This window comes from Balaenoptera acutorostrata, chromosome 20, assembly GCF_949987535.1.
Source record: "Balaenoptera acutorostrata chromosome 20, mBalAcu1.1, whole genome shotgun sequence".
Classification (NCBI taxonomy): Eukaryota; Metazoa; Chordata; class Mammalia; order Artiodactyla; family Balaenopteridae; genus Balaenoptera; species Balaenoptera acutorostrata.
In genome coordinates this window covers 60,974,565-61,520,122 of record NC_080083.1, presented here as the reverse complement: position 1 = coordinate 61,520,122, position 545,558 = coordinate 60,974,565, and the positions used below count along the sequence as shown (strand labels likewise).

The 545,558-nt window shown below is 41.2% G+C and overlaps 2 protein-coding genes and 1 non-coding gene across 14 annotated transcripts; 2 read left to right on the top strand and 1 right to left on the bottom strand.

The window, feature by feature from the left end:
* The first annotated feature begins 121,520 nt into the window (after nucleotides 1-121,520).
* On the top strand, nucleotides 121,521-479,792 carry KCNJ16 (potassium inwardly rectifying channel subfamily J member 16). 11 transcript variants are annotated; one of them, XM_057536933.1, is made up of 8 exons: nucleotides 121,521-121,879; nucleotides 262,203-262,343; nucleotides 346,734-346,905; nucleotides 366,707-366,778; nucleotides 367,619-367,777; nucleotides 427,368-427,473; nucleotides 452,179-452,408; nucleotides 476,428-479,792. In XM_057536933.1, exon 8 carries the CDS (start codon nucleotides 476,516-476,518, stop codon nucleotides 477,773-477,775), a length of 1,260 nt encoding a protein of 419 aa, XP_057392916.1. In that variant the 5' UTR covers nucleotides 121,521-121,879; nucleotides 262,203-262,343; nucleotides 346,734-346,905; nucleotides 366,707-366,778; nucleotides 367,619-367,777; nucleotides 427,368-427,473; nucleotides 452,179-452,408; nucleotides 476,428-476,515; the 3' UTR covers nucleotides 477,776-479,792. The 11 variants fall into 11 exon arrangements, with proteins under 11 accessions (XP_057392916.1, XP_057392915.1, XP_007185647.2 ...); XM_057536932.1 differs by lacking the exons at nucleotides 121,521-121,879; nucleotides 262,203-262,343; nucleotides 346,734-346,905 and adding an exon at nucleotides 349,887-349,904; XM_007185585.2 differs by lacking the exons at nucleotides 121,521-121,879; nucleotides 262,203-262,343; nucleotides 346,734-346,905; nucleotides 427,368-427,473 and adding an exon at nucleotides 349,887-349,904 and having other exon boundaries at nucleotides 452,231-452,408.
* On the bottom strand, nucleotides 460,924-461,030 carry LOC114238326 (U6 spliceosomal RNA). Its single transcript, XR_003623716.2, has one exon. It is a non-coding gene; the product is annotated as a U6 spliceosomal RNA (small nuclear RNA).
* A 27,590-nt stretch (nucleotides 479,793-507,382) lies between the features above and the next one.
* Nucleotides 507,383-519,643, top strand: KCNJ2 (potassium inwardly rectifying channel subfamily J member 2). 2 transcript variants are annotated; one of them, XM_028167374.2, is made up of 2 exons: nucleotides 507,383-507,465; nucleotides 513,336-519,643. In XM_028167374.2, exon 2 carries the CDS (start codon nucleotides 513,556-513,558, stop codon nucleotides 514,837-514,839), a length of 1,284 nt encoding a protein of 427 aa, XP_028023175.1. In that variant the 5' UTR covers nucleotides 507,383-507,465; nucleotides 513,336-513,555; the 3' UTR covers nucleotides 514,840-519,643. The 2 variants fall into 2 exon arrangements, with proteins under 2 accessions (XP_028023175.1, XP_007185653.1); XM_007185591.2 differs by lacking the exon at nucleotides 507,383-507,465 and adding an exon at nucleotides 508,168-508,324.
* Nucleotides 519,644-545,558: the final 25,915 nt, after the last annotated feature.

Below are 545,558 nucleotides of genomic sequence, written 5' to 3'. Positions count from 1 at the left end.
AGTATCATGAAGGGAAAAAATAACCCTTATGCTTGAACGCCTTTAAACCAGTTATAGATAAACAGGGTTTTATCGATTCCAAATGGAATGCTGCTTTAGGGATGCAGAGCATTGTGTAGGCTTCATAGTGAAGGAGGTGGTGAGCATGAAGTTTAGAGAATGACCTAAAAGAATTTGCTTCCAAGTTTCCAAATTAGGTGACTTCCTGGTATTATCTGGGCCTTCATGCACCTCACCGTGGGTTTCTCTGCACTGACAGTGAATCCAGAAACTTCTCTGGTAAGTGGTGGCTCTCTGTGTCCCAAGGGAGATGGGGTCAGCGCTTCATGCTACTCGCCTTAGTCAGCTGAGCTCAGGGCAGTTCATTTTCCTACATTCTAGCGTGAGCCTGTGGCCTGGGAGGCAAAGAGCTGTCCGTAGACAAGAACTTGCTAAACCACTTGACCTTTTCAACAGCTGCAGAACTGCTTACTGAGAACATGCCATCTCTCTCGACTCCTCCAATATGTCAGCCAGGAAAGTCAAGCCAGTGACACTGCGTGATTTCGAGAACTTCTGAACAATTCACAACTTTCACTGTAAAGGGGCTAGATTGGTCTCGCTAATCAGATAGTGATCTTTGGATAGTCTCTCCTCTCCTTGACTCATTCACTGGAATCAACAAAAATACCGATTTGCCAGATTCCCTAAACTATAAACAAGAATAGATGAGGTCAGTTTCAAGCCACAAACCTAGGGCAAGTGGCAACGTCTGTTTGCCAATAGCAAAGAACATAAATTCTGTTCATGCATGTAAGCAATTTCTCGAAAATCAAGGAGCCCGTGAGTTTTAATTTAGCTTATCTGAAAATTATGCTTGTGTGCAAAAATATCTATGATTCACGACATACTTCTGCAGGATAATCTGAGTTGAAGTACGACTTGATCATGCTCATAAAATGGGTAAAGAATTATTTTAAAATAGTGAAAAAAAAGTGTGAAGCAACTGAGCAAGAGATAAGCTTTGAGTTGGTATGGAAACAAGGAGAATGTCCCCAGGCTAGAGCCACGTTGGCTGTTTTAAATCTTGGCTCCATCTCTTACTCGCTGTGTGACCTAGGACACATGTCCTCAGCTCTCTGTCCTTCAGTTTACTCGTTCTTAAAACGGAAATAATAATAGGGCCTACTTTAGAGAGTGCTTGTGAGAATTAAGTGAAATGTAGCCTGTAAAGCACTTAGTCCAGTGACTGCCACATCGTCACTCAATAAGTTTTTCTTAATGTCATCCTCTGATCACATCCTTTTTCAACAAATACAATTGAACAGAAACGCGGGTATTTTAGACCATCTAACCCAATGCATCGCAATAATACTTGGCTTGTGTTGGCGGAACATGCAGGAGTTCATACACTGAAGCCAAATCTCATTTTGTCACAAACAAATGTTCATATTTTTCAGTTTGTATATCAGATTAAAAACTTTGCTCACCTCCTCACATCGGCGAGAAAACCAGCATTTTTACTTCCGCAAACCTTGCTTTGTGAGATTAAAACAGTGGCATAACCACGTTTAAATGGCAAATCCAACATATATTGAAAGAAATTTTCAAGGTATTCATTAAGACTGAAATAAGATATATAAGGAAAAAAGGCTACAGATAATAAAATACTATAGATTGCTGGAATATGCTTTAAATACTGAAAACATAGAAATAATTTTAAATAAAAATTTCTTTGCAGTTTATCCAATACTTGAGAAAGCCTTCCATGTGGGTCAAGACCTTAAAAAACTTATGTATTTTGTTTTTTAAACTGAAGTACAGTTGATTTACAATGTTGTGTTAGTTTCAGGTGTAAAGCAAAGTGATTCAGTTATATATATATGTTCTTTTTCGGATTCTTTTCTATTATACGTTACTATAAGATATTGAATATAATTCCCTGTGCTATACAGTAGGTCCTTGTTGTTTATCTATTTTATACAGTAGTGTATATCTGCTAATCCCAAACTCCTAATTTATCCCTTTTCCCCTCTTTCCCCTTTGGTAACCATAAGTTTATTTTCTAAGTCTGTGAGTCTATTTCTGTTTTGCAAATAAGTTCATTTGTATCATTTTTTAGATTCCACATATAAGTGATATCATATGATATTTGTCTTTCTCTGTCTCACTTCACTTTGTATGATAATCTCTAGGTTCATCCATGTTGCTGCATTATTTTATTCTTTTTTTATGGCTGAGTAATATTCCATTGGTATATACCATTGGTATATGGTATACAGCATATCTTCTTTATCCATTCATCTGTCAATGGACATTTAGGTTGCTTCCATATCTTGGCTATTGTGAATAGTGTTGCTATGAACATTGGGGTGCATGGGTCTTTTCAAATTAGAGTTTTCATGTTTTTCGGATATATGCCCAGGAGTGGGATTGCTGGATCATATGGCAACTCTCTTTTTAGTTTTTTAAGGAACCTCCATACTGTTCTCCATACTGGCTGCACCTATTTACATCCCCAGCAACAGTGCAGGAGGGTTCCCTTTTCTCCACACCCTCTTCAGCATTTATTATTTGTAGACTTTTTTAATGATGGCCATTCTGATCAGTGTGAGGTGATACCTCACTGTAGTTCTGATTTGCATTTCTCCAGTAATTAGCAATGTTGAACATCCTTTCATGTGCCTGTTGGCCATCTGTGCAGACATTGTTATTCTACTTTATTCTCAGAGAAAGCACCAAGCATATATCAGTGGGAAGCATGTGGTCTTTGATGCCATCTAGACTTGGGTTTGAATCTCAGCTCTACTAACTGCTAGCTTTGGGGTCTAGGAAAATTTCCTAAACATCCTAAGACTTAGTTCTCTACCAAAAAAGGGGGAAACCAGTAAGAACATTATGGAGGGGAGGAGTGAGAATTGTAAGGACATGAAAGAAAGAATCTAACACTGCACCTGGTGTATACAGATAGTCCTGGTTTGCTATGGTGACATCAGGGGTCAAACAGCCATGCAAGGTGAGGACCGGGTTCCCACACGCATGCATGTGAGTTAACACAGCACCACGCAGAGTGAGAAGTGTCTGGAGCAAAATTTCAACATATGACGGCTCTACGTAATTTTGATACATTGAAAATGTCCATAAGAAAGCTTAACATTTTGCTTTAAAAAGAAACATATCTGAAACAACAATAACATTATGATGTAGCATTATTTCATTAAATCCTTACAAGAGGTCAGGCAGGTGTGCACCGTGGGCACTCCCACCTTACAAGTGGAGCAATGGTGTTGGATGAAGTCACTGAGAGGGTGTGACCACGGGGTGACCCTTGAGCTGGACCCAGGAGAACAGAGGCTCCTCACCCCTCCCCCATCCCTGGAATGTACACCCTCACAGGGTTCCCACCATGGGAACCATTTTCAAGGATGCAGCCCTGAGAGAGAACATGATGTTGAGACCATCAGGACTCAATATGTGACTGAACCCCATTAAGGCCTCTGCATAAACTTTTAAGATTCTGCCAGGCAGGTGGGTGCGGAAGTCTCCTGGTCTCTCTGTGCCCAAGACAAGCCTCGTATGTAAGTTCCCTTCCCTAAACCTGCCACCTCCCAATCTGGAGGGGCTGCCCTCTTTCTTCCATCTCTCCTTGCCTTCTGTGTTCGAGGCCCAGTTTCAGATTCTACCCCAAAGCTCCTGAGGTTTCAAACCAACAGAGACCAGCAAGTTCAGTGACTGGACCTCGTTTACACAGCCATGTGGAGGCGCTAGACATCAGACTCCCTCCAGAAGGGGCTGGTCTCTATCGTGTACCGTTTAGATTTGCATTAAAACAAAGAAAATGGGTTCTAATTTTTTTGACCCTGAGAGTAATTTTTCGCTCTTTCCATTGTTGCCAAGGAAACCAGAGTTTTAAATGGTCCAATCTGGGGAGCTGGGTTAACCAGGACCTTGGAGCTCTGTGTGATCCTGAGAGGGCAGAGGAAAGAGTTGCAGACCAAACTCCAGAAGACCCAGGACTGGCCTGGCCAGTCAAACTGCAGGGGTGGGATGCGGGGAGTCAGGTGGGCAGATGTTATGCTAGTGGGCAGGGGGGCAGATCACCGGGACTTTAGCGGTTGGACTGGCTTTAAGGTGGCGCCTTGTTCTGTTAGAGTGCAATCTGGTAGACTAGAGATTTGGATCCTGGTCAGGACTGATGAAAGGGAGTGTCAACCTAGAAACCTAGGCTGGGGGGCCAATCGAAGAGAGACAGAGGAGAACGGTAGGCAAGCCGGGAGAACTGAACTGTCCCTGTGTGCTTGATCCCATGTAAGGACGCAGTGCAGGAGACTGTGGGCAACCCAGTAACTCTGCGGTTGCTAGGACAGCGTCACCACGTCTGGGAGTGGGGCTGTAGCTCAGCTCCCCGGTGTGAAGGAGTGCAGAGAAGCCAGACGCAAAAGAGGCCGGCCACCCAGTTATTCTGCTCTTACGACGGGGGGGCGGGGACTGAACCTTAAGGTAGAAAGGATTGGTGGATCCAACTAGGAAAAAGTAGGAGAATGGGGACCGGGAACCAGAACCCACCATCTTAAGAGCCTGAAGCACTGGCAAAAATTTCTATTTCCCCAGCTGGAGGGGATGAACGATCTCACACCCACCGTGTGTAAAGTGTAGGTCAAGGTGCTTGGGAGGAAGATATCTCAGATCATTTGTTCTTCACTTTCAGGAACGCCTTAAGAAATGTCTAAGGCGGGGGCTGTTGCCTTGCAAGGTGGGCTTACCCTTCGGAACTCGGGGTTTGTTAGTAGGCAACTCTGTTTGTGCCATTCAGATGGAACATGAAAAACCAGTCCCATCTGTTGAAACCAGTGGCTGCAGAGCATATAAACTACTTTTATTCCCTGATTCAAAGGACAGAAAGAAAGAAATGCATTCTTTAAGGGCCATGTCAAAGACAAATTCTACCACCATTCAGAAATGCAATCATGCTTCGAGGCTGGGAAAATACCCCTTTGGCTCCTTTAACCTGTGACAGTGACTGCCTTTTTCTAACATCAGATTGACAGATCTGGGACAGGAGAGGGTGGAGGTGGGGCTCAGCCTCCCCAAACACACAGCCCTCCCTGATGGACATGGAAACAACCTCCTGTGTCACATGCAGGGCGACATGCAGTGAGCAAAGGTCTCTGGTGCTCAGAGTACGTCACGGGAATGTAAAGTTAACATCCTTTGCACGTGAACAGAGAGCTCATTCAGAGCAAAGCGACACCGAACGTCTACTAGGTGTGTGGGGGGTGGACAGGCAGGGAGGGGCAGGAAGATGTGGCTGGGAAAAGATCCACTGCAACTCCCCACTTACCCTCTTGTTAATCTGTAACAGACTTTTTTGGCCTTCTCGTATGGAAACTTCAGAAGCAGATGGAAATATTTTAAGATGTATAATACACATGGGCCTGTTACTGGAATTTCCATTTTCCTTATAAGAGTGAACACAGGGAAGTTCTGCATTGTCCTTTGGAGGTTAGCAAAAATTCAAAGGGGAAATAATATTTTATGCTAAAGGCTTCTAGGCAGTTTGGAAATATCGTCTGATTTGCAAACAGTATATACAAAGTGCTTCAATTCTTCCCATTATATTTCAAAGGTCAATGGTCAGCTTTAGATCAGGTAGTTGATACTCCTAACCTTGGGCAACAATTCAGCGAATTCGTCAAACTTCTTTTCCTCCCCAAAGAATTAGATCTTTTGAGGCAAGAAATTATCAAGCTCATAGGAAATAGAATAGCCATCCCAATTTTTCATCAGAGAACGAACTGTATCCGTTTCAGATTGTACAATTATCTTTGTTAAGATGTCCTGATTTCGATGACTCACCGAGGGTGTAGTGCATTCTTAAGAAAAAACAGAGTTTGTACTGGTGTATCAGCAGCATCGCCATAATAATACCTACAAATAAAATCTATACGCAGCACGCTCATGGACCTATGAATAGAGAAATAAGACCACCTGAACACCAGAAAATGATGAATGAAATTCACACATGCCACCCAACGAATCACGGTCAGGATGCTCAGCTTTGCACCTCCTATGACCACTTACCAGTAACTGAAATCCACTCTCTTCCTCAGCCTGGGGGGCTTGAGTTCTCCTGGTCAGGTCAGCGTGAGGGGCCTCATTGGTGCTGAATGGACAGCTCTGGATACGGTCAGATCAGGCTGTCACGGGTGCTTTGGGACCCATGGGTGGTTTCAAACGGGCTGTGACTGTGACAAAACAAAATGCAAAACTGTATGTGTAGCATGTATGCACATTTTTCTGAGAGGATCCATAGCAGTGAAACTTCGTAATCAAAAAAAAAAGGATTAAATCTGTTGCTTTACTCCTATCAAAAGAAATGCTATTTTCATAGAAATTACAATATTTATTTTAAATTTTAGTAATGTGACCGGTCTCATATCCAGATCAGATCGCTAAATGATTTTAACCCATTAACACCCAAATATCTATGTCAACTTTTCCACTGTGTCAAACAAGGTCTCTTTATGTACTACGTATAGGCCTTATGCTAAATATAGCTTATAATATTTTTGCTGACCCAGAGGCCGTTTATCCCAAAACTTAAAACGTTTCCCACTTTTTAGTATTATTATTATTATTTTGTGGCCGCACCATGCGGCATGTGGAATCTTAATTCCCCGACCAGGGATCGAACCTGTGCCCCGTGCAGTGGAAGTGCACAGTCTTAACCACTGGGCCGCCAGGGAAGTCTCAAAACGTTTCCCACTTTTAATATAAGTTGGAGTGAAAGAGAGTAAATTTTCACAAAAGAGAGATCCACCAAAGAGCAAAAAAATCATTTTCAATGTTTGATTACTGGTATTTCACAGCACACAATTGTAGCTCTTAAAAAATTTGTCTTTAATGTGCTTGGTGATTCTGGGGGGAAAAACCTTCCTAATGTTAGGGTATGTTTTGGGGATGGTGAGAATAGGAATAAACATTAAAAAGTTGTAGAGAAGAGACTGATAAATGTTTAACTAATGGTTTTAAACTAGTCAGTAAAATTTTCCTCTTAAAAATTTCAGGTGTATTTTGGTCAGTTCACACTTTAGTAGTGTTTTGTCATTCCATTTTTCCATGTCTCTGTTAACCTCTCAGTGATGGTGGACCTCACTAGCAGTTCTACAGCACTGATGAACAAACTATATTAAAATAACTCATAGCTTCTTTCTTATGCCTTCTCTATTTAAAATATTAAAATTATTTAACATTGTCATAAAAAGCAGGTTACACAGTGATAAGTTTATAATTCTCCTCCTGTCCCTTTCAATATAATGTTCTATTTATGTTGATAACATGGTGAATGATCAAGCTCCAATACTAAACTCTGGAAAAAAAGAAATAACTTTACACATAGAAGTTTCAATCCAGAGATCCCTTTTGAATGCAGATGAGAATTCAGTCATCACAGTATCAGTCATAGCTCAATTAAAATTCAGTGTGCTAGTGTATACATATACTTTTTTTTTTTTTTTTAAAGGTTTTTATTTATTTATTTATTTATTTAATTTATGGCTGTGTTGGGTCTTCGTTTCTGTGCGAGGGCTTTCTCTAGTTGCGGCAAGTGGGGGCCAATCTTCATCGCGGTGCGCGGGCCTCTCATTATCGCGGCCTCTCTTGTTGCGGAGCACAGACTCCAGATGCGCAGGCTCAGTAATTGTGGCTCACGGGCCTAGTTGCTCCGCGGCATGTGGGATCTTCCCAGACCAGGGCTCGAACCCGTGTCCCCTGCATTGGCAGGCAGATTCTCAACCACTGCGCCACCAGGGAAGCCCCACATATACTTTTTTACATTGATGACGATGGTACAAAGAATGCATACTTGGTCCTCTGAAGAGTGGAGTTTTAATTGGAAATTTAATTGGAAACTTTTTTATCACTTGAAAGAAAGAAATTTAAGATGGCCACAAGGGGACAGCAAAATACACTGGATTTCCTTTACGTGCTGAAGCAACAATCTTCTGCTATCTGGCTCCAGGGATACAATGAAGGCAAATGAAAAAACTAATTGAAGTACCTGGGACATGAGCATTTCTAGTAAAAGCACAGTGATACAAATACAGGGGACCATACTTCCTAGGATAACTGAATATGTGAGACACCAGCTTTCTCAGTATATCCTGTAAAGGGCTACTGGTGATGTGCACACAGAGAGGGCTAAAACTTGGCAGTGGTTCACTGTACTTCCCATCGGAGGGAGCAGGTTATGAATTCCTCTTCCCCTATTAATATTTTCCAGTATTTAAGGGAAGAATAACAATAGGGTAAACTTTCAATAAGATTTAATTTTTGAAAATAGGGAAACAGACTCTCTTCAGAAGAAGCAGTAAACACTTGTGAATCACTTACTAATTATTAGGCGCTCTTCAGCAGGGAGCCTTACAAAATGCAGTAGAGTTCAAGGTACTGGAAAACCCTGAATTCTGTGGTCAGAATTCCTGCCTGTGGAACAGGTAACCTTGGGCACATTTCTTAACCGCTAGCTGTCTTAGTTTCTTCACCCATAACATGAGGGTAATGCAAGAGGTTGTTTCAAAGATTCAGTAAAAGAATGTATGTCACCCACTTAGCTCAGAGCCTGGCATATGGTAAGAATTCAATGAAGTTAGCAGCTATAAAATTACTACAATAAATGAGTGGCACACAGCAGTGCTTGGTAACTATTTCTTGACTACCTGATTATACCTTATCTCATTTAATTCTCACCGCTAGTGTGAGAGCTAGGTGTTACTTTCTTCCATTTTTATAGATGAGAAAATTGAGGTTCAAAGACACCAGTCACCTGCTAACATCATAAATTAAACAGAAGAGCTGAAATCTGAACCTATGATTTTCTGATTCTAAGCCCATGTACTTTTTACCACACTTGGACAGATAGACTACCATCATTTTTTCCCCCTGCTTTTGGTAACTCCTACAGTCACCTGACAGTTCTTGGAAATGACTCAGCAGTTTGGCTAGGCCAGCACGGGACACAGAATCGTATGACTTTTCCCATGGGATAATCAGACCAATAGAGGTTACGGGGATTTCTTGAAATCATGGAGGAAGAAATTGTTACTTAAATGTCTCAAATGTCCAAACCAGCCTCAACTAGGAAATCAGTCTAAGGCAACGTACCTCAAACTCATGATCACATGCATTTGTGCATCTCTTACTTTATCCAAAACAATTCCTATGTATAGGAACAAGTGATTGTTGAAATAAGCTGACCCATCTATGGTAAAAAATACATGGATGTCTGGGATCAGAATATGGTCTTGAGGTCTTTATAAGAAATGTAAAGTAAATTCATAGAATTTGCTGTGGCTGGTCTCTCTCAATATGGTGTATATAACCCCTCTCGTTTCATGAAAGGAGGCAAGACTCCGCTTTCCATTTTTAACTGGAGATGCCACCCTCACTTACAGGCTTACAGACACACACCCCTCCCTGTGTGCACTGGAGAAACACACTGACTATACCTTCTAAATTAAAAATACGAACATACGAACAAACAAAAATCAAAACAAAACAAGGGGCTTCCCTGGTGGCTCAGTGGTTGGGAATCCGCCTGCCAATGCAGGGGATGCGGGTTCGAGCCCTGGTCAGGGAAGATCCCACATGCCATGGAGCAACTAAGCCCGTGCACCACAACTACTGAGCCTGCGCTCTAGAGCCCGCGAGCCACAACTACTGAGCCCACGTGCCACAACTACTGAAGCCCGCGTGCCTAGAGCCCGTGCTCCGCAACAAGAGAAGCCACCGCAATGAGAAGCCCGCGCACCGCAACGAAGAGTAGCCCCCGCTCATCACAACTAGAGCAAGCCCACGTGCAGCAACGAAGTCCCAATGCAGCCAAAAATAAATTAATTAAATAAATAAATTAAAAAACAAAACAGAACAAAAAAGCCAAATCTCCTCTGGTTAAAATAGCTTGATACTCCACAAACTCTTTGTTATTTTAGATCAGAAATTTTTCCCATGAGAGAAGGGGACAGCACAAAACTACAAGCAGAAAGGCCACTAACCTATATACACTCTTATCCCCTGAGAATAGCATTATGGAAATGACATGAGATTTCCTTTAGTACCTATTTATTGTCAATAATTATTTGATGAAAATCCTGGTGTGCCCCCAAAAGAATAAACACTGTTTTCAGATCCCAACTTCTTCATGTTGCAACATGAGCATCTATCTGTTGGAGAAGGTCGTCAAGAGGACGCGTCCGTAGGTTGACCCGTGAGCTGGGCCAGGGCACTTGGAGGCACCTCACCCCGGCACATGTCCTTGGAATACATGTTCTTCCCACCGTTATCACAGCGGCAGCCGTTTTCAAGGATGCAGCCTTGAGAGAACAATGTGTTGTGGGGGCCATCTGGATGGTGTACATGACTGAACCCCATTAAGGCCTCTGTACAAACCTTTAAGATTCTGGTGGGTGGGTGCGGAGATCTCCTCCTCCTCCGGTGCCCAAGATAAGTCTCATACCTAAGTTCCCTCTTTCTTAAGCTTTCCACCTACCAATCTGGAGTGGCTGCCTCTTTCTTTGGTTTCTCCTTGCTTTTCCAGTGTGGGGTTCGGTTTACAAACCAACAATTGGCAAGGCAGCCAGGAGACCAAAAAAAAAAAATGGGCCTTGGGAAAGAGGCCTCTGTGGAGGAAATCCCAAAGTGGCCATTGACCTGAGAGTGGGTAGGAGTGGCCAGATGTTAGATGCTTGTGGACTGCCAGGTGAGTACCAGGATGCCCTGAAAATGCCTGCTGGCCTGATACACTTGTTTGGGGAGCTGTACACAGCGCACTGGGGCAAAGGTGGGAAAGGAATGGCTGTGCGGTGCGCTGGTGTCTGCTGTGGGCAGTTCGGGTGGACACCGATGCCCAACGAGAGCTGGAGTTAGAAAGCTGGGAGGAAATAATTTAGAGGACACGTGGGTGTCCACGACTCTGCTAGCTTTTGGGGCTGGCAGACAAGGTGGGAGACAGGATAATAAGCTGGAGAGCTTAGCATGCCTTTTCGCAAAGCCAGGAGGACACAAGCTGACACAGACTAAGGTCCGAGCGCTCGTGACAAAGCCGACTGAGATGCTGAGAGGTTGAACCTCTGAGAAAGTGAGGAGGGGGAGGGGGAGGACGCTGTGGCGATTGGCTGTGAAACACACCAAGTGCCCCATGCAGTCGGACCCCTAATACGAAGGAAGTGTGTACACTGTAATTACCCTAGACTTCTGGTAATAGAGAAATAAACCCCCAAACTCCTAAGAGACAATTTGTATTCTTTCCCCATTTCTTGAAGATGTAAATCTTATCAGGTCTTTGAAATATAAACACCCCAGGAGATAATAAAACACTGCCCACAGAGAAAGAAAAAAAAGAACAGAGGCTTTTAAAAATACAGACTGGTATAGAAATCTAGTCCACAGCCTCCGCAAGATTACCTGTCAAAGGCAAATACAAATCTAAAAAGCCTTCTCCACAAGGAGTAGAAACTTCTAGCCATTTGAGTGAGTTGGAGTCAACTATTATTTATAAACTAATGGGTTTTGTATTATTGTACATGATTCATGGCTAAAATTTTGGAATGAAAGCTATAGGGTTTCTGTGTGTGTGCGTGTCTGTTTATGTATATCTATAAACGGCATGTTATGTATCTGTGATATTTTTCTACCTCTAGATGATATTTTCAAAATTAATTTTTAAAAGAGGTCTATTTAATTGGCTTAAAGAAAAATAAACTTTAATATCAGTAGTGTACTTATGTAAAACTAAATTTTCTTTCACCTGCCAGAAGGACAAGCTTTTCTTGGAATATCCATCTGTTTTTGATAAGATTGTGAAAAGGTACTCTTTAAGTAATTTGCCTAGAAAACAAAGATTCTGTGTTTTATTAAAATAAGTTCCTGTGTCTTTATCAGGTCTTTGATTACTTAAGAAAACCGAGTCTTCTCTATTAAAAAAGCTAAGTTTTTTTGCAAGTATGTAGCTTTCTGTATTTGCCTTCAAAGTCATTGTCACTTTTGGTTAGATGGATAACTAAGTATGCTTCACAGTGACCTATGAGCCTATTTAATCGAGTTTTAAAATCTTTCAATACTTTTGATAAACTTCTCCAAAATCAAATTCTAAAACAAGTCTTTTTGACCTAGAACTAACTTTGGAATTTTCCAGAAGGCTGATGAAACATCTCAAAATATTTGTTCTCTCTCCTTATAAAAAAGAAATATTAAACAAGTTGGGCTCATTTGATATATTAAATTACATGGAAAGCATTGTCAAATAAGAAATGATGCCAAACTTCAAGTTACATGTATATGAAATTCCTAAAAATCTGATATGTATGTTATCAGTCATAATTCTAATTATTATTTTAAAAAGGATGTAAGAGAAATAACCAAATTCCCTTGTCAGTTGCATTATAACAAACTCTTATCAGATCTTTAACTATGGCCATTTTTAAGCCTTTTGTCATTTACAAACAGTTATTGTTTTATTCCGATGCTTCTGCAAAAGTGTTCCTACAAAAGTGCTTCATCTTTAGGGAGATTCATAAAAAAGACTCTGAAGAGTGTAAGCTTCTGATAACTCAGATCAACTTGCCTTCACGTGGCAGGGGCAACAGTGCACCTTTCAAGTGCTTCTCCAAGGCTACCTGCACAGACCCACCATGTGTCACGGCATGGCAGCCTGAGATCTGTCCCTGTTCTTCTTCCCACATCAGTGAAACGGGCCCATTACACTGATGATACAATGTTAACACGTGGAGACTGGCCTCCGCTGCAGGACCCTCTGCAGACTTTGCTGGAACATCGGTGAGGGAGAGGATGGGTGGGGACCCCACAGAAAATCCAAGGTCCAGCCACCCTCGTAAGGTTTTGGGGGAGTCCTTCGGTTGGGTAAGATGTGTGCTGTCCCAGAAGTTGTGATCGGTAAGATGTGAGCCTATTCAACCCCTATGAACATGAAGGAGTTGCAAGCCTTTGTAGGGATTTGGGGGTTTGGGAGGACTTTTATCCCCCACCTGGCACAGGGCCTCCATCCCTTTACCACTACATAAAGAAAGAGCACGTGTGGGACTGGGGACCAGAGCAGCAAGCTGCCTTTTAGAGGGCAAGAATACCAGAGAAGCGGATGAAAGCTCTGGGCATCCCCCAAGCAGGGCTACCATCGGAGTTAGACGTCTGTGACTCTGGAAAGTACAGGTGAGCACAATGGCAGAGACAACAGACGGAGAGAAAACCCCCAGGACTGCCCTCTGGAAGGTGGCAAACACCTGATACACCACCATAGAACGACTCCTAGCAACCTACACAATTGCTAGAACCTCTCACAAAGGAATAGCACATCATGGTAAGAACTTCCCTTTCTTTCAAGGGCTGAACTGAAAATAGGTTCCAGTGATCCCCCTCTGCCATGGCTCCAACTCGCATTCTAAGTGGCCTGTTTACAGCCGAGGAGCACCCTGCCTGCCAGCCCACTGTCTCTAGAAACGCAGGTGCTACGAAGCCCTGTAGATCCTCCAAACGCCCTATTCCTGTGGTGGTCCCTGTGGCTGCAGAGACGGAATGGAAGAAATTCTGTTCGATGCCCTTGAAATACAGTGACTTGGTTAATGCTTGTCCTATGTGTTCTAAAAAGTGCCCAAGGCAACTGCCAAGAGTCTGGGGCCATCCACGGGGAATTTCCAACCAGTGAGGGATTGGCAAATTGATTACATGGACCCCTTCTCTCTAAATATGCCTTGGTTTATGTGGACACTGCATTTGGCCTAAACCACGTTTTCCCCTGTCATTGTGCAAACCAGGCTCTCAAGGGAATTAAAGAAGCTGAGTATCACGTACAGATACCTTCACCCAATAGCCAGTGACTGGGGATCACATTTCAAAGGTCACGCTATGCAACACTGGGCAAAAGAACATAGCATTGGAGGGTCCATCTCCCGCATAACCCACAAGCAACAACACTGACAGAAACGGAGAATGGGCTATTAGAGCAGCAGATTAAATTACTAACAGGTAAAAGCACCTTGGCTGGGTAGACTAAAGTCCTTTCCCAGGCTTTAATACATTTGAAGGATCAGCCAGTAGGGCCTGTTGTCCCATAGGCCAGACTGGGAACCCCTGCCAAGACACCCAAGGCTGTACCGGTATGGAAGTCACAGAAGAGCCATTGCCCCGACTCTCACCGTGGATCAACGTGCTGTGCTGCCGAGGACACCAAGCCCCATCACGCCTGGGAAACGCAATGGGACGCCCCACTGGGATGGGTGAGTTCCTTCACACCCCTGGGTGACGCGGAACCGATCTCCACCGGGACCCCACCGTCCGGCTGCAAGCAGGGCTGTTGGAAACACACTGCACCCGGCATGGAACACGCACCTTGGAAAGAGGGGAGAAGATGGGGGTCCCGGTCGGGCACATTCCTCCGCCAGTCCATCTCCTCTCGCCGGGCAGAGCTGCCTCCCCAGGCCGACGTGCATGGTCTGCACCACCAGGTCACGTCCCTAAAGCTGCCACCTCCCGCCCGTCAAGGGCAGCAGAGCATCTGTTCCCACGCGGATGACCATTGGCGCCGTCGTGGTTCCTCTCTCGGCCTAGAGGGCGTCATGGCGCACACACAGCCCCTACCGAATCCACCCAGCCAGGCATCCGTGACAGCCCACCAGGCTCGTCTTTACCACACACGACAGCGACTCTAATGAGAAAGGCCGTTCTCCCAAATAGGATGACCTTGGACGTGATTACTGCCTTGCCAGGAGGTACCTGTGCCCTCGTCCAAACGATGCCGCCGGCAGAGCTCATTAACAACTCCCGGGAAATACAAATAGAATCTGGGTCATAAAGCCTAACCTTGTTTTTTCTCTTCCTTCGGGCTTAGTCTAGTTTCACGTGCTCAGCCGAGACCTTGCACCCGGACGGGAGTTCCTAGCACAAAACGGCGTCACGCACACCTCCGCTCGGCGGCCCGTGCGCAGAAGCGGCCCACGACACCTCAATCCAAGATGGCGCTGGCGGGCCGTGCGCAGAGAGGCCACGCCCATCGCCGTCTGGAGCCGAGAGCCGCACAGCTGCTCCCGTCCCGCGAGAACCCCGCCTTCTCCGCGAGAGAACCCCGCCCCCTCCCCGCTGACGGAGCCCTGCAAAGCAGCCCCGCCCCCGGCCGCGCGCGGGAGGGCGTGTGCTCGAAGGTGGAGCTCCCACCTCTCCCATCTCTGACCCAAGAGTAACGCTTTCCCTGGCTTCTGAGCCGAACTTGGTCTCCTTCTGTTGGCGCAAAGGATGCTGGGCAGGAGGACCCTTGCTGGGCCCTGACGTGGGAGGACTGGTAACAATCCCTGATGAGTCCGCTCGGGTGTCATCTTTATTCAACCCCACGAGGACAGTCGTGAACACCCTGCGTGATCAGACCCCCCCAGCCTAGGGGACTTAAGAAATCAGTGGTTCCGGTCACGGGGCTCTTGGTGGGAGAAACCGTAACTTATTTCGGGAATCAGTTATCTTCCTCTGTGTTTCCTCTCGCCTGGGCCTGTATTTTTGCTGTGGCATCCGCCTCCCGTGCAGCCGCATAGCTGCCGAAGCGGCCGCCTCCGTGCTGATGAGACCCCTCGCTGATGGCTCAGGGCACCTCGTGGGGGGCAGGGGGGCGTGTGAGACTGTGGGAGCCGGTGCGGAGCTTGGAGGGGGTCGCGGAGAGGGTGTGACCACCTGTTGACCCCCGGAGCTGGCTCCTCACCCCTCCCCCGTCCTTGGAACGTACATCCCGCCCACGCACGGGTCCCGCGGTGGGAGCCATTTTCAAGGATGCAGCCTGGAGCGAGCGATGTGTTATCACCTACGGACTGAATACGTGACTGAACCCCGTTAAGGCTTCTAGACGAACTTTTAAGATGCTGGCCGTGGATGTGAAGACCTGCTCTTCTCTCTGTGCCCAGGACAAGCCTCGCATGTAAGTCCCCTGTTTCCTAACCTTGCCACCGCCCAGTCTGGAGGGGCTCTTTCTTCGGGCTCTCCTTGCCCTCTGTGCCCGGGGTCCCATTTCAGACGTCCCCCGGGAAAGCTCCCGAGGTTTCCGAACCAACGGCATTGCCCATGCAAACCGGGTCAGAGGAACACCCATCCTGGTAGATATTCTACTGGGGAGTGTGACCCCCGTGGGACTTGGCCTCCCGGACACCAGTTTCCAAAGGTGAGGGCCAAATGGAGAATGCCCTTAAAATAGCTTCTGGATTTTTATCTGTTGACTTTAAAAAAGGTATTTACAAGAAGTCTTCATTTTAATCCTAAACGTAAATGGTCTTAAACGCACTGATCTCTTCAGTGCGGTTGGCATTGACGTGCCCTGGTTTGGGGAAAATTCTCAGTGGATTCTGTTCTTACTGAGGATGAGCCTGGGGGAAGCACGACGCTTTCTGCACCTTTGTCTTTCTCCAGGGGAGGCGGTCTCGGCGATCATGTCGGCAGGTGCTGGGGGCGTTAGGGAAGCGGAGAGCTTCAGGTTTCCCTCCACTCGTTAGCTTATTCTAGAGCTAGGCCTATACTCTGAAGAGTACCGAATCTTACTCTGAGGAATAGTTCCCTAATGTTTCTTTTGGTGTCAGATATTTGCAAATGAAACTACATCATATCACGTTCAGCATATCACGTTCCGTAGATTTTTACATGACTTGTGTCTGCGTAAGTCTATGGGAAGGAAGTCTATCTACAGCACAGGTACATGGCATAGCAGATATGGGAAATATATAAATTCCACTTTGTAGAGAGGGTCTTGTACTCATTCTTGTTACGCTGTAGAATCCTGCTTCCCGTCTCACCTTGGGCTTTAATTTCAAACATGCAGTGATACACTTATAAATTTTTGTAAAGGAGATTTTTAGGTCAGCCTTTGAAAGGGCAACATGTTCCTGCCCAAAGAATAAATCAAAACGGATATTTGTTTATTTAATCAGAAATGTGTCTGTACAGCTCTCCCCTGAAGCTGCCTGGAGTGCCTACTAGCATAACTAACACTAAGAAGTAGCCTTCGTAGGTGAACTTCAGTAGAAAAGGAACCAGGGAGATAATCACTGATGGTTTTTCCTCCCCTCCCCTCCCTCCCCCCCCCCTTTCTTTTACTCCTTTTTTTTCTTTTCCTCCCCTACTGTTCCCTTCCCTTTTCTTTCTTTCCTCCTCCTCCTCCCTCTCCTCTTTCTCCTCCTTCTTTAAGAAATGACATAATTTAAGGTACTGCCACAGATGATTTAAAACATGTACTTACCTTCCTATTTTGGAAATGACCTAAAAGGAAAAAATGATGTAAAGGAAGAAAACGACAGATTAGAATAGTTCACCTTCTCTCTGTGAGAATGAATTTTCTGAGCAGAAAGAATGGTCTCTAGTAGTGTAACAAGACGGTAGCTGGAGACTCTGTTCATTGTCAGGGTGATGTTTGGTCCTGGTTTAGAAAATGAAAAGATAATTTAATCGTGTGCGTGTGTGTGTGTGTGTATGTGTGTTTTAGCAGAATCACCCCCATAGTGCCATGGGGCTGGCAGAGTAAGGCTCTCGTCCCAATGGCCTAAGGACATGCAATTATGGAACCGGAGGGATGTGTGGTGACCGCCAGCCAGTCTGGAACTTTGGCTGTATTCACAGCGGTCCATTCAACACCCTTAATCCTTGCCCAGGCGGTAGACCTCTTCTGTGTTATTTTGACTCTCCCACCCGAGATGGTTTTCTTCCCCCAAAGGCAGGTAAGAACAGCTCCAACAGGTCAGCAGGAAAACATGAACAAAACGGGAGAATCTGGAGTTCTATTCAGGAGAGGTCCCATTTGTCTATGAAGTTACACGTACCTTGAATAGCCTGACCTGTAAACCAATGAGCAAACAAACAAAAAATAAATAAGAACCAGAAACAGAGAAAAAAATAAAAATATTAATAACCAAAACAAACCAAAAACTGTCCTCTGCTTCTCTGGGTTGCTAATTTTTTAACATAATAAAAAATTATTTTAAAAATAAGAGATTTTCATGAAGGAAATGTAGATAAGCAAGAAGAAGAAAATGAAAATCACCTCTAATTCTAGCATTCAGAAAAAACATGTAGTGTTTACATTTTGGGGAATGGACTTTCAGTATGTTTGTGTGTGTGTCTTTCTCTCCTTTACACATCCAATACACACAATATATAAATATATAAATATATAAATTTATATAATGTATAAAGTTTACAAAATATATACATTTATAAAAATAAAACATTTTTGCTTTTCTTCCTCTTAATAAGCATACCCATCCTTTAATAACTGCAAAGTGTATGATTGGATATACTCTTGCAACTGGCCATTATTATTGGATAAGGTGTTTTTCAATTCTTCCTTCTTATTAATTATTTTATAAAAGTGTCTTGTAGCCATATCTTTGTGACATGACCAATGTTTACTTAGGATAAATTCCTAGAAGTAGGATTTCTATGTTAAAGGTTAAGAATATTTTAAGTAGCATTGAGATCTTTAACATTCTCTCAGGAGCAGTGTACGAGATGGCCCGGTTTCATATGCTATTCCTGAGTATAATCATTAAGGTTAAAATGTCTAAAAGTGAATTGTTTAAGGAGAATAACCAGGCAGTTTAATGCTGCCATTTTGAATAGTCAGGCTTCATTGCAGAACCAAAGGTCTCTTTCAAGAATTCACTTGTTACCAGATGACATAGAGTCATATTCAAGGCAGAAGTCCACAGTGGTCTTGCCAAAGGGTTGTGCATTCATTTGTAAGAAAGGTCACGTCTTTCTGGCTTAATTCAAAGGAGCAGAAGCTGGCTTGCTTCCAGGTAGGATATCCTGATTGGAAGTCAGCTCCAACATTCAGCTTTGCTCCTTCCTTACCATCGTTTTGGTGTAAATTCCTTAAAGAGGGGTGTGGTGTCTACACATGCTGGTTTGCACACACACAGTGTGACAGACACATGATCTGCTTTAGTCACCCTGTGCCACTTCGGGGCCCAAGGGGAGGAGGGGATAGGAAACAGGCTGAGAGAACTGGAAGTTCTTCCTGGTAAATCCATATCAAATGTTAGCGTTTGGCCCACAGACTGTTATTCCATGGATTATTCCTATCAACAACAATGAGTAGTAATTTTAAAAAATCATGTGTGCCTGCCAGCACTACATTACATGCTATACGATATGCTTAGGTCAAAGTCCTTGCTAGACCTTTTATTGTAGCCTTGAAAATGATGTCTTAAACATTTGCAAAGCTCTGTAGAGTTGACAAAGTGTTTTCACATTAATAAGCTCGTGTATGGTGAGTTGTCAGGTTTGGTGGGGCTTTCTGCTTTTACCTGTCTTTGAAGAATGCTCCGTTTTGGACCTTCTGGAGATTCCTTCTATTTCAGGTTTGTGATTTAAATCCTTATGGAAAAAGCAATGATGGGCTTGAATCTTTTATCCTATTTCTTAACGGGCTGCAATAAACTAGCAGATGTGAGGAGCTGTTATGACACATTTAAATAAATAAAAAATACATAAAAGTCAGACTGGGGCAAGATATGCTTTCATTCAGTGCCTTGTCCCCTGGAAGGCAACAAGAAAAAGTCCTGTGGGCCCTGGATTAGAAAAATCCCCAAACATCTTTCATGCATGGCTGGAAGTGTAAGACTTGGTGTCCTGGCTCTAGTCCAGGGCAAAGGGGAATTTCAAAAGCTGGTTCACATATTTGTAATTTTCCAGTTTGAAGCACACACTTCCTATCCTGGCCATTTGTGCTGTCTGAGAGCAGCCAGCACACTGGTTGTGAAGAGGGCAAAAGTTTCTTGATATCTTAAAACCATAAAGTGCTGTGGGATGTTTTTGGACGAATAGTTCACGGAGATGATTAATTTTGTGACCACTCCGTGGTCATTAGTGCAGTTCTAGACTTACAGTGTTTCATTAGTGTGGTTTGCATTATTAGTTTACTTGGAGAATCATGAATTATTGATGTGGTCATTCTACGATGGGGAAGCCTAGTAAACTGGAGGAAATAAAAAGGCATAGATTTTTGTTGTTGTTTTTAATCCTAGTTTATGAGCTGCAGTGCTCTAAGTGCTTGGGAAAGCTACAACAAGATTTGTTAATTCCCAAAAGGAGATGCTGGTGCACAGGGCAAGCAGAGGAGTCCCAGAGGGTCTTCGAGCAGCAAAATAGTAGCAGGAGCCACAAAATGATTGAAATGGAGGATTCTTGCAAAAGTTAGGAGGCAGTGGGTTGAAAAGATAAAACCAAGAGCCATTTGACTCTGCAGGTTAGGAAGAGCTTTTAAAAAGCCTGAGCTGGGGCTTCCCTGGTGGCACAGTGGTTGAGAGTCTGCCTGCCAATGCAGGGGACACGGGTTCGAGCCCTGGTCTGGGAAGATCCCACATGCCGCGGAGCAACTAAGCCCGTGAGCCACAACTACTGAGCCTGCGCGTCTGGAGCCTGTGCTCCGCAACAAGAGAGGCCGCGATAGTGAGAGGCCCGCGCACCGCGATGAAGAGGGGCCCCCGCTTGCCACAACTAGAGAAAGCCCTCGCACAGAAACGAAGACCCAACGCAGCCATAAATAATAAAATTAAAAAAAAAAAAAAAGAAATGGATCAGTACTTTCTCCTTTGAAAAAACTTACACATAAGGCCACAGCTTTGTTGATCGCTACCCTCAATCCCAGCATTCTCTCCAGATCTGCTTATCCTTCTGGCTGGTTTCTGTGTTCTTTTGTGATTTTGCCTTTCTGTAAATGGTACCATACCACACCCATGAACTAAAACTTGCTTGTAGCAAGGCCAGTGTCTCACGAAGCTCTTTCCATGTCGGTTGATACAGAACCACGTTTTGTTTGACACTGCTGTGCTGCATTCCACGGAATCCTCTATATATGTGGTCGTTCTCCTATAAATGGATATTTAGGCTTTTCTGATAATACCTGTCCAGTAAGAACAATGTTGTGGATTCCAGGTGTGTGCTGTCAGTTATTTTCCGCCCAGGCAGGGAGAGAAGAAATGATACTCCTGGAATGTCTAAGATTGGTGGGCTGGGACTGTCAGACACATTGTTTGGATGTTTATTTGCGTGAGTAGACCTTTTACTTAGCCTGAGAGGCAAATGACCCCGCTAGAGTATTGACTGCTTTGTATGTGACCAATTAGAGGCCACTTGTATAGGACAGTTAGACGATTATATTAACATTTTTCTGTTTTCTCCTTTCTGTAAGGGTGAGAGAAAAAATAATTTTTAATGTATATTTTAGACTTCAGTGAGAACTTTCTTTTATACCCACCCTTTTATTATTTCTAGTTTTCAATACAGGTATACCTCCTTTTGCTAAAATTCTCTTTATTGTGCTTCACAGATATGTAGATTAATAGAAACACCTATGCAAACTTAATGTTTTGGCATTAGTTTATGGCAAAGCTTAGAACACGTTCTTTACAGCCAAAGGTGTTCGTGTTGATTTCTGATTTTAATGACTGTGTTGCCTTTTTGTTCGGTGGCTGACGCTTGACTGATATCTGGTTACAACATGTGTGGATCATTTGAGCAGCCATAGAAGGTGTTGATTTTCCTCCTAAAGTCATTAAAAGAACAAATCCGATTATGGAGAATAATGATTTGATCACAACATCCGTGAAAAATAGAGGACCCACGGATTAAAATGACCTGGTTTTAAAATATTTATTTTGTTCATGGGTTTAAACGGTTTATGTTCTCATCTGGCAGAAAGGGAACATTTGCCTGCTACCAAGATGAAAGCATTACGGGTAGTGTTATTATTACACAATGACCTATGCAGGGGGGGATATTTCATTTAAGGCTCTACACCTTCTATGTCATAAAATAAATATTAGATGTTTCAAAAATAATGAAAAATAGGCTTTGCCCCGGTGACTTTGCTTGGTGGCTACCATTTGAAAAAGAAGAGCGAGTTTAGTTCAGGCGATCTGAGAGCAAAGGGTACAGGCGAAAATTGATGATAAAATTGAAGATAAATCCCACCCTCCTGAAATCTCTAAGGGCAGAGTGCATCTGGTCTGGTTTAACACGTTTGGAATTTCAGATTTCTGAAAGGTCCTGATTGGAGTGATTAATTGGCTTTGAATTTTGACACTCAGATGTAACTTGGAGTTTTGGGGGAATTTGATGATGACGTTTGATGACTTTCTTATCTGGGAAAGAGGGTGTGTTGGGGACTGCTGTTATGGAGTGGGGTGATGCTTTCTGGAAATATCCAGCTTTGATTGTACTCATGCTAACTTCCTGACCGCTGCTTGAAGTCGTAACATCATGGCAGATTCGTGTGTTGCTCCTAAATCTGGCAGGGGATCATTTCCTACTCCCTGGCAAAGAGGTACGGCATTTCCAGTTACCCAGGTGTAGGAACAAGAATGCTCTTCCACCCATGGGGCTCAGCTCAGCCCTGTGCAAAGGAATTGGCCCCTTTGGAGTCCTTTTTGATTTGCTGTGCTAGTTTAAGCAAGGGACACTTGAACAGGCTTGATTTATTTTTGTTTATAAGAGACAAACAAACAGACAACTCCCCGCCATTGATCAAGTAATCAACAAGTGTTTATGGAGTGTTTACTGTGCACTTTGAGTCCTGCCACGTGCTGTTGGGAATGTGACAGTGAATGATCAGGAGCTGCTGGACCACCTCCCTTCCCACCCCATCCTCTTCAGGCAGGACCTTCCACTTATCTCTCCTGAAAGTCCCAAGTCAGATAACATTCAGGACCACATCCTGCCTTCTCAGAAACATCTAACACATCAGGAGGGAATACAGAGGCTGGCTGGCCATGGGGCTCTGTCCTTGGGACCGCTGGAACTTGGCTCCTCGCCCATCCTTCTTGTCTGCGTCCTAGACCCTTGCTGGACAGCTTTGTTGCTCTTGTTCCTGAGTCTCCTTCTGGCCAGGTTCCTGCCTGTCCACGTGTCGCCTCCTGTCAGTTCCAAGTCAGATTCCCAGCTCCACTGTCTTTTGGATTCAACTCCTGTCAACTCCAGAATCTGCCCCTGTCTTGGCCTCACTTTGGTGACCCCAAGTTTTGTTTTGGGCTCTAGCGTGTGCCGTTCTTTCAGCTCACAGCCTGATGCTGAGCCATAGATGATATCTGTTATGGCTTCATCCAGCTGGTCCCAAGGGGAGGGTGGGCAAGAGGACATGAATGTCTTGTTCAAAAATTATTACCTCTTTAGGGAAACTGGTCCAGTTTCCCTAAGGGATCTAGCTTGTCTCTTGAGGGATCCACCTTGTCACTAAGTCCATGTAGGCTAGATTCTTCTTCATGCTTCTTGTATTCAGTATTACTTTTTGCACCATGCCCCTTAGCATCTAATGCCAACTTTCCCATTTGGAGGTCTGCCCAATGGTGCAGTTAGAGAAATAATGATACTGACTGGCCTCTGTGTGTATGTGATTATTATAGCTTAGTCTATAAGGATACATACAATCCTTTCTAAAAAAGTTATAATTAATTTATTATATATAATTATGCATAATTATGCGTCATATAGTAAGGTGCTATGATAGGAGATAGCAGTCATAATATATAGATATATGATTAAAAATAGAATGTATAATACGATCCCCGTTTTATAAAAGTAAATTATGAATGTGCATATGTATATACATTTTCAAAAGCGTGGAAGGAAATTAAAAAACGTGATAGTGACTATCCTCAAAGTAAGGTTACAGATGACTTTTCGTTTCCTTCCTGTTGATGAATATAGTTTAAAAAATTTTAAAAACCTGTATAACTTTGTAATAAGACAAAATAATAAAACTCATTTTAAACTATTGATCAAGCCAAACCTTTTGCTTGACCAAACAAAATCTGGCTATTTTAATTAGGACACATACAGTCCTTTAATTTATCTGACCTCAGTTTCCTAGCTTGTAAAATATGGTTAATAATAGCCAGCTTATCTATCTCCCAGGATGGTTATAAGTCCAAACTAAAATGTTCTACAAGTACCTTCTAAAGGAATTAGAATTAGAAAATTCTAAAAGCACAATTAAAGTGCTATAGAAATAAAATAAATCATCTTCATTCTCCAAAGTCTATAATGGATGTCTTTAGGGCGATTTTTGAACCCATCCTCCCATTGCTTCCTATAAAATAGGAAATCACCCAATGAGAGCTCCTTTTTTTGAGGGGGGGGGCATTAGTCTGTGAATCATAGATTTATTTCTTCTAAAGTGACAATTAAATGTAAAGAGAAAGAAAGCCCAACTACATAAACACATCTATTTCTATTTTAAACTCAAGTGCATCACCCAAACCACAAAACCCCGGGATCAAATTTAGCTCCTTCCCAGCCCATGCCCAGCCCTCGGGCTCTCCCAGAGGTGAACTGCTGGGAAAGTGTCTGGGCTCTAAGCCCAGGCTGTTTAAATGGCTTCTTCCTCTCCTCCCCCAACGCCTTCCCTCCAGCACACCTGTTTGCAGATCCCTTTCCTCTCTGGCCCAGGCGTCTTGATTCTGGTCACGACCACCTGTTAAGGATGACGCAGATTTAGCCCTACGCACATCCTTGCCTTGCTGCTGCCTGCAGGGTCCCAAACTGTGTTGATTCACCCCACAGGACGTTATTTTTAGTCTTTATCTCTCGGCGGTTTTGTTTTCTTTCCGCCACCTTTTGACCTGAGAGCTGGAAATAAAGTCCACCTTCCATAAAGACGAGAAAGTTGTCAGCCTTTTCCTTCCTGCTCACATGAAAGGCCTGCCCAGTGGAGCCTGGGGAAGACACTGAAAATGTCTATTCCCTGGTCCCGAAAACAGCCGCGCTTAGGAGCAGGTTGCATCCCTTCCTTGTATACTGAGCAGAGCAGTTGTCTGGAATAGGCAGCTGTCCTTTCAAAGTGTCATGAAGACTTGCAAGGGCAGTGAACTAAAAGAAAACCACATTTTTCTCTCCTTTTGATCGTGCTTGCTGGATGCAAACATCTGCGTGAATTTGAGTAGCCTACTTCCTTTTTTTGAAGTAATTAAAAGAAATTCACAGGCAAAGAGAGAAATGATTGCTTTTGGCATAAAACTATGTGAAACAATGGCTTCCTTGGACTGGAGACCTAGTTTTTACTATGGAATAAAATATGGGAAGGTGCTTTGTAAATTGTAAAGGACAAGGTGTATTAAAGGGCTTGAAAATTATAGTTTGTTATCCCTGATTTTGAACTGAATGTATGTGTGTAGATAATTCAAATAGAATAGAAAGATATAAAAACAAAAGTGAAAAATGTATGAGTACCCTATATCCTTTTCAATCCAGGAATCCATTACAGGGCTATTAAAATTCAAACAATTGCTTTTTGATGAACTTTTCCTTTTTTTTTTTTTTTTTGCTCATCAATATTACTGCAAATAATTTCCTTGTACTTTTACTTTAGTGAATTTTTCTATCATTGTTCTTCAAGTTAAGTTATATATGTGAAATTACTGATGCAAAGGCATACACATTTAAAGTTTTGATACACGTTGACAGTCCATCTCCCAGAAGACTGTAGCCACTTACAATTTCTTCAAAAGTATGTGAAGATTTTCATTTCCTCAAACTCTTGCCAATGGAGGGTTCACCTTCTTAATCTTTGTCATTCTGACCATCTTTGTTATTGGGTAGCTTGAATGTTCTTACGTGTATTTATGAGCTATTTATATTTTGTCCTTAAGGAAATGATTATTTTTATCTTTTTCCATTTTTCCCCTGTGAGGTTATCTTTTACTAATTGATTTATAAGAATCATTTTTCTATTGGATATTAGTTTTTTGTCTTCTATATGCAAGTAACTTTCCAGCTTGCCATTTGTCTTTCAACCTTATAATGGCTTTTTTGTTGCCGTACACTTTTCTTTGTTTCTTTTTTTTTCTAAGTAGCCACACCTATTAGTCTTTTATGATTTCTGCTGTCTGTGTTTTCCCTTTGATGGCTTCACCTTGTTGCTGAATGTAAAGCTTGTTTCCAGACAGCTTTTGGAGCCAGGCAGAACAAGTTGAATCCTCTCCTCTGTCTCGTATTGATGGAGACTCAGAAAGGTTAAATCACTTGCCCACATTTGTATATGAGAATAATAATATCTACTTCACAGCATTGTTCAATGAAATAAAGTGGGCTTAGGTCTTAGGGTTCAGCACTGGACTGAACCCTACGTTCAGTCCTAACCCTAGGTTAGTTTCCTTTTTTGCTTTCAACTCCAAAATGAACTGGAAACAGTCAGTTTAGTTCTGCTAAAGGAGAGAATGACCAGGCCAGAAGATCTTTTTCACTAATCTTGCTTCCAATTAATAAATGCCCTGCAGAAGTGGCTCTAAGGATAGATACCAAGGAACTGCCCATCTGTTCTCTGTTTTAGCATCTTTCTCTGAAAAAGAAATAGGTAATTATCTTCCTGTATCTTCATCAAAATATCCATTTTTGAAAGAATAATTATTCTTAGGGTAAAACGAAACTCTCCTTGTAGATTAAAAACTAAAATAATTGAATGTATCTGTGCTCGTGTGAAAATCGCAGGCAAAACAGAAAGAAAGGAGGAAGCTGAGATGCTAAGGAGATTCTTGGGAAAAAGGGTTTCATTGGAACTCCCTGTGGAAGGAAACCCTTTAAGAATTTTCTACCAATTTATCACTTGTAGGGTTACCTTTATGCTAGTGAAAACTAGGCTCAGTCATTCCTAAAAAAAAAGATGGTCTCTGCAAGAACAGCCATATTCATTATCATGTTCAAAGCTTTAGTTGTATATTATATAGATAAAACAAAATATGAAAAGATATTTCACTAAGAGGTTTATTTCATTTCACCATCTAATATCTACCTTCATATTTTCATTCTCCCCAATAAATAATGAAGTTATAACTTTCATCTCCTTACAAAGATGGTAAATTTCCAGGGAGGTTCATTTTCTCTTGCAACGTGTAAATTTTAAAGTACTCTTCAATTATGTCTGCATGCACAAAATGATGGAGGGAATAAAGCCAATGAACAAGGTAATCCAAGAACTAGGAGCCCACCTTCGCCTTACTTATCAGAATATCTAAAATCGACATAGTTATTTCAGCCTGAATTATACAGGGTTATTGAGTCATTTGTAACTAATTTTGCGTGTGTAAGCATAGTCTATTTTAGGGCTCTATTTTTAAATCCACAATTAGACAAGCTAATGTATAAAATATTAAGCTTTGCAAGATAATGTTTGTTTCCAATTCCTTAATATCTATCTTCTGCTCCTCATATAATAGAATTTAAATTTCACAAACTTATTTGAAACCATAACTACAGTGGGATTAAGGATAAATACAACATCTGTCATTAAAAGGTGATCCAGAGATGGTATAGAAGTTATTTTAAAAGACTGGAGTATAAACCATCACCATAATAAAGTATACAGATTAATTATTAATAAAAATAATCAGATATTATATGAGCACCTAGTATTGACTGGTTGACTGATTCATTCAGCAGTTCTTTATTGAGTGCCTACTATGTATTAGACACGGTTCTAGATACTGAGATTAGAATGCTAAGCAGACACGATCCCTGCACACGTGGAGCCCAGAGCTGGGAGAGGAAACAGATAACAGGCGATTGCATAGCCAAGATGGTTTTAGATAGTGACAAGTGTGTAAATAAAACAGGATGGGGAGAGTTAAGAGATTGTGACTGGGGTAAGCAAGGTGGCCAGGGAGCTGTGATACATGGGTCGGGCAGTGAAGGTCTCTGAAGAGGTGATATTTGTGCTGGGATCTGGGTGATGAAGCATAAGAAGAGATGGGGAGAGGCTTTCTAAGCAGAGGCAACAGCTAGTGCAAAGGCCCTGAGGCAGGAATAAGCTTGGTGATTCTCCATGTGATGGTTAATTTTATGTGTCAGATTGACTAGGCCATGGTACCGAGATATTTGGTCAAACACTAGTCTAGATGTTGCTGTGAAATCTCTCTTTTTAGATGAGATTACATTGAAACCAATAGACTGAGTAAAGCAGATTAACTTCCATTATGTGGGTGAGCCTCATCTAATCAGTTGAAGGCCTAAAGAGAAAAAAGGTGGATGTCTTTCCAGGAAGAGGAAATTCTACCTTCAGACTGACTTTTGGCTTATGCTGCTGGACCCTGCAGATCTTAGACTTGCCATGCTCCCCATCATTCAAGATAATTCCTTAAAATAACACACACACTCTCTGTCACTGTCTCTCTGTTTCTCTGTCTGTCTCTCTGTCTCTCTCTCTCACACACACACCCTGTGGTTTCCATTTCTCTGGAGGACCCTGACTAATGCGTTATGTGAATAACATTATAAGGCAAGACAGAAATGGCAGAAGTAAAGATGGGAAGAATTAGGGGGCTTTGGTATGTGTTAAGGGTCCTGGTTGCTCATGAAATGGTTGTGCATGAAGTGAGGGAAGGATTGAATCAGGGGACATTCCTCTGTACGAGGATCTCTATAGATTACCTCTCATTTTCACAATCATGATCACTTTGTATATGAGGAAAGCAAGACTGAGAAGAGGTAAATAACTTACCCAAATCACGAGTCTGTTAGATCACCACGTTTGTGGATTTCCTGAGGATAATTTGAAGCCACATGATGAGCATAGATTTTCCAACTGGTTCCTCTTTCATGACTTGAAGTTGGGTCTGGGGAAAGATCCTCTTGGCCTGTTACAGGTCAGTGTGTCCTACTAAATGTTGACGCAGCCTTCCAGTGATCTTGTTTTTCTCACTCTTTCTTTACCTTCTTACCAGCCAATGACTCCTCACTTAATTCTGTGTATTTCAGTTAGTACTCAGTTTCAATCTATTGTTTGACACATATGTGGGTGGTCAGAAGATTTTCACAATGATATTGATGGTCTATCCTTGAGAGAAGAAAAATGAGAAAAATCTTTGGTCAACTCTGTGTCATTTTACACATATTATGTTATTTAGTCCTCCCATGTATCTTACAAGATCCGTACTAGCATTCCCATGTTAGAGAGGGTCAACCAGGGGCTGGAGGAAGTAATGTAATTTATCTCGGTCACAGAACTAACAAATGGTGAGAGCAGGAGACAAATAAAAGATGTGCTGGAACACTTCCCATCATTTCACACCCTCAGTGTTTTCTTCTTTTTTCTACTTTTTTCCTAGTACCTCTTCCTTTTGACTGCCTCATATTAAAATCTTCCCCGTTTGCCACAGTACATGTACATTAAAAACATTACAAGTAATAACTCACCAATGACATAGATATTATTCCAATAAGTGTGTGTGTGTGAGTGAGAGTGAGAGGGAGGGAGGGGGGGTGGAGAGGGAGAAATTACCTGCCTATGAAGGTGAAGCTTAATTTTTAAAAAATGCTTAATGGTGAAATTTCAGGAATGTGTTCTCTGCTTATCTAGCAAAACCTTCCTGGGACTCTCTGAATCATAAGATAAGAGGGACTTTTATTTATTTATGGAGGTTTAACAAGTTAAAACCACCCTCATCCCTAGAGATGTAATTTTTACACCACGGAAACATTTGAATTTCGAGGCAAAGCTTGGTTTACTTCCTTTGCTTCTGTGTGACATTGGTCCTAGTAAGGATTTTCCTTTCATTTAATCTAGATTTTTTTGAGTAATGACTTTGCATCATTTTTGCATCTTTGAAGACTCTCAGGATTCCCTTTTTATGGTTTTTAGTGTGTATAGGGGGCGGCGTGTTTGTTTGCAAATCACTCTGTAAATCTAGTGTTTACCTGAATTAAAAAGCCACCTTAGTGTGATAGAGTCTTACTAAGGACTTTCAAACTAGGGAGGGAAAATGTTCAAGTCTTTACGTGCTTTAGGATACAAGAAAACATCTAAAATAGACTTTTAATTGCATTTATTTTTGAGTCCTGATAACTTTGTAGGTGACCTCGGCATGTGTGAACAGCATGGGCCAAGAAACTGTTTTTTTCCGGCTTTCAGACGTCAGATTGCTTCCTTTCACACCTTGGAATGTCAGAAATTTATTAACTTCTCTTGGAATATTATTATGGTGACAGTGGTATTCTGTTTACTTGTCACTGAGTAGTTTTCCAAACTCAGTTACCATAAAAATAAAAAAGGCAACCAACTCCCCCCCACTTCCACCACACGTCACATCAACAAGAACAACAAAATCAACTCTTGCTGTCATTTCTGTCACAAAGAAATTTTACACGAACCTTCTCAAAGGCTAGAGATTTAATATGAAAGTGCATTGTGACATTTGTAGGATGTGTCTCAGCATAGACCACGGAAGTCAATTCCCTCAAAATTTGGGAAAAAATTCACTGTCTTGTGGAGTAAACTTGATATGTTCCATTATCTATTATCTATTCCACTTCATTATCTGTTAAATTCCATTGTCTATGAAATAGCAGTCTTGATAGAGGGTTACAGATTTTTTTTTTAAACAGATGTAACTTTATTTATTTATTTATTTATTTATTTATTTTTGGCTGTGTTGGGTCTTCATTTCTGCGCGAGGGCTTTCTCTAGTTGTGGCAAGCGGGGGCCACTCTTCATCGTGGTGCGCGGGCCTCTCACTGTCGCAGCCTCTCTTGTTGCGGAGCACAGGCTCCAGACGCGCAGGCTCAGTAATTGTGGCTCACGGGCCTAGTTGCTCCGCGGCATGTGGGATCTTCCCAGACCAGGGCTCGAACCCGTGTCCCCTGCATTGGCAGGCAGACTCTCAACCACTGCGCCACCAGGGAAGCCCTGGTTACAGGTTTTTATTGAATAATTAAACAGAAGAGATACTGGTGGCAGAAGTATTTAGTGCCCAGGGAAGTAATGAAGTAATGTAATTTATCTCAGGTCACAGAACTACCAAATGGCAAAAGCAGTGCTCCGTCGCTTCCATTTTTCACCCTTGTTTGCCTGTGCGTCGGAGCCATTGACCGGTTTTAGCCCGTGGGCTGTGAGCAGCAGTGCTCTCGTGGTGCTCTCATGCCTGGCCACAGAAGCTCCTCCGTGACTGTCCCCTTCCCTCCTCCTGCGCTGTAGAGTCTCTGCGAGGTGGCGAATGGACACTTCCTGGAGAAAATCCTGCTCTGCACCTCTGAGCAAGAAATGTGCACCCACCGTGTCCACCTGTCCGTATGTTGGGTTTTCCTCGTTACCTTACCATTGAGTCAGTCAACCTATTGGACATTTCTCCAATTTGTTTAATATCAGAATGATTATCCAGATTTTTATCATGGTTTCAAATATTGCCTTGGAAACTATCCTGGACGTAAAGACTTTATTTCCGCAATCTTGTAATTCTTACCCCAGTGATTCAGACGTATATTTGGAAAAGCTTTGGTGGCAGTGTTTGGCCGTTCTCTGTGTTATGCAGGGTATTCCTGTAGATGTTGAAATGCCCAGACAACCCCAACAATGTGAGAGCTGAGGAGCACTTTCCCTTCAGAGTTATGCATTTTGTGCACAATACAGGGTAGGAGGAACTCTTTTGAACATTGTGCCTGGAGGAGGGTGTCATCGAAAATGATGGCCAGTAAGAGAGAATCAGTTTAGTTCAAGTTGGTCTTTGGAACTCAGCCCTGGAGGAAATTTTGCCCCGATGATCTGTCACAGCTGTTATTTTTATGTCTTGATCCTTACTGTCTGTCAGACTCCTACCCCTCCTGTGTATGTACATGTGACACTATCCCACGTGGGCTGTCCCTTGTAATTGATTTCTTTTCCTAACTTCTCCTTAAAACAAAACTGTCCTCTATGTCATTCCTCCAGTGAACACCTAGTAAATTAATTAGTGAATTAATTAATTCATTTGCTTATCAAATATTAACTGAGCACCTTCTGTGTGCCTGGCATTCGTGCCAGTGGTGGGTAATGGTCCCAAGTGGTTGCTCTGTCCCATGGATATTTGTTTCCTTTTTTCTTTTAACTGTTTATTTGGAAATTATTTCAAACTTAGAGAAAAGTTGCAAAGTAGTTCCCATGTTAAAAAAAGAGTTTCCTTCACCAGGTTCCCCAAATGTTAAAATTTTACCACATTTATTTATCATGCATCTCTTTTTCTGAACTTTCTGGGAGTAAGTTGCAAGCAAACATGATGTCTTTGACCCTGAAATGCTTCAGTTTATGTTTCTTAAAAATAAGGATCCTCTTACATGACTACAGTGCAGTCATCAAAATTGGGAAATTAACATTGCTATTACTCTTATGTGGTCCAGTAGTTGGCAAGTATAGATGGCCATCTATACTTGTAAATAAAGCTTTATTGGAACACAACCATACTGATGTTTTATGGTGTGTCAGTGGATGCTCTCTTCCCACAAAGGTAGGCTTGAATTAGTTATGTCAGAGAACAGATGGCCTCCAGAGCTGAAGGGATTTCCTACTTGATCTTCCAGAGAAAAAGTTTTTGATCCTTGATCTAATCAAGAGATCTTATCAAATTTCATCCGTTGTCCACAATGTCTTTCATTGCAAAAGAAAAGAAAAAAAAATTTTTTTCTAGTTTGGTATCCTGTCCATGATCACATGTTACATTTAATGGTTATGTCTCTTTATTCTCCTTCACTAGAAAGCAGTTCTTTAGTTTTTTTTTGATTGTTCATGACCTTGACATTTTTGATAAGTGTAGGCCATTTATTTTGTAGATCATACCTCAGTTTAGGTTTGCCTGAAGATTCCCTTGATTGGATTCATGTCGTGCGTTTCTGGAATGAATACTCCATGCAACTTAACAGGAGACATTCAGTGTCTATTTTTCCCGTTACTGGTGATGTTAATTTTGATCCTTTTGGCTAAGGTGGTATCGCTCAGATTTTCTCCACTGTAAAATTAACATTTCCTTTGTATTTAATCAGTGTTTTGTGGGAAGATACTGTATGTAAATATCCTTTTTTTTCTTATCAAATTTTCACACAATAGTTTTAGCATCCATTGGTAATTCATCTCTATAACAATGATTACTGTGGTGGTTGCTAAGAGTGAATTTTTAAATTCCTTTATTCCTCTGCATTTATTTGTTTGAATTGTATTGATAGAAAAAACTTTCCCTTCATTATTTATCTACCTATCTATCTATCCATTTATTTGTTTATCAGTATGAACTCATGGATTTTTAATTTTATTCTGTGGTTTTAATCTGTTACTAATATTGCTTATTTTGGTGCTGAAAATGGTCCAGGCCTTTTTTTTTTTTTTTTTTTTGCTTTAAACCTGATTCATTAGGGAGTAACTTGAAATACTAGTGGGCAAGCACTGTGTCTGTATAGACATCACCTAGTTTAGTGCCTGGAAATATTAGGCACTCAATGAACAATTGTTGAACGCTGGTCCTAACTCAAACGAATAAATCCCTAAATGTGGATTGTTAGACACTGTGGTAGCTTGAGGAAGACATATTTTGGAATAGTACTTCAGTACCCTTCAGATATTTTAGCCAGCTTGAGTGGAAACCATGATAATTTTCTTTCTTTTTTGATTCATATTTTACAAGTGGTGAAGCTCACTTTTTTTCTTGGCCACGCCGCAAGCATGCTGCAAGCATGCGGGATCTCATTTCCCCAACCGGGGATGAAACCCGTGCCCCCTGCAATGGAAGTGTGGAGTCTTAACCACTGGACTGCCAGGGAAGTCCCGAGGCTCACTTATTTTTAATTTAATTTTTCTCCCTTAAATTTTTTTTTATTGAATGAAAGATTTTTTAAATTCTATGGTGCTTTTCAATTTTCAAAAGTTTCACACACATGATTTCATATAATCCTATAATAATCCTTTTTCCCCCCTTACCCCTCTCCCCTCCTCTCTCCCCACTGGTAACCAGTAGTTTGCTCTTTATATGAGTCTCACTTTTTTTTTTTTTTCCACATTGTGTCTCTTTATTGAAGTTAGAAAACTCTCAAAAGTTACACTGTTTCTATAATCATGGGGGGGGGGTTTACAGTAACATATTTGGGCATCTCTTTTTTATTTTATTTTTATTTTTAAAATTTTTATTGGAGTATAGTTGATTTACAATGTCGTGTTAGTTTCAGGTGTATAACAAAGTAAGTGACATAGACGTATACCCACGTTTTTTTAAGATTCTTTTCCCACATAGGCCATTACAGAGTATTGACTAGAGTCCCCTGTGCTCTACAGGAGGTTCTTGTTGGTTATCTATTTTATATATAGTCGTGTGTATATGTCAATCCCAGTCTCCCAATTTATCCCTCCCCCGCAACCTCATACCACCTGGTAACCATAAGTTTGTTTTCTGTGACTATTTCTGTTTTGTAAATAAGTTCATTTGTACCATTTTTTTAAGATTCCACATATAAATGATATCATATGGTATTTGTCTTTCTCCGTCTGACTTACTTCATGCAGTACGATAATCTCCAGGTCCATCCATGTTGCTGCAAATGGCATGATTTCATTTTTTTTAAAATAAATTTATTTTTATTTTTATTTATTTTTAGCTCTGTTGGGTCTTTGTTGCTGCGCGCGGGCTTTCTCTAGTTGTGGCAAGCGGGGGCTACTCTTCCTTGCAGTGTCTGGGCTTCTTATTGCCGTGGCTTCTCTTGTTGCAGAGCATGGGCTCTAGGCACACGGGCTTCAGTAGTTGTGGCACGCAGGCTCAGGAGTTGTGGCTCATGGGCTCTAGAGCGCAGGCTCGGTAGCTGTGGCCCGTGGGCTTAGTTACTCCATGGCATGTGGGACCTTCCCGGACCAGGGCTCGAACCCATGTCCCCTGCATTGGCAGGCGGATTCTTAACCACTGCACCACCAGGTAAGCCCTGATTTCATTCTTTTTTATGGCTGTGTCTCACTTAACTTTTAAGACTCTAAAACCTCCTTATAAGAAACATGGCTTTTCCTAGACACGTTGTAGTTCTAACTCAGTGGGAAGAATTCTGAATTCCCTCATGGTCTAGAAACTACCTACTTTTATCTCAGTACTGGAGAGCGATTATCCCCAGGGATTCAGGAAAGGTTTTTACATGACTCTAGAAAAACTGATTCAAAGTAAAAGCAGTTCTCTGTATTTTCAAATCTCTATTTTCTGAAATCTATAAAGACTAGTCACAAGAATTATTCTAAGGAATCATGTCCCCCCATCCAACACTATCCCTCCTCTGCCGCATTTTCTTTCCTAACTTACCCACAAAGGGAAAAGTGACTGGTTACGCTCTGAATCTTGCTGTTAGGGTTACCATTTGTGATTTGCCTTTGAAGTCAGTGAATGGGTTGGCAGGCAAAGGGGCTGTTTGGGAATTATAGGACTGTTGCTTCAGACTGTCTGTGCCTGGAAGGAAGCCATGAGTAGTGAGGAGGAAATAGCTGGGCGAACTTCGAGGAAGCATAATGGGTGATATTTTCCTTATTCCTAAGTCAAGGCTTTGCTTTTACCGTCAATAACTTGATAACTCAGAGGATACAACCTTGTCATTCATTTCCTTAAATAAGTGGCTTATACAAGCATGATGTGTATATGTTGGCAGGCATTGAAATGTGTGACTGGGCTGTAATGGGACTTCCAGATGGTCAGTTTTTGTACCTCTGTGAGCCTCTGTCTACCTGCTACCCCCCCGAGTCTGGGAGGTAGAGTTGAGCAGAGATCGATCTTCCCTTTGACTCTGAGGCAGAGCAGAGCAGAAACAGTAAGTTTAGGTGCAGAGTTAAGCATCCTTGCTTTCTGATGAGCTCACGAATTGCCATTGGAAGTAAAACTGGTCCATTGCACCTCAGTTTTGGAGATTAATTATCCGAGGAGGTAACAGCACTGCTCCGGCTAGGAGAATGCAAAAAGTTATTCACTCTGTTTGGACAGCTAACTCCAAGTTGTTCTTGGGAGCAACATGATGACCATCAGCTGTGTGCGAAGCAATCTAGAAGTCATTGCAGAGAGCGTCACACATTCATTGCCTTTCCTGGGAGGTTAAGGCATTGCACTGGTGTCTACGGTGTCTAACTGCTGGAATTCCATTTAGCATCTCAGCAGCCCACCCCCTGCCATCTTTGGGGTTTTGTTTTTGTGTTTTGCTTTCTGAACTCTCCTTGAGCAAGAACGCTGTCTCCCCACATAAATGGCCGTGCCAGCTAGTGACAGCGATGAACCTTGGAAACCGCAGCCAGGTGGGAGATGAGCCCTGACAGCCTCCCTCCTATTCCTTAGCAGCAAGAGTCACACACAGGCGGCAGGAAGCGGCTTCCAGGAGGGTGCACCCTGCGGAGGGGACGATAACAGCAGGAGAAGCACCTGCAGGCAGCGGCCCTTCATCCAGGAAGAAAACAGGATCTAAAACATAAACAACATCCTTGCGACCGCAGTGCGTGCAGAGCTCACACCGGAGTGGGTCTGACTCCATTCTTCCAAGACTCTCATGAGAATCTTTATTGAGACAGGAAGATGTCAAGAGATGAAGTTTCACAATTTCCGGTGAGCATCATAAAAGAGTTTTATTATTGCTCTTTTATTTTCAAGCACACGAGTATGAGCAACCAGGCCAAGTCTACAATGTTGAGCTTGTTTTTAGCTGAATAAAAATGTAAATGCCTCAGGACTGACACGATTTCAAGGGAAATGATGTAAATCGGAACAAGACAAAAAGAAGAAAGGATTTTGAGGATTTCATCTTTCCAAAAGCACCTCTTCTGAAGCAGACGTTATCTTTGTTAACTATCGTATGAACAGCAAATGATGACATTGATTCAGTGTTCACCATGTCAGGCATTGTGCAAAGTGCTTCCCTTGTATTATCTCACTTAACACACTGGGCAGACTTCTGCACAGAGAGGTGAGGTAGCTCTCCCAATGTTGCACAGCTAGTGAGTGATGGCTCCAGGATGGGAACCCAGGCAACTCGGCTCAGAGCTAGCTCACATATCCCTTACACTCTTTGCCCATCCGTACGATTCTTACTTTTCAATAGGCATTGTATTACATCCATACTCTTCCGTAAAGACCCTGCAATTGGTAAATGAACATTTGTGATCACCATGTTGATTTTGTTTATTAAAATTATGAATCACCCTTCAGTGCTAGATTCAAAATACCAATTACAGTTTATGCCAAAAGTTTTTCCTACAGCGGTGCAGCAGTTCTGATGGCATTCAGCCAATGCCCTTTACAGTTTTTTAAGGATCAGGCCTAAGAAAGAAAGAAAGGAGGAAGAAAACAGATTGAGAAGGTACATGTCAAAATAAAATGCATCATTCTTGCCTCTGAGTGGGGTAACTATCATTAATTTTACAAGCGCTGCCACAATGGACGTCCCTCCTAGTTCCTGTTCTCAAAGCAGAGCTCTTTTTCTAGCTCCAGCTGTTGCTTCACTTCCATTGCTCCTGGCATTTCTGGAAGACGTGAACTATCCAGGAATTAAAGCTGTCAGAAGTATGTAGATCTATCCTGCCATCTTGAAAATGCACCCACCTGCCTGGGCTAATTAGAAGCGCTGCTGTTTCAGCAAATAGCTCAATTGCGCTGAAAAGAAATTGGAGAGAAGAGCTCAAGATTTTTCAAGCCGGTGGTCACCCTTATCTTGTCATAGGTATCACTGTGTTACTCATCTATCTGTTCGTGCAGCCAGTATTTATTGATGACCTGCCTCCTACCAGGCATTGTTCCCTGGCTGGATAGAGCAGTGAACAAACACTCTCCTCCAGAAACTTACACTCTAGCATGGTATTAAGTGGTCTCTATGTTATAAATAATAATGGTAGTTTAAAACAGCAAATGACACAAAATGACAGTAATAAAAATGTAATTGCTTTGTTGAGTTTTAATAAGCATTAGCAGTGTGCCAGTTACTATACATGTATTAACTCTTTCATCCTTGCAAAAAAAACCCCGAAAAGCCTTATATCAGCTTTAACCTACAAAAATGGATCATTTTATGATTCAACCAAATGCAATTATTATTCCCACTTTAAAGGTGAAGAACAAGAGAAGCCTAAAGAAATGGACATGTTTCCTCGACATGATACATGTACAAATGTTGGAACTGGGATCCAACCCAGGACCCGCAGACGCCAAGGCCATGCTCTCTGTCAGCATGCTGTGCTCAGCGAGAAAGGCAGAACTTAAAATTAAATACGACCAGATGATAGGAGATTGGTTTAAAAGAAGACTGGCAGCTGTTGATATATAATCACTTTGGATGTTAGTACAACATGCCCAGCTCCCGTTGGCTGGTTCTTATTTTCACCATCATCTTTAGATGACAATAACATTTAGTCCTTGTAATGATTTGCAGGTGCCAAGATAAGGCCTGGAGGAAGAGCTTCCTTTCTTAGTTAACCCCAGTGAGTCATTTATCCTCCTCCCTATGGTCAGGAATTATTTTAAGTAACTGGCTTCCAGGGGATGCCATGGGGATTGACATAGACGGCTGGTCAGATTTTGCAAGATTTCATTAACTCACCAACTCTGACCTTCCCTAGGGAATATGAGTAAGTTGAGTCTATCTATGAAAGGTCCTTGTGACTTTTTATGTGGGTGGGGTACAACTGATCCTTGCAAAGCGTTAAGGAGCTTCAGCTTCCTGCAGGAAATCTGTGACTGAGTCCGGGACCGAGAGCGGAAACATTAAGCGTATCGTGGGAGAAAAGGAAATCAAAGTGCTAAAGTTATTACTCTGAACAGAGGATATTGGAGCATCCTGCAGAAAACTTCCTGTTTAGCCAGTAGACTAGAAAAAAAGATGAAAAACACTCAGCTTCAATGACTACTGTGTAAATGTATTTCCAAACTTTCATTACCTTGGGCAGGGCTTACTCACAAGAACTCACGGTTTCCCAAGGTGGTGGGTGAGGCACTGAAGTACACCCTGCTTCCTATCTTCCTTGTTTTGGTGGGTACATCAAATCCTGCTGTCATTTGTGTGGGCTACCCCCAGGCCTGACTTACAGCCTAGGCTGGACTTCTCCCCTGGAATGCACTTCCCTTAGCTTGTATTAAACCCTCTGTTTAGATGGATTCAGAGAATGCAATTGAAGTGTTTGGTTCCAACTCTCCTGCTCCTCCAGGGCCAGGCTGTGGAACCACTGATTCAGTAAAGGGCAAGCAACACTGATGGTTAACTGAAGTTTAAGTAGCTATTTATGCTTTTCATTCCCCGCAAACCTTCGAATGGTAGAATAACATCCAGTTCAAGGAGAAAAATTGTGGAGTTCTAAATTTTTCTATTAAAAGTTTAAGCATTTAAGAAACTTTCCGGTATTTGGTCAAACATATCCCAAATGTTTTTTTTGTTTGTTTGTTTTATAATTTTTTTAATTGAAGTGTAGTTGGTTTACCAATGTTGTGTTAGTTTCTGCTGTACAGCGAAGTGAGTCAGTTATACATAGACGTACATCCACTCGTTTTTAGATTCTGTTCCCATATAGGTCATTGCAGAGTGTTGAATAGAATTCCCTGTGCTATACAGTAGGTTCTTATTACCAAATGGTGTTATGTTGTGTTATGTGTTATATTATGTTACATATTGTTTGTGTCATATGTTATGACAGGAAGTTACTCTGAATAAAGACCTTCTTAGTTGTTTTAAAATTTATCTGACTAGATTGCTTTGTATGAAATAAAGTAGAAATGATTATAATGGGAAAGAAGAGAAAGCTAGTGTCTTTTAGTGGATGTAAGCTGTCTAGACTTCTCAGTGCATCTATATCATGGCTGTGTGTGGACTGTTTGGACATCTTCTCTCTAAGCTGTTCTTCATCGTCCTCTTCTCCTTCCTCTCCACCCTCCAAATGAGGCTGGTCTGCTAATCATTCTTTTTTTTTTTTTTTTTTTGCCGTATTTTCTTTTCTGAAATTTTCTGATCAAAAAGCACTTGCAACAAATAGGTAGTTATGGGTAGAGAAGCATCAGCCTTATAAATCAGTAAAGATGAAAAACATTAAAAAATTTTTTTAATTGAAGTATCATTGATTTACCATGTTGTGTTAATTACCGCTATAACAGCAAAGTGACTCAGTTATACATATATGTACATTCTTTTTTTTTTTTTTTTTTTTTAATTTATTTTATTTATGGCTGTGTTGGGTCTTCGTTTCTGTGCGAGGGCTCTCTCCAGTTGTGGCAAGCGGGGGCCACTCTTCATCGTGGTGCGCGGGCCTCTCGCTATTGCGGCCTCTCTTGTTGCGGAGCACAGGCTCCAGACGCGCAGGCTCAGCAATTGTGGCTCACGGGCCCAGCCGCTCCGCGGCATGTGGGATCTTCCCAGACCAGGGCTCGAACCCGTGTCCCCTGCATTGGCAGGCGGATTCTCAACCACTGCGCCACCAGGGAAGCCCCATTCTTTTTTATATATTCTTTTCCATTATGGTTTATCCCAGGATATTGAATATAGTTCCCTGTGCTATACAGTAGGACCTTGTTGTTTATCCATCCTCTATATAATAGTTTAGCATCTGCTAACCCCAACGTCCCACTCCATCCCTCTCCTGACTCCTCCCCCTTGGCAACTAGTCTGTTCTCTACGTCTGTGATTCTGTTTCTGAAAAATACATTTAATTAGTGGTATGTCTGATACCCTGTTCTCCCTCTGTTCTTTCAAACACCATAGATTTGAACCTAAACCATCATTTGGAGACAGCACTCTGATGGGACAACTTTTGTAGGATCATATTTCGTTGCTTCCTATGGGTCCCTGAGACCCTTCGACATAGAGCTTTATATATTTCTTCTAGCTCTTCAGTATGCTGTGATGATTCATAATAATAGTAATAATAATAGTAACATTCCCAGTAATTGAGTTCTTACATGTGCTCTGCACAGTGTCCATACTTGGAATAAAACTGCTGTTATCGTGGCCAAGTTCAATGTCAGCGGTGTGTGGCTAACCAGTCCAGGCTGGTCATTAATTTTGAGGACCTTCATCACAATGACCTCCCTTACCCTACTTCCAATGGCTATACCTTGGGCCATGTTGTCACTCAGTATGGCTCCACCTTAGAAACTCCGAGTTCCGTCTCTCTGACCCCAATCACCTCTCTGCTGGATCCTCCAGGAACTCTTGCTACACCTGTCCTTTGGTCCCATTGTGACCTCTAACCCTTTGAAAGACTCTAATTCCTCTCTCTGAGCTCTCTTTGGTCTTCATTTCCCTTCCCACCTAGCTTAGATTCCCACTTCATTTCCCCATACCCTGCATTTGCCCTGGTTGTCTTTGTGTTGTGGCCTGACCTCAAACCCACAAGACTGAGTTCTTCGCATTTATAGTTAGTCCGTGCAAGGTGCCTTCTTTCTTTAATGTTATTTATAGGTTAAAATTATTTTCCCCATCTTTCTCCATCCCCGGCCCCATACTCTTCTTAGCATAGGCACCTACACTGTTACATTAGGGGATATCTTCCCAATGCAACTTCCATAGATTTATTTTGACTTGCATATACCCGACTATCTATTCAGCAAGGCCATTGCTTTTGCTGATTCCTCTACCTGGAATGCTTGCCTCCAAATACCTGGAGAGCTTTCTTCTTTACTTTCTTTAGGTCTTTAGTCAAGTGTCACCTCTTCAGTGAGGCTTCTCTGTGGACCCCATTTAACATTGTAACCTCTCTTCTCCAACACGCTTATGCCTTTTCCATAGAATTAGGACTTATTCCCATCTAACATGTTATCAGTCACCCTTATTCGTCTTGTTGATTGCTCACCCTCTTTCTGATTGTCATAGCAGAGATTTTGTCTATTTTTTTTTCATTACTGTATTCTCAGTACCTATCACAGTGCTTGGCATGTGATAGGTTCTCAGCAAATACTTGCTCAATGTGTGAATGAAGACTCCCCAGCAATTGGTATCATTGGACTTTCTATTTTGAGTGATGGGTGTGAGGTGGTATCTCATTGTTTTAATTTGTATCCTTCTGATAGCTAACTTTTGAAGGCAAGCACCTCTCCATATACTTCTTACCTGTTTGGATTTTCTAATTCCAGGAAGTGCCTGTGCAAAACTTTCACCTATTTAATTCCCTATTTTTTTTTCATTGTTGATTTCTAAAAATTTCTCAGCAAATCTTGGTAGTAACCCTTGTCAGTTTTAGACACTACCAACTTCTCTAAATTCTTTGTGAGTGCTAATCTTCACTCAGCAAAAGCTCTCCTTCTGTTGCAGCTGTATCTATGGTGAAAGGCAAATCAGATTATATAACTGTCCTGATGAAAATCCTTTAATGACTCTTAAGTCCTTAAGATAGACATAAATAGACAGGATAAGATAAGATAGACAGGATATGTAAGATCCTCCAAAGTCTTAACCTAATTTCTTACTACTCTCCCTCTTGTTCTTCGCTTTTTTTTTTTGCTCCAGCATGATGGTATTACTTATCTTCTAAGCCTGGACATTTTTGAGATGAAGTAGGGACCATATTAATGATTACCTCAAAGCAGTTGATGAACAGGGACTGTCTAGGTAACCGGGGACTTCTGGTCACCCTAGCTATGTGGGACTTTCATTTTCTTTGAACTTGACAAATATTTCTGGGCTTTCGCCCCCATGGATATTTCCTTTATCTTCAACATTCCTTCTCACTCACTCAACTTTCACTAGGATCACCTTCCCCCTCATTTGTCAGGTCTCAGAGCTACACTAGTCCTCAGAGAGGCCTTCTCTAGAAACAATTATATACTTTCAAAAAGCTTTGCTGCTGCTTCTTTCTTAATACTCATTACACTTTTTTTTTTACATTTCCTGCTTAGTGGCTAACCTCCTTGTCCAACTGTAAACTCCAGAGACTTGTCTACTCTGTTCACTGCTGCATCCCACGGGCCTAATAGAATTCCTAGCACAGAGTTGGTGTTGGAGTCACGCTTGTTGAGTGATGAAAGTTCATCTTCATAGCAACTCTGTGGGGTGGATACTACTATCCTCAATGTTTTTAGATAAGGAAACTGAGGCATATAGAGGTTGTGTGAAACCACGTAGCTAGTAAATGGTAGGAATAATATGAACACTGAATTCAAACCCCATGCTCTTAAGCACTGTGCATCTTCCCTCTATAAATGAATTCTCTTTGTTCACGGTCTTTTAAAAAACATACCCAAGGCACTCTTGTTGACTGCTGTTTGGACTATTACTCTGAAAATTTTTGCTAAGAAAAAAATCAATTTGAAAGTATATTTCAAAACCTAAAAATATTTATACTCTTTGATCCAATAACTCCATTTCCAGAGATCTATCTTATAGGAATAAATAAAAGATGAAGAGGGCTTCCCTGGTGGCGCAGTGGTTGAGAATCTGCCTGCCAATGCAGGGGACACGGGTTCGAGCCCTGGTCTGGGAAGATCCCACATGCCACGGAGCAACTAGGCCCGTGAGCCACAACTACTGAGCCTGCGCGTCTGGAGCCTGTGCTCCGCAACAAGAGAGTCCGCGACAGTGAGAGGCCCGCGCACCGCGATGAAGAGTGGTCCCCGCTCGCCACAACTAGAGAAAGCCCTCGCACAGAAACGAAGACCCAACACAGCCAAAAATAAATAAATAAATAAATTAAATTTTAAAAAAAGGATGAAGAAAAAAATTTATGCACAAAGATATATGCTGCAAAATAATTTATATAAACAGAAATGTAAATTACCTGAAAGCTTAATAGGAATGGAATAATTAATTAAAATATGACAGGTCCATGGATGAAATATATGTAAACATTAAGATAATATTTATGTAATACGTTTAATGTGGAAACATAATATGTTACATTCAAATCTGATAAAAATGTAATTCTAAATATCCTTGAAGCATTAATGCATGTATATAAATCTACATCCATATGTTTACACACACACACACACACACACATCTACAAACATACCAACATGTACACAGGACTGTCTATAATTGCAGGGTTCCAAGCAAAATGAAAAATTGAAACCCCTTCTATAAAAATTATGAAGAATTTCAAGATGGTGACAACATAAAATTAAACCAAAACTGGGGTCCCTCTGAGTGTGGGACCCTGTGTGACTGCACAGGTTACACACTCATAAAACCGGTTAGTCCCGCGTGCATATTGTGATAACAAAATAACTCCAAGAAAGTACAGTCAGTTGTTTCGAGCAGTTACCTTTTGTGGTAGCATTATGGATGGTTAACTTTCTTCCTACTGCTTCACTAAATTACCTAAAATGTTCTCAATGGCATATATTGCTTTAATAGTCAGAAATAAAACTTATTTTTAAAAGCTACAGATTTTCATAAATCCTGCAAAGCTACAGTATATATCCTGAAGCTTAACTATGAGGTTTCCTAGACATGAGTGTACTTTGCTGCTCAACACCCCAAATACTTCTTCTCAGAGTTTTGGCTATTTCAACTATAGTTGCCTGATAGGAATAAGATGAGCCCTGGCAAACTTGATTGAAGTTGATAAAGGTTGACTTTGTCATCCTTTTGCCTTTCTTTTTTCTACCAGGGAGGTCTCCCTCTGCAGTTTCTCCCTTTAGCCACCTAATGACTTCTTATTTTCCCCTTTTATCAGAAGAGGAAAAGTAGTTATCATTTGTTACAAGGTTGCTACGTGCAGAGAGCCACACTAAGTAAGTAGCAACAACTCCTTCACTCTTTTAAACGGTCTTATCGAGTAGACCGTGTTATTCCAGTTTTATAGAAGAGGATGTTGAGTCATAGAGGTTATATATTTAGGGCCAAGGTCATAATAGTAAGAAACAGAACAGGATTAGAACTCAGCTGGAGTAAGTAGTCTCCAGATATGCTCACCAACGAGCCCTCCCATCTCTGTGTGTGCCTGTACTCCTTAGATCAAGACGTGGGATCTACTTCCCTACGTGAACTGGGAATGGTGTTATGACTTGCTTTGAGCAAAGAATGAAGTAGGCGTAGTATCCTGGGACTTCAAAGTGTAGACCTTAGCAGCTTCTGCTTCCTAGAACTTGGAACCCAGCCACCAAGCTGTAAGGAAGTCCAGACTAGAGAGCACTGCAGGATTGGAGACCACGTGTAGAGAGGTTGGAAATAAATAGGTCATCTCACTGTGCTTATAAACCTCACAGTCTGTGGGGGGAGATAGCTCTATAGACCCAAACCCACAGTGCTTGCTTTGTAATCTATGCCGTAATAGAGGCAAGTAAAACATGCTATAGAACCCAGATGAAGAGTGAGTAACTGTGTGTGTGTGTGTGTGTGTGTGTGTGTCTGTGGTGAGGGCAGTGGAGAAGGTGGCTTTATGGAAGAGGTGGCAATATTTGTCCTGCATCTGGAGGGTTAGTCGGGTTTCTGAGGTAGAAGAGGATATTCTAGGCAGTTGCAAAGGCATGGAGGTGTGACAGAACAGGACGTGCTCAGGGAATGTGAGTGAATAGTACATGGTGTAGTTTCTTTTTGAGTCTTATACTTCTAAACCTTAAATACTCAAAAAACTCCAAACTTTCTCACTGTGGTTTCCATGCTGGTGAGGCTGAACGATAGCTAGGGGAAGGGTTTCCTGTCATGATCGGTGGAGAAGGACTTGTTTTTTAAACATTTATTCCTCTTATCCGATTCTTTTATTGTGCTATTACATAGTGTATTAGTTTGCTAGGGCTGCTGTAACAAACGACCAGAAACGTAGGGCCTTAAAACAAAAGAAATTTATTCTTTCACAGTTCTGGAGGCTAGAAATCTGAAATCAAGGTGTTGTCAGGGCCACACACTCTCTGAAATCTCTAAGGGAGAATCCTTCCTGCCTTGTCCAGCTTCTGGTGGCTGCAGGTGTTCCTTGGCTTGTGGCCACATAACTTCTGTCTCCACATGGTCTTATTCTCTGTGTCTATGACTTCTCTTTTCTTACAGAGACATTGTCACTGGACTTAGGGCCCACCGTAACCCAGGGTGATCTCATCTCAAGATTCTTAGCTTAATTACATCTGCAAAGACCCCTTTTCCAAATGTGGTCACCTTCACGGGTCCTGGATGAACACGTATTTTGGGAGAGGGGTCATCATTCAGCTCACTACAAATAGTAAACCAAAATCTCCCTTTGCTAATTGTTTATAGTTAAGGATAAATTAAAAAATAAAAGCCTCTTGTGTCATCATTTATAAACTTCAAAAAGTTTAAAATTCTACAGTGTTTAATTCAAAATGTGACATTGGTTAAAGAAGCTTAGCAGAATCTCCTAGGCAGGACTGTATCATCGCATAATTGCTCCTGTAGACCACCTATGCCAAATTGAAATCTTTAGAAAATACAACGTGCTTATATTAAAGGCAGTTAGAAGGTGGTCTACATTATTACAAATACATGTTTTTCATTACATTTTACTGTCGGCAAGTGCTGGTGTGAAACCCACTGCCCTTCCTCATAAGAGGAAAACCAAAAAATACACCAACATCTGGGATCTTTGTGTGGGTTATTTTGTGGGTTCCAAAGACTACAAACTCAATTCAAAGAAATGTGAATGGAAACTCGATGGGGTTTACGTTGGACTTTTATCCTTGCTTGTTTTGTCAGTAAGGAATGACTGCCTGGAACTTGGACTTGTTGCTAGACCCCAGTTTTCTTTTCTTTGCAACTCAAGTTTCTATTCTTAATCAAAGCTTATGGAGTGAAGGATACTCTCCCAGTTCGTAGAATGATAGTTTTACCTACCAAGGTTACATGCAAGAATTTGTGTGGGTTTAAGCTGCTTCCTCTTTGGAAGCAAGAGAACTTTAAGACTTGTAGAAGCTCTTTCAGTCTTCTTCAGTTGCTACCACTGGGAACTGTAGTAATTCTAGGTGTTTCCTTTAAAAAGTCTACATCCATAGAGGCGGCAGGTAGTCTGTTTTATTAAAGTCTTACAGGGAGTATTGAACACTTTCCAGTTTCTTCATCATTATCATCACCATAATCATCTTCATAATTTTCATCATCATCCTCTTCATCATCAGCAATACCATCCGGAGAATTCCCTCACTGAACTAATGGTTGGTAATCATGTTATCCTGGCCTCCAAAACAAAACAAAAAGAAGTGCCTTCCAGAAAATCCAAGTAGGCTATTTGCCTGCTTGCTTTGTTTCTCTCTGTGTTGATTTCATTTACATATTCAAAACACCCACTGACTCTAAGGCATATCGGAAACACGATCCCAAACAATTGGTCTCAACAATGCAGACCAGCCTGGTCCTGAATTCTGTGTCCGTCTGTTTCTCCTGTTATGATAGTTTGCTGTCACGAAGGCAGAAGATCTTTGTTAGCTGGATGAGATCTTTGTTATCTTATAAGAAGGTGAGAATCATAACCTCCACGCAGAGTTGACGTCAGAAAGGTTAAGTACATGCTGCGATAGGGCAGATTACCTTGTGCCATTTCCCCTAGACTTTCTAACTTTTCTGACGTTTCATCAGTTGTTCACTAGATCTAAGGAAGCATTCCCTGGGTGTGAGCCTAGCAAAGACTCTCTTCTTAGAGACATTCCCTGATTCAGGACACAGTAGCTAGGATTCAGAAGCCAGGTCTCTGTGCGTATTCCCCAACTACTTGGCACACAAAGATTTGTCAAATGGAAGACAGGCGGGCTCTGAGCAGTCAATGCATTGAGAAGCCGTGTAAATCCTGCTTAAAGTTCCACAGACTCAGAGACGTGTTTTTCCACCTGACAACTGTTCAGAGCAATTTGGTTGTTCCAAAAACTTCCTTCCCGACTTCCATCATTCAAAATCTGGGAGTCTTACATCAGCGCTCCTGGAAGACTCACAGAACAATTGGGAAATTTGTCGAGTTGAGGAAATGTTGAAGCTAGGTGGCGCTGGCTGCCACGGGCTGCACGAGACACACTTCCACGTGTCAAAACATGCCCTGTGTCCAAGGGGCACAACTGCGAAACCCTTCTAAGCAGTCTGTTACGAGATGCATGGAGCCCGACTTGGAACAAAAGAGAAATAGAGACATTCCACTGCATTGCTCTCCCACTCTGCAGCATTACTCACTCTTGAACATGACCCCTTCCTTCTGACTTAAAAAAGAAGACACAGAAAGCACGATTGCATTTACCTGTTTTCTAAATGGACTCCTCCTGGTCATTTGCAATTCTGTTATTCTGTTTGGTCTTTTTGGTTTCACCATCAACACTGAGTAGGAGCTCCACAGGAAAACCAGAAGTTCTGAAATAGCAATCGGAAGAGAACTTGGTTTCAGTCTCTTTTCCGTTAATGCCTGTTTTCCACGAGCCACATAACCTGTGCATTTGGAATATCTTCCCAATAGCACTGGCTTTCATAAGCTATTGTGCCTGTCAGGAAATAAAACTGCTTTGGTGGAAAGACCAAAGTCATAGCTGAGAGCACAGGAATGTCGATCGAGCCTTCGAAGTTCTGTAGAGCGGACAAGAACAAGAAATGCACTGCGCCAAGGAGGCAGATTAACCAAAAGCAGCCTTTTTATCACTTTCTAGTCACATCGGCTGGCCACACCACCTTCTGCAGAGTCGCTTAGCTTTAGGCACAGGAGATGTTAATCTCCCAAATCTGATAAAGTATTCTGCCTTGCGAATGCTTACGGAAAGTGTTTCATAGATAAGTATCAAATCACATTTAATAAGTTCCATTTATTAACAGTAGTATAGTTGCATTAAATTGAAAAAGTCATCAAGAATATGCTTTGTGTTAATATTTCCAGCTGTACTGGAAGATACTGGCCGTAGTATACACGCATCTGTAATCGTGAGGGGTTTATTGCACAAGAAAAAGCAGAGCATGCTGTTGATCTTCCTTCCTTCCTTCCTTCCTTCCTTCCTTCCTCCCTTCCTCCCTTCCTCCCTTCCTCCCTTCCTCCCTTCCTCCCTTCCTCCCTTCCTCCCTCCCTCCCTCCCTCCCTCCCTCCCTTCCTCCCTTCCTCCCTCCCTCCCTCCCTCCCTCCCTCCCTTCCTCCCTTCCTCCCTTCCTCCCTTCCTCCCTTCCTCCCTTCCTCCCTTCCTTCCTTCCTTCCTTCCTTCCTTCCTTTTTCTGTGGCACATGTTCACTGGTACAATGCTGATCCTAATTAATCCCCAAGTGGAAACAGGCCTAGTGGCTGGCAGAGGGGTCATAAACTTTATTTATTTATTTATTTTATTGGTCTCAGAGATGCTGGAGTCTCTGTTCCAACACGAGTAGCTTTGGCTCAGGTTAGTATTTCTACTCCTGCTCACGGCCTCCTCTTCTCCTCGCGCTCCCTCCATAAAAGGAGCGCATTGAACAGAGTTTCTTCTCCTAAAAATGTACACCATTCCCCTTCACCCTTCTGACATCATTCCCCCTCCTCCGCCTCACCAATGCACACATTCTTGTGCCACCCTCGTAGGTATGGTATTGATGGAGGACTTCACGGAAGAAGAAAGGAGTTGAGAATTTCAACTTTCCTCCTGCCATAGAAATGGATTTTAGCCTTATCTCGTTAGAAAAGGCCACAGTAAACTTACAGAGAAGAAAATAAGCTCAAAAATGGTGGGCAACTAACTCATTCATCTTGTTTATCACTGTATTTCTGGCACCTAGTGCAGAGCTTGGCATATAGCAAGTGTGCCTTAGCTAAGTACCTTTTCTGTATCTGCTTCCACTTTCCAAAGATATGAGGATCTCTGTCACCTTGGACTGAATGTGAGACTGTTTATCAATGGTATTGAGCACCAGCTGTATGCAGAACTGTATTAGAAGCTATGGGGTTGGGTAATAATGATATATTCATCCATGCTCTGTACCTATAAGTAGATAACTACACATTTGGAAGGAGGTGCTATAGCACACTGCCTGTCAGCCATCTGCCTCAGAATCTAGCTGTGTTCCATCTCTCGTCTAGTTAAGCTAGCCAAATGCCACACAAGAAACCACAAAGCCAAGTTGTATTCTTGAACAACTGTGTGCAACGCTCATTGGCTTTCTGTGGGCAGGATTTGGCCCATAGGTCGCATCTGTTGCAAGGGCTCAAAGGAAGTTAGGGATTAAATAAACCTACTTCTGGGTCCTAGAGTAATGTCATGAGCCCATGAGGTCATAGTCACAGTGGCACACTTGGCAAGTTCAGGGCACTGTCGTGCTACCTTTGTTCCCCCCTGGATTCCCAGTATCTTTCATGCATTTATTTTAGTTTAATTTAATTTTTAAAAATTGAAGTATAGTTGATTTACAATGTTGTGTTAGTTTTGGGTGTACATCAAAGTGATATATATATATATATATATATATATATATATATAATTTTTCAGATTATTTTCCCTTATAGGTTATTACAAAATATTGAGTACATTTCCCTGTGCTATACAGTAGGTCCTTGTTGGTTATCTATTTTATACACAGTAGTGTGTATATGTTAATCCCAACCTCCTTATTTGTCCCTCCCCCACCCTTTCCCCCTTTGGTAACCATAAGTTTGTTTTCTATGTCTGTGGGTCTATTTCTGTTTTGTAAATAAGTTCATTTGTATCTTTTTTTTTAGCTTCCACATATAAGCGATATCATATATTTGTCTTTCTCTTTCTGACTTACTTCACTTAGTATGATAATCTCTATTTGTGTGCATGTTGCTGCAAGTGGCATTATTTTCATTCTTTTTAATGGCTAATATTCCATTGTATAAATATACCACATCTTCTTTATCCATTCATCTGTTGATGGACATTTAGGTTGCTTCCATGTCCTGGCTATTGTAAATAGAGCTGCAGTGAACATTGGGGTACATGCATCTTTTTGAATTATGGTTTTCTCAGGCTCTATGCCCAGGAGTGGGATTGCTGGATCATATGGTAGCTCTGTTTTTTAAGGAACCTCCATACCGTGCTCCATAGTGTCTGTACCAATTGAAATAGCTTTAACAACTCATTTAAAATGCACCTGATATTAAAGCAAGTTCTCTTTTTGTGTTTCAAGGGCTTTTTTTCTCCCCATTCCAATCTCATGTTTTGTTCTGTGACAAAGGACATGTCTCTGTGAGTTTCCTTTTGGAGCTCCTCTTTTGATATCATATGATGGCCTTTTTTTTCTTTGCAGCATAAATGAATTTATAGCCAAAGTATGGAATGACCGGAGTTTGTCAGTGTCAGTAGTGTTGACATTTTGGGGCTGGGTCATTCTTTTTTTGTGGGAGTTTTCCTGTGCAATGTAAGGTGTTTGGTAGCATCGCTGGCCGTTGCCACTAGATGCCAGTAGACCACCCCCTCCCTGCAAATATGTGCCTCCAGACTTTGCCAGATATCTAGAGGCATCTGAGCAGGGGGTGCTACCTGTGGAGAAACACTGACTTGTAGCAACGTGATTTTTCTGCCTAGAACCATAATACCGTTACTCAATAGCCACAAGTTGACTAATGGATTTTTTTCCCCTGTATTTTACCAAAAAATTCATGTGAGGAAAATGCTTGTGACGAAGGGGGAAAATAATCATAGACCCTTACAGACTATTCCTTGACCAAGACAATGCCTTGCGCTGCCCATCACCTCCCCCATTCACTCTGTTTCCCACTCAGGCATTGTTGTTTTTAGCAATCCGAGGCAGATGTTGCCGAAGGAGACCCGCTGCAGAACTTCCGGAGCGTTCTCTGGGTGGAGGGTTGTCTGAGCGAGCTTGCCCCGGGCTCGTGTGGGTGAGGACATATTTAGGGGCATCCTCCTGACTGGAGTTCCATTCTGCTGCTTCTGCTTGATCCCGAGGCTGCTTGTTAGCTCACTGCACGCAGACAGAAACTACTGTAAATGGATTTTTTTTTCTTATTATTATTGCGTGTTGTGAGAGGGCGTGGTATAGGTGGTCAGAAAGCAACATTAGAGATTGAAATGAGAAAGACCAAGACAGATGCTCATGGTTAGATATTAGAAGTGCAGCTGGCAAAGCAGGAATAAAGCCGTATCGACTGCCCTCTGAATTGTTTAAAATCGGCTTCAGAAATGAACATTTAGGAGTTTCATAGGTGATTTCCAAGGTGACCTTCGGCTCCTTTCAGGGGTACCAGGGTATGTCCCTCTCTCACTTTAAAAATAAAACTTTTGGCAATAGAGTAGGGAGGTCGGGTTTTTTGTTGTTGTTGTTTGCTTGCTGTTTTTGTTTTCTGCAGGCTTTTCCAACCAAAGTGGATGGAAATGACTGAAGGATTGGGGAGGTTGAGGTGGCTTTGCTTCTTCTGGGTCTCTGCCGGTCCATTTCCCCATGGTCCCTCACAGTAAGCCTGGAATACTGACGGGCGTGGAGATGGAGATGGGAAGAAAAGTCAAGGAGAGAGGGCGGAGGTTGGAGCAGAACTAGCATTTGCTGGACCAGCTTTTGGTTGACATTATCTCATAAGTTGCTCACAAGAAACCTGCATTTCTCTCTTATTTGTAGATGAGAAACTATACATACATGTTGACTGTGAGAAAACTAAGAAGCGCCAGAATTGACATTAAGATCTCCTGTTGTGGGGCTGGGAAACCCATCCTTTTTCTGTTCCACCCTCGTTCCCCTGGACAAGATGCAGTGTCTGTCTTACCAGCCTCTTGTGATGAGGTGTCTGTGGAAGGTGGGCATCTGCTTCGATGACATATGACATGTCAAGCCCAAGTGTGGTGGTTACGTAGTATGGAACTGCCAAGGATTTGTACATATTGGCTATAGTCTGGCTACAAAGCATCATATTTGACTGCCAAAGATTAATTAAAGCATGCTCTGTTGTTTGTTACTTAAACACATAATGCCTAGCAAAGAAAAGGCTAATGAGAGTGCAAGGTTACATGAAATCTTTTCAGATATGTTATTTTCTTCTTTTTAATTTAATTTTTTATTTTATATTGGAGTATAGCTAATTTACAGTGTTGTGTTAGTTTCAGGTGTACAGCTAAGTGTTTCGGTTATACATATACATATATCCATTCTTTTAAAATTCTTTTCCCATAATAGGTTATTACAGAATATTGAGTAGAGTTCCCTGTGCTATACAGTAGGTCCTTGTTGGTTATTTATTTTATGTATAGTAGTTTGTACATGTTAATTCCAAACTCCTCATTTATCCCTTCCCCCACCCTGACCTTTTCCCTTTGGTAACCATAAGTTTGTTTTTGCAGATATATTATTTTCTTTTTTAAAAAAAATTATTTATTTATTTATTTATTTATTTTTGGCTGCATTGGGTCTTCGTTGCTGCGCACGGGCTTTCTCAAGTTGCGGTGAGTGGGGGCTACTCTTCGTTGTGGTGTGCGGGCTTCTCATTGCGATGGCTTCTCTTGTTGTGGAGCACAGGCTCTAGGCATGCGGGCTCAGTAATTGTGGCAGGCGGGCTCAGTAGTTGTGGCTCGCAGGCTGTAGAGCGCAGGCTCAGTAGTTGTAGTGCACGGGCTTAGTTGCTCCGCAGCATGTGGAATCTTCCCGGACCAGGGATCGAACCCATGTCCCTTGCATTGGCAGGTGGATTCTTAACCACTGTGCCACCAGGGAAGTCCCTGTTATTTTCTATTTAAAGGGACCATTTAAAGTTTTATTTGTGGTTCTAGAATTTTGTTTCACAAACATTTCTGAACCCCATCATGGCTCTAGAATGTTTGAAGGAGACTTTAATGAAGTGAACTAGAGCAATGAATTACTTAAGAACTGGTAAAATTGGGAGTTTTTCCTCATTACGTTTCTTATTTATAGATCGAAGTCACCTTTCTTGAAGCCCCATTCTTGAAGCTGTGGATCAGACTGTCCGTTTTGCCATGGCACGTGCTGACATGGTTAGCTTCGTGCCCCATTGTCCCCATAGGTGCTATGGAGCCTGACTCTGTGAACACCTGTCCTCCAGTCACTCGTGGCCTGCAGATGAAGCCATCTCTGAACTTCTTAGTGACACTGGTCCCTTGTCCCCAGTGCATTCCTCCTGGCCTTGGTGAAAGGTGCCTGTTCTCTGGGTCTCCCATGGAACTTGCTCCTCTGAATGGGTCTTCTGGACTCACATTATTTCTCCGTTCCAGCATGGCCATGCCCTGAGGGGCTGAGAGAAGCTGAGCTTCTTTCTTTTTTCCTCTACCCCCTGCCCAGGCAACTCAGGTATTTCTACATTGCCAAGAGCTGCCCGTTGTCTTTCTTCCCAGGCTTCTAAGAGCCATGCCAGCGACACGTTTGTCCAGTTCCCTGGATTCTTTGCTAGAATGTTGAATGGCATTAAGTAAAATACTCCTCATTCAACAAAGTCTCACTTATCCAGCTTGACTTTCCAGCCCCCTCGATCAAGCGCCCTCAAAATTTCATCGCAGGAGAACCCCCGCCTCCTGCCAGCTCGTAGGGATATAGCTTCTCTCCATCCTGACCAGGCCCAGCAGGTTCTGTTGAGATGTAACTCTTCTTACTTAACTCTTGGGCAGTTCGCGGGGCAGTGGGTGATGGGGGTAATATATTAGTCTCCTATGACTCTGCTGTAACGAATTGCTACCAACTTAGCGACAGAAAACAATACAAGTTTATTATGTTACAGTTATAAAGGTCAGAAGTCCTAAAATCAAGGTGTCAGTGGAAGAGAAGTCATTTCCTTGCCTTTTACAGCATTTAGAGGCCAGTTGCATCCTTGGCTGATGGCCCCTTCCTCCATCTTCAAGGCCTGCAGCATCTTCAGATGCTGCTCTGTCTCTGTCTCTGTCTGTCTCTCATTTTCTCTCTTTCTCTTGTTCTTTCTCTGACTTCTGCTGTCATTGTCACACCTCCTTCACTGACACTAACCCTGCCCCCCTCTTCTAAGGACCCTTGTGATTACACTGAGCCCACCCAGATAATCCAGGATCATCGTTGCATCTCACGATTCAAGTTTAATCACATTAAAAAAGTCCCTCCTGCCATGTAAAGTAATATATTCACAGGTTCCAAGGCTTAGGATAGTGATATCTTTGGAGGGTGGTTATTTTGTCTACCACAGACACCTGCTATTTTACGGGAGAGGGACAACCGTAGTGGAAAATGCTAGCTCTCCTTAAAACAATGATGGGCTGCCTTGTGCCAGGGACTACCCATGCCCCTCCTACCAACCAGGAGGCTGGCTGTCCTCTTCTTCTGCTGGGTGGCAGGTTGGCCAGTCCAAATCCTCATCTCATCGCGTGTTTCTGTGGATCAGCCCTGGCACCATTTTTGTTATTCCGGGTCGTCTGGGAAGTAGATGCCAAGACGGGATTAAACATGCAGGGAAACATCTGAGAACATCTGGGGATCTGCCATAGAAGGGGAAATAGGGAGGGGCGTGGGGGGAACTGGGAGAACCTTTAGCCCATGAAGCCAGTCTGACCCCGAATGGAGAGCAGACATCCTAGGATGCCCTGCAGTCCAGTGGAAGTTCAGTAGCACTGCGGGGGTGTCCTCAAGCCAAAGCTGGCCATCGGAGGACCCCCTGTCTCCAAAGAAGGGCTTTGCCTGAGTATCCGTCACGTTCAGTCACTGGTCAGTAGCGGCAGCCTGTGGGAGGTATAGAGCCTTGGCAGACACGTGGCACTGGATTTCTGAGCTCAGCAAACGGGGCCCTTGTTCAGTTATCTTCCCTGTAGCTGCAGACCTATGACAGGCATTCTCACGCTGCCACAGACACCATTTTGACTTTCAAGCATTAGGAGGTAGACCTTAGACCACAAACATGAAACTATAACGTTACCACATGAGACTCAAGAGTGTAGTTTAAGTATTACAAGAGAGGTATAACCTTCTTGGAAGTCAAAGGGAAGGAAAGAGCACACACATTTAGAACAAGAAAAATGTTATTGGCCTTGGTAATGGACCTTGCAGGGGGATTAATAGTCTATTGGCTTGATGCTGGCTGAGAGGAGAGCGTATCCCTCACGGAGCAAAGAAATGAGCACAGAGCCAGAAGCAGGATGCTGCGTGTTGTGCCTGGGGACAGCGAGTGGCGTCACGCACCTGAGGTATCACGTGTCTGTAGGAAGACAACGACGGATTTGGCGATTAGCTAGAGTCGTGGGGCGGAGGGCAGCATGAGTAGGAGTTCGCCAAGCACTAAAGAAAAGTGTCTGAGGGAAGAAACAGCAAGTGGAGAAGAAGAGGTGCTTTTTGAGTGAAGATGAGGTCTAAGGGAAAGGAGTGAAGATAAGCCATGTTAATGGATAACAAAAGCGGGCTTGTCATTAAGTTCGAAAAGTGTTTAGGTATTGTGAGAGAAAGGTACTAAAAGTAGCATGAATATGGTAGCCTACTGAATTAGGGAGTGATGGACAGAGATGAGTGGAAAGAAAAACTCTGACTGGAAGTTGGAGAGTGAGGGGTAGAGGGTGTCTTAGGATTCTGTAGACTCCAGCACAAAGGAAAGAAAGAGGCCGAGGTCATTACCGAAGATGAAGTGTCAGGATAATGAAGTACCCCTTTTCTGTGTTCCCGGAGTATGTGCATTTATCACGGGCCAAATAACAATGAGAATCGGCGTGTGATGAATACTATCTCCTCTGGCAGATTTGTGAGTGCTTCGAAGACTCATTCATCTTTGTGTCACCAGGACGTGGTTCCCAAACAGGACCGCAGAAATATTCAATAAGGAACTATTGCTTAGAAGAATGAGGACTGGGTGTCGGGAAGTGAAAACCAGTGTCAGCTGACTCTGCGGTGAGGGATAAGCACCATCAGGCACTGTTGCCCACGTCGTTCCACCGATTCTCCAACCATCCTATGAAGTAGGTATTATTCCTACTTAAGAGATGAAGAGACTGAGGCTTTGAGGGGTTCTATAACTTGCCCAACGTCCCATTACTAGTAAATGGCAGAAACGGAGCAGGATGCTGGGGTGGGCTGGGGGAGGTGAGCAGGAGTTTCCTCCATTGAAGAGAGCTTTGATGCGGTTTTTGAAAAAGCCTGGTTTGAGTTAACACTAAGAAGTTAAAGGAGTTTGTGAATAAACGGTTACAATTTAGTGGTAAGACAATGAGCTCCTAGATTATGCAGTGAAAATGAGACCATGAGGTAGTGAGTAGGGCTAGTTTGGTCCAGTAATTGAATAGGGATGAGAGAATGGAAAGATACAGCTGCAAGAATGGATTTGAAAACCCAGGATTTAGGAAAGATTTCTTTGACTTTACTTTCAGTTTGTTAAGAAAGTATTGCACAAAATACAAAACCATAGAAAACCAAGTTATGCTACGTGTTAACTATCTTTTGCTGTGTAACAAATCACCCCAAAATGTAGTTACTTAAAACAAGAACATATATTATCACACAGTTTATGTGGAATCTGGGCATGGCTTTGCTGGGTCCTCCAGCTCATGGATTCTCACAAGGCTTCAACCAAGGTGTCAGCCTGGGCTGCATGCATCTTAAGGCTTAACGAGAGTGGATCTGCTTCCAAGCTCAAGACAATGCTGTCGGGAGAATTCCGCTCCTGGGAAGTTGTAGGGCTAATGGCCTCAGTTCCTTAACACTTAGCCTTTCCAGAAGGCTTAGCCTGTGTTAACTGGCGTTAGCAAAATGAGCAAATGAGGAAGAGCCAGAGAATGCCAGCAAAATGGAAGTCATGGTCTTTTCTAACTTAATTTCAGAAGTCATATCCCATCACTTTTTATTTAGAGTCAAGTCATTAGGACCAGCCCACCCACGATGTGGGGACGGAATTTACACAAGAGACTGAACCAGGAGGCGGGACAACAGTGGCTGTTTTAGAAGCAGCCTACTACAAAGGGATCTGCTGGGATAGATGCTCTCGTCCGAAGAAGGAAGTAGAGCTGAAGCTGCCTGTGAATGTGCAGAGCTGAGCATGAGATAAAAGAGGAATAGGTTATGAATCACTTGGATGTAAATATAAGGAAATCAAATGATTTATTCAGACTCAGCTTTATCTTTCTGACACACCTTCTGCAACCAAATTTCTGGAAAGAAGTTACCTGCAACCTTTCCTGACCCTCTCTCAATTAGAGTGTTGGTTAAGGTAGAACCTTTCAGTATATCGTGCTCATCTGAACATTTGATCATAGATTTGAACTCTTACAGTTTTTCAGTGACCGTTCGCTTTTCCCAAATCCTGTGAAATGATTCAATAATGAAGGCATTTCTTGTGTTTCTGGACCCTCAGTTAAGCTTTGAAACACACATTCTGTGGCTGGACAACTTTTTTTTTTTTTTCACGGTGCTCAGTGGTCAAAGAAGAGCAGTGGTTGAGATAAGGTCCTATACACATTGATGTTCTATTGCAGGTATTCAATAAAGAAGGATCCAATCTTGTTAATGGGAAAAAAAATACCATTTTTATCCTCTAAAACCCAGAACATTGTTACTGTGGATTAAAGAAAATTTTAAAGGTCTTCTACATCTTTGTGGGAGAAAAAGTTGAGTCAAGAGTCTGCCTTCTCACAAGGGCATCAAAGACAATGAGATGGTAAAAGAATAATCTCTTCAACAAATGGCGCTGGGACCACTGGACATCCACACGCAAAAGAGTGAAGTTGGATCCCTATCTCATACCATATGCAAAAATTAACTCAAATGGATCAAGACCTAAATACAAGGGCTAATACTATACAACTCTTAGAAGAAAACATAGGAGTAAATTTTTGTGACCTTGAATTAGGTCATGCTTTCTTAGACATGACACCAAAACACAAGGAACAAAAGAAAAATAAATAAATTTGACTTCATCAAAATTAAAAACTTCTGTTCTGCAAAGGATATCAGCAGTGAAAAAGCCCACAGATAGGGAGAAAATATTTGCAATTCATATATCAGTTAAGGGACTGATCTGATATATAAAGGACTCTTTGCATAAAAATATATAAGGGACACTTCAAACAACTCAATAAAAAAAAGACAACCCAACTTAAATACAGGGACAGGATTTGAGTAGATAATAAAGAAGATGCAGGAAAGGTCAATAAACACATAAAAAAATCCTGAACATCATTAGTCATCAGGGAAATGCAAATCAGAACCACAATGCAATACCATTTCACACTTACTAGGATAGCTATAAAGAAAAAGACAGACAATAAAACGTATCCGTGAATATGTGGAGAAATTGGATGCTTATACCTTGATTATGTGAATCTAAAATGGTATAGCTATTTTGGTAAACAGTTTGGCAGTTCCTCAAAAAGTTAAACGCAGAGTTAACGTACAATCTGGCAGTTCTGCTCCTGGGTATATACCCAAGAGAATGGAAAACATATCTGCACAAAAATGTGTACACAAATATTCACGGCCACATTATTCATAATTGCCAAAATGTGAAAACAATCCAAATATCTGTCAACTGATGAATGGATAAACAAAATGTTTTATAATGTATATAAACACTGGAATATTATTTGGCCGTGAAAAGGGATCACGCATTGATGTATGCTGCACCAAGGAACCTCAAAAACATTACGCTAAATGAAAGGAGCCAGACACAAAACACTGCATATTGTGTAATTCCATTTACATGAAATGTCCAGAATAGGCAAATCCGCAGAGAGAAAAGGAGATCTGTGGTGGCTGGGGCTGAGGGGAGGGAGGAGTGGGGGGCGACTGTTAATGGCTGTGGGGCTTCTTTTTGGGGTGAGGAAAGTGTTCTGCAATTAGATGGTGGGGACCAATGCACAGTGTTGTGACTGTACTAAAAACCATTGGATTATCCACATTAAAAGAGTACGCTTTATGGTATGTGAATTATATTTCAAAAACCTGTTACTCGAAAGAGTCTCCCCCTATTTCACCTCTTCTGAGTTTTGAAATTTAATAAAATGAACAATAGTCTGGACTATGTTGGAGGTGCCTAGGGACCAACTTTCCCACAAAAACCTGTCACAACAACCTAACGGCCTGTCTTTCAAAGAATTGAAATTCCATTCAGCATGAATGTAAAGGCCAGGAAAAAACCCCATTCTTTGTCATTTCAGTGTTTTGAGTTTTCATTAACATTTTGTTCCTAAAGATGAGTGGTAATCTGACAAATGTAATTAGATGAGATGCTAACACTTGTCACAGAAAATCTCCTAAGAAAAAGTTGAATTTCTAACATCCCATCCCCTGAATTCTCAATTCCGTTTTTAAAAGTAGCAATAATTGTTTCTGGAGCATAGGCTCAGATGTGTTTAATGTATTTTAAAACAATATATTTCTAAGCACAAGATATATAATGACAAAAATTAAAAATGCCCACAAAGAGGATATTACCACACATGACAGCTTATTTTTTGATGTGGCAATTTTCTGCTAAACTCATAGCAGCTGGAGAGAGCAGCAAGTAACGAAATAAGACAGATTTATGGAGCCCACACATGGCAATATTTTTGTATGAAATTAGTCAAAATCATTTTACTTGTAGATGAAGGAATGGATTCCAACAAGTTTGCGTTTTTTAAAGAGCAATCGTATTTGGTCTTAGTGAACTGGAAGATCTGAGCAATGCATTGGATTAGTTGATCACCAGCATTGTAACTCACAGTAAAATCTGAGGAAGTGGGCCAAGCATCGGTTCTCGGCAGATTAGGATAATAATACATTGATTTTCAATAAGTAGAATTCAACCCATATTGCAGTCTACCTTCATATCCAAGGAACCAAGGGGGAAATAAGCCATTAGAAGAATTTTCCACTGAAATTTCTTTTTTTTGCTCTTACATATGCCTAAAATTTTCTGACACCAAAGGGTGAGACAGGCACACATGTGCCTCATTCGAAGAAAATCTAATGTACAATATTTCAATTTTATAATATAATTAAGAGAAATGGCTGATTCCAGGTCTGGGGCAGGGTAAGTACAAGATGAGCCTGAAACATAAAGTAAGGAAGCAATATATATATATATATACACACACACACATACATATACAATACACACACACACACACACCCCTATGTACGTATATACAGCTATATATATGTATAGCTATGTATATGTATCTATATCTATATGTGTATCTATATATGTCTATATATCTATATAGATATATATACACACACACACACTGGCCTGTCACAAGGCTACTACTAGCCAAATCTAGGACAATTTGAACATTAAAATAATTAAGTTATATGATTATTAAGTAAACAATAATGGATGAATTAAACAATAATGAGTTATAAACCATTGAAAAAAAATGGGAACTTATGAGTTCATACCAAAACTAAATAGATAAATGGAGAGAAAGGAGGGCTCTTGCTAATAGCTGAAGGCCGAGGGTCTACTGGTAAATGCAGGGGAACCGTGGACTTGGAAAACTATCATTTTGCAACCATTGTGTAAAGATGCAATTCCGACCATCATTAAAACCCTCTTTGCAAATCAAGCAAGAATCATCAATGGATTCTAAACACAGGAAGACATTTTGATGAGGAACAGGATGTTGGTATGGATTTAAAGTGTCTTCCCACAGATTTCTTCTCTGTTGTAAGGGAGACAGATAATTTCGTATCTCTGCAGTGAAGAATCAGATCATACTTTGTACCTTTATCAAAGTTGCCATCACCCGTGAAGAACAGGTAGACATTGTGTGCTTCCAGGTGTGACGCTCCCAGGAGGCCATCACATCACCTAGGCAGTGTTCCAGCCGAGAATGCATAAACTCAATATAATCAGGAGGAAAGATCAGACAAGTCCCAAAGGGGAAACTTTCCATTAAGTAAAAGAGGGGCTATATTTTTCCCCAGTGTCAGTATCATGAAAGGTAGAGAAAGGCTGTGGAAATGTTTCAGAGGAAAAGAGGTCAGAGACCTGACAAATCAATGCAATAGCTGACCCTAGAAAGCTTTGGTCCTGTTCTGGAGTGGGGGTAGGGCAATTCTTCATATGACTCTGTTAGGCCAAGTGACAAAATTGGAATACAAATTGCAGATTAGATAAAAACATTTGCTGATACTAAATTTGTAAGGATTGGCAACTGTACTTTGGTGATGTAGCAGAATATTCTCATTCTCAGGAAATACACATTGAGTTTTTTATGGGTCAAGGCCATGGTATATTTAATTTACCATCAAATAGTTCAAAAAAAATAGATACATCTAGATAGCTATATATTTAGATAAAAAGAACCAATGATAGAACAGTTGGGGTAAAATGTTAAAAATAGGTGAATCTGAGTAAAGGGTATATGAGTATTTTTCATATCATGTTTTTTTCCACAATTCATCTGTAAACTTGAAGTTATTTCCAAATAAAAAGTTAAAAATGTATCCTTTAACTGGGAAGTTTTTATTTCTCTTGGCAAGGGATTGCTTGTTTGTGAAGAACTCAGCAAATGAACCCCTTGACTTGGGAAATCTACTAGAGCTTTCAAATATGATGACTTTGCAAATTACAATTTGGATGCAAGTTTGGGATTATGTTGAGAAGGAAAGGCAAAAGGCTAATTTTATTTCTGTTTAGGGGCTATTTGGTTACAAGAAAAACAAACCCATGTTAACCAAAAGGAAATTTATTATAGGGAACCAAGAGAATTTCATGAAACCCAACTGTGGGAATTACTACTGCCCCCATGGGAACTATTAAGATGTCAGGCATCTCTGTCTCTGTCTCTCTCTGTCTCTCTGTCTCTATCTCTTATCTAGTTAGTTCTGGCCAGATAGAAAAGGGAAGCTACTTCTTCAGCAAAGGCTGTAGAGGCACTTCCAAGTAAGAGGGTATGGGCCGTGCAGGCACCCCAAATAGTCTTTTAATGTTGAAATTAAAAAAGAATCATTGACCATTGCTCTTTCATTATTAACTTTTATTAATAGTTATTAATTTTATCGATAATTTATCCTAAGGGTAATATAAGGTAAAACAATTTTAATTTGAGCACGATATGCTTAAATTTGCCTTTTATAACGATCACAATGACATAGCACAGGGAGAGCATTTTAGAGAAACAAGAGTCAATGTGGGATATAGTTTTAATGCTCTTCTTGTAATCCAAGCAAAACACGGTGACTTGAATCGGGGTAATGGTAGCAGTGGAGGTGGAGAGAAGGGCATGGATGAGGGACATCTTTAAAGGGCACAGTCGTAAGCCTTGGTGTTGGACTGAATGTGAATGAGTGAGGAAGAGGAAGTTTTCAAGGATACCTCCCAGGTTTCCAAGTAGGAGGGACCGGTAGAGCCATTTATGGGGATTGAAAACATTGAGGAGGAGTAATCTGGGGCAGAGGAAAGGACATGAATTCAAAATGGGTCTTTTTAAAGTTGAGAAACCAAAAAGACACAAAGAGAACTCTCGGGTAGCTAGACATATGGGTTTGGAACTTGGGCCACTGAAGAGAGAGCTGATGTAGATGATTTTTTTTTTTTTTTTAAACAACAGCTCCTGTTTATTTATTTATTTTTATTTTATTTTATTTTATTTATTTATTTATTTTATTTATGGCTGTGTTGGGTCTTCGTTTCTGTGCAAGGGCTTTCTCTAGTTGTGGCAAGCGGGGGCCACTCTTCATCGCGGTGCGCGGGCCTCTCACTGTCGCGGCCTCTCTTGTTGCGGAGCACAGGCTTCAGACGCGCAGGCTCAGTAATTGTGGCTCACGGGCGTAGTCGCTCCGCGGCATGTGGGATCCTCCCAGACCAGGGCTCGAACCCGTGTCCCCTGCATTGGCAGGCAGATTCTCAACCTCTGCGCCACCAGGGAAGCCCTAGATGATCTTGATAAAGGTAATAAGCGTATGGTATTTGAAGCCATGGAAATTGATGCAATACCTTCATAAGAAGGGAAAGAGGTAGATAAGAGGAGATACTTGGACCAAACCCCGAAGAACTCCAACATTTAAGGAATAGATGGGGAGACGAGATCTCCAGCAGGAGTCTGAGAAGAGATGGCTTGAGATGTAGTGGGAAATCAGGAGAGTCCAGTGTGGTCAGATACTCTTGAGGGCTTCAAAAAGGAGCAAGTGGTCAGCTGTGTCCTACAGTGATGCTACTCGGGTGGGTCAGGTCTCATTCTTATCCCCCCCTTTGCAAATGGGATACCCGTTAAGGCTCGCAGAGTTTAAATGACTCACTCAAGGTCATGGTGCTATTAGGTGATGAAGCTGGAGTTTGGACTCAGGTCTCGCTGACTCTAAAGCCTGTGCTTTTATGCCTTGCTTCATTCATTTGGCCAACAAATAGTTATTTCATCCCTACTCTGGATAACAGATCCTGGAGATAATGTGATGTGCAAAACCTACATGTTCTAGAGCCCGTAGTCACTGCATTGCAATTTGGCGCCAGTGGAAAGGTGCAGTTTGTAGGGAGTGGGTACACAGGTTGGATTAGTACTGTATGGCCTCCCAACAAATTACTGCAACTTCGCAGCGTGAAACAACATCCATCGCTCATCCCACAGTTCTGTACGTCAGAAGGTTGGGTGCACTTGGCTGGGTTCTATGCTCAGAGTCTCGTAAGACAGAACCCAAGGCTGGGCTTTTATCTGGAGGCTCGAGGGAAGAATCCATTTTCAGGCTCCCTCAGGTTACTGGCAGAATCTACTTCCTTGCTGCTGGAGGACTAGGGTCTCCATTTCCTTGCTGGCTCTCAACTGGGGACCTTTTCCAGCTCCTAGAGGTTTCTTGCAGCTTCTTGCCATGGGCTTTCTCACAGACCCCTTCGCAACATCACCTCTTCAAGGCTGGTCATGGGATCCCTCATGTAGAACCCCCCTCAAGCTTTGCATCTCTTCGACTTCTGCTCTCAGCAAGAGAAACCTGGCTGCCTTTCAGTGGCACGTGTGATGAGTTTAGACGCACCTGGGTAATCTCTCTCTGGACACATAACCTAACATCATCATAATACCTCATGATATGCACAAGTTCCAGCCACAGTCAAAGGAGAGGGGGTCCTACACCAGTGAGAGTCATTGAGAGTCAGTCTTAGAATTCTGCCCCATACAGGCACACACCTCTTGTTGCTGCCTTCCATCCGAGATCTCCTAATTCTCCCTTTAAAAAAATCTCATTGAGAGAGAAGAATGCAAGCCGGTGAACAGTCCATTGACTTGGCAGTAATAGTATCAGCATTTCCAGAAAAAAGCCTGGTCTCCTTCTCTGGGAACCACCTTCCAAAGTGGAAAAATATAAGATGATCCTGCAGCAAAAAGATGTCACTTCCCCCAAGATGCCACAGAGGGGAAGCTCGGCCTCCTTTCTGGGAAGAGGGACTGCTCTGGTCTGCGTGGAAGGCCACCCAGGAGGGAGTGCAGCCATTTGGGAATCTGAAGAAAGAGTTCAGTGCCCTGCACACAGCATCAAATTCTACCACAGCCGTTCTGTTGCCTCTCCCAGAGAGATCAAGACAGACCGCTGTCCCGAGAGAGCAAGAGTCCAGGACGCTGGTGATTAAGGGGGAAATAATGCTCCGGGGATGAGCGACACCAGAGACTTAACTGCCCAACTTCCTGGCCAGTTTCAGCTTTTGCTGCTTTTTGAGTTGTAGCAAGATGCCCTTTCTTTGGAGAAAGCAAAGGGAGAGCCAGGGATATGGACAACGCAATGATAAGGGCTGCCAACCTCTGAGAATCTGGAGCCTGGGGTCTTGGCTCTGAGAGCCGCAAAGCCTTCAAAAGGCCGGAGAATCGTCAGTGAACATGAATGGAAAGCCTCTGACAGGCATGCTATGAGCTGCGAAATTACAAACAGACCTGGCTTGCTGACTCGGGAGCCCAGCAGAATCCGAACATCGCTTACTGTTATAAGTCATGGGACAGCAGGCACTTGCTTCACTGGAGCCGGCTTTGGCATTAAAAAAAAAAAAAAAAATCATCATCTGTCTTTTTTTTTTTCCTTCTTGGCTAGTTCAGACCCCCAGGGAGGGACTTTGTTGTTGTGTCTGTGCCCCGCGCCTCTTTTGTAGTACAGAGGAATCACGCAGCAGAATCAGTGGCTGTCTGGAAGTACTGAAGAATGATGAGGGCGGAAATCTTAGCATGCAGGGCATTTGGATCAAAGGGTTCAGGGATAGGCAGGCCTGATAGGTTCAAACCTTTATTCCATCACCTTCTATCTGACTCATCTTAGATATGTTGCTTTTCCTTTGTGATTCTTAGTTAGCTTCCCTGAGTCCATCCAGTCTTATCTGTAAAATGGGGGCTGGCGGCGGGGGGGGGGGGGGGGGGGTGGCATGATGTCTATAAGCTATGGAAAGAAAGCAACATAGATGACGTGCTCAATAAATAATAGGATGAGATCTTAAATGTAGGTAGTATCTCATCCAACATTCAGAGGGCCTGTTGGCTGCCTGCTCAAAAGCCGTTCCTCTGAACTTCTTCATGGCTGGCAGAGCCTGTTGTTCAGTATAGGTATTGAAAAGGCAAATATTCTTGTTTTCCTAGCCTCTCTCACAGCCCAGATGTGGGCATGCCACTTAATCCTGAACTGGACCTGCTATAATCACCTTGAAACTTTAAGGGGAAACATCACTGTTTGCAAAAGAAGAAAAAATTGGGAAGAGGGGAAGCACAAAAGCCCATGACATCAGAGAGCTGCTGAATTAATCCTGGAACATCCTTCTTATATTAGGATTATCTGAGTTATGCTGAGGAAATAAGCGACCCCTAAATCTTAGTGGCCTCTCACAGCAAAGATTTATTCCTTGCTCAGACTGCCTGCACACTGTAGATGGGATAGGGCATTTCTTCCATGTCTCCTGACTCTGGAAGCCAGGCATGTGGGACCATTGCATCCTAAACATTAGAGATTATTGTGTCAGAGGAGTAAAAATATCTCTAGAGGGTCTGTAATAAGTCTCTAAATTATCTTCTTGTTTCCAGTTTATTCCTCATCCTCATTGATAGACTGATTTTTTTCCAAAATTGCACTTTTCACTTTTATTAGACAGTTGTTGCTGTAGTAATGCTGTGTAACAAACAGCCCCAAACCTCAGTGGTTTACACTGACAAACATGTGTTTCTCACTCACACATCTGTGGGTCGGTGGTGGTGGTTTTGCTGGGCACAGCTAGGATTGCCTATGCTTGACTTCACACCTTTATTGAATTCAGTTCTATCCCATGTAGCTCCCTCTCTTGGGATCAGCTGCTACCTGGCGTATGTTCTTCTCATGGCTACGGAAAGATATATAAGCAAACCGACCCATGCAGGCGTATTTAACATCTCTGTAGGTTCCCATTAGTTAATATTTCATTGGTCAAGTCAAGTCCTGTGGCCAAGCCCAAAGAAAGAGAGGCAGGCACTGCAAAGCCATGTGGAATGGGATGTGGACACATAGTTTCATTACAAGTAGGAAGAACTGGCAACAAAAGTCCAATTTATCAATCACATGCCAGTGAACTGATCACAACCTTCAGTACAAAATAAAGCCTACGGTACTAAATTGGGCATTTGAAATTCTCTACATTCTTACCTTTTCATTTTTTTCTGTTCTTTTCTCCCATGTCTACTTATTCAAGTCAAACTGGTAGACTTTGTCCCTGAGCATCCATGATCCAATTGTGGTCATATCTCTGTGTTTTGTTGATTGCATTCATCCATTGAGATAAGTCATACCCTTCTTCCATACCCCAGATAAACCGTAAGATACCCTCCCATGCATTTGGTCTTCTGAGTCTGTACCATAGCATCTATTTGAACTGTTTATTTAGGGATTAGCAATTGTAATCTTGGATGGATTGCCCCCTTTTTTTTTTATCCCATGTAGAAACCATAACTTTGAAGCATACAGAATAACTTGACCACTTGGAATTGAAATTCTTGGCTTTACTTTAGGGCAATACCCACAGGCATGCAAGCCAGTAATCATTTTCATTTCCTTGAGATAGGAACTTTGACTGGTAACAAGATCCCCTTTTCATTAGCCACGGACATTTGGGGACCTGGGTAATTGAAATAAAGCAGTCAAAGCACAATCCTGCTCATACAATCTTTGGAGATTTAATTGATCACAAGATATTTGGCTGATCACGAATCTCTCTCTAAAAATGAAATAGGTGAATAACACTAATGCAAGAAAGAGAAAAAAAACCTTTTCCCACTACAGTATTTTATACTGTAGTTACCTACCAACACTCAGCCAAAAAAAAAAAAAAGAAAGGAGGGGTTTTGGAAAATGTTAGGCTACTTCTGCTACCTTTATCCTTAACTTGAAACTCTTTACTTGGAAAGGTCCTTTCCATATTCTACTGTGAGCTCTTAGTGTCTGGTAACATTTAGCTCCACACTTTAGCTTTGGGAAATTGTCTCTGTGCTAGCATCAATTGATCAGTGTTCACATACTTAAAATTACATAGATTAGACATAGGCACTGTTGGCAAGGCGAGCAGTTTAACACGAAGGAAATTCAAGTTCCCTTAGGGTGGCTGTCTTTGATAAGGAAGGAAATGCCCTTAAATGTTGCACTGTTGCTTAACTCTGAAACAGTTTTTATTAGCCAGGGTTCTCTGGGGAAACAGAGCCAATAATAGGATCAAATGATAGATAGATATAGAGAGAGATTTATCTTAAGGAATTGGCTCACACAACTGTGGGGCTGGCAAGTTTGAAATCTGTAGGTCAGCAGGCTGGAGACCCAGGGATACTGCAGTCTCTCGTCTGAAGGCAGCTTGGAGGCAGAATTCCTTCCCCTTCCAGAACCTCAGTCTTTTCCCTTAAGTCCTCTCACTGATTGGACAAGGCCTCCCTCACATGATGGAGGGTAAACTGCTTCACTCCAAGCCGGCGGGTTTAAATGTCAGTTCCACCTGAAAAATACCTTCACAGCAACCTCTAGGCTTGTGTTTGACCAAGCGACTGAGCACCGTAGCCTGGCCAGGTGGACACTCCACATGAACTGTCACAGGGCTTTAATCCACGATTCCTGACATTTCGTCAGGAAGTTCAGAATTAGGCACCCGGCACTGGCTGAAGCCACTTGCAAGGAAGGAGGGTGTACCTTTAGCTAGGATTACCTTGCGCTCGTGTGTGATAGATCTCTGGACACCAACTTGAAATGCCTTCTTACAAAAATTCTTCTTAGCCCCCAGATATTCAGGATAGCTATTTGGCGTGTCATTCTTTACCTCTTCCAAACTCTATTTTAAGAATACCTTTACTGGCTCTGTTCGCTACTTCCTTCCCCTTTCCTTTTTCATCCCTTCTAACCATCTCCTTCCTCATTCCCAATAATCACGTTTTCCTAATGTAATTCTAAATTGCTGACAGACAAGGTCTAGATCTTTAACCTTTTTACACAGCCCATGAAATGAAGAGGGTGCTTATTACTGAGAATTAAGTTTCCACACCCATGAAAGATATGTCTTGGTTTGCACAATTGGTGTTCTGAAAAGTTGCCTATTTAAGGGGCTTCGGGGACACAGGTACTAAGTAAGATTTACGAACAGGGAATTTCTCAGGTTAATTCAAGTTAGATGGTAAAGTTAAGATAATACGATCAAATCATCTAGATAAAATTATTTATGGTAAAGTTAATACAATCAAATCATCTAGATAAAATTATTTATAAAATTATCAGGTAAAATTAAGGTTTGTCAATTAAATGGTAATTTCAAGAAGCGAGTATTTTATTTCAAATAAATGACAAGCAACAGCTTTATTCCAGTCGCACACGTAGGAAAGTAGGACTCGCACTCTGAAGGGTCATCATCACTGTGCAAGGATTGTTACCAAACCAGGTTCATTTTGCCCGATGCACAGCAAGCCAGAACTCCGAGGCACCGAGGTTTGCAACCAGGAGAGGGTTTATTTGCAAGGCGGCCAAGCGATGGGAAGGAAGGACAAATCTCAAATGCACTTGACAAGAGCAAGGGGCTTGGGGAATGTACGGGATAAGGAATACAGACACAGGGCAGTCGGAGGCGTGGGCAGCGTGGGGAGAGGTGCGGTCGTCAGTGTTCTGCGCAGGTGTCATTAGGCTGCCTCTTGCGCACCTGCAAAAGGTCCCCGGACTCTCGCGCATACCCAGTCAAGGGCCGGTGGTCCTGCCCAGTCTTAACCGGCTCAGACCGGACTCAGCGCAGCAGGCTCCAAGGCCTTGGAAAGCAGCTCGGGCAAACGTCGTACTGTTTAGGCTCCGCGCCGCTGGAGGACCTGCAAGTCTTGAAATGTCCTTGATTAGTGAAGGCAGGTGAAATGGATTTAACCCAGGGTTTCAGATACGAACAGAAGTGTTTCACGTATTTTTAAATTCTCTCTTTTCCGAGTTAGTCACCTACTTGTACCTTCTCCTTTCTCCGGGATCTTGAATGCCTTTATCACTTTGCATGAATCTAATCAAAAAATCCCAGTGTGTTCAATATTTCATAGTCTTACGTTTTCCTTAAATGAACTGAGCTATGACCCTGAACCTATTTTTGCCCCTTGCCTGAGGAGACGTACATTTCGATAATTATTGGGGTGCTTTCCTTGTCGTTATTGTTCTCTTCTTCCCTCTCTTCCCCCCACCCACCTTCACTGGTGTTGTGTAAAGATTCCAAGGTCACGGACAGCATCCAGGTGATAAGGGGAAATGAAGGGGACAGTTTCTCACCATCATCAGTTGATACTGGTTACCCGCAAGATACCTTTTGTCCCAGGCTTTATGGTACCTTCAGAGCTTGTCCTCTGCTATTTCTGTGCCACTTTGGGGCACTGCCATCGTTGCCAGGCTTGGGAGACTGTCTGCCTGGGGTCTGATATTGCTGAAGGACTTGTGCCCTGTCCCCCTGAGGTCCTGCTTTCTGACCAGCAGTGGCCAAGCCCAGCCACTCAGTTGAGTGAGAAGAGTGAACCTTTGCTCAGCTTGGGTGACTTTCCCTTCTCTCTGTTTAATCACACAGCCTCTGTCTATTCCCATCTGAGGAAGAACATCTAGCATCGTGCCATCAAGGAGTCCAGGCTGTACAAAAGCATGAACCAGGTAGGAAATATCTGCTAGTAAGAAAGTCTGAGATGGGCCAAGCTTCCCTGCTGGCAGGGAGAAGAAGAGGTATGGGGGGACGTAATTCGGCGTTAGTATATCTTGTGGCACGTGATATGTGCTGTGGTTCATTCTGGTATTTCTGCTGTATTTGTTTTCCCTGCCAGATGGAAAATTCTTCAGGTCTGTGTTTCACTCCTAACGCCGTGTCTTAGCACTTTCAGGGTGCTGTAACAAAATATTACAGACTGCGTAGCCTCTGAACAACAGAAATGTGTTTCTCACAGTTCGGGAGGCTGGAAGTCTGAGATCGGGTGCCAGTGTGGTCGGGAGAGACTTCTCACGTGATGGACAGGGTGAGGGAGCTCTGCAGGGTCTCTTTATAAGGGTGCTGATCCCGTTCACGCGCGTTCCACCGTTTGGACCTAATCATCCCCCACAGCCTCCGCCTCCTAAAAAGCATCACTTTGGGTGTTAGGATTCCAACAGCTGAATTCTGGGGGGACGCAAACATTCAGATCGTAGCGCCTCCATAAACATGATGATATTTCAACATCAAAAAATATTACTGAGGGGCTTCCCTGGTGGCGCAGTGGTGAAGGATCCGCCTGCCAATGCAGGGGACACGGGTTCGAGCCCTGGTCCGGGAGGATCCCACATGCCGCGGAGCGACTAAGCCCGTGCGCCACAACTACTGAGCCTGCGTGCTAGAGCCCGCAAGCCACAACTGCTGAGCCCACGTGCCGCAACTACTGAAGCCCGTGCGCCTAGAGCCTGTGCTCCGCAACAGGAGAAGCCACTGCAGTGAGAAGTCCGTGCACCACAACAAAGAGTAGCCCCTACTCGCCACAACTAGAGAAAGCCCGTGTGCTGCAAGGAAGACCCAATGCAACCAAAAATAAATTGATTAATTAAAAAAAAGGTATTGAATGACTGAATACAGGAGAGAAACAAATAACAGTTATAGAAAATAATTTAGAATGTAACTATCATTGGGCAACAGAATCATTTGGAGAACTTTGGTAGATTTTCCTTCTGGGACCTCACTCCTGGGGAGTCTAATTTAATGCAACTTGGGGTGGAATCTGTGTTTACAGAACACCCTAGGGATTTCCAGTTAGAGAACCACTGGTTTATCAGTAAATTAGTAATTTCATTTTATGGAGGAAAAAATGAAGTTCAGAAAGATTAAGTGACTTTGCAAAGATATAGCTAGTGATAGAGAGGAAAAAGGGACCCCAGTTTGATTTGCATGTCTTTTTATAAATTATTTATGTGATAAAGACAATACATATTTATGCTAGAAATTCTAGCAGTCTGTAGAAGTGTGTGGTGAAAAGTAATTTTCCACCTCTGTCTCTAGACTCGCATTTTTATCTCTCCAGAGATAATCACAAATTCTTTTCCTATGTATCATTTCAGACATTTTATATACAATTATAAAAATATACATATGCATAAGTACATCATACTTTACACAAATGAGACTATAGTATGCATACTCATATAATTTGTTGGCTTTTTCCACTCAAAGTCTTTTCAAATCAGCATTTATGCATGATAGATATGATTTATGCATATGTTTATATTTACATATAAAATGTCTTGAAAGGATACCTAGGAAATGCGATTTGTGATTAGCTCTGGGGAGTGAAAATGGGAGTCTGAGAGCTGGAGGGGGAAATTACTTTTCACCATACACCTCTATACGCAGTTTGAATTTTTAGCATAAATACGTATTGTCTTTATAGCGAAAACAATGTGCTGTATTTATAGAAAGGCATGCAAGCCAAACCAGGTCCCTTTCTCATCCTTGTCACTAGCTGTATCTTTTCAAATCAGCATTTATACATCTTCTTTGTTTACTAAATAACTTACATTTTGAAGCATGAAAGCATTTGGTAAAGTATCTATCCTATAACTGCTATTTTTCAAATATAGGATGGCTCTCAAATATAGGATTGCTTATTTTGTTATGAATGGAAATGTCTACTCATCATGAGGGGAAGATCAAGGTTCATGTCAGAGGGGTTGGCAAGTAGTGGGCTAGGATACTGGGAAGAAAGGGTAGAAGACGGACTTTGCCGCTGGAGCATCTTCATGGAAAAAGCCTCACACTCGCCGTAACATTTATTCTACTAAAGCAAAAGTTGACAAGATGTGTTTACCAATTTTGTAAAGGAGAAGGCAAAATAGAAAGTTGAGTAGTTGGTAAATTATGGGCATATGAAATTTGGGGAAAAGATTCACATTAAAAATATTGATAGTTTAGCAAGAAATGAAGGTCGAATGCTACTCTGGACTTGATTCCATGTTAATTTTGACCAGATAGGACCTGGTGATGTAATAGCAATGAAACTTTGAAAGAAAATGGTCATGTTATCAAGTTCATAGCAATAATGAAGGAGAAACCTGGCACCAGGTGTAAAAGTTGTTGGCTTATTAAAATGTACATGTTCCCACATTTGAAATGTGATACTTTGCAAACTCATGCTTGTATACATTTTAAGCTTCTTGCGTTCAGATAGGAGTCCTGGTTAATTTTTTTTTTTTTTCCCACCACGTGGCATGTAGGATCTTAGTTCCCCAACCAGGGATCTGAACCCGCATCCCCTGCAGTGGAAGCGTGGAGTCTTAACCACTGGACAGCCAGGGAAGTCCCTGCAGTCCTGGTTTAAATGTGCTGCGTTGCTTGGTTCCAAACTTTCTTTGTTAAGAATTTTTCTTCAATTTTTAATTTTTTTAAAAAATGTGAGCTTGTTTGATCTTTTTATTGTGGTAAAATATACATAGCAAAATTTATTATTTTGATCATTTTAAATGTAAGACTTAGTGGCATTAAGTACATTCACATTATTGGGTATCCATCACTACTACCCATTTTCAGGACTTGTCCTCATCCCAAATAGAAACTCTGTACCCATGAAACAGTCACTCCCCATTCCTTCTCCCCCCAACCTCTGGTAACCACCATTCTACTTTTTGTCTTTGTGAATCTGCCTATTCTAGATACTTCTTATAAGTGCAATCATACAATATTTGTCCTTGGTATCCGGTTTATTTCACTTAGCATAATGTTTTCAAGATTCATCCATGTTGTAGCATGTATTAGAATTTCATTCCTGGGGCTTCCCCGGCAGTCCAGTGGTTAAGACTTCGCCTTCTAATGCAGGGGGTGTGAGTTCGATCCCTGGTTGGGGAGCTAAGATCCCACATGCCTCATGGCCAGGAAATCAACACATAAAACGGAAGCAATATTGTAATAAATTAAATAAAGACTTAAAAAAAAAAGGTCCATATCAAAAAAAAAAATCTAAAAAAAGAATTTCATTCCGTTTTCTAGCTGAGTAATATTCCGTCGTATGCATATACCACATTTAAAGAATCCACTCATCTGTTGACCCTTGGGTTGTTTCCGCCATTGATGTACAAGTACCTGTATGAGTCTCTCATTTCATTTCCTTTGGGTTTATGCCCAGGAGTGACATTGCTGGATCATACGCTAATTCCGCTTAACTGTTTGAGTTAATTTTGGGGGGACTTCCTGTTTACCACAGTGGTTGCACTTTTACACGCCACCAGCAGTGCACAAGGACTCCACCTTCTCCACCTCCTCCCCTGCACTTGCTGTTGTCACCCCTCCTCCCCTCTTTGGATAGTAGCCATTCTAGCGGGCATGAAGTAGTATCTCACTTTTGATTTACATTTCCCAAATGACTAATGATGTGGAGCGGCTTTTTGTGTGCTTATTGGCCGTTGGTGTGTCTTCTTTGGAGAAGTGTCCTTTACTTATGTAAAGTTTTTGTTGTTGCTGTTGTTCAGGTTGAGTTGTCCAGAGTTTACATGTTTCACGTTAAGGCTTCTGTTGGCCATGCATCCTGACAAGGAGAGTGGACATCTGATCATCTAGGTTGTTGGAGAGTGTGGAGGCTTAGGGAAACCTTCTCTGGCTGTGCTGCTTCTGCAGTCTCGCAGGGCACACTACATATTGTAGTACAGTTGCATGACAGCTCTCTGACCGCTTCCTCTGGTGCTGGTGCTCAGGACACTATGGAAGTGCTTGGGAAGTAACGCCCACCCGAAACGCTCATCCAGTGACTGATGGGAGTGAGTGTGTAATGAACTAACTGGGGTATGACAACTCCAAGGCACAAATTCTGCGCTGGATCCCAGGGCTCCCCAGCAGGAATTAGGGTGTCTCCTCTCAGTGGGAACGAGCTTAGTAACAGTGCTTTATTTCTTTTCCTTCCCTGTCTCACTTCCCCATTTTCTTGGTGTTTCCGATCGTCTTTTAAACAACTTGCATTTGAGTCCTTGTCACATGATCTGCCTCTGGGGAACCCTAGCTAAAGACAGAAGCACAGGCTGTGTGCAGGACACAAGTCGGCCGCGTGGGGTGGGGAGAGGGACTTTAGAGCTTTCCTTCGGTTACTCTCCTTCCCCAGGATCTTCTTCCTGTGGGTTCCTAAAATAACCCCTTTCCTTGTTGGGATAGAATGGGAGGCATGTTACCGGTGTGACGACCAGCAGGCAATTAAGCAATAATTGCTACTCTCCACGATATATTAAAGTCCTTTGCTCTTGTTTTCTATGGAAAAGCTGCTTTTGGCATATTAACTTTGGTTTCTGTATACTTTTTCAATACAGTGTTCCATGGTTAGACCAGAGAGTGGCTTACTACCAGAGAGTGAATACGACATCTTAAAATAAGATGCTCTTCCAAAATTTTGAGCAATAGATAAATATGACCTCATGGCTAAGCATTTCACAGGCAATTTGTCATTTGCTCGTTGCTACTGTTACGATTTCCATCTTACAGATGAGAAAACTGAGACTTGGAATAATATCTGAAACAATACATCCTAGCTATGATTTTTATGACATTAAAGTTTTGATTCTATAATTCAAATATCATTTCAATCAGTGAATGGGACATAGACAAAAGGGTCATTTCTCAGACTTGCATTTGCAACAGAAGTGGAAGGAATAACTAATATGCTAGTTAAACGACTCAGGTTTCAAATATCTCGACATTTTTAATTTAGGCAACAGAAATTATAGCACAAGTATAGGATGTGGGAGCGCTGGCTAGACAGTAGTTGGCCACACATTTTATGTGAGCCAGCAGTGTGGTGCGGTTACTCTAATGCAGTGTCCAGCATCAGTCTAAGAAGGCGTCTGCCCAGAAGACGGGGGCACTCCTCCTCGGTCAGATCAGACGTGTGCACTGGAAGGACCAAAATTTCATGAGAGGTCTTGCTGATGTAGGAAGCTACCAGGGGACTTTCAGAATGGTAAAATGTTCTGGAAGCCCTGCTGCGCGAGGAACACTTGAGGGCACTAGTGTTTATTCATCTGTGTCTGGGAGGCAGAGTGTAATCATGACCTTGGGAAACAGACAGACCTAAAGTGAAACTCAGCTCCTTTACTTTGCAGCTTTGTGATCTTGGATGAGACACACTCTGTGCCCCGGTTTCCTTTTCTTTTAAAGTTGCAACACGAATGCATGCCCTTATATATCCTATCATGTCCCAATAAGAAATTACATGCAGAGTACTTGGCATATACCAGATGTGTAGGAAATAGTGGTTTTCATTCTTTCAAATGTTTGGAGGTTTGTTAAGCAAGTACCTAGCTCCTCCCTGTCCGAAGACAAAATTAGGACCAATAAGGAGTTGTAGGGGAGAAAATTTCATTTCAATATTAGGAGTAGCATACTAATACTTGAATTGTCTTGCAAAATGCAGATGCCTCAAAAATCTGGCCTCTGCCTAGAACTGCAGACTTGTACAGCCAGTTGTCTACACAGCAGGCATTTCAAACACATTAGGGTCAAAGCAGAAATCTTGGGTTACATACATTGCCTGCAAGCCTGGTCAACGCTCAGTTTTCCACATGTCAGAAAATTGTACCACCACCTGCTCAGCTATTCAAAGCAAATGTCTTAGAGAGTCTTGTTAACCCTGATCCAGCAGTATCTTCCAAATCCATGACCCACTTCTATCACCAGGATCACTGTCACAATTCAAGCTATCAGAACATATATTTTTTTTCTGACTTACCACAATAACCTTGCAATTGGTGTCCTTGCTTCTACTCCTATTGCTTTGGATTCTGTTCTCTACACATGAGCACTAATGTCCCCTGTTTAAAATTGTTTAATTAAAAATTTAAATACCAGCTTCCCATTGCACTTAGAAGAGAACCCACAATCCTTATTCCACCCTGCAAAGGCCAACATTGAATGGCCTCTGCCCACCGTTCCAGCTTTGTCTTTCAGCATCCTTGATCTGGTCCAGCGCTTGTTTTCTGTTACATTGTTTATCTCACCTCTTCTTTTGCTAAAGACCCTTCATCTCAACTACTCTTTCTGCTTAGAACACTCTTCTCTCTGAACCCCAATGTCATCTCCTACAAGAAGCCATCCTTGATTATCTGATCTTTAGGAGCTATGCAGTCACTCTCATGTTATTCTATTTCAGTGCTTTGAATTCCACTTATCACTGCCTTATGAGTTTCCTATTCATTACGTTATTCCCAGCACCTATGGAAGTGCTTAAAATATGTATTTAATACATAGATACATGAACAATGGAAAAATGGACCCATGAAACAGCGGGTTCCTTATTAGTGAAAATATACAAGCACGTTCTCTTTGATGACCATATATTAACAGATACTAATGTATGTTATATTAACAGCCCTGAGTCAGAGGTCCAACTAGATGAGCACTGAGATTCTTTCTCATCCACAGATTCTGTGATCTTATTGACAGTTTTCAATTTCCGTCTTCAACAGCTCAAACTTTACGTGTGAAGAAATCAGTGATTTGCTTTGTATATACATTTTTTAAAGGAATTAAAAACGGAGGAATGATGGACGGAAAGAAGAAAAATGCCTCTAGGACAAGTGTAAATTTGAAAATGGATGCACTAACACAAAATCGGTTGAGTGGATTTTTATGAATTTGTTTACTTGGTAGACCTGAGATAAATATCACATAGACTCATAGCACTGAAAGTTATGGATATTTATCCACACGTAAGCTTCTACCCTGTGCAATTTTCTGACTGGGTCTGTCTCAGATGTTGGAATTTGTGCTTTTCTATAAAAATCAAAAAGCAGGGATTCATTCTGTTCCATGGACTTCATCTGTTCCTTGTTTCAACTGTATAAATATTATTTGCATGTCATGGGTTTCTGACCCCTACCAGTGGAGACCAAATCGATTACCCACGAGCTGCTCAATTTGCAATCATTTAAAATTCCAGACTCTCTCTGGCACAGAGGAAGAACAATGGAAACTTGTCTTAGTGCTCTGTCTTGGTTTATTTCTTTCCTTTCATTTTTCTTTTGATTTTCCCTTTTCATCCCTCCCCGTTTTCTGCTTTTTCTTTCTGCATGCCCTCTGGGTCCCTTAGGGAAACCCCAGTCCTCCTTCACTCGCCATCTCATTTTTGGTCACCAAATGAAAGTGTCGGATCCTTCCAGGAGCCCTTCATGTTCACAAGGTCGGTACACCTGAGTCTGCTGAATGCAGGTGTCCCGGTGTCACAGGAGGGGGAGAGGGGACGCAGGGCAGTTACTGTCATCGGAGCTGCATGTGGTTGATCTACCAAGTGGCAGCATCTTTCACTCACTGCCCCAGCACAGCTCCAAGGGCAACCTGGTCTGTCTTTAATCTACTCCGACCACAGAGCAAATGTTTTAAATAAAATCTCTGCATGAGTGAGTCACTACTCTTCTGGCTTTTATATGACATACCGAGGAGTGATGGTTTACTTTGCCTGAGTAACAAAATTAATATAAGAGAAACATTTTTGTTATGTGGTATCTTAAAAAAATACAAAAAGAAGAAAGAAGAGACATATGGGCCTGAGCAGTGAGATTTGGATGAAAAAGTTCCACTTGACACAAGGGAAATAATGAAAAAAAATGTAGTAAATTTTCTTGGCACAGAAGGGTAAAAAAAATTAGCAGGAAGCAGTAGGAAAAAAAAACACACTTTCACTAAACAGCTGCAGTGCCTCTAATAATGTCCCTTATGTAAGGTCATAATCTCTAAGAACCATCATTTATTACATTATCATTTTTGAAAGAGATGTTTCATGTTCAAAACCTTTTCAGTTTCTAGGGTGCTTGTGTATTCGCTGGCATCTGTCATGGTAGAGGGACATGGTGGTGTTCTGTGTCTCCTCTTAGGGAGCTGGCTTAGAGGTAAGTGCAGGCGGTGGTGGTTGCCTTGCTCTGGCTTGCAGGAAGTTTCTGTGTGATTTTCTCTGACCCAGAACGTCCAACCTCTGTAACATCAGCTTGCTTTTCATGGTTTCTGATGCCCAAACCAAATGTTCTCCATCCAGTGAAAGGGGTGTGTCTTGAAGACACACAAGGGTGTTTGGGGTGCCTCAGTGATCCCTTATGAGTCCACACTTTGTGGTGTGTGGGGTAGTTTGTGTAGCAATTTCATTTTTCCATCAGCTGATTCTAAATCCAAAATGAAAGGGAATTTCTTTTGGCCCCAATCTTGCCTTCATCCAAGGAAGACACAGCCGATGAAAAACAGAGATGCGCTTGCCCATCTTGGCAAGTCGTGCGAGGAAAGAGAAGCCCAGGATGAAATGGCAGATGCAGAGAAGGTCAAAGAAAGCTGTGAAGCTTGACATTCAAGAGAGGACAGGCTCACTATGGAGAACAGTATGGATGTTCCTTAAAAAACTAAAAATAGAACTGCCATACGACCCAGCAATCCCACTACTGGGCATATACCCTGAGAAAACCATAATTCAAAAAGAGTCATGTACCAACATGTTCATTGCAGCTCTGTTTACAATAGCCAGGACATGGAAGCAACCAAAGTGTCCATCAACAGATGAATGGATAAAGAAGATGTGACACATATATACAATGGAATATTACTCAGCCATAAAAAGAAATGAAATGGAGGTATTTGTAATGAGGTGGATGGACCTAGAGACTGTCATACAGAGTGAAGTAAGTCAGAAAGAGGAAAACAAATATACCGTATGCTAACACATATATATGGAATCTAAAAAAAAAATGGTCATGAAGAACATAGGGGCAAGATGGGTATAAAGATGCAGACCTACTAGAGAATGGACTTGAGGATACGGGGAAGGGGAAGGGTAAGCTGTGACAAAGTGAGAGAGTGGCATGGACATATATACAGTACCAAACGTAAAACAGATAGCTAGTGGGAAGCAGCCGCATAGCACAGGGAGATCAGCTTGGTGCTTTGTGACCACCTAGAGGGGTGGGATAGGGAGGGTGGGAGGGAGGGAGACGCAAGAGGGAGGAGATATGGGGATGTATGTATATGTATAACTGATTCACTTTGTTATAAAGCAGAAACTAACACACCATTGTAAAGCAATTATACTCCAATAAAGATGTTAAAAAAAAAAAGAATAAATAGAATCCTTTCAAAAAAAAAAGAGAGGACAGGCTCAGAGTGCGTCCCGTGTCTGCGGCCGTGGATTGGCTCTCGTTCTGACAATTATTATCAGCATCACTGTGAGCAGGTGACTTTCCTCTTGGACATTCATCTCCCACATCTCAGAGCGAGACTAACCTACCTGCCTCTTTCCACACAGTAGGAAGCATTGAGATCACATCTGCAAAGTACTAGCACATTTCTGGCATATAATCAGTTTGCTCAATAGTGATTCTGTAAATGTCATTTTTATTATAAAATGCTTGCTGAGAGCATCTTTTAAGGGCCCTTTCGCTTTCTTCTGCCTGGTATGATATTTACAAGCAACATTTCCTTCTTCAGCTCAGAGGGCAGGAGGGGTTGATGCTCTTTAGGTAGTGCTCTGTTATGCTTTGTAACTGAAGGAGATGCAATTTTTACTGAACAAATGGTGAAAAAGATTAAATTATTTTTACAAAATCTGATGACATTTGACCCTCAGTTGCTAACTCAGTGGATGAGCAAGAAATTGAATCTCAATCAAATTTGGCGTTTCTTGGGGGTTGAGTGATGTGTACTGGCATTTCGACAGCGTCTTGTCAGTTTGGACATCAGTGTATTTGCTAAGACCTGGACATCCAGTGTTCTGAGTCCAGACTTCCTAGGTTGGTCCATTTTGTCCACTGAGGTCTGGCCATTTTCCAGGAAGCTGAGAGGAAGCAGGTTTAGGGATCCTATTACTCAGACAGTTCTAAGGTCCCCATGCTACCTGATTTAGGAACCACACTTTCCCCTCTCTCTCTCCTCCTATATCCCATCTTCTCCCATACAGCCGTCTCTTCTCTCACGCCACATGAGGATTGCCTACTATACTTTACTTAAAGAATTCAGGATTTTGAAAACATAAGCCAGAAAGTGAAGTCATCTTCAGACAACTTCAGATTTTACCCGGCAACACAAACTCTTACAGCCAAGGGAACACTAAAGTTTGACTACTTTTCTTGTAGGGAGAAATACAGAATCAGCAAAGTACATGTTTTTATCACACTAAATTAGCTTGCCATAATGCCAATTTTGAGGATGATCCAAAGGGGCATTTTGGAAGTGTTGTTTTCACTTTGCATTTTACAAATTTAAAATGGGAAGACATGTTCTCTACTTCAGATGAGGACTGGCTAGTTGCAGAAGAAACTCAGCCTTGAATTTGCTGGGTTTTTTTTTTTTCGAGTACTTCTTGTTATTTTATTATTGGTAAATAATGGAAGAAAAAAAGTCCTCATTTTTATATCATTTTTTTTTTTTTACATTATTCTTGCGCTACTCTTTCTTTTTTGGCTAATTTTGTTGTTGTTCAGTCTCCTTTTGTTATAAAGCAGAAGCTAACACACCACTGTAAAGCAATTATACTCCAATAAAGATGTTACATAAATAAATAAATAAATAAATAAATAAATAAATAAATAAATAAATAAATAAATTTATAATACCTAAAAGCAACAGAAGACTGAATTTGTTTTTGAAATAAACTTTTTTATTTTAGAATAGGTTTGGATTTTCAGAAGCGTTATGAAGATAGTCCAGAGGGTTCTCATATGCTCCACACCCAGTTTCCCCTATTATTACCAGCTTACATTAGAATGGTACATTTGACACCACTAATGAACCAATATTGGGGTTTTTTTTTAGGACCCCATCCAGGACACCACATTACATTTAGTTGTCTTCTCTTCTTGGGTTCGTCTTGGCTGTGACAGTTCTTTAGGCTTTTCTTGTTTTTGATGACCTTGACAGATTTGAAGAGTACAGGTCAGGTATATTGTAGCATCCACTATATTGCATGTTTCTGATATTTTCTCAAAGTTATACCAGGGTTTTAGGTTTTGGAGAGGAAGACCACAGAGGTAGAGGGTCATCCTCATCACGTCTTATTGAGGGTATATGCTGTCAAAATGACTTATTACGGTTTCTGCTAACTGTGATCACCTGAATGAGATGGTGTTTTTCAGGTTTCTCCATTATAAAGTTACTCTTTCTGTTTTCCCCTCTTGCCATCCTGTGCTCTGTGGACGACATCACTATTGCATCTCACACTTACGGGATGGGGAGCTATGCTCCGTCTCCTTGAGGGGGAATAGCTACATAAAATATTTGAAATTCTTTTGCATGGGAGATTTGTCTGTTACCGCATATTTACCCATTTATTATTTATTTGTTCAAAGACTTATTTATACTAGTGTGGACTCATGGTTATTTATTTTACATGTTGGGTATAATCTTATGTTATTTATTTGGCTCAGATTATTCCAGTTTTTTTACATTCAACAAAACTTCCTTTGCTTTTTCGCTCAGTGCCTACCCCCCATCCCTTTTCGTTTATGAAAAATGATATGTAGGAATACCTTTAAGATTAAATAATTCTAATTTCTGTAAACACACGTAACACCAGGTGATTTGTAGAACTGGAGAAGGCAAATCAACAGTAGTTGCTGAGGGGCTTCCCTGGTGGTGCAGTGGTTAAGAATCCTCCTGCCAATGCAGGGGACACGGGTTCGATCCCTGGTCCAGGAAGATCCCACATGCCGCGGAGCAGCTAAGCCCGCGTACCACAACTACTGAGCCTGCGCTCTAGGGCCCATGAGCCACAACTACTGAACCCTCAAGCCACAACTACTGAAGCCCGCACGCCTAGAGCCCGTGCTCCGCAACAAGAGAAGCCACTGCAATGAGAAGCCCGCGCACCACAATGAAGAGTAGCCCCCGCTCGCCGCAACTAGAGAAAAGCCCACGCGCAGCAGTGAAGACCCAACGCAGCCAAAAATAAATAAAAATAAATAAATTTATTTAAAAAAAAAACCAAAAACAAAAAGCAATAGTTGCCAAGTTTAGAATGCATCCGTGAACTTTTGCATCTGTAGTTGCCCACCCAACATGGCCCTCTGAAGATTTCCATGCTAGTTTTACATTGGCAGATGGTCACTTCCTGTTTTACGGGGAGGGAAAAACCAAACCTCCACTAAGGTCTGAAATATCAAAATGGCTCAAAAAAAGCAAAATTTGATTGACAGAAGTTTAAGGGATTAGATACATAGATGGATTTGATTTCCCCCCAAATACACACAAATTGTGAAATTAAGGTGTAAGGGAGGACTGGGAGTATCTTCTAGTAAGTTCTTACATTGTCCTCTGAAGCTTATATTGAATACCCATAATGTTAAAATTATTCAGTAAAACTGTGGTCCAGGGTCATCATTCTTTAGCTCTAGAAATTGGTTGATTAAGGCAGGCAATCATCTGGTACTTTATGTGTGACCATGCAGATGGAGTTATATGTACACATTCTTCTGGCTTCTGGTTCTGTCCAAGATAGTATAATGCAAACTTACATCCACCCCCCTGATTACAACTGAAAATATTTGGGCAAAATACAAAAAAAACAAAAAAACAAAAAAAACCCCCAGCTACCTGAAGACACTTAGAAGTAAACAAAAACAGAGGGGTTGGGGAGTGAGATACTGGAGAGGTGACCGAAAGTGGATTGTGTTTTCCAGTTTTTAGTCTTTTCTCTTATGGCCCTGAACTGCACAGCCTGGCATGGGAGGTGAAAACTCCTAGAGTAATGCCACCTGTCTTCCCTGAGGGACTAGAAAAAGGAGCCCCTGTGATCTGAACCGTGTGGGGGACCCTCGTTTTCTTTCTTCTCTTTCTCTCTTGTCTTGCTCTGAGGGCAGGCCTCAGTCCCAGAGAAGCGTAACGCTCTCAGTGCAGGCAGCTGAAACTCAGAGAAGCCCTGTGTTTCTGGCCAGAGCATCCAGGAAGAGAGGCCGTGAGCGTGCGAGACGGTGGGCGCATCCCGGAGAGAAGGTGGCGGCGAAGAGGGACCCCGCTTCTGTGTCTGAACCCACGGAAGTCCAAGGCTCACCTCTGAGCTGCATGTTTTTGAGACACAGCAAAGGCTTTGAGACCCAAACGAAGATTTAAGCTATATTCAAAAATCAGTCAGTAAAATTCACCATATCAACGTACAGAAGAAGAAGAAAACTATCTTTTTGACAATAGTCAACATCTGTTCATGATAAAAACTCTTGCAAATTAGGGATAGAGTGGGACTTCCTTAACCTGATAATGAGCATTTTCAAAAGTCCCACAGCTGACATCATACTTAATCATGATAGACAGAATGATTTCCCTCTGAGATTGGGAACAAGGCAAGAATGTCCACCCTCACCACTCCTATTCCACATTGTACTGGAGGTCTTAGCCAGTGCCATTATGTAAGCACAAGAAATAAAAGTCTTGTAGATTGGAAAGGAAAAAATAAAAGTGTTAATATTAGAAGATAACATGATTGTGTAGAAAACTCCAAAGAACCTCGAAAAAGGTACTGAAATTAATCAATGAGCTTAGCAAGTTTGCAGAATAAGAAGCCAAAGTGCAAAAATCAATTGTATTCCCATATACGAGTGCTGAAAAAGTGTTAAGTTTAAAAATAGCATCAGTCACGACGCTGTTGCAGATAATGATTTCTAACTCGTTAATTTATTTTTTCTGAGACTGTATATAAGTCTGTAATAACCCAAGCTTGGTAAGTAGTTGAGTGGGCCTGACTAAAAAATGTTTGGAAAGGAATTTTAACCAAACCTGTGGGATTAAGTTAGAACTGGAATTGTGAACATAGGTGTCAGTTTCACTAGGCATTTTACAAGACGCAGAATAGCACAGCTGACCCTGAACAACACAGGTTTGAACTGTCCGTGGGTCCACTTAGACCTGGAGCTTTTTCAGTAGTAAATACTGCGGTACCTACATGATCAGTGGTTGAGTCTGCAGATGCGGGATCCTGGATACGGATGAACTAGGTATTACATACAGAGGGCCGATGGCAAATTATATTACACTTGGATTTTTGACTGAGTGCAGAGGGTCGGCGTCCCTCATGCCCATATTTTTCAAGTGTCCACTGTACTCTTGAAGGTAGATTTATTTTTTTAATTTTTAATTAATTTTTATTGGCATATAGTTACTTTACATTGTTGTGTTAGTTTCTGCTGTATAACAAAGTGAATCAGTTATACACATCCATGTATCCCCTCTTTTTTAGATTTCCTTCCCATTCAGGTCACCACAGAGCACTGGGTAGAGTTCCCTGTGCTGTACAGCAGGTTCTCATTAGTCATCTATTTTATACGTAGTAGTGTGCATGTGTCAGTCCCAATCTCCCAATTCATCCCATCCCCTGTCCCCTCCCCCCTCGGTAACCATAAGTTTGTTTTCTACATCTGTGACTCTATTTCTGCTTTGCAAATAAGTTCATCTGTAACATTTTGAAGGTAGATTTAAAGTCAGACACTTAAACCTAGGAAGGCAGTCCAATGCTGTACCCCAAAGTTGAATGCATGACCCAGGGTAGAGATTTTCAGATTGTCTTCCATGCAGCCATAAGATTCTATAGTACTGCCTTGGGGTCGAGGGTGTGTGTGTGTGTGTGTGTGTGTGAGTGACTGGGAAGGCTGCCCGCATTCCCTTTTCCCCCACCATCTTATTCACAGCAGTTTTATTTTATTGGAGTTCCATATAAGATATTTCTTGAAAAAAAGAAAAAGAGTCTCATAGCTAAAAATAATTATGAAAACCACTGATCAATTAAACAAAGAAAAGGCCAACACAATTGACAGGGATCCGCAGGACGGGCAGCAGGTAGACGGCAGGGGTCTGCTCCAGAAGCTGGCGTTGGATGGAGCACGAAGAATTCTTCCATTGCCTTTCAAGGGTAATTTGGGCTTTGAGGACGGGAACCTTAACTGCTGACGGGCGACAGGACTGCCCGGGAGTTCAGTTGTTGATAGGAAAATTACAGGGAGCTAGTTGGCAACGTCATTGAGGCAAGAACACATTTTGTGTTAAATTGGGCTGTAGAGGTCTGAACCATAACCATCAGAAATCTGATCCGGTAAACTGTTGCCTGGGGACAGCTGTGGGAGGGGCCCAGATCTGCAGGGGTGGGGGCGTGTCCCCACTCAGTGCCCTTCCAGAGGTGGGTGCTGAACATTTCATGAAAGTCAGTCACCTGGGCAGTTTGTTTAAAACGCAGGTCTTGTGCTCCTCCACCAGTTCACTGAATCAGCATCTCAGGCTGGGATCCAGAAACGTGCTCTTTTTAACGAAAGGTGCGTCCTGGTGAATCTGATACCCTCTAACATGTCAGAACAACTTGCCAAGTTTCTCACGATCTCTTGTTGCTAAGAATCACGCGTGGTCTTGTTAAGCATTCAGCTTTTCAGGCTGTTCCCCAAAGATCCCTGGGTGAGATGAAGCTGGGGTATTAATATGCTGGGTTCTTCTTTTTTTTTTTTTTTTAATTGAAATGTAGTTGATTTACAACATTGTGGTAGTTGCAGGTGTACAGCAAAGTGACTCAGTTATACATATATATGTATTTTTTTTGATTATTTTCCATTATAGGTTATTACAAGATATTGAATACGGTTCCCTGTGTTATACAGTAAATCCTTATTGCCTATCTATTTTATGTAAAGTAGTTTGTATCTGTTAATCCCAAATTCCTAATTTATCCCTCCCATCCTTTCCCCTTTGGTAACTGTAAGTTTGTTTTGTATGTCTGTGACTCTGCTTCTGTTTTGTAAATAGATTCATTTGTATTATCTTTTTAGATTCCACATATAAGTGATATCATATAATATATGTCTTTCTCTAACTTCTCTTAGTTTGATATTCTCTGGGTCCATCCGTGTTGCTGAAAATGGCAACATTTCATTCTTTTTTATTATGCTAGGTTATTCTTATCATAGATAATAGTCGCGGGGCATATTGAGGTAAGAGTCGAGTTTGTGGAATTTCTGGCTTTTATTGAACAACCATTGTAATGGTACAGATAACTCCCAAGGAATATTTAAAAAATAATTTTCAGATTTTCTTCCTCTCACTGGAAATGGTTTTATGAAAGTGTCATTATGAACAGTTTCATGAGATTGGGACAGAAATCATGTATGACTACAAGTGTTGGTTTTGGTGGAGTGACAAGGGGGCCTATTTGTCACTATTTGCATGAATATGACATATGATTTGCAAAGTAAATCAGCTGACATCAAATGCCATTGCTTTCCATGTTTGATCAGAAAACCGCTTATTAACCTCAAGGGATGCTTCATTTAGGTGTAGCTCATAGATATCCATTTTTTTTCTTTGCATTTTCATACTTTATTCTCAGAAGACAGAACAGAAACAGCAAAATTACAGCAGAGTTAATTTTAGCATCAGATTTTTTTTTTGAATTTTATTTATTTAATTTTTATACAGCAGGTTCTTATTAGTTATCTATTTTATACACTTTAGTGTATACATGTCAATCCCAATCTCCCAGTTCATCACACCACCACCCCCCCACCCCCGCCGCTTTCCCCCGTTGGTGTCCATACGTTTGTGCTCTACATCTGTGTCTCTATTTCTGCCCTGCAGACTGGTTCATCTGTACCATTTTTCTAGATTCCACATATACACCATCAGATTCTTCACAAAGGAAAATAAACCTGTTGGGTCTCCAGAGAACATTTTCTCTAACTTTTTATGAAGTGAATTTCTTTTTCCTTTCAAATTGATTGATTTTTTTAACTTTTTATTTTATATTGGAATATAGTTGATTGACAATGTTGTGTTAGTTTCAGTTGCACAACAAAGTGATTCAGTTATACACATACATGTATCTATTCTTTTTCAAATTCTTTTCCCAGTTAGGTTGTTACATAATATTGAGGAGAGTTCACTGTGCTATATACAGTAGGTCCTTGTTGGTTATCTAATTTTTTTATTACATTTTTCTTGGAAATTTACTGGATAAAAGCTAGGATTATTCCCAAAAGGAGCTGTGGATATCTGCTCCATTGTCTCATAGGTGAGTGAGTTGGACATACAGAAACAAAAACTCATTTGCGGAAGCACCTCCACCAGTGCTTATCAAACTTTAATGTACTTATGAATCAGCTGGGGATCTTGATAAATGCAGATTCTGATTTGGTAGGCCTGGGGTTGAGTGTGAGATTCTGCACTTCTAATCAGCTTTCAGGTGATGTCACTGCACCTGATCCTCTGACCACACTTTGAATAGCAAGGGGCTAAAATATAGCATCCTGTCCTGAGAGGTGGGAGTGATGAACTTTAATTTCAACATGCAGTATTTGACTTGAGATCATGAGGTATTTGACTTTCTGTGTCTGACATTTCACTTAGCTAGCATAATGCCCTCAAGCTTCTTCTGTGTTGTTGCAAATGGCAGGATTTCTTCCTTTTTCATGGCTGAGTAATATTCCATTATATATATGCCACATTAAGTAAAATCCATTCGTCCATTGATAGACACTTAGATTGCTTCCATGTCATGAATATTGTAAGTAGTGCTGCAATAAATATGGAGGTGCACATATCTCTTCAAAATAGTGATTTCATTTTTTTGGATATATATCCAGAAGTGGAATTACTGGGTCATAATGTAGTTCTATTTTTAATTTTTGAGGAACCTACATACTGTTTTCAAATACTGGCTGTACCACTTTACATTCCCACCAAGAGCATACAAGAGTTACCTTTTCTCCACATCCTCACCAGCACTTTGTATGTCTTGTCTTTTTGATAACAGACATTCTAACAGGTGTGAGGTGATAACTCATCGTGGTTTTGATTTGAACTTCCCTGATGATTAGTGATGATGAGCACTTTTTCATATACCTGTTGGCCACTTGTATATCTTCTTTGGAAAATGTCTATTCAGGTGATTTATCCATTTTAAATTATATTATTTGGGTTTTTAGCTGTTGAGTTGTATGAGTTCTTTACATATTTTGGATATACATATATATGCATATATATATGTATATATTTGGACATACATATAATCAAATTAATGATTTGCAATATCTTCTGCCATTCCATGGGTTGTCTTTCCATTTTGCTGATTGTTTCTTTTATGGAGAGAAGCTTTTTAGTTTGATGTAGTCTCATTTATTGATTTTTGTTTGCATTGCCTTTGCTTTTGTTGTCAAAGCCAAAAAATTATTGGCAAGACCATTGTCAAGGAGCTTACCCCCTACGTTTTCTTCTAGGAGTTTTGTGGTTTCAGGTCTTATGTTTAAGTGTTTAATCCGTTTTGAGTTGATTTTAGTGTACAGCGTAAGGTAGAGTCCAGTTTCTTTCTTTTTTTTTTTTTTTTTTTGCATGTGGCTTCCCAGTTTTCCCAGCACCGTTTATTTAAGAGACTATCCTATCCGCATTGCATATTCTTGGCTCCTTAGTCATAAATTAATCAATCATAAATGCATGGGTTTATTTCTGGCCTCTCTGTTCTGTTCCCTTGGTCTACATGTCTGTTTTTACGCTAGTACCACACTGTTTTGATTACTGTAACTATGTAGTATAGTTTGAAATGAGGAAGTGGGTTGCCTCAAGCTTTGTTCTTCTTTCTTAAATTCGGGATCTTTCGTGGTTCCATGTGAATTTTAGGGTTGTTTTTCTTATAGGAAACGTGCCTTTGGAATTTGGAAAGGGATTATTGAATCTACAGACGGTTTTGGGTAGTATGAACACGTACCACCCAAATTAGTAGTAACTAAAGGACTGCTTTGGTGCTGCTGTAAGCAGGAATGCCATTTGCCAGGACCTGAGTACTGGTTGCTGTACACCCACCTCCCCTTCTCCATCTCTGTCTGATCCCCAGGTTGAGCTCTGTAGATTCCTCCAGTGACCCCCATGAGGTTAGACCTGAGTGGGCCTCCTGGGAAGCGTCTTGCAATGCTGGGAGAGCTCTATGTCCACTTGGGGTTCTCTCTTTCCTACTGGAGAAACCATAGGCCCAGGGGGCCCTCTCTGTGCAGTGTTCTGACAGCCTGGAGGAGGGGCCGTGCCGTGAAAGTGTAGCCACTCCTTTTACTCTTCTAATGGGGTCCTTCTCAGTCTCTATGGTCCAGAGGGGAGCTTTAGCCATCACCCTCAGGTTCCAGGATGTTTACGATGGTGTCTTGCCTGTGGGTAGTTGCTAGTGTTGACCTATAAAGAGGTAAACTGAGGCAGGCTCAAAAAGATGAGTTTATTTGGGAACAGCAGAGGAATTGCAATTTGGGACAAGCAAGTGGGTAGTGAACCACAGCAAGTCTGTTGAGGGTTTGGGGTAGGTTGTATTTACAGGCAGAGAATGTAAAGGGGGGAGAGTTTAGTTAGAGTCAGTTAAAATCCACAACAAACAGAGACCAGCCTGGAAAACTTCCTGAGCAGACAAAATCAGTCCAGTCACACAAGCAAAGCTCAATTCAGCCCACTTGATGAGACCAGTCTGACCCGGGTCATCTCTCATCCAGGCCTCTGGCAAAACTTCCCAAGGATGACATGGGACTACTTTTGATCAACACCGCACCATCCGAGTCTCTTAGTCTTTAAGTTTTTTATCTTCCTGAGGGCACAGGCACGGGAGTCTCCATTTCATATCCTCTGGTTTATTTTAGATAGAAATTCTTTCACACGAGTTTGTCTTCTTGTGACAAGGACTGAATTCAGAACAACCTATGATGTCATCTTGATGATGTCACTCCTAGGGAGGAATTTCACGTTGCAGCTCCTGGGAAGGCCCCGTGAAGAAGTGTGAGAGCTCGACGGAAGATTCCTGAAAATGTACCTCACCTCAGAGAACAGCAGGTGGGAGCAGACAGTGCAGTTAGAAGGGTGACACGAGACCCAGAGCTTTGAACCAGCACTTGGGCTAAGCTCCTGCCAGTAGAAATCTCAGCAGGGCGTCAGCAGGCACTGCCTCTAGAGACGATGAAGAAAGTGATGTTGGGTCCCAAGCATCACTGACTGACTTGGGAATCCTTGGACGGTGGCGAGCGGCCACCAGGGAGCTGGGAGTGAGGCCAAATGCGGTTGGAGGGTTGCCCGCGCACGACGGTTTTCTAGGAGAGAGAAAGAAGTGAGGGTTTAGTTTGGGGCCATGAGAGAACAGGGATTTAGAGTACCTCACTTTTCCTGAATGACTGAGGGGCTGAAACAACACTTTCATCCCACCAAGGAATCTGGCTGGGCTGGAAGCCTAGACACGTAGGTATGGGTACGGGGTGGGCACAGGCACAGGACAGAGTGTTGTGTCCATGTAGACACATTGGGTTTCTGACCTGGACCAGGAGGACCACAGAAGCAATACTCTTTTTATACAACCAGTGAATTTCGAGAATTCCCTTAACATTTTCTGCTGTAGTACATTTGACTTGACCTTATTTCCTCATGACCCCCACTACCAAACCCCGGTGGTTCTTAATCTTTCTAGAGCAGGTGGAATTTCTTTCCTGCAGCTGGTTTTTCACTGTGTTCTTCCAGAGACTATTGGGAAAGTTTTATTTCTCTTCTGCAGAATGTGAGTGTCCGCTGTAATGTCCTTGGCTGCAAAAATTAGATGAGTTTTTATCTCAGTGGAATATCAGCTTTTCCACAGAAATTATAAATTCAAATTATGCACCATGAAAGGGAGTACAGAAGCTGCACAAATTTAATGAGAAAGAGATTATATTCAAGTTTCCTATTATCTAGTAATTTAAAGTGCACATTAAGTGAAGAATCTTGGATTTTGGAATTGGTCTTCTCTAATGAAATTTGAATATTTGGGATAAAGGGATTGAAGATTAGAAACGGTCTGAAATGGGATTTCACATTGCCGTTTCTTTAGCAGATATAAAAGCTTTAATAACGTTGTTTATAATTTTCATTTGTGAATTGTTCAGAGAAAAGGCTCCACCCCCATTCTGTTCCTTCTTCATTTTCTTAGTCCTTTGGCAGAAAAGAAAACCAAGAAGTCTGAAAATAGAAATAGCAGGTTTGGAGTGATGCAGAGCCGAGTCTTTAACTGTGGCTGGATGGTTCTACAGGTTTACATTTAATTCCAGGGAAGTGTTTCTTTGGCCACGATCCAGTCTCACTGTCTTTGAGTCAAGTGGCTTTTTTCAAATACTGAATGTGGGGATATCTCCATAGAAGTAACCTCGAGAGGTCTGCAGTAAATGGTGATACTGATGGCTTATCAGCGCTGCAGCAGGAAGATGTGTTCCTGCTGAGTAAGGCAACGGGCTTGTTCAAGGCATCCAGATTGGCCCGGACAGATGGGTAGTGGCAGATAAGATATGATCAGAAGGTGTTGACTCTCCTGCTTTGGAACTTTTTGAAACAAATTTTATGCCCAAAGGAAAAACAAACAGGAAAATGCACACACAGTAGAACAAGAACGAAGGAAAATTCATACGCAGAATTCAAGGAAAATGAGTCAGAGATGAATGTGGGCATTGATGATTTTATTCTGACTTTACAGATGGTCATTTTATATCAGCATGGTTCCCAGGATGAAGTCACTGAACTGGTATCCCACAAGCAGAATTTCAGAGTCACTGGAACACACTGTTCCCGTCCAGGAGACCTTGATTGACCCTGCTTACTCAGACCTTACTTAAGACATACCATCCTGTAGGTAACGGCTAAATGTAGTATGAAGAGTTCTTACATGTCAGGCTAAAAGCTCAATGGAAAAATAGGTAAAGAATACAGACATTTGGCAAATGAATGTAGAAATCGCTGTTGAAGTATGAAAAAGATGTTCACTGTGACAAAGAATTTTAAATGAAAATAATGTGACAGCATTATTTTTGAACCCCTTAAGGTGGCAAGTAAAAACAAGATTATGCTCAGTGATGGTACCTGTTGAAATCACGTGTCCAGTTAGTGAACTGGGCATTCTTCTAAAGCCCTTGTGGCCTTGTAAATTGGTGTAACTTTCTAAAGGCCAGTTTGACAATACTATAGTCACTCAGAGATTTGACTTTGTGTTATTTGAACCTTCCTAAAATGTAAATCTGATCATGGTTTTTCTGCAGTATAATCTGTTGTTGGTTCCCCCTTACTTAAAGCAAGGGTCAGTAAACTTTTTCCTGCAAAGGGACAGATGATAAATATTTTCGGGTTTGGGGACTGTCTGGTCCCTGTTTGAATGGCTCAGCTCTGCCCTTGCACACAGAAACAGCCGTAGAAGGTAGGTAGATAAACAGGCATGGCTGTGCTCCAGTCAGACTTTATTTACAGATACTGACATTTCAATTTCATATATTATAATTTTCTCATCTCACTAAATACTATTATCCTTGTGATTTTTTGCAACCATTAAAATTGTAAAACCCATTCTTAGCTCACTGGTGGTTCCAAAACAGGTGGTGGGCTGAATTGGGCCGTCTGGCTCTGGTTTACCTACCTATGGTTTGAACCATAAAAGTCCCAAACCCCAAAACTTCTACTGCGTTTCCTCACATGTTGTGCACTCTCACGCACCCATGTTTGCTTGTGTCTGCTTTTCTCTTTGCCGAGAACGTTGCCTCCACTGCTGCCATCCTAAACTTACATTCATGTCTTATGTTGACTCAGAGATGAACTTTGGGCCACCTGGAACAGACGGTGTCAGGCCTGAATGGGTCTTTCCTGATCACCCAATCTCTGCTTAATAAAGGAGAGAAGTGCTTCAATTTATTCTGCTACAAAACTCAAAAAAAAAAATCTTTAAAAGGTAAATACTAGAGGAAAGCAAGATTTTTGGTATAATTTAATGTGAATCAAGGTATATCTAATCAAGAAAGTGAAAAACACTTAGATCTTCTCTATTTTGATGGTGTCAGGACTGAACACAGGAGGAGGGTGTTGGGTGACTGAGTTTGAGAGAAGGATTGTCACCCGGGATGGTGGGAAAACAAGCACGGAAAAGAGACTCTCAGCACATAAAAGGGAAGTCATACACTATGGCTTTGCGTGGGGTCTCCCTTGTTTATTTTCAGCTGGATTGGGACATAATGAAGGTTAGATAGGAAAGTGGTTATGTAATTAAACAACAAGCGAATGCACTTCTATTTCTTACGATTTGTCACTTTTAAAGATTTAGAGTTAATTTAATATAAAGAGATAATGAAATTGGTAGGTTACTTTTTATTATAGTGTTTCTAAAAATGATGTTTTAATAAATTCTGAAATATATTTTCACAAAGGCAGTTGTATGAAGTAGTTGGCTAGACATGAATTCAATAACCCATACCTCTGGAAAACCCAGTGGCATGGAACGTGAGGAAATAATGATATACCATTATTAATAATGCAACAAGATTAGTTTTCTCAAGGATGTTTATTTTCTTTTTAAGTAATGTGTATATGTACAGAAAACTAACATTGTGATCTCTAACCTATAAAGTAAAAAAATAATATTAATAACTACTAATAACCGATCAAATGTTTCCTGTGTGTTAGGTGCTGTCTAAATGTTTTACATTCAAAATCTGCCCCGCCTCTAAATTTTAATCATGGAACATTGCAAACTTATACAAAAGGAAACCGACCAGTATAGTGATCTGCCCAGTACCCATGTCCCAGCTTCAACAATTAACAATTTGTGGCCAAATTTGTTTTATCTACATCCCCACAGATTTCCCCCTCCCTTGTCATTTTGAACAAAATCCAAGACATCATATTATTTTATCCATAATATTTCTGTATGCATCTGTAAAAGATAAGAACTCAAGAAGATAAAACCATGATGCCATTATCACACTTGAAAATAATTACAGAAGTTTCTTCATACAGGTATACCTGGGAGTTATTATGGGTTTGGTTCCATGCCACCATAGTAAATTGACTGTTGCAGTAAAGCAAGCCATATTTTTTGGTTTCCCAGTTCATATGAAAGTTATGTTTACACTACAAAAGTTACTTCCTCTATGAAAGTCTTGAACCCCTCAAAGTCATCCATGACGGTTGGAATCAACTTCTTCCAAAATCCTGTTAATGTTGATTTTTATACTCTTCCCATGAATTACGGGTGTTCTTAATGGAATCTAGAACGGTGAATCCTTTCCAGAAGGTTTTCAATTTACTTTGCCCAGATCCAGCAGAGGGATCACTGCTTATGGCAGCTATAGCTTTACAAAGTGTATTTCTTAAAACGTAAGACTTGAAAGCCGAAATTACTCCTTGATCCATGGGCTGTAGAACAGCTATTATGTTAGCAGGTATGAAAACAACGTTAACCTCATTGCACATCTCCATCAGAGTTCTTGGATGACCGCGTGCCTTGTCAGCGAGAAGTAATATTTTGAAGAGAATCCTTTTTTCTGAACAGTAGATCCCAACAATGGGTTTAAGATATTCAGTAAACCATGTTGTCAGCAGATGTGCTGTCAACCAGGCTTTGTTGTTCCACTCATAGAGCACAGGCAGAGTAGATTGAGCATAATTCTTAAGGGCCTTAGGATTTTCAAAATGGTAAGTGTTCATTGGCTTCAACTTAAAGTCACCTGCTGCTTTAGCCCCTAACAAGAGAGTCAGCCTGTCCTTTGAAGGTTTAAAGCCAGGCAATGACTTCTCTCTAAATATGGAAGTCCTAAATGGCTTCTTCCGAAATAAGGCTGCTGCTTCTACATTGAAAATTTTTTGTTTAGTGTAGCCGCCCTCATGAATTCTCTCAGCCGGATCTTCCGGATAACTTGCTGCAGCTTCTGCATCGGCACCTGCTGCTTTACCTTGCACTTCTATGTTACGAGGCGGCTTCTTTCCTTAAACCTCGTGAACCAACCTCTGCTGGCTTCAAGCTTTTCTTCTGCAGCTTCCTGACCTCTCTCAACCTTCATAGAATTGAAGAGGTAGGGCCTTGCTCTCGATGAGGCTTTTCATTTAAGGGAATGTTGTGACTGGTTTGGTCTTCTATCCAGACCACTACAACTTTCTCCACGTCAGCAATAAGGTCGTTTTGCTTTCTTACCATTTGTGTGTTCACTGGAGCAGCGCTTTTGATTTCCTTCAAGAACTTTTCCTTTGTATCACAGCCTGGCTAACTGTTTGGAGCAAGAGGCCTGGCTTTCAGCCTATCTCAGCTTTAGACGTACTTTTCTCGCTAAGCTTAATCATTCCTGGCTTTTAATGTAAAGTGAGAGGTGTGCAACTCTTCCTTTTACATGAACACTTAGAAGCCATGACAGGGTTATTAACTGGACAAATTTCAATATTGTTGCTTTCAGGGAACAGAGAGGCCCAAGGAGAGGGGAGAGACGGGCTATGGCCAGTCGGTGGAGCAGTCAGAACAGACACAGCACTTATCCGTCAAGTTCACTGTCTTACATGGGTGCCGTTCATGGCACCCAAACCATTAAAACAGTAACATCAAAGATCACTGGTCACAGGTCACCAAAGCAAATAAAATAATAATAAAAAGTTTGGAAATATTGGGAAAATTACCAAACTGTGACGCAGAGATAGGGGGTGAGCAAATGGAACAATAGCGCCGACAGACTTGCTCAATACAGGGTTGCCATAAATCTTCGATTTGTAGAAAGACACAATATCTGCAAAGCACAATCAAGTGAAGCACAGTAAAATGAGATATGCCTGTGTCGTCAAATATCCAGTGTTCAGCTTTCCAGTTATCTCATAAAAGTTACAAATGTGTGTTTGTACTTTTAATTTTTAAAAAATTGTTTAGTTGAATTGGGATCCAAATAATTTCCACGTATTACAAATAATTTTTAATTTATAGGTGCCCCTCTCTCTCTTGCTCACTCTCTCTTTTTATCTCTTTCTTTCTTTTTCCTTGCAATTTATTTTATTATTATTTTTTCTCTACTCTTTTTTGTTTTGTTTTGTTTTTTGTGGGATCTTAGTTCCTCCACCAGCAATCAAACCCGGGCCCTCAGCAGTGAAAGTGTGGAATCCTAACTACTGGACCACCAGGGAGTTCCTTCCTTGCAATTTATTTATTGAATAAACTGGGTCACTTGTCCAGGGTCTGGATTTTTCAGGTTGCACCCCATGTGGCTCTGTCCTTTGAGTTTCCTGTAAATTGATAGGTATATTTGGAGACTTAAGGTAAATGTGACAATAAATTTTGGGAAGGGCAAAGAAGACCTGTGGATGGTTTAGGTTCTTCTGTAAGGAGCCTTGTTTTCTCTCTTTTTGTGATGTTTGTAGATGCTGCTGTTAGCGACCTAGATTCATTAATTAGGGTTTCCAAAGTTGTTACAGACTAATTGTAGCAACTTTTTTTTCATGTATTAGCTAGAAACTTCTTTAAAAAGAAATGTCTCTCATTTCCAACTTTTCTCCCATGTGGTACACTTTACACAGGAAAATAAGGACAAATGCTTCATTCCCCCCCGCCCCCATATTTACTAGTTTTTAAAATAATGAGTTAATAAGCAACTGTGATCAGATAGTGTGATTATTTATTTTGGGGGGGAGAGGTCATTGTGATTCGTAGATTATACATAAAAACATACAAACATACACGTATACACACATGAAACCTACACCCTTAGTATGTTTCAACCCATTATGGTTATTTTTCGTATTGATGTTCAAAGTATCCCACTTCGACCGGGGGCAGTGGGCAGAGCTTACTCAGGTTGGTTCCTGGGTCCTTTGGTAAGACGCCTGCAGTCTTTTTTAGGGTCCTTGTCATGTAGTAGGATTTCAGCCTCTTCTGTACATTTCCTATTTCGTATCTGTAATCAGTCATTTCTATAGGAAGCCCTGGTTCTTTTTAGTAGGAAGAAATATTTGGACACCATATTCTAGTCTGTAGGGGTCATCACTGCTGCTGAGATGGCTTTCTCAGTGGACAGTTCTAGGAAAAACGTAGACACGTTTTTAAAGATAAAAAAATCATGGGTTTTTATTGGTACTTCCAGGTTCAATTCAGGGCTGCTTAAGGTCTGTGCTAACCCTCCTTGGATATCACATGTCTGTCTTCTTTCTTCTACTCTAGAACCCCAATTCTCAGTAGCAGTAGGAATTTTAGAATTAGCATATTCCATAAATACTCAACTCTTCTATGCCTTGATGTCCTCCCAACAGTCCAAGAATAACACTACCAACACTACCGCCAAGTATGTGATTATAGAAGACAGTACAGCTTGTTTTGGTAGCTTTCTTTGTCCTTAGCATATTCAGAGTGTTAAGAGTCCATGCTTCAGGAACATGCAGACAAAGTATTGTGCTTTAAAGTCGCATAGGATAGTTAGGTTTCTCTATGTGTGACTGTGCTACCACCTAGATATGTATTTAGAACCATTTACTTTATTTATTTATTTACTTGTTTAAATTTATTTTATTTATTTTATTTTTGGCTGCATTGGGTCTTTGTGGCTGCGCGTGGGCTTCCTCTAGTTGCGGTGAGCGGGGGCTACTCTTTGTTGCAGTGCGCGGGCTTCTCATTGTGGTGGCTTCTCTTGTTGGGAGCATGGGCTCTAGGTGCGTGGGCTTCAGTAGTTGTGGCTCGCGTGCTCTAGAGCGCAGGCTCAGTAGTTGTGGCGCACGGGCTTAGTTGCTCCGCGGCATGTGGGATCTTCCCGGACCAGGGCTCGAACCCGTGTCCCCTGCATTGGCAGGTGGATTCTTAACCACTGCGCCACCAGGGAAGACCTTAAAACCATTTACTTTAATTTTTGGCATTGTATTTTAAAAATAATGAGGTTTTATAATTATCTGAAACATTTGCATAGTTTCAAAAGGAAATATCCAGAATGATGTAGATTCAAGCAAGGCTAAACTTGTCTATGTAGAATTTTACTGCTTGTTTTAAAATAGAAGCAGATATATATATATATATATATATATATATATCAGATCAGATATCTGTTTATCTTTATATTTGTTATATATTTATTATATAGTCATTATTTTACTGTTTGTTTTAAAATATAAGCAGATGCATATATATCAGATCAGATATACATTTATTTTTATATTTATTGTATATTTAGTATTTTACTGTTCGGTTCAAAATAGAAGCAGATACTTAAATATATCTTATCTTAGACGAGTGATAGTTTATCACAACTCTCTTCATCTTGCCCTTCTTACTTTACAGTATATCCTCAACATCATCCATAGCTGTATATAGAGATATTCCTCATCCCTTTGCAGAAATGAATCATTCTCCATCGTCTGGATGTGCTATAGGTTATTCAGTCAATCAGACTTCTAGTCGACGTATGGGTCATTTCCAGTATTTTGTCACTACAAAAAGTCTTGCAGTGCATATACCTTTTTTGTTTGTTTGTTTAAACGTAGCTTTGTGATGGGTTCTGAGAAGTGGGATTGTTGGGTGAAATGATGGACGCATGTATAATTTCATTATATATTGCCAAATTCTCCTCCTTTTTCTGTTCCCTCTGACAACATTGCCTGTATCCTCACAACACGTCCACGGTGAATATTCTCAAACTTTTGGATTTTGACAAAAACATAGATGAGAAGAGTTGGCTCAGTGTAGCTTGAGTTTGTCTTTCTTTTGTGATGGTTAAGAGCTATTTGCACTTCTCTTTCTGTGAACTTCATTTTCATTAATCTAGCCCATTTTTCTATTGAGTGGTTAGTGTTTTACTTCCCTATGTTTAGAAACTCATCATGTATTAGAGGTTTTAAAACTTTGTGATAAAAATAAAAATATTTTCCTGGTTTATTTTTCTACTTTTATGATCTTTTGTCATGGAAATGTTTTAATTTTTATGTTATCAAATTTATGTACCTAATTCCTTATTGTTTCTGGATTTCAGTCACTGTTAGGAAAGTTTCCCTTCCTTTTAGGTTGTAAAGGAATTCACTTCTAGTATTATAGGTTTAAAATTTTATATTTAAATGTCTTATCCATTTGGAATTTATCCTGGACTGTGATGTGAGGAAAGATTCCAATTTTATTATTTTTTTCATATGATTATCTAGTTAGCCCAATACAGCTTATTAACTAGACCATCTTTTTTTTTTTTTTTTTTTTTTAATTTATTTTTGGCTGTGTTGGGTCTTCGTTTCTGTGTGAGGGCTTTCTCCAGTTGCGGCGAGTGGGGGCCACTCTTCATCGCGGTGCGCGGGCCTCTCACTATCGCGGCCTCTCTCGCTGCGGAGCACAGGCTCCAGTCGCACAGGCTCAGTAGTTGTGGCTCACGGGCCCAGTTGCTCCGCGGCATGTGGGATCTTCCCAGACCAGGGCTCGAACCCGTGTCCCCTGCATTGGCAGGCGGATTCTTAACCACTGCGCCACCAGGGAAGCCCCAACTAGACCATCTTTTACCCAGTGATACGATATGCTGATTTTATTGTACATGAATTTTGCATCTGCATTTGGGTCCATTTCTGGATTTCTTATATGTTCCATTATTCTCTGACAATTTATGTACTGATACTATAGTGTTTTAATTCTAGAGGCTTCATAATATGTTGTAATGTTGACAGGGCTAACTCTCTGCCCTCACTACCTCATTGCTCTGCTTTTTCATGGCATTTTTTCCTATTCTTGCTTATTTGTTTTTCCAAATGACCTTAATGATCAGCTTATAAAGTCTGGCTCTAAAGAAAAATCTGATAGTATTTTTGTTGGGATTGCAACTTTAAAATTAATTTAGATCAAGTGGACATCTATGCTGACATATAAGAAAAACTGTAGCACTATAATTTTTTAAAAACAGAGATGACATATAATCATAAATACTTGTTTTAACTCTAGTGTTAATGATCAAGTTTGACATCAGCACTAAGATGTCCTTTTATATGGGACATGTATCCATACAAGACATACAGTTTGACTTGCAGCGAATTGCACTTGTTTAATAATGAATGATTTAAAATCAAACTTTTCCGTATCTGTGTGCATAACTGAACTAGTCGAGGAAGCCCACTCAAATCATAATGGTTGTGTGTACTTTTCTTTTAATCTACTGCCTGGATCATGCTTCATGGCTTTATGACTAAGAGTGGATGTCTAGGCACAGCTTTCCAAAAAGAAATCTGTTCTTCTTACTGTTTCTGCATCCTCAGTAAGATAACTAATTAGCTACAATTGAAATTAAAATGCAGTGAGTCTGAGTTTGTTGTTGCGTGTGGACATTACGTCATCAGTAGCAAAGATTCATATTTAAGAACTTTCCCATCACGTTGGAGTTGTGTGGCCTGACTGTGATGGACTGCATCATACTCTGCCTTTCAGCCATGCCCAATTCTAGTGCCGTGGATGGATCTCGAACATCTCATATTTATTGGTTTTTTTTTTTCATTCATTTAACATTAAACAAGCTACTTAATGTGTTGGAATAAAAGTTCCACTCTTAAAGTCTAAGGTAAGATAGGTAAACCAAAACTGAAACTCAGTGCAGTAAATAATAATGCTAAGGAGTGTGCTCCAACAAAAAGAAGGAGTAAAATACAGAGGAGGTCACAGGGCATGTAACACAGGGGAGGTGAAAGGAATCTCCAGAAAGATGGTGAAGAAAGATCCAAGGGTGAGAGCAAAGCATTGAGTCTAGAGAACAACTTGTCTACATTGTAACTGGAGAACACAGGGTTCCAGGAGGAAAGTCTCTAAGATGAAAATGAGGGAATACCTGAAATGTGGCTGAAGGAAGAATTACTAATGATAGAGAATTTGGGTATGAAATGGTGATGGACAGATAGAAAAATCAGCACCAACAATGAAAACAAACGAAAACAAACTAAATATCAACTCCATGATAATCAAACTTGTCCCAAGAAAGGGAATGTGTCTGAACTATATGGTATGGCTTAGTTCCACATAATACTTGCATAGTAATAATGATACCATTATTAAGTACTAATCTAACAAATTTTGATATAAATGAGTTGGGAGTCTGCATGGAGGGCAAGAATGTGTGGAGACTAGCTGTAGGGGGAGATGGTGGTATATGAGTTAGAGCCTTAGTATCTGTAGCAGGAAGCCCATAGGTAGTATTCTAAAAGGGAACAATTAAGAAATAGTGGTACTTGTTGCTTAGATATTGTAAGGAATTACCCAAAGAAACATCTAAGAGAGTAGAAAGTAGTTGCTTCTGGGGGATGGGAATAGAGTGATGGAGGGGAAGAAAACTGCCAATTTTCAAAATAAGTTATATAGAGCCATTTGGCTTTTTAAACTCCATAAATATATGACATCGATACATTACATTTCTAAAAGAGACAGGCAGGACCAGAACCAAAAATGGAAAGAGCAACATGATAGGATGGCTATTGTCAGCACCATAACTTATTATCAATATCAACAACATGAGCGAGCATTTAACAAAAAAAGAGATTTGGAGTAGAAATGGCTAGCACTATAATCACAACTAGAATAAATGGGAAGTCAGATGGCGTCTTAGTTGAGCAAATATTGATGGGTTCATAAAGCCAAGAAAATATATGCTATTTCCAAATGGAATTCCTATTTAAGTAAAATAACCTTAATGTGTCAACTGCTAATTAAATGAGAACACCAGAGAGAGAATGAAGAGCTGCGAATTGTGAATACATCTTAAAAGTGAAAATATTGTCCTCTGGGGTAATATATTAACACCTTCAATTTGCCAAAGAATCAGTAATAATGGCCAATTTACTGCTCTCAGAAAAATCATATGACTGCTGAAATGAGAGAATCTGGAATTCCAAAACCCGTTGTTTCTTTTGGAGACAGCCAGGAACCATTGGCCGATGTTGTCAATTACCTTCAAAAGCTACCCCCCTTTGTCATTATTATCTCTGGGATTTTGGGGTCGGGAGGGATGGTGAGAAGGAAAAAAGCACAGAGAAATATAAACCTCATTTGAACCACTAATTTTTAAGCATTTTACATCTAAAATTTTACAGCTTGGTTATTTTTTTCTTCTCCTTTTCCCACTTATCGCAAAGCATGATAAAACTGAGAGTAAACTGGAAATGGAAAAGCTGTGCATGTATAAAAGAGCACCCAGGTTTTTAAATGTATATATCAAGTTTCTACCTACTAACAAGAGCAGGAGGGACTGAGCTGAGGTCCCAAGTGTTGAATTTATCCCTAGTCTTTTCTGATGTTTGAACACAGAAGATGGAGCTGGGAGTTGAGTTCTGTGTTCTCTACTAGCCAGGATATCCTTTTGGTCTCTCTTGCTGTTTTCAAACTCCTTTGGCTCCGTCATCCATATTAAATATTAAAATGAATGTTCTGGGAATGGATGCTTATTTTTTAAAAAAAACTATTTTATTTATTTATTTCTGATAGCTAATTTTTTTCTTGATTATTGAGATATAATTGATATACAACATTGTGTAAGTGTCAGGGGTACAGCGTCATGCTTTGACTCACATACGTCATGAAACGATGACCACAGTGAGTTTAGTGAGCATCTGTCATCTCATAGAGACACACAATTAAAGAAATACAAAAAATATATTTTGATAGCTAATTTTTAATAGTTGTATAATTACAAATGGTCTGTTAAACTACCAGATGTGTTTGGTAACAGCCAAATAACTAACAAAAAGATCCTTTAAAATATACTTCAGTTTTTCTAAAACACCAGCTCATTTTAATTTTGTGAAACGAGTCTAACAGGATGCTATTCAGCTTCATAATGATTTCCTTCTTTACATAAACTTTCCATCCAGCTAAATTAAAATATGTATCAAATATGTTAATAAGAGGAATGTTAATAGGAAGAATGGCAAGGCATAATTATGTATAACACAGTCATAAGATATTAATAAATAATTCTGAGGTAAACAGAATCAAAATGGAAATAATTAGATTGATGTTTAGCCAGAAATGACCAAGATTTTATGTTAAGCAAATGGATGCTTATTTTTAAGTGCCACTGCTAGGTTTGAAACTTTCTTTTCTGGGTTGGCCTCTGGAATCCTTTACAAACACTCATGTAGGTTTTGGGGTAGTTTGATCCAGTGCCTTGGATCTTAGCAAGGAGTTACGGCTGTGAAATAAATATGACCCCTGTCTGAAGTTTGTTTTGAGTTTGGAAGTCATTCCGTAACAAACGGGTTCACAAAGATGACACCGCAGGGAAGTATAAATACTGGCAATTGGGGCAGAATTTGAGCTTCTGAATAAAGTTTCAAATTAGCAAAAAGAAAAAAATAAACAAAATTTAAAAATTAAAAGTGGGTGAAGAGGACACGTGGCCTCCGTCCCAGATGTCAAATTTATGATTTCAGGATGGCCTTCTGCGATGAGGGCGCAAGGTTGAGAAGTCGTGGTTTGTTCGTAAGATGTTGTCAGAAGTCCCAAGCAGAGGCTCATCCTGTAAGATCAGTTCTTTTGAAAGAGAGAGCTTTTTATTTGTTTTGTAGTTTCTGAATCCGTGAAACCAAGGTGGGGAATCTGGGCTGTTGTCCCCCCACCAGCTCCCCCCCATCTAAATTCAGTGTTTCTCTAGGACTGTTTCCACAGCGAGGTAAATGCTAGGGCAGAGGGGCTGCTTCAAAGCAAATGAGGCCCTTAATTTATCATAAAAAACAAGACTGGTTGTTAAGGTTTTATTGGATTACAATAAAGGCTCCTAGCACTAGGAGTCTGTGGTTTTATTCCCGGCATCACTGGGGGAGCTTGAAATCATAACCACAGATTATAGCAGTGAGCTTCCAAATTTCCATATCCTAAGCAAAGACGCTGCTTTCCTGCAGCTAATATGGAATTACATGCTCTGTGATTTTAGGAGATGTATTGGAAAATTTTCTGTTTGGGTATCACTTGGAGAGGCTGTGATTCTCCAATCACCTCCGTGGTTACAGCTTCAGTGTTCTTAAAAAAGGAAAGGAGAGAAAAAACAAAACAAAACACAACACAAGATGATTGTTGTGACTCCCTCCGTTCGGTCCTCTTGTACAGTTTGAAGGTTTCCATTAATTTTTTTTCCTTTCACTGAGTTCAGTAAAAGTTCTCATAAGGTCATCCTAGGTTTTAGGATAGCAGCGGCCTATGCAGATCTCCCACATTACCTATTATGAAGTTGTATTTTATCAGCCAAATAGACTCTAAAATCTACCGTCTGATGTAAATTGTACATATATACATACAATTATATATTTAGTACTGTATGTACATTTTTTTGATTATTAATTATTTTGGCCACTGTATTGGCCAGTATTGGAATGAGAGATTAAGTAGAAGACATGAACAAATACATTTTATTTTTCTTCTTGTGAGAGATGGCTGATTGAACTGGTAAAACAAAATAATATCAGTTTGAGTTCCTTTTTTTCTCAGTCTTATTGGTGCACGTACCTTTAATGAAACGGGAACAAAATCTGTAGAAGCTCCTGCGTACATTCATCACACTGCTTGACACTCCGGTTCGGATTTGTCCTTCAGCATCTAGGCTCAGAGCCATTCCAACATTATAGGAGGCTGTGTCCTACTTTTCACAGTTGGAGAGAGAAGTGGGAAGGACGGTCAGTGCCTGGAGGGTTGGGAGGTTGTCTTTTATCTGGTGTATTAACAGTTCAGTTTTCTTCCTCTACTTCTGAATAGGAGCTAATCCTTGGGAGTTTTCTCTGTACTGGTTAAGATGCCCTTCCCTAAAATGTGTAAGTCATAGAAAACTCAGACTTAGGCAATAAAGAAGTATGTTATCTCATAGAAGTGGAAATCCAGAAATAGGATTCTAGGAGCCTTTTATTAATAATGTCATTAAGGACTTCGGCTGATTTGGATTTTTGTTCCCGGGTATCCATTCTTTCCCTGGAACAGGATTCAACATGCCTGCCCATGTTGATTTGACTTACCCACCCCATGGGAAGAATAAGCTCCACTTTCCCCGCCTGCTCCCCTCCCCCGCCCCCCAGAACTCTGGGCTCTGGCCAGTGGTAAGAGGGCAGGCGGGACACCACACACAAGCTCTCAAAGAGCGGCCGGCTCACGTCTCCTTTGAAAGGGGCTGCCTTCTGCCAGGAGGGCGGCAGGTCTCAATAGCAGCTGCTTCTTAGCCCGGGTCTGGGAGGAGAAGACACCTGGGGGAGACCGGGGCCCAGAGTCCCACAGCCCTCCTAGGACAAAGGGAAATAAATGTGCGTTGCCTAAAGCCACTAACACATTGGAGTTGTTTATTGCCACTGGAAAAAATGACTAATTTTAGAACCCGGAGTCCGTCCATCTCTCCACTCCAGTCCCTGCCAGCGAAGGCTGCTTCCTGAAGCTGGTTTTCCTTGTGGCTGGAGAATGACAGCAGTAGCTCGAGCGTCGCCCCCAGACGTGACCGTAGCTAGGAGCAGCCAAGAGGCCTCTCATTCTGTGTTTCCTTAGAAGTAGAGGCACGTTTTGCAGAAGCTCCGTGGCAGGCCTCTTCTGGCACCTTCCTGACCAGAAATGGGTCACAGGGCTGCCTCTAAACTTCGTCACTGGAGGAGGGTAACGGTGCAGTTGACCTGTGTCTCCTCGGCCGGGAGGGCTGTCTTTTTTTTTTTTTTATAGTTTGTTTTCTTTAATTGAGGTATAATTGGTGCATAACATTGCATTGGTTTCGAGTGTACAACATGATGGCTTTCTATTTGTATACATTGTGAAATGATCACCACAGTAACTCTAGTTCACCTCCATCACCACACGCAGTTACAGAAAACTTTTTTCTTGTGATGAGAACTTTTAAGATCTCTCTTAGCAACTTTCAAATACACAAGACAGTATTATTAGTATTTTTTAAATTTTTATTGAAATATAGTTGATTTACAATGTTGTGTTTCAGGTGATTCAGTTATATATATATATATGTGTGTGTGTGTGTATATATATGTATGTTTTAGATTCTTTTCCATTATAGATTATTGTAAGATATTGATTATAGTTCCCTGTGCTATACAGTAGGTCCTTGCTGGTTATCTGTTTTTTATATAGTAGTGTGTACATGTCAATCCCAAACTCCTAATTTATCCCCCCCCTTCCCCTTTGGTAACCATCAGTGTGTTTTCTGAGTCTGCGAGTCTGTTTCTGTTTTGTAGATAAGCTCCTTTGTGCCATTTGACTGTCTTTTGAGTCTTATATATGGAGTGAGATGGGTGTGGGGACAGTTAGGCACCTGAACAAAGTCAGGTCTTCGCCAACCAGGGAGGGGGGAGAAATGAAAGTGGGCAGGCAACCTTCAGTGTTTCCCGTGCCCTCCCTCCTTAGCGTATCTTCGATGACTTTTCTTACATCTCTCCTCTTTCTCCTGCATCTATTTTCCCTGACATTTCCTCTTTTCTCTCTACTTTGTTCTCTTTGTCATCCTCCTACTTTTGCCTCCTTTCCCGTAAAGCATGGGGTATTCGTGGGAGGGTGACTCGGTCGGGGTTCGTGGAGGAAAATGATTTCAATTTCTTCTCACTTTACGTCCAGCAGAGAAACAACTCACCTGTACACTTGTGAAACATATAGTCTTGGTTCCTAAGAAACTGATTCTCATAGATCAAGTGGAGCATCTCCGTTCAGTGCCAGAGATGCCCCAGGTTGCCTAGTTTTGAGGATTAGAGAGAAGAGGGAACCATTTCTTTAGTTTCAAGTTATAAGGGTTAGAATTAAGACCTGGGTCTCCAGGGCAGGTGGTTGGTCTCAGTAAGAATGCTGCAAACCTCAGGATAGAGCTGATGTTCCAAGCAAAAGTTTCTAGGTTTTCCTGAAATGTCTTGTCTCCCAACTCAGTCTTAGTTCAAAGCCCAGAGCAAAAGGCCTGAATGATGTACTTTCAGGAAGTGTCAAGGAAAAGGGAGGAGCAGAAGCTTAAATAGGCATCAGATATTCCATTCACAGCGTGTGGATTTTCCAGACCAGTGTTCCTAAGACTGCATTCGATTGAAGACTGATACTCCTTTGAAAAAACTTGTATGTCCCGAAAGTGTTTGGTAAATGCATCTTCAATGTTTTCTCCTTTAAAAGCCAAGTGTGATGTGACTTCTTTGCCATGAGAGCTGATGCATTGATTACTTTCTTCTTAAGGGGTAGAATAGTATAGAGATAGTGTCAAGATTCTAGAAAGAGAATGTCTAAGATTTGTCCCAACACCATAGTCGGGCCTCCTGATTCGTGGTTCTGCATCCTTGGATTCAAGTAACTGGGCGTCGGAAATATTGTGGGGAAATATTCCAAAAAGCAAAGCTTGAATTTGCCATGCTCTGGCAACTATTTACATGCCATTTATATTCTATTCACAACTATTTGCATATAGCATTTACATTGTACTAGGTATTCTAAGCAGTCTAGAGATGGTTTAAAGTGTACAGGAGGATGTATGTGGGTTATATACAAATGCAACACCATTTTACATAAGGGACATGATCATCTGAGGGTTGACTGTACCATTTAATACCGAATTCTTCTGTGTTTCCTTCAGTTTCCTCATTGGTAAAACTGGGATACTAATATGTGTGTTTATTTAGCAATGAGAGGAGATATGGTATGTAGTAAATATTATATAAGCTTATTATTTTAAATCCCTTTCTCTGTCTCTCTCTCTCTCTCTTCCCTTCTCCCTCTTCGTTTCTTCTTTTTTTACCCCAAGGAAAATATTTTCAATAGGGAAACAGTTGACTCGTAGGGAGAGTACACACACAGACCAAATATATCCATGAAATTGTTAGGTGGTAAAAAGGAGGGGGGTGGGGAACATACCTAGAATATAAAATAACCTTTCTGGTGTTGTCCTTTCTTTTCTAAACTTGCACATGTGCATGGATAGATACATCTGTATCCGTATTGTAATATTGAGGATGTTGTCTCAAACCATTAACTGTGTTCTTCTGGGCTAGTATGGAGAGGGAGGGTATTTTCACTTCTTATGTTATTTCATTAAAAATGATAGGAAAATGAATAATCTTTACTTTTCTGTTTGTTTTCAGTATTTCCATATAACATGTATTTATTTTATTTATTTATTTTTTTTACAGCTAAGAATTTTATTTTGGGTTAATAATTTCTGTTAGATCAGTTGGTTTATCAGTGGAAACAAAAAACACGTTGAGGAGGGCTAAGATGTGGAAAATAAGCTTGGGGAGTGAGAGGCAAGGTGTACCCTTTGTCAGTTTTCAGTGACCCTGAATGGGTGAAGTTGAAACTAATTTTAGCAGGTGGGTATTTAAATTGCCACATTGATATTTTTTTATTTGGTTTCAATTATCGAAGAAACACGTTGTGGAGATCCTAACTGAATCATTAGACACTTATAAAATAAGGTAATTATATTATTGGTAAACTGGAAGGGTCTGTGAAAAGTTAAAGTAAGGGATGGCGTTCTGGGGCAGAGAGCCACGCGCCCTGTCTGACCATGGCCCCGCTGATGCCCTTGTGCATGTTATTGTGTGTGGAGTGTGGCCAGGAAAATTGAGCAGTTTTTCTCCCCCGGTTGTACCACTCCTAACCTGTTCCCTCTGATAGAAATGGCCGACTCTGGACAGCCTTAAAGGGCATCTGAGCACTTCTAAGTATATGTCTGTGTGAGAATGTGAATCGTTCTTATTTTCTTGGGCGGAAGGAAACAGCAGTAGCTGCCGCTCTTGGAATCTTAGTTTTGTAGCCTGATAGCCTTTGACGTTCTGGGGTATAGTGTACGTCTCTTTTTCCTTTTATGACTGGGGCTGTAATTTTGGCCTATTTTTGCCACCCATAGAGAAGGTGTGGTTGTTTCCCCCCGATTACAGAGGGTAAACCCCTGGATTATTCAGTTAGTAATTCTGGACAGCATTGGACCCATATGTGACCCCTGGTCTAGTGTTTAGTGATCATCACTCTGAAAGCCTTCCCTACATCTTTCCTCCATGGAATCACTGCCATGGAATCTTCTCTCCTTCCTGTTGCTGTTTTCCTTTTCACAGAGCAGCTGTTTTCAAAATGTGGTTCATGAGCCCTTGGAGGTCCCTAAGACCCTCGCAGAAGTCCACAAAGTCAAAGCTATTTTTATAATAATACTAAACATTATTTGTATTTTTGTTGTGTTGACATTTACACTGATGGTACAAAAGCAACAGTGGAAAACTGCGGGTGCCTTAGCACAGACCAAGGCAGTGAGAACAGATCTTTTCACTGTACTGTGTGATGGAATGAAACGCACGCACAGAGCACTCTGCAGCCTGTCAAACCCCAGTGATGGTCTGGAGGAGAAGCCCTTGTGTGATTGTTGCAAACAGAACTAGTTGTTTTTTTTTTATGGGATGTTCTGTTGAAAAGAACAGCTGACAGAAAAACTGTGGGGTTTTGACAGGTACTTTTTTGAAAATAAATGAAGCGACCCCGATAATGTCAAGGAAAACAACTGACAGTACTTTTCTCTTTTTTTTTTAAACCAATGATTAAAAATATGAGCCTCAAGCAAAACTCTGAATCTTCAGAAAACAAGTATGTGCCACCATGAGCCGGACTCAGCCTCCAGGACCGACCGGCTTTCCTGGTGAGACTGGAGGCGAGGTGAACGAACGTGGTTTTGGATGCTGCCTAATGAAAACGTGTTAGCATTCAGAAAATCTGCACATCTCATTGAACTGATATTTTCCAGATAACCAAGGCTTGATGATACAAAATTATATATGGGTAAAAGATCCATCAAAGTGAAAGGTAGACCAATGACTTTTAATGAAGCAAAGTACAAAAAGTTCATTGTTATGGGTTCAGGTATCACAGTGAAACTAACTTTAAGAAACTACCGCTTGTCAAGTTTGGTGTAGTACTGAAGATGAATTTCCACAATTATATAAAAAGGTCATCAAAATACTTCTCCCTTTTCATACATTACCTGTGAGCCTCCATTTTTTTAAACCACTTCAACCAAAACGACATATCACGACAGAGTAAAAGCAAAAGTAGTTATGAGAGCCTGCAATTTTAGTCTTTAATTAGGCCAGACATGAAAGAGATTTACAAGATGTAAAACAATTGCATTCTTCTCACTAAATTTTTTGGGGAAAAATACAGTTATTATTAATAAAATATATTATGTTACCATGGAATAAGTTTATATTTTAACAGATAAAGAAATTTTTTTATAAATTTCTCAGCTTTAATTTCTAATGTGGTAAACAAAAGCTTTGGTTCTAAGACCATGTACTAGCTACAGGCACAAAGCATTGTAAATGGACTGTTTGATTAAAGTACGTACCGCATTTTGAAGGATAGCTCCCCAATACTCAGGGTATCAACCTGTTGCAAAAACTGGGCCATTTGATCTCTTTCTTAATACTTTGCCGAGACAGCCTGGCATCTCCACCTCATTTCCTCTGTAGAACATCCCCCTCTCTAAGCATCAAAGGACCATTCCAACGATGTACTGAGACAGGCTCCAGGTGTCTTTGCCAGGATGCTAAATCCTAAGATATGGGAGAGTTGCCCTTTAGTGGAAAATTCTCTCCTATCCAGGTTTATATTCTGGCCGTATACTCCCAGCCTCCAGTCCTGTATCCCCCACGTCAATTTCCAGGCGTTTCCTCCTAGTTGCCACAGGTATGGAGAAGCCATATCCTTCAACTATTTTGATGATAATCCATTTCTTCCCATAGCAGCGAGTACACTTCCCCAGTTGGGCTGTGCTGAGAACTGATCCTAGTTATTGGGCTAGAAACAGCAAGAGGAGCCAAAGGAACATCTTGCGTGGCCAGACAACATCTTGGAAGACATCTTTCTTAGATGAGAGTCTTCAGGCCATAGGATGCGATTTTTCACTGGCAACGACAAGAGACGGCTTCGCAACACCTGGATGGTTTACGGGACTCTGGAAGTTCCAATTTTCTAAAAGTATCCACCCTCCAAAATCCCTGTCCCAAGTCTCAAGGTCCTGTTGCCACCTTTTTAGGGTTATGAGTTTCATATAGGAGATGTTTTGAACTGTAAAATCAGGCTCCTTTGTAACTCCGCCACTCTTAAGAACAAAGTTTGGGCCTGATTTTCAGCACAGCTTGCCTGCTGGCTGCAGGATATGTAGGTTTCTCCGAAGCCGCCTGTAGGCTTTCTGGCTCCCATGCCATGCCATGAGTTGACAGCTGGCTGTCTCAGCATGTAATTCTCTTTCTTTAAGGCTTCCAGGATATTTAACAAAAGCTACCCAACTCTACAGTCTTTATAGTCGTCACTGTTCTTATATCTTTCCAGGACTAGAGAAAATGCGTAAGCCAGCGCTTCCTCTTCTGCCTGGACTTGGTCCACCACAGATGAGCAGCTTAGTAATTGTGAGCCCGCAGCTGGCCAGGATTATCTATCACCCCCCGACTTGTCATCAGCAATAGGAGGCCTCTTGCCGTTTGGCGAGTGATCCACTTCCAGTGTCTCTCCTGAGGCTGTCTATCCAGTTGTCTAAAAAGCAGACTCTGGGACGAGGGCTCAAGTACCAGTAGCTTACGTTGGAGTTGAACCCAGCAGGCACATGTGGAAAGTAGATAGAGGAGGTAGGAAGGAAGCAAAGCCAATAAAGTTTGTTAATAAATGGGGTGCCATGGACCACGGGGGCTTCGTCCTGCTGGTCATCCCCCTGTTGGCAGGAAAGCTAGATGTTTCTCCACCAGCTTCAGTCCCTACTGCTTGCCTAGAGCAGTAACTCCTGGCACTTCTGGGCTGACCAACCGTGGGCTGAGCTTGCACCTGTAGCCAGAGCCTTCTGGTAGACAGAGTAGCAGATGGTTCAGATAGGACACCACCAGTGTGCGTGAGAACTGCCCAGTGTCGCTGCAGGTGACCTCCATGGGGGGCTGCAGGATATGGGCATGACGCTGCAATCCGTTTTGAAAGTTAGACACAGGAGCTTCGACCCAATGTGGGAAAGGACAGGGATTCACCGAATATTTTTGCACATCTTAGCGTCTTGATGTTTCAAGTTTGTGCCTGGTGGTTTAATGGAAATTGGTTTAGTCTAGGAAAAGACTAAAGGCAGGCAGGCCAGTGAGAAAACTGTGATAACGATCCAAGTATCAAGTGTGGAGAGGCTGAAAACAAGGCACTAGTAATGAGCAAATACAACAGATCATCCCTACTTCCTGTTCTTTCACTATTACGTATTATTCCGTGGAAGACGATACCAGGATGCAGCTCATAAGTATAGCACAGAGCATCAAAAGACAAAGATATGATATAAGCCACAAAAAGGTAAAAACATGCCACTTACATATAGTGTGGAGACAACGTATGTGAGTAATGTGGACGCCAAAAGTGCAAAAAAAAGCGTCAGAATAACAAATACCAAATTGACAGTGGTGGTTAACTTCTGATAATTGGAAAGAGGTTTCTTGGAGTTTCAGCTGTGTGATATTGCTTTATTTGTTAAACTGGATGGTGGGTACATGGGTGCTCATTATATAATTATTATACTTTTTTGGTGTTTCTAAATTAATAATGCAAGATGTATTTTAAAACATTTTAAAGCATAGGACTTGATGGCTGAATGAGAATAAGCCAAGTTGATTCCGTGTCTTCTCCTCGTGACTTTTTACAATATGATAAAAAAAAGAAATAAAAATTTTTCCACACACATGTGTACACAGATACATAAAATGATAATGAGGAAACGATTTTAATGTGTTACGTTTTACTCACGGTCTATGCTGAAGCCCGGATAAGTGAACTTTTTAATTAGCCGGTGACCTGTAATTTCCATTTGCAAAGGATAATTTATAGAAGTCTCCTAATTATAATACAGAATCACCGAGTTTAGAGGGATCCACAATTAAATGAAGTCATTTTTACAAGTGTCTTCAGGAATAGCCCTAAACTTTAAGATGGATTTTCCTCAAAGGAGCAAATCGTAGAGCTTGAATTAAACAGCGTAGACGGGTTTTTATGATCGGCCGCTCTAGGCGGTGGCGGGGGGGGGGGGGGGGGCGGGGCGGGGAGTGGGGGGCGGGTGGTGATGTTTCTTTCGGGTACAAGTTTTCCAGGAACAACCGCGTAACCTGCGTGTGTTCTTGCGCGGGAGGGCTTTAGTCTTTTTAATGCTACTTATACCAGAGTGCTTGGTGAATTTCGCCACTGCTGGGTGACACCTCAAGAGAAACAGTATAAACAGTATCAGTGCGTTTCCTCCAGCTGTGGTTTCGTTTACCACAGCCCATCTCTGCTCTCACTGACTGTCGGTGACGTCAAAGTGCCCATTCTAAGGGACAGATGGAAAGTAACTCAGAGAACACGCTGGTTTCTTATCTTGCCACTCATTTATTCCATTTCACGATAGGACTGAGACCCTCCAAGAAAAAAGAGATGCTCAAATCACTGATGTTTTCTCTGAGTATTTGTGAAGTAATTCTGAAGACAGCAATGCAGTTTCACAAGGAGAAAGCTCTGACCGTAGCTTTTTATAAAATGAAAGCCAAGCCTTTTTATCCCTCCAAAATTTTATGTACTTGTTCCCAAGGGCGATATTACTTGCCATATCCTTGGACTTTGAATTTTATTATAATTTTTATGGGTGGAGGGACTGCGTTTAATAAAACATGAATAAAACTACATTTTTCCTTCGCAGCCAAATAAAATCGAACCTCAGGACATTTGCAGGAAAGCTATGTCCCGGGTTTCTGGTTAGGTTGTCACAAGGAAAGTGAGAGAGACCCAGGAATTTTACGTATAAACTGAAGATTCAGGGCCTTTTGTTTCTTCTCCCTTAGTTTTGACTTTCTTTGCCTTTCTCTTTGAGAATGAGAAGATAATGGCTCTAATCTGGCTCTGGTTTTCTCAGTGACACGGGAGGAAGGAGATTGTGTGATTATTTATTTTTCATAACCAGAAAGAGAGTTTCCTAAGTTTTCCACAGTATGGGGAGCCGTCAACCTCTGATAAATGGAGACTTGCGTTCTTGACTCCGTATCTTGTGTGTGCGTGTGTGCGTGCGCGCGCGCGTGTGTGTGTACGGGGTGTCGGGAGAGAGGAAGGGCGGGGACGTTTCTCTTTCATGTACAGTTACACCTAAAAAGATGAAGTCTATTTGTCATTGAGACTTCACTGTTAATTATTTTAATTGGATCATTAAATTGCTTATGTCTCTAACAAATAGTAGGGATCAGAACAGGCCTTAACCCTTAATTCAACAAAGATTGTACGGAACTATTTGCCTGAGGCATTTCACCAGGATTTCGACATTTGTGTGTGAGGAAGGGAGGCTTGGACAAGGGAAGAAACTCTGGGAGAATGGAGTGCTTTTGACGGGCACTTCGGACAGCTACAAACAGCTACAAGACAGCAGAAGGACTATCACTTAGCAGTTTGGAACTGTGTTACGTGGCTGAATACACACTTGCGTGTGCATGCGTGTGTGTGTTTGCGCACATGTGTGCAGGAGGGGGGGGTGCTTCTGTCATTTGGTGCCTTGAGCCCTGGGTGCTAACCATCCTACTAGTGCAGAGGACAGGACCACGCAAAGACCTGTCATGCCCCGAGTGTACTCTTCCTGCTGTTGAGAAACTGGTCAAAGAAAAAACTGAACTGACGCGCTCGGAGTCGTGGTGGCAGTGACAGAGAGTCATCGACTAATTTATCCAGTGCTACCGGCCTCGGTGTTCTCTTGGCATTGGAGCCCAGAAATCAGTGAGTCAATGGGGAAGTAAGTCAAAACAAAGCCGACAGCAAAGGCAGGCTATTAACTTGTCCAAAGTCTCATAAATTATGCCCAAAGCAGGAGCTCTGGGTATTGCAAAACTTTTTTTTTTTTAAAGCTCTTATTTGTTTGTAAACAAGACATCAATACCTAGTAATCTTCTATCCTACTTTCTTTTCTTCCCCACTAAGCAGTTACATGCTGTTGTTTCCTTCTAAGCATCTTTGAAAAAGGATGCTTTGAGTTTTTTGAATGTTAGCAATACTATAAATATCTAGAGATTGTGATAAATCATTGGTACTCTATGGATTAGGCACTTTCCCGGTGGAATCAAGACATTAAATTAAATCATATGTAAGTGATAATGTACCTATAAATAGCATCTCTAGTACCTATAGGTAATGAAGTGTTTGGAATCGTTCATTTCAAAATATGAACAGGTTGGGACCAGAGCAGCCAGCAGATGTTTTCAGTTCTGGGCCCTTTGTTTGCCATGGCAGGCGCACCTTTGCGGAGTCTGGCTGTTGCAAGGATGGCCTTTGCTGGACATGTTAGCCTTAACACTGCTTAGTGATTTGTGTTGAGCTCTTAAGCATGAAAGGAAAGCAGTGTGGTCTTTTTTTCAGAGAAAGAATAGATAAAATGTCCCTGAGTCAATACTAGGAGGGCATTATGACTTTTCAAAGTTGGCTAAGGCAAGCTTCACTTAACAATGCCTGGAGGTCCCTTTGAGTGGAATAAATCATGGGTAATGATATAATAATTTCTTTAAAATATAGTGTCGAAAACCAATGTCTGTTTGCAAATGTCAGATCTGGTATCCAGGAAACCAGCATCGCTACTTTTCGAGAAGGGTCTGTGTTTGCAAACTAAAAAGAATTTCTGATAGCCTTTGATAAAAACAAATGGATAATCTGACAAACAGAGTGAGAAACAAGCAAGGCAAAGGACAGTCTTCGCTTTTGATTTTAAGGATCAATCCTGGTAGAAGGAGCTAATGCCCAAACCATTCCGTGCAGTTTCCTAACATTTGGTTCAGATTGTTTGATAAAGAAATATATTATAGTGGGGCTGGTATGATAGCTGAAAGGAATTAAAAAAACGCAGCTTCCTCCAGTACTACCCAAATAGTCAATCAAATAAAATCACATTGTGAAACAGGAAGGAAATGTTTCTAATTGCTTGAGCCCATGTTGAGACTCTTGGTGAAGATCTGGAATACGGTCCATTCTTGTCCTTAATCCACCAGGAAGGTTGAAAGCAAATGAAGAGCAGTAGCAACAGGTTCAGACCGTCTAGTGGTGACGCAGGAGGCTTGGTTTCCGAGTAACCCTGAGGAGGGGCTGAAAGGGGGTATCCAGGACATCCAAGCAGCAAACTAAAGCACAGTATGTGTCTGGGCATCTTTGCTGGTCTTGGACCCATGTCTTCATTCCTCTTCCTGACAGTAGAGCACTCGACTGGCGGGTATTATCTTTTACAACCATAGGGATGATTTTCTGTGACATTAATAAGACACACAGGAAGAACCACGTCTTTATACCAACACCTGCTCGTTCACAACGCTGGCGCTACCAAAGAGGTGGCGATTGTTGAAGGGGAAGTTTGAGGTCTCCTGAAGCAGGGAGTAAAGGTAGAGATTCTGGGATTCATCCTGGGCATAAGTCAATGGAAAAGACTGCAAAGGTGTGAGAAGAGTTTCCCATGGGCCAGTGGGGCCCGAGGAGAGTCTTAAAGGCTGCCAGTAGGTCAGGCTTTGCTTTACTCAGCAGGCTGAGGGCTAAGCCAGTCAACCTGAGCTCTGTATTTCTGGGGAATTCAACCAGTAGATTATACTGATCTCTCAGGAGAATTACGATACGAACCCCTTTGATAGATGTCCGATTACTTTGGATTTCACGACGTTCATGAGTTCCTCAGGAAATTCGGTGTGCCCCTATTTTGCCCAAGTTAATTGCCCTTGCAGGCCTAGTATTTCAATAAAGCCTGCGTCCCGTAGGAATTTGACTGAAATTTCTAGGCCCAGAGCCGTTGTGCCAATTGTGATTTTGATTAGAGTGACAGAAAGGTTAGGGAGAAAAAGAATTAGAAATGTGATAGGTGGCTTTACAGATTTAAGTTTAGATTTGGAAATAGAAATGCCAGCCACAGGCTCTAGCTCGTTCTCAGTTTAAAGGGGATTTAGAATTATCTCAAAGCCCTTCCCACTCTAAGGGTTTACCATTCTATGATGATAATGCTAAGACAGAAGTAAAAGCAGAGGCGGAAGGAAGGTCAAATTGATGAGTTGGCCTGGGTTGGTGAGTGGAGCAGCTAAGGGTGGGTTTCAGTAGACCAAATCTTGCCTTCTGAATACTTCTCTCAGTTCCTCAATCTAGCAATCCATCCAGGTGTGTCTCTGCATCAGAGTTTCCTAGGTTACAGTGTCCGACTCGGCCCACTCTAGTTGGGACCGTTTGGGCTGGCAAAATCGAACTATAGGAGGCGTCATAATATAACGGTAAGAGTTTAGGCTCTGGAGAGAGACTACCTACATTTGAAGTCCAGCTTTACCACTTGCCAGAATATTAAGGAAATGATTTGCCTTTCTGTGCCTCAGTTTCCTCTTATGTAAATGGGAATTATAAAGCACCCACCTCATAGAATTTTTTTGACGAGTACATTCATTTTCTTCTGTTTAGTGTCTTCTCCGTGAGGGCAAGGACTTTTGTGTGTTTTATTTACTGCACATCCCTGGCACCAAGAGACAGCTCAACGCATAGTAGATGGCTTGATGTTTGTTAGATGAACGCATACGTATGGTGTTTGGAACAATACTCAGAACACAGGAAACCCTTCATAAATGTTGGTTGATGGCGTAATTTTTCTTGAAAGTGCGTATTCTGTTTGTTTCCTTCATACTCTCAATACCCAGCACGGTGCTAGCACATAGGACGAAGATGCTTGTGGAAGGCGGAATAATGTCCCCGTCCCCCAAAGGTGTCTCTTTCCTAATCCACGAACCTGTGAATGTGTTAAAGAACACGGCAAAGGGCAATGACAGTTGCAGATTAAGATTGCTAATCAGTTGACCTTAAAGTAGGTGGACTGAGTTAGACTATCTGGTTGGGCCCAATGCAATCATAAGGATCCTTCAAAGTAGAAGAGGCGGGGCAGAAGAGACCGGGGAAAGCGATGTGACAGTGAAGCAGGGTCAGAGAGACACTGCATTGCTGGCCTTGAAGATGGGGCAAGGGGACAGCAAGGCAAGCAATGTGGGCAGCAACAGAAAATTACTAGAAGGCTCAACAATTATCTGTTGATTTGAGCCTGAACAGATACCATTTTTGTTCCAATGATCCATTAGACTTTATCCTTCCTTCATAATATAAATGCCATGTGATATGCTTAATGTACAGAAATCTAACAATATATAAAACTTTAATAAGGAAGTCAAGGTCCTGTGGAACTCTGCTCCCCTACAGCAACCACTGTGAGCTTCTAGGTGTTTATCCTCTCATGAATCTCTTTATGTGTGCATGCATGCACATGCGTGCTCTCATGTGTGCAAATGTGCACACACACATAGACACACACAGTTTTCCTCCCATGGGATTATACCACACGTGGCAGTTTGCGTTTTTATCATGGACACATCCCCATCCTCCTAACACCAGTACCTCTCATTCCAGCTCAGTCTGCACACCCCAACTGGGAAGCCATGATAACACCCTAATGTGTGTTCTTCAGTATTTTCTTCTGTACTTAGGTGATGTCAGAATGGGATCGTATGACACACTCTTTTGCAGTATTCCTCTTCGTACTCAGCGATACCTCAGGAAAATCCTCCAGGTCATTTTTGATGAGTGCTCTGTGATGTGACTCTAACTCATTTTATCCCGTCCTTGTTGACGTTCTCTGTGTTTTTAACTATTGACTACTGCAGACAACACTGCAGTTCGTAAAGCTAATACTTCTTGCACAAAAGCAAACCTTCCTAGTTTTAAAGGCTGTTTTCGAGGGATGCCCCTTTGGGGAGATAAGAATCCCTGCGAGGAGCCTGCCTCTTTCCCGAGAGCTTCGTATCCGGGAGCCGGAGTTAAGGTCCGCAAGAATTGTGGGAGGTGGGGGAGACAAGGAAGTTAAGGGTGAGTAACCAGCAAATACCTTTCTCTGTAACTTAAATGAAGAAAACTTTCCACTCAGAATCAATCCTCTCTATCAGCTTTCTCTGAAGAACACGGTATTTGTTTACACTGGTTTACCTCTCTTAGGGAAATTCAGCATAGCAGAAGGTCCACTAGGTAAATGCTATTAGGTTATTGTTCCCTTTTGTTTACACCAGTGATGTGCAGAGTGATTCAGCGCCCTGTTGGGTGAAACAGCATGTTAATTAAAAAATGGTCAGAAGGTCAGTACTCTCGAGACATCCATTGGTTCCCTCTGTAACGCTGTCTGTCACATTAGCTCTTCGTAGGCAGCTGCAGCTCCAAACTGGTTTGGTTAGAGAGCTCTCGATGCTGTTCTCAAGTACAATCATTCGGTGATGTATTTTCAGGATCTGCATCAAAGGGACGTTCTTCTGCAATCTGTACAAACCTGCTTGGCATGTGTTCTTGTTTATGGAAAATCCAAATATATATTTGTGTTGTTTTGAAAAGGGGTGGCAGTCGGAAGGGACGTCGTGCAGGAGATTAAGACTCTAGCGTTCCACAGCAAGCTGAATTCTTCAAGCCCTAACTGGTTTCATGAAGTAAGCAGAAGTTGGAACTTCTGTGTAGACTCTGGCTGGCATGTCGACAAAAGGAAGGAATCCGCTCAGCTGAGGGCCAGTAGCAGGTCCCACCGAAGGACACCCTGAGCCGGACGAGGTCCTTGGGCCATGGTGAAGGGGCCCTTTCCTTCTCTCCGCTATTACTGGTCACTTTATATGCACTGGCTCCGTCATTTCTCACAACTCCAAGGGGGAGCTCAGACCGGGAAAACTACACAGACGAAAATAGGCTCAGAGAGCAGTTTGCCTAATATTCTGCAGCTACGAAATGGTAGGACCCAACTAAATACAGAATACAAAGAAACACCTTTTCAAAGCTTTATTACGGAAAGTGTCGTATGTATAGACGAGTTGAGAGCGTATTACAATTTACTGTCCTGAACCCGTCACCTAATTTCAGAAATTATCAGTTCATAGCAGTCCTGTTCTCCACCTCTCCAGCCTCCTGTACAACTGGGTTATTTTGGAGCAACTCCCAGATATCGTATTTCTGTATGTATTTCCAAATGGTGAATATTTATTAAAAATATAGTCACAATACTGCTTTATGCCTAAATTAAAATAATAATTCCTTAATGCCGTCAGATGTCCAGTCAGCATCTGGATTTCCCTGATTGTGGGGTAGGCTTTTAACCCGGGTCTGCACTAGAAGTTTGAGTTACACTTGTGTGATCAGGTTGGTGGGTGAGGTTGGTCCACTCTGCAACGCTTGCCCCGCAACATCCTTTGGTCCTAAATTCTTCAAATGCAAATCTGCTACAAGCCGTAATTGCCTGGAATCCTCCACAGGCAAGCAGCAGTTATAGTTCCATTAACATGCTTTACAGATGTAAAAAGTAAGAAAAATGAGAAAAAGATATAGCTTACTACAAATTATGGATATCTGGGGGAGGGGAGGGAAGTGACACAGGAAAACAGAGGAGGGTGGGGAATCTTTCCCCAGCAGAAACAAGGTAGGCATCTTTATTCCAAGCCAGGAAATAATATTATTCGTGAGCTCTTGGCTCTCGTCAACATGAAATGATTGTGTAAAGGCACCTAGTTGATTAACCAGGTTTTATTGCCATTTCTAATAAAGGATTTCAGCTAAAGGATTAGATCAGTAGCCTTTGATTTCTAAACTTAGGTAGAAGTCCAGTTTTGCTCTTTGGTTCTCTCCCCGTGCATTCCTGGAATTCATGAGTTTTGCCCTGAACTTTCCGGGAGCAAGGGCCGAGGTCCGGACCCAACTTTCCAGTGAGTGCAAATCACGGTCTCTGGTTCTCCTCGATGTTAGCATGTGACAGGGCTGGAGGCCTCTAGTTTGCTCAGAGCAGTGGCCAAGCAGATGAATGCATGCTCTTGAATATTTGACCAACGTGACAAGCCTGTGCGGGCTGGAGCTGTGGCTGGCTGAGCTCAGCTTCGTAACCCAGGCGCTTTCTTGACCAGCCGTGTGTGTTTTGCCCCATTAGACTGGCGTGGGTCAGGTCAGGAATGCAACTGTGCTTTTAGCGCTCAGTCAGGGAAACATAGTCATGAACAGCACCGGCTCTATGATTTGCAGGACCAAGTGCAAATAAAACCGTGGGGCTCCTTGTTGAGAACTAATTCGGAATTTCAAGATGGTAACAACAGAGCCTTTTTAAGTTCGGGGGCCCCGGTGTGACTGCAGGGGGAGCCCTCAGTGAAGCTGACCTTGGGCACAGAGCACAGAGCCAGAAGCTGACAGGTTAATCTTTGTGATGCTTCCAAGAGGGACCAGTAAGAGGGAGCTGGGACCTTAACTCAGCTTGGCGGAGAAATTGTCGGAGAGCAGGGAATGCCCACGGGCCATCACTGGGTAAGGTGAGAGCCGTTATTATTTTGGGGAAGTTGGTGTGCTTGTTCGCTAATCTATGTCGGTTAGCGAGAGAAAGGTCAGAGGTGAACTGTTGATAAATTAATGCCCTGGTAAACGGTGAGTACAAATGCAAGGGCCAAGCAAAAGGCCAGAGGAGAAGGACCTGTCTAAAAGGAACGAGAAAGTTCATTCTTTTCATCCACTTCTCTCTCCCACTTCCAGCCCCTTTACAAGTTTCCCGTAGAGAGAAAAATGTTCACAGCCAAACAACAAAAAGACCCAAAGCAGGTTTTTCGCAGTCTGTGAGCTGATCTTGAACTTTTCAGGGGCTTGTACTTCATAGAAAAAAAGCATTTAGGCACTTCCTCCGTGTTTTTGCATTTGGAAAGGGAGGCTCCTCTCTTCTAGTGCTGAGTGACATCTTAGAGCTTATTTCTTTCCAGTAAAAGTGGAAAATATCAACTAAGGTTTCAAAGGAAAGGAAATGTAATGTATTTTCTCATCAAATTTGGCATTATCTCTCTAGCAGGCGGGCCTTTAATCTTCGGTGCAGTGTTTTTCCATTGTATGATTCTGAGTTTGCCTTCAATCTGTCCTACTCTTTTAACTCCAGCTTTCTAAAACACGAAAGTGATTTGCAGAACTTATCTTCTTTTCTCATTTGTTTCCTTGATACTTTTGATTATCACTTGCCAGGGTTTCTCTAGAGAAGCTCACAATTTTGCTTCTGCAAATATTGAACGTAACACAGATAAAGTTCCTTTGTTAGTGTGAATTCATTAATGACCTTGATAAAAAGAACGTTTTCCTTTCCGCCTCCAGCATCCTGGGAGGACTAAAATGATTCGGGGGCTGTTGATGTGAACATGTAAATGAGAAAGTGCAATAATAGGCCTTTTAAAAATCCCATTAAGTTTTTAAATAAGAAGGAAAGCCAGGCACTTCTGTTGCAGCACTTGAGAACTGTGAAGTGCCTTTGCCAGCCTTCTTCCCCCTAAGCCTTGGAAAATAGAGATGTGAGATTGATCTCTAGGAGTCGAACTTTTAAATCAGTCTATTATTACATAGATCACAGCACAGTTGGGTAAAGACAAGTGAAGGGGAAGGAAAGACTCTTCAGCTTAGAAGACTGGATTGCATGTGGCCTGATGAAATGTATTAAAGAGCATGCGTCAGTCAGACACGTGAGCAATGCAAACAAAAAATTCAGAGTCAAATGTTGGCAGTGTTCTTTCAGATGCTGTCTGGGTGGGGGCGAAACTTTAGTAGATGGACTTAAGCACTCTTGACTCACTGGCAAGTCCATCCCCGTTGTTGAGATGGCTGTGTTGTGTTTTCTTAGGCTGAGTGCACGGAACATTCAGACCACTTGTTAATTATCCTTAGGAATAATCTGCGCTCGCCAGTGGGCCTGATGAATATTCTTGGCTAACTTTGTTAAACCTTGAACGGGGATAGTTCACACTCTTCATTCACAAGTAGGTAATTCAGTTTCTGAGACCGCTTCCTTTTTCAGTGTGAATTAATAAACCACAATTCTGATCTTACACGTAGGACGGGTGGCTAGAGGAGCTGAGTCAGCCTCAAGAGAAAGACCTGTGCCCAGGAGGCTGGCTTTAGGCCCTGGCACAAGCACAGGTGGCACGCCCCTCTCTGAGTGTCGTCTTGATGGGTATTAGGGCTCTGAGCATCCTGGGAGCAGCTTGGATGTTTAGTTTGTCCTCTTTCACGTCTTAGTCCTTCTGTCTATTATATATATTTATCACTCCTGATCCCTAATTTAGATCATGTCATAAAACAACACTCCGAAGGCTCAAACTGGTAGAGTGACGCAAGTAGGCCCCCAGCTTTCCTTGTTGGATGCGATTAGCTCACAGTTCATATAAAGCTGTCTGGAAAGCACCATGTACTCATCATGACTTTGGAGCTCATTCTTTTAATACATTTACCTTTTTTTCGCTGCGTGCTTGACAGCTGCCTTTGCTTGTTTCTGATGGGCATCTCCTAGTGGGTCACATTCTCAAATCTGCTCTTGCTTTGCCAACTAGGTTTTGATGCCTGTCTTCTGCCCATGTCTTCTGAAGCTGATCTCAGCTCCTTGTGTACATTTTCAGCCTTTTCTGCATCTGTTTCAGCAGTGAGTCCTTCTCATGACCGGATGCACCGAGTCTAAGACTCCTGTCCACGGTCTAGCTCTCCCCACCTTCCCTATTGCTTTAATCTCTCCAAACTTAAAAAAAAAATGCCTTTCAAAGCTGGATGAATCATCTCAGTCGCTTATACGGTGGAGTCCAACCAAAGAACAGCAAGAAGAGTTTTGAAAAACCAGTGAAATGGGGAAGTTTAAGCAGAACCCTGACAAAACGACACACTAATCCCAGACAGGGTAATTTGCAGTTGCAGGTAGCTGTTGGGCAGAAGTGGGCAAGGTCCTGAGAGTCTGCAGAGGGCAGAGATGTCTGGAAGAAGTGGCAGGAAGGCGAAGGGGTCATGGCTCCGGGGGCAGTGTTATGTGATGATCCTGCACTTCAGAGGCCCCGTGAAAGCCCTGGGGTTCCCAGTGGAAAATCACTGCACACCGGTCGGGAGTGACCTGCGTCTGGAGCGGGCTGTGGACAGGCCACCTGGGGATCGAGCGTGAAGTTGCTGCAGTCAGGAAGCCTCACCCACACACCTGTTTGCCATCCTCAGCATGTGGTGCCCACGTGGTAACAGTACTCCGTGCTCTGGAAAATATAGGTTGATTTGCAGCATATTTTCTTGGTGTCAGATGAGGAGGAGCTTGGGAGTTAATTTCAATGCCTGTGAATTCTCCTGGGTCACGTGGGTAACAGTGAGTCTTTCTAAGGAAATTTCATATTTTCTGAAACTGGAAAACGGACCCCTGATAGTGTAGGGATTTGATTTTCCCAAAAAAAAAAAAATTCTTTTATAATTTTTCATCCACATTCTGTACTCTACCACCCCAACTCTGCTCCTCATTGATTAATTTTACTTTGGCTTTAGTGGAATGTAATTTTGCTGTGATTAACTTTCTGTCAATCAGAATCCCATGGCGATAATAATGTCTATGTATTTTGTTAAAGAACGAAACTATTTTTGTAAATGACACGTATTTAAAGAAAAAAAATGTCACCTATAAGAAGGTAAAGCACGTTGACAAATGTTTCTTTAAGTGAAGCTAATGGTGTGGAATATTTTATGGCATTTCCATGGAAAATGTTACAGGACATCCCTAGAGGATTTCAGGGGAACTTTTATAGCTATTTCCTGCTCCATCAGCATGTTTTAGAATCCTGTGGAAAGCAGGGGTGCTTGCTGCTGCATTTGGTAAGTCATGGCCATCAGTTTCTGTTGGACAGTGGAGGGGCTTACCACACAAGCACGTTTGTGCAGACCGGATTGGGAAGATATCAAGAACTACGGTGACTGCGGGTAACCCTGGGGTCCAAGCGTATCCTTCTTAGTTGCCATAGAAACTTCATTACCATGGTCCTCAGATGAAAGACTTTTGAAAATTCTCATTTATAGTAGAGACTGGCTACTTTAACCCTTTTGATTTGTTAAGAGGTGTTTTTTAAAATTTTTATTGGAGTATAATTGATTTACAATGTTGTGTTAGTTTCCGGAATACAGTAAAGTGAATCAGTTAATACATACAAACATATCCACTCTTTTATTTTTTAGATCTTTTCCCATATAGACCATTGCAGAGTATTGAGTAGAGTTCCCTGTGCTATACAGCAGGTTCTTATTAGTTACCTGTCTTATATACAGTTATGTGTATATGTCAATCCCAATCTCCCAATTTATCCCTCCCCCCGCCCTTATCCCCTGATAACCATAAGTTTGTTTTCTACATCCGTGAGTCTATTTCTGTTTTGTAAATAAGTCCATTTATACCATTTTTTTAGATTCCACATACAAGCGATATCATATATTTGTCTTTCTGTGTCTGACTTACTTCGCTCAGAGAGATTTGTAAATGTCATTAAATACAGAAAAACTTAGAACCTACTTTTTTTTTTTTTTTTTTGGAACACTACTCAATGCTCTGTGGTGACCTAAATGAGAAGGAAATCCAAAAAAGAGGGGATATATGTATACATATAGCTGATTCGCTTTGCTGTACAGTATAAAGTAACACAATATTGTAAAGCAACTATACCCGAATAAAAATTTTTTTAAAAAGTACCTACTGTTTTGAAGACATTACTGTGTGTAAGAAATCCAAACAAGAGTAAGTGCAAAGCGTATGCTCCAGAAACTAATCAGTCACGTAGGGTGACAGCTTTGTTTACGTTCGTCTACAATATCGTACACTTAAGACGTAAGGCACACCGAGAAGCTACTCTGCTTGGTCCCACTGCTGTTTCTCTGCGCAACAGATTTTAACACGTAACTATAAGGGCTCTCACGTTATCCTCTCATGAAGATTTAAAACAGCACTTTAAAATATTCCACTGATTGCACATGGTGATGTCATAATTAGGTAATTATTTTATTCAGCCCATTCATATGTGCTGTGAACTCTTTAAACCAAAGCTGTAATGGAGAATAATTGGCCATGTCAAGGGTGGGCATCTGACATGAAATTAACACTTGAATTGGCAGAGAATCTGCACGCTGTAGTCAGGATGTACAATCTGGATGGAGATCCTTAGGTGGCCGTAGTCCTGGGGTGTTGGTTTAAGCTCTGAAATCAACGAGACTGTGGTCTCAGCAAAACTCAGATTCTTCTGATTCTTGTACTGTCTGCATACTTCACCCCTCTATCTTCTCTTGAAGGGACATCATAATTGGCAGTATCAGTAATACCACTTTTCACTAACTTAGAAAGTGTCATTTTCTATACACTTTCCTACCTAGGCTTTCTTACGCTGAGAATAAATAGGACAGAAATCATTATCCCAATTGTTGCAGAAAAGAAGGAGCATTGGAGATACCTGTTTTACTTCTCAGATCTGTTTGTCTAAAGGATGCGTAACAGAACCCAGGGATCCAGATTCCTAAGTCTCAGATATTGTCCATTGACTGGAACATACTGATTCTTTTAAAGGATGTCAGTGTATCAAGATGAGGATACACCAGTGAGCTCTGGGTCTTGGTCTCCGTAACTCAGCCGACATCATTCCCCAGGGCCCGGGGCTCTCCCCAGTTGCTTGTGTGTTGTTTTCCTTGTTCACATGGTGGCGTGTCTCCATGATGCCAAAATAACTAATCAGTTCAAGACATTCTTTGAAGAAGTAAAACCAGTAGTGTTTAGTGTCATGGAGACAAAACAACCGGTTGATTTGACTTTCATCCATTTTCAATCAGCGGTTTTAGAGCCATGAAGAAATAGCCTGTCTTTTTTCATTTTATGGGGTCTTTTTCCTCCCTCCCTCCCTTCTCTCTCCCCCTCCCACCTCTTCTCTTTTTCTCTCTCTCTCTCCCTCCCGCCTTCCCTTCCTTTTTTTTAAACACATTTTTTTCACCCCAGGTAACAAATGGCCTTACATAAAATTCAAAATACAAAACGTTGAGTGAAGAAAAAACGAATATAACTGTAGTCTCATTGCATAAGCAAACACCTTTTTTTCCAACATGTTTAAAGCAAGTAATATTATAATAAGTAATATTAACCTTTCTCTTTCCTACAATCAGCTTGCTGAATTTTCACTACACGTTGGGGATTTCCTCTTTGTTTCTGATTTATTTATTATTTATTACCTGATCTGTGACCGCAGAGATACCCAATTGATTTTCCGTAAGATCTTTATGAGGTTCTCTTAGATCTGGCACTAGTTAGCAATGAACAGTGGTATTAGCTGATTTTTACTCACTAATTTTTATGATTTTTTACTAATTTTACTAATTTTTACTTACTGAATATGAACTGAATTGGGAAAACTGAGTCTTGGGTTTTGAGACCCCAGTCACGAGTGGAAATAGAACGATTTTGCTACGTAATGTCCTATCATATCACGCTGTGACATTTATTCATTCGTCCAGAAAGTGTTTTCTGACTACCTTCTGTGTTCCAGACACCATTCTAATTATGGGGATACAGTCATCAAAAAGCCACATGGGCTGGTTCCTGTCTTCAGGGAACCCGTCAAACACTAAGGAATACTTGCATCAAGCAAGTCATTACTGGGAAGGACAGGTAGGAAGGAGAAATGCACATACTGGGCTAAAAGCCAGACGCAGAGGCTTTCATGATCATGTAGAAGTTTATGCCTAAATCCTGTGGATCTGAACATCTCAGATACCCAGCTGCACAAACTGCTTCAGCTGCCTGGGTGCCATTGCACCACGAGCTTCCAGACCATCCTCCTGCTGATGTAGATTAGGAAGGAGGGCAAGGGAGGATCAACTTCAGGAGTTACCTGATACAGAAAGAGGAAGCGTTAATTTACATTCACACACACACATATATACATTAATTTACATTCACACACACACATATATACATTAATTTACATTCACACACACACATATACATTAATTTACATTTACACACATATACATTAATTTACATTTACACAGATATATTACATTTACACACACATACATTACACTTACACACACATTAATTTACATTTACACACACATTAATTTACATTTACACACATACATTAATTTACATTTACACACATACATTACATTTACACACACATATTAATTTACATTTACACACACACACATATATACATATACACTCCCTGCAGGGGTTGAGGATTGAGTGGGAACTAGAAAGTGCTGAGAACTGCCTAGCCTCCCTCTCTCTCCCTCTCTCCCTCTCTCCCTCTCTCTCTTCCTCTCTCCCTCTCTCTCTTCCTCTCTCCCTCTCTCTCCTTCTCTCTCTCCCTCCCTCTCTCTCTCTCTCCCTCTCTCCCTTTCTCTCTCTCCCTCTCTCTCCTTCTCTCTCTCCCTCCCTCTCTCTCTCTCTCCCTCTCTCTCCCTCCCTCCCCCTCTCTCTCCCTCTCTCTCCCTCCCTCCCTCTCTCTCTCCCCCCCCCTCTCCCTCTCTCTCCCCCTCTCTCTCCCTCTCTCTCTCTCCCTCTCTCTCTCCTTCTCTCTCTCTCTCCCTCTCTCTCTCTCTCCCCCTCCCCCCTCCCTCTCTCTCCTTCTCTCTCTCCCTCCCTCTCTCCCCCTCCACCCCCCTCTTCTTCTCTCTCATCTTCTGCCCTCGAGTTTGAGACCGATAGGGTATAGCTATCACTCTGCAGGCTTCCCATTTCCTTGACCTCAGCAACCATTCACATAAAGTGGGCATGGGATTGCCTTAAAGCTAGAGGTTCCTAGGACTAACTTCTTGATAACTCTGGAGGCCTAGCTTGGGTAGGGAGCAGCTGCGTGGCAAGATCCTTCAAGGGATGACAGAATCTGTAGCAGTTCTAGGTGGTTCCAACTGGAACGGATACCTGGAGACAGTCGCGCAGCTTAACAGGCAGGAATTCAGGGGCATATGTTTTAGGAGGTCCTGGGCTAGTTTCACGTTGTGCCTAGGATAACGACTTGGGGTGAGCTTTACCTGGCCAAGTATGAAGTTTTGATCCATTTTTCAAATGAACGTGGTAGCTCTTTGGCAAACAGCACAGCGACAGAAACGTCCTGACCTGCGCATCAGAAGAGCCGGTTCTAGTTCCGTTTCTATCTGTCGTCCCGTGACTTCTGGCGAGGCACGGTGCATCCCCGGCTCTCTGCCTCTTCATCTTAAGTGTGAGGATAGTGACGGCATGATTCCTAACAGCCCTTTGAGCGCTGTGGCTTTGTGATGCGAGGAGGGTCCAGTGCATCTTCACAGAGAAGTGGATTCGAACCGCGCGGCTCTCCCCTCCCCTGTCTTTGAATCCTCGGTGGTCCTCCCAGTGCCGGAACCTTTGAGATGTGTAAGGGATATGAAATAAAAACAGCTCTGAATTGGGCGTCACTTGACTCCGCGTAGTGAAGGTGTGACCCTGGGAGAATTATGCTTAATTTCTTTGCATCTCAGTTTCTTCTTCTGTAAACCGGGGCAAAAGTACTCACCCTCACAGGTGAAGATCACAGGCAATGACACGTGTGTAAATCCATGGCATGTACCAGGGGGCCAGTCGGCCAGTCTCCCCTCCTCCTTCCCTCTTACCCTTCTGAACGTGGCCGGCTGAGTTTCATTAGTAACGATCTTAGTTAAAGCTGCTCCTTGGAGTCTAGATATCCACAACCCATGATGGATGTTGGGCGTCCACCTAATGATTACCTGCTTTGGAATGCTGCTTTTGGTGAAAGCTGGGCTGCTTTTAGACTGAATTCTTGTCCTGGGCATCTTGGCTGTTGGGGACTTCTGCTAGGACCGCTGGCAGCATAATCCCATGGGTCAGCAGTTTGCATAACTTCCCAACTTCCAACTGCATTCAACTAGGGAGTAGTGACACACGGGAAAATGCAATAACAGCCACTGCAGTCCATCCCAGGGCCTCCCAAAAGCTTTCCGGGGCCACGGATCTCTGTGCCCCCAAGAAAGCATTTTCTTCTGGTAAGAATATGTACAGCAGTCAGCTCACTCTTTGACTGGCTAATATATCAGCAAAGCCTATCTGCTCCTGTAGCTGAAGCATGAGAAATAAAGTAGAAATAATTTTTTTAAAAGGTAAGAGTAAAGAAGGAGTGCAAGAAGAGGAACAAAAGTAGAGAGAAAGAAGAAGAAATGTAAAGTAAAAGAGAAATGCAAATAGGGAGGAAGGAGAGGGGTGTCAGCAGTTTTTCCAGGGGCTGTAGATTTTCTTGGTAGAATCAGGACGTAATTAACGGGAGGCGTCTCCCAAACCATAGACTTTCAGAAGTCCAGAACATTATATCTTCGTAACAAGTCAGTGGTTTGGGAGTGGTTCTACATGCTGATTCCAGAATGAGTCCATTATTGGTTGCACTAGAATCACCTGTGGGTGTTCTATTCCATGAAGATTTCTGGGCCTCGGCTCCAGATCCACTGAGCCAGAATCTTGAGATGGGACCAGGGATCTGCCTTTGTAAAGAAGTCACCCCAAATGATGCTGATCTGGTGCTAATGTCACTGTTTTAGGAACACGACATGATGATATTTTCTCCAGCAGTTAGAACCAAGGGCTCCACGTTGTATCAGTTCTTCACGGGGGTAGAGACCCTGGGACATAGCTGAGTCTTGTATCTATCTATCTATCTATCTGTCTATTGTGTGTGTATATATATATCTACATAGATGGTTATATAGATAGATGTATGTCTACGAGATGCTCAAGATCACGGGCATGGGTGCATCACGTCATCGTACTATGTGTAAATTACCAATAATGGCCTCATAGGTGGCAACCTTCAAATTTGAGATTCTCCCCCTTCTCAGACTGTAAGAGACTACTTGTGTAGGAAGGAAAAAGCAAACACAGCTACCTTTCTTCCCAACCTGCCACCACTTCTGAGAGGCCGCCCTTGTGGTGTCACTTGCAGGCGAGGAAGCTGGGGTGGGTGGGGCGGTGAGGCAAGCCAGGCCACTGGCACGCAGGAGGTAGGGACGCTGGTGACTGCTGCCTACCTCCTGGTGTGGGTCCTGACCCGAGTCCCAAGCACCGGCTGGTCCCACCCTACCACGCCTTTTGTCCAGGGCCTGCTGGCTGCACCACATCTAAGTAGCTGAAATCAGACACAGGTACTCGCAGAGCAGTTTTAAGCCATAGTTTGTCAGAGGTGTCCCACCTCCTTTCCTGTTTCTGCAAGCCAGAGAGAGACCTCTAGCAACTGCGTTTGCGTGTATTTGACGCCCGGTGCAAATGCCCTTTGGATCCATGGCACACTCAGACGTGACTGTTTCTTTCCCTTGGCTGCGTTACACTAGATGTGCACAAAAGACGGAGCCGTGGCCAACCCACAGCTGCTTATAGGGCGTGTACTGTCATTTTGGTAAAATTCCTGGACTGTCATCTACCATCTATCACAAGTGTCTTTCTTCAAAGGGAGAATAGGAAAATAAACTTTTTTGCAAGCAGAAAGAGCAAAGGATTGGTTCGATGATACGAATTTTATTAATTATGCAACATTTTTGGAGAAGAGGTAGAAGTCTGCTCTGTGTTTGGAAACACCAGAGGATTTAGCAATTTACCTCCTGGTTTAAGCAAAACGCACCCACATGCCAACAGCTGCCACCTAGTTCCGCTCAGGAGCAGCCTAAAAAACCCTATTGGAAAATAATATTAAAAAAAGGATGTCTATATGTGTGTAACGCAGTCACATTGCTGTACAGCAGAGACTGGCGCAACAGTGCAAATCAGCTGTACCTCAATAAAAAAAAAGACTGAAGAAAAAAAGCATTTAGGCAAAAGCCCAAGGTCCCAAGCATTTCAGTTTTGCCTCCGCACTGGTTACGTTTCCAAAATATCCCCTCATCTTCTGTTGATTGCAAAATAGACAGGCCTTTAGAGAAAGAGAAGAACTTTTCTCCCTTTATTTTATAAATAAAGACTTCTTTTGAAAAGTATTTTAGGCAGCTAACCAAAATACACACAAAGAAAAAACTGGTGATATGGGGGATTATTGGATGATTTTTTGGTGTTTATGCCTAGGAAAATAAAGTTTTGGGTGAATGTTACAAACAAGTATTCTAATTGAAGCTGAACTGACCATACTGTGAATATTTCGCCATTTGGTAAGTTTTTTAAATAAGAAAATTTACCTTGCGTGCTAATTTCATTTCAGGCACCTGTGAAGTCTGCTATAATATATAAATATATAAAAAGTTAGATTTTAGTCGCAAGATAAGCCAATGTGGATATTGATTATACAGTTTATTTAGTTTTATTTAGTTGGTTGCAAAGCTTAGATAATGTGAATATTGTTATTATTACTTACACTATTTCTTTCATCCATGGGGAAGAATTCTGAAGTCTCAGGGCAACTTTGATAATCAGTTTTCAACTTCTTTTCAAAAGAAAGAAAAGAGAAAACAGGGAGAGGACAAGTATGATGTGCTCAAGACACTGGGCATGGTCTCCTGGCCCCTCTCCCTTTAAAAGAAGTGTACCTTCCACTATGGTCCTGATGACAGATGGGATGCAAACCTGTTGCAGCAGGTGCCCATCTTCTAGAATGAATAACTTTCATCGTAGCTGGCTAGTTGGTTGCTCCTAGGAACTAGGACCTGAGATCCAGACACCAGTGAGGTTGCCTGTGAGGAGCAGTTTGGGAGCTAGAGTCAGTGCTGTAGCCAGGTGCAAATTACATTTTAGGTAAATATAAAAGCTAAAATCCTTGTAGAAAAGGCTCTTCTATAGAGTAGAACAGAGCATGTATTAGTTATATATTGCCTTATAGCAAATTATCATCAACTTAGTGGCTTAAAACAATGTACATTGATTGATTGATTGATTTTGGAGTTGAGCTCGGATTTTTATTTGATTTTTGATTTTTTTGAATTTTAGAATTTATTTTTTATACAGCAGGTTCTTATTAGTTATCCATTTTATACATATTAGTGTATATATGTCAATCCCAATCTCCCAAATCATCCCACCACCACCCCACCCTTCCATTTTCCCCCCCTTGGTGTCCATATGTTTGTTCTCTATATCTGTGTCTCTATTTCTGCCCTGCAGACTGGTTCATCTGTACCATTTTTCTAGGTTCCACATATATGCGCTAATATACGATATGTGTTTTTCTCTTTCTGACTTACTTCACAACAATGCACATTTATTATCTCAGATTTTCAATGGGTCAGGAATCTAGGCATGGGCTAAGTGGCTTCTTTGACTCAGGGTCTCTCACGAGGCTGTATTCAAGTGTCAGCTGGCACTGAGGTCTCATCTGAAGACTCCTCTGGGAAGGGTCCACTCCCAAGCTTACTTACATAGCTGTTGACAGGATTCATTTCCTGGTTTGCCCTTGCCTGTGGGCCTCAGTTCCTTGTCATGTGGGTTTCTCCATAGGGCAGCTTACAACATGGCAGCTTGCTTCATCCAAGCCACCAAGGGGGAGTCTGCCAGCAAGACACAAGTTACAATATAATGTAATGTAATCACAGAAGTGACATACCATCACCTTTGCAATATTCCATTGGTTAGGAGTAAGTCATGGATCCTGTCCACACTCAAGGGATTTGGTGATGGGGATGTTTGTTACTCAGCATTACTGAGCAAAAGCTGGCTTGCACAAGGATGTGAGTACCAGAAAACAGATTACTGGAGGCTTTCTTAGCATCTGTCTGCCACAGAGCAGAAACAGAGAAGATCCAAGAAGAGAATAGTGAGAGACATTGAAAAAGAGAGACAGACAGACAGACAGATATATGGAGGAGGAGCCACCTAATGATTTTTCTAACTCTCATGAGGGGTCTGGCTCTACTTCGTAGAAAGTGGGTCATATAAAATATTCCCATTAGCATTATAATAATGACCTCTTTTAAAAATTAAAAAGTTTAATTTTGGTTAAGCACACATAAAATTTACCTTCTTAGTCATTTTCAGCGTACTGTTGAGTAGTGCTGGGCGCATTCACGTTGTTCTGTTACCACCGTCAGCACCACACGTCTCCAGAACTCTATTTATGTTGCAAAACTGAAATTTCATACCCATTAAAAAACAACTCTCCATCCTCTCCTTCTACCAGCTCTTGGCAAACACCCTTCGACTTTCCATCTCTATGAATTTGCTTACTTTACATACCTCATATAAGTGGAATCATACAGTATTTGCCTTTTTGTGACTGGCTTATTTCACTTAGTATACTGTTCTCGAGATTCATCTACGTGATAGCATGTGATGAGAATGTTGTCCTTTTTTAAGGCTGAATAGTATTCCATTGTATGTATATACCACACTTTCTTTATCCATTCATCCACTGATGGACACTAGGGTTGCTTCCACCTTTTGAAGTAATGATGCTATGGGAATGGGTGTACAAATGTCTCTTTGAGGTCTTGCTTTCAGTTCTTTTGGGAATATATCCAGAAATGAAGTTACCAGACCACATGGTAATTCTATTTTCAATTTTTTTTAGGAACCACCATACTGTTTTCTGCAAGGACGGCACCATTTTACATTCTCTCCAGTCAGTAATGCACAGGGGTTCTGATTTCTCCACATCCTTGCCAACACTTATTTTCTGTTTTTTCGTTTGTTTGGCACTAGCCATCTTAATCAGTATGAAGTGGGATCTCATTGTGGTTTTGATTTGCATTTCCCTAATGATTAGTCATGTTGAGTACCTTTCATGTGCTTGTTGGCCATTTGTATATCTTCTTTGGAGAAATACCTCTTCAAGTCCTTTGCCCATTTTAAAATCAGGTTGTTTGTTTTACTGTTGTTGTTTTGTAGGATTTCTTTATATACTCTGGTTATTAACCCCTTACAGAATATATGTTAGCAATGACTTCTTTTTTAGTTGAGCTTGTTAAAATGGGTTTTTGTTCTTTGTATTCAAATATCTCTAATTAAGGCATAAAAGCACCAGGAAATTCTTGCTTTTTATCTCAATTCTTCTTAGTGTTTTGTGTCACGTTTACTGTTTAAAAAAAGGGCCCACTCCATGAAATCAATCCCTACAGATTTTATTAGGGACTGGCTTGGTTTTTTGGGAACTGCTAGTAACCAGCTTAGAATTTTAAGATTAAGTCCAAGTTCTCACACAATTTTAGATCAATAACTTTTACCCAAGTGCTTTGAAATATTCAGATCGTGATAAAAGAATGTTTTTTCCTTCACATGATACAAATTCTTCCCCTCACTTTATATAAATAGACCCCATCCAAGAACTGAACATAAACCCAATATGTTCCAAATATGTGCCAAATATGTTTCGGCATAGACCTTTCCCTGGAGAGGATTGGGGAACGGGAGGGAACCTAAGAGACTCGGAAGGGACTCATGTATCCCATGCTTCCAGACTTTGACTCTTTCCAAGTTTCCTCCTCCCACTAATACTTGTTTTTAGCTTCTAATAAATGAGAAGTTAGAGGTTTTTTTTCTTTTCACAGATATGATTAACAGTTACTGCTAAATTAGGTAGCTTGTCCAAAGTATATACAGCTTAAAATTATGGGAGGGACAAAACCTTTGTTCTCAGATCACTGAAGCTTGTTGTGGAAGAGCCCACGAAGCAGGTTGCTTGCTAGAATAGCAACATATGTGTATTTTTTTTAGCAGGTGAATTTCAAATCCGTATGTAGAAAAGTTTTCTTTCCAAAGCTAGTGGTATATGATGGGGAAGGTGGGAGAGTTATTTTCCCCTCCTATGTAGTACAAAGCCCCTGATTGAGTGATTGGATCTATACTTTGCAATGAGAGAGAGTCAGAAGGCTTTTCTTTTTTCCTTCTTCCTCTCCCCACCTTTTTTTCCACCACTCTAATGAAATTTGCAGACATGGAAAGAAAACCAAGTTATTTATAGGAGCGGGAGGAATGTGAGCGCTAATTGTGCTTAGTCTATTCCTAAGTGTGTAATCTGTTTGCTATTAAATTTTACAGTCTTTCAGCAATATACACATTTTTTTTTTAAAAGAGGAGAACTTCATAAATCTGACAAAGAAAAACCAAAGAAAATTGTTCTGAGGGTTCAAATCATCTAATCAAAGTCAGGTTTAATATAAAAATTTATTTGTAGGATTAATCTCTCTTGCAGCTCTGATCTCTCCCGTCCCCCTTTGACTAGTTTATTCATTTCCCTTCCAGACTTGTAAGGTTAGATATAGCTGCTCATGAGTGATACAGATTTTTGGTAGTGAGTTACCATGTGTGCAGTGCACACTCATGCACAAGGAAAATTGGATCAAATGGAAAGTTATTGGATCCAAGTGTCTGAAGAAGGCACTGGGCCCTTACACTTGAAATCCAGCATTTTGACAATCTAATAATGAGGATAAATCAAGTTATTTGGTCCAGCATAAAGTCATTCTGGGTAGAAAGCTGTCATGGGAAACGAAGTTTTCCCAGGTTTTTCCCCTTTATTGCCCCCACCTAATAATCCTGGGAACCTGCTTATTGGAAATTAAACCCTCGTTAAAAGGAACTAGAAAAATCATAATCTTTCGTAGGTGAATTTTCCATAGTGGGCATTATTTCCTGTTGTGACTGTCAAGGCTGCAGGGAATAGAAAATTACTCAGCTTACTTTAAGAAAAGATCAGTTTATTATAAGACCATACCCTTTTAAAATCACAGCTGGACAACCATCAGGAAACTAGGCAGTTCTTGGGAGCCATGTGGAGATGCCAACACCTAGCACGTTTTCCTGTTTCTGCTTCTTTGGACTGTTTTCTCTGCCCCCTTCTGCTTCTGAATGTCTACTAAGAAGTTATTAACCTGAACTCTTTGTTATTTTTTATACTTCATAGCTTCTGCTTGTTCATATTGTTTTATTTTATGTCTTCTCATAGCTTTGGTGTGTTACGATCTGTCTTATGCTAACGCATGCTACCATGTTGGCTTCAGTTTCTACTGCTCAGCTGCCATAGTCATCCAGTATTTTCAGTTAGAACTCTTGAGAAAGGGAATCTGATGGGTTTAGTATGACTTTTTATGCCGTTGCAAGCCATAGTGTAGGTTGTAGGTCAGTTGATGATTTGGCTGTTTTTGAGTTCGTTGCCAACTGCTTTCAATTGTCTATGGCTTTGGGGTGGAGGGAACCGGGTCAGATGATCCGCACGGAGACTCTTCTTTAGTGGGACCTGTTGACATATTGGCTATTTTGAAGGTTAACTTGCTTTTCTCCAGAGAAGGTGGTCGGTAAAGATTAGAATCACAATAGTGATGTGAGTTTGGTCACTTGCCACTTCTGACTCCTCTGTGCAAATGAGATGATATCTACTTTTCAGGGTGTTTCTGTTATCTGATTGCTGAGTAGCAAACCACCTCCAGATGTGGTGGCCTAAAACAACAATGAATTATTTTTTTTTCTCCTGATTCTCTCGGTTGGTTGATATACAGTTCTACTTCACGGGATGTGTGGAAGGTCCAAATGTCTTCACTCACATGGTTAGTAAGTGGTGCTGGCTGCTGCCTGAGAGCTCTGCTAGGACCAGGGCCTGGATTCTCCACCACGTGGGCCTCCTTGAATCATGGTGTCTGGGCTCCGTGGAGGAGCAGCTCACGAGGACCAGCCCCAGGACGCGCCCCGATGTGGGAGCTCCCCTGCATAATTCCTCCTGAAGTCTTATTGGCCAAAGCTGGTCCCATGGCCAAGCTCAGCCTCAGTGTGTGTGGCGACTCACAGGGTACAAATACTGGAAAGCATGGTTCACTGGCATCCTTGAAATAACCGTCTGTCATGCAGGTTCTGTCATATTAAATGTGATAACAGGTGGATAATGGTCTTTAATGCTCGTAATTGAGTCAGTAAGCACCTGAATAATGTTTTTGCTGAAGGAAGTATGGACAGTTTTCTACACATAGCTTAGCTACATTGCATTGTACGTTTCTGTGTTTAAAACATGAATGCGTTCAATATAAGAGTTAGTATTTTATCATACTTTTTGTAAACATATTTAGGAATTTCTACCTTCTTAGAAGATATTTCAGGAGTCTCCAAAATTCCAGGTGACCCAGAATTCTCTCCTTTTCCACGAACCACTGCTTCCTGTCTCCAAAGACCTTACAGTAACCATAAAACAGCTGCAAAATAGTATTTCAGCGTAGGCATTCAACGTCAGAATGAGATGGGTTAGTTACTAGGGAAAGCATCTCAGAGAGGGAGGCTTGAGTAATTTTTAGGTGAATCAGAATAATTCTGGAGTCTCCTGATTTTGTTGAAGAGGAAGCTGACACTTAGAAAGGAGTACAGCAGACATTAACACAACATTGTAAATCAACTATACCTCAATAAAAACCATAAATTAAAATAAATTTAAAAAAGGAAAAGAAGAAAGAAGTATTCTGCCCAAGATTACTGTCAGTGATCAAGCCAGAATTTGAATCTTTTATCTTCTGATACATTCATCCACCAACAAATATTGATTGAGTGCCAAGCACTGTATCAGGCCCCGTGTGTATGGACATGAAGGAAGGAGACCTGTGGAACTCTGCGGAGCTTACAGCCCACCCGGGGTAAAGATGGCAGAGAAGTACATAAGCCGACTCGCTAACGATCCAGAATTGCGGTACACGCTGTGAACACACCCCACGGAGCCGAGTGAGTGAGCGTGTTGTTGGACGGGCTGGTCAGGAAAGGCTTCTCTGATGAGGTAACATCTCAGCTGGATTCCGAAGCAGGAGGGGGAAGGCGCCAGCTGCGTGAAGAACGAGAGAACATTCCAGACAGAGGGAACAAGACTTGTCAAGGTCCTGAGCCTGGAGAGGTTTTGATGTGTTAGAGGGAATAAAAGAAAAGGCCTGAGCACTGAGAAGGCAGAGGTGAGAGGTACCTAATTGACACGGAGACAGAGGAGGGTCTCGTTCCCTTTGGGCCTCTGAGGTCACGAAAGGAAATTTGGGTTTTATTTTAGATACAACGGGAAGCCGCTGAAGTATTTAAGCGAGGGAGTGACATAATCCAGTTTATATTTTTAAAAGGCTTACTCAACAAACATTGAAAGCCTATTTATTTGCGGGGGCCGATGCCAAGGGATAACGAGGCAGGAAGTTAACGTGGTCCGGGGGTGGGGGGAGGGCATGTGTTGCCTAATGGATGGGGGAGTGTGCGTGGGGGGCGGGCACATGCCTGCGTGACCACGGGGGTGTGGTCAGTTGCATAACAGGCCATTTTGTTGCGTTGCTCACAGAACCTTCCACGAACCTGTCCGTGCCTTCACTGAACTGATGGGAACTAGATCGTTAGTACCGGGGAACCCGGTCTCCAGCCCCAGCTGGTCATCCAGGGTGGGGCCCGTGACCCAAGGGGGGTCAGTCCACTGTACGTCAGGAGTGTGTTAGAGTCTCCCTTCGAGTGTTCACGCGGCGCAGAGGGTGTCATCACCGATGCTGAGCACCGGGCCTTGGAGGTGATGCAGCCGCGGTGCTGGTGCTCGCGCTGGACGCGGCGAGCAGAAGCAGCCGGTCATCTAGAAGGGGGGCCGGGAAAGAGGCAGAGGGAAGCCGAGCTTCCATGTGGGGTCTAAACACAAGGGTGCACGTGAGCTTATTTACAAAACAGAAATAGTCACAGACGTGGAAAACACACAGTTACCCGGGGGGAAGGCAGGGGAAGGGCTGAACGGGGAGATTGGGATTGACGTACACGCACTGCTATATATAAAACAGATGACTAATAAGGACCTACCGTATAGCACAGGGAACTCTTCTCAGTACTCTGTAATGGCCTGTATGGGAAAAGAATCTAAAAAAGAGTGGATATATGTGTACGTATAACTGATTCACTTTGCTGTACACATGAAACTAACACAACATTGTAAATCAACTCTACTCCAAGCAGAGGACAAACGGTAGCTTACAATACTGGGAAGACGTATTGGAGGTGTTGGTCCCTGTAGGCTTCCCAGTTCCCATCTTCACCGCCCTGGGCTCGTTTTGGTCCTTTGCCTGTGAGGTTGTCTACTGTATCCTTCCAGGATGCTTGTGTCTCTCTCCACCTCCCACACTTGAGTTGGGTCTTCAGAGATTTGTATGCTTTTCACACTCAGAGAAGCAGGAGAGAGAGGTTTTAGGCAGAAACAATAGTTTGTTCAAAGGCACAGAAGCACAAACCTTCTGAAGGTGAGCTACTTCAGAAGATGCTCTTGTCATACACCTTGTAAAACCCTGGTAAGACCTCCAGTCTTGATGATGAAAGCGTTAAGGAAGAGAAGTTGAAAGGGTGTTTGGAACAAAACCTGCACTTACAGGTTTAATAGTTGGCGGCAGTGGAGAGAATGTGTTTTACCCCAGTTCTGTGAATTCCTCTTAGAATATAAAACTCCCATGTACAATTGTCAGCGTCCAGCACGCCACCCGGCGTTTCATAGGTATTCAGTAAATGTTTGAGATACGATATTGTCTTCCCTTTCCTATGCCTCTGCCACCGGTCCACAGCCAGCAGTAAAGACAGGCTTATTACAAGTTAAGGTCCAAGTTGTGTAGTTCAAAGGTAAACACCGAAGCATGCGGGGTATTTGCAATAAGAAGTTCAAGTTCTCTTCCACCATGAATAATAAACTGGCTTCCAGTTGGCCAGCCGCCATTCCTTTCCAGAGGCCAACTGGCAACCAGCTCACCCCCATCCCTCTTGGAATTTACAGATGTGTGCTGGGCAGTGTGGGAAAGGGTGTTTTACAGCAGCAATTAGTTTATTCCTGGGGTAAACAGTAGAAATTTAAGGATAATTGCAGCAAGAAATTTGTTTCCTATTGCAGTGTGAATAACCTGCTGGCGGCCAGTTGGCTGGTTGCCCTACGAATCCCCAAAAGGACGATTGGCAACTGTTTTGCATTTGTGCCTAGGAGGGATTTGCAGATGCATGCTGGGGAGGGCAGGAAAGCTGGGGAGCGGGGGCTGTGTTTTTACATAGGTTTGCAAAGCCAAGGATGGTTTTCTAAGAGGGGTTAAACCAGAAGGAGAAATTCTGGTCTGAGTAAGGGGAGTGCTAGTTTCTCTTTAAGAAGGGAGTTTCGGCTTGAGTGCCAGTTGGCATCTTCTAGAGCCAGCTATAGGGGCCAACACACACGCAGGCGGCAGAGTCATTTAATGCTTCTGACTTTGCTGTTCACTGCCTGTGCCCGGACTGAGCTTGGTGGAGCCTGAAACGAGCTGCCCCCCCCCTGAGCCGGTGAGGAGCCCATCTTCCGTGGCCCTGGGTGAACTGAGTGTAGCACCCTGTCCGCGTTGCCACCCCGCCAGTTCGGCTGTTTCCCCACGTTGCTTACTCAGGTGTGGCAACCATTGTTGTTGTTGTGTTTGCATTTTATGAGAACACAGACACGAGAGTTTCCAGGCCGCTTTTTTCACACGATTTCCCTAAATCTGTTAAACTCCCTGGTGCAGGCTACAATTTGGAAGGTCACCTCAGGCAGCAGCAGTATCACGTGTGTGTATAGCCTTGTCTTTTAGGATTATTGTGTAATTATGTTTTAATATTTCCGTAGGAATCTTTAGGAAGGCATTTTTGGTGAAAATCACTAGGGAAATATGCAAAAGAGCTAAAGTTGGAGATGTTGATTCCAGTTACTAGAGATTTAATCTTTCCAGGTAAGGGGAGAGGTGCAAAGTCTTGCTCGACTGACTGGTAATAATTTCTCCCACTAACTCTGAGCTCCTTTCAGGGGTCACCGTGCCGTAGGCGTCTCATGCTTCTTGACTGCTTTTCCTGCACCTCCCCCAACCCAGGCCTCAGTGTGTTCTGCACGCATGGCAATTCTGGTCATGTCAAGGTTAAAGTAATTGAAGATGTAGAAAATAAACTATGGTGACCAGGGGGTAAGGGGGGTGGGAGGGATAAACTGGGAGACTGGGATTGACATATACACACTACTATATATAAATAGATAACTAATAGGGACTATTGTATGTACATTACTCTGTGATGACCTGTACAGGAAAAGAATCTAAAAAAGAGTGGCTGCAGGTCTACGTACGACTGAATCACTTGGCTGCACACCTGAAACTAACACAGCATTGTAAATCAGCTCTACTCCAATAAAAATTTTAAAATAAGATTAAAGTAATTGAGTAATACCCTTTTATGGGGGGAAATAAAATAAATCAATCTTCTCAGCATGGTTTATAAAGCCCTACTTGATTTGACTCCAGTCTCATCTCTTAGGCCAAACCTGTTCTCTGCAGTCCAGTCATGGTGGCCTTTTCCGCCGACCGCCGAATGCATCATGATTCCTCCTGTTCCAGGACAGCTGCACATCCCAGGTTTGCCTCCTGGGGCGCTCTCCCCACTGGGCTCTGTGGAGAGTGGGCTGCTTCTCGTGATCCAGATCTCAGCTTGTGCGCACCCCCTCCCCTGAATCCCCGACATGCGCAGCTGCTCCTGTTGCTCCCTCAGGCTGCATGGGGAAGTCTCCTTCCTACCCCTGATCGCGGTCTGTAAATTCTACGTAAGCTCAGCCTACCTCGCCCCTCAGCGAGAAGTAGGGCTCTGTTTCAGGCATCTTTCTGCCCCTGGATGATGGAATAAAGGTGAACTAGATTGGAAAGAGGCTGTGAGGGCTGTCACAGTAAGACGGAGGTGCCAAGTTTAATGTTAAGAAGTAGAAGAAAATGGGACCGAGGCCAACAATTTGGAAGGGGCTTTGAAGGAAACAAGTCAAGGTCAGCATCAGTTTTAGTCTGCAGAATCTAAAGGACTGGAAGTGAATTTCACATCAACCAGGCTCTGAACTTCAATTTTGAAACCAAACATTGATTTTGGGGTTCAAAGAGGCAGCATTATAGAGATGGGATCACTCATCTCCAAACAGAAGGCATTTTATTTTTGTCAGGGTTTGCCCTGTCCTGAGTGGGGGCAGGTCAGGATTTTAGCCTGGTGGCCAAAGCAGAGAGGGCTTCGCCAGTGCCCGGAGTGTTTGCAGCTGGGGATAAAAGTTCCCCTGGGGAGTTCTAAGTGATTTTGCAGCAGAGGTGATTGCTGAGGGTGTGTGTCTATAGAAACAGAAGAAGAAGGAGAAGGAGAAGAGGAAGAATAAGGAGGAGAAGGTTAACACTTAGGGGGACAACCACAGCTCAGAAGTGTCAGAGAAGAAGGATAGAGTGAAGGGGAAAAGTTGGCAGGAAGGAGGCAACTCAAGAGAAAAGAGCCCACACTTTGCAAGGGAAGACAGGAGAGACTTTCAAGAAAGAGGGTGTGGTGAAGGAGGATGAGAACAGAGAAATCACCTTGAGATTTATTCAGGATGAGGTTGTTGATGACCTTGGAAAGGGCAGTGTTGTTGGAGTGCTGGGGGATGGAAACCAGAGATCAGGCTGTTGAGAAGGGGATTCCGAGAAAGTGGGAAAGTCAGAGCCGTGCACTTGGGTTGAAAAATCTTTAAATCTTTCAGCCATCTAAGAAAGTTGCCAAAGGCAAAAACCCTTGCCTGCCATGGAACTGTTGGACAAATTGTTCCCTTCTCCTGATTGCTGTTCTCAGAAAGCTCAGGGCCGTCGGATCCCAGCCAGATGTGTTGAGGGTCAGGACTGAGATGGACATCTTGGGAGACGAGGTGAGGGTGTGTTGTGCACTAAGAGTCTGGCAGCGCCCGTGGGCAGGAGTCCATCCCCAGGGACGGCCCTTCCTTGGCGTGACCTGCTGTTATCGTTAGCTTCTCATTTCCAGGAGTCCTAAATCTATCACAAAGTATGAAAACTGGTGTTTGGAATATGATCTAATTAGTGCATTTTGCTTTATCTGAACTCAATGGCGGAAGAAATGTTGGCTTTGGACTTTCATCTCTTGGACTGTGTGGTGGTACCAGGACAGCAGAAACTGAGATTTAGGAGGGAGGAGACTACTGCTTACCAGACAGAGGCCTGGTGGGGAGGGTGGAAATCAGCATGAGTTAGGTTTACCAGCAGGAGTTGGGCCAGTGATGTAGTCAGCACAGGTGTGGGCTACAGCTGGCACAGGTGCAAAGCAGGTGCTCTAGGGTAGGGATGCAAAATCGTCATTGGAAGTCAGCAACACAGAGAATGTTACTCGGGCTTTGCAAAGCTAGGAGCAGGTTAGCATCTTCAATAGGAATGCAGCCCAGGTTTCTACAGCTAATTCTGTCCCGGTGCAAAGGCCACTCTGCTTCACTCTGCAGCGTTGTAATCATGCTGCACCCAGGAGCACCATCTGTGCTTGTTCTCTTGGTGGAGTTAGTGGCCTCGGGGCTGTCAAGTGGCCTGCTGGGTAAGCGAGGCTCATCTTCTGAGAGCCCTAGGCTTCTGTTTATTGGAATCTTCCTTCTCTGGGAGAGCACCGAATTTGGAAGAGTCATGGCAGATACACAGAGAGACCTCCACCTTGGGTTTGATAGTATCCTGCGCTCAGCCTTGTTGGAGTGGCAGCGCGGGCATGTCTGTGACTGTTCTGTGGGCTTTCCGGGCCTGAGCCTGCGCACCCTGTGCCTCCTAGCGCATCGTAACCGTTTCCGCCGTCCTCTGGGCACCACGCTCTTCTGCTTTGCTGATGGGAGCCAGGTCTTGTTCTGGAGTGTAATATTACATGTAGTTCAGCATAAGAATTACATGTTGAAGCTCACCACGACTTATACTTTTAGGCTACAGGAAGCAAGCAGTTGACCCACACCTTCTCGGAAGTCTAAGGTAGGTAGCCATTCTCAAGCCTTCCTGCAAGGTTTGTCCCTGTTTTGTAAATGCCCTTGTTCCCTTGAGGGACAATTTGCAAGTTGGACTATGCAGATAGCGCAGAGAATGATAAATGCTGGAAACAGTGTGGATGGAATTTAAGGTCACTTAAAAGGGGCCGTTCTATACGAAGTGTCCTGCTGGTGAGTTGCGGGGGGGGGGGGGGCGGGAATTGTAAAACTCCAGGGTGCTGGTTGTGTACTCAGATGCTGCTGGTTTGCAGTTCGTAGGCAGAGGTCAGGTCTGTTGCTCTTCTAAGTGGACCAAGGGAGGATCTCCTAAAATTGGAAATAAGATGATCACCTAAAATGGTTTATCTTAGAGTTTTTAGATATTAAAGATAGCCTAGAAGAAAAATAAGACTTCGTGTAGCAGGAGGGGAAGCTTGTAACTTTGGATACTTTGCCCACAACACTAATTACAATAAACTGTATTTATTTAGCACTTAACTACGTGTCTCATACTGCACCGAGGACGTTTTGTGCCATGTGTCATTTGTTTCCTACAATATTATTATCCCATTTTACAGACAAGGAAATGAAGCGAGGGACTTAGGTATCATACCTGTAGAAAATGGAGAGCAGGAGTGAAACGTACATCTTTCTGTTTCTAGATCTTCTGTTCTTTCCAACACACCGCACGTCTGGAACGGAGGTTCACTTTGTGTAGAAAAAGAAAACTCTGCTTAAAATGGAGGTGGGGACGAAGCCTGGCTATGGGTGAAGTTTCAGAGCTAGGGAGAACTTCCGAAGTGGCGTGACTCCGCACCCTCGTGGTCTGAGCGGGAAAGCCGAGGCGCAGGGGCGGGGCTTGCGTGTGTGCCTGCGGCTGTCGCTAGCAGTCGGGAAGGGATGATCCTAATCTGCCCGCCGGCAGCTAGCCTGGGCACAGTCTTCTCCAGTACCTTCAGGTCTCCAGGCAGCCTGCCCCTGAGGTCTCCCCAACTTTTGCACAGAATCAAAAACAATTTCAAACCACTTGAAGTGGCATGAGGACAGGAATTCAAGGCACAACATTTTGGCAGCAAGAAGAAAGTGCTGGGCTAGATGTTTATTGAAGTCTTTTCCCACCAACGTCCTATGAGTCTGCAATCTTGGCCGAGGGTATACACTCTCAGGAAGAGCCTACAGTGGAGATCAGAACAGCATAAGTCTGTGTGATGGAAGTTCTCCCCTCAGAGTCAGGGTTTCTGATTTAAAGATTTTTATCTGCTCCTCTGCAAAGCCCTTCCACTGTGAGCCCCAAATAATAAGAAAATGTGGATCCAAAAATGTGTGGCCGAAACCTTTTTTTTTTTTTTTAATAGATTTATTTATTTATTTATTTATGGCTGCGTTGGGTCTTTGTTGCTGTGCGCAGGCTTTCTCTAGTTGCGGCAAGTGGGGGCTACTCTTCATTGCGGTGCGCGGGCTTCTCATTGTGGTGGCTTCTCTTGTTGCGGAGCACGGGCTCTAGGTGCGTGGGCTTCAGTAGTTGTGGCTCGTGGCCTCAGTAGTTGTGGCTCGTGGGCTCCAGATGCGCAGGCTCAGTAGTTGTGGTGCACGGGCTTAGCTGCTCTGTTGCATGTAGGATCTTCCCGGACCAGGGCTCGAACCCGTGTCCCCTGCATTGGCAGGCGGATTCTTAAACACTGCGCCACCAGGGAAATCCCTGAAGCCTTTTTTTGCAGTAAATAATTATGTTTTTAAAAAATTTTACTGAAGTATAGTTGATTTACAATGTTGTGTTAATTTTTTCTGGACAGCAAAGTGACTCAGTTACAGATATATATATATATATATATATATTCTGTTTCATATTCTTTTCTGTTATGGTTTGTTTCAGGATATTGAATATATTTCCCTGTGCTATACAGTAGGACTTGTTGGCTGAAGCCTTTACGGAGATATCTGGGGCTACATATAGACTACAAGTACCTAACTAACCTCTAGACCTGTACTGTCGCTAAGTACAGTCACATTTCAAGTGCTGAATAGCCACATGTGGTTAGTGGTTATTGTTTCAGATAGTACAGACACAGCATTTCCATCATCAGAGAAAACTCTGTTGGGCATTGGGCAGTGCTTCTCTAGTCTTTGCAAATGTTCACGGTTTAGATGTGAGTTTTTTTTTTTAATTTATTTTATTGAAGTATAGTTGATTTACAATGTTGTGTTAATTTCTGCTGGACAGAAAAGTGATTCAGTTACACATATATATACATTCTTTTTCATATTCTTTTCCATTATGGTTTATCCCAGGATATTGAAGAGAGTTCCCTGTGCTAGAGGTGAGCTTTTATTCTTTATTCAAAGCAGGGACTTCTAAATCAACCGGGAACAGTTAGAAAAAGAGCTTCACAGAGGAAATGGCAACTGAGATGACTTTTGAAAAACAAGTAAAAATTAGCCAAGTAGATGACAGGGGGGAATCAGGCAGGAGGAAGAAGCTGGGAAATTCTAGACTGAGGAAATAAAATAGCTTTGTGGAATTTTAGTAAAAGTTTTGTAGCTCTGAAGAGTAAGGTCACGCGAGGGAGAATGGCAGGGGGATATGACTGCCTCGGGTATTATTACAAGGAGTTTGGATTTTTGCCCTGGGCATGAAGGAGAACCATTGAAGGATTCTCTGCAGGGATAAATTGGGGATGACTTGGTCGAAGTTGGATTTTTACAAAGCTTACTCTTGCAAATGTGTGAGAATGAGGATATTCTGGGAGAGATTGGAGAAGAAGATAGACTTAAAAAGCTCTTGCATTGTAAGAAAAACAATGAGTCCCTGAACTGAGGCATTAGCAGCGGCTCTAGGGAGGAGGACAGGTGATTGCAACAGGGTTTAGGAAGTGCTAGCTGTTAGCTAAGGAAAGCCAGAAGGAGGGAGAAACTTACAATGGTTTCTGAAATTCTGGTTTGTACCACTGTGTAGAAGGTGAAGTCAATGGCCAAGATCCTAAAATAGGAGGACAGGTTTGGGAAAGAGTGGTGAGTGATGTGTTCTGTCTTGAACAAGTTGGACTTAAATATTTGGGGACTTGGAGTGGAGATGTCCGGGAGACAGAGGTACAGGGTCTAGAGGCTGGGTGAGAGAATCAGGTCAGTGATGTAAATTTGGAATCATAAGCATTGACGGTGGTTGAAAAATGCTCTCGCTGCGAGAGCATGTAGATGGAGGGGAAATAACTGTCAAGTGTGAGGCCTTGAGGAACAGCAACCCTTAGGGAATAAGCAGAGAATTATGAGCCACATGTTGGAAAGAGGTCTCCAGCAAAGCGGCAGTGAAACATGTCTTAACGGTGTTACAGACTCCATAGATGTAGAGAATTTGTAGAAAAAAGGAAGTGGTCAGCAGTGCAAGATACCACAGATAAACTTAGTAAGCAGAATTTCATTGATAAACTTCAAGGTCTGATGTTTCAGAGGCTGAGGTCAGATGCCAGGCAGGGGGACTTTTGGCCCAGGTCTTTTTTTTTTTTTTTAATTAATTTTTATTGGGCTATAGTTGATTTACAATGTTGTGTTGGTTTCAGGTGTACAGCAGGGTGAATCAGTTATACATATACATGTATCCACTCTTTTTTAGATTCTTTTCCCATATAGATCATTAGAGTGTTGAGTAGAGTTCCCTGTGCTATACAGTAGGTCCTTATTAGTTATCTATTTTATATATAGTAGTGTGTATATGTTAATCCCAATCTCCCAATTTATCCCACCCCACCCTTTCCCCCTTGGTAATCATAAGTTTGTTTTCTACATCTGTGACTCTATTTTTGTTTTGTAAATAAGTTCATTTGTATCATTTTTTTAGATTCCACATATAAGCGATATCATATGATATTTCTCTGTCTCTGTCTGACTTACTTCACTCAGTATGACAATCTCTAGGTCCATCCATGTTGCTGCAAATAGCATTGTTTCGTTCTTTTTTATGACTGAGTAATATGGCCCAGGTCTTTAGGTAGATTTTTTAACCAGGTACATTGAAAGTGTTCCTAAATCCAGTGTAAATAGAATGTCAATTTTCTTGTTCCACCTTTCATAAAACATACGCTGTGTCCATACTATAAATCCTCGGTTTTTGGTCTTTTATTATATATGTTCCTAAGTATTTTGCGTTTGTATAGATTTTTTTCTCCTTCAATAGATTTAGTGTTTCTCAAGGACTGCAGCCACATGTTTTATCTTTTTAAAAAAATTTCCAACCCAATATTCAAAGGATTTCACATAGTTGGAGTTCTAGATAAAAAGTTTTGAGACGCTTTTAAGAAAACCTAAGAAATTCCTGCAAAGATCTCCAAAAACAATTTTTAAGGCTCATTTCCTTGGATAATCAGTTTGGGAACATTTATCAAACATCCATATCATCAGTGACACAGAAAGAGGAGTCAGAGAGAGTTTGAAAGATGTATTTTTCTCAAGCCATGTATCTGGCCAACGTGAAGGTTTGGCCGATTGACTTTTCCAGATTGGAGTGATAAAGAGATGAGTAACCTGATCTTTGTCATCAAGATGATAACCAAGGACTGTCAGAATGTGCTCGTGTAATATAATCATTAGCAATAACAAAACTTCACAATTTACTGAGCACCTGTCATGTTAGCCATCCTCTGTTCACTGTGTATGGGAGGCCAGGCACTCTGTAAAACTCTAAAGTGCTTTACAGCATTTAATTTTTAGGTACCATTAACTTCATTACATATGGAGGAGGCTGAGACAGAAATGGTCAAAGCATCCTGGCCTCACTCACATGTGCAGTGAAGGAAAAACCCAGTCTCTGAATCCCAACCTCCTGACCCCAAAGCACCTGGTGTATATGACACTAAATGATGTCATTTATTCTTCACGGAATCCTGGAAGATAAGTATCATCAGTACCTCTTTGGCCATGATGAGCCACAGCTCTGATGAGTTTGATCCATTGTCCGAGATCACACAGGCCATAAATAGTTGAGATGGCTTTCCAGTTTAGGTCATTGGTTCAAGCTCTTTCTCCTTCCACTGTGTTTCCCTGGCTTCTGGAAGTGTTCCGTCTTCATGAACTGTCACAGACTTTACTGATGGTGAGGAAAATTAGAGACCTCCAAGGCTGGCCATGTCCCTGGAGGTGATCTCATCCTTCTCCGTATTGCCTGGCAAGACTGAAGCTCTTCCTGGTTGGTATCAAGCTGAAGAAGAAGGTTCTTTTAGAAATAACATTGATATCACTATAACGGTATTACATGTTCACTGAAGAAAAGCTGAAAAACACAGAGAAAATAAAAAATATCCACATTTTTATTGACTAACACTCTTTTATAAAAAGGAAGAATATGCTATTTGTAGCCTTTGTCGTATAAGATGACATTTCCCATATCTTTAAGTATTTTTCTACAATATGACCTTTTCCTATAATATGAACACACAGTACTCTAATAACACTGAGTACGGTTAGATGACAATACTGTTATTTACTGAAACAAATTAGGTTGTTGCCATTGAGGTTAATATCTTTCGTTAATGTCTGTGGTCATCTCCTTATGACCAACTCCAAGAAACTGAATTTCTAGTTGGGGGAATAACTTGGTAAGTTCTTTGAGATATAGTGATATTCATTGACATACATATATATATACACATACACACACTCACATAGTGTATATATATATATATAGTATAGTATATATATATATATACACAAATACAGTAATATATACACACACACAGAGCCTTTCAGAAAATTTATGCCAGTTGTTGCTCCTGCCGACAGACTGTATCTATTTTCTGTACTCTTGCCAATTTAATGGGCAAAAAATGGCATCCCTTTGTTTGTTTGTTTGTTTATTTATGGCTGTGTTAGGTCTTCATTGCTGTGCGCAGGCTTTCTCTAGTTGCGGTGAGCGGGGGCTACTCTTTGTTGCGGTGTGCGAGCTTCTCATTGTGGTGGCTTCTCTTGCTGTGGAGCACGGGCTCTAGGCGCACAGGCTTCAGTAGGTGTGGCACACGGGCTCAGTAGTTGTGGCATGTGGGCTTCAGTAGTTGTGGCACGCGGGCTCAGTAATTGTGGCTCAGGGGCTCTAAAGCGCAGGCTCAGTAGTTGTGGCACATGGGCTTAGTTGCTCTGCGGCATGTGGGATCTTCCCGGACCAGGGATCGAACCCGTGTCCCCTGCACTGGCAGGCAGATTCTTTTTTCTTTTTTTTTAAAAATTAATTAATTGATTAATTTTTATTTATTTATTTATTTTTGGCTGTGTTGGGTATTCGTTTCTGTGCGAGGGCTTTCTCCAGTTGCGGCAAGCGGGGGCCACTCTTCATCGCGGTGTGGGGGCCTCTCACCATCGCGGCCTCTCTTGTTGTGGAGCACAGGCTCCAGACGCGCAGGCTCAGTAATTGTGGCTCACGGGCCTAGCTGCTCCACGGCATGTGGGATCTTCCCAGACCACGGCTCGAACCCGTGTCCCCTGCATTGGCAGGCAGATTCTCAACCACTGCACCACCAGGGAAGCCCTCTTTGTTGTTTTAAATTAAATTTTTGGTTACTACTGTGGTAGGCTGATTCCTGCCCTATCCCCCACCCCAGATTGTCCCTGTGCTAATCCCCGTGTCCTAAGCACCCCTGAACCTGTTGCGTTATATGGTAAATGAGACTTTGCAGATACAACTCAACAATTCTGAGATGAGGAGGTTTGCCGGATTATCTAGTTGGCCTGATGCCATTCACATGTCCTTGGAAGAGGAGGCAGGAGGGTCAAAGTCATAGAAAGAAAATGTGAGGATGGAGCAGAGCTCAGCGGGGAGACGGGAATCTGCTGGCTGTGAAGATGGGGGAAGGGTCCGTGAGTGGGCGAGGAGGGCGGCCTCCAGAAGCTGGTGAAGGCAAGGACGGGGTCCCAGAGGGCCTCCAAAGGCAGCACCGTCCCGTGGACCTGTTTCAGGTTTCTGACCTCCAGAACTTCCCCGTAACATCAGAAATTTATGCTTTTTTTAAGCCAGTAAAGTTGCAATAGCTTGTTATAGCAACAACAGGAAGCTAATGCAATCACTATTTTTTCATGCTTGTTTCTTATTTTTGTGTTGTATTTTTCCTTGGACCTTAGCTTATCTTTTATTTTGATGATTTTATTTTTTCCTTATGGGTTTTTGAAGGCTATTTTTGTATTAAGGATATTAACTATATTTCAGTCACAAGTATTGTCAATATTTTCTCCAATTGTTGGTCTTATAACTTTATTTTTAGGTTTTTTTTTTTATTGCCTTTTCTTTCTTAATAAATAGGAGTGAAGATTCTGGACTATACTGTCAGGAAGTCCTGGTCTTGAGTCTCAGCTCTAATTTTGGACAAACTGTCTTACCTTTCTGAGCCTTAACTTTCCTATCTGTAAATTTGGAAAATAATAGTATCCTGTAAAAATCAATATAATGATGAATAGAGAATAAAGAATTATCGTCATGTCTCGTATCTAGTAAGTAAGCAATGCATATTAGACCTTCTTCTTCTTATCATTATCTTTCCTTTTATGGTTTCGTCTTTTGCTCAGTACTTGAGGGGGGAGATTTTGCTTTTTACCTTTAATCCATTCAGTGCCTCCAAATTTCAAGTAGCTAATAACTTGATATTTTCAGCTTATTCCCACCACCAATTACAGCCATTTTCTCATGTCTCAGACATTGGAGGAGACCAGCAGGTCACTCCCATCGTTCTTTTGACCCGTGGCACATTTGATGACTTGTCACTCTAGCCAGCTGGTTGCTGATGGCTGCCTTGCTCTTTTATTCATGAAGTGATTGATGGGGAACCAGGAGTCAAAAAGAAGACTTTTCCCCCTCATTCTCTCAGCTGAGTCTGCAGAAAATCATCTGCATTTCGTTCTGAGTAATGGCAGGTGGTGAAACCACCCATAAGTTCCAGGCTTATCTAACAGCTGGCTCACAGGTGATATGTATATAAAAGTGAGCTGGAATCCAAGATCTCTGCAAAGTAAAACTTTCTAGAAGTCAAACATCTGTTAAAAGAACGCAGAATTCTAGGCAGTATGTATCCAGGAGCAGTTTGAATAACCTGCCAGTTCTTTTTTGTTCTCATAATTTTTCAGATGAATTTGCTTTTGGAGGTGGTGTAGGTGGGTAGAAATAAGCAGAAATGTCTTTAAAAAATACTCCAAGTACACTGGGTCTCCTTCTTCTCTTTAATTTTGGATCAACATCTTTGGCAGGATTTGGAAGCTGTTTTTTTTTTTTTAAGAGGGAAAGAACTTCAGTCCAAAGTGTTTTACTCTCTTTATCAGCAGAATTCTGAGGTCATCACTACGGAAAATGGCGATTTGGGTTGTAACGCGGCGGACCGTTTTGTTCAGAGATCGAAAGGTCAGCCTCATTGGCCCTGTGATCTTAGGGATGTTGCTCATCCTCTCTTCAGAGTGTCCGTCTTCTCATAAACAACCAACCAAACAAACAACCCAGAGGATTATAAATGGGTGTCCTCATACTTGCTGTCCCTTTGATTTGAAGTGACAACAGTTATTGCATGAATACTTCAACTGTGTGTCAACATTCAGGATCACCTGTTGAATGTCTAACGTCCCAGGAATTGTGGAAGGAAAAGAAAGCAGGATTACTCATCAACATTGTAAAGCAAGGTTTGCGGTATGAATAACACAGGAGAGCAACTCTGAGCATTTATATGCTCTTGTTTCATCTGGAATCTTTTCTCTTCATTTGCTTAGAATGTGCTTGGTAATCCATCCTAGCGAAATAGCATGTCATTCCATTGGAGTGATTTTCATTTGCCCAGAACCCCAACTGCCCACTGCTTTCTCCCTTCTCCCGCCCTCTGATAGAAACACCAAGCCTCCAGGAGATGCTTTTCCCTCCCCTGTCACCTCCTCTTTCCCAGAAGGGCTACCTTCTGAGTGGGACTGTCTCTGACCCTGCCCTGCACACTTTCAAGCCCAGTACCAGAGGTCTAATTCCTCAGGTGTCAGACCTATTCTCTGTATTTTCCCGCTCAGGATGGGTCTCTCTCTTTCTGTTGGTGATGTAATCTGGTTTCTCCCACAACCTGGATCCCATCACACTTTCTTCTTTATCACACACTCTTCCCCTGATTCTTTGTCCTGACGCAAGTTTTGGATCTCTCACTGCTGCTTTCTATGGTTTTCTGCCTACTTGTATGAAAATCAGAGTGTGTAGTATTTCTCTTTTCCAGTTTTGCAAGAGTCATGGGCTATGGCAGATCTTACTTGCTCTGCTTGTTGATCTGCATGGTGTTTGGTGGCTGTGTAGACATATTTGGATCGAAATGTCCAGTGTTATCCTGGGTTATGGTATTAATGACGAAAATAAAAGAAAACAGAGTCTCTCTTTTGCTACCGTTAAATTAGAACACTTCACCGTATGCCCTTTCTGCAAATCTTACAAAGGATCTTTGTCTGAACTGTATTCAGATGTTTAAGTCCTACCACCTGGTTGACCCATCTGAGACGCCTTGCCCAAACATTTACTAGAAAAACAAATCAGTCCTTAGGATGTGGGCGTCCTCCTCTCTCTCAGTCCCCAAAACACCTGTGGCTCCAAGAAGCATCTTGAACGCTGGGCTTCCAAGATCCTGTAACCAGTTACACCCTAAGACCCAGGCAGAAGGGCTCTTCTGGGCTTGTGCTTTAGAGGGCCGCACATAACACACACATGCGTACACACACACTAAATTTATTCAAGAACACACAGGCTGCTTTGTCATTAGGTATCTAGCACTTGGTGGTGGTGCTGTGTTAACGTCTGCTCTTGTGACCAGTATTCTTCAGCCCTAGAGAAAAACTCCATACTCCTTACAGTATATCCTCAAAACAAAAGAAACCGTATCCAGATGCCGTGAAGGTTTCTGGATCGTACCTGTGCTGACAGCAGAGGTAGCACTGGGACAGTAGAAGGGCTTAATTTAAAGGAAAGGCAAACTTATTTAACTCGTCAAATAATATGATATAGAATTATATAGTATGGATGTGCTAGATTTTTGCATAACCAGGTATCGTTTCCCAAGACTGCCAAGCACTCATTTTCTTACTCTCTTCACGATCTAATTTGCGATTCCAGAGGAACTCAAGATTCGCAAACTGAGGAATGTTTCACAATATTGAACAGTCCATATTACTCTTAGACTTGTATGTATGTAAGTAACAGGCGTGATGTGTAATTCTGAGTCTTTACAGTGCCAACTGGACAGATCCCAAATACTAGAATTGCAAATAATTGTATTTTTACAAAAATATATTTTAATTTTTAATTTTCTTTTTACATTTTAATAGAGAATTTTAAATCCCTAGAAGAAAAATACCTTCTTTGAAATCAATTCTTTTTTTATACTTTACATTTAATTTTCTTTTTTAATGAAAATACACTCAAATTCATATATTTTGAATACAATTATATTTTCTGTTTTAATCCTTTAGTCACTACTCTCAGGACATCATAAATTATGGTGAAAATCATGATTACAGTAATGTAATTAATGAATTTGCTGAAATGAGTGCAAAAAAAATAAATTCTATAGGATAGCTATAGAATAAGTTATACATTATGTATGCTTTTAATTTGGTACTTATCCAAATAGTGCCAGCTTATCCACAGAACACCCAGCCATAATAAGAATTAAACTCAGTCCTCTTAGATATTTGGTCAGTTCTCAGTGTCATGATAACCATAACTTTATTCATTTCTTATCTTGTCATTATGAAGGTTTGTTTCTCAGAGTAGGGGGAGAGAATATTGAAATCGAGCTTCATCTGTACTATTGTTCCAAGCTCTGCAAATATTTGGGGGTAGGTCTGCCTATAACCTTTCTTGGTAACTCATTCTAGAGATTTTTTTCATTCTGTAGCCAAACAGTTTTCCTTGTGTCAAACAAAAGTCTTTTCTACTGTATCTTAAGTCATTTTTTTTCTTATATTTAAGAATACACACACACACTTACAATACATATGGTGAGTATTACCAGATGTGTTTTATAAAATGTGTCTTACTAACAATCTTCCTCAAAAAGGCAAATTTGAGAATTTTGTTGGTGTTCCCACATTTTTGTGATTTATTTCTCAGGTCTGTCGCCCTACCACATACAAAGGTACCTCTCTGGTTTTTGAGAGGTAAATGTAGAGTCCTTGATGTTACTATTAGAATATCATTGAAGACCTGTATATCTGGGAAGGGCACTTTATAGAAATATATGGGAAATACATTTTACAGGTAGATTGAGTGCTCATTTCTCTGCAGTTGACCTAAATTCACATTTTATTCGGCTTGTGCACTTCTAAGCGACAGCGTGGAGAGCATGTCAGCTTAGTTGGCCTGGCAGTATCTGTGTCTGTCCCCTAAGGACTCTGTCATGCTGGCTCTAGGCTTAGCTGCTCACCTATAAAATATAGAGCTACTGATTCCAACCTACTGCCTACCTCATAGACACGCTGTAATGTTTTAATGAAAAGTACTTTGAGCTTTTTTGGGGGGAAAAAAGAAAAAAGATCCTCTCTATAAACAGAGAATTGTTACCAAAATGTTCTTTTCATTAGTTCTTTGGATCCCCTTATGAAAGTCCCCGTCTACCTAATGGATGGGGATTTATAGATAGCCATTTGTAAAAGCACATCCAAATGCACTCAAACATTAAACAGACACAGATGTGCAACTGAGATAATGAAAGTGCCCGACAGCGGTACAGCCTGTACCTGGGAGTTGATGGGAGGGCCTGATTTTTCATAACTCTAATTATTCTCACACTCCACCATACATTGGAGGCTTAAATGGCCTGAGCTGGCCAGCATGGAAATGGCAATCCTTTTTATAAAACTCTTAATGATCCTCCAAGGGCAAAGCAGAATTAGGAACAGATTGCCTAAAGCTAGGGCTACACCGGCCTTTAGACTTTTTTAGAGATTTTAAGGTCTCATCTAGATTGCTGTAGATACCACGTAGTAATGCTGAAGGACACACAGTGACTTGTGAGCCAAAGGCACTAAACTTTGCCGTTTCCCGTAGATTTCAGGCCGTGCTGTAGAAACAGTTAAGCTTTCGGAGCATCTGAGAGCTCCCAAGGGTTTTGTTTAGACACGTGCAGACACTCCCCGTATGGTACCCTAACGTTGCAGACGAGAGGGCACGGATCGGAAGTCCTGACTTCTAGGCTTTTATGACTTCCTCCCTCCTTAAGTCTGTGCGTGATACAAACAAGAGGCGATTCTCACGATGACAATAAAACATTGACGACCCACACCGGTGGCCTCCTCTCCCCAGATTCGCTAAACTGTTGCCCTGCTCTCTCCTTGACTCTTGCTCACGCTGGCCATCTTCTGTTACCATTTGGCAGGAGGCTTCTGCCCTAAATATTCCTGTCTTGCGCAATGGAAACGGTACCCATAAGGTCTCAATCAAACTGTCATGTGAATTATTTTACATCTCATGAGGGAGATTAAAAATAAACTAGATCGGGATTGGAAAAACCATCTCACATCCTCAACCTCAAGCCATCTTCATCTGTCCTCTCTCCAGCATGCTTTCATCCACTTTCTAACCTATCGTTGCATCCTCTCCTTGACGGTGACTCAGGCCATCCTCCTATTGCCCAATTCTTGTTACGACTTGGGAGGTTGCTGTGGTGGTTTGTTTTTAATATCTTGCCCAATCTTTCCGTTTTTAGTTCCAGACTATTGCTTTTAACCACTTTCAACTATCCCATTCTTTACAGAATGACACAGTACTGTATACAATGTAGCTCAGATACTTTTCTCACTCTCATTCCAGGGTGACTGCATCATACCCTGTGGACTCTGCAAAAATGGCAAGTGGGAGATTGTTATACAGTTTTCTCTTTATTCTCTGAGGGGTCCAGTTCAAGGGACCCACAGTTATCACTGCATAGATGTGATGTACGTTGGTATTTGGGGAAGTGGGCGGCAAGAGAGCCAAGGTCATCCAGTCAGTAACTGATGGTGTTAGTAGCCTGCGTCCAAGTCTGACTGACTCCAGACTCCATTTTTGTCTGGTGTTCGCCTGTCTCCCCACTAGTCTGGTCTTTTTTTTTTTTTTTTTTGACCCTGGAGAGGAGCTTCAATTTATTACACCAACTGCAGCGAAAAGCATAACACATTTAAATTCCAAAGCAGCTACCCAGGTAGGACCTGGCCCAGGAAGCTTATCAGCAGAAATGAGGGGAACGAGGGATTCGTAAGACGGGGACAGGTTCGCTGAGAAACTCCCACTCACTGCTCCTGAGGGATGTGCGTAAAGGGAGGGTCACATCTGCTCCAGGAATCAGAGAAGGGCCTGGCGCCTGACTGCACTTCTGGGCTGATACAGCACAGCAACGTGCGGCGTTCCTAAGCAACCTCCTGTTGCCAGTGTCAGTTGCTACTTGACCATGTGAACACAGTTCTGTTTTCATCGGAGTTCTTCCTACTCTCAGTTTCCACTTTGCTTTAAGAGAAATAAGCCCCTGCACTGTTCATACACCACATCTGCCTCTGTCCTGCTCCTGGGAAGGTGCACACCTGAGGAAGGTGAGGTAGCCGTGCATCGTGGCACCTTTCCTTAGAAGCAGGGCAACCGAAGTGTTACAGAAAGACACGGCTGTCACCGAAGCCTTAGGGAGTTCATTAAAACAAATAAATGTGCTTTATTCTGAGTTCCAAGGAAAAGGTTTTGATGGTTTAGCTCAAATAGAGAACGTTTGTTAATATAGTCAGAGAGCATTTCCCTTGGAACCTTGTTACTATTTACAGCTTTCATAGACTCCTGCCTAATTATTATTTATTCCCAGTCCAGTGGTTCTTTATCAAATGTGCATTTTATTTTAGCATTTGACTTGGTCGTGAGCACTTGCTTAGTTGGTGGAAACTCTTCTGTTTGTTGCAGACATGGACGGGGAGTTCACTCTTGTTCAAATTCTACTGCAATTCTTTGTTTCATAACCTACTGCCTAGGTAGGTAATAATAGAAACAAACACAGAAAATGACTGTAATTTGTTCCTGGTTGAAATTTCCCTGTTAGTTTCAGTCATGCAGAGTGACTAGTCTGAGGTAATGGCTATGACTTTCTTAGAATTATTTGTGTTCTGCAATGTGTTTTGCTTTAATAAAAATCAGGATATCATTTTGAATATCTGGTTCTTCCATATGAGCCTGGTTTTCATCTGGAAACTTCATGTGTTACATGTGTACTTAGCTCGGAGTAGGCTGGTACCATAACCGAGGCTAACAGCAACAACAGAAAGTTGAAAAAGTGAACAGGATCTCAAAAATGCTTTTATCACCACCTCCATTTTTCTTTTTTTTTTTTTTTTTTTGCTTAGTTCATAATATTTCCTTTCTCAAATTTATTTGTCTTATTCATTGAGCACCTGTGTAAATCCTTAGGAAATGGCCAGGAACACAGAAATGCCCCCAAAGCCCTTCTCTGTTGTCTTAATTTTATTTTAATGTAATAGAACCAACATAGGTGTAGCCAGTGTTTCCACAGTGCTTGTCAGGTGCTCGAATTAATTTTCTCTCGAATCATTGAGCATCGTGGGGCTTTAAACCAAGTACATGGAGTTGCAAGCTGCAGGTCTTCTGTCTCTCTAAGTTGATGGACTAATTGCTTTGCACTACAGCAGATGACTTTTCTGATATTCTGATTTTATATTATTGTTTTGTGTAAGAGACGTAGACTTTACTTAAGACTTGTAGTAGATTACGCAACTGAGAGAGAGAGAGAGAGAGAGAGAAAGGGAATGTGGTGAGTGAATCATTATAAAAAATTAAGTTAAATAGTTTACATTACAAGCAAAGGTAAGAGATACTCAAAACTTGTCACTTCCTTGGGGACTTCCCTGGCAGTCCAGTGGTTAAGACTCTGCTTCCACTGCAGGGGGCTGGGGTTCGATCCCTGGTCTGGGAACTAAGATCCTGCATGCCGGGCCTCAGCCTAAAACAAACAAATAAAAAACCAAAAAAACTTGTCACTTCCTACTGGCAGTTTTACGACCTTGTCTTACTCTCTGTGCTCTCCAGGTTATCCATGTCTGTTGCATCCGGGTGGTGGAAATCCTCGATCACGGTGTGCTGCCTTTCCCAACGCTGCCTTCAGTGGGGTCACACTGGTAGCTAGACATGGGCCGTCGTGGAGTATTTACCCCACGGGGATTGGGACACCCTTTAAAACATGGTCTATACATTCAGTGGAAGAGTGTTCAGCCTTTAAAAAGAAGGAAATCCTGCCATATGTGACAACACATATGGACCTAGAGGACAGTATGCTAAGTGACCATAGCCAGTCACAGAAGGACCAATACGGGGCACTTCCACTTCAGTGAAGTGTCTCGTGGAAGCAGAGTGAAACATCGTTGCTAGCGGTTGGTGACGGGGGAGGGCAAGATGGGGAGCTGCCGTTGGACAAGTATAAAGCTTCACTTTATAACAGATGGATAAATTCCAGTGATTTGCTGTACGATACTGTGCCTATAACTAGCGACATGGTGTTGTGCACTTATTAATTTGTTAAGGGGATAGATCTCATGTCAAGTGTCCTTACAATAATAATAATAATAATAATAATAGTAAAAATAAAGCTCCCTAGGGGATTCTGGTGCCCAGTGGTGGTTCAGCACATTGGAACCCCCTTCAGGAGTTATAATGAGGGAAGACTTTTTTTTTTAATTTAATTTTTTTTAAATTGAAGTATAATTGATTTATCAATACAGTGTTGTGCCCATCTCTGCTGTACAGCAAAGAGACTCAGTTATAAACATACAGACATTCTTTTTTTTAATATTCTTTTCCATTATGGTTTATCACAGGATATTGAATATAGTTCCCTGTGCTATACAGTAGGGCCTTGTTGTTTATCCATCCTGTGTATAATAGTTTACAACTGCTAACCCCAAACTCCCAGTCAAGGGGGGAAGGTTTTCTAGAAAGGGTGACAGCTGAGCGGAGACTTGGAAAGTACGTGTGAGGAACCCAGGCAAAGAAGGACGTCAGCTCTTGGAATTCTACACGGCTTCTGCCATGGTGCCTGGGGAAGCCTGGAGCCCTGTAGCTTCTCAGTCAACTCTTATAAAATAATGATGATGATAAAATCATACTACTGTTAAGTGTTTACTGGTACACCCCGAGGCAGGACCATGTATACCAAGAAGAGAAAAAAGAAATAAGAAAACCCGTTTAGGGGTTAGTGTGCTTTGGCTGGGACAGAGAATTGGATTGGGGAGTAGAGATGAATACGGCTGGGGAGGTTCTCCACACATACAGAGGGCTCTAGAAATGAGAAAATCCTTAGTCAGAACCTGACCCAACCCCGTCTTGTTTCATTGTCACAAATGAGAAATCGAGGCTCCGTATGCTGGTGAATTTCCGGAGACCGCGCAGCAGCTAAAGGGCAGCCGGGGCTCGTAGGACCAGCCCAGGTCTCTCTCACGAGGCCACACGCCGAGTTGTCTTCTCTTGCATCCCTTTCCTGTGAAACGCCTAAGAGCAGTCATCAGCCTGATGACGTACTTGGTGCATGGCAGCTACTGAGTGAATGTCTCCTAATCGACCCGCGGGGGATACCGTCAGAACTGATGTGAAGAGATGCACGTTTGTTTAAACGAACTGCTGGCTGACAAGCGTTTTGCTCTTTGAAGCCTGTTTCCCTCCTCCTTTCAGTTGGCTGGCCCTTGTGTTTTCGGTGGGCATTAAAAAGTGGGCAGGGAGGCACAGTGACATAGAAACTTCCCGACTCTGTTCCAGGAGTGCCGAGGGAGCCTTGCAAGTGTCTCTGGGGGTGAGGGGCGTACGGGGAAGAAGCAAGGAGCTGGAATCTCCCCCCCCCCGCCCGCCCCGCTCACCCCTGTTTCAGAAAAACAGCTCCACTGCTTCCTACTGGATTTCTGAGTAGCGTTTAGTGGGGGGGGGGGGGGGGGGGAGTGTTCTGTTAAAATAACAAAGCTTTGAAAAGGACCGGATTCGTGGCAACAGCAGTGTCGCTGAAATCAGGCAGTCCTGCAGCCAGATGGTCAGCATGGCTCTGGGCAGGCGGATTCACCTCTCCCCTTGAGGAGCATGTGTAATAATACCTACACGCTGGGGCTTTCGTGAGGATTGAAAGAAATTGAGAGGTGCGGCTCCTAGCGCTCTGCCTGGTACATGGGAGACATTTTTATTATTATTATTTTTTAACAATCAAGCTTTATTCTTTCTAACGTCAGTCTTATTTATTTATGTATTTATCATTTTTGGCTGTGTTGGGTCTTTGTTTCTGTGCGAGGGCTTTCTCTAGTTGCGGCGAGCGGGGGCCACTCTTCATCGCGGTGCGCGGGCCTCTCACTGTCGCGGCCTCTCTTGTTGTGGAGCACAGGCTCCAGACGCGCAGGCTCAGCAGTTGTGGCTCACGGGCTTAGTTGCTCCGTGGCATGTAGGATCTTCCCGGACCAGGGCTCGAACCCGTGTCCCCTGCATTGGCAGGCAGACTCTCAACCACTGCACCACCAGGGAAGCCCGAGATATTATTTTTAATGGCAACTGTGGTCCTTCTGTGGAGGCAGCAAAAGTGTTAAACATGTTGACTCTGTCTCCACACAGTAGCTGCATGAACCTGATCATCCTTTTCAGGACTTTTTTTAACATCATAGCTTAGTCTAGCTTACCTTAGACATGCTCAGAACACTCACATTAGCCCCCAGTTGGGCAAAATCATCTCCCCCAAAGCCTATTTTATAATAAAGTGTTGAAAGGTGCATGTAATTTTTTTTTTTGCTGGCTTATTGGTATGTTGTATTTTATGTATGGTGTCTTACTTCCTTTTCAGTTTTCAAAGATACTGTTTAGTAGTGCGTTAACTTCTAGACTGAGCTAATGGAAACTTTCAATCCCAAACAGAAAATAATAGCAACAATAATAATTTATCTTTTGGGTTTTAGTGGCTCTTCACCTCCTTCTTATGTAAGACTCAAAACAATCCAACTGGGCCAAAGGGCAAACACTGCATTCTCCATTTTATAGATTAAGAAATTGAAGCCCAAGGAATAAAACGACCCATTTTTTGAAGTTACTGTCAGTCTCTCTCTCATTTTTCCTCCCTCTGGGTTTCTTAGTTTCAAAGGTGGACTGACTTATCTTCTTATCTAGAGAGCCAGTTTCACTTGATTTCCCCGACTAATCCTGACCCAAGAAGTATTTAAATAAATGTCAGGTCCAATTCCACCACTCCAGCATAACCTGCAAGGCTTCCTTATTCCATTTTCCATTTCGGATGACCTGGAATTTCCCTCAAGCTGTACTTCCCCCACTGCAGTTCCTCCGTTCCATCAATAGGGCTTCTACGCCTGCTGCCACATAGGGCTTCCTCTATGTTACAGTATCTTCGGCTCCATCTTGCAAGCTGGGGACAGATCACTTCGCTAAAATGAGACTGAATGTTATGATAATTTTGGATTTAGTCATTTTCCCACCAAGCTGCTTTCCTTCTGTCCTCTTGCTTCTCTATCCACCACCTTCCTTCTCTCTCCCACCCATGGACACCAGCCTGGCTAGAACGCCTTTCCTGGCTTTCCTGGGCTACTACACAGCCATGCCTCTCAATAAGATGTCAGATGTGTTCATCATGCATTGATCTTGGCAGCAGGACCAAACCAGAACACACAATCAGGGCTCTCATTATACTTAACCCAAGGAAGGAGATTGTTAATACAACTGGCAGCAACGAGGACCAACGTGATTTATTCATTTATTAAATCAAGAATCATGGGAAGACTATCCGTCCCAGGCAGTGTGTTGTGCACTAGGCAAATCATGACAAACCATGCGTAAAAATGTAATAATTGAAGGCAAATGCACTCCTCTGAGAAGGAGTCTAGGTGAAATTCACAGTAGTTATTTATAGACCTGGAGGCCAAATACTGAAGGGGAGGAGAATGAGGCATTTTAGAGAAATATTTTTCTAGGAAAGAGGAGAGAAACGACACAGAGAAGGTTACGTGAGGTGGTGACATGCAAGGGGAGGAACAGAGAATGGGGCAGGGTTATGAAGAACTTTGGAAGGGTGGAAACTTGGACTTTCCAAGATGGGGGGAGGGATCGGTGGAGAGCTGTAGTTAGAATTGAAGTTTGGAATCAACGCTGGCAAAGACTCTCCTCCTGGCAAGTGGGGGAAGATGGATGAAAGCGTAAGTGAGATGAAAGCAAAGGGAAGTTGAGTCATAGTTGCCATCCAAACACTCACTGCTGGGGGAACGAACGAACGGCAACGCTTAAAAAGACTTCATGACTGGAGAGGCTCAGTGAGAGCGAAACCCTTTTCTTCCAGTTCCTGTTTGAAAATATAAACAACATGCAAATTTAAATAAAAAAATTCTTCCTGTGTCACATTGAGAAACTCTCTGTTTCTTCTGTTGCCGTGACTCACTTGGGGACTCTTCTTACAAAAATGCAACTTGTAGGGATGGGCAGACCTGTTGGGGAAAAACAAGAGCCTCTCTGGAATGTTGACCCATTCTTTTTTTAAAAAAACTCTCTATTAGTTTAGATTTGAAGGGGAAAATGTCTCAGATATCATAGCCTAACCGGGGTGAGGTACCCAGGACATCTTGAAATAACCCTTAAAGAAGCAATAGAGGATGCTTGATGACTTAGACCACTTTTCTTAACTCAAATTTTACTCCAAAGGGTGCAGAGAAACAGCTAAACTTGGAAAATGGGTGGGATGAGAGATGGTCCCGGTCAGTGAATGCTCCCACAGGAATCATGAAGGATCGGACAGTCAGAGTTTGTTTTAGCGAGAGAGTGGGAAAGAAGGAGCTGAGGAAAGCAAGTGGCAATAGCTCAAGTCAAATCAAAGAATCAAATCCTGTGCTTCAAATAAAATACTTTCATGGTACAAAGTGTCTGCTTGAGAGGCTTACATGGATAAGTTTGGGGGGTCTTGCCTCAAAAATAAGCTTTCTTTCACAAACCTAAAATCCACATTGAAAATTTTAGATTAGGCAGATGAGAAAAATGTAAATTCTCTGATTCTCTATAAGTTTACAGATGCTGTTGAAGGATTGGTGACCTTTTATTTCTTTCTTTTTCTCCTTCCTTCCTTCTTTCCTTCCTTTATTTCTTCCTTCCTGCCTTCCTTTCTTTCTTTCTTTCTTTCTTTCGTTCTTTCCCTCCCTCTCTCCTTCCTTTCTTTCTTTCTTTCTTTCTTCCTTTCCTTTCCTTTCCTTCCCTACCTCCCTCCCTCCCTTCCTTCCTTCCTTCCTTTCCTTCCTTCCGTCCCTCTTTCTTCCTCCCTCTTTCTCCATTGTCTTGGCTTTGGAACATTTAATCCTGAAATATGTTATAATGAGTTGCATTAAAAATAAAAAAATTCAGTAAAGATTTTGACATTCCTAAGGTGTCTATCTCCTATTAGAAGAATCTGAGGTAATGGTGAGAATCTGAGGTGAGGTATTTCAAAAGAAAAAAATTACTTCAGTGGTAGAATGAGTGTGTGTGTGTGTGCGTGTGTGTAGAGAGAGAGGGAAGATGGTGGGGTTCAGCAGAGTCCTGGCCGTTCTAGGACGTACGTCAGTACATTGGGGGCTGTGTGTGAGGTCCCTGAACCAAGGGGGTGGACACAAGGCAGATGGTATTTTGAAGAGCATCAAAGCAATACCATTTTATCTGTTCTTTTTTGACCTTGTGCTTATGACTTTTCTGGAAGCAGTCACACTTAAAAAAAGAAGACATTATTGGAGGAGATAATACACAGACTTTCCTAATTTTGTTTGAAGCCAACGTGATTCAAATATACTTAGCCCTTCCTAAATGCTTTCTATATCTTAATAAGTGAAATTAAGCAGTAAAGTTGCATTTGCCGATGCTTTATACGAGGATGGCTGTGAAGTGTTTCGCCAGATTTGCACAGCATGTCTGTGATGCTCTAGCTTCAAATGCAGTTATGTGGCCCACACGTGACTGACCTTGGAGACCCCCTGGGAGTCACATCAAAGAGATACTGAGTCATCCTCTTGAAGAGATGAAACCAGATAGACCAGAGGTCCTAATGACTGTTGAGAACAGACGTGACATTTATGCTGAGGACCATGGACAGAGAACATGGCGGATCCACATCTGAGCCCCAAATCAAACGTCAAGAAGAAGGTCTGAAACGTCGCAAATTCTGTGCTGGCTGTTTCTCACATGGGCAACTCTATAATCCAGGGTAACAGCAGAGAGGCACTTGTTTCACACTAGTTCAGGATTCTTGTAAGCCTTGCAGGGAAGGTTAGATAGTATCCAGATAGAACAGGGGGAAAATTCTCATGGCATTCAGTGGATTAGAAGATTGTTATCTGCATATATGATTTTCCTCTTCTATTTATGGGTGCGTTATATTCCTGAAAGCAAGCAGATCTCTCTTATCATTGAATTTGTCCATATTCACAAGTTTTATTTTCCCAACTAGATTTCAAGATCTTGAGTGTGAGCAATGCCATATAATACTTTTGTGTTCCTTCTTCGCACCCAATGTAAGGATAGACACATAGTAGTTGTTAAATAAAATTTTTGGTTAATTGATTAAATTGAAAAGTTGGGTAATTGAATCAAAGACTCAGTTAATTCACAATTCTGGAAGATTAGACTTGTAAATTTGTAAAAGTCTTTCCAATTGTTTTGATCATGCAGTGAAAGTGAATTGCATATTTTTTTCAGCAGAGTTTGTTTTGCAATCTGAATTTTTTTGGACCTTGCTTTGAAAAAGGTTGAAATGAAAGGCATGGCAGTGAATCAGCAAGTTAAGAAGGTTAACAATTAGTCATAACTTTTAATAGATGAGACAATTACTCCATCTCTACCTTTTAAAAATAACCATATTTTTAATTAGACTTTAATCATAAAGGTCAGAGGTGTAGGGTAAGTTTAGAAAATCAGAAACACAGACTGTGTTGGCAAAACTGCTTTATCTCATGTGTTAAGTTGGACAAATTAACTAAAACAGATTGTGAGAGCCTTTCGTTTCTTAAATGAGTTGCTGATTGCATGATTTTAATGGTCTTTAATGTTTCATGATTAGGTCTCAGAACTCAGGTTCATAAGTATCGCTTCCATTTCTTTATTCCTTAAAATGATCTGTGAAATTTGGTTTACTTGCTCTCCTGCTTTAACAAAGCACAGTACGGCAATTAAAAAAACTTGGTATCTCAGCTTTGACTTTGCTTCTGTGGAACATACGAATATTCTGCTTGCTGATGCAGATTTTAGACATAGTGAGTTATTCGTTTTGAAAGTACTAATCCAGACCAAAACTATTGACTTCAGATGATCGTGGCTGTTCTGGCTACCTATTCCTGCATGACAAACTACTTTAGCACTTAGTGACACAAAACAGCAATCCTTTTATCCTGCCCATGGTTTTGCAGGTCAGGAATTCAAACAGGGCAGAGCTGGGGTTGCTGATCTACGTTCCACGATGACTGGGGCCCCAGGTGGCTTGAGTTGGGTGGGATGGCGAGGCTGGGGCATTGGTGTGAGTTGCTGGTTGGGTTCACTTCCTTAGTTTGTCTCTATAACACCTTTGCTGGGATGGAATGTCCAAGGGGCCTTCTTCCTTCACCTGTCTGCAATGTGGATTGGGATGGGTAGAATAGGGCCAGACAAGGATATATTTCCTTTCCCTCCCCTCCCCTCTCCTCCTTTCTCTTCCCTTCTCTCTCTTTCTCTCCTCTTCCTTCCTTTCTTTCTTTCTTTGGCTGCACTGCACAGATTGCAGGACCCTACTTCCCTGACCAGGGGTTGAACCTGGGCCCTTGGCAGGGGAAGCGTGGAGTCCTAACCACTGGGCTGCCAGGGGATTCCGCTCTCTCTCTTTCTTCGTATGACTTTTCCACACGCTCCCTTGCGTTTCCTCACAGTGTGGTGGCTCTAGAGTCAGATGTCTTGCATAGTGCCTGGATGCCCCCAGAAGGAACTTTCCAAAGGACATGGTACCAAAAGGCCCAAGTGGAAACGGAGAGACTTCTTAGGACCTGGCTTCAGAAGTCCTGGGATGTTCTTCTACCTTATTCTACTGGTCAATCAAGTCACTAAAGCCAGACCAGATGTGAGGGGAAGGAAGGACTAGCCTTGATGGGGTTTGGTATGCATAGACAGGAAGGGAACAATTCATGACAGCCATCTTGGAGGTGATCTACCACATGCCTTTATTTTGTGTTTCTCGTTAACAGGACATTTGTTCCCACTTGGAGGCTTTTTTTTTTTTTTTTTTTTTTTTTTAACATTCTGTGTTCTAACTTCCAGTGGTTCTATGGGGGCTATCTATTCAAAGCACCAGAAATCATGAGATTTATATTTTATTGTCATTTCATTTTCTATTTTGATACCAAGATACTACCTCGAATTGCTTACCTCAGGTTCAAATCCACAAGTGTAAAGCCTATACCCTTGACGTTTTGGGAGTTTTAATCTTTAAACTTCTTCCATTATGCCTTTGTTCTCAATGATCCCCTTCAGCAATTAATACTGTTCCTGTTAGGGCATCTCAAAGGTTAGTACATCCAGTTTTTCTGTACTTAATTCCTTTAATTTTTCAAGTTCAGTGGTGTTCAGCTAAAGTAGGTAGTTGATCCAATTATTTGATTCATTTGGATTTTAAGCCTGTAGAACAGACGTGGCCAGGTCTTACAATGCCGCATAGCCCCAGTTGGATACCGAGGACGTGTGCGTTGTTTGTGATGATTTCTTCTGGCAAAATTTGAATTAAAATATCACAGTCAGCTGGCTCCAGGGAAAACTCTGAGTCAGTCAGAATTGGTCTCTGGTGCTTTTCTATTTCCTTTTAAGGATTTTTCATTTTCCAGGACATCCTACTTGTAGGCTCTGCAGAGTCCCTAATAGCAGTTCCCACTCGTTCCAGTACAGATCTCTGGAGGAGCTGCCTGTTCTCACTGTAACCGTAGAGATACATGGCCACTTGTTATCAGGTTGCTGAGAACGAATGGTTTAAACTGGTCTCATCCTGGGGATTCTGGGAATATTGTCTCTTTCCCTTATGGGTGATAGAAAACTCAACTCAAGTTAACTTAAACCAAAAGGGAGTATATGTACAGGGCTAGGACTAGCTTATTGCATCACTTGAATGAAGCTCAAAAGATGTCAGTAAGACCCATTTCTTGTGTCCAGTTTCTCTAGATGTGTCCGTCGTCAAGCCCTTGTGGCCACATGCTCAACACGGTCCGCAGAGAACTACTGAAAGGAAAGTCTTTTTCTCCAGAAATTCAAATGGAATCCCCCAGCTGAGCTGCCATGGCTCTGGTTGGTCTGAAGTGGGGCTCACATCTGCACTGGTGGCCTGGGATGCAGAAGGCACGATTGCCTTAGCCTGGTTGTGTTTCCCTTTGGGAGCTGAGGGCTGGTCTTAGCTCCGCCAGAAGCACAAGGGCTCAGAGTAGGGGCGTGGACTCCCTGCAAGGCAAACACCCTGTGGGCCTGCCACCAGAGGGGAGGAGACGGTGGGCTGCAGCCCCAGCTACCATCGCGGAATAACCGTGCTCACGTCTTTCCTTCCTCTGTCCTAACTTTCCTCTTGGTGACACCAACCCTGCTCCTTCGGCATTCCCTCAGCTTTGGTGACTTGTCAGAAAAAATAAAGCTGCGGAGAGGTGGCTGGTGTCCCCTCCGCACCTTCCTGTGTCACGTTTCTGCGCGGGTCTCATGGAGCGCTTTGTGTGCCTCAAGCCCAAAAACACCCTTTCCCAAAATAGCCCCCTTTTCTCCCGTGCCCTCTGCCATTTCTCCTTCTCGGTGTAGCCAAAAGCCGAAAGCTCTCACACATGTTCATTTACATAAATAGACTCCTGAGATTATTCACATTATTATACACTAATTTTTATTTATAATCTTTGGCCCAAAAAGAAGGATTAGGGGAAGGAAACATGGGGAGGAACAGAAGAGCAAAAATGATGCAAATTGAGGGAGTGGAAAGCCATCGCTTGTGTGGGCTGTGGATTACGTACCTCTATTTCATGGGAATCACATGTGATTCAAGTCCAAATTATTCAGATAAGTTGATCAACTCCAAACTTCATTCATTATTTTTGTAAATGACAAATAATGATTTTTTTTGGAGGAGGCCTAAGGTAAATATATTTTTGGAGAAAGAGGATGAGGCCATGAGCTGCCTAAATGAGCTTCTTTAATTTGATGTCATATCAGCTCTCATATTTGGAATTTGTACTTTTAATTAGAAGGAAGACTATTAAGTCAGGATTTGCATATGAAATTCCATTTTTTAATGTGAAATCCATCTATCTGAGACAACCCTTAAGTTCACAGAAAGATAATATTATAATTGCTGATTATTTAGGGGAATTTTAACACTTTTTTTTTTTCTTGCTCGACTCCACATCTGGAAAACCAGTGTTTCCCAGGAAATATATTCTTGGACGAACTAGGAACCGTAGTTTTCTTGCATTCTTAATTGGGTAAAGTAGAAAAGAGACAGCTAGGAAAAATAAAAGCCCACAAACACTAGAAGTATATTGCAATGAGGGTGTCAAGGCAGACAGACTCTCTGCAGTGCGAGTTACGTGATCCGGAGTCTGTGGCAATGCTGGCAGCTGGGAGGGAAGAATGGATCTGCTAGAGTCCGTGAGGTGTGTGCTTTCTCTGGCCTTCTGTCCTCGGGTCCCTGCAGTGTTGTCACTTTTGGCCTATGGCATGCTTTGCTCTCGGAACATTCGGTGTAAACTCGGGATGAGGAGTTATACAGGTGTGTTTGGTAAAGAGTGAAGCGTGAAGCAGAAGGATACTTTCATTTACTGAACATCTAGAATGTTCTAGGTACTCGGCAGGTGCAGTCCCTGAATCTTTTCCTATATTCATCGTAACAATCCTAAGAAATAGGTAGAACTATTATGATCATTTCACAGTTGGAAATCCACAGCTAACGTTAGTTAAAGACCTTGCCCAAGGCAAAGTTAGTAGCAGAGCTGTGATTTGAAGTGCGGCCTCTAATTGTAAAACCCACATCTTCTGCACTCACCTCGCTGGTTGCATGGTCAACGCTGTGCTTTTCAACCCAGACATCTTTTTCTTTTTCAGGCGTCACTAGTGGCTTGCTCTATGTGACTCAGGCTGACTTAGTGTCTTCCCTTTCCAGGATCCAAAGCATGTCCAACTGGTTTCTTTTAGCAGCAGACACAGCTCTTGTCCTGTCTCTTCATGGATTCTTCAGATTGAACTCTTTTCTCTTTTTCGGTTTTTATATTACAGGAAACCTAGTGATACCTTCTTTGTCCTCTGCCCAAAATTTGATAGCCGCCATGTGATTGTATACCAGTGACAAAGCCCTACAGGCTCAATAGCTTCACCTTTATGGGACAGATTATGGCCATATCTGTATCTGTATCTCTATCTCTATCTGTATCTCTATCTCTGTCTCTATCTCTGTCTCTGTCTCTATCTCTGTTTGTACCTCTATCTGTGTCTGTATCTGTATCTGTATCTCTATATGTGTCTGTATCTCTGTCTCTATCTTCCTACTTTGGTTACCAGCACTACCATAGTCCCATAAGTAATGGAAGCTTGTTTATACTTGTTCTTTGTTTCTTTCATTAAAATCATCCCTGCCCTTCTCGCATCCCTACCCGATGACCCACGTAAGTTCTCTAAGCCTCTCTTCCCTCACGTAATTCAAGGACTATAATAGTATTCCTACAGATAACCTCTGTCTCACAGAATTATTGAGAGGATTAAACAAGACAGTCCATGTGAGGTGCATAGCAGAGTCTGGCCTGTGGTGACAGTGGTAGCTGTGGTTGGTATTACCTCCCTTGGGTTGATGTAGAAGCTGAGTTGCTGGGACTCCCTGCCTGGTGCTCCTTTCGCTGTCGAGTCCAGCCTCCTGTATCACTCAGGGTAGCTCACGCATTTCCAAGCTGCCAAAGCTCACTTTGCAATTCCTGTTGTCACCCTTAGGATGAGAAACCCTTCCTTCCTGGATGCACATCTTATTCAGTTTGTAAAATGTATCAAGAGTACGTGTGTAAGAAACACAGTATACACCACAGTACCCAACAGGCTACCAGCTACATGGAAAATAAGGATGAACTAATAGAGGAAAAATCTCTCCTAGGATACAGTTATTCCCCAAAGTCACAAGATGTGAATGCTCCTGTAGTACCCTTGTATAAACCGTGACTCTTTCCTTTGTGCCGTGATGTTCCACCTGCCTTTATGTCCCAGCAGATTTTCTGGTCTCCATATTGTGACTATAATGACCTGAACAAAACTCTGTTTATTAGAACTTCCCTAAGGAAGTGTATTCTGTGCCGTAGGAAGGGACACCTGAGTGAGGCTTTCAACTAGCAACCTTAAGTAACAATAGCTGCCCCAACTGTCTTCCAAAATACATGGCCCGGTTCCCTGCAGGATGTTTGCTTCTTCCAGTGGAATAGGCGTATTAAGGGCCAGAACTAATTTTCTTCTTTTGGAAAAATGGAAGAGAGAGAATACTTTATAGGGGAAAGAGAGGAGAAAATAGGTACTCAGCTACAGGATGGAGCAGACTTGGAGAGGAACACCTATTTTGCAACGATACAGGGAGCTTTTGCTAAGTTAACAATGTATGGCCTGAACCTTCCTCTCCACTTTTCCTTTAAAATAGTGATTCGACTCTATATTACTTGGTAATGTGTGGTAGGAATGGATTCTCTATGGTGAATATGAGGATGTACAAGTCCTGCTTCAAGGTAGGAGAGAGGTGGAAATCAGATAGTCCATTGGGAAGGCCAACTTGTGAGCGACACAAGTTTTCTGATGTAATGAAGTTTGTAATCCAGGTAACTTGATGGCATCGATGCCCCAGGATGAAAAGAGAAACACATATTTACGGACAGATCAATACGTTGTGATCTTTATTCTGTAAGACGTTCTAGAATATCCGATACAAACTGCGCTCACATGTCAGATTGTGCTTTGAAAGCGTCACCAATGTTCCAGGCAGTCATACAATGAAAGTCAGGCCAAACATCTAAGAGTCATACTCACCTCCTGCTTTTTGCTCAGACCCAACATCCAGTTAATCCGTAAATCCTACTGGCTCTACTTTCAGAACTGATCCTGAGAATTCACCATTTCTGTCCTGGGTCCTGTATTTCCAGAGACTCTCCCAGTAACGTGTGGGGTTTTATAGTTGTCTCCCATCAAATCTCTTGGTTTCTGCTCTCGTCCTCCTCCATTCTGTCTCCACTTGGCTTAAAATATTTGAAATATTTAAATCAGATCACATGATTCTCTTGAAAACTTCCAGTGGTTTCCCAGCACTGAGGACCTATGTCGTCCGGCGTAATCTGGCCACACCTGATTCTCTGCCTCGTTTGTGGTCAATTTCCTATTTGTTCTCTTGACTCCACCCACACAGGCCTTCCTTCTCTTTCTTACAGCTATAAAGCTCATCCTACCTTGGGGGCTTTGCCCTTGCTGTTCCCTCTGTCTGGAGGACCTCTCTCCTCAGTCTTCGTGGAGAGAAGCCTATTCCAATGTTACCTCCTCAAAGAAGTGGTCTCTGGCCATTCTATAGAAAATTGTCCCCTCTGGGCCCTGGTAACTACTCTCCTCTCTTGTTTTATTTTTGCTTAAACTTTTAATTTTGAACTAATTTTAGATTTAGAGAAAAGTTGTGAAGACAACACAAAGGGTTCCCTTCTACCCCTTACCCTTCTTTCCTTAATATTAACACATTACATAGCCCCGGTACAGTAATCACAAACAGACCAATTGACATTGTTGTATCACTTACTAAATTGCAGGTCTCACTCAGATTTCACCAATTTTTCACTAACATTCTTTTGTTGTTCGAGGACCCTGCTTTATTTTTATCATAGCACCTGTCACCATCTGACATTATATTATTTGGTCATTTTTATTTGTCTGTTTTCCATCTTCCCACCAGCATGTAAGCTCTGTAAGGGTATTGATGAATTTGTCTCTGGTTTACCACTGGGTCCTCAATGTTGAGGAAATTACCTAGTATGTAGAAGGTGCAAAATATTTGTTGAACGAAGGAATAGATAAATGCTCCTGGAAGGCAGATCTGGTATGGCCTGTGTATGGTTTTATTACTTCGTGCATCTTGATAAGAAACAAATGCCCATGGAAGTGGAAAGGGAGTGATGTTAGAAAGGATAGTTCTGCTTTTGTTAGAAGCTGCGTCCTTTTCACCATTTTTGTATGTTTTTACTGTCCATCAAATATTAGGACCTGTTGATGCAGGATGACAGTGTTTAGTAAATTCTGGATTCCCGGATTCCACCCATCGATGGTGTCCACTGTGACACTAATTACAGCTTATAGCATTTGCTAAACAATCCTGAAGAGATCGCCAACACAGTGGAAGAAAAAACTGCTTCTGGGGATAAACTGTTGTTTACCCGTCTTGAGCTATTCCTGTGATCAGTGTACACTTGGATGTCTGTATGTAGCAACACGAAACTATGATCCCTTAAAAACCTAATATCACTGAGCATTGTCAGAAGATTCTTTGGCTTAAATTTGGCATTTGCTTATTGCGGAGTGCAAAAAGCCATCTGAAATTTGATCCTGACTTCTGGCAAATGGAATGGTTTCTTTTTCTTTAATATTTTCTGTAAGTTCAGGAAAACAGAAAACTTTCTAGTATAAAGTTGAAAGATACCATTCAATGTGACTTAACATTCAGAAAGTCAGCTCTTGATGGTAAAAAAAAAAAAAGATGCATTGGCTTTTGTACAGAAAGACACATGAGAACAAAACAAGAAACAAATGCCTTTCTGTAAAGGAGACACACCAAAGTTATAGTGGAGAAGTTTACTTTTCTTCACTAGAAAAACATGAATCACTTCACAAAATCTGCTATTTAAATCGTATCAAATTTAAATTTTCTTTCTTTGGGGTTAGAAGAAGAATTTTAGACATTTCCTTATGAGAAGAAGAATTATTTGTGTAACCGCTCTCAGTTTGTTCACTCAGGCTTTGTTACATAAAGAAGGTTACCCTAAGGTAAACTGTGAAGCCACTTGTACTAATTATTGTTTAAACGTGTACTGATTCACAGTCAAAAAGGAGATTCAACAGTTTAAAGGAAACTGGTAAAAAATGTTTCTAATAAACATCTCTTAATTGGATACTTTTTGCTTTGCTTAAAGATTGTATAGTCGTTCTTGTAAATGATTGAACTTGTGATTTCTACCCCCTCGGACAAGCATCTCAGGCTTTCCCACTTCCCCAGGCTCCTAGCAGGGCTCATCAGCAAGGGTGGGTGTGATGGGGGTGGTGGAGAAGGAATCCATACAAATGACTGTGTCCAGGGGATTGGAAAGTTGCCTTGGCAAACCCTACGTAAGACTTTTAGCTGGACTGTCCTTGTTGGGGAGGGGGTCCCCCAATATTTCCTCCATCAGAAGAAAACCCATTCTCGGTGCCCTGCTCTGTATTTGGTCCCAATTGTTGGACTTGACCTTGGCTTTGTTTCTAGTCCTACACCCAGCACCTACTCATGTCCATCTCATCTTGAAAGCATCTTCCCAGAATCTGCCATCTTTTTCTTGCCTCCTTCATCCCCGCTCGCCCTGAATCTGTGCTTCCCAAATTTGCCTGTGAGAAGAATTGCTCCTGGCACTTATTAAATTTATGAATCGCTGAGTTCCACTCCAAGCCTACTGAATCGGAATTTTTAAAGGAAGGCTATCAGGAATGAGTGTTTTCAAATGGACCCAAGGTGACTCTTTACCAGGCAAGTGGGAGAATTAGAGAAAGCCACTGTCGATTTTCTTGCCTGGATCGTGGCAAGTCTTTTAGCCAGTTTCCAGCTCCAGCTCCAGCCAGTTCTCTAAACAGCAGCCAAAGAGGGGCTATTAAGATGGTAGGTCAGACCACTCCTCTACCTCATGGTTTCCTATCTTCTGAGTTAGTCAGATGCTCCTCAGGATAACGTCCAAAGCCAACTCCCAATGTCTCTGATCTATTCTCTTTTCCCTCTCCTCCTTGTACACTCTGGGCACACAGCACTCCTTCCACAAACCCAGTTTCAGGGCCTTTGCATTTCCTCTTTCTGCTACTTGGAATGTATCCTCCCGGATATCTGCTTGGCTCGCTCCTTTATTTCCATTCACATTGGACTCAACTCTCCCCTCTTCAGAGAGGCCACTCTAAATGAAACAACCATGGCTCACCAGGATTCTATCCTGTGTCTAATTTATTTTTACTCATAGAATGTAAGAACCTGACATATTATTATTGTCGACATCAATGTTGTTATTGATATTTTGTGTGTTTCCCCTAATGGAAAGTTAGCTCTGTGAGGGCAGGAACTATCTTTTAAAATGTGTACTGTCAGGATATAGTATGGTTCCTTGACCCTAGTTGGCTCTCAGGATGTGTTTGCCCAACTATTCAGTGAGTAAGGAGATCAATGAATAAATGAATGAATGAAGAAGAGATTTGGAGCATGTTCAGACTTTTCTCACTGGTTCATTAAGTAGAAGTGATGTAGAGACACAGAAGAGAGGAGAGAAACAAGGGGCGACAGAAAGCCACCATAGTTCTGGTTGAATTGCCTTTTATGAGTGAACAGAACAGAGTTTTGGGGGGAACAGAAGAAATAATATGTATGGGACTTGCTCACTTTCCCAGAGAAGTTTCCATGTTAGAAAAGTTGCAACTGAAGTTTGGAATTGGGAAAACTTGACGTTTGAAGTCCCATTGATTCTGAGCACCCTTCCTTAAGCGGGCTTATTGAGTGAAGACACTCAGAGGATGGTAAAATGTCTATCTAGTCTGCTTCATGTAGTTACCTTGCTTTAACTAATCGGAAGGACACTATGGTATTTTGTTCAGGCTGCTGTAACAAGTATCACAAACTGTGTGGCTTAAACAACAGAAACTTATTTTCTCACAATTTTGGAGGCTAGAAGCCCAAGATCAAGGTGTCAGCTGGGTTGGTTTCTCCTGAGGCCTCCCTCCTTGGCTTGTAGGTGACTGTCTTCTCCTTCTGTCTTTATGTGGTCTTTCCTCTATGTCACTATATTTAGACTCATTCACATGCATACATGTAAGAGACATGTATAATAATGCCTGTAACATGTGAGAACTACCAGCACATTTTCCCCAAATAAACAAGGTGCCAGTATAAGATTTCTTGAATATTTACAAAATCAAAGACTTACTTTTTCTCTTTGTTTTTTCCATATCCTGTTCCTGTTTTTATTTGTATGTACTATTATTGTTTACTTCAGGTGAATTAGTTGAGATGCAGCCATATTAATTCCTCTTAAATATGACTCAAAAAATTAGGATGGGTACAGTGAATTATTGTAAAACATGGGATGTAACTATATAGTATTGTGAAATTTACTCTCTGTTATTTTTCATACTGGAAAACCAGTGATGCCCTTAATGAAGCCTGGGCAGGTGTAGTGCAGTGGTTCTCAAAGTGTGTTCCGTGGAGCACTGGAGGGGCAAGTGCAGTTCTTCTCAAGACATTTGCAGGGTATTTGCGGGGTCAAAACTATTTTCATAGTACTTAGATTATGTTTGGCTTTTTTAGTCTGTTGACATTTTTCCTGGTGGGTTAGATTATGTTTGGCTTTTTTAGTCTGTTGACATTTTTCCCGGTGGGTTAGATTATGTTTGGCTTTTTTAGTCTGTTGCCATTTTTCCTGGTGGGTGCGAAAGCGATGGTGAGTCAAGGCAGTGGCACCAAACTGCTCCAGTAGTCACTGAAAACGCAACACTGTCCATTTGCAGTTTAAAAAAAAAAAAGAAAGAAAAGTAAAAACATTTGCCAGTTTTACTGAAGAATTTCCTCGATAACACAGTGATAATTATTAAGTTTATTAACTCTCAATTTTGACTCCTTTTAAAAAATGCTTTGTTTGACTAAATGGGAAAGCATCTCTGCTACGTTTCAAAGTATGGTGGTTGTCTAAAGTAAAAGCACTTGAGTGAGTGAGTGAGCTGTGAGCCGGATTAGTAACTTTTTTTAATGGATCACAATTTTTACTTGAAATAACAGCTGAGAGATAGACTTTGGATGTTCAGATTTGTGTATTTGAGAGGTGTTTTTTTTTTTTTTTTTAATGAATAGAGTGATCCTGTCACTTCAAGGGAAACAACTGACAGTATTTGATATTAATGATAAAATTTGAGTTTTCAGATTTTGACCTTGACACTTTCTCAGTATTTAACAGCTTAGCTGATGGGATTGTTAATTACAATTAACAATGTAACTGTTGATATTGAATAATAAAATATGTCAATATTTGGAAGATCTGTATAACTCAATAAACCAATATTTTCTAAATGGCCAGTGCATGATGTTGCTAAGTCACGAGTGACTAAATGATACATTCAAAGGGCAGGATAGACCAATAACTTTTAATGTATCCATAACAGAGTATGAAAGTTCTTTAATATTGCTTCAGATTCTACATAGCAACTAACCTTGAAGAAACTACTGCTTGTTGAGTTTTGGTGAAGTATCAAATATGAGTATTCACAATGGTTTAAAAAAGCTGTTAAAATACTCCTCCCTTTTCCAACCACTTATTAATGTGTGGATGGATTTTCTTCATACACTTCAGCCAAAACAATATATCAGATTGAATGCAGAAGCAGATATGAGAATTTGGCTGTCTGTATTCTGCCAGATATTAAGAAAATTTGGAAAATTATAAGACAGTGTTACTCTTCTCACTAAATTATTTTTAGGGGAACATAGTTATATTTCATAAAACTATGTTATTTGTACTAACATATAATTGGTTTATGGTTGTTATTTGAAAGTACAAAAACATACTTTAAAATTCTCAGTATCAACTTCCAATAAGATAAATACTGATAAATGTAACTCACATAATTTGGGACCCTCAATGATTTTTAAAGGCACTAAATGTCTTAAGACCAGCATGTTTAAGAACCCTTGATATAATTTAATGTCTTGTCTGTGATGTAGGTCTGGGTGCTTTGGTTCTTTCATTGTCCTGATTCTTTGTCAAGCTGGCTCAGTACTGAGTTGGTCATTTTGGCATCTCTTCCTCATCCACATCTCAGACTTTGGTATGAGTGTTAACGTCTATTTTCAGAGAGCTTTCAGCCTCTATGTTAAAACCAAAACCAAAAACAACAGTCTGCTGGTTTCCTACCTCAACTATCTTATTTAATCAATTATGCTGTTTTACACTATTTTTGTTTTTATATTGATCATCTCATTTATTCAACACATTCACTCTCATTCAAACTACACATCAGACATAATGTTAAGTACTTAGGATATAAGGGAAGGAAGGCAGATACTGTTACTAAGATCTTTACTTCTAATGGGGGAGATGGGTAATAAAGTAACAGTCAATGTACAGTATGATTCATACTGTTAGAAAAAACGTAGGCTGCTAGGAGCCCAGAGGAGGGGAATCCATACCAGGTGACGAGGGAAAGCTTTCCAAAAGCAGTAATGCCAGAGATGAGTCTTTAAGGGCCATTAGGAGTTGCTAGATGGAGGCTTTGTCATTCACATCTCTGGAAGTTGATCGCAGCTGACACTTAGGGAGGGCTGTTGACTGAAACACCTTTATGTGGCCTCTGCATGTGTCCTGGGCCTCCTTAGAATGTGGTGGCTGGGTTGTAGTGTCCTGAGACAGAGAGTCAGGCAGAAGCTGTGTACCCTTTCATGACCCAGCCTTGGGTGTCATGCAGCATTTGTCTCCCACCAAACTCCATTCTTTGAAATAGAATTTTGAAATTCACAACGGCCCTTTGGTTTCAAGGGAGGGGAAATACACCCCACTTCTTTCTGGTGGCGTGGCTTCTGGCGTAGAAGTGCTGCTCTGGGCAGTTTTCTGAAAACACAGTCTGTCCTTTGTCCACACAATTCCCACCCCTCTGACATGCAAGATAAACTCATACCCTCCTCAAGTCTTCCGAGAACTCCCCTCGTTATGGCATTAGGCACAGGGGCGTGGTCCAGGATCCTATCGTTTAAATCACGTCCCAGCGCATGAGGTTCTGCAGTTGCAGTGCCATGAGTAGAATCCTCGAAGACAGTTTTTCTCATTCTGAAGACCTGTGAGCAGAGGGGGCGACTTATCTGCTGCCCACACGCTCAACCTACAAACGGTGTGACAGGCGTAGGCTAAGTGCTACAGACACTCCCATTCAAAAAGGAAGACTTTCTTCAGTCCCTGGTCAGTATCCGCTGTGAAATCCATCTGGGCACATTTCTGATTTCCTTGATTAGGGCTTAGTCCTCCACTCCAGAACTCATTCTCCGTAGCTCTAAGCTCTGTCCTCTGAATAATCTTTCCCCTTCAGTGAGAATTGTCCTGTGTTTGCAACTGAGTCATGTCCTCAGCCTATTACCTGCACATAATATTCAAGGCTCAAATACCCTCTTTTAAAATTTTTTGCAATGTCTCTGGCCCTTTTAGTCCAAAAGATGTTGATGCAGAGAGAAAAGTACAGGCTGGGGTGGATGAACTGAAGGGTGGAGGGGTGAATTGGTAGAAGAGAGCCTAAGAGCCTGAACATTTACCAATGAGTAGTATACAGAAATGTCCATTTCTGCCACGTATTTTCTTTTGCTATAACTTTCCTGAAAGTATATTTACTGCTTTAAAATACCTGGGGCTGTGATCAGGGGAGGTATGTTTATCGTCTACAATAGTTCTAACATTCATCTTAGTTGAATTTTGACTGCAAGATGCTATCACATGGGTGCTCTCTTGGTATTTCTAAATTGTCCTCTGGACACAGAGGATTTTCCACAGGATTTTGACTGCAAGATGCTATCACATGGGTGCTCTCTTGGTATTTCTAAATTGTCCTCTGGACACAGAGGATTTTCCACAGGATTTTAACTGCTTTATGCCCATTATATGTGTGTTTCACTTCCCAAATTGACATTGAATTTTATAGGAGGCCCTGTTTAGAAGGATACATAAATAGTATTTTCAAGTAAGATGATTCTGCAGTTTATTAGATTTGAATCCCAGTTGTCAAATACTGTTTCTGTCTGAGGATTACAATTCTTGAAATCTAGTACAACTTCTACTAACAGCCTACGTTTTCCGGGGGAGTACAAATTCTGTAAATAGACTGTATGATAACAGTAACAAGGACAATTTGACATTAGGCACCTGAAAATACATAAAAAAGATTTTCTTTTAGTCTAAATTTTTATGGGTGTATAGCCTTAAGCTTGCAAATATTTGTGACCATATTATTGTTTTTTTAAATCAATAACTTGACCTGGTTCAGAAGTTAGTTTTTTTCAAAGCATTTTTTCTAAGATGTCTTAGATTGCAAGTTCATAAAGTATCATTACCCTTAGGAGTCCTTCTGTTAATAGCTATCCAGTTTTTTTTTAAGTCAAAATGTTGAGTAAAAGAAAAAGCTGACAACCACCAGATATTTTATTCCCCCCAATGGAAAAGCTCTAGGATATGAATAATGCATTACAATGCTGCAACAGATCACTTCATATAAGGTACGCAAGGATGCGAATAAAAAAAGAGAAAAAACGGGAGATGAAAGAACCAAATTAGAGACAAATGGGTAATTTAACACTGAAGTATCTTTCATTCAGCTCAATTTAACCAACGTTTTTATTGAACATTTGCTCTATTTGCTGAGCTTTTACAACTGAAAAGGATGTGGTCCTTGCCTTTTAGGAGGTTATGAACTGTTGTGAGGATGTGGGGTGGGTGTTATAATTCTGTATAATTAGTGCAGTAATCATGGCATGCCATGAAAAGATCACTCGTAGTGATGAATTCAGGGAGGTTTTTATTCTATTTTATTTTATTTATTTATTTATTTATTCTTGGCTGCATTCGGTCTTCATTGCTGCGCACGGGCTTCCTCTAGTTGTGGCGAGCGGGGGCTACTCTTTGTTGTGGTGCGTGGGCTTCTCATTGTGGTGGCTTCTCGTTGTGGAGCATGGGCTCTAGGCGTGCGGGCTTCAGTAGTTGTGACATGTGGGCTCAGTAGTTGTGGCTTGCGGGCTCTAGAGCGCAGGCTCAGTAGTTGTGGCACGCGGGCTTAGTTGCTCCGCGGCATGTGGGATCCTCCCAGACCAGGGCCTGAACCCGTGTCCCCTGCATTGGCAGGCGGATTCTTAACCACTGCGCCACCAGGGAAGTCCCCTGGGAGTTTTTTGAGGAGACAGAATTTAAGCTTGATGGCAAATAATGCGTCTGATTTGCGCAGGCATTCCATGCATATACAAGAGGTGAGAAGAAAAGGCAGGAGGACACAAAAATGTAGGCTGTCTTCTGGAAAGGCTGAATACCTGATTTTGTTGAAAGGGAGAAATAGTGAGGAATGAACTAGAATGGCATATTTTAACTAGATCTTAACATGATCTGGAATGACGAAGAAAATTACCTTTTTTTTTTTTTCTGTGGGACCTAGGATGTTATTGAAGAATTTGGGGAAGCTATGATGCGTAATCTGATGGTAAGTTTTAAGAATATATATCTGACAGCTCTGTGAGTGGTAGCTTTTTAGAATTGATAACATGGAGTTAAGTTTTCTACAGTCAGAGATTTGATCTGATTTATGTGTGTATTTTTAGAATGCCAAGAGGATTGTTCTGTGCATAGTTTTGCAGCGTGTTGATAAATTTACTTTGAATAAATAATGGAGAAAAAGGCTAAGCTCTGTTTAGCTGCTCTATTTCAATACCTGCTTACTTATGAATGTAATTATAAAGATTGTAGAATATCTAAAAGTTATGAAAGTTCAATGTCTTAAACTTGGAAAGTGTCACCATGTTGCAACAACATGGGTTTTGTCTGTCTTTATTTAGCTATATCGGGGTGGGCAAACTTCTTCTTAGAGTCAGAGTATATATTTTAGAATTTGTAAGCCATATGGCCATAACCACTCAGTTGTAGTGTCTTATTTAAGAAGGATTTTGAAGCCAAGCTAGCCCTGGGCTCTCTTAATTGCTTTGTTACCTCAGTTTTCTTATCTATAAAGCAGGGATAGTCACTACTCATGGGACAGCTGTGAGGTTTAAAATGAGTTAATATATGTAAAGTGCTTACGTTATTATTATAGCTTTTGTTTTATTAACAGTTCCTATTATATATAGTGGGGGTGTATGGATAAGACAACTTGTTTTTAAATTCACAAGTCTACGGATCAAGAAGAGCCACATTTAGGATTCCATGCAGGGACTACTGTGTGTCCCCTTTTGGTCTTGGACCAAGATTACTTTCATTCTGTTAGGAATACTAGTAAGTAATTAAGAGAAAAATGTTCACTGAAATCGCAAAGTGCAAGATAATAATCCTAATCAATTCACACAAGGAGAAATGCAAACTGTTACTAAATATATAAAATATTCAATTGTACTATTAATCACAGAAATAAAGATAAATATAGCAACGAGCTACCATGTCATTTAAAAACAGTGATACCAGTATGTGGTTATAATTGGAGAAGTTATAGCTTGGTTTAGCTTTTAAGCCCAATCCTGATGGGAATGTAAATGTATAACCTATCCAGAGGCAACTTGAAAATTGAAATTGAGACAACTTGAAAATATGTGTCAACCTTAAAACATGAAAAAAAATCTTTGTAATATTTAATATTATATAACCATGAAAGTTTATAAAAGGAAACATTTTATTTAAAATTGCTGACGAGAAAGACTCAATTTATCAAAAATAGTATATATAATAAAATTCAATTATTATAAGAAATAATATAAAAGCATATGCCCAGAAAAAGCATAGAATGATTTATAGTGTTTATTATTGAGGAGTGAAGTGTTGTGTTTGTGTTTCTTTCCTTTCCTTTGCTTAACTGTCTATTTCTTCTTCTCTGCTTAGTGTGTAAGTAATGTAAACTCTTAGGAGGCTGTTGCTATGGTCTAGACCAGGGGTTATAACAGTTTCTGTAAAGGGCCAGATAGTGAGTATTTTCGGCTTCGCGGATCATACAATGTCTGCTGTAACTACTCAACTCTGACTTTGTAGTCCAAAAGCAGCCTTAGACAATCCAATAAAACTTGACTTACAAAGACAGGCAGGGGGTGGGATTTAGTCTATGGCCCATAGTTTGCCAGTTCGAGGTCCAGACAAGAGATAACAGGTGCTTGACTGTAAAAGCAACACTTCGATTAGAAAGGTAGGAATATTACCAGAGGTATTTCAGAGACGTGGCCCCTGTGGAATTCACGGGTCTTGAAGACAATCTGTAAAGCTGAAGAAAAGGGGAGAGTTAACTGTGACTTTTAAGTTTCAAATTCAGACACCAGCTTGGAAGGATATTGAGTGATGCTGTCAATCAGCGTAGGGAACTCAGGAAAAGGACCAGATCTTCGGAGGACAGGATGGAATCAACTTGCAACGCGGTGAATGACATGCTGAGTTTGCAGGAGGGCATTTACCCGTGTGGGCCTGGTGTAGGGACGTAGTGAGGTATGGAGCTGAGCATTTAGAAGTATCAGCGCATCAGGGATAACTTGATAAGGGACGCCATGGAAATTGGTGAGTTGCTGGCATTTAAAGAAATAAACTCACAGGGCCTTTAGGAAGCCCACATTCGATCTCTGAAGATTCACCAAAGTATGTAGAATGATTTGGATCATTCACCATAATCTACCCTCCCCGCTCCTCACTGTGGAAACAGAGTCAGTTACCCGCCCACCTCCGCCTCCAAATTCAAGGCTAGCATCCTCTTGCATTTCATTAGCAGAGAATGCAAAAGGACTCTCTGGGAAGTCCTAATACTACCTTGTTAGTCCACAAAAGCTAAGTGCTACAACCAGATCAGACATAAGAGCTGCCTATTTTTAAGATTTTGTCCTAGGGAGCCAACCTACTGCTGAATAATTGAAGCTGACAGAAGCTATTTCCATTTCAAGAAATTTATGATAATATATCTTGCCCTATTAAGGAGTTAATTAAAAGTGGCGTCTTTGTTTTCTTCCATAAAGAAAAATGTATGTAACTCAGGCCTCTTGTTGACTGTCACTCAGGCAGTTAAATAGAAATGGGTATCCTATTGGGTAGTATAGTGGTTTAAAAAACAAAACTGAACCAACAAACAGAAAGAAAAACTTGCACGGAATTTACGTCTCTCTTCTCTTTGGAGCTGCCTTCTCAGTTTTATTATTATTATTACCATTATTATTCAGAGATGTAGTTATTTAAATAAATAATTTTCGATGCCAAGTTTAAACGTTTCCATAGGAAAATTATCTTGATATTTTGGCCTCAGTGAAAAACTAGGAAATGGGAAAGAGATGTAGGGCAGATTTTCAATAATATGGATTGTTCCCCCTTCACACAGTGCGAAAGTTGCAGTGGTTGCCAGCGGCACTAAAACAGTCAGACCACTTTCAGAAATTCAGTCACCTCTTAAACACTTAGAGGCTGCACTGAGTGAAAACCGGTTTTCAGAAGCGTTTCCAAGGAAGTAGAAAGTTTCCACACCCTACATCTTGTACTAAAAGAAATGGAAACTGGGCTCCGTCTGCCAAAAAGTCTGAATTGTTGTGTCACACGCTGCTGAACATTATAACCAGTAATAAAAATGGGAACATGCTTGATGCTATATTAAAATGCACTTCGAAAAGCTTAGCCTAATAATATTTTTTGGATTTATTTTATTTCATTTTTTTGCAATGCTGACAGTGTTTCCACACTCCCAATAACAATAAGAAAAACAAGAGAGGGGAAAAATAAATGAAATTGGAATAGAGAGTCAGTGTATTGAATCAGTGTACTGAAAAAAACTGCTATTTTTTCCCCTCAAAAATCACTTGGAAAGATCCTAGTATTGTCTATCTAATAAGCCAGAGACTAGGAGTAGACATTTTAGTTTCTATTTTTTCTGATTATGAACATAATAAATGCTCATATAAAAATTCAAATGATTCAGAAAAGTATAGGAAGAAAGTAAAACTTACTCCAGATTTCTCAGAGATAACCACTGTTAATGTTTCCAGGTATAATTCTAGACATCTAACTGCATGTATGTGTGTATAAATATTTAGTTTATATATAATATTGTGTATACATAATTTTATATAAATGGCTGCACACTTTGGGCTTTGTTTATCCAACTTTTTTTTTTAATTGAATGAAAGATTCTTTAAATTCTATAATGGTTTACAATTCTCAAAAATTTCACACACATGATTTCATATAATCCCATAATATTTCCCTACCCCTATCTTGCCCCTCCCACTTCCCCTCTCCCCACTGGTGGCCACTAGTTAGTTTTCTGTATCTGTGAGTTTGTTTCTGTTTTGCTATATACATTTGTTTGTTTTATTTTTTAGATTCCACATGTAAGTGATATCACACAGCATTTGTCTTTCTCTGTCTGATTTACTTCGCTTAGCATAATATTCTCTAGGTCCATCCACGTTGCTGCAAACGGCAGAATTTCATTAGTTTTTTTATGGCTGAGTAATATTCCATTGTGTATTTGTACCACATCTTTTTGATCCATTTGTCTGTTGATGGACACTTGGGTTGCTTCCACATCTTGGCTATTGTAAATAGTGCTGCTGTGAACATTGGGGTGCATGCATCTTTTCCAATTAGTGTTTTCCTTTTTTCCGGGTATATACCTAGGAGCAGAATTGCTGGATCATATGGCAGTTCTATTTTTAGTTTTTTTGAGGAACCTGCATACTGTTTTCCAAAGGAGCTGCACCAACTTACGTTCTCACCAACAGTGTTCAAGGGTTCCCTTTTCTCCACAACCTTGCCAACATTTGTTACTTGTAGACATTTTAAGGATAGTCATTCTGACAGGTGTGAGGTGATATCTCATTGTAGTTTTGATTTACATTTCTCTAGTAATTAGCAGTGTTGAACATCTTTTCACGTGCCTGTTAGCCATCTGTATGTCGTTTTTGGAAAAATGTCTATTCAGTTTTTCTGTCCATTTTTAAATCAGGTGGTTTGTTTTTTTGATGTTGAGTTGTCTGAGTTGTTTATATACATTGGATATTAACCCCTTATCGGTCATATCATTTGCAAATATTTTCTCCCATTTAGTAGGTCTTCTTGTTTTGTCAGTGGTTTCCTTTGCTGTGCAAAAGCTTTTAAGTTTAATTAGGTCCCATTTGTTTATTTTTGCTTTTATTTTCTTTAGGAGATGGATCCAAAAAAAATGTTGCTGTGGTTTATGTGAAAGAATATTCTGCCTATGTTTTCCTCTAGGAGTTATATAGTGTCTGGTCTTACATTCAGGTTTTTAATCCATTTTGAGTTTATTTATTTATTTATTTATTTATTTATCTTTTAATTTACTTATTTATTTTTGGCTGCATTGGGTCTTCGTTGCGGTGCGCGGGCTTCTCACTGCGGTGGCTTCTCTTGTTGCAGAGCACGGGCTCTAGGCACGCGGGCTCAGTAGTTGCGGCTCGCGGGCTCTAGAGCACAGGCTCAGTAGTTGTGGCGCACGGGCTTAGTTGCTCTGCAGCATGTGGGATCTTCCTGGACCAGGACTCGAACCCGTGTCCCCTGCATTGGCAGGCGGATTCTTAACCACTGCGCCACCAGGGAAGTCCCTTGAGTTTATTTTTGTATATGTTATTAGAGAATGTTCTAATTTCATTCTTTACATGTAGCTGTTCAGTTTTCCCAGCACCACTTATTGAAGAGACTGTCTTTTCTCCATTGTATCTTCTTGCCTCCTTTGTCATAGATTAATTGATCATTAGTGTATAGGTTTATTTCTGGGCTTTCTATTCTGTTCCATTGATCTATATGTCTGTTTTTGCGCCAATACCCACTTTTTTATTCAACAATATCTAGTTGATACTTCTCCAAGTCAGTAAGTATCGATGTCCTACTTGATTCTTGGTTTTATTATTTTATTTATTCTGTTACATGGACGTGACACAATTTATTTAGTTACTCTTGTGGTCCTTTCGATTGTTTCCGATTCTCTACTATTTGAAGAGCACTAGGATGAACACTTGTCATCTGATCATCTTATTACCATAAATTCCCAGAATCAGAACTCATTCATTTATTCCTGTGTTCAACAAGCATTTATAGAGTGCCTGCATTATGGTGGGTATTGACTTAAGCACAGGGGATTTCAGGCGTAAAAACACAACTTTGTCTTGTAGAGTTTACATTTTCAGGAGCAAGAAACAGATCATAAATAAGCAAACAAATGAATAATCAATCCAGATTATGTGTTATGGCAAAAATAATATGGAGTGATGCTCTAAAACATGGTGGTCTCATTTAGGTGGAGCGACCTGGAGGATATCGGTGATGAGGGAATATCTGAGCTGAGGTCTGAATGTCAGAATGTGTCCTGGTGTATAAAGATCTGGAGCAGCACATTACAAGCAGAGGGAAACACAAGTGCAAAGCTCTTGAGGTAGAAAAGATCTTGTCATGTTCAAAGGACAGAAGGAAAGCCAGAATGTCTGGAACTCTATGGACTCATGGAGAGAGTGTCAGGTTAGTAAGAGTGAGATGCATGTCAGGGCCATTCATGTGAGACATTGCAGCCAGTATAAGGTGTTAAGACTCAGGTCTTACTGCATTGGGAAGCTGCTGGAGGGTTTTAGGCAAAAAAAAGAAAAAAAGTGGTGTGGTAGGATTATGAGTTTAAAAAGATCATTCTGTGGGCTGTGAGCAGGGCAGTCAGTCAGAGTATATTTCAGTAATCCAAGGCAAAGTTAAGGAAGAAGGAGCTTTTTAGGGGTGGGGTTATATATAAAGAATTCTGCGTAAATCATGTCGCACTTGAAGTGCCTCTTAGACACAATTGTAGATATACATTAAGCTGTTGGAGATCTGTAATTGGATCTTAGGACAACGGTAAGTCCTGGAGAAATGAATTTGGAAGCCGTCAGCATATGGGAAGTGTTAAAGGCTTGGAGCTGGAGATGTAACTCAGGAAGAAAGTACAGAGAAAGAAAAGCAGGGTGAGGATTCATCTGTGGAGTGCTCAGAGGTTTACAGGCTGAGCCGAGTCGGGGAGCCAGCTGAGGGGGCTGAACCGCAGCAGTCGTGGGCGAGGAGGAGGACCAGGGCCGTGGAGCCCCGAGCCAAGCAGAGGTGGCACTTCAGTCACGACAGGGCAGGAAGCGGGCTGAAGCCCTGCTCTGGCCTGAGTCCAGTGCAGACACAGCAAAGTGACCCCTGGATTTGGCCACACAGAGGTTACCGGTGACCTTCGGGAGGGCAGTTTGAATGGAGGGCTGGAGACAGAAGCCTGGTCAGCGTGGGCTGGGGAGCGAATGGGTTCCGGGAACGTGGAGACCAGGGTGGACAGTTTTCTCCGGAAGTTCACTTTGAAGGGGAGACAAAGTGTCGGTGGATGGATGCGGAAGGAAGATGAAGAAACTTTTTAAAATGGAATATTCTAAGCATGTTGAAATTCTGATGGGAATGATCCTGTAGAGAGAAAGAAATTAATAATGCAAGAGAGGTAAGTTAAAATCAAGGAACCTCATTCTTTTTTTTTTATTTTAATTTTTTATAGAGTCATTTTTATTTTTTATTATTTATTTTTTAACTGAAGTTGATTTACAGTGTTGTGTTAGTTTCGGGTGTACAGCAAGGTGAATCAGTTATACAGATACATAGATCCACTCTTTTTCAGATCTTTTTCCCATATAGGTTATTACAGAGTATTGAGTAGCGTTCCCTGTGCTCTACAGTAGTTCCTTGTCGTTTATCTGTTTTATAAATAATAGTGTATATATGTCAATCCCAACCTCCTAATTTATCCCTCCCCAACCCCTTTCCCCTTTTTAACCGTAAGTTTGTTTTATATGACTGTGAGTCTATTTCTGTTTTGTATATAAGTTCATTTGTGTCATTTTCTTTAGATTCCACATATAAGTGACATCATGCGGTATTTGTCTGTCTCTGTCTGACTTACTGCGCTCAGTGTGATCATCTCTAGGTCCATCCATGTGGCTGCAGATGGCGTGATTTCACTGCTTTTTGTAGGGAGCCTCCTTCTCTATCAGACAAGAGAAGGAGGGACCCAGGGAGCAGTGGCAGGGTTGGCTGAAGGAGGCCTCTGCTAGGCAGGACGGGTGGTAGGCAGTGTCCCTGCAGACACGCCTAGGTCGTTAGCCTTGGGTGGGTCTATAAGGGAGTGCTCAAAATACGTCTGTTTTCTCAATAGGGGAAAGATGACCGGTTAAGAGTATCGTGAGAGGGAAAAGTAGTGGAAGCTGAGGCAGTAAGAGAAAGTATAAAACGGTTGTTTCAGAAAACCCTAGGCATGTGTAGTAAGATTGTCAATCAGGGTTTAGTGCCCACACTGAGAGGTGGTTATTAATTTAAATGAAGACTAGAAAGCATGGCTATACCTATTTTTTCTCCATCTCTGTGCAGCTGCATGGGCACAAGTCTGGGATAAAGAAATAACCTTAACAGGTTTAACTGGTCTGGGGTTTTCTTAGGTGAGTACGGCAGAGAGAAAAAGACGCAAGGGGCTGAAGGTGTTGGCAAAGTAGTGGGCCATGGAATCCAGGCTGGATAAGGTGGAAAATGTGGAGGTGAGAGAGTGATATACAGGCTGAATGGTGTACCCCCCAAATTCACACATTGAAGCCCTAATGCCCAGCACCTCAGATTGTGACTGTATTTGGAGATCGGATCCTTAAAGTGGTAGTTAAGTGAAAGTGAAGTCGTTAAAGTGGCCCCTAATCCAAAAGGACCGGTGTCCTCATAAGTAGAGGGGATTCGGACACAGACACACACAGAGGGACGACCCCATGAAGACAGACGGAGAAGACGACCATCTACAAGCCAAGGAGAGAGGCCTCAGTAGAAACTGACCCCACTGACACCTTGATCTAGGACTTCTAGCCTCTAGAAATGTGAGAAAATAAAATTCTGTTGTTTCAGCCACCCAGTGGTACTCTGTAGTCATGGTAGCACTAACAAACTAATACAAAAAGGTGTCATGAATATCATAAAAAAGAAGTTGGGTCAACAAATTTTATGTTCAGCTGACCACAGAGAATAGTTGGCAAGAGAAGCTGAGTACAACTAAGCTTGGAAAATGGGAGGTGGTAGTGAGGAAGCCAGATGCTTAAGAGCAAGATGATGCAGGTGGTGAGGTTACTGGTGACGACAAAACCAAGGGTGCGACTCTGGCAGTGCTCAAGGTGGGCTGAGGAGAAGGTCACTGGAAGGAAGGAGCAAAGACGGAGAGGACAGGGTATTGGGGAAGCCCTTCATGTGGATGCTGAAATCACCCACCAGGGTGGCAAGAGTAGGAACGAGGAGGGAAAGAGTGAATTGGGCTTCCCTGGTGGCGCAGTGGTTGAGAGTCTGCCTGCTAATGCAGGCGACACGGGTTCGAGCCCTGGCCTGGGAAGATCCCACATGCCGCGGAGCAACTAGGCCCGTGAGCCACAATTACTGAGCCTGCGCGTCTGGAGCCTGTGCTCCGCAACAAGAGAGGCCGCGATAATAAGAGGCCCGCGCACCACAATGAAGAGTGGCCCCCACTTGCCGCAACTGGAGAAAGCCCTCGCACAGAAACGAAGACCCAACACAGCAAAAAATAAATAAATTAATTAAAAAAAAAAAAAGAGTGAATTAATGAAGAAAATATCCCACAAATGAGAGAGAGAGAGAGCGCAATCAGGATATCCTAGATGATAATATTGACAAAGGTGGGATATGGTCTGGTCGCCTTCACTTCAAAGGAGGAAGGAGGGGAAAGAGGAAGAGATGGCGGGGAACAAAGAACAGGATGACTTCACCTCTAGACCCTGAGCACAAATTGGCCTTTAGTGAGAAGACCACCAAGGAGACAGTGTCCCTCTGGAGGGGGACCTCCAGGTTCACTCAGGAGAAGAAGGGGAAGGAACAGATGAGAATCAGAGTTGAGGAAACAGAGGAATTTGCTTATTCTGGGCCATGAGTTCCACACGGAAGACAGAGTGATACTAAAATGGATTATGAGAACTACTAATTTATTTATTTTTATTTAAAGATATTTTTTTCTCCCAGTTTTATTGAAATGTAATTGACATACAGCACTGTAGAAGTGTAAGGCGTACAGCATAATGATCTGACTTACCTACGTCATGAAATGAGGACCACAGAAAGTTTAGTGACCATCCATCATCTCGTATGGATGCAACATTAAGAAAGAAAAAAAATTTCTTTGTAATGAGCTCTTAGGATTTGCTCTCTTAAACACTTTCATATATAACATCCAGCCGTGTTCATTGTATTCATCATGTTGTGCGTTAAAACCACTCTCACTTGAACCTAGATACACCGAACTCCCTTTTCCACTCTCAGTTCAGATGGAGAGTGACTCACTGAGGTGCTGCCTCTTTGGTTTTGAAGCCGCAGAGGGAAGTGCTTGTCTGGGTTGGTGCAGGAAGCACAGCTCACCGTGGAACAAGCACAGGTGGCTTCACGTGGTCCAGACTCACAGGAGGTTATTCCCGAGGAAACAGCCAGCCTGCTGGACTGGAGAAGAGCCACTGTCAGGTCTGTTTATCCTGACCAGGGGGACTTTCTCTCTCCCCCTATAAATCCCAGGTGGAAAACCCCAACCGAAGAAGCTGATGTGTTTCATACACAAGCCACGTGGGACCTGCTTTATGATGACCGGGATATTCACCCAGTGAATACACTCATTTCCCAGGTCATGGTAAATACTGTGGTTAAGGGGGCTCCTTTCACACGGGCGCCCTGTGTACCTTATGGTTGCAAAACTGAAAAACAGTCTGGGAAGCCTTATCCGGTTTGCTCTCTCAGCTTCCCGGTCATGGGTCTTACAGATGCTAATAAAAACAATAGGTTTATTAACAAGAGTTTGGGAAGAGGCAGAGGGGAGAGTCAAAGGACTCTTCCAACAAGGTAGCAATTTTAAAAGGGTTCTTCAGAAATAAGGTGAATAAAGTGAGTATTGATAGGAGTGAAGCAAAGAGGAAACAGAGAGGGAAGTGTCATGGGACTCATCCCATGGGGGTGGACGTTTTTAGATGGTCGTTAAGGAATGAGATGAATAAAATGAACATTGATGGGGTTAAAACAAAGTTTTATTATAGGCCCAAAGGTTGGGTGGGCCAAAGCGACACCCTGCTGGTGCCCAGATGTAAAAGGGCTCCAGACAAGCTGCAAGGTAGAGATTGCTGTGAGAGATCTGACCAGCCATCGCTTGGGGCAAAGGTCAAGCAGTTTAATCAAGTTAAAGATGGACAAAAGTGCCAGGGTCCCTCGGCTTGACCCCTCTCTGGGGACCCAAAGTCTTTTGCACAAGATGGTTGAAATGGTCTGAGGGTGGAGAAGAGAAGTTTCCAGGAGTCCCTTAATACAGGAATCCCATGAACTGTGGTACCAAAACCCATCAGTGGAGGCTGGACTCTGCTACAATTAGACTGAGAGAGTGTTAGAATGTAAGTGTGGATAGGATTATGAAAGCTGGGATGTTTAAGCAGATATTACATAAAGAGGTGGTGTCACGTTGTTTGCGAATTGATTTTACGTCTGGCTGGGGAACACTTCCTCAACCTAATACTGTAAAACCAAAATGTGTTGATGAAATCTTAATGAAGGCCACAGTTAGGAATGTTAGGGTTGGTGGAATTAAGGTAAAAGTTTGTAGGAGAATTGGTATGTGTGAACAGGCTTTCTGTAATGTGGTTTCCTCTCTTTCACCTATTTGTGTGATAGGGTTGGAGACTGTGTCTGGCTGGGGAACGTTTCCCCACCTCGTACTGTAAAACAGAAGGCTATAAATCTGCCCTTCGAGTGACATTAATTGGACATGCTTAGTGGGAACCAGTAAGATTGCCTGAGCCCACACAGTACAGACTAGAAATTGGAGTGCTGGTGGAGACAGATGGCGTGTGATGGCCCTCTAGACTGGGGCTTATGGTAAGAACCTGCGATCACCTCCCATCGAGGACGTCCGGTCCTCTGCACTAGAGCATTTCCATTGGAGGGGCATTTACTACCTTGCTGTGTGACATTACTGATGGAAGCTACTGCTAACACTGACATAAAATGACCTTAAAACCTGAAATGCCCACGTTGTCTTGGGTGATGTCAGAGACATGCTCTCGAAAGAGGGTGGCAATACCCAAAAGAGTTCCACAACCAAATGGAAATGATTTATACAGGACCATGCTCCCTGGGGAATGCGAGGAGGAGTAATCCCTAGCAGGAAGCCTCTTTTTCTCTAGGACTCCGAAGCAGGGAACAGTAACTGGTTTTTTTTTTTTTTTTTAATTAATTAATTTATTTATTTATGACTGTGTTGGGTCTTCGTTTCTGTGCGAGGGCTTTCTCTAGTTGCGGCAAGCGGGGGCCACTCTTCATCGCGGTGCGCGGGCCTCTCACTATGGCGGCCTCTCCCGTTGCGGAGCACAGGCTCCAGACGTGCAGGCTCAGTAGTTGTGGCTCACGGGCCCAGCTGCTCCGCGGCATGTGGGATCTTCCCAGACCAGGGCTCGAACCCGCGTCCCCTGTATTGGCAGGCAGACTCTCAACCACTGCGCCGCCAGGGAAGCCCACAGTAACTGTTTTTAACCTTTATATCACACTTCCTGAGGGCCTGATGGGGTAGGATGGGCCTTCATCCCATCTGCCAAATAGGGATCAGCAGTGCATTCAGCTCTATTGCCTGGGGTAAGAATAGCCCACTAGGTGAACCTCTGGAAGCTCTGTCACCTACTCTGTGTGGCCAGGGCTGGACCGAGGCGGAGGGGCTTGCTGGGATAGTATTGCTGCCTGCTGTCTAGTGCAGCGCAGGGGCTGAGCCCAGCGTCCCTCCCAAAGGTGGAAAAGATTGGGGATAAATGGAGAGAAGGAAACACAGCAGCTGGGAGTAAGAGAATAAATAAACGAGTTATGTCATGGAAGGAGAGAAATCCAATATTAAGTAACATCTCAAAAGAGGTTCAGGGTAAGAGATGGTATTGTCTCTTAGCTCGATTATGCCAGACACCTGAAGGGGAGAAACCGTATGTTACTGAAGCCACTCCTGCTTTTGGAACCTGACAAGCTGGATGGAAACCTGTCTCCTCATCCTGGGAGACGTTTCATATGATACGATGATGGACTGGATAGTACTCACGGCTGACTGGGAGTCTAGTAGTGAGCCATTTTCTGGTGACTTTTATGATTGTTTTCCTGTAAGAGATCTGTGTTCAAAGACCGGGGCGCGATTTTGTGATTTATATATATGTATCTTGATCTTTGCCCCACTTCTGGCTCAGAGCTCTTAATAACCCTTCGAATGTCCTAAGTGAGAAAGGCCCTGAAGGGAGTGAAATACTGGAGATAAAAATTTCAGAAGTCAAGAAATCGGGGATACCGATTACATGTAGAATATGGTCTTGGATAGTAGAGGTGAACATCATACATGGGGAGGAGATGAAAACAGTTTTTGAGTAGAGTGTTGATAGCTTGGGGTGTTAGTCGATTCTTGCTGTGGTAGCAAACAACCTCAATATCTCAGAGGTGTATAAAAATGCAAACCTCTTTTGCTCACGTCAGGATGAAGTTGGTTGTGACCTGGTTCTGCTGGGCTCGGCTGCATGTCCAAGCCCACCAAGCAGCCCCATTTAGGATATGTTGTTCTGATGCTGGGGGACAAGAGCAAAGAGACGGAATCACAGTAGAAGCTGATTAAAGGTTCAGCCTATATGCAGGAGACCCTAGACACTAACATTTCAGTGGCCAAAGCAAGTGGCATGGCCTATCCCAAATCAGTGGTGTAGAAGTACATTTTGCCCATAGGGAAACATGGTGAATGAATAATACATCTGCCATAGTTGCTAACTTGGATACTGGGGTTACCCCAAATGTTACAGGTTCTTGTTAAGAAGAGAAAGATTGTAAACCAGTTGCTAAAGCTCAAAGAGGTAATCATTATAATAGCTAGAAATGTCTAGGTAATAGATCATGTTAGTATAAAAAACTGAGAAGGACAGTGGCCAAACTTTGGCATTTTTATGCTTTGTATCCTCTTATAAGACTATATACTTCAACTAAAGACCAGGTAAGCGGTTCAGCAAAGCAAAATAAATGTAGTGAACTAGATACAGATCTGTAAAAGCTCATTACATGGACTGTTTTCCTTTTTCAGCAATTTCTTTCTAAAAAAATCATCATAATTCCACTACCTTTTCCTGTTGATAAACGTGCAGGAGTGAAATGCCAGTCCATTGAGTGAGTTGGAAACTCTTCATGGCTACAATCAAAAGCTTGGCTAACTTCTTGCATTTCTTTTTGTATTTAATTAGACACTAAAGATATAGAGACATTATTTTCTTGGAAAGTCTGGCTAGTTGCATGACTAAGCCTTAATTAAAACAAGGACCTGGTTCTGTTTCTGCTGTGTCCTGGGAGAAAGTACCCAAGGAGTCTCTTGATAAGCCTCTCTTCAGAAACATATGACTCCAGCTTCTTACAGAGGAGTGAGAAGTAGAAACTTGTACCCACTCCTACATTTAGTTTTCTCTAGATTTATTGCAATCATAAGAAAGGGAATATTATATGATGTATTCTGCTTGATATTCATGAAAATAGCTCACATTTATTGAGCTTAGAATCAGCCACTTCTCTGTACATAGATTACCTTAACTGAGTACTCATAATGACAACACTAGAAAGTAAGTGTTATTATCTGATTCATTTTATAATTGAGTAAAGCATGAAAAGGCTAAGTATAAATTGCACAAGTTGCATATGGAATAAAGTAATGGAATCAGGGTCAGTCTGTGTAGTGTGGCTCAAAAATCTGAATGAACCAATAGAACATATCTGTGATTCTCAGACTGTGTGCTGACACACTCTGGGTTATTATAGATAACTCATGGTGTTATTTTAATTTTTCTAGAGAATCATCTCTTAGATATCATGTAGATCACTATATCCAAGTCATTTTAACTAACTACTCAATAAATTGAATTTTTAGGTATTTCTTTTGGCCTCAGCGCGTCATGAAACAGTTCCTGGGACGCTGAGTGTTGTGAACTGAGAATGTTGGGGAGCCTCTGTAGTATTCTGTCTCCACACGCTACTGCAGTGTGTAGTAAGATTCCAGACATCTCTCTGATTGGCCACTGACATCTTTTGCATCTGAATCATCAGCTTTGTCGTTCTAATTATTGCTTTCTATTAAAATTGTTAGTGTTTTTTCATCTTTACTCTTTCTTTCATCATTACTATTAGCATTATCATTTTGAGTAGTGGTTATCATATTTAGAAATATGCTTGGCTAAAAAATTATAAAGAGGTTTGCCTTCTTTGTTTTGCCCACTCCGGGGACCTGAATATTGAATCTAGTAGAAAGGGTCCACCAGATCTAGGTATTCAAAATTTCAGGTGTAAGAAATTTTAACTCAGGACTTTCTATCAAGATGAAAAAGAATGTACTGAGAGTAGCTAACCACGGTGTTTGTAATGGGAACTATATATAGCTTAGTATACAAGTTTATATTTGAGAAATATTCTCGAATTCCTCAAGAAAATTCTGGTACTAAAATTGGTTTTCTAGTATGGGTCTTCAGTTCCTCCTCCCCCCACCCCCAAATGTAGTGATAATTCTTAACCTGTGTAGTTATAGAGATAGTTCAGGTTGGGACTGAAATTTTCCTCTAGATTTTTGGAGTCTACTCTGATGGTCAACTTCATCTTGTACAATACCCATTTCTTGCTTTAGTACATGTTATTAGCCACTAAAACATTCTTAATCTTTGCTTATGCATTTATTCAAGGTATAAATTCATTATTGAATTCCTAGTATTGATTAACCATGTTCTTTGGAAGGTTTTCTTTTATATGATATTCTCTGCTAATTCCTGTTATAGAAAACGACAAGACAGAGCTCTGTTTTTCTGCTTCTCTCACCTGATCCCTCTGGGGTTTCCTTTTCTCTGAAGTAATAATAATAAGCAAGCCAAGGCAACAAGAGGCACGTTTAAAATCTTTTCAGAGGCTTCCCTGGTGACGCAGTGGTTGAGAGTCTGCCTGCCAATGCAGGGGACACGGGTTCGAGCCCTGGTCTGGGAAGATCCCACATGCCGCAGAGCAGCTGGGCCCGTGAGCCACAACTACTGAGCCTGCGCGTCTGGAGCCTGTGCTCCCCAACAGGAGAGGCCGCGATAGTGAGAGGCCCGCGCACCGCGATGAAGAGTGGCCCCCGCTTGCCGCAACTGGAGAAAGCCCTCGCACAGAAACGAAGACCCAACACAGCCATAAATAAAAAAATAAATAAATAAAAATTTAAAAAAAAAATCTTTTCAGTGCGGTATATCGCTCTGCTTGGCACCTGCCAGTCAAATGGATGCTGCATTCCTCAGCAGCATGGCTTGACTTGTCAAGAACCATGAAATACGAACCTTTACCTGACTGTCCACTGAGTAGTAGTAGCTAGAATCTTCCTGCCCAGGAACCTGTCTAGATTTGGGTGACTTTGTTGACATACAGAAGTGTTATGTGCTGAACATGTGCTGCCCCAAATTCATCTGTTGTAGCCCTAACCCCCAATGTGATTGGCATTTGGAGATGAGGCCATTAGGATTAGATGAGGTCATAAAGGTGGGGCACTAATGATGGGATTAGTGCCCTTACAAGAAAAGACACCAGAGCACCTTCCCCTGCAACTGCCTCCAGCAAGAAAGCAGCCGTCTGCAAGCCAGGAAGAGAACTCTCATCAGAATCCGATTATACTGGCACTCAGATCTCAGACTTCCAGATTCCAGAACTGTGAGAAAATAAACTTCTGTTAAGTTACCCAGTCTGTCATATTTCCTTATGGCAGATCTAGCTGAGCAGTAAAAGTAGGCACTCAAAATTTTTGGTTGCTTGTTTGATTGATGGTCAGCATCTTAATATCTTGTCAGTTAGTTTCTTTTAACTCAGCCTGACAAACTGTGGGCACTATGAATTCAAGAAGATAAGGTCAGAAGAGTCTCTGCAAAGCGTCAACTGATTTCTGTCTGAAACAGACAGATCCTGCAATCTTTTTCTCATTGGTCTAACGAAAGAGAAGACAAACTCGGTCACCAATCGACGTCTTAGAGTGAATTCCCAAAAGAAGTGTAGACAAGCAGTGTAGACTTCTACCACTCAGGAAATTGACCACACTTGCTGCCAGAGCTCCTGACTCAGCCATGAGTGAACTGTAGCTGGTCTGTGACCGCCTAGGGAAGTTTCAGACATTGCTCCGATGTTAGAACATGCCTGAATCGTGTTAACGATTGTTAACAGCAAGGGCTGTAAACAAGCACAATCATATTAAGCCTAAAAAGCAGAATGAGCTGGCATGACAGATGATTCATTGCATTTTATGCTGAAATGAATATAATTTTGTTAATTTGGGGGAATTGACACTATGAAGTTTTCGGTTTTTTTAATTTGTTTTGACATGTTGAAAATTTTCTAAAAGATGAGCTTGTTTGTCGTCGGTTTGGTGAATGTTAACTGAGACTGGAAGGCAAACTTCAGCATGCCAGTTACCCCGCTTTTTCTGCACAAAGTGGAAAAATAAGCCCTGTGGCTTACTTCATACTCTGTTGCGCTTGTGAGTTGGGACAAAGTATCACCCAAGCACTGATACAACTTCCTGTATGTCATAGCACTATTGAGAGTTTACTCCTGAGGTTCCTCACTGCATTCATATAAACAAGATCTTCATTAACATGTGAAGGCTTATTTTTGGCCTTACGAAATGTGTCAATTTATTAATTTCATATTTCCCATTGTTACCATTTTGATAGATCTTTCTGACTTTGTTTCTTGTTCATGTTCTATTTTTCATATTTAATATTTTAAGGTATTTTTTTTTGGATGGGGGTTGTGTCTCAAAATCTGTTTCAAATAGAAGAGAGCTACCCAGTACTGGTCCTGATGCTGACGTATGGTAACAATATTATATAAGTATCCAAGCTCCTGAAATGTTGATCTCATAGGTCTGGGATATGGTCTAGGGATCTCCCTATATATGTATGTTTAAAAAGCTCCCCATTTCATCTTGATGTGCAGTCAAACATAAGGACCACCGAAATGGAGAAGTTATAGCTGATGACCAAGCCCACAGTTTGATACTGTAGAATGCTTGCCCTGTGAAGCAAAGTTGAATTCCTTTAAAGGGTATGTAGTTTTCAATAAGGCATATCTCCTCTTGGCCTGAGGGTCTTCATTTGTGGAATCAAACGTTTGCACTGTCTCTAAGAATTGATGAACTTGTAATGCAAACAGATTTCTTTTAGTTCTGAATTAGATAGGTTCTCCATTATGCCTTTATGAGCAGTTTTAGTCCTTGCTATGTTTAGGATGACTCTGGTTAGCATGATAATACAATTTATCCTTGGGAAAACTATGTCATCTACTGTCTAGTCAGAGGTTTATTCTTCTTCACATGGCCCCATGTAGGGCTCTTTGAAATATTTACGTTTGCTTCGAGGCCACACTTCTTCATTAGGCCGGCTGATTGGGTATATAATTGGCTCGGACAAATGTTATCACTATCATTGAAACAGTGACCCAAAATATACAGCCTACTGATCCTAGGCTGATTATCTTGCCTTTATATTAGAAATGTATAGGGATAACACATGCTGTAATCTCTTGATTGAGAATTAATAAGCTGATGAATTCTGAGTACTTCTTACATGCTAGATGCTGAGAAGGCAAAAAGGTGATAAAAATCACTCTAGTCATCATTTCACTGCAATGAAAAAGAAAGACTTGGTACTGACTACAGAAGAACATAGGAAAGGTATTAAAATAGGTCTACAGAATTAAAGAAAGCCTCTGGTGGAAGTGACACCTGGGCATTGTCTTGAAGTGATGAGTAAGAATTAGCCAGGAATGGGTGACTGGAAGGGTGTTCTAGGCAGGGGGGAACAGCAGGAGCAAAGTCACGGAGGTTACAGGTCATGGTGTGTTTCTTGAGACTGAAAATACTTTCGTTTGTTTGAACATCAAATATGAACAGGGAGAAAATGAATTTTGTTTGCTTGAGAGTTTAGACGTAGACAGTGAAGTACAGTGACGTACAGATGGCTTCTTGTAAAGGAAATGCCTAGCCCAGGTAAAACGAAGGTGCAAAATCGGGATTCAAACGTAGTCTGTTTGACTTTAAACTTGGAATTTTGCCACTAAATGTTACATGGCATGAGATATAGTAATTTGAGAACATCTACTCACTTTGTGGGCAGATGGGACACGTGATGGTGTGGGTTAAGATTGAGTTATCATTTGACTCTGTCAGTCCTTCCGTAATAAACCGTTGTGTCTGATTATACATTAGGAGATATATCGACGCGGATGGAGGTAAACTAGTTACACTCCTTAAAGGTTTCTCTTGAATAGACATGCTTATAAATGAATCTATTGTAAGCTCTTGGAGGCCAGTGGTATCTTATTTCTGTTTCTGTCTCTCTGGTGACTTGCCCAGTGCTAGGATATAATGATGACTTAGTTCATGTTATTTGGATAAATGTGGTGAGCAGGATGAAAGAGCTAAATGAAGGTAAGGCACTGACGTTACATAAGATCTTCTTAAATATATGCTCATCACAAGAGGGCATTGATACCATATACAGTGGTACAGATGGAAATAGGGGGGAAAGGCACTTTAATAAGACATTTCAAACTGTGCTTTCTGAAAGGTATGTTGGTACCTGGTAAGAAGGGATGGGGGCAGGAACAGAGACAGAGGGACACAAATAACATGAGCTGCTATTGATACTGGATAATTTTCAGTTATTTTATGCTAGAAACCAAAAACATCTCTAAAGTGGGCTGCTGTAGCTTAAGAATCAGACCTCTCATCTTACAAGAATCACAAGAGTGGCCCCACCAGGTAGAAGTGTAACACTAGCCGAGGGGAGTGTAATTACAGAAAATCAGAAGTCCCCTAAGAGTCCCAGTGACTGCTGTGAGTTCCTTTATAGCAACTGATAAACATCTTGCTGTCAGATCAGATTTATTGACCACTCAAACATGGCGTTCTAGTTGCTCTTTTTCCTCTGACACCTGCTTACCTCTCCCCATTCTTTATTTTTATTGGATTTTTTTGTTTTTGGAGAATACGTATTACAGGAGACATCTGTAAAAGCAAGAAGGTGATTAATAACGCATACCAACTGAAATGAGGATGCAGCACCATTCATGCTGACGTGGAGAGACCAAAAATTTTCACTGCCAACGGTCTTGCCTGGTTGTGCTGGAAAATTAAAACCAGACCTTAGATATTTGGAAATGGTTTGGTTAGAGAGAGACAGGTGAAAGTGTTTGGTTATCCTAGATGCTCTGTGGCCTTTAGGTTGAGTCTCTGATAGCCAGTGCACGTTCAGACAGCGTATTTCAGGATTCTGTAGGGGCCAAGTCCGTGCTGCATCTAAGCAGAGACGCGGCTTCAGACTTCGGGAATGAACTGTAAGGTCACGCAGTGTGCTCTCCAAGTGCAAAGATGCTAATTTGATTATGGATTCCTGACAATTGCACGGATTCGCTTCATTTTGCTCGGCTGCAAGACAGAGACAATTATTATGATTAGTCTTTGATTATGTTTGCATCATCCATCTCTCCTTTTTTGCTGCTTTTCATGGGAGTGATCTTCATCTACATTCTCTGACTTTTATTCTACACCATTTTCCTCGGTTTGTATTATAAGCTTAAAGCATTTTACAGATTCTTTTCCCATATATGTTGTTAGAGAGTATCGAGTAGAGTTCCCTGTGCTATATGGTAGGTCCTTGTGGAGTATCTATTTTATGTATAGTGGTGTGCACGTATAACCGAACCACTTTGCTGCACACCTGAAACTGACACAACATTGTAAATCAACTATACCCCACTATAAAATAAACATTAAATTAAAAAATTGTTAGGATATAGTACTTTAAAATTTTATTTCGTTGCACAGTTTTTTAGACACAAGCTACCTACTCTGCAATATCCCATTTCCATCAAAATAAAATGAAATCTGAAGTCCTTGGAGAGCAAATGAACTTTGTTGCTGCGGCTGGGGGATTGAAGAAAGCCAGAGGGTCTCTGAAAGGGACACGGACTTTTGCCGCAGACAGGCAGAAGTGGGAAATAGGGTCTGCAGGTTATGCGTGCTCATGTCTCAGAACTTTCCTGAGCTTTCTGGCAAAGTGGTTGTTACTTTTCTTGGATACACTCAGTTCTTTCATAATCATCCACATGCTTCTTTGGTTAGCTCCATGAAAATAGCAATAAGTGATTTCTTCCACTTTAGCAAAAAGCATCTTGATACTCAATGAACTGGCAAGCCCCCCCCCTCTTATTTTCATTGTGATTAACAACCAGTTTTCTTTGGAATAGAATAATTCAGTCAGCCATGGAAAGATGATACTCATTTTAGCACTGCACAGAAGAAAGCTGGTAAGAAGTTTGCTGTTGCTGAAAGGAAAATCATGGAAATTTAGCGTTGATCCATTTACATTTTGCTAGATTTCCGCCACTCAACCTATCAGTCTGTGACCTGAGACATTTTTCTGAGGCTTTAGTGATCCACAGGCTTTTACTTTTTTTTTTTTTTTTTTTTTTTTTTTTTTTAATGAGGATCTTGAATCAGATGCGTATGTTTGATTGATTGATTGATTGATTGATTGATTTTGGCTGTGTTGGGTCTTCGTTTCCGCGCGAGGGCTTTCTCCAGTTGTGGCAAGCGGGGGCCACTCTTCATCGCGATGCGCGGGCCTCTCTCCTTGCGGAGCACAGGCTCCAGACGCGCAGCACAGGCTTTTACTTTTGATGACCTGATGATCAAGTCAACTGATATTCAGAGAGTGCATGAACTCCCTGAAGGAAAGTATCCACAGCCTCGCTTTCCATTCCCACCCGTTTTCCTTGATTTATTTACACTCTTGTGATTACTGTCATTTGATTGCCCAACTACATCCCACTGACAACTATTCATGTTGCAGTGATTATGAAGAGAACAGGAAAAGGGAACACAAAGCACTCAGTTTTGTCTACAATCAGAACTCTAATCTTGCGGCCGCCTTTGGAGACTATAGCAGAAGCATAAGATGCGCTTTCTTCTGAGTTTGGATGGGAAAATATGTTCAAATTTAACTGAGATCCACATTTCACGTTTTTGTTAATATCAAGTAAGTTGGAGAATAGGTAGTTGGCAGATGCAGAAAAAAATTAACTTCACATTTAATCACTATTTTACAATGTTAATCAGACTGAAACGCTATAATAGCTTTCCAAAGCTAAGCATATGTAAGAATTATCCATTGCTTTACTGGAAATTTGAAAATTACCTGATGAGTCAATGGAGGTGATTAACATTGCTATTGAATATTTAAACAAAATTTTCATAATGATCTCTGAGTTTGGTGATTAAAAGAAATAAGGTGAAGGAAGATTGATTTCATAGCTGGAGAGCTGTCTTCAGGTATGGTTTCATGTATGTGATATTTCTAGGACACAGCCAGTAATATTATATTTTGATACCCTTTCTCTCTTCTTCTGAGTCTCAGTTAATTTACTGATGTTTGTAAGGAGCTAGGTTGACAGGGAGCAGTAAAGGATGGATGCCATATGTCCCACGGGGAAAACCAACGTTGGATACGTTCTGAGCCCTTTTCATGCCTTGAATTGACATAAAAGTCTTTACTTAAGGGATCTTTTACAATGTTTAAAACATGTCTATTGCTCATGATAAGATGTGCTCATTCATAGAAACATCCGGAGTCCCGGAGAGTCTTGATTCAATTAAGGCTGATTGACATCAGGCTTCTGAAGTGAAAAATGGGTTGTCCTGCCTGTGACATTTCCTTCACGTACTCTTTATGAAGTCAGTATTTCCAAGAAATATCTCCTCTTAGGATCCTCAGTGTGCCTTCTCATCTGGCTCCCATAGATAGATGTTGCATAATGTACACGAGCAGTGCCTATCCCATTTACCCACTGCGCCTGAGCCGTCTCTTAGGCATTTGTTCAAAGGACTGATGCCTCAGCTCAGAGACACCCGGATCAGAAACAAGTTCATGGTATGTTTTCAATCATTTCCAAATGTACCCATTCAAAGTGGGCTAAAGGAGTCCAGAAGAGACATGCATGAGAATGTCTTATCTGCTTGGAAGAGCAGTGCCTACAGATGTTTCCACAAAGATATTGGGCGTCCCTCCAGGGATTTGTGGAATAACTTGCCCTTTCTGCACTTTCCCTGAAGTGGAAGGGAAAACAGTAGCCTGACTTTCCTAAGTTCTGCCTGCAGATACCTTATCAAGGGAGTGAACCCAACGGACTTTGGAAGGTCCTGCAGTCCTGGAGGAGGGGTCATGGGTGGACCCCACAAGGCTCTTTCTAAACTATATCAAAGGAACTTCAGAAGCTAGCTTAGTGCACTCAGCACTTTTGTGTTTTTTAGTACATGTGAAATTTCTTTACATTCTTTCTTTTCTTCAATTACATGTAATGGTTTAAATCCAACATTTTTATGGTAACTGTCTTTTGCAAAGACCCCCATCCAGGTTCTGCCGTGTGAGGGGATGTGTATCACAGGTTAATCCCCTTGTTAATGGCAGATAATTAAAGCGGCAAAATCATTCATATGTCCTCCTCTATGCAGTATATCAACACTCCTGAAATCTCCATAAATTCAACTTAATACAGATTTTGGAGAGGAAAAAACAAGTCAGTTTCTTCTTAACGTGGTGATTTTCTTAAGTTTACCGAGCGTATAGCCCCTTGTAATTCTTTGGATTTCACAGGCAATCATGGTCCCTGGACACTTTAACAGAAAAAAAAACCCAAAAAAACTAGTAACTATTAGAAACACCACATTAAGCTTTCACAAGAGTTTTTTTTTTTTTTTTTTTACACGAAACACTTTAAGAATTCCAAAACAATGTCAATGGAGTTGGGCGAGTTGGTGAAGACCTTTTCTATTATTTAATTTATTTTAAAGTGGTTCAAGAACTGGACGGCTTTATGGTTCTGAAGCATCCCTCAGCCGTGAACACCAAAATAGACACACGGCTCCTTTGTATGATCTGCTGCTACATAAAACCAAGCCCTGAGTCATCTGTGGGAAACTGAACTTTCTCTGGGAGTCCACCAACGTCTAATTTCTGTATACGGATAAATTAAAAAGGATAATTAGATTTAGTTCTTATTTCATCTCATTTCCTTATTTTCCACACTTCCTAAATTCCTGCAATCAAAATACCATACTTCTGAATCTGTTTGTGTTTCGTTTCTGTCTTTGTCAATGGCTGGAGATGTATTTTTGCTTTAAGAGACTTTCACAACATTTTTTTCCATGCCCAGGACTTACTGATTATTTTTTTTTATGGTGGCAGCCTGCCCGCTCTGTACCATGGCTGCTGCTGGGTGCAGCTGAGTCTGAGCAGCCTGGCTCTCTATCAGAGGACTGCCTTTCTGTTGTTTTTTTTCTCCTACTAACCTTTGAGCATATGTGGAAAGGAGAATTGGTACATAACTTTTGCTCTGCCTCATTCATTCATTAACTTCCTGCTCCTCACACAATATCAGCAATTGGTCACAGAGAAATCTCACTCCTACCAAGGCCGAAGCTGTTTTATAGAAAATACTGATTATTATTATTATTATTTTTTTTTTTGTATTTTTTTTGGCTGCACTGTGCGCCTTGTGGGATCTTAGTTCCCTGACCAGGGATTGAACATGGGCCACGACAGTGAAAGCGCCAAATCCTAATCACTGGACCACCAGCGAACTCCCAGAAAATACTGATTTTTATCAGCTGTATCTCTGAGCGTATTCTCTTCCCCTATAAGATAATTCATGAAATCACTTAGAATAGTAACTGGAACATAAATTTAGGTGTAATCAACGTTGAATGTCTGTGGTCTTCTTGGGTGACTTTTTCCTCAATAATCTATACTATGTGTTGGGTGAACCCCTATTATATTTCTTTTTTATGACCAAATGTCACTTCTCCTTTGAAATCCTGAGGACTTGACTTACCAATTTCCACTCTTTTTGGTTTCACATCATTGAGACCTCTGGTGAATTACCTCTATTGGCCATTTACCATGAAGTGTTGTAATTATTTATATACGTGTCTCATTTTCCTTAATGAATTATAAGGATTCGGTCTTTATACCCTTCTTCTCTCCCCAGCGGTACTGGTAATAATAGCTAACATGTACTGAACATCCTCTATGGGGCAAGACTCTGTTTATATTGGTGGTCCCATTTAATCCTCACATAAACCCTGATGGGACATCGTTAGTGTCCTTATTTCCTTGATGAGAGAATAGAAGCCTAGGAAAGTTTTCTGAGTTCACACTTCTAGCTACTTGTGCAGCGAGGATTGGATTCAAGGAAATTCAGTTGCCGTGGCTTTACCATGAACCCAGACATCCTGATGCCCACAGTAGAATCCTTGGCATCCATTGGATGCATCTGGCTGCGTATCTTTTCGGTTTTTCCCTCTTTCGTAGCTCATTCATCTGTAGGTTTTGTGACGAGAAGTCTGGGTGCAAAGCATGCTTGGCGCTGCTTTGATACACGTGGCCGGAAGTGGGAAGGCCGGAAGGCCTGCCCATCTCTGGCTTTCTGAAGGGAACCTCAACTTCCCAGGGAACCCCTGCAGTGAAGCACAGCCTTGCAAGTTTTCTGACATCACAGAATACTCTAGTGTGGAGTTAGTCCTTGGACTTCGTTCTTTGAGTTGCCTTTGTAGCCACATTTTTTTCCTACATACATTTTAGTGTGTCCTTTCAGCAAATTTTGTTGCATTAAGAAGTCTCTTTATCTCCTTTCTTTTATTTTTTAAATTTTTTTGGATGTGGACCATTTTTAAAGTCTTGGTTGAATTTGTTACAATATTGCTTCTGTTTTACGTTTTGGTTTTTTGGCCGCGAGGCACGTGGGATCTTAGCTCCCCAACCAGGGATCGAACCTGTACTCCCTGCCTTGGAAGGCGAAGTCTTACCCACTGGACCACCAGGGAGGTCCCTCTCCTTTCTTTTAAATGGGAAGGAGGGAATAGACATGAAAATGATAGCTGTGGGGAGAACCCATGCCTTCACTCTGTGTCCTCCCCTGGGCCACCCCCCACACACGCAGTGTAGATGACTGTACGTCTCCTGTCCCCTTTATTTCCCGTGTCTGCCCCCAAACATGAGGGCAGGGATTGCGTTTGGTCCTGAAGTCCCTCTTAAGGCCACCCACAATAAGACTTCTCTTTTTCTTCCTGTGTGTTTCAAAAACTAGACTTTGCCCTTTAGCACCTAAAAATAATAATAATAAAAAAAAATAATAAGGAATCGCGTTTTATGCCAGGGCTTACCAATATATCTCGCCTTTGCTGGTGGTCAGCACTAGGAAGTGAATCTCTTTTTCCGTAACTCAGTCACCCTTAGAGGATATTGGCGATGAGCCATTGTAACATGGGGTAAATAAGACGTATGACAAAGCTAAAAGCTGAAAATAGAATTCATTTCCTACCAGCTTGTTCTATAGAATGTTTTTCATCTGGGGCCAGCTTTCACGTGATCACTCAGTCACATGGGCTAATCTGGTCTCACAAACATCAAGGGAATTTCTAAAACACTTTTAGAGCAAATGCAATTGTAATGTTTGAATATTAAAAAATTAAGTCTTCTTGAGAAGTTATAGTAGGTATTTTTTACTGCTCTTTGGGGCAACTGTAGGGCTACTTGTGTGTTTTCCTCTCAAGCCTTATGCATTATGTTCTCTTTGCTGAGTCCCCAGGCTCTCCTGAAGGTCTGACTTATAACCACTTCCTCATACTATGTTCATAAGCACATCTGCCCCCCATTTTGCATACAGTTTTAGGGAATTAACAGAACTCCCAAAGATGCTAGGAGTTTTTGGATATTGCCTTGGACAATATTTTTCCAGGCCATTTATCTAAGTGAAGTCTAAATCAGCAGCATTAATACAATGATCTGAGTATAGAAAACGAACTTGTGGTTACCGAAGGGGAAAGGGAGGGGGGAGGATTGAATTAGGGGTACAGGATTAACAGGTACAATCTACTATGTGTAAAGTAGATAAACAAGGACATACCATATAGCACAAGGAATTATAACTGTTAATAATAACTTATAATGGCGTATGGTCTACAAAAATACTGAATCACTATGCTGTACACCTGAAACTAACTATAATACTGTAAATCAATTATACTTCAATAAAAATATACAGTGATTAGAGAAAGAGTGTTCAGAGACTCACCGTAGCTATTGAGGCTGTGGAAATGCTAGCTAGAAACAGTGTCCCCCAGAAAAGCTACCGTTGGGAGCTCTGTATTTTATTACACTGAGCTATTGAGCAATTCTTTTTTTTTTTTTTTTTCCTCACATCTTTATTGGACTTTTTTGGAGTATAGTTGCTTTACAATGCTGTGTTAGTTTCTGCTGTACAATGAAGTGAATCGGCTATATGCATACATATATCCCCATATCCCCTCCCTCTTGAGCCTCTCTCCCACCCTCCCTATCCCACCCCTCTAGGTGGTCACGAAGCACTGAGCTGATCTCCCTGTGCTATGCGGCTGCTTCCCACTAGCTATCTATTTTACATTTGGTAGTGTATGTATGTCCATGCCACTCTCTCACTTCGTCCCAGCTTCCCCTTCCCCTGCTGTGTCCTCAAGCCCGTTCTCTACGTCTGCATCTTTATTCCTGCCCTGCCACTAGGTTCATCAGTACTGCTTTTTTCGATTCCGTATATAGGCGTTAGCATACGGTATTTGTTTTTCTCACTTACTTCACTCTGTATGACGGACTCTAGGTCCATCCACCTCACTACAGGTAACTCAATTTCGTTCCTTTTTATGGCTGAGTAATATTCCATTGTGTATATGTACCACATCTTCTTTATCCATTCATCCGTTGATGGACACTTAGGTTGCTTCCGTGTCCTGGCTATTGTAAATAGTGCTGCAGTGAACATTGTGGTACAGGACTCTTTTTGAATTATGGTTTTCTCAGGGTATATGCCCAGCAGTGGGATTGCTGGGTCATATGGTAGTTTTATTTTTAGGTTTTTTTTTTTTTTTTTAATTTATTTTTGGCTGCGTTGGGTCTTCATTGCTGCCCACGGTCTTTGTCTAATTGTGGCGAGCGGGGGCTACTCTTCGTTGCGGTGTGTGGGCTTCTCATTGCGGTGGCTTCTCTTGTTGCGGAGGACGGGCTCTAGGCACATGGGCTTCAGTAGTTGTGACTCGCAGGCTCTAGAGCATAGGCTCAGTAGTTGTGGCGCACGGGCTTAGTTGCTCCATGGCATGTGGGATCTTCCCGGACCAGGGATCGAATCCATGTCCCCTGCATCGGCAGGTGGATTCTTACCCACTGCACCACCAGGGAAGACCTATTTTTAGTTTTTTAAGGAACCTCCATACTGTTCTCCTTAGTGGCTGTATCAACCTACATTCCAACCAACAGTGCAGGAGGGTTCCCTTTTCTGTTGAGCAATTTTTATATGTTCGAAAATCAAAATCTGTGCTCCTCCTGCATTAAGTGTAAGTTCGGTCGGCAGGTAAGTGACACTAATACTGCAAGCTACTCAGGCTTCTCGTTCTCTCCATGGTTAGAGGAGCAAATCAGTATTTATTGTGTTACTTTGGCTTCATAAATAATACTTGATGTATATGCTCATTTATAAATAAGCCCCTGCTGAAATTATGCTCCAGTGAAATTATTAATAATGATATTTAAAATAATAATGGCTAACAGGTGATGAGTACTTATTTTATGTAAGCTTGTGCTCAGTGCTTTGCAGGCATTATTTCAATGCTGTTTCACAATAATTTTTTGAGGAGGTTCTATTATCTACATTTTACAGATGAGAAAACAGGGGCTTAGGGAGAGAGGTAACTTGGCCAAAGCCCTATGTCTAGTAAGAGGCAAGGCTGGGATTTCAGCTCAAGTTTTCCAACTCCCAAAGCCTTTATATTTAATTGCTATAGGATGATGCCTCCCTAGTAGGAAAAAAAAGGTAGACTTAAAAAAAAAAATCTTGTTCACTGCTTTATGTTTTTTTCTTTATTCACATGAGGGCTGTCTACATAAAGAGTTAAAATTTAATACTATTAAACTATAACATATATGCAATCAAATACAATGTACAATATGCATAATCAAATGTACCCATTTTCGGTGTTTAGTGTAACTTGACAAGTGTAAACACCTGTGTAACCACCATCCAAATAAGATAGAGAACATTTCTGTCACCCTCACGTAGTTTTCTGATGCCCTTTGCGAAATCAGTCCCTCGCCTTGTATCCTAGGCAACCACCGATTCGATTTATGCAACCGTAGGTTAGTTTTGCCTGTTCTAGAACATAAGATCATAGATCTTTTGTATGTGACTTCTTTTGCTCAGCATAAGGTTTTTGAGTTTCATCCAAATACATGATACATTCATATATCAATAGCTTGTTGTTTTCTAAAATTGATGACTAGTATTCCATTATATGAATATCCACAATTTGCCATCTATTGGCCTGTGAAGGGACATTTGGACTGTTTCCAGAGTTTTTTGTTTTTTGTTTTTTTTAAAGAATAGTATCTCCTTTTTTATTTTTTTTTATTTTTTTTTTAAATTTTATTGATTTATTTATTTATGGCTGTGTTGGGTCTTCGTTTCTGTCCGAGGGCTTTCTCTAGTTGCGGCAAGCGGGGGCCACTCTTCATCGCGGTGCACAGGCCTCTCTCACTATCGCGGCCTCTCTTGTTGCGGAGCACAGGCTCCAGACGCGCAGGCTCAGTAATTGTGGCTCACGGGCCTAGTTGCTCCGCGGCATGTGGGATCTTCCCAGACCAGGGCTCGAACCCGTGTCCCCTGCATTGGCGGCAGATTCTCAACCACTGCGCCACCAGGGAAGCCCCAGAGTTTTGATTACTATGTTTAAACCTGCTGTAAACATTGACTACAAGTCTTTGTGTAGACATATGTTTGTATTTCTCTAAGAGTAAAATTACCCTGTCATAGGATAAACGTCTAGATATACGCCTTTATAAGAACTTGCCAGACTGTTTTCCCAAGTAGTTTTACCATTTTACACTTTTCCAGCAATATATGAGAGTTTGGGTTTCTCCAAACCCTTGCCAACATTTCAGCAATTCTACATGTACAAAGTATCACTCTTGCTTTGATTTGTATTTTCCTGTTGGCTAATGATATTGAACATGTGCTTATTGGCTTCTGTGAATTGTCTGTTCACATCTGACCTATTGTTTTATTGGGTTATTTATCCTTTTACTATGGAGTACTAATATATACATTCTGGATACAAATCCTTTGAAGACTGCCTCTATCTACCTACCTACCTATCTATCTATCACCTATTGTCTTATCTGTTCTATCTGTTGATGTGTTGAGAATGTTTCTAGTCTTTAACTTATTTTATTGATGTTTTCTTCACAGTGTCTTTTGAAGGGTGAAACTTTTAAATTTTGATGAAGTCCTAGTGACATATACATTTTTCTTTCATGGTTCATATATCTTGTGTCTTATCTGAGAAATCTTTGCCTTTACCCCGAGGCGCCAAAGATCTTTCTGCTATGGCTTCTTCCAGAAGTTTTGTAATACTACTCTATATACTTGATAGTATATCACTCCTTTATATATAGTTGAGTCTAATTTAGCCGACTCCTGTGGTACAGTCTTCCATAGATCTCCACTGGATGTCTTAAGTGATGAACAAGATTGCCTTACATTGACTGGTCAGAACTAAAGCCTCTCCCACTGTGTGGGTTCTAGAAGTAATTATTCTTTTTCAAGTGCTTATTCTTTACCTGATCTTAACAGAGTCTCTCCCTATTCACCCTGGCGATCAGTCAAAGACTTAAGGGGACTCCTGTGCAGATTTTGGGAGCGATTTCTCTGAAATCTCATGGTACTCAGCTCTACAAATTCTAGCTGCCTTTGCTTTCCTGAGCTCTGACAACTCCCTCTCTCTCTCTCTCTCTCTCTCTCTCTCCTCTCTCTCTCTCTGTCTCCAACTCAATGAGAATGCCACCTGCCATGCTCTTCCTGGACGCCTATATTTTTATTATTTTCTAGTTTTCTGTGATGGAGGGCTAGTTCCAGTGCCAGTTTTTCCATTATGGATGAAAATAGAAGTCTAACATAGAGTTTTATAATGGGCTTTTTACATATTTTGGCTTATTTCAATGATTTTTTTTTCTTTCTTTCAAGGCAAATTTGAAGTGAAGGAAAAATATTTGTCTGAATTAAATATTTAAAATAGAAAGTATTTTAAACATATGTGTTAGTTATTGAGTAGCTGATGCTGTCATATAGCCAACAGCATTTTTTGGTACAACAATATGAAAATAAAATTATGTTTTTATAGACTTAGTAGCATTATTATTTTTTATTGAGGATATAGAATTCCAGAGAGTAGAGTGTTTTGGCGAAGATTGCACACTTAAATTTTTTTCCACAAAAGTATTAATAGCAAACAGTCATTGTGTACTTACTATCTGCCTTATATGTATGTTTTTCTCATTTAATTTTCCCACAGCTCTGTAAAGTAGACTCTATTACTTGCCCCATTTTATAGATGAACAAACTAAGACTTAGAGAAATTCTTTAAATGCCCCTGTTTACACAACTAGAAATAGACAAAGCCTGGAATTTTATTTGTCCAGCCTGATTCCAGAGACTGTTTTCTTTGCTTTGCTTTTTTAAAAAATTTTTATTAGAGTATAGTTGATTTACAATGTTGTGTTAGTTTCAGGTGTACAGCAAAGTGAATCTGTTATATTTACAAACACATATATCCGCTCTTTTTTAGATTCTTTGCCCATATGGGACATTACAGAGTATTGGGTAGAGTTCCCTGTGCTATATTTTATACATAGTAGTGTGTATTTGTCAATCCCAGTCTCCCAATTTATCCCTCTCCCCGTTACTCCTTGGTAACCATAAGTTTGTTTTCTACATCTGTAACTGTATTTCTGTTTTGTAGGTAAGTTCATTTGTACCCTTTTTAAAGATTCCACAAATAAGTGATATCATATGATATTTGTCTTTCTCTGTCTGGCTTACTTCACTCAGGATGATAATCTCTAGGTCCATCCATGTTGCTGCAAATCAGAGCCTGTTTTCTTAATCACTACAATTACCTCTTTTCTTCCTGAATGTCCAGTATGTACCTGGCCCTGGGTAAAGATGAATAAGATTTGATGTAGTTTCTATCATCAATGAGTTCATAAATTGGGAACAGGGAGACAGATACATGAACAAATTATGATAAACATGAAAAGTGGTAGAATAGCGTATGTGTGTGGTGGGGGGTAGGGTAGAGTGGGAGGGGTATCATCCAGAGAAAAGTAACAGATGTACAGAGATACCAAGATGCACAAGGAATAAAATGGGACATGGTGGGGGTGGAAGGGGGTGATCCTGGAGAGACGGAGAGAGGGTCTAGGTGATCTGCAGAACATCTTTACCTGGTGAATAACCTTTCCTCGGCCTTATTAGAGATGAACTGGGCAGGGTTTCAGCCATCAAAAAGTATTCAACCTACCCAAGTAGACATGCAAAAAATATTTTTACCATTGGGTACATAAATTGCTGTGGGCACCTGATAGAGCAAGTATTCATTCAGTTTGGGGAATCGCATAAAGATCCCTGGGGGAAGCTGCCCTTCCATCAGACACAGGATAAGCAGCTGGTGCGTTGCACGTTAAAGTATTAGAACCTCTGGTTTCTCTTTGAGTTCCATCAGCTGTGTTGTATTATGATCTATGGAAAACAAAGTCCTCGCGTGTATCATATTTGGTTTGAGGGGATCTGGCTTTTGGCCCTTGTTATGAATTGTCCAGAGCGAGATGTGTTGGATTTCCTAAACTATTTTAAAAGTGGTTGGTGTTATGTAAGTGGAGATTTTTGAATCACTTGAAAATTCTGCATATTTGTAAAAAATCAGCCCATTCCTAGACATCATGTTTATTTCTCAAGTGGTGGCACTATTTTTAGAAATAAAGGACTTCAAAACCTTCATCCACATTTTTCAGCCATTACACAATGTGTTCCTCAAACATATGCAAAACAATGACACAGAGAAATCATTGAGATGGGGGGTGGGAAACAGCAGCTCAATAAAAAAAAAATTTAACACATATTATGGTTTATTATTTAACAGTTAGCTCTGTCTGGCATTTGGAGATTTTCTCAAATGCAAGAGTGTATAGTGTATTAAGATTTATTTGTGTATTAAGCAAACATCTTTGGTTGAAATGTGGCTGGCATATTTGACGGAATCAAAAATGAGATGACACATCCTAGTGACTGATAATATTTAGGGAAATATTTACAAACATACAAAATATTTTGTTGTTTCTCCAGAATTTTCTGTGCCTATCCCCGTCTGTATTTTTTTTTTAAACAAGGAACATTGAAAATAATTACCCAGATATCTTTTCTTTTTTTCTTAGGATTCAGCATGGACCATATTTGTAATATTTCCATACATGGTCTAATGCTGAAACCTCATTGGGTCAGCGTTTACCTCTCTTTCCTCACCCGATTTTGATTAATTTGTCTGTGAACCTTTTTTTTTTCCCACACGTATCATTTGTTCCCTCTCCTATCAAGTGAAGAGACTTCCAGATTCTTGTCTCTTAAAAGGATGGGTTGCCAAATGCACGATCGTAATGGAGTAAATGTAGGATGTTTGTGTGGGTGAACTCAACAACTTCTGGATAAACATGAAGCGTCTGCAGAATTTAAGATTAGTAGAGCTTCTGAAAATAATGAAGCGACTCAGACATGCTGAGGACCACGGTTGAATTTTCATTCCTTTATCATCCTTTACATATAGTGCGTTTGTATACCTTCCTTAGGGATTTCTCCAATTATTTGTTTGTGATTGGATGAAATAAATTTATTGACATATGTTACGGCATAGGATAGCAAATAGTCAGAGGCATTAATTAGTCTCTTCTGAGACATGATCTTTGCTCTTTTGGAGTTCCGGAGAATAAAGGGTTACATGGGTGTTAGGAGTTAAGGGTCACAGCCTGCTTGATTGGAGTTCAAGTGCAATTGAAGATGAATGCTTATCAGAGGCCTTTTCTCTGAAACAAACAGGAAACATTAATGTAATATTATTCAAGAACTGAAAAGAGAACTTGGAAAGGACTGGGGGCGTATACGCGCCACAGCTCTTCAGGAAAGAGACTGATTTTTAACGGTAGAAACGCTGGTTGCGTGAATAGGGCTATTTCTGCAGACTCTCCCAGCTCTTACTCACCAGGCAGCTTGATCTTCATTTGATTTCCTGAGCAAACTTCTCTCCTACAAAGAGAATGTGTTGAACAGCCAACATGAATATCAGTCTGCTTGGCAGTCAGAGCCTCATAAATTATTCTCTTGGTTCTTTGACACAAATCAGTCTCATGTGAGTTTGAGTTGCATAAGCTGGATTATTTTTCTTTGCGCCTGATTACCACTGGCAAAGCTGATTATTAAATATCTTCTCAGGATATGTATAACCAAGAAGACAAAAACTCTGGAGTAAAGAAGGATAATTGGAATATTTTTCCTAAGTACCCACCCATCCACCTCACCCCAATTATTAAAGTAACATGGGCTCGTTGTATAAACAGTTGTGGAAAGCTATTAAATAAACAATTGTGGCTCATTGTATAAACCATTGTAGACAATCATTGCAGACACTGCAGAACATTATAAACAGGTTTAGGCGTCTTTTCTTCTAGTCTTTCTTTTCTAAGCATAAGGTAGAGGGTTAAAATGAACATAAATATGGCTTTCGCTTATTGAACACTTACGATATACAAAGCACTGTTTAAGTACTTGCTGTGCAGTAATTCATTTTAATCCCTGAAGCAATATCATGAAGTGGGTAGCATTATTATCCCATTTTGTAGATGAGGATACAGAGGCACTGAGATTTTAAATAACCTGTCCAATGTCACAGAGTAAGTAGTGGAGCTGTGACTTAAATTGAGATGGTCTGATTTTATAGCATAAGTTCTTTTTTTAAAAAAAATTTTTATTGGAGTGTAGTTGATTTACAATGTTGTGTTAGTTTCTGCTGTACAGCACTGTGAATCAGTTATACATATACTGTACATATAACCACCTTTTTTTAGATTCTTTTCCCATAATAGGTCATTACAGGGTATTGAGTAGAGTTCCCTGTGCTATACAGTAGGTCCTTATTAGTTATTTATTTTATATATAGTAGTGTGTATATGTCAATTCCAATCTCCCAATTTATCCCTCCCCCTACTTTCCCCCTGGTAACCATAAGTTTGTTTTTTCTACACCTGTGACTCTATTTCTGTTTTGTAAATATTTCTGTTTTGTAAAGACAAATATGATATTTGTCTTTCTCTGTATAGTGTAAGTTCTTAACCATCATACTTTATTTATAATCTGTGCCCTGCTATTCTGAATTCACATAATGCACTCTCTATAGAATAGTAAAGTTTTGAAAGCCTTCTTGACCATCAACCAATTGCTCATGACTACATAACCCTCAATTTGATTTTGCCTTGAGAAGGCTCAAAGTTAAATTTGCTCATCTAAGTAATGAAATACTTTCCTCCTATTGGTAGCAAAACTAGGCTGCTTAAGAATCAACTATAGGACATATCCGTGTGGTGTCAGACCTAAATGTTCTGTCCTGTGTCCCTTTAATATTCTTAAATTATAACATGTATTATATTAAATCTTTGAAATTTGACATGAGAAAGAAAGCTCCAAACATTGTGTAACGTCATTGCCTGGGTTGAAGATTAGTTCAGATTGTCCCAAGACAAAGAATGACAAATGGAAGGCGTCTACTGAAAGAATGGGTACTATGACTGGTTCTCTTTCCAGAAGTGCTTTTCAGAGTACAACTTAATGGGCTGCATGTAATGTGCGAATGTGTTCTTCATTCTGATCTATTTCTGACTGATGTGAATTTAGTCATTTCTTTGATTCAACTCCATGGCCAGAAACGGTGGTCAAAGAAATGTTGGCACGAGGGCGTGGCTTTCTCTTTTAAGTGGTGATCTAGGACATTTACATGCCTGTCTGTGATTTTTGTCTTTCTTTTGTCGGAAGGGCTATCCTTGACAAAGGGTATGGATCTGAAAACTTAATGCTATGTAAAAAATTCAAACTTATTGTTTGTTTTCTTTAAAAAAAAATCTGATTAATGAGCACTTAGAAAAAGAAAGCAGGGACTTTCAGGGCTTATCATGTGTTCACTACGATTTTTTTTCAAACTTGTTACGTTTTCTTTCCTCTTTTCCTTCCTCCCTCCCGTTTTCTCTCCCTCCCTTCCTTCCCTCTCACCTTTCTTTCAAGGAATACTATACTCATGGATTGAGCAAATGCTTTAACTTAAAGTACTTTATTTACACAATTTTTTGGTAAAGACCCTCATGATATCAAGAGAATCATGCCAAAATAAGGTTGCCTAGTGAATTACTTCCAACTCTTTGGGGGAGGGCTGTGGAAGCAGTCAAAATCCTGAATAGCATTACAAACTGTTAACTTACACAGAAAGTTAGTAGCTTAATAAAAATTTATAATAATTTAGTAATAATGTGGGAGGTTTTAGATACCCACAGCAACATGTGAACAGTATGAAAATATGGTCAATCAAAAAATAGCTAATACAGAACTAAGCATCGTAGGTGGAAGGTTACTGTCTATAAGAAGAGAGGTGATAAATCTTTGTACTCGCTATCAGAAAGATTGCACCTTTAGTTTTGTGTTTACTTCTAGGGACCGCCTTTTTAGAAGTACATTGATTCCTAGATTGGGGTACATTCGGAGAAAGCTATAAAGGCTAGCAAGTCGTGATGGCTGGACGCTATTTTTAATGAAAACAAACGAAGAAGTTGACGATGGCTAGTTGAATATTTTGAAGGCTGAGGGATCTAATGTTAATTGTCTCAAAAATCTTACAACTATCTACGGAAGAAGAATTAGATTTAGTCTCTGTAACATTATAGACCACTAAAGTGAGGACTAACAGTTGGAAGTTATGTGGAGTCATATTTTGGCTGAATGAAAGGAAGAACTTGTTAAGAAATGAAGCTGCTCCTAAATAGATTTCCCCACGCACACAAAATAGCCACCGTGTATGTATGTATTGGAGAGGAGGCTGGGTGACCATGTGTCAGAAGCGATTTTAAGGAGAATCCTCAGAATTTGAACTAGAGAGTCTCCAGCACTAAGATTTCTTAATTCCATGAATCTGTTAAATTCTTTCTCCTGCATTCAGTTACATTTATTAAGGTTTTGGTTTTTTCACTTTTTAAGTAAAGTATTATGATGAATACTTGATGCATTTGACCAGCCTTTTAAAAAATCTATAGGGATAACTGAAAAATATCTATTTGATGATTTTATAAACAGATCCAGGAAAGAAAATGTAGTTTGTTTGTTTACATTGAGAAGATAGATGGTAGATTCCTGCCAGAAACAAGTAGTTTTTGGAAGAAATTTAGCTTTTATTTTCTGATGGGTAAGACCCAAGTGACTAGTAGTTTTTTCTGAATGATTTTGAATGATTCAAATGTAATATTGAATATAATTTTTCATTTTCATTTTGATTTAAATTATAGATATTTTTTTAACCTGAAGTGCTCGGTTCGTAAATTCTTCACACTCATGGTAACAGGCGTCATTGACCTCATTGCATCAGTTTTTGTACTAAATGTTTTTTCAGTGATGTTTGCATGTTTGCAAACATCTAGATGAAAAAAAATATAGGTAGGTATTTCTAGGTGTCTGTAAATTTAAAATATCAAGGTGCTTTTTAATCCTTTCATTTGAAAGTTACAGCTTTTGTAACAAATCTCCAAGCTATTATCAGGTAAGTGGTGTATATACATGTATACAGTTAGACTGTTAAATTTAGTTGAAGTAATGATGAGTCATTTATGGCAGCTGTGAACTTTCTAGAAAAATAGACTCATAGAAAAATAAGATCTTCTGATTTTTTTTTTAAATCAAAGTAGTTTATTGTTATAGACAAAATTCTACACACATCCCAAAAGTAGAGGAATTTCTGCTATTATGGGGTAAATGTATTCCTGAAAAATGGAAAAAAAAAAAACTTCTTTGGCAAAATTGTGCCCTAAAGGTAATAAGGCTTTGGAGGGAAATTGGGCTGGACGCCGGCAGGCAAGCCGCTCAATCTGCTTAGAGCTGCGTCAGAGGACATTAAACACGCAGAACAAAATAAGTGGAGTGAAGATGCTGAGTGATGGGCACCGAGGTGACGCAAATAGAGAGGAGCTCTGATCAGAGGGCTTCTTAAAGGTGAGAACAGGAGGAAGGGCATCTGCCAGGAGCAGAAAGCACTGCAAGGCCATCACCTGCACTTCTTTGGAAGGAAGCCCCGGGTGCAGCGTGCCTTTGTAATTTTCTAAACATAGAGTTGAAGGTGTTTTAGCTTCTTCTACACACTAGCAGAGGGATTTTTCCCCTTTCTGCTAAAGTTTATGATTCCAGTATCACCATTTTTTCCCGACTGCCTAGAAGAAAATGCACATAAAGCAGCAAAACTTCCACGTGTATGAACTAGTTGACGTTCTAGAAACGTTGATCCCACAGTGTTTTGTCTGAAACTTGTCTGCGTGTAGGAATCGCCTTGAAGAGTTTCTCAAAAGCAGGCTTCTGGGCCCCACCTCCTGGCGAGCGCCCAGGCGAGGCGGGTGTTGCTGGTTTCGGAGGCCACATTCTGAGCAGTGAGGCTGTCACAGAGCGGACGAGTAAGATGCTCTCCTCCTTCAACGTGAACTTCAGAATGGATGGAAATCACACTGAGTACTGGATCCCTCCCGTCAGAAAAGGAGACCAAATGAAAATATCTCACCAAAGCATTTTTAGTGACGTCTCTACTGCCTTTCAAACGATTCAGTCTTTCTTCTCAGGTGGCTCAGGACAGGGCATACACTGATTCACAGTGATGCAGAATTATACAAATTATGTCAACAGTAAATTGTATTAATTATTAGGGGTTTGGGAAGACAAGACTTTGAAGCAATCGGCATGTGTATTTGGGTATGTCTACCACTTACAACCAAATTAAACCTGTTTCTGTATAAAACCCAGAGTTTTCAGGGAAACCAGCGTGGTTTTAGAAAGTCCAGTTCAGTCTGTGTGTTGACTGTGGTTGCTTGGCTGGTTTTATTTTCCTCAACTTTTGAATGAGTTATTTCTCACAGGGAAAAAGTTTTGTCTTTGTTTTTGGAGATAAGCTTTTGATAACGTGTAAACTCATACCGTGTTTCGTTACATACAGTTTACCTTATAGAACGTGCTCTATGCCCCAAATCACGTCGTGTCTCTGGGCTTTCCGTGTCTAGTCTGGAAGTGAAGGGGTGGGTACATGATTGCTAGAATCTATTTCAATTGCAATGTCTATGTGTCTGAAATCTGTAAGCTAGCCTGGTAGGAATCCTTCAAAAACACAGGCCAAATGACTCTCACTTTTCAAAAAATTTTCTAGATAGGTTAATTGAACCACTTTTCCCATATTTTTAGTCTCTCTCTTCTTTGAATGTACCATCAATGCCGCTGATGAACAGGGCACCATTAACGACAGTGAAGGATTATTTATTTAAAGAAGTAAATAACGAGGATTCATAATGCTCACAGCCCTACCGTTAAGGAGTTTAATGCCTAATTAGGAAGACGATAAATATAGCAGATTTATTATGAGAACCCAACAGTAGAGGGCTGTGTCTCAAATCGAGTAGTAGAAACATGTGCAGGAGTGCAGCAGATAGAAGGTTGGCCTCTGGGGCACCATTAGACAGCCCTTCAATCCAGATCACATTTGTTCATTGATTGATTGATTCATTCATTCATTCAACACTTGTTAATTGAGTGACTGTTTTGTGCCATGCATTCTTCTAGGCCTGAGAATGCCTTGTTGAGCAGAAACAGAAAGAGGTCCCTGCTGTCATGGAAATTATAATTTAGTGTTTGGAATGGGTAGTTGGGGATAAACATTAATGCAAGAGTCATCACACAAATGCATGTAAAAGTATAACTATGATAAATCCAACAGAAGAGCAGTACACGTACTCTTGAATACTAAAATTAGAGGGATATGACCTAGCCTTGGACTTCAGGAAATGCTTTTATGAGAAAGCTGAGCTCTAGGAAGATAGGCATTAATTGGGTGAAGAGATTTGGGGGAGGTGGGTGTGGTGGGAAGTTTTCTAGGTGAAGAAACGCACCTGAAATACGTTGGTATGGAAGAGTCAAAGAATTGAAAATCTAAGTGTGGGTCGGATTTTGCAATAGTCCAAATGCCTGATGATGGTAGCTTGGGGTATGGTGATGGTAACCATATCAATATAGATAGAAGTAAGTGGATTTGAAAGATATTTGACTTACGGTGGAATTATTCTGGGAGGTAAGCAAGAGGGTGGTGTCAAAGGTTTCAGGATTAACTAGATAAACAGATAGTGGCATGATTTATTGAAATAGGGCCCATGGAAAGAGAACCAGATATGAGCTTGGCTTTGGGCATGTCGACTTTAAGGTACATTTGAGACACCAGGTGGAGGTGTCCAGTAGGCGATTGTGTATACAGGCATGGAACTCAGGGGAATTAGAGATGTTCATCTGATAGTCGCCGGCATATAAGCTGTGAGCGCAGCTCTAGGCTTGATAGAATACGTAGACAGGAGCATCTAGGCTGAGGCTTGAGGAACTCCATCACCAATGGCAACACCAGCGAGCCTGCAGAAGAAACAGAGAAAGGGTGTGTGACTCGGTTGGTAGAAAGAAAGTCAAAAGAGTAGTTTGTCATAGAAGTCAAGGGAAGAGAGTTATCAAAGGAAAGAAGTGCTGGTCAGATACAAGTAAGACAAGGACGAAAAAAGCATCCACTGGGTTTTGTGACATGGAGGTCACCAGTAAACTTATCAGAGTTGTTTCCATGAAGTAATAGGGATTGGAGCCAGACAGGAGTTTGCTTCAGAGGAGTGTTAGGGGAATAAACGTTGAGTAAGTTGTCCATAAACGAGAGAAGAGTGAGGGCCATAGTTGAAGGGAAATGTGTAGTTGCAGGCATGTTGGTGTTTTGCTGGTTTATTGAGAGAGATTGAGCATGATTGGCTGTCTATGGAAAGAATCCACTCGAGATAGAGATGTTGACTACATAGGAGTGAAGAATGACAGATGATATAGTGTAGTGCTTTCAAACTTTCATGTGCATATGAATCAGCTGAGGACCTTACTTAAAATTTTAGTTCTAATTCAGTAGGTCTGAGGTGGGACCCAAGATTCTTCGTTTCTCTGAGCTCCTGGGTGATGCTGGCGCTATCGGTGTCTAGACAACACTTTGAGCACCGAGGCTGTAGTAGACCGGCTGGACGATGCTGTGGGCTCTTTAAAACTGAATGATCATGTACTGCTTATAGGTGGAATCTAAAAAAGTGGTACAAATGAACCTATTTACAAAACAGAAATAAATTCACAGATGTAGAAAACAAACTTATGGTTACCAAGGGGGAAAGAGGGGGAGGGATAAATTGGGAGATGGGGATTGACATATACACACTACTATATATAAAATAGATAGCTAATACGAACCTGCTTATAGCACAGGGAACTCTACTCAATAATCTGTAATGGCCTATATGGGAAGATAATCTAAAAAAGAGTGGAGATATATGTGTACACACATATACTGATTCACTGTGCCGTATAGCAGAAACTAACACAACATTGTAAATCAACTATACTCCAATAAAAATTAATTTAAAAAACAAAAAAATGAAAATGAATGATCGTATATTTATAATGGAATACATTTACCCTGTTGTGTGGCTTTTGTTCCTAGCCTTGCTTGTTTGCTTGGGAGTAAAAGGCAAGAAGAAAACAGTGAGTGGAAGTTTAAGTTGGAGGTAGAAAGAACTGAAGAAAGGGATGGATGGATATGGAAAAAAGTAGAAGGTCCAGAGTACTCAAGGTCCCCAAAAAGTTGAAAAGCTGTCATAGTGGAAGCAGCTGGAAAAGCAAGCTGGAAGGCAAGGAGCTTATGAGTGAGGATTTTGAAAGTGAAAGAAGTACAGATGATGACAAGGTCCAGAAGTAGCCCTGGAGCATGGTCACTGGCTTGGCCTGTGGGGCGGTAATGGTCTCATTGTTACTTCACACCCAAGGAGGACAAAGAGGGCTGTGAGGCTGGTTGGCTTCAGCACACTCATGGCCAAATGCTCGGAGGTAGAGGTTACAGTGAAGGAAGGTATTTAATCTCGAAGCTCATGTGGGGACTGACCTTTTGATCTCTTTGGGATTTCTCTTAGGATTAATTCGTTTGTGTGACAAATAGTTATTGAGTGTTTACTAGGAGCGAGGCACTGTCTCTCAGTGACACGGTGCATATCCTATTGAACGAGACAGTGCTTGTGTGCTGGTGGAGTCATGCCCCTGGAGTCCTGGTTTCCATGTGGATGGCGTTTCAAAAAGGATCACAGAATGGGCTGTGTGGGAAAAGGATCTAAAAAAGAGTGGATATATATCTATGTATGAGTGATTCACTTTGCTGTACACCTGAAACTAACACAACATTGTAAATCAACGCTACTCCAATAAAAATTAAAGAAAAAAGAAAAAAACCCCAAAAGGATCATAGACCTGTCCAACTCAACCCTCCTCACCAAATTGGAAAGCGATACCTGAGATGAGATTAGATCAGCTCTGCAATAGCTCTTTTAAAAAACTTCTGTCCCCATCTTTTTCTCGGCATGAAACTTTGGGTTTAGTTTTTTGTTTTTGTTTTTAACTGGAGTGAACAAAATTCGTTTGTGGGAAAAAGCAAAGAAAGTCACTTGACCAGCTTTGAAAAAGACTGCTTTTGCCAAAAGCAAAGGAACCCTTTTATCCCATGTTAACTGAAAGTTTCCTGAACATGTAGGACAGGAACGTGTATGAAACAGAAGACCTACACATCGCGAAAGGTAGCAATTTAAGACTAGAGACTATGTGAGATCTGAAAATGTAGAGCTAAGAGCATTTGCCTGCCATTGAAAGGGAAACATAAAAAGAGAAGAGTCAAGCGGTTTACCATCACTGATTATGCCCAACTGTCATCAAGCTTTTCTCACTTTTAGTGACGATCCTAAGATAAACCGATAATATGAATGAATTCATAATAAGTATTTTGAATTAATTTTCGGTAGCCATATACAGGAAGGTCAGATATTCAGCATTTCATGACCTGCGTTTGCTGCCTGGTTGGGCCACTGTTCCGTTATTTTCTTTAACATTTCTATCTATAGAGTGATTTCTTTTCTGACTTTGTATTTCCCTAAAATCTGTCCTTGACGTTTTGTGAGTAGAAGCTGTCCCCCTCGCAGATCAGGACTGCAGATCAGTTACATAAAACAAAGGGAAAGCTGCTTTTATTCTTCTGATAAATGTGGATTCGGTTTTGGCATTCTGTCTGGGCCCTGAAGTGTAATGAGAAGCCCAGCTATTTCTCTCGACTTTTGATGAATAGAAGACTGTACTCTTTACCCTTGAAATCTGGCTACAGAATCACACTACACTTCAAAACATTCATATTCCTCCAACATTTCTTGGAACTTTTTGCCCAAAGCCTACTCTGTACTTTCCTGGACCATTTCTGAGACTTTGATCCTTTTCTGTTTGGTTTGTTCCTATCAGTGAGAGCAGTGATACTAATGTGAATGGTGAAAATGAGATCAGCACCATACAGGTAGGACTGGAGTATTATGATAAATTACAAGAGAGAGGAAGCCAGTTTAGGAAGACAGGCTTTCTGAGCTCATAATTCACTCCAACCTTAGAAGATAATAAATTTAGGAGTGTTCTTCAACCTTCATTTGTGCAAGCTGATGATAAACTGCAATTTTTCTGTTTCAGAGGAAAAGGACCACAAAGCATCTTTGACCACCAAAAAGTTCAGCTCTTAAAAATATTTTGATGAGCTAAATGTAGATGAATCAGAAAACATGCGGATTGAATTTCCCCCATTGTACACATGGGAGGCCTTTTTTTTTTTTTTAATGAGAAAAAGAATGCAGTTGACAAACAGGGTTTAGGTTTTTCTGAATCAAATATTTAGAAACCAGCTCGAGAGATTTTCATGAATCTGAATGAACAAAAGGTCCTTTGCCCATTCCTCATTTTATCATTTATTTTGACTTTCTTGGCCTTTATGTGTTCAGGTGCCCAAAACAAAAAATAAGTAAATATGAGCAAGCTGACTTTAAAGGTAAGCATCAATTTTAGACACTTCTTAATGCAATTCAGCTGTTGCAGAGTTAGCTATATATTTATCTCAGAAGGAAGTTTTTTTTCTCTGAGAATGTCACTGGTGCTTCCATTTTAATGACATTAGATGGTCAGATAGGTTTGACAGAAGATCACCTGTAGGGCTGTCTTTGGGCCAAATTTATTGGGTTGGCCAAAAAGTTCGTTCAGGTTTTTCTGTTAAAAAACCTGAACGAGCTTTTTGGCCAACCCAATAGCTGTAGGTGAACTTTTTCTTTATTGTCCATTCACTTCTGATTTTTGGCATTTCTTCATCCTCCTTCGATGCCCTCATCTACCTGACGACCAGGGCCTTGGACTTTTACACTTTCCCCACCAGGCATCCCACTGACGTGGCCAAGGCCCTATTATCAAAGCTTATCCTTCTCAGTATCAATTCCACACTGTCCAAATAGTACATGTTAACTTAATTATATAAATTGCTCTGAACTAAATCCAAATCTTTTTTTAGCTGCGGTACCCTTTAGTCAATTTAAATCTTATCAATATGTGCAAACCAATAAAACATATAAATGGTTACAGCAGGGGTGAGGGTTTCCAAAGATCTGGCCAGTCACCATGTTCTCCTACTATGATAAATCGCATTTATGACCTCAGTTCTCTTTTCTTTGAATGCCTGTACTTTGCCATGTTACTTTGAAGTTTCTCCTACTTTAGGAGGTAGAGTGTGTCTCCCTATAAACTTGACTTTGAGTTTGTCCACGTGACTGCTTTGATCAAGGAAGGATTAGTGGACATGAAGTAACCAAAGGTTTGAAAAGCTCTGAAACAACCGGGCTTGCTCCCTTATGTGTCATCCATCCTCACGAGAAGAACATGCCTAGGCTTGCCCAGGAGAAACATGAGACACAAATGGAGCAGTGCCATTTACAACAGCTAAGACATGGAAACGACCTAAATGTCCATCAACAGAGGAATGGATAAAGAAGACGTGGTACATGTATACGATGGAATACTACTCAGCCATGAAAAGAATGAAATAATGCCATTTGCAGCAACATGGATGGACCTAGAGATGATCATACTAAGTGAAGTAAGTCGGACAGAGAAAGACAAATACCATATGATATCACTTATATGTGGAATCTAAAATATGACACAAATGAACTTACCTTTGAAACAGAAACAGATTCACAGATGTAGAGAAGAGACTTGTGGTTGCCAAGGGGGAGGAGGGTATGGGGGAGGGATGGATTGGGAGTTTGGGGTGAGCAGATGCAAACTATTACTATATATAGAAGGGATAAACAACACGGTCCTACTGTATAAGCACAGGGAACTGTATTCAGTATCCTATAATAAATCATAATGGAAAGGAATATGGAAAAGAATGTATGCATATGTATAACTGAATCACTTTGCTGTATAGCAGAAATGAACACAACATTTTAAATCAACTGTACTTCAATAAAATAAATTTAAAAGAAGAAACAAGTGGAGCAGTGCCACCCAGCCAAACTGCCCCAGATAAGCCCAGCTCAGGACATCTGCCCCCTAGGTGGCCCCCAGCAGCATGAGTGACTCTGCTCAAGGTCGGTGGGGCCACCTAGCTGAGCCCGGGTGAGATCAGCCGACCTCCAGTTCATCACAGATGCCAGTGCTTATGTCGGATGCCACTAAGCGTGCGTACCCGTCGTGCATCGTCACTGTGACTGTGGGTAACCGACAGACCTCACTGTAGTCTCCTCCTGGGCAGCTCCTGAAGCGGCTCCTCTGTGTGCGGTGAAAGCATCCGTATCTGGAAATCCTCACTGGTAACACTGCGGTTTAAAAGAGACTGAGTTGTCACGAAAGACGTTCACGAGTAAAGGGGGTATCAGGCTTCTGGCAAGAGCCTCAAGGTGAACATTTCAGTTAGATGGTCTTCGTATGTTGCTCTTAATTTTCAAGGTAATATAAAGATGTGTGTTACCTTGTGTTTCTCTTGTACGAATCCTGTATTACCCCATTTACTGAGTGCCTCCCATGCTCTTGGCACTGTTCTGAACGCTTTACATATGTTAACATGTTTATTTTCACAGCTGTGAAAATCCTCTGCAAAAAAAAATAAATAAGTCAGTCTTTCCCTCCTGTTGAAGGGAAAAAAAAACCTCAGTTCAGTCTGTTTTCTGTGTGTTTCTTTTACTACTCACACAAAACATTCTACTTCTGACACTTCTGGTCTCCAAATGTGTGGAGGTTGTTCCCCACATCAAGCAATTCTCTGCAGCACCAGCTGGGTGTCCTACAATTTAACTCAGTCCTAACACTGTCTACCTGGAGACAGCATCAGATCCCACAGGTGAAGGGCTCAGTCCTGCAGGAGGGCATCCCCACCCCCGTGCTTCAGACGCCAGTCACACGCCCATGTTGTCACCTGTGCTTCTGACCAACTGGCTAGAGATGGAAGGTTTCCACGACCCCCTCCTTGGGTTTGATTAATTTGCTAGAGCGGGTCGCAGAGCTCAGGGAGACACTTAGGTCCGCCCGTTGATTAAAGGATGTGATAAAGGATACCGATGGACAGCCAGATGAAGCGATACATACATAGGGCCAGGTTTGGGAGGGTCTTGAGTGCAGGAGCCTCTGTCCCCCCGAGGAGTTGGGGTGTGTCACCCTCCTGGTGTGGATGTAGTCTCGCCAGCCTAGAAGCTCTTTGAATCTCGTGCTTCTGAGATTTTTGTGAGGGCTTCACCACATAGGCATGATCGACCATTAGCTCCATCTTCAGTCCCTCTCCTGCCTCGGGAGAATGGGGGCGCAGGGTGGACTATTCCAGTCTTCCGATCATGGCTTGGTCTTTCCGGTGACTGGTTCTCATCCTGGAGCCGTCCCGCCATCTACCCACCATCACCCCATTAGAACAAAAAACACTCCTGTTACAACATTTTCAGGAGCTGTGTGTCAGGGACAGAGGTCAGAGACCAGTACATACAGTTTCTATTATCTCACACTATGGGATAGAAAATTATTTGTTATTTCCTCATTTATGAATGCCAAAACTCATTTGAGCCTTATACCAACTCCGTTATATGGGTAAGTCAAGTATTATTATGCCCATTTACTAGGTACTTTCTATGGGCTTTATTTTATTTTTTTAAACTTTTTATTTTATAATGGAGTATAGTTGATTAGCCATGTTGTGTTAGTTTCAGGTGTACAACACAGTGATTCAGTTCTACATATACACGTATCTATTCTGTTTCAAATTCTTTTCCCAATTAGGTTGTTACAGAATACTGAGCAGAGTTCCCTGTGCTCTATGGTCTATGGGCTTTACATATATTCTTTCCTCATTTAATTTTCTCATCAATCATATGAGCTAGAAACTCTATATGATTATCCCCATTTTAAAGATGAGAAAACTGAGGGTCAAAAATGTCAAGTATTTTGCCGGGGTTCGCACAGCTAGTGTCGCTGTGCTGAGGAATCCATAGCTCAGACGCTGCACAGGCTGCCTTCTGTTAGCCAGCTGCAGGCTCAGAGGCCCACCAACAGTGACCTCACCTAATTCTGGGTCTCACTTGCTTCCTTTGCCACGCCCAGGGAAACAAGATCCAGAGCCACTTCATTAGTCCAGAAAGGCCTTAAAGCTGACCTTGTCTCTGGCTCGCTATTTCTGCAGCAGTTCCTAAAAAAAATGAGATTGGCTCCAGAATCCTATTCCCTAGCAGCTGTCACATTCACAGTGGACCCCGGTGTCATCTCTGAAAGACCTTCACAACACCTAGTAATAATAATACTTAATAATGAGCTTATCTCAAGTATTTACTATAATTCACTGGGGGGCAACATTTTCCCACAAAGCCAGGGGACCTAAGAATAAAGAAAATTTACTTTCTTCTTTCTCCTTAGCTATTCTACCAGAATATTTTTCTACTGTTCCTTCCCAGGCTCATGTATTAAATTTTTCTTGCTGGTAGGACTGGTTATTGAGGTTAATAACATCCTACATTTCCTTTCCTTTTTTCTTTTTTTCCAGTCCCCCAAGTAGATCTGTGAAGTAAACTCAGCAGTAGTTGTTGGAACATTGACACTCTGGCTTTCTGAAGTATTCTTGCTTGGGCCTGAGGGCCTGAGTTGGGGTTTCCTATAAGTCAGGAATTTAAGAAATAATGTAGCTGGTGCCCTTGATTCAAGGAGAAAGCATGACTTAGGCAGTCAAGGTTCTGAATTGAAGGATGACACAGAGCCTGGAGGACTGAAAAAGACACAAGCCGTCTTAGGAATTACGAATGCAGAATTCATTGGTGTATTCCAATTAGCTTTGTTAAGATAATTGAGTGTGATAATTAAGTATATATATGGAGAGATCTTTTCAAAAACATGTCAGCCAAGTGTGCATTTTGAATGATTATGTAAGAATCTGGATAATTACCATATAACTTGTAAAAGTCATAATAACCTTTTAATTATCCAGTAAACAAGGTGCTGTGTAACTAAGGAAGCCAAGTATTTTACTCGTTAGAGCAGGGCCTATACCTAGTAGATGTGAATAAACACTATAGACTTCAGACTCTGATGTTTGGAGAAATTAGGAAAGATAGTAATCCTTGTGAATGAATGAATGAATGCACGCATGATCCTGGGTCTGTCTAAAGAAGAATTTGGATGACAGCCAATATGGAGTAACGTTTATGACTCTTAAATCAGGAGTCTGCTCCTTTAGCCTTGATTTTAAAAATGAGATGGAAGAAGTCCAGAGGCCCTTAAGCCTAAGTGAAATCTTTGCAGCTTATTTTTTGAAGTAAATCCCATATAAGAAGAAGGCATTGTGCAGAGAGATTTAGTGAATTTAAGGCATGTGTACAGAGTGACTTGCTCAGGAAGGGTGGGATCAAGGCTGGACCTAAGAGTGGTGTGGAATAGCAGAGGAGCAAAGCCTCAGGAGTTGGACCAACTTTTGAATCCTGGCTCAGGTTTTTGCCAGTTCTGTGACCTGGATCAATGACTTGACTTCCTGACCTTCGGTTTCATAACCCAAAGGGTGTGGTAACATCCACCCCTCTGCAAGATTGCTCTGGGTACCAAATGCAGCTGTGTATGTCAAGTGGCCAGCAGTGAGCGTGACTCTGTCCCTATTAATAACTTTCTTCGTTTCCTTTTCATTTTCTCTTGTGATTGGAGGTTCTGTCTTCATCAAAATTATATTCCTTGTTTGCATTCTAGCTCTGTTTCTGGTCCTTTAATAAAGGGTTCATTGAATGCTCGCGTTTGAATGAATGACCCAATGAAACCACGTAAAATGACTGACAGTGATCTCGAAAGGGTGACACTAGGTATTGGGAAAACTGGCTAAGGGCAAACCCGTGCCACTTAGAACCTGGTTCCCTTTTTTTAAAAAAATTATTTATTTGTTTTTAATTGTGGTAAAATACCCATAACATGAAATTTACCATTTTACCCATTTTTTTTGGTCTTTTTTTCCCTTTTTTAAGGTATAGTTGATTTATAATATTTATAATATTATATTTATAATATTATATGTTTCAGGTTTTCAACCTAGTGATTCCCAATTTTTAAAGGTTATGCTCCATTTATAGTTATTATAAAATATTGACCCTATTTCCTGTGCTGTACAATATATCCTTATAGCTTAGTAGTTTGTACCTCTTAATCATTTTACCCATCTTTAAATGTACACTTCAGTGGCAATAAATATACTCACATTGTTGTGCAGTCATTACCACCACTATCTCCAGAACGTTTTTCATCTTGCAAAACTGAAATTCTGCTCTCATCAAACAATAGCTGCTCATTCCCCTGGAAACCACCATCCTTTCTGTCTTTGCAACTTTGATCAATCTAAGTATCTCCTGTGTGTGGAATCATATAGTAATTGTCTTTATGAGACTGTCTTATTTCACTTAGCGTAATAGCTGCAAGGTTCATCCATGTTGTAGCACGTCAAAATTTCCTTCCTTTTTAAGGCTGAATATTATGCCATTGTATGAATATACCACGTTTGGTTTATGTATTCATCCACCATCCATCCACCAATAGACATTTGGGTTGTTTCTACCTTTTGGCTATTGTGAATAATGCTTCTGTGAACATGGGTGCACAAATATCTCTTCAAGACCCTGCTTTCAATTCTTGTAGGTATGTACCCAGAAGTAAAATTGCTGGATCATACGGCAGTTTACTGAGGAACCACCATACTGGTTTCCATAGTGGCTGCACCATTTTACACTCCCACCAGCATGTGTGCAGGAGTTCTGATATCTTATTCTTGCTGTCCCTTGTTGTTTTCTTTTTTTTCTTTTTTTTTTTTTTTTGTGATATCCATTCTAACGGATCTGAGGTGATAACCTCACTGTGATTTTGATTTGCATTTCCTTAATGATTAGTGAGGTTGAGCATCTTTTCTTGTGTTCGTTGACCATTTGTTTTATCTTCTTCTGGTTCACTTTTCAAAATCCAGAAATTCAAACAGTACTGTTTTTTCTCTTTTCCCCCACCTATTTCCATTTTCTCCAGAGAAAGCAAAAACCGCTTGCCTTCAAAGCTCTAGGTAACACAACATCGTAAATCAAGTACACTTAAATTAAAAAAAGTTGTAAGTGTGAATGTAGCAGTCAGAGCCACTGAAAGGTCTCCAGCCTTGTTGTGCTGCACCAGCATAAGTAAACTCACACAGCTGACCACCAGAATGTTGGAGCAAATACTCAGCTACATCTCCAAACCCACACGGCTCTCCATCTTTTAGCTTGAGCAGCTTCTTCAAAGGATCCCAACTCCGTAACTCCCCCAAATATGAACCACTATCAATACCTAGACTTTTATATTTTCTTTCTGTCTTTGTAATTAAAACTCAATATAAGATCTTTTTTTAGTGAAGTCCAAAAAAATCGTCTCAGTGGAGGAGGGTCCCCCCCAGGTATGTGAAATGTTTTTCTGATAAGGATAATGTACAACTTAAAAAGCAAATCTATGCTGTAGAAAGTGATTTTAAAATGCAGCAGGAGAGATTTAATCTTGATATGAGAGCTGTCTCTCCTCCAGGAAATGCTAAATACTGAAACAAGTTTAGGAGAAAAGTTATAGACTCTTGTCCTTGGAAAAGATGATCTCTCTTTAAAATCTATTAAAATGTAGACTTTCTATTGCCCTGTAAACAATGGTCTCTAACAATTTTGATTCAGCACGCCCACGTTTGAGTACGGGGCCCTATTGCAGAAAGCATAATGCTGCTAGCTATTTGCCACCTCAGGAAAGTGCAGATAATCAAAAATAATAAAATGTAAATAATAAAAGAAAAATATAAACAATAAAAGAGAAAAATCCCATGCCTTAAATTTAAATTTGACAATTATATTAAATAAGGCTCAAAACAATGAGAAAGACTCTGTGTGATATAATATTTTAGAAGTATTATATTTTAGAAGTATTTTCTGTAAAAATAAGCACATTGATGACATCTGGTAGCACTTTGTACATTTTGACTCCAATTTCTTTGCTGTGAATCTATTTTAGGTGTCATGATGTCTTTGTAAATTTACTCCGGGATCTTTCATTCCATTCAAAGCATCCTCTCCCTCAGTGTTTCCTTATGCAGTATTCTCATAAGCTATTTTTAAAATTTGAGTAGTCATTTATTGTTGAGGATATACTTTCTCAGTTCCATCTTGCCTTTATTGGTTCAAAAAGTATATTTTATTATTGAAGTATAATTTATCAAGTACATGTCTAACTAATATCTGTTAGTAGTGGGGTTTTTTTCCATTCAACCTGTAGTAAATTTCTCTAACAATAATCTAATAGTAATTTCTTCTAATCTTTAGCAAAGTTTTTCTGTGTATGTCGAAAGAATTTTCTGATGAAAATGCTTCCCATGTATCATTTTAACTGTTTTTACCCTGTTAGAAACAACACTTGTATTCCCATAGAATATGAGTCTATTATTATTTGCCATCAAATGAAAAGGCCCAAATGGGGCCTCTGCATATTCATCATCAAGTTTAATGAGATTTTTGTAGCGTTTGGATTGTGCATTGTATGACTTTACAAACACTGAAAAAATGCAGGTTTACCTTCTTATTCCAAATGCTTAGTGTTTCTGTCTCTCTCCCTTTTTCTCATACATATATATATATATATACACACACATATATAAGAAACGAGAGTTTCTTATTACATCGTATGTGACAGGGAGAGACTGATACACAGTGAGATTAAGTAACTTCCCCAGAGTCACCTACTTAGTACGTGGTAGTGTCAGGAGTCTGAGCTCAGGGAGTCTGGCTTCAGAACGCCATTCTTACCCTGTGCTATCCTGTTCCACCACTGCCATTGGTCGTCGTTCTGTTCTTGTGTTTGCATTAGCAATACAAGTTGCTAATGCAACTTGGTTTCCAAACCATGATGGATTAGCTAACCCATCTGTCCATTTTGGGAAAGTTAGTTTAAACTAGGTAATAGAATCCATAATTCCAGTGCATGGTGTGCAAGTAAACAGTAATAAACTGCAGTGAGATGAAAGCACAGGAAGATGAGGGTACCCATCCCCCTCCCTCTGTCGCTGTAGAAAGCCTCCTCTTTCTCTGGGAATCCTTGCATTTCCTAGCTGAGATGAGCACTTTTTTTTTTTTCCTTTAATTATTGATTGATTGATTGATTTTTGGCTGAGTTGGGTCTCTGTTGCTGCGCGCGGGCTTTCTCTCGTTGCAGTGAGCGGGGGCTACTCTTAATCGCGGTGCGCGGGCTTCTCATCGCGGTGGCTTCTCTTGCTGCGGAGCACGGGCTCTAGGCGCAAGGGCTTCAGTAGTTGTGGCACTCAGGCTCAGTAGTTGTGGCTCATGGGCTAAGTTGCCCCTCAGCATGTGGGATCTTCCCGGACCAGGGCTCGAACCCGTGTTCCCTGCACTGGCAGGCAGTTTCTTAACCACTGCGCCACCAGGGGAGTCCCTGAGCTCAGCACTTTTTTGATATAAGGCATCACAGAGAATACCAAAGTCTGTTCTGTATTGTGAGTATTACTAAAACTTGTTTCCTTCTTATTCTTAGGTTGAAAATAAATATAAATACAGCTTCTAGTATTTTCTTTCCATACTCACAGTGAATTATCTTGGACACCTTCTGGACTGTAAGTAGCCCACTGGGGAGACCACTGCAGTACTGCAGGATGAAAATTTAAGTGAGATTAGAGAACAAATGATCACTGAACTCTGGACTGAATTTTTAGGGAAGAGTCAGAATTTTAAAACATGAAAGAGGTCAACTAAGATTAACACTTAAAAAATCTCCTCTGGTCTCCATAGGAACAGCAAATTCAGGCGGGCAGTTCAGCTCTCCAAGAGTTTTGAAGGATAAAATGTCTCTAAATGTCAAAAACTATCATCAGCCTCAACTGGAATTGGCTTTTGCACCTCAGCCTGTGGTTACACAACACTCATCCTTCAAGTACCCTTTCCGCAGGTGATGGCTGACACTTGAACCTGTGAGAAATCCACTGCTCTGCTGGAAACCCAGAGATTCAGTGGCTCTTTCAGAGGGTCAGTATTTGCTGGTAACGGAAGGCTTGTACGTGGAGTAACACGAGGCCGAATTGTTTATTAAAGAAAGTTCACAGTTAAACTCCACGTTTTTCCATTGGTGAACCTTTTCTGTTTTTTGGATATGGACATAGCTGATAATTTTATTGACCTGAACATTCACTCTCATATTAAACAGCTGAGAGATTTAAGGGGTATTCAGAGAATTACAGTGTCTCAGCATAATGAATGTCTTATGTTACTGGGTCTGAGCCAATACACCCACTACCTTATAATTTTTTCCCCTGATTACTTTGCTTCAGGCCCTTTGTGTGCAGCTACCAACAGCTGGATTTCACTGCTTGCTCCAGTGGGATGTTTCAGAAATTCCTGGAGGCCATTCTGGCTTACTCTTTCAAGTAAATCTCCCCTTTCATAATTTATAGCTGTCTGTAGAACTTCTGGTCTTACTGATGACCCACTAATCTGCCTTACCAGGGAACTGGGTGCTAACAAACCACCATCTAGAGACCAGTTGGAGAGACATTCAGTGATGTTTAGACACGCTTAGAGTAGGCCTTGGTGAGTCCAGTTGACTTTTCCATTCCATTCCATTGCAACTCTCATTACTAATTAACTCCATTTGGAATTGCAAAAACTTTTTTTCCCTTCTCTCTCATTCTTGGTCATCCACAGCATAATCAGCCCATGGAACTCAGCTCTGTGAGGTTTTGTTTTTATTTTTTAAATGTTTTTATTATTTTTTCATTGACTGGATATGCATTAGCGTCAGCAGAGTCATGGGAAAGTAATAGTGATCGAGAGACACCATTTTCACAAAGTCTAAAGGCACGAAGTAATGAGACTGATTTCCATGATTTACACAGAACATCAGCTTTGATCCTGTCTAAGTATAGTTCATAAATCTCGGGGCAAATGAATGACATACTGCATTTTAAAGAGAGTTTGGTTTATACACACACATTTTGTGGGTCACATCTGATATTTAAAGTTGATACATTACTGGTGTTATGAATGAAGAGCTTCAAACTTTTTTTTTTTTTTTTAAAGGATTTTCTTATTTATTTATTTATTTATTTATTTATTTATTTATTTTTGGCTGTGTTGGGTCTTCGGTTCGTGCGAGGGCTTTCTCCAGTTGCGGCAAGCGGGGGCCACTCTTCATCGCGGTGCGGGGACCGCTCTTCATCGCGGTGCGCGGGCCTCTCTCCATCGCGGCCCCTCCCGTCGCGGGGCACAGGCTCCAGACGCGCAGGCTCAGCAATTGTGGCTCACGGGCCCAGCTGCTCCGCGGCACGTGGGATCCTCCCAGACCAGGGCCCGAACCCGCGTCCCCTGCACTAGCAGGCAGATTCTCAACCACTGCGCCACCAGGGAAGCCCAAGAGCTTCAAACTTTTTTCAGTGAGCATTTTAATTGGATGAAGACTCGAGGGTCTGGGGTAAACTCAACCCCAAACTGAAAGAAGCAAAGTCTGTGAAGATGAAATAATAATGATGTGATTTTGAATTGTTAAAATGCGTTTTTACTAGGTGTTTCAAAGCACTTCTATGTTGGGACCCATTTAAAAACAGTAATATAACAATGGTATAGTGCCTATTACTTTGTAAGTACTTAAAATACTCAGTAAATAATTTGGATGCATTATCTTGTTGAACACTCCTGCTTATCTTAGGATATTGATGCTATCAGGACCCCATTTTAAAGATGAGAAGAAGAATTAAATCACTCATTGCAGTGTTGCACAGCTGGAAAACAGGCAGGGGAGGAAGTTTTAAAGCAAGGTCACTAACCTCAAAGCCCCAGATCTTTATCACTCTGCCCCTTCTGCCTCTTCTTCCTTTTGGGTTTCTGGCAGGAAATCAGCAAGAGCCCCTTGCTTTTTATCAATGGGAAAACAAGTGATTTGTTTCAAATCACAATTTATGGAAAGCTCAGGTTAATGTGTGATTAACAATAAGCCAAAACCAATTCAGTTTAGAAGGTAAGAATTTTCTGTATAGTTTTTACATTTGACAAATGGTAACTAATATTTTTACGGCACTAATCACCTATCAGGCACGATATTTAATACCTTACTCTTTAACTCTTAATCCCCACAACAACCCAATGAAATAGGTACTATTATTAAACTTATTTTATAGGTAAAAAAACAGAGGCACAGGGAAACGAAGTAAGTTGCCCAAGATCACACTGCTTTGAAGTAAGGAGACTTTACATCCAGGTGGTCCTGTTCCAGAGTCTGTGCTTCATTGTACCTTACTCTCTTACCTTTCCCCTGACATCCAGGTAGCTGAATACCACACCTCTTGCTGAAACTCCAGGGCTTTAGTTGAAGTCCCTTATCTTTTGAGTAATACAGACCAAATAAATAATGCGTGAGATCAGCTAATAAGAGATCATGGAAATACTGAGTAGCAAACAGAATTAAAGACGAAATTAGTACTTTTATCATGAGAATATGACCTAATCTGGAGCTACATATGGTTCAGATTGAATCCAAACTCACGGAATTTCAACAGATTCCTTCCCCCCCACCCCCTCTTTTTTTACTTTCACTGTGAAGTCTGTTGGTGAGACAAGTATTACTCACTTTGTGTGTGTCTGTTTGATGCCATTCCCTTCCTTCTGTTCTTTCATGCCAGATTCGTAATAGAGTACTGCAGGTACTCAGGCAATTTCTTGGATCATTCTGAGTAGAATTTTGTGGTTGATGTGCTTCTATGTGGTCGGATTTGGAATTCGAGATTATGAGTATGGAAAAGACCACCATATGTTCATCCTGTACCAAAAAAAAAAAAAAAAAAAAGAGTGCTTAACAACCTTGGACCATCTAAGCTGCAGATACTGGGTGGCTGAGACTGCAATAGACTTGACTGGTGTAATAATAACAAGGCAGGTCATAGCAGCCCCAAGCTTTCCAACTTCTGGGCGACTCATTTTGTCCATATGGCTATGCAACTGACCCAGCACTTTTTGGTGATAGGCTATTCTTCTCCCTCTGCACTGTGGTTTTGCCTTTGTTGTTAATCAGGGAACATATATGTGTGGGTCTGTATCAGTACCACTCTGTACTATTTAGTCATTTGGTCCGTTTTTATACCAACACTGTATTGTGTTAATTACTATGGCTTTATAATAGATCTTTCAGATCTTTCTTTTCTTTTACCGCTTTCTTGAAATGGGCAAGACCACTCTTTCAATGTTCAATATAAATAGTGTAGTTATTGTCTCATTTTTGCTATTGGGGAAAATTCTCCATATTTACCATTAAACATAATGTTTGTTTCGTGGGTATTTTATCAGTTTAAACAAGCTTTCTACTTTTCCTAGTTTTCTATGAGTTTTTAAAATCATAAATATTTGTGTTAAATTTTGTAAAATTTTTTTTCTGCATCTATTGATATGATTACATGATTTTTCTACTCTTAATGTAGTGAATTACATTAAGTTTTGAATATTAATGTACTGTTGCCTATCTGGAATAAACCTCACTTGGATTTAGTGTATTATTCATTTTCTGTATTACTGGATTCAATTTGCTAGTATTTCCATAAGAATTTTGACATATAAGTTCATGAGAGAGATTAGCCCATAATTTTCCTTTTTTTGTAATTTTCTTGTCAGGTTAGGGAATCAAAATTTTGCTACTTCCTCCACCCCACCACCACCCCCCCACAAAAAAAAGAGGAAGTATTTCCTTTTTTGTCTAGTCTCTAAAAGAGTTTATGTAAGGTTGGTATTATTTTACCTATAAACGTTTGGATGAATTAACTAGTGAAATGCTCTGGGCCTGGGTCCTTCTTGTGGGAAGGTTTTATAATTGCACATTTAATTCAGATTTTCTGTTTCTTCTTTTTATAGTTTTGGTAGGTTGTGATTTTTAAGAATTTTTAAATTTTTACTTTATTGCTAATTTCATTGGCATAAAGTTGTTCACAATTATCCTCTTATTATTATTATTATTTTTAGTATCTGTAAGATCTGTAGTGTTGTCCCCTTTTTCATTCCTGATATTGGTAGCTTGTGTTTCTATTTTTTCCCCTTTGATCAATCTTGTAACTGTTTTATCAATTTTATTAACCTTTTCAAAGGAAAAACTTTGGGCTTTGTTGATTTTCTCTATTGTATGATTGTTTTCTATTTAATCAATTTCTGCTTTTATTTTTGTTATTTCCTTCCTTCCACTTTCTTTGTATTTATTAAGCTATTCTTTTTCTAGCTTCATGGTGTCTTAGAGCACTGATTTCCCTTTTTTTCTTTTCTAGTGTATTTATTTGAAGCCACGAATTTCTCTGTTAGGACTGCTTTTGCCGCACCTCATAAGTTTTGATACGTCATATTTTCATTATAATTTGGTTAAAATATTTTCTAATTTCCATTGTTACTTGTTCTTTGATCCATGAGTTGTTCAGAATTTTGCTGCTTATTTTCCAAATACTTGGGAGATTTTCAAACATTTCAAAACATTTCTCTGTTATTAATTCCTATCTTAATTTCATTGTTTTGAAATATTCTGCTTAATTGTTAATTTTTTGAAATTTGTTAAGACTTGCTTCACTGCTTTGTGTCTTGTTAAGTATTCTATATGCACTTGAAAAAGAACTTGAAACTCTACAGTTGCTAAATGCAGTGTTTTATACGTCAATTAAGTTAAATTGGTTAATTTTTAGTGATTATTCTAGAGGTTAAAATGTGCATCCTTGCCTTAAATGACATTCTTTCTTAATTTAATGCTTTTACCACTTCCCAAACAGTGTAAGAGCTCCATTTATCCTGTTCTCTTCTGTCTTTTGAGCTGTTTTGTCATATTTTACTTCTGCGTATGTTGTGCACCTCACAAGATACTATTTTTGTTTCAAGTGGTCAGTGTTCTTTTACACTTAACCTGCACAGCCATGCTTTCTTGTGCTCTTCATTCCTTCTTGCTCTTCTGTGCTCTCCTCTTGGATCATTTTCTTTGGTTTGAAGAACTTCTTATAGAATGTCTCATACTGTGAGTTTTTTTTTAAGTATTTGTTTATTTATTTATTTATGGCTGTGTTGGGTCTTCGTTTCTGTGTGAGGGCTTTCTCTAGTTGTGGCAAGCGGGGGCCACTCTTCATAGCGGTGCGCGGGCCTCTCACCATCGCGGCCTCTCTTATTGCGGAGCACAGGCTCCAGATGCGCAGGCTCAGTAATTGTGGCTCACGGGCCTAGTTGCTCCGCAGCATGTGGGATCCTCCCAGACCAGGGCTCGAACCCGTGTCCCCTGCATTGGCAGGCAGACTCTCAACCACTGCACCACGAGGGAAGCCCCTGTGAGTTGTTTTTAATGCATTAGTTCAGCTGTTGTTTTTCTGAAATTGTATTTTGTATTTTCACTTTGTATAAAATTCTAGGCTGGCATTTTTGGTTTTGCTTATTTTTTCTTTCAACAATTTATAAATGTCTTACATTATCCTCTGGCTTTTATATCAATATTTTGTTGAAAATAGTTTTTGCTCCTTCTTAGTTAATGTTTCTTATTTCTCTGGATTTTTTTTAACTTCTTTTTGTTTTTGATTTTTAACCCAAGTTTTCCTTACTGGTGTGTGTGTGTGTTGCGGGGAGTGGAGAGAGAGAAAGAGGGAGATTGCTCACCTTGCTTGGGGTTTTCAGATCTTTCAAATGTATCATTTAATCCCTTTCATCAGTTTCAGGGGGTTTTGGCATTATTTTTTCCAATTGGTCCCCATTCTGTCTCTACTCACATCGTGGAAGTTTAAATACAGTATGTTACAGTTTGAATGTTTGTATATGTATTTTCTTTTCCTTTTTGTTGCTTCCTTTTTTTCCCTCTTCTTCAGTTTGGATATTTTTCTATTGGTTAGTCTTTGAGTTTACTATTTTTTTTTTTTTTGCATTGTCTAGATTGCTCTAATGAGTAATTCCAGTTATAGTATTTTTCATTTCTAGAAGGTATATTTAATTCTTTTAGCAGATTCAAGTTATTTATTACATTCTCCATCTTTTTATCCATTCATTTATTTTCTCGATCTTTTTCCTCTATTTTATATAATATAATAATCTTAATGTTCTTATGTACAAAGTCCAGTATCTGGATAATCTGAGAGTCTACTTCTGTTGCCTAATTTTTTTCTTGATTGTCAGATAAATTATCTATTTCTTTGTTTTTTAAATTTTAACTTTATGCCAGTCTTTTTGTAAGAAAAGAATTATAGATATTGAATATAATGTTATTTTCCCCCAAAGAAGTGTTGCCCTTTCTCTGCTAGGTAGGTGAGGGAAAGATCATCTAAGTCTAACAGTAATTGCACTTATGTAGTAAGGGCTTGGCTGTGCTCTCAGTTAGATTCAGCCCTTATCACTGCTGCATCACTTAATCTTCTCACTGAGATCTTGGTGGACTTCTGTCTCCTTAGTCCTTATACCAACTCACTCCATCTGAGGTGTAAGCTCCAGCCCCAGACAGCTTCAACATCTGGCACATGTATTGAGGAGGACATGGGCCATGCTTTGATGCAGGACCTTTTACCCTAAGAACCATGAAATTGAAGTAGCATCCATCCCTATCCCTCCCTTTTGGCTGTGGTCCTCCACGGGTTTCATGAAAAGTCTAATGAGTCCCTACCTCCTCAGGAATGAAATTTACACCTCCCAGAGGCTTTAAGTTACACTCTAACCTTCCACCCCAACAGGTTCAAAATATAGCGGGTATTTTGTGTTTACTGAAGGATTTTGTCTTATTGGCGCTACCAACAGGTGAACCCCGCCACCTGCACGGCCTGGGCACTCAGCAGCCCTCCTGTGGGGTCATGTTTTTGGGCTCCTTCAGATCCCCGTCTGTCGTGCCAACCTGTGTGGCTCTCGGGAGCACCGTTGGTGCCGGTTTTCTGCAGTGGCATCCCAAGACTGCCAAGTCTGACCCTCAGAGTTTCCCGGGTGGCCGGTGCCCTCAGGGAGGAAACGACCATTGCTTGGTTGGCAGCTCTCTCAGGAAGTGCGCTTCTCTCTTTGGCATTTTAGTTGATCCAGTCCTCTTTGCAGCCACAGTTTTTCGATGAGTCTGAAAGTATAATTTTGTAATGTATCCTTTTCTTCCCTAGTTGTCACACCAGGAACAAAGACCTGCCACTATATACAACATCTTATCTGGAAGTCAAAATTTCATTATTATTATTGATATTATTATGATGGATTATTTAGAAAAGCTTCCTCCAGTTTTCTAATTATTGGTAAAGCCCACACCTTTTCAGACTTGTTATACTGAGACAAACTCTATCAAATTTCTTTCCTATGTGAGCTCTATGATTTGGAAGGAATTTCTACAGACTATCTTCTGGCTCTATTCCTCTTAGACCTCTGCCATTTATCTTCGTGTGATAACATTGTGCGGTCAGCAGATTGGACTGTAGGAATTGCTGTGGAAGCCATTCCTATAGCAGGATGCCGCGCAGTAATTTAACCATCCATGACAACCCTGTGAGTCTCCTACATATACCCAGTAGCCCACGTTAATTATATTTTGATTTCAACTTCTCCTCACTTGGATTACCAGAATGCCTACAGACATTCCAATGGCAACTGACATGAGAGGTCAGAGCGGAAAGGCAAACCTGTTTACAGTTAAGACATCTGAATCTTACAAATTTTAGGAAAGTACATGACCAAGTGACCGTATTACTAAAAATTTTCCCAGGACCACAGAAAAGGCCCATGTAAGTGAGGGGCCCTGAAACATAAGCTCTTTTAGCTTCACAGAAAGTCCACCTCCATCAATAACATGTGTACATATAATTACCACCACAATAAATAAACAAATAAGCACAACAAATGAAAACCGAGGACAGAAACAAGGCTAGCTGGTACCCACAAGTGGGTTTCTGCTAGTTTGACTTGTCTCTATATTTGATAGAACCTCCTAGGAGGATAAAACGTAAAAGATATTATAGTTCATTAAATATTCAAGAAAAATGGACAGTTCTAAAAAAAGAAGGGCATCACATTAGAGTGACTATAATGCCTAGGTTTAAATCCCAGCATCACTAATGTACTAGCCATATGACTCTGGGCAAGTTTGTTAGTCTTTTTATGCCTTAGTAGTATCTTTACCTATAAAATGGAGATGTGTGTGTGTGTGTGTGTATATATATATATATATACACACACACACACACACACACATATACTTACACATACCCACATATATTGATATATCGATATGTATTATATCTCTCTATATTATAACTCTTTCTATATGTATCTATCTCTATCTATATATGAAAAGAGCACCTAGCATATCGTAAGTGTTCTTTAATGTTTGTGAGCATTATTGTTTGGATCTACTCTTAAGTAAATATCACACTGGTGTTGCTTACCATGTTTAATAGGGAATTCATAAAGCTTAAAACTTTTTAGGTAAAAGGCATTAGTCACTAACCTTTAATATACTCTGGAGTGCGTGGAAGTGTGTATGGGGAGGAATAAGGCCTGCGTTCAAAGACCCTCAACTGTATCTTGGAGAAAACTGCCTGGGAGGACGGCTCTCCAGGCCGCCTGAGGTCAGGGGCCGTGTGTGTTTGAGGCGTCCACCTACAGGACAGTGTGATTTCCTCCCAAGTGCATAAGGCAGAAACTGAAGAGGGAGGGGCTTAGTGATGGAGACAATAAAGGTTGGATCTTCTGGAGAGAAGTTCAGGTACAGAGGTGAGAGCGCTGAGAGTTTAGGAAGCTGGAGTGAGAGAAGGTAAGATGTTTACCTGTAGTGTCACGAGGGATACATGTGACCATGGAGCGAGCAGCAGGGAAAGGAGACCCAAGTTGAGGGCTCTGAGGAATTCAGAGGACGAGGTACTGGAGGCGGCATCCGTGTGCCTACTGAGGTCTCCCGAAGTGATGGCAGGGCTGCTTGGAGAGGAAGGCTGCAAAGCCCTGTGTCACTGTCCTTGATGGATGGAGGGGAGACTGGGAGGTTGACTGGGGAGACCCTCTGCGTCGGGTCGAGGAGAAACTTCACAGGGAAAAGAGGTCTTACCTGAGGCTGACAAGCAAACGGATTTAGGAGAACTCCGGATGCCAGGCAGTTGGCTGGCATGGCCCCCTCCAGTCCTGCAGCAGAAGGACCCCATGCCTGCCCCACAGGGGGTAGTTACAGTAGGGGGGTTGGCCAGGTGCCATGGAACGTACATACTTAACAAAGGACACACATTGCGCCTGAAGCAGGGAAAGATGTTCCACCCAAGGTGAGAAGCTCAGCACCGGCTTTGTGGGCCTTTATCTCTTGGTAAGGAAGTGGTCCAGGCCCAGAGCTCCTTCTTATGCGGCTGAGTGGTGGTCCAAAGACTGCATGCCCGAAGTTGCCTTTGCCAGCATACACGCCGGGTAGGAATGAGGATCCCTGAATTATGGTTGTGGCCGTGGAAACGGAAGGTAGATAATGACACTGAAAGGAGGCACTTTGGAAGCGTGGCCTGGGGTACACTTCTTCCCAGGTCAGCAGCAGAGGAGCGCTGGCTCTGCCTGAGGCTTACAGCAGCTCACCTAGAGTTTCAGGAGCCCCGTGCCCCAGCGGGTGCCCGGAGCCCCCGTCGCAGTCACGTGTGGACGTCTCGTGGCAGCGCGTGGCAGCCCCCCCCCACCCCGTGGACCTGAGGAGGCCGGGGAGGGGGTCAGCGTTGCTTCCTGCAGCAGCGAGAGGCGGCCTGAGTCGAGCGCGCCGAGCTCTTCTGACTGATGCTCAGAGCCTGGGCTCCTGCTGGTTCTCCAGCGGGTCCTTGGATGCAGGACTCGTAATTTCCTAGGACACAATGCGGGGTGAAATGGTTCATTGTATCAACAAGAATGACACAGTAATTTAAGCCTGGGAATGCAATGTATCCAACCTCCTCATTTCCTAAATGAGCTCAAATTACAACAATCCCTTAAAGGACAGAGTTTTAGAAATGTTGCTTCTTTCGTTTTTTTTTTTTGTTTGTTTGTTTTTTTTAATCGTGAGGCACGTATGATGGTGGTGGTCATGGGAAGGAAGTGGAGGAGGAACCTTTCCATAGCTGTGACTTAAAATGACTGAATCAGGAATTCGGACCAAGAAACATGAATTTCCTTGAGAGTGGGATGCAAAGGGTTCTGTGTTTCGCAGACAAGTCCAAGCCTGCCCGTTCTTTAGGCCCTTTTTCTTCCTTTCTTCCTTCCTTCCTTCCTTCCTTCCTTCTTCCCTCCCTCCCTTTCTTTCCTTCCTTTCTCTTCTTTTTTTCTCCCTAGAAGGCACTGCTTGTGAAATCCAGAACAATTCCCAGGCTCGCTTTGGGGTTCATTAACCATCTTGAACTATTTTCCAAATGTTTTAGGTTCGAAAAGACCCAAACCACACTGGGCCAGCCACTTTTTTTCTTCTTCACTGTCAAACCTATGTGTATTTTAAGGGAAATGTGAGCCATATGTTTCCGATTCCTTTACACTTAACTCATCAAGCAGGATTTGTTAAAGCTATTTGATGTCCTGGATGCCTTTTGAGCCATTTCCTTGTGACTTTCAAAGCCTTTTATTCTCTAGAAATAGGAAGTTGCGTTTTATGAAATGTAAATGAGCTTGAACCCCCAAAGGTCTGATTTGGGTCAGAATTCTGAATAATTGGAATTAGTTATAAGCATGCACTATTCCACTCTTGCAGAAGAATTCCAGCTCAAGGAATAGCTCCCATATTTTTCATTAAAATTTCATAAAGTTGGCTAAACCTTAATTAGAATATTGGGAGGAAAAAAAGGCAAAAAATACCGTATAGCAAGAACATATATAATTCATGAAAATGGATAAATATTTCTGATTAACTAAGAACTACCTCAGCTAAATTAACCTTAAAATGAAATAAAATAGAAAAACCAAATGAATCGCCGACAATCATTAAATTTGATCCCATAGGTAAATGGCGGCTTTTATTTTATGGCCCCAAAGTGAACCTCAACTGAATATATTTTTTCCCCAGTACGTCTTACTGGGACAATCAAGAGAATTTTCTAGAAACAAAGCTATTTTCATTTCTTAGAAAAATATCCTGTTCTCTTACACCGTCTTTTCCAACAGCAGAAATTTTAAATCAAAATAAAGAGATACATAATCTAAGGGTATATCCTCTCCTCTATTTCTGGGAAGAAATTCCATGTTAAGTGTGACGGAATAAAACAGGTTCAGTTCTGAGCCTTTGCAATTGTTTCTCCTTCTGCCTGGAATAATCTTGCCCGAGATGATCATGAGTCTGGCTCATCCGTCCTCTCCTCCCAGAGGCTGGCTCAGACTCTCCCGGCTAGGGTAACTCTCCCTTTCCCCTTCACTAACTCTCTGCTCCATTTCTCTTTTTTATACTCTTTTGCAGGAATTAGCACTATCTGCAGATTACTCATTTATGCCTTTTGTGCACTTAATGTTTCCTTTCGCCACTGGAAATCTAAATGTATCCCTCTATCCCAATACCTAGGATGTTGGTGGCAAATAGCATGTACTCAACCAATGCTTACTGAATTTAATTGCAATCATTCGTTGAACCAACACTTGACAAACAACACCTGTTGACATGTATTTTATCTCAGAAGAGGTCAGTTTATATCTAGTGGCTTTGATGAATGTGTTCTTAAGCAAACTTAGTCTTGCCACACACATGAATTTTAGGGTTAACTTTCTACAAAAAATGGTGGCTGAGACTTTCATAGGGATTGTGCTTCATCTGCAGATTAATTTGGGGAGTATTGTCCTCTTAAAAATATTAAGTCTGTCTTTCCATTTATTTAGGTGTGATTTAATTTCTTTCAACAGTGTTTTGTAATTTCCACATGAAATGGAAGGGAGGGACCCAGAATAGCCAAAGAATCTTGAAAAAGAAGTACAGAGTTTTAGGACTCAAACTTTCCAATTTAAAAACTTATTAAAAACTACACTCAAGACAGTATAATACTAACATTGGATGGACATATAGATCAGTGAAATAGAACTTAGGAATCATAAATAATATCTTGCATTCATGATCAATTGATTTTTGACAAGAGTGCCAAGGCAATTCAATGGGGGAAGAATAGTATTTTAAAATGGTGCTAGAGCAATAGAATACCCCATGAGAAAGCATGAAGTTGGATTCTGACCTCATGCCATCTACAAAAATTAACTCAAAGTGAATTAAAGGACTAATTATAAGGACTAAAACTATAAAACTCTTACAAAAAATAAAACCATAAATCATTTTGACTTTGGATCAAGCAGTCATTCCTTAGATATGATACAAAAAAACAGGCAAAAATAAATAAATAAATTGAACTTCATTAAATTAAAATTGTTATATTTTAAAATATACCATCAAAAAAAGTTTTAAAAAGGCAACCCACAGGACAGGAGAAAAATACTTGCAAATCATATATCTGATAAGGGGTATGTATCCAGAATACAAAACGAATCCTAACAATTTAACAGTAAAAGAATAAAAAACTGAATTAAAAATGGACAAATGGACAAAGGATTTGGATAGACATTTCTACAAAAAAGCTATATGAATAGCTAGTAAGTACATGAAAAAAATGCTCAACATTATTAGTCACTAAGGAAATGCAAATCAAAACGAAAATGAGATACCACTTCAAACCCACTAGAATGACTATAATAACAATAATTTTAAAAAACTAGAGAATAACAATCAATAAGTATGTGGAGAAATTGGAACACATGTATATTGCTGGTTAGAATATAAAATGATACAGCTGATGTGGAAAACATGTTGGTAGTTCCTCAAAAACTTAAACATGGAGTTACCTTATGACCCAGCAGTGTCACTCCTAGGTATATACCCAAGAGATGGACAACACATGTCTACACAAAAACTGGTACGTGAATGGTTATAGCAGCCTTATCCGTAATAACCAAAAAAATGGAAACAACCCAAATGTCCATCAATGGATGAATGAATAAACAAAGCGCTACAGCTACATGCTACGGCATAATGGTCCTTGAAAATAATATGCAAAGTGAAAGAGACTGGACACAAAAAGCTACACGTTGTATGCTTCCACTAATATAAAATGTCCAGAATAATCCAATATTGAGACAGAAAGTAGATTAGTGTTTGCAAAGCGCTAAGGACGGCAGGGAATGATAATTTACTGCTTGTGGGTACAGTGTTTCTTTTGCGAGCAATGAAAATGTTCTGGAATTAGATATTGGTGATGGTTGCACAATTTAGTGAATATACTAAAAACCACTAAACTGTATACTTTAAAAGGTGAATTTTATGGATGTGAATGATGTCTAAAATTATAACTGGTTTCACAATTACCCAATTCTTTTGTGAGTGTCTCAATTCCCATGGGAGAAATGGGAAAGGAAAAATGATGTGTTTGATTTGAGAATTAGTCCTACTCATTGTTCATTGTCTTTGTTCTGGGCTTTCTCAGTGCTTAAGCATGAAGGTGGAGAACTGAGTAGGAGCGGTGCTTCCTTACAGAGAAGAGGTGTTAGAGAAATGTGCTGCCATGGTCTGTGCATGGGGTTCTTTCCAGATTCACCCTTGTTGTGCCTTGAAAGGGCTGGCTGATGTTCAGGAAAGAAAACAGAGAGAGAGCCGTTCGCCTTGCTTTTGTTACCTCACCAGCACTATTTACTTTTGGAACCGGAAGTCTATAGATCGATGTGTAGCGCTCTCTTAGTTCAGGATCATGATGAATGATGAGTTACTGAGAATAGACCGTTTTCCTATCAACTTACTGGCAGAGTAGGAAGCTCTCAGGCAGCAAAGGTGAAGGTTTACAATTCTGAGAAAAGAATGGTGTAAGTATGACCTCATCAGAGACAACGACCTTTTGGTTTGGTGTTTTCCAAGTACAACTATGTAAAAATTATCCATGATAGTAAACGATGGGTGGGAGGAGAATTGCCCATGGCACATGTAATCTGAAATAGCATTTTAAGTGCTACTGGGCTATTTTTTTAAAAATGCTGTTGTGCTTTTAATGAAAAAGAGAAGAAAAAAGGAAAATTTATATTTGGCCTTAAAATGCATTTGCATGTGTAACAATTTAAGCAGCAAATCTTCCTTGTGAATTGTGTTTTCTCACAGTTACATAGCATGAGGCCACACCTTCCAATGTTGGAAGACTGGTAGGATATTTGCGTGCGATATTATTCTGCTGAGTGGATGTTACATGGAGATAACGGAAAGATGACTGCACTTAATTTCTATCTGCTGGTGACTTAATGCTGAAGGTACATGATAATTAAAGGGAAAATTAAATAATGATGACTTCCATTTTCACGTCAAGGTGGAACTTGTTTACATTTCATGTGGTTATTCTGTTATTTCGTCTGGTTTGTACCTATCTATCTATCTACGTATCTATCTCTATAACCCCATTTTGACAAAACAGGATCATATTGCATGCACTTCTGTCTCTCACTTAACTGTCAGTGCATGTTTGCAAATAAGTATTTATTTCTACTATGACTACAATATTTGAGGAACTAATATGTCCAGTGCACTATGTCTTGAATAGTTAGACATCATCTTTGCATTCAGATTTTAAACTCTATGGGGTAAACAATTAACCAGTTTACTGTTACAATAAATTGATAAGAGATGAGATGGGTCATAGGGGGAATAGCCTAGAAAGTAAGGCAAATGGGAGGCTTAGCCAAGACAAGGCTAGCAAGTAAGGCAGAACCCAGATTATGCTGGATTTTTTTAAACCAGGTCAAGTTAGTGAGACTGTTCCAAGGGCTGGTGGAAACCATTAAAGGGTTTTAGGCAGGACGTGGTATAATTGGATTTGTAGTTTTGAAAGGAAATTCTACTTATATGTGTAGTGGTCAGATAATTTGTTATCCAAATCAGGAAACTTTATGCTGGGACTACAGGTGTAAACTTTGGCTCTTCTGGACAAGCTAGGATGTATGGTTATTACCCCGTTGACAGAAGACTACAATGGAATTAGAGTGGTACGTGAAGCTGAGTTAGGAGAAAAAATGATGGTTTGGACCCAGATGAGGCAGTCCATAGAGAGAGAGAGAGGGAGTTCGATAAACATAAGAGTTATTTTGAACAAAGAACATGAAAAGGTGGTGACTGAATGTGAAAGGGCAGAGAGAGAGAAGTTGAGGTCTAGCAGGCATCCGGCTTGAAAAACCGAATGGATATTGGAGACATTTATTGAGATGAGGAATGTTGGAGGAGCCTTAGAAGGAAGGTGATAGTTTTAGATAAGGACGGGAGTGGAAGGTAGCCATTAGGCACTCAGAAGGCATCAAGATTTATGCCAGGGAATTCCCTGGTGGTCCAGTGGTTAGGACTCGGGGCTTTCACTGCCAAGGGCCCAGGTTTAATCCTTGGTCGGGGAACTAAGATCCTGCAAGCCAAGCAGTGTGGCCAAAGAAAAAAAAAACTAATTAAAAAAATAAAAATGTAGAACATTTACATTAAAAAAAAAAAAAGACTTATGCCAGCCACTTCTTCACATTTTCCGCGTCATCTGAGGTGCTCAGCTGGGCTGAAGGAACATTGTGGACTACAGAGCACTAGCCGTGGCCCAAGTCTTTCTAGCATATTAGTGACTCCAGAAATACCAAATACTTATTATATTCTCACACGGTCAGCAATTTCTCCTGATCGTTTGGCTCAGAGGTTAGAAATGTAGTCGAATTCTGTATTTTCATGCTGATTCATCAGGAGAAATGCCTTAAGAACCTCCTATTCCAGGTGAGCTGTTTGAAGATGCCTGGTGTGATGGGGGGTTGGAAAAAAGTTTTAAAAGCTGCCCTTTGGGGATCTGACAGTCTTGATTAAGGGACAGGGTGCTTGATGACCCAAAATGATAGGATCTGATGCCAGTGGAAGGTGTATTTTGCCTTGATTAAACTCAACTCTGCAATAAAACCTATAAAGGTTTCTGGTTTTTAGAGAAGCGATTAAAGGTTCAATATAGGAGGCAAAATAAAATTTGAATAATGTGGGCTAAAAAATAGATGCCTCTGTGTGTGTGTGTGTGTGTGTGTGTGTGCGTGTGTGTGTGAAAGAGAGAGAGAGGGATTATTGGATAGGAGTGGAAGTTCACAACTTATATACAGGTTGGCCCCCAAAGCTACATCACTATCTGTTTTTCTCACTTAGTCTAGGTAAACTTGGCTCCTAAATCTTTTAATTAAAGTCCATCTTGCATTTTTTAAATGAAAGGTGGACCCAACTCAGTTACACACATACAGGTGATATACTTGGAGGATTATGTGAAATACACCAAGAAGAGCAAATGTGCCTTCCTGTGAGAGATATTCTGTTTTGTTTTGTTTTTCATTCCTCTTTTTGATGTTGGTTGACTCAGCTTCCTTTAGCCCTGATCTCTGCATTGATGGATCATTAGGAACTTGAAAGGATCTACACAAATATGAAAGTGCATACCCATTTGTGTTCCTTGGAGTTGCAACAATTTTATACGTAGATCAAATGTTACCATTGCTCATGTTTTAAAAAATGAAAAAAGTGAGATATGGAAGATTGCAACTTGAAGTCTCAATATTAACTGGGCAAAGGACACTCAGAAGGGGCAGCTATCCTGGGTCTTACATTTGAGACACGGTCTTGATGCCAGAGGTGATGACTGAGAGCCTTTCTGAAGCCCAGGTGTGGATCTTGTTAACCTGTATTTAACAAATCTGAATGGCTAAACTTGGGAATTGTGAGGGTTTATTCCCCTGCACTGGAATGTACAAAATACAACTGCACTTACCTTGTATGTGAAACCAATACAGAGCTGATGAGTTGGAGAAGAATTCCCCTGCTTTCCAGAATCAGACCTGTCTTCTGCTACTTTGCTTAAAGTATGCAGCTGTTCGGGAGAATTAGTGTTGCCCCCTTTCACATTAATAGCAGGAAAACTAACTTTCCACTGTATTTAATAACAATGTCAGTCTCCTTTACAGTACTAGGAATCTTTGCCGTCCCCCTTTTATGAAAAAAAAAAAATCACATACGATTCCTTACTTCTAAGCTTCTCAAAGAAAATTTTCCTAATTTGTTTCACTGTGATTCAAATTTCACCGATCTAAAAGAGTACAGGATAATTGACTCAGTGCTGTACTAAAATGTCCATATCTTCAACAATTTATGGAAGATGAGTATCTGTTGTATAATCTCTAACACGAAGATACTTTCCACATTCCTTCCAGCTCTGGAAAAATTCTATCAAAATTCTAAGTCTTATGCTGAACCTTCACTAGGGTTTCACCTTATAAGATTACCTGAAGCCTGTTAAGAAGTAAACTCCCCTTTCTCTCTTTTTTCAGATTAATTATTCTATTGCTAGTATTGCAGGCTAGGAATAAAGTATTTTTATTCTTTTAGTCTTGCAAAGTGGAAAGTTTTAAAATAGTGATGTTGACACCTCAAAAAGAGGAACTCTAAAGTGATCTAGTCTTGGAAATTATCATTGGTTAATTGAAAATTGGAAGGTACTGTGTTTGGTCACTTGTCCTTGTAGGGTCACAGCCAATGAAGCAGATGAAAAAAAAAATTATCTGGCTTCATAGTAATTGTACTTCATTCATAAAAAGAAATTGTGCCCTGAGATTTAATTGAGTGGTTCCAGGGCCATGCCAGCAGAAAATCAGCTGGTTGGGCTCCTATATAAACATGATGACATGTTGAGGGCAGTGTTTACTTTTTTCTAATTAAAGCAAATTAGAAATTCCGTTACATTTCTGCAGTGCATTCCGACAGCAGCATGCCCTGGGAATTGCTCATGGTCCTTCTAGAATAAGGCTTTCCTTCATTCAACTTTCATTTGTTCCTTTAAGTTTTAAATTCATTCCAGGCACTAAGTGTTTATGCCGGCTCTGAGACCTTGGTTTTTCAGGATCGTTTCAAAACAAGACTGGAGGATGCAGCGGAATTCAGGCCAACCGCTCATGATGATGTTACATGGTTTCGGCCTTGATGCTGGTTCTCTTTGGGCGGACACTCTGTTTTCTTCTCCTTGTTCGGTTCTATCAGTTTCTATAACACTGAGGCAAACCTCCAATTGACAGCAAGAGATCATTTGTAGGGACCCACACTATTAAACAGAAACAACTAAGATGCCAATGAAAATATATCAACTGCACAGCAAACGTGGTTACTTTTCGTACACAGTAATAGGCTCTTTTGAATTTTAATTTGACACAGGGCTATAAAACCTATGAGGATTTTGTTTTTCATTAATGATACCCTTATCATATTTTTAAACCAGGAAGCAGGTATGTCTGAGTTTTGATGTTTTAAGAAAAGGAATGACCATCATGCATGTATATCATAGCTGTAAGTTTTCAAAATTCAGTGCCACTTCATTAAAATCCTGTTTAATGAGCAGCACATTGAAAACAAAATTTAATATATGGAGCTCACTAAACCATTGTTCATTTCTGAAATCATGGTCACATTTTATCATCTTGACATTTTTCTAACTTACAATTTCAAGGTTAAATTTTAAGTCCCAGAAACCTTCTTCCAAGGAGGGTTATTCTTAGGGGATCTCCACTCCAGAGTTGCTGAGAAAAGAGGTTCAAAGAAAGACACAAGGTTCAGATAAAGTCACCATGAGGTTTAGAAAAGCATTTACATGTTTTCATATTCCTCTGAATTGATACTGAACTCTGGATCTTAATGAGCTTGTTTCTGGAGTCACTGTCAAGTTCACGAGAGGGAATGAAGGACGCCTCTAATGAATGAACACGGAGAAAACCACAATGCATTCTGAGGCTTTCTAAAGTAAAAAGAAAAGAAGTGATCAGGTCTGTGACTATAGCAAGAACTTCATGTTTTTGGTAACCATGGTATACTAAGAAAGTGGAGGTCACGTGTTTCTCTGATATTTGTAATTGCCAGTATCTCCCAGAACATTTAAAGCACAAATCATATATTAAAAACAAAAAATGGATGTCAACTCTAGCTTAATATGTGTAGGAGTGATTCTAAGACCCTTTCTCTCTTCTAGTGGGCCATTTTTTTTTTTTTTTGTATCTCAGCTCGTGCATTGGAGAGAGCGATAGGAATAATAAAAGGAGATAAAATTTTGCTCAATTAGATGTCTAAATGTTGTAACTTTTGAGTCCTTGGAGAATCGGGGCAGGGAGAGAGGCTGAATGGGATTTTGAGGACTTCAGTTTCTTTGTTCTTCTTGGTTTTGTCCTGCATGTCAAAGACAATCAAGAATTGGCTGTAAATAAAATTCAGTCTCAAGGAAAGATACCCCACCCCTCCCCCAAGACCCCAGCCCACCTGTTCATGCAGTCATGGAATTTCTCCTTTGCCTAAAATGAGCTATATATAGTCAAATATCTCATAAAGTGGGGGAGGGGATTGTGAAATAACAAGAACACTTAGTTAAAGGGTCTGACTTAAAGAATAGTGCCCAGATGAGTTTATCCAATTGGGATCAGTTAAGCCTCCCCTGACACCATCCATTAGTAATATTTTCCATGCACTAAGTAAAACAATGGAAACTCCATCACATCTGGTTGAGCCTCCAATACCTATGCAGGCTGTAACAGTTTTTGAAATCTTGATATGAAACAGCACCGTGGCACTCCACGATAGATTGTTAGCAAGCAAAGAAGGCGCACTTGTTCCAAAACAATGAAGAGTTGCTTATTCCTGTTCCCCTTAGATGCCTCCCTCTGGTTCATATTGCTAGATTATTTCATCGTGATCCAAAGGGAATTTGGGGTTATTTTCCTCCCCTCTTTCTTCCCCTATCTTTAGAGCCATCGGCAGCAAGCCTCCAGAAAAACCATCGTATGTGTCTTGTGGGCACCACATTTTCCCACTGAAAAGTTTTGGTTGGCTGGGTGCCTTTCTTTGAAGGTAGAAAAAAGGGCTTTGGAAGACTGATAATTCCAAGAAATATTTGCTGCCTTAAAAGTCTTGTTATCACCTTGCACTTTCTGTAAGTACTTCAGAGATTTACAAAGAGGACATTGACTATACCTGAATATCCCTAAACCACTTCCTGGATGTTAACATTGAATAAAGATGTTATAAAAATCCCAAAGTACCCATTGCTCTCCGAAGAGAATCAATAAATAAACTTCTAATAGGCTATTGGAGCTATAGCTCAAAGAGGCCAGGGTCCATGCCTACCTTGTTCACTTTTCACATCTCCAACACTCAGCAAGCCATGGCAAGACCTAAGTTTTCTGAAACTACATTTGCAGGTTTTAGTGTTAATTGATCCAATGTATATCGTGTTTGCCAATGGGAAAGATACAGGAGTAGGAATAAAAAGTCTAGTGCTAATCCTAAATTAGTGATATTTAACTCTAATAACAACAGCAGCAGTAACAACAATAACAATAATAATAAACATTTACTGGGGAGATACTCTGTACCAGGCTCTGTTCCAATCATTTTACATATATTAACTCATTTTGTACTCATAATATCGTTGTAGAGTAGGTACTCCTACTGCCAATTCCTGTTTTTTTTTTTTTTTTTTTTTTTTTAAAGAAGGGAGTCATTATTTTTTAAAGTATTTGTTTATTTATTTATGGCTGTGTTGGGTCTTCGTTTCTGTGCGAGGGCTCCCTGTAGCTGTGGCAAGCGGGGGCCACTCTTCATCGCGGTGCGCGGGCCTCTCACCATCGCGGCCTCTCCCGTTGCGGAGCACAGACCCCAGACGCACAGGCTCAGCAGTTGTGGCTCACGGGCCTAGCCGCTCCGCGGCATGTGGGATCCTCCCAGACCAGGGCTCGAACCCGTGTCCCCTGCATTGGCAGGCAGACTCTCAACCACTGCGCCACCAGGGAAGCCCATGCCAATTCCTGTTTTGAAAAGAGGAAACTGAGGCATGCACAAGTTAACCGTCTTGCCCTAGATCACGTAGCTAGTAAGTAATGAAGACAAGATTTGAACCCAGAGCCTTTTCTCTTAAATATTATGTCTTGCAACTAAAATAGTTGTGTTTTGCTAGGCAAGTCTCTTGGTACCTTTGTTGCCATTGCTATAAGATAAGCATAATGATTCTTACCTCAGAGGAGCAGTGGAGATGGGAACCCTCAGATGGGCACGTTTTGGGTGTATTTTCCGTTGTGAAGGTACATGAGATAGTTTACTGTTCTCATCAGATGCCCAAGGACTCAGGGGTCAAGACAGACAGGATTGAGATCTCTTTTTACCACAGTTCAAACTCCCGGAGCGCTGGGGACAACCAATAACCTTCAAAGCAATTGAGGCCACTGTTGCGGCATCAACTCTTGGAACAAAGTAACATACAGTGAGATGTTTCTGTTTGTAGAAAATATCCTTCCAGCTCAGTTTTTATTTTTAGGCTCCATCTCAGCCAGTGATTTTCCATTTCCTTCTTAGATTTTTTTTTTAATGAGCACACACACTCATTCTCACACACATGGGCACACTCCTGTGTACACCCATGTGCATTCACATGCACACACCCACACTCACAGGCACCTACACCCGCAGGTTCCTTGACACTGTGACGTGTGCCTGCCTGCTTGTTGGTGGCAGACGGTGGTAGAACTTGCTGCCTCTGAAGGCAGGCCCAAGGGTCCCAGGTGGCTAAGGAAAATCCCACAGTTTTATCTTCTGAGAGCTTCGGGTAGAGGAGGAAGACTTTCTTCTTTCTCCCCTCCCCCAACGCTTAGCAAAAGAGAAAAAGAAGAATATTAACTAGTACAGTTTCAACAATCAACAGGGACACACCCTGAAATCAGCTACATTTGAGCATAATTGAGGTGATAGCGTTTAAGGGCAGTACTGATGTTCTTGCCACACTTGGACCGATGAGCTTTTACGCACATTTTACTCGTGAATTATTCAGATGATGTGGTACCAGTTTGGAGGTGTGTGTGTGTGTGTGTGTGTGTGTCTTCTAACCCTCCTTGAACCCCTTAAATTGTGGGTGAGTCTGTCATACAGATAGGTTAAGTCACATAATTTACCAAAAGTATTAAATTAGCTTCACATCAAACATTAAGCATGCAGCTAGGGACAGACTGATCCCGGCAATTCCTCTGCGACATGGATTTTAAAGCACACTCTCCACAGTACAGGTATCGTGCCTGACTTCTTTCCCCCTGAAATTAGCAAGCAAGAACACAGGACTTTCTTCTCCATGGGGGCCAGAGGCTTCCAGATTTCTGTGACCTCCATCATGTCTCCTGACTGCCTGTCCATCGGCTTTTCCTGGAATATCTGGCTTTTTTCTTCTCTGGACCGGCTGTCTCATACAGCATGTCCTGAATCAGTTGTGTGTGTGTGTGTGTCAGTGAGTTGGACAGAATCTTCACTGTCAAATGATCACGTCGTCTTCCTTTGGTACTGAGAAGATCAAAGTTTAGGATGACAGATTTTCCTTTACCAAATAAAATTGATTTCTAATCAAGGCCACACCTTTCCAAAATCCAAGCTTGTGTGTGTGTGTTTGTGCATGTCTGTGTGTGTGTGTGTGTGTGTGTGTGTGTGTCTGTGTAAGAAGTCATGTGTTGTGAATAGGAATCTGGAGATTAAGGTAAAGGTGACAATTAGTAATTCACTTCCATGGTGGGTGTCCTTTTGTCCTGGTTGACCTTCAAGGCTTTTGCTTCTGCTTTCCAAAGACTTACTTTACCTTTGATGCCAACGAACAGGTCCTCCCAGAACTTACCTTTAACATCAGGTTCTCAGCTGCCCCCAGTATATTCTGACCACATACAAGCTTAATAAAAATGCAAACGGTGTTTCTTGGAGTTGGGAGGAACGTGGAGTAGCAAAGAGAGAGTGAGCTCTGGGCTTCGAATCAAGGGTTCTGCCCTGCTTTGCACATCTGTGTCCGTATTTGTAAGTCTTACAATGACTATAATCCTTAGCAAAATCAGAGGATGGGAAACTATGCCCTGACGATCAATTCTAGTTTTACCAACTTGCGAGTCGAAGTTCTCAAGCAACATGTCCAGAGTGTGGGGTGTTCGGTTCGCCATCAGCTTTGCTGTGCACATCTGCGTGTGAGGCAGGTTGACATCTAGGAGGCGGGGGTATATGCCCACACACGAGCAAATGCCGAGTCCGCTGAGATGAGCTAATCAAGCACGCAGCTAGAAACAGGCACGTTGAGCGGGGTTAGCTTTTTGTAAATACACATAATTCAGCCACTTCTCAGTCTTGTTTAGCCATTAATTTCATAATTTTGTTTCTCACGCTCCCAGAAGTGTGTCACGAGGCTCAGGACGCTGGGAAACGTACGTCCTACGGGTTAGACTCACAAATATTTTTTTAAAATTTATTTTATTGATAATTAATTTACAATATAGTGTTAGTTTGTGCTGTACAGCAAACTAATTCGGTTATGCATACATACATTCTTTTTCATATTGTTTTCCATTATAGTTTATCTCAGGATATTGAATATGGTTCCCTGTGCTCTACAGTAGAACTTTGTTGTTTTTCCATCCTGTATATACTAGTTTGCATCTGCTAATCCCAAACTCCCACTCCGTCCCTCCCCCACCTCCCCTCCCCCTTGGCAACTGCAAGTCTGTTCTCTATGTCTGTGAGTCTATTTTATGGATAAGTTCATTTGTGTCATATTTTAGATTCCACATATAAGTGATATCATATGATATTTGTCTTTCTCTGACTTACTTCACTTAGTATGATAACCTCTGGTTGCATCCATGTTGCTGCAAATGGCATGATTTCATTCTTTTTTTATGGCTGAGTAGTATTCCATTGTATATATATACCACATCTTCTTTATCCATTCACCTGTCCATGGACATTGAGATTGTTTCCATGTCTTGGCTGTTGTAAATAGTGCTGCTATGAGCACAGGGGTGCATGTATCATTTCAAATTATTAGACTCACAAATATTTACTTAGCACCAATTAAATGAATATCTAAAGTGTGAGAAATTAAATGCTTAAGAAATAAGTGAATAATACAAATACAGGGTCCCTTTCATCTAGTAACAATTTCTTTGAGGTAGGAATGTATGACTATTTGAATAGTAATACGTGCTAATAATACATGAATACTTGAAGTACAAAACAAGGCAAGAGGGAAGTGACAGTTGGCTACAGGAGCAGAGGAGAGGGACGAAGGAGGGTTACGTGCTAATAATACATGAATACTTGAAGTACAAAACAAGGCAAGAGGGAAGTGACAGTTGGCTACAGGAGCAGAGGAAAGGGACGAAGGAGGGTTACAGGCAGGTACCATACAAACCAAAGACTCCGTCTTCGGAGAAGGGAGGTTCGTCGTGAGCCAGAGTGACCTGGGAGGGGCAGCGTCTGGTCTGGAGCTAGACAGCTCAGGGGTTATTTTTAAAAAAATTTTACTGGGGTATAATTGATTTACAATGTTGTGTTAGTTTCAGGTGTACAGCAAAGTGAATCTGTTATATTTACAAATACATGTATCCACTCTTTTTTAGCTTCTTTTCCCATACAGGCCATTACAGAGTATTGAGTAGAGTTCCCTGTGCTGTACTGTAGGTCCCTATTGGTTATCTGTTTTATATATAGTAGTGTGTATATGTCAATCTCAATCTCCCAGTTTATCCCTCCCCCCCTTACCCCCCAGTAACCGTAAGTTTATTTTCTACGTGTGTAACTCCGTTTTGGTTTTGTAGGTAAGTTCATGTGTAGGGTTTTTTAGATTCGATGGGGGTATATTTTTTATGTGGGAAGAGAGGAGAGATGGAATCCGTGAAGCGTGAATGGCATGAGCAATGCATTTGCAGAATCGAATGTTTCAAGGAAGTGAGGAACGGAGGATAATGTTGGAAAGGCAGGCTAGGCTGGCGCTGGGCTCTAGAGAGCTGTGTGTGGTGGGCTTAGTCCTGTGGGCGGCGTGGCACTGTCCAGGTCTGGGGTGCAGAGAATGGCGCTGCACTCCAGGAAGTGAAGGGACCGGAGGCCAGTGACTGCAGCAGAGGCTGGAGGAGGTGATAGTTACGGGAACTAGTTGCAGATGAGCAGGCAGAGAGGGATGTGAATATATTTTGAAATTCAAATACACATATGTTATGTCCTATCAGGCCATCAGAACCTAACATACTTTTGCCTTACATTTCCAAATACCTCTTCTTTTTTTTTCTTCCTTGATCTTTCCTCCTTTAAAAAATGTAAGTGCACTAAAAGAAGGTGAATGTGGAAAAAAGTGAGTGCAGATGCTACAGGTTGAAATCAGGATCAAGAGGATTTCAGTTCACAGACGCTTCATCCTCACTAGGAACCAGGTCAGCTCAAGGGCAGGTGAAGACAAATAGGTGGGAACCTGTGTGTCCAAGAGCAGAAATGAAAAACAAACCTAGGAGGCAATGACCAGCCACCTCAGTTTCATTTTTAACTCTTCTGCCTCTTCTGTAAATATGCGTTGTCTTTGTTAAAGGAGAATTGCTTCGCTCCTGCTTTAGAAAGTTCTGGAATATAAGCAGAAACTGAAGCTGTTAGACTAGAGGGCCGGATCTCAAGAAGCCAGACTCAGTGGATTCCACCTTTAAGCCATCCTCAAAAGACCAGAATTTCACATTATAATAGGGAACTAACTGCCCTCTGAGTCAGTGCTACCCAGATTGGCTTGAATCCCAAACTAAAAAGATCATAAAATCCCAATCCCAATTGCAAAGTGACCAGGAAGGATGAGTCCAGCCCCAGTGGTACCTGACTACCCCCCCTCCGATAATAGGGTGACAATAGGAGAGTGAGTTTTGAGCGTCCACAGTGTTCGGACCATAGTAAATAGCCAATAAGATCTTCACCAGGGTTAGATTTTTTAGACAACTTTTACAAACTTACATTTTGTGAAAGACACTGTGTTAATTATCTATCTGTTGTGTCACAAATTATCCCAGTATTTAGCTGCTTCAAACAACAAATATTTATTCTTTCACATTTCTGTCTATCAGAAATCCGGGCGTGGCCTTGTTTGGTGCGTCTGGCTCAGAGTTTCTCATGAAAATGGTGTCGGCAGGGGCTGCGGTCTTCTTCTGGCTTGACTTGGGGATGATCTACTTTCAGACTCGCTTCCGTGGCTGTTGGGATGCTCAGGTCCTCTCCAGCTCTCGGCCAGAGATGTCCATTCCTTGCCACGTGGGCGGCTGTCCGCCTGGCTGCTAGCTTCTCCCGGAGTCGTGAGGTTTCCACCAGAAAGAGGATGCGAGGGAGAGAGGCGGCTAGACCGAGGCTACTTTCGTTTTGTTACCTGGCCTCAGAAAAGACATGCCACCAGTTTTTTGCAGTGTTCAGTTGTTAGATAAGAGCCAGTAGGTCCAGCCCAGCCTCAGGGGAAGGGAATTACTCAAGGACCCAAATCCTAGGAGAGCTCATGGGGGGCCTTCGACCACAGACAGGATGAGACGGCCGAGGAAGAAACCCTCTGCACGCCCGCTGTCTCACCAGCGGTCCATCGACCAGCACCATCTGACCTCTTGAGGGCTTGATAGAAATGTAGCATCTCAGGTCCCATCCCACCCAGACCTACTGAATTCGAGTCTGCATTTCACAGGGTCCAGAGTTTCCTTGTGTGCATCTCAGAGTTGGAAGAGTTCTCGTCTGCAGGATCTTCACACATTGAATCTAAACAGAAACCAACTTTAAACTGATCATCACATGTGAGCATGCTTACCTCGGAGCAGACAGTGACAAGGTAATGAGATTCTGCTTTCTACGTTCTTCAGAGAAAGGCCTGAGCGGCCTAATCCATGGTCTCAAAATGCACACACAGTCACTGTTTAATGGCTTAAAGATGAGGGCTGAACTTTTGTTGGCTATCAGACATAACAATGACCACATGGACGTCTCTGATTCCTGCGTGGCATTTATAGGGAAAACCAGATCCTTTGAACTCAAGAAAAACCCCAAACCCATCATCCAAGCATCTTTCATTCCTGGGGATTATCAGAGTTTTCATTACAGGTTAAATTCTTTGTAACTTTTTCATGTGGAAACTATCCCGTTACCTCCTGTTAGCTCTCCTCCTGCTGAGTACAAATGGAGTGTACATTCTACTTCCTACAGCTGCTTTGGATTTTGTTACATTTTCCAGGTTTGAAAAAAAAATGTGCTGACAGAACGTGGCTTCATCTACAACTCTCAACTGATTTTAAGAGTATAAACAGAAATATGTTTCCTGATTGTATGTACCAGTGAAATCAAAATATTATCCCTACATCCAAAGATTCACTAGCCACTTTATTTTTAGAAACTTGGCACTAAAGAGGAACAGAAAAATATGTTGGGGAAAGGTCATTACAACATAAAGACAGCAAATATGGCTAGACAAAAAGAAAAGAAGCACGCTTTTTGGTTTGCGCTATTTTCAATGAAAGATATTTACTTTTTAAATGGAAAAAAAAAACTTTCCATTTGCATCTGGGCAGAAAGTCAGAATCAAATAGATATAATTGGAAAAGCTTACTAAATGATGGACTTATGTTACATTTTCCCCCCAAATGATCCTTTTTGTTTTATTTTACATAATGGAGAAAAATCCTCTTAGATAAATATATCTGAAAGCACAGTGTTCAAAAGTCACATTTTATTGTAACAAGATGAAGCAAATAAAGACTTAAATCTGAGCCACCAAGAGGTAAACAGTTCTGCTTGGTCTGCGCAATTACACTCCGTAGGAAGGGCATATCTTCCATTTGGGTTTTCAGGTATGAGGTTGTGAGTCATAAAATCACGAGCAATTTTGGGCTCTCCCAATTGGTAAAAGTCCTCAAGGTGTATTTTGTCAGCCCAGCTAGACTGAATACCTAAGGGTCCAGTAGAAAGGGGCTGGGGGGCTGTATACACTGGGATTTTAGAGGCAGGGGGCTGGGTGGAGGCCGAGCTGTAAGGACCAGGTTAGGACCTATTAACTGAGAAAGGGCAGATGAGCCAGTGAGAAGGAATTGCTGGATAGGCTGATCCCGGCCACGGCAGCTCAAGGTCTGAGCTTCAAAGGATGGACAGAGCACCTGGGTTGTAACCCAGCAAGTCACACCAGAAAGTCCACTCTGGATGGTGGAGCACAGCAGGGGGCTGTCTGGGTAGGTGGCAGGTGTTGCTGTGGGAAACGGGACCGTATGTGGAGACTTTTATCTCATGTCAGGGAACTGACAAATCCAGGTCATGCAGGAGGCCCTGCTGTAAGATTCAAGGTTTGGGCTGGGACCCTCAGTCACAAAAGGCAAATGGGAGTGTTTGATTCAGTTAGTACAGACCCAAGACAGAAGCTCAGCACCATGGCATGAACTAGGAAAGGGGCAGGGAATTTTGTGAGTTGGAAGAACTTTCAGAGAGACCCAGCTTATTATCCCTTTGGCACATGGGGTAGATATTTGATTGATAAAGGAAACTCAGGGTAGGGACTGGGGTCTTGGAAAACATAGGAGTCTGGCTGGCCATCCGATTCGGGGCCTGAGAGCTTGATTTACTTTGATCGCCTCGCTCACCTCCCTGGAGAAGAGTGGGTGCCTCTGGCCGAGTTGGTAAGGTGGCGTGTGAGCCCATCCGGATCCCTCCAGACTTGGGCTGGTGACATGAAGGAAGATGAAGATGACACTGACATCACATCCCTTCACTCCGGTCACTCTCCTTCCTTTAGTAACTTGCTTCCAGTAGTGCGTGTGTTGCCAGGCCAGGGCAATCAGCTGGAGACGTACTTACAGGTTTCTGTTGTTTCATTTTATGTGGTTTCTTATGAGCAAGAGAGAAAGCGCTGATCCTTGTAGCTCTGTAATCAAGAGGACGCCCTTATTAGATCCCATTCTGGTAAATAGGAGCAGTATCTAATTTCCTTTGGAAGCAAGGCTTTCGAAGAGAAAGCGTATACCACCATGAAAGGCAATCTTGCCTGGAACCAATGTGTTTGAGTATTGAACTTTGGGTCACACTGAGTTTTTCCCAGCAGTGATATTCGAATACATAATTACTCTGCTCTTCATGTGGTGTTGGTAGTGCAGAGAGCAAGTGTGTGCTTTGTATTTATTTTCCAGATTTGCCCATTTATTGTTCCCCAAGCCACATGACGGGGCGAGTTTTGTTCCACCGCATTGAAAGATAGCTGCTCTTGGCTTCAGGAACCTTTTTTATGACTTTCCTTTTATTCCTGTCTGATCTTTTTTCTGGTCCTTTGGTGACTGACTAGGTAACTCCCGATGGACCATCTTGTTCCAATAGCACACCTGCCATCGGGTCGTCTCCCAATCTAGATATTTAACACCTGGTGTGGCTTAGGTACTCACCCATTGGCATGGACATTGGCCATGTTCCTTGAGCAGAAAACTAAGGGCCCACTGTGGGATCATGGTAAGGTCAAGGCCCCAAAGAACAGAAAGTAGCAGGTGGGGTTCAGGGCAGCAGCTAATTTTCCAACTGGTATGGAAGCATTTACATATTTCAGGTATTCATATGCTCCTACCAGCGCATACTGTTGGGTTATCGGGATTGATACTGAGTGATCAAGATGGCGGAACAGTAGGACACGAAGCTCACCTCCTCCCACAAATACATCAAAACTACATCTACATGTGGCGTGATTCTCACAGAACATCTACTGAATGCTGGCAGGAGACCTCAGACTTCGGCAAAGGGATTGATACTTATTTGGGGGAACACCGTTACAGAAACATTATGTTTTAAATTACAAACTCTGATAACTAACAGCTCCTTGGGAGAAGAAGGAAAGTAGGTAGGAGGTCAGCTCATGTAAGTCATGGTTAAGAGTTGGGATTTGAATTTGTGCATGATAGGAAGCCACTGGATAATTTGGATCTGAATTATGTTTGAAGAATATCACTCTGGCTGACATGTGGGAGACATAAGTAGAAACATGGAGGCCAGTTGGGTTTTTTTGTTTTATTATATATTTTTTGAGATCAGGCAAGAGGTGTCGGTGAGGTTATTGGGGCCCAGAAAGCTTGCATGGCGGGTTCCAATTCATACTGTACAAGCTCGGTCCCAGTTTCCACGGGTCTCGACGCCTTGGTCAGTGTTGGCTGCGTGTAAGTTTAGTGAATGTGGTGCATTCTCGCAGAAGACCTGCTACTTCCCCAAGCCTTACTTCTTCTGTCCTCTCACAGTTGTCCCTTAGAACTGGGAAAATTTTAACATTGGCTGATCGGTCACAAAATTGAAAGGACGTGTAAATACCATGGTGCTTAAGAGAATAAACCCAGGTCTCATATCATTCAGGCTCCAAAGTAACGCTTTCATCTATTTTTAAGAAAACTGTGAGTCACTGATGAGAAGATTTTAAAACAAAGTGTGGATGGAGCTACCCAGAGGAAGCAGAGGATGGGGATGAAACAGTTTTTCTTCCAAAAGGCATGCAGGTCAGACAGGCAAATGGCAGCTCCTGAGTTTACACGGGTTGCAGTTAGGTTCTGAAATCTGCTACACCAGGAGGTCCATCCTCTTGTTGTGTAAGGTTCGGCAGTTACCACAATGTGCTGAATTGTGATATTTACCTTGCTCTAGGTATGCGCCTTTTATCTGTTAATGCCTAATACCTGAGGGGATTTGATGCGTGTTATGGGCCCACCATAGTCACGTGTCACACAGTGACTGCCCGTAAGCCGCCTGTACCCCTCAGGTTGGTTCGGCCTGCAAAGTGTTTCAGAAATTTTGGATAAGCCATTGTGTTCATTTTCTATCACCATCTGACAAATTACTGTACACGTAGAAGCTTAAGGCAATGCAGATGTGTCATCTCACAGTTTCCAGGGGTCAGGGGTCCAGGTGCGGCTTAGCGGGGTCCTCTGCCTACAGGCTCGTCAGGCTGCGGTCACGGAGTCGGCCAGTCATCCAGAGGCTTCAGTGGGGAAGAAACCATTTCCAAGCTCCTTCAGGCTGCTGGCAGAGTTCCTTTCTGTACGACCTAGAGCCCAGGTTCCTGAGCTCCTGGCTGCACGGGCGTCTCCAGCATGGCCAGTGGGCTCCCTCGTTAAGCCCACAAGGCGCGTCTCATCTCAGAGAGAGAGCAGCCCACGTTCCAGGGCTCTTCACCCGATGAAACCAGGCCCACCCTCATCACCCACTTTTCAGTTAACTCAAAATCAGCTGGTTTGGGACTTGGATTACATCTGAAAAATAGCATCACCTTTGTTCTACCCTGCTGGGTAGAAGTGAGTCACGGGTTCCATCCACGGGCACGGAGGGGAATCGCACAAAGCCGTGAACACAAGGCAGCAGGAACTGTGGAGGTTTACCGGCAGGGTCAGCTGCCCACATCTACACGTTGGCAGAAGTGGACATAAGAATCTAGATTTTTGGTTTCTTTTGAAAAAAAAAAAAATCAAATTAGTAACACTGGAGCCGCTCTCCCACCTGGCAACAGCGAGCGGGAGTGGACAGCTCACAGCCGCCTTCACTCAGACATGCCTGCCTGAGCTTCTCCGGTTCCGTTTTCTGCCCCTGTCTGTTTTCTGTTTTTTTTTTTTTTTTTAATTAATTTATTTATTTATTTACTTTTGGCTGTGTTGGGTCTTCGTTTCTGTGCGAGGGCTTTCTCCAGTTGCGGCAAGCGGGGGCCACTCTTCATCGCGGTGCGCGGGCCTCCCACTATCGCGGCCTGTCTTGTTGCAGAGCACAGGCTCCAGACGCGCAGGCTCAGTAGTTGTGGCTCACGGGCCTAGTCGCTCCGCGGCATGTGGGATCTTCCCAGACCAGGGCTCGAACCCATGTCCCCTGCATTGGCAGGCAGATTCTCAACCACTGGGCCACCAGGGAAGCCCCCTGTCTGTTTTCTTTGCTCACCCGTGCTACCTGCTTCACCCTGTGACCACTGATGGTTACCGGTCCCACGGTAAACCTTCGCTAAAGTTATTTCAGCATAACTCTTTTATTTATATTTGTGTTGCTTCTGCCTGTGTTTTTGGGAAGTCATAATAGTATTCCAGATGAAAGAGATATTGGAGATTACTTAACTTCTTTTACAGAAAAGGGGTAAAAAATGTCTAAAAAGGCTCTTTGGGAGGGCAAAGATGAAGAAGGTAAAAAAGGCTAAGAAACACTGTTTTAGCAGGAGAAGAACAGACTGGCTTCGTGATTTGCTGGGCCCAGCGCGAGACGAAAACATGGGGCCCCTGTTCAAAGAGTATGAAGAATTTCGAGATAGTGGCCATGGAGCATTAAACCAGGGACGGGGCCCTGCCCAGCAGGGGACCTGGTGCAGTTACCCAGCTCACGTGCTGCGGAAGCCAGCCCTGGATGGGAGCATCTGGTGGCAGCTCCTGTGACTGTTCTGAGAGCTGCCACAGGAGATCTCATGCTTTTTCATCCCCTGCGCCCAATGCCACATAATCAGGGTGACAGTAATCCATAGACTGGGGGAGGTTTGCTGAGTGGAGCCTATGCTTCATAATTAGAAGCAAACTCTGCTAACGTCTGGCTAAAAAAAAAAAAAAGAAAATGAAAGAGGTAGAGAAACTCAATGAGTGTGTCAGTAGTATTGATTCCTCCATTCCGTCTATTAATTTGGCTTCATTGTTATCCTTCCCTAAAACATGCAAGTTTTTTTTTTTTGAAATTTCATTTCCGATCCTTTGAAATGAATGTGGGTAAAGTGAGGGAAAAAAATAATTTCTGGAGGAAAATGAAGACATCAGCTTCCTCCGTATGTGCCTCTGGCCCCCCGTCCCCGAGCTTCTGGTGCTGCCTGAGCTGGGGATTTGGGAGAGGAAATGACCCCAGGGTGCTCCAGGGCTGACGCAGAAGCCCGGTCCACACGGCCCAGTGGTGCAGATGGTGAACTCAATGCCTTCCCCTCTCATGCCAGCTCCCAAAATAACCCAGTGGGAACAGCCCAGCCGCTTCTCCCTCAAGGCCTGCAAATCAAAGCCCCGATTAGGTCCAAGGCTGGGAAACATGGCTGCAGAGCTGCTCGGGGCACTCCAATGCCAAGGGCGTGGAAGCCTCCCTGCCCCCCCTGGGGTTGGGATGGAACACGAGGCCAACTTCACTCCAGGCACCTCCACCCTCTCTCCGTGTCCTTGAACTTGCTGGGGAGCAGCGGCGGCCGGCCGGGATTCCGTAAGTCCAGCAACGAGCACGGTCCAACCAACCCATGCGAGACGTCCAACCAAGGGAAGCCCGGCCTGTGATGGGGACGCCTCGCTCCCGGGGAAAGTGACGCCCACCGGCCCTGCCCGACGCTCACTGAGATCAGGCCGCGGAGGAAGCTGCTTCTGCCTCTCTGATGGGGCAATAGAGCGGCCACTGGTATCACTGCGGATGTCACCTTACAGGTTGGATTAAAGGAACATGGCGTAGTCTTTGCCCCAGAACTAGAGACTTTTTATTTGGATGGCAGAGAGGGGACGAGATAGAGCAGAATGGGGAGGGGAGGTGCTGAAGTAAGACAGCCCGATGGCCGATCTGGCCTCCACCTGTGTTTATAAATATAATTGTATTGAGACTTTATTTATGCCGCGTGTTCATTTACGCATTCTCTAAGGCTGCTCTCATGCTACCGTGGCGGAGCTGAGTATTTGAGACAGAGACTGTGTGGCCTGCAAAGCCTGAAATACTAACCTGCCTGGCTCTTTACAGGGAAAGCACGCCAACACCTGCCCTGTGGTCGCGACCGCGTGTGCAGCGCCCGCCGTGCTTGTGGAGGTCATGTGGAGGTCTCGGCGGCAGTAGTTCAGAGTGGTCACCGTTCTCCCCGCTTGACGGATGGGGAGAGAGAGGTGAAGTGGCTGGGCCCACGCGGATCATAAACGACAGGGCCGGCTGTGAACCCACATCTGTCTGGTTCCGTGGACGTCTTTCTAGCGCCCTGCGCTGCCCCGTGGCTAACTTCCCATCGGCGTGTCGGTTTGAATCGCTGGTAGAAAAGTCAAGCATCTTCAGGGGCCGAGCAGGTAGGATCTGAAGGGCGCAGATTTCAGGAAGAGGGAGTGGTGTGTGTGTGGCCGAGCTGGAGAGGACCAACCCGGCCTCAAGGCACTCAGACATGACTTGTTTTTCTAAAGCTTCGAGGGCCAAGCAAAACATGGCAGCGAGCCTTATTAGGCCAGCGTGTCCCTGGTTTGTGACCTTTGGACAGAGCCTCCGTCAGGTTGGGCAAGAAGAATCATGATACGCTCAGAATGGAAACCAGAGAGGCTGTTTGTCTCTCCCTCTGCTCCGGTTCACTTCCTTGGGAACATCCCAGACGGCTCTACGGAGAATTATGGGCCTGTAGGCCAGGCGGGCCTGCTTTTCCATCCTGACTCTGTCAGCACATTGATGTCCATGAGCTTCAGATCTTTTTTCTTTAAAACGGGGAGGGACTTCCCTGGTGGTCCGGCGGTTAAGACTCCGCGCTTCCAACGCAGGGGGCGGGCGCGGGTTCGATCCCTGGTCGGGGAGCTGAGGTCCCGCATGCCGCGCGGTGCGGCCAAAACCCAACCAACCGGCCAACCCTGGGATTTATTTATTTCACGTGTATTGCTGCGTGGCACGTGCCAGGCCCTGTGTGAGTCTCGGCCTACCCCAGGGCACGGCAGCTGCATGCTTGCCTGGGCTCAGTCCCCTCTTTCTTACCCCCGTGCAGACGCACCCTGCTGGCTCTGTAAGTCAGTAGCCATTCAGGAGCTGCTGACCTGCCGCCTCTATCAGGACACCTCGTCCAAGCCGCCGCCCTTGCTTCCCCGTGCTATGCCAGTAGCCTCCTGACCACTCTCTTGGGGCCTTAGAGTCCCGTCTCAACCCAGAGACTCGAGGGAGGCTGTTAATACATAAGTCAGATCATGACATTCTCCGTGGTTTCTCGTCTTAGAGTAGAAGCCAGAGTTCTCACAGCGACGCTCGAGCTGCCCGTGGTCTCCCTGCCACCTTCTCCCGTAGCCCTGTGACTCCACCCTGTACCCTGGCCTGTTGACCTTCCTTTGGCCACAGCCGCCCCCCACCCCTTCCTCAAGCACATGGGGTGAGCTCCTGCCCCAGGACCTTGGCACGTGTTTCTTCTGCCTGCAACGCAGGTGACTCCCTCCTTCCTTCATGTCCTGCTGCATCTTCTCAGGGGAGGCCGTTCCTGAGCACGGGACCCAAACGACAGCCCGCCCTCCACCGCTCTTCTTCCCTCCTTATCTTTCTGCCTTGGATTTATCGTCACCGCATCTTATATAATGGACTTACTTGCATCATTTATTGGTCACAGTTGCCTCTCCAGCATGAAGTCCTCTACCCACAGTACAAATGCAGTACTTGTGAGTTCCTTTTCTTCTTTCTTCCCCCTTTCTCGTCAGAAATAAACTTCCCTTATTCCCACAATTGTATTTAGTCTGGTACGATTAAAGCAGGGTTATTTAGATTTCGAAGATCTGTGGCCATCGATGGGAAGTTAGCTCCCGACTGGAAGCCAGTGATTATGGCGGTGGGTCCTCCGGATCATAGCCTCAGAATCACGGCATCCCTGGGGCTCCTTAGAAAGTCGAATTCTTGGTCCCCAGCCCAAATGGGCTGAGTCAGAAATCCTGGGGAAGGACCCAACAATGATTAGACAAGCCTATGAGATGACTGTGATGTGAGAGCAAATTTGAGCCACTGGCATGCTAGGATTGGTTTATAAAACAGTTACAGGACAAAAAGGCAGAATGAGGTCATGGAAAACCCCCATGGGATGAGATTCGGGACACTTCTGCCATTGGGGGATCCTGGAGGCATCACTTCTCAGGCCCGGAGCTTGGGTTCCCTGGCTTCTGGGTCAGGACATGACGGTGTCTTTGGATATCCAGTGAGTCTGTTTTGACCTTGCTTCTTTCTTCGGACTCTAGGACCATCTCCCAACAACTTACATGTCAATGCCACCTCCTTTACTTTATGTTCCTAGATCCCAAAGACATGTGGCTCTGATTTGGATGCCCCTTGTCTCCACACATTTCATTCCCAGCAAAAAAAAAAGTACCCAATATCTGTTTTATTTATTTATATATTATATACATGTGATACTATGTGAACATTTTTTAATACATTATAAATCACACACAGAATGGAAACGCAAGCTGAGATCAGTAACAAAATAGCGGTTCTAACATTTTTTTCCCACACCCCTTAAAGATCAACTTCCCCAACACACAGGTGGATTCACTGCACAGAAACCACTTGTCTGGAGAATTCAAGGCTGACTTCTCCCCAGCTCTGTCCTAAACAGTGACCTTTTTCCAGCAAAGTACTCATATTCTTTGAGAGTTGAGCTTAGTTACTAAAAACCACTGTTCAAGTAAATTCGTAGGAAACCAAGGTCCTCCTTTTATCGAGCACTTACCACCCTTCAGCCACAGTGCCAGATGCTTTTCAGATTCGTACGTCTCATTTATTATTTACATGAAGTGGGGATAATTGTTGCATTTGACAGGTGGGGAAACTGAAACACAGCCTGGTTAAGTGACCTGCTCACGTTGACTCTGAGGGAAAGAAGTGGAGCTAGGACACCAGGAGAAGAAGTTCCTGCTACAAGATGCAGATGGATATTTGCCCTTAAAGAGTAGTTCTTTAGCACAGTGGAAGTGTATTACTTTCTAGTTGTAGATTTCCAATGAGATTTTTGGTGAGGCGCTGACAGCGCCATCCAATGAATAAACCTGAATTGTTTCTATTCTACAGAGAAATAGGGCTGACACTGAGGAAGGGGATATGGTTTTCTTTTTTTTATAATTTTAAAAAATTATTTATTTATTTATTTATTTTTATTTATTTATGGCTGTGTTGGGTTTTCGTTTCTGTGCGAGGGCTTTCTCTAGTTGCGGCGAGCGGGGGCCACTCTTCATCGCGGTGCGCGGGCCTCTCACTATCGTGGCCTCTCTTGTTGCGGAGCACAGGCTCCAGACGTGCAGGCTCAGTAATTGTGGCTCACGGGCCTAGTTGCTCCGCGGCATGTGGGATCTTCCCAGGCCAGGGCTCGAACCCGTGTCCCCTGCATTGGCAGGCAGACTCTCAACCACTGCGCCACCAGGGAAGCCCCGGGGGTATGGTTTTCTATGTGGGCTCTGGCCTGCCTCCGTGGCACTGCCCCTCCTAGCTGGTTGACGGGATGGATTTTCAGTGGAGAGTCAGACCCCGTGCTTCAGAACGGACACAGGTAATTAGTACCATGATGGTAGCTGGAAAGAGAGAGATGCGTCTGGAAACAGCCTCAAAGTGTTCACATCACATTGAACACTGTCACCAATGTCCCTTACGGAGCAGCTGCCGAGCTGAAAGCATGCTTGCTTTTCATCATAACTGATTTTCTCCACTGTGAGCGGGTCCCCGAGCTTGCATGCACTTTATCAGACACACATGCAGTTGACATACGATATGGAAACGCTCTCATCCGCGTCTGTTTATTTGCTGCATCAACTGACAGAATGTGGTTGCTTTTGAAGTCTCTGAGGGGCTGAAAAAAAAATCTCGGAAATCTGACTTTATGAAGTTAGGTTTTCCACCACCAAGACGTATCTTCATGTTAGGTTTGTTTACAAGGAGTTGCTGTTTCCACTTGCTAGAGCAGCTCTTAAACATTAAAAAAAAAAAAAAAAAGTTGTTTTTTCCAACCGCTAAGTGGATCTAAACATGAAGTGTTTCTGCAGTTGGTGTTGCAGCTCCTGGGCTGCTGTGAACTTCTGCTGGGATGAGATGGAAGGTTTCTCCTTCCACTCGGCCACCCATCATGTGGGAGCATAATATTTGGAAGAATTTTTTTTTAAATGGCTCATTGTGCGATATTTATAATTCATTCACATCAGCGCGGGACACTGTTGACACAAAGCTCCGTTGTGCTGTTGGCTGCTCCCTCCCTGCCCCATCCCTGCAAGCCCGGCTCCAGGCCTGGTAAAGCGGCTCCTGCAGAGCACGTCGCACAGGGCCGCCCCCCCCCCCAGGGGAAGGGCAGGCACAGGAGAAGCGGAGGGATGCTTCCACGGGTCTGCTCGAAAGGAGAAGAGATCGGACACGGTCCCCCAGCCTCAGAACTGAAGCACCTGGAAAATCAGGTGGATCTCCCCTCTCCCCCTGAAGGGAGAAAACATGAAGTGAGCTGCGGTTCTGTATGAAAATGTACGTTTCACACTTTCTTAGGATTGCCGTTACCAGATGGTCTCAAAGACTTGCTCACATTTTCTTCCCTCCAAACCGGCTCCAGACCATCAATCAGGAATCCCAGGAAGCATCCTGAATAAAGGGACCTTTGCAGAACGGAACCCCCCTCTCCCTTAGGCTAAATACCTTCTGTTAGACTCTGTTATTTCAGTGAATGGTAAGGATGGATCCCCAGGGAGCAAGAAAAATTTTCTATCACTTCCTGCCTATCCCTGCCCTGCACCACACACACACACACACACACACACACACACACGCGCGCGCGCGCGCTCACCTACAGTCATAAATACTCTTCCCTTTTGTCAGCTTTCAGCCATACTCTTTCCCAAATTCACAGCCAGCTCCTGCTGGCAAAAGTACAGTGAGAAATAGTCCCATATCACTGTCAACGAAAAAGAAATTTCCTCAAAATTCCATTGCTGTTCTGTCTTGCGTTTTAAATTCTGCTTAGCTCTGGGCATTTAGGAGAGAGAGAGAGAGAGAAAGAGGGAGAGAGGGAGGATAAATGAAGCAATGACTTTATGAATATTTCCTGTCGGATTCTCTGAAATCAAGGTTAGTATTCCAGCAGTAGAGACAGAATAAAGTAAAAATTAAGCTGTGTGTCTATACCATGAGATTAACCTGGATTTTCATGACTTCTTTTCCTCCCCACCCTTTTAAAAAGCTGGTGACAAAGCAATGAGAAAAAAAAACCAAGTGCAGGGCAGATGCTATCAGGTGTTTTGATTGTTGGAATGTCACCTTGCCAGTCAGATACCAGCCCCACAGGCATGTGGTTTTCTGGCTCAGCTGAACCGTGACTTAGAAATGGAGAAACGGAGGTCCATGGATTTCTGAGTCCCTGCGAACCCACCTTCCTCCCCAGCATGCTATTGCCAGTGTATTCCTTGTTCAGCCTTCATCCCAGGAGGGATATAAATTTAGAAAAGAAACCTGTAGGTAATTAACAGTCTAGCATGTCTGTCATTCCTTTGATAAAATGTGTTGGGTGTGGTTTCTCGACATGCAGTTGATAAAATGCACTGGTGGTGTTCCATTTCATTTGACTTTCCATTAGTTTTTTTTTTTTCTTTCCCCCAACGAGAACGTCTTAATGGCCAGCTTCTGTTTTCAATCATGGGGGCCATTTCTATGGATTTATTTATTTATTTATTTATTTATTTATTTATTTATTTTACATTTTCCAATAAGAAACATATTCTGATCCTTTAAAGGTTGGGGGTAAAGTATGAAAGGGTGGGTGATACTCAGAAGAGGAGCTTCTCTGCTGGCTTAAATTAGCAAGTGTATATGCATCTGGGTGGGCGGGCACGTGTGCACGTGAGGGCCTTTTTGAGGTCTTCATTGAGTCCCGACTCAGGGACAGAGATCCTGCCACATGCCTTATTATTTCTTTAGTGTCTTCACAGCTTTAATAACTTACGCCTGGGGCAAGAGCACCTCACTTCATTTATCTATTTGGCTCCAATTTCATACTAGTTAAAAACGCAGAAAATGCTGGGGGCCTTTGAACATGGAATTGCAACTTGCATAACCAAATAAGTCTGTGTGATTAGGTTTTATATAGGACGGAGCTGGCGAGCATGCAGATGGAAGGAGCGCGGGAGTGATTTCCAGCTCACAGCTTTGAAAAGCTGAGTCATCTGGATAAATCACCCAGCTTTTTAACTCACAGAAGCCTCAGCAAGTAAATATGTGCAATGGCCACTCTCTGTGAAGAGTCACCAGAGAGAAGGCTGTTCTCACAGCCCCTGTTTGCTCTCCAAAGGAGCCCACGCAGGCAGCCTCGGCCGGCTGGGGCAGGAGGACAGGGCTGCAGGTGTACATTACTGTGTCGGTGTACCTGGATTTGAACTTGAGGTGCTGTCCCGGCTCTGCATCGTCTTCCTCACTTTCCTCCTATCCAATAAGGATCCAGAACTTTGGCCTGCGTCTCATGCGCTCTGGCCAGTTTTTAGATTTCTCAGCTTAAGGCTTTTGACTGTCATCCATGAGCTGTCTCCCTAAGTTCTGGTTCTTGGTTGCCTCTTGAGCCTTGCATACCATTTAAGGCCGGTTGCCTGTGTGGTGGGTTTAGTGTGCCCCATCTGTGATACCTGTCCTGTGGGCTGCTGTAGCCCTGTGTGATACGCCTTTGGTCTGCCCTCTCCCAGGCTCTCCACACCCTGTGAGAATCCCGTTCCTTCACTCGGAGACATTTACACACGCAGAAGGGAACTGGCTTATACTGAAAGGCAAATCTCACTTTCATCAGTCTTGAAACTGGAACCAGAGCTCTGGTCTGTTCCTCTTGAGCCCTTACTTCGATTAGAGACTCCCATTTACGTGTGGCATCTTGGTCCACAGTTGCTGCCACTGTGGTACGGGTCACAGACCTCCACTCGCAGCTGCTGACACTGGGCACATGGTCCTGGGAGGCAGACCCCTTGAGCTGCTCACTCGACAGCTGTCGCTACCACCCCTGCTTCTTGTTTGCAAACAGCACCCTGTATTTTACTGCCACCCAGGTGGTGAGCCAAGTCCCAGGGGGTGAGTCATCGTTTTGTCAGCCAATCAGAGTCATCTGAATCCTTTTTGCTCCCTGTTTATTTTCTAAGCCTCCCTTGCAGCCTTACAGCCATGGGGTATTGTTATCATATAAGGGAAAATCTGCTGGGAGTATTTAGAAAGTGCTTCGCTGGCAGTAAGAGAAGCAGATTTGTGTGGGGACCTTGCTCGTATGAAAGGATGTGGAGAGGACCCAAGTGCCACGATATGGAAGTGGATTCCAGAGCCCAGCTGCCTGGTCTGAATTCTGGCATCCACTGCCAGCTCTCTTGCTGCTAGCTAAGTTAATTTGTCTCTTCGTGCCTCAGTTTTCCCATCTATGAAATGGGAGTGATAGTAATAGCATCTATTTAATAAGGTTGTTAAGAGAATTAAATTAATAGTTATTAAGTACTTATAATAGTGCCTGGTACACAGTCAAGTTCTGAAAGTTAAACATATGAACACAGGCATTTTTCAAGGTGAATTCGATTTAATAAACACTAAACATAGCATTTTTCTTCCATGAAACTGACAATGATATAAAACGAACAATGAGGTTCAGCATTGGCTAGGCTGTGAGGAGATGGCTACTCTCCTTCCGTGCTTTGGAGTGGATAAATTATATACCTTCTGAACCCGAAATTTCTTTTCCGGAAATAAGGATGGACAAGGAGACTAGTAACAGTAACGATGCATCTTTTTGACATGAAAAATGTTCAGGGTTCGTGAGGAAATCAGGTAACAGAATATCTTTGATACAACCGCAACATTTATAAAAGAAATTTGTATTCAGTGTATAAAAGTGCATCGAAAATATCAGGGGAAAGAGATACCAAGTATTGGAGAACTAGATGATTTAAAACATTTTCCTTTTTGTTTACTTAAATTTTCTAGCTTTTCTACAATAGTCTTGGGCCGCTGGTGTAAGAAACAAAGTTCCTGTATTATGATTCCATTTTTGTAAAACAAATACAGTGGCCTCTAGCAATAAACAGCAAAACCTAGATATTTGTGCATATAAAACTGTCTGGAGAGACATGCACCAAGATGTGAGTAATTGGCATCTCTGCATTAATGGAATTACAGTTTATTTTATTTTGTTTTCATTTTTAATATTTATACTTCCAGATTTTACTGCAATCATTATGTAACATTTTGGTGTTTGCAAAATGAAAAAAGAGCTAAGCAGCATGTCCTTTTTGTTCTAATGGTCCTACTGATTTGGTTCCTCTGTAGATGGCCAAGTTGGAAAATTCTATATGTGCCAGATATTTGAGCTAATAAGGATTCTGCGAGAATCCTCCTTCCCCCTTACCCCCCAACCCCACACGTTAGTCTGGAGGTATTTGTATTTTCTGCCCAGTACCTTTCCCAAGTCATTCTGTGTTGCTGATATTTTGTTAGATTAATAGTTCCCAAGTGACGTGAATATGTTGATTTTATGGCAGACCTCCAGAAAGGGCTTTTTACAAATAAAAATGGCTATGATGAATTACGTTTCTTGAGATCCTGATGATTCTATTTAGAGGTTTCTGTAGGTGCTCAGGCCTTTATGAAAGGTGCCTTCAGATTACTCTAAAATCCTTGCACTCTATGTCTCTTTCCTGCCTTGAGAACAGAGTCAGGGTTAATCTGGGGGTAGGGACTTTTGCCCTGTCTTGCGGTCTGTGAATTCCTTGGCCCACCTGTGAATGTAAAGCATTCTCTTCTGATTCAAGTTCATCTGTCAGTCCAGGAAAATGCTTTTCCTTTTCAGAGGACCTGGATTGATTGGTTGGAAGTATAATTTAGTTCCTGTGTTTGTACTGGATCAGAGATCAGAAAGCCGTTTCAGACTGCGCTGGCGGTGGGCTTTATTTTAGTGGTGAAGTTCAGAAGTGCAGCAATAGACAGGAAAATCAGAGCTGCTTATACAGTCTCTTTTCTTTCTTTTCCTGAAGTGTTTTAAAGAGGAAGACTGGTTCCCCCAAACTTCTAGAGTTGGCAGTAGTACTGTGGTGTGCTGTCAATTCTTATTTGTTTCCCGATTCTTCTGTCAGTTGGAAGAGAAAAGACAGCTGGTGGGAGGGAGTGTAAGCGGAAAGGATCTTCCTCTGGGTATCGACTTTGGAGCAGACACAGCTCTATACCTCGTACATGTATTGTCTCACTCAACCCTCTTATTTTTCAGAAAAAAAAAAATGATGTCGTTAGAGACACGCCGATAAGCGGCAGAAGTGGGTTCAAATGCCACAGCTGCCTTCTTTGAACTGGGGGTGTTTGCACAGCGCCGTGTGTAGAAATGAGCCTGTGGCTTCCGGGATCTAGGTGAATCATTCACCACCTCCGACTTTTCAGCATCCTGTCTGTAGATCAAGGATGACATGATGATGAGGAGGAGGGGGAATTGTGATGGGGATGATGCTTCTTACCACAGTGTTACCATGGTGACTGCAAGGTTTACTGTGAGTGGAACCTGCAGGCATTGGATTGCTAGTGCACTACCCCTTCTCTCCTTCCTCCTGGCCGCAGTTGCCCCGGGGAGGAGCAGAGTGTCCACGTCAGCTGCATATTTCTGTGCAAACCGACATGAGAAAATGCGCTTCTCATTCCATCCCAATGGATGTTATGATCTGTGTATCCCCCAGGGCCAAGCACAGATACAACTGTAAGTTTACATCTTTATCCACAAACTTCATCATGACTCTGGTGACTGTGAAACACATCCTGATGACAGTGGCACTGAGAACCCTTGCCAGATTCTGAAAGTATTTGCTTAAAACAGCTGCCGCCCAAGTGGCCCTTGGATCTGTCGGTTCAGAGAGCCCCTGACCGGCAATCCACATCATAACCAGACCAGGATCAAGAGGAAGGAGACACGGTTTGGTCACAGCGCAAAGTCCCAGGCAGCAAAGGAAATCATCCTCTTCCTGAAGCGGCTTCGTTTCCCTCTTCCTCTTCTTCATTTCTCGGTGGTACGTGGAGCCTGAGGTTTAGAGCAGTGGGGCAGCTTTACCGGGCACGCGCCAATGCTTTTATTATTATTTTTCCGTTGTTATATGTTGGTCTTATATGCTATATGTTTAAAACTCTAAGACCCTTCTGAGTCTTCTGAAGTCTTTTTTAGAGAATTGGCTTGGGATGGGGAGAGGGGTGAGGGCTGGGTATTCAGAGAGGAAGGGGGAAGCAGGTGGGCATGGAATCAGATGGGCAGCATCTTTTGCACTCATCTCTGTGGTCACTTTTTTTTTTTTAAGAGTTTTGGATGTAGACTGGTTTTTAAAGTCTTTATTGAATTTGTTACAATATTGCTTCTGTTTTATGTTTTGGTTTTGTGGCCCGGGGCATGTGGGATCTTAGCTCCCCGACCAGGGATCAAACCCGCACCCCCTACACTAGAAGGGGAAGTCTTTACCACTGGACCGCCAGGGAAGTCCCTCCTTGGTCACTTTTAAAACCACCTTTACTGCACATAGATGCCCAGAGTGGGTGGCAGGCGTGTAAGGAAAGGACGGAGAGAAGTAAATGCTCACTTATTATACTGTTGCTCTGGTGCCAGGTACAATGTTAGATGCTTCCCTTTGCTTTACATCATCTACTTTTTCACTATCACATGTAAGTTGGATACTTTATCTATTTTTACTGGAAACAGGTTCAGAGACAAAATGATTTGCCCAAACTCCAACTGTATCAAAGGCAGAGCCCTGATTAGTATCTTTGTCTCTCAGTCCAAAGCTCAGGTTAGAACAAATGAAAACAAATAAAATTCGTAGAGCAATGTACAGCTCCTTCAAAGGCTACGGGCATACCAACCCCAAAGATATTCACAAAACATGACTTAAAAAACAGCACATAAAACAAGTGAATTTGTAAAGTTATTTGAAAATAACTGGGGGAATGGACAGCTTGTATTATGATAGGTGGTCTCTTAAATTTTTACTTTTGTAAGTTCTTTTTTTTTTAAATTATTTATTTTGGCTGTGCTGGGTCTTAGTCTCAGGCCCCCTGTATTGGGAGCACAGGGTCTTACCCACTGAGCCACCAGGGAAGTCCCTTACTTTTGTAAGTTCTTTGAACCATGTAGGGTAACTTGAAATAATGTTTGAGTGCTGCCATGTTTTGTGGGCTGTCTTCGATCACTTCATAAGAGATATTTGAAAACGCATCATTTATATGCAAATTGTCACTGCTGGGTTCTGGAGAATTGCTATATTTTCTTAGGTAGATTAAACTCCAGGAAATCATTCTAATAGAATTCACTTTTTTCAAAAATTCTTTCTTCTTAGATAACAGAAAAGTTAATGTAAGCCCAGCCTGTCTCAGTCAAATTATCACAAATTCCAAACAAGCCGGGTCTGAATTAATAAGATTTCATTGCAGTGCAGGACGGGTATATTTACACAAAGTGGAGACAGAAGAAGGAGCAATCAGAATCAGATGCAATTAAGATGGGAAATACCCTAAGTTAAAAACTCCTTTGATTTTTCACGGATAAAATGGAAATTCTGTCTTGTGACATTTGATACTTTGTCCTAATCTAAACAGGCTGCTAGTCTCTAAAAAGAGTAAGGATACATCAAGGTGATTTGAGTGTCTGCATTAAATTTCAGCTTCAGCGCAGGCTTTGGAATCACCCCGACTGAGGGGCCAGTCCAGGCTTTGCAAATTATGTACAGAGTTGGGTCAGTTGCTTTAATAAGCTCTTTAAGACTCTGTTTAACCCTTTTTTAAATTAGGAGGAGTATTGGAGAAATAGAGCAAATATATGTAGAGTTGGTTCACTTTCTGGGATAAAGTAGTACACAAAAAGGTAGTTATTGTTACTATATTATTATTTTAGTGTTTTCCAAGTAGGCTTTTTTTTTTTTTCATTTTGTTTCATTGTGGTTAAGAACACATGTGACCTGCCCACTTGCCAAAGCTTTAAGTGTAGAATACAGCATTATTAGCTCTCGGCGCAGCGCTGCACCGGTGACCTCCGGAACTGACTCATCGTGCGTAATTGACACGTTACGTCTGCTGATGAGCGACCCCGCGTCTCCCACCCTCCCCCCTGTTATCCGAGTAATTAAAAAATGCAATGTGATGAAGACTTAGCTCCATGGAACAATTTAAAATAATGATATGTTCTCATTCCCTGGGTACTTTGGGAGGGATATAACCAAATTCTGTTATTTTCTTCTTAAAATACCCAGGTAGGGGCAGGTGTGAGAAGATGGGAAGAGATGGATTTGGTTGGTCCATGGAAGGGCAGATGCACGCTGAGGCGATGAGGGAATGCCAATTCCATCACTGTTACTCTTGGTAACAGTGATGGAATTGACGTGACTGAGACAAAGAGAAATCCTGAGAAGCTTCATGGCTCAGTTACATCTGCTCTAATGCTGGAAACAAAGGCCTTGCTGACAGAAAAAGACACATCCACAGTACATTTTGGCTGTAGTACCAAAAACTGGACAAGGCCCTGGGACATTCAATCACCAAAACTGATTCTCCTCTTGCCAAAGTGTAACATTTTCCATGGGTTCTTGTTTGGTGCTTAACGGGGACGGTAAGTAAGTGCAGCTTTCTGCAAAGCCCTCAGCAGCCCTGGGTGCAATTTTCACTTCCCCACAAGCACTTGAGACCTTCCTCCCTGATGATCGTTTAACGCAGTAATACCACTGCATTAATAGGATATCCTTTTCTTTCATCTCCTCCTACCTCGTTTGGAAAGAAGTAATTTTGTACCAAAACAAAACAGAAAAACCACCAACAACCCAATGTAATTTTCCAGGTTCAGTCAAATATCAAAGTACAGTAGTAAATAGATACAATATTTCTCACTGGCATCTTCAGAAATGTGAAACATTTTCTTGGTTGTACTCTATTGTGGCTTGCAAAGGAAATTGGGTGGAAGAGCCAGGGAAAGAAATGCCCAACACATGTGAAGGTATATCATTCAGAAGGGTACAGGCTATCTATAGTTTATAATATTTCTTCCCGGTTGAGTTTCATGCCTCTGGCTGTTCTGTCTATCACGAAGTATTCCATTTCTGAAAGTAGAAAGCAAAGGAGGGAATATCTCAGCTATAAAATGTCCAGTTGCTTTCCAAACTTGTTACAATTTCCAACCACATCAAGAAGGTTGTCTGAAAAGACAATCAGCTTTTGCACTAACCAAATACATATACAATTATTTACTTTAAAAAAATTTTCTTGGGGAATGTATCATCAAAGGAATGTTCAGGGTTATTCTGAGGCTATTTGCCTCCAATCTTTTAAAAACTAGTTTTGTAGCTACAGTATATTTGTCTTTTTTTTTTTCTTTAAAAATTTTGTAAATCAAATAAGCCACAATTCAATTTATTTAGAAAAAAATACCAAGAGCTGGATATATTTTATCCATTTTCTGGGAATAAGATGCTGGTGACTTCCCAAAGAGCAACTTAAGGAGAAATAATCAAAACCTTACTTTTTCCCCCTAAAGCTAGATGGGAGGAGGGTAAAACCTTGATGAGATATATTTCACTGAGATGTATCAATAATAGGTCTTTTGAAGGTTTGCTTGTTTATCTAGTCACTTTCATTTCCTAAGACATGAAGGATAAAGTTGGAGTTCTGCTTGCATCTTTCAGAACTTGGATTTCATAAAGAGATAGTAAAACATTGTCTTTTGGACCTCAGAATATTCAAAGGATTTTAAAGATGTCATGGCTAACAGATTGCCAATCAATCAATATTTTTTGATGAGCTGAGTATAAATTTCAGTTGCATGAAATATTTCTAATTCTAAGAATAGTTATAAATGAAAGGGCTGGTGGTCTGTGTTTGGATTAAACACGTATTTCTGGTCTTCCATTTTATCTCCTCTGTTGGATTGTTAGCTGTACTTTATTTGCTTTAAAATTTTGTAGTTCCTTTTTTTTTCTTTTCCTTTTCCCTTTTCTTTCTTTTTTTCTTTCTCTTTGTCTTTTTTTCTTTCTCTTCCTCCCTTCCTTCCTCCCTCCCTCCCTCTCTCTCTCTTTCTTTCTTTCTTTTTTTTTTTTCATGTTTGGTGTCAGAACCTCAATGTGCATAATTAATTAATCCTGATCTCTTATGAATTATTACCACTTCGCTGTATATTGCCATTTACCTCACTTCTGTGCATTGAACTACTGTCATCATTAATGTACTTCTTATTTACTTACTTAATTTACTTACTTATTTACTTAATGGTTTTACTTTATTTACTATGGTATAAATCCCACAGTAGTATGCTACTATTTTTGCTTGATAACAGTCAATTTTCTTTGAAGGAAATGAAGAAAAAAATAAAATATCTTTTTAATATTTGTCCACATATTTACTGTTTCCAGCCCCCGATTTTCCACAGGTATCTTCCTCCTTGAGCCTGGAGAAACTCCTCTAAGTGTTTTTGTAGTTAGGTTGACTGGTGAGAAGTTTTCACAGGTTTTGTTTATGTGAGGATGACAGAGGGTTTTTTTGGTTTGTTTCGTTTTCTACTCTTTTATTCTCCAGCACTTTAAAATTGCTGTATCATGAATCTTCTGCCCAGCTTTGTATCTGATGAGAAGCAATGTCCTCATTTTATCAGTATTACCCTATATGTTTTGCATAGATTTTCCCCCAGTCTGTGCCTTGTCTTTTCGTTTTCTTAACAATGTCTTTCAAACAGCTGACTTAAAAAATTTTTAATGATGTCCCTTTACCAATTTGTTCAATTATACATCATGCTTTTGGTGTTGTATCTAAGAAATCTTTGCATAACCTAAGGTCTCAAAGATTTCTTTTTCCTCCTGTTTTCTTCCAGAAGTTGTATAGTTCTGTGTTTTACATTTAGGTCTAATGATTGATTTTGTGTTAAGCTCCTGAGTGTTTTAAAACAAAGATGTATGTGAGATTGCTGAGTCAAGCTAATGTTTTTTTCCCACTGTTTTGAGCTACCTTGGTGCATGGTGTGAAAGCCCCTGCAATGAACATCACTCTCTACTTAGAACCTGTGATGTTCTTGGAAAAATTTCTCCCAAATTGCAGTTATAGCCAATATATGTGTCTGATTGGAAGATGTGTTCTCTCATGTTCTCTCATTTAGCTCAAAGGTTACAGAGATCTGAGTGAGCTGATTTTCATCATTTCACTCCAAGAATAATCTCACTCAGTTACCTGGTGAAGTTAGAATTTGAATACCCAACAAAATTTAGTGGAGGGGGTGGCTTGGTTTTCTGTAAGAATTAAGGTATTTTGTATCTTCTCTTTGCTTTCAAAACAGTAAGGGAAGACTTAAAATAAAATGTCAGATAATTAAAAGTTTAACACGCATCCAGAAACCTCGAAAGAAAAATAGGTGCGCCCTTATAATTTCATAATTTACATTCCTCTCTGCTGAACCCAGCTAGTTCCCAAAGATGGGCCTGCCTGAACATCTTGAAGGTCAAAATAACCTAATCCAAGAGACACAGCTGAATTTTATATGAGCTCATTTTACCAAATGTGAAATCTGCTATCTCTTATGTAGAAATATGGAAATGCTAAAACAGGCCTCTCTGATGGTGACTTCAAGGCTGGAAAAAGCAAGCGGGGCTGGGGTGGGGAGGTGAGATTAGGCAGTTGCCGGCTGTAGCAGGCTGCATGCCTTCCAGAACTTGCCAGGATTCAAGACCATATGCAAGTCAGATGACGGCAGGAAAGTCAGGGGGGACTGTGGTGTGTTACTAAAATAGCTGCTCAGCAAGAAACATTGTTTCACTACATATTCTCACTCACACGTGCATTCATTCATATCCATTCAATATTCGCTGAGTACTTAGGTTCATGTTAGCCCTTGAAAAAGATAATCATGTACTACCTCTGTTTTCAAGGAGCTTTACAGACTCATCTGAACATTGAAACTACATCCAAAAACAAGAAAAAGAAAGAAAGAAAAAGAAAGGAAGGAAGAAAGAAAGAAAGGAAGGAAGAAAGAAAGAAAGAAAGAAGCAAGTGGAATTCAAAAGTTGGGAATACAATATATGACCTCTCAAATGAGTCAAAGATTTTTTGAGTGAGAGAGTTCAAGTAGATATTAATGGAGAAGTGAGTATTTGAAGGGAACCTGAATGAGTGAATAAATGAATAATCTATCCAGAGCTGGTAGGATAATGTGTTCAAAGCCTCGAGGAGAGAGTGAATGAAAATATACAGGTAGGAGAGCCCAGAGAGTGTATGGGGAACCCTGAATTATTCAAATTTTGTTTTATCTAAGATTAAGAAGAAAACCGACAAAGAAGATGAAAAAAAAATCTGAAAATGTCTATCTATTCTATTTATAATGTTCTGTGCTGCCTAATGGAATGTAAGTGGGCTAGCTTGTTTTCAAGCATTGACATTTTCTAAATATCCAGAAAGATTGTTTAATGGTGTGAGTGGCTTCATAAACACGGATTGGCTACAATGCAAAAATCAAAGTTTCATCAAAGGTCAACCAATTTGCATTAAAGGACACTTTGCATTGGACCTAGAATATTTAATTGGCAGCTCAGTGGGAATTAACCCTGTGACGGTTAATTCTATGTGTCAACTTCACTGGGCCACAGAGTGCTCAGATATTTGGTCCAATGTTATTTGGGGTGTTTTCTGGGAGGGTTTTTTTTTTTTTTTGGATGAGATTAACATTTACATTTGTGGATGAAGTAAAGCAGATTGCCCTCCTTATGTGGGTGTGTGGGTGGGCCTCATCCAATCAGGTGGAAGCCTGAATAGAAGAGCAGTCTGACCTTCCTCCAAGTGAGATAGAATTCTCTGCCTGGTGGCTTTCAAACTATAGCTCTCCGTGCCTGATGACCTTAGCACTGGGACGTCAGCTCTTCCTGGGTCTATCCTGGCTGACCTGGGACATCAGCTCTGCAGATTTTGGACTCGCCAGCCTACATAACTGTGTGAGCCAATTCCTCGTCATTTCTTGTAATATATCTCTTTATATGTACAACACACATACATAGGATACATATATCCTATATATGTATGTTGGAATATATATTGTTAATTGGGCTTAGAGTACTTAGAGCATGTGTATGGGATGTGTACTGATGTGTATAAAGCACAATCCTATGCACATATAGGAATATATATATATACACACACACACACATACATTATACATATACCCTACCCATAGGGTCGTTCTGGAGAATCCTGACTAATACAAACTCTATAGGATTCCTGGTTAACCTATAGAAGCAAAAGTAGACTCTCCATGTGTCCCTTGGTATGAAGAATAGTGTTTAAGAATCCCTGCCATTCTTGCAATCCAGGTAGGAGCTCAGAACCCTACTCCCGCCAGCGATGACCATTTCTTAGCATCAGACAACAACGACCTGCCAGAGCAGCTGCTGGCTTTCCCGGGGCTGAGGAATGAGCCTGGTCCACTCGCTCCCCCAGACCGTCTCCATCCCGAGGCCACATCGTTGGTCGTTAAAACGTTCACTGCCCTCGCACTGGCAGTGATTTTGTTTCCCTAAATAGGACCTAGAGTCATAAATACCTGCATGTAGCTCAGCTCTTAGAAATAGCTAAGTAGCATCCCGCAAACAGTACATACTTCCTGTTGAAGCATATGGTGAAACCTGCAGTGCACCAAGCCAAGGTGGAGAGACACAGCGGATCCTGGAACCCCGCCACTTACGCCAGAGGAGCTGGCAAAGGAATGAGCGTAAAATGTAGTGTATACCTGGTCAAGCCTTTAACTCCTCCAGGAAACCGAGCTTGAAGGGAGGAATTTGGGCTTTTATTTTTCCCTCATGGGAAGATACTTAGAGATAATTCATACGATACCGGATGATTATGTGTAAAAAAATAATGTTTTTATTTTCCTTCTTTGAACTCCTAGCATTGCTTTTCTCTTTGGAACCCCCAATTCAGCTTTATTTTTCTAAGCACATTCATTCAACAAGCATTGAGCATCGCTTGCGTGCCTGTACCGTATAAGGTCCTCTTTCATCACCTCTGAGTTCCTATTGATCTACGTCTTCTTTGCCATCTCCTCCTGCTGCTGGTCCAAACTACATCCTTCTGGTCACTTGACTATGATCTTACTCATCTCCTTTTCTTTTCTCTGGCTTGATGATTTGTCCCCTTCTCCCTCTCTGGTCCAAAGGAGCTTGACCTAATGTGGCAACTATTTCCTTTGCATAATGATGGGTTGGGGAGGAAGAGGTGGGTTAACTTTCCTGGCAGTCAGCAGTTGGAAGAAGTTACCTCCACCAATGTCAGTTGGCCCTTCTCCTCAATCTGGGTATTTCTTTAAGTATATGGCAACAGGGAAAGGTCTGTGCCTTTCCTGACTTTTTTTTTTTTCAAGTAAATCAGTTAAGAAGGATTCTTAATGAATTCCTCAGATTTTTCTCCATTTGTCTTGCAGATTTGATGGAGAACACCTGCTTTTTCTTGGTCATCTGCTAGAGAAAAACTTGCTTCTCTTGCCTTTGGACTTTAGGCTCATAAGAAGGTAGGAAAAGGAGATAATGTAATTTATTTAAGCACTCGTCTGACAGGCGTGGCTCAAGACATCATGAATGATATGTTTTTCATGAATAAAATACATTTTCATGCACTGATTGAATCCCAGAAGCTGAAAAACTCAGACGATGTTAGATACAGAAAAGCATTTCTAAATTAATCAGTGGTCCGCACTTCTGCCAAAGTCTGGCAGTCGAGTCATTTTAGGACAGGGGTTGGCAAACTTCTGCTGTAAAGGGACAGACAGTAAATATTTTCTGCTTTGGTTGGCCATACAGGCTCTGTTGCAAATACTCGATTCTGCAGTCATGAAAGCAGACATAGATGATGCACAGGGGTGGCTGTGTGCTAATAAAACTTTATTTGCAAAAACAGGTGGCTGGCTTGTTTTGGCCCAAAGCCTCCTGTTTTAGGGCAATAGGTTTAAAGTAATAAAATAAAAGCCATAGATAACCTATAGAAACATAATTCTCAAAGGAAGCAAAATAGAAACAATGTGTATTAGAGAAACCTAGAATGAATGCTAAAAAGGCAGATTCGGGGCCCCATCGCAGACCTACAGTTTCTGAATCACTGGCAGGTAGGACCTGGAAGTCTGCGTATTAGTCTACATCCCAGAAGATTGTTTTGCGTAAGCCTGACAACTGATACCTCTCTAGAGCCATAGATGTGTAAGTTAGCTCACCCAGGAAGCAGCCAACTTAGGAGGATGCAGATCAGACTGTAGTCAGGGTGGCACTTCCATCCTTTCTGTGTTGTGTTCTCTTTTCATTCCAGGTACAGTAAATCCACTGGTTAAGAGAGTAGGATTTTGAATCAAGTAAACATGGCTTCAGATGCAGGAAATGCCAGTTACTAATTGGGAGACTTTTGACACGCTGTTTTCTTTCGATTCCTTTGTTGGTGAAGTTGAGGTTATACCTCTGATATTGGGCCAAAGTGAGGTACAAATGCATTAAGCACTGTAAAGTGCTTAGCAGCCTTCCTGGATACTAGCGTCACTTTGAACAGATGTTTTGATGCAGTTGTTACCTACTTTTGATTCTGTGGCTAACGGAGGCCCATTCGGTTCAGGATCCTAGCAAAACTCTGCATTCATGCCGGTGAGGGGTGCTCAGAGTTCCAGCCTCTGGCCCACAAAGCACCTCGGTGCAGTCAGAACCAGCAGCCTTCTCCTTTGTGCTCCAGTAGCAAGTCACTTGATTTCAACCCAGATCATAGAAGGAAACAAAGATGAGTAGTTTCAGGGCCTCTGAGGACTGGTCTGTTTACCCATTTTAGAACTAAATCCTTTACTTCTAAGAGAATATGGATAGAGTGAATCTTAGAGTAGTAATGACATTGGCCCAATGTTACGTGACAGATGTATCTTGCCTTCATCCTTAAGGCACCACAAAGTGGTCAAGACCACTTATGCTGCATCACTGGGGGGAAAGGGGAAGTCAGAGAATTTATGGGTTTTCTCAGCGTGCGCAGTTGGTAATATCAGAGCTGAGGTTTGCACACAGAACCGCCTATCTCAAACCCTCTCTGCGCCGTCATTTTCAGCACTTGCCGTCCGTCATAACCAACCCTGGAAGTTTGAAAACAATGCGACTGCTCCCTCCATGCCCCAGGATTCTGACTCAGTTGGTCTGGAGTGGGACTCGGCATTTGCATTTCTCAAGGCTTCTCTCGTGTGTCAGGGTTGAACACTACTGCTCTTTGTACTAGTTTGTTATTTAAATCTGCATGTTTTCTTCTTGTAAGTGACCCCCTTTCCTTTTATGTGTCAACATTATTAACTACAAATATCTCTAAACATCTCTAATGCTAAGTTGAGAGCTAGCCAAATACTAGGATATTTAAAAACCTTGTCTTGACGTCAAGCGTGGAAGATCAAATACACTAACTTTGTGGTTGCTAGTAAGCGTTCCCAGTGTTTGTCTAGCTCCAAAAAAATCATTGTATTTGTTTTTTTGGCATCTAAAACCAGCCCATTCCACAAACCACGTTTGCTTCTGATCAAAGGCAATTTTAGGTCACTGGCTGAGTGGAACTGGTCCAGCTAGTTGTGTCCAATCTGGTGCTGTCATCCACTCTAAAGAAGGTGAACAAGATTAAGCCGTGTTAGGTGAGTTGATATTACTGAACTAACTAGGGACCTGGCTCTGGTGAACTTTGATTTCTCTGTGCTCCTTGAGCCCGCAGACTCGCAGAGGGCGTGGGCTGTAGAAGAGCCACCTGAGGAGCTGCGGGCGGGGGAGCAGATGGGTGCCCTGCTGTGAAGTACTGGCGCCAGATGCCAAGACCCCCTGCAGAAAGGGCCGTGGGAGAAAGGGTGTGGGACTTGGGTCTACATCAAGCTGGATTCGATTTTCCTTCGGTGTGACCTGTGGCATGTTGTCTACCTGCTGGAGGCTTTTTAAAAAATCTTAACCTGGAGAAAATAATACCTGCCTCTCAAGGTTGTGAATCTCAGTTGTGAAGACCACGAAGAAGCACATGACGAGAATTCAATAAGGAAGGTTACTTTTGATGATGCACATCAGGCTTTTTTATTGTGTGAGCTGGGTGTGTGATACATAATTATTTACTGCCTTAGCAGTTGTGTTAAAAGAACTGATCTTTATTCCTTGAATTCCCTTGGCATCAACAATTCTGTTTTTGTCAACTCGGGAGTACCAGTTTTGAGTAGGTCAAGAGGTGAACTGATGATATTTAGACCAAATACCTTAGTCTATCACATCTTGGATAGGTTTAGTTCAGAATTGGGGTTGATAGTATTCTATTTTAAAATGGGACTACTGTATTTTTCACAATGTTGACATTTCTAGTTTCTTGTGCAGTCTTTTCCAGGTTTGTGGGGAAAGTATATCTTTCTTGTATTTTGATAGGCTTTTAAACCTATAATTTATTTATCATTAAGTGTAACAGAAAATGCAGCTAATGTTAATAGTAGTTTCATGTGGTTTTGAAGACTACCAAGAAATCCAGTGGTGGTGCGTACACCCTGTATTGATGATTGAGATTCCTTATTTTATATGAGCATTTATGTGTGTGGAATAACATACTGCAGTTCCTCATTAGGGATGAAACTGGACCAAGCAAGGTGATTTGGGATCCGCTAAAGGGTCTGGATTTGAGTCTATTTAAAGCAGTTGTACTAATTTCTCCTGAGTGGATCTGAAGGGCCATGGAGCTTCATGGGTTACGGTTACTTGTGTGTGAGGCGACCAGAGCTCTAGATGAGAGTTTCTCAACCTGGACACAGTTGGCATTTGGGGTTGACATTTTGGGCTCGGTGTTAGCGGTGTCGGAGGAGGGCTGCGCTGTGCCCTGCAGGGTGGCGAGCGGCACCCCTGGTCTCTCCCCACTCGCCGCCAGGCGCGCCCCTTCCCAGTTGTCTCCAGACATGGCTGCATGGTTCCTGGGAGGTTCCCCACTGAGAACCACGATGAAAATGGAGGTGCTTCTCCATCGCTGGAGAAGATGTTTGGGCCTGGGGTAAGGTAGACCTTTTCCTGAATAAGTTCGCAACCAGCTGTGAGGGTTCAAGGACTGCTGAGTAGTTTTACATGGTTTTCAGAGGCTCTGTTAAAAGGGGGATCTGATTCAAGGTTAGAATCAGAAGTGAGAGAGGAGCTAAGTTTTAGAAAGCTGAGGGTTCTGGGGTGGGAGCCGTGTGTATCCACGAGAGGCAGCAGTTCTGGGAGTGAGTGGATCCTCGTCCGTGGTCTCAGTGGCCCTAAGGCTTCTCTGCTTCCTGGTCCCCCTGCATTTCTATCGTGAGTGAGTGGAGAAACTGACACTGGGCATTTTGCTGAAGTCACCAGGATGCACCCGCCAGGAAGGCACGGGCTACACCCGTCTTGCTCTCCATTTCATATGAGTGGCTGGAAGAGGGCCCATCATGAAGTAGCGTTCGATAAATTTTTTTTTTTTAAGAAATGAATAGGCATACAAATAAATTACAGGGGAGGTAAGTACGTCAGAGGATCTGGGAAAAGCTCTTGTTTTGCTACCAATCTGTGAAGCAAGTCACTTCATCTTCCTGAATATCCTGAGCTAAGAAATGGATAATTGTGTTAAGTGATCTTGGAGGATTCTTCCAGCTATGAAATTGCAGGGTTTTTGGCAAGGTCACAGACAGTGTTATATAATTGTTGCTATTAAAGTTCTTTGGAGCTTGAGCTGTGAGTGCTTGTGTGTCAGACAACCTGGCCACACAAGTCAGGGTCTGTTCCACCAAAGGTGATCAGAAAACTTCGGGGCAGAGTTACCCAAAAGAACACTTGCTACAGGTGGAGTTAAAATGAGGAGCAGACAAAGGCAAGCTGCAAGACTACATGATCTTTTCATTCTTTTTTTTTAATATAAATTTATTTATTTATTTTTGGCTGCTTTGGGTCTTCGTTCCTGCGCGCGGGCTTTCTCTAGTTGCAGAGAACGGGGGCTCCTCCTGTTGCGGAGCACGGGCTCTAGGCGCGCAGGCTCAGTAGTTGTGGTTCACGGGCTCTAGAGCACAGGCTCAGTAGTTGTGGCACGCGGGCTCAGTAGTTGTGGCTCACGGGCTTAGTTGCTCCGCGGCATGTGAGATCTTCCTAGACCAGGGCTTGAACCCGTGTGTCCTGCATTGGCAGGCAGATTCTCAACCACTGCGCCACCTGGGAAGTCCCAATCTTGGGACCACAAAAGGTGTTGGGCAAACTGAGGTCATGATTTGTCACAAACTCATCAGAGAGCTGAGGTTTCAGAGCAATGAGCTGGCCCCAAATCTAAGGAGAGATGGACATCTGAAGAGAGAGAAGTGGTTCTGGCACTTGCTTACCTGGGGCAAATATAACCAGAGACACAGGTAAAAGAATTCAGCTAGAATTGTTTGTGCATTGGGAGGGGGCAGGTAGGGGCTGGAGAGAGTGTGGAGGCCTTGGGGGCTGCCAAATTGGGAATAGTTTACACCTACTGGCAGGCTCTGGACTTCCCTGGATGCTCAAAAAAAGATGGGTGAGGGTCCTGAGAAAGCATCCCTAACTGTGCAGGGCTGTGGAGGGTGGGATGGTAGTGGTCACTGTGGGAGAAGCATGAGCCCCCATTTCACCTACACAGTAAGAGCCTTACAGCCTGGGAGGCAGGATGGGTAGGGAGCTTTCTAGATGTTAGGTCACTGGTTAAAACTCATTACAGCTGGGGGACGGGAACAACAACAGCAAATGTCCTCTGAGCCTGCGAGAGGGACGGGAATATAAATTGGGAACAAGAGCTGGGGGTGGGGCAGGAGTACAGCAGGCCAGATCCCCGAGGCCTAGGAACATGGTGCTTGTCTAAGCCTGAGGTTTATCCAAAACAGCAAGGATGTTGCTTCCCACCCCAAACAGTCAGATCAGCATTGAATAACAAATACAGTGGAAAACTGCAGGAGAAAGACCCTCCTGACACACAGTGTAAAGAGGAGACTTAAAGCTGGGAGTGGAACAGAGATTGAGGATGAGAAAAACCCTCTGGCAGACCAGTCACCACCCTAAACACTAGAGGAGGCTGAAGCTTGTGGTACACTCAGGGTAACCATGGCAACAACAAACCCCAAACCCAGTTCGACTGACTCTTGCCCTAGACTGATTCCAACCCCACACTAAAGACTCAGCAGAAGGAAACAGGAGCCCATTTCCACGCATAAAAATCTATTTACCTCAGTCTTTGCTGCCCTACACAAAATGTGTGGCTTTCAAGAAAAAATTACAAGGCATACTAAAAAACAAACAAACAAAACCCACATAACACACTGCCAAGACACAGCACAATTAACAGAACCAGACTCAGATATGACACAGATGTTGGAACTTATCAAGGCAATTTAATAGAACTGTGAAAGGTTATGAAAAAAGAGGATAAATGCTAGATTAGATGGATAATTTCAGCAAAGAGATGGAAACTAAAAGAATCAAACAAATACTAGATATAACACAGTGACAAAAATGAAAAATGTCTTTTTTAAAATTTATCTTTTATTGAAGTATAGTTGAATTACAATGTTGTGTTAATTCCTGCTATACAGCAGAATGACTCAGTTATGCATATATATACATTCTTTTTTATATTCTTTTCCACTATGGTTTATTACAGAATACTGAATATAATTCCCTATGCTCTACAGTAGGACCTTGTTGTTTATCCATTCTGTATATACCAGTTTGCATCTGCTAACCCCAAAGTCCCAGTCCAACCCTCTCCCACCCCCCTCCCCCTTGGCAACCGCAAGTCTGTTCTCTGTGTCCGTGATTCTGTTTCTGTTTCACAGACAGGTTCACTTGTGCCGTATTTTAGATGCCACGTGTAAGAAGAATGTCTTTGACAGTGTATTAGTTTCGTAGAGCGATTGTAACAAAATGCCAGAAATTGGGCACTTAAAACATCAGAAATTTATTCTTTCCTAGTTTTATAGGCCGGAAGTCCAAAGTTAAGGTGTCCGCAGGGTTGGTCCCTTCTGAGGGGGCTCAGAGGGAAAATCTGTTCCATGGCTATCTCCTAGTTTCTGGTGGTTTCTGGTGTTCTTTGACATGTGGAAGGATAACTTCAATCTCTTCCTCTGTTGTCACATGGCATTTTTCCTGTGTGTCTTCTGTGTCTTCAGATGGCATTGTCTTCTTTTTGTGGGTCTGTCTCTTCACCTCTTATTTCTAAGTACACCAGTCATCCTGGATTAAAGGTCCAACTTACTTCAGTGTGACCTCATCTTAACTATTTCCAAATAAGTTTACCATCTGAGGTTCTGGGAAGGACGTGAATATTGTGTGGTTGGGGGACATCTATTCACCCCAGTACAGGCAGGTTAACCATTGGACCTGACATAGTCAAGGAAAGAATTAGTGAACCTGAAGATAGGTCAGTAGAAATTTCCAGTGCTGAAACACAAAGAGAAAAGATAGATTATATAAGATTACATACATAAATAGGAGAAAGCAGAATAGAGTATGGAAGAGCCATTCAACGATACCAAATGATGAAAAATACACATAATTGAAATCCCAGAAGGAAAGGACAGAGAAAGTGGGGATAAAAAATAAGTGAAGATGAAAAGGCTGAGAATTTTCCAAAATAACAAAAGGCAGCAAAACATAGATCCATGAAACTCAGAGAACATCAAGCAGAATACATTTAAAGAGAGAGAGACATATACACATCTAGGCATATCATATCCAAACTGCAGAAGACTAAATATAAAGGAAAAAAATTGAAGACCTTCAGAGAAAATGAGACATTACAGAGAAAGAAACATAAGAATTAAAGTACACTTCTCATCAGAAACCATGGAAGGTAGAAGATAATGAAGTGACATCTTTGAAGTCCTGACATGCAAAAACAGACACACCTGTCAATCCAGAATTCTTCACCTAGAAAAAGTATCTTTCCAATATTACGCTTTATACTATGTTTGATGGTAAAAGCTGAACTGTACACTCCAAATAATGAATTTTACTGTGTGACATTGGGATATAATTTTAAAAATTAAAGCTGCTTAAAAAGTGCAAAACATTTTCTTTAACAAAGTTCACAACATCAAGATGACTGGAATCTCAGCTGCTCTCGATCCCTCTCTTCCCTTCTGAGGACTTGCAGGTGTGCACCAGAAGTGTGACCATCTTCCAGATTCTCTCAAGGGAACCCTTCCTCCGTCATCCTGTTCAGGACCAGCTTCACGGGTCACCGGTTTCTCCCCTTAAAGAAATCCTCCTGCTTGATTTAAGGCTCTGTTGTTGATGTCTTGAATTCTTAGTCATTTTTTTAAGCAGTGGTCCCTCCTTTTTATTGTGCACTAGATCCTGAAAACTATCTGTCCCATCCTGCTCTTGACCTTCAGCAAGCTGGTCCCAGTATCAGTGTGCCTGCAACTCCTGTTTGGTTTGAATTCTTGCACATCAACTTTGATTCACCACAATGAAATTTGGGAAAAGAACTTCTTATTTGTGTTCTACTGTATTCCTAGGACCTAGAGTAGCGTCATCTTTTTTTTTTTAATTGAAATATAGTTGGTTCACAATGTTGTATTAATTTTCACTGTACAACGAAATGATTCAGTTATATATATATATTTTTTTTTTCGTATTCTTTTCCATTATGGTTTATCACAGAATACTGACTGTAGTTCTCTGCTGTACAGGAGGTCCTTGTTGTTTATCCATCCTCTGTATAACAGCTTACATCTGTATAGTAGCATCAGCTTGCCCTTTCACTCTCTTACAGCATCCCAAGAGACCCAGCTCTTTCCTCAACTCGTTTACTTCCTCATAGCTGCCCTCTCTATAGAAAGCTGGTACCAGGTCTCTTGGGAAACTGGGGGATAATTTGTGGGATATCATTTTGTGTCTCATTCAAAATTATTCATCCCTTCTGGCTTTCGTTAAAAGCCCTATAGCAAGTGAGTCTCGGTCCTGGTTGCACATTAGAGTCACTGGGGAGCTTTTAAAATTAACACTGGTAATAGAGCAACTGAACTGGAATTTCTGGAAATGGCCTGGTCATTGAACAAGCTCTTCCAAGTTATTCTAACATGCCGCTGGCATTGAGAACGTAAGATTCTAGTCCCTTACCTAGCTTTTACATGCCCATGTTCTTGTCCTTCTAGAAGACCTCTGCTTCGTCTGTTATTCGGCCGTGTATGTGTGTGCGTGTGTGTGTGTGTGAGGGAATTTTGTCAGTTAAGACTTAACACCCTCTGAGACATATCCAGTCATTTGGAAAATGCTTGACATTCAGATTGGGTTGCTCCTGTGGCCTGCAGGCACACTCACTGTGAAGAAATGCGTACGGTTTTTAAGGTTTCTTTTAGGATCATAGTCTGTGACCCTTTCACAGTTATTATAAAGTTTCAGCACAATTAAATACTGGAAACAATGTCAGTCAACCAGCTTCCTTCTATTCCTCATTTGGAAAGTAATTTAGTCAACTTGGAGAAGTTAGTTTATATTTACTTTTTTCCTCTTCTGCAAAATGGCAATAAAAGTAAAATTCTTAACTTGACTTCTAGAATCCTCATAAAAAAATGACAGAAGTTGACCAAAGAAACTGGAGGCATTCTGGAGAGAATATGTAATCATATCTATATAAATCATATAGAGATAGATAGATAGACATCCGTATATCTGTTTACCTACATCTATATCTGTATATACATGTATATCTTACATGTCTATCTATAAAACCGTTTTTCAGGATTCATTACAGTGTCAATATAAACATTTGTAATCCAAAGTAGCAGAACTATTATAATAAAGAATTACAAGGGAAATATCCTGGTAAAAAGATCAGAGTTCAAATAAAATTCTGCATCTTCTCTGGCTAATATATATTAGAAAAGAAAATCTGATTTAAACCAACAGAATAAGTTGGCAATCAGTGTGTTAGCTACTGATTATTAGAAGCATATTTTTTGAGCTTAACAATTACATCAGAGATCTATTTATTAAGAATCAGCTGCATTCCTGGCAATGAGAAGGCAAAGAAAGTTACATCCTGCAGGTCCTACTTCTACTAGGTCTCCTTTTGCCAATTTAGGGTCATAGTCTACCTATAGTGAATAGGCTGCCAATTAGTATGTGTCTTTATTCTAAGGACATAGAAATTAGAAGTTACTTGGTTTGGTTCAATTTAGGGACAGACCGTGTTTCCCAGCTCGCCTTCCTTTAGTTTCTTTGTACAAAGTATAGAGAAATAAAATGGACTTTGAAATTGTGTAGACTAGATTTATAACCCAAATCTACTATTCACTATTATAGAGCAAGTACTTAAACTTTCTGATCTTTAGTTTCTCCTTGAGGATAATATCTTACAGGGCTATTGTAAGTGTTGAATTATATTAAGTAGAGTGTATAGGAAACCTAGCACAACGACTAAGAAGTCATAATCACTTCTTAAGATACATTAATCCCATTACTTGTGCCTTATTTTTTTTTAATTGAAGTATATTTACTTATTTGTAAATTTAGATTTACAATATTGTGTTAGTTCCAGGTGTACAGCAAAGTGATTCAGTTACATATGTTCATATTATTATTTTTTCAGATTATTTTCCATTGTAGGTTATTACAAGATATTGAATATAGTTCCCTGTGCTATACAGTAAATCCTTGTAGCTTATCGATTTTATATATAGTAGTGTGTATCTGTTAATCCCATACTCTTAATTTACCCACCCCCCCCTTTCCCCTTTGATAACCATAAGTTTGTTTTCTAAGTCTGTTAGTCTGCTTCTGTTGTGTAAACAGATTCATTCATGTTATTTTTTTGATTCCACATATAGGTTGTATAATATCTGACTTACTTCACTTAGTATGATAATTTCTAAGTCCATCCATGTAGCTGCAAATGGCAATATTCCATTCGTTTTTGTGGCTAAATAATATTCCATTATTTATCCCATTATATAAATATATATTCCATTATATATAAAACATATATATGTACTCTTTATCCATTCATCTTTTGATGGACATTTAGGTTGCTTCCGTGTCTTGGCTATTGTAAATAGTGCTGCTGTAAAGATTGGGATGCATGTATCTTTTGTTTTGTTTTGTTTTGTTTTTGTTTGTTTGTTTTGTGCATGTATCTTTTTGAATCAGAGTTTTCTCCAGATATATGCCCAGGAGTGGGATTGTGGTATCATATGGTAACTCTGTGTTTGGTTTGTTTAAGGAATCTTCATACTGTTCTCCACAGTGTTTGCACCAATTCATGCCTTACTTCTTAAGCAGTATGCTTAGTTTATTATTCAGAGGTCCTTATGTGTGGACAAAGAGAACACAAATTGCAAATTGCAATCATTTATCCTGGATTCTTGAAGAGACTTTGAACAGAAAATTCAAGCCCAGACCCTGGGAATGGAGAATTATGGTAAACTTGAGAAAGTCGTAATGAGGAATATGTGGAATATAGCTAAGAACTGGAACAAGTTTGAACTGGTGCCTCTTAAAATGAGTATTTTCTTATAAGTATTCTGATAGATTTAAATAAATCTACATTTACAGATCTTTATAGTATTCAAATGTATTCATAACCATCATTTCACCTAATCCTCATAATACTTCATAAGATAAGAACTATTATTCTCACTTTACAAATGGAAGAGTTGATATTTAAGGATGTTAATTTACGTGCCTAAATCACATATTCTATAGGTTTGTGGGGAACACACATAAACATGTTAAAATGGACATCTGATTATTGGGTGTCCTTTCAATAAAATGTTGGGTTTCTTTTTAAAGGAATCGGAACCTTTTATTGATTGAGCCATTTTACAATTCTGTAAGTTGTAGAAGACAGAGTGGAACATAAATGATTCTTGTCTGATGGGATGCAAACTAATGTTGTCTGGTGAATTTGTAATTGATTTCCACCCTATGGAAAAGATGATTCAAATACTACATTTTATTCCTGGTGGATATTGACCCATTTTGCATCTATTAGCAAATTTACTTCAGCATTCCTGAACCACCTGTATTTGTATCTGTGTTCAGATTTTTCTTTTGAACTGATTTTATTTTATTTTATTTTATTTTATCTATTTATTTTTAAATTTTATTTATTTTATTTATTTAATTTTGGCTGTGTTGGGTCTTCATTGCTGCGCACGGGCTTTCTCTAGTTGCAGCCAGCGGGGGCTACTCTTCGTTGCAGTGCGCAGGCTTCTCGTTGCGGTGGTTTCTCTTGTTGCGGAACACGGGCTCTAGGCACGTGGGCTTCAGTAGTTGTGGTGCGTGGGCTCAGTAGTTGTGGCTCACGGGCTCTAGAGTGCAGGCTCAGTAGTTGTGGCACACAGACTTAGTTGCCCCGTGACATGTAGGATCTTCCTGGACCAGGGCTCAAACCCGTGTCCCCTGCACTGGCAGGCAGATTCTTAACCACTGCACCACCAGGGAAGCCCTTGAACCGATTTTAACATCTAACAGCTTTCCTAATTAATGGCTTAAATTTTCAAAATTTACACATATTTATTGTATATTTGTATGAAAGTCATAATTTTACCCTTTTGAAAATTATGTTATAACAGACATGAGTTCAGGTCTTCTGCTTCGAATCCCAGGACTAATTAACTATTGGAATTCAAAGGAGTTAGATAAATCTTGCTTCTGTCAACTGTCTCAACTCCACAAAAAACCACCCAAAACACATAAACCAGATATATTGCAGTAAGGGGAAATACTACTCTGCTAGCAAAAAGTATTTACACACATGCATAGTTTGGAAAGAAATAAAATGATCTTTATTCACACATGACATGATCGCATAAGTAGATAATCCATAACAGATAAGGAATTTGCTTTAATGAGCCATTTTAGCAAGATCTCTGAATACAACAAACAGAAAATAGAGCAAAAAGATACCATTTGTAATTTAATCAAAACATGTAAAATACTTAGGAATAAATCTAATGATAGATGTACAAAATATCTACAGAGAAAACTGTAAAGCATTAGTGATAGAAATAAAGACAAATATAAATATACATGCATTTAGAAGATCCAGTAGTTTATAGATTACATTTATCCCAAACTGATCAATAGATTGAATAGAATCCTTGGAAGTGTTTCTGGGGACTGACAAACTGATTCCAGAAATTATTTGGAAATACAAAGGGTCAAAATCAGCCGAGAAAATCTCAAAAGACAACCAAGTTTGGGGATGCAGAATCCTAGGTAATAAGACATTTTAAAGCTGTAGTATTTATGAAAGTGTGGTATTGGCATAAAGTAGACAAATAGAACAGACTAGAAAGCATAAAAAAAGAAAACACACGTATGGTTACTTGATTTTTAACAAAGGTGAGATGCAATAGCATACAGAAAAGGTGGTCTTTTCAGTAAATGGAGCTAAGTCAGTTTGGTATCTCTAAAGACCCAAACACACCTTTCCTCTGTCTGCTGACAACTCCTGAAAAGACCACCCCAAAACCTGTTGATTATGGAAACTAAATTTGTTAGGTCTACGTTTGACAAAAGTCAAAGCAAGGTATTTGGAGCTTTGGGATTTGGACCAAAGTGGTTAAAGATAAATCTTTCAAGGCTGGGAACTGAATGAGATTAGAAAATTTCCGCGACATAATAGTTTAGGATTGGCAGACAGAGAGAGCCGTAAAATGAGTCCAGGTTAAGTAAACTGATTCTTATAAGTGAACCGCTTGCTTAGGTGAGAAATCTACTATCCTGACAGGAGAGACATACTTTCCTAGATAAATAAAATATTTGCCTGGAGAAGCTGGTTTGCAGGACTTTCCTGGAACGAATAGTTGCCACGTCCCAGATAGCCTCTGTTCTCTGTCCTGCTAATTAACTATGTGGTTGCTGTTTTTGCTAATTCCACCTCCTACCTCACACCATATACACAGAAGTTGATTCCAGATGGCATGTAGATCTAAATGTAAAACTAAACACAGCTTCTAGAATAACACATAAGAAAATATTCTCATGATTGTCAAGTAGGCAAGGATTTCTTAAATAAGATACAAAAAGCGAATTATCCATATAGGGTTTAAAAAGCAGATAATTGAGCTATATTAAAATAAGAACTTCTGTTCGTTCAAAATAAACCATTAAGAGAGTGGAAAGGCAGAAAACCAATAGAAAAATGGGAAAAAGGTTTGAACAGGAACTCGACAAAGAGGATATCGAATGGTTATTAAAGCTGAGATAATCATATCTTATAACTCAGCAATTCCACTTCTCTGGGTATACACCCCAAAGAGGTATATACACATATTCACACATATACACATACAATATTGTATTGTATTCATGTACAGTAATTTCTATTAATAGAAGAGTCTATAAATGAAGTTGTGGTCCAGCCATACGATGGAGAATGAACATGAATCATCTGTTGCTTCCTGCAACACTGTGGATGACTCTTAGGAACATAAAAGGAGCCAAATACAAAGGAGAATAGACTGTATGCATCTAATACTATAAATTTCAAATACAGGCAAATTTAATCTATGTTGTCATAAGTCATGACAATGTTCACCTTTGGTAGTAACTTGAGGGAGATGTTCAGAGCTTCTGCAATGTTAGGAATTTTCTGCTTTGTGATCTCATGCAAGTTATGCTTACAGGGTATGTTCATTTTGTGAAAATTCAATAGGCTGTACTTTTTTTGTACTCTCAACTGAATTGACAAGAAATCGTTAAGGAAAGGCAGGAGAAAGAGAGGAAAGGAGGAAGGAAAGACTGAAGGAAGAGTTACTTTCTAGGGATCTACAGTTTAACAGTCATCGTAACGACATGAAAAGCAATGTGGACAAAACACAGCATAAACGGATTACCCTTCACACTAACCAAAGCAAACTCCAGAATGAGAATGTTAGTCTGGAGCGGGTACAACTTGTTCCCCTCTCTTTCAAAGCTTCGAACTGTCTGCGGGAGTATTTTTCTTGGTGTCAAGCTTAGTCCTTCATACTTCATTAAAGAAGCATTTACAGCTGGATGGGTGCTAGTTCCCTTCCCCGTGGAGCCAAATTTAAATCTTAATTGACAGCCCAGCCCCTGTTCTCTTTATTTCCCATGTGCAGTTAGAATGAAAGAGCCTATGTTCTGAAGTTGAAGCTCAGGAATGGGATGTTTGGAGTTCCTGAAGCCATTCTTCACTCCATGAACCCTAAATTCATCCCATTCCCTCCTGACGCCACATGTGCAGTGAAATATTTGCTACAAGGTGACTCTAACATGGCTTTCCACTGACATCCTTTCTGCTAGTTCCAGAAATACAAATTAGCCTGTGCTGGCAGAAGATTAGGGACTGCTCTTTTAAGCACTCTTTCATTCTGCAGTTTTATTTTCCATTCATCTTGCCAAGCGAGTATCTTTTTCCAGAAGTTTCTCCTCTGCTCTCTGTGCCCTCCTCTTCTTTCATTTTAGTTTTTTTTTTTTTTTTTCCCCTCCTGGATCCAACTATATCTCCACTGGAGCCTCTTGCTATTTCTTACCCTCATATGTTCTTACACTGCCGACTTCTTTCATCTCTTCGCCTTTATCTCTGGTTTTAAATTTTTGGCCAGCAGTTGCAATGTTTATAAATTAAGTGCCACCCATGAAGTGGGTAAATTACCTGCTTTGCTCAATCAGACTTCACTTAACATTCAGATTTTCTTGAATCTCCTGAGTTTGAGATGTAGACTCTCAGATTAACTATCGTTCATTAGCTATTGATTGTTTAGACCCTGTTCCTAATGAGAGTTTTATGTTCCCTGATATCAGAGACATACCAATAAGAGGATACAACCATCTTCCACAGTATCCTCTACCTTTAAATTTGGTCCCTCCAAGATTACGCTATGTTATAATGCTTATATTCAGGAAGCCTCACTACGTGTACTAGTCCAATACCTCATGTGTCCATGGGTCTCGAAGAAGCTCTTTGGCTTTAGTAGCAGTATAATGAGGAAGAGTCAGGGCCAGTTAAGCTGTCCACTCCCATTCTCATTTTCTCCTGCTGGTTCTGCCATAGCTCGTGATTTATCTTGTTTACAACTTTCAAACTTTGGAAGTCTCTTTACTATCAACAGTCTTGCCACTTCCCGCAGGAAGGATGACTGCACAGCACTGGGGTCTGTGGTTACCCTACACTCTTTGGACATCTCCAGGGAGGGAGGGAAGGACAGCGGTTTGAGCCCTGTGGAAACCGTGCCTGGAACCCAGGGATCAGTAGAGAGTTTTTGTGGTGTTCATTCACGCCTCTTTAGTTTACACTTTTTACAAAGCAGTTCTTTTCTTTGGTTTTCTATGAGGTTGAAATATCCATGCCTTCCCACTTGGACATATTGTTGTTTGGTCCTTTCTTAATACAATGTCCAAAGTGTAATGCTCTTCCTGAGCACAAAATAAACATCTTTATGGAGTGATAGGCAAGTTCAATCACATCCCTCCCCCAAATCTTGCTTTTATTTCCACTCTGTTAGAAGAGAGCAGGGTTTCTAAGGAGAAAGTTCTCTCAGATGACTAACATTTAACAACTTTATTTTCTTTTTCATGTTTTATTTTTACTACCACTTGAAGCTAATTCTCAATTATAAAATGAATAAAAGGGAGGATGCTTCCGGGCCTTCCTGGCTGGAATTAGAGGTTCCAGATTTCAAACACCTCTTAGTTACGAATATTTGTTTTTAATCTGGACGGATCAGTGGCCTAGAAATCTAGAGAACTCTTAAGAATTGACATTTCAAATCTTTGTCTCTATTTGTCTGTTAAGGGGCTTTTGTTCATTTTGGCGGCGGGGGGTTGGGGGAGACCTAAGCTGAGACCATGACACTGAGCATAATAATATCATCTGGGTTCCAAGCCATAATCATGACTTGTAGGAAAGAGATGGTTGCAGTAAGTTTTTCTGTGTAGATTCTGTCCTTGGAATATAAAGAATAAAAAGAAGGAGAAGGAGAAAGAGGAGGAGGAGGAGAACAAACCCTGTATCATACTTGCTGTGCTGTAATGAAGTGTTGCCATAATAATCTAGGATCTTACTCCTCTGAGTTGCTTTGAGGAAACTCTGATATAAATAATCATAAAGCCTTTCTCCAACAGGAAGAAGGATTCGAACCTGAAGTACAATAACTAGTTTAAGAATAATTAGTCGGCTTGAATGCCTCTGTGTAGAGGTGGGCTATGATCAGAGGAGGAAACAGATGAAAATAACTTCCTGGATTCAGAGTGGACAGTGTCATGATCATTTGTATGACCTGTCTATTGATTTTCTAGTTTCTCTAACTTTCATCTTCTGAAGGGATGAAAATGTCCACTTAATGGAAGCCTAGGAACATATACTTCCTTGTAATTTTGATTAAGCTTTTTTACTTTTTACTTTTTTAAAATTTTTGGCTGCATTGGGTCTTCATTGCTGCGTGCGGGCTTTCTCTAGTTGCGGCGAGCGGGGGCTACTCTTTGTTGCAGTGTGCAGGCTTCTCATTGCGGTGACTTCTCTTGTTGCGGAGCACGGGCTCTAGGCTCACGCAGGCTTCAGTAGTTGCAGCACGTGGGCTCTAGAGTGCAGGCTCAGTAGTTGTGGTGCACGGGCTTAGTTGCTCCGCGGCATGTGGGATCTTCCCGGACCAGGGCTCGAACCCGTGTCCCCTACATTGGCAGGTGGATTCTTAACCACTGCGCCACCAGGGAAGTCCCAAGTTTTTACCTTTAAGGTGCTGAAGTTTTCATGAGAGTTATAGTTTAATTATTGTGTTATGATAATATTTTATGTCTAGTGCTTTGACATCACCCAGACACATTGCCACATAGTACATCATTTGAGCCTCAAAGCTATCAGGAGAAGTAGGTAAAGCAAGTACAATTATCTGTATTTTACAAGTAGAAACTTGAAGTTGCAAGATATTGTGACTTCTTTATCTTCAAGGTAACACATCTATGAAATGATGGGCTGTGCCTTAGAATTTTAGCGCCTTTTCCAATATAACTTGTGCTCCAGTATTACTAACTTTAAAAGTTTCAAGGATAATTTTTTAAAATTCCACTTACTTTTTTCAATTCCATTCCTCCCTCCCACCCCAAATTTTAAAAAAATGGGATTCTCTTTAACAAGTCGCTCATCAAGTTCATTTTGTGGAACTAACCAAGAAAAAAAAAAAAACAACTGAAAGAAAAGAATAGCAAAATGTTACCCTCTTTAACTGAACTGATTTAAGACATAACAAGGGAAATGGAAAAAACTGGGCTATCCTGACAGATAATTTTGTTTGCCAAACTACAGGCAGATCAGGATTTAAGAAGCTTAGTCTTAAATGCCTGGAAAATAAGAGAATAATTCCAACTGGAAATTTTGTTTAAAAAAATGACTTTCAAAAGTAGGACACTGCAGATCAGTGATATGGTACAAATGCAAACGTTAATAAAGAGAGTGTAATTAATCAGACTCTAGGTACACTTACTCCAATGTCTAAAAGCAATCTATATGTGTTGGTAAACATCGTTATTGTCAAATGGTGCAAAACATCGTATACCCTCAACTGTTTCAAGTGGTCTCGTCCAAGTTATGACTGTTAAAACCCACTGAAATCCATGGGGCTACAGTGTAAACAGAGATATATAAACACACATGCATTAAATGTCTTCAACAGCGACCAAAATGTTAAATCGATTTTATGAGAAGTTGGTTTTCCAGCCACTGAGTGGCTATAAATGTTAAGTGTTTTTACAGGTTGCTGCTTTCCCAGCTGCTGAGCTGCCTTAAATGTTATCATACACACACACACACACACACACACACACACACACACACATCCTTGCTTTTCCAGCTGTTAAGCCTCTCTGTACATTTTTATGAAGTTTTTCCTCATTCTTTCACTTGCTTAATCTATTTATATTTTACTCACAAAAGCAAGTGCAAAATTGTCTTGGCATCATCCAACTTTTATTTTTATTGTATTTTTTTAACTACAAATAAAAATTCCATCCCTGTTTTGGTGCTTTCCAGAAAGTAGGGGCTCTAGTTATAATGAATCCAAGATGAACATTACGAGTTCAACTCAGAATTTAGGTACCACAAAAGCACTCTCGTTGTGGTACGCTCAGTGGAAACACTGTTCTTGTGGTATTTCCATTGGAAATATTGTACTTGTGGTATTTTTCAATGGAAAAACTATTACTGTGGTATTACTGAGTGCAGCAGGAAATGCTGGCTGGAGTCTTGTAACAAATGGCCAAGAGAAAGAGAGAGATGCCGAACAAAAGAGTTAAATTAAGGTGCAACAGATGGAAGCTAGGGATTAAAAAAAGGGATGATGGTGATGGTGATATTTCATTGGAGAACCCAAAATTAAGTCCTCGTTACATTATAAATGAGGAAAGAAGGAAATTCTTTCCTATGTAGCAGAAGTTTTGTAAAAAACACAAGATAAAATGGGAGTTAGAAATAAGACTTACATATGATAGTAGAATGAAAACAAAATAAAAGTGAGATCATGAGCCACAGGGGTGGGGTTGTGCTTTAGAGTTCTATCTTAGTATCTGTTCACAAGCTCCAGAAATACATGCTCAAGAGAGGAGACAAGTAAGAGGTAGCGATTCAAAGAGAAAGGCTACAAGGGAGAATTTTGTGAAGAATTTTCCCAGTCAAGTTTGAGTCGGGACTGCTGTATTGAAATAAAGCAGCTTAGAATAATTACCTAGCTCCCTAGGCTTGTCTGACCCTGGCTTGGGTGCAGTGGTTTTCTCTGTTAGCAGCACTCCCCGGCCGGATCCTCTGCTTCTGTTGGGGAGAATTCTCACCATTTCTCACTTATGCCTGGCTTCTTCTCACACTTGGTTTCCTGCATGAGTATCCTCCTTGCTGGGATACCCTACACTGATCCGAATTCCTCCTGGGCTTCAAGCCAAGGTCAACGTCCAACTCATCAAATGAAGCCTTTCTGACGCCACCAGCCTCCGTGGATAAACCACTCTTTCAAACTTTAACTTGGTGGTATTTCTCTGCAATTCAGCATTTAATGGTGTTCTTATGACCCATTGCCTTGCCCACAATGTGAAGGGCGGGCATGGTGCCTTTTATTTCTTTTGTGCCCTACAGCACCTGGCGTGAACCTAAGCCCCCAGTAGGTGCTTAATAACTGGCAGTTGCTTAACTGAAGCAAAGCAAACGTGATCTCTCCATTTCTCTGAATCTTCATGGGATGATTATTTTAGCTATGATAGCACTGGCTGCTATAACAGATGAACCCCAAAATCGCAGAGCCTGACACCATGACAGCTTGTTTCTTATTCACGTCCCATTTCTGTGTGAGCATTTCTGGTGCAGTGGCACTTCTTTAAGTGCTGACTTAGGGAGCCAGGCTCCTTCCACCTTGTGGATCATTGGTTTTCGACATGTGGCTTTCAAGGTTGCCCAGAGGGTGGTCTCTATTCAGCCAGGTGGAAGGGGACAAAGGAATAGCGAGCTGTGTATGCAGGGTGTCTATAGCATTGACCTGAGGTGGCATCTATAAGTGCTGTCCATATTTTATTAGTCAACACTCCATCACGTGGTGTTATGGGCTGAGCTGTGTTCCCCCCAAATGTATACGTAGAAGTCTTAACCCCCAGTACTCAGAATGTGACTGTACTTGGAGATAGTGTCTTTAAAGAGGTAATTAAGTTCAAATGAGGTCAGTAGAGCGAGCTCTAATCCAGTGTGACTGGTGTTCTTAAAAGAAGGGGAAGTTTGGACACAGACACATACAGAGAGAAGACCAGGCACAGGGAGAGGATGGACAGGCCTCATAAGAAACCACCTCTGTCGACACCTTGATCTCAGATTTCTAGCCTCCAGAATGGTGAGAGAGGAGATTTCTGTTGGCTAAGCTGCCCGGTCTGCGGTCCTTGGTTATGGCAGCCCGAGCAAACTCATATGCACGGCCACACCCATTTGTGAGAGATGTTTGCACTTGAAGTCTTGCTGTGTGTGAAGTATGAACAGGAAGTAGGTGTTGCTGAACACAGAGAAGTTTTTGCCACGTGCTAGAAGTGGATGTGATGCTAGGGACCGCCTACTCCATCTTCCCTGCCCTTTTCTAAAGGTCACGATAAAGCCTACCAAGAGGACGGGCTTGTTCAAGACTCCTCTGGATATGGAGTGACACCCTCCCTGACTACTTCATTTTCATCTAGTTAACTGGATCTAAAAACTAGCCAATGACCATTCTCCCCCCACGTTCCATAAAACTCCCTGCCCTTCAATGCATGCCACCCCAGACCAGCTACATAATTTGCTGGGCCAGTACAAAATAAAAAAGGAGATCCCTTTTTAAAAAAATTATTAAGAGTTTCAAGAAGGTGACAGCAGAGCATTAAATCAAACACAGAGCCCTTGTAACTATGGGCCTCATGTGACTGTACAGGTGTCATGCCCGTGAAGTCGGCCCTGGTGCCCTCCATACCACCAACGGTACCACTACTCGGAATATTTATGGCTTGAAGTTGATATTAAAAAGTGGAGAGACGTTTTAAGGGCTAGACCACCCCCAGCTCATGTTGAGTATGGTGATGCATGACCTAAAAGTTTGTTAAAGCAGATTTACTCTCTCTTGCCAAGCTTCTTATGTTAGAATCACATAGGGAGAGTTTTTGCTTTTATTTTTTTAATCTGTAGAGAATTCAGGTGATTTATTAGGGTTGGGGCACAGGTAAGAAAAGTTTTCAATGCCCCCAGGAGATTCTGTTGCCCTACCAGGTTTGGGCATCGCAGGTTACAGCAACTTAAAATCTTATGCACCCGTTCACTTTAATCTATAACCATCCCCAATTTATCACCCTCCACTTCCTTTAGTCAAGGACAGATTTTATTTGTAAATGATATTTTAGATGGGGTTTGAGAATATTAATAGAGACCAGTCCAAAAAAGAAAGTTCCAAAGTCTATAAAATTAGTTTTCTAGTATGTGCCTCAGCTGTCCTTAACTTCCTTCAGAGGTTATCCCAGGTGACTTTATCAAGAAATTAGTATCTTGTTGTTCTGTCTGTACTTTGCTCCATCAAAACTGTTCTCCTGGAAAGGGTCTGATGAATCTATTTATATTAAAACATAAAAGACAGATAACGGATTAACACATCAACTCTTTCCAGGATCTCTTCAAGAGATGAATCACTAAGTGCAGATTTCTTTGCATTGAAGAAATTTTAATAGGCCAAAGGTGTATATTGTGGGGTTTTTCATTTGTTCATTCATTGATTCATTTATACTTTCAAGATATATTTAATCAAAGGAAAGTTATTTCATTATTAGATAATCCATTTAAGGAAATTGTATTTTAAAGGTAAATGTACCTATTAAAAGATTATTAAAAGATTAAAATTACTATTTATTTACACATACATGATATATCTATGTATAGAGAGAGAATGCTAGGAAGACCCAGGGGAAGGAATATCTAATTCTGTCTGAATCCCACAAAAAAGGTGCACACAGTAGGTGTGGTTTGGCCTGAATCCTGAGGCAGCGTGGTGTAAATTAAAGAGCCTAGGCTTTGGTGTAGGACTTGAGTGCCTGTCATTTGTTTGGCAGGATACATTTGGGGGAATTGCTTAGTTTAGTGGCTAAGGGTACAAAGGCTCGAGTCAGATCGCGTGGGTGTGAATCCCAGCCTCGCCACTAACTGTAGAACCTGGGAATTGATGTAACTTCTCTGCCCCTTATTTGTTCAATTATAAAATGACGACAGAAATCAGCAGACCCCACCGCATCAGTTTTGCGGGAGGGCTCATGAGTCAGTGCACGCAGAGCACTGAGACCAGTGCTCCTATTTGTATTAATTAGCCTTGTTCTGCCGCTGTCTGTTCTCAGTGAGATGGGGAGAATGGTGTAAGCCTTTAGGAGGGACTTTCCTGGCGGTCCAGTGGTTAAGACTCCACGCTTCCAGTGCAGGGGGTGCGGGTTCCATCCCTGGTCAGGGAACTAAGATCCCACGTGCTGTGCGGTGAGGCCAAAAAAAAAAAAAAAAAGCCTTTCGGACTGATTTGAGGACCAAATTCAAGACTACATGCAAAACATCTAGCCAGTGCACTTCAGCTCAGAAAATATCGTTTGCGTATTGATTCATTGACTCAACCAACATGAATGTAGGTTACCTCTCTGTAGATTGCCTTTTCCTTTTATGCAGGTTACCTTTACCTTTATGTAGATTAATTTAACTCTACAGATTAGGGTCTGAGTGGTGAAGTGAACATAGACCACATATTTACTGTTTTCAAATCCTGTAATGAGTTATTTTGCTTTTCCTTTACATACATCTCTGTAATCCCACCAAACAATTCAAATTAGAGTGTGGGAATCAGTATGCTATGAATAAAAATATGTAAATATCTCCTCTCTAATTAACATGCTTTGCAATTTTTAGCTAAATGATGTGATGACACTTAAAAAATATAGTTGCTCTGAGTGAACAGGTGCAAGAAATTCTACAGTTCTCTTTACTATGCCTTTCCCAGAATTATTTTTAACATCATTACTTATGTCCTGCCTCATTTAAAATATATTTATGCATGGCTTAAAAAGATACATAAAACAAAACTAAACTAAAAATAAAATAAAAAAATAAGAGGAGCTGAAGAGAAAATAAAAGTGGTGAAATGAGAAAAACTCAGAGGTTCCGTAGACGTATCAAATTTATACTGTAGGTGAAACTATGGACCACAAAAATTGGTTCTGACCATCGTGTAGATAGGCCAGAAAGGGAAAAATGATCAGGTCTGATGTTTATAAGGGCCATCAGATAAAAACAAGCAAGAATACTTTTAACCAGTCTTCTAAGTATCTTACTGTTCTCTGAACTCACAGACACCTTCTCTAAACCACTTCTGTGCATGCATCTTTTTAACTTGTGTTCAGTTATCTTTATCCATGATTAAACCATAAGATCCCTGGAGAGAGAGGCCTTAGTGTATTAATTTTTGTATAATACCGTACCTCACACATGATAGGACTGTCATAAAATGTTTGCACAATGAATTAATTAAGGAAACTTTAAGATGTATGTCAAAAGAAAGAAACCTGTTTGAGTGGACTTCCCACTTTCAAAGAGAATTGGCTGGAAAGGCAGGCTAACTGGTGAACTGTGTTGGGAAAGATGAAGGTTATAAGTGAATTTCCCTGTACGCACAGAAATAATCACTGTGGTGATTTATTATCATTTTCACATGAGGGGATAAGATTGGCCATTTGAAGATAATCGTTTGCCAAGAAGGGAGAAATTATTGAATCCAAATTCTTTATTTCAAAGATCAATCAACATCTAAATCTCAATAGGATAATAATCTAACTTAACTGGGCAAATGGTCTTCATTTGCTTTATTTAAAACCAATATTCAGAAACAACAAGGTCTGACTGTACAGCATAGGGAACCATATTCAATATCTTGTAGTAAACCATAATAGAAAAGAATATGAAAAAGTATATATACTAAGAGGCAGGAGACCATTGTTTCAGGGTGCGCAAAGGGAGGGGATTCAGAGCACCGCCTAAACGAGCTCCAGAGATGGGCACGAGCCGCGGCTGTCAGCGCGGACCCCAGAGACGGGCATGAGACGCTAAGGTTGCTGCTGCAGCCACCAAGAAGCCTGTGTGCGAGCACAGGTCACTCTCCACACCGCCCCTCCCGGGAGCCTGTGCAGCCTGCCACTGCCAGGGTCCCGTTATCCAGGGACAACTTCCCTGGGAGAACACCTGGCGCGCCCCAGGCTGGTGCAACGTCACGCTGGCCTCTGCCGCCGCAGGCTCACCCCGCATTCTGTACCCCTCCCTCCCGCCGGCTTGAGTGAGCCAGAGCCCCCTAATCAGCTGCTACTGTAACCCTGTCCTGTCTGGGCAGGAACAGACGCCCTCAGGCAACCTACATGCAGAGGCGAGGCCAAATCCAAAGCTGAACCCCAGAAGCTGTGAGAAAAAAGAAGAGAAAGGCAAATCTCTCCCAGCAGCCTCAGGAGCAGCGGATTAAATCTCCGCAATCAACTTGATGTACCTGCATCTGTGGAATACCTGAATAGACAATGAATCATCCCAAAATTGAGGTCGTGGACTTGGGAGCAACTGTAGACTTGGGGTTTGCTTTCTGCATCTGATTTGTTTCTGGTTTTATGTTTATCTTAGTTTAATATTTAGATACTAAACTTAATACTTAGTTTAGTGTTTAGTATCATTGGTAGATTTGTTTATGGATTTGGTTGCTCTCTTCCCTTTTTTATATATATATATATATTTTTTTTTTCCTTTTTCTCTTTTTGTGAGTGTGTATGTGTATGCTTCTCTGTGTGATTTTGTCTGTATAGCTTTGCTTTTTTAACCCATTTATCCTAGGGTTCTGTCTGTCTTTTTTTTTTTTTTTTTAGTATAGTTTTTAGCACTTGTTATCATTGGTGGATTTGTTTATTGGTTTGCTTGCTCTCTTCTTTCTTTCTTTCATTTTTTTAATTACTTTTTATTTTTTTTATTTTTAATAATATTTATTTTTATTTTTTATTTTAATAACATTATTTTATTTTATGTATTTATTTTCTTTCTTTCTTTCTTTCTTTCTTTATTCTCCCTTTTCTTCTGAGCCGTGTGGCTGACAGGGTCTTGGTGCTCCGGCCCGGTGTCAGGCCCGAGCCTCTTAGGTGGGAGAGCTGAGTTCAGGACATTGGTCCACCAGAGACCTCCCGGCTCCATGTAATATCAAACAGCGAAAGCTCTCCCAGAGAGCTCCATCTCAACGCTAAGACGCAGCTCCACTCAATGACCAGCAAGCTACAGTGCTGGACACCCTATGCCAAACAACTAGCAAGACAGGAACACAACCCCACCCATTAGCAGAGAGGCTGCCTAAAATCATAATAAGTTCACAGACACTCCAAAACACACCATGTGGATGTGGTCCTGCCCACCAGAAAGACAAGATCCAGCCTCATCCACCAGAACACAGGCACCAGTCCCCTCCACCAGGAAGCCTACACAACCCACTGAACCAACCTTACCCACTGGGGGAAGACACCAAAAACAGTGAGAACTACGAACCTGCAGCCTGTGAAAAGGAGACCCCAAACACAGTAAGTTAAGCAAAATGAGAAGACAGAGAAACAGAAGATGAAGGAGCAAGGTAAAAACCCACCAGACCAAACAAATGAAGAGGAAATAGGCAGTCTACATGAAAAATAATTCAGAGTAATGATAGTAAAGGTGATCCAAAACCTTGGAAATAGAATGGAGAAAATACAAGAAATGTTTAACAAGGACCTAGAAGAACTAAAGAGCAAACAAACAAGGATGAACAACACAATAAATGAAATTAAAAATTCTCTAGAAGGAATCAATAGCAGAATAACTGAGGCAGAAGAACGGATAAGTGACCTGGAAGATAAAATATTGGAAATAACTACTGCAGAGCAGAATAAAGAAAAAAGAATGAAAAAAATTGAAGACAGTCTCAGAGACCTTTGGGACATTAAACGCACCAATATTCGAATTATAGGGGTCCCAGAAGAAGAAGAGAGAAAGAAAGGGACTGAGAAAATATTTGAAGAGATTATAGTTGCGAACTTCCCTAATACAGGAAAGGAAATAGTCAATCAAGTCCAGGAAGTGCAGAGTCCCATAGAGGATAAATCCAAGGAGAAACACGCCAAGACACATATTAATCAAACTATCAAAAATTAAATACAAAGAAAAAATATTAAAAGCAGCAAGGGAAAAGCAAGAAATAACATACAAGGGAATCCCCATAAGGTTAACAGCTGATTTCTCAGTAGAAACTCTGCAAGCCAGAAGGGTGTGGCAGGACATATTTAAAGTGATGAAAGGGAAAAACCTTCAGCCAAGATTACTCTACTCAGCAAGGATCTCATTCAGATTCAATGGAGAAATTAAAACCTTTACAGACAAGCAAAAGCTAAGAGAATTCAGCACCACCAAACTAGCTTTACAACAAATGCTAAAGGAACTTCTCTAGGCAGGAAACACAAGAGAAGGAAAAGACTTACAATAACAAACCCAAAACAATTAAGAAAATGGTAATAGGAACATACATATCGATAACTACCTTAAATGTAAATAGATTAAATGCTCCAACCAAAAGACGTAAACTGGCTGAATGGATACAAAAATAACACCCGTATATATGCTGTATACAAGAGACCCATTTCAGACCTAGGGACACATACAGACTGAAAGTGAGGGGATGGAAAAAGATACTCCATGCAAATGGAAATCAAAAGAAAGCTGGAGTAGCAATTCTCATGTCAGACTAAATAGACTTTAAAATAAAGACTGTTACAAGAGACAAAGAAGGACACTACATAATGATTGAGGGATTAATCCAAGAAGAAGATATAACAATTGTAAATATTTATGCATCCAACATAGGAGCACCTCAATACATAAGGCAAATGCTAACAGCCGTAGAAGGGGAAATCAACAGTAACACAATCATAGTAGGGGACTTTAACACCCCACTTTCACCAAAATGAAAATAAATAAGGAAACACAAGCTTTAAATGATACATTAAACAAGATGGACTTAATTGATATTTATAGGACATTCCATCCAAAAACAACAGAATACACTTTCTTCTCAAGTGCTCATGGAACATTCTCCAGGATAGATCATATCTTGGGTCACAAATCAAGCCTTGGTAAATTTAAGAAAATTGAAATCATATCAAGTATCTTTTCTGACCACAACACTATGAGACTAGATATCAGTTACAGGAAAAAATCTGTAAAAAATACAAACACATGGAGGCTAAACAATACACTACTAAATAACCAAGAGATCACTGAAGAAATCAAAGAGGATCAAAAAATACCTAGAAACAAATGACAGTGAAAACATGACGACCCAAAACCTATGGGATGCAGCAAAAGCAGTTCTAAGAGGGAAGTTTATAGCTATACAAGCCTACCTCAAGAAACAAGAAACATCTCAAATAAACAACCTAACCTTATACCTAAAGCAATTAGAGAAGTACAAAAAAACCCCAAAGTTAGCAGTAGGAAGGAAATCATAAAGGTCAGATCAGAAATAAATGAAAAAGAAATGAAGGAAACGATAGCAATGATCAATAAAACTAAAAGCTGGTCCTTTGAGAAGATAAACAAAATTGATAAACCATTAGCCAGACTCATCAAGAAAAAAAGGGAGAAGACTCAAATCAATAGAATTAGAAATGAAAAAGAAGTAACAACCGACACTGCAGAAATACAAAGGATCATGAGAGATTACTACAAGCAACTGTATGCCAGTAAAATGCACAACCTGGAAGAAATGGACAAATTCTTAGAAAAGCACAACCTTCTGAGACTGAACCAGGAAGAAATAGAAAACATAAACAGACCAGTCACAAGCACTGAAATTGAAACTGTGATTAAAACTCTTCCAACAGACAGAAGCCCATGACCAGATGGCTTCACAGGTGAATTCTATCAAACATTTAGAGAAGAGCTAACACCTATCCTTCTCAAACTCTTCCAAAATATAGCTGAGGGAGGAACACTCCCAAACTCATTCTACGAGGCCACCATCACCCAGATACCAAAACCAGACAAAGATGTCACAGAAAAAGAAAACTACAGGCCAATATCACTGATGAACATAGATGCAAAATCCTCAACCAAATACTAGCAAACAGAATCCAACAGCACATTAAAAGGATCATACACCATGCTCAAGTGGGGTTTATCCCAGGAATGCAAGGATCCTTCAATATACGCAAATAAATCAATGTGAAACACCATATTAACAAATTGAAGGAGGAACACCATATGATCATCTCAGTAGATGCAGAAAAACCTTTTGACAAAATTCAACACCCATTTATGATAAACACCCTCCAGAAAGTAGGCATAGAGGGAACTTACCGCAACATAATAAAGGCCATATATGACAAACCCACAGCCGACATTGTTCTCAATGATGAAAAACTGAAACCATTTCCACTAAGATCAGGAACAAGACAAGGTTGCCCACTCTCACCACTGTTATTCAACATAGATTTGGAAGTTTTAGCCACAGCAATCAGAGAAGAAAAAGAAATAAAAGGAATCTAAATTGGAAAGGAAGAATTAAAACTTTCACTGTTTGCAGATGACATGATACTATACATAGAGAATCCTAAAGATGCCACCAGGAAACTACTAGAGCTAATCAATGAATTTGGTAAAGTAGCAGGATACAAAATTAATGCACAGAAATCTCTTGCATTCCTATACACTAATGATGAAAAATCTGAAAGAGAAATTAAGGAAACACTCCCATTTACCATTGCAACAAAAAGAATAAAATACCTAGGAATAAACCTACCTAAGGAGACAAAAGACCTGTATGCAGAAAACTATAAGACACTGATTAAAGAAATTAAAGATGAAACCGACAGATGGAGAGATATACCATGTTCTTGCATTGGAAGAATCAACATTGTGAAAATGACTATACTACCCAAAGCAATCTACAGATTCAGTGCAGTCCCTATCAAACTACCAATGGCATTTTTCACAGAACTAGAACAAAAAATTTCACAATTTGTATGGAAACACAAAAGACCCCGAATAGTCAAAGCAATCTTGAGAAAGAAAAACAGAGCTGGAGGAATCAGGCTCCCTGACTTCAGACTATACTACAAACCTACAGTAATCAAGACAGTATGGTACTGGCACAAAAACAGAAATATAGATCAATGGAACAGGATAGAAAGCCCAGAGATAAACCCACGCACATATGGTCACCTTATCTTTGATAAAGGAGGCAAGAATATACAGTGCAGAAAAGACAGCCTCTTCAATAAGTGGTGCTGGGAAAACTGGACAGCTACATGTAAAATAATGAAATTAGAACACTCCCTAACACCATACACAAAAATAAACTCAAAATGGATTAAAGACCTAAATGTAAGACCAGACACTATAAAACTCTTAGAGGAAAACATAGGCAGAACGCTCTAAGACATAAATCACAGCAAGATCCTTTTTGACCCACCTCCTAGAGAAATGGAAATAAAAACAAAAATAAACAAATGGGACCTAATGAAACTTAAAAGCTTCTGCACAGCAAAGGAAACCATAAACAAGACAAAAAGACAACCCTCAGAAGGGAGAAAATATTTGCAAACGAAGCAACTGACAAAGGATTAATCTCCAAAATATACAAGCAGCTCATGTAGCTCAATATTAAAAAAACAAACATCCCAATCCAAAAATGGGCAGAAGACCTAAATAGACATTTCTCCAAAGAAGATACACAGATTGCCAACAAACACATGAAAGGATGCTCAACATCACTAATCATTAGAGATGTGCTTTGTTTTTACTTCTTGGGGACTCTTGCTTCCAAGCCAGTTCGTAAATCATTATTATCTATGAAAAGTGGGAATTAGTATCCTCATTTTATAAATAAGACTACTACTAAACAATAGCTATTTAATGATTTGCCTGAGGTCACACAGCTAATAAGTAATGGTGTCCTTAGCCTTATTCTTGGACTGTGGCTTTGTATAAAGACAGAGCAAATCCTTTTAGTTCTGGATAGAAGCTGGGAGTTCACAGAGGGTGAGAAAATCTACAGAAGCAAAATGGAGGTGAGAATTAGAAATGGAGGCAATGAGGATGCCAGGAAAAGCAAGGTCAACTGAGGAAATCTCCTCAAAAATAAGGCAGATCAGGATAAGAGCAAGACCTATCTTTGGCGCTTTGAATTGGCAGGACTGAGCCCGCAAACCCGCCCGGCAAGGAGAAGGGCAGGGCACCTTTGATGGATTACAATGCCTTGGAGCTTGGATGGGAAAAGCTGAGAAGCTTTGGGAACCTAAGCAACCGGGAAGAAGAGGGCCAAGTAGAACAAACCTCACAGCAAAAGTATTTATGAAAATATGTTCTTTACCTGTTGCTATTGTGAATTGTCTGGTAGCTTCATCAGGAGGCATGAAGAAGCAGAAAGATGACTTGGAGTCCAGCTCATTTGCAGGCTGAGGACTGTAAATACTGAGAAACTCACTTTCCAGGAAGAAAAATAGCCTGCAGGTAATGGTGGGTTACCATAACCCTGATGAGGCCCAGACAGCCAGCAACTATTTTGTCCTAAAACCAATCTTCCCTTCTCCTAAATCCCAATGTCACGTAGTCCTCTGATTGTTGTCAATTATTATGTAATATTGCAGATGATCTTTTCATGTATTTATGCTATGTCCCCTACTAGACTATAAACTCTTGCCAAGATGAGGGCAGATAGTATTCTTTTCTGATTTTCTTATGGCTGCTGCTTAATCCCTTGGACCTGTTTATCAAATACTTGATTGACTGTCCTCTTGCAACAGCACAGAAATGATCCCTGCACATGGGCCCTTTCTGAGCCTATGTGGCCAAGGTTGGGTTCCCTGGCAAGCAGAAACCGAGATGGACATTACAGCTCAGGATATTGATTAAGGTGCCCTCTTAGGATCGACACCTGGGGAGGGGGGAGAAGGAAGCAGACAAGGAAGAGCGAGACATTGAGCCGCACTGGGGGCCCGACAGCAGCCCTGGGGGCCCCGGAGCTAGAATGGCCCTTCAGACTTGTCTCAAGTTGGGTTGATGTGGACAGGACCTTACTTCCTCATCGGTCAGTTACTGGACGTGGGCCACCTGGGAAGGGATGGGGCCATGAGGGAGACAGCTATTTGCAGCCCTTGAAGGGGCTGACAGCTCTCTTAGCAACCAAAGAGCAGCAATTCTTGAGTGAAGGGACATCTGGACAGTGCATCCCGGTGCCCACTCACGCTAGGTAACTCCAGATAAATGGAAGTCTTTCTCTTTTTTTTTTTAGATTTATTTATTTGTTTATTTATTTTTGGCTGCATTGGGTCTTCGTTGCTGTACGCGGGCTTTGTCTACTTGTGGTGAGCGGGGGCTACTCTTTGTTGCAGTGCGCGGGCTTCTCATTGTGGTGGCTTCTCTTTGTTGCTGAGCACGGGGTCTAGGTGCATGGGCTTCAGTAGTTGTGGCACGCAGGCTCAGTAGTTGTGGCACATGGGCTTAGTTGCTCCGTGGCATGTGGGATCTTCCCAGCCCAGGGCTCCAACCCGTGTCCCCTGCACTGGCAGGCGGATTCTTAACCACTGCGCCACCAGGGAAGCCCTGGAAGTCTTTCTTTAAAGGCAGGAGTTATCTGTACCCTGTACTTTGGAGTATTTCTCTGAGCCCAAAGACAAGGGTATCAGTGCCCACCGCTATGTTCATTATTTCCTGATTGAGTTCAAGTTGCATTTTTTCTGGTGGTTTGCGAATTTGCTGTCAGCACCTAGAAAAGAAACAGTTTTTTAAAAAGTCAAAGCACTGCCTTCGCCACTGTGTCGGGACACTTGCAGACTTAAGTCCCCAAGATGATGCTATGTGGCCTAAAGAAATACTGACTGAAATGGCACTTAGGCTCAATCGCGATTCTTTGTTTCCTTTTTCTAAGAGGACTTCAGCTACATTCTGGACTGAAAACCCAAGTTTGGGATTGACGTGTACAGGTACACACGGCTGTATTTAAAATGGAGAACCAACAAGGACCTGCTGTATATATAGCACACGGAACTCTGCTCAGTATTATGTAACAACCTAAATGTGAAAAGAATTTGAAAAGGAATGGATACATGTCTATGTATAACTGAATCACTTTGTTGTACACCTGAAACTAATGCAACATTGTTAACCAACTATATATACTCCAATATAAAATAAAAAGTTAAAAAAAAAAAACCCGGGAGATGGAGAGAAACAGTCTGCTGGTCCTGTCTGCTGGGTTCTTGAGAGGAATCACCTGCTTTTGCAGATGCAACTAGCTAAAGTTAGGAAGCAAGCAGAATGACTTGGATGGGAAGAGCTAGTGGAAGGAAATGCAGGTCTCCCTGGCAAGTGCTTGGCGCTTCTCTGCGAACAGGTAACAGGGAAATGGCAGATCTTCAAGCTCAGGGAGCCAGCGGCACGGCCAGAGCGTCCCTCCCTCCCTGTCTGGAGGAATCAGCAGGTCGCACACCTGCTTCTGCACGGCCGCCTCTGCGCAGCCCAGCGGCACAGCTGCAGGACTGTCTGCTCCTGGCCGGCTGCCCCGCGCTTTGCCTGTCCTCGGGGATGGGGCCCTCCCGGGGCAAGTTCAGCCGGGTTCTTTGGCAGCCGAGGTCTACACGGACCCTGCAGGGAGTGGTTGAGAAAAGTGAGTTTGACATGCTTGGAAATATTTAGATCTGGGATGTAAACTGCAAGGAAAATATTTACTCTGTTTGTTTTAATACCACAGAGGTTTGGATCCAGGGAATCTTCAGAGAAGTATAAAAGGCTCCTGCCAAGACACCAATTTAACAATTTGGTCAGTGACAAAAGGGCATCCTGCTTAACGAGTCTGAATTTAAATAACATGTCTCCGGGGTATTCATGTGTCTGTCCCATCGGTTTACGGGGCTGTTTTCTTTAACCTGTGAATTTTGGGGTTTGGTTTCTGAATTGGGACAGGATCAAAATACTCTCCTTTGGTAGAAAGCAAGCAAGCAGTTCCTACGAAGCTGAAGTGTCTGCTAGCTGAGCACAGACAACAAACGCCCTATGACCACTCGACTCTTCCGAGTAACCAGCTCTTTCTAGGAGACGTGTTTGCTCACGGCCCATGGTGAAAATTCCCTTCCATGTAGTAGCCTAGAGTTCAGATATACTGTCGAGGGCTACAGAACCATCTAACAGTATTCTTGGTCAGTGGGTTTTAACCAGGAATTATGATAAAAGAGAAGCCTTTGTAAACTTGGAAAAGTCGCCTGTTTTGAGTTTTTGTCTTTCATGGAGAGATCTCACCTTGGGCAGAACTTTTAGGACCCACCCTGACTTCCCTCTAGTTTTCTGTCAGCAGAATGGGAAAGTTACTTCTAAAGGGAAGTTTAAAAAAAAAGTCTCAGTTATGCGCACAATACATTTGTGGATATATCGGGAGAAGAAACACACAAAAAATGAAGCTGGCATCAGAATATTCCCCACAGGAGTCTGTAAGAGATGAACTGGGACCCTTTCCTGCCTTCAGATGGTACACCAGGCAGAGAAAATCTTAACCAATTTTCAACTCTCAGAAAAGTAGATTCCGTGATCTCTTAGTTTCCTCTTCCACCATCTGTTGCTTCCCTGCTTTGGAAATTTTTCTTTCAATTAAGCCCCTTTTGCTGTACTGCCAAGCCAATTCCTCCTGTATAACTGACATGGAGGACGAACAGCTGCTTCTCAATGGCTGGTCACAGTTGTATTTCAATTCTCTTTCAACACCTGTGAAACAGAATTCCTATTCAGAATTTTGTAACAGTCGACTAAAAGCAGAGAGTCTCTTCCCCTCTCTGTGGTGGTAGAGATTCTTGTGTTCTACTTCGTTTTTAGAACCCTTACCCTTTCTGCATCCCCTTTGATTATTGCCACCATACATGTGATTCCAACTAAATCTGATGTCTGTTGATGAAACTTCGAATATTTAAGGTCCTCTAGTCCATTTCTTCCTGAGTCACAAGAGAAAGTTATCCCACTTCTAACGACTTAAGAATTAAGTGAAGAAAGCCTTTTAATACCCAAGTTGTTATTCTGACATAACCCACTTTTTTTCATATTTCTTCTTAGTTGCTAATTAATCATAGGAACAGCTACAACAGGGAAAATTCAAGCATGCAAAAAATTATATTTACTAATGAACTAATTTGCATGAAAACCATTAGAAAAATATAGACATATTTGATTTATAGCAGCTTAGAACAAAGAGGGATAGGAAAGATTAATTAGTCTAAATCTAGTTCCTCTCATTTTGGAGGAAAAAACCAAGCTAGAGCAGTGGAGTAATTTTTTTGAGTCAGATAACTAGTCTCTGGGGCTCAATTCTCTATTTTGGTAGCTTCCTTGGTCTTTGACAAATGGTTGTCTGAAATCAGAACAAGGAAGGTTCTGGAACATTGGAAGGGAAACTGAAATAACTATATCTTGTTGTTCTGCCGGCCGGAATATTTCTCCTACTCTCTAGATCAGACTGAAGTTCCATCTGGGAGAGGTTTGTACATTAACTGTAATATTTGTTCACCTCTAAAGTTCAAGTCTTTCTGGGAGCTATCCATTTTACACTGTTTAGGCTCTGATACACAGAATGAATGAAGAGTCTGAGGGGAGGTTTGGATAGAGTGAGAAGAAGAGGCACGGTAATGAGGAATTTCTTAAATGCTGTTTAATGAAAACGTAATGTGATGTTATGAGTGTGTATTAGTTTGCCACTGCCTCTGTAGCAAACTGCCACAAACATGGTGGATTAAATAATACAAGTTTATTATCTTATAGTCAGTAGGCCAGAAGTCTGGAATGGGTTTCACTGGGCTAAAATCAAGATGTCGGCCGGGCTGCATCCCCTTCTAGAGGTTCTCGGGGAGAATCCACTTTCTTGCCTTTTCCAGATTCCAGGGGCTGTCTACACACCTTGGTTTGTATCCTCTTCCTCCGTCTTCAAAGCCAGTAATAGTGAGTCAAGTCCTAGCATTGGATCACCCTGACTTAAGGGCCCACCCGTGTAATCCAGAACCATCTCCTTATTTAAGGTCAGCTGACAAGCAACCTCAACTCCATCTGCAACGTTGATTTCCCTCCGCCACATACCCTAACCTGTTCACAGGTTCCAGGGAGTTAGGGGGCGGGTATCTTTGGAAAGCATCATCATTCTGCATATACCACAGGCTGTAACAAAGAAAACAAAACAAAGCTAATCTCAAAGGCTTACCTAAATAAAAGTTTATTCCCGACCCTCATTGGGTGTCTTTGCCGGGACAGCCTTCCTGGGGACTGTTCAGGGACCCCAGGCTCCTTCCAGCTTCTGGGTCCACCTTCCAACAGGGCTTCACGGTTTTCTCCATTCAGTTACCACGTGCAGAAAGAGAGGAAGGCTCTCGTATGTGTCATTTTATGGGTCAGGCCTGGAAATAGCGAAGGTTATTTCCTCCCATATTCCCTGGGCAGTGCTCAATTATGTGGCTATAATTGAGACCTGGGACCTGGGACCCTTTGCCACAGTGCTTGCACCTGGACAAACGTCTCTTTGAGCAACAAAATACAAAGAAACTATGAGGGACTAAAAATAGCTGCACAATTGGGGCAAATTATGAACAATAAGATACAAAAAGACCAAAAACCCAACTGCCACTTCTGAGGAGCCGGGAGCAGAAGCAGGGTCCTGTGCATGCCCCCTGCGCTCAACACCACCTAAGGGGTGGGCAGAGCACCTCAGCCACCGCTCTGGCCCGACCCCTGGACCCGCGCCTACCCTCACCCCATACAAGGGACCCTCGCCCCCCCCTTCGGGGAGCGAGCAAGGGGACCTGTTCCTTGTTTTCTCTCCCCGCTGCTGCAGCAGGGGCCCCAATAAAGCCTTGCCTGAATTTCTGGACTGTCCTCTGATCAATTTCTATCGATTAAGGAGGCCAGGAACCCTGGTTGGTAGTAGCCACACCTAAGAACAGTGGACGTCGGGAAATGGAGCCTATCTGTGTGCTTGGGAAAGAAAGGAAATGCACTCGATGAAGAGCTAGTCAGCCTCTGCCCAGTCTGTTCCTAGCCCCCAAACATCTGTTTCATCTTCCTTCTACACCTGGAACACATCTGTCCTTCCAGAAGGTAGAAAACCCAAGGTCACCCCCAGTCATTGCCTCAAGTTCAAATCCCAGATCTTTGAGTGATGTTCAGACCTCTAAATCAGGACTGAGGAAGGTTCCTTGAACCTACGAACCCTGTGTACACACACACACGCACACGCATGCGCACACACAATATCCAATGGTGATCTATAGATAGGAAAATATGCTTTTAAACTCTTGTTTGGAAAAGGAAAGAATGAAAGACTCACAGCTGTTACTGCTTCACAGCAATTTTGAAATTCTTCTAGACAGATGTTACGGAGGACCCTACTCTTCGGGTAGGGAAAGTTTTTCATTTCATCTTGAATTATGCTCTCTAGAACCTCCCTTTCTTGTGTTCTCCATGGCTCTGGCTTCAGGCCTCTGGGAGGTCCTTCTTTGTCCAGTACTCACCATGGCCTTAACAAAGTGGGTACTGGGGACTGTACTTGGCCCTGGTGAAGTCAGGGGACCCAGCAGTAACCTTAAAGCTTATGAAGTCAGTCTTTTTAGACCAAGCTCATCATATCCTTAATGATATAATTGTCTCCAAAATTAGCATGCTTTATAATCTTTTTATTTCTAGATAGTTCCATGTGCCAGTAACTGCATTTGAAGTTTTTTTTCATAGCAGTATTTCTCAAGTCTGATTTCTTAACTTGCTTCCTCCAAGCCAATCTCATCCTCCTCAAAGCCATCAGAAACTATATGTTTGAAGACCATACCTTTCATCTGATCTTTATCTTATGGTTGTGTGCTTTTGTTTTGCTTTGAGTTTTGCTAAGAATTTTACTATATTTTGTCATTCAGAGCCTTTTTCAATTTATCTCTATTAACTGGAGTTCCAAAGGAGATTTTCGAAGCCTAAAAGTTACTGATCTCTGGATGCTATATACACCTTGATTTCTGCTTCAAAACAAGCTGGGTTTTGTCTGTGTTCATCTCTTGTTATATATTGCTAAGAGAAGCCAGTAATAGCAAATAGACACTATTAATCTCATTCTTATCAACATCTTGTGTAAGAACTGCAGGCTTAATTGTTACATGAGGTCTGGGCTGACTTCCTATTTACCGTACTCAACAGTTCTGCTATATATTTTGATGTGGAAAACCATGGACTAGACCTCCATCTTTCCAGCCTCCTATGTCAGTTTCTGTACTACTTGCTGACTAATAAGCCAGTGCCACAAATTTTAGGTTTGTGCTATGTTAGCACCCAGCTTCCAAATACCAATTTCTAAATAAGTTAAGGTATTATAACGGACAAGCCCTGTAATCTCAGAGCTTTAGCATTCTGATGATTTATTTCTAACTCATATCATGGTCCATAGAGGTTAATTCCGATCAAGCAGCTTTTTATGTGGTCATTCAAGGACTCAAGTTCCTTCCATATTTGTAGTTCTGTCTTATTATAGGTTCACAGATCCTTCTCCTTTCAGGAACAGATAGAACAAGGATCACTTGTACAATTTTGTCATGAACTGAGCCAGAAGTGGACATCACCTTTGCCCACATTCTGTTGTCCAGAATTAAGTCATATGGCTACATCTAGTTACAAAGGGTGATAGGATGCGTATTGTCACTGTGTGTTTCCAGTGGGAAAAGGTCATGGAATTCGGTGCATATGTGCAGTCTCTGTCACACCAGAGGATGCAGAATTGAGTATACTGTGCACCAAAAGCCAGCTGCACTTTGTGATACAGTGTTGATCAGGGTCCTATGCACTATCATTGATAGTTACTGAATATTTAGCAGCAAAAGCGCTGTTGATGGAATAATATTCATCTGCAAGTCATTTTGAAATCTTGAGGTGTTCAAAGCATTGTAGATCAGAAGTCATTTATTTACACGAATATATTATTATGTTATTATATGTATTATTGATACATTTTCGACGATATCTGGTAATCAGACATCGTGGTAAGTGTTAGACTAATGGAGATCAAGAGGATACATTCTTGTCCTCAGAAAGCTCTCAGTATTCCAGAGGAGGCAAACATGTACACAGCTGACTAAAATACAACTCGTTTTTTCTATAATAAAACTATGTATGTTTGGGGTTAATATATACACACTAGTATATATAAAATGGATAAACAACAAGGACCTACTGTATAGCTCAGGGCACTATATTCAATAGCTTGTAAAAACCTGTAATGGAGAAGAATCTAAAAAAGAGTCTATCTCTCTCTCTATAACTGAATCACTTTGCTATACACCTGAAACCAACACAACATTGTAAATTAACTATATACTTCAATAAAAAATGGTTTTAAAAAACTATATATGTGCTATAGAAGCATTAAAAAAGGAACTATTATGTCCTGGTCTTATAGAGAAGTAAATAGGGACGGTGAGAAAAAAGTCAACAGTAATTAATGATGTCCTGTTTTTGTTTTTTGCTTTGCTATGTAAGTGTACTATCTCATTAAATAAGAAAGATTGTGAGGAGGGGGTTATCAAAGTGCTAAACACGCCAAACTGAAAAAGTAAAAATGAAAAGTATTTTAAAAGGTCGGTGGTTTTTCTAGTTCAGTGTTTAGGAAAGAGATATTGAAATCTTAAAATCTAGAATAATGTTCAAACTAAGAAAATCAGCAAAGCCATTCCCACCCCCCGTTTCGTGGTTGCCATTTGGACTGAATAAGTTAATGGTCGAAAGTTTGTTGTTGAGATGCCTCCAGTAGGGCACTTGGGTCACCTCCCATGATGGTAGGTCCCTGTTGGGTCTGATGAAGGCAGACTTTCATTAAGCCTCTCACCACCAGTGGTTGGAACCCATCCACTTCATGCGAACCGACAACCACAAGTATTCCGTTCCGTATATCAGTACCAGAAACTAGAAGCATGGAATGCACACAGTATGCTTTGAACCTCATAATTGTTCCTTGTAATAATAATTTTTTACGTTTGAACCTGTGAGTTATCAAGGGAAAAGAAATACCAAGCCACTTTGGTTAAAGGATAGACTTAAAATAACAGGAATTATGGAGATGGAAAAATACCACTTTTCTTTGTTGGCCCAAGGATTTATGTTTGGGGAAAAAATGATTCAGAGGTGATGGCCTTTCTTGGATATTAACAAACTGTAGAACAGTTTGCATCCCTGACAGTGGATGGTGTGTAAATTCTGATAGGGAAGAGCTGTGGCAGAGAAAAAAGAGAGCTAAGCTCAGGCAGCTTGATGTTTATAAAGGGAGAGACTCTGGATTCTTCTGGTAAGGAAAATTTATTATGAAAGTCTCTTCAGCCTTTACTAGAGAGTGAGAACATTTGTTGTGCTTTAAACTGGAATACGAATATTGCTGAAAGTGATATATCCATACAAACAACATGTTTTTCCCAGCCAACTTGTTATACTTAACTCACGCTTATCAGATTCTGAGCTGTATACAAATGAGCTCCAGATGGGAGAAACAGTCAAACATTTAAACATTAGAAATCCCACAACAAAAGAATAAAGAAAAGATAGACGTTTTTTCTCCAAATTTCCAAAGAGGAGAAATTGAAAGGAAAACGTTGACAGTTGGAGTTTCACTACATTTTTAAAATTTCATACTTAAAAAAAATATTTTATATTGAAAGGCAAACTACAGAGTACCAAACAGGGGAAAGAGGTTGTCTCTCTTCTTACTGCCACATGCAAATTTATAACAAAATAATTAACTAATAGATATACTGTCCAATGTCATAGCTAATTTATAAGTGAGCAAATATAAATAATAGATATGCAAATAAAAATGTATACTTATGCTAGTAATTTAAGAATTATCATTAAATTGAGATTACATTTCACCTATTAAATTATAATAAACATCAAAAGAGAATTTTTAAAGAGAGCAAAACATCATGGAACTGATTTTCCTTCATCACTGGTGATGTTTGTAAACTGGTAAAAATGTTTTGGAATGCAACTTGAAATTTCACGCACTTGATTGAATGAGCTGGGTTCAGAGGTGTGAAATTGTGAAATAATCCTATTTTTTCTTCCAAATTTTGTGTTGGATCTTCCTTCTTTGCCTTTGGACAAAAACGTCTGGTATACTCATCCTCAGGTATACAGAAGTCCAGTTTGAGACTAAGAAACAAAACACAACACCAATCCTTCATTGTATAATCCAGCTTCAGGCTTCTTCTCTGGACTCCTAACTTGGAACCTGTAAACCTATAGTAGGGAAGGTGGATACTCCATCGTTTTTCCACCTCATTCTTCCATTCCTCCTCCCTTACTGTGTTGCTTCTTGGCTCCTCCTTGGTGATAGGGAGTCCGAGAGGAGAAATCAGGGCTCAAAAATTATCTATCAATTGGTGCAATTTGTAATCTGGGTCCAGAGTCCTGTGATGGAGACAGGTACTTAAATGCTGTCTTTCTGCCTCAGGGTATCTATGGATTCTTGAAAGACTACCCCTGATACTGTCCACTGACCTGAGCAGTGACCCAACTGCGTGCCCATGTATGACATCCATCTGAACTGCTTCTGGCGGTGGTCTTCTCATAACCTTTTACTCTTGCGGGCTCTCAGCCCTTGTAGGCAAACCACATGATGAGATCCTCTCCAGGTGGCACCTGCCTCCTTGCCCTCTGTAGGGTCCACCCTGATCCAGCTTTTTTTCTGTGTTCAGCCATCCGGATTCCTTCCATCCAACCTCTTGCCTTTCAAGTTTTTCAGGCGAGAGCCAGCCTCTTTGTTTTCCAAATTCCTCACATGTCAAGATCAAAGTTTTCTCACTGGGCCTGAAGTTGGTTAACAAAGCGTAGTGGAGGGGAAGAAAAGTGTGGGATTTACTGACAATTGTTCTAAAACATTATTTATCCATCTTCCTAACGCATTCTTAGCTTTTGTTGTATAATAGAAGGCGGGTGATAGGCTAAGAGGGGCTGAACCTGGTTTGGGCAGTCTCCTTTGCAGGTCACATGTAAATGACCAGGCGTCTCTCTCTAGGAGGTAGGGGCATTTGTCACATAACTTTTCAGCTTTGAAATCCCAGCCAAAATTGAAACAATGGAAAAAATCCCATTTAGATTTTACACATATAAAAAAAATCTTCAAAATTTTCTAAACGTTGTAGACTATAGGGGGAAAAAAAAAAACCCTGAATTATGTAAGAGCATATTATGCATTAAGATAGTTATTGTAGTATTAATTATAAAACTGTAAAATTCCAAAATGGTAATTTGGAAGTAATCCAAAGTCCTATGATAGGAGAATGGCTCAGGAAGTTAGGACATATCTCTATTAAGGGAGACCATGCTACTAAAATAATGGTAACAGACTACGCTCTCATGCGGGAAAATACAGTTCAACACTAAGTGGGAAAAGCAAGATACAAAACTGTCTTCACACTACGTTTACAACTATGTAAGATGCTTATTAAGAAGCCTGGGCTAGGAAATCAAACAGTTAGTTTTCTCCTCACTCCTCTGTGACTTGGTAGTTTGCTAGCCTTGGGGAAGTTATTTAAAACCTCCAGCTCTTTTCTCTAAAAAAAAGGATCATACTCTCTATTGTTGTCATGAGACTTACGTGAGCTGAGGCAGAGAAAGTCTTACTGGGAACTTAGTAATTACTCAAAAAGCTTGGGAAAGACATACAAAAATGAAAAATTGGAGTGAGGTTAAAATAGTAATATTTCTTTTACCTTATTTATAATCTTCCTTTAACAATGTTGTATTACTTCCATAATTAAAAACAGACTCACAGAAACCGAGCAGCAGCAGGCCAGTATACTGGTGATGCCAGCCCACAAACTCGGAGGACGCCTTCTCTACAGGAGGCTGCACCAAACTGAGGCTTCCTCACATTTCATGGGCAAATCTGTTTCCCAACAGATTGTGTGAAACAGTCTAAAAAAACGCATCCCAATTACTGGTGTTCTCTAGCCATCTTTGCATCCCCTGGGTACCACTCCCTTAGACTTCAGATACATGCTGCAGTGGTTCACCTTGCCTCTTCCCAGTCCGTTTAGGTCACATGATACAACCCAAATAAAATATGTCAGAAATAAACCAAGGCTAATATCCTTTGATGAAAGAGGGAAAATTACAGTCTCCTAGAGTAGGTTTAATTCAAACAAGAGAATATATCTTGGCAAACCTTTCAATGACTTTTATTACAGTTTACTGTATGCCCTCATTATCAGAACTATAATATGCATATACCTTGGTTATTAAAGTAAACCACTTTTGAAGGTTTTCAAATAAACTCCCTTCCTAATGCATTATCACTCTTTTATTTACTGCTGTTTGCACTTGTAAAAACATTACATGCATTATTTCAAACTAAGAAGAGAGCCAACCATAGCGTTTAAAAAGGATGAAAAGGTTGAAAATTTTAAAGGTCTTTGTTGAGTGGATTTAGGACTAGGGCCTTGACCGTTTCCCAGAAACATCTAACTGATTAACCTAAACTAATCTCTCAAGTCTAAGTAATATTAATTAATATTTGCATTTTTATGTGGCTTTATGCTGTTGCTTCTAGTGAGAACTAGTCAACTTGCTCAATCAATAGTAAAAAATCTATATTCTCATACTTGAGGGGAAATTTAAATAATTACAACTACATGTCCCGCTTCATGGTTATACCGGGATAAATGATTAAAAATAAACCCCCAAATAAAAACATATCCAACAGAACATTTAAGAATTATCTTCCTTTGATCTTTTATTATTTAAAGAAAAGATGGTAAAGTTTGGCTGGAACCTTGTAGTCAATTATTTTTAAAAGGAACTGGGGGACTTCCCTGGTGGCGAAGTGGTTAAGAATCCACCTGCCAATGCAGGGGACACGGGTTCAAGCCCTGGGCCGGGAAGATCCCACATGCCACGGAGCAGCTAAGCACGTGCGCCACAACAACTGAGCCTGCGCTCTAGAGCCCTCGAGCCACAACTACTGAAGCCCGTGTGCCACAACTACTGAGCCCACGTGCCTAGAGCCCGTGCTGCGCAACAAGAGAAGCCACCGCAATGAGAAGCCCGCGCACCGCAACGAAGAGTAGCCCCCGCTCGCTGCAACTAGAGAAAACCCCGTGCACAGCAACGAAGACCCAGCGCAGCAAAAAATTTTTAAAAAGTCATAAAAGGAACGTGGAGTTGAGGATAGTAGCTCATTGAAATTTGAGTGCAGTGGTCTATCAATCAACTTTGGCTAGAAAACAATAAGAACTCAGTGGCACACAACTGCAGGCATTTATGTCTCACTTACGTGTCTGCCTGGCAGAAGGGGGGCGGGACTTCTCCGCTCTTGGCTGGGATCAGCTGGACTTGGGCTCCAGCCACAGATTCAGATCAGGTTTGTTGCAGGTTTGTCCTCAGGGACCAGGAACCAGGAGACTAGATGGGGAATGTGCTCATGAAGGGGGAGGGATGATCCCAAAGAGGATGAGGAAAAGCAAACGATGCTTCTCAAGGCCCAGACTTGGAACTTGCACACTATCCTTTCCACACCCCTATCATTGTAAGTTACATGTTCATGTGTTGGAGAAATGTACTCCTCCCACAGAAAGTGGGGAAGAAGAGACGGACTGTCCCTAACAGTCTAATCTAACACAAGCAATATATATATTGTACTTCATGTTCCTATAACGATGCCATAAACACATCAACCTCATTGCTAAATTCTCTCACTTTTTTTCTCTTTAGTGTTTCTCATACCTTTCCAATGTTCTCCATTCCTTGGTTATGTGTGTAACATACTTTCCTTAAACTATTACAGTGGATTCCCTCCCTGTGTTTCAGGCACCTTACCTGCACCTTCTACAAGACTGTCATTGTTAACTTTTTAACATAAAATTTGGTCATATTATTCCTCCCCTTATAATTCAATGAACTCTCCATCCTGACAGGGGGGCAGACTTTCTTAACGTGGAATAAATGACCCTGTCCATCTAATTTGTTCCTTTCCCCTCTTCCCTTTCCTGAACCAATTTCCATATTACGTTTTAGACATGCACACTCTTCCTACGGTCTCTCACACACTCCAGGCCCCTGCACCTGCCCTAGCATCTGTCCTCTTCCCCTGGTCCATGGGTCATCCTTCAACTCCAGCATTTGTCTGAAACTGTACCAGTCAGGCAAGGATAATGTATAGAGCGGTAACAAATGACAGTGACTTCTAACCACAAAGCTTGCTTTCTTGTTCAAATACATGGTCATTGCTGGCTGGCTTTGGATCGCTTCCTTCCAGGATTCAATCTGATAGAGTAGCTCTTATAAAATGAGACATTTCACCATAGGATAAATAAAAATATAGCACGCACTAGCTCTTATAACTTCTGCTTGGGAGTGATCCATGCCGCTTCCACTCATTTTATTGGCTAAAGCAAGTCACATATCCACCTCAGAGTACAGTAGGATGGAGATGAGAACCTGTTCTTCCGAGGCAGACACCTGAATGTCAGTAAGTATTTTGAAGAATAAGAAGATACACCACAGAAGCTGTACTTTTGTCTTCCTATTAGACTTAAAGATTCCTTCCACAATGTAACAACAACAATAATTAATATGTCTACTTTTTATTTAAAGGAATAGGGGTGTATATAATATATACATCTTTATGGATCACCCAATTCATTGATACGTTTTCTACTTTCCACTCGATGGTGTCACTCAACTTTCTGCCACAACATAACAGAGATCGCTTTTCTTCCAGTTTCCTGTAACATTTACCTCATTTGCCTGCCAGCCTTCACCTGGAGCTTGATGAATGACCACAGGCTTCTGTCGACAGTTTCTTCCAGGCACTCAGGCTGTTCCTAACCCTTTTCTCAAAGCCCACTGCCTAGTTCCAAAGCCACCCCCAAGCTTTGGGTTCGTATTTTGGCAATGTTCCACTCTTGATATTAATACATGTGTTAGTTGTATATTGCTCTGTGATAAATTACTACAAAACTTAGCATCCTAAACAAACAAGCACTCATGATCTCAGTTTCTGGATGGTCTAGCCAAGAGTGTTTCTAGCCCGGGTATTGAGAGTGACGCTTGGTTCCTTCTCTCTGCTTTCAGTAAGATGCAAGAAGGGAGAGATAGGCTAAAGAAAAGGCTGTTAATTTGTTTTAATTATTGTTTTGAAGATTCCCAGGGTGTAGCACAGGGTTTAATGCATAGGGGAAAGAGACTCGAATAAAAATGGCTAACTGAATGAATCAATAAAAATTTAACCAAGATAGTAGGACATGGAATGTACTCTGTATGATACTACAATGGTGGATGCATGTCATTACACATTTGTCAAAACTAATAAAATGTACAGCACCAAGAGTGAACCCTAATGTAAACTATAGACTTCAAGTGATAATGATGTGTCAGCATAGGTTCGTTCACTGTAACAAATATTCTGCTCGGGCGGGGGATGGTGATAGTAGGGAAGCTGTGCCTCTGTGTGAGGAGAGGGCGTATGGGAACTTTCTGTGCTTTCCTCTCAGTTTTGCTGAGGACCTACAACTGCTGTGAAAAATAAAGTCTATTATCTTTTTTAAAAATACCACTTTGGGGAAAATCTTTTAGCCAAAACAGTCACACTTAAGTCAGTATATACTGAGCATTCAGTTTTGACTATTATCCCCGTGGCTCTGTTCCTGACCAAATTTAGGTGACTCTTGGAAGAGTCCACCAAGGACAGGTTTAATAATCAGAGGGACAGAAGTAAGAGGGTAGACAGGGCGACAAATCCGAAGCCCACACCGAATTTTTTCATTCCAGATCCTCTGATCCTAGATCGAATCTTTGGTTTTGGGTACCATGTATGCGTGTGTCAGTGCCTGGGACCCTTTTAAATTAGTTTATAATAGCATAGTACCATTTCAGTAGCTTCCCTAGGTTGGATTCAGTTGGTCAGTTGGCCCCTTCATGCCTCAGAAACAGATGGTTCGGGGTCACGGGTGTTTCTGTGACAAATTTGTTCCTTTATCAATGCCTTTGAAGAGCAATGGGAATCAGCCATTTGGGACATTTGACTACCTGTTTTATTCCTTCCTGCACTGTGAATTTCTGCTAGGGATTGTCAGATTTCTACTTCTTCTCCCAACCACGATGTGGGAGAGTGATGCGTCTGCACGAAGAAAAGGACAACGTGGGGACCTGGGAAAGTGGGACCCTGGCATGCAATATGGATTGCCAGAGGTAAGTCTAATGTTTTACTTTACTCTGGGAACATACCCAAGTAAGGGGATTATAATCCTTTAGCTGTGTTTTCAGACGACCTGTGTTCCCTGGAAAGTCAAAGTACAGCCTATGAATTTGACCTGATGAAAGTTAATAAAAACAAGGTGTTAGAAAAGAGTCAGAGAAAGGGGTGAGCTTAGTAACATCTGGGATCACTGCCTTGAACCCCACAGTTATCTACCTTCCTTTGAAACCCCGGGAGTAATCTTCACCCTAAGTAATTGTAGCTAAACTGGAAACTGTGCTAGACTGGAAATTATGGTGATTCCCCTGGTTGTAGAGGAAAGAGTCCTTTGGCTTCACCTCCACCTGATACCCTGCTAGGTGTGACAACAATGACATTGGTTGCATGTATGGGTGGAGGGGAGTGAGAGACAGTTCTGGAGATAGGAAAGTCCATTATGCATTCAGAAGAGCGTTTCTTCTTGCTCGTTTATTCCCCATAGAGAATCAATGAGAAGCATTTTTTCTCCTTGTAAAATCAATGCCTTTAATTCTCTAAAATATATGGATGAGAAGGGAAATAATTTACTGCTTGGGCATTAGTTCTTGTCAAGGTGACAGACTGTAGATATGATTGACAAATAACCATACAAAAATAGTAGTCTTTCTTATTGACATTAGGCTGACTTTGGCCAATTTTGTCATGAAAAGCTAGAGACATTGCATAGCCATTGTGCTTGTGCTTTCTGGTGGACCATCTACTTGTATGACCTCAGAATAAGGTCATGAAATGTGCCAGAGTTGGTGGAGAAAAACTTGTGTCTTTGAAATTTAAGAGCATTTTTTATTCCCTCTGGTAGTCTTTCTGAAATTCTGTGAGTAGGACTTACCTAGTTTGATTCTTCATTACTTGGAAGTACTGAATAGTTTTTCTTGGAAGTGACCAGATGGAAAAAACTAAAAATGTTTTAGAAGAGCTATTAATGCTGGGTGGATTTTTTCTAGAAGCCTTTTTATTTTTACTTAGATTTCGATCAAGAATATTTATGAGATTAATATTAGCTTATCCAATGTGATAAAATCTGTTTTTGTTAGAATTTTAAGCCACAGCTATATGCATTGATGGGCTAGACTTTGTTTTTGATGATCATCTTTACTTCTTGAGCATTTGGAAGACAACAAAATGAAAAATTTTCACGACAGTTTTGCTTCAAATGGCATAAGTTATTGTCTTTAAAGATATGAACCTGAGGAAGCAGTGATATTGTCTCCAGAATCTTTTCATAGAGGACATTTAGTCCCATTTATATTGCCCTAATGGATATTTCTTGGTAAAGAACAAGCACCAAATGTATAATGGGGAACTCTCAAAGAATGACCAGGGTTTTTTTTTAAACTAGATGTCTTTTCCTAAAAGAGCAATTCTACAGAAAAATAATGAGTAAACCCAAAGAAATTCATTTTCTTCTTAATATTTTGTAATCCTATGCTGTCAACCCACCTACAATTAGATAGAGTTTAGGTGTTGAAATGCTCAAAATTTCCACAAAAGGGAGAACGTTTTGTAGGATTTTCATGGTGCAGACACAAATACTGTGGAGTGGACAGAGGAAGAAGAGCAGGCTTCTAAAATCCAGGGAGACGGCCAAATAATTGATGCTCTGTGAATGCAAGTGAGCGCCTTTGCCAGAGCAGAGCATCCAGGAGTAAGTGTGTTCCCCTTACAGTTTTACGAGGCAGAGGCTGCGATGTAGAAAGAAGAGAAAAGACTTTGGAATAAAGCAAACCTGGGTACAAATCATTAACAGCTTCATCTTCCAGAGATTTCTGAATCTCTCCAAACATCTGTTTTCTCATTTCTTAATTTCTGAAAAGTTTCTGTTAATAAATTTTTAACAGAAATAAAAGAGATGTTGGGAACCAAAGTATCTGGGGGGGTCACCAGGGTTGTCTTCCACTTGACATTGGTATCTGTATGCGTTGGGTTTATATTTAATTTGTTAATGTCAGTCACCAGAAGGTACTCATTTTGTGGGTCACAGTTTTCTCCATGCAGTCATATGTTCAATAACTGCTGTTATCCTCCAGGAATCATACAAAGGACTTGTCAAGGTAAGTGTTAACCTGCTTGAGAGTAGCTGTGGAACAGTGGAAGGAACAAAATCATGCACTTCTCACCCCAGACTTAACTTGTTACCTTTACCTGGTCCTTAGCTTCCTCGTTTGTGTGATGAAACAGATGACTACTTGGCAGGGAGGATATGACAATTTAGTGAGGCAGATTATTCAGAAGTGCCTAAAACAAAGTAGATGGTTAATAAAAGTCCATTATGGAAAATATAGTAAAATGGATGATCACTGAATGAAAATGAAGGACGCTTGTCCTCCTGACATGTTTTTTAGAGTAGCATGAGCAAAGATACCTCAGCACTTTGGTGTACCTGTGTTCTTTCCTCTGCTTTCATTTTCACTTGCCAAATATATATTGATATTGCATTCATTATTTTTTCTCAGTATAGCTTGTTGTAAGTAGCTTCACTAATTATCTTGTTACAACTCAGTAAGTGGGTGAATTCTTCTGTCCAGTGTCTTTGATACAATCAAATGAGTCCCAACAAGTTTTTTTTTTTTTTTTTTTTTTAAATTTTATTTATTTATTTATTTATTTATTTATTTATGGCTGTGCTGGGTCTTCGGTTCGTGCGAGGGCTTTCTCTAGTTGCGGCAAGCGGGGGCCACTCTTCATCGCGGTGCGGGGACCGCTCTTCATCGCGGTGCGCGGGCCTTTCACTATCGCGGCCCCTCCCGTTGCGGGGCACAGGCTCCAGACGCGCAGGCTCAGCAGCCGTGGCTCACGGGCCCAGCCGCTCCGTGGCATGTGGGATCCTCCCAGACCAGGGCTCGAACCCGTGTCTCCCGCATTAGCAGGCAGACTCTCAACCACTGCGCCACCAGGGAAGCCCTGTCCCAACAAGTTTTATCTTTCTTTTCAATTTGCTACGTTTAAGTCCTGATCTGCTGTCCTCTGTTTAGCATGTTCCGGCAGAAAAGGACTTTATTAGTGTCCTGTGTTTCAAAGTCAGATTAATATGCGATTTTGCTTATACAGAAATAATGGCAGGCCCCCAAATAGCTCATGATATGTGATTTTGATTGCGTTTCCACGAGTCAAAATGCGTTTTGGATAAACCATTCACGTACATTGAATCTGGTACTTTGAAACCAAAGACACACTTTTTGAGGCAGATGTTTTAGGTCACATGTGGAATAAGTGGTCGAATAGACATATCTTTGAATGGAGTTCATGTTAGAAAGTCATTATTAGATTGTTTGCCTCTGATATAAAGGGTTCTTAATGGGTGCTTTGCAAAATTTATTCTATTAGTTATTTTTCAGTTGGTTTAAAACCAGTAACCAAGATACAAATTGTATAGGAAAGGCCCATAGAAATAAATTAATAACTGTGAATATTATCTTTCTGTTTTTGAGAATGCCAACGTGAAGACTCACTTTCATATTCCTTCATGTTTCAGTAATGAAAATTTTTTATTATCCTTTAATGGTAAATCTGGCTTTGCCCTGAATCTCGAAAGAATCTGGTTTGGTGCCCTGTTTTGAAATCTGCATAAAAAGAAACCATTCATTGTAAAGCACTTTTCACATATTTTAAAGTACCGTGTTATCTGTACCTACATTGCTTAGGATGAAAACAAGAAACAAAGTATCCCTTTTAATCATAAAACATAGGTAGAGAAAGAAGTGAGGATGCCAAAGAAATAAACAATTATTTGTGTACTCTGTTTGTTTATTTCATGACATTTCCTTCTAGCAGTTTGTTTGCTTGTTTAATGAAAGCAGAGAAGACGTGATGCCAGGTCTCGTAGTTTTGGATCCTTGCATTTCTCCAGTTTCCAGTCCCTTTTGGCAATGAAATTTCTTGTCTCATGTTCACAATTGAATTCTTACTTCAACACTGCTCTTGTGACTGTAGTGGCTGATGATGGAGCGTTCATACTGTTTCTGTTGGTACAGAGCCAATCAAATAAAAAGTGCAGTGAGACCATTAACATCAAGTACAAATTCACATGTACCACGGATGGGTAGAGTACCAAAAGGAACCAAGAGAACTGTCAAAAAGAATCAGCCCAGCCAGAGAACTATCCATTTACAAAGCATCGTACGCAGCAGTATTTGGCCTATGATGAAAAGTTCAGCGTCCCCAGATAGAGTCAAGTAGCCCCAGTTTTCAATTTTTTAATGATAATTTATAGGGATTGGTACGTTCTGTTTATATATTTTTTAATTATCCAAATTTTAATTTTGGAAAAGCAAATCAAATTGCATGAGTTCCTAGAACTGTTCTTTATGACGCCTCAATGTTCAGTTATCCTGGAGGTGGTGAGGTTAACGCTGACCTTCAGTGCTGGAGACTAGCTCTTCTGGATCTTCCACATGGATAATCATACCTGGAAGCAGTGAAGCTACAAGGGATACAAATGATCTGTTCTGAGGTTTCAAGAACACCTGGTAGTTTTTAGTTTTTCTTTCCTCATATTTCTCCACTAATGTATCTTCTTTCAATGCAGAAACACCTTAGAATATAGACTGATGACAGTATGAAAGCTGTTTGGAACTGTAAATGCTGATTTTCCAAGCTGCTTAAAAAAAAAAAAATCTACATATATGTGATAATGCTGAGAGGAAACAATTAAAAGTAATGTCTATTTTATTGCAACTAAAATTTACAGCTTTTCAACACAGCAACTCCAGCAAGACTTGGAGAGACATCGAAAAGACTCATAAAATGCCCTTAAATATCCATTTGAAAGTGAATTTGTGGCCTTTCAGTTTTGCCAAAAAAGGGAAATTTCCTGAAACGTTTGCCGATTTTTCCTCAGACTCAGGGTATAATGTCCTAGTTACTGAGATCCTCTGGAAATTATTGAGGCAAGCTGCAACTTGCTCATTTTCACTCATCCAGGAAATGAAATAAACAAGCATATCTTTTATGATGTGGCAATGAAAACACTGGAATGTATTGACTGATTCCTTAGAAAAGTGAGGTGGGAAGAATGTCCTTTTTAAACTGCTGGTATCTGATATTTTCCCCCAAATAAACTCAGTCACAGACCTAAGACGTCTTAAGAGTTCATTGGTATGCCTGTCCAATTTATAGGTTCTATCAGGTTTTCTGAACCTTGGCTCTATTGATATTTGGGGTCAGATAATTCTTTCCTGGGAGAGGGAATGTCCTATACATTGTGGGGTGTTTAGTAGCATCTTTGGCCCCTACCCACTAGATACCAGTAGCCCCCTCCCTGCTAATTATAGCAACCAAAAATGTTTCCAGACATTGCCAAATTGCCCTTGGTTGAGAACCACTGCTGTAAATCTTAAAAAAAATAAAAATAAAATAACTTTAATACTTCCAAGACTTAAGATGTTATCTAGGATATTAGATAGATAGATAGATAGAAAGATAAAGATAAATATAGATAAATGTATACTATATATATACATATATATATACAGAGTACACACTATATTACTTTAGTCTTATGTATATGTATATCTATATAATGAGTATAAACACATATATATTTAGCCTTATACATCTATCTATATAACAAAAAGTTGTGTCTTTCATGTACAATTTTCTGTGCCCTTTGATCTTTTAAAAGAAACAGGATAAGCTTAAAAATGATTTTCTTCTGTGTCTTAAAACTCTTGCAATATGCAGGACATGTGTGTTTTGAAAAGTGATTTTAATGTGTGGGTTGCCTGTTCATTTTTTTTTTTTTTAAGAAATTCACGTTCTTTTATTTATTTATTTATTTATTTATTTATTTATTTATTTATGACTGTGTTGAGTCTTCGTTTCTGTGCGAGGGCTTTCTCTAGTTGCGGCAAGTGGGGACCACTCTTCATCGCGGTGCACGGGCCTCTCACCATCGCGGCCTCTCTTGTTGAGGAGCACAGGCTCCAGACGCGCGGGCTCAGTAATTGTGGCTCACGGGCCCAGTAGCTTCGTGGCATGTGGGATCTTCCCAGACCAGGGCTCGAACCCGTGTCCCCTGCATTGGCAGGCAGATTCTCAACCACTGCGCCACCAGGGAAGCCCCCTGTTCATTATTGATAGAAGGCATTTCTTGCCTCCTACCCATCACTCTCAGATCTTAAATGGGAAGATTATACTCCTGGGCTAGCTTCACGAGTGATCATATCGCTGCTTTCAAATGTACTTGCTGATGGTACAATCTTATGTGCAGCTGTCCCCAAGAGCTACCCAACAATTGCCCCCTTGGACTAGGTTCTCCATCTTTGCTCTCCCAACATTTCTTCTTCCCTTCCATGCTATCGGTATATTGATTCTGATCAATATACCGATAGCATGGTATTTTGTACCATGGTATATGGTATAGCTTGCTCAAAGAAGTAGTCAAGAAAGCAATGTATTGAAAACAAAGCTGTGAATCCGACCAGAAAGGTACTCAAGGTAAGTAAGAAAATGGGGTTGCATTTTTATGATGTGTGGGAAAAAGTCATCCTCGAAAAATCTGGCTCTGAGGCCAACCATTATTCCCTTTGGGGGAAGGTATCATGCAAAACATCTCCTGATTTTAGGAGATCTCACAACGACGTCTGTTGTCCTCGGCGCTTTACTCAGGAACACGGACCAAGTTTCAATCTGAGAAAGAATGTTGACTTAACGCAGCACCTTTCTCTGGGCCAAGTTGCCTTCTTTGTAATCTCTCAAGTGGCATATTTAGTTTACACTTGGAATAAAAAATATGTGAACATAGAATTCAGCCCACAGATTAATTATTTGGGCTTTCTAAATTTGGGAGAATTGACTTACTGAAGCAGATGTTTCTGAATGTTATCTCTTTACTGAAATCTCCACAAATTGAAATTCCTTTTAGACTTGCATGATTCAGGAGACTGATAACCTGAAAATAACCATCCAATAAAGTTATTACACCTTCCCTCCATGTCTCTGATCACATATTTTCAAGAAAGCATTGAAATTTGTACCAAAGTGCTTATGTAGGTGGTCTCTTAAAAGCTAGGCTCCATCATGGCAAGTGAGAAAAATAACTCTGTCATAGACCTCAGACTCTTTCCTGACGTCAGCCTAAATGGAGTTCTGTGCTCTTTACAAGCCCCTGAATATTTGATAACTTTGAAATGTGCACGTGTAAATTCCCTGTGAATCTCTAATTGGACAAAATTGAACGCCCATCGCTATAACTTGGAGCTAATTTCATTCGTTAATAACTATATTGTCTGCAAAGGGAAGACACATGTTAGAAGAGCACCAACAAGGCCAAGTATGTTGAAATGTGTGGGTTATTAACCATAAAATTCACAGTAGGAGAAACTGTGTGTAGGTAAGAAATGCTGTCTCTGTTTGAAAGTACAGGGCGCTTGCTTACGTTTCCCTTCTCTTCTTCCGTCACTGGCGCCATATAGCTTGTATACGTGGACACCAGCGTCCACTGGGCACTTCCTGGGTGACCAGGTAGAAATGAAGAGGCACCAGCGTCCACTGGGCACTTCCTGGGGGACCAGGTAGAAACGAAGAGGCACCAGCGTCCACCGGGCACTTCCTGGGGGACCAGGTAGAAACGAAGAGGCACCAGCGTCCACCGGGCACTTCCTGGGGGACCAGGTAGAAACGAAGAGGCACCAGCGCCCACCGGGCACTTCCTGGGTGACCAGGTAGAAACGAAGAGGCACCAGCGTCCACTGGGCACTTCCTGGGTGACCAGGTAGAAACGAAGAAGCAAACCGTTGTCTCATTTACACTCAGAGCCGACCTGAGAGACTAGAGGGGACTTTGGTGGTTAGTATTGCTGTCTTTTTACCCTGGGTTCTAGGGCATAAGAATCCAAGTCCTTAAATGTCTCCTTCATAATCATCAAATTATGAGGTGATTGCGGCCAGTTCTTTTGACAATATGAGAAAAGGACAGAGCTTCTTACCTACGGTTTATCTCTTGAAACTTTAAAAAACCACCAAGCACACTAGGACTCCCCCATTGAATAGGTCCCATGCAATCTGCCAGCATTGGCTAAACCAAATTCATTCCCTCGACAGTCAACAAATATGATATCGCTTATATGTGGAATTTTAAAAAATGGTACAAATGGACCTATTTGCACAGGAGAAATAGAGTCACAGATGTAGAAAACAAACTTATGGTTACCAAAGGGGGAAAGGTGGGGGGAAGGATAAATTGGGAGATTGGGATTGACATATACACACTACTATATATAAAATAGATAACTAATAAGAACCTACTCTATAGCACAGGGAACTCTATTCAATACTCTGTAATTACCTATATGGGAATAGAATCTAAAGAGTGGATATACGTATATGTGTGATTCACTTTGCTGTACACCTGAAACTAACACAACATTGTAAATCAACTATACTCCAATAAAAATTAATTTAAAAAAACAGCCAACAAATATTTTTAGTCATTTGCTATGTACCAGGAAGTGTCCTGAGAACCAAAAATATAGCAGCAAACCATAGAAACAGTTCTCTGCCCTCATGGAGCTTCTATTCTAGTGTCAGGTAAGGGGAGAGAGGCTGTGAGAAGATAAACCAGTAAACAGAAAAAGATGATTTAGATAGTGATAAGTTCTATAAAGAAAATTAACGAGAAATGGGATGGAAAGTGATGGCCAGGGTGTAGAGGAGATTTTAGATTGGGTTATTAAGACATTACTCTCCGAGGAGGTCACATTTGAGTTGAGACATAAAAGATAAGAATCATCCAAACATTTGGACTTAGGGGAAGACCATTCCAGATGAAGGGAATTGCAATAACGGCCTTAAGACAGACATGAGCTTGGTGTCCTTTATGTGTAGAAGAGAGCCTGTATGTCTAGATTCTAGAGAGTGAGATTAGGTACTGCTATGGACGGAGTTAAGTACTTCCCTCCCACTCCCCAACAAAAAAAAGATGTCATACGTTGAAGCCCTAACCCTCAATGTGACTGTATTTGGAGATGGGGCTTTTCAAGAGGAAATTAAAGTTAACTGAGGTCATAAAGGTGGGTCCCTAATCTGATAGGACTGTCCTTCTAAGAAGAGAAATGACACCAGAGATCTCTCTGTCTCCATGTGGACACAAAAAAGGTTCCATGAGGACACAGTGAGAACGTAGCAGTCTGCACGGCAGGAAGAAACCCAACCTGCTGACACTTTGATCTTCCACTTCTAGCCTCCAGAACTGTGAGAAGATAAATTTCTGTTGTTTAAGTTACCCAGTCCATGGTATTTTGTTAGGGGAGCTCTAACAGATGAATACAGGAACCTAACCTAGGGACTAGTTGAAAATGAGGCCAGCCTCCTGTTTATGAAAATATGTTGCACTGTGGTTCAGAAGTTCTGATTTATTCTATGTGTAATGGAATGTTATTCAAAAGGAGGGTCTAATTTATCCTTTAAAGATGTCACTCTGGCTGCGATGTGAATAAAGAATCATTTGATTTGGGGAGCGTAGCAAGAGAGAGACCAGCTGGCAACAAATGTTAGCAGCTTAGACTAGGCTGGTCACGGTAGAGATTATGAAAAGGACAGATTTCAAGATGTATTCTGAAGGTAGAATCAACAGAATTATGTAGTAATTATGTAGTATACTGAATACAGTGTGCGATGGTATGAAAGAACTCCTCAGACAATTTTGGCTTAGTCAAATGAGAATAGGGTGGTTTTACTGAGATGGTTATTTTCTCATCTGGGGAGGAATAGGCTATCAGAATGGAGTAGACAGGGATTAAGAGTTCTATTCTAGTTGTAGTGGAGATATCAAAGGGGAAAGTTGTATACAGTGGGCCCTCTGTATCCATGGGTACTGCATCTGTGCATTCAACCAACTGCAGATCAAAAATATTTTTTCAGAAAAATTCCAGAATGTTCCAAAAAGCAAAACTTGAATTTGCCACATGCCAGCAACCATTTATATAGCTTTTACATCGCATTAGGTATTCTAAGTTATCTAGACACGATTTAAAGTATACAGGAAGAGGTGCATAAGTTATATGTAAATACTACTCCATTTTACATAATGAACTTGAGCATCGTGGATTTTGGTATCTGTGGAGGCTTCTGGAGCCAATCCTCCACCAATACTGAAGGGCAATTGTATATAAGTTTGGAGCTCAGTAGAGCAATCTGAGTTGGGAGATATAAATTTGGGATTTATTGGCAGTTGAAAGGTATTTTAAAAGGAACAAAAATTAAATTTCCTAAGAGCAGAATGTAGGTAGAAAGGAATCAAGGCTCTGTGACCAAGATCCAGGTCAGTCCAATATTTAGAGGTCTCTCAAACAATTAAAGAAGAGCTAGCACAATTCTTTACAACCTCTTCCAGAAAATAGAAGATGAAGAAGTACTTTCCAACTCATTGAATGAGGGCAAAATTACCTTGATATCACAACTAGAGAAAGACATTACAAAAGAAAAAAGCTACAGACAATATCTCATATAAACTTAGCTGTAAAATTTCTAAACAAAGTGTTAGCAACTTGAATCCAGCAAAATATATGTTAAGAATATGCATTGTGGCCCAGAGGGGTTTATTCCAGTTACACAATGCTAGTTAAATATTAGAAAATCAATCAGTGCAACCTATCATATCAACAACTAAAGAAGAAAAATCACCTGATTGTATCAATTCATAGAGAGAAAACACATGGCAAAATTTAACACTCATTTATTATGTATATTATGTACAAATACTTATGATCTTTATATTATGTAAGGGGACATGACAACTAAATGCAATATGGTATCCTGGATAAGATCTTGGAACAGAACAAGAACGTTAATAATAATAAAAAAAAAAGAAGCCTGCTGAAATCTGAATAAAGTCTGGAGTTTAGGCAATGGTGATGTTCCAATGTTGGTTTCTTAGTTTTGACCAATGTACCACAGAAATGTAAGGTGATAGCATTAGGAGAAACATACTGGGTGAAGGGTGTATGGGAACTCTCTGTACTATCTTTGCAACTTTTCGGTAAGTCTAAAATTATTTCAGAATAAAAAGTATATTTAACAAACAATATTTTACAATTTAGGCAAAAAAATATCAAGTTCGCAAGAGTAAATAGAATAATGTGTAAGAGCAAAATTTTAAACGTGGTTGAAAGATAATAAAGAAGATCTGCATGAATGGAAAGGTATAAGAAGTGCATTCATTAGAAGAAGCAGTATGATACAGATGGCAACTTTCCCCAAATTTCAACAAAAATAGCAAAAATATCCTTGGATTGACAATTTGTTGATCTTTGAGTAATAAAATTAAAAACAAAAAGAAGGCTAGGGAATGTAAATGTAAGTGATTAATTGCAGAATACTTTTAATGAAAGATTTAATGTACTGGTCACCATAATTATTAATTGTCATCATTTCAGTTATTTACTCATTTCATGAGCAAACGTGCACTGAATGCTTTATGACCCACGTGCTTTGTAGAGCCACTCTTTAAGAATGAACAAAATTGTCTACCAAATTGCTCCTCTACCCTGATAGCAATCCTCAATATTATTTTGAAGGTATATGTAGTGAGATCGATACAGATAAACCTAAGTTCCAAAGCAAATTTATGACCAGAATAAACAGGTACTTTTTCAGCTCTTCACATCTTTGGTTCTATGTAGGTAGAACTTGAACATGTTTGGTGTGGAGCTAATCAAACAAGACTGAAGGCAAATCAAGTGGATGGAACAACTAACTGAAGAAGGCAACCAGAGAAAACTATTCAGTAATCAGTCCTGAAATAATAGCACTTTTAAATGACTCCCCATGTTCCAGATGGTGGGCTGGGGCCTTGCAGACAATCCATTCAACCCTTTCCATTGCCGCAAGAAGCCATGATTATTTATGACTCTGGTATAGACTAGGAAATAGACTTACAGAGGTTACTTGATACATCGACACCTGTAGAGCTAGTACATGGTGGAGTTAGGATTAGAATCCAAGTCTAGACTGTCCAACTCTGCTTTATCCTTCTGAACTGACACTGTGATAAGAGGCTTCTCTGTAGGACAACCAATAAGTCTTTCAAATATCTTGGCACCCAATGAGCCTGTTTGTTTAGGTAAAGGTGAGAATAGAATCGTTCTCATTTTCTCTTGATAATAGATCCTTGTGTCATGAAAACTCTAAATATAAATGCTTTGGAATTCAGTCGAACTGTGTTTTCTTCTTTAAAAAAAGGACGGGGGGGATTGAATTTCAAGCCAAGCGATTTCTGGAAAGAGTCACGCATGCAAGGCAGCGCTAGTACTCTGGAGGTCCCGCCATATTGGGACAGGTCCTAATTGGCGGAAAGAAAGGGAAAGATTCATAATGAATATAATAACAGGGCGAGATGGAACAAAAAGGACTCCTTTCTCTTTTCCTTCTAATCAAGGGCCCTGATAAAAGACACACAGACACATAGCAAGAGCCTTCCAAGGTTGAATCACATTTATTTCCAAACCTGCTGTCATTTAAAATGTAGGTTCAGAAAAATAAGCAACCAACAATCAAACAAAATCCTCTCATCTTGGGCCAAATTCTGAGCTGAACTAAAACAGGATATTTTCTAGAAGCCTATTAAATGTTTGGCCAACATGAAACAATCCTTTATTTGTTATAAAATGATTCTTAAGCTCCCACAGCTTCAATGATACTGACAGGTTTAAGTAAAAGGACCAGCATGGGGGAGAGTGTCCCATGACAGCTCTTCACATTGATTCATGGGAAATGCAGGGTGGGACCACTTTAATCATCATTTGTATTATTACAGGTGCCCATTTTGATGACTCGTTGCGCTACTGCCTTTGATCTCCACTATAGAAAATGCTCTGCTCCATCTCAGAAGGGATTGCCGTGTGCCCCATTAGCTGGCCTTTGGATCAAACCAGCAACAGACCTCACAGCTAGAATTCCACCGTTGGCCATTCACAAAGAGATAAATTGTGAGTCCTTTCCATCACTTCCAAATATTTCTTTCAACAGAGAACAATTAAAAAAAAATCTATTAGCTAATTTTGCCATGTGCTTTGGTTACTAATAAGGTTTAGAGTTTGGGTCTTAATCATAAAGTGTTTTGCCAAAGCCCTTTCCCCCCCCCCGCCCCCCCGCCCCAGCTATTGAAGGAATTAATTAAGCCTGGGTAGACCTTGTAAAAGATGTTTTTAATGTTGGCTTTATGCCTTTGCTGCTGATGATAATAACACTCCTATCTGCAATTCATCACCTGATTTTAGATAAGGGTGCTGCTACTGAGCCGTGATCCTAGGCGGCCTTTCAATCCTTTTTCCGTGAGATTTTTTTTCTACTAGCGTGTGTTATTAGTCTTGGGGCCAGTAACATATGCTTTTTTTTTTTTTTTTTTTAATTTTTGGCTGTGTTGGGTCTTCGTTTCTGTGCGAGAGCTTTCTCTAGTTGCGGCAAGTGGGGGCCACTCTTCATCGCGGTGCACGGGCCTCTCACTATCGCGGCCTCTCTTATTGCGGAGCGCAGGCTCAGTAGTTGTGGCTCGCGGGCCTAGTTGCTCCGTGGCATGTGGGATCTTCCCAGACCAGGGCTTGAACCTGTGTCCCCTGCATTGGCAGGCAGATTCTCAACCACTGCGCCACCAGGGAAGCCCCTTACATATGCATTTTTGAGGTAAAGGAAAGGTGTTTTGCCATCATAGGAGACAGAATAAATATAACTGGCCCTTGGAAGGGTAGAAAGTGTGGCTCATTTGCCACTATGTTTTAATTACCTAAGACTAAATTAAGGAAGGCAACGTGGTGGAGTGGAGTAACCTGGGATTTGTAGTCAAGGTCCTGAGACCAAAGCCACAATGTGTCATCTACTAGTTGGTTATCCTTGGGTAAGTCCGTTCAGACGTCGCAGATTCAGCGTCCTATCTCTTACCTGAGACTAATCGCAACAGCTTATCTTAATGAACTGTTGATTTAGTACTTATGAGACTAGTTTGTAAATGGTAAATCCTGCACAGATGTTGACTAAAATAATGACTGAGCCACAAGACCCAAGTTGTAGGGAGTTTGGGAGAGTATTCTAAGGAGTTATTGAATAACACAATACAGAAAAATGAAATACCTATTTGTATTTGTTTTCTATGACTGCATAACAAATGACCACAAGCTCTGTGGCTGAGAGCAGTGCACATTTATTATCTCACAGGCTCTGTGGGGCAGGAATCTGGGCTTGGCTTAGCGGGGGTGTCTGGAGAGCTGCAGTCGAGGTGTTGGTCAGAGTTGGGTCCTCATCTGGGGGCTTGACCGGGGTGGATCTGCTACCAAACCCAGTGCGCTGGCAGGATCATCTCTGTGGTTGTAGAACCCAGGTTCTTTCCTTCTTGCCGGCTGTTTGCTAGGGCTGCCCTCAGCTCCAGGAGATTGCCACGGTTCTTTATCATGTGGCCCTCTCTTCAGGCCTTCTCACAACAGCTTCTTCCTTGGAAGCCATCAAAAGAGAAAGTCTTCTGCCTGAGACTGCTGGCAGGGCAGTTTTATATAAAGTAATATAATCATGGCAGTGACATCATCGCCTTTGCACGTAACTGTTTAACATCATCACAGGAGAGACAGCGTCGTCCGCAGTTTCTGTGGATCGAAGCAGGTTACAGTTACCGCCGCACTCCATAGGAGCGGATTTCACAAAGGCGTGAACACTCGAAAGCAAGGGTCATGAGGCTGCCTTAGAGTCTGTCCACCACACCGTTCATTTTCAGGTCTCTAGATGTTAAATGTACACATCAGAGCATTTGTTCAATTTGTAGACTACGGAATTTAGGCGTCAACCTTCCTACCTTTTCAACAGACCTGATGACAGAAACTAGCAAATAGGCATACAGAAATAGAATATGTCACATTCCTGCAGAGTAGAAAATACACAGAATATTCTACTTAGCCAAACCTGGGTGTCCGACCTCGCTTTTTCTCCTCTAAAACAAGGTGAAGATCATCTTAACTTCAGTGAAGTTAGGTCGTTACAATGAGGGTTGCCGCTGGGACCAGTGATGGTGTGATTTCCCTCCTGCAATCATTCTCCATCACCATTCACCTCACTCCGGGCGCTGAGAGGTTGACCCCTGTGGATTCTATCAAGCCCTTTGAGTGCCCGTTGAGTTCAGCCAACGGGAGGCCGCAGCAGGACTGAGGAGAGAAGAAGAGCCAGGTCCCTTGCTCGATCATTTATTCCCCTCCCTGTAGGATCTGCTTAGGCTGCCTGGGCCTCTCTGAGAGCTCCGTCCCCACCCCCATGTCATCCTCACATGGCAGAGTCTCTACAGGACCCTCCCGTCAGGATTCAGTAACTGCTCTCTTCCCTCGTCCATTTAGGCACAGATAACAATTTGGATGTCCCTAGCCCTGGGGTGCTGCCCTGATTGTGTGTACTTGTGTGTGTGTGATTTCTCTGAATGCTCCCCACAGCTTTGCTAATAATTCCTGTATTAAATCTCCCTCAAATTACTGTAAATCGAGCATGGCATTTTTTTTTTTTTTTCTTGCAGGACTCTGGCAGATATATCACTCAAAGAATTTAAGTTTTATAAACACCGGGGTTTGTGCATAAAGGGTAATCAAAAAATTGTTGAATGAATGAGAAAAAAACTCTTTGCCAGTGAGTGTAGTCTTTTTCCCATTCAATAATTCAATAGGTCTTGAGGGGCTTCCTCTTCCTTGTGGAGTTCTAATGAGGAGAGTCAATGTGATGGTTCATATTTCCTGGAAAATCTTCCTAAAGGCTCGAGATGATAAATATTGCTTATTCCAGAAGAGGTAAGGGTGTTGATTTTTTAAAACTTTCTCCTTTACTCTTATCCAGGACAGAGTTATGGGGGGAAAAAGGCAAGATGCGTATGTTTACAACAGACTCTCAGTGCTGATATCTGTGTTGAAGGATGTCATGATCCACATTGGTCTTCGGTGGAAGAAGCAACAGTGCAGTAGCAAAGGTTGTAATATTAAAGAATTGTTATAGCATGTTAAAAAGACAAAATAAGTGAGAATATTGGATAAAGCTAAAATGTTAAAAAAAATAGGCATGCTATAAAGAAAGTCTAGGTAAAAATATGTGAGGTGGTAGAATAAACACTTGAGGACGTGTGAAATGTTTGATTTTTAAAGATAATTAAAAGGGAATTTGGCTGGATATTCAATATTGTGTTGTATGGATGAAAACTGGGTAACTGTGAGGGATTAAATCAATAATTTTGAAGTCTTGTTTATAGGACTATTTCATCACGTTCTGCTGTTAATATTTGCTCAGTAGTGTCTGATCAATGAGATCTCACTGAGATTTCTCAAACATTTGTTTTAATCACACAGATATGCGTTATCATAGCTGCAAATAGGAACTAAGCAGCGGCCAGATTTCTGGGCTTTGTCTACATTCTTTTCTCATATGAGTTTTGACATTACAGACACAAGATATCCTGGATGGAGGGCTTTGGAGTATGAAACCCGTTTCTAGACATAGAGTCATTTTGTTTGTTTGTTTGCCAGATCAAGGGCCCCTTTTCCTCAGTCTAATTCCTGTACTGCTATAAAAGTAGGACACAGCATGTCAAGGCTAAACATATGCTCCTCTATAGACATGCAGTCTGACTTTCAAAAGAGTAAGGACCTGGCTCTGGGACTCTTCGCAGACATCCTTAGTTTTTAAGCTGTATCCTGTGCGCTCAGCTTTATGTACTCTTCTAGGAAGGCGTTTTTATAGGGAATCCATAGCTTACCTATACCGGAACTCGGTTAGTTACTCAAAAATAGTAAACGTGTACATCCTGTTCTATGAACGTCTTCAGAGAACTTTTACTGATTTTTCTTTTCTATTTTTGAAATCCTGGTTGGAAAGCTCTGGTAGCGATCGTGGCAGAAGTACACTTGATGTAGTTCTAGGACCAGAGTCTAGAGACCTGTGATCCAGTCCCAGCTCTGCCACGATTTGACTGTGGAAAACGGAGCACTTCCTCTCTCTGAGCTTCATTGTCATTTTGTGAAAAGTAATCATACAAGAGCAATAGGTTCGCCTGCAGAATAGCCATGATCCACAGAGTTTAAGATTCTCTAATGTGTACTCTGATTTTAACTTGCTCAGAATACACTGAAGTCTAAGCTCGTTTTCATGAAACTTCTTTTTTTCTTCATTTTATTGAAGTATAGTTGATTGACAATGTTGTGTTAATTTCTGCTGTACAGCAAAGTGACTCAGTTATATATAGAGATATATATATATACATATATATGTATTCTTTTTCATATTCTTTTCCATTATGGTTTGTCACAGGATAGTGAATACAGTTCCCTATGCTATACAGTAGGACCCTGTTGTTCATCCATCCTATCTATACTAGTTTTCATCTGCTAATCCCACACTCCCACTCCTTGCCTTCCCTTCCCTTCCTTCCCCTCCCCTCCCCTCCCCTCCCCTCCCCTTCCTTCCCCTCCTCTCCCCTTCCTTCCCCTCCTCTCCCCTCCCCTTCCCTTCCCCCTATGAAACTTCTGAATTAACCCATTCAAAATATTTATTGAACATTTGCTCGGTTCAGAGAGTTAGATGGGGTAATAATAAGCAGAAGAAAGTAGCGTAGTTATTGAGCCTTTTTTTTTTTAATGTTCACTCTCTGAACATGGTCACTGCTTTTAAGGAACTGATGATCTATTAAAGAGAAAGGCCATGTTTGCACATAAACCTGATGCTTGCCAGAGGGTGAAAAGAGAGGCTGGGACCAGCATCCAAAGACATAAAAAAAGGTCACTGTGTGTCTAGGAACCATGGTAAGAAATACAATAGTAGCGAATGTGTGATTATTTACTGTGAGCCAGAACCTGGGCCAAATACTTCTCACAGGTGAAAACAAAGTTATTACTTGGGTACCATTATATGCTCCATTCTGTGTTAGAAAGGGGTATCACAGAGAAGTGAAGTGATTTCCCAAGGCCACAGAACTAGATGGTGCTAGAATCAGGGTGCTAGTTCAGGCTGCTGTCTGCAATAAACCCACTCCTTTTCAGGTATAATCAAGATGCTTCATGTAGTCCAATGAAAGTGAAATTATTTTCAACAAGTGACATCAGAGAAGTCTTTATAATATTCTATCTTTTGGGTCTTTTCAATGTTTCTCAAAGTTATTTTTGTTTTTAATCCCAAGACCATCTGTCTGAGAATCACTTGGGTGAACTTATTAAAAATATAGACTCCTGGGCCTTATCCTAGACCTATTAAATCACAATTCTGAGACTGGATGAGGAAATCCAAATTTTTAACAATCTCTTTGGTTTATTCTGATGTACACTAATGTTAACAAATTCTAAGGGAAAGATTAGATTTCAATACGTGAAAAAGTTAAACAGTTCTAGGTAGAGAGGATATGAACAAAAATGTGGCATCCAAAGATAAGCCATTCTGGGGGTTTGAAAGCAAACATTTAGCAGGCATGTAGGGTGTATATAAGGAAATAGCAAGATACAAGTGTAGGTCTTGAAAAAGTACAAGTCAGTCTGCTTTGAGCTTTGAGTAAAGTTCCTAGGGCAATGGACTTTATTGGGCAATCAAATAGAGACATTTGGGGGATTTTTTGAATAGAAAAATAGCCTATTAAAGTAGAATTTTAGGCAAGTTAGTCAGGTGGCCATTAGGGTGGGTGGGGTGTGGATAGATCGGCAAAGACCTTACGTAATTGGGGCTCTTAAATGCCTGAATGGTTGATAACTGATGATATTGAGTACTCAGAAAGGAAGGGAGTAAAGTAAAATACATTTTGGGAAAAAAAAATCACAGTGTAAAGGTATTTCCTGGGTCGGATGTTGTGAGAGAAGTCTGAAAAATAGGAGCTTGGGTATCTGGGTGCCAGGAATGATGGAGCCGTGTGAACAGGAGGAGAAGAGTGGGGGGCAAGCACGGGTTTGATGGCAGGTGGTGCAGAGTCCACTTTGACACACATTCGTGATGCCAGCCAAACGCAGATCTTCATGTCCAGTCGGCAGTTCGTAATTCGAGACAGAATTAAAGGAAAATGTCAGCACTTGAGGCGTAGATTTAGATGTGCTGTGCGTGACTAAGAGAAGGAGAACCTTGAAAGGGAGAAATAAATGACAACACGTAGAGGATTAGAGAAACAAACACAGGACAGCACCTGGGGAATCCTTTCACCGCTACTGTGGAGAAGAGATTGAGGAGGAAAAGATGCACTTTTCTGTTGTCAAGAAGAGTTCAACAAAAATATAGTCTGAGGTTAACCTTAGGTACATTCTCTTCTTAAACAGGGCTGCGAGAAATACGCGCAAATGTCTCAAAATATTACCAGTCGCCCCCTGCTACGAACGTGCATTTCCAGAGAACTTACAGTTAAAATTCAGATCCAGTAATTTCCTGCTCTGGTGACCATGAACACAGAAATGGATTTTATCCCTCTTAACAATCACAATAATAAATTAAGTAGCATTTGAAAGCACCAAGAGAGGAAAGCACACGTCAGATCAAAACTGTTTTATTCCCAGAGTGCCTTAAAGCAAGGGTGCCTAAAGCAACCCATCGCTGCTGGAGATGCGCTCCCTCTGAATCAGCTACTACTTGGGACCAACTGTGAAATGTTCGAAAGGAAAGACTCATCTTTCTGAGTCATGAGATTCTTCCTCTGAAAATACCTTATCATCAAGAGCTTTAAAATTTATTTTCAAGTCCAACCTGGAAGCAGAACCAGTAAGACAAGTCGATATCAAAAGCAAAAGGGAAACCACATTGATAAAAACGTCGGAGCCGCCAAGTTCAGAGGGTCCAGCTTTTGGAGAGGATTCAGGGAGGTCTCTTCCATCAGAACCAGTTTCCCCTTCTTCTTCCTTTCCCTTTCATGGACTCTGCCTCTGGGCACGTGAAAGTGTCCTTCCATGCAGTGGGGAGTTAGTTTATTTGTGCATGGGGGTGAGGCAGCCTTTGATAAATATAAAACCCCATCATTATCTCATTTTGGTGCATTCTGAGATTTTCCTAAACAGATGTCATGGAAAATTCATTGAGAAAGAACATAACTTGTTACAAAAGTAACCCACAGATTTTATCTTTCTCTTTTCCCTTAAAAGTTCAAAGCTGGGAGGAAACGACTTAATTGAGATAGGCCTTAAAGAAAAAGAACTTAAAGGTAATTCAGGTGTCATTGACTCAGCAGTATTAAGTGAACGGTGTCCGGTGGAAATTTAAGTGCTCTCAATGACCTGTGATCCTGTTTGGCACTTCAAACGTGTTCCATTTTCTTACAGTCTCCAACCCTTCTCATTTTGAATATTGCTACTCTTCCTATATTAAGAAGATGCCACCATGAACAGAAAGACAACTTTGAGTTTACTTTTCTAAATAATAGACTGGTTTTCCCATGAACTATTGAGAGGCCTTCCTCATGCCTCCGATAACAGAAAGAATGCATTTGCAAAGAGAAGAGTGGGTTCAGGGATAGTCCAAAGGACAAAGAGATGATACTTGACCACGTGAGAATCAAATCCTTGACTTTGATCGTTAGTTAAGTGCTATTTGAACTTGTCACTAAAATGGAGAAGTATCTCTAAAGGCCTGTATCCTGGACTATAGGGTAAAACTGGAACCATTATTATGGAGTTACAACTAGTCATTTGAGATGTGTCTTTAAGATACGCTTTCTCTCTGAATCCAAGCCTGGATGACCGTGCAAGGTATCTGAGAATCAGCAAAATCATTTTTCTTTACAATTATCTAAAGAAATACCCTTACCCGTCTCTGACTATTAGATGGGTTAAAATAAAAAAACCTACACACAAACAAAAAATGATACAATATCAAGGGATGGGGAAGATGTGGAGCGATAGGAACATTCATACTTTGCTGATGGAAATGCAAAATGATGCAGTCACTTTGGGCAGTAATTTGACAATTTCTTTTAAAGTTTAACATACATTTACCATATGACCCAGCAATTTTAATCCTTGATGTTTACCCAAGAAACATCAAAATTGGGGTTTACAGAAAAACCTATACACGAATGGTCTTCGCAGTTTTTTCATAATCGCCAAAACCTGGATGCAATCCAGATGTTTTCCATTCAGTGATTGGATAAACAAACTGGGTTACGTCCACACAATTCAATTGATGTGCTAATCAACAAGGATGAATCTCAAATATATCTTGTTATGTGAAAGAAGCCAGACCCAAAAGGCTGCATACGTACTCTATGATTCAATTTCTAAGACATTCTAAAAAAGGCCAAGTTATAAGGAGGAAGAACAGATCAGTGGTTGCCTGGGGATTATGAGTGGATCAGTTGACTGCAAAGGGCCAGTGTGAGGGAATTTGGGGACATGCTAATCAAATGAGCATCAAATTTCATAGAACTATGTACCACAGAGAGTGACTTCTACTGTATGCAAATTAAAAATATATATATATATATACACACAAATACTACAAGCTTATTCCACAGCATATCTTTTTCAAACTGGAATTGAAATTCAGTAAAAGAGCTTCAGCTTACGTGTACCCCAAAGAGAAGATGCTAAAAAGAGTAGAGAAACACTGGGTTTGCTTCTTCGTCAAAAATACCAGTCTGAGATAAAGTACTTTGGGGGGATTTTCTGTGTGATCACACTGGTGTCTGGCTCTCCTACCTGTGGCACGTGGCTTATGTACCTCCAATTGCTTTCTTACTCTGATTCTGTGATAATCAATGAATCATAGATCTCGGGAGAGAAAGGGTCATATTTCACCTAATTAATTCGGCAAATACTTCTTCAGCGTCTGTCATATTCCTGACACTCCTCCAGGGAATGGAGAGTCATCAGCTTAAATGGATAGACTTCATCCTCTACCAGGCAACCCTGAATTTGGTATTTGTAGTATTCAGTCGTCAAAAATCTTCACCTTCAACTTGTTTATTTTCCGGTTACTGCAAACTTCCTAATTCAGCCGAACTTCAACTAGTAATTAAAGTCGATTTGAGTGGGATGGGGAGGGTGGGAGGGAGACGCAAGAGGGAGGAGATGTGTGGATATATGTATATGTATAGCTGATTCACTTCGCTATAAAGCAGAAACTAACGCACCATTGTAAAGCAATTATACTCCAATAAAGATATTTTAAAAAAAAAAAGTCGATTTGAAAAGCACAAAAAGGTAACATCAAAAGAAAAAAAAAACACCAGTATCAATTTGGGGGCCTCAGTCACTTCCGATACTATTTTTCTGATTCGTAACTCAAAAGAACTTACGTCCTTTGCAAGTTGAGATTCTAGAAACTAATTGGCATTTTCACTTTCATTTTTAATTTCATAAAAGTATAGGCAACCCACACTAATTTGTTTATTTGAAAGTAACACATAGAAATTAGAAGCGCTGCTTGTGAGATCCTGGGACACTAGGTGAGAACATTCTGTCTCTCAGGAAGGATCCATGTGTATGTGACATCAGTTATTTAACTAGACAAAAATCTTCTGGATGTGCTAGAGTCAGGAGCTCTCTAGAACTTTGAGAAAGGAACTGTATGTAGTAACAAGAAGCAATCTTTCCATCCAAAATGAGGGTGTGTCCAGGAATTGATAAAATGACAAGGGGATTTATTAATTTCCTCTGGCTGCTGTAACACATTACCACCAACTCCGTGACAATACGAATTCATCATATTATAGTTCTGGAGGTCAAAGTCTGAAGTGGATTCCACTGGGTTAAAATCGAGGGGCTGGCAGGGTTGCATTTTTTGTTTGTTTGTTTTTCTGGAGGCTATAGGGGAAAACCTGTTTTCTTACCTTTTTAGCTTCTAGAGGCCACCCACATTCCTCCTTCCATTTTCAAAGCTGGCAGTGGCTGGTCAAGTCTTTCTCATGTCCTGTCACTCTGATGCTGACGCTTTTGCTTCTTCTTCCATATTTAAGGACATTGTGATTATAACCAGCACACCGGGATAACCTGGGATAATCAGCAGATGGGTAACCTTAATTCCATCCGCTGTCTTTATTCTCCTTTTCCACGTAATGTAATGGATTTACCAATTTACCAGAGATAAATCTACCTCTGGATGCGTGTTGACCGGCTTCATGAGGGTCTTTTGTTTTATTTAACGCTGCAGGAGGTATTATAAGATGCTTCCTGTGCAGATCATCTTTCAAAGAAGTAAACAAGCCAATAGAGGAATAGAGACAGCCTACAGCTAGTGATCTATCCCCTCGTCCTTCCCAGGCAGCTCATCCTAAGTAGCATTACTACCAAAACAAAATCATTGGCCTCCAGTGCCATTTTGTTCTCATTTAAGGCCATGTTAATGTGTCTGTTCACATCTGGAACCACTGCAGGCAGACCTTGGAGAAGCTGCCCGTTCGGTTCCAGATCACTGCATGAATGTTGCAGTGAAGTGAGTCATACAGATTTTTTGGTTTCCCAGTGCATGTAAAAGGCATACGTACACTATACTGTAGTCTGTGAAGTGTGGAAGAGCATTAGGTCTGAAAAACAGTGTACATACCTTAATTAAAAAATACTTTATTGCTAATTATCATCTGAACCTTCAGCAAGTCCTAGTAGTAACATTAAAGTTGACCACTCGCTGATCACTATAACAAATATAATAATAATGAAAAAGTTTGAAATACTGCACAAGTACCGAAATGTGATACAGAGACACGACGTGGGCAAAGGCTGTTGGGAAAATGGTGCCAATAGACTTGCTCGATGCAGGGTTGCCACAAACCTTCAATTTGTAAAAAAATACAGTCTCTGTGATGTGCAATAAAGCAGAGCACAATAAAACGAGGTAGTACTGTATTTCTTTGTGTTGACACTGATAAACTTGTCTTTCCTGCAAGAATTTGAAGAACCTCTAAGTCTAGGATAAAACATGGTTTTGCAGGGCTTACGTGTTTCACCCATGAAGAGGATTTCCTCATTTGGGGTAACTTTGACCAGATTTAGCTTTTTCTTTAATCTTTCTTTTTCTAAATAGTGATTTCGATCAACACAGATGAGAACCATGAGCCTCTCACTGTTTTACTTTGCTGTAAGGAATTCACAAAAAAATGAATGTTTCGTAATAAAATCCGAATTACTTAAGTTTAGTGTGGATTTCTTAGCCAATTACCAGTTTCTTTCATCCTAAGGGAGACCACTTGAGAACCTTAAAACTATGTTGGATTCTTTTAATTCTGTGACTAGAAATTTTTAACAAAGAGTAAGTTCATACTTTAAAGAAGATGAAAAATGTTTATAAAATTAACTCAAGGTTTTTTTAGACATCAGTTTGGGTTTTCCTCATCTCTGACCTCATACATATTTTTATGTGCTAAGTGTACATGGATCTGAAACATACAGATTGAAATAAATATTCACTGTTTAACAAAGAAGGAAAGGGCTTGGGAAAATGAGATGACTTAGAATAGAAGAGACGGGTCAGGACCACCAGATTGGGAGCATGTGTTTTGAGGTCTGACAGATATATGTTTGAATGCTGGTTTTATCAGGGCAGATACTCTAATTTAACCACCCAAAATCTGTTTTTATCCTTCGTCTATGGAAATAAAACCCCCATACATATGCCAGTTTTTATCTAGGCTCACGCACATCTAAAACTACTACCTTTCCCACTCCTGGGCATATATCTGGGTAAAACCATAATTTGAAAAGATACATGCACTCCAATGTTTACTGCAGCACTATTTACAATAGCCAAGACATGGAAGCAACCTAAGAGTCCATCAACAGAGGAGTGGATAAAGAAGTGTGGAGTATTAGCCATAAAAAAAAAGAGATTGAAATAGTGCCATTTGCAGTAACATGGATGGACCTAGAGATTGTCATACTGAGTGAAGTTAAGTCAGACAGAGAAAGACATATATGATATCACTCATATTGTGGAATATTAAAAAAAGCTGATACAAATGAACTTACTTACAAAACAAACAGACTCACAGACTTTGAAAACAAAATTATGGTTACCAAAGGGGAAAGGTGGGGGGGAGGGATGAATTAGGAGTTTGGGATTAACATATACACACTACTAGATATAAAATAGCTAATCAACAAGGACCTACTGTACAGCACAGGAAAATCTGCTCAATACTCTTTAATAAGCCATATGGGAAAAGAACCTGAAAAAGAATGGATATATGTTTATGTATAACTGATTCACTTTGCTGTACACCTGAAACTAACTCAACATTGTAAATCAACTATACTCCAATATAAAATAAAAATTAAATTAAAAAAAAATTAAAACCCTACCTTTCCAAGATTTCCTTGCAGTTAATGTGTCCCAATTAAGTAAGTTCCAACCAGTGGTATATATAAGTGAAAACTGTGGTATAACTTCCTGGAAGGAGGAACCATGTACTTTTTCTTTTTTTCCTTCCTTCCAGGGCTGGAACGATCATCTTGGACCAAGATGTAGAAAATGGTAATATAGCCAGGTTGAAGGGCCTTGAGTCCCTGAGGATAGTTTAAACCACTGTTACATTTTCTGTTAGTCTTGGCCAAACCTAATCTAATTCAGTCACTTCTTTGAAACTAATATCTTAAAGGGTTGCTGGGAGGATTAAATGAGATAATATATTTAAATCGTGGAGCACAATGGCTCGTCTGTAGAAGGTAAAATAAATGTGAATTCCCGTCTCCTTTCCAGGATAGCTAAAGTTCTAAAGACTTTCATCCATGAAAATATCTCAAGTTTGATCTTCAAAGTTAATGGCAAAGGAACATTTTTGACTATGAGATAGAGATGCCTCTATAAGGACAATAAAAGAATTTGTGCTTTTTTTTTTTTTTTTTTTTTTTTTGGCCACACCACAAGGCTTGCAGGATCTCAGTTCCCCAACTAGGGATTGAACCTGGGCCACGGCATTGAAAGCCCAGAATTCTAACCACTAGGCAACCAAGAAACTCCCAAGGATTTGTGTTTCTTAATTCATTCTTATATATTAACTTATTCAACATGTTTTGAGTACTGATTAAGCCCAGGCCTGTATTCAGGATTGTCATTGTAAGTAAGACTTAGGTTTTGCCAGTGGTAGGCTCAGATTCTATCGGAAAAGAGAGGCAGAGAAGCGGCCATTAAGATACAGTGATAAGTACCACAGTTAGAAATAGTCACAAAAATACTATGGGAATAGAGAAAAAAGTGGCTCAGTCTGTCTAAGGAAGCTAGGAAGATTTTATGAAGGAGAAATTTCAACAGGGAACTAAAAGACAAATTGATATTTGATAGTGAGGGAAGGAAAGGTTTTAAAATATAGGGAGCCCCACATATCAGGGCATGAAACAGTGTATTTAGTGGATAACGGAGTAGTTTTGCAAGGCTGGAGTGTTAGGCATGAAGGTTTATGAAAAAGGACTGAATAGTAGGTTAGCATCAGATTATGACCAAAAAAATTTTAAAAATAGGTCTAATGGCAGAGTGGAGGACGTATTATAAAGCTGTAAGTGTGGAAGACAGGGCCTCAAAAGACCATTTAGGACACATTTTCTAGGTTTGATAAAAACAAAAAACAAACTAACTCTTATTTCAGCAGAAACTGGAAGGTGAAAATATTTCATAAAACATTGGAAGATAAAATCACCGTTACTTATGACTCTTTGGATGTGGTGATAAAGGCAAAATATTCAGTACAAGTCTAGAGATCTCTCGAGCTTTAGATTAGCTCTGTGGTAGAGTGCCTTTAAACAAAAAAGAGGCATATGTGGAAGAGGCAGTTATTCAGCTCTACTAGGATGAGGTGGATCTTATTTGTCCATGTGATGTCTGGGTGGAAACAGTTAATTGGCAATTGGCTAAATGAATCCGGAGTTCAGAGCTAATCATTCCTGAGTCGTATAGGTGGTGGTCACCATATGGGGAAAGAGTGACATCTAGTAAGAACTGTGAACTTTCAGCAGAAGTGCTTGAAACAAGGCAAAAAAGCTGAAGACAGAAGCCCAGGGAATACTTTGAGAAGTCAGCAAGACATGCCATGCCACAATTTAGCTCATAAATTGAAGAAGATTAAAAAATTGTTAAAGTTAAATTATTAAATAGAATGCTTCACATATTCAGAGGAATACAGAAAATTATATCACACACCTCTGCACTTGCCACTGAGATTTAACAACTGTTCTTCTAAAGGTTTTGGTTTTGGTTCTTAACATTTAGGTCGATGATCTATCTTGAGTTGTTTTTTTTTTCCATATCATATGAGGGAAGTCCTGGGGTTCTCTCTCTCTCACCCCTCCTCCCGCCCTCCCTCCCCCTCTCTCCCTTCCTTCCTTCCTTCCTTCCTTCCTTCCTTCCTTTCCTTCCTCCCTCCCTCCCTCCTTCCTTCCTTCCTTTTCTTCTTCCTTTCCTTCCTTCTTCCTCCCTTTTCTTCCTTCTTCCTTCCCTTCCTTCCTTCCTTTTCTTCCTCCTTCCTTCCTTTCCTTCCTTCTTCCTTCTTTCCTCCTTCCTTCCTTCCCTTCCTTCCTTCCTTCTTCCTTCCTCCTTCCTTCCTTTCCTTCTTCCTTCCCTTCCTCCTTCCTTCCTTTCCTTCCTTCCTTTCCTTCTTCCTTCCTTCGTTCCTTCCTTCCTTCTTCCTTCCTTCCTTTCCTTCCTTCCTCCCTCCCTCCTTCCTTCCTTCCTTCCTCCTTCCTCCCTTCCTCCCTCCCTCCCACTCTCCCTCCCTCCCTCCTTCCCTCCCCCTTTCTTTCTTCCTTTCTCTCTTTCTCTCTCTCTTTCTCTTTCCATAGATAGCTGCTTGTTGGGGAAAACCTTTTCCTCCAACCTTGCTTCTGTTGTAGAAAATCAAGCAACAGTATATATCAACCTACTTTTGGACCCTCTTCTGTTCTGTTGATCTATGTGTCTATCCTTTATGCCAGTACCACATTGTCTGAATTATTGTAGCTTTATAGTAGACTTAAAATCAGGAAATTTAAATATTTGAATTTCCTTTTTAAGATTTTTTCTATTCTACTTTGTCTTCATGACCATATAAATTTTAGAATCAGTTTTTCAGTTTCTCAGAAAAACCTCCCTGGATCTATACTGGAGTAGTTGAAATCTGTGGATCAGTTGGGTAGAAAATTTACGTTTTAACAATGTTGAATCTTCTGATACATGAGCATGGAACAGTTAGCTGTAGTATTCAGAATTGATCAGTAAATGACTTGAGCCTAGGGATTTCTTTATGGGAGTATTTTTGGTTAGGAACTCACGTTTTTAATAGATATTTAGTTAACTAGAGGTTTCTTAATTTTATTACATTTTTCAAAGAACCAACTTTTGGCTTTGCCGATTTTCTTTCTTTTTCTCTGCTTCATTGAATTTCATCCTTATATTTATTGTTTCCTTTCTTCTACTTACCTTGTGTTATATTTTCCCGTTTTTCTAAATTCTTAAGTTGGAAGCTCGATGATTGATTTTCAACATTTTAATGTTTAGGCATTGATTTAAACTATTACAATTTTAAACATTGATTTTAAATATTTAAAGGTATACATTTCCTCCTAAGCACTGCTTTAGCTGCATCTCTCAATCTTTGATATCTTTTCCTTACCATTCAGTTCAAGATATTTTCTAATTTCCCTTCTTATTTTTCATTTGATCTGTGTACTATTTAGGATGTTGATTAATTACAAAAATATTTTAATTTTCTAGACGTCTACATATTTTATTGTTATTGCTTTCCATTTGGTTTAATGGTAGTCTCAAAACAGGCAATGTATGATTTTAAACCTTTGAAAGTTATTAAAACCTGTTTTATTATCCCGCATATGATGTTTGGTCCATGTGGTCCAGCATATAGTTTATCTTGGTAAACATTTCATGTGGGCTTGAAAAGATTATTGTGCAGTTGTTGGATGCAAAGGGAAATCACAAAGGATAACTGGAATATCATGAACAGCTTTATGCCAAAAAAATTGGCAAAAAAATTGACAATTTAGTTGAAATGGGACAACTTCCTTGAAGGACACAAACCACCAAAACTAACATAAGATGTGATAGAAAAATCTGTACAGATGCAAACAGTTCTTTATATATTCTTGATATAGTGGTTTTCTTTCAGGTAGATTAATTGTAAATGTTTTCTGCTGGGCTGTGGTTTGCCTTTTCATTTTCTTACTGGTGTTGTCAGAAGAGATGTTTTCATTTTGATGATGTCCAATGTATCAATTACTTTTTTTTTCATGGTTAGTACATCCTGTCTTGTCTACTCTAAGGTGGAGAAGATGTCCTCCTATGTGTCTTTCTAGATTTAACTCTTACATTATTTTATAACTTTATACTTTATTTTTCTTGAATTAATTTTTGCATATAGAGTGACAAGTCCCAGCTACTTTGTACAATGGAAAATGCCCTCAGGAGAACATGCTGTATAAATAGGGGTCTCACCCAGTGTGGTTCCCTTCCTTCAAAGATCCAATGTCCCCAACTTTCTGCTCTTTTTCATCACTCTGCAGTGCCTTCAAAGTTGCTTTTACATTTTACTTGATTGTAGTTGTTATCTGCAGGAATATTAGTATATTCTACTACTGGGCTCAGAACTCCTTTAATCTCCTTTTTAACCAGATATCAGACTGTGATTTTAAAATGTGAAGATTCATCTGTTTCAGAAATTCTGGAAAATTTTCAGCTACTCTCTCTTTAAATATTTCATTTATTCTCTATTCTCCATTTTTCTCCTTTTGTAATTCCTAGTAGCCATTTTTATACTTTCTTATTCTATCCTTCTTATTTCTCTTGATGTCTTATATTCTGAATTTCCCTTTCTCTTTGTGCTGCATTCTGGATAATGTCCTCAGCTCTGTCTTCCAGATTACTAATTCTCATTTCAACAGCAGCTTAATTTTGTCCAATGATCTTTTTTCTTTCTTTGATTACATTTTTTAATTCTGGTCTCCCCCCCTTCTATAAATCAGCCTAGCTTTTTTTTCTCATGTTTCCATTGTTCATTTTATATCCTTCATTATTTGACACCTACCTGTGTTATATCTTTTGACATTATTCTGTTACTTCAAGTCTTGTATGCTCATCCTCTTGTTTGCTGACCTCATGAAATGGTTTTTTGTGTGTGTGAGCTGCAACATTCATGATCTCAAGAAGACGTAGCAACAGTCCTCAGCAGAGGTTGATCATTTTCTCAGTGAAAATGTGTGTGTTTAGTTTGCTCTGCAATTTGTTTCTAGGATTTCAAGGGCTAGTGACCTGCTTTTACACCGATTTCTCACCTTGGGGTATACAGGCACCATGTGGGTTGCATAAACTTCGCTCCACACCAGTGGTGTTGGTCTGAGACTCTTAACTTCCAATAGGATGCTTTATTTTGTCCTCCCATTAAGAAGAGCTCAGGCAGAGATATACGTTCTCATCGCCACACACACAAGCTGATGAACGGACTTAGCTAGCCCACCCCGTATAGAAGATTTAAACCTAGCCCAGCCCTAGCCGGATGTAAGGCTTAATTGTAAATCTCAATCTAATGCAAGGTCAATGCAACCTCTCCTGTTCATCTGCATGAGTTAAAATACCAGTCCCAGTCTCCACGGCCTAGCTGTTCTGTTAGTTTCTGGGGTCCCTCTGGCAAGCGTTTGTAAGCTTCTCTCTCTAGCTGGAGTTGCCTCTCTATTTCTGGAACCTGGGAACTTCCCTTCCTTTCATTTGGATTCATTTGGATTCAGCTGTATCATTAATCAAATATTTCTGTGGTAGCGAGGAGAGAGTCCCTCACTACCTGAGAACTTAAAGTTGCCGTTAGAGTTTATTATTCTTGAAGGAATGTAGAGGGTGCATTTCATTTATATGTTTATCCTTTATAGTACTTAGCTCAGGGCTCTAAAAGTCCATCTGTGCTTAATAAAAATAGGCAGAATGAATTTTAAAATGAATCGAAGGAGAGAACTTTAAATAGTAAAAGCTAGAAGAAAGAAGGCTTTAGTCTTGTAAAAGATGAATTCTCTCTCCCCATCTCAAATGGTTCTAAGAGTGAGGTGGGGACAGGCCCTGGCAGAGGTTATTACCTTCCGTACTGATGTATCAGTGGTCGCGATGCACTGCTTCATTTCCAAAAAACAGTCCCCTGCTGGTTGCTGTCTACAGAAATTCTGCCAACATCCTGGTGGTTGCTGGTTTGTAGTTTTATGGGTTTCCAGAGGATCAAACACTGTATTATTATGTTTGGCTACTAACTTGGGTCGGCAGTTCAAAAGGAGAAAAGAAGGGGAATAAAGTAGCTAGGAGGGGAAATGGGGATCGTATGTAAGCTGGTGTATTTAAGACAATGAGTTGGATTTACTGAGCATGAAGCAGTCTTTACTGAATCTCAGTTAATTTCATTTCAACAGAATATGATTGTATAGGTTCAAAGCTCTGTTTTCGAAGAACTGAAGATATGGCAATTATGTACCAGTTTTAATTTGGACTAAGGAATAAATAAATAGGTTGCTTGCTCCATGTGTATCCTTTTACAAAGTGTTGAAATGGAATGTTTTTTATCAACAATGACAGAAACAAATAGATTATTAAACATACCCCGAAGCCCAAATCCCTCTTCCTTCAAAATAGATTTATTTACCTAAATATAATTTGTAGGAATATTGATATGAAATATATAAGTATAATATTTGGCATTTAAAAATAACATTCAGTCATTATGGAGGGGCTTCCCTGGTGGTGCAGCAGTTAAGAATCCGCCTGCCAGTGCAGGGGACACGGGTTCGAGCCCTGGTCCGGGAAGATCCCACATGCCGCGGAGCAGCTAAGCCCGTGCGCCACAACTCCTGAGCCCGTGTGCTGCAACTACTGAAGCCCGCACACCTAGAGCCCATGCTCTGCAACAAGAGAAGCCACCACAATGAGAAGCCCACGCACCGCAACAAAGAGTAGCCCCCGCTCACCGCAACTAGAGAAAGCCCGCGTGCAGCAACAAAGACCGAACGCAGCCAAAAATAGATAAATAAAATAAATAAATTTATAAAAAAATAATAATTATGGAGTGACTGAAATACATAAACTATTTTAAGATCTGAGACAATGTGTATATTTTCTCAGAAAATGAGGTTCAAGTTATTAATGTAAGAAACTCTGGGCCTTGACCATGTCATTATTGAAATCTGCATCCCCAGCACTTTCTTTAGTCTCAGAAAAGAATCAGCATATGTGTAACACTTGTAACAAGTGTAACATCCTCTTATAGGGCCAAAAAAAAAAATCATGTTTGACTTTGCCTTAGATCCGAATGGGACTGGGAGAGGGACGGGTAAAACTATTTTGTTTGCCGTTTTGTTTAACATAAGACACACTGTTTATTCCCATATCGGTTGCTTCTCTTTCCTGCTCCATTCTCAAAATAATTGTTGAGTGCTGTTAACTCTATAATTAGCTGGCTATCAAGTCCAAAAGGAATAAGAGAGGATTGTGTACCGACATTAAAAAAAGCATCAGGGAGGGATAAATTGGGAGTTTGGGATTAACATATACACACTACTATATTTAAAATAGATAACCAACAAGGACCTACTGTGTAGCACAGAGAACTCTACTCCATATCCTGTAATAAACCTAAGTGGAAAAAGAATTTGAAAAAGAATAGATATTTGTATAACTGAATCACTTTGCAGTACACCCGAAACTAATACGTTTCAAATCAACTATAGTCCAATATAAAATAAAAATTATAAAAAAGCATCAGACACAATACAGCTCTTTATTATTATTAAGACAAAAGTGCAGATATATACATATATTTTATCAATTTATCCATTATTCTCTCATCAAATAAATATTTATGGAACACTAATTTTGTGTTTCTAGGCACTAGGAACTCAGCCATGAAGAAGTGAAGCAAGATGTTCGCTTCCAAGGAGGAAACATTCTGGCCTGGAGGTACCATAAACAAGAAAGCAGATAATGCAAAAGCTGTGGATAAAATAGGAAAGGAGTAGAGAGTGACCGGCTTGTATTGGGAGGGCTGTGCAGAACAGGGTGGCCAGAGATGGCCTTTCTCAGAAGATACCATGTATGCAGGTATCTGAAGGGCAAAAAGGAGCCCGCTTGTTGAGGAGAGAAGCCGTTAATAGCAATACGCAGGCCACGCCCTCCTCTCGCTGGGGTCCGGGCTGTAGGCCCCCATCTAAATACTTGAAAGTTACAAATCAAGCTTACAAACCATTAATACAATATTTTCTATAATCCCACCTTGACAAATAAGCCTCCCTAACAACCTGGAAGGCTTGCTTGACATTTAGAATACCTTGAACTTTCTGGCACTCTTCACTGACACATGGCAGCATGGGGAGAGCTGGTGGCATGGGGAGAGCCAGCCCCATCCCTAAGTAAGCCTGTTTTTCCTTCTTCTCTCACCTCTGGCTGCTTCCACCTCTGGGGCCACCTGAGGAGGCCCCCAGGCTCGCGTGCGGACACCCCAGCCCACGCGTCCAAGCTCTGTCCACACCCCCGCTGCCCACCACTGCTTGACAACCTCTCGGGCCAAGAAAGAACATGTTACTATTTTCAACCAGTTTGACTTTACTAAAAGTCTCCCCTATGACTAAAAGTTCCGACTGTAAAGTTCTCGAGGTGTGACTGTGATTGAGATGTGTCAGAAAAATCAGAAAGGCCAGGGTGGGCAGTGGACAGTCCCCCAGTGCGGTGGAAAGTTATTAAGTTGAGCATAATCCGCTGTGCTCCACATCTGTCTCATATCGGCATTTTCATCTGTTACAGAAACGACGTTCCAAAATGCCAGTTTAGCTTGTGGATTTCAAGGAAGAGTTTCCAATCAGATATGTGGTATCATTCATCCTCTCTCCACCCTCCTTAAAAGAAAGACCCCGACTGCAGCAACACCTACACGGAGAAAGGAGGACCAGCTCCGTTTTATGGGTAAGCAGACTGAAGCTCAGTGTTCCATAAGGTGGCAGAGTAGAAAAGGGTTAGGAGCGTGGAGACTCATTTGGGTCCTGAGTATCCTACCTGTTGGCTGTGTGACTTTGGATGAGTTAATATCTCTACCTTTAGTTGTATTTAATAAATCATCTCATCAATGGTGACAATGACAGTATTCACCACCTAGCGTTATTGAGGGAAGTTAAATGAGCTGACACATGTAATGCATTTAACAGAATGCCTGGCACATAATTTATGGTCAATAAGCATTCGTTGGTTTTAATTATTACTTCTACTACCAGTACAACTATTTCTGCTATGACTATTATTCAGAGCTACATTAAGTAATTGAGAGAACTTCAATGTAGGTTTTCTGATTCAAAGACTAGTGCCCTGGAAACCTTTAAACTAATGCTCATTTCAGAAAAAAAATAAAAACGCAAAACAAAAAAGTAACAACAAAATCCAACAGCACCATTACTTGCAGACAACCACCGTCATGCACAATCACAGTATTAAAGGAGGTAAAGTCAGGGCATTGACACCTCCTAGTTTTGTAAAGGCAAAGCTGTGTCCTTCCCTGTACAATCACACTCACTGTGAAGCTCCTCCAGCCGCTGAGGGAGCTCTTGACTGTTCACATAAATGGAGTGTGACAGTTATATGAAACAATGGACTACAAAACCTAATTACAATTTGGCCTTTGGCTTTAGGGCTGGAGGTTCAAAATCTCTCTCTCTCTGTCCTTCTCTACCTCCCTTCCTCCCTTTTTTTTTCCTCTCTCCGTCTCTTCCTCTGACTGTCTCTCCCTCACATACACACAGAAGTACAGACACACACAGACACAAACACACACACATACACACATTAGATGTGCACGCACGGTTTCCCCTATGTTGACCACCGTGCTCTTAGACTCGCTTTGGCGCCCTATGACTATTGTAGATAATCGCTCCTACTCAGTAGTTAACTCTACGTGAAATTCCAACATGACCTTAAATACCTTGTTGTGTTAGACGTTGTATTGCAATCGTGACAGGTTCAACGAGTTAGGATATGGTAGCAAGGTGGTTTTGCAGAAGGAAATATTTTGTTCTCAGGCTTTGTACCTGGACTTCATACTGCTTCTAGGAAAACTTCTAGCCCCTGTGTGGTAAGAACTTTGAGCTCAAGCAGACTGGGGTCAAATCCTGGCTTTCCACAAGGGATTTCTACAAAGTTCCATCTCTCTGAATCTAAGTTTCATTTTCTGTAAGGAAGACTATCATAAATAACTACTTTTGTTATTGTTAATATTTATTATTGTGATTATTCCTTGAAATTAGAGCTAAGAGACTCTATGAAACCCATAATAATCCTTATCTGCCACTCGGGAGGAAAATCTTTGACAAAAAAAAATTCTTAAGGAGCATGTTGTTAGCCTAGGTTCCTTAGAAAGAAAAGCCTGAGGCAAGGGCTGTATGGGGTAGTTTCTTTGGGGAAGTAATCTCAGATACGAGGCGTGGTGGACTGGAGAAGGCGAGCAAGATTGGTGGGGAAATGGCATTCTTTTGTCCTTTTTTGTGGCTGAGTAGTATTCCACTGTATTTATGTACCGCATCTTCTTTATCCATTCCTCTGTCGATGGACATGTAGGTTGCTTCCATGTCTTGGCTACTGTGAATAGTGCCGCTATGAACACTGGGGTGCATGTGTCTTTTCAAATTATGGTTTTCTCTGGATATATGCTCAGGAGTGGGATTGCTGGATCCTCTGGTAGTTCTACCATACTGTTCCCATAGCAGCTGTACCGATTTACATTCCCACCAACAGTGTAGGAGAGTTCCCTTTTCCTCCACACCCTCTCCAGCATTTATTGTTTGCAGCAACATGAATGGACCTAGACATTGTTATACTGAGTGAAGTAAGTCTGACAAAGACAAATATATGATATCGCTTATATGTAGAATCTAAAAAAAAGGCTACAAATGAACTTATCTGCAAAACAGAAATAGAGTCACAAATGTGGAAAACAAACGTATGGTTACCGGGGGGTAAGGGCGGGGGAGGGATAAATTGGGAGCTTGGCGTTGACATATACACACTACTATATATAAACTAGATAACTAATAAGGACCTACTGTACAGCACAGGGAACTCTACTCAATACTCTGTGATGGCCTATGTGGGAAAAGAATCTAAAAAAGAGTGGATACATGTATATGTATAACTAATTCACTTTGCTGTACACCTGGAACTAGCACAATATTGTAAATCAACTCTACTCCAATAAAAATTAAAAAAGAAAGAAAAGATTGGTGAGAAAGCCCGCTAATAGCAGCCTCGTCGAGTGGTCTCCACTGAGCTTTAGTAGCTCCATTGCCTATGCCCACAGGCATAAAGATCTGGGCTCAATGCGGTTTAGAACTGCCCGTCTGAAAGAAGGCAGAAGAGGAGATTTATGCACTAGTTCCCATCCTCCAAGGTTCAAATGTTGACCCCGGGGGCAGCAATTCCTTAGAGCTTCCGGGATGCACATGTATGAGTGCCCGGAAGGTTCTGGTAATCATCCCACTGTGTGGGTGTCAGAGAGGCCCCAGGGCAGAAAGCGCAGCTGAAGCAAGAGGCTGTCAGATGACACTGCTGGCAGTTGCTGCCTTAGCAATGGTCTCAGTGGAAGAAGGGCCAAGACGATGTGAAGTGGAGCCTGAGAAGAATCTTCGGCAAGTATTTTCACTAACAATGGGTCAGTAATAATAATGGGTTAGTTGTTATCCTTTAGTAGAATTCAGAAGAATATACAAGTGCTTATAAGTTCAGATAATTGTTAGTTTCCTTGGGGGATAGGAAATAATGGAGGCAAACGCATTTTTTTCCCTCTTCTATTTAATGCAGAGTTTTTCGACCTTGGCATTATTCACGTTTGGGGCTCAATATGAATTCTTTGCTGGGGGCCGTGGTGAGCAGCTCTCTGCTCTGTAGGATTCTTAGCAGACGCTGTAGCCTCTCTCATCTAGATTCCAGTAGCAAGCCCTCCACCACCCTTTCCCTCGTCCCCAAATTGTGAGGACAGAAAAAGTCTCCGGACGTTGCCAAATATCTCCAGGGGATGGTTGATCACCGCTAGCTGAGAATCACTAATCTCATAGCATCGCAATGTCTCTCCTGTCTCCCCTTTCTCTCTACCTGCCCACCCCCATACTGACCCCCATAACTGTTCTCCCAGCCCAAGTACACAAGCAGTTCATACCTATGACTTACACCCCCATCCTAGCGACCGGTACCAACCAAGATTTTTCTCTGTAGTTCTGTTTACTAGAAGTGCTATTAAAAGCAACCTGATAGAGCCAACGCAACTGGATGTAATTAAGAGCAGTTAAATAAAGGAATCTTATGAAAAAAGTATAAAGGGAGTACTCAAGTAGTTTGCCACAATGAGGTATGTTTAAAAATATTTTTTATGTGTTTTTCTCCATGTTAAAATGCTCCTCATTTAAAAAGGAACAGCTTAAGTACTACTTCAGAATGTTTCCTTTGGTAAGCCTAAACCAGACCAGCAAATTAATGAAGACAATATAAATCTGTCCAGGAACAATTTTTTCCCTTTCAAATGTTATGCATTTCTGTAAAATAAATGTTTAATTTGAGAATAATTTTAGATTTACAGAGAAATTACCAAGGTAGTACAGATGGTCCCCTACACCACACACCCAGTCATCCTGTTACTAACATCTTCCACCTGTATGGTCCGTTTGTCACAATGCAGAAAACAACATTGATCCTTTATTATTAACTAAAGTCGATACTTTATTCAGACATCTTTAGTTTTTCCCTAAAGTCCTTTTTTTGTTCCAGGATCCCATCAGGAGACCACATGGTATTTAGTCATCGTGTCTCCTCAGGCACCTCTTGCCTGTGACAGTTTGTAGCAACCTTTCTGATCCTGGGCTTCTAAATCAGCAGGTGATGGGAAGCCCTTCAGGGCAGAGCACTGAGGATAAATGTGAATGAGGATGAAGAGCCCCGGCTTTACCACCTGCACATCCACAGGGAAACGCTGTGTCACTGGAGTTTCCTGAGACATCAGGAACGTCGAAACAACACAACATAATTTCATAACGATGCACGAGGTTCCCAGGCACACAAAGGCTTGCAGTGGCTTTAGGTTCTGGTCCCAACCTCCCTTCTCAACCCCATTTCTTTCCGACCCCCCTCTCACATCCTGACACCCGGATGTCCCCACTAGTCGCCATTCTCTGTGTCCTAAGATGTTTTGACTCGGCTCTGGACTCCTGCTGGTAAATCTGTCGGACTGTCTTTCCCCACCAGTCTACCTGTTAACACCCTGCCCATCACGCAGGGTCACCTCCTCTTTTGAGCCTTTTCTCATGGTCACAGTCAACTTCCCTGTCGATGCAGCTCCGCAGTCCTCAGCTTGGACTGTTTCTAGTTACCTATTCGTTCTAGGTGTCTGCAAGTAATAACAGTGACCCTAAGCATTCATGGCATTTCCCCCTGTGCCCCGTGCAGAGACTCTTCATGCATTGCCTCGTTTAATCTTGGTAGCAAACCTAGGGCGTGGTTACCCCCTAGTGACCCCGCTTTACAGAAGAGGATGTGGAAGCACAACACATTTCTCGTCCCATAACTCGTAAGTGGGAGAGCAACGCTGGGAAACTAAATCTGCCCAACTCCTAATAAGGTCTGAGGCTAGCGCCTTGCTTTTCTAATTTCTAATAAGTTCCCAGCACCACTTTCCTGGCCAAAGCTCATTGCTCCCCATTCCACAATCCCGTGTGAGCTGCTCCGACATAGGGATCCATTTCATTCACGTCTCCATTCGCAAGGCCCTCAGTTCAATGCCTTATACATTGAAGGCATTCACTAAAAGCTTACTGAATTGGATTTCTTAAAAAAAAAAAAAAAAAAAAAAAGTTATCCTGGCCTTGAAGCTTGAACCCGGAGCCCTGAAAGTGAGTTGGAAGAATGCTCATGGGAGGAGAAGAGCTAAAAATACCTTCTCATTAAAGTGACAATCAGAAATACCCGTGAACTCTGGGAAGGAAATGCTTCAGGTTCTCTGGCTGCACAGGGCTCTGGGGCTGAGTTCTGACTGGAAGAAACACGCCCCGTCCAGGGACTGTCTTTTGCCCACACTGGAAAATGACAAGGTGTGGTGGACCGCACCGCGCTCTGGGACTCAGCAGACCAGGGGTCCAGACTGCGGGGCACTAACTCCGTGACCTCCAGAAAGTTTCCTGACCTCTCTGGGCTCCAGTTTCCTCACCTGTAAAATGCCGGTGGAGGACCTTGGGCAAACCTTGAGGGTCCCTCCAGCTCTAACATTCTGTGATTCTAGGTGCAGTTATATGAGCCCTGGAAACAAGGCTCATCCACGCAGCCTTTTGGAGAAAAAGGAAAGGAAAAGGGAAAAGAAAAACACTTCCATAAATGTATTTATAGCACAGCCAGTGACTGTGAATCACGGCATAATTAATTCTCTTTTATACAGTTGCCTTGTTCCCTGACTTGGTGCAGTCATTCCCAAGCCCTCCTCAACAGCAACTTCATTGACAGATACGGCATTTTCCTTGTCGCTTCACACTGAATAAGTTCAAAGCATCCAGACTAATCTCTGAGTTTCTGCCTGTTCCAGATTTCTGTAACTGCATGATTCTAATCTTCTGTGACTGACTGACAGACCCAGTTCCCGAAGGATGTAAGATAAATGTGATCTATCTTGACTTCAGCAAAGCTTGGAATTAACTTCCTCACATCAATTTTGTCCATCAAGTTTTAGTATTAAGTGCTTTACCATTTAATTATGATTCGACTAGAAAAAATTGTCCATAGGCTGGTTTGACACTGCCGTGTGCAGATCCTGGAGTGAGTAGATAACAAACACCCTCTTCCGCAAAAGGATTTGACCCTCCATTTCTTAACTCTGATTCTCTCTGGCACAGCCTTCTGATAACTTGTCTTCTTAACAACACCTCCGAGAAGAACGTTTTCTCACAAAATATTTTTCCCTGGTCTCGGATCCCATTCCGGGATTCTTAAAATGGCATTTAGGGAGCTACCTGCAAGTATTCATGCTTGATAACCGTCTTGAGTATATTTTGCAAACTTTGTTTTTATTTACTACCCATCTACTTCCACTATTGAGTTGAGGAAGTATCATTTCAGTTCCTTTCCCCCTGATTTAGGGAATCGAGGGTTTAGTCTGAAGCTAATAGCAGCTGATTTTATGTTGACAAATTCTGCAGAATGGCCAAAGTGAGAAAAACAGCAGGCCTGTGCAGCAGAAACTCAGGAGCTTTCACTTCCCGTTTATTCCCATCTCAGTCACGTTTGAATTTTGATGGGAGTGGTGTGAATAAAACGTAATGCAACCACAGTTCAGATTTCCTCTTTGACCTTGAACAAGGCAGTTTACCTACCGGGTTTTGGTTTCCTCACATGTAGAATAAAGAAAGAACTTGGCTGGATGACTTCTAAGGCTTTAAAAAAATATACTGTTCAATGTAAAGATTCAGGGAGCAATCTGGATTCATCCGTTTTTATCTGTCCAAGCTGGCTTGTGTCCTAAAACAGTAAACATTTAGGGGTTATTTTAAAGTTTTTGTTTTTGAACTTAAAATCTTATTTTCCAATGATATGCTTTTGATGTATCCCTTCAGGGTAATGCTATATAAAATGTATGGCCACAAGGGTGGTGAATTTATCAGCTAGTAACAGCATCTTCCTTTTATCACCTGAGGTAGTAATAGAACATTATATGCTGCACTAAAAGTCTAAACATTTTGGAATCACTCAGAAAATAATCAGCCTGCCATAAATGTTCCTGAGACAGATAGCAGTGAGCCAGACAAGAAATGCAATTTTTGGCAGAAATAACTAGTTTTCTTAAAGCAAGGTCCTTACCATCCACTTGACCCCAAATGGAACAGGTTTAAAAACACTCAGGGATTTCCAGCTTGTTCTGCTGTGTCTGTCTTCAACCAGTTGTGAGTACGTAGCTTGCCCTTTGTAGAGCTGTGACTTTCAATCCTATCTTCAGTTTGTAAGCAGACAGAGGTACCGCTGCAGAAAATGATAGAGGTACTCTTTCTTGTTTTAATGATGTTCTATTTCGTGAGAAAAAATATATATGTAATCTTTTTTACTTTACATCATATAAAATTCATCTTATACATTTACAAAGAAACTTTGAGACTCCATATGAGACAGCAATTTAAGACTTGGGGTCTTCTGAGTTAACTGCAACATTAGTTGTTTTGTATCCTTGGGGAGGGTATCTCCTCATCTGTAGCCAATCTGATTTCATAATGCAGCTCAACACTTACACTTGGAGAATATTGGAGAAAAGGGTGAGGGATGCCCAGAGGCCTCGCATAGAATTATAAAGGAGATGTTGGTATGTAAACAACTCTACGGTCCCATTCAGCAGCACAGGCCTCAGGGGCCTTCTGTCAGGACAAGTGATGGGAGAGGGCTGGCAGGTCTCGTGTCTAGTCATGGCAACTGTATTTTCTGAGCTTAGTATCTGATTGTTTCCCAGGCAGCCGAACGTCAGTGGACAGTCCTGCCGATCCCTTACGCTGCAACTTCTCCCACATATTATCCGTGATGCAGTGAGATAAGAAATCTGTCAGGGAAAACCATGGGTCCAACATGGCAATTTTGGGTTTCTACTCACTGCAAAAATGAACCTCAAGTAGGACTTGTTTTGCAACAAGATAAACATTAATTTCAAGATTGGGTTTGCCTCAGATGCTGGCTGATTCCAACTTTTAGTCTTGTGCGGTTGCCTTGATCTGGAGGAGACATTATTATTTTTTTATCTAGGGCATGTTGCTGGTTCCTGTTGTCTTTTCTGTAATGTATACTTTGTCTACCTGGTGCGGGAGAAAATGAGAACAATGACAGAGGAGAAATAGGGATGTATTTCCTCGTCTCAAAGCCACACCAAAACGAAAAACTACTAATTCCAAAACTAAACATGTTGAAGAAAACAACTTCTTCCTTTGCTGGACAGACACATGTGATTGGAAGCAGAATGAGCATTGTTCTCACACTGTGTGCTGCCACTGATAGAAAAAATGGACTTTGCTCCATTTATATCCTGTCATTCTTTAAAGTAATGTTTTTAGGTCTGTTTTTAATTCTGTTACTGTCACATTGCTTTAAATGGTCCTGATTTACAGTGGATTCCCTTTGTTAAGTCAGGGCTTCGTGGTGTGGCATTTTCCAGAGGAAAACAGTGGCAAATACTGCTGGAACCCGTATATTATAAATGAGATCACATGACTTGCTTGCAAATACTCAGGGCACAAGAAAGTTCCCGTTTTTTAATCAGCAGATGACAGCCCAGATGAGTAATGAAATCATGGTAGGAGAGAAGGGTTAAGGTTTTTCTAATCCATCCCCTCATTCTAAGCAAGGCTACATTCATCTAAACATTCTTAGAGTGATTAAAATCTTCCCTATTTATTAAAGCTTCCAAGGAAGAAAATCCATCGAGCAGTATATTGTAATAGAAAGACTGTGGCTTTAGATTTTGCCTATATTTTTATTCTAGCTTTTCTGTTTATAGGCTGTATAACCTTGGACAATTACATAACTTTTAAAAGCTTAACTATTGGTCCACCCCCAACTCTCACCCAAAAATGTCTCATTAATTAAAGTTGGTAATAATTACTACATATACTATTGTGAAGATAAAAAAGTATAGCATGTATGGTGATGTACCCAGTGAAGATTGCAATTTTTATGTGAGGTAACCATCATTTGGGTAATTTATACAGGTTTCTGTGTTTCGGGATGATACCTGTTGATCTGAGAAATTCCCTAAGAAGTTGCTGGAGATACACACAGGTGTCAATCTACTGTTCTTGGTGAGGACAAACAATTGAATTTTGATTAAACTAGGATCTGAGTGCTCTGGGGACGTGATCTTTTCATAACCTCAGGTAGAGTGAAATTCTGCTGGTAGGGTAGGGCGATATGGAAAATTTACATGAGAAATACAGGGGTATCCTGGAAACAAAAGGGTTGAGGACTTAACTCCTCTCTGAAATTCCCAGGTGGTGAAACTCACTAGACTGGACCAAGATGGGTGGCCTCAGTGAAGCCTTCCTGTCAAGGAAGGGTGAGGTGGCTCTGGGATCTGTAGCAGGGGAAGCGCGGGCATATTCATAAGTACATCCTACATTTAATATTTCTCCAGTGTTGTCCCAAATGTACTGAGAACCAACCAATCCCGGTTCTTTGTCTAAAGAGAGCCAGTCTTTACAGATTCTCCACAAATGAAGTAAAATTCCATTTCTGATTTCCCAAAGCCTGTTCTGTCTTAGTAAAAGAGACTGTGACTTGTATATCTTACTGTCCGGCAGAATGTCCTCAGCTCCTAGACCATTTGCAGGCGGCTTCCAGCTTATTTGGAATGGTATGAAGACTTGAGAGGTTTCTCAAATCTGGTGTGGGAAATGGAAAAGATTCAATTCTTGGTGGTCAAAAAAAAAAAAGGGAAATGATTCTTTTCATATCACTGAGGAAAACATTGGCCTTGTTCTTTGGCCTTTGGTTTCATAAACAAGCTTGTTAAGGATCAAAACAGCACCGGGGCCATAAATTCCCTTAACATCATCTTTTACTTTATTCTCACCATTTTAAAATTGAAGGAGTTTGTGTTTAAGAGAAGAATTCCTAGATAAAGCTGTTCTTTTCTCTCCTCCCTGTTTACCTCTATCCCAGGTCACCCTTGAGTGCTATCTAGGAGAGGTACTTTTACTGGTCCAAACTTTTTACGTATTTCTCAACCAGTTAGATCCCACCAGATAGAAGCTCTCCATCAATTCTTCACTGCTGTCCATCTTTTTTCAAACTTGTTGACATCTTGGTCACATCTTGTCCTACAGCCAACTAAAGAAGATGTGTTGATGTGAAAGATGGCAGACTCTTAACCTCGCATGGTTAGCTTAGGGACAGTATTTATTTTCTCCCCATCATTCTTCTCTTAGATATGGAGAGCACTTAACACTTCTCAATATGCTTCGGTCAACATTATCTAATTTGGTTCTTGTATAAACTTATAAAGTTCGTGGTATTATGCCCTTATTATAGATTCATCGTTTAGTCCCCAAATATAAGTGAACTATGCTAGGCCAGGTATTGAGGATACAGCTTTGAAGAAGCCATATGCTCTGCCTTCAAGGAGATTATTGGCCAGTGAGGAATAAAGGTAAGTAAAGGGGCAAGTGTATTATAGGGAAATTACTGCGATCACAGGGCTCCACGGGAAGGCATAAGAGAGAGAATAATGTTGTGAGACTAGAGTAGGCACTGTTGATGTAAACCACTTGGCCTTTACCGTATCGGTACATGCTTGTCTGTCTGCCAACTGCCAGCACCTTCATCTGTTTACCTGAGAGGGCTTCCTCTGGTCACCTAGGCTATTCATCCCTTGGCCAATGACGGGTCGGCATTAGTGCTTGCAAACCCCAGCTCCCTTGCTCCTTGCTGCATGCTCCTTGCTGGTTTCTATCCTTCCCCAGCTGGGTCAAGCTCTAATTACCCCCAGTGAGAACTGTCTTGATAACTCTCTTAGCTTCTCTTCCCCCGTCTCACTTTGGCACTCTCTGTATTTCCCAGGATCACGTTCCAAACAAAATACTTGAATTCTCATCCATGTCGCAAAGTCTGGGAGACTTCTGGGAGAAGCCAAATAAGAGGAAAAGATCAATAAAATACCTTTTAATGATAAAGAAAAACATGTATGTTTATATTTAGAATATACTTCTTCATCCTTTAATCCGTTCATTCGTTTAATAACATTGGAGTGCTTCCTATGTACTACGTGAGAATTGCTGAGTATCTGGGATGAAAAAGTAGACATAATTTGTGACTCCAAGTAAAAATAAACTTATAGAAAGAATCTTGGATACCTTCAATAAGGAAAACAAAGGAAAAAAAGCAGGGCATTAGGAGTCGTTTTGAGAAAAAGAAACCCCTCATTTAAAAAATGTGGACACAGGCTGAGAGAAGGCCACCTGGCTAGTCTAGGGCAGAGCAAGGACAGGAACGCAGGTCTCTCTACTCTAGTCCAGTATTCTTCCTGTGGTACCACGTGGAAAAATGGAAAAGAAGTGAACTCTTTAAATTTTATGACTGTTAATTATGTCCAGAAATGTATGTGATAAGGTGGTAACCACTGACTTTTTCTTTCAAATGGACTTTAAGTTAACTAGAGGAAGAAGTAAGTGAGGAAATTATTTCTTCCACTTCTTCTTAACCCACCCTCATCGGCCAAAATCAGCACTCCTAACATCAGACTCTAAAAAATAGCAAAAAAACAAAAAAGCAAACAAAAAGCCCCACTTCTATTGATGTACCTGCAATGGATTGGGAAGAAATAAATGGTTCCAAATGCTTTTTTTAATTTTTATTTTATATTGGAATGTAGTTGATTAACAATGTTGTGTTAGTTTCAGGTGTACAGCACAGTGATTCAGTTATACATATTACATGTATCTATCCTTTTTCAAATTCTTTTCCAATTTAGATTCTTACAGAACAGTGAGCAGAGTTCCCTATGCTCTACAGTAGGTCCTTGTTGGTTATCCATTTTAAATATAGCTGTGTGTACGTGTCAATCCCAAATGCTTTTTATATCCTGTTTTCCCACCCCTGATCTCAGAGCGATACTGTACTATAGTTCAGGCTTTCTCTCTCGAGCTGGACATGACATGTGATGGAAGGAATTTTGGGGAATTTATCATGGACCACAGCGTGGTCCCCCACCTTCAATAGCTGCTCACAAGGCAGAAGCCAAGAAGGTGACTGGGGTCCTAAGTTGTCATTGGAACAGGCGGGACATGTCTGAAGGTGGTTCAAATCCAAGTCCAGGGCTCTTTAGTATTATTGGATTCAAAACCAGAAACTGCTCGTACTGGTCCAGATCCCCTCCTGTTGGTTGTAAGAGTGGTATCAGGTGATTCCCAATGACTTACTTATTCATAAACCAAATTAATAGAAGTAAGTTCTGATTCTTACTGGTCCAATTAAGGCATTCTGGCAATTGCCTTTTGGATAAGGTTGTGACTTCTGCTTTATTATGATGGTACCTGCAATTCATAGATGGGAACCATGGGCTCTCCTTTTATGTTCTCCTAAATTAGAAACACTCAACAAATGCCTTATACACCTACAGCCCCACAAATATTTATCTTCCTTGGTGTTCTAGCATCCTTTACATTTATCCCCTTCCCTAGGCCTCTAGCAATTACAAAATCCATTTACTGTAATTACAAAGCTCCATTATAATTTGATATATGCGACAATTAATATTCACCATCTGTAATCTTCCAAATGAATATCTGTTTATTCCAGTACTTCAGCTGTGACATCTAAAAATGAAGGTAAATAATTTGACAAGGACCTCAAAAGTCTTGAATGTTTTCTTTCAACTGAGAAGTGTGTGACTTCTTAAAATATCTCAGGCTCTTTCTTTCATAGGACTTCTGTGAATGCCCTTATGGATATTTTTGTGAGACTAGAAAGGGAAAAGATTTGGATTAAAAATTTCTTGGCTATTTTTAGAGAAGTCCTTAACAATCGAAAGATGCATTTAGAGATTTTTTTTCTAAAGGGAATGCTATTCTGTTGTCAGTGCAATCCCTAGTTAATAACTGAGGCACTAGAGTTCAAATGATCATCGCCACCATCATCAAGTAGAAGTATCCTCATCATTATCTAAGGAATCTAATATTATACTAGTTTTAGTTGGAGTTCTTGGTTGAAATAGAAACCAGCAAACCACCTCTGGGTAACTTAGGTGGAAAAATGGTAGTTCGTGAGATCTGTAGGATCTCTCAGATTTAAGCTGGAGAGCCAGGCTCAAGCAGAAATCAAGGAAGGAAAGGTCCCTTCAAGGTGTCCCCAGTGGACTTTGGGACATCACTGTTCATCAGCTGACCTTTATTATTGCTGCCTCTGGGGTCCAGCAACCCTGGACACTGGCTGTTGCTCTGCAGAACTGAATTGCTTTTGGACGTTTCCTGCTATGCCAGGGGAATCCCCATATTACACTGAAATTTTTCTGACTTTCTACATGCATCTCTTTTGTTATTTTTTTTCCACTCCAGGGTCAAATGCCGGCCACAGCATCTGATTAACTAAGCTAGGCAATGTGTCCAGAGTTTTTCCTACAAGAGGCAAAGACAGGTATATCTGATGTTCCTTTTGATTCACAGTAAAAAAAAAAAAAAAAAAAAAAAAAAATGGAATTCCACCTCCTACCTATCACATGGTCCTGGTTTTCTGGAATCATCAAGGTTGAAGCCTGTTATTCAGATGTAATGATTAATAGTGCTCCCCTCATTCTGAAATGTATCCAGGTTTGGATGATGCTATGGAATGAATGTGTGTGTCTCCCCATAATTCATGTGTTAAAAACCTAAACACCAAGATGATAATGTTAGGAGGTGGGGCCTTTGAGGGGTGATGAGGTCACCAGGGTGGATCCCCCATGAATGAAATTAGTGCCCTTATAAAAAAGACCTCAGAGAGCTTTCTAGCTCTTTCCACCATGTGAGACAACAGCCCTCTATGTACCAGGAAGCGAGTTCTCACGAGACCCTGAATGTGCCTTCATCTTGGACTTCCTAGCCTCCAGAACTGTGAGAACTGTTTGTTATTTAAGCCACCCAGTCTATGGTGTTTTGGGGATAGCGGTCTGAATGGACTATGACAGGTGATAAATGATGTGCTTGCCCTACCTATCCTAGGATTCCCCCCGCCACAATATTAAAGGGGTAATTAGCTACTAGGAAATCAGATGTTATACTCCTTGTCTCTCACCAAGATACAAAGTGCAACTGATGCTCTCTTACCCTTTTTCTCCCAAAGAAATGGGTATGGAAAGACGCTTTTCAGTGTCGCTCCTCTTGGGGTACTTTCGATTTTAATCCCCTTGAGAAGAGCAAAACCTCACTGTAACTAAGTACAGAGACTGGCTCCCTGCACAGTCCAGAAATGCATCCCGTTTATTAGCACTTTTGTTATTCATGGGCCACAGAAGTAGAGAGCAGATGGACCACTAAATCCTCCCATGCGAAACCTTGTAAAGTCGTCACACATATGTCTGACTGCTAAGTAGCCTCATTTACTTACGTGCCCGAGGTAAGATGGGGCCAGATATGAAAAGCTGCTAGAGGTAATAGCTGGAGGGATTTATGGTTTATACTAACGGGAGCCTAGTAGGATCAAAGGGTAAAAGGAATTTCTTTCCCTCCACCTATAATTGGGATGATGACCAAGATAAACCACTTACTAAAAGAGCCTGAAGTGACACCTCCTTCTCTTTTCCTATTTTTCTAGCCCTTCTGTCTGGGGTTTTCACTGACTTCTGTCACCCATCTGTCCTTTCTCCCTACCTAGATGACAGATTCTCTGATGGTCCAAACCGCAACTTACGTTCGGTACCCTTTGATGTTGGAGACCATGCCTTGATCATATTTGTTTCTCCAGTTGCACTTGACATAGTGCTTTGTATGCAATAGACTCTCAAAAATCATTTATAACACTATAATTAAAATTTAACAACATGCAGTGCCATGCATATAAAAAAGCTCAAAATGTATGTTGAATGATTGAACATAGTTCTGAGTAGAAGGAACCATTTGGAAATTACATGTTTCTGGATGTAGGGTCCTCAGCATCTTATAAGCTAAGTTCCACCAATAAATAGATTAGGAACCTTGGGAGATGTATTTATATTTTATGCTGCAAATATAACACAATAAAGGGGGAAGAGAACAGTTTTCTTCCCAAAGAAAACCTTACTAATTCCTTGGAAACTATTGTTCTGAGTTAATTTTAATGACATTATATCTTATGAGTTTGGATTGTCAAGGACTAAAATTGTTCATAAGTTCATTATGACTTATCCTGATATTTTAGTTCCCTGAGATGAGTTTGTTCTTCATCATGGGGAAGTCATAGACTGAAAATAGATGCCTCCACAGAGATCATAATAGGTGAGCTCTTTCAAAGGGGAAATTGCTTTTGCCTGGAGAAATGTTCTCACCATTTTACTTTTTTTGATTGTTCTTTCACACCTTATTTCACATAGGAAGAAGTTTTCTTTAATTACCGTAATCAAGTGAGCAGCTTATAGGAAGTGACTCAAAGGAAAAGGTGTAGACTCCTGTGAGCTGATAACATAGAAGCTGGTGGCCACGCCGGAAGGCTTTCAACGGGGAAACACAATGTTCGTTTTGCGCCAGCATTCTGTGGCCAAATAAGCCACCATATTCTCTTATATTTACATGACTTCATGAAATCACTTTCAAGTAAGGGTTTCAGTCTATATCACACGTGAATATAATATATTGAGCAGAGTTCCCTGTGCTATACGGTAGGTCCTTGCTGGTTATCCATTTTAAATATAGCAGTGTGTGCATGTCAACCCCAAACTCCCTAAGTATCCTTCCCCCCACCCTTCCCCCTGGTAACCATAAGTTTGTTCTCGAAGTCTGTGAGTCTGTTTCTGTTTTGTAAATAAGTTCGCTTGTATCATTTTTTTTAGATTCCTCATATAAGCCGTATCAGTCACTATCTCTCTTTCTCTGTCTGACTTACTCCACTCAGTATGACAACCTCTAGGTCCACGCATGTTACTGCAAGTGACATTATTTCATTCTTTTCTGTGGCTGAGTAGTAGTCCATTGTATAGATGTACCACATCTTTATCCGTTCCTCTGTTGATGGACATTTAGGCTGTTTCCATGTCTTGGCTATTGTAAACAGTACTACAGTGAACTTGTTGGTTATCTACTTTAAATATAGTATTGTGTGTATGTGAATCCCATGGGTGATCGGGGAAGTTGTACTGAGGAGATGCTACACAATCCGTAGTATCGGTAGTGAGAGAGAGGCCTTGTGAATACGTGAGAGTAGAATTTTCCAGACAGAGAAGTCTTTGAATTTGCTGTCCTAAGGAATATCCTCTTTCAAGGGAAGGCAAGGAGCTCAGACAGTGAGGGTGAGAGGTAGAAGATGAGGTAAGAAAAGTAGCAGGGACCAGACCCTGTGCTTCTGTTGGCTTGATAAGGTCTCTGGGTTGTATTCCAACTGTTAACGGTATGTGTATAAGCATAAGGTCTCTGAGACACCAACTGCCACGTCTTGAAAATACCTCTTCTATCTCCTTTACCTTTCCTTTTCAAATGTACCATCCTTGAGGTTTTATTTTACACACAGTTTTGATACAGAGAGGAAAAGACCCAGCATTTAGTATTGATAATGGGACAGCACCACATTAGGAATGTTCCCGTTTGATCTTTTACAGCTACTTTCTGGGATTGAGCTCAGGTCCGTGAACTAGTCGCACAGCAAGTGGGAGAACCAGGATTCTGGGGTAGCACTGTTCAACCCCAAATTCTGTGCCCATCCTGCTCCGCCACTCGATGCTGGCAAGATGCCCCATGCCTCAGGGATGGAGTAGAACTTCCATCCTCTTATCTGAAAACTGTGTGGGTGGACTTTACCTTACAGTCCAAGCTCTAGGCAAGGCTGAACTCAGACTCATGTCATAAAGCCAACAGGATTATTTTCAGCTTGTTTCGAGTCCTTGCTGTGGGATCTTTGTTGACCACAAATGGGGGAAAATCTAAAGTCATCGGCTAGAACTGCACCTTCTAGGTTACGATGAAAATAGCATCTGACCAAGAAAGTTAGCTTGTTCTGTGGTCCCTCAGTTCTTGTGGTTTTTACTCACAGGTGAAAGTTCTTATGGCCAAGAATGGAATTGAAAAATCTGCCTCCGCTAAGAGAAAAATAAATAAGCCATACTAGGGAATTTCAAGGCCTTTATGCCATGTCGGAGGTTCAAAATTAAGCGATTTACCTCTAGTTCCTGTATGTGCAGTAGTCGCTTTTCATTTGCGTGTTATTAGAAGAAGATAATATGTTGATACAAATAAAGGCGTTGCAGTAAGGCACATTGACATGGAAATATTAAATCTCACTCTGCCTTTCTCTCTTAGATTTTGATCTCAAAATACTCTGTTATCAACTAAGGAATTTTAATGAAGAGAAACATCTGTAAGAAATGTTTCTTCATTTGCATCTCTTAGAGATATAATTATTTGTTTTATGTAAATGTTTCTCACAGCGTGACTAATGAATATTGATTTGTTAATCTAAAGCCTTTTCTAAGAACTCTCCTACCTGTGAACTAAAAGATATATCTCAAAAGTTTGTGGCATTTAGAATCAAATCAAGCAAGGTTTAACTCTTTGCTTTCTCACCTACTGGTGGTGTTTCCTTGGCTAGTTAAGTCTCTCATAATTGTAATAACTCTCATATTGTGAGGGATATATTATTATGTGAGATAATGTATATGAAAGTATATTGTGCATTGGAAAGCCCACAAAGGTAAGGTAATATTGATAATAACCGTCATTGTGAAGCTGCACACACATGGCATGTGTAGTTATTCCATAAAACCTCTGATTATCTCAGTTGGTGATTAAAAGGGCAACTCTAAAATCCTAGACCAGTTCTGTCACCCTTTTATTATATTTTTTAAATCTTTTTCTTTCTGATTATGTGCTCGTTCTTGACATTAGCCTAATTAAGTAACTAGGGAGCCTTGCCAGTTACAAAAGAAAAGTCTTGATATGAATTCAAGGTCAAATTGGCATTTAAAAAAAATTATTTGCCTTTGAAATTAGAATTAATCGCTACTTCTTCTCTTAATGCAATTAAATACTGATCCTTTATGAATGGATAGCCAATGTGTTTTAGCAGCTGACTAGATAATCAGAGCTTTAGAAATTCTACTTTAACAGGCTATTGGGCATACTGTAAGCATTGGACTATTTAAATGATTAGTATATATCATTATTAGCTATTATTTGACAGTGGGCCAAAGTAATCTATAAACTTTTATAATTATGTTTTACTGCGTATACCAGTACATAATTGCTTTGCAGGCAGGGATGGATTTGGGGAGAGAGGATACGATTCTTGGAAGACATAGAAAATTTGCAGTTTGTCAGTTGCTTGTCCTTTGTGTGTTCTCCACTGCTCGCTGCACATAGACTGTTACAAAGCACTGTGTTCTGTACTGTGCGTGCGGAGGAAAGGCCTGGGGCTGGAGGGGGGGACGTACAAGGCTTTTGCAAAACTGTCCTCTAATGGATAGTTGAAGGGCCTTGAATGACAGCACAGAGACTGATTCCATTGAAGTCATTTTCTAGGTCTGCTAGTTAAATGTTTCAAATTTGGGATATATATTTTTTTCTTTTTTCCCCCCAGTGATTTATTTATTTTTTAATATTAAGCAGTGTCGTTCCAGTCAAACAAGACCTACTTTAAATTTTTCAAGAATAATGTGTGTTCATCTATCTCTCGTGGTCACAGAGTCAGTCAACACATATTTACAGATTGCTGACTATCTACGAGACACTGTTGTGTATTGGAGTCACCGCTGTGAGCAAGTTTGACATGTGCTGCGCTTCTTCCTGCCTTTTCTTCTACATTGTACTCTTTGTGAGGAATCACAAACCTCCACAGGGAGTGGGAGCCACTTTGAAGTTCTGCCCAAAAACAACACATGACCCCGAAGATTAAAAAAGTAACTTCCTTCTATCACAAAGAGAAGAGCTCACATTTTCCTCTCTGTTCTATTTTGTGAAGAGGGAAGGGGAGTTTGTGTAAATCTTTAAGTCTTTTTTTTTTTTTTTCAAAATATGGATCATAAAGCAAAACAACAAACAAGGGACAAAGAACAAAAGCCACAGCAAGAGCAACAAAAAAGCCAGGAGTCTTCCAGCTCAATCTAAGGCAATACCTATGTGATAGGTAACAAGGACGATCATTCCATATAGTCTCTTCCTATTAATAGAAGAAACACAAAGAAGAAGAACAAGTAGCCATTTTCTGGCTTCGTTTTAACAATTGTGACCATACATTAAAAAAAAAAAAAAACAGCTGGAGAAGAGAATAATTACCTCCTTCCTTGATTCACACAAGCAATCATTTTTGTTTTCATAAAGAAAAAACAAAAGGCATTCCCCTATAAAATTTGGGATTGTTATTAAATTATCAGATAATCTCTTCTACTCTATTTTGCTGTTGGTGAATATTTTACCTATTGTCCCAAATAATGGCGTATGGCCATGTTCCAAAGGTAAAGAGAAATAACATTGGGCTTATGTATGCTTTTTAATAGCCATATTCCAAAAAAGGTAATTTTTTCCAAAACAGGTTTGGTAGTCATGGTTTCTAGTTTTGATTTGTACTTAACACACCATTTCAGTTCTCACCATCCATGTGCTCTGTGTTTACTTACCTCACTTAAGACAGGTCTGTTTCCTTTTCTGCTTCATGGAAACCTTCACCATCTGCCCCCAATGCCATAATAGCCTGCCATGAGGTTTAGGTTTACAGCAATACTGACAAATTTGGTGGGGGGAGGGCTGGCAAAGACAGTAAAGGAAAAAGAAACAAAAGAACTAAGCCAGTTGAAATTCAACTCAATTAATGGAAAACTTTCAGGTTAGCAAAGCATTGTTATTGCACACTGTAAAACGAAGTTTAAATTTTCTAAAAGTGCATTTATTGCTGTATCTACTATTAATATTATTAAGTCCTTTTTATTTGCAAAGTGCTTGGTCTTTGAGAGTTTTATGTTGTCATCACATGCATAAGTGAGATCTGTTTAGAGGAAGAAGCATTAAGATCGTTTTACATTAAAAATAGACCAACTCAATTGAAACATCTCACCAAGAAAATATATGAAAAGATTCTCAATATCATTAGTTATTGGGGAAAAGCAAATTTAAGCCACAGTGAGATACTATTTCACACTCATAGGATGGTGATAATAAAAAATATACAATATAGAGGATATAAAGAAACAAAAACTCTCTTACATCGCTCGTGGAAATGTAAAATGGTTCAGCACTTTGGAAAACAGTTTGGCGGTTTCTTAATAAGTTAAACATAAATTTACCGTATAAAGCAGAAATTCTACTTCTAGGTATCTGCCCAAGAGAAATGAAAACCTATGGCCACACCAAAACATGTACATGCATGTCCATAGCAGCATTATTCGTAATAGGCCAAAACTGCAAACAATTCAAATTTTCATTAACTAAATAAAATACGATGTTTGCATACAATGGAATACTATTTGGCAATAAGATATAAAGGTACTGACACAGGCTACAACATGGGTGAACCCTGAAAGCATTATGCTAAGTGAAATAAGCCAGGCACAAAAGACTACATACAGTATGATTCCACTTATATGGAAATACAAGTATACAAATATAGAGAGACAAAAAAAAGAGTGGTTACTTTGGGCTAGGGCAGAAACAGGGATTAACCGTAAAGGGGGCCTGAGGGATCTTAATGGGGTGATGGAAATGTTCTGAATCAGGATTATAGTGACAGATGCACCATTAGGTACATTTAACTAAAAGTCATTGAATTGCACACATAATGGGGTGGAGCACTGTGGTGGGGTTTCTGTACAGGTGTTCTAACGCCACTTCAAGATGGAAAGGGAGGTTAGCCCTTACGTAGGAAAGAGACTTGCTGTAGAGGTTCGTCGACTCCGTGTCTCTGTCTATGCCGCCCGCTTGCACCATGAAACCTTTATGGCCAGTAAAAGCAGGAAGTAGACCCTTCCTGGAGCTAAGATTTTATATTTCCCTGCCCCAAAGGACAGCATAAAAACTACGTTGACCTTAGATTTTATACTTCTCAGGTGTTCAAGAGAGGGTGCAGTGTGATGCAGGGCACTTGAAAAGGAGAGTAGCTGACCTCAGCATCCTGAAGTCAGGTGTGGGCAGAAGGAAACAGGACACCTGGTAATGAAAGCAAATCCAAGGCCAGATGAATCATAAATACAGCAGAGAAACAGGGGAAGTGTCACCAGAGAGGGTGAACCATGGCTTTCGATGTGTATCCTGCCATACTCAATAGAAACTGCATATGTTAACATGCAAATGAAGTCTCAAAAATTAAAGTCATTCCTCCTTTCCATTCTATTAGAGCAGCAACTCTGGAACCCCTTTCTCTGTGACGCATCAGCATTAAAGCAGCAACATCATTCATGTTCTTACGCGAATACACATGGCTTTGGGGTTGGGTCCCAGGACCATCTGCCAGACGGAGGGATGCAAAGGGTATTAAATATCGTTGTTTTTCAGTGATTTGCAGTTCAGTGAAAGATATAAGCCAGACACGTACGTACATAAATAACTGCAATAAAACAGGAGAGCAAATGCTAACAGCCAGAGGTGTCATGGTGAGTGGTAGTTCCTGAATGCCGTTCCATGTGCTGTTTCTAGACGGGTTGCATTAAAATCAGAAAAGAAATAAAAACACAGCTTCTCTAGTCCTACCCTAGCCCCTTGCTGCTCAGTGTGGTCTCAGGGAATCACCTGGAAACTTGATGGAAACAGAACCTCCAACCCCAGCCTAGACCCACTGAATCAGATTGTGCATTTTTAATAAGGTCCCTGGGCTATTCCTGTGCACATGGCATTTGAGGAAACACCAGTCTGGGCTATAAAATTAGATGCTCCCGGTGTGGGATCCTGAGCAGGTGGATTTTTGACAGGCTCCCCAGGGGGTTCTGGGTTCTGATCATCCAGGGAAAGTGGTGATCCCTGGAGACTTGGGAAATTGCAGAGACCCCACGTGGTGGGTAGGCTGGAGCTGCGTCTGCAGGGTGGGTGGAGAGTGGATAGGAAGAGCCATTCTGTATGAGCAAGGGTGCCGAGGCAGCACCGCTCATGCCCAGGAAGGTGAGCTCTCGTCCGGCCTGCCCATTCCCTCTGTGTCCCTGTTTCTGATTTCCTAGAAATATTTAGACGCACACATGCATCTTTGTTCCTAACAGAAGAAGTGCTCCTGTTCTGGATCATGACAATCCCTCCAGTTGTCCCTTTGATCTTTGATTCCAGGCCTTCTGCTTTCCTCTAAGACCCTACTCCAACAGCAAACCCCTTCTCTCTGCATCTTCCCCCCTTTCTTCTCGAACGGACTCCATCCCCCCAGGTACAAACAGGCGCGGGTGTCTGCCATTCCCAGCAAAACCCTCCTTGGACTCCACATCGCCCTCCAGCAACTGCCTTTCACTCTCCTACCCGCCACAGCTTTCAGAAAATGGAAACTAGGTTTTACTTTTTTTCTACAAAAGAGATACGTATTCATTATACAAAATTAGAAAACAAAGTAAAAAGAGAGGAAAAGAGAAGCCATAACCATAATATCAATGGCCTGAGGGCATCATCATCAACTTGTATGTATCTCTAGCATATTTCTATGCACCGAAGTATTGATCCTTTCAAAACTTTAAAATGGATCTTTACTGTTCACACTGCTTTATAATCTGCATGTTACATGTCTAATATTGTATGAAGATTGTTCAGTGACATTGCATTTTAATTTACAGTGTTATTCTTAGTGGTTGAATAGTAGTCAATGGTGTAGCTGGATCATATTTTTTTAATTTAATTTTTATTTTAAATTGGAGTACAGTTACAATGTTGTGTTAGTTTCAGGTGTAGAGCTAAGTGATTCAGTTGTACATATACATATATCCACTCTTTTTCAGATTCTTTTCCCGTATAGGTTATTACAGAATACTGAGCAGAGTTCCCTGTGCTCTACAGTAGGTCCTTGTTGATGATCTGTTTTATACACAGTAGTGTGTACATGTTAATCCCAAACTCATAATTTATCCACCCGCCCCCCCACCTTTCCCCTTTGGTAACCATATTTGGTAACTTAGAATTTGTTTTCTAAGTCTGTGAGTCTGTTTCTGTTTTGTAAATAAGTTCATTTCTATCATTTTTTTAGATTCCACATATGTGATATCATATGGTATTTGTCTTTCTCTGTCTGACTTACTTCACTTAGTATGATCATCTCTAGGTCCATCCATGTTGCTGCAAATGGCATTATTTCATTCTTTTTTATGGCTGAGTAATCTTTCATTGTGTAAAATATACCACATCTTCTTCATCCATTCCTTTGTTGATGGGCATTTAGGTTGCTTCCATGTCCTGGCTATTGTAACTAGTGCTGCAGGAAACATTGGGGTGCACGTATCTTTTCGAATTATGGTTTTCTCCGGTATATGCCCAGGAGTGGGATTGCTGGATCATATGATGGTTCTATTTTTAGTTTTTTAAGGGACCTCCATACCGTTCGCCATAGTGGTTGTACCAGTTTACGTTGAATAGTCGTCCGTGGTGCAGCTGGATACCGTTTTGAAGGGTTAACGACGTGTTTCTCCCCATGCGCACCCTCTTGCACTTGCTTATCACAGCTGCCTCCTCCCGGTGCCTGCCCCACAAAAGGATGCTGTGAGTACCAGGCGAAGTATCTTAACCTGGGTGTTTTCTGCAGAAATGAAGACAGAATTTTAAAAACAGACTTTCACAACTCATAGTAGAGGGGAGGGAGTAGAGATAACAGAAAAGTTTTGCCTTCAAGAGTCTTTCAGGGATCTGGTTTTGAAAAGTTTACGACACAACTGTGGCCAGTGTCCAAGGTCACCGTGACTAGGGTTCCCATGGGCAAGGTTGAGAGGGGAGTTGGAAATGACTGGGCTTGTGTTATGCCCCTTTCTGACTAAACCCAGGGATAGGAAAGACAAGAGTCCCTAGATTCTAGTTCCTGAGGATAGAAAGGAGTTGGGCTCCGTGCTCCCAGATTCCCAGCACTTCCACGACCTGAAGAGTTGAGTGGAAATGGAAGAGGGGCAGAAAGGACCTGGTGTAGCCCACTCAGCTTCCTGTGACCCCAGACTGGTCTGGGGAAAGAGTCAAGTTCACCTATGCGTTTATAAAGGATATGGCATTGGATGAGCCAAGGGCACCCACATAGGAAGTCTGCATGGGTGGCAGCACCCAGACCAGACAGGCATGTGGGCATCTCCGTAGGTGCAGGGTGAAGGGGCAAGTGCAGCAGAACGATGAACTTGGGGATTATGATATGGTCAGATGCCAACCGATGATCAGCAGTCTTCCCCTCCGCTCTCACCGCGTTTTACGGAAGCACTAACTCAGAAGTGACTGCAAGGAGAGAGAGAGGAGAATTTCCTGAATGGATTACGTTCTTCTTGAGAAAGGAAAGAACTGAGAAAATAAGGTGACTCCTTTGCACACCTGAGTAGTGGCTTAGAAGGGTTGTACCTACCTACTGATCAAGGTCTACCATAATTTAACGGATCTCCTACTTTCAGAAGGTTTTTTTGCTCCCAGTAGGTCATTATTATAAGTCATGCATAACCAAGCATCCCCATTCGTTCTCTCCACTGCTGGCCTTCCTGAGTTTGTCAACCTGGTTCAACCTTTTTTTTGTTCTTTCTATGCTAACAAAACTACTCTTACGAAGGTAACCAGTGAACTAGGTCTTGCCAAACACAGTGAACTCACCATAATCTCTGTATGTCACTGTCACGTCATTTCCCTATTTGACATTGATACATATTCTTCTGAAATTCTCACCTCTCTTGAGTTGCTTAATGTAATTCTTTTATTTCCTCTATTTCTCTGACTTTTCTTTCTTAGTTTGCTTCTGCAGCTCCAGCTCCTCCAAAACCCATTTAAATGTTGATTTTTTTTCAGATTATCATTCCCCTTGGTTCCCTCTTCTGCGTTGCCACGTGTTTCAAGTTGATTCTTGGTCAGTGTCACATATTTAACCATCTCCTAAATATGGTACCTCCTAGATCTTTATCTTCTATATCAAATTTTTACTCGATTGCCTCATTCGTGGCATCTTCTTATGGATCTTAACTCACCCATCCATCCATTCATTCATTTATTGATTTAATATTTATTGAGTGCCGGATATTGGTCTAGGCATTTGTGATATAGTAATAACAACAACAAAAAAAGCCAAAAAAAATATGTGCTCTGGGACATTACACTCTAGTTTGATGTGATGGACAGTAAACAAACAATAGAGGGAAAACGGCATTTTTTCAGTTAACCACTCTATAATCAGGCTATTTTCTTCTCCATACCTATGATTCTTCCTTCAACTACCATAGCCAAGAATGTTATGATTATCCATCAGCTTTTTCACATTAGAATCATCAGAATCGACCTCAACTCCTCTTCTACTTTGCTTTGGGAAGCAATAGAGCCTAGTGGTTAGGAGTCTGGGCTATCCCATCCCACAGATCATGGTTCAAATTTTGTCACTTAAAATAGCTACGTGGCTTTGGTCAAGTTACTTAACCTCTCTAAACTTGTATCAAAAAATCCTACCTCGGGACCTCCCTGGTGGTGCAGTGGTTAAAAATCCACCTGCCAATTCAGGGGACACAGGTTTGAGCCCTGGTCCGGGAAGAACCCACATGCCGCGGAGCAACTAAGCCCATGCGCCACAACTACTGAGCCTGCGCTCTAGAGCCCGCGAGCCACAACTACTGAGCCCACGTGCCACAACTACTGAAGCCCATGCACCCAGAGCCCATGCTCTGCAACAAGAGAGGCCACCGCAGTGAGAAGCCCGTGCACTGCAACAAAGAGTAGCCCCCACTCGCTGCGACTAGAGAAAGCCTGAGTGCAGCAACGAAGACCCAATGCAGCCAAAAATAAATTAATTAATTTATTAATTAAAAAAAAATCCTACCTCACAAGACTAAGTGTGAGTGAAATAATATACAGTCATTATCCCTGCCTTATATTTGGTACTCACTAAATGGTAGCTGTTGTTCTTTTATTATTATTATTAATCCAGTTGGCAATTAAATCTTGCAGATTCTATTTTCTAAAACTTCACTGGCTAAAATGGTAGCCACCAATGTATGTGGTCATTGATCCCTTGAAATGTGGTTAGTCAAAACTGAGAGGTGCTGTAAATGTAAAATACACACTGGATACCAAAAACAGTACCTAAAAAGAATGTAAAATATCTCACAGATAATTTTACATTGATGACCTGTTAAGATAATAATATTTTTGATCTCTTGGGTTAAATAAAATATACTATTTAAATTAATTTCACGTGTATTGTCTTACCCGTTTAATACAGCTACTAGAAAATTTAGACTTACCTAAGTGGCTCTCATTATAAATATTTCTAATGAAAGTGCTGTTGGAAACATTTCCAAGTATCGTTCCTCTGCTCTGCGCATCATGACTATTATTGTCTCTCTGCTGTCTTAGCTCAGTTCTATCCTACTGGCCTCTGTCCGTGATTCTTCGAAATCCATCCTCTACACAGTTGCCTGATTGATACTTCTAAAATGTTAGAAAAGCTTTTTCTGCTACCTGGAGGATATATCCAGGCTCCTTGTCTTGGCGTACAGAACTCTCTGTGATCATGCGTTTTTACCTCTCTGGACCGTCCTTGAATTCTTTCTCACAGTTTCCACGGAATGCGGCTGCTCAAAGCTATTCATGCTTCTTTGCTATTGTACATGGTTTCCCTCTACCTGAAATGAACTCTCTCATCCTGCCTACCCAAAGAATTCCTCCTTTATCCTTAAAACACTACCTTGTTGCGGTGTGAAGTTTCCCCACATCTCCTTTTAGTTTTGTTTATACAACCAAGCTTTCACTTACTTTCTTCATTGTCCTTCTCCATTACTTATTCTCTCTCTTTTTGGGCTTTGAGTTTCTTAAAAACTGGGATTGTAATTTATTACTGTCTGTATTCACCATACATATCAGAGTATTTGTAACAGATTAAGTAAGCAAAAATATTTAAAGGAAGGAAGGATAAATTGAAAGCTTATTTAAAAACATAATAAACAAGCAAGCCATAAAAACAATATAAACTAAATATTTGGTACTGTCCATCTTGAATTTGAAAAAAATACTCATGTCTAAGACACACCAATTGCCCAAGTAAATATAATGTAACATCTGTTTCCAAATATGATAGTTGGATTTTGCATCAGAAGTACTATTAGGACCCACAGCCGATTCTGATTTTTCCATTTCCTACTTCAGCCAGTGGGAGCAATTGGAAATAATACACGCACCTCTTGAAACAGTCAATTCTTTAATAGAAACTCTATAGAACTTGATCAGTTCACTCTTTGATATAAGACTGTCTTCTCTAATTTAAACAAAAAAAAACAACACCTGTGATTAGTTATCCTTATTGGAAGTTCTGTTCTTATATTATTTCTACCATGAAACTCACATAAGCAATTCTGAGAATAAGGCCCATAGTGCACTCTTTGAAAGTTTGCAAGCCTCTTTGTTTCCTAGGTATTGTCTCCACAGATTGTCCCTTATCTGACAGAAAGCTGGCCCTTCCCCGCTGGGAGAACCCTGAAACCACTATCAGGTGCTAATGATTTCTGAACCAGACAGAAAACAACTGAGAGACGTGAGCACAGATTTCTGTGCTGTCATCTCATTCCTGGTGATTTATTCACTGGAAGGCACTGTTTGTTTTCCAAGGTGGAGCCGTTAGGGAAGGTCTACACTCATCTTTGCAATTTCTTAAGAACCTAAAAACAGATATAGTAGTGTACTGACCTAATTTTCCAGGCAAGGGTTACCCAATAGGTCAGTGGGCTAATTCCAGATTTTTATGTACTGTGAAAAAGTATGGTCATTGGATCAAGAAGTTGGCTGGGGGCGAAAGTTGCCCTTTAAGGGTAACATAGATGACAGATGACATCACCATTGGGCCTGGGCTTGCTTGCCTTTGGGGACTGAAGTTTCATAAATTATCACAAATTAATGTTTGTGCAGCATGGGCTGTGTAGAGGCAAAAAGATATGATGCACTTTGTAGGAATTACTTGTACTAGGAAAGAATTTACCAAAAAAAAAAAAAGATACTTCAGTTTAAATGAGCCTAAAATCTTCGTGTAGATCCATTCCATTTTAAAATTCACTATTGTGATATACCAAGGTGCTGTTTTTGTAACATACCTTTTTATTATTCGCATCATTATTGGTAAGTAAATATTGTGTTAACAGAAAAATATAATTTATTTTTCATTTACAGTTACGAATTTCACATTTAAACTTGTCATTAAAAATTCTTTATAAACATAACTTAATGGACTGGTTACAACGGGCATCAACAAACTGTTTCTGTAAAGAGCCAGATAACAAATGTTTAACGCTCTGCCGGCCATGCAGTCTCTGTAGCCATCTCTCAACTCTGCCCTTGCATCAGGAAAGCAACCAGTAAAACTTTATTGACAAAAGCAGGAAAAATAATAAGCAGTGGGCTGGTCTCAGCCCACAGCCAGTTTGTCGACCCCTAAGCTATAGTATAATACAGTATGGTATCTCAGAGAGATACCTTCATTTACTCAACCATTCTCTTATTGCTGGGCATTTAGATTATTCCAAAAATGTCCTATTCTAATAAAAATTTTTAAATAAATGGCTCTGCGATTAAAACTTTGTCTGCACTCCCAAAATTGCCCTTAGAATAGATTCCTAGAAGTAGAATTTCTAGGTCAAAAAGCTATGAATATTTGTAAGGCTTCCTATTCTTTTGCCCCTTGCGAGGAGTGTAAATTGGTGTGTCGTTTCTGGAAAACAGAACTGATGCCTCCCCAAGATCTTAACTAGTTCTAACTATGATCATTTGTAAAGGAGAACAAAGAAAGGATTTTATGTTAAGAAAAAGGTGTCTCAGTGTATTCGTTTTGTGTGTATGCAGCTGTATACAATTTGCATGTTACACAAATTTAATTTTTTCCAAGTTTATTATCCGTTTGTACGTCTTCTCTTTACGTTTTCATTTATACACATTGGACTTTTTTTTCTTTTCTTTACTTTCCCTTGTTTTTTTTCCTTTACCATTTTGTCTTCTCCTCTCCAATTTTATTTCCATTATCCGTATTTTAGTAGTAAAAAAATCTAAGACCACAGGTTTTTGAATCACACTGCCCAGGTCCGTACTCTGATTCTGCCACTTCCTAGCCGTGTGACCTAACTTTAATTTCCCATATTTCTCAACTTCCGTATTTCTGAAATGGAGTCAGTAAGAGTATCTACATCATCTGTGGCTTTGAGAAAATTGTGTAAAGCACTTTACACATTGCCTTACACACAGTAAATGTTCAATAAATACCACCTATGACAATGAGAGTGAAGGCACAATTTCTTCATTACTTAAATGTTCATTATCCGTCTGGTGATCAAATATATCGTTACTTCTATTTTCCTTTAACTTCATTTTGATTTAATTAAAAACTCCCCGGATGCTGTTTTGGTGTAAGGTATGAAGACAGGCTTAAACTGATTTATTTTCCAAATAGCTGGCCAATTACTGCAGTATTTTTTACTGAATAGTACATTCCTTCCTCATTAGTTTGTGCTGTGACCTTTATCAAATATTCTGCTTTTACACATTTTAGGATCTGCCTCTAGTGTCTTAAATTTATCTGCTGGTTCATTCTGACCTCTTCGTCACTGATTTAATTATTGCTATTTTATAACACCCAGTAATACTTGCATTACTCTAGTTTCCCATTTTTCCCCAGAATAAATTTATTCTCCTAGCTGTATTTTATAGTCATGTTTTCAGTTTCCAAAAAGAATTGCTGTCACTTGAATTTGGATCAGAAGTAAAAGATACTTGCCCAAAAAATTGAGAATTGACATCACTATAATAAGCATTCTTCCCATCCTGGAACATAATGTGTATCCTCATTTATTCAACTCTTCTTTTATGTTTTTTGATGGAATTTTACCATTTCCCATGTCATGCAAAAATAGATAACACTTATTGACATTTAATTCTGTGCGAGAGATTTCTCTAAGGACTTTGCATGTACGAATCTGTTTAACTCCTAAAACTATAAGAGAAAGGTTTTTCATTATCCCCACTTGACAATGGTAAAACTGAGGAACATAGAGATTAGGTCATTCGTCCCCGATCACCCTAGGCCCGAAGTTAGAACCAGAGTCGGCTTCCAAAAGCCCATGTTTTTAATTACTGTGATATACTTATCATATACTTTAGATGTTAAGACAATTCTTAAATGTATCATATCACTGTGGCTGTGGGAATGACATAGTTTTTTCCCCAAATTATTTTTATTTATTTATTCATTTTATTTTTGGCCGTGTTGGGTCTTCATTGCTGTGTGCAGGCTTTCTCTAGTTGCGACGAGCGGGGGCTACTCTTCGTTGCGGTGCGTGGGCTTCTCATTGTGGTGGCTTCTCTCGTTGCGGAGCACGGGCTCTAGGCGTGCGGGCTTCAGTAGTTGTGGCACGTGGGCTCAGTAGTTGTGGCTTGTGGGCTCTAGAGCGCAGGCTCAGTAGTTGTGGCACACAGGCTTAGTTGCTCCGCGGCATGTGGGATCTTCCCAGACCAGGGCTCGAACCCGTGTCCCCTGAATTGGCAGGCGGATTCTTAACCACTGCACCACCAGGGAAGTCCTCCCCACATATTTTTTTTAATTGGTAACTGCTAACAGAGAGAGGAAAAATAATTATCTTTATTGTTGATGAACTCATAATTTGTACATAAAAATCTACTTCGAGCGTTTACAAAAAAGAAAAAGAAAATTGGGTACAAATGATATTTCAAGAAAAGAAAGAAAGAAAACTAAAATTGAGATGTTTCCACTAACAAACTTAGTTTTGTTGTTGTATATTTTTCCTGAAGACCAATTTGAATGTTGCAGCACAATACCTTGGTTTAGCTTGAGGAAAGAAACTGTCTTCAGAACAGAGTTGGAAAAATATGACCAGTGATAACTCTGTGTCATGGAAAGGTCCGTGGACACCCAGAAGAGGAAATCTAAAATTTCCTGCATGTTAGCAGTCTCTGCTGCAGTTTCCTTAAGGTTTTCTGCTGTGTTACCTACAAGAAGAAATTGACACGTACTTAGCTATGTCTATTAGAGTTCTTCCTTCCCTCAATACCTTGTTGTCTCTGCTGAATGTTATGATACGTTTGTGTCACTTTATAGACAAAATGTGCAGCTGTGTACACACACACACATAACATACACATGCACATATACATACACACACAGACATACATATACACACATATGTACACACACAAACACAGCAACGCCAAAGTGAGGCAGTGTCATCAACTGTTGTCAATCAAATAATAGGTTATTCAGAACAATTACAAATCATCCACTTGAGAGTAATCATGCTAGAAAATTTCCTGACAGTTTGCTATTGCTATACTAATGTCACTGTCAAGGGAGGGAGATCATTTCTCACTTGAGATTCGAGCTCCGCAGGATATAAATCCCTACACAACCAAAGAAGCCGTAAGAACATGTTTTCCAAAATGCAAGATAATCCCTTGACCCATCAGTCTCACTAATGGGGCAAAATTTCTCTCTCCCTTCCCGGGGGGCTACTCTTATAGGCTAAGAGTAAAGTAGATGATGTTATATCCAGGAGCTAAAATGAGAAAGATCTGATGTGGGCATATCTGATAAATCACCTTCCTTGGACCCCAGAAACTTTATGTGTGATTGCCTTGTGAATTATCAATGCAACAGACAAAGCAACTGGTGGTTGCTATTTGTTGTTTATGCTTCTGCTCTCCCCTTCCTCCTCCTCCTCCTCCTCCTCTTCTCCTCTGTATTATTATCATTAATTATTACTGTTTATACTACTACTGTTATTTTCAGTGCAGTCCACCTGACTACCCTATATAAATTGGTTACCTTCCCCTTTACATCTGGCACTTTCCTCCCCTGCTTCTTTCATAGGATTTTGTATCTTTTAAGAAACTCTATTTTTCTAGTGTTGCTTGTCTCTCCCCGCTAAAATGTAATCCTTCACAGAGCAGGATGTTGCATCTGTTTTCGGGGTGTACCCACAGAGCCTAAAAGAGCCTGGGACGCATAGTAGGTGCTCAATAAATAGATGTTGGATGGATACCAAACGTTGCTGGTACGCAGAGGGCTAATTACCTCTGTCTTTGAAGGTTTTTCTAAGCAGAGGGACCTGTTGCTTAAATAGTATTTTGATGCATTTATTGACCCAAAAATATTTTATCTGGGCCTTCCATGTACCAGGGACTCTGTTAGGCTCTCTGAAAGATTTAGAGAAAGATTAAGCCATAGGTCTTATCATCAAGATTCTTCTAGTTTATGAGGAAAGAGAAACCTGTACAAATAGGATTATATTACACTATGGTGGGTTTTAGAAAAAAAAAAAAAAACCTTAGGAACAAATAGTTGGTGTATGATTTGCAGCTGTTTTATAGAGGCCGTCCTTCCGGAAGAGGTGATGATTAAACCAAGCATAGAAAGATGGATAAGAGCTTTCTAGGATTGTAAAATGGCAAAGGACATTGTGAGATTTGCACGTGAGCTCTGGATGTGGAGGTGTGGGGAAACATAGTCTGTTATTGTCATGAAGCTGGGGCTCTAGAAAGTCCCCCCACGTCAACTTGTAAGTCATCATGAGGCTCAGAGGCTGTTCAGAGTGGGCCACAGGCTCCCTACAAGCTGCACCCGAGCCCGGGTTGGCACAAGGGATGTGAATCTCCAGAGCGAGCTGATGCTGGGGTGATAAAGTGCACTCGTGTTTTTCTCTAAGCTTCCATCTCACGTGAGTTTCTCCTCACATATTTGGTGACCATGTGGTCTGGCCGAAGGGAAGAGAGTTTATGAACACCGCGTCAGCAGAATATTGGCGTCAGAATTTCACAGTTATCTGGGTCCTAAGGGACTGACTGGGCCGGACCTCAGACCAAGATTCTGATAAAAAGAGATAACGGGGGGGGGGGGGCGGGGGGGGGTCAAAGCAGGAACTGTGCTTCATTTAGCCCGAGTCAGAGGTAACCAGAGAAATTTAAAGAAGGAGCTAACGCAAGAAGTTTTGAGCCTGCAAATAGGTAACTCAAAACTTTAAACTCCAATAATTTGTAATAGTAATAAAGAAGATCTTTTTTCCCTACCTATCGTATTAAGTTAGTGTTGTCAGCTTTGGTCTAGATGCTTCTGTCATAAGTATACTGTTTACAATATTGTCTTTAAAATGTGTGTTGAGGGTTATTTATGATCACTCATTGTACAGTAATTTATTTAATGTGGAGCTCTATTGCAATTAAAATCATTCTGGATCTTTTCGTTTTACACAGGAGGAACCTGAGGCTTAGAGAGAGGAAGTGATTTGTTCGGGTGACACGGTTGGTCCAGGATTGGGATGGGGACAAGTCTCCTGACTTCTAATTCAGTTTTCCTCCTAGAATATCTATGAGTCAGGTTCAAATTTTGATCTTGTTCTTGTGGAGAGGGTATGGATTTTCCAGTCAGATGTATGGGAGTTTGAATTCCAGGTCTAGTGCTTCTTATATGTGTGACTTTAGATCAGTTAACTTTATTGTTAAAAATTTCATTTAATTTTATTTTTATTGAAGTATAGTTGGTTTACAATGTTCTGTTAATTTCTGCTGTACGGCAAAGTGATTCAGTTATATATACGTACATATACATTCTTTTTTAAATAGTCTTTTCCGTTGTGGTTTATCCCAGGATATTGAATACAGTTCCCTGTGCTACACAGTAGGAGCTTGTTGTTCATCCATCCTGTATATAATAGCTGACATCTGCCAACCCCAAACTCCCACTCTGTCCCTCCCCCACCCCCTCCCCCTTGGCAACCACAGGTCTGTTCTTAGATCAGTTACCTTTAACTTTCTGAGCCTCAGTTTTCTCATCTGTGAAATGTGGCTAGTGAGATAAAAGAGATCATATTTGTAAGGTCTCCAGCCCAGGGCCTTCCTCAGGCTGGGCAGTAAGTAAATAAGAACTGATGCTGTCAGCACCCCAAATCACCGGTTGGGTTTTACTCTGAGAAGTAGCCTGGTATGGCAGAGCTGCATTTTGGGTTCTATGACGAGAAGTGGGAACTCTCTAAGTAAATTTCAGCTGAATTTCTTACTCTGTGGTTTTGACATTCATGTTCCCTTGTGATCGTGAATGGCATAGAAGACAGGATTTTTTTTCAAAAACTAGTGAATGCTCCTTCCCCCTGTTGTAGATCCTCAAAGAATAATAACATGTACTGAACTTTACTATCAGTAAGAGAGTAAGATACACCTTTGAAATCGTCACAAATCAAAATCACAAGGAGATATGACGTCACACTTGTTAGGATGGCTATTATCAAAAAACAAAAAATAACAAGGGTTGGCCAGGATGTGGTGAGGATGTGAAGGGTACAGGAACCCTTGTGCACTGTTGATGGGAATGCAAATTGGTGCAGCCCCTATAAAACTCGGTATAGACGTCAGCAATCCCCACTTCCAGGTATTTTGCGCAAAGGAACTGACATCAGAATCTCAGAGAGAGATCTGTCCTCTCCTGGAGTTTTTAATCTCTCAGTCTCATCCACACTGAGCCTCCATCAACTGTCCATCACAGTTCTCGTTTCCCTCCCCCAGCTGCTTCCCGCAGAGGTTTCTGCTCTGGAAAGTCGTGATTCTCTGTATTCGCCTGTCCTGTCTCCAAGTCTGGGGACAGCGATTTGCCTTGTGACCTCACTTCTTTGAAGCATCTCAGAAGAGTTGTTGATTTTCAGCCTGTTCAGTTTTTCACTTGTTGTCAGGAGGCTGTGACAACTTGCAACCTTCTCACATGCCAGACCAGACCATTCTTTTTTATAAATTAAACATTTCACTATGTTTTAAAATGAGAGATACATCTTTCGAGAAATAAAGGATGATGACATATAGTATACGTCTAATGATATTTTAAAACGACTGGACTTTGGAACTCATTCCCTGATTCTAATTACTTCCATAATTATCATCCAGTAAAGAAATTAGGGCTTCCCTGGTGGCGCAGTGGTTGAGAGTCTGCCTGCCAATGCAGGGGACACGGGTTCAAGCCCTCGTCTGGGAAGATCCCACATGCTGCGGAGCAACTGGGCCCGTGAGCCACAATTACTGAGCCTGCGCGTCTGGAGCCTGGGCTCCGCAACAAGAGAGGCCGCAATAGTGAGAGGCCCGTGCACCGTGATGAAGAGTGGCCCCCGCTTGCCACAACTAGAGAAAGCCCTTGCACAGAAACAAAGACCCAACACAGCCAAAAATTAATTAATTAATTAATTAATTAATTAATTTAAAAAAAAAACTGGCATTAAAAAAAAAAAAGAAATTAATTCTGCTATTCAAGCTAAATTCCTACATACATTCATGCAGGGTACATATTTAGAATGGCCAGCTCCTAAAGACAGTGACTAAAAATCCAGAGGAAAAATGTATTTGGAAAATAAGAGATAGATAATTTCTTAAGTCAACAGAAAACGGAGCCTGAATATTTTACCTAAAAACCCCAAACCAAATCCAAATCTTTCTTAATTGACAACCTACATTGATTTGAATGAAAGTCCCAATTCTATCTCAAGAGACCCTTTGGTAAATTTCTGATCGTGTATCAACCCACGAACGTGGAGTGCTCACAATATTACATTTGAGTCTCCCCCAATTGCAGATGCGTTTTGTAAGAGGGATTAAAAGGAAATGAATGGAATAGCATTTAAAGAATCAGAGGATAATACACCAACCCAGGTGAGTGAGGTCCGTGGAGCTTTTGTTCATTCGTTTTGGTAAATTCACCATTAGTAGCCTCCAGGTGACGCAGTCTGTGATTCCTCCAAAGGCTCTCAGACGGTAATATCTTTTGTTCTGATATTTCCGTCCTAATATTGCAGACGACCCACTATTGTGCTGATAATGAACAGAGCTCAGGTAGATCGCCTCTCTTCAACCTCTGAAAGTGTTTCTTACTCTGCAAAATACCTTGGAGAGTCCTGGCTCTCTCTCAGCCAGTGAGACTCGCTTACCTGAGGCAAACAGTTGACACCTTTTCCTGACATGCATGACAGCAGTAGGGAAGCAGTGCCTCTGTCAGGTGTTGCCTTTACCTGGCCGGAAGCGTACTGCCTCAGCTATTAGGACATTTATTGATGCGTTCTAAGTTTTTACTGCCAGCATTGCCAGGCCACGCGTGCGCAGAAACTAAATAAACCCTTTTTATATCACGCTCACCGCCTTTTGGGAGTACTACAGCCTTGACTTATAATTCAGCAATTAAATTTCCTTTTGCAATTGGAGAAACTTTGAAATGTAGCTCCATAATATCCCTGCATCCAGTGTTGTCAAAGGCTAAACACTCAGTGATTACTTAGACACTCAATGGTTATTTACTCAAAGCTGTAAAGACAGTTTCATGTCGGGCTTTTTGTTTCTCCTTTTCAGCTGCGTCTCTAGAATCTTATTTCTGCTTCCGAGGCAGATCTCTTGTTGTTGACGCTCTCATTCCTGGGGTGGGGATTTGAAACTGGGTCTGTGGACTTTTTCCTCTTACCATGAGCCCTCTGACCTCTGCTGCAGTTTTTCTTTCCTGGGAATTCCTACAAAAATGGGAATGACTTTGAAAACTAGCCTATCCAATTTAATTATCTGAATCCTACCACAAATCATGGCTACAATGGGAAGCGTTACTGAAGATATACCAGCCTAGGGCTTCCCTGGTGGTGCAGTGGTTGGGAATCCGCCTGCCGATGCGGGGGACACGGGTTCGAGCCCTGGTCCGGGAAGATTCCACGTGCTGCGGAGCAACTAAGCCCGCGCGCCACAAATACTGAGCCCTCGCGCCTAGAGCCCGTGCTCCGCAACAAGGGAAGCCACCGCAATGAGAAGCCCACACACCGCAACGAAGAGTAGCCCCTGCTCGCCGCAACTAGAGAAAGCCCACGCGCAGCAAGAAAGACCCAATGCAGCCAAAAATAAATAAATAACTTAAATAAACTTATAAAAAAAAAAAGATATACCAGCCTAGTTGCTAAAGAGAATTTAATTATTTAATTTAAAAAAATTCTTGGAAGGTATCTACTTATGACAACCATTGACTTCAGTGTCATTCTATTTTTCTGTTTTGAGTCCCAAGACTAACTTCACATGTCTTCAAAGCTGAATATGGTTGATATTAATGTTGAATATGGTTGATAAAGAATAAAGGTCATTTTTAACATCTAGAAGACGTGGATTCCCTTATAGCAGCGCAACCACGCCAAGGTGGGAAGCTGCACTTCGGTGTGAAGGGGGTCGTTGAGGAACTGAGGGCAGACCAGAAAGGGCAATCAAGGGCGAGCACATTTGCTTTTAGCAAACAGGAAGCCTGCAGCCTTTCCTTCATAGTACAGTACAGAGAGTCAATAAGATCAGGCAGAGGAAGTAATTCAGATCTCACGGTGCCTACCTCCTTTCTGATAAAGGATAGTGGCAAGATAACGTACGCCATATTTTTTCCTAGAGACAAGAGATTCATTCACTTGAAGGACAACCAAAGGTGATTTATTTATTCATTTGTGTATTCACTTAAAAAGCCAGTATGGACTGCCCCACCTCTCAGTTACTGCAAAGCGTTAGAGAGACCGAAGAATGGGTGGTGGATGCCAAAGTGATGGAGACAGGGCCTTGAGCAGTTCACAGCATGATGGGGAAGAGAGCTGTGCTTATAAATAATCATCCTTGGTAGTTACCAGCGTGATAGGAGAGCCCTGAATAGTGTGCTAAGGAAGGACACATTTTGCCTAGGAAGAAGGAAGGGAGGATTTATTGAGGATGTATGGACCTCTTGTAAGTCAATGGTGTAGTATAATAGATCTAGCTGTTCTAGACTTTAAAGTTTCTCAATCAGACAAATAAATGAATTCATCTTCATACTACGGATATGTTCTATCCCCTACGAATGGCCCTTCGATCGAATCGGGAGTGGGATGGAGCAGCCGAGCTTGATCGCGTAGAACCAGGGAGCAGTAGGTGGTGTGGGGCTGATGAGCTTCCATCTCCATGGGTCCCATGAGTTCTGGTCTCTGCTGCTCTAAGTTAATTCCGTGCTGTAATAGGGAGTAAGAAGCACCAAAAGCTTGCCCTTTGGAAATGGCCCCAGTGGAACAAACTTTCATTTGCATCCAAAACTTCCTCTTCTTGTTATAAATGTTTCTTGTGAGGTTAAGGTGTGGCTATTCCCACCTCACTGGCCACTGTTCTGTGTGTGTGTGTGTGTTTTACAGTTCCATCTAGACCTCAGCCAAGAGTTTGGGAAGTTTAGAAGGAGGAACTGGGCAGGGGGGAAGAGAAAGACAAGAGCGAAAAGTTAATTTGAAAAGGGAGGAAGAGGACAGTTCTTCCAGCATGGAGCAGATTCTGTTTCCTTGTTCATCCACGCTCTTTCTCCCTCCCCACTTTTTTATTGCTCCTGATGATTCGTGGAACCCATCCTCCTGGAATGCCATGGGTCAAAGTACTGTAAAGAAGTAGAAAACAAAATTGAAAGGCATCTGGAGTGAAACCAGATTACATCTACTGAATGGTACTAAATTCTGTCTTTGGTTTTCTGGCATTCCACTTGGAAGATCTCAAGTAATAGATTATATAGACAGAATTTGCAAATAATAATAATAATAATAATAATTTCTAAGTGGCTCTTATGTGCTTTAATGAGTTAATATATGAGAGTCCTTTGTATTTTTAAAATAGCCTTGATGTATGGATTTCAAAATATTATAAGTAAAAGCTAGTGATAGAAATGCTATCACATCTTACTGAACTCAAATAATTACTTTGACTTGTAAATGTTAAATGTGTTCCTTACTTTCAAGGTGATAAGTTACTCTTTTTTAACTGTTAGGATAATTGAGGTTGCTAAGTCTTTAGGGTTTTTTATAACAGTGACTGTTATTTTTGTTCAATGTTGGAGAACGATGCAAATAGGGTTTTCTACGGCAGTCTACCTATAAGTCTTCATATGCTTTTCAATAAATAGAAATAGAGTCACAGATGTAGAAAACAAACTTATGGTTACGGGGGGGAAAGGGGTGCGGAGGGATAAATTGGGAGGTTGGGATTGACATATACACACTACTATATATAACATAGATAATTAATAAGGACCTACTGTATAGCACAGGGAGCTCTACTCAATACTCTGTAATGACCTATATGGGAAAAGAATAAAAAAGAGTGGATATCTGTATATGTATAACCGATTCACTTTGCTGTACAGCAGAAACTAACACATCATTTTAAATCAACTATACTCCAACAAAAATTTTTAAAGAACATATGCTTTTCAATAAAGGCAGTTCATTAAAAGGATAATCACATTTTGTTTATTCAGAAATAAACTCATAAATCAGAAACATATTCTGCTGGACCATGTATCCTGATTTTATTTTCCACAAAATGTGGTCATTTTACCCATGATTACAATAACATAAGTGGCATAGCTTGGAAAATATACTGTTAAAGGAAACACTCTAGTGAGATTTAAAATGTGGAATGCATATTGTCTGAATGGAAGTGAACCTTTGGGGGAGGTACCAAAAAGGACTTTAAACCGTAAAACACAGTCAAGGAATGAATGAAGTGGGGTAACTCCTTCGGTAGATTTTGAAGTGAGGGTGATCATCATATTCTTTCCAGCCTTACAATTCTTTGTCTTTACGGAGATCTCATCAAGTTCTTGAATTTCAACTTGCTCATTGTAATGTCCAGTGAAAATCCCATTAATGTAATCCCATGGAAATAGCTTGTGACTTTCTCCTTCCACCAACCCATTGTGGTTTGAGTGTTCAGAACATCCAGGAACTTCCAGATCGGTATCAGTTTCGAGGGCTTAAAGTAATTTCAGGAAATAAGTGGAGTGCCCATCTGACCTCCAGTAAGTGTGCCTGGTTCCAGAGAGCTTGCTGTTTTCTTACGATGACCTTGAAAATCACTTCTGTGATCAAGTAAGACCTCTTCTAACACTCAGAGGAAAAGAAATACTTTTCATGAAATGATGAGAATTCAAGGAAGAAAAGTGACTAGGACAACACATTGGTCCACTCACGGTGAAGATGAGACCTGGAAAAATGTTGGCATTTGCGACTTCCTGTTTACTTTCAAGATGATTGCAATATCCAGGGCAATTAACATCCAGTCAATAGCTGGGCTCTGCCAATGTGCATTTTTCTCCCTGCAGAATACCTACAAGAAATCAGTTTTCATTCAAGAGGAGATTTCTCATTTAGATTAAAGAGACTAACAAGTTCACTTAGAACCCCCCCAAGAACTATAGGCAAAGCTTATGTACTAGCAAAGGTCATGATGAAGCGACCCTGGGCTCCTTACTAGCTGTGTGACCTTGAGGTCAACTTCAAGGTTCCTAGTTCTATTTGTAAAATGGGAGTGATAATTTTATGTTGACTCATGAGGTTATAAGGATTAAATAAGAGAACATACTTCAAGCTCTTAACATACTGCCAGACCTTTAGCAAATGCTACGCAGGAGATAGCTGCTAGTAATAGCTCAAGATGGTTGTTTCTGAGTGGATTTTTCCCCCTGCAGTGGTTCTCTTTCAACTCGAAGGTAGTAATGGATTTTTATCTATTTGGGGGGGAAATAAGGACATAACAGAACAAACCTACTTTTTTTTCCTTTCTTATGATCTAAGCTTTCCCTCAGGAAATACCTAGAACAAGAGCAATTTAGATGTAGTTTGAGAGGGTTCCTCATTTTCAAATGGTGATCTAACTAAAGACCAAAAGAACTGTGACAAGATGTGTTGTTGTTTTCCTCGATTTACTAGGCTTAATGGTGAATTCTCAAGGCTGGAATTGCATCATTAGCATAGAATTAGTGTATTGTTGGAATTAGCGCTGAAGAGGAGAGCTCTGCTCCCTAGAAAGTGGGTACCCTGCCTCACCAATAAAATAGATAAAGATGACAGGTTCTGCACTCCACGGTTTAAAGGGATTTCATTGGATTAATTGTAGATGCCTAAGGAGGCTGGCTTGAAGTAAAGACGTACTGCTTTTTGGAAGTTGGTTGGATGACAATTAATATTATGTCTTTTTTAACCCCCCTGTAGCACACAGATGACACTTTTGTCGCTTGGGGAATTTCAGTCTGTTGTTGGCACCCTCACCCTGCTGCCTGTGGCACTTCTTCAGAAATTCTCGGGTTTCACTGAGCTTACGATTTTCCATCTGGTTGTTTTGGAACAACTTTCCGTTGTCCACTGACCAACCCAACAAATAGTAAATGGTCAGGAACAAAAATATCCAGGATCCGGGTGCCAGAATGGATGTGTTTCTCTGACAGAATTCTGCTTCGTTTTTAGTAAGAGCGTACATTATTCCATTGCTCATCACCCCATCCCAAGTTGGGACAAACTAAGGGAGCAGGTCCCTGTGCAGATGATATTCTCTACTTAAAACCATTTGTACTCAAACCCAAATCATATCTAACTCACTGCATTAAGAGACCATATTATTTGTTGCAGAGAAAAATTTCATGCTTGAATTACAGTGTATAGATTTATAGCTCTGTTTTCAGAGACAGGATTGATTGGCATGTCACGGGTCAGCAATATTACTGAATATCAGAATCACATATTACTCCTTTCAGGTGAAATAATTTGACTTGTTTTATTCAAATCCATTACATTAAAAACCATATGATAATTGGGTTGTATGTTGAAAAGAAAGCAGGAGAGAAGGAGGGGGCTAAAGTCCTAGCTTAATCTCATAGAATAATAAATTACAAATAAATTACCGGAACGTAGCAAAGACTGATCCAAGAATTATGGAATTTCTAGGCTGGAAGGGATCTGAGGCTTGACTTTAGCCATCTTAATTTTACAGCTGAAAAACTGAGAGGAAGGAAAGTTAAATGACAGCTCAAGGTCACAGGTTAGTAAGTGGCAAAGTTGGGGCCACAAGCTGGATCTCTCAATTTAAAGACCAGCGTTTTTCAAAATATGCAGTCAAAGTGTGTCTTCTCTTCAACATTTTACATTTCAATTGTATTTAATACACACCTACTATTTTCCACACCAGTTTAGTTCCTACCATCTCATATGGATGCCCTCTTAAAGCACAGACGTTGGTTGATGAAATTTAACAAAATGATCCAGAATGTACCTTTTATGCTATTTCAGAAATCACTTCCCCAACAGTTATATTTTTGTGTTTTACCAAAACATAACTATATGTGTGTGTGTGTGTGTGTGTGTGTGTGTGTATGATATGTTTAAATGTTTTTCTAGGGCATCTGATTGCATGATGGGAAAGCTCAGTAGATGTATCAAGCAGAATGAATCATAACACATATCATAATCATGTACCCCAGAGATGAAATGCCTGGGTCCCTCTATGCACTTTCTTCTTCACAGAGGCAAGCCAGGGAAATGGTTATTAGTAGAAGCTCTTGTCCATCCCTGACTAATTTGAGGTCAATAGTAGCAATTTGCTTCCTGTATATCATGATGCCTGGAGTTTGGTCTTGTCACAGCACAAGCTACACCTGCATGTTTAGATGACTCAGCAGTTTGATTTTGCCAAGTCAGTTCAGCAATACACTGTTTTACTGATATATTTAAAGTGCAGGCTATGCATCAGGCACCAAAGCTGCGTCCCACAGTGACACTGGGATTTTCCTTTGGTAGGTCCAAATGGACGTACAGGAAACCAGTGACGGACTGGGCTTGCAGTGGGAATTCACATGGCTGGGAGGCCAGCCTATTGCAAAGGGAGGCATGAACCCAGAGTATGGTAACCAAAAAAGAATAGAAAGTCCACACTCTGTCTGGACACGTGTTAAAGTACCAGGAGACCAGCCAGGAGGTGGAACAACAGCCGATTTCAGGTGGTGGCAACGAGCAGGTCATTCAAGGTCACAGCATCCACGGCAGGCAGAGCCCATAAGTATTGGTACCCGAGCGTGCGAGGTGGAATTAGCAATTCACGACAGCATGCACGTCCAGTTAAACAAACAAACACCTAAAAATCTACTGAGGTAGAAATGAGGAGAACTGGCCATGTGTACTGTCAACAGTGGTATGCTATTTCTTTTTCTTTTTCCTTTATACTCAAATAACTTAACACTTGGGGATTTCAACTGGCTGTTCCCACCTCTGGACGCTTCTCATTTTTTACCTGCTCTCTCCGCCTAGGACCTTTACAGCACATCACCTGTCACAAGCTTAGAGCTGATCAGACAGGAGCATTTTCGATTGATTACTATTCTCTGCTCTCCTCCAGTTACTGAGACCTGAACTGAACCAAATGGTGAACTTGAGACAGCGCTGCCCAGTCAAATACACTGCACGATTTAGTCTCTGCCCCTTGAATCCCTATGATTCATTCATCTGTAGCTCTCTCTCTCCTCTCACTTTCTCTTTTTTTAAATAAATCACGCGAGGCACTATTATAGGCAGGGCATGGTGCTGTATTCTAATAGCCTGGTCATGCTGAGAATTGCAGTCGTGTGAGAGAAATCTCCCATGTAGAATGACAACAGTAACCCGATAAGGGTAGGGCATTGGAAATATGAGTTCCCACTTTAAAAAGAATCTGATTTTTTTTTTTAACATGTTTCCCTTCTTTGCTTAAAACTTAGAAATCTAGTGGGCAATGCTGGGAGAGCTGGGACAGTTAGACAACATTCAAGCTTCACACTTTGATAATCTCTCATCTCTAGGGGAAAAAAAAAAAAGTGACTCACAGTCGTCTATGATTTATGGAAGAATTGTACCGTTCAACTCTGAGAAAGCTGAATATATTGGCTCCATAAAGGAAATGGAAACATTTGTCTTCAAAGAAATACAGGCAAAAGGGTTTAATACCTTCGATGAAATCATGTTCCCCATACGAAACATCTGCTGATTTCCTTTTAACTCTAGAAAGCAAATATTGTTCTCACATGATATCCTCATTTGGTGATTCAAGCAGAGTTCCCCAGGAAGGGCCTGGGATTGACTGATTGGTAAATATTTACTTATTTATATTCGAGAAAATTAAGAAACATATTTCCCTAAATATGAAGAAGTTTTTTAAAAATTCTTATTTTCTTTTTTTCAATGGCAAAGAAATCCTGTTTAGCAAGTTTATTAGCGTTGAGGATCCGTTTCGTCTGTTTTGTTCTGTTTTGTTAATTGTGATCCTAGACCTGGCTCTTTCCCTGTTCGTCATCAATCATCCTGCCCAGATCAACACACGGCCTCTGTCCCGGGATGATACAGCTTTCTGTTTGCAGGCTTTGGGATAAAATATCAAGACATTGAGACTTTTACTAATCTTTCCAAACGCAGCTTTCTTTTATTTCCGGAAGTCCGCATTCAGTTGAATCTTCTATAGAGGTGATGGGATTTTCCTCTTGTTTTAATCTCGTCTCTCTCTTTCTGGTTTGACCTAAAAGAGGTTTTCCTAAGTGGCTATAAAACTAATGCATATGATTAACACAAAATATTCTCAGGGGCACAGGAAGTTTTGAAAGTGATCTTTGGTACTGATTGCCTTAGCCAATTCTTCAGAAATCAATTTAATCATAGGAGGGATGTTCACAGCAAGATTTGCCCCTTACATATGCGTGTGCATATTTTATAGGCTGTTTTCTGGGATTAGCATTAAGAACATGATGAACGAGAGACCCAACATGGTGTGGGTGTTCCTGTTATTTTATATTTACATTGGATCATTGTAAAATCCTCTCTAAAGTATAAGATTCCTAGACAGAGAAGATTCTCAAATCTGTACGTTGTTGAAAAACCAGATGAGATATATATTGAAAAGCATTTGCTTTGGGTATTTTATGTAAATAAGCTATGTCACAGAATTGGCGAAACACACACAATAACAACAAAATCCAACTTCAAAATGAAACAAGAAAATAACATTTCAAGGGTAAGAAATTGCTGGATACATTTTCAGAATGTAACAGTAGCGACGCTTTATACAGTATGCTATAGAATGCTTTGATTAAGATCTGGAACAAACAGAAGAATTAAGAAACAGGGCTGGCATTAAAAACTGGAAGATGAGCAGGAAGGATAACATAATCTAATCAACAAGGCACTCCATCGTGTAAGAAGAAAAGAAGCTCTTGAACAATCTTGACTTTACCATATTTATGGTCCTGTTGTATGAGGAGATAAATGATATTATTGGGGACAGGGAAAAGATACAGAGGTAGAAGGATTTAATACATCAGCACAACCCTAAGCAGCTATTTGGAAATCTTCACAGAGTTAAGAAAGAGTTTAACTCTTCATTTGACTGTTTAGGTGTTAAATCACTGTAAGCTGAGAAGATACAGTAAGTTCTGCTCTAATGCTTGTTTTGAACATGCGAGTTAGTTCCAGTGCACTTGCTATACTGAGGAGCAGTTTGGACATAACCTGTTTGCTTGAGTATAACATGCCTTTTGAGCAGGCTTCCTGTGTGCCTGTATGTGATGTCATTCTCAAGAAGCACTAGGTGAATGAGAAAAACGGCATCCAATTCAACGGAGCTGCATAGGAACACGTGCGCGTGCGCGCACACACGCACGCGCACACACACACACACACACACGCACGCGCGCGCACACACACACACACACACACACACACACACACTCCCAGCCATCTCAGTTCACCCAACGTCTTATGAGCTCATCCACCTACACCTGGTGGTACAACTTTCCATGAGATTTCAGAGAACGCTCCTTCCACCACTTCCCAATAACTCACAAGCTGAAACCTTTCTTCAGATCCCCACTTCCACAAGCAAACCTCAGGCCTTTCCCAAGGTAAAGTGCTATATTTATTGTGGCATTTTTGCATTCCTTAACCATATATAAAACACTGCCACTGTTTTTATCAGGGTCCTGTCTTTTATTTTTTAATGTATTGGTGATGAAATTTTTGAGTATTGTACCCCAACCCTATTTTCCCCAATAAATCCTAGTTTTATAGTTTTGTTTTTTTGCAAATTATGGTGATTTTTAAGGACACTTATATCATGTTGTAGCAGAACTAACTGCTACACCACAGAGGAGAGCTCATGGGTGATGGGCATGTGAAGCACAAGCACTGAAATGCACTAGGACCCTCTGCCCTGGAGGTGCTATTTCCTATGAAGTAGGACCTGTTCAGGACCCTCACTCTATTAGCACGAAAATCTGAACATGTTAGTGCTTTGTCTTCAATTTTGAATTAGTCCTCTGGCCATGTGATTCCTAATGCCCCCATGGCTCCACTGACCTAGGATGAACCTAGCCAGCTGGCAATGCCTCATACTCTGAGATGGGTTTTCCAGAGGCCAAATGGACCCTTTTCTTGCCTTTTCAAAGAGAGCCACACAGGAAGGAAAACAAGAAATTCAACTTTTAAGCTGGCCTATTCATGGCCTTTGCTGAATCCTGGCAAAGAATTGTGGCTTTTCATTACAGTTCATCTCACTGATTTCCAAGTGGAATGAACTGGCCTTTTCATTAAGGCCATAGGAAAGCCAAGTGGGGTGACCCAGGTCATTAAGTGTTGTTATCCGATGAGTGAAAAATGGATGACTTTTCAATGTGCATTTGGGGAGCCCTGTGTTTTCTTTCACTGGGTTCTGTTTTGTGAAAATCGATTCAGGGGTCAGGAGAAGTCCGATCTTGCCTACTCTGTCCTGCTAGAACAGCGCATGCCTTTCTGCTCTGTGGGGGGATAAAGAGAAATAGACAGGCTCAGGAATCGGAAGTGGGGTGTTAACCATTCTTATTTCCCACTTTCTGGAGAGCCCAGCCATGTCACCGGCTCAAGAACATTCTGTTCCCCAAGTGGACCTATTTACAAAGCAGAAATAGAGTCACAGAGGTAGAAAACAAATTTACGGTTACCAAGGGGGGAGAGAGGTGGGGAGGGATAAACTGGGAGATTGGGGTTGACATATACACACTACTGTATATAAAATGGATAACTAATAAGAACCTACTGTATAGCAAAGGGAACTTTACTCAATACTCTGTAATGACCTATATGGGAAAAGAATCTAAAAAAGAGTGGATAATGGCTGATTCACTTTGCTGTACAGCAGAAGCTAACACAACATTGTAAATCAACTGTGCTCCAATAAAAATTAATTATAAAATAATCACCCCCCCCAAAAAAACACAGAACATTCTATTCCTGTAACCAGCAGGAGTGTGTTTTCATTAGTTTCTTAGCTTTTCAACTAAAGCCAACACACACACACACGTACACACACACACGTACACACACAATGTACACACACATGTACATACACACAAACACGATGACACTTCTTCCTTCTACCAACCCCCCCCCTCCCTAGAGATTTCGGTTTGAATAAGAGGGGAAGATGGATTTATTTAAATCCCGTTCTAAATTCATTGTTAGGAAATATAATGATCTCTAACACTGAACCTATTAAAATACTTTGTGGATAAAGAATATAATTACAGCTTTGCTTTAATTTGAGCTAAATTTACTGTAAAAAACTCTGATTTATAAATTATTGAAATGAATACATTATATTTACTTATTTAGATATTATTAAATACCATCTTTGAAGGTATTATTTTACCTTATTTTATTACAGTTTTAGACTATGCCATAGTCTTTTGGGTTTCAGGACCCGATTCCAACGCTGTAGGGGACAGTTTCCCCTACCAACAAGGGGCAAGGGGTGTCTCCAGACACCAGTTGGATGTCCTATCATTCCCCTCTGTTCTGAAATGATGTATCCAGAGATAGCATCAGATTCTACAGGTTCAGTCCTACAGGACTGCCCCCTCCCGCTCTTCAGACACCAGTTACAAGCCCAGGGTGTCAACTGACTGCCAACTGTCTCCAAATTGGAGGTTCCAACAACTCCCTCCAACTTAGAATGTCAATCGCAGGTCCAGGTTATAACCTGTACCTCTGGCCATCTCGCTATCAGAGATTCCCACGACCTTCTCCTTGAGTTTGATTGATTTGCTCACAAAACTCAGAAACATGACTTACTACATCACCCATTTATTAGAAAAGGATGTAACTTCGGAACAACCAGATGGAAGGGATGCGCAGGGCGAGGTGTGGGGAAAAGGTGTGAAGTTGCCATGCCCCCTCCAGGTGAGCTGAACCTACACAGGTTCACCAACTGGGAAGCTCTCTGAACCCCATCCTTTTGGGTCCCTATGGAAGCTTCATTACACGGTCATGGTTGATTAAATCATTGGCCAGTGGTGATTGATTCGACCCCTGGCCCCTCTTCCCTCCCCAGGGGCTAAAGGGGCTGGGACTGGTATTCCAACCTTCTAATCACAAAGTTGGTTCCCGGGGCACCCAGCCCTCACCCCTTAGGTTACCTCTGGGCTTTCCAAAAGTTAGCACGTTAGCATAACAGAAGACACCTTTATTGCCCTTATCACAGGAAATTCCAAGGGTTTTAGGAGCTCTGGGCCAGGAAGAGGTCTTACTATAAATCACAATATCACACTTAGACTGAACTTTTTGCACATCTAATTCATCATACTGTTTATTTTTAAAAAAGAAAAAATGGTAGTGGGTTAAGGATTGCGATGAGATATATATAACCCATTAGATATAATCGTTCAAATATCTTTATTAGAAATAAACAATCTATCATCCAGGTATCTTGTTTACACAGTATTAAATATTCAGCTGTTTGGTAGTGTGTGTGCGTGTGTGTGTATGAGAGAGAGAGAATGTACTGGTACTTAGCAATCTTTTTGAAATGCATAGATCAGGATAAGAGAAATCATTAATGCAAAATAAATTTCTTAGAATAATTGTATGCTGAGGTTTGTCTACACAGTTCCGCTAAATTTTGGCTTCTTCGCTCTTTGCCCTTATGTATAAATCAAAGCAGATAGTAGAAATGTGAAGTATGTTGCTTTCTAAGCTGGATTGTGGTTTATAAAGTATTGAAACAACTGGGCATTATAAATATAGTTAGTCGATTTATTGCAGAAAAAAACTTCGAGGTGTAGTTTGTCTTTAAACAGCAGAATAGGGGCTTCCCTGGTGGTACAGTGGTTAAGAATCCACCTGCCAATGCAGGGACCACGGGTTCGAGCCCTGGCCTGGGAAGATCCCACATGCTGCGGAGCAACAAAGTCCGTGTGCCACAGCTACTGAGCCTGCGTTCTAGAGCCCGCGAGCCACAATGTCCTCATCTGATGATGAAGTTCTTCTAGGACCTGGTCCCGATCCCTTTTCTCAGTCTTTGCTTTCTTAACAGGTGCCCCCAAACCGCAGTCCACCTGCAACATTCCTGTCTCCCCAGTAGTTTCTCTCTTCTGACTTTTTGCATGCTTTCATTTAGGTTCGCAATACATTCATAACCTTCTCTACCTCTTGAAAGTTCATTGGTTCATTGTGAAATCACCACTTGCATGCAACTTTTGCTGATCTCCACCAGTGGATGGGTTTATCTTTACTTTGCTTCCATAACAATTGGTTTGTGCTTTTTTAAGCATTTGCATCACCTAAAATTCAGCAGTTCTTTTAAAAATATACTTACTGTATTGTCCTACTACTACACTAATAATTCCCTGATAGTAGGCAGGGGACCATATCTTATTCAAGTTTTTAACTGTAGTGTTTAGCACATCTCCTGGAATATATAGGTGCTCAATGTGTGTTAAATCAAATTCCAAAAATATATACATATATGACTAAATTTTATAAAAGATGAGGATCCTTTCCTCCTTCCCTTCTGCCTAATCCTTTTTCCTCCCCTCTCTTACTCTCCATCCTTCCCTGCTTTTCTGTCTCTTCTAGAAAAATATAAAACTTCTAATTATATATCTTCTTTACTGTATAACAGATATAAGATTAAGTGAAAAAATTCAGAATTGCTGTAATTTAGTGGTGTTCATTTTTTGCTGGGTGAGTGATCCGAAAGTCCTAGGAACTTGAGTTTATTTAAACAAGTAAATAAATAAAATAGGCAGAGGAGTTTGTAACAGGAATAAGATGTATAATGTGAAACAGGAATGAAATGCAGTCAGGGTCTAAAATGACTTGGAAGAAGACGGTGGTGGTCTTCACATCAGATCCATGGGAAAGTCTAGAACTCAGACAGGGACCCCATGGAGCTTTGAGTATGTGAGGCAGGGTCGTGAGGGTTCTAAAAAATGGGCATCCTTCTGAGTTGAGCAAACACCTTCAACACATACTAAATAGTCCCACAGAAAATTACACCAAGAAATAAATTTACCTGATATATTTGCTTTACATTGAGCTTTAAATCTGTCAAAAAAGAGACATAATCTAAACTTCAGATTTTGAGATTTTCATTATGATTTAGTTGTATCAAGCTCTCTCATTAGCTGATATTATTTGGAACTAGAGATGCAAACATTGCTCTGTAGTTGTCATAATTTGAAATGGTTTTGCTTTCCTTTGGGGGCTGATGAAATTTTGACTGGGGCAACTTATTGGTATCTAATCAATATTTGTTAGACCAAGGAAAGATTTGCTCGGCCAATACTTAGGCAAAAACAAGTGGTTCACAGCTCTGGTTCTGTAGCCAGACTGCCTGGGTTCATCTCCTGGGGTCTTCATTTGTGAGATGTGAGGCCTTGAGCAGGTAACATGAGATGCCTGTGTCTACCTCAGTTTCCCCATTGGTTAAATGAGAAAAATAAATGACACAATACATGAAAAGTGTCTAAAAGGGTACGCGCGACTAATATCCACTCAATAAGTGTTTCTTGTTACTTTTATTTAGATTCTAATGATTATTGTCACGGTAAAAATATACAGTTGGAAAATTTAAGAAAAAAAAGTCATCTTCAGTTTTAGAGCAATGCTTTTAGTTATACAGAATCAAACAGGCTGCAGTAGACATCATCTTCATTAAATTATTTCATTTGAAATGACACCCACTGACATAGATGCATTTCATTCCCATTTTGTATAAATCGCCACCTTTAGGAAATTATAATTTCACCATTTAAAAAAATCATTTATTGAAATATTGTGCCTTAGGTTATGAAAAGGCTCAAATGGATGTTCCTTGAGGAAACAAATTCAAGTTGATTATTCTTTCCTTTTTCCCCCACTTCTTATCATATACTCTCTGGAAAACTTGGAACATAGCAGAATACACAGAATCCACTAGTATTTTTTTTTAAAAAAGGAGGAAACAGAGGAAAGGAAGGAGGGAGGAGGAGAAAGGAAGGAAGGAATCAAGGAAGGCAGTCTGGCAGGTAAAAGATGGGTGAGCAGAAACTTATTTTAAGAGTCAGTTGTAGGGCTTCCCTGGTGGTGCAGTGGTTAAGAATCCGCCTGCCAATGCAGGGGACATAGGTTCGAGCCCTGGTCCGGGAAGATCCCACATGCCGTGGAGCAACTAAGCCCGTGCGCCACAACTACTGAGCCTGTGCTCTAGAGCCCGCGAGCCACAACTACTGAGCCCGCGTGCCACAGCTACTGAGCCCGCATGCCACAACTACTGAAGCCCGTGTGCCTAGAGCCTGTGCTCCGCAACAAGAGAAGCCACCGCAATGAGAAGCCCGCACACCACAACGAAGAGTAGACCCCGCTCGCCGCAGCTAGAGAAAGCCCGCGCGCAGCAACGAAGACCCAAGGCAGCCAAAAATAAATAAATAAATAAATAAATAAATAAAATTTATTTTTAAAAAAAGTCTTTTGTAGTTCTCTTTACAACATGAGGCACTTTGATTTGTGGTTTGTGGGACTAGCTGTGTGAACTTTACAACAGGAAAAATCCTGTTTGTATAAGCAAAGGCATCGCATTTCAGTTTTATTCCCTCTGGAGATTCAAAGGTTCTCAAGTTCTACCCCCTCCGAAGACAAACCTCAGCTCCGTCAGGCTTCTCCGTAGCCGGCACAGAAGTTAAGAACATGTGACTCTAGTAGACAAAACAAGAAGATAGACAGACTCACGGGAAATGTCTAGATTTTGAAAAGTACCTGATGTGGAAAAAAATTGAAAGAGACATAGGAATGGAAAATTCCTTTGCTGGCTTCCTGTTCTCTTTCCTGCTAAGGTGGGATTAGTTACCAGCTGTCAAAAGAAATACCACTTTTAATTCTTATTGGGGAGCTGGGGGGAGGAAAGCATTAGAAAAAAAAATGTCTTGGAAGAGAAGGAAGTAACGAGGACCTTCCTTTTTACAATCCATCCCTGCAGTTTGAAAGTGTACAAGAGGGGCATAAGGAGGGGAGGGAGGGTTTTGCTGCCATATGAACACTGAAGACGAACTGAGGACATTATGTAGGTAAATGAATCTCCCTCACATGTTTCTTAATGAAATAATCCACGTGATAATGAAGTTAGTTAGGGGTTTGTGTTATTCAGGTAATTGTCTCACCGGCTTCCCTTGGAGAGGCAGAGAAAGAGTTCATAAAAGAAAAATAGTCTAAAATAAGGGCGTCCTTTGAAATCCGATCAACCACCTTTGATGCAATTCCCATTCCCATAAGGCTTCCTTGAGGAGAGTGACCGCTTTTCAGTGTATAAGCACTTCGTCCAGAGAAATAGGATTTACGCTGTGTTTGGGCACACCTTCACATGGCATGCTGGACAGTTTACAGAGCTCTCTCAGGGCACAGTTTCAGTTAATGCCCACAACTCAAGAGTAAATCCTACCAGTAAATGCGGGCATGACTGGGGAGTACAAGGAAGCCAGCACATGCTCCGAAAGATCTGCTTCAACTGCTTCTCCTGGATGTCGGAAATTCCATGGCTACGAATGCATTCTTTTGCATTAAAACAAGAGCTCCTTGACAAAGGTTAAAAAGCAAGATTCAAAATTGTGAATATAATTGAATCTCAATTTTTTTCTTAAACCAAAAGGAAAAAAGACTGGAAATAACTTCCAAAGGAAATTGAGGCTGGTGATTAATTTTATTGTCTCCTTTGCACTTTTATTCATAGTATCTACAATAAACATACGTAACTTGAATATCCAAGAGAGATTCTTGAAGGTATTCTCTCAATTTTTTCCCTCCTCTGGGAAGGGTAACGCAGCTCTTAACCTGTTAGCGTGATTCATTCAGTGTATCAAGCTCTTTTGAATGATACAGTAAATTGCATCATTTGTATTTAAATCTTTTGCTGGAATAGTGTGCATCTGCTTATAACAATGCTGAACTGGATTTCTCCTTGAGGAAGCAAAGTCAAGTTAACTTTTTTTTCCCTTTGCCTCTTATTGTGTATATTCTGAAGGGCTTGGAACATGGTAAAACACAGTCCTTCAAGTGGAAATGAGACACCAGGAAGGAAAATTGTGAGAGATGGGATGATAAAGAGAGAAGAAAACTCAGGCACAGTCCAGCGATTAGGATGTTGGGTGGAGCATAAGGGCAGCAAAAGAGTCTCGGGCCTTCGGAGAGGTGGAAATGGACAAGGGATTGTAGGGAAGCTGGTTGAGACAGTGAACTGAAGAAAAGGGTCAAGGAGAGTAAAATCAGTCAGTCAGTCAATGTCTCTGGTCTCCAAATATGGTATGCTTACTTACTTAAAAAAAGCATTAATTCCTTAGTATCTATTGTGTTACTGTTTTGTGCTAGACACTTTGTTGGATTCAGCGATGGATAAGATCCAGTCAATCCTTACCCGCTAGAATTTAAAATTTGGTGAAGGAAAAGACACATGCAACCAAAAAACCACAACATATAGATTGGAAGGGATAGTGCCTTTAAAAAGTTTATTCTTTTTAAAGATTATTTTTTAAATAAACTGTGAATTGATATTTATAGTAGGCAAGGAAGGAGTTAGTAAAAGGAACCTTGAAGGAAAGATAGAATTGTTTTCAAGACTATTTTTTAGAGCAGTTTTAGGTTTACAGTCACATCGAGGGGAGGCAGAGAGATTTCCCATATACCCTCTCCTGCTACATAGGCTTAGCCTCTACCACTACCAACATCACTCACCAGAAAGGTACATTTTTGTTTGTTTGTTTTTACTAAGGATGAACTTCCATTGACATATCATAACTACCCAAGGAATCACCATAGTATACTTTAGGGTTCACTCTTGGTGTTGTACATTCTGTGGATTCAGACAATTGTATGATGATATATATCCATCACTGTAATATCATACAGGGTGTTTTCACTGCTCTGAAAACCCTCTGTGCTCTGCCTATTCATCTCTCCCCTCCTCTACCCCTCACCAACCCCTGATCTTTTTACTACCTCCATAATTTTCGCTTTTTCAGAATGTCATATAGTTGGAATCACACATTATGTAGGCTTTTCAGATCGCTTTCTTTCACTTAGTAACAGGCATTTAAGGTTTCTCCATGTATTTTCATGGCTTGATAGTTTGTTTCCTTTTAGCACTGCTTAATATTCCATTGTCTGGATGTACCACTGTTTATTCACCTACTGAAGGATGTCTTGGTTCCTTCTAAGTATTGACAATTGTGAGTAAAACTGCTATAAATATATGTGTACAGGTTTTTGTGTAGATTTTTAACTCTTTGGGGTAAATACCAAGGAGCACAACTGCTGAGTTGGATGTACAAAAGATAGGATTCTAAATTGTAGAAATTCAGTTGGCTTGGAGTTAACCCTGTGTTATTCATTAATCAGAAAAGAGGATCAGTGTCTTTGGAGAAGAGGGAATTGCATAGTTTAGCTAACTCAGGGATTTGCAAGCATTTCTCTGTAAAGGGCCAGATACTAAATATTGGCGATTTTGAGGGCCACATGGTGTCTGTTGAGGCTCTGAGGGTCATCAAATTCTACTGTTGTAGGGTGAATGCAGCCATGGACAAGATGTAAACGAATGAAAGAGTGGGGCTGTGTTCTAATAAAACTGTTTATGGGTACTGAAGTTTGAATTTCATATAAATTTCATATCACAAAATATCATTCCTCTTCTCATTTTCCCCCCACCATTTAAAAATGTAAAAACTATTCTTAGTTCCCAGGTCTTACAAAAACAGGAGTAAGGCCAAACAAACAAAACATTTTGTCCATGACAGATCTAGAATAGTAATACCTCAATTCTAGACTCTAGAATTTTGTATAGTATATAGAATTGGTATAGTTTATCTTCTTTTTAGAGTCTATCTTCTTTTTAGACCAGTACTAAAATCACCAGACAGCAGTAAAGTACAGATGATTGAAAAAGAGATCATGTATCCAACTTCTTATATTCAAGTCATGGATTCTTTCCTCATCTTGTCATTTGACAAATCTTAAAACAAAACAGGCCCCTTCAATTTACCTCAGTTTCTCTCTGTGTTTTGGGGGGATCGCGGCTCCCCAAAGCTGAACTTCAATACATTAAATTTTCAGTTAAGGTAGATTTAGGAAGCATAGGATGCAACAGAAAAGCCAATCCAGAGAATCATTTTATTTGGCTTTAGAAAGTGTTTTTCTGCTTACATGTGAGTATGGGTGTGTCTGGTGTTCTGGGAATTTACTTCAAACAAAGGAATGAGGCGCGCAGTGATGATCTGACTCGGACTTGGGATGCCGTCCAGTTTCCCCATCTTTTCTCCTATCCTGCTCCTCTCTTTCGTCTTTTTTATTCCGTGTTTAGCGGCCTCATCTTCTCCTATCAGTCCGAACACTCACCTAAACAAAGCCACCTTCCCTGAGATTGTCCTTGCAGAGGAGAGAGAGTTATGTGTAAGTCCTTTCAGATGGACCACTGATAAGGGAACCTTAGCTTTCCAAAAGCCGGGAACAGAGCAGAGTAACTGATAATACTCACTAAGCAATCACGTAGGCCTTATTATGCATACACCACCATGAAAGTGGCCTTGATCTGTATGGAAATGTAGACATTTCTCCAGTCTTCAGATTTCTTGGCAGAAAAGTTGACCTCTGGGTCCACTGCTTCCCTGACATTTATGGGTGATTTAAAAGATACGTCCCTTGGAGGGTTCAAACTCTTCTACTGGTTACTGTGTAACAGGTTGCAAATCACATGCTCCTATGAGAATGTCAAAACCTGATTGATAGCTAACAGGTTTGAAACACTGAGTATCAGCCTGAATGGGAGCTGTTGTTGTTATGATTATTATTCCCATTTTACAGATGAGGAAACTGGGATACAGAGAGATTAAGCAGCTCCCAGTGTCACAAAGCCAGTAAGTGACAGCACCAACATTGAAATCCACTACTGCTTCCTCAGGAGTTCATGCTTTTACAGCTGCATAGCACAGAGAGATCAGCTCGGTGCTTTGTGACCCCCTAGAGTGGTGGGATAGGGAGGGTGGGAGGGAGCTGCAAGAGGGAGGGGATATGGGGATGTATGTATACGTGTAGCTGATACATTTTGTTATAAAGCAGAAACTAACACAACGTTGTAAAGCAATTATACTCCAATAAAGATGTTAAAAAAAATAAAGAGTTCATGCTTTTAAAAATGCAAACAAAACCAAACAACCCCCAAACAGCAACTATCGTCGGAACCTAGACATGGCCCCTTAAATTTGGAGGGTGAACCAAATGAGATGGGCCCTCCCAGATCCCCGTGCTACCAATGCTCTTTGGAGTAAAAAAAAAATGCTAATTCCTCTGCCAGCACAAAACTCCTTTTGCAATCTCCTGGATACAGCTGCCCCAGGTTCTGAAGAGCTTGGGTGGTTATTTCTTTAGTTTCTTGTGGCTGCTTTACACATGTTTGGGAACTTACTCTAGACTCTACCACCTCTTCACTTATTAATCAGTTTTGTGACTCCTGGTCAGCCAGCTTGACCCCATGAGCACCTCAACATTTTGTTTCACCCCTGAGGACTAATTGCTGGGGCAGAGGAACTGTCAGATTGTACGTTCTGGATCCGGACAACAGCCTGTGGTTTATTCATCATCTCTGTCTTAAACTCTGATTCTTGAGGTTGGTGCGTGTGGGGCAAACCTTTAGCCTCCAACTCTGTCTTCTGTTTACCAAGGTGTATTCAACTGTGGATGCCGGTTCTTTGGAACTGCGCTGCATGGGGTAAATGATCATTAAAGGCATGTTGAATAAAGGGATGAGTGGCTGCTTAGCTCTTTCTGGTTGTCTTGTCTCAGTTTTCATTGGCATCCCATCTCAACCCTGACCTGCTAAGGTGTACACAAAGAACTCTGGTGAAAAGAGCTTCTTTGCATCGCTCAGACCAAGTCTGAAAACTTAGCTCCCAATAACCCTGTTGGTAAATATTTGAGTCACTTACAGGCATAGTTGAACATATTCCTGGCCCAGGAAATCTTCCTCCTTTGTATCCCAGCCCGAGTGAAAAGTGAGTCAGGGTGTGCTTGGGTGACCTTCTCCCCGTCCTTTCTCCTGTGGTACAGAGGTGCTCAGCTGACCGGCTATTGCCTGCTTTATAAGATGCCAAGGGCTGCCTAGGTAGATTCCCAGGGTGGAGCTGTAGGAACCAACCAGTGTCAATGGTTAACCCAGGTTCTTGGTGTCTGGAGCTTTTCCTTCCTGTATTATTAACTAAAGAACATTTTTACCATTGCCCAGCCGTGAGCACCCAGCTCGTAGATCCTCTGTGGAGACAGTGAACCCAGGTAAGCATTGCTCTATTATTGTCATTATTCAAAGTCATCCAGCCTATGTTTTGCTCACGCTGGCCTCTTTGATTAGGAAGCAGCAATGCTTTGTATCCAGCAATGTAAATATTAGTGTTGAATTAAATGCAGTTAAGAGAATGTAATTTCCTATGCAAGGGCTTTAAGTAGGAGTCTGTGTGTCATTTTCCTTGAGTTCTTTTGAAACTTTGGTCAAAAACAGTTTCAAATTGGTCTTGAGAGAGTTGACTGAAGAGAGCTTATGTGCCACTGTAGATGTAGGTGTCTAAAAGTGACTTCCTTCTATCCCATATTTAATACCAGATGGAGTATTCTATAACTTCTATCAAAAGCAAATCATGGCATCTGTAGATATGCATACATTTATGAATATATGGCTTCAAGCTTTGGAATGTGTGTTTAAGCATCCCCTAAAAAAACTTCAAGAAAAATAGGTTAATTTTTTCTAAGAATTATATATAGTTATATGAGAGAAAATAAAAACATCCATTTTTCTGGACTTATTTATTTATTTAATTTTATTTATTTTTATGCAGCAGGTTCTTACGAGTTATCTACTTTATACATATTAGTGTATCTGTGGGATGAATTGGGAGATTGGGAGGGACATATATAGACTTATTTTAACATAGATTCGAAGTAGAGAATTTTCTCCTGTTGTGTTCATTGTAATTTCTCTAAGGCTTTTTTCTTGTCCATTAAAATCTTAGAACTTTTGTCTTTGAGTATCTATTCAGAAAATTATAGATATATCAATTCTTGCTCTCTGGACACCATGAATTCTTTAGCATATAAAATCAAATTGTCTCCCTTGTTGCTGGATATAGGTGGTAAACACGAACTTTTCTTATAAAGCTGATGGATTTTGGTCATTTGCATTATACTCTTATACAGTCATAGGAACTGAAAGGTCATTAGGGAAATAAGACTGGAGTATTTGTGCTAAACACTACCCTTACAGCTACAAGAGACAGACCCTTAAGAAGAAAGCAATATATTAATGTACCTTTGCCACTTTACTTTGGAAACTGTAGACCAACCACTCTCTTAAGAAGAAAACAATATATTAATGTACCTTTGCCACTTTACTTTGGAAACGGTAGACCAACCACTCTGTAAGTCAGATTTTAACCAACAGAGTGACTTGAAATGCCTAAGCCACAGCTATTTTGTGGAATGCCATTTAAGAGTTCCTGAACTTAAGCCAAAAATAAGCTTAAAGGTGAACAGGGTCCAGAGTTCAATTCAATTCAAATCAGCAGAGAGAGAGAAAGAGGGAGAGAGAGAGAGAAACAGAGACAGACACAGACAGTGAGAGGACCAGAGTAACTGATAGACGTAATTCCTGCTTAAGTTTATTTTTAGAACATGAGCACTGTGATAAAATCGAGGCATTAATCCCATGCAAAACAAGACCATGACAACATTTGAAACTGGAAGAAAAGACTGAAGTGGAAGGGACACTCACGATGCTATTCTAATGCATTTTCCTAAATAAGTGCATTTTTATTTGCAAAAGAACAAGAGTTTTAAAGGACACTGAAAAATCTGTTTTTTCCATTGTGCATGTGAATGGTGAGTCCACGTCAAGACTTGGATATAAATGAGTTGAAAGTAAGAAAATAGCATAAGGTAGAGTTTTTGGAAAAACAACAGATATATAAAGGGTATTTAGAATAAATATTTATAACCAAGACCACCCAAGGATTTGGTTGAATCATTTCTTTTTTGAATTCGTAAAACCCATCATTTAACAAACTGTTTAGCTTTTGTCCCCTGTGAATTTATCCTTCAGTTACTTCCTTGTTCTAGGAAAAGTGGCCTCAAATCTAACTTTAGGAACAGTGGATGGAAAATGTCATTATTTCAGGCATCACATAGACTATAAATATTTCTATGGTAGCTTGGGGAAGTAAGCATTTATGTGCTTACTATGTTCTGGATGATTAAATACAATATTCATTGGGTCTTCACTACAAGTTTGAAAGGAGCTATTATATTCATTTTATAGATGAAGATTAGGTTTTCCACTTTCTGGCTGTGTTATCTGGGAAAGTCAACGTAACTGCTTCAGGTCTAAGCTTCAAACTCAGTCTTGTGTGAATTCCACAGTGCATGTGCTTCTCGTTACCAGATGATATCCTACCTTTTCTAACATTATGATACTAAGAGTTATTAGGCTTGATACAAACAGCAAAAGGGAAATGTCCCCAGAAGGTCTCACACATATGATCTTTGTCCGAGGACGTGGCTGAGAACACAGACGGGTGACCAAGACCCTCTCTCTTGAACCGACGAGTGATGTTTTCTCCACAGATAATCGGCTTCAACAAACCGATGGGATACCTATCATCACGGCTCCATCCCTCTACGGTAGCGGAAAACTTAACCCTGAAGAAGCTACCCTGATTCTTTTTATAAGGTGATGACTGACACTGCTCTTCTTTCCTAGGCATTTATGTCACACTGATAAAAGCAGTTCTTCCAGAATGGAGGACATTTTGCTCTTTGTTTTTCCTGCTAGTACCATTGTTTTGAATAATGGGAAAGAACTAAGTTAATGTTCTTAAGAAGGCAATGACCTACATTTTGTCTGTGAAAAAAGAAACTCTAGAATTCGGATTCTTTTTTTTTTTCCCCTGCCACCATAGTCTCAAGCCCTTGACCTCTATAAGACACTAACATGGAGTTAATGGGTCACTTGGTCATTTCCCTGATTTGATTGTTATTGCACTTAGCGAAAAAATCCACTTTTTTCTAATTTATTCACTGATGATCCTCTCAACAAATATTTATTAAATATAAAAAAGTCCTAAAGAAGGAGGGTTCAGTGGGAGATGATTTATTGCATTGAAACCATTTTCCTTAGGAAGTTAACATTAGTGAAGGAGGAAAAACAGATAACTTGTCACTGAGTGATACAACACTTCATCTATTTAACATATTTATTGATTGACTGCTGTGTGCCAGGCACTAATTAGACATCAAAATATATTGATGAAAAGAAAAAGACAAAAGTCCCTGCCTTCATGAATCTTGTATTTTAGTTAGATGTTGACGGAGACTATCAATAAGTAAAATAAATTGCACGTCAAAGGTGATAAGTCTTTATGGAGGAAAATAATAGGGGAAGAAATTAGGTGTGGGAGGGGGAGGAGTGAGAATATTGTATGAGTTATTTTAGAACAACAAACATCTGTTATCTCCGAGTTTGTGTTGGTCGGGAAGCCAGGCTTATCTGGGTCCTCTGGATCACTGGTCTGTCAGGCTGCAGACACAGAGTCCAGTGGGACCGCAGGCATCTCAAGCCTCGCCCGGGGGAGGATTCTCTTCCAAGCTTAATCACATGGTACTTGGCAGGATTTGGCTCCTCTGGGGCAGTTGGATGGGGGGCTCAGTCTCTACTAGTTGTTGGCTAGAGACCTCCTTCAGTTCCTTGCCACTTGGGCCTGTCCATAAAACAGCGCCCAACATGGCAGCTGGTTTCCATTAGCTCCAGTGAGCAAACAGGCAAGACAGAGGGCAGAGTCTTTCTCTAGCCTGATCTTGGACATGACGTCGCCTCAGTTTGGCCATATTCTGTTGATTAGAAATGAGTCACTTGTTCCAGCCAGCCCTCAAGGAGAGGGAATTTCACAAAAGTATGAACCCCAGGAGGCAAGGATCACTGGGGACCGTCGCCAAAGCCACTTGACACAGGTTTACATGTTTAAATAGGATGGTCAGAGAGAGCTTCACTAAGTAGGTGAAATTTGGTCCAAGTCCTGGAGGTGGTGAGGAATTGGGCAAGGCGGATACCTTGGAACAGAACAGCCAGTGCAGAGCTCTGACGTGCTGGGCATATTCGAGAAACCACAAGGAGCCCAGTGTGGCTGAAGCAAGTTACAGAGGGAAGAGTAGTAGTGGATGAGGTCATCTTTGTGCCAGGATTTTTTTCCAAGATGGAGAGGATTCTGCAAGCTAAATACGTCTGAGATGTTTTTTTGAGATGTTGGAAAAAACCAGGGTAGGTATAGATTTGAATAGTTAAGAGAGGAAAAATATTGTGTATGGCAGGCAGGTGATGGTGATAAACAAAAGACAGAAGTGGGAAATGAGGGTAAATGAAGACCTGGCTCCTCCATCTTGACAGATGGAAAAATAAAAAGGTATCTGAACACCAAGGCTGTGCTGAGGTAATGACCTGCTACTCACCAAATGAGACTTGTAAGGAACACAGCAATCTCATCAACACAGAAACTCATGCCAGCTGTTGCCAGCAGACAAAGCAAATGTAGATTTCTTGGGTGGTAAACACCATTAGAAGGCTTTCTCCAAATGCCTCTCTTCTGATTAGGATGTACCCCCTCTCAGATTTTAGCAAGTAATGACCGAAAAGTCACCCGCCGGGTCTTAGCATCTTCAAATGGTCACTTTGTTGGAAACCGTGGGAGTAAGGACTCGAAACAAACGGTCCTTCTGAGATGCGTATGGTCTTAGTCTATCAGGGCTGCTATGCAAAAATACTACAGACTGGGTGGTTTAAACACAAACATTTATTTCTCACAGTCCTGGAGGCTGGAAGTCTAAGATCGAGGTGCTGGAACATTTGGTATCCGGTGAGACCCACTTCCTGGTTCATACAGGGCTGTCTTCTCACTGTGTCCTCATATGGCAGAAGAGGCGAGAGAGCTCTCTGGGATCTCTGAGGGCTCCACCCTCATGACCTAATCACCTTCCAAAGGCCCCACCTCCTAAATCCATCACATTGCGGGGTTAGGATTTCAACAGATGAATTTGGGGAGGATACAAGCATTCAGTATGTAGCATCGATGAATGTGGAAATAAACTCAGATCGGTTGTTTTCGGTTACAGTTTCTAGGCCCAAGAGCTCAGCTTCAGGGAAAAAAACGGCTTGTCTACACCCTGTAATGATTGTACTGGGGGATCCCTGTGCAGGGACACTTGCATCCTGCCCTCTTAGCTGGCCAGCCTCAGCGGACTTGGAGGAGAATTCTTTCTCTCATCATTTTTAGGCCATACGTACCCTGGACTTTGTAGTTATTTAAACATAAGCGGTGGATGACTTTATTTTTTCTTATAGCTGCTCTTCAGTGAAAAAGATGGGATCGATTTTTCTCCCTTCCTGTCCCTCCAGGGTTTTCTACTCTAAAATCAAGGATTCAGATGCACAATGTGTATAGCATTTTAAAGAGGCTTCTACTTTTAAAAAGTTTTCTAGTTACATTGGCTCCACATTCACTCTCTTTCAAAAGTAGGCCTGAAACTGTCCACAGATGCACAGGAAAACTGAAAAAAGTCAATCATCTAAGAAACAGCCCCAAAATAGATTTACCCAACAGTTCCACATAAAGAAGGTGATTTTTACCTTAACAATGTCCAGAAGTATCACCTCAAGTTCTGATTTTATGTAAAATATGAGTATAGTTTTAAAGACTTCAAACGGTTGCATGGCTTTAGATTATGTTCCATAAGATTTATTCTTTTAACTCAAAAAGAAGCACTCAGTTATTCTTTCTGTACTTAAAGAAAAAAGTATGTTCCAGCACACATGACAAAAACATATTTCATCACAATGAATTTTCATTTTTCATTATACTCCGTTTTAAATTAGAACCATGTTCCAATGCAATCAATAATCATTTATTGGGTCTGGTACCAAGATAACAAAGACCTGGTCCTTGCCCTCGGTCTGGCAGAAAAAGGCAGATCTGCAAACAATTAAGGGCAATTCAATGACCTAGTACCATGATAACATGAGATATGATGAGCACACCAACGAATTGAACTTTTTTTCACGAAAGCAATAAGGTGATTGATAGACAAATTTGTGGCATGTTGCTCTTGTCCTGGGTATGCTTTTGGAATTCAGAACTTTTAGGCACTGAAATATTGTTTTTACTATGAACCCTTTTGTGAGATTTTTTGTTGCCAGAAGCTTACTCTGACAGTTCCCTTAGAATTATTGTTTTCTTTACCAATTGTTTATTGGTAACTGTATCAGGGTTATCCAGAGAAATAGAACCAATAGGATACATATATAGAGAGAGAAGGAGAGGTAGAAAGAGATTTAATATAAGGAATGGGTCATATGTTTGTGAGGGCTGGCAAGTCTGAAATCTGTAGGGTAGGCTGGCAATCTGGAAATTAAGAGTTAATATTGCAGTCTTGCGTCCAAAATTTGCAAAATTTGCAGAGTAGGCCAGCAGGCAGGAAACTCAGGTATGTTGCAGCCTTGAGGCAGAACTGCTTCTTCTAGCTTCTTTGGGAAACCTCAGTCTTTGCTCCTAATCCCTTCACCTGTTGGATGAGGCCCACCCTCACTATGGAGGGTCATCTATCAATACTTTACTTAAAGTCTACAGATCATAAATGTTCATCACATCTAACAAACATCTTCACAACAATATCCAGAATGGCATTTGACCAAACAACTGGGCACCATGGCCTGGCCAAACTGATACATAAAATAACCCATCCCAGGAACACAGGGTATCTTCACAACGATTGTATTTTGCCCTACCATTATTAGACATTCTAAGCTTGAAGCTTCAGTTTCTGTAAAAGAAATTAACTATATTTTACTCATTATATACATTTAAGATTCCATAAGATGGAGATACCTAAAAATACCATCATTTTTGTATAGACGCATCCAGTAATTTAATACAGCATTTTCAGTGCTACAATTTTTTAATAAGGCAACCTGGACAAAGAGAAAATGATTTCTTTTAATTCAGGCAAAGAAAAAGACACCACAGTCCAGCCTTCTAATGGCTTTGTCTCTTAACTTCACTATCTATACCATATATTTCAGCTACTATATATTCTCTCCTAGATTTTTGTATAGTTTATATATTTTCTTTTTTTTAAAATTTTATTGGCGTATAGTTGATTTACAACGTTGTGTTAGTTTCAGGTGTGCAGCAAAGTTATTCAGTCATACATATACATATATTCATTCTTTTTCAGATTCTTTTCTCATATAGATGGTCACAGTATATTGAGTAGAGTTCCCTATGCTATACAGGGGGTCCTTGTTGGTTATCTATGTTATGTATAGTAGTGTGTGTATGTTAATCCCAGGCTCCTGATTTATCCCTCCCCCCTACATTTCCCCTTTGGTAACCATAAATCTGTTTTCTATATCTATAAGTCTGTTTCTGTTTTGTAAATAAGTTCATTTATGTCATTTTTAAAATTAGATTCCACATATAAGTGATATCATATGGTATTTGTCTTTCTCTGTCTGAGTTACTTCACTTAGTATGATAATCTCTAGGTCCATCCATGTCGCTGCGAATGGCATGATTTCTTTCTTTTTTATGGCTGAGTATGTGTAGTATATTTTTCATATGTATGAGGCCTGCCCCCCAATGACTATGTTCACAGTAGTAGCAACATGCCAGGAGCTTTGAGAGGCCACAAGGTAAACATGGTGTATCTTTTTGAAGCATGAATTTAACTCAACGGTTTGGATGGAGAATAGACGAACTAAATCATTTAAGTGATAAGCAGGTTAAGTAATTATTTTTGTAATGCAGTATATATTTTAAAGAAAAATCATAAGACTGGAATATTTTGAGCTTGGGCTCAGTCCGATGTGTCATATTCTCAGATCTCCTAGGATTTTGGGTAGGGATAACGGTAATATACTCATTTCTCTTTTGTTTTTTTCAGATTTTTTTAATGGACAGTTTTGAGAAGCACTGTTAAAGGAGGATTTTTGTGAGGTTAAATACATGGGTTAGGTTAGTACTTGATTAGTTAAGGGGCTCTGCCCGCCTCCACCCCACCCAAATAGCTACTCACCCACAGACTTGGCAGTCTTCTCACAACTATGTACTTATCTCATGTGAGACCGTCCCGAACAATAGTCATTCAGGACATTCTGTCTCTACTTTGGAAAAATAAGCCAAAGTAGCCTCAAGAAACAAGGCACCTGGCATAAGGGCTGGACCACAAAAATTCTAGTAGATCTCTGATTCAGGGTTCTTCTATGTGGAAGCCACTGCCTTGAGTCTGCTGAACAAGAGCTTAATGAGACTCACCAACCTGCACTTACCTGAAAGACGCACCCAGCCATCCTGATGAACTATGAGGTTATTAACTGACCTTTTAGTGTTCTTGTCATGTACTATTGAGTTCTATTTATAGATGGCATAATAAAATCCTTCCCTGGACTTGCAACTAAAATTAGAGAAGGTGCCAGAGTCTTAGAGGCTGCGAGCTGTGTGCCAGGATTGTCACATCCAGAAGCTTGCTCCTTTGGTTCAGGTCAGAATTGAGTCAACTTGTGGGTGGTTAGAGAACACTCAAGGAGAAAGTAGTGTGGCTAATTTGAGCAAATTAAGACTTATGAGTTACACATATTTAAATTTAGGCTTTGTGAGAATGGAAGGCGGTTTCATTTCCTTCAGACTAAATTTTTATTTAGCTGTACCAGATAACAGTATTGAGTTGGAGATAAGATTACGCCATTTACACCAGGAGTTTAAAAGCTAAAGAAACATTCAGAGAAACAAAACTGAACGAAGCAAAATCATAAACGAGCAGACCCAAACAAAACCTAACAGAAGTAAAATATACTGTGATTTATGTTCACAGCAGGAGTCAGGGCCGTGTTTCCATGCCTTATATTACTGTAGGCAGAATATTTTGTGTGTGCTTTTCCTGAACGTTTGTGTCACCTCATTCCTGTTCTTTGCTGGCATAAAGGAGGGACACTGTTTCTCCAGTTGTGCGTGGAATCTTGTGTGGGAAAAAAGTGACTGTATTAATTATGCACAAAGTAATACCATGATAACTATATCGTGGGCCTGGTTATTTTTGGCATCAAAATAATAGCATTCAGTAACCACATTGCCACTCAGGAGACAGAATGTTGTCATCTTTTACACTTTGGTTTCACGACTTGAACAATGGCATCTCTGTTCTTCTGAGTATGTGCACAATACTCATTCCACTGGGCACTAGGGTATATAAAGATAACTCCATGAGTTCCTTGCCAATGGGAAAGACAAAGCCTATCCAAAAAGGACATGGGCAGAAAAATCAACTTTGCTGGGAAATTGAGGGAAGCTTTACAGTGGAGGTAATACTTGTGTTTCAGCTTGAAGAGAAAAGGAATGTCTGCCTGATCTACAAAGAACCGAACATGTTTGGGAAAATGTGAGAAGTTCAGTGTGGCTGGAGTATAGGGTGCTGGTGTAAGAACTGAGGCCAGGCAGTGACACCTGGGCTAAAGAAGTGGCATGACCTAGCAGTACCTCACCTGGGAAGGCTTTTTATAGGGTTTACCCTTCTCCCCCAAATCACACGCAACTCTAGTTCTAAGACTGAACTACTTACCCATTCATTACCTGCGACTTATTCTGGGAAAGGAGAAGGATTTAATAGAAAATGTAGAGAACAGAGAAGAGATAGAAGAAGCTAATTCCTGATGTTTTTCTGCTTTACAGAGGACTCTTTGATTCTCATGCAGGGTGGGCTTTTTCCAAGACATAGAACTCTTTCTAATGCAAATAACTTAGTAATTGCTCATCAGGGCTCTATTTTCTTCCCAGGTTGTCCATTCGCCATGCTTTATTGTCCTAAACTGCGTGGATATTAACTTGGTGCCACTCTATTTAGGGAGCACGTGGTCAGAATAGTTTTTTTCACACCTGAATGGAGCGCTTGAGATGGGATCAGGGATTCACCTGCAAAGACGCAGCTCCTCTGTGTACCTACCAAGGGATGACCAGATAGACTAAACGGGGCATCATGGCGGTGGAAAGAACACTGGGCTCAAAGTCAGATGCCTTCAGTCTTAGGATCGTTACATATTTATTCTTACTGGACAGTAAGTAGTTCTCCATGGTCAGTTTCCTCATCTATAAAATAAAAATATTCCCATCATTTATAATATTTGACCTTATATAATGGGTGACACATCTGGTGCTGCAAGGCAGGCAGCTGGCAGCACAGGTGGACATGAGGTGAAGGAGGACAGCAGGTGAGAACCAGCAAAGATTAGCTGGAAGCCACCAGGATGAAATGAAGCTCATGTTCATCTCTCACAGCCTTTGAGCTTCCAGTGAGATCATGGGGGTGTCCGGAGGGGAAGAGGCTGCCCCCCGCCATGTAACCCAGGCGCCGCAGAAGCTGAAGGAAGAAACCCAGCAGGAACCACGGGCTCACCTGTTGCTCTGTGCCAACACGTTAGCCAGCAAATCCATGCCAACCTGTGTGAAGTCCCACAGTGCCTTGTGCCCTGTGCCGACCTTCCGATGTAAAGAGAATACAGCTGTTGGTTTACTTCCGCCTTACAGATGTCATGCAGAATGTCTCCCATGGCCCAGGCTAACCTGGAACTATGAAGGAAATGGAATTCTGGAACGTGTAGTCCCAGTTTAGCTAAACTGATAGCATCCAAACCTACCACCTCTGATGCCTGCCATTCAGAATATAAAACAAATGATCGAAACATAGTTCCTGTCTCCAAACAGCTACCTGTATGGTAGGAGAGAGTCTTCCTTCACTCCGATGTGTGTTATAATAGAACTACTTGTGTAATGGAACACAGCACAAAGTGAGAACAATACATGTGAACAAGCTCTGGAAGTATTAAGTTTTTAATGGCTTTGCAGAACCTCATTTTGGCTATTTGATTACCTCTACTTAAAATAGTGAACACTGGAGAATAAATGTGTTCTAGATATTTTAATAAATGTATATTACCTGAGATACCCTCGTCTTTATCTTAGTTCACTTGGGCGAGTGGTGGTGCTGAACGGATAGCAACCAAATCTCTACACTAACCCAGATCTTCTGGTTCGCGTAATTATGTATGCTTATTTAAGTCACCAACCGTTTTTCCACAGAGACGAAGTTTGTTTTGCTTAAGTATAACTTACCCCTCTTTTAACCTGAGGAAAGAAACCCAGAGATATATTAAGAAATTTCTTGACCGGTAGCAAAATTTCTTGACAATGAGAAAAATATAGAAAAAAGCAATGAAGATAGGAAATAGCCTCAACATGCTATGCCAAAACGATATTACGAAAGCTGCTTCTTTATCATCACCATCTTGTATAAATTTTCTCTATTTCCTTATTAGATTATGTTTGACTAACTCTTTCAGCTTAATCTGTCTCAGTTTCTCTTCCTTTGCTGCTTTCTAATAGGGTAGATTTGGTATATTTCAAAGGCGTCGTGTTTTCTCTGTATCACAAAGATAGTGTCACAAGGCTAGGTGGCCTCATCCGTTCTGTGAAGGGTTTGTGTTCACATCCCAAACGTTCTGTTACCAAAGTCGTGGAAAGAAGATATTTCTGCTGAATCTTCCATGAATGATACGAGACTACATGGAGAAACTTATGGGATGTTTCACCTACCAATAACAAAGGAGCATGTGTCATTTCACAGCAGAAATAACATTTTCAATTTACTCCCTGATTTTTATTTAACAAACACAGGGTACTAACTACATGCTGTGCATTGTTCTAAGTGCTTTACAAGTATTCATCCTTCCACCCCCACGAGAAACTTTATTTTTACAGATAAGAAAACAGGAGCACAGAGAGGCCATGAAATGTTCCCAAGGTCACACAGCTAGTAAGTGGCATAGCTGATTTTGGACCAGGCAGCCTTTCTCTATAATAAGTGTTTTAAACCATTAACCCACACCCTCTAAACAACCTCAGTTCCCCATAAATTCATATCTGTGTGATTGTTAGTAATGCTAAATTATATTGACACATAATTTGGGTTATACACCTAACATTCAAGAAACCTTTGTACGCAACTCAGAGTGAAAGCCTGAGGAATGCTCAGGCATTGAAATGATAAAATAGAATCAAACCCTTCCCTCTGAACCCTGCTCTCTGGTTATTGGTTTCTTTGAAGTATTCTATTTTGCACGCCAAACATTAAGTTGTGCTTTCTCTATCAAAGGCATTTAAAGAATAAAAAACAAGCAAATCAGAAACAGAAAAGAAGATATCTGTACTCTATTTAACAGGCAGAACCCCAGCTGCACCAGCACAAGCATCTGTCATTTTCATCAAAAGTTAATAAACACACAAAAAAGTTAATCGACACAAACAGAATTTTAACACCATAAATCAATACGGACTTCACTTCATAAAGCAAATATAATAGCCAATGTAAGGAAAGTAATAATTCATTGATGGGGGAAAATACAATCGTTCTTTATGGTCCTAATGACATATGGAAATCTGTTGGCTTTAATACCAAGTATTGAACTAATACCAAACGAACCATTTGTTTGAGGGGAAAAATATGATAAAAGTCGAGCCCAATGGGCCTTGACAGAGTTCTTAGTTTAGAGTAGAAAGTCTCCCTTTAATTAATTCAGTATAAAATAGACCCCTTCTTTGTGCCAGTGAATATTAAGTTCATTAGTTAGAAGTCGCTGCTCGTGATACGCAAATATTTACAATGGAAGTTTTCATGGAGAAAGTAGAAGCAGCCTTAGTTTTCACTCTTGCATTAAAATTAATTAAGAATAACAGTGAGTGATATGAAGTCACCTGTGTTAACTATTTATGGCATAGCAAATCCTGTATTTCATTGGTTCTGCCATTTATTACAAATGAAGTCAAATTTATATCTTGAGAAAGAGCATCCAACAAAGCCAGTGATCAGCATAATGAAATTGTATTTTTAATAGTAAAATATTTTCCGTATTCTCTGAAAGAAAAAGAAAAAACAATACTTCCAAAGAAAGAAAGCTGTTAGCATTACATTTTTACTATTTAAAAATAATTACATGAAAATAATTATTAATCATTTTCCAGGATTCATCATAAAAATGTCTCTTGAAGAAATAGGATGTTTACTTCTTAAGTTGAAAACAAAAACTGTTGGAAAAATTTGGCAGTTGCCCTACCCGTAGGACTGTTAGTGTGTTCATGTTAAAGATCCCTGAATTCCTGAAGGTTCTAATAAACTTCTTTGTTGTGCTTGGCATTTCCTTTTGCGTAGTCTCAGCTTTTAAACTAAAGACCAGATCCTTCACTCGCATATTTTTGTTTTTCTCTTTTTCTGATTTGATTCCTAATGAAAATAACAAACATTTGTGGGTAGCACTTCAAAGCTTAGAAAATTCTTTTACAACAGTGATCACATCTTCAAAACGACTCTGTGAGGTGAGTGAGAGTAAAGTAGCAGAATTCTCACTGTAATGATGGGAATGCTTAGGCTCAGGTCAATGAAGCCATACGTGGCACCCAAGGGAACTCAGACTCCAGGGTTTCGACTCCAGATCCATTCCTCTTTCAAAAAACGTGCAAATCCTACAGATTCTCCTTTTCTCTTCCATCTCTGCAGTAGAGAAATCTTCTTAAAAGGATAACAAGTGATTTCTTAGCGTGCAATCGGTTTGTATTGTAGAATCAGGCAGACCTGGGTTTTAATCTAGACTCTGCCCCTTATGCCCTATGTGATTTAGGCTAGAGATTCTCAAAGTGTGTCCCGGCCCTCGAAGCATTAGAATCACCTGGGAACTTGTAAAAAATGCAAATTCTCAGGCTCCATCTCAGACCTACTGAATCGGCAGCTGTGGGGATGGAGTCCAGTGTAGCTAACAAACCTTCCAGGTGCTTCGGATCCACATTCAAGTTTGGAAACCAGGGGAATGTATAGGCCAAGGCACTTCACCACTATCAAACTTCTGTTTCTCTTTAAATTGGGTCAGTGATAGAGTTTTGGGGGGCAAGAATATGAAACAGCGAATACGTAGCAGACAAGCGCTCTAGAAATGTTGACCTTCCCAGGGGAGTGAATTTCATTAAAAGGGTTAATTCTAACTCATTTAATGAATTTGGTCCTCCATGAGAACAGAAGTGAAGTGACGCTTCTTTTTTGGATGCTGCATTTTTTCTAAACCTGGAAGAGAGGACTATTTCTAACTTATAGGTAAATGGGATGGTCCTTTTGGGCTATATTCAAAGTAATTAGTGGCTGCCATTGAAAAGAAATCAAATGAAGTCAGGTGGTGGTATTTTTCTCTACTAGGAACTTTAATAAAAGCTCCCGGAGGGGGCATGACCTCTGTCTTTGTCACCAGCATTTTATTTGTTGTTTGTTCACGGGATTCTGGCATTTGAGTCATAATAGCTTTGCCCGATGGCCAATTTTAGTTGCACGTCTTGAATTACTTAAAATTTATAGGTCTTAATATGGCTTAGTAAATTAAGTCTTCAGTTTAAAATAACCTATAAATTCAATTTGAAAACTCAGTGAAGAAAATTTTTTAGCCTTGTGTCCATCAGAACGTTTGAAAGTTGGTCTTCTGCGGCTACATGGAGTGTAGAGATAGGAACAAGCAAATCAAGCCAGTTTCTCCGTCTGAATCCTCTGCTTCTCCTCTTCTTGGACCTACAATAGTAGAGAACACCTGTTAAAGACCTACTGTGTGCCAGGCACCGTGCTGTAAGCTTGGGGTCCTACTATCCTTATTTATTTGGCTCTTTAGGGAGGGGGTGTGGGAAGTGTTCTGTAACAGGAGTTGGGTGATTTAAGCCACATGAGTTGACCACCTAAGTTTTTGTTTTTAGATCAAATTAAGAGCCTTGCATAATTTGTACATGAATTTTAACTGCCAGGGACGAGAGCCTTAGTATGCCTGCTTTCATTCAACACTCCATCCGCCCAGATTCCTGAAGTCTGAAGAGAAACAACCACATAAGCCATGGTTTTTGTTGTTTATTTGCTCCAGTAGTTCCCAAAGGTGGGATTCTTGACTTGGAGGAGACAATGAGGGGGAAAAAAAAAAAAAAACCACCTTATGTTACTAAAGTGTAAAACTGCAGGGTTTCCATAATTATGGCAGTCTACAACCGGAGGTCACAGTAATAAATAAACTTACTTGGCTAGGAAGAAGGGAGAATACTGAGCTATAAACGAGACTTACCACCGTGTGTAACATTCTTTTTTCAGAAGGTTATCATATCTGTTTACCAAATCTATATGTAGGTAAAAAATTAAAAGCCAGTTACTTCAGTGTTTACAGAGGACACACAGCTCTACTAACTCTGTTTAGAATCTTTAGTCACCTCACACTCACAATCAAGGCAGAGCATGATATTCTGACACTCCATAACCCTGGCAATAACTGCGTCCATCACCCGAGGTCTAGTCCTGATGCCCCGGGGCTTTAAGCAAAGAGATCTGACTGAGACTGGTGGTGTCCACTTCTGTCCGGCCTCAGCTCCCTCTTTGCACAGCAAGAAAGCTGTTCAATCATTTGCTCAAACATTTATTTTTTTAGGCTCCACCTTGAATTGAATCACATACTTATCTTCCTGCCAAAGTATTTGTGCTGGTAAAACAGGGCGACTCGATCTAGGCAGAACCTGCTGTTTCTGCTTCTGTCCAAAGGGTCAGTGGTAGAAAGGCTGATGGCAGTGATTTTATCATTGAATGGGGTAATTGTTCTGAGGTTTTTGTTTTTCCCTTGAAAGAAAATGCTACAGGCTTGAAAGCTCTAAGATAAGGGGGAAAGTCTATGGCAAAACACTGTGTGCCTTCTCACAAACCTTTAGCTAGTAGAAAACAGATCATCTTTGTTACACTTTGGCTGGATAAAATCGACACATTATATGGGTAACTGAGGTCAGTGGAAACCCTTGGAGTTGATTTTCCCAGGTACTTTTCTTTTCTGGGCTGAATTATGGACCTAATTTAGGCTCATAGTGCTACTTACAGACTGAGCTGAATTCATTGGGTTCATTTATCATATTCATATGTTAAAGATACTTAAAAGCCCAGAGCTGCCATTGTGAATGATAAAATTCTGTAGTCTCTCTTCAATAATCTATGATTTATCTACCTAAGTGACCAGGAAATGTATAAAGGACCGTGTAATTTTGCTAAATTTGTCAAACAGAGAATCTGAAAAATGGAAGTGTGATCCATTTCGTTTGCCTCGATGGCCAAAAATGTAACCAAAACCTTGTTCAGAAATATTGTTTAGCAAATGATGGCTACTGAAAAAAGACTCAGAGTCCTCAGCCAGGCAGGTAAAAGTTTTGCCATTTGGGGCCCAAATTCATGTTTTGGCCCTCTCTGCCACCATTTCTCTCTCTCACTTTACACAAATGCTGCGTCCTTTCCTCCCTTCTGAAGTATGTTAAGTCCTCTCCCACTCCACTCACCTGTCTAAGCAGGTGTCTCAAAGTCAGAGCCAAATCCACCTTTTACATCACGCTTTTCCAGATGAAATCAAGCAGCAAGGAGCACATCCTGGTTTCTATTTCCTTTTCTGCTCATCAGCCGTCAGCCAGGACCGTTTCCCACTCATTTGACTGTTAGTCGAAACATAACTGAAATAAAAATACAAGTGATCATTGCCTGTTTGCTACAGCTAGTCTTCTAAACAGCTTACTAACTTCCTATGGACCGGCATTATGTCTTGTAAATCATAAATTTGCAAATAGCCCATTTGTTACCGACCTCTTGGACTCTTTAATCAGTAGAAATTGGTAAGAGGCCCAATGAGGGATTCAGACAAGTCTTTACTGGGACTTGTGCTGCAGCAGGAGGGGGCGAAAGCAAGGAATGCGTAACCTTGCTCCATCCCCGGGGGGCGGGGGGTGAGCTTAAACGGGGTAAGGTGGGCGGATCAGTGTGTCGGGGCAGGAGGGGTGGCTGAGGAGGTCTGCCCACCCCCTTCACGGTGCTGTGTGCAGGGATCCCGCGTGGTACCGTGCTTTTGCTCCTGACACCTCACAAGTGGAGAGGTGACAGTTGCGTTTTGGCCTTTTTGTATCTTACTGTTCATAATTTGCCCCGACTGCACATGCACGCAGTTGTTTTTAGTCCCTCATAATTCCTTTGTATTTTGTTGCTCAAGGAGACGTTTGTCCAGGTGCAAGCCCTGCAGCAAAGGGTCCCAGGTCCCAGGTCCCAGCCTGTCTCATAGTGACCACCTTGAACATAGTAAAAAGGCCAGGGGCAGGGACGGGTGGGCAAGGAACAGCATTTATGTCTTTGGGGCAAATAATCAAAAGTTAGGTTGAGGAATGATATATAATAAGATTTGCTCCTTGATAGGATAAATTGCAAACAAGTTAAAAACAGGCAGCATTTATTTTGGGTTTTCCTTCCACTCTGTCCCTCACCCTGTCTCCCAGTTCACACACACACACACACACACACACACACACACACACACACACTCCTGATGCTCTGATTTCCTCTCTTCTACTGGTTGCATGTCTAGTACTTTGCTTTAGCCCTGTGTAGGTCTTCACTTTCCTGCTATTCTCCAGGGAGGGCTGCTTTGCTTGATTTTTGCCTGTTCCCTTGAATCATCCTGATCCCGTACTCTGTGAAGAGTCACTTTTCCCTTATTTTACCCTCTCATGTAATATTTACATTTAATTTGAGACCCTTGGGTGCATCGACTACACAGTGAATAACATAAATAAGTCAAGTACTATGATGGCCTGGGATGCGGGGGAGGAGTTTTAATTTAGGCGAATTTAGGTTACTTATCCTGTTTAAGCAGAACCTCATTTATGGGCTAGGAAATCAGGTGTTACATAATACCAAAAGGTCTACAATGTGGTCTGCATCACAAATAAATCCTCAGTGTCACATCTGTGAGTTGGAGAAAGTTGCAGAAGTTGAAAGAACGTAAGCTTCTAATAGTTAGTGAAAGCGTGTACTGTACACACAGACACCATCTAGACTGAAAGAAGGGGCTGGCAAAATATTTAACTGACTGCACCCAGCCACGTGGCGCTTTATGGTGCCTGTAAGGTGATGAGTCAGAGAAATACAGCCAGCAGAAAAGGTAGGGAAAATGGTCAAATACTTTGACCTTCCTTTTTGTGACTGAAACCAGTTTGAATTGGTAGATCTGACAAGGCTGAAATTTATTACCCACTCTCCCCCCTAGTTTAAAATAATTTCTGACTCTTCAAAGAGTCATACTGGGCAAAAACAGGATGCATCCAGCTCGCTATAGTTGATCAGTCTCGAGAGATGGCAGGAACTGCTGTTCTCAACAATTTATAGTGCGAGGCCATGCAATTTATCCCCAGAAAACTGTTACTATTGAGTATTTGTTACAGTCGTTTTCATCAAGATCAGATTCAATGATAATTAAATTAACCCAGCTTTAACATATTGGCCAATAGATAGAGTTCTAAGAAAGTCAACCTGCTTTGAAAAAAAAAAAAAATGAGTGATTGAATGCATTTTTTAGCTCATATAATAAGGGAGTCTGAATAATTTATTTGGGGTTTTTTTCCCACGAATGATTCAATTTTAAGTATCGGATGGAGGCTATAGTTTCAGGAAGCATGTTTGTTCAAAGTGGTTTTCCCACATTTCATTTACCACCACTTTCTACTGTTTTGAGACGTTGAATATACGAACGGTGGCCAAGATCATATATGACAATACAATTCTGACCGTCCCCCACCCCACCCCAGCTCTGTAGCAAATAGCCCTGGAAGACACATTTTTGTAATGATGGGCCCAAAATGATCAAGAATTGGTCCTCGACTTCCAACTTCCCTAATTTTCTTCCCCTGCTTCTAACTTCAAACCAACAAGGGAAAGCAAAATGTGCCTCCTCATCACAAAAGACGCCCACTTCTAGTACACCTGATTCCAGCTTCTCATGCCCCCAGCCTTGGATCAGACCATACCTGAAGCCTTCCTTTTTTCTTTTTAACTATAATGCTTTCCCACTCTTCTGCCTCCTCTTTGAATCTCTGCCAAACAAGAGTGATGGCGGCGGACCCCCCTGCTAGAGCAAACTCTGAATGATAGCCCCAGCTTGTTCTCATTTGGGTGATCTTCATTTCTGCAATATTTATTTGATGTCTATATAGAAACTTTTAAATAGCAAAATGAGCCCTGCCCAAGTTTAGACAGTCATTTAGGGCCACTGGACCTTCAGTGGAGTGCCAATAATTTTGAAAGCCAGACGAACTGTTAGAAGTGGTTCAAACTTGGGTCAAGACTCCTTTGACCTGGTTCAGATTGATGACAATTCGGCATTTGTCATAGTCAGTCCTCTTTCCAGGTCATTGCAGCAAAGGTCTCACTGCTTCTGTCTCCTGCACACAGTCCGGTTTGGGGGGTTGTTCTCTTTGGAAAATGACATCATCTGTAATTAGTTCAAATTGGCTCTATTTCTTTGAGAAGTCTATTTTGCCTTTATTAACTGAGAAGTATGTGGTATTTGGTTTTAGAAGGTTTCAGTTCTAATCCTGCTGATACCTTCTTTCATAACAAGACTTTGAGATAGTCTATCAGTATATTTAAATCTTATTTAAAAATTGCTAGGGATGTAAGTACCTATTTTATGGGTGGCTTAAGAATGAAAACAAATAACTTCTGTAAAACTGTTACCAAAGTCCTACGTACTAATGTGTATGTAGTATGTATTCAGTAAGTAATGGCTATGATTATAACATCAAAATAGTGGCTCATATTTCCAAAGGAACAATCCTTTTTTGTCTGATGTAACAACAGAGAACATTTGGAGCAAAGATTTGGAAATTGCTGGTAACTTGCTAGTTTTTCAGATTGCATTAGGTATCAGATAAACACGGCTATCTGACAATATATGCATTACATCCTATGGAGAATAAAGGCAATTGTCTTCATAACTCAGTTGATGTACACTTTCTGCTCTACTGAAAACCACACCTCTCAGACCTGGAATGCTTTGGGGATTAGGCAGGACTGTGTTTTGACCTCAGCGTTTTCAGTGGCCTCTACAGGTTGAACAGTTTATAGCTAGTAACTTGGTCAAGGTTTTTGGATATAAACTTGCCTTTTTAGAGTGTCAAGAAATCTACATTTAAAATGTGTAATTCCAGAGGTGCGGTAAGGTACACGACCCAGCCAGCTGGAGAAAGTAGCATGTTCTTTATTTTCTCTTACATCCTATTACAGTCAGAGAAAGCATCTGACATGGTGAAATGCTTGCTTTGCAGACATGACGTGTGCAAGTTTAATTTGTGAATCCAACAAAGGAAAAATTCCTGGGCCTTTTACATGCATTTTTCTTAATATGATCACTGAATCCGAGTTAGCCATTTAATCCTGAACGAGACATGACTTCACTGGGGATTGCTCCCTGACTAAATTTCGGACTTCCACACCAGGATGCATCAATCGCTTGCACGCTCCTATGCCCGTGCTGATGTCAGGGGCTTGTGTGAGGGCGGGGCCGGGGGAGGGCAGCCCTCCAGCAAATGTTTTCGGAACAAGTATTTGTGGGAAGTTCACTGTTTTTGTCATAAAGGCCCTTTAGTGGTCAATCTGGAAACCACGAATGGAATGAGTTACCCTGTTGAAATTCTTAAATCAAAACGCATTGGTTTTCTTTGGTGAGTTTCACTAAAAATTAGAGGCACAGATCATTACATGGAAGTGGGAAGACCTAACAGGAGCACCTGGGACACGTTTACAGAATACACGTTTTCCATCAGATTCTTGAGGAAACGTTCCTAAGGACGGGCCCTCAATGCAGGCCCATGTAACATTGTTTTTAACTTCCCTACGGTTGACTATTTCAAATGTTTTCAACTCTCTTTCAATCTCTGATCCTGTCTCCCTACCCACCATCCCCTTATTGAACCAAGAAATAAAATCACCAGTTTCTTGCCATCCCACCTGTTGACCTGATTGCAGCCGTACCCATTTTTCCCTTGGAATCATACTCAACTCTTCCCACCCTTCCCTTTACTCTGCAACTCCTTTCCCTTTTCCCTCCCTCCCTCCCTCCCTGATGGATTTCTGCTTCTTGTGGATTCAGACCCCCAAGTACCTCTTGAATCTGTTCCCTTTGCTTTATTCCCCCAGGTTATGCAATATCTTCCTCACTTCCCTCCCTATCAGTTGTCTGGCCAATCCATTCTCACCACCGCTGCCAGAACACATGCTCTTAAATTCTAATCAGATTGTCCTACTCCCCTGATCAAAGCCCTTTAATCCTGCCTGAGAATAACTGAAATTCTTGAACCTGACTTCCCAGATGTGGCTCACCACTCCAGCTCTCTCTCATACTTTTCCCCATCCTAGATCCCGCCTTCAAGCCAAATAAACACTTTAATTTTTCTTGTAACCGCTATTGGGCGCTAACATGGTTTGTCTCCACCAGTGGCATTCAGTATGAACAGAAGAAGGGTGTAAATTACACCATTGGGGAAAAATGACTCACAAGTAACAACTGCAGGGTGGATTCCCTAAAGAACGATCACAAACACACCCGTGGCTTTAAAGAAAGTGGAGTCTATCCAAGAGTGAAGAAGGCTACCCATGAAAAGAAGTTTATTCATTTGCAGAGTTTTAAGTTGAATATTTATAGAGTTTCCTTAATGCACAAGAACGACTTCACAAAGGCTTACTGAATTACAGGGAAACGTTTAAAACTTTAAATCATTTTTTGCACTATCCCTCTTAACAAGCCAGCCGTTTTGAAGCCAGTTTCTTTTTCATTCCGTTAAAAAAATGACAACTTTAATTAAGACTTCGTGGTAGATAAGAATTGCTTAGTGATTATATATATATATAATTTAACATATATCAGCTTTGCCCAATTTTCTTTCCAGTACAGACACTAAAGACCAACTTTTTTTTTCCTGACCCAAATATGAGAAGCTAGAGGCTTTTTCTGTGACTTTGTCTTTCTCCACCTCCCTACTCTCATTCCCAGTAGTTGCGAAGTTGAATTTTGATGAAATTGGATCTTTGCAGTGGAATTTTGAGTGGAATCTGGACAGATTCTGGGCTGGTCAAACAACACCTCAATAACTGTGAATTAAGATATGTCACATTTTAAAAGAGAGAATCAGAGAAGAAGAATCAGGATATTGAGCAAATCCTAAAACATGGTTTATGACCCAGGGGTGTGCTGGAGCAGACTTGTGTCAGCTCCCAAGAGCTAGCTGTTCACCCCCCTTACCACCTCCACGTTCTGGTACATCCCATCAGCAACTGGACATCAGCCAGGGTTGCAGTTTATACCATAGAAATTGGCAAACTCTTTACAAAACAGAAATAGTCACAGATGTAGAAAACAAACTTATGGATACCAAAGGCAAAAGTGGGGGGGATAAATTAGGAGTTTGGGATTGACATATACACACCAATAGATATCAAATAGATAGCTAATAAGGACCTACTGCATAGCACAGGGAACTCTACTCAATATTCTGTAATAACCTACGTGGGAAAAGAATTTTAAAAAGAATGGATATATGTATATGTATAACTGAATCACTTTGCTGCACACTAGAAACTAACACGACATTGTAAATCAACTGTAATTAAAAATTAAAAAAAAAAAGAAATTGGCAGACTCTGCAATCAGTCCTTTTTTTCCCTCAGAGAACCCGTAATGAAAATTTGCTAGCACGCAACTGCTTATGAATAAGCTAAGTGTCCCAGCAGTCCTGGTTGACACCTGCTGTCTTGGTGACTCATCGTTTTAGCATTTGTCCCAACACTCTTCACTCTTAAAAGTGACAAGTTAAATCGTCACTCTGCATAGCAGGAACCCAGGAGGCTTTGGAGGGTTTTCCCTGGAGGAAGTGAAGCCCGGGACTTGGAAGGTAAGAAGTAACGAGGAGATTCTGGTCTTTTTTTGTCTGAAGAACTGGCTGTTGGAAGTAGGACGTGACTTGTTTTGCAGAGGGACAGCAGGGGGACAGGAACATCCTGTGAGAGCTACGGAAGACACATTTTTATCTGAGTTTAAGGAAGGACTTCCTCATTGAGAGAGTTGAGTCATCATAAAATAGGAACAGAACACGTGAGGGTCACTGAGGTCCTTGTCAATGAAAATGTCCCAGCAGAGACCGAGGGCCACCTTGAGGGGCTGTCATAGCAGGGCTCAGGCAAGGACGTCTTGCTGTGCTCGTGCCCTTCTGAGCCTTTGAGGTGACGGACTCGGCCACTGGGCCGATTCTCACAGGGTCTTTGCTCAGTAATGTGTGTATTCGGTAGATGTTACAACAACCAGCCGGAGAAGTGATTCATTCCATTTCAGAAAATAATGATCTAAGCAGAAATGTTTATGATGCCTCTTTGTTAAGCTTTAAAATGGAACAACGATCACTCATTTGAGAGGAAGCCCGTGCTAACCAATTGACCACTGATTGATTTCTGAGTCCACATTTGGACATCTATTAAGATTGTCCACTCTGCTTTGGCACAGTTTGGCCAAAGAGAGGAAAATAAGTCAGTAAGTTTCCCACAGCTTAGGAACATAGGTAGCAGGAGAGACTTTCGTAAGTGGCGGGAGAGGAATGCCCTATTTCGCAGTGAGAACTTCAGACACTTCCTCTGTCGCCTATGGTCACCGGGCAGTTGGAATAACAGGAAGCCCTCCGGCCGGCAATAGTGGCTCCTCTGAAGTTTGTTTGGGTCTTTCCAAAGGCACGGTTTCAGCAGGGGCTGAGGCTACACCAAACAACTTAGAATTTCCCCCTAAGTATGGAAAATTATGTTAACATAAACAATTCTGTCCATTACCTAGTGTCTACAATGTACCATAGAAAGGTCTAACTTTTTTTTCTATTTCAAATTACTCTATTAAATTAGTCAGTTTGATTATCTTATAGATCATCATAAGAATAGTTATATAGTTTTTCCCTAAGCTCGATGCCTTCCATTTTACACACTTTTACTCTTACCTAACACTTTGCCCATTCCTTCAGCCATGTAAGATCTTCCAATGTTTTCCATTTTTCGTTTGACTTTTCACCACCCAGAAATCATCCTCCAGCCCACGTGTGTCTCTTCGTGTTCTCCCATCAGACTGTTATTTAACGGCATTGAGAGGGCAAATATTATTGTCTGATACTTTTTATAAGTGCTTTACAAATACTCATTTATTGCTTCTGCTGAGAGCTATACCGAATAGGTGTTTTTATTATCATTCTTTCACAGATGGGGGGATGGAGGCGCCACGAGAGTCAGGCTTCTAATCAGCAGAGTGTCTCCCACCGCAGTTCGTAATCACTATGTTGCCTCGCACTTTAAAGATGAGAAATTGAACCCATCTTAACGCGATTCTCTGAAAAACCAATGCGGACGCTTAATGCCTCAATGGAAATGCGCTTTCTCTCTACCTATTTTCCTGAAGTCCAGCCTTCTTCTTATGAATGTATATTTTCCTAAGCACAGAGCTGTGTTAACATCGAGTTCCAAACACTGTGCCCTTTTATACACATTTTACATACGTACCTTCTCCTTAAAGAATCCACCTTTATGGTGTTTTAGGAAAGAAATCATATTTACGTATTTTGTGAATCCATATCCTATTATGGACTTCACTAACCGAGAGTAAAACTCATCTACCTGGTTCTTTTTTTTTTTAAAGAGAATCACAGTGTAGCATTTTATTTTATTTTATTTTTAATTTTTATTTATTTATTTAATTATTTATGGCTGTGTTGGGTCTTCGTTTCTGCGTGAGGGCTTTCTCTAGTTGTGGCAAGTGGGGGCCACTCTTCACCGTGGTGCACAGGCCTCTCACTATCGCGGCCTCTCTTGTTGCGGAGCACAGGCTCCAGACGCGCAGGCTCAGTAGTTGTGGCTCACGGGCCTAGTTGCTCCGCGGCATGTGGGATCTTCCCAGACCAGGGCTCGAACCCGTGTCCCCTGCATTGCCAGGCAGATTCTCAACCATTGTGCCACCAGGGAAGCCCTACCTGGTTCTTTGAGGCTAGGAGAGCGGTTCTCAACCAGGGGTGATTTTGTCACCCAGGGGACATTGGACAGTGTCTGGACACATTGCTGGCTGTCACATTGGGGGTTGGGGTCATGTGGCATCTCGTGGGAAGAGTTTAGGGTTGTTACTAAACGCCGTATAAGCCCACAACATCCTCCCACAAAAAGGAATTATCTGGCCCAAAATACCAAGGCTGAAAATCCCAGGTCTAGGGTATCCTGTGCATTTAAAGTGATTCTGTTGAGGACAATGTATGCCCCTCCTCAACTGTACTATAAAAGCTGTAGAAAACTCTGTGCATATGCGACTACACCTATTAATGGGTCTCTCATTAACATATCAGTCTGTCATTAAGTAGATTCTCAATTGATATGTCTCATATTTTATTTACTCTTCTCACAAATCTGAACGGTTTAGAAAGAACTTGGATTCGTAACCTAGTCTGAAAACAAATATAACTCTTAAGGAAAATGGTGATAATTGCAGATTTCTTTAGTACTTGTTATTCACTCATTCATTCATTCATTCTTTTTTTTTTCAAGAAATAACTATTAAGCATAAACTGTACACCAAACAATGTTATAGGTGAACAAGTAGTTTAGGATTAGGCTATGATTAATCTGTAGATTAAAGTTAGGATTATTATAATGTGTACTGAGAAGTTATTAGTATGGGTTTTATATTTTCTGTAGTTTATGTTGTTCTACACAATTATATAAACAATGTTTTATTTACGATGAAATTAAGCAAAGTATTTTGCATAATGTAGGGAAAAATGGGAGAGAAAATGATTTTTAGAAAGTTGACTATTCACTTCTCACCCAATTAGTTAAATTGGTGGTTGGTAATATAACATGCACAAAGCAGACACAGCTGTTGGTTCAATACAAGTATTCCACTCTCTCCTCATGATTTTGTAATGAAACCATGAGACCAAACAGGACACCTTCTTCAAGTCTCCCAAAAGAAGTACTTATTTTTAATAAAAACGACACACAAGAATCCTTGTAGGACATTTACTTAATTAAAAATTAAGAAGTTGGCAAAATCTTATGTGACAAACTGTACATCTCTCATATTAAAGCAAAACAAAAAACTCCCTCCCTGAAAAATAAACCCCCCTTGAGCTCCATGTTCCTTCCCATCCATCAGCCCATTTTTCTACTCCATTTGACAGCAGGACTCCTTACAAAGGGGATACGTGTTTTCTCCACTTCCTCTCACCCTGTTCCCACTTGTTCCTGATCTAATCAGGCATTTGTCTCCAAAACTCTACTGAGACATCTTTCGTCAAGCCACCAGTGACGTCACATGGCCACATCCAACAGTTAGTTCTTAGTCCTCATCTCGACCTCTCATTAATCTCTGACACAGAGGATCACTCCCTTTTTCTTGCCATCTTTTCTTCACCTCCATCTCATGGTTTTCTGTCTACTTCAAGAAATTCTCCCTTTCAGTCTCCTTTGTTGGCTCATCCTCATCTTCCCAACTTCAAATTGAGTTGCCCCAGAGCTTAGTCCTGGGAATCTTTCTTTCTCTTTTCTAACTACCCTCACTCCTTGCGTGGTCTCATCCACGTTCATGGTTTTAAATACCCTATATGTACTGATAACTTCCAATCTTATACCTCCATTCTGGACCGCTCCCCTCAATTCCAGAAGAATACGTATTGTCTACCTGACATCTTCATTTGGATGTCAGAGAGCATATCCAATTAACCACAATAAAACCTCAACCACTGAGTTCCCCACTTCAAAATTCCTTCTCTCCTGGTTTCATCATCTTAGTAATTGGTACCAGCATCCAATCAATTTCTTGGAAATGTCCACATTTTCATGACTAGTTCATTCCAAATTATAAGACTTCCCAATAGGTGAAAAGTGGATATGGAGTAAGAGACTTATTCTCTCCCATATCCCAAACTTAGAACAAACAAACAAGCCAGAAAATAAAACGGGCTTCTCAGAAAAATATCTAAACATTGTCCTTGAAACCACTACTGGGCTTGTCAGTGGTCTTCAGGGGGCACACATTTCCTTGGAACCCAAATGAAATGCTGTTTGCCTTAGGTGAACGATTACATAGACAGGGTGTGTTTGCAGAGAAAAATCTTTACAGTGACAGTCTAGGGCACCTACACTTAAGAAGAACACACTTGGAAGAAGTTGTTCAAGTCCTGGAGGTGTTAGTGAGAAAAAAATCCAGCCTCTGGGACGGTGAGAAGTTTAGGGGCAACTTTCGGCCATTTTGTGATTTGGGGAGAGCCTTGTTGAGTAAGTTTGAAAAACAAAGGTATAGATGGGCAGGAAGGGAGGCTCTTTCTTCTTGATTCTTGTTTTCTGGAAGCCACCACTGGCAAGACTATCTACTACGGGTAGGCATGGGAACAAGTTAAAGAAAGTGTTGATTCACTAGAGGCAAGCGGAGATCTCAGTGGCCTTTGTATGTGGTGAATGTGTCCGGAAAGGCAAAGAAGAGCGAGATTCTCCCGTGTGCTTTCTCATCTCCATGGCGGTGGGTGCTGACAGCTTGAGAGAGAGCTTGGAGGAGCAGAGAGAAAGGAGCCCTGGACGTCTAGTTGCCGTGCTCTTATACGATGCAAAGGACACGGGGGTCTGAGCTGAACTTCATCATCCGTAACTAAGGTAAGACCATCTAGTGGGTTACTAAGTGAGCCAAGCCTGAAAGCATTGCTCTCTTGCTCGATCTTTTTTGGGTGTATGCCTGCTAGTAGGCACCCTTATGATGCTTCCTTTGGCTACATAGTCATGATTGATTGCTCTACGGTCTATGGCTGGGAATAGTCTTTCTTTCCTTCATATAATCTCTGGGGAGTGCTGAATCAAACAGATTAAGAATGCAAGTGCCTTTTATAGATCAGGGAAGTAACCATCAGAAACAGAGAGACAGACTTAAAAGCACGATGACTTATCCAACCGAACGTGACTTATTGATGCCGTGGGGCAATGTGGAAAAGGATGAGTCTTTAATTTCCTGTGGAAATAGTCATTCATCAAACCCTCCTTTTGTGTGTCTTCGTCACTCTTCCACTGTTCCAAAGTGACAACAAAGTGGCACTGAAGATTTGAAACCGTGTGATGAGAGGTGCTGTCATTGACTTCTCATTAATGACGTCTTGACAACTAAAAATATAGACAGAAATACTGTAAAGACGCATTAGAAAAAAAAACTGCTAAAAGGTAACTTCAATAAATAGTAAGCTCCTCAGGCTTTGACGTCTGATTAGGTAGAAAAGCACTGGGCTTTTTAACTTTTAATGTTTTTCTTCTACTCACTGTCGTCTTTTGGTTTGCAATCTGGAGCGTTGCCAGGGAGTCATTAATATCGGTTAACACCCCATGGCTTTAGAGTTCATTTCTCTGGTGAAAGGAGCAGAGGTTGAGATAATGCAGCTTGTCTACCTGGAAATTCCAACATTGCATAGATGCAGGGCCGTGGGTTTAACCATAAATATGTCTTATTTACAAAACTCTTTAAGCTTTTCTTTCTTTTTTTTTTTTTGCAGTTTACAAGGCTAGTTTCATTGTAATGCCTAAAACAAAGATTAAACATAAAACATTAAGATTATAGGCCAATTTAAATTTTGCTATATAATAAAAGAAACTTTAGAAATTGCAAATTAAATCTACCAGTGGATACGTCTACCCAAGAATGTAAAGATAATATACATTAGAAAAATCTATTGATACAGGTAATATATGAACACATTCAAGGAAAAAAATGATCTTCTCAATATGATGTACCCAGTAGATGCAGAAAGCTCATTAAATAGAATTTGAAGCTTATTCATAATTTTAAAAAATCATTAACAAAATAGACAACAAAAGTATATACCAGGAATGCAGCAAATACCATATTTGTTTAAGCTTTTCTTTTTAAAAGCCCTTCCCCCTCCTTCTTTAATTTCCCATGAGCCTTGAAATCATTTGGAGAATTCACAGGGAGCTAGGGGAACATCCCTAGAGGTTCTGAAAGCCCGTAATCCTGAAGGTAGAGTTCAAATGGGCTGCTTACACCAGCGTGACCTTCCCAAGTGACTTAGCTTCTCTCTGCCTTCTTTTCAAAAGCCTTTGATAATCTCTCTCTCTTAGATATCATTTAATCTCCTTCGATTTAATCTCCTTCGATTATGGTGCCTGGCACACAGTGAGCACAAACTCAATGGAGACAATTATTATTAGCTCCATTTTAGAGAGGAGGGAAGCTCTGATACAGACAGTGATAGTCGGTTAATAGCTAAGCTTAAAGTAATATCTCAAATGGCTCGACTCCTAGGAACATACATCTTGTTCTCAGGTTTGAGAAAATACGTGCCAGTTGCACTCTTGCAATTAGGATGATAGAATACTCATGATATTAAAGGTAGTTCTGGCGATTTACACCAGCCTTGACCCTCTTCTTTTTTTTTTTTTTTTTTTTTGTCTTTCTTATTAGCTGTATTAAGGTATAATTTATATACAATAAAACTCAGACATTTTAAGTGTACAGTTTGATGAATTTTGACAAGTGTATAAGGCATGTAACCAACACCACAATAAAGATATACATCATTTCCATCACACCAGAAAGTTCCTCATGCCCTTTTGCTGTCAGTTTCTTTCCCTCACCTCTAGCCCTGAGAAACCACTGATCTGCTTTTTTATCACGTAGTATGGTCTTCTCTAGAATTTGACCCGCTCCTGACATGGTTTTCTGAGCAGCAATATTCGACTTTCAGCTTCCAGACACCCACATTCCATCCCTGGACCTCGCCTCTCTGATGAGGCCAATCTCCCCAGTGATGCAGCCGAGGTCCAGGAAGGTATGTGGGATGGGCTGGCATCAGGGTGATGAGGGTCAAGAAGCGAGTCCGGGCCGAGGGCGTGCTTTTGTGTGTACGTGGTCTAATAAAGACAAATCAGTCATTTCACATTTTGATCTTTTTAAAAATCAGAACATCTGCCCCCATCATGTTCACTGTGGCTGCTTTAAGTCAGCCAAGGCAAAGTTCCTGGTTTTGTCCAGGTGAAAACTACTGACATTTATGGGACACCTACCATTTTATAATGCTATCTGATTTCATTCTCTTAATTACCCTTTTAAAGGGACGGGGATCAAAAACGTAAAATAACTGGTTGGAATTCACATAGGTAAGTGGTAGACATGAGATTCCAACAGAAATCAGTCTGACTCCAAAAATCAAATATAAATGATGTAGGTAAAGGTACTATTTTGTTTGCATTATGTAAATAATATAAATGGAATAACAGGTTGTGAAAAGAACCTGATAAGACCTTTCTGAGACCCAGACCATCAAAACCTGAATTTGGTTCACCTGCAAGAAATAGTATGTCTGACCTCACAGCAGGATTCAGGGACAGCCTGGGACACAAGAGTAACTGATCCGGAAGCATCTCTGGCCCTTGGAAACTTCCCTGTCAGCCCTTATTCTGGGCTTTCCCTAATTTTTCTCTTAAGAAAATCCATGATCCTGCCTGAGATTTTTTTTTTAATTTAGGACATACACAGAAATACAAAATGAAAATAAAAACAGATCAACTAAAATATAACGTTGATGCAATGAACAAAGGCACACATAATACCAAAACATGGGTCAGTATGGTCTTTCCTCTTGGCATGAAAATATGGCTCATAATTATTAAAATAAAAAAGTAGACCCAAGTGTTTTTACTTTAACGAGAAGATGAGGTCTTTCTGACACTTTATTTATAATCCTCTTGGACAATCTTTCACCATTGTTCATTTCATAAAATTGGAGGAAATGCTATTTAGTGGTTAATGAAAAATAACATAAAGCCTTTAAATCTTTGTACAAAAAGAAGCCTTCAGAATTACCTAGCTCAACCTCCTAACAAATTCAGGGAATTCTTCTATATATATTCTTCAAGTTGGTCATCCAAATTCTGAGTCGATGGTCCTGAAATTCACCAGATCGTTAGAGACACTAACAATAAAAAATTCTTCTCAATACAGAGATTAACTCTACTTCCCTGTAAACTCCATACACAGATCCTGGTTCAAACTTCTGTAGCATCACCCAGCAGGGTCCATTTCTCTACTGCACAAATATAGATGTCCCCTCTCTGCATGTCTGAGTGTGAACTACTTGAGCAGGGTCATGTTTTCATTATCTCAGCACATCTAGTTCAAGTTCAGGGACTATCATTGGTGCTCAGTAGGGTTTTGAATACATGAGTGGATACCTTCTTGAATATCTCCTCCTTCAGTTCTTTCCCTAGTTTTCACTAGTATAGTAACTTCTCCCGAAAAGCAAAATATCCAGAATTGAACGTTATACTTCAGATACGGAATCTCTCCAATTAAACAAACTCTTATTACTTTCATGGGGAGTTCTGTGTGGATGAAAAACTATTTTTGTTGACTCTTGGCCTTGATTTTCTGGGAAAGATAGATTTTTTTCAGCTCAGTGGCCACCCCCCCCCCTCCTCACTGCTCCTCTTCGCTGGTCTTCTGAGCTTGAGATAGATCAGCGTTTAGTGGAATCATCTGCCTAGATTTCCCTGCTGTGAATTTTCCCAGTCCCTAGGGCTTAGGGGACTGTACCCCACATGCGCGCCCCTCCGCTGCCGGTTCTGAGATGGGTCAATCCCTAGGGCACCTGAGTGGCTCTACAACACATGGCAAAGGGCTCAGCCGGAATCTCCTGCCACGAGTGCTGCTTTGAACTCGTGCCCCAGCCCTAGTGACTGGGATTCCTCTTTTCTTTTTTTTTTTTGGCTGAGATCAGGTCCAATTTTTTTTTTTTTTTTTAAAGTTCAGGTATATTTTTCTTTTCTTTTTTTTTTTTTTTTTTTTTTTTAGAAATTCACGTTCTTTTATTTATTTATTTATTTATGACTCTGTTGAGTCTTCGTTTCTGTGCGAGGGCTTTCTCTAGTTGCGGCAAGTGGGGACCACTCTTCATCGCGGTGCGCGGGCCTCTCACCATCGCGGCCTCTCTTGTTGCGGAGCACAGGCTCCAGACGCGCAGGCTCAGTAACTGTGGCTCACGGGCCCAGCTGCTCCGCGGCATGTGGGATCTTCCCAGACCAGGGCTCGAACCCGTGTCCCCTGCATTGGCAGGCAGATTCTCAACCACTGCGCCACCAGGGAAGCCCCCAGGTCCAATTTTAATGAGGAGAAATATTTAGTTTGGGGGAAATCTAACTATCATGTTTTGTGTTTCATGGTTTTGATTCCTGTGTCCTCAGAACCCTTTGCTTACACCCAACTCACAAAGATTTTCTCCTATATTTTTCTCTAAACGCTGTGTAGTTTTTCTATTTTTATTTAAGTCTGTAATAGATCTCAAATTAATATTTGTGTTTAGTGTAGGGTAGGGGTCTAGGTATATTGTTTTCTCTAGGGATATCAAGTTTTTCCAACACCATTTGTTGGCTATTTTTTCTCCCATTGGATTCTTCTCATTTGTTTGTCGAAAAAATAAAATAAACATATAAGTATATATCAATTTCTTAGCTCTCTATTCTGTTAATTTAACCCATTTATTGATCTTTGTGCCAGTAAAGTAATTATTTGATCACCATATGTTATAGTTAATCTTGAAATTATGTAGCATAACGTAAGTCTTCCAAGTTTATGTTTCTCAAGTTCGCTTTGGATATTCTAGGTCCTTAACAACAACAACAACAAAAAACCATCTACACCCTGATTCTGCTTCCAGCAGGTCCTCTCCTCATTAAGGGTTAAAACTTCAGCTATGGAAGGAGGTGAATTTCTTGTAGTCCTTTTCCCCCCAACTGTTTACTATCTGTGTGACCCCAGATAAATCTACCAAACTAGTTAAGCTTTAATTCTTCATCCCTTGCAAACTATTATATATAGGATGGATAAACAACAAGGTCCTACTGTATAGCACAGGGAACTATATTCAACATCCTGTGATAAACCATAATGGAAAAGAATATAAAAAAGAATATATATATATCCCAATCTCTCAATTTATCCCTCCCATATACACACAACTATATTTAAAATAGGTGACTAATAAGGACCTACCGTATAGCACAGGAAACTCTACTCAATACTCTGTAATGACCTATATGGGAAAAGAATCTAAAAAAGAGTCGATATGTGTATATGTACGACTGAGTCACTTTGCTGTACACCTGAAACTGACACAACATTGTAAATCAACTCTACTCCAATAAAATAAATTTAAAAAAATTCTTCATCCTTAAAATGGTGATGATACTGATACCTAGTTCTCAGGATTTGGGGGGAAATGAAACAAATTCATGGATGTAGAGGGCTGGCACCTAAGAAGTGTTTCTTTTCAGGCTGAGGAGCATATGCAGCCCTTATCCTCACTGCGTCTGGATTCCCTATCATCCTGCAGCCCAGCTCCACACACAGGCCCAGGTATTTTTTTTTTTTTTTAAAGTTTTACTTGATTTTATTTATTTATTTATTTATTTATTTTTGGCTGTGTTGGGTCTTCGGTTCGTGCGAGGGCTTTCTCTAGTTGTGGCAAGCGGGGGCCACTCTTCATCGCGGTGCGCGGGCCTCTCACTATCGCGGCCCCTCCCGTCGCGGGGCACAGGCTCCAGACGCGCAGGCTCAGCAGTTGTGGCTCACGGGCCCAGTTGCTCCGCGGCATGTGGGATCTTCCCAGACCAGGGCTCGAACCCGTGTCCCCTGCATTAGCAGGCAGACTCTCAACCACTGCGCCACCAGGGAAGCCCGGCCCAGGTATTTTTGGCCACACGTCTTGGATGTGGTCGCTCTCCTGCCAGGGTGTCTGCCTGCCGCCCGCACTCACCTCTCCTGAGCTCCCCACCTCTGCGTCCCCCCTTCCTTCACGGCCCTCGGCCTCCCACTACATGGCTGTCACACTAATTCACAAAAGCCCTGGGGGTCTTTTCTCCCCACACTGCCCTCCGTCAGCTCAGCTGAACCCCTGTCCTTCCACAATCATGGGTGGACCTGCTTCCAAGGCACAGCCAGCGCCCCTCTCCAATGGGCAACCTGAAACCCCTGGCCTTTGACCTTAGGGGTCTGGCCGTTCTCTTGCCTATTAGTCCACACACATCAGATCTGGCGCCTAGAAAGGCATTACCAGATTCTCCCCAGATGCGTGCTCCCAGCCGTTGGGGTGATCCAGTGAGCTCCCCCGGCCCACAGGCTGCAGAGCGAGCAGCCGTGAGCACCGCCAGCCGTGTTCCACAGCCAGCTGCTGGATCAGCCTTAGCGATCATCTCCCGAGGCTGCAAGGCTCAGAATATGGCGGTCCTCTGGCTACAGTGTTCCAAGGTGTCCCTCCAAAGCGGAGGAAGGCACTCCCTTCGATTTTAAAAATTCTGAATTGTAATGACAATATGTTCATCACCCTTGGGGCGTTTCTTTTGCAATGGGGATAGAAATGTGTTTTCTCTCATCCCAACCTTGGGTTGCTTTGTATTCTTTTATGAGATAGTCAGTCAGCTGTGGCCATGACAGCAGACAGCATCGAGGCTCAGAAAAAAAATCAAGTGTATTTTCCTCAAACGTCCTTGAGACAGCAGATGTGGCACAGGACCACGTGGGAAAGACACCGGGGTGGTCCAGAGGCAGACGACAGCAGCAAAGGGGAGGTCAAGTCACAGCTGGCTTCTATCAGGGTTTATGTGAGAAAGTCAAAGCAGGGCAGGATGAAGAGCTTAGCTGTGGCTAGTTTGAATGATTCTGGAGAACTCTGGGTGATAAGGGTTGTTCCTAGCTGCTTGATACCTGGCCCTGCGATGATGAAGGCAGAAGAATATTGCCTTCTTGGGCGTACAGCCTCCTGGAGGAGATGTGGCCCTGGTTGAGTTAGTTTGCGTATCTAAAGCATGCTCCGGGCTGGGTCTTTTTCTATCTCTAAGGATTGGCTAGCCCTGAGAAGGGCAGTCTCTCTCCCGCCAGAATATGTCTTTGTTTTTGTTTTCCTTTTAGGATGTCAAAAGATCATAATAGACAGAAAATTTTAAAACCTTTACAATGCATAGGTATTCTTTCATCTGTGGCTTGAGCTGACAGACAGACCCTCCTTTGTCACCTAAGAAATTCAGTAAAATGAATCTCTCTTTACTGCTACTAGCCTGCCACTGACCTAAAGCCCTTTCAGCTTTGGGTCCCTCTTCTCTACCCTGAATTTTTCTGTATTTACTAACCACCAGTCTTGTATGACATGGCAGATTTCTGGTCACGGTTTTAGTGTCCTTGAGGAGAGCAAGCCAATGTCCTATGAACCTCAGGGAAAATGGCCTTTGCCTAGTTACAGGGATTCATAAACTACCTAAACCATGTAGAGGAGGGCTGGGAATGTTAATTCTCTAATTCACTGATGAGGAACCACACACACACATACACACATCCTCTCCAGTACTGGCTCTTCACGATTAGGGCTAATCCTTCCATAAGAATCAAGCTTCTGGCTGCAGAAGAAATTAATGCCAAAATAAGTCTGTGTTCTTTGGATCCAAGCAGTAGGAAGCTTTATCCTTGCCGCTTTCCTCAGGATGCTCTGTGACATCATCCACACTGGGTTGTTTTTCCCTTTGTATTCAAACACTTTGGCTTAATTCCAAAGGGCGTCCAAAGGCAGCAGACCTTCCCTGCAGCCCACCCATGGGCCGTGTAATCTCACAACTGGAAGCATTCGGCTCCACGAAGAGGCATCGCCCAATTCGCTCTCTTTGATAGCATCAGTCCACTCCCACCCCAGGCCCGGGCTTCCTCTGGCCTCTTTCCTTGCGGACCCTCTCTAGGTTCTGAGTGGTTCAATCCAGTGGTTTTGCTGGTTGACGGTCACTGGGGCTTGTGGATACTGGTGTGCACATCGTGGGCTGATCTTATCAGTAGAGTGGGTAGATGTGTCTCAGGAAAGCTTGAAAACAACCACAGATGCTGAGATATTTTCCCACAGCCTGCATATTTAAAGTTACAGGAATAGCATACAATCTCCTTAATTCTAGAAAACCTGGTTCAAGCCTTATCTACAAAAGATATGTACATCCAAGAGGATGACATTAACTTTTTTTTTTTTTTAAGAAGGGAGTCATTTTTTTTTTTAAACATCTTTATTGGAGTATAATTGCTTTACAATGGTGTGTTAGTTTCTGCTTTATAACAAAGTGAATCAGCTATACATATATCCCCCCAAATATGGAACGCTTCATGAATTTGCGTGTCATCCTTGCGCAGGGGCCATGGTAATCTTCTCTGTATCGTTCCAATTTTAGTACATGTGCTGTCGAAGCGAGCACCAGGGAGTCATTATTTTTTTAAGTATTTATTTATTTATTTATTTTTGGCTGTGTTGGGTCTTCGTTTCTGTGCAAGGACTTTCTCTAGTTGTGGCAAGCGGGGGCCACTCTTCATCGTGGTGCGCGGGCCTCTCACTATCGTGGCCTCTCTTGTTGCGGAGCACGGGCTCCAGACGCGCAGGCTCAGTAGTTGTGGCTCACGGGCCCAGCTGCTCCGCGGCACGTGGGATCTTCCCAGACCAGGGCTCGAACCCGTGTCCCCTGCATTGGCAGGCAGATTCTCAACCACCGTGCCACCAGGGAAGCCCCGACATTAACTTTATGCACCATCTAGAATCTAGTTACAGAGACCTGGGTTGCAATCCTGGTTCTTTCACTTTCCACCTCTGTGATAGATAGTGAACAACTTCTTTTCTCTAAGTTTTAGTTTGTTAATTTGCAAAGCAAAAAAAATGGTAAAATAAAACAAGCATTTCAGGTTTGTTGCTAAAATTAGGGGAGAGTGACACAGAACTCAGGCACTGAGAGAAGAGACCCAGCTGGACAGAGGGGCAGGTGTCACTAGCAGTGTGGGCTGGGAGCACAGAGAGACGCCTTGATTAGCATCACAAGTTGCCTATGGGCTGGACCTCCCAGGCCGCATCATTCTGAGCTACTTGGAGGTACTTTCTGACCGCTGAGCCATCACTTTTTAGATAATCGAGGTTTTGATTAGTGCTGTTCTGTTGAACTGACAGTAAAGTCTCCTTGGCAAAAGGAGCCGGCCGGGGAGTACATCCTACAGATGGATAAGGTCAAAAATCCTTAAGTGTTGCTTCATTACAAAGAGTGTTCTTTGATTCAAATGACAAGGATGGAGGTCATGAACAGCCCTGCAGGGGACAGGAGGTGGACACCAGCTTTGCTTGATGGCACAGGCATAGATATTGTGTTCCCATGCCAAGGCAACCGTGGACCAAGAGCCCAAGAAGCAAATGGAAGCTCTTGGTTGATGGTGCTGGGGAGTGAAGTTCACAAGATTTTGGGGTCATGTAATCAAATCCGAATGATTAACAGAACAAATATCTCCTTATACTATCGTGTCTCCTCTCTTGATTGCCTGTGGATGTGGAAGCTGGCATGGATGTATTCACAAGCTGTTGAACATCTGTCTTTGAGGACTGGCTTCTAATTTTTTTCAATGAGGGCATCCAATCTCTCTTTCTACAGGAAATTTGCATGAGATTTGGGAGTTCAAACTGTCAATGATATTTACATTTCTCAGTTAAAAAGCCAACATTTCTTCCTCTGGCCCTAAACTCTATGCGTGGAAAAAGCTGTTTTAGTTCATAGCATATTCTTTCTGTTAAGATAATTAAACTTCTGCAGGACTGCCAACGCTCATCAATAGAATGAATTTTTCATAAATGTTATCTACCTTACGTGGGTGCAAACTGGCATTTTGATTAAGTTGAAGCCAAAAGTTATTTTATTAGCAGAGAAAACCTTCCTCTACCTACCCTGCTCCAACCAGCCTCAAATAAAAGGAGGCCATGCTGGCTACAGTTACAATTGTTATGAATGATTTTTAATAAAATCAGTAGCTAAAAATTGTTGAATTTTCAAAATATATTGGAACTCTTTCTCCATGTCGCTATGCTGTGTACATTCTTGGCTAAGAATGAATTTTGATTTGGATGTGGGACATCCATTTGTTCAAGCCAAGCACCACTCAAATTTCCATAGGCAGATTATCTGCTGGATGAATTAGCCCAAGGAATTAAAAATGAAAATTCCTAAACTGCCTTTTGCTCAACTACCCAGAATGTTCCCCTTGATTACATCCTGCCTGTCTGATAGCTTGACTTCAGGTCATTTTAAAAGCCAGCCATGTACAAAAATGGGGCATTCTTTTCAGAGCCTGTGATTTATTCCAAGCCAAATGCAAATCGATTTCTCACTTCTTTCCTTCTGTGGCTTATCTATGCCACCGTTTTCCTTCCTTGGCCTAGAAAATCAAGAATTAACCACAAAAGCAGAATGCTGGGGAGGTACCTTTGCACCTTAAATGCTGAGAAAAGTCTCAAACCTAACTACCTTTCTTTTGGGTCTACTACGTGATGTCACTTTGATATTCTTCCACCAGAGAAGCCTCTACTCTCAGTGGCCTGTCTTGACAGAGCGAACGTGGTGTACTTGGCAAGACTGAGCAGCTCAAGGGCAGTAACTGTCCTCATAATCCTCGGGAATAGCCCCCCAATGCCTCAGGTACAGTTAAAAGTCGATTGAATTGAAGAATACACAGAGGCTGTTTCCATGATCTTTTCCAGCTCAGCACAGGCATTGGTATGATAGAGTCTCTTACAGCGCACGTCTAAACATCTTAGCAGGAGAGGTAAGGGAAAAGTGCCCCCGTCTGCCTCAAACTCAACTCCCCAGTGTTCCTCCCAGTGAATATTCCAGCCTAGAAATGCTGGGAACAGAACCACTTCTCTTTTTAAGAGAAGTCTTGCTAACCTGGGTCACCTCTGTTTGTATAGGCATTCACAGATAATGACATCTAACCTTCCAACTTAGGTAGGGTGATTTATTCTTCTTCTCTAGCACTCTAGTGGAAACTGAAGTACAACCAGTGGAGAAGGTATAGAAAATGAAATGCATGGAAATCCAAGAGTCTATCTAATGCACTAATTTCTGTCAGCTACCTAAATCTTCTGTTATCTGTTTTAAGAGGCAATGCTTCTTTGCCAAGTACCCTTGAAAAGGCTCAGTCTAATAGAAAGCTAATCTCATGTGATAGGCAACCCACTGCTTAAAGTATTGTATCAATAGGCTGTCTATCTGGATCTTCCTAGGGACATCATTTGTCTTGTATTTTAAGACCTTCTCAATTTATCTGTATCAACGAGGGAAAATGGGAATGGAGATAATAGCCAATAACAGCTGTTTTGTTTTCCTTCCCAATAAAGACATCCTGGGTTTTCATTTTGACAGCTTAAAACAGAAATTCAATCATTTAAAGGTCAAAGAAGTAGTAGACATTATCCCAGGAGTTCCTGATCTATGAGCAAATTACATCTGTGAGATCAAAGATGCCCAGAAGGTTGAACAGACTAATAAATAGACTCTCTGTAATTGCCAAAAGGACAATTTGCAGGCGGTTCTCACAAAACGGGAAAATAACGACAGAGAGATAGGACTTGGTTTTCTGTTGGAATACTATACATACCAAACTTGGAGAAGGTCAAACATGACAGCATATACACTTTCCATAAAATATATTTGTTCTGGAATGAACAGTTAAGTTCAACCCAAGCAGCTCCCAAACCAAAGTACACAGGAGCTATTCAAGGCCAGTCATAGGTAACCTGGCACTTAGAAAGCAAAGTGGACGACTAGTACACAATAATATCTATTCTTAGTGATACTTGTGGTTCTTCTGGCAGCTCTGTCATGGCTCTTTGAAGGTTATATCAAGGCAGTTAGGTGCTAGAAGGGACCTTTAAAACAAGTCTGGAAATTGCCAGCCTCATGATTCTTAGAGGAAAAAAAAAAAAAGGTAGATAACTCTCAACCTCTTTCCCTCACTCTTTCTCTCTCCTCATTGGGATCTATACTTGAAGGAACTGTAGTCACAGCTACAAGCATTGCAGTTAACTACTCATTAAATACCAAAGACTGTGGAAGGAGCTTTGGGGACATAGCTCATTTACTCGCCCTAGCAACCTATGACCTACATTTTTTCATAAGGGCAGGCAGAGGCTCAGAGACTAACATGTAGGGGGTCTTACTAGTGATCGAACAAGCCTCTGAACTCAATTTCATGTCTGTTAGAACCCGTCTTCTCCATTCTTGAAGCTTTAACATGGTGGATCTCCATCTTGAGGATATATAAGAATCAACAGGGGAGTTGGGCAGGGGAAGAAATCAAAATGATTGGGGGTGGGATCCAAAGATCTGGCGGTATAACGACGTGTTCCCCTAGGATCTCAGAAGCAGGCTGTAGTAGACCGCACTTTGAAAAACACTCTACTGCTTGCAGGGGTATCGGAATGAGGTTTCGGAGTTCATGAATAGGAGTTATGAAGAATTGGCTAGGGCCAGCTCTTTAGGCAAATCTACATCATAAATACCTAATTGCCTTCTTCAAATTCATCCATTTCTAAAGATCGTTTCCTTGTGTCTTAAAAGTCCATTAACATAGACCTTAAAGTAGTCAAGTTGCAAAATAGCACAATTTTTAATATCTTCTTTCCAAAGTGATTGCAAATATTAGGATAAAAGAAAGATTCTTAAAACAGACTTTGGTATACCAAGCCAAGAAGCGAAGGCATTAGCAGTTTAATAGGTTTTGGAATGGGGAAGGGAGACAAGAGGGCACTGAGGGAGAAGAACCGCATTCGATGCTTGTTGAATTTGAACTCTGCTTTATGTAGCCCTGAATTGTGACCAGCTGCTTTCATGATTTCTCCAATTGGTCTCCAGCGGCCAACTCTGACCCAGCTCCCTCTTCCCCCACTTCCTTGTTTTAAATGAGATCTGGTTTTACTTAGATGAATTAAATGTCACTATATTTGTTTCTGTGAATTGTTCCAGCAAAAATTACAGCATCAGTGTCTGACTTGAAATGTCTGTAAGACTGTCTGCTTCTCTGGGCTATTTATAGTTGCCTTTTAAACACTCTAATAAATGCTTTTAGCTAGCCATTGGTTTGCTCCCCCTTTGTGGAGCCTCAGAATCGGTACACTTCAAAGGACCAGCTGAAAATACCTGTTTTTTTCTTCTTTGCAAAAGTAATGCATGTTCATTGTAAAGTTTTTGAAATTGTAAATAGACAAATAGAAGAAAAGGGGGGAGAAAAATAAAAACGATCATACCAGAGAGGGCCACAATTCACATTTTGTTTCTATCATTTTGTCTTTTCTCCATGTTTAAATGTATTTAAACTTAAAAAATCATATTGTACAAGCTGTTTTATAGTCCTCTTTCATTTTTTCCACCAAACAATATGTTTTCTATTTTTTTCTGTCAATCTTCTACTCTATCACATTTAATGGCTACATTAAATAGAATGAGTAATGATATGATTGTACCATTACCTATGAAACAATCCCACATTTATTAGATGGCTAAGCCGTAGCCAAAACTTGCTACTACAAATAGCCCTACAAATTAGCCATGTCTCTCTGCTCATTCATGATCGTTTCTTTAGGATACATTTCTACAAGCGGAATTGCTAGATCAGAAGCTGAGCCAAATTCATGGACTTTTGCCACATGTACCCAACTCACCTCCAGAAATAGTTCAAATTAAATATGTATCTATATAAAATATAATGTAATATTATATCTTTGAAATGACAGTATAATAACATGCATTCCTGTTAGGAGAACCACATTTCTAATCATTCAATCCTCATTTTAACAAATTTTATTAAACACTTTTTAGTGCCAGGCATTTTTTTTTTCAACTCCAGATTTCCAGAGAGTTCTGCAGCATAGTTACACGCAGTTACCATAGTAAAAATTGTCAGTTCTAGGGAAGCTGCTAGGCAAAAGTGGATAGAAAGACTTTTTTTTTTTAAACTATGTATGAACTGGCATCTAGGACAGGGGAGAGGCCAGGTACATGGAAGGAACTGAGAGCTGGTGTTTGGAGAACTGGCAGGGTTGGTGGTTTTATGGATCTAGGAATGATGATTCTCTTGCTAGGACTGAAATCTCCTTGAGGACATTGCATTGTTCAACTGGTCTTATTCAATTATTTGTTAGTTCACTCCTTCAAAGTCTAATCAGTGAGGGTCTACATGCTGCTTATCACTCTAGCTGCTGAGGACACGGTGGTAAATAGGACGAGGAGAACTTTTCTCAAGGAATTTACAATCTATCCCGTGGGGCAATCCAGCCAACAAACAAACAAATCCATCAGTTGGAGGTAAGCATTTTGAAATAAATAAATCACGTTAACGAGACAGAAAATAACAGTATGGGGGCGAGTTTTAGTTTATATCCTCATCAGACAAGGCCTCTCTGGAAAGGTGGCCTTACGGATGAGGCATCAGTGATGATAAGAAGCCACACAGGCAGAAAAGGAAGTGCAAAGGCCCTGGGGCAGGAACATCCTTACTTGTTAGAGTAGAGCTTAGCAAACTTTTTCTGTAGAACACCAGATAGTAAATATTGTCGGCTTTGTGGAGCACGTGGTCTCTGTTGGCAACTACCGGGTCTACAGGGGTAACGTGACAGCAAGTAGCCACAGGCCATGAATAGGCAATGGTCTGAACGTGTTCCAGTAAAAGTTTATCTACAAAACAACCAGAGAGCTGGACATGCCCCATGGACTGTAGTTTTCTGCCCCCTGCATTAGTGAAAAAGGGAGATTTGATGAGGAGAGAGAGTGAATGGTGAGAAGACTGGGAGATAATTTTCAGAGATGGGCAGAGGTCAGATATATACAATCCGTATACAATACTGATTATGCAAATTACTCTAATTGCAATGGGAAGACACTGGATGGTTTTAAGTAGAGGAGTGACATGTTTTGATTTTATTTTTAAGAAGAGTAGATCCGCATACAGTAAGGGCAGAAAGAGCAGGTCTCTTAGGAAGCTGTGGTCCATTGAAGACCTGGTCCATTAAAGACGTGGTGGTTTTGACAATGATGAGAAGTGAGAAGTTCTAAGATCTGCTTTGAAGGTGAGCCAACAGGACTTGCTGCTCGTGTACATAATGGGAGTAAAGGAGAGTGAGAGACCAGCACTCTTGCATATAGGAGACACTTTTAAAATGTAAATTAAACTGAATTGTAACTGAGTGCTTTCTGTTTCAAGAAACAAAAGCTATCCCTGGTTATTACAAGCAGAAGAAAATACTATTGAAAAGATATCAGGTAGCTTACAGCATCAAAGGAAGTATGAAGAGAAAGACCCTGACTTGAGCAAAATCAAGAGGCCAAATGAAAATCTAACCTCAGGGACTGTCTCCCCGGAAGCTGCGGCTTGTGTCTTTCTCTGAGTGATTGAGATGTGCACCATCACACCACTGGCCTCGTGACTCTTGGTAGTTGCCTGGAATAATAGGATTCAGCATGCTTCTGTCACTTCCTCAGGAATCAGTCTTGTTTGTGAAGTTCTGATTGGCTACTCCACAGTCAGGTGACCCTGCTCCAGGTGGTGCAGTTCTGATTGGTCAGTCCAAGGTCAGGTGACCCTGCTCCAGGTGATGCAGTTCTGATTGGTCAGTCCAAGGTCAGGTGACCCTGCTCCAGGTGGTGCAGTTCTCGTTGGTCAGTCCAAGGTCAGGTGACCCTGTTCCAGGTGGTGCAGTTCTGATTGGTCAGTCCAAGGTCAGGTGACCCTGCTCCAGGTGGTGCAGTTCTGATTGGTCAGTCCAAGGTCAGGTGACCCTGCTCCAGGTGGTGCAGTTCTCGTTGGTCAGTCCAAGGTCAGGTGACCCTGCTCCAGGTGGTGCAGTTCTGATTGGTCAGTCCAAGGTCAGGTGACCCTGCTCCAGGTGGTGCAGTTCTGATTGGTCAGTCCAAGGTCAGGTGACCCTGCTCCAGGTGATGCAGTTCTGATTGGTCAGTCCAAGGTCAGGTGACCCTGCTCCAGGTGATGCAGTTCTGATTGGTCAGTCCAAGGTCAGGTGACCCTGTTCCAGGTGGTGCAGTTCTGATTGGTCAGTCCAAGGTCAGGTGACCCTGCTCCAGGTGGTGCAGTTCTGATTGGCCACTCCAAGTTCTGGTGACCCTCGTCCCGGTGTAGGGTGAGGAAAGGCTGCAGTGAGAAGTGGCTTCTGCCATCTCCACTGGCGTCATCCTATTCCCAGTCACCACCGTATCTTATTATCCAGTTATTGAAATGCCTTTCTGCCTTACCTTCCCATGGCTGCTGTTACACTTCTCCAGCCAATTTTCCATGGCACAGCCAGAGTGATCTTTTAAAAATGCAAGCCTTATCATGCTGTGCCCTCGGTTAAGGTACTTCAATCGCTTCCACTGCTCTTGGGAGAAAGACCCAAATCTTTAATTCTACCCAGTAGGTCATTTATGCTCTGCCTCTATCTCTCTTTCCAGCTTCAAATCCCCGACCCTACCACCACCCCATCCCCTGCCTCGTATTCAGTTCTTTGGAAAGCATGCCCTGTGCATCTCTGAGTCACAGAGCCTCTGCAAATGCTGTTCTTCTGCCTGGGAACCTCGTTTCCCCTTTCCTCTTAGACTTGTCCTCATCGTTCAGATTGTAACTCAGACATCCGTCTCTCCCAGACTCCATAAGGACCCAGTGTTATAAGCTATTGCAAGAAACAGAGGAGAAATATTCGTCCAAGTTAAGGGTTAAAGGAAGATTATAAGGACAGCTTCCAAGGTGCTAGCCATTGTAGCCTTTTATATTATGCCATTCATTCCTTACAAAAACATTTTGAGATAAGTCAGCTATTGTCCTTATGTTTTAAATAAACACAATGCGGCTTAAAGATATTTGTTAAGATGCAGATATCATACAACTAAGATGTGGTAGAACCATAACTAGAATCCAAATCTTTGATCTCCATATTCCTGCCTTTTAACTGCGCTACTGGAGGACCATATTGTGGAACTTGGACTGTGCCCCATGGTAACAGGAGAAGGATATTTACATTTCAGAATAATCACGCTGGATGAAAGTGGCAAGAGATGAGTTAGCAGGCTGTTAGGTAAACCAGGTAAAACCAGGTTCTTAACTGATCAGGAAAGCTTGAATTCAGTGATAAAATGCAGATGAGTTCCTGTAATGATAGGTTCTTGTGAGAACCAGGCCTTCAGATTAGCTGAGCACAAAGGATGCAGCAGCCAAACTGCGCCTATCAATAGTGAGAGCCTTAACAATGAGAGCGCCTCAAACTAACTAGGGCAACAAGGCGTGAGCTGAGAGCATTTTTACCTACAGCGAGAGCCAGGAGAATTGAAGAGCATCTCTCAGCTCCAGTGTCGGGTCCCGGACCCCCCTTTCTCCCATCATGCTTGTGAAGTGTCACCATCGCCTCTGGCTCCCGACCCTCTCCGTATTCGTACTTCATTTTGCTTTCTCCTTGGGATTTACGCCACGGTCTGGGTGATCATCTCCTTTTATTTATCGATGCCCAACTCTCAAATGCCAATCCCACAAGGGTGGGACTCTTCACTAATTCCTGAAGGTGGGTAGGTCTAGCACATATAGAAGCTCAATTTTTTAAAAATGAAAAAAAAAAAAAACAAACAAGAATGAAAACAATCAGTCACAAATTCTCCACTGGAGGGTTTTAGAGACCACTGGGGAAGTCCTTTCCTTACACAACCAGGGGAAATTGAACTGCGGTCTCTTAGAGAGATGCTAAGATCTCATGATATCCAGCCTCTGCATGAAGCCGGGTCCCACTCAAGGTAAACTCTGAGCAATGGGGGTTGACATCCAACCAAGACAGAGACGGGCAGGCTGATTTTCAAGATAAGAACAAGAGAAACCATAAGAGCTGTCTCAGTAAAGCAGGTACATACCATCTAAGACAAAGAATAAGTATGATAAGCGCCTTGTGAATTTCTTTAACCTGTTAACTTTGCCGAGCTTGTCACTCTTGTTTCCTTTAGGTTGGTTCCTCAGAGTAAATAGCAAAAAAATTCTTAGCGTGAGCTGGAAATGTATGTATCGTGTATATATGAGTGTGTGTGTTTTGAGAACAAGGACTAGGGGATTTTCCATTTGGTAACAGTTGTGAAAGAGAAAAGAAAATGACCCGGTCCCTGGGGTTTGGGGGAAGTGGTGAAAGGACAGAGAAGTGGCCCAGGTGGCTTAATGGTAGGAAACAGTGGTGACATCCACATGTATTGGGAACCACGTGTTGCCTGCCCTGCTGTCATACAAATGGGAAGCTCTCCGAGAAAGAGCATGTGCTCTGATATTTTACAGAAGGGGCAACAGTGCTCGTGGGATCCAGGTTCAGGAGATAATCACTGAACAACTGCTGTGGGCCCAGCACGGTGAAAGACGGCTGCCCATCCCTGTCTCGTTCAAACCTCGCGATAACTCAGTGGCATCGGTGACCCCACGTCAGCAGTGAAGACCCTGAGGTTGAGAGAAAAGTCCCTCGCGATGAGGAGGACAGACCCGGAACTGGCATCTACCTCCCATGCATGGTTTCTCTGCAACACCAAAAAAACATTTTATTTCAGGCTATTTCTTAATAATGAGGTTATTCTATTTCTAAACCAGAACAATCGGCTGTTACAACTCGTATTATTTTGGTACTGTCCTGACATCCAGAAAATGGAGAAACAGAATCCCAGACTTCAGATTTCTTCTACTTCTTTATAAAGCACAGCATCCTTTGGGGTGAGGCGGAATTTACACAGGTGATACATATGACTTAGCGGAAAACGGCGCTGGAACAAGGATCTCCAGATAAAGTTACGAGTAATATTGTCAGGCTGGGTTTCTGCTTCTTCTCAGCATCTACAGCAGTTGGTTGATAACATATTATAAGTCCCTTTCCTATGATGAAGCCCCTCTATTCCATAAACTGGCACAAATCTTTCTAAATCGATTCAGAAGGAGAAACTGCAAGGTCATATCAGGGAGGAGGTAAAATCGATGGTCCCTGAGAAGTTGGACCAGGGATGGAGGGTAGGGCTGGGAGGCAGGAAACAGAGAGGGAACAAAAGCTTTAGGTGAAGCCACCGCCTGCTCTGGGGGTGACAGCAGCCGAGAAGGAAACATGAGATACCGTGGCTCTGTCAACAAAGGAGGCACTGTTTGAAATCAGGGAGTGCGTGGAGAAGGACGGGCAGTGTCCAGCGGGGACGGCGAAGCAGGTGTGCAGTGGCTGGATGTCAGGTCCACCTAAGAGCGTCTGGAGGTCTTATGAGAATTCCAGGCAAGATAAGGCTCAGGCTTAATTCTAAGGCAAGAAGCTGTGGGACAGGTTTGGAGCAAACTAACTTGTTTGGGTTCTCTCCTAACTCGTCAAACCCCTCTTTCTTTCCTCCTCGCCGACCAGAGCCTACCCCAAGTGTCGTCAGATCACATGTCCCTGGACCTCCCTGTGGCCCCCTTCCCTTTTCCCTTACCACAGACTCTACCAAGAGGGTCTTCAAAGACAAGGACCCGCATGCAGAATGCAGGCCGCACTTTCTACTCTCTACCCCGTCAACTCTCACGTTTCCACCAAAATTTATCTCATCTCACAGTTTTGCCAGGAAAGTAACTTGATTACTGATGACTTCATGAAACTCATTTACATGCTAAAGAAAGTACTTGTTCACCTCAAAGGCCATGGGCATGAAAAAGTGAATTTTACCAAAGATATTTTAGACCTTTATTTGTGGAGCATCTCAAATTATACAGAGATGATTACTATTGCTATTCATATGTTTATATTAAGTAGATGCTAGGGACAAGTTCAAATTTTATTATCAAAGTGACACAGGATTGTGAAGTGTTAGCCATTGTGTTATATACCTCAACATGCTAATGAAAAGCTTAGGTTTGAAGAGCTACTTGCAGAGTGGTCTGCTTGGTAAATGGCTGAATTTGAGAGGACGTGGCAAAATAGCAGAGGAATTGCTTCCGAATTGTTGAGTCTGACTGAGGCCCTTTTGTGCATTGAGAAAAGGGGACAGGTACACAGCCTACTCCTTTGTTTTGTTGAAAATATTCCCTGTCGTTTCTATAGCCCATTTGAAATGTGCTCTATTCATAAAGGTTTCTCCTTGAATTCATACAAAGATCTAAAAACCTGGGGACTAAAAGCAGATCTCACTAGCCAAAGGAGATTAAGGAACATTTTTTAATGTCTTAACTTAGTACCATGAGCAAGGTCTGAGAAAAGTCATTGTCAGGATTGGGTCTGCTCACCCCTCTGACCTTCTCTCTCACACGTGTCTGCAGTGCTTTCCTGAGTATCTTTGCAAATTGTAATGAACTTGGATGGCGTTCTCAGGAAGAGCCACCATCCTCACTGCGCATTGCCTCTTACTCTACGCCACATTTGTAAAAGGACCCCATGTCACGACAAAGAAATTGCATGCAATGACAAAGGTCCTTCCTTACCTCTGTCATTAATCGCCCGGCAAAATAGTTTGAAACTGGTGTAGAAGAGGGACCTTAGATTTAGCATTTACTTTTGAGTTTTGTATCCCACTATTTTGTAATTTCAGTGATCATATTTCCATTTTTATTTTTAAAGAAAGGAATTTTGCAATCAATGAAATAGCCACCATCAGTTTCAGGAGAGCAGGGAACACAGCGTGTGAGAAGAACTACAGAAGTAGGAACACTGAAAATACTTTTTCATCATGGAATCGACGGGGACAAGATAATTAGGAAAGCATTAAGGCAATTTTAAAGCCCGGCTTCAATTCTGAGAAAAAACAAATGTTAAATATAGAATGTCCAGTCAATCAGTAAGCCTTATCCTCTGTTACTTAATGGCAAACGATTGGAAAAGTGCTCAAGTTAACACAACATATGAAAAAAGGGATTAATAAACATCTATGTTGTCTAGCCATTTTTTTTTTTTTTTTAAAGGATTTTCTTATTTATTTATTTATTTATTTATTTATTTTTGGCTGTGTTGGGTCTTCGGTTCGTGCGAGGGCTTTCTCCAGTTGCGGCAAGCGGGGGCCACTCTTCATCGCGGTGCGCGGGCCTTTCTCTATCGCGGCCCCTCCCGTCACGGGGCACAGGTTCCAGACGCGCAGGCTCAGCAATTGTGGCTCACGGGCCCAGCCGCTCCGCGGCATGTGGGATCCTCCCAGACCAGGGCTCGAACCCGCGTCCCCTGCATTAGCAGGCAGATTCTCAACCACTGCGCCACCAGGGAAGCCCTGTCTAGCCATTTTTGACAAAAGGGCTGCTGTAAACTCCTTAGCTCATGGTGTAGGCTGAGAAATGGTTAATATTAAATAAGATTAGTTTGGTTATGATCTATCATTTAGCTTGAAAACAATTGTCTTTTTGGAAATGCATCATCTACGTGGTGGGAGAATCAAAGGATAGATGAATCAAATGTATGCATTTAAACAGAATCTGAAAGCTTTTCTCTGGATACGTTGAAATGAATGATCATGATAATAACCCACTGCAGAGGATGTGATGGGTTGGGGGTAGAATTCTCACAGCTGTTACCTTGGATCCCTGAAATTGTTACATTATTCAGAAATAATTTTTCTACGTACTCACATTTGCTCCCTTGTAGCTTACATTAAGTGAAACTTCATTCACCAATTAGCATACTGTTGAAAGTATATTAAAAATGGCTTGTTTATAACAGCTGTTGGCACTACTGGAATTCATGAAGATGCCAACCAAACGCCATTGCAAATAAAAACCTTTCTTTTTCCTTTCGGTAGCAGGAAAGAGCAGAGTCACACGGTAGCTCTTGATTTACGAACGGTGCTTTCTCATTCTCAGACTCCCACGATGCGTGCAGTTCCCTTTAAGGAACTGGGTTAGAAGGAAGCCTTTACCAAGAAAATAACCCTATCTCCAAATCTGCTTCTTAATTTGCAATCATGTGGGCCTTTGATTATAACTGTCCCGTTCTCATGCCTCGAATGATCATGTGAGGGAGTGGAAACGGACGACCTTGAATAGCTTCTTGTTTGTAAAGTGTCCTTCAGTGGCAAATCAGACAGGAACCTACAAAGAATCACATATATTCTGGGCAAAATTTGTGGGACTGTTTTACCTTTAACATCCCAATAAGCATTTTGTCAGCCTTGGGTCCCATCCTAAAAGTATACAGTTGTCTCCCCGAAACACGGCTGAAGTGTTGACCAAAGAGAGGCTGTAACTCTTTAAAGCAGATCTGGGGGACGGCTGGGTGAAGTGGCCAGGGCGGGCGGACAGACAGGGAGAAACGCGGACACACCTTACAGGACATTTTGGCTGTAGCCAGTGTCCATCCTCCCTGTGGTCCACCAAACAAAGTGTTTAGTGTAAAGAGGGCCCGATCCCTGGAGAAGCAGAAAAATGATTCCTGTTGACTGGAGGGAAATTAACTCATTCCTCCCTTTTCCTAGCAGAGAAGGCGCTGGATAAGTACTTGGTGATTAATTGCCTTGGTTGGTTTCAAGGGGCATCTCCATGTCTGGAACAGTATTTACGCCCACGGAATGTTCTGTGCTGCCCAGTGGCAGGATCCTCTGATCCAAAGCCTCCCCTCCCCCTTCCACGCCCCTCCGGCACCTGGCACAGGTAGACGATGTGGAAAACATATTCTAGTGACTACTAAACTGTTACCATTGGGCCCCAGTGACTCCTTTTTTGGCAGAAAAGTAACTAAGGACCATTTGATATTGAATGTTTAAAACATACTTTCAGGTTTGAGCTGGAAAACCATTGGCCTATATCAAGGATGCTAAAAGCAATAATAACAGTATGTATCCATATAACTTGATCTTTTAAAGACTGAATGGATTTGGAGGGAGGAAGATGATTTTGCCCACTCAGAGCTGTGAAACCCTCAGGAATACAGTGGTGAGAGGAGTCCAATTGCAGCATTCTCCCTTTAAGAGGGAAACAAGATTAGCAACCTTGGCAAATTTTCGGCTTCTTTTCAGAGGGAAAGAGAAAAGCTTCCAGTGTCAAAAAAAAAAAAGAAAAAGAAAAAAGTAAAAGAAAGAAAGAAAGAAAAAGAAAAAAGAAAAAAGGATGGATGTTTTGAAACAAAGGCAGAAGCAATTTTATACTTTATTGAAAGCTTACCTGGGAGTGGTTTTAACTCCTCTGGGGTTAAGAAAGATTTTTTTCCTCTCAAGACCGAAGGTGGAGCTAGGGTAAAGGAGTTGAATCTGAAATAACATCCCTGTCAGTTCTGTTCTGTCCTGAAAAGTACACAGGGAAGAAAAATCTCCGTGGAAGAGAGAGGAGGCTACAGGTGCAGAAGGCAAGTGACCATCTATGATACAACCTGTATGTAAGTTACATTGTAACAGGAACCTAGAAACCCTTAATTGCCTCCTTTTTCTAAGGAAAACCATCTGACTTAAACAGAAAGCCTCTAAGGCGGCTAGACAAATACCCGAGTTCTATTTTGCCTTTTTACATTACAGATTATTTTGTTTTCTAAATGCCCTCAGGCCAGAAGAGTCTACAAAATCAAGACATTTTTTTTTTTTTTTTTTTAATGTCAGGTCAGGAGAGGTAGTGAGGACTCATTTGGGATAATCATAGTGTTTACTGAAGCCTTATGCATGTATAAGAATGTTATTTTCTCTAATCGCATACTTTGTTCCTGTAATGACTGAGTTGAATTCTAAACTGAACTGAGTAATCAATACTTAACGCCTCTATCGTGCAAATGAAGTCTTAGCTGTTTCAGATGGCATCAGATTGCTTCAAATGGGGCACGTGGCTCTAAAGACGGAAATTAAAAGCAAGTGTGTCGACTTTTCTGTTTTTCAGGTTTGAAGTGACAACTCACACATAGCAGCACCCCTAGGACAGTCGCCGCCCCAGAAGTCACCCGGATGCCCAAAGGGCATTAGAAAGCATGAGCTATTACGGCAGCAGCTACCCGATCGGGAACGTGGACCCCAAGTACCCAGGCTACCCGCAGGAGCACGTTCTAGCCGAGAAGCGAAGAGCAAGGAGACGTCTGCTGCATAAAGACGGCAGCTGTAATGTGTACTTCAAGCACATTTTTGGAGAATGGGGCAGCTACGTGGTGGACATCTTCACCACCCTCGTCGACACCAAGTGGCGTCACATGTTTGTGATATTCTCTTTGTCTTACGTTCTCTCCTGGTTGGTATTTGGCTCTGTCTTTTGGCTGATAGCCTTTCATCACGGAGACCTGTTGAGTGATCCCGACGTCACGCCTTGTGTGGACAACGTCCATTCCTTCACGGGCGCGTTTTTATTCTCCCTGGAGACCCAAACCACCATCGGTTATGGTTACCGCTGTGTCACCGAGGAATGTTCCGTGGCCGTGCTCATGGTGATCCTTCAGTCCATCTTGAGCTGCATTATAAATACCTTCATCATTGGGGCTGCCTTGGCCAAAATGGCAACCGCCAGGAAGAGAGCCCAGACCATTCGGTTCAGCTACTTTGCCCTCATCGGCATGAGAGATGGGAAACTTTGCCTCATGTGGCGCATTGGTGAATTCCGCCCCAACCACGTGGTAGAAGGCACGGTCAGGGCCCAGCTTCTCCGCTACACAGAAGACAGCGAAGGGCGGATGACGATGGCATTTAAGGACCTAAAGTTAGTCAATGACCAGATCATCCTTGTCACCCCAGTAACGATCGTTCATGAAATCGACCATGAGAGCCCCCTGTACGCCCTTGACCGGAAAGACGTGGCCAAAGATAACTTCGAGATTTTGGTGACGTTTATCTATACTGGCGACTCTACCGGGACTTCTCACCAATCCAGGAGTTCCTACGTTCCCCGAGAAATTCTCTGGGGCCATAGGTTTAATGACGTCTTGGAAGTGAAGAGAAAGTACTACAAAGTGAACTGCTTACAGTTTGAGGGAAGCGTGGAAGTCTATGCGCCCTTTTGCAGCGCCAAGCAACTGGACTGGAAAGACCAACAGACCCACCACGTGGGGAAAGGCCCGCCCGCCCGAGGACCCCGCGCATCCGACACCAAGGTCAGAAGAAGGTCACTTAGCGCCGCTGCCATCGTCAGCAGCTGTGAAAACCCAGAGGAGACCGCCGCCTCCACCACGGATGAGTGTAAGGAAGTACCTTACCAGAAAGCTCTCCTGACTTTAAATAGAATCTCTGTAGAATCCCAAATGTAGTCCTGAGTTGTCAGCACGAGGGCTACCAGTCAATCGTTTTTTACCGCCTAGCCAATCGCCTTAAGGCAAGTAGTCATAAACAGAGCTTTTAAAGAAGGTGATAGCTGTCTTTGATGGTGAAGGAAGATAAATAGAGCAGGTTAAACTTGATAAAAGATATCTAAACATTACATCGTATCCAGCTGTTTAACTTTTTTTTTTGGCTAGCAAATTTTGTGTTAGAGATGCTATTAAGAGGCCTAATGGATTAATTTAAATTTCATCCCCTTTTGTTATTCCGTATACTTGTATTGTCAGTTGGAGGTATAATATTCAATAATAGGGAGCAAAGGTAGGACAGTGGGATAATAGAAAGTAGAAAGGAAAATAGCATGAATAATAAAAATTTTAAATGGATCCACATTGAGAGTATAATGAGTTACCTATAAAGACATGATATCATTATAATCAAGATGCGCAGGGAATGCGTTCGGTAGATTGTCACATTGAGCTGTTTAACTGTGAGATCAGTCCCTGTGTTTGGTCCCCAGGGTGTCTCGGTATCAGCTGGCAGAGGCAGTGGCCATAGGAAGTAACAATGCCTCCGGTTCTGAAGGTGAATCCCCTGCCACTTGCCAGGTAACGATCAAGCAGTGCTAGAAGCTACTTTTTCTCTCATCCGTGAGGCAGAAGAAAAGTTGGCGTTATTACTCAGAGAGGTATTTCTCTCTTAAATGCTCTGTTTGACTCCAACAAGTGGCTCTGTGTGGAGGAGCAGAAATAAGGCAAACCGGAGCTTTGTAAGGTGGGTGACAAGGGGACTGCTTCTGTCCACCTCCCCACACCTTCTTTGAGGACAAAGGATCGGGATCCTGGAGATGGGGCGAGGGAACGGAGAGCCATAAACATCCTCAGACTCTTTGAGAGAAAGCGTGTTCCTGGGTCCTGGAAGACTGGAGCTCTGGCTACACAAGGGATGGAACCCTTTTTTTTTTTTTTGGCAGTTGCGGTGGGGTTAGCAGGTGGGGAGGCTGAGAGGGGAAAAGTATTTATTTGTGCCTAGAAGCAATTATGTATGTTTCCTGTCTTGGTCACTTTAGAAAACACAAATAACTTGAATTGTCTATTTTAAGAAATGCTTCCATTGAACTTGGAACAATCATTTAAACGCAGGATTTTGTGAATATAATTAAGGTGATTTTAATGCACATTATGAAGTGGATCAGCTAAGTGCTTTAGAATTGCTTAAATTGTAGGACAGGAGATAAATGTGTATACTCTATTTCCACGTTAAAAGATGTTAATCATGATTAAACACAAATCCAATCATCTACGAGTGAATAGTCACTCACTCTAAGCTTTATCAGTTGAAGACTTATCAGCTATATTCTGAATTATCTGTGTTATTTTTTACATTGTTGCTGAGCTGGTAATAAGTATATGCCACAGCTTTTTATTTGTTTATTTTATTTAAATATATATATGCACACAAATAGTTTTTGCTTTTTTCTGGAAAATCTCTCTCTCTCTCTCTCTCCCCATTTAAATTAAAGCACACAAGTAAATTTTACTGAATCCCAGAGTCCAAGATTACCAATAGAAGTAAAATGTATAGGTCTATAAAGTTTTTCTTTTGTTTTCCTTCTTTTTTCTCCTTTTTCCTTCTTCCCTCCCCGCTTTCCTTCTTTCCTTTTCCTCCTCCTTTCTTTTGCCTGTGAGCAATAAAGTTATTTTATGATGCACAAGTGCAAAGCTTGTATTCCTGTTGTTGTATGGATAAGAGATCTGTTCAGGTCACAGGTTGCAAAATTGTCCTGAAACTTAACATCAGAGTGCTAAATAATGCATTTCTTTTTTCCAGTCTTGTTTCAGGAATGCAAAACCCATGTTTTTTAAATTGCACATGCCCTGTAGATTTGGATTTTGGAGCAGCAATTACTCAGCTAAATTAGAATATTACAGTCTACCAAGTAGAAAACAGCCAACACTACAACAAACAAACTTGCCCCCTTTCCCCCCTTTTTTGGCATGTTTCACACCCATCATTCACTTTCCTTCCTGGACTCTGCTTGTTCACGATCTTGCTTTGTTAGTATCAGGATAGAGGTGTCAATGTCCAATAAATACACTCTGTCGGGCTACGTGCCTCTTCCATCAAATTCTCTTACCCAGAATAGAATGTACAATCAGCAACCCCATGTAATATTTATCTCCCATTTTCTGTTTAGATTGATAACACACTTTGACACCCCAATGAGTTACTTAATAATAAAGATCTTAAAATTGTGCAAAAAAGTGTGTGCCTATGCTAGTGGAAATTCTGTGGGTGTGGTCAGCAGGGGGGACAGAGCACCAAAACTGAGATTGCTGTTTCATAGAGTTAGGATGTGGGCAGAATTAGAAACCATTTTTCATTCGTTTCTAACAGCTTGCAGAGCAGCTCTATTCAAATGAATAATTAAGTGCTCCTGTAAGCATTGCTAGAAACCTCCCTGCAAAATAGCATTTCTAGTTGGAAGTGCTCTGTCAATGATGAGAATATTTTTTCTTCTGGCATTCATCTCCCCCTAAAAAAGACATTATTCAGTAGACCTAATTAGAAAATACATCGTGGCATCAAGGCACTGCTCCACTGTGTTTTATAGCCTGGGAGGAGGGAACACAGGAAGAGAGAAGGAAAGGCTATTTTCACGGACCACCAGCTCATCAAGTACCCTTAGGTGCTTTGCACAGATACACTTAATCCCCACACGGAAAACAAAGGGGTGGATATTTTTAATTTCCACGTCATCAAATATCTCATTCTTAACTTTATCCTGACTGACACATTCCCAACTGGGATAATAAAGTGCCCAGCTTAAAAAAAAAAAAAAAAAAAAAAATTCCAACTGTTTCCCAGTCTCTCTTGCAGCCGAGGGTGGGGTGGAGGGCATACTTCTGTGACATAGTTCTGGCCCACGAGATGCCAGCAGAGCTCTCTGGATGTGACTTTTAGGAAAGCTCTTCGGCTGAGGCTGACTTAGCTATCAGAGGCCCTCTTACCTTCATGCATTCATCCTGCTTCTCGCCTGGACCTCGAACTTGGTAGCTGACGCTCCTGCAGCCCTTCTCTTGAGAGTGAGAATCAGGGATGCTCCTTACAAGGGAAACTGGACAAGTAAGAAAGAGTGCAAGCCTAGATCGCACATCTCCAGACTTCTGCAGGGGTGGCAATAAATACGATTCCAAACTGACAGAGTGAGCCGTAGACCTAGAGGGAATTAACCAGGAAGCAAAGGCTGGGAAGGAAAAAAAGGATGTACAAGTTGTGTCCAACCTGAACTTGTAGATGCCATTTCACAGAGCGGGTCTCTGTGGAAACCAGAGGATGGTTTCTGGGAGAGTTGAGGAAATACCGCTATGATTGTAAAACAAATACAAAAAGAATTACTTTAGGCCTGGAAATCCCTCTGAGACAGTGAGGGGCTGAGTGACCTTGATAAGATAATGGGCCAGGCCTGCTGTCGGGCTGCCCGTCATCTTCTTCCATCCCTCCTGCAGAATTACATTCTGTGTTTTAATGGGACTCTCACTAGGGCTGGTGACCTGAAATCTCTGGAGACTCAGGCCAGCAAGCACTGTGCAGCTTGGGCAGAAAAGCAGGACTCGACCGAGGCTGTGTGTAAGAACCCCCAGCGAGATCAGACTGCATGAATTCATCCACAGGGATTCTGAATATATAATACACCGAGGAACCCAGACCCTGACTTTAAATATTTGTATTTCGTTCCGTCTGAGTTGGCCAGGATATGTGAAGTAGATTCTCTGGACCACTCTCCTTTAAATGATTGGGCACTCATTCTACTCTGTTTAAAATATTCTATTAGTTCCATCCATTATAAGCATTGATTCTTCTGTTCTGAATATTCTGTAAGGCACTATAAGCCCCTGAGTTAATTTTTTTAAGGTAAGCTTCGCCTTTGGACTTCTAGAAACATCCTTTACACCCTTGGCACTCTCTAAATCACAAAGCCCTGCCCCACTTCTAAATTTGCTGCGGCCAATCTCTCACTCTCTGACTTTCACTTTTAAAAGAGCCCTGTGACCCGTGCTCCGGAGGAAAAAACTTGCAGCACCACACACAGAATGCAGGGAGGGATGACACAGACAGAGTGGCAGGGAGGCACTCGGCAAATTCTCTGCGAAGGCTGTCTTGGGTGGGAGAGCTTTAAAAATGAAAGCTAGTAACCGAGACGCAGTTTGGATCCATGTGTGGGCAGAGAGCAAGCAAGGCCTCCTACAGGGACGTTTTCCTGAAGAGGCAAAATCCTCGTGTTGCCTGGACACCGTGATTCCTCCGCGTTGCTTTGGAGCTTTTCTTCAGTAAGGAAAACCTTACGTCCAAGTGAATTCCCAAGTTCCTCTTTCACGGCTCTTGGTTTACTAAAGCAACTTCACACAAGCCTCTGACGGCCGTGTGGTTGGGTCATGAGATTTGGCCAGGGGCAGGCAGCGTCTTGCTTCATCAGGTCACCCCGTGCTCCTTGCCTCGGGAAATATCCAGGCCTGTGGTTTGGGATCTTTTGTGCAGAGTTTGGAGACTTAGGTCAACATGGCTGAATGTTTCAAAGTTCAGTAGACTCAGCTGCTGAGCACCTAGCAGGGAACGTTTAAAATTAAATAAACTCTTGCCTTTTGCTGTTTGGTCTCATTGATTTATTCTATTTTGTAAATACTACAGAGTAAAAGAATACTGGATCTCGAGTCTGTCTGTCATCCCAAGAAAAACCCACTGGGCTGAGATTGAGAGGCTTCTAAATAATGAAGGTAACCTGACCTGGGTCATCACTGATGTCAGGTTCTCTGTGAAAACTCAGGAGACTCCACAGGCTGCCGAGAGAGAGAGAGAGACAGGTTAATCATTTTCAGTTTTCAGCAAGCCCGGTGGATGAAAACCCAAACGGATACTAAGTCTTGCTAAATTACATAGCCAAAGAATGCTTTTTCTCTGTGCTGTCATTTACCGCTGGGCTTATAAAACCTTCTTAATCACTATCTAAGTAACGTGAACTTGAGACAGAAAAGCCCCGAGAGGTTTAGGCCCTGTGAAAACTTCTTTACAGCAAGTTATCAGAAACCTTCAAATTTCCACATAAAATACTTCTGTCACGTGCGCTGCACACTGTGGTTAAAGGCTCTTTACTTGAATTGGAAGCACATGTTGGAGATCAGTTATTTATCGTGGCTTGTGCTGCCTGTTGATTGTATCCGATAGCAGCTTGCCTGGGGAGGGAGGCTGGCCACGGGGCCGGATTCAGGCGACAGGCAGCATCTGCCAGCCGCTGACACTTCCAGATGCAAAGATTCTTCGGACATCGGGGGTCATCAGCGCATCTAGTCAGAATCCATTTTACATAGGAGGAAAAATTATCTGTCCAAGGAGACAAAGCCTCGGAGACGCAGCCGAGGAAGAAATCACCACGACCGACAGCCGGGGCTCTCTGGAATCCCCAGAGGCGATAATTGGTCCTGATATGCTGCCGGAGATAAGTTTTCTTCTGTAATCATGAAATGGGAAAAGTGACCCCTTGAAGACCCTCTGTTAAATAGAAGCCCGTTATTTTCTAGAAGTGCTTCTGAACGGAACTGTTGATTGGCCACTGATTTTTTTAGAGAGGCTGGAATGTGGGCAAGGTTTGGAAAAAAAGTGTGGGAAACAGCTGGTAAGAGCAACGATGAATGCGGATAATCTTTTCTAGAATGTAAACAAAATGGTTGAATTTTAAAAGAAGTCTCACCCGTTTCCAGGGCAACGCTAGTGCACAGTGGGGCACAGCCCTGAGCGTGGACCAGCCACCAGGCCTTTCACCTTGGAAGCAGGAGCACTGAGTCTTCCTGCAGGGCCAGCCTTCGGGGATAAGGACACACGGTGAGCGGTGGGGTTTTTCTTCCAGTGAATGGATGTGCTCCATTCTTTGAGGCAGGCCCTAAAAGGAAAGCAGACCAACCTGAGACAGACCCAGACACCTGGGCTGACAACGTTTGCTCTTTTTAGTAGTCGTACAACCTGGAGCAACTTAGCTGGAGTTTCTGATTCCTACTTTCCTTATCTATAGTTTTTCTTGCTGATTTAATCTGAGATTGAGTGCAGGCTTCCGGACCAGACTGCCTAGGTTTGGATACTCTATCTGCTGTTTGCTTCCCACGTGACTTTGGGCAATTTTCTTAACTTCTCTGTGCCCCAGTTTTCTCAACTGTGAGGTGAGGAAAATAATCGTACCCATCTTACAGTTGCTGTAAGGATTAAGCGAGATAATATTTGTAAAGTGCTTGCTTAGAACAGTAGCTGGCACAGAACGAATGCTAATAATTGTGAGCTATTATTATTATCGCCAGCAGCAAAGTCTTAGGTTCTTTTAGTGTTTTGCCAATTAATATACATTCCTTAACTTTTAATCTGGACTTACGCCAAAGGAAAAAAAATTAAAAAGAGCAATCATTTGGTAGAAGGAATATAAATTATTGCCATCCAAATGTAAATGATTTGTATACGATCTTACCCAAACCACTTGGGATGAAGTAAATCAAACTTTTTCTCCATTAAGTGAGGCATCAGGATTTAGTAAAATGGTGCTTTGAGAATAAAAATGCTACTCTACTCAGATACACTGAAGGCTTAGTGAATGGTACCAAACCAAGGAAAAGCCAGACTGCATATCATACCGTGTACCCCCCCATTCCATGTAAACCACCTGCTGGGTATTAACTTCAAGCTGTTTCAAAAACTTTTATGTCACAATACCATACATTATACTCAAACTTCTCAATATTTTTCACTAAATTAGAGGGGTCCTGGGAGGAGCAATCTCAGTATCCAAAAATGATCTATTACGACCCAAATAAGCTGCTGCAAATTGAACTTGGAAAAACTTGGTCTATGATGTGCTGGTGGCCCCAGGAATATGCAAACCACCCAGGAGACTGGCTGCCTCACTTCAGGTGCCAGACAAGAGGTGCTGAAGTCATTTGGGATGAGGAAGAACAAGTCTTTTTTCTCTAATGTGTGACATCCTATTGTAGGAGGGTCAGGGACTTCCAATCAGACGGAAGTGGGTTCAGATTCCAGATGCACCCTGTGCCAGCTGTGTGAACTTGGGCAATTTCCCGATTGTCACTGAGCCTCGGTTTCTTCTTGAGTATAAATGGAGATAATACTACTCACACGTATCCTGATGCACTCTTCACAATCCATATATATGTATGCATGTGTGTGTGTGTGTGTGTGTGTGTGTGTGAGTGAAGATATACACATACACAACTCCCTGGCACTTAGGAGTTGCTCAATCAACTAATATTTCCTGTTTCCCTCTATATCTATCAGTCCTAGTAGCATGTTTCAAAGGAATTTGAAAGCAAAAGCATTGTTAGCTATAGCATTAGAATGCTTTATTAATGATCACAAAATTATTTTTTTCTAAATATTCATGCTTTCACTGTGATGTGTAGGTTGATGGCTGAGGTCAACTTCCTAAGTCTATTGTCTTCCCGCTCCCAAGAGTAATTCATTTTAGTCCCAGCACTGCCACTCACGAGCTGTGGGATTTGGGGTAGTTACTCAACCTCTCTGGTCCACAGTTTCTGAACACTCCTGGTTTGCTTTATATTTTTTCGTGATTCTTTGAAGCCACAAAATGTGACGTCTTCCCCCTCACTTTACTTCTAGCCATGACTTTTTTTTTGTTTCTTGTTTTTTTGTGTGTGCTTTTTTCATTAACATATGTAATTTACTACAACCTTTCCTATTCTTATGATTACTAGACTATCTAAATTTAACAGAACAATTCCTCTTTCATGTTATTTTCTGCTTCATTTCAAATCTTTCCTTAATGTATAACTGTGATGTACACTGAATACTTCTCATGATAAGAAATCAATAGTTCATTTACAATAATAATATCTGTTGAACTTAGTTTTCAGATCTCATATTACTGTACTTTAAAAAAATTGGACCTACTTTAAATGGCAAAATTTAGGGCATTTAAAAATGACACAAGTCTGATTTCATAAAAAATGAAATACTGCTTTTGCAATTACAAAGGTCGGAAGCAAGTAGTGGCATAAAAAACGTAGTCACTAAAGTACAGCACTAAGATTCTGAGGAGGGCAACCTGAATTTACGACCAACGAACAAAGGGCATCAAATATGCTATTAAATTGTTGGAATGCCAGAAGGCTTAATCTATGGAAGTTGGGGGGAAATGCTCAGCCAAGGATGCTAGTAGCCCTTTGTGTTATTATTAACTGATGCATCTGCAGATTGGTGACTTGTGCAGTGAATGACTTAGACAACTGTACCTGGCCAGCCTGTGTTTCATTTCCATTTGGGAAAAAGTGGCTGCTCTTTTATATCCTCCCGATAAGTATGTAACTAACTACGATCGCAGCACCTGGATTCCCAGACCCCAGTGACCTCTGAGTTCCCTGAGCCCTGAGGAGAGATGGTCTGATCTCAATGCCAAACAATCATAAAATAAACGGAGAGCACATTGCAATATTCTGGGGTTTCTTTCCAGGATCACATCCGGTGTGGAACTGAGAGAAATAGCAATTTGCAAATAACAAATCTGAACCAAAGTTTCCAAAATGGCTTTTTTATTCTTACATTATAAATAAATATCAGAGTAGTCAGGAAAGACTAAAGCTTTGAGAGCAACATCTGATTCATCAAACAATATAAAGTTTTGTTTATCCTTTTCCAGAAATGTACAATAACTTACTATTATCTAAGCTGTCATTTTAAAGCTTTGGACAATAAATAAAGGATCTGCACACCTGCTTGTGTAGGTTGGGGCTTCTGGGGGTTGGGGATTGGAAGAAAGCAAAATATTAACGATTTTGCAGGCAGAAGGAGGAAGATAAAAACATAAATAAAGACAATTTCTCTTTTCACCAAAGGCTAGGGCGATGTGTTGGTCTTTTGGAATATCATAATGGTAATAATAACAACAGTATTAATAACAGCAATTATGTAAAAGCCTCCAGTAATTGCAATTCTATTAGGAGGTTGAGTCTTTCTGGTCACTATTGTGCCACCTTGTGGTCACAAGAGAACACATGTTTTTTTCCATGAAGTAAATCCATTAAGTTTTTATTTTCCGCCCTCACTTCTAGGGGATGATATTTGGAAGAATAACTTGGGAAGCATGTTGCCAATAAAGCCTAGAAACAAAATATAATGGGCACCATTCAACTCAAAAATCGCATATGCTTAAAAGTGACAAATGGCAATGGTCTAAGGATGAAGTCCATGTACCAGATTTTCCCTCTGCTACCTAGACATGGATTATACATTTAGAAGATGAAATTCGAGTTCATTAAGACTGCCACTCTCGATCTACAAATACAGGCATCGAAGTCTGGATCATCTCCATTGAGAACCTAATAAATAATTTAGCAATCTATTTATAGCATGAGAAAGCAGCCAGCATTTAGGGATCAATGACCAATATACTGTATGAGGATAATCATGTCAATGCATATATAGAAGCAGTTTAATAAACACAATTTTAAAAATATGAGTGAAGATTTGCTTTGTAAATAGGTATATTATCATCTTATAATGTTTATGCATTTCAAAGAGCTTTGATATTCATTTAAAGGATTTTTCTGTTTTCTGAGTTCCACGTATGTCAGCATCCAGATGTGAGGAACAGAGAAAAAGAGGACTAGCCACCTTCCCACGTAGCACAGTCTGCTGGCAACTAAATAATATATTAATATTTTGTAATCAATTCAGAAATGGCCACTGTTTTATATTATTAGTGCTTGTTTCATCAAGCATATAGTTTTTATCAAGGATGAAAGTATCAGAAAAAAAAAAAAAATGAAGTTCCAGCAATTCTCTCATTGTAAATAGCGTGTGTGTGGAGAATGAGAGAATGTAATAAATTCTCCTAGATGCGTAGCCATGCTCGTATGGGCTTTAAGTCTCTTCATCCCTCGCTTGGCCTCTGTCTCTTCGAGTCTATATCTGTGAACTTCTCCATCTCTCCTCTTCTCGTTGTCTATATCTTATCTCCCTGTCTTTCTGTGTCCCTCTTTGTCACACTCTCAAAATTAACCTCGACCAAAATCTAGGAGGTGGACGGCTCTAGATTTGAACCCTAGCTCTGTGGATTACTAGCAGTGTGCCTGTGGGCAAACTACAGTCATCCCTTGGCATCCGAGGGGAACTGGTGCCAGGACCCCTGGGGATACCAAAATCCCCCGATGCTCAAGCTCCTCACATAAAATAGCAGAGTACAGTTGGCCCTCGGTGTCCGCGGGTCCCACATCCCCACACATACCCCGCGGATGGGTTAAATCCCCAGATGTGGAACCCTCGGATACAGAGGGCAGACGGTACTCCACCTCCAACTCAGTTTCCTTATCTGTGGAATGGGCCTAAAAGTTCTGACCTCATAAAGTTGTTGTGACAATTAAATGACGAGTTGCATGCAAAGGCACTTCAGACAATAGCAGCGCGGAGGAAATGTTCAGCGCTTGGAGACTGTCTCTATTTTTATAGTCTGAACAAAGATCTCTGCTCAATATTCAAATCCCTGTCGTCATAAGATGTTGCAGTACTGCCTCACTTAGAAACATAATGTCACCATAAATTAGGTATGTGTCTCATAGAATTTTAAAACACAAAAATCTCCCATGTACCTCTTCTAACCACTTTATCAATGAAATGATAAGAATCAGAAAGCATCTTGCCTAGCATCCCATAATTAAATAGCAGAACCCATACCTGATCCATACCCTCTACCTCTATGTACTTTCCCAGTGCTGTGGCAATGAACAATGGTTCTCATTCCAAACCATGGCTCTATTTTTTGACCTTCCTTCCTTCCTTTATCTATCTACCTATCTATCTATCTATCTGTCTATCTATCTATCTATCTATCTATCTATCATCTATCTATTTTCCAGGTCTAGAATTATCTCAGTCAGTGAGATAAAAGTTTTCAGTCACAGTACCTGATTTTTCTAAAATTCATTAATTCATGTATTCACATATTGAGTGTCTACCTTGTGTCTGGTCATTCACAGACATTGTAAAGGCAATAATGAACTAACCAGAAAAATAATCTTGCCCTTTTGAAACTTACAGTCTAGTAGGAGAGACAGAAAGTAAAGAAACAAATATGTAATTTAATGCCAGGCATAGTTAAGTGCTATGTAAAAAAAATAAAGGGGTGTATCCCAGCAAAGAGCGATGGATGCCATTTTAGGTAGGGCAGTCAGGGAAAGCCTCTCAGTTGAGGTAACATTTTCTCAGAAACCTAGAATAGAGAAAGTAACCCATGTGGATACCTGCGGAAACAGAATTCCAAACCAGTGCAAAGGCCCTACAGCAGAAACAAGTTTGAGAATCTGGGGAAGTAGCAAAATGGAAAGAGTTCAGTTTTGTGTTTCAGATGCTTATTTGATACTCCAGTGGGAACAAACAGTAGGAAGTTGTGTATCCATGCGCTTTGAGTGTGGGAGAAGGTCAGGGCTGAGGATGTACCTTTGGAAGCCTTCTGCATAGATCTGTAGTTAAAGGTATAGGCTTGCATGAGCTCTGCCAGGAACTGAATGGTGGCTGGGGAGCAGGGTACCAGATCCAGGGATGCTGAAACATGGTGAGATAGAGACACAGAAGACCTCATTGACCATGGACTTGAGTGTCTGCCTGGAGTAAATGCCTGACTCAAGGAGATTCAGTGAAGGACAAGGGGTAAGAAAGTAAGGACAACTTTAGAAAACTTTTGATAGACAAGGGAGAAGATAAGTGCAATAATCATAGCTGAAGGGAAAGACAGGGTCAAGGCAAGCTTTCCATTTCTTCTTTCTTTCTTTGTATTTTTCTTTCTTGTGTTCGTGGGAGGTCGTTGAGCATGTTGATGAGCAGATGGGAAGGATCCCATAGAGAGGAAAAAATAGATGATGTAGGAGAGAGGAGATAAAGAAGTAGAGTCTTTGAATAGATGAGGAGTGGCATCTCTAGTCTACAAGTGGAGGGAGGGTGACATCAGAGCCACAGGTACAGGAGGGAAAACAACATATCCAGGTAGAGATGGAGAAGTGGGTTTCAAGGTGGGGTAGAGAGGACTGATGGTTGAAGACATTATCTTCTCTTTGCTTCCTTTTTTTTTTTTTTTCCCCAGTATGATGAGAGGCAAGGGAATCAGCTGAGAGTAAAAGGTATTAGAAATTTGAGTGGAGATAGAAAATGTTCAGATCCTCATCTCAGAGACCAGGGGTGTGAATGGACTAGGGGAATAGAATAGGATTGCCAGCTGTCCCAAAGTCCCCTCTGAGGTTTGTGGTCATACATTTAATGTGTTACATATATACAATGGAATATTACTCAGCCATAAAAAAGAAATAATGAAATAATGCCATTTGCAGCAACATGGATGGACATAGAGGTGGTCATACTGAGTGAAGTAAGTCAGACAGAGAAAGAGAAATATCAAGTGATATCACTTATATGTGGAATCTTAAAAGTAATGATACAAGTGAACTTATTTGCAAAACAGAAACAGACTCACACACTTAGAGAAGGAACTTATGGTTACTGGGGGGAAGGGTGGGGCAGAGGTATAGTTACAGAATTTGGGATTGACATGCACACACTGCTCTATTTAAAATGGATAGGGACTTCCCTGGTAGTCCAGTGGGTAAGACTCCACGCTCCCAATGTAGGGGGCCCGGGTTCGATCCCTGGTCGGGGAACTAGGGATTGAACTAAGGATGCTGCAACTAAGAGCCCATACGCCACAACTAAAGATCCCGTGTGCCACAACTAAGACCCGGTGCAGCCAAAATAAATAAATTAATTAATTAATTTGAAAAATAGATAATCAATAAGGACCTACTGTATAGCACAGGGAACTCTGCTCAATATTATGTAGCAACCTAAATGGGAAAAGAATTTGAAAAAGAATAGATACATGTGTATGTATCACTGAATCACTTTGCTGTACACCTGAAACTAACACAACATTCTTAATCGACTACACTTCAATATATAATAAAAAGTTAAAAAAAATAAAGTAACATCAGCCAGCATGACTGTGTGTTTTTCTTCATCTAGAACATTTATTATAAAGCTTAGTTCCCAAGAATTTATCCGTTTAAAAAAGTCCAGCTTTCCGAATTAACATGCTTTATTTTTGCAAGTGGCACATGCACTCACACGATTCAATAACAGAGATAACTAATTTGATCTGCTATTAAAACATGAATTGTGAAGATGTAGCAATTAGCAGCTAGATTACCATTTTGGCTCAAGAAGGACATCCTACCACATCAATGTACCAAAGAGAAGATAACTCCGACGCTTTGCAATCGGCCAGCTCTCCATCTCTCTCTCTCTCTCTCTCTCTCTCTGTTTGGTCATAACAATACAACCAACTGTGGAAGGGAAATGTGTGAAGTGTGTTGGGACTCTCTCCTAGCCCAGGGGTCTGGATACTATTTCACACGCTGGTTAGTAACAAAGCCTAGTGAAAGGGGCTGAGGGCTGAGTGCGTGAGCTGGAGAACCATGAATCTGTTTCGAACTGAAATTGTTCTGCAACAGTGGCCACCTGGCTACTTTGGGTCAACGCTGGGGTTGAATAGCAATCAACTGAGAAACGAAACTTTCAAGCATTTATTTGTCCTCACGATAGTTTAACTTATTGTTTTCCCATTTAGATTTGATGTTTTTCTTCCACATGTGTGTATAATATCAAAACTGGGCCTTTCAGTTAAAGCCAACTGCATACCCAGCTGTATACCCTTTGCTATATACCCTTGCTGTAGACTTCCTCCACCATGGACCTTCTCCATGTCCCCTTTTTTGGAGTCGGGGAGGCGAGAGAGTCCTTAATGAATTTGGTGCTGCCTTCATTTGGGATCCATTCTCTGATATCCTTTTAGAAAAAAGTCTTTTTAAATTCGACTTCTAAGTTTATTTTTCATGCTTTTAAAATTCCCTCTTATAGAACACACAGTTAAGGAAGTTTAAAATCTAATAGGGTTATTTGCAATCCATTTATCGGAACATAAAAACTAAAGAAGTTCATTTTTCATTCCAAGTGTTCTAAAGAGAGAGTGACGGAGTCACGCCTGATAACAGGTGTTTTGTGAATAAATGAAGTAGTTGTAGAGCTGTGCTTGGGTTTATATTAGGGCATGCGTGACCGTATTGATTCAAGGGCATGTGCAAAGTGTATTCTTGAAAATATTGAAAAATAGCCATTTGTGATGTAAACTAAACTCTATTTTAATGGCTATTTTGGGGCTACTTAAATTCAATATTTGAATGAGGGGCATGCTCATATTTACGTAAAATGCTTTGTCGGGTGACTAGAATAAATCATTGATTTTTGTTGATGATCGTAATCTGTAAACAAGAGAGAGGCTTCCAAAAACTTGCTGGTATGGTTATTTACAAAGGAAACACTCTTGAAAATATCCACTACACTACCTTCTTGTGTTCTGATTATTTGCAAGGATGGCTGCCAGTCTGTTTAGTCTTTCCAGGAGCCTCTGTGAAGGAAATCCATATTCCTGTAAGAACACTGTGTTGAAAAGACACAACATTATTGTTTTTAAATGCATATAGTTACTCGCGATGAAGAAAGAAGGCAGTGGTCTCTAAGTTAGCATTTTCTGTACTGAAAACTACAATGATGATGATGATAATAATGTCATAATAGTAACAACACCTTTAGATCAGCCTTCAGAGGTCATCAGATTAAAGTAACTGTGCAAAAACAAAGAGAAGAAATAAGATAATAAAGCCATGTTGAATGTCATAGAACTGAAACCCCCCAAGGCATGGAGAACCAAGGTAATGACTCTCATTGAACTGTGTTTATATTATAATCATTTAAATGATATGACTGCCAGAGGACTTAAATTCATGCAGGAGTTTTAAAAATTGACTATAACAATTTTATTTCTAGTAAATCAAATTGCTAAGAGAGCCAATAAAATAAAGTACAATTTATGCCATTTTAGTGTGGCCAAAGATACCACAGAAAAATAACTCTAGGCAGAACCTTGTTCAACTCCCTCTTCAGGGTAAAAAAAGACAATTCATTTGTCCATGAATTTTTGATGAATATTTAACCCCGAAGATCACTCAACTCCCTTTTTCAAATAAAAAATTTTGATATTAAATTTAATGGATTTGGGGGACTCCTCTATTGTTTGAGGTAATTCATATCATCGTTTTCATTTCATTAGAGTAGATTCTGAAACTGAAAATTCCATTGCAATGGAATGAGCTGGCTTTATTTCTTTTTAATATTTGATGAATTTTCTTCGTGGAATTCCTCATGAAATACAATCATTTATTATATTTAAAATCCCATCATCTTCCTATTCGATCCCTCCCCGTTAGGTTTCTCTTTAATTGACTCTTAGAGGCAAATTCTGAAAAATGTATGCACCTATGCCACATAATCTGAACGGCTAATTGTTCTCTCTGGAAGTACAGCCATTGATGCTACTATATAATTGTCTTAAGGAAAAAACAATGTCCCATGACAAACCTATCAGAAGCAAGCTCACTGAAAATCAAGATTTTTAGGAAGATTTTTCTTTCACATGTTAGAATCTGGTTTTCAGGGTCTGCCTGTGGGTTTAGCATTTCATCTTGTTCATAGTGCAATGACAAACAGGGGCAGGGGATTTCATCATGGAATGGGCTGTAGTTTCTCTTCCTTTTAAAGAAAATATTCAAGTGAGCAGAAGTCCAAAAGCCCTATATCTATCTTTAATTTGAGCTTTTGATATTAAAGGAAATTTAAGTCTTATAGAATAGGATTAAATTAGACTTATAGGCACATTTAATGGGCCTCAGGGAGAAAAGATCAAACTTCTATGAATTCCTAGAAATGTCTAGGAGGAGTAAGTTTTAGGTGACTTTGTACTTCAGTTCCTAGAGGAAATTTACCAGGATTTGCAAACTAATCCAAGTTGTTCAATTATTTGTTGTTTTTGATGTTGTTGTTGTTGTTGTTGTTGTTTTTAGATTTATTGATTGATTGATTGATTGATTGCTATGTTGGGTCTTCGTTTCTGTGCTAGGGCTTTCTCTAGTTGCGGCAAGCGGGGGCCACTCTTCATCGCGGTGCGCGGGCCTCTCACTATCGCGGCCTCTCTTGTTGCGGAGCACAGGCTCCAGACGCCCAGGCTCAGTAGTTATGGCTCACGGGCCTAGTCGCTCCGCGGCATGCGGGATCTTCCCAGACCAGGGCTCGAACCCGTGTCCCCTGCATTGGCAGGCAGATTCTCAACCACTGCGCCACCAGGGAAGCCCTGATGTTGTTTTTTAATCCCTACCACGCTATTAAGTGCAACACAATGATAGCTGATGAGATCAAATTAAAGACTGGTTGAACTGAAGCAACACAAAGGTAAATAATTACCTGGTGGTTTCACAGACTGTCAGATCCCTTTACAGACCAGCAAGCTTGAAACAATCTAGCTATAAATTTACCAAAATCAAGAAAATAAACAAGGTTGAAAAATAGGTCCAAATGTACTCAATCTCTGTGGATTCAGTTTTGACATTCATTGATTTTAAGGCTTGATATTAATAGTAACCTTAACTCTATTTCACGAACCCACTTGGAAGCCACTTAATTTTAATATGGAAGTGAATTTGATCAAAATATAGCAACGATAATGAGTTTCAACATAAAATATGTGGTGGTTGAATACATATTTTACAATCATTATGTAGTTAATCCGAAAATAAATCTCCGAGCATTTATCACCACTTTAACAAGGAGGCCTCAACAGTTAAACAGACCCTTGAATGAAATTTATTCGGCCTCCTAGAATCCGAGTATCAGGAACAGTATTCCCATCCTTTTGACTCAGCTTGGTCTTACACGCCGTTGCATTATCCTGGTCCAACAGTCAGCAGACCTTTCTCAGTAAAGGGCCAAATAGTAAATATTTTCTGTCTTGTGGGCCACATATGGTCTCTGCCTTATCCTCTCACCTCTGCATTACAGCAGAAAAGCAATCAGAGACATTATGTAAGCAAATAAGCACGGCTATGTTCCAATAAAACATTATTTATAAGTCCAGAAATTTGAATTTTATAAAATATGCAACTGTCACAAAGTTTTCTTCTTCTTTTGTTTTTTTTTTCCTACCATTTAAAAACATAAAAACATTCTTAGCTCACGGGCTGTCTAGATGAGGAGCCAGATCTGGCCTGGGGGCTGTAGTTTGCAGACCTCTGTTCTATGACCATGGGAAGGATAATATTTGGATTTAAAATATTAGAAAAACCCAGGTTTCACGGAAAGACTTTATTTCCTATGGGTCTTATAATACAAAGATGTTCCCCTACCAAGTAGTGTGTATCTCTGCTCTGGGTCATTTTCTTGCTGCAGATAATCTCCCATAAAAAAAGTTCAATCTTATATTGTTTTTCATGAACAAAAGAAGGAGGATATGCTTGGGAGAACTCATTTAGGAGTCACATGCCAGGGTAGTCCCTGCACGCAAAGAATTTTTGGAAGAACTGATTTTTAAAGAAAAACCTTCCAACGACGCTGTCTCTGAATGTTTCCTTATTTTTCCCTGGGTTGCTACTTTTTCCATTTTAATTCAGTTCTTCATCAAGACTTCTAAGACTGAATACTATTTAGAATCAATCGTATTGAAAAGTCCCCAAGACCAGTTCTAGATCTCTGCAGATCTAGGTATCTAGGTATCTGCAGAAAAGCACTGTAGCGTTTTTCCTGGAGGAATCTGTGTGCAGACAGCAAGGAAGGAGGAGGAGAGGGGAGGAAGAGAACAGGGCTGCCTTGGCAGGGTGTCCCCTGAGTCGTTGCTGCATGAACACAGACCCCCAGATGCATCCACGGCCAAGGGCAAAAGGGCAACTTCTCTCATCACTGTGACAACTGATGTGCTTGCTCTCCAGCTGATGGAAAATTCCTAGAGGAAGAAGGGAAAAGGGAAAAGGAAAGGGGGCTGGTGGATGGTTAACAGATCTGAGTTGAGAGAGAGAGAGGCTGCACCTACCTCCGCACTCGGGCTCTGCCCACTTTCTACTGGTCCAGGTAAATCCCCCCCCGAAAGCTCAGTTTGCAGCAATGCGCTCGTTCATCTAGGGAAACCTCCACTACAGGTTAAAGACAGGAAAGACTTTGGCATCTGTCTCATTCACTCTTTGAAGCATTTGATCTCATCAATAAAGGAAAACAAATTGGGGTCCTCTATTTTTCCCCAAACACTTTTCCCCTGTTAGACAATCCTCTTCCCATATTTTGCAGAAAGAAGGCAGAACATGATGGTTGATGAAAAGCGGTATTATCAGAGACAGTTTTTGCTTTTTTTTTTTTAACTTAAACCACTGCAGTGACACTTATCTGCCCGTAATTCTTTCTGAAGCCAAGTCCTCTGGCTATTCAAGCCATTTCCCTTCCTAGCAAGTTAGGTTTGGGGCAAAGCAGTTGTAAGTCTAGTACTTTTCAGTCAGAATCAAGCCATCACAAACCAATCACATAGGGCTGCTCCCTACAGCCCAATAGTGGAGATGATTTTCCCATGATGTAATGAATCTTTTAGGTCCTTTGGAAAGAAAACTCACCAGCAAGTCCATCTCTCTGTCTAGAGATCCTTTCTAACGAGAAGGCTGTTGAGATCATCTAACGTGGGTAAAAACAGTTCCTTTAGGGAGAAGGTTTTTAGACCAGAAGCATTAGTTATGGGGGTTACCATTGTTACTCCTTTGCAAGGGAGAGAATAAAAGTGTAATCACACTAGGTCATGTGTAAATTTATGCTGTTTTTACTGGCGCTTAACCCTTTTCCTTCCAGGAATTGTTAAGTTCCTTTGCAGTCATAGATCAGTCCTTGGGTACGTTCTCACCAAGGGTGACTGTTTGACGGTAAGGTCCCTCAGTGGACCAACAGAATAGAAGTCAGGTCATGTAACTGACTCCCTGGAAATTACGTAAGAGAAATAAATACCTTGGTATTTGCACAGAAAGGAAATTATGAAATTTGCTTCAAGCATGAACTCAGAGACTCCCTCAGAATCAATCCTGTGAGAAAAATTTTTCTTGGTCTGAGGGGGTCTGCAAAGGAGTTAGGGGTGAAATCTTTTGTAGGAAAGACCTCCAGTTCCTATGTGGCTTGAAACGGGCTGCAGGTCAGGCTGCCTTCAGATGGAGACTTGGAAGAGGGTTCAGGAGACAAGAGAAAGAACAGAGCATCTGTCAAGGCCTAGGGTTCTTTCTCGTTTTCTTGTCTTTTCTTTCATTTTTGGTTTGATGTCCTGGCCTGTAAGTCAAGTCACAAAGAATGCTTTTCCTAATGGAGGAATACTTTTAAAAATGAATTTTTTGCGGACTGGACTATCTCACCTGCAGGATATGGGTTGGTGTTTTAGATGATCAAGCATTCATGGTGCTTTTTCCAGCATGTTGCTTTGTAGGTTATGCTTTTCAAGGTGGCCTGTGGAGCTGGAATCCCACAGATCCTGAACTGCATTTCTAGAGATGAACCAAATACTCAATTATGATAATCATACAATGCTGAGTACTCTGCCTTGATTACTGGCTCTATTTGGGTCCTAGCCCCCCCCCCTTTTTGATAGGATTTGAAATAACGTACAGACCGTGGAGAAAAAAATGAACCAAGACAAGCAATGCATAAGGAAAGAACACAGCGAGGGGTAAACTAATTTCTGTACTTAATTCACTTAGGGAAGAGTGCTGACTCATTTTGAGCCCAATATTAAAGAGCCTTGCATAAATTTCCATCATATTGCTTGGGTTTTGAAACTATGGATATGGCATTGGTGACTAAGTCTTTTGTGCTAAATGATGCTTTGACCAGGCAGATGTTCAGAGAACTTCTGCAAGAAAATACAAATAACCTTTTCATTATTGTCTGCTCTTCTAAGGAAACTGCTTATGATACATATACTTAGCTAGTGTTGTACGGAAATATTGAAGCTGTTTAGCCTCAGAGCTTTATAGTTATTCTACTGTCGGAAAATATTGAGAGAGTTGCTACTATCTACTTTGAAGTTTTGATATTTTAATACATAAGAAATATGGGTGCAACGATGAGTAGATGATTTTTTAAAAATTGTAAATTGTAAGATACAACTGAACTCTGAACACCATAAAATCAGAATCATGACAGCAATTTGCTGAGAAATGTAGTCTCAATGCTGACTACAGCTCTTCTGTCAGACTGAAGCAACTACAAGTCAAAATTCAGCTGTCTTCAACCTCTTAGGAGGTTCTTAGGCATGTCATCATTATGTCAACAGATATAACTCTGTGTGTGTGTGTGTGCCTGAATGTTTAGATAAACTCTGAATTTGCTTTCTGCCAATTAATTTATTAAGTACATTCCTTCCTTTACTTAAACCTGTACTGAGGAGGCACTACATTTTTATATAAAAATAATAGACATTAAGAGCAATAGCTTTGGGGTTTGTCCTTTGCCCAAGTGGGAAATATATCATTATTTTTCAAGGATTTTTTTTTTGGAAGCCTATTGCACGTGTTAACACATATGAGAGGTTTAATCTCCTAACTGATTTTTTTTTTCCCCAAGTTGACTTAACAGGTACAGTGTGAGTCTACACATATTTCAGTTTACATGCAGGGAAATGACAATCAGTTTACAAAAAAGCATTATTTGTGATGTCAGTTCCTGCCTGGCTAACTTGGTGACTCAGTTATGCCAACCCTATAAAAGAATAGATTTTGGTATAAATACAAGTTTTGAAATGAGATCTTCTTTAGTGATAAGAAGATCTGAAGCTGAAACACCAGGAACAGAATTTAAGTCTGTGTTGTAAACTCAGAGTTTCTCTATTGCTAACCATGGAAACAATTTTCTAAAATGCTTGTTAGTGATAGTTATAAAATAGTGATAATTCATTTGAATTTCTGTAACATTTGAAATAAGCTGGATGTAGCTCAAATCCACATGCAGGAGAAGAAATATCTGGATTTGGTCCTAATCAGTACATTAAAATATTAAGCACCTATAAGGTGAGTAGTGACATAACTTGGGTTTTCTTTTAATAATCATATAATGCTATTAATGTTGTTTGTTCTGTTATCATTTGTCATTCATGTTATTGCCAATATAGGATACGAGCATTTTATTTTTGCATAGTTGTGGTACATGTTTTATTTATTTGCAACTATACACAAGGGCTTTGAATACTAAAACATACCTTTATCAAAAGCCTGGAATTAAATATCATTTGAGGTTCTATGCCTGCAGTACAGAAACTGGTCAATGACGGAGGAAAATTTTCAATCAAATCCTCAGACACTGATCAAACTTATTTTTAACATGGAAGAAATCCTCCCACAGCATGAAAAGTGAGCCACACATTGGGAATTAGGCTCTGCGTAAGGAGTAAAAGGCCAAACTTTATATACTATAATCAGGGTAAAAGTAATTTGGGGGGAATTACTAAGTGTCTGTGAAAAACATAAGTCCTATTCTAGGATTTCTAGATTTGTCTGAGCAGAGAGGCTATGAAAAGTTATGTTCTGCAGAAAGTAGAGGAGGAAACTCTGGATGTGAAATCAGCAGGCTTAGAATCCGTATCTGCAGCTTCCACTCAGACGAGGAGCTCTCTTGGAACGTAATTTCTATATCTCTGTTTCTTAATAAATTAAAATTGGGACTTGGGAAATCATATAAAAAACAAAACAAAACAGAACAAAAGATCACATGGTAGGGCTGCAGCCAGAGGCAATGGCGAAAGAAATGACAGATTAACGTTGCAACAGCCCTGCTTACATCTCTTATCTTCCTACTCACACATCTGTAGATCCTTCCCTGTCTAAAGAATAAAGTGTCAGCTCCTCGTGCTTGTCTTAAGGGTCTAAAATCTGGCCCAAATTTAATGTTCAATCCTAATATCCCTTTACTTGTGAATTTATACAAATGCTGACCATCAACTGGAAAATTCACTTTACTTTCCTCCCTTATCTAATACCAGTTTATACGTCCAGATGTAGCTATAATGTGCTCCTGAATGCCTCAGTTACTTACCTCTTCATTTATGATTTTAGCACATAATCAGGCACTGCCATAGACTGCTATGTTATTTAAAGATTTACTGTGTAAAAATATCTCTTTAAAATATCTTGGGACTTTCCTGGTGGCGCAGTGATTAAGAATCCGCCTACCAGTGCAGGGCACACGGGTTTGAGCCCTGGTCCAGGAAGATCCCACATGCCGCGGAGCAACTAAGCCCGTGCGCCGCAACTACTGAGCCCACGTGCCTAGAGCCTGTGCTCCGCAACAAGAGAAGCCACAATGAGAAGCCCGCGCACGGCAAGAAAGTGTAGCCCCTGCTCGCCGCAACTAGAGAAAGCCCACATGCAGCAAAAAAGACCCAACACAGCCAAAAATAAATAAATGAATAAACAAATTTATTTTTAAAAAAATAAAATATTTTATTCTTCCAACTAAGTTATTTACTCATCTTGTCATTTTCATCATCCTTAGTAGCAGTAACCGCGGTAGTAGTATAAACAACTACCACAGTCTAAGTGACTGCTATGGGTCAGGGATTTCATGTACATTATTTCTTTTTTTTTTTTTTTAATTTTATTTTTATTTATTTATTTATATATGGCTGTGTTGGGTCTTCGTTTCTGTGCGAGGGCTTTCTCCAGTTGCGGCAAGTGGGGGCCACTCTTCATCGCGATGCGCGGGCCTCTCACTATCATGGCTTCTCTTGTTGCAGAGCACAGGCTCCAGACGCGCAGGCTCAGCAATTGCGGCTCACGGGCCCAGCTGCTCCGCGGCACGTGGGATCGTCCCAGACCAGGGCTTGAACCCACGTCCCCTGCATTGGCAGGCAGACTCTCAACCACTGCGCCACCAGGGAAGCCCCCATGTACATTATTTCTAATCTCTATAACTATCTTTCACAACTAGCTAGATCAATGTTGCAAATCATAGCAGGCTGACCGGAAGCCCAAATTCTCCCCACTGTGCAGTTCTATCACCATTGTCAAGGTCATAATTTAGAACATCCTTGAAAATCAATGCACTGGATATAATTTGAAAGAACTGCAATTAAAAAAAAAAAGTTGTGGGCTTCCCTGGTGGCACAGTGGTTGAGAGTCTGCCTGCCAATGCAGGGGACACGGGTTCGAGCCCTGGTCTGGGAGGATCCCACATGCCGTGGAGCAACTAGGCCCGTGAGCCACAACTGCTGAGCCTGCGCATCTGGAGCCTGTGCTCTGCAACAAGAGAGGCCGCGATAGTGAGAGGCCCGTGCACTGCGATGAAGAGTGGCCCCCGCTTGCCGCAACTAGGGAAAGCCCTCGCACAGAAACGAAGACCCAACACAGCCAAAAATAAATAAAATAAATAAATTAATTAAAAAGAAAAAAAAGTTGTAAGAGATCATACCCATATACACTAATATGTATAATATACATAACTAATAAGAACCTGTTGTATAAAAAATAAATTAAAAAAAACCAAAAAACACACACAAAGAAACAAACTGTCAGTCGAAAGGAAAGCTTCACTAGTGTCAGCTTAGTGCGAGTGAAGAGAAGACAAGAATCCAAAGTTGAAGTGAGGGTTCTTCTGCCCCTCGAGAGCTCTGTCTTGGCAAAGGGGAGTTCCAGGCAGAGCTCTGGCCCTTGAGGCTTCTGAGGAGGAGTTGCTACCATCAGGACAAGCATGGATTTCTGTACATGAGCCCCTTTGGCAAAATGGTGACACCTACAGACCTCTTCTCAGAGTAGTATTTTTAAATGCATCAAATGAAATAGGTCAGATTGCAAGGGAGGCTGATTATATTAAAATAAAGCTATTAGAATATTTTTTAAACCTGCAATATGGTAATATACATGCCTCTTTTAGTAATACATTAAATAACAAGATCTAGCAGCAGGTCTTATAAGTACCATAATTTTGAAGTAGTTTTGAACTTGAAAGATGTTTTGAAATGTCTACAATGACTCCAGCATGATGTGAAAAATCCATGATTTGTATTGGTGACAAAGTCAAGGTCATGCTGATATTACTGTGATTTGTTGCTTACATTACAATTGGAAAACATGCCAAATTTCAGTTAGAGATGAGTGAAAATAAAGATGTAATTTATTCCCATGCAAGTTCACAAACCCTAGATTAAGAAGCCCTTCAATAAATTCTGATAGTACCTGGAAAAAAAAAAAAGAGATCATACCCTTTGACCTGGTAATTCCATATTTGGAAACCTACTCTAAGAAAACAGTAAGAGATGAAGATAAACATTAATCTACAAGGACAGTTAATACATCCTTGTGAGCATAAAAAAAAGAATATAAATGCATAAGAATAGGTGATGATTAATTACAGTATAGTTCATACATATTATGGAAATAAAATATATGCAAACATTAAAATATATGCTTACAAACGGTTTTTGATTACATGACAAATGCTTAAATATAAAAAGTTTGGTACTCATTTTTCAAAAAGTATGACAGAATTGATTTAAAATTATGAAAAATAAAGATATAAAAATAGAAACAGAACTAAAGGACAAAGGGAAAGAGATACCCAAAGTATTTATAATGGTGGGAATATGAATTTATTTTATTTTCTGTATGTTCCTACATTCTTCTATATTTGTAATGTTTATCTTGTACGTATCTCACAATGGGCATATACTGTTTGACAATTAAAAAAAAGACTTAAATACACTTTACACTTAAAAACCCACACACATAAACTGTTAAAGCCCATACCTCCAAACTTAGATATTCAGGTATGTATGTAACCTTTCTTTCACAAGTATCATTACAGCATTGTTGACATTACTCAAAATATGTTTTGCATTTTCTTTGTAGCTTGTGGCACCTTCCTTAAATGTCTACAACAGTGAGGAGCATTGATCGTGTGAAGTTGTGTGTTTTGTTGTTGTTATTGTTAGTTCTCGAAAAAGCCAAGTTGCGTGCGTCTTATGGCAGGGCTATCAGGTCAAAGGGACCACCATCTGTGTTAAAAGGGAATGAACCGAAGCTGTAGAATATTACCTTTAAGCGTGCTAACCTGCCACAGATAACACAAATGAAATGATCATCACAATCATTGTGTTAAGAATGACAGTAACGTGAGGTCTGGCCCTAAGATGAATATGGCATTTTCGGTGTGTAATTGTCTCACCCACATGAGATAAATAAAGGCCTCCAGAGCATAACAGAGAGAATTTACTAAATAATAACTCAGCTGCTCTGGAAGTGTGAGCTTCTTAAAAAACCATCCCACTTACTGTTGTTGGTTTTAACATATTTGATGGAAAACAAAGATATATTTCATGGACAGAGTAAGCGTTCAAATGATTTCTCATAAATGAGTGTATGATTTTCTTGGACAGAAATGTATAAACATATGCATATTTGCAAACACACAGGTATCTTACTTTTCCAGAGCTCTTTCTCAACTATTCCTAACACAGCAAATACAAGGTCTGAAGCATTTAAGTGCTCTGAGAAGCTAAAATAGATGTCATAAATCCATATCCTGCAGCTTTTTTATCCAAAAAGGAAACTGACCAAAACAAGGTAACTCCAAATTTAGCATATGCTCATACTATTTCAAAAATATACATCCACTTTAAGCCCTTTAGACCATATTTACTTTTACTTTGCATATATTTTTAAACAACCTTGGTTACATAATTTCTCAGCCCAGTGCATATTAGAATCAACAAATTGGACAGAACACGGTGACAGCCTGGTAAATTCAAGGCACACTGGCAGAAGCAAAAATGAGAAGTGAAGGCTCATTGATGGAGAAGAAGGAAAAACAAGCAGAAAGGGGTCATTAAATGTAGAAGACACTGCTCTTATTGTATCCTGATAGGCCCACTCTATTGCAGGTAAAAATGAAATAGCTTATGTTTATTATAATGAGTCATTACTGCGTCATTATTCAAAAGTCACCTTATACTCAAAAATATTGTTACTTTCATTCTTTTCATCATTCCACTGACATTTATTTCCTCGGCCATGGGCAAGGCAATAAGGATTTAAAGATAAAAAAAAATAAAAAAAGACCTGGCAGCAGACTTTGAAAAGCTCCCCATTGGTGGGTGGAGACAAATACAGGGAAAAATATATCTGTAACAGCATGAGAGGAACAAAATATGCTGTACTAGAACTATGTACAGAGTGCTACAGGGGCAACCAGTTAGGGTTTGAGGATGCATACATTACATAAGGGAAAATAATTCCCAATCAAACACATTTCAATTATTTAGAAAAGCCATTAAGTCAGGGGCCCCCAGCCCCTGGGCACAGCCTGGTACCGGTCCATGGCCTGTTAGGAACTGGGCCGCACAGCAGGAGGAGAGCGGCGGGTGAGTGAGCGAAGCTTCACCTGTCACTCCCCATCGCTCCCCATTGCTCGCATTACCACCTGAACACCCGCCCCTCCCCTCCCCAGTCCGTGGAAAAAATTGTCTTCCACAAAACCGGTCCCTGGTGCCGAAAAGGTTGGGGGCCACTGCGTTATGTGACATGCTGCATTCCCAGGTCTGCCAGATCAGTTAGGCGTCATCGCTGTGTGTGACAAATGGCAGATAAGTCTCGTGGACTAAATCCCATTGCTTTAGAGGAAACTGTGCAGGCAGCGGCACGCAGGAAGGGCGTGCCATTCTTAGAAGCAGCTTATAATTTACACACACAGTTACACGCATAGAGTCAGAGCCGGGGGCGTACCATTATGGACAAACTCTGAGCGAGGGGCAACCCTGCCTTCTGGTATGCTCTCAGCATCCTTAACACAACTACGCAAGCTATTATGTCACACGCGTTGTCTTCCATTCTAAAGACTTCCCCATAAATTCTAATCCATTTCATTGTACTCCTCAGACATTCTCCAGATTCTCCTTTTTGCACGAATCCACTTTCGCACTTAATCAGAGGCTGCCTTATCTTGTCATTTAGTCATTCCACTTGTGCATTGTCTGTCTTCTCAATTAGAGATTGTGAATTCTTAGAGAGAAGGAACTGTTCCTCCTAGGGCTCTTCTGTCTCCTATCTCACCTAGCACACAGCTGAAGTACAAAGTAGCTACTCAACAAGTAGCTACTACCCTTGATTGAATTTATTATGGAGATGAAATCTTAACCAGTGCAGTAAGTGAAATAGCCAAAGCAGTTTCCCAACAGATAAGATTACATTCAGTGGCTTAAAATACCCTAGTGGATGGCCTGTCCTCATAGCAGCAGACTGCAAACTCATCCTGTCTACAGTTCAAGTCAATATAACATTTACTTATTGATGATTATTCATTATTACTGCAAAGACTAGTAAGTGGTTCTTACTACCTAGCAGATGCAAATAACAGGAGTTTTTCATCTTTATCATTATGAAATTGGGCTGCATAGATGGTTAACAGACACCTGAAAATATATCTAATTGCTTGTGATCTTTACATAAATGCAAAGGAAAGATTTATGTTCCTCATGAAACAATCTCCTTCTGCGTCACACGACCATTCATAATCTGACTGCAGATCTAGACTGTGACTAATATTTGGCTTTAATATTATAGGTGGTTACCATGGAGGGAATCAGTAAGAGCATAATTGTCACTTCCTTGGAAAAATTTAACCCACAGATGGATCCTAACACTCAGCTGCACTGGTGTCCAAAACTCATGGGGACTTTTTTGCTAAATAAGGACTGATTCAGCCAAAAAGATATACTCTGACTAGAGAAATCTGTATTACGCATGGCTCCAAAAAAGTATATTTACCCAAGCACTGAATGTTTTGGAATACTAGAATTTTCCTAATAGGGACGTAGTGAAAAGTCTCTCTCATTAATTAAAATGCACATTTACATTTTTCTTTATAAGAGGAAGCAATAGAGTTAATCAATGCTATCCTGAATTTACAAAGTTTCAGTTACTAACAAAATTTAATCCTTCATGTTTCCTTATTTAGCTAAATAATTAAGGTGAAAATTCTATTCAGATTGGGAAGCTGCTTATTAAAATAATCAACTTTTCTCTAATATTCTACTTCAACAAATAAGCCTTGCTGCATAGCATTACATGGGAGGTGAAAGTGACATTGATAAGAAAGACGCCCCTTTGCCCAGATAAATACATGTATTTATTTTCCCCCCTCCCATCAGTAAATTTATACAAACAACCATCATCTTGTAACTTTGCATTCATTTCTTTAAAGATTTTTCCTATCATATGAAACTCTCCTGGCCTGGGGTGTATTCAGTTTACTTAGAGTGGCATATGACAGTAAAACAATTTCAACCCTAATTCCAGAGAAGTGGCACCCCTTTCTGGGTGACTGGTTTTGAACTACAGCTCATTACCTGGAAATAAGAGTGTTGCCTCTCTGAATTCCTGTGGTTTGGAAAATTCTTAGCCATCTACAGATACATGGATTGAATCACAGTAAAGAAGAGAACATCTATAGATGATGAATTTCTTCCTCTTTCCATTTAGGTTTAATATGCTTTGAAGGATCAGTTGGACCTCTCCCGCCTGTTCCTTAGAAGAAATCCACGAGGAAACCCATTTCAGAGGAAGCTTATTGCAGTGCAGTGAGCTGTACCGAATCCTCTGTCCTCTGGTTATGCAGAATTAGCTTCTCTGTCTCCAGGCTCTTTTAGCTTTAGGCTACAGCCTGGCTTTCTATACGTCCATCTCTTTTGCAGAGTTGATCCAAACGGTCTATAAATAACACTTGGCTTAACACAGGTTAAATTAGACCTCCCTGGCGTGAAGCATTATTCCCACGGAGAGGACTTTAAAAGGCAAGACAGTTGGTACCAGGGCTCGGACTACTGTACTACCTCAGCAAATGGAATGAAACAGCAATGCGCTTGGCTAGCAGAGAGTCACACCGCGTGTGCAACCCGTTCCAGACCCTTTGAATCTCAGCGTCTTCCTCGGTGCTAGGGAAAGTGGCCCACTTGCTAAGGCGGGATTAAGAGCGATCTGCAAAACCCAAGCGTATTTCACCAGCACCTCCTAGGGGCCGCGTGCGGGTATGAGGCTCGGAGGTGGGTCCTGGCGCAGACCCTTTGCTTCAAGTGTCAGTTTCACTCTCCCACACGCACCAATCCAGCCGGGCTGTGCCGCCCAGAATACGAGCTAGTTTGTTGAAGTAGTTTGGCGTCTCTAGGAGGCCTTTCAGAGGTTTAAATAAACTGTGCGGAAGACACATTTGATCGCTTGAGGAAATGCACATTCAACACACACACACACACACACACACGCAGGGATTTCAAACTTGGGGGACTCCTAAATATCCTTTAAGAGCAAAGCTGCGTTATGACACCAAAGTACTCAGACACACACACACACACACACACACACACACACACACACACACACACACACACACACACACACACGGTTTAATCTGTAACGTTCCAGGGTCCACACCCGGTTCACGCTGAAGTTGACAGAGCTTCTGAAAGGGTCTACGCGCTCTCGCCTGGCTGCTGGGGAGGAGGGCTGGGAGGCGCTGGTGCGCGGCAGCGCTGAGTGTCTGTAGGAGTCGCCGTTCCAGAGAGTTCATTACTCTTTAATTGCTCTGATTTTAGATCAGCAGAGCGTGCCGGGCGCTGGTGCAGACGGAGATTGAGGGCGGGCCCTGCGAGAGCGAGCGAGCGGCTCAGCCTTCCGAGCAGTCTGGGCGCTTTGTAAGTAATCGACCCCGAGCCGGGAGGAGGAAGAGCTGCTTCTCGCAGGCGGCTGCAGCCCTGGCGCGCGTCCGAATCCCGCTGGGTTCTGCGAGCCGCTCGCGGTCCCTTTCCCCGTTTTAATGCGCGGCTCCTCGTTGCACCGCTGGTCCGGGGCGGACGGGGGCGGATTCAGGGGGTGGGAGGGGGGTGAAGGGAGAGCAAGACGCGCCCCGGCTGGAAGGCTGAAACGCCAGCCTCCCCGGCTGCCACCGCTTCTCCCGGCCCCCGGCCCCTCGCGAGCCTCTGGGGGCGCACGGCCCGCCCGGCCGCCACGGACGACAGAAGAGGGCAAGTGTAGGGCTGGCGAAGGGGTCGCAAGCTTTGCCCAAGGGCCAGGCTGCCATCGGGCAGCCGCAAGAGCCCGGCCGCGGAGCCTCCCACCTGCTGCCGGCCGGGCCGGGGCGCAGCTTCCCCCTCCCTTGCGCGGCCGGACCGGCGGCCGGGGCGCGGGGCGGGCGGAGGCGGGGGCGGACGGGAAGGAAGCGGCGGCAGGTTCTCCCCGGCGGCAGCCCTGCGGCCGCGGGCGCAGCATCCTCCCTCCCCGCGCGGTCCCCGGGGCCAGGCGCGCTGCGATTGGCCGGCGCGGCCGGGGGCGGGGCCAGGCGGGCCGGTGGCTCGCGACGCCTCAAAAGAGCCCAGGAAAGCGCAGAGCGCCCTGGAGCCCCGGCCAGCGCGCAGCCCGCCCGGCGCCGGCAAGCTGGGTCTTGGGAATGCTGGTTCGCCCTGACTCGCTCGCTTGTACAAACTCGTGGATCTTACATGCCTCTGTAACCCCCCACTTCCACTCCATGTCCCCATGCTCCTGCGCCGGCAACAGGTAAGGGCTGCTGTGTGTTTTCTTCCCTCCTTTCCTCTCGTTGCCTGCGCGTCCCGGGGAGTGGGCTCGGGCTGCCGTCCCCGGCCCTCCCCCGCCCCGCCGCCGCCCCAGAGGTGCCCAGCTGTCACTCTGCCGTAGCGCTCACCCACGCTCCGGAGTCCCAGACCATGCCTATGGAGTTTGTGCGCGCACCAGAACACCCCCAGAGCTAAAAATACTGAGACATGCTTGGAACAGTTGAGCAATAGAAACAGATTTCTCTGCAGCATCTGTCTGTGCTCATAACTTCCAATGCACCAGCTGTAGCGAGATACTGAGTTTGGAGACAAGGGCGAGGGAGCCTCTGTTCGGTCTCGCTCTAAGGGGAAAAAAAAGGGGGAGCGGGTGCGTCTAGAGTACTGGTCTCAGACTTTGGCAAACCTTGGGACGCAGCGCTGGTCTGGATCCTTGGCGTCTTCCCCCACCCCCACCCCCGCCCCCGCCCCTTTGTCATTGCTTCAAGTGTAGCTTCGAGTTCCAAACCCAGCGAGCGTCTCAAAGTTGCTTTGCTGGGGAAGAGAGCGGGAGCTCGCGTTGGATTTCAGCCGGAAGACCGCAAAACTTTCACATCCTATGTCACTCTCCCCTGAGCAACTTGTTATGCTTTGTAATAATAATATTAACACCGAAATTGGAAGACAGTGTGGTTTCAGGGAAGCACAGTGGTCAAAACGACTTGATTCTGCAGAAGATTGCATCATAACATAGAGTCATCATGACAGTTGAAAAAAAAAATCGAGGTAGGAAACGGGCAGTTAATCGTCTGTGTCTGGGTAATCCTGTCAGTAGGATGGTAACTGGAATACCTGTGAATCCTGGGGATTTTCATAAACTCAGAATTTACCTTTTAGGAAACAAGGCATTATTTGAAAACGTGTTTTGGGTGTGCGAAGAGTGCATATTGCTTTGTACCACTTGTTTTCTTTTCACGTTAATAATCGGTAGGCTGTCAGATTTCCTCTTGCTCACCGCTGTTGTGTGTCTGCTGTATGTTACCTGTGCACTTGCTAGCTTGTTCCTGCTCACTTCCAACCCTGCCCCAAGTGTTTTATTTATATTTGCCATTATCTGGAAAAATCCCCAGGCTCAGGAGTAACAGATGTTACTTTAAGGAGGGTGGGAGGGGTGACAGTTGGGGTCAAGGTCATGTCACTTTACTTTCAGCCCCTCCTCCTCCCCCTTTGCTGGCACTTTCTTTTATATTATTGCTCTCCATAGGAATATTTGTTCCGAGCTCTTGTGAATGTGGCGTTAAACACACACACACACACACACACACACACACACACACACACACACGCTATTTCTACTTCCTTCAGACTTTCTGGTTGTAGAATCCCTGGTTAGCTGTAGAGTCCTTGTATGACTTTTGAGTAGCATGAGAGATTGACCATGTCTTTACCTGAGCAGCCGGACTGTTTCAAGCTTTTTTCTTTTTAGTGTGTGTTTTTTGTCGGCCAAAGAGGTATATTTTTCAGCGTGTGCACACGTTGAGTGAGGCTACGTGCATTGTTGGGTGTAAAAGTTATAGGGCTCACGTAGACGAGTGGGTATCCCGCCTCCCCTACTGCCCCTCCCCCTCCCTGCTGTTTACTGAGCCTCTGAGAGGTTGCTTCGCTAGCCTTGAGCTCTAATAGCAACAGCGTGCCCAGAGCACACTCAGGCTGGTGTATATGGCATCAGCAGGGGAATAGCAGTTCTAGACACTCAGCCCACCTCTCTTTCATCCCAGGGCACTTTCTTTTACCATCCTTATTTCCTATCCTTCCTTAGAAACTTTCTTATTTGCTCCACGCCACGACCCTATGAGGGGACCCACTTATTCTCATTTATTCTTCCTGGTTACATGTTTCTGTTCTTTTATACTCCATATTGGGAATATTTCCTTTGTGGTAAAAGTGATTTGGATGCATTCATTTACACCGTGTTATCTCCTCGACCGTGTATATGGGCCCGCAACTCTCTCTCCTTGAACATCTACCTTGAGATTGAAGCCCTGAACTATTTTTTTCCATTGCTTATGCTTCGTTTTGGCTCGGCCTATAAATAGTCTTAACATGAAGAACATCACATGTAGCCTCTCAATTTCCCAGGAATACTTTCTACCTCATTGGTTATACCCTGGGTAAAAATGATTATCTGTGTCTATTAAATTTATATCAGGCCCTTAAATATTTTAGCTGAAGATGGGGGAATTTACACATTGTTCATCAAACCAAGTATCAGTTCTCCTGAGTTGTGCCCATCAAGGACTCCAATCACGTGATGTTTTCATCTATTCTTAATCAAATGTTTCTTAAAAACGTATCAAGAATAGAGCCCTAAAATGAAGTCACCCGAAAGCCCTATCCCTAATTAAAGTACTTTCCCAGATGCTCATGAATCGGTGACTTTCAGTGTGAGAAGCGCAGGCAAGGAAGTTTTCTGCTTGCTTGCGGCCACTCAGGCATGCGGGCAGGTTCACAGGAAAGACGTCCTTCAGAGTGGAATATTAAGACAATGACCCTCGCACGCGTTGGCAGGTTCTAGATTTTTGCTACGTCATGAGCTCCACCAGAGTCTGAATACGCATCATGTGTGCGCGCACATATACACACATCAATCTGTTTTGGAGCATACCTGCTGGAAGTGACAAAAGTTTCCATTTTGCCAAAAAAAAATCTTTTTTTCCCCCTTTCCAGGCAGAAATGGTAGAATTTCTAAATGATGCTCCACATATGGAACAAATTCTGTCATTAGCAATGGAAATAAGACAATAATAGTTGCTCGATACAGGCTCTTTGCAAGATTCTAAATGCAGAAAGCTATTCGTAGGAAGCTGGTAGTGTGTGTTTTGTGGAATTCAAACTAATGTCCTGGGGTCAAGATTTTTGGAAAGTCATAATTCAGTCTTTAGATTTCATATGGTTGTTATGCTTTAATCTGGAAAGAGTGCAGAAATAAGTCAGAAGAAATTTGAGACTGTCTACTCATGGTCCCTAATGGTAACTCAGATGGAAGGATTGTTTTGAATCATGAAAAGGGAATTTCTTGGTGTCAGCTTATAAGATTCTGAAGTCAAACAGAGCTCAAGGATACAAGCACTATTTAAATGAGGCCTCCCTCGCCCCCCTTTTTGGAAAATGCACCTGCATTCGGTGTCATGTTGTTATCTCTGTTTTTGTGTAGAAATGCTTGGCAATTTCATATGAGCCAAGTGAGCTGAAATCGCTGTTTAAAAAAATTCTTTCCATGTCCAGGATCTAGAACCCTGAGGAATAGGAGTCTTGTTTCTTTTGTCCAAGTACAAACTTCATGGGGAAGCAGACAAAACATTGAAGCAGGTGGAAGGCTGGGAAGGCACAGCAACTTCTTTTTATAAAGTAATTCAAAGGCACTTTCAAATCAGGCATCATTTAGGTGTCAAAAGCTGCCAAAATGTAACACACATTGCAATTTTCACAGATGACTAATCTCAGGAAAAATGTGTTGGGGCACATTCTTGCATAATAACTTGGATAAAAAGGGAGAAGTGAAAAGACTGTAACAAGACATTTTCAAAGACAATGCACCTTGCCTCTCTTTAAGGGGGTGCCCGAAAACAGATCCATGATTTGCTTTCTTTGTTTGCAGTTGGCTTGGCTGAACGTGGTTCTCTTAAGTGCTTAATCTGAATGTGGCTTGAGGGGGAGAAAGAAAAAGTGGAGTCCTCGTCATCAGGGCTTCGTCGAGCGTCACTTTTATTTCTCAGATCTGTGCTATATTCATTTTTTAAAATTTGTATTTGGTTAACAAAACACCCTAGACCTTCTCCTAGGTTTTTGTGAGTCCAGGAAAAACTAGTCTCTTTGGAGCAAACTTGGAAAGTCAAAGTCAATAGGTGGTTTTTACCTGGGCCGGGGTGGGGAGAGATGAAGCAAGAGGAGAAAACTGAAAACTACTATTTGTTCTCATTAAGTAAAGGTGAGTGCATTCTCCATAGGAACAGAGAGCAAGCAGCAGCCCTGGAAGTGAAAAGTCAGCTGAGGGACCCTTATGATTTACTACTGCAAAGCCGTCCCTGTTTGGGAAAACATAGACTTGGACTTCCACGAGATGAGTTCCAGCCTTATGTCAATTCTCTAAAGACCTGGTCCTTGGGCACAAAGGTGCTTACTTCCTAGCCTGTCATCACACATGACAATCCCATCTCCAGAGACTTTCAGGACTCTCATTGCTAGGCAACAAGATCTCTCTGTATCCCCCAGAGTAAACCTGTGTCTTCAAGTCAGAATCACTTGCGCTAACAGAGATGTTATCAGGCGTTTCTGCCTAGTGGCTGCTTTCTGTGTGCGAAGTGACGGAATAAGCCCAAACAGTCTCCAGAAACCGGGATCCCTTTCATATGATTAGAAAGGCTGTCTGCTCAGTTTTATCTTTTAAACAAAATAGTCGGTGCTTTTGGATTTCAACTTGTCATCAGGGGCTCTCATATTCTCTCAACATGCACCTGCTGTTCAATTAATATTAACATTCTGCGTTCATGCGAAATGCTCTCTCGACATGTCCGCGTTCTTAAAGCTTCATGACAAACCTTGGAGTTAGAAAGTCTTTCTTCTGCCTAAATCACCTGGGACCCCGGCAAGTAGCAAAGGCAAAGGAAGAGAATAAGAGGAGAGAGGTAGCTCTGTAAAGTAGAATATTCCAGATTGCTGGCAAAAAATAGGGGAAGGGAGACCTGAGATTTCAGTTGAAAGACTGTCACAAACAACTAACTCTTCTGTGTTTAATGACTTCATGCTTCTAAATAATATAAGAAAATATTTTCTTTTGTGTCTATTTCTCTGGGGCTACAAGGAAACGAAAAACCCAGTAATTCAATGTAGAGGACATTTATCTATATCTGACCCTGTGTCTGGCTAGGAAATGTTGCCTTAGGGAGTAGAATTCATTTTTCCATGACTTCTTTTGTAACGAACGATCTTTCTCTCTCTCTCTCTCTTTTTTTTGGTAGGACCTGTTCTCTGGATGTCAGCTGAGTTACTAAGGTGACTCTGCACGCCAGGAGAGAGACCTTGGTAGAAAGAACCTCCAGGCTCTTGGAGACCCCCATCTCTCCTTCTTTTCTGTGTGTGTGGGTCTTCACTGAACATTCAAACCTGTTTCTCCAAAGGGTTTTGCAAAAACTCAGACTGTTTTCCAAAGCGGAAGCGCTGGCGTCCACAGCAGAAGTGATGGGCAGCGTACGCACCAACCGCTACAGCATTGTCTCTTCGGAGGAGGACGGCATGAAGCTGGCCACCCTGGCGGTGGCCAATGGCTTTGGGAACGGGAAGAGTAAAGTCCACACTCGACAGCAGTGCCGGAGCCGCTTTGTGAAGAAGGACGGCCACTGCAACGTGCAGTTCATCAACGTGGGCGAGAAGGGCCAGCGGTACCTGGCGGACATCTTCACCACGTGTGTGGACATCCGCTGGCGGTGGATGCTGGTCATCTTCTGCCTGGCTTTCGTTCTCTCCTGGCTGTTTTTCGGCTGCGTGTTTTGGTTGATAGCGCTGCTCCACGGGGACCTGGACGCATCCAAGGAGAGCAAAGCGTGCGTGTCCGAGGTCAACAGCTTCACGGCCGCTTTCCTCTTCTCCATCGAGACGCAGACCACCATAGGCTACGGCTTCCGCTGCGTCACGGACGAGTGCCCCGTGGCTGTTTTCATGGTGGTCTTTCAGTCCATCGTGGGCTGCATCATCGACGCCTTTATCATCGGCGCGGTCATGGCCAAGATGGCCAAGCCCAAGAAGAGAAACGAGACCCTGGTCTTCAGCCACAATGCCGTGATCGCCATGAGGGATGGCAAGCTCTGTCTGATGTGGCGGGTGGGCAACCTTCGGAAAAGCCACCTGGTGGAAGCTCACGTGCGAGCACAGCTCCTCAAATCCAGGATTACTTCCGAAGGGGAGTACATCCCCCTGGATCAAATAGACATCAACGTCGGCTTTGACAGCGGCATTGACCGCATATTTCTGGTGTCCCCCATCACCATCGTCCACGAGATAGACGAGGACAGCCCTTTATACGATTTGAGCAAACAGGACGTCGACAACGCGGACTTTGAAATCGTGGTGATCCTCGAAGGCATGGTGGAAGCCACGGCCATGACCACGCAGTGCCGGAGCTCGTACCTGGCCAACGAGATCCTCTGGGGCCACCGCTACGAGCCCGTCCTCTTCGAGGAGAAACACTACTACAAAGTGGACTATTCGAGGTTCCACAAGACTTACGAAGTACCCAACACTCCCCTTTGTAGTGCCAGGGACTTAGCAGAGAAGAAGTACATCCTCTCCAACGCTAATTCCTTTTGCTATGAAAATGAGGTTGCCCTCACAAGCAAAGAGGAAGAAGACAGTGAAAACGGGGTCCCAGAGAGCACGAGTACGGACACGCCCCCTGACATAGACCTTCACAACCAGGCAAGTGTACCCCTAGAGCCCAGGCCCTTACGGCGAGAGTCGGAGATATGACTAATTCCTCCTCGGGAATAGTTAACTTTGAAACACAGTCTGTTGGTCAAAGGCCCAAAGCAGTTACGCAGACGACGGTACTGGTGAAGAGGTGGTTTGAGACAAGTGACCACGAGGGACTGAGGCTAGCACGATGCTTTCAAAGAAAGACTGTAGGCTCAGAGATGAACCTAAAGCACTAAACATGCCTCCCCCCACCCCGTGACCCGATGGCACATAACACGTTGTAGAATAAGTTATGGGGTGTTTATGTCTTGTCTTGTGTTTTCATACCAAACTTGAACTTGCAGGCAAGCCTTGGTTGGTTGGGTATTTGATGTCTCCAGAACGCTTCTCTTTAGGGAACAAGAATGTTTTTAAATGGCATCACATTTTTAAATGTTTTCAAGGCAAGACTCTGCCTTAACTTTTGAAAAGCTGCTAACTACACAAACACACGTTGTACTGTTGCAGTGTAGTTTTTCTTGTGTGTAATTTAAAAAGTCAGTGTTGAACTTTCTTGAGAGCTCATGATATGCGCTTCACAGTGGCAAGTATTTGGCTATTAGTTGCCAAAACGAGAGCCTGATTTTTTTGAGGCCAGTAATTTGTTTGCTAGAATTGATTTCTCTCTCTCTCTCTGTCAATCTCTTTCTGGTTACATAAGGGCATTATGTAACACTAGCCAAATGGTAGCCTCCGGGTTGTTGTTATTGTTTTTTTTTTTTTTTCCTCCATGATGTTAATGGGTGATCTCAAATTTTAAGTTAGACTACCTAAAATAAATACCAAAGATAATGCACATTTTTGCACAGTGGGGCTTATACTAAAAAGGAAAGAAAGCCCCACGGCTGCCTTGAAATCAAGAGACAATAACTTTGAACCTCAGCAAGACCTTGAACTGCCCTCTCCTTTTGCACCTTATTCAGAAAACAGAACATCACACACACAGTCGAGTAAGTGCAGTGCTTTACATTTCTGTTCCTTCATGTAACTTTCACGTTATAGGAGGAAGAAGACAGGGGAAGAAAAATTCACACACACACGACATGAACATCTTTTCTTTCCTTCGAGGTGGTGCTAGCCAGGTGAACGCATACGTTGAGAGACGGTGAGGTGCCCTTAGATTTTTTTCTGGGTTTTTCCATTTTTTGCACATTCCAAAATTTATTCCAGAAGACAAGACCTAGGTTGACAGGAGTCGGCATCCTTGACACTGAGCCATCCAACTTGAAAGATCAATAGGTTCAAACCCCTGCGGCTGAATTCCTTGCCCTGACAGCTCGTACGTCTCCAGCTTGACTTCATCTTCCGAAAGATGCCATGCCTGGCCTCTAGGCTGGCTCTTACTATCAGGCTGTCTGGACTGAGTCCTACAGCATCCGAGGGGCCTGTGAATGCCAAAGTGGGAAGGTGGGAAGATGCAGAAGAGCCCATTTTGACATAGCTCATCAGCTCAAGTGTTCAGGAGGGAGGGGAACATTGCTTTTTTTTTTTTCTAATGGTACAGAGTAGGAATGAAAATGTCTCAGTAATTTAGGGTCAACAAGAGCCATAAAAATCCTAACAGAGTCACAAGTAAAGGAGATAATGATCTAAAAGGGTCCTTTCCCCTTGATGGATGCACTCATGCACTCATGATTGAATCCGAGCTGATCCCTTTTGCCCTTGGAGCCCTAGAGCAGGCTACTTAGGGCACATTGTTTTCCAGAAGCCTCTCCTGCCTGGCTGCCTGACTTGCTAGAAACATTTTGTTTTGTTTTGTTTTCCGCTGTAGCTCAACATAATGGAACTCTCTTTTGGTTTAAAGTTCCTTATTTGTGAATTCTGGGGTTGCTGACTTTTCTTTTTAATTGGCGTCTCAAAATCAACTCTCTTACGGTATTATATCCCTGTATGCCATTAAAAAACAGCTTGTTCTAGAATCCTGTATTTTGTAAACTGTTGTCTGTGATGGTCTCTGGTTCTTGAACAGCCATATCTGAATGCGGTGCCTGCAATAATCGGACAGTCTCTGCTGTTCTCAGCCTTCAGAGTCGATGGGTTTGAACACTGTGGAGTTATTTTCACTGAAACCAAGTTAGAGATATCAAGCAAGTGGATGTTAAGTCCAAACTTAAAGGCAGATTAGGGAAGTTGTTTAGAGAGTTGGAGGGATTGCGTGGACACAGAATTTACATTCTTCTGTAAATGGCAAATGTTCGGCCATTGACAGAGGACGTTGACGGTTTCAGCTGCTGCTATTTCGATATTTTTGCAAAGGAAAATAATCAAACCAAAGAGTATTCAGTGGTCTGTAAATTAAATGAAGATTCAGTGGAGAATGGGGGTGGCCACAGAAAAGGCACCTTCCCATCACACAGCGCTGCCACTTAAAAAGACTTGAGATATTTGAAAGGGGGTGGGTAGGGGGCAAGAATGAGGGAGGGAACTCTTGCAACTTCTTTCTGAAAAAGAGAAAAAAAAAATCTAAAATTTCTGGTGCACAGGTTTGTTTTTTTTTTTTTCAAGAAAATTTTGCAGAAGCTATGTTTTTAAAGTGTACATTTTATAAAGTTTATCAGATATTTTCATATTTAAAGCCAAATGTAAATAGAAGTCTGTAAAGGGAAAAAAATTGCCATAGAAAGTATAATTTCAGTGCAGCAATTTCTGAGAGCTAGTACCTATATGCTACCGGTTAGCATGGTTTTAGCAAATATTTACCAGCCTTATAAGGTTCGTATTGCTATGTTCTTCTGTTATTTATTTCAGCATGGACTGTTGATTTGAAAGCTTTTTCTAGTTATTAGTATTTTCACAGTTACAAGCTTTAAATGGCAATTTTTTTTTTTTTTTGTCAAGAGCCAAGACACAGGTAATGCACAACGGTTTTTGTTTTTGGTTTTGGTTTTTTTTGCTGCATTTTACCTTCAAAACATTTGTCATTGACTGGGTTTCCTTAATTAGTGCACACATGTCATTAGAATGCAGGTTGAAGAGACTCACTGTGAATATCTGGGGTCTGTTCTGGGATCTGTGTTGGCTTCTCCGTGGCAAGCAAACCCCCATTGAATTTACTTAGGAATTATTTCCTTTTAAAGAATTTTTGCCCATATCTGGATGGGCATTATATTTTTGGGAGGAGGACTAGATTCCTGGTTATCCTATTTTTAAAGAAAAGGTAGACAAAGTGAATTCTATTTTGATTATTGAGAAAGGAATAGTTTTCTATCCCTCTAAGAGTATACTTGAATCAGACATTTTAAGGATGTCACCCATAACTCTGAAACCATTTCCAAATTCCTGGTGAAAGTTTGTTTTATCTTTTTTTTTCAATTCTATCAATGCATTATTTCTTCCCTTCACTTCCTTTCTTCCCTGTCAACTCCCACCTCAAACCTTGATGTTTATTCAGTGAGTTCTGTCCCCTAAATCATGTCACTCTTACAAAAAACAAATGTTGGTTCATATTTGATGATAAGCCACTCAGTAAAGGCAGAAAGCTCGTTCTGAGAAACAGAGTGTTTTTTCACTGTGCCCAATAATGTTAAGGTAAAAAAAAAAGGAAAAAAAAAAAAATGTTGCATAGTCACTCGCTCCCAACTAGAATCCCTTTTCTAGTTATGTTGGGTTTCAGCTCTGGGCTGCAGTGAATTGAACAATCCCGGCCTTTGACAATCGTGAGAGTTATTATTTTCCCGTTTGCTGTCTTTTTGTATCTAAAGTCTTCCTAATGTACTGCACAAACCATGGATTGTACATATTTTTATATATTATGTCTTATTTTATTATTTCTAAATAAAAAATTAAAAATTGAAAACAAATCAGTGCAAGAATCTTTGGGCTCCCTGTATGGTTACTGTAGCATCCCTGAGATAGAAAGCAAAGGTTCCCAAACAAGAAGGCATAAACCCTGATAGCCTGGATAAATAGAGCCATAGAAATCACCGTAACAAGTGTGGGGTGGCAGATTACTTTAATCCAAGTAAGGGGAAGTCAAGCTCATATTTTGTTTTTGGACAGAATGGCCTAGATAGAGAAGACTGAGAAACAAGCAAACAAAGCTAACAAAATGTGTAAGGTTTAGATTTTGAGTCTCTGTGTAACGACAGAGGTTACTCTTTATTGAGCCCAACTGGGTAGGGTTCTGGCTTTCTATTATTTCATTCCCCCGAAACCAAATCAGGTTATTATATTCTCGTGTAATAGACCAGAGTTGGCAAATATGTTCCTTAAAAGGCCAGATAGTAAATATTTTTGGCTTTGTGGAACAGTCTTTGTCAGAACTATGCAGCTCTGCCCTGGTACTACAAAAGCAGCCACGGAGAATACAAAAACAAATGGTGCGGCTGTCTGTCAATAAAACTTTACTTATACAAACAGCTGGTGGGCCGGATTTGGCACATGGTCTATAATTTATTGACCTCTGTTATTGAGGAAGAAACTGAGGCTGGATTTTAAAGCTAATAAATCATCGAGCGGGTATTCAAATTCAGGTTTTATGTGCTTCTAAATTTAGTTTAATCCACTAAGCTATAGAACGTTTCAGGGCACCAAGGTACCAAGGATCTGTGGTCTCAGAGAAAATGTCAATTCCTCTGGCAAATTTCAAATAGCTTAACTGTTTTCCACCATTGGAAACACTGAGGAAAATCCCCATCCTGAAATATGGGTTGCTCCTTAATATTTTTCCTTTAACAAATATTTTTCTTTTAACAAAGCCCTTACTATGTTTCGAAGATGGTTCTACATTCTTTATGAGTATTGAATAATTTAATCTTAAGAGCAACCCTATGGAGTGTGCATGATTTTTATCCCTGTTTAAGAAATGAGGGGACTTCCCTGGCGGTCCAGGGGTTAGGGCTCTGTGCTACCACTGCAGGGGGCCCGGGTTTGACTCCTGGTTGGGAAACTAAGATCCCACAAGCCTTGCGGTGCGGCCAAAAAAAAAAAAAAAAAGGAAATGAGGTCACTGAGGCCCAGAGAGGTTGAGTATCTTGTGTAAGCACACACAGCTAGTAAGTATTAGAGCTGAGCTTTAAACTGAGGCCATTTAATTTGCAGCAACATGGATGGACCTAGAGATTATCACACTGAGTGGAGTAAGTCAGACAGAGAAAGACAACAAATACCATATGATATCGTTTATATGTGGAATCTAAAATAAGACACAAATGAACTTATCTATGAAACAGAAACAGACTCACAGACATAGAGAACAGACTTGTGGTTGCCAAGGGGGGGAGGTGGGGAAGGGATGGAGTGGGAGTTTGGGGTTCGCAGATGCAAACTCTTATATACAGGATGGAGAAACAACAAGGTCCTACTATATAGCACAGGGAACTGTATTCAATCTCCTGAGATAAACCATAATGGAAAAGAATATGAAAAAGAGTGTATACGTATGTATAACTGAATCACCTTGCTGTACAGCAGAAATTAACATTGTAAATCACCTATATTTCAATTAAAAAAATAAACAGAGGCCATTTAGTACTGGGCTGAGCTTTTTATCATTATTCTACGCTTTCCATTTGGAGGCATTCTTGGGAAAAGTTTCATCATTTCGTTTCAGGCCTACTTCTCAGCTTTTATTCTCCTTGGTGATGAAAATGCATTCTTTTTCTCCGCATAGGATACTATACATGAGCACAGTGCCCCCACCTCCTTCATAACCTGCTCTACAATTGCTCCCTTGGTTCCTGAGGCGAGAGGACAACTCACAAAGGTAGATTAATTACAGATAAGCATGGGTTGTGGGATTTAGGTAAATTTCAAACTTCAGATTAATTTCAATTAACTAGGAATTGCTGAGGCCTGTCCGGAGGTGAAACCACAAAGCCCTGTTACTAACCAAACAGCAGGCACCTCACCAAGTCACACACTTCTGCTTTCCTCCAGCTGTGGGCCGCCAAAGGTGTAACATGATTCGCTTGGTGATTGGTCCCATTAAACAAGATACAGGATGGTAACTCCAGGCAACAAGTTGAGTGCTATATGAGTCCCACCTCTACTTTTAAAAAAAGAAAATTAAATATGTGTACAAAAGGAAAAGGTGAGGGTGGAATTTCAGAGTTTTTCTGCTTAGGCCTTCTTTTCAGTGAAAGCCAAGCAAGGCCTCCCAACTCCAGCCTCTTTAAGCAACAGCCTCCAGATAATACAAAGAAGAAAACATGTTTCTCTCTAGAAATTTCCATATTAAAGCTCGAAACACTGACTACATCAATCAGATTTGCTTTCTCAAATTAAAAGAAATGAAAAAAAAAAAAGCCTAGCTTTATGCATTTTGAGTGAAGTAAAGAACCAAGTCCACAATTAGCATATTTCAAGAAGCCAGAATCTTTTTTTTTTCTTCAAAATAGTTCAGAGCAAGGAGCCTAGTGACCTGATGATTTGAGCCACTATATGAGGTTTGTTATAATGACAAACATTTTTATATAATTATCAGGTGATACCTACAAGGCATGGGTGAATAAAACTATCATAGTACCTGGCTCTGGAATAGGTTGACCAGCTGTCCTGGTCTGTTTGGGACACAGGGTTTCCCCAGGATGCAAGACGGGTAGTCCTAGAACTGGAAAAGTCAGTCATCTGCTTTGGAGGCTAGAGGAGTAGAAGTGTTGGGGAAGTGAAGAGAGGGACAGTTAAGAAGAATGTGGAAGGGAGGAGTTTAGAAAAGGTGAGCCAGACTCAGCACAAGCGTTACTAAATAGAATAATAATGATGGATAATTACACATAAGTGGTTCTCTTCGAATAACTGAAATTTGTTGCCTCAAGGGCATTCATTTTTTTGGAGGAATGGTTTGCTAAAATATTATACAATTCTCTGCCTCATTCAACAAATAGTGTGTATTATTTAACGTTTCCTTATGTGGTTCAAGCTACTAGGTGCATCTCTTCCTGGTGGGGTGTGCTTTGAAGTCTGTCCATTAAACAGTCAGCTGATATTTTGTCCTTAGCACCATTTAGGTTCTTGCTTCTCTCTGCTGTTTTGAGGAAATCAGATAATCCATTTTAAAGACTATATGACTAATAATAGCCAGAAAGGTACAGGTGAGACACAAAAGACCTGGCTTGAGCGTAGAGTTTTTGTGGTGATGGTACTAATTTTCAGAGATCTTTTTTATTTCAAGTGTGAAATTACGTTCTGAATGGTTGACTCTGTTAATGGGTTTGGCTTCTAGAAAATTCTATTCAATTTGACCAAAAATTTATTGAGGGATTATTATATGGTGCTGGTTACTCAAAACTGTCTGTATGAATTTTGTCTTCAATAGGACACAGTTTGGAAAAAGGGTGGTACCATTGTATATTCATTTTGTCTTAAAACTGAGTTTTATATACAAAAAGTTTCTGTAAAATTACAAGTACCAATTGTTGAATACTTATGACTTATTAGGCACTGCACAGAGATCTTCACTTGATTAAATATTTTTACAGGGATGTGACCATGGATTCAAATATTTCTGCAACACCTTATTGGGAATCATTTGAGGTAGTTTTGTAAAAACTTTTCCCCCTAGGATGCTGTTCTTTTACTTCTTCCTGCTAGATGACTGCTCTGACCCCAGACACTGCTTAGATTAGGTCTGTGAAATTATTCTTGCCTTTGGGCAAATATCTGGGTTCCCTGCTGTATAACAAACAAATGAGTCAAATCTCACACTGTGTCCTTTTATTTGGCTTTTGTTTTTCAAATTTTTGCTAAAACAGTTGTATGTCTAAAGTCCCAGTTAAGCAATGTTTTATTTGATCCTGCAAACAAAGAGAGCATGTTTCACTAAATAGCATCTAGGAGTTTCCTTTAAAATATATGAACAGCTGAATTAGGCACTTAGACCCATGAAAACAAATTATTTACCAATAGAGACATTTCAAAGGCAAGTGTGGACACATCCCTGACAACACTCAGCAAAACACCCTCAGATGGCAACCATTCATACAAAAACTAAGGAGAGGGGCTTCCCTGGTGGCGCAGTGGTTAAGAATCCGCCTGCCAATGCAGGGCACATGGGTTCGAGCCCTGGTCCGGGAAGATCCCACATGCCACGGAGCAACGAAGCCAGTGCGCCACAACTACTGAGCCTGTGCTCTAGAGCCTGCGAGCCACAACTACTGAGACCACGAGCCACAACTACTGAAGTCCGCGCGCCTGGAGTCCGTGCTCCGCAACAAGAGAAGCCACCGCAATGAGAAGCCCTCGTACTGCAATGAAGGGTAGCCCCCGCTTGCCACAACCAGAGAAAGCCCACACGCAGCAACAAAGACCCAACACAGCCAAAAAAATAAAAATAAAAAATAAATAAATTTATTAAAAACAAAACAAAACTAAGGAAAGTGCATCTTCCATGCCAGAGGTTTTCTTCAGTCCTGCCATGAGCTCTTGGTGGTCAGAGGTCTCCTCCCTGTCTTTGCAGCCTCCGCTGAAAGTTACAGCCTGCATCACCTGGGCACATCCAGTCAATGAGGCAGCTGAAGAAGATGCCCCAGGGTTGCCATAGAAACGGAAAGAAGCATCGAAGCACCTTCTCCTGCATACTCCTTAATTTAATCTGAGTGACTTTATTCAAGAACCAAAAATAAAACGTGCACCAGGATGTAATTATATAAAAAGCTGTGTTGGACGATAAATACAGTACGTACTTTTGCCTTGGTGTACAGCTCTCTTCTCCCTTCTATTCTGAAACATTTGAACTTTTCCAGCAGGAGTCTTCCTGTAAGGTTTAATTGAAGCGAGGCCCAGATTTACCAAGATAAGGCAGTGAGCCTTGCTTGGGAAATTCTACCTTGCCCCGGCTCATACGTGTTATATGAACGTAGAGTCTCCTAAAACAAGGGCCACTTCCAGGGTCGCTCATGTTGGACCATCGAAGCTCACTGGTACCAAGTGAAATTGCTCTGCCTTCAGGCATTCACCAGTCTTAAACATTCTATAGGTTTACGATCATTTTCTAGGATAATAAAAAGAAGTGGACAGGGGAATGCCAGAACAGCAATTAGTGGAGAAGGCCAACAAAAAAAAATTTTTTTTTAAATCCTGTTGCTACTTGCAATAAACAAGCTGCTTTCACAACAGAGAGACGGGGGACGGAGATGCAAAGGGCTCAGCAGTGGTCCTATTGCAATACTCACCTGGGAGAAAGGGGTCAGGATGGAAAGAGTCTGCCCCCATTAGAAGTTTACACCTTCGAATGGACTGATGAATTACGCTGGCTAGAAGAAAAAGTTACCTCTTCTTCCGACCATCCTTAAGTGAAATAAGGCAGTCCTAAACCTGCACATTGGCATGATTTAAAAAGGGCTTAGGTTGCTATTTCCTGCTAGTGATTTGCATGAAGCTCTGTGCAATGTAGGATTTACTTAAAAAGGAAAATGCAAAGGTACAAGGTGTGTCTGGTGAGAAAGAATACAACCCTATTTGTTGTAAAAAAAAAAAAAAAACTGTGCTGGTCCAGTTAGTGCCATTTGTAAAACTAGACTGGCCATATTGTTTAAATGCATATGAAAACCAGCTACATGCTTGCAAAACAAAACGAAAAAGAAAAAAAGAGAAAGAGAAAAACAAAAGGAACTGAAGAATTTCCTTGAATACCTACCTAAGCTTGGAAATTTTTACTTTAATGAATCTAGAATTTCCAGACCTTTGTACCTAGACGTAAGGAACAACCACTCAGAGGAAGTTATTACTCTGTCCATATTAGTGGCACAGAGGAGCTGAGTTCTTGTAGGTTGATGTGGAGAAAACAAAAACAAAAACAAATCAACAACATCAACAGCAAAAACCCCCAGAAACAATCCATCTGAACTCAGAGCCATGCAGATATTTAAAGCTGTGTTTGAGGAACTTCAAATGTATGTTCACATATATATATATATTGTTCACATATTTATTTTCCTTAAAGAAACTTGCAATTCTAAGAAATTCTTTAAGGAACCACCAATAAGTTTTGTGCAACAGATTTTATTTCTCCCTTATCTTTTTATTTCTGTGTAAGATGCATTTAACCCCACTTAGCGAAATATTATTTGCAACCTGAGTCATCTTCTGCAGAGAAATGGCTGCAAAAAGTTGCCTTTCTAAGGACTTAAGACTTTTGAGCCTTAGTCTGCTCACTGGAAAATAAGAACAAAAACAGAATTTTGTGAGATTTAAAGGGAGAGAGTTTTTGTAAAAGTGCTTCATAAATTATAAAGTACTATACATATTTTAGTTTTATACTTGTAGTGGCAGTTTTTCATTTTCTCATATAGATAGTTTTTACTCCAAATTCAAGACATTTAAGTCTAACCAGAAAGAAGGGAGCTCGTCGCATTTGGGAAACATTCACCAAGCATCAAGCATCTAGAACTATGATGGGTGTTGAAGGTCCAGAGGTACTCTTTTCAAAGAGCTTGCAGTGGCATGAAGGAAATGAGAACAACAATTACAGTAATCTGATTTTATATTTCTATATTTGTGCTCTGACTTTGGCAATCAAAGCAAAAGACCTCCAGTACAGTGTCTGTGCAAGAAATGCAAGCATACTTTTTTCCACTCTTGCTGAGAAAATCCATCCCATTACCTGCCACGTTATAGTATATGCATTAAATGCCAAGGTGGTTTTCTTTTTTTCTTGCACTGGAGTTTATAAGGTGGCACTTATGCACCTGGAGCCATGTGAAGGGAAGTTGTTGTTCTTGGCAAAATGCCAAACCTATCAGATTACAGAATCGATTTCCTTTATCTTGGGGCACTGGACTCTTTTCAGGATGCAAGAGGGATAGGATTTCACAGCTTGTTTGGACACGCTGGTCGTTTCTTATTCTCATTTTTTTCCGAGAGAAGAGTGTAGTCTCCTGGCACACCTCCTAGTCGGGTCAATGCCTGAACAAGAAATGCATTAGGTGCCCCGGATGCCTTCAGCTGAACAAAATGGCTTTATTGCCCCAAAACACAACTGCTTTCCAAGTGCAAAAGGTTGGCTCTTCCTGGACCTTCTAGCCAAACAAAAGCAGCCTTGCTCTTTGGCAGAAGTTTGGTAATATTTCTATCAGGGTTGGTTGTATAAGAAAACCCCTTCTGTTAACCTTGGAGCCCAAACTGATTTCCCCTCATTGGACTCCGAAGGATTCCTTCCCTATCACTTCCTTGAAGATATATATATATATATTTTCTTCACCATCTTCATCACTTCATATTGCAGGTCAAATCTTTACCAAATTTTCAAGTCACCGAAAGCTTTCTGGAAAATGTGCTAAAGTGAACCATCTATTTTCTTTTCGACAAATTTTTTTAAAAAAGAAAACCAAATTCCTGACAAAGAATTATGAGGTTCCTTTTGCCCATCACCCCACCCTAACACATACACACATGCGCATGAAACTAAATGCACTCACAACGATGCCCAGGGTCCTCATTTTTAAGGAGTCTTGCTTGTGACATTGGTAAGATGAAAGGGGAAATTCAGCCCAGAAACTGTACAAACATCACATAATTTGAGGCATTTGACCTGAATTATTTATTGTTTACTATATGTGTTATGGTTACAGGAAAAGAAATAATAATAATGATGGGATTGTTGGTGATTCTCGTTTTTTTCTTTATAATCTATTTATAGTTTTCATATTTTTTTACCATGAAAATATACCTCTTTTTCAGGTTTTATTAAGATTTTTGAGTTGAACTTGTAGTTCATTTTTCCTATTCTTGTTTTCTTTGTTTCATAATAATGATTGGTCTATAAAATATCATCTGAGCACCACTTTTGCCAAAATCCGTTAAGTTTTTGGATCTGCAGCATTCTCATGTTTATTTATTTATTTATCTATTAAAAGTTTCTGAGTACTTTGTAATAACCCAAAGGTTATCAAAAAGAATCTTTAAAAATGTCCAGCTGGATATTTGTTTTTTTGTGTGTGTTTTCATGTGTGTGTGTGTGTGTGTGTGTGTGTGTGTGTGTAAGGAGCCTATCTCATTCCTTTTGTTTTTAATATATAATTTTATCGAACTGTGGTCAGAAAACATAATATATTATTTTCTTTACAACATAATGGCCATTTTTTTGTGAATATGCCATGACTGAAATAAAAGTATATTTGCCCTTTGTTAGGTACAAAGTCTATATGTTTATATAACTTATGTAATGATAACATATAAGTCTATATGTTATCATTATATAATTCAAATATTCAATACCCTTAAATATTTTTTATCTGTTTAATCTCTTGACTACTGAACTAAGTCTGTTTAAATCTCTACCATAACGGTGGAATAGTCCATTTCTACTTGTCTTTAAGGGCACTTGCTTCCTGTCTATCTCAAAGATATATTAAGTTATGATATATTAATATATTGATATAAGACACATTGTTATATGATATATCACTATGATATACTGATGTATTGCTCATGGTAATGGTTGTTAAATCTTATCGGCAAATTGTAACTTTATCAAATATAATAATTATCTTTTTGTCTTGAATTATTTTTTTGTCAGACTTTAATGTGGTAATGCTGTTTTAGGGTTTTGTTTTGTTTTGTTTTGTTTTGGTATTTACCCAGTATATCTTTATTTTTCACCCTTTATTCTCTATCTTTTTATGTCTGATTATTTTTACATGTCTGATTTTTATAACAAATTTGAGGAGAACATCTATGACTATTATATTATGAATAATCACGTTTTCTATTTTCCTTGCCCCTTCTCTTTCTTCTCCATCCATTAATATATTAATGTATTTGTCTTTGTTTCTTCTCCTATTGGCTTTTGTATGTATGTTCTGTTTCTTTAATTCTAGTGGATGTCTTTATACGTTTAAGCACTGTATTTAAACAAATCATTCTGAAAATGCCTAGAACTTGTTTGCATTTTCATCTATTTTTTTTTTCGCTAAGATATGTCTATGCTTAGCATTTCTCCACCCTGCAGTACATGATAAAAATCAGAGCTGAGTGAATTTTAGTGGGTTTTTATTTTAAATGTGATGCAAATTCCTTATGCTCCCTAAATTAAGATGAAACAGACACTGCGGTGATTCAAGTGGAATAGAGATTTTTACTACGTCAACAAAGGAATCTGCATTAAGTTGTAAATTCCAGGAAGTAGGTCAGGTTGTTCATTTGATATTGAACACAGCCGCCTTTCCCAGTCTGGTCTTGCAAATCCACATCAGCTTACCTCTCACCCAACATTGCCCGTGGTAAAGGACCACTCTGAATGTAAGCGGGTCCTCTGAGTCATTCTGATGCACTGGAGCCTGAGATTTCCTGCACGAGACAAGCATAGAGAGAAGGCCCTCACCCCAGAATGTCTAAGTAGCAGGCTTGAGAAGGGGCCCCAGAATTTGCATCTCTAATAAGTTCCCAAGTGGTGTACAAGACACTGACCCATGGAACCCACATGAGGAACAAATGGTCTAGTACAATAGTTCTGAACAGGAGCCCTGGAAACTTATCTTGACTGTAATAGGCTAGATCTACCACCTCGGGAAAGCCATTTTCTCCTGCCAGATTCCAGGTTCCTCAAGTAAAAAGGAAGAGGAAGGCTCAGATGGCAGCTGGTTCCAAGGGTCCAGCTAACTCTGGTTTGTTTGGTTTTTCTCTCTGTAAAGAGGCTGTGGTTTATTTTCTATCACATTTGATAAAAGAGAGCATCGCGTTATTGTATTCATCAGTGAGTTTGAGATAATTACATAAAGATTTTTTTTCTTTTAGTGTTTAGACACCAGTAAAAAATTCATACAAAAAGATACAAGAGATTTGCTAGAGGCAAAAAAGAAGGGAAGTAAAATTCAAGCAGAATAGAGAGTAGCTTCTATAAGGCATGCCATTAATATTTATATGTTTGTATAATGGGCCCAAAATTTGCTTCTGTGAATTCTTTTAGCAGTCAAGTTGAAGGAAAATGGTCAAAATAAGGTAAATGGTTTAGGAAATACAGCAAGTGCTGTGGTGATCCAAAGGCAAAGGAAAATACTTCTATTCAGGAAGGCTGGTTAAAACAGAGAGGACGATGGTACCGGGGAGCTTTGGAGATAAACCTGAAATGATGGGTACGGTTTGAAGGGATAAAGGTGGCAGGCACGACATTGCAAGCAGAGCACCCACTGCAAACACACATATAAACATGGGAGACCTAAGGCCTATCTTAAGAACCTCAAGACACCCATCTTGTCTAGGGCAGGAATTTTGCTACCCCAGAACTTTTGACGATGTCTAGAGGTCTTTTTGATTGCTGCAGTTGTGGGGCTGGGTGCTCTCAGCATCCAGACAGATATGCTGCTAAACATTCTACAGTGCCCAGGACAGGCCCCCGCGAAGAACAAGTATTCACTCCGATATGTCAGTGGAGCTGCTGTTGAGAAGCCCTCGTCTAAGGGGTAGCTACTTTGTGACGTTAATGAGGAATATGATTGGAAAGTAGCTTAAGGACTTTAAATGATTTTTCTTGAAATAGAAGGTTGTGAGCAACCACTGAAGTCTTGTGAATAAGGGAAGGATGTCGCCCTTTAAGAAGCTAAGATGATGGGCTTTTTAGGAAGATGATGCGGCAAATGCATAGAGGTGACTGGAGGAGTACGAGATGAAGATGGAGCTTTGTAGACTAATTAAGCGCCTATGGCTCAGTATTTCAGGTGAGAGGTCATAAGTACTTGGACTTGAGAATGGGAAGGAAGTGCTTGTCTCCAGAGATGATTCAGAAAAGGGACGTACATGACTTGGCAACCGTTTAAATCACGGTGGAGGAGAAGGCGGCTGGAAGCATCAAAGCTGGTCTCGGCATGGCTGAATTAAGAAACAGAGGAATCAGAAGACTTCCCTGGTGGTCCAGTGACTGAGACTTCGCCTTCCGATGCAGGGAACGTGGGTTCCATCCCTGGTCAGGGAGTGAAGATCCCATATGCCTGGCAACCAAAAAACCAAAATGTAAAACAGAAGCAATATTGTAACAAATTCAATCAAGATTTTTAAAATGGTCCACATCAAAAAAAAAAAAAAAAGTATAAAAAGAAAAAAAAAAAGAAACTGGAGTCAGGAGAGAGGGCTGATTGGAAGGTTAAAGAATACACATTGATTTTGAGGGTCGGCAGGTTATTTATAGGTAGACACATTCAGTAGGCTTCTGGAAGGCAGATAGATTCAAAGTAACACTTCTGTCGACATTCCTAAACTCTTCCAGTTGAGCTGAATCCAGGTTACCACCCTCTCTTGCAACAAGGTAATCTTTTCATTCTGAGGCGGGAGGGGGCCCAGGCTTGGCCCTTCAGCAGTTCAAGGAACCACCAGTCTCATCCTAGCCGTGTCTTACTGGAGTTCACTAAATATTTAACAGTAGTCAAGGGCTGTCATGGGTATTGTTTACTACAGGTTGTGTATGCCTCTGTGTACATCTTCCATGATTTCAGGGTTGTAAATTTCCAAGTCACACTGGTTCTCTGGGCACCAGCTCACATTTATGTAAATCACCTTCACATGCTGCTACACAGCCACTCAAGCCGGACGATTCAGCACATCCCAACATGTACATTTGAGATGGTTTCATGAATTACAGTCTTTGTTCTAATCCTGCGTTGACTCATTCCCATGTATTTGCCATCACTCCTGCTGCAACTTGACCCACGGTGCTCTGTTAGCCTTGTTATACAGTCTTACTTTACAGCGGACAAAGGTGCTGCCCCTTCTCTGATGGCAGGAATGGAAGCAGAGGAGGCCAGGAATCAATCCGTGCGCACAGCTGATGCACACCACGGCCAGAGATTGGCATCTGGACAGATTCATTAGACGGCTGCATGGACAGTTTAATTCCTTCTGACTTAGGCAAGGCACATTTTCTTCCATCTCAGGATTTCCTCATGCTGCCAGCTCCAGAGAATCATGCAATTCTGGAATCCACATACACTGTGTATTCCAACTATACTTTCACCACCCAATTTGAGTTTGTGCCACAAAGAGGAAGCATGATCTAAGGAAACTGAACTGTGGTTAGTTACGAAAATTCTACCCATGTCTCGTGCCCTTTCTGTTAGTTGATTTGTCAAAGTGCTATCCCAGTTGCAGGAGCACAGGTGTTCCATGAATCATGTTGACTGGGCTGGATTCGGTACCTGAGGTCTTGAAGGTACTTGTCTCCGCGTCCAAAAGTCAGACTCACCCAAGAAGATGAACCTACACCAGGGTGATCCAGTGTGAGACCTGTTGAAAGATTAATGTTATGGAAAGCCCTTCACAGGAGGGGGAAGGATAGGAGAAGGTATTTCCTTCTTACCTACCAGCTTCCACATGCCACGAAAGAAACAATTTCCAGGCAGACAAACTGGTCAGTGCCATGCTTGGTGTGGATGATTTTTCCAATGGATACATCAATCCTTCACTGACTCAGGACCCTGAGAAACTTTCATCTTACTCGGCTACAACACTTCCTCACTGATGGAGAATCTGTCTCCCGGATATTTTGGCCTGGCTGCCAGGCCATCATTCCCTTCCTTGCTGCTTCCATTTTTCTGTATGAACTGCATTATTCACATTCCCAGAGGTTTATGGTAATCGTCAGCAAATACTGTTGCAGCAGAAGGTAACATAGTGGGTGGCTTAAAAGTAAGAGAGGGCTTCCCTGGTGGCGCAGTGGTTGAGAGTCTGCCTGCCAATGCAGGGGACACGGGTTCGAGCCCTGGTCTGGGAGGATCCCACATGCCACGGAACAACTAGGCCCGTGAGCCACAATTACTGAGCCTGCGCATCTGGAGCCTGTGCTCCGCAACAAGAGAGGCCACGATAGTGAGAGGCCCGCGCACCGCGATGAAGAGTGGCCCCCGCTTGCCGCAACTAGAGAAAGCCCTCGCACAGAAACGAAGACCCAACACAGCCATAAATAAATAAATAAATAAATAAATAAATAAATAAATAAATAAAAAAGTAAGAGAGACAAAGAAAAGCTTCATCAACCTCTTAATTCTCTAGAACTTGTCCTGCTTCCCTGACCCATTTGAAGGTGAAGTTTGAAAATTTTGTGTTTGAAGAAGATAAGGAATAAAGAGTGGAATGACAAACCAAACAAACAAACAAACCCTGAAAAATACGGTTTCTTGAAAAACTATGGAAAGGATCGAGACTCCATGTATAAAGGGATTAAGATGGCTGAATGAATGTTTTATTGAATCATTTGGACTTCGAGGCAGATAAGCTGCTCCCTGAGGCTCTGCAAGGGCCTTCCAGAAAGTTACAGGTAACAAATTAATTCCTTAGGGGCCTTAAAAGGAGAACACACCTTTAGAAATTCTCCTTTCTTCCAGGTAAGACTTAGTCAGTCTTAATCTTTCTTCCCTCTTGTTTTCCTAATCTGGAACATCTTTTAGAAAATGTCACTCAGCTATAAAGAAAAAAAAAAGAACAAAATAATGCCATTTGCAGCAACATGGATGGACCTAGAGATGATCATACTAAGTGAAGTAAGTCAGACAGAGAAAGACAAATACCTTATGATATTGCTTATATGTGGAATCTAAAAAAAATGATACAAATGGGCTTATTTACAAAACAGAAATAGACTCACAGATGTAGAAAACAATCTTATGGTTACGGGGGAGGAGGGGGAGAGGGATAAATTGGGAGTAGGGCACAGGGAGCTCTACTCAATACTCCGTAATAACCTATATGGAAAAGAATCTAAAAAAGAGTGGATATACTTCTGTGTATAACCGATTCACTTTGCTGTACACCTGAAACTAACACAACATTGTAAATCAACTCTACTCCAATAAAAATTAAAAAAAAAAAGAAAATGTCACCTTCAGCCTCTAAAATTCAGCAGCAGTGATATGATTTTACAGAGATACAATTAAAAGTATGCCATTAATAATATCTGAGATTTATGGCAAGTGTTTCCAGTGGTCTTCCTGACCCAAAGAATGCTCCTTCCTGCTCAGACTTTGTCAAAGATGACCACCAGGGCTGAGTTGGGAACCGATGCCCATCAGTCCTTGAAAATCACTTTAGTCTGACTGCTCCCGGGAATTACCACCTAGGCTTCCCCAACTTTTCACACACGTTTTATGCATTCACACATACAGACACGCACTAACATCAGCTCTATGTAGCCCTGTATTAGTTTCGATTGTGTCTTTAACGGCTTCCTCTGTCCTGTTCTTCCCTCTGACAATCTGAGACGAAAGAGCTCCACTCATGTTCTCACCTATACTTGCCTCCATGAATGGAAAAGAGATTTAAGTCTACAGATTAAATGAAGTGACCTCAGGTTCCTGCTAAACCTTCCTTTAGTGTCACTTAGGATAATTAGTAAACAATTTACACTGAGAACTTCAAAGTAATTCATAAGCTACCTGTATTAATCTGGAAATTACTGGGAAAAACAAATCTGAGTTTATTTCCCTGTGTATAAGCAGGCTGAGTAACGGTTACCTTGCATGACATTTAAGTGTCTTGACAAATTCCATTTAATCTGCCTAGGTCAGGACCTCTAAAAAAGATGACTGAGTAAAAGTACTTTTATTCGGCAGTCCTCCACAAAGTACACCCAAAACAACAAAATTAACAAAAAAAAAGGAAAGAAAAGAAAGAAGAAATCTTTTCTTCAATGGAATGAGGACGCCGTCAGCTGGAACACTGATGAATATCTGCCAAGCACAATGAAAGCTGGATCGTTCTGAAGAGGGCCACGAAGAGAAACTAGATCTTCAGGTCTTAAGCCATGTGGCTGAGTTTTTTCCTTAAAAGTGAAAAAATCAAAGGTCCAACCAAAGACCATTTTTCTTGGAAAACCAAAATGTAGGAGCATGAGCTGGCCCAGGAAAAAAATCACACCACCATCTAATTCCATAGAGCCCCAGTTCCAGCCACCGAGCATCAGGGAGATGCTAGGCACAGGGTAGATGTAATAAGTCACCACCATTTTCCAAGATTTAACATTCCAACTAGAGAGATGTCTTGAGGGAGGCAAGCTGGAGATGGGAAGGAAAGCAGCACTGTTCTCTGTAACTGTTGCTCTCCAAACCAGAATCATGGAAAAAAAAAAAAAAAAGGACGACAACAAAAATGATCATGGAACAGAGCATCCATAATAGTCGGACCAGAACAAGAAGAATAGCAAAAACTAAGGACATATTCCCAAAGCAGAGGGCGGACAGATTAGGTGAGAAAATGTTCTGAGTAAGAAGCCTCTGAGAGATGGGGCAGATGGACACTAGCACAAAGCCCAGCATTTATGAGGCACTTAGTAAATATTCCCTGGGAGATGGAAAGAAGGAAAGAAGGAAGGAAAGGAGGGAAGGGAGGGGGAGAGCAGTGAGTGGCAAGCAAGTGGCAGGTGTCTACCCATCCTTGTTTCCAGGGTTACACCCTTGCCACATATAGACGAAGCCTTTGTTTCTTTTTTGGTTTTCTACCAAACATCTCAAGGCCATGTGACATTCTGGGTGTATCTACATCTGGGCCAGAAGGGTACATTGTGTTCTATCTTTAACTCTCAGGGCATACAGGAATAGTCTAGGTCTCCTGAGAAGTCCTGGGATGATCAACAGATATAATTTCTCTTGCACACTTCTTTGAGCAAATCATTAAAAATAACGGAAATACATTTACTTTCAACAAAGGGGCTCTCTTTGGATTCCATGAGGATGAGGATGAAGAATATGTATTTACATTTTAATTGGTGTCAAAATAAATATTTGTATTGGTGTCAAAGTTAGAAACACGTTAACTTTTAAACCCATGCATTCTAAAAGTGACATATGTCTTATTAGTACTTTTCAGAGTTTCTTAAACTTTCTTTGGCTCAGTCTTCTCATGTATAAAATGGTGATAGCAGTATCTACCACGCATGGTGTGAGGATATAAACGAAAGGAATTTACAAAACATTTATCACGGTGTCTGATACATTGTAAGCGTCTGATTTCCCCATTTTAGACAGGACCCTAATTTAATAATATTTTCTGTGTCTATCTTTCCCAAAGTACTTTGGAACCACTTCTTTTTTAAACCACATTAGAGTATTTGAACACGGTAAGGTAGAGAAAGTAAAATCTAACACTTCTAAAATGTTTGAAATAATTCATTCAACTTAAAAAGAAATACCAGAAAATGAAGGGTCATCTACGTAGACGGAAGGTGTAGTATATGTTTGTTCTTTACAGTTGGAACAAAATCCAAAGTGGGTCTTTTTCCTCTGACTTCCTGTATTTGCTTCCTTTCACTTATCAATGTCAGCAAATCCAAGTGGGTAGATCAGCTTCAGGCACTGGTGAAAGCAAACAGACTAAGTGCGGGAGCTGTTGGAAGAAGTCTCCCTGCCAAGCGCAGTACTGATGGTGGATGGGGCTCCCTGCAAAAAGCCCTTTTGGCTGAGGTGCGGTGCTGAAATCGGCAAAGCTGGCCTCCGGTTACCAGAACCTCAAGAGGGAGTAATCGCTGTCTTGCCTGTCAGCCTGTTCCTGAGGTCATTCCCAACCAGGGCAGTGGCACTCTCCAGAGTGTGTTTGGGAATATGTGTGGGTATTTTTGGATTTCACTATGACTGGAGGATAATTCTAATATTTAACATCAGGGATCCAGGGATGCTCCACTCCTGCAATGTGGAAAAAAGTATCCCATCCAATGTGCAGTCTCATGCATTAAAAATACTGCGATACACACACACGCATGTGCACGTACATATATGTCTATATAATACATAAATTATATATACGTATGAAGAACAAAAATGAATTCCATCTCAGGATGTCGATAGCAACCAGGGTTCTTGGCCTTCTTTAATAAATAGAAATTGATTAGAGGCCAGACAAGAAATTCAGGCAAGGCTTTATTGGGGCCCCTGCTGCAGCCGGGGGGAGCGAGAACAAGTAACAGGTTCCCCCGAGGGGGGGCGAACTGGTTCCTAACATGGGGTGAGGGAAGGGGTGTGTGCAGGGGTCAGGCGGGAGGGGTGGCTGAGGTGGTCTGCCCACCCCTTAGGTGGTGTTGAGCGCAGGGGGCCTGCGCAGGACCCTGCTTTTGCTCCCGTCTCTTCAGAAGTCGCAATTGGTCTTTTTGGCCTTTTTGTATCTTGTCCATAATTTGCCCGAACTGCACATGCACGCGGTTACTTTTAGTCCCTCATAGTTTCTTTGTGTTTTGTGGTTCAAGGAGACATGTGTCCAGGTGCAAGCCCTGCAGCAGAGGGTCCCAGGTCCCAGGTCCCAGCCTGTCTCAGTGTTAACATAAGTAAAGGCATAGAATGACTGATTGATGCACTTCTTAACAGTGGAGCTGTTTAGGGATTCATTCCTCTGTCCCTGAATGTTGATTCTCAGATCACTCTCCATTCCATCGGACCCAAGATGCAACTCTTGGGGATCAGGTTGCATGTCTCCACCACACTCAACTTCTGTTAAATATTTACAGTGGCAACAGATATCTGAGAATCATAACTTGCTATTTGTTTTTTTTCTTTTAACCTCAAGGTTTAAAGGTTCTCCCTTAAAGAAGCCTTTGTGAGAAGACCACTCTGGGTAGCTGGTAAATCTGTGTGTGAGCCCTCATGCAATGCATCGTCTTCAGGAGTGGATGCTTTTTCAGGAAAGATTTTTGTAGGTGGTTCTTTTTTGTTCTGACATTGTGTTTATATTGGGCTCCATCCCCACATTTTTTTCATGTAGTTGCATTTTCAGAAAGCCAACTCATAACAAGATATGTATTTTTCTTTGTCCTATACCGGGGTGGGGCCTCTTCTTATTTATATACACTGTCAAAAACAGATGCTATAGAAACACAAACTCTTATTTTTGGTGGCAACGTGTCTTTCCTAACTTCATGCAGACCTGAAGGAAATTATATCCTAAGAAAATGGAAGATGGCAACACACTGGTGAAAACTCCGTTTGAAGAATATATTACCTAAGAGCTGTATTGTTCAGGTGAAGCACTTTTAGGCCTTTTAAAAATGGCTTTCTTAGGTTTGGTTATTATGAATGTATTCTCCCCAGCAGTGTCAGGGCCATTTCCTGATTCTTGCCTGCCAAAAGTTGCAACATCAAAGAAAAAGGAGCAGAGTTTTATGAAAGTATTTTCCTGGGAGTTTTCGTTATAAATTGGGAGGGGGAAGAGAGAAATTTTAATGTGGATCAAACTCTTGCTTGTTGTCAGAATAACTATTGCAACAATTGAGTAGCTCGTGTGTTGCCCAATTTGACGGCAGGCTCCAAAAGTCGAGAGTGTCCTTAGATTGTATGTATTTTAACATGCATCTTCATAGCATTATTTTATTTGTGAACGATGCAAGTAAAAATGCTTGCATGTAGTTCTAGCTGTATCTACCTTATTAAGTGCTTTATTTCTTGGAAGAGGAATTTTCTTTCAATCTAATATGAGCATATCTTCATCAGAGTCAAATTCTCCATTAGAAACATTGTTGTTGGTTTTTTTTTTAACTTTTTTTTTAGAGCAGTTTTTTTTTTTAAGAATTTGTTTTTCTTTTAATTAATTAATTTATTTATTTATTTTTGGCTGTGTTGGGTCTTCGTTTCTGTGCGAGGGCTTTCTCCAGTTGCGGCGAGTGGGGGCCACTCTTCATCGCGGTGTGCGGGCCTCTCACTATCGCGGCCTCTCTTGTTGTGGAGCACAGGCTCCAGACGCGCAGGCTCAGTAGTTGTGGCTCACGGGCTTAGTTGCTCCGTGGCATGTGGGATCTTCCCGGACCAGGGCTCGAACCCATGTCCCCTGCATCGGCAGGCAGACTCTCAACCACTGCGCCACCAGGGAAGCCCCTAGAGCAGTTTTAAGTTCACAGCAAAATTGAGAGGTAGGTAGGTACAGAAATTTCCCACACATGCAAAGCCTCCCCCTTTATAAACATCCCCCATCAGGGTGGTACATTTGCTAGAACTGATGAACCTACACTGACACATTGTAATCACTCGAGGTCCACAGTTTGCGTTACAGTCACTCTTGGTGTTGATATTTTATGGGTATCACAGTATTTTAATGCTCATATTTTAAGGCAGATATTGAGTTCCTGAGATCACATAACATCAGAATATTCTCAAGCATCCACCTACGCCCCTGGAAGAAGTTATGTCAATGATCAGAAGTTCTATTTTGCTTGTCATGCTCTTTCTATTTTACCCTTGCTTTCACATTCAATTCCACTTCCTGATTCTCTCTCAGACTGGAAGTGCCAAAATGCAGCAAGGAAGTCCAGCTCTCCTCTTCCTAGAAACAAGAAGGTTTAAGAAAACATAAAACTCATTGTGAAATTTCTAACCCAGTTGCACAAAGGCAACGGTTTCTAATTCAGAATGTTCCAAGGGGTGGTCTCCTGTGGGCGAAACCCTGTGCATGCTTTTTGTTGAACTTAATGAAGCTATGCTGACGTTGCAGAAGAGCTTGGGATATTCACCAAAGGGTACCAGAGGATACTTCTAATCTGCACCAACCATCATGTGCCAACCTAGCCACACCTCTCAGGAAGCCGCTGGTGTTCTGGGCCCCACAATGTGACTCCCATGACGTACTTCTGAGATGTCAAATAAGGATACTATCTGTTTGTGTAAACAAATATACTTTAAAGTGTCAACTCTTTCCCTTGGGCCATACATACCCTATTTTAAATACTGTATCTGATAAACTACAGAAGTCATCGTGATTATTATGGTATCTAATTTGGTAGCAAACAGACCCTCCTTAAACTCTGAGCACAAAAGTCTATTTATCGAGATAAAAAATTAACGTGTTGACATCCTATGTGGCCTGTAAATATGCGAACATAAAAGAGAAAGTGCTATTTTCTAGAGTCAAGCGTTTTTCACTCTAAAACAGAATCATCACATTCAACCTTCTTACTCAACCCAAACCAGATGCAGATCCTGTGAATTAAAATGACCAGCATATCAGTACTGTGCATTCTAAAAGTCTGTTACTTTCCTCTTGATTTCCATAAAATGCTGTCCTACTCAGGCATGTGACGTTTGCATTCTAATTACTGTAGCACTTGTGGCTTGACTTTTATGTTTTATATCCTCTGGACATCTCAAGTTCTAAGGACTAAAATCCTGACGGTGTTTTAAATAAGTTCTTCAATAGTTAATAGAATAAGACGTTAGCGCATCTACACTTTGAAAACTGGTTTGACTGAATTAGATTTTTGTAATAAATCACACACAATGAAAACGCTGTGTCTTCACAGCTAAGACAAAAAACAAGGAATTTTTCACTTTGCAAAATGTAGCTGTGTAGATACATCGTGTTTATCTCATACCCCATCTTCCAAGTCATTGTTCTTCCTTAGATAACACCAGTATTGGCAGTTTATCTAGTACTTTGACCTCTTTTACTACTTAAAACCATAGGGCCTGGCTTCCAAGAAGATTTATAGGGCAGAGCTACAATTCAGTACCTATTCTAGCTCTCTTCATTGCCTCTTAGAAAACAACTATATTTAGAGAAGGATTTCACCAGTCTTAGACTCTAGAGTTTGGTGTATAAACACAATTCAAATGTCCTCACAATTTTTCATATAAGCAAAAAGAGAACACAGATCTGAGTTAGTGCTATAATTACAGTATCAAACACTGTGTGTGTGTGTGTGTGTGTGTGTGTGTGTAGGAAATTCTTTCAAAACCATACCAAAATGTTTACGGTACTCATCTCTGGGTGATGGAGCTATGAATCATTTTATGTTCAGCATGGAAATTTTATGGATTTGCAGTACTTTGTAACAACTAACAAGTTAACATCAGAGGGATACAAAGGCTTAGAATGTCATCAGTGAAATGCAATTAACATCTACTTTCTGTCGGAAGCCCTTAATTTCATAATCAGCATACCAAATTATTTGTCAGAGGTGTGGGCTGCTAGTCAACCAACAAGAGCCCATAGTAATATATGGTGTGTAACAAGGAAGAAAAACATAGCACAGTGTAATAGAGCAAAGCCAGGGGAAGTTATAAACATGGAACAAATTTTGAAAAGAGCTGCAGCTACTGAGTGAAACGTGTTTTTGTCTGGTGAAAAGGGTGTTAGTTACTCTACAGTCAGCCTTTTATTTAAAATTTATTTTTAATTGAGATAACATTGACTTACAACATTACCTAAGTTTCATGTGTAGAACATTAATATTTCTAGTTCTAACTACAGTGTGCTCACCACAAAAATTTTAGTTTCCATTCATCTGAATCAACTGTACGGTAACAGTTTTTTAAGAGTGGTACCTCAAAGTATGAACACGACCTTGAAGGCAAATTGCTATTTTAATAGAAAATCTGAGCGTCTGTAGAAAAGGATTGAGGTGGTTTGTAGAGATGAATTTAGCCAACCTCTGCCAGGGTTAATTACATACTCAGCATTTCATTTACCGAGATAGTATTCATTTGTGTTACTTTTGACCTTTAGTGTTTGTTGTTCTGTAGTCTTTGAATTCTTCTTCAAAACAAGACTCCTTAGACTTTTTCCAAAGGCTGGTATTGACAAGCAGAGCCTAAAATCCATAGAGGGCTTGCAATGATTACCATGCTAGAGTTTGTGGAGCGGGAATTTGGTCATATGTATGTTGTATGTCATCTGTAGTTTTATTTTTCTAATTCTGTACTCCAGACTTTCATTTATTCCACTTGAAAGAGCAGGTTGCTTAATTTTATTTTTCTAATTCTCTATTTCGGACTTTTACTTATTCTGCTTCAAAGAGCAGTTTGCTTATTCCTTTCTCTTGCAAAACAAAGAATCTTTGTGATATGGAAAAAGAACCTTGATTTCGAGGGCCACATAAAGGCACATCTATTGGAAAGCTTCTCCTGACCATCACCTGCGGACAAAGTGCTCCCAGCTTGCAAAGTCTACGGCTGTCCCTTCCTGAAGACCCGTGTGACAAAGCCGTCAGGCAGAGGCAGTGATCTCCCGCGACCACACTGGGCAAGAGTCTGAACATTGGTGACCTCTCCGTGTAAGTGCCTGTCTTGCTGCTCCAAGCAAGGCTGCTACCCTTTGGCCGTTGGTAACCAGAGACACAGGATTCTAGTGCTGGGCTTTATAACAAAGAATACTGATTTCAAGGGCTTTCCTTCAGAATTGACTCTGTGAGGTGTGGGGATAACCTGCACACAACCTAGACACTGTCCTTTATAATGACCCATCTGATTAGGAATTTTCCTTTTCTTAGCATCGACTGTACTGTCATGTACTAAAATATAGATCTCTAGTTACGTACAACCCAGAAACTGGCGGGGGGCGTGAGAAGCAAAGGACATCCCATACTTATTTCCCATTTTCCGTCATATCTTTGCAGTCGTAAGAAAGAGTCTAGAGCTTCACATATACTGTCCACACTGTTTGGCACGTAGCATCACCCCAGCAACCTGACCTGGTTGACTACTAGTCACATCTCAATCCAATCTCCGCTTCCTCAGGAAGGCTCCTCTGATCTCCAACCTGTGTTTTCATAGGAATGGTAATTTTCCTTCATAGGAAAAATTTTAAATTTGCAAATACACACGTGCTCACATGACTTTTTTTTTTGGTGATGGTCTTAAATCATCTTCTGCAGTAGATTTAAAGCCCCATGATAGTAAGAAGTTAGTCTGTTTCCCTGACGTGGTATCTCCCCTCCGTGGAGTCCCATGACTTGGAACATAACAGGTGCTCAATAAATATTTATGGGATGGATGAATGAATTGAGTGAATAAAAATAAACAAACGGGAACCTTCTTTATTCTGATTCTCCTGCCAATCTCTAGCTTTTCTTTTCATTTTCTTTAGCCACTTCTTTTGCCCATCTCCTTAAATGTTATTTTTCCTCAAAGTTCTTTCATCTCTCTTATCATTCTATCCATTTCCCCTGGTTAATTTCATTCATCCTTAAGGCTTCCGTCAACCATATGTACGGTGACTCCTGAGTCTGTGTTTCCTAACTTGACCTTTTCCTTGAGCTTAAAATGACCTTTCTACCTTCCTTTTCAACAACTAGATAAGACTGTCTAGACAACTCCAGATCCACATCTGAAGTGAAGTCAGTTCTTGCCTCCCCCCATCCTCCTCCTATCCTGCTCCCTCACAGAAACTTCCCTTTCCAAACTGCCCAAACTAGAAAATTGAATATTATCTTTGATTCTTCCCCCTATTTCAACATCCATCGGTCACCCCATTTCATTAGTTTCACCTCCAGATTATCTCAAGAAACTTTTCCCTTCATTCACTCCCACTGTCTCTGTCTTAGCAGAGACTTTCACGTCTCACCTGAACAACTTCCACCATGTTTTTCCCACCTCCCATCCCACGCCAACTAATCCATTTTCCTTCCTGTGCTGCCAGGTTTATTTTTCTTTAACACAAATCTGCTTCTGCCTTCTACTTAAGAATGCCTTCAACGACTGCTCACAGAATGAATTTCCACAGTTATCACTGAAGTGATCAAGTCAACAGCTTCAATCTCTTTCATTCTGTCTCTGCTCCAAAGTTTTCTATGTTTTTTTTTATGCATAGTGGATATTTTCACAGGTCTCTGCATGTATATGTTGTTTGTATGTGTTAGTATATGTTTATTGTTCTGACTGGAAAGCCCCACCTTTACTTTTCTAGACCAAACAGTCTCTCACTCATGCTGGGAATCCCAGTGCTATCTCTGCGGAAATGATTTTCCTTTTTTCCTTGAGTAGAATTCATTGTTCCCTTATTTGTCCCCCTATAGAAATTTATCTGAATTTTTAAGCTAGCACTTCTTCAAAATTGAGGAACGAATCCAATTCTCAGGGTCCAGAGCTATCCCTGAAACAGTTATGATGGGTAATTTTTAATTTAACAAACACTATACCATTCTTATTATGTTCCAGGCTGTCTTGTGTTTACAAATATTAACTCATTGAATCTTCCTAGCAACAGATGACATAGGTACTATTACTATTCCCACTTACCAGGTGAGAAAACTTAGATGCACAGAGTTGAAGTAACTTGCTCAAGGTCACACACAGGCCAGAATTTGAACCTAGACTGTCCAGCTCCTGAGTCGATGACCTTACCAACTCCAGGGCTATGCCGTGTCTTTCAGATGAATGCTTGTCTACAGGGCATGTGTGTCAGCAGAATTTCAGGCGGATGGAATCATTTCAAAGCCATTAGTAGGGGATCAGTCTCCTTGTTGTTCATGAAACCATGTAGCCATGGAGGGGAGTAGCTAGACGTTTCCTTTGAACTGCAGTGCTGGATTCAGGCAGCTGCTCAGGGTCACATGCGATCTCTTCATTCACATAGTGCAAAACCCAGAACAGCATGCTCCGAACTGGACCTAGTGTCTCCCCGAGGGGAGGAGATGGCCGGCTCTCATCACGCTTTATGAAGCTGCATGCTAAATGGAGCTCGAGTTGCTCGGAGACTAGGTGTTCCTATATCTTATGGTTGTCCCAGGATATTTCCTGGAGCAGAGCTCAGCAGTTGAAAGTCCACGGCTTGGGCATGACTTTTTCTTTCCTGGACAAGTTGGCTTTGAGATGGTTGAACATGTTCCAAAATGTGTAGACTATACGTAAACCACGATCTTTTGAGGTTTTTTTTTTTTTTTTTTTTCTGATGGAATAGCACCACTCCATGGTCAGCTACCTTTGGTGAGTATATATCGCCTAATGGTTATGTAATATGTTTGGACCATAGGTATAGGTAATAATGTATTTCAGCCTTTAGGCTACTATTCCTTTGATGAATAATTCGTTAGGTGAAAAGAAGAATCATCGCTCTACAAATAGACTAATCATGCATCTCATGTTTTAGCTTTGTATTTTTCTTCTAATTAGAAAAGTAATCATTTCAAAAGCAATACAGTCACTACATACTTACTCTTCAAACATTACAGAAAGCAGATTAAAAAGGCTTCTATAGGGACTTCCCTGGTGGCGCAGTGGTTGAGAATCTGCCTGCTAATGCAGGGGACACGGGTTCGAGCCCTGGTCTGGGAGGATCCCACATGCCGCGGAGCAACTAGGCCCGTGAGCCACAACTACTGAGCCTGCACGTCTGGAGCCCGTGCTCCGCAACAAGAGAGGCCGCGATAGTGAGAGGCCCGCGCACCGTGATGAAGAGTGGCCCCCGCTTGCCGCAACTAGAGAAAGCCCTCGCACAGAAACGAAGACCCAACACAGCCAAAAATAAAATATAAAAAAAAAAAAAAAAAAAAAAAAAGGCTTCTATAAGTACCTTTTCAAAGACAACTGTAACTAATAGTTTGGTATACTCCTCTCATTTTTAATGCATACACATATATATTTATCATATTATTATTGATAACAAAATTAGATTATATTATAAATACCATTTTAAACTTTGCTTTTTAACTGAGCAATAATTATTGAGTACAAAAGAACTCAGGAAGTGTTACATCATATAATTTCTCTTGTACATGGGAATCTGATAGATTAATACTGCCTATTTCATATCTCCCAAATGTTCTGTATTGTAGTAATAAATTAAAACAACATTTGACATGGAAAAAAAAATTGTCACCTTAAGTAACAAAAATGAAAGTTTCTCTAAACTTCCTCCACTTCATTCTTGGAATGTTCTTGACCACTGAACTGAACCAATAAATTACACAGGAACTTTGCTATCCATCTTTAATTTAAACACATTCACAAATTTGTCAATCAACTTACTCACGTGATTCATCCGCATTACCCATCTGTTTATTTGCATATGCATTTCAGGGCCTTCCCATCTTGAGAGCTCTAACCTCTAACACTAACCTCAAACAAACAAACAGAAAACAAAATGCTTGCCTAAGCTCCTATTAAACTTTCATGGCAAATAATTTTAATAATTTGAATTAAACTCACACACACAAATAGATGGAAAAACCCACTTCTATGGATAGGATAACAATGACTAGGGTTTACAATGATTTACTCTTTTATTAGACCTTTGCCGCCTTCCATAATTAATTTTTAAACACTTCAGAACACCTGGAAATATTGTTTCTGCAAAGGGTAACTTTCTCTTAAAGAGATGCAGAAAAATTGTAGCACCGTCAGAAGACAGTGATCAGAATAGATCATACCAATTAAAACTATTTGAAGAATATGGGCACATAGCCAGGATAACAGAATAACAGAATAGGTCTCTTTTCCCCTCCCCCGACCCCTCCCTTCCCGTCTCCCCTTCTCTGTCTCTTTCTCCCTCCCCGCCTTCCCCTCTCCCTCCTGCTGTATGTAAGTTTGAAGGTTGGCTGGCAGCAGAGCTGAAACAGAAAAGCTGTACTAGGGACAGTTGAATAATAACTGTATTTAACCATGTAAAAATTAGCTTCCTTTCTCTCTCTCTCTCTCTCTCCCTTCCTTCCTTCCTTTCTCTCTCTCTCTTCCTTCCTTCCTTCCTTTTTTCCTTTCTCTCTCTTTCTTCCTTCCTTCCTTCCTTCCTCCCTTCCTTCCTTCCTTCCTTTCTTTCTCTCTTTCTTTCCTTTTTTCTGCCTGCCATAAGGGGCTAAATTAGAATTAATGAAAGAAAACTCAAGGAACCAGATCTCAATATAAGGAGATTTATATGCAGTCAGATATGAATAAAACCGGTTGTTTGCATTGAATGGTAATAAGGATGATCATGTTGGTATTATAAACAACATAAAAAATAATGGTTGGGGGCTTCCCTAGTGGCACAGTGGTTGAGAATCTGCCTGCCAATGCAGGGGACACGGGTTCGAGCCCTGGTCTGGGAAGATCCCACATGCCACGGAACAACTAGGCCCGTGAGCCACAACTACTGAGCCTGCGCGTCTGGAGCCTGTGCTCCGCAACAAGAGAGGCCGCAACAGTGAGAGGCCCGCG

Excerpts from the sequence above, each read along its gene's own strand:
- KCNJ16 (XM_057536933.1), top strand. The coding sequence starts at position 476,516 with ATGAGCTATTACGGCAGCAGCTACCCGATCGGGAACGTGGACCCCAAG.
- KCNJ2 (XM_028167374.2), top strand. The coding sequence starts at position 513,556 with ATGGGCAGCGTACGCACCAACCGCTACAGCATTGTCTCTTCGGAGGAG.